A 556,451-nucleotide genomic window follows, 5' to 3' on the forward strand; every position below is an offset into this window, starting at 1 on the left:
ACTCTTTACCCCCATCAATGGCCCCTAGAGCTGGCGTGGTCTGCAGGTCTTTCTTGAGTTGGATAAATGCTGCCTCTCATTCTTTGTCCCATTCCCACTCCACTCCCTTGTGTAGGAGTCGGAGCAGAGGGGCTGCGGTGGCTGCATAATCCACAATGAAATCTCTGCAGTACCCGGTTAGTCCTAGAAAAGATCTTACTCCTGTTACTGTGTTATGGGCTGATAACTTCTGCACTGCTTCCCTTCTAGCTTTGTCAATGGCCCTTTCCCCAGCGCGCACAGCCAGTCCCAGGAATATTACTTCCTTCAAGCCGATCTGCGCCTTCTTGGGGTTTACTTTAAATCCCTCTTCTTTCAGCAGCTCCAGCAGTTCAGCCAGCAGTGGGCCATGCTCCTCCCACTCATCGGTGAACAGGAGAAGGTCATCCATATACTGTACGAGCTGCTGGGGTCTGCTGAAGCTCTTTAAACAGTTGGCCATACACTGATGGAAAATACTGGGGCTGTTGTGGAAGCCCTGAGGGAGACAGTTCCAAGTGTATTGCTGTCCTTTAAAGGTAAAAGCAAACTTGTACTGATCTTCCCTTCTTAAAGGTATGGACCAGAACCCATTGGAAATATCCAGCACCGTGGTCGCAGAGGCTGGGATACTTCCAATGAGGTCGGCGACAGCAGCAACGGTGGGTGCACAGGCGGGGAGGTTTCGGTTGAGTACTCGATAGTCCACCGTGGCTCTCCAGGAGTTGTCCGGTTTCTTAACTGGCCACAATGGAGAGTTCACATAGGTTTCAATACCCCCTGTTTAATCAGAGAACCCAAGGCTGTTTCCATGTCTGCCTCTGCCTCCCTGGGGAAGTTGTGCTGTTTCTGTGGTCGGGTCAAGCTAACCTCAACCCCGTTTATTCTTCCACAGTCGTGTTTGTGAGGGCAAAAGCTGCAAAGTCTTTCCTCACATATTCTTGGTATTCTATCGGAGTGTTACTGATCAGTGATTCAAGGTCGTAATCCTTCTTTGGCTTCATGGTGCACACCGTCCCTTTTCCCTGTTTTCCCAGGATAACCATCACCTCACTCTCCTGTCCCATACAGACTGACCCCCAAAGACAGTGGTTTCCTAAATCCACCAGGATCCCGTCGCCTAGGATGAAGTCATCCCCCAGGATCCCTCTCCCTTCCCGCTCCCACTTCATCAGGACACAAGTCCACTTAGTGTGGAGTGTACCTAAATGAATGGAGAGCAGAACGGAGAATGAGCCAGTCTGTTCAGTGCCTGTGAAACCCACCAAGCTGTAGGGGACCCCGTTAGACAGAGGTGAGGTGGCGGGGTTAGCTGCATAGACAAGGGTGCTTGAGGCACCGGTGTCCAGCAGGTAAGTCCCTTTCACCCTTTCCACTTCCACTTGAATGGTCGGTCTCCCCCACGCATCATACTCGAGGGAACACAGGTGGACAGGCTGCGCCTGTCCTAGACACGGTTTTGGTTGGGATGGGGCAGATGGGATTTCGGTACCGGTGGCGGTAGCTCCCTTCCCAGGGCCATCTAACATGGCTCGGAGTGCGGTTAGGAAATTATTGAATGAGTGGGGAGGGACTGGCTTATCTGTCTCGGGGCAGGGGCTGGAGAACTCTTTCCTGCACTACTCTTGCAAGGAGTTCTACAATCCTTTCTCCCGTGCCCACTTTTTCCGCACCCGAAGCAGGTACGTTTAGTATCGGAGGGGTTGCCCCGCTCGTGGCGCCATTCCCTCTTATCTTGGCTAGGTCGGATTTCGTGGATCCTTCCCTTTTGTGGGAATTCTTCTGTCTCTCTGCCATTCCGGTAAGCTCGAGTCAATTGCCGAAGCACTCCCTGTTTGGTGACTTGGGGATCTCTTGGGTCGAACCAGGCCTCAGCCTTGGTTCTTATTCGGGATAAACTGTTAGCTACTAGGCTTCGGAGCCAGTGTGCTAACTCGTCTGGGCTTAAGTGATCTCTGTCTATGTCCCCACTACAGGCACTTTGATACACAGGTCTGCGAAAGCCTGTGGGGTTTCTCCTGTGAGCTGCACCGTTTTCTCTACTCTGGAGAAGGGACTCCCGTCATTGCAGCCCATGGCTTCTAAAATGTCTTTCTGGACGGCGGCAAGCGTTTTCCGTCCCGTTTTGCTCTCAGTAGAGAGGGACTGGTACAGCTTGCTGTCCAGGGATAGGGGGAGCATCTTTGCCATTTCTGTATCGCCGCACCCATTAATATCCCTTGCCTGTTCCACCTCCATAAAGTGAACCGAGGTGTCTCCCTTTGGGGTTAGCTTTCCCAGGTGGCTTATCATAGCCCGAAGCTGTTATGGGGTTTGGAGGACCACAAACTGACTTTCCAGGGGCCCTGGTCCCCCGGAAATGGTGGGCGGGCCAGACTTCTGTTGCCGGACCGGGCACATGGCCCTGGTTCTGGCTCTCCCTGTTCTGGCTCGCCTATCCCTCCGCCCTGTTGCCAGACCGAGCTGAAACTCAGCGCCACTGGTGGTGGTTCGCTATCCCTGTCTGCCTCACAGCTTGTTCGCCCCTCCTGCTGCAGGGCTGGTGGCTGAACAATTTCTCCCTTCGATTGCAGGCTTACCTGGGGCGTACCTGGGCTTATTAGGCATACCTGCCTTTTGCCTTGGACAGAACAAGGTTTAGACTTTTAATTTGTTGCTGGTAGGGACAGTGGTCTCCCGATTCAAACCCATTAATGCTAGCTACTTTATACGCTGCCTGCACATCTTTTAATTTTTCCTGGAGCTCACTTACTTGTAGGGTGAGGCGAGTGCTTTCCTCCCGCGGTGACTTTTCATTATTTTTAGCCTCGGTAACCTGACACTGAAAATAGTCCTGACTGTTTTTAAACCTTTCAATTATCTGGGTCCTTTGCTGTTTTAGCTTATGAAGTTCTCCCCATAACCTTTCTTCTGCCAAAGCCCTTTCCTGATAGTTATCTGCGCATTCCCATAACTCTGCCTGTAGTGTCTCATTGGTTTTATCTAGGAGTTGGGCCTGTCGCTGTAGACAGACCAACCAAATTGCCTTCTCTACTGCTTCTTTGTGACCCTTGCTCGCTGTCCACAGGGCTACAGGGTCAGCTGGACGCTCAGCGCGCAATAGACCAAGCACCCATTCCTTAGTGACATTGAACTTCTTATACACATAGGAGGAAATCCGCTCTTCTATCTTGGTTCTTTCCACAAACCAGCACTCTCCGCATCACACCCCTTGTGCCAGAGTCCTGCCATGGTCGCCATTTTGTAAGTGGTGGTCCCGGAGGTCAGGTTCACCTCTGACCTACTTGAGCGGGTCGAATCGCTCCCACTCCCTTGGGTTCTAGACCATGGGTTTATTTGGCGGATGTGATAAAATGCAAAAGACAACTGGTTTTGTGCAAAAGAACTTTGATTTTATTACAGACATGAAAATACAATGTCAGACTTAAAATCACTCGAATAAAGAACAATACATTACACATTCAAAGGGGGTTACAGTAAAAATTACACCTCCCACCTCCCAATACCAAATTCTAACCCGGTTAGACTCCAGGGCAGGCAGGGTCTATGCTTACCAATCCTTTCTGGTCAGTTAGCGGTAGTTCACGATTTTGGGGTTCGTTGAATTCTGTAGGTTCTGCTTGCCATACCCCGAATATTGGAGACGACTTCTTACTGCGCAATCTTCAGTTGGGTTGAGTCCGCTGATGCGGTAAGGCACGTTTTGGATTATGGGGTAAGTACCCGGTTTTCTTCGTTAGAAATAGCTTCAAAGTCTCTTTAGGTAATATTTTCACCTGTTGGTAGTCAGGCCTTAGATTGTAGAGTGGAAACTTTTGATTCTTCGGTTTCTTTCTGTTGGAGTTTTGTTTTGAGTTTGGTCGATCGCGGTGGTTTTTCGTTGGTACCACGTTGGCTGTGGTTGGTTGTTGCCGTGATAGTGATGTTCTTCCTTCCTTCAGGACTTCAGGACTTCAAGGCTGGAGAAGTTAGTTTTCAACTGTCGCGTTGGTCTCTCTCCCTTCTTGATGGCATAGTCGTAGTATAGCACAAGCAATATAGCATACCCTCTGTTAAAACAGGGGGCCAGTTAAACGGTTTGAGTTGTTCTAATCTTCGCGCCAGATCAGTTCAGAATTCTTTGTTTAAATTTGGCGGGCTTGACTTTTCTTTGTAATATTTTGGCGGGCTCGTTAAAAGTTAATAAGTCTTGGGTGGGTTGCATTTCTAAATCTATTTCCTGATGGAAATATTAGATTGGTAATCGCAATGTTCTTTCGTGCTTGGTTTTTCGGATACAGGCTGTAGTGGGCCCTTTGTTCTTATTTATATCGAAGATGGCTTTTCTCAGTTTGGTTTGATGGCTGGCCATCTCTGAGTTATTGTTGTAATGTAAATGTCTCTTGTGGAGAAGGTTTTTCAAATGTCCATTCCTTCAACTTAACTTCGTCTCAACACCTAGACAGTTCCAATAATCAAGTGGGCTTCCTTAGTTCTTTCGGCCCGCCCACAGGCTCGAAATTGTCTTTTAAAATTTGATTAAAGTTTGTAGTTTCTTCCATAAGCACCTTAGGATTTCAAACCTTTTGGTAGATAGTCCCAAATTACATTTCCTTTCGAAAGAGCCCAAACACTCATTTGAATGGAATGTTTGGCTCATTCGAAAGGAATTGTGAATTTTTCACCCTTCAGTATGAAGTTTCACTGAAGACCTGATCCTGCATTACTACAACTGAGTGTGTGTGTAATCTGATGTTTAAAGCACCGTAACCAAAAAGAACAAAAAACCAGTCCAACACCACGAGCCATCGGCTGTGATGCTTTCAACAACGGATTGTTTATCCATGACTCACAATTTGCAGCAATAGTTTCTACAAAGAAAATGTTCTTGTGGCTGATCAGATTTGGGTATTTCTGGCCATTTAGTCACACAGCTTTGTGGGGATATTCAGCATATTCCATCACTCGGTATAACAACACACAGGTTTTCAAGTGAAAGAAAATAACTTTTGTGATTTTTGCTACCCCAGGAAATTAGTTGAAGCTGCCTCATGATTTCTGAGAGAGAAATGGGATTTTTACTTTTGCCTCAAATACTGTCAATTTTAAATTACCTAGAAGGGGACGGCACAGTGTTGTGAGACATGGGGCGAGTAGGGGGGGAAACGGGTGGGGGGGGGGGAGGGGCGGGGGATTGCGGTCAGAGGCTTCCTTCATACAAATGCATCCGACCTGAAAAAAATCTACGAAATTACCTGTTGGCCCCGGAGAAACGTAGGATTGCGGTCTGGGGCCCTCATTCACTGCGCAGCGTACAGGGATCTGTCTTCCACTTACGGACATTTATGTTGCAATCACTAGGTAGTATTCTCATTGATAATAAGGGGAGCTCCTTTTGCATGAGTTAATTCACTATCAATGCGAATAAACTCCGAAAACACCGAAACACAGCACAATAAATAAAACAACACCTCACATATTTAAAATTAATTGAAATTAAATGTAATTAAATATTTTAGAAAACAATATATTTTTTGGAATTTCTTTTAAATATATTTTAATAGGGTTAAAATAAACTTATGATAGTTGACTAGGTTTTTAACATAAAAATGAACTTGTTAATATAATTTTTCTATGTTTTAAAAGTATTACTCTGGTAAAAGTGAGCTATGCGCTTGCTTTCACGAGATGTAAAAGTTTGAAGGACATTTGTTGGGCCTGAGTTGGGCAAATAGCTCAATCTCTCCCGCACGGATGTCCCTCTCCAGGGGATACGTTCGATCTGTCTGAAGAAATCTTGACAGATCGGAAAAGCCGGTTTTCGGCGCATGCGCATCGTGCCAGAGAACCGGCTTTAGCGAGGCCTCGCCCGGTGCGTGCGCACTCCGTACGGACCCAGTGAGGCCGGAATTTTAGCCCCATGGGATTGCATGTGTGCCCTCGGAGTGAATTGTGTTCCTGTCAGACTGTGGGAGGGGCTAATTGCAGGGTGTGTGTATCTCCACAAAGAGAAAGGGGGAGAGAAGATGGCCAGCAAGGTCAGGAAAGGTCAGGAGAAACAGTGCCAGTCCTACTGGGCTACTCGGATAGAACTTTGAGAGGTGATACAGCAGCACTGGCTGAGACTTGTTTGCAATTCTTTGACTTATTTCAGCAGCCATAAGAGATGCATGGTGTGAAAACATTCCAGAAAAACAATAGAATCAGGTTCAGCTGATGCTCCGCACCATTGAAAAGCTGCCTATATTCAGGGGGGATCTTTAACCCAAGAGAACAGATGGGTTTGGGTCGGGTGGGAGGTTAAAGTGTTAAAAGTCCAATTCCCGACCAGAACCCACTGCCGACCCACCCACTTCTGGCTTAATGGAGGCGGGACGGGGGTTCAGCCAGTCAACCCATTGCCAGTACGCGGGTCATCCATTTATATAGTATAATGGGACTGCTATGCCCCATTTGTAACCTGCCTTTAAAATTTAACTTTAGCTGGTCAGGTTTTGTAGGCCTCGTGAAACCCGACAGTTAGTGGCTTTACACTTAACCTTTTGGATCCAGCATCCCTGCCTAACCCATCCACCACGATCCCCACCCCCAGGCCTCCGATCCCCACCCCCAGGCCTCTGATCACCATCCCCAGGCCTCTGATCCCACCCCTAGGCCTCTGATCCCACTCCCAGGCATCTGATCCCATCCCCAGGCATCCATTCCCACCCCCAGGCCTCCGATCCCACCCCCAGGCCTCCAATCCCACCCCCAGGCCTCCGATCCCACCCCCAGGCCTCCGATCCCCACACCCAGGCCTCAAACCCCACCACAGGGCCTCTGATCCCACCCCCAAGCCTCTGATCCCATCCCGAAGCCTCTGACCCCCAACCCCAGGCCTCTGACTCCAGCCCCAGGCCTCAAACTCCACCCCCAGGCCTCTGACTATACCCCCAGGCCTCCGATCCCCCACCCCCAGGGCATCTGACCCCATCCCCAGGCCTCTGATCCCCAGCATGAAGCCTCAAACCCCATCCTGCCCAGACCTGCTCCTGCCCCCTTCCCCATTCTGCACCCGACCTACTCCTGAACCCCCTGACCTGCTGTTGCCTCCCTCCCCACATGCTTCTGACCACCTCCCCGACCTGCTCCTTCCCCCAAGACCTGCTCCAGCCACCCCACCACACAACCCCCAACCCCCTGTGCTGCTCTTGACCCCTCACCAACTCCTGCCCCCCCACTTTCACACCCCCCCATGCTGCTCCTGGCCCTCGTACTGCTCGCGGCACTCCGATGCTCACCCCCCGCCCACCCCCCGCCTCACACACCACCCACGCTGCTTTGCTCCTCCAGCCCTCCAATGTACACCCGGGCCACTCCTCCCCCCACCCCCCCCTCCTGCTCCTCCGGTCCTCCAATGCTCAAGAGATGAGGGAGAAACAGGAAGAACGCTCATTTGGCTTCGCCAGGATAGCGGACTTCCCCATGGTTCATGGCCCATTGGCTGCATCCACGTGACATTGCAGACTCCCTCTCTCTCAATGTTCAGTTGGTGTGTGACCACAGGCTGCCCACCCTCACCATGAATGCCCACTGTCCTGGCAGCAGCACGAGAGAGCACTGTGCCACAACTGTTCCAGTCACCACATGAGGATTGCGTCTGTCTGCTCGAGGACAAGGATTATCCTCTCACCACCTGACATATGACCCCCGTCCGCAACCCCAACACCCCTGCTGAGCAGCGTTACAATGATAGCCATGCTGCCACCAGGAATATCATTGAGCAGATTGTCGGGGTGCTGAAGAGCAGTTCCGCTGCCTTGACCGCTCTGGAGGGAGCCTTCAGTACTCCCCTGATCGAGTTTCCCTCTCCATCGTTGTTTGCTGCATGCTGCACAAACTGACCACCATGAGGGCCCAGCCATTGCCAGCAGGGATTGGAGCTCCACCTCAGGAGGAGGAAGAGGAGGAGGATGATCAGGAGGTGCAGCATGTCGATGCAGAGGAGGAGGAGGAACAGCAGCCACGGAGTAGGCATCGTGGCAATGTTGCTGCTGCAAGGGCTGTGCGTCAGCACCTCATCAGGCAGCGATTGGAGTGAGTTAGCCATAAGATGGCGAATGGCCAGCAATCCCACATCCCAATGTGTAAAACCCATCGCGCAGTACACTGCAACTGTGACATCACATCCATCAGAAGTGGGGAAAGGGCAAATCAAACATTTATTATTATCAACAAGTCTGTGCCCTCAACCAGCAAAACACTGCACCATGAAAAACAAATCTTTAATAATGAACCCACATCCCTTCACACAAATAAAACTATTTACAAACACCCCTCCCCTCTCTAGTTACAACACAACGCCCATGAACAAGATTGATGAAAAAAGTCCCCCTTTGACACATGACAAGCATTAAAGAACCGCAGCAATATATGTACAAATGTACTAATATATGTACTAATATATAGAAAGCATACAAGGTGTGGGGCTGGTTAGGGATACAAAGGAGAGCTATGCCTGCAGGCAGAGGGTATGGCTGAGGTACTGAATGAGCACTTTGTATCTGTCCTCACCAAGGAAGAGGGATGCTCACATTAAGGAGGAGTTAGTACAGACCCTAAAGTGTGTGAGACTGTGAAGATCAAATGGTGCCATGGTAAGGTTGATGAAGAAGGTACTTACCCTGACGACTCGAGTGAGGTCGTTGAATTTCTTCCGACATTGCGTTGCAGTTCGGGGCACCGTGCTCCTTGCCCACACGTGGGTGGCCACTTCCCCCCACATTGGCCTGAAGAGATTGGGTGCCGGCCTCCTCCCAGTGTTGTGGGGGAGGATGTCCCGTCCCCTCTCCACCCCCTCCACCAGTGCCTCCAGGATGGCCTGGGAAAACCGATGGGCCCACTGCCTTCCTTGTGCAGCTGCCATGTTGGTCTGTGTCTCACTGCACAGGCTGCAATCCTGGGACTGAGGTTGTGCAGACTCAATTAACGTGCCCTTTACAAAGCGGTTGGCCCCAGTATGTCTGATGAGGATCGCCTGACTCTCATTAATGCTGTGACCTTCGCATCACGCTTTTCGTCTTTAGTGCCCTGAGAGAAGTGTGCACCGCTTGATTTAGCCTCTTGTGGCGCTGAACGTGAATATCCCGCTCGCCAGCGCTAATTAGCACCAGGCGCTAAACGTACCCACCATGCAGTGTTACCACCTCAAAATGGGGGATACTGAATTTCCCGCCCACTGAATTTGGGGACGGTCCATACAGACCTTCCGTGCAGAAACACCATTACTGGCCTATACAGATGTACAGAGCTGTTGCATAGGTGCAGACAGAAAAAGCCTATCTCATTGCTGCCACAGTTCATACTGGGCCGTGCATACTAGCTGACAATGATGCCATGCCTTTGACAATGTGTGGGGAAGGGAGAGACAGATCACCTCTGAAGTGGTACTCCATGCTGATGAGGTAAATAATTTATTTTACAACTCTGCTCCTGACAACAACTCTGCAACATAAATGGCGGCAGACAGTTGGTCAATGATAGGCTTGTTCTTGTAGATGAGTGCATGAAAACTTGAGTGCTACACTTAAAGCCTTTTCCCCAAACTGTCCCCTGTTATTTTCTTCCCTCACCTGCTCTACTCATGGTATTGATTCCCTCATTGTGATACATTCCCATACAGACATTTGCGCTGATCCAAGTCATCATTACTCATGAGTGAGCTTCAACACTGAGTGTTGGTAAGCTATCTCTGACTTGGAAGCCATCAGAGCCAAGCCGAATCCTGCCCCTCCATCGAGCCTAATCCTGTCATTCCTCCGGGCATATAGTGCAGCAGTCACCTGCCGAATGCAGGTATGTGTTCCATGTTGAGAAATGGTGCACAGATCCCCAGTTGTGGCCTGGAATGATCCAGGTGCACAGAATGAAAGTGTAGCTGTAACTTTCACTTCATTGACAAAGCAGTCCTACTGATGTTTCTATGTTGCAGGTCTGCTTCTACAAACTCACAGATCTCAGTTACAACCTCTTTGTGGAAATGCAGCCTTCTCACACAGTCTGCATCACTCAGGTACAGGTATGAACACCTGTCTCGATATACCCAATGTGGGTAAGGCCTCCTGCCCATCATCCTATGTGCTCTGAGGTTCCTCATGCAATGACATCGAATCAATTGTTTCCTCTGCAGCACCATCATGCAGAAGGCTTGCACGAGATATGGCATTATCAGTATTGACCCCATGATAAAAGTATACCTTTGCAAGAAGCTCAAAACAGCAGGACAAGCTTCTTTGTTGTCTCTCTCCCCAAGGACGATGCCCTAGTATGGACCACACCCAGGTCTGGGCATGCACAATAGGCTTATGTAGATCAGGAAACAGCCCCCCAACTCTCCCCCCCCGGCTTCATTTGATGCTGCTGCTGCATAGTGTAAGAATTCTCATCCCTTCAGTTCAGCTTCCACACCCCCCAACCCCCCCCGGGCTTCTTTTGAAGCCGAGCCCCGAGCCCCTGTGTCCGAGCGAGGGAACGATTCTGCCGGCCAATGCTCCGAAACTTGAGCTCAGTGAGAAGACGTTCGGTGATGGCGTGGCACTTTGAAAAAAAATCTAAAAATTAAAGAATTGCATTAAACTTTCATTTTCTGCATTTTAAGTTTGAAAAAATTAAGCTTCATGATGCATATTTAATGTGTTCTTGACTCCCTCCAAAACTTCGCCTAAAAACAATGGCGTCTTTCTGCGCTGATCTTTTGATGTGCGCTGGTTTTTCTTAAGTGCCCAGAAGGTTTTTCGAGAGTCGTACATATGCTGTCTTAGGAGAATTGTAAGTTGGCCAAACTTGCATAAATGTGAAAAACAATGTACATACATCAGGTTACCCCCCCTATGACGCAAAAAAAACTAACCTAAAAAAATCGTAACTAACTGAGTTACGCTGGCGCACAATCTTTGGGGAAACTTGGATTTTTTAATTTAGGCCAAATAAAGCAGCGCACGCCAAAAAAACGGCACAAATCACTGGGGAAAATTGAGCCCATTTAATAAGTTAGACCTTGTTGGATTAGGTGTAACTGGGGATTTAACAGCCAATTGACTGCTAAACAAATGTTATGGCCCCGAAAAACTAATGTTATGTTTGTGCAGTGTCAAATTTATACTTTTAAATAATAATAATAATTTTTTCAGGTTTAACTTTTCCCCATGTGAGAGCCCTAATCTTTGTTTAGCTTTCTCTAATGTTTTTAAAATGTTGGAATAAAAGGAACTCCTTCACTTCCTGGTTCCCTGTCTGTTAGAATTCTACATTGTGTTTGGCGGCTTCGACAGCTTGTTGATGTCACCGCAGCTGAAATTCCCATTCTTCTTCACTGATCTCCACTGATCATCGGAAAATTCCCACTCTTCTTCACTGATCTCCACTGATCATCATAAAATTCCCATTCTTCTTCACTGATCTCCACTGATCATCGGAAAATTCCCACTCTTCTTCACTGATCTCCACTGAATGTCGGAAAATTCCCATTCTTCTTCACTGATCTCCACTGATCATCGTAAAATTCCCACTCTTCTTCACTGATCTCCACTGATCATCGGAAAAGTCCAATTTCTCGCCACAGAGATCACAAAATCATTGTGGGAAGCTTTCTTCAAGGCCAGCGACAAATGCCTTTGCTTTGCCGCTGACCGCAAATTATGGGCATTAATGCAGGTGATTCAGATTCAACTGTATTCGTTTAGTCAGCTCTCTTGTATTGTCAGGGATGTGTGCTCTGAAGCCAAAGTTAAAGATGCTACATAAATCCAAGTTATTGTTGCATAGGTTTGAGGAATAGGATTGTTGAAAATATTTTTTAGATATCTCTTGCATGTGTTCACTTGTTACAATGATACAATGACTTAATCTATGATATATTTACCTTTTTAGTGGCGTCAACATCAAGAAGCTGATATTACTCAATGCCACAAGTTATATTGTGTATGCAAGCACTCTAATAATGACTCCACGAGGTACGGTTAAGGTACTTGAACTTAGTCATTTATTGCAGCTCCTAGAGTGAGGACACCAAGAGGTGAGCTCCCTTTTATACTTGGTTACCTGCAGTGTGCAGGTAACCCTTAGGTTTCCAGTAGCACCACCCTCTGGTGTACAAGTATAGTGTATACAGGGTGAAGGTACATTCAGTGGTCCAGTTTTACAGTACATAAATTTGCATGCATACATAACAACACTCCCCCCTAAGCCTTTCCCAAGTCCTTATTGCCATGACATGGGAAGGTGATCAGTAGTGGGCTGTGGGAGGTTGTGGTGAGGGTTGTGTGGATGCCAGGTGTGACCCATGTGCTCGTGGCTGCACTCATCCATTTCCCCCCCGCCCTGACATAGACCATGTGGGTGTCATTGCTGGAGAATTCCGCAGTGGTGGGGCAAGTGCTATGGGTAAGGTACCTATATTGTAGAATGGGTAGGTGGTGGCGTTTAGTGGTGGGCAGGGCCACACGGTGGTGTGGGCTCCTTTTTCTCCATTGGTGGTGTAAGTCTGGTCATCCCAGGTTACACTAGGAAAGCTGGAGGGTACCAGCCTCGTGCTCCTGGTGCTGGCCCTGGTGGCCAGGGCGGTTAGGGCCGATCTGGGGCAGGTTACCAGTGGTGGTGGCTGTGCTTCCCATTGACCGCTGTCCCTGCAGTGGGTATGCTCCCACTGGGTGTTTGTGAGCCCTTCCTGGTTCTATACATGTAGAACCCGGTATCATTTATCATTCTAGCCTTAGCATACATGACACATTGGCTCTGATCGTGACTAATCGACTCGACATTATTATATCTCTTTACACTTTCCCATTTGTCACTTTCAACGCTTTCTTGTGTATCGGTATCTCTGTACAAGGTTACATTTATCACGTTAGCATTACTGGTATCACTGTTCAATGGTACAAACTTGTTATTTACATCACTTTTTGAAGCATTCGTTACATTCCTCCCATTAGCATTGCCGACATCACCATTTAACAATACATTTGTATGCCTGCATTCATTTACTACACCTTTATCTTTAATATCACTGGCATCGCTGTGCCGAGAATGGAACAGTCCATTTAATTGTTTCAGGTTGCCAGTCTCCTTTAAGGGGGCCTTGCAATCTTTACCCCAATCCAGTTCGCCGCTTGGTGATACGTGTTGCTCCCTCAACACTGCCCCTCGTGGTCTGGTCGTGGCCATCTTGATTCCAGGTGCTTCACCTCGTGGTGCGGGCGCTATCTTCTCTCTCCTCGAGCTAGACTGTGGTGATCCTTTTCTCCTCAGGTTCTGCCACAGACACCGGGAATCTACCTTCTGTGCCGGTCTTCTTCCCTCGGAGCCCTGCTACTGGAGCCCGGAAGGTGAAGTCTGGTTGTTCGGGTTGGATCATCTCGACATTGAGTTGTGCGGTCTGTGTCATCCCCATGCAGTCAAGCTGGATGGTAGGATTTCTAGGTGCTGGGATGGATCCAAGTTTGGGGCCGCGTGGGGTGTCGATCGCCTGGAGGCCGTCGTCGCTCTGACTGATTTGGACTTGCTTCATCCATCTTCTACCCAGCAGCATAGGACCATCATCGGCAACAATCCACAAAGGGAGCTTGTGCATTGCGCCGCCATGGGACACCTGGACGTCTACACTGCCAACGACTGGGACGGTGCCTTTTGTGTAGGTTAGCAGCTTCGCCTGGATTGGGGACAGGTTTGGTCATTCGGAGGGATTGTCCCAGAGTTTCTCAAAGGCCGTCTGATTCATCAATGACTGGTTTGCCCCTGTGTTGATCTCCATCGAGACTGGAACCCCGTTGATTTCCACTTCCATTTTCCACGGGGAACTCTCGGTGGACTGGGTATATATTCCATACTCCTCTTCCAGGGGCTGAGCAGCTTCATCTTCATCAGTGTCGGAGCCCGGGTGATCGGCCAACTCTTCAGCGACGCGGTGAGTAAAACTTTTTCTACACATTCGCTGAAGGTGACCTTTAGTGTTGCAGCCTTTGCAGGTATAGTCTTTGTATCGGCACTGGTGGGCCCTGTGGTTTACTTCACAGCACCAGCACGGGGCTAGCTGGTTGGCCCCATGTGGTGCACTCAGGGTTGCAGGACTCGGAGCAGCATTCTTGCCTCTGAAAGTTACCATTCTGTTCACTGTACTCGTCGGGTTAGAGTCTTGGGTGTGGGTCATCAGCCGTTTGGAGTCGCAGACCGAAATCATGAAGGCCTGGCTCACTTTGATTGCCTTCTGAAGGGTGACCGTAGTGTCCGCAGAGAGCAGTTTCTGGAGGAGGCCCCCGTGGCCAATTCCAATCAGAAAGATGTCCCTCAGTGCTTTGGTGAGGTGGTCGCCAAAATCACATGGTGCAGCCAATCTTTTCAGATCTGCAGCATATTTATCAATTTCTTGGCCTCCGGGCCACCGGTGGGTGCAGAACCGGTGCCTGGCTGCTCTCTTTAAGTTTAAGTTGTTCTTGTATTAAAGTTACAAGTTCTGCATAGGTCTTGGTTGTCATCTTCGCTGGGACTAGCAGGTCCCTGATGAGGCCGTGGATAGTGGGCCCACAACTGCTGAGCTGGATGGCTCTGCGCTTGTTCGCCAGCAAGATCGGTGAGTCCCCAGCCAGGTCGCTCGCGATGAAAAAGTGTTCTAGCCTTTTCACAAAGGCATCGCAATCTTCCCCATCAGCGAATTGTTGGAAGTTGTTTAGGTTATTTGGTATGCAAGCACTCTAATAATGACTCCACGAGGCAGGGGTATGGCACTTGAACTGTAGTGACCTTAGTCCTTTATTGCAGCTCCTAGAGTGAGGACACCAAGAGGTGAGCTCCCTTTTATACTGGGTTACCTGCAGTGTACAGGTGACCCATAGGTCTCCAGCAGCAGCACCCTCTGGTGTACAGGTATAGTGTATACAGGGTGAAGGTACATTCAGTGGCCTCGTGTTACAGTACATACATTAACATGCATACATAACAGGTTATATAGAAACATAGAAACATAGAAAATAGGTGCAGGAGTAGGCCATTCGGCCCTTCTAGCCTGCACCGCCATTCAATGAGTTCATGGCTGAACATTCAACTTCAGTACCCCATTCCTGCTTTCTCGCCATACCCCTTGATCCCCCTAGTAGTAAGGACCTCATCTAACTCCTTTTTGAATATATTTAGTGAATTGGCCTCAACAACTTTCTGTGGTAGAGAATTCCACAGGTTCACCACTCTCTGGGTGAAGAAGTTCCTCCGCATCTCGGTCCTAAATGGCTTACCCCTTATCCTTAGACTGTGACCTCTGGTTCTGGACTTCCCCAACATTGGGAACATTCTTCCTGCATCTAACCTGTCTAACCCCGTCAGAATTTTATATGTTTCTATGAGGTCCCCTCTCATTCTTCTGAACTCCAGTGAATACAAGCCCAGTTGATCCAGTCTTTCTTGATAGGTCAGTCCCGCCATCCCGGGAATCAGTCTGGTGAACCTTCGCTGCACTCCCTCAATAGCAAGAATGTCCTTCCTCAGGTTAGGAGACCAAAACTGTACACAATACTCCAGGTGTGGCCTCACCAATGCCCTGTACAACTGTAGCAACACCTCCCTGCCCCTGTACTCAAATCCCCTTGCTATGAAGGCCAACATGCCATTTGCTTTCTTAACCGCCTGCTGCACCTGCATGCCAACCTTCAATGACTGATGTACCATGACACCCAGGTCTTGTTGCACCTCCCCTTTTCCTAATCTGTCACCATTCAGATAATAGTCTGTCTCTCTGTTTTTACCACCAAAGTGGATAACCTCACATTTATCCACATTATACTTCATCTGCCATGCATTTGCCCACTCACCTAACCTATCCAAGTCGCTCTGCAGCCTCACAGCATCCTCCTCGCAGCTCACACTGCCACCCAACTTAGTGTCATTCGCAAATTTGGAGATACTACATTTAATCCCCTCATCTAAATCATTAATGTACAGTGTAAACAGCTGGGGCCCCAGCATAGAACCTTGCGGTACACCACTAGTCACTGCCTGCCATTCTGAAAAGTACCCATTTACTCCTACTCTTTGCTTCCTGTCTGACAACCAGTTCTCAATCCATGTCAGTACACTACCCCCAATCCCATGTGCTCTAACTTTGCACATCAATCTCTTGTGTGGGACCTTGTCGAATGCCTTCTGAAAGTCCAAATATACCACATCAACTGGTTCTCCCTTATCCACTCTACTGGAAACATCCTCAAAAAATTCCAGAAGATTTGTCAAGCATGATTTCCCTTTCACAAGTCCATGCTGACTTGGACCTATCATGTCACCTCTTTCCAAATGCACTGCTATGACATCCTTAATAATTGATTCCATCATTTTACCCACTACCGATGTCAGGCTGACCGGTCTATAATTCCCTGTTTTCTCTCTCCCTCCTTTTTTAAAAAGTGGGGTTACATTGGCTACCCTCCACTCCATAGGAACTGATCCAGAGTCAATGGAATGTTGGAAAATGACTGTCAACGCATCCACTATTTCCAAGGCCACCTCCTTAAGTACTCTGGGATGCAGTCCATCAGGCCCTGGGGATTTATCGGCCTTCAATCCCATCAATTTCCCCAACACAATTTCCCGGCTAATAAGGATTTCCCTCAGTTCCTCCTCCTTACTAGACCCCCCGACCCCTTTTATAACCGGAAGGTTGTTCGTGTCCTCCTTCGTGAATACCGAACCAAAGTACTTGTTCAATTGGTCCGCCATTTCTTTGTTCCCCGTTATGACTTCCCCTGATTCTGACTGCAGAGGACCGACGTTTCTCTTTACTAACCTTTTTCTCTTTACATATCTATAGAAACTTTTGCAATCCGTCTTAATGTTCCCTGCAAGCTTATAGCCTTCACCTCGGGCAGATCAGATCGCTGTAAATTCGTGATTGTAAATTGAAGTTTTGCTTTCTTAGAGGGAGTATGAGTAATCAGAATTGTGGAGTCATTTCTTGCTGTAAATACACAGGAATTGCAGCTTTTTCAAATAAAGTAAAATTTAATACCCCATGTAGTTACTTACTGAGTTAGATTATCGGCCATTTTACACCCCCATCGAAGTTGAAAGTTCAGGCGGGGATCTTAGCCAGAATCAAGTAATCCGATAGGATGAACATCTGCATCCAGTTAATATTCATAATGTCAAGTTATATATAATGCTGTTAGCCATGTTGTGGACAATTATCTTGTGCAGTAAATAGAGGATTGGTGTTCTGATTGATAAACCTGGTGCTAACCACTGGACAAACAGCATTTCAGGGACACCAATGCAGCATTTGTTATATTACATGGCTTGCCTGTATACCTGCTTCTGGTGTGTTTGAAACAAATTGAGGAATTCTGCTGTCTGATTAACGAAATGCAGCAGCATTGATTTCAGCTCAGACCCTCCCCCCAAATATATCCAAGGTGTGAACACTCGTGTGTGGAACATCAGCAGTGCAGCACCATCCAACATGTGAACACGTGTGTGGGACATCAGCAGGACAGCACCATCCAACGTGTGAACACGTGTGTGGGTCATCAGCAGGACAGCACCATCCAACATGTGAACACGTGTGTGGGTCATCAGCAGGACAGCACCATCCAACATGTAAACACGTGTGTGGGACATCAGCAGGACAGCACCATCCAACATGTGAACACGTGTGTGGGTCATCAGCAGGACAGCACCATCCAACATGTGAACACGTGTGTGGGTCATCAGCAGGACAGCACCATCCAACATGTAAACACGTGTGTGGGACATCAGCAGGACAGCACCATCCAACATGTAAACACGTGTGTGGGTCATCGGCAGGACAGCACCATCCAACGTGTGAACACGTGTGTGGGACATCAGCAGGACAGCACCAGACTTTCTGACAACATTCCCTCTGTAGTTCTGGTAGGGGGCTACAATGGAAAAAATACGGACTGCAACTTCAGCCGGGTATTTTGCTAAACACTTGGGGCGAGAAATTGCGTCGCGCCCCATTTGGGGCGATTACGTTCGCAAAAGTACCACTGGGCGCTACGCAATTAATTCCGATGGGAACTTCGGCTTTAGCGCTCCAAGAGGGAAGTGGAACGCTAAATCAATACTACCACTTCCCTTAGAGCGCTAAAGGGAGCGAGAGGGGCGGTATCGGCGAAATGTCCCATGCAGAGCTACCAGTCTCACAGGCTCCTTCCCTCCCATAAAGGGAAGGTTCAATGCTGCGGTTATTGGAGGCTAAGGCTGGGAATGGTCGTTGTCGGCACCTGCGATACCTGCACATTAGCCCAAAACACTCTGAGAGAGTGCAGGGCTGACCAATCACGGGCTGGAAAAAAATACAGCACACTGGGGACATAATTAAATGTTGGCCTACCTGACCACCACTGCCTTTAATTAGTGCTCCCCAAGCGACTAGGCGAGGTGATAAACCTCCTGCAGCTGCCGTTGTTGATGCCCGGCGATGCTGCAGGGGGCGGAAGCAAAATTTACATCTAGGGCGGTAACGGGACGCTGCAATCCAGAAAACGTCACGATCTCCGGGGCACAGGAGATCGAGGCAGAAAGTTTTAGCACCAGCATTAACCCGACATGGAAGGTCACGGACGTTGGTGATTTCACCGCGCCCGGTCGGTAAGCCCTTAGTGCCCCGTTATCGCCCCCCCGACCCTCCGGAGGCATTAATGGGAGCTGCAAAGGAGGCCAATTTCTCCCCCCTGGTAGTCGGCGCTCTGTGCTGGGTCCGGGCTGCTCACTCTTTTATCCCCGCTGCTGCCGGCGAGGTTCCCTCACAGGTCCGGGTAGTCGGCAGATGGAGTACTAGGTGGGAAAATGGGAGGTTAGCCACTTTGGCAGATAAAATAGAAAAGCAAATTACAATTTAAATGGAGAAAAATTGCAAAGTGTTGCAGTACAGAGGGACCTGGGGGCACTTGTGCATGAAACACAAAAAGTGAGTATGTAGGTGCAGCAAGTAATCAGGAAGGCAAATGGAATATTGGTCTTTATTGCGAGGGAGATGGAGTATAAAAGCAGAGAAGTCCTGCCTCAACTGTACAGGGTATTGGTGAGGCCTGCAGGCGGTTTGCCTTGGTGGTTTCGAATCACCCTAGCCTACAGTTCGAGACACGGGAATTATTTTGGGGAACAGAAAACTGAACCACAGCCAGATCTTTCGGCCTCAACCGTACAATACTTTATTCGGTTCCACATATACACCCACACACACACCCAAACACACACATACCCACACACATACCCACACACCCACCGACACAAACACACACCCACACACATACCCACACACACACATACCCACACACATACCCACACACACACATACCCACACACATACCCACACACACACACATACCCACACACACACCCACACACACACACCCACACACACACATACCCAAACACACACCCACACACACACATACCCCCACACATACCCACACACACACCCACACACACACACCCACACACACACATACCCAAACACACACCCACACACACACATACCCCCACACACATACCCACAGACACACATACCCACACACATACCCACACACACACACAAACACACACATACCCACACACATACCCACACACACACCCACACACACACACACACACCTACACACACACCCACACGTGCACCAGTAAAGGTTTTCTGGGTCGGGCACTCTTGCCTCCAGTGTCCTGTCTTCCCATGCCCAAAGCATGTCCTTGCCTTCTCTGCACTACCCCCTCCCTGACGCCATTCCTTCTTGCTCCCCTCACTAGCCTTCATCTCATGCAATCGGCCTTTACTTGGTTTGACCTCCTCCTCTGAACCGGTTTTAAAAACCAGGTCCATCCTATGGAGCAGGCAGCCTCCGTATTTGCGAGATCCTCGGAGTCAAACCAGGCCCCCGCCTTTACCCTGATTCGTGGCTAACTGTTTGCCATGAGGGTCCTGAGCCAGTGGTTCCTTGGCTCCCCAACAACTGCAATCTATCCATCACCCCACCCGTGGCCTATTGATAGACGGGCCATAGACTGTCTGCAAATGCCTGGGGTGTTTCACCAGCCAGCTGCACTGTTCTCTCCACTCGGACTGACCTGAGAATGCCCCATGGCCCTCAGGATCTCGTCCTTCAACCCCACGGTTGTCCCCCGTCTCAACTTGGTGGCTGTGGACAAGGTCTGATAACGTTTTCCCTCCAGGGAAAACAGTAGCAGCTTGTGAGCTTCCCCCTCACTCCACCCATTGAGCCCCCCCTATCTGATCCACGTCCGCGAAGTGGATGGAGGGATCTCCTTCCTTTCTGAGCTTGGGCACATTTACTAACATCGCCTGCAGCTGTGGAGTGGTAAATGGGACCACGTAATCGCTCTGCAGTGGGCCCGGTGCACCGCTGGGTGTGGGCAGACTGAACTTCTGTTGTCCCAGAGGACACATGGGTCCGGTGGGGCTTCCGGCACTGGTCGGGCCTCCCTATTCTGGACCCAATCGTCAGTCTCCTGCCTTTCCTCTTCCCAGTCCACCAGAGCTTCCCCCGGGGCCATTAAACAAACCATCTCTCTGGCTTTGGACAGGGCTGTGTTAGGCTCTTGATTCTTTCCTCATAAGGTCCATGGTGCGAATCCTCGAACCCACTTCTCCGAGCTACTCTACGCTATTTTGATGTCTTTTAACTGCCCTTCCAAACCATCAACCTTCCCCATTAATCGGGCATTCTCCTCCCGTGCAGCCTGCTCACTGAGCTTGGCCTCAGTGACCTGACACAGGTACTCCCTGGTATTGCAGAAGGTTTCTTCCTGAGCGCGGTTCTCCTGCCTTTCCTCAAACAACTCCTCTACTAGTCTGTTACCGACTACCCCCCTCACGGCTGACTGCTCTTCAGACTCTTGGAGATCGGCCTGCAATTTTCCAACCTACTCCTGGAACAGCTGGACCTGTTGCTGCAGGCACAGGAGCCAAATCGCCTTTTCCTTAGACTTTTTATACTCCTTGTTCCCTGTCCACTCTGCAGTACTATCCTGAGGACGATCAGCCCGTAACAGATCTAACATCCATTGCTGGGTTACATTGACTTTCCCGAAAACATATGAGGGAATCCTATCCCCCATTGCCGATTTCTTGGCTTCTAGACCTTCTATGCTCTTCTGTTCCCTTAACCCGTGTCCTGCTGCGGTCGCCAGATTCTGTAGGTGGTTTGCCTTGGTGGTTTCTAATCACCCCAGCCTACAGTTCTCGACACGGGAGTTATCTGGGGGAGCAGAAAACTGAACCAGAGACAGGTCTTTCAGCCTCAACTATACAATTGTTTATTCAGTTCCACACACACACACACACACACATATACACACCAGTAAAAGTAACATTCGGTGGCGTAAACGAAACAGTACAACAGTACAAAAACTGTCCCGTCCTAACAGGCCCCTGTCGCGAATTAAGACGACTAAGAAAACACACTATGTTAATGTACAGGGTTTAACTGGATTCGTCCAACAAATCCCACCTTATACACACTATAATCATATGCAGCACCTTCCCACTAAACCCCTAAGGCTTGGTTTAGGACACACAACACCCCCTCACACTCGATTCGGTGGTCTTACCGGTGCGAGGGCTTGGATCAAGCTCACCCAGATTATCCGCTGGCTTACTCGCTGCTTCCTTGGGGAAAGCTTTCCCTTTTGATTCCATGCCGCCATTGCAGCTTTCAGGTCCTGGTCTCGAGGGTCCTTCCGTAGCGAGGCTCTTGGTCCCTCGCTGGTGGGTTTCCTCTCCATGCCGGACGGAGTGCACAGTTCTTGAAGCGAAGAGAGAAGAGAGAGAAATGGCAGCAAACTGCCTTCTCTTATACGTTACAGTCTATGCTTCCTCCTGCCAAAATAGAGTATTTCCTTTGTCTGGGGTGATTGTCTGAATGGCCCATCATCCCAGATCTTATGTTGGTGTATTCTGTTGATGGCTCCTGATGACTTCTGCTTCCACTGGGTCTGGGACTTAATGGCAGTTCTTTGTTCAGTTTCTCGCCTTTTGGGGCTATCTCATCCAAGTAATGGTGCCAGTGGCCGTTGATGGGTTTCTGCTTCACAACCGATCTTGTACTAAGCGGTTTCCCATTACTGAACAATCCTGCCAATCACCTGGGATGAGTTTTCTCTCCTGGCCATTATTGCCCAGAGACCTCGGTCTGCTCCAGACATTAACACAAACAGGCTGCTGTCCTCTTTTCAGCAAACAATGAAACGCAATATATTCAAAACTCCCAATCTTTGGGAAACAGGACAGTATCCAGCATGTTCTTTAATAAAAACATTCTGGCATAAGCACTTTGTCCAATCTCCTTTAATACCTTCCTTGAGCCTGTGCCGATGCTTACAATGGTAATGGTACAGTGAGCAATATGCCAGGCCATGAGGTTACAGATTGTGATGCAATACAATTCTGCTGCTGCTCATGCCTCATGGATGGTCAGTTTTGAGCTACTGGATCTGTTCTGAATCTATCCCATTTAGCACAGTGGTAGTGTCACACAACACGATGGAGGGTGTCTGCAGTGTAAAGATGGGACTTCATCTCCATAATGACACTCAGGTGATCACTGCTACCAATGTGTCATGGACAGGTGCATCTGCGACAGGTAGATTGGTGAGGACAAGGTCAAGTAGATTTTTCCCTCGTGTGGGTTTTCTCCCCACCTGTCACAAGCCCAGTCTGCAAGCTTTGTCCGACATGACACGGCCAGCTCGGTCAGTAGTGGTGCTACTGAGCCACTCTTGGTGATGGACATTGATGTCCCCACCCAGAGTACATTCTGTGCCCTTGCTACTGTCAGTGCTTCTTCCAAGCAGTGTTTAACATGGAGGAGTACTGATTCATCAGCTGACGGGGGGAGGGGGGGGTGCGGTAGGTGGTAATCAGCAGGAGGTTTATTTGCCCATGCTTGACCTGGAGCCATGAGACTTAATGGAGTACTGTGTCAATGTTGAGGACACCCAGGGCCAATCCCTCCTGACTGTGTACCACTGTGCTGCCACCTCTGGTGGGTCTGTCCTGCTGATGGTGATGGAGGAATCTGGTATTTTGGCAGAAAGGTATGATTCTGTGAGTATGATTATGTCAGGCTGTTGCTTTGACCAGTCTATGGGACAGCTCTCCCTATTCTGGCACTAGATGTTAAAGAGGAGGGCTTTGCAGGGTCTGCTGGGCTGGCTGTGCCTTTCCGAAGCCTTGGACAGGTGGTCCGTCCGGTTTTATTCTTATTATACTTTGTCGCAGTGGTTTAATATAATTGAGTGTCTTGTTCGGCCATTTCAGAGGGCAATTACAAGGCAACCACATTGCTGTAGGTCTGGAGTCACACAAAGGCCAGGCTGGGTAAGGATGTCAGATTTTCTTCCCTAAAGGAATTAATGAACCAGATGGGTTTTTAAAACAATCCATTAGTTTCATGGTCACCATTATTAGCTTTTAATTTCAGAATTTAAATTCCCCAGCTGCCGTGGTGGGATTTAACTCACGTCTCCACATCATTAGTCCAGGCCTCTGGATTTCTGGTCCTGTAACATAACCACTATGCTGCCATACCCATTTAGAGCAGTAGACCATGGTTAAATAATAGAATATTGATGCATAACTTATCTTAGAAAGATTAAACAGGTTGTCTAGATCCTTGAACCATGATTCTGCAGTAGGGGCTGGCTTGTTGGACTGAATGGCTTTTTCGTATTCCATGTGTATGGTCTTAAAATAATATATACCTCTTCCCCATCCAAAATACAACAATAAATACTGCTTCTAAATTCTCTTTTTAGCTAAAGCATTGAGCATCTTCAGCCTGAAATAAATGTGCAGTTTTTTCTCTAAAGATAGACTGGTGTAGCTAGGAGCCCACTCTACCAGTCAGGCTGGTTGGATATTAATATAGTGATGTGACATTGCAAATAAGCTTCCAAACTCAACAATGGAATCACACAGCTGTCTGAATTCAGTATTATTGCTGAACAATGTAATAATGATCAGTTTACAATCACTGCAATGTATTTTGCTCTTGCCTGCAATGGTGTCCATGGAAAGCCATCGGGGAAATTTACTCTTTGTCAACACACACGATGCTGATGGTTATTTACATTGAAAATCAGTGTTGCTTGTGTGTTGAAAATGATATGTTTATATAATGCCTCATCATGGCTGAGAAATATCGCAAAGTGCTTCGCACAAATTACTTTTGCAGTGAAGCCACTTTAATGTCAGCAAACATAGCAGCCAATCTACAAACAGCAAGAGCCCAGATGTACGATCAATCAGCTTTGGTTGAGGGGTGAATGTTGGCCAGGACATCAGGACAACTCCCCACTCTTCTTGGATAAAACACGGGAATCCTTTATATTCACTGGAGCAGGCAGGTGAGGCCTCAGTTTAACTTCTCATCCAAATACAGCACCTCCAACAATGCAGCACTTCGAGTACTGCTCTCTAGTGTCAGCCCAGGTTGTGTGCTCATGGGCTGAAACCCACAATCTTCTGTGCAACCCACAACAGTGATTACACTTCAACAATACTTAATTGGCTGCAAAGCATTTGAGATGCCCTGCGGTCTTGAGAAGCACTTTATAAATGCGTCTTTCATTGTATCTTCTTCTGTATATATTAAAGTTTGTGCAAAAAATGTGAATTTGTTTTATAAATATGATTTAAAAGTCCATTTAAAGCAGCGTCTTTCTGTGAAAGAACGTTTGTTGAAGGCAGTGCATGAAACATCAAGAATGCTGTCATGGTCCCATGGAATTCAGTATCTGTATTGTAGTGAAAGGTAGTTACCAGAAGGGGGCCCTGTTGGACACCCATCAATTCCACAGCCCAGCCTCTGGAAAACAAATCTCCAGAGTCAGCCTCGGACACAGGTATCAACAATCGGAAACGGTCCCTCGCATGACTGTCTGCCTTTTAAACAAAAGAAACAAATTACCTGTGTGAGATTGGGGCTTTACCTCTCATCTCTGACAGAGATAAATCCGGTTTGGGTTCCAAAGTTGTTTCTATCGCGACTGTATGAGAAGAACATGTCTGGGTGGCAGACGGTACAAAGGGCCGAACATTCGCAGCGTGTGCAATCATCGCTGATCTTTTCCGATAGAATCCCTCCACGTTCCAGGGATTCAAATTCCTGGGACATTGGAACCGGTTCTGGGAGAAGTGGGACCAGTACAAACCATCGGTCTGCACCTAGGCAGGACCGGAACCAATATCTTAGGGGGATTGTTTGCTAATGCTGTTGGGAGGGGGTAAACTAATAAGGCAGGAGGATGGGAACCTGTGCAGGGAGACAGAGGGAAGTAGAATGGGGACAGAAGCAAAAGATAGAAAGAAAAAAAGTAAAAGTGGAGGGCAGAGAAACCCAAGGCAAAAAGCAAAAAGGGCCAAATTACAGCAAAATTCTAAAGGGGTAAAGTGTGTTAAAAAGAGAAGCTTGAAGGCTCTGTGCCTCAATGCGAGGAGTATTCGGAATAAGGTGGACAAATTAACGGCGCAGATAGCAGGTAACAGATATGATGTCATTGGCACCATGGAGACATGGCTCCAGGGTGACCAAGGCTAGGTACTCAACATCCAGGGGTATTCAACATTTAGGAAGGATAGACAGAATGGAAAAGAAGGTGGGGTGGCGTTGTTAGTTAAAGAGGAAATTAATGCAATAGTAAGGAAAGACATTGTCTTGGATGATGTGGAATTGGTATGCGTGGAGCTATGGAATACCAAAGGGCAGAAAATGCAAGTGGGAGTTGTGTATAGACCACCAAACAGTAGTAGTGAAATGTATTGATATGTAACGTCTCTCGTTAATGTGCACCGTTATGTTCTAAAAAGCTCAAATAAGCTCAAATGTGTTTTTAAGGTCATCCTGAGACAATGGTCGAGGTGCAACCAACACCTGCACCTGGTGAACAGGAGGAGGCGCATGACTCCGCCAGCACAGGATGAGGACGAGGATGACATATTGCACACGCCGACCGCACGGAGGCCGGGTCAGCGAGGTCAGCAATTGCCTCCCTTGGACGATCAGTTGGAGGGCTTGATCTCTCTGTGCTCGCAGACGGTCGCGATCGGTGGTGAGCTTCTCCAGAGGTTTACTCAGTTCGTGCATGACTTTTCACAGGTGTCTGTTGTGCAAGTCGAGCTACTGGAGGTAGCACGGCAGACTCTGGGAGGGGGGGCGTGAACAGACCGCCGCAACAAATGCCCTTTGGCATGCGCTGCTGGCTGAACACAGCGCTGCACCCCAAGGGGTTGTGTTGATTCGGAGTATAACCTCGAGCGAGTACGGAGGATACACTTCCTCCTGACTCGGAAGACGAAATGCCAGCTCCGTCTTTCACTCCAACACCCCCACCACGGCAGGAAGTCTTTCCATCGCCCGTTGGACGCCAGCATCGTCTCGGTCTGCGAGGAACAAACGGGCGGGTGGTGCTACGACACGAGGGAGTACAGGACCTGGAGGGAAATGTGGCCGCAGGTAGGGAGGGGGGTGATTTTGCAATGTTACCTTATTCTGTTCATGTTCATGTTAAATTTTAGTTTTAATGTTAAAGTGTTAAATTGTTAAATTTTTACTGCTAATGTGCGTTCATACTTGTGGTGGGGGGTGGGGGGAGAGGCGGGTTGTTGTGCATTCTCTTATAATAACATGATTAATTTTAGTTAAGTTAAGCATTAATGCAAATGTTGTACAACACTGGACAGGCCAGGCCAGTACAGGCAAGTCTAAAACGTAACTCAATGTAAAAGCAACCTTTGTTTAACTGTAACTGTATATGACTGTCCCCAATGTAAGTTCATGCAAAACGTTCATTTATGAGCTGCTGACACACCAGCTTTGCAGCTGCGTAACTCCCACGGGTTACTGGTCTTCTGGGTGTGGGGGGGGGCGGGGGGGGGGTTGGGACCATGGCTATATCGCCAGACTGACTGTCTCCCCGAGGTCCTCACCAGCCTCCTCCTCCTCCTCCTCCTCTTGCTCCTCGCTGTCTGCCTCTTCCATCTCCCCTCCTTCTGGAGGTGGACCTGCTGCCCCATGCGGCATTTGTTGTCCTCTCCTTATAGCTAGGTTATGCAACATGTAACACACCACAATAAACTCAGCGACCTGGTCAGGGTGGTACTGTACCCTGCCACCACAGTGGTCCAGGCATCTGAAGTGCTGCTTTAGGACTTCAATTGTCCTTTTGACGATGTTGCATGTTCCTATGTGGCATTCATTATAACGTTTCTCGGCTTCAGTGACGGGATTACACAATGAGGTCGACAGTCAGCTGGCAAGGCCATATCTTTTATCCCCCAGCATCCAACCATGACCTTCCGGCTGATTGACAAACAGGTCAGGGATAGCACTCTCACGCAGGATGTGCGCATCATGGATGCTGACAGGAAATGTAGCATTTACTGTCATAATTGTTTGGTGGTGGTCGACAACAAGCTGCACATTCAGGGATTAGAATCCCTTTCTGTTATGAAACAAATCCGCATTCTATAAAGGGGCTTTCAGGGCAATGTGCGTGCAGTCTATTGCTCTCTGCACCTTGGGGAAGTTTACTATTCTCGAGAAACCCAGCGCTCTCATGGTCTGTGCCTCCCTGGTCACAGGGAAGTTTATAAAGTCCATCCTGTGAGCGTAAAGTGCTTCAGTCACCTGCTGAATGGAGCAATGTGTGGCGTGCTGAGAGATACTACAGATGTCGCCAGCTGAAGCCTGAAAGGAGCCCGATGCGTAGAAGGATAGTGCCGCAGTAACCTTTACCTCAATGGGCACTGTGGTTCTGATGGTGCTGGAAGGCTGCAGATCCCCCTTGATGAGCTGGCATATCTCATCGATAACCTCCTTCCGGCAGCGCAGCCTCCTAAGGCACACGTTATCAGACAAGTTGAGGTAAGATTGCTTTTCCTTGTACGTTAGCTGGCTGTATGCTCGCCTCCTCTGTCTCCTCATTACTCTGCCATCTCTTCGATTGATCAGAAACCAGCGTGTGAGCAGTTACCAGTAATGGCAGAGTAAGCAGAGGTCCCATCACTATCAATAATTATTTCTAGTTGCTATAAATGCACTTTTTAATAAAAAAGAATGCCTGGTCTACTAAGCTGTTATTAGTACAATTAAATATAAGTATAAATGTGGGTGTATTGATCTGTAAAAGACCCTTAAATAACACGGTATATTAAGCTCGAGTTTTTTTGCTGCTTCCTCCCTTCCTCCGAAATTTAAAATGTCGTCAGTAGTGCCCAGTTCGGTGAGGAAGGCCCGGGAAAAGGAACTATTCTCCAGCGATGTTCTCGGTGAGCGATCAGCCCGGCGATGTGCTGGCGATGTGCCGAAAGTTCCACTCGGTGATGTGTGGGCGATGTGTCGAAAGTTCCACTCGGTGATGTGCAGGCGATCACCTCAGTGATCAGCTCGGCGATGTGCCGAAAGTTCCACTCGGTGATGTGTGGGCGATCACCTCAGCGGTCAGCTCGGCGATGTGAGCCGAAACTTGGGGGATTAATTTTCCGGCGATGTTCCAGCCTGAGTTTCCATTTTTTGCTCAAAATGGACGATAGGCGACCATTTAGGGCAATATATGGGCGATGTGAAGTGGAAAGGCTAGCCCTGCAGTCTCTGTCACAGGTGGGGCAGACAGCGGTTGAAGGAAAGGGTGGGTGGGGAGTCTGGTTTGCCGCACGCTCTTTCCGCTGTCTGCGCTTGGTTTCTGTATGCTCTCGGCGATGAGACTCGAGGTGCTCAGCACGCTCCTGGATGTTCTTCCTCCACTTAGGGCGGTCTTTGGCCGTGGATTCCCAGGTGTCATTGGGGATGTTGCACTTTATCAAGGAGGCTTTGAGGGTGTCCTTGAAACGTTTCCTCTGCCCACCTGGAACTCGCTTGCCGTGAAGGAGTTCCGAGTAGAGCGCTTGCTTCGGGAGTCTCGTATCGGGCATGCGGGCGATGTGGCCCGCCCAACGGAGCTTGTCGAGCGTGCTCAGTGCTTCGATGCTGGGGATGTTGGCCTGAGCAAGAACACTGATGTTGGTGCGTCTATCCTCCCAGTGGATTTGCAGGATCTTGCGGAGGCAACGTTGGTGGTACTTCTCAAGCGCTTGAGTGGAACTAAACTATAGAACCAATGGGAACCTGTTCAACCTTCACCGCCTCCCGGCTAGATCCAAGGTCAGCCCATCCTCTGTCATCGAACTACAGTACGCGGACATCGCTTGCATCTGCACACACATGGAGGCCGAACTTCAAGCCATCCTCAACACCTTCACCGAGGCATACAAAAGCGTGGGTCTTATACTAAACATCCGTAAGACAAAGGTCCTGCACCAACCCGACCCTGGAGTCACTTTGGGAATCAAGGGATTTGTGGATCGGGCGATAAAATGGAGTTGATGTTGAAGATCAGCCATGATCCTATTGAATGGTGGAGCAGGCTCGAGGGGCCGAATGGCCTACTCCTGCTCCTAGTTCTGCAGCATAACTAAAAGTGCTTATTTCCACCCCTGTAACATCGCCCGTTTCTGCCCTTGCCTCAGCTCAACCGCTGCTGAAGCCCTCATCCAAGTCTTTACCGCGTCTAGACTTGACTAGTCCAACACACTCCTGGTTGGCCTCCCACATTCTACCCTACGTAAACTAGAGGTGATCCAAAATTCATCTGCCCCGTGTCCCAACTCACACCAAGTCCCGCTCACCCATCACCCCTGTGCTCGCTAACCTACATCGGCTCCCAGTAAAGTAACACCTCGATTTCAAAAATGTCATCCTTAGTTTCAATTCCCTCCATGGCCTCACCCTTCCCTATCTCTGTAATCTCCTCCAACCTCACAACCCACCCCGAGATGTCTGTTCTCCTCTAATTCTGCCCTCTTGAGTATCCCTGATTAGAATCGCTCAACCATTGGTGACCATGCCTTCTGTTGCCTAGGCCCCAAGCTCTGGAACTCCCTCCCTAAACCTCACCGTCTCTCATCCTCTTTTTCCTCCTTCACAATGCTCCTTAAAGCTTGAAGTGCCTTGGGACGATTCACTACGTTAAAGGCACTATATAACTACAAGTTGTTGTTGTTTCTTACGATGTGGCCTTGGGCCTTGCCTGCTCTGTGCCCTCTGGTTTATGGGGGTGTGTGTGTTGTGTTGACACAGGGAGGTGCTGCTGAAGGAGCTCGAGGGTCAGCAGTGGAGCGCCAAGGCCCTTCAAGGGAGGATGGACCTGTACCACATCCTGGGCAGTGAGTTCGAGGAGCTGGCCGCCGAGTACAGTCACCTACGGGAGCTGCTCGCCAACAAGGCATGGGGCCTGCGGGAGTTCAGCAAGTCCCAGGCTGAGGGCCAGGGGAACGGCCTCGAGTCGGTATTGGTGCGGTAGAGCGCTCGCTCCATTTCCATGGTCCGCCCCACCCCCCCCCCCCCCAATATATCATGCTCCCTTCTTCCCGCATAACCGTCCCACACGCCAAGGGGGAATCTGTCTTTTGGAAAGCGGGCACGAGACTTTCACTAGGCCCCACGGGAGAGTGAATGGGGCCGGGGTGTCGGTGGGGAGAGTCACAGGGTAAGGGTTATGCAGTTAACTTATGTGGGTGTGGAGCAAGAGAGAGAGAGGAGAGGGAAATGGGGTACAGGGAATGGAGGGGAGGAAATGGACAGAGGGGCATGGCGGGGAGAATGGAGGGGGAACGGGGGGAGAGCGAGGAGGTCGGAGGGGGGAAATGAAAGAGAAAGAGATGGGGGGAGATGGCAGGGGGACTGGGGAGGGATGAGAGAGGGGTGAATGAGAGAAAGATGGGGGGAATGGGAGGTGGGAATAGGGGGAGAGATGCAGTGAAGGAGTGGGAGAGCAGAGTGGGGGAGGGGGGAGAGGTGGGGGGAGTGAGAGAGAGAGGAGACGGAATGGGGAGCGGGTGTTCTGTCGAGGATTCCTTGGGCTGTATGCTTTGAATGTCGAATTGCAAATAAAGTCAAATATAATCACTAGATATTGTTGCGGACTCTCGATTTTCTTTTTTCACATGACGATCTCGACCGTCCTTGATCCCCATCAAATGTTCTTGTGTTCTTAAAAGAAATCAAGTGGCACCAGACTGGTGCGAGTGATAAATTTAGCCCCACCTGACCATCACTGCCTTCAAATATCGCTCTTCCAGCGGCCAGCAGAGGGAGGCAGGGAGCAGTGAGTCACTGAGTGAGCTGTGATATAGAGAGTCACCAGCAGAGGGAGGCAGGGAGCAGTGAGTCACTGAGTGAGCTGTGATATAGAGAGTCACCAGCAGAGGGAGGCAGGGAACAGTGTAACTGAGTGAGCTGTGATATAGAGGGTCACCAGCATAGGGAGGCAGGGAGCGGTGTAACTGAGTGAGCTGTGATACAATTGCATAAGACAGTGCAAGCTGAGTTGGATGGATTTGAAGATTTGGGTTATACCACACAGCTTATCTACTCGAGGTTGTGGATGCTGGGGGCCAATTGGAGCTTTGAAGACAGAGAACAATTTACTTGTATTTTAAATTTAATACACTGTATTCGCTGGTCACAGCGCTCTTCTACATTGGGGAGATCAAATACAGATTGGGTGACTGCTTTGCAGAACACCTCCGTTCAGTCTGTAAGCATGACCCCGAGCTTCTGGTGGTATAACATTGCCCACTTCTTCAGATCCATCTAAGTCAGTTTGCGCTGTCTTATGTAATGACACAAATTAATAGTTCAATTGCTGACATTTATAGGGCACCATTAATTTAGACTAAACACCCCAAGGCACTTCACAGAAGCGTAATCAGCCAAAGATTGACACCGAGCCACATGTAGGACAGGTGACCAAAAGCTTGGTAAAAGAGGTCGATCAGATTGGTCTGGGAGGTGGCCAAGATGGTGGCAGCCCAACCACCGGGCGTCTCCAATCTGGCGACAATCGGGCAGTGAGGGACGAGGAAACTGGTAAAAAAAAAAGCAGCATCATGGGCGGCAAGTGTGATATATTCACAGAGCACAGCACACACACAGCTTCTAACATGGCAGGAGCTCTGTCGGAAGCTTCCGGAACATGCCTGGTTCTGTTTATTATTAACTCTGTAGTTGCAGTACATAATACGTCCACATCCACAGTGTGGCGCTATAAATATTACAAGTTCACAGACATTGCACTTTTCCCTCCTTAATGAAGAAGTTATTATAACAACATCATACATAACTTGCATGTTTATACATAACACAGGAAATAGGCACATTTTTTTTCCATATTTACAAATTTAACTTAACCACTTGTATTCTGTTTTGAAGAGGATACCTTCGCTCTCGAACAGAACCTTCCAAACATGGTGGCGAATCTAAACTCATTCGAGGCTCATCCAGAGGAACGGTTTCCTCCACGGAATTTCCTTGATTTTCATTTGAACTCACTCTAACTTCAGATTCTTTGTTTTCCTGATTTGGACTCAGACTTACATTCTGATTTTCTCTTGGATTTGGTTCCAGTACACTACTTGTAGGATTTGCTACTGATATATCAAAACTATCTGATGAGTCAGAATTCATTGAATCATTCCCACCTTCAACTCCTTCCATGTCTGTAGGTAAAATATGATCAATATGAACAAACCTAACCTGTCCATTATCAAATATCTTTACCAAATATGTGCGAGGACCACATATCTTCACCACTCTTCCTGGTAACCACTTTAACCATTTATGGTGATAGTTCTTCACACTCACCTTCTGGTTTAATTTCACACTTCTCTCTTTTACTCTACCTCTATCATGATTCTCTTTCTGTCTTCATTGTGTCTCTTCTACGGACTGTGCCAAATTTGGTTTTAACAATGAGAATCTGATTCATGGCTGTCATTTGAGAAACAACTCTGCTGGTGTTCTACCAGTAGTTGTGTGAGGAGCATTACGATACGTAATCAAAAAATTAGCCAATTTGTGATCCAATGACAACTGTCGTTTCTTTGGATTTGGATCTAACATTTGTTTATGAGGGCACGTTTTACAATTTGTACAGTGCGCTCTGCTGCACCATTCGAAGCAGGATGGTATGGTGGAACCTTGGTATGTTTCACACCATTTTTTCTCCTGAATTGTGCAAATTCTTCGGAACGAAATTGTGGTCCATTATCTGAAACAATTTCTTCAGGGAGTCCAAATGAAGAAAATAATCTTCGCAAAATGTCCAATGTTTTATTGTTGGTATTTACCACATTGGAAACACCTCAACCACTTCGAATGGCTATCAGTCACAATGAACAATTGTTGTCCTTCTAACTCAGAAAAATCAATATGTAGCCTTTGCCACACCCTGGGAGGCCATTTCCATGGCTGTAATGGTACTGATGGTGGTTGCTTGTTACCGATTGACATGTTGTACACTGACTCACGATGTACTCTATATCTTTATCAAGACCTGGCCACCATAAATAACTGCATGCAAAACTCTTGGTCAAGCATATACCCAAGTGCTGGTCATGGAGGTCTCCTAATAATTTGGAATTGAATTTATTTCGTATAACCACTCTTGCACCCCACATGATACAATCTTTAATCGACTGATAATTAATTCCTACAAATAAAGAATGGATGAATATCTTTGATGGAGAGGGGGGGGGGAACAGGAGGAAACTAAAGACCCTCCCCCATATGCTCCAGGCACGGAAGCTAGACCCCTTATGACAAATAAGACGAAACAGCAAGATGGGGAACAGCCGGTAACCACTAGAGGGGTGCGTGACTTCACCACTAGTGAGTTACAAGAAATAGGGTTTAGATTTCGCCAAAAACCTGGGGAATCATTGTCAGAATGGCTAACCCGGATTTGGGACCAGGGAGCATCAGGCGTAATACTTAACCCCGAAGAGTTAACAAAAATGGGGACTATGACTACGGACCACCATATCACAGCAGTGCTACGGAATGTCCAGGGCACAGGTTCGCTATGGGACATGGTTACTATAGGGGTACGGCAAAAATATCCCTCTGCCGTTGATTGGGAAGGGGAGGTAACACCTTGGAATACTATGACGGAGGGTGCGATACAGTTGCGCAACATGGCAGCAGGGAAGATTATATCACCAACAATATGGGGGGCCAGATCAGGAGCTCTTTACGGCAGGAATGCGGAGCGGGCTGATGAAGAGTGGCCCTCCTATGATGAGGGGTGCGCTACTCGCATTATTGGGACCAGCCCAAGGGCAGCGGGTGGGGCACGCTTGCCTATTGTTAGGACAGTTAGAGGATGCAGAAGATAGTGTGCAGGAGTCAAGAACAGCTAATGTAGAGGGAGATCGGGACCAGCGACAAGGTTCGACCTCTGGGAAAGGTACAGGGTCAGGAAAGACAAAAAAGAGAATTATGTGGAGGGACATGTTCGCGGCTTTACTGAAGGCAGGGGTCCCCAAGGAAAAAATTGATGGAATCCCAACAGGAGCGATGTATTCTATGTGGAAGCAACACTGCATCCCAGGAACAGGGAAGGGTGAAAGGAGGGAGGTAAGGGAGACTAAGTCTGATAGCGATAAGTGCGGATGCAGAGAAACCACCTCCCGCTAGCCTATACCCCAACATAGAAGAGCTGTGGAAGGCTAGTAATCCCCTCAAATAGGGGTGTGGCCGGGATCCGGGAGTACCCCCCGTTAGAACCACATCAGCCTAAACTCCCGGGGACCTGAGGCCACACATTCCGATTACGATACATTGGCGGGGGGGGGGGGGGGTGGGGGGGAACATACAAAGAGATGTTGCTTTACTAGACACAAGGGCAGAAGTTACTATTGCCCATGGAAATCCTAGGAAACACACAGGGATCCGTATGATGATTAATGGATTCGGAGGGGCAGAAACGCCCGCTGTCTGAACAACTATCAGGATGGCGTTAGGAAATGGGCCTCCGCGCTGGGTAACAGTTTTAATATCGTCAGTAAAGGAAGATATTATTGGGATGGACCTTTTAAAGGGAACCACACACAACACCTCGTTCGGGCCATTCTCATTCGGGATACGGGCGATCACTGTGATTGCAGGGGAAGTAAAGTGGGAACCAGTGGTAATACCACGGCCATCGAGTATAGTGACTATGAAACAGTACCGAATACCTGGGGGACACAAAGAAATAGGGGAAACCATACAAGGGCTCTTGGAAGCGGGTATCATTAGACATGCGGTGTCCCCCTACAATAGCCCTGTTTGGCCTGTGCAGAAACCCGACAAAAGTTGGAGGATGACTGTCGACTACTGACAACTGAACAAATTTGCCCCTCCCCTGGCAACCGCTGTCCCAGATGTAGTAACTATAACAGAGTGGCTGTCTGAAGAAGGTGTGGAGTGGTATGCGGTAATCGACCTGGGCAATGCCTTTTTCTCCATTCCAATAGCGGAAGAATCCCAGGACTAGTTTGCATTCACTTGGGAAGGGGTGGCAATACACGTTTAAACGCCTACCTCAAGGTTACCTACATAGCCCGACCCTATGCCACAGATTGGTGGCCCGGGACCTGAACATGTGCACGTTGGCTCCTAATGTCTCAATGGCACACTACATTGATGATGTACTAATAAGGGGGCCCACCGAGGCAGTGATGTCAGAAGCCCTAGCTGCTTTAGTCCAACACATGCGAGACAGGGGCTGGGAGATAAACCCGAAGAAGGTGCAGGGCCCTAGCCAGACTGTCCAGTTTCTGGGGATCCAATGGTCTCGGGGTGAGCGCATCATACCTGAGCCTGTGAAGAATAGAATTCAAGAAATGGCCACCCCCACGAATAAAACTGAGACACAATGGTTTGTGGGACTACTGGGTTACTGGAGGAGACACGTACCTCAACTCACGATGTTATAAAACCGCTGTATGCCGTAACACGAAGAAACAGTGGGGAAAGGAACAGCAGGTGGCCTTTGATGCAGCCAAAGAAGCCGTAGCTCAAGCTTTACCCCTAGCCCCGCGAGTGCCAGAGCAGCCTTTTGATCTACAGGTATCCGCTACCAATGATACTGCAGTATGGAGTTTGTGGCAGGTTCAACATGGGACTCGTATACCGGTAGGGTTCTGGTCTAGAAAATTGACAGATGCTGCTACTCGTTATACTTCATTTGAGAAACAATTATTAGCATGTTATTGGGCCCTAACAGAAACAGAAGGACAGACAGGGAACGACAAATTCAGTTTAAGACCAGACCTACCCATATTATCCTGGGTTCTCTCAGAAAATGAGACACACAAGGTCGGGCGAGCGCAGCAAAGCTCCATAGTGCACTGGAAATGGTATATCGCAGACAGAGCAAGTAAAGGAAAAGAAGAAATCGCCTGACTACATGAGCATGTGGCTGAATACTGTCGAAATCTCGACCTCAGAAAAGAATGACTCCGACACTTACAGCTCCGATGGAAGTTTCCCTTTTAATTTACTTGCTCGCAAGGGGTAAGTTTCACTCAGTCAAGGGCTAAAATGAAACCTCCGCAATGGTACAGCTTCACAAGATATTTATACAGTAAAACCCAAGTTCTGGCCTCTCCCTGTGTATTGCTCTGTCTCACAGTCAGTGAATACAGATAAAGAGTTAATTACTATATCCTGGACTGAAATGGTGTCAAGATATTTCCTTTTGTCAGGGTTATCAGAAAGCCAAACGGCCATTACTCAATGAGTCATAGGTAATGGGCTATCACCTGTCTTGTATTGTATCAGGATTATCCAATTTCCTGGTTAGTTTACCTGTTTGCTTCAAATGGATGAGGTAAAGGAAAGAGATAATGGCTAGAAGATAAGGGTGGGGTGACATGGAACTCCTGTAGTGTAGACAATAGGAGAGCACCATGGGGGGTTACTTGTCTCAGCATGACTTGTCTCCTAGCTGTCTGATAACCATCAGCCATCTAACAGCAGGTTTAGCTGTTCATAATAAGCTGGCTGCTAAAATGCAGAAAGTTCTGGAAGGGCCAGGACTCCATTTTAATCAAAAGGCACACAAATACCGTATGGTATCAGCTTAGATAAAAATACATTTCCACATTCCCCCATTTTGTCCTTCACAAGGACAACTCAATCCATTCTGATCTTGTACAGTCTCTCCATTTCCATTTCTTTTAGTTTCATTACTCACTAGGCATATTATACCCTCAGGATTTCCTATTCTGGGAGTAATGCTTAGGAAGGGAGGCTGATGGTTATTATCATAATTGGGCTGGTACCATCCCTGGAAGGCTGTAAGTTTATACCCTGCCGAACTCCATTCTGTTTGCTCCTTCGTTTCTGGCCCCTTAGTTAGTTTTGTCCTGTTTTGCACTGTCAACCATTCTACCATTTCTGATTCGTTAAAGGGGACAGATCTCAGGGGAATACCCCCCCTGGAGTGGACAGGTACATGGGAACATATCCAGCAACTCGACAAGTTTCTTTCTTGAGCATACCTATGACTCAGTGCCATAAATACGTTTACGTGCAATTCCCTTCGGTGGTGGGTCTGTACCCCTGGTGTAATCAATAATGCGAAGTAAAACCCTGTCAAGCCCAGCACCATCAGTCCCCATAGTCCATACAGTTCTTTATTCAGTCTTCCTTTTTCTGTTCCTCTGATTCCTTCGTCCCTTCCTCCTGGTCGGGTGCCCGTTTGCAATGGGATGCGTGGATCCATGTTGGTCTTTCCTTTACCTTGATTGCAATATTGGTCGCTAGCAAGACCTGGTATGGTCCTTCGAATCTTGGCTGTAGATTGCTTTTCCTTTTAAAAATCTTGATGTAAACGAATTCCCCTGGCTCCAGGTTATGACACTTCCCTTCCGCTGGCTTGACTTGGGCTTCCTTTACCTGTGAATGAAAGCTGGAAATACATTTGGTTAGTGCAATACAATAATTCAACATATTTTCCTCCATTTTGTGGATGTCCATCTGTTTTGCAGTAAATGGTGCTGTAAAAGGTAGTCGTTGGGGACGTCCCATAACTATCTCATGTGGTGACAAGCCTGTTGTTCTGTTGGTTGCAGATCGCATTACCATCAAAGCTAAGGGCAGCAGTTCTGTCCATTTCAGTCCAGTGTCATTGCATAGTTTTGCCAGCTTATTTTTTAAGCATTCCATTATATCTTTCAACAAGTCCAGCTGATTGTGGATGATAACTGCAATGAAAACGTTGATTAATCTGTAAAGCTTTACACATTTCTCTTATGACAGTTCCCGTGAAATGTGACCCGTTATCACTGGAAAGCTTAGCAGGGATTCCGAAGCAAGGTACAATTTCTTTTAACAAACATTTAGCAACAGTAGTGGCATCGGCCTTTTTACATGGAAAGGCTTCAATCCATCTAGAGAACACATCTACAATAACTAATACATACTTGAATCCCATACACATAGGTAATTCAATAAAATCCATTTGTAAATGTACAAAAGGCCCGACTGGATTTGGGTGGGAGGCAGATTCTACTTTTTCCGTCTTACCCGGATTCATTGTCTGACAGGTAACACAATTTTCACAGATTTGTTTTGCAATTGCCGAAATACCTGGTGCATACCAAGTTGCCAAAATATAATCTGCCAATCCCCCTTTGCCTGCATGTGTGAATGTATGAACACATCGGGCAATCCATGGAAGTAAGGATCTAGGGGCCACCACGCGGCCGTCATGGTGAACCCATATTCCTTCTGGATTTTTATAACATTGATCCTTCGTCCAGGTCACCACCTCCTCCGTACTGGCCTGTGTCTGAAAGGCCAGCACGTCATTAATAGTGGGTGGCGGGTCTGAGCAATTATTTTTCCTTAGTGGGAACAATGACACCTGCATCCCCCCTTTCGACAGAGCTGCTGACTTAGCTGCATTATCAGCTCTGGCATTCCCAAGTGCCACCTCATTCGACTGGCCTGTATGTGCCTGGCATTTGATAATGGCAAGTTTTAAGGGGCATTAAATGGCTCGCAGGAGATTTTCCACTTGTTCTGCATTTTTGATTGTCTGAGCCTGTTGCATAGCATAATAAGCTGCTGCCAACGAAGGAAGACATCCCGATAGTCCGCGTGCCACTGGGTCTAGTTGGGTACTGAAATGCCTGTCCCCATGTAACTGAGTCAAAACAGATTGTGCAAAACCCGACTTGTGATGCACAAATAAGTTGAATAGCTTAGTGTAATCTGGTAATCCCAAGGCTGGTGCTGAAGTGAGGGACTGCTTAAGGTTCTGGAAAGCATTCCGGGATACTTCATTCCACATCCTTTAAGCATTGTGAGAATATAGTAGATTCATTCACAGCTCGTAGGTCATGGACAAACCTTCATTTGTGTGGGCTTCTGAACTGGACAAATCTGTGTGTTACACGGACTTCTCATTTATGCTTATAGTGATTCACAGATCACAGAATGTAAAGTACTTGTTTTCTAATTTTATTAAAAGGCTTCCAAACCCAAGATTTTTTCCCAATACACCCAAAATGTTGATCAAGAGATCACCTGAAATATCTCAAAATCCCAATTCAACTGTTTTACTGCCACTCTTTATCAAAAAAAAATCCTCTTACTGAGCTAGAAGCTTTTGTACCAAGAATTTACACCAAGGACAATGAGAGTGTACTCCCCCAGCCTGCACCTCGAGAGACCCACAAAGGCTTTTTAAAAAAAAAACATTACAACTTTTAACCACCGGGACCATGTCTCAACAAACCTATCCCTTTGTGCATTTCCTAGCTCTGTAACCTCTCATCCGAATAAATCCAACCTGCGCTTCTAACTTAAAATGTCTTAAACTTCCCACATACAGGACAACACTATGAAGGGTTAAAAAAAACTTCACTTTGTTTGAAAAAGTGGGTGGAGCTAAAACAAACAGGCAGCTCCACAACTTTTCCAAACAGGTTTCCAGACACAAGGAAAAAAGACAGAAGCACTCTCATTCAAAGACAAGACATTCACGCACTCTCATTCAAAGACAAGACATTCACAAGTCTCTCTCCATTCAATAAAGCTTTTTCTTTTACTAGCTTCATTTTTTTTTTCATAAGTCACTATCAGGTTCTCTTTTTTTTTTACATTTGATTTACTTCCTCTGTTAATTTTACATGGGCTTGAAGAATCGGAACCCAGGCCTTTTCTATTACTTTCCTTTTTTTTTACCTGGATCTCTGTTTATAAGACATTCCTCTAGACAAGTTGTTCTCTCTAAATTAAATGAACCATCGGGTGGAAATGGCCTGTTTTCACCCTTAGTCCACTTTACTGGTTTTTGTTTCTTTGGTCAATTGAAGACTGACCACAATTCTGGAGCAAGACATAGGCTGGTGTGCCTTTTGTGGTGTTTTAACTTGCTCCGGCACCCATTCTGGATGATTAAGATTTTCCCACAGTTTCTGATCTCACAATCCTTTCGGCCAACCGAGTTCTCTACGCCCACTTCTCCTGGCCGTTACGTGGCCTGAAAAGGCTCTTAATTCGGGCTCAGTCTGGGTGTGTGAGATATGTTGGCACGAACCAACCGTAGTTGATCAATCAGTTACTGTTTCTTTTCTTAATCAATCCTTGTGGGTTTTTTTTTCGAATCACAATTTTTCCTAGTGACTCTTCCCGTTTCTCTAATGGCAATGACTCACAAAGGTATTGCAACCAACAGTAATACAAGGACAACAAACAATATTCCCGTGAGTACAGAAATCATAACCTCTAAACAAATTCTCAGTCTGCGTTGTACGCCACTACAGACCGAGTCCTTAACTTATCCTAATAACAGCTGATAAAACTTAAGGTTCCGTACCCAAACTCTTTGATCGATTGCGCTCTTTTTCTTTTTAATAGTCTTATCACAAAAGAACCCCTTCCGAATTAAAAACAATAAAAATCTTATCATATAAGAACCTGGAACCCTTTTCGATCGACTAGCGCTTTCTTTTACCTACTGAAACCTTCCCCGGGCTGTCTCGAGATTTTTTTCCAGAACTTGTTCTCTTCTGCTGGCGAGCTGAGAAAGAAATGGTTATAAAAAAAATACCTTTAACTTTTAAATGCCGAGTCTTGTAGATGCAGTACCTCAGCTGTGGACAACAGATTACATCTGCGATTCAACAGTGAAGAAACCTCTTGTGAGCAAAGGCTCACCTTGTTTGGCCACCGAAGCCTTTCACTGGAGAGGCACTATGCCTGTATCCGTTTTACTCACAGAACAGAGAGTATGCATCTCGGTGGAACCTCCAATAACTGTCGAAATCTCGACCTCAGAAAAGAATGACTCCGACACTTACAGCTCCGATGGAAGTTTCCCTTTTAATTTACTTGCTCGCAAGGGGTAAGTTTCACTCAGTCAAGGGCTAAAATGAAACCTCCGCAATGGTACAGCTTCACAAGATATTTATACAGTAAAACCCAAGTTCTGGCCTCTCCCTGTGTATTGCTCTGTCTCACAGTCAGTGAATACAGATAAAGAGTTAATTACTATATCCTGGACTGAAATGGTGTCAAGATATTTCCTTTTGTCAGGGTTATCAGAAAGCCAAACGGCCATTACTCAATGAGTCATAGGTAATGGGCTATCACCTGTCTTGTATTGTATCAGGATTATCCAATTTCCTGGTTAGTTTACCTGTTTGCTTCAAATGGATGAGGTAAAGGAAAGAGATAATGGCTAGAAGATAAGGGTGGGGTGACATGGAACTCCTGTAGTGTAGACAATAGGAGAGCACCATGGGGGGTTACTTGTCTCAGCATGACTTGTCTCCTAGCTGTCTGATAACCATCAGCCATCTAACAGCAGGTTTAGCTGTTCATAATAAGCTGGCTGCTAAAATGCAGAAAGTTCTGGAAGGGCCAGGACTCCATTTTAATCAAAAGGCACACAAATACCGTATGGTATCAGCTTAGATAAAAATACATTTCCACAATACCCACAAACAGCTGAGAGTGAACTTATTCAGTCGTCTGTCAGTTTAACCCAAGAGTCACCGATCTCCTGGGGCATGTCTTTTGAACAGTTAACACCTGAACAACGTAGCCATGCCTGGTTCACAGATGGCTCAGCGGTCTGGCAAAACAGCCTTCGGCGATGGCGAGCCGCTGCCTTCAATCCAAAAACCCAGACAATTGTGCATGATGAGGGCGTGGGAGGCTCCAGCCAGCTAGCAGAACTAGCAGCTGTAGTCCTTGCATTAGAAGAGGAACAGCTACAAGTACACATATATACTGACTCATGGGCAGTAGCCAATGGCATGGCGAGCTGGATGCGAAACTGCCATGAACATAACTGGCAAATAACTGGGAAAGACTTGTGGGGAAAGCACCTATGGAAACAAATATGGTCCAAAGCCCAGAAGATGAAAATAACTGAGTATCATGTGGACGCTCACATGAAAAACACTTCAAAGACCTCTGAATATAATAACACCGTTGATAATATAGCCCGGATACGGGCTGTCAAAGAGGCGTAAGAGGAAGAATATGGCATAGGCAAGTGGGCCCACCACAAATCTGGACATTTGGGCATTCAGGGTACGATACAATGGGCACGAAATAGGGGGTTACATTTGACTATGGACGGTGTTAAACAGATCATAAACACCTGTGAAATTTGTCAAAAGGTGAAGCATTTTCCCCTACACCGACAACCCGGTGCCCATATTAAGAGAGGGACTCAACCAGCACAAATATGGCTAGTTGATTATGTAGATCCTTTACCATTGTAACAACGGTTCCAATATTTGCTCACTGCTGTTGATACCTATTCTGGACTTTTGATAGCTTATCCAGTGACTAAAGCGAATCAACAAAGTACGATTAAAGGACTGGAGAATTTAATCACATACTACGGTGAGCCAGCAGAAGTACAGTCCGATAATGGTCGCACTTCACAGGTCACAGTGCAACAGTGGGCGGTAGACAACGGGATCTATTGGATGTTTCACATACCTTACTATCCGCAAGCTGCAGGGTTAATAGAACGCATGAATGGACTACTTAAGCAAAAGATTAAAATATTAACTCCCACTAACACATTGCAAGAATGGTTAAAGGTCTTACCACAAGCAGTGCACAATCTGAATCACCGACCATTACAGGGGGGAACTCCCATAAGCCACATGTTAGGCAAAGTTATTGTCCCTACTATTGAAAAAGAAAATCAGACTCAGGACACAGTTTGTGAATGAGGAAAAGTGTGGGTGCATTACCCCCAGAAACCCTTACAAGCAGGGGAAATCTTAGCGAAAGGAGAAGGAAACACTTATTGGATGCTCCTGACTGGTCAAGACATTCCTCTCTGTGTTGACAAGGGTAAATTGACTAAACGAGGCTGAAATTAACATACTTATATTTCCTCCCACAGGAATTCTGGCCAAAATGGTGACTTACCAACTCGTGCTGGCCAGTCTCTGTGTCTCGTTATCTGTGACTGTGCTACTTCCATCCTCAAACACAGCATGGGATGGCCGTATAGGGTGGCGGTTAGCTAACACTGATCATACGCAAGACAATTTTACCTGTCCTTCCAGGCAAGCCTGCACTATAGGACACTGGAGCGTCATTTGTGATGCATGCGGGTACTGGGGAGGCCCAGGACAGGTGCTATTAACAGTAAGCACGGGGGCCAACATCACGTTATCAATCAAGTGGCAAAAAGATATGACAATAATATGCAACATACACATTGTGATGACCAGAGGTGTGACTTTACTATGAGAATAGTCAATATCACAAAAAACAACATTTGGTGCCAATTTATAGTGCTTCCCCACCTGTATGGCCAAAATCTGTGGGTACCCGAGTTCAAGAGTGGATGGATTGATGCTAGCAATAGAACTCACCAAGCTCAAGATTGTCAAATATGGCCTTTCGGTATGGTGTGTCCTTTGCACACACCTGTTTGAACCATGCTCCCTACAGCATACAGCGGGAACATGTATTTGGATACAATTTTACATGAAATCGGATAGAATCATGTTTGTATTACTAGTGTCTATCCCATTTATCTTGACGGCGCCCGTAAAGATCCACCTCTAAATGCTTACTTTAAAGATGGGTATACCATATATGACCTTCATTCTAAAAGGTCAAATCGATTGGGACGATGGAGAAATGTTATGCGCCATCGCACCGTCCTAGGCATTACTAACCTTCCTCCCACTGTAGACCTAACTCGTTTAACTCAATTTCTAAAAGATAATCAAAAGGTCACTGATGAATTGAGCAAACAAGGGCGTACTCTTCATACTCTGCAAGTTGCTATGAGTTACAGTGAAGGCGCCTTGGTCAGAGTTGCGACAATGGTCACTGACCTTACAGTACACCATTGGTGGGACATTTTTTACGGATGGCCCCCTAAAACATCTGCCGCATTGAAGCTGTTAATACATCCTATCATTGTTTTACTCGTCGCGTTATTACTGATATTACTGCTTGTATGTATTCTTTGGTGTAGATTGCGGGCGTTGCTTGCACATAGTCAACGTGTAACTGATGCATTACGCCTTCAACTCGATTATATTACTTAGAATGTCTAAATATCAAGGGTGGATTGTATTGTATGCAGTTAATCACATACTGTTAAATATTTAGACATTTACAGTGTGTTTCTGTCCCATTCCCCGTGGAATGTTGTTGCTATACAGAGAGAGAGAGGAAAGCGACCTTGAGGCGCACACCAGTTTGTTTATGAGACGGTCGGCGCCTCGAGATCTCATGCTTTGTGGACGAGCAGCTGGGGCCTTACAGATTAGGAGTTGGCCATAAGCCACATGCACCCATGTTTGTTTAATAGTATAAAGGAACAGCACTGTCCAGTAGCTCTTTGAACTTCACATTGGATTGTGATTCGCGAGCGGTGCCGGGACACCCAAGGCTGCAGACCAGCCGTGGTTGCGGAGTTCCCGACGGGCTAACGGCTGTGAGCTTTGTTGCATCTTATCATACTTCTCTTTTCTTCGTAAACTGTATTATTATGTTTCTTTTCTCTCAGTAAACGGTGTTTTATCTTTATTTTATTTGCCTTGTCTCTTATTTAACATTCATCCAGAACCTGGATCTATTATTATCGATCCAAAACAGGGCCTACCTGTTGGAGTCCCAAAGGATCCCAGCATCCCTTGGGAGCACTGTATATAAGCAGGCCACCCACATGCTACCTGCATTCTGGAGTCTAATTAAAGGAGCTAAGGTCACACTTACTCATTGCTTACAGTACTCAGTTTCATCCTTTATTATGATTGTAACACTCCCCACACTGGGGGCACAGACAACCCTGCCCCAGGCCTCCCGGTAAGCCCCAATACAAGACCGGCAGAAATTACAGTCACAGTTCACCAGGACAGGATCAACCAATAGCCCAAGGCAAAGGGGACAGCAGACGGCTTCTCCATAACTCCTAGCCTTTTACTGTGAGCCATCCCAAGAGCTTGTTTCCTCCTTTTGCTATCTGTGCCCAATATAGAGCTTTTGAGAGTCAAACAAGTTACAACGGCTTAATCATCTTCGAGCTCACAACTCTTTTATCCCCTGCTCAAGCAACCAGGTCCAGCTGATAGCTGTTAACAGCCACTGACCTTGCAACTCTTCCACCTGATTGAGTTCCACTGGATCCCTTCCAGCTCATTGAGTTTAATTAATTCCCCAATTCTGCAACTCTTTACAATTATACAATTAAACCAAGTGCTCCCTTGTTAAAAGGGCAATCCAACTCGAAACTGCAAGCTAACCAAAAATGTTCAAAGAAAACCTAACAAATCAAATCAAAATTTGATTGCCTGGGGTGATAATGCACTCCAGTCCCTCCGGTGCCCACCTCTCACGGAAAACCGCGAGTGTACCGGTGGACACCGCGTGCTCCAACTCCAGGGACACTTGGGCGTGGACATAGCTACAGGAGAGAGGCAGGCAGTCGGGCTGAATGACCCCCTTGACCGCCCACTGCCTAGACCGGTTAATGGCCACCGTGGCCATGCCCAGGAGCAGTCCTACGAGGAGGCCTTCCGACCTTCCCGCTCCCTTTGGCATAGGATGCCCAAAGATCAGGAGTGTAGGACTGAAGTGCAACCAGAAATCGAGGAGCAGCCCCTTCAAATAATGGAATAGGGGCTGCAACCTCGCAAATCCTATATAAACATGGAACTCGGACTCCTCCAGGCCACAGATAATGCAGACGACCTGGGAGTCCGTGAACCGACTTAAAAATTTATTGCACGGGACCGCCTCATGCAGCACACTCCAGGCCAAATCCCAATAGATAAAGGGAGGACTCCTCCGGACAGCAAGATGATTCACCATGACATGTCTGGAAGGCAGACGAGGATGGCAAAGTGGAGGGTGTTCAAGAGCAACCAGTACAGGAATCCGCTCCGCACAGAATGGAAAGGCACGGAAGGGAATTCCTGGCGGTTGCTCAAGTTGTGAGGCACCGGCTCCTGAGGAAGATTCCATCCAGGCGGGGGTCATTCCGGATGGGGGTCAGTTCGGACAGGATCGCCCCACACGGTTGAGCCTCCTCGACACACCTAGTGGAGTCAGGGCCCAGTGCCACTTTTGGCGTCTCGATGGCTTTGGCCACGAGCCGGACGTCAGCCCAGGACAGACGCTGTGCCAGCTCCTCTGGCGCCATCCAGCCCGCCCCTCCACTATCGAGCAGGTCCCTGACTCTGCTCACCTTGCCAGACACAGCCCTGCCCTCCAACAGCCACATCAAACTGCAGTCGTGGAGGTGCGGATTCCTGAGCAGAGGCTCCTGAAGGACAGCCGCCACTCCTGACGGGGGAGAACTGCGTCCGCAGGCGACCTTGTTCCAGACCCTGATCAGGTCCTGGTAGAAGACAGGCAGCCCCTGCACGGAGGTCCGGACAACCCCCAGGTTTACATTCAGAAGCTGCGTGTCATAGTTGAGGCCATGCAGCTGGCGGAAGAAATGCGTCGCCAGCGCACACCACCTGGGCGATCCTCTACGTACAGGTATCTCTGCAGGGTCTGAAGACGGAAAGTCACAGCCCGGGTATGTAAGTACACCAGCGTCGGACCACCCTCCCGAAGCTCCACCCACTCATGTTTTCCTGGATCCCTTTCATCTCATTGAGTTTAATTAATTCCCCAGTTCTGCAAAGTTGGGTTGCCCGGTAAACTGGATCTAGGAACTTAGCTATGAGCAAAGATTGGATCGACTTGGTTTGTTTTCTTTGGAACAGAGGAGGCTGAGGGGAGACTTCATATAGGTGTATAAAATCATGAGGGCCCTAGATCGAGTGGATAGGAAGGACCTATTCCCCTTAGCAGAGGGGTCAACAACCAGGGGGCATAGATATAAAGTAATTGGTAGGAGGTTTAGAGGGGAATTGAGGGGAAATTTCTTCACGTAGAGGGTGATGGGGGTCTGGAACTCACTGCCTGAAAGGTTGGTAGAGGTACAAACTCTCACCACATTTAAAGTGTACTTGGATGAGCACTTGAAGTGCCATAACCGACAGGGCTACGGACCAAGAGCTGGAAAGTGGGATTCGGCTGGATAGCTCTTTGTCGGCCGGCGCGGAAACGATGGGCAGAAATGGCTTCCTTCGGTGCTGTAAATTTCTATGATGACTGATAGATGCAGCAGCTACCACAATCCCCCTGCCGGTACCTTTTATAGGAACTCTTTACTCTCCCAATGTCTCCAGCTCAGAGACAATACATTCTACAAGTGCCGCCTCTGAGAGCAAGGGGCCATTGATACAATTGGGCCTGACAACATCACATGATCATCATCATCATAGGCAGTCCCTCGGAATCGAGGAAGACTTGCTTCCACTCTTCAAATCTGTTCTTAGATGGCTGAACAGTCCAATACAAGAGTCACAGTCCCTGTTACAGGTGGGACAGATAGTCGCTGAGGGAAAGGGTGGATGGGACAGGTTTGCCGCACACTCTTTCCGCTGCCTGCGCTTGATTTCTGAATGCTCTCGTCGACGTGACTCGAGGTGCTCAGTGCCCTCCCGGATGCACTTCCTCTACTTAGGGTGGTCTTTGGCCAGGGACTCCCGGGTGTCGGTGAGGATGTTGCACTTTATCAGGGAGGCCTTGAGGGTGTCCTTGTAACGTTTCCTCTGCCCACCTTTGGCTCATTTGCCGTGAAGGAGTTCCAAGTAGAGCGCTTGCTTTGGAAGTCCCGTGTCTGGCATGTGAATAATGTGGCCTGCCCAGCGGAGCTGATCAAGTGTGGTCAGTGCTTCAAAGCTGGGGATGTTGGCCTGGTCGAGGACGCTAATGTTGATGCGTCTGTCCTCCCAGGGGATTTGTAGGATCTTGCAGAGACATCATTGGTGGTATTTCTCCAGCGACTTGAGGTGTCGACACATGATATTGGAATGTTAAATGAGCATTTGATTCTGCCGCTCGATGGTACCGCCTGTATCCAGGGTGCCCACTGGTCCTGGAGAAGTTGGGCAATGATGCTGCCGACAATGGTGCCAACAATCTGGGTTTCCTGCAGAGTGTCTGTATTCACAGTTAACAGTCTGCAGGGCTGTAATAGTTCATAGAATCATAGAGTCCTGCAGCACAGCTGGAGACCATTTGGTCCATCGAGCCCGTGCTGGCTCTCTGGAAGAGCAATTCAGCTCGCCCCACTCCCCCACCCTTTCCCCCTAGCCCTGCAATTTGTTTTCCTTCAGGTACTTATCCAACCCCTGGAGAACAGTGTGCTCCCAGGACCACCAGCTCTAGTTCAGATGCTGTGACAAGGGAGACCTGTGGATACATTATTGGCAGAGCAAGGCTCGACTGGAGAAATATCCCCAACAGCAACAACTTGCATTTATATAGCTCTTTAATGTAATGAAACATCCCAAGCCGCTTCACAGGTGTACTCTCAGATTTAAAAATTTGACACCGAACCACATAAGTAGAAATTAGCGTAGGTGACAAAAAGCTTGGGCAAAGAGGTATGTTTTAAGGGGTGTCTTGAAGGAGGAAAGGGAGATAGAGAAGTGGAGAGGTTTCGGCAGGGAGTTCCAGAGCTTGGGGCCGAGACAACAGAAGACATGGCCACCAATGGTTGAGTGATTATAATCAGGGATACTTTTAAGAGGGTAGAATTAGAGGAATGCAGATAGCTTGGGGGGTTATGGGTTCAGTGGCTAGCACTTTTGCCTTTGGGTCAGAAGGTTATGGGTTCAAGTCCCGCTCCAGGTACTTGAGCACATAAAAAAATCTAGGTTGACACTCCACCGAGGCCCGGTCTGCTTTCAAGTGGATGTAAAAGATCCCATGGCACTATTTCACAGAAGAGCAGGGCAGTTATTCCTGGTGTTGTAGACAATATTTATACCTCAATCAGAAAAACAAATGAGCTGGTCATTATCACATTGCTGCTTTGGGAGCTTGCTGTGCCTAAATTGGCTACCGCGTTTCCTACATTATATCAGTGACTACACTCCAAAAATATTTTATTGACTGTAAAGTGCTTTGAGACGTCCAGTGGTCATGAAAGGCGCTATATAAATGCAAGTCTTTTTTTTCTTTTTTCCCTTTTGTTCCCAACCCCAAGGGTCAGTGTTTGCCTGGAAAGTGCGGGTGTCATAGTTCCCTGAGTGTTGGATGGTGCATCATCCATTATCATCATAGGCGGTCCCTCGAAACCAGGATGACCTGCTTCCACGCCAAAATAAAGGACGAGTTCACAGGTGTTTCGAAAGAAGAACCCGAACTACATCCTGAAGGCTGGAAGATGCCTGTGTGTGGATTTTTTTAACGTGTGGTGCCATTGCACACCAGCCAGAGCTCGGTCTTGGTTCAGTGGCAAGGATTAACCAAGACAACTGGAGACCTGCTCTGCTGCATAGACCCAGTCCGCACACATATCACAGTGTGGGCTGGCCCAGGCTGTCCTAGGCCCCTGGCCCTGCACTCACGTCTCACCTGGGCCCCGATCACATCCCTCCACAGTCTCTCGCTGCTCCTGCTGTATCTGCCCATGCTCCAATCACCGACCAGGACCTTGATGTCGTTTAGCTTATCACCGAATACAAGCAGTTCCTGTTTGGGACCTTCTCACTCTTCGCTGCCATTGCCCTCCTGCACCAGCTCGTGCAGTACCTTGTAGTGGCCGCCATGCTGCTCCCGGGGCTGCCGCTCACCGCTCCTTTTATGGCCCCGACCTGCCGCTGATGCTCTCTCCCTGCTTACCATCCTGTACCTGATGGCCTCCCTGCAGTAAGATGGCCGCCACGCATTCTCCCTGTTCACCATCCTGTACCTGATGGCCTCCCTGCAGTAAGATGGCCGCCACGCATGCTCCCTGCTCACCATCCTGTACCTGATGGCCTCCCTGCAGTAAGATGGCCGCCACGCATGCTCCCTGGTCACCATCCTGTACCTGATGGCCTCCCTGCAGTAGGATTGTGCACAGCTTGGTAGAAGCAATGCATTGGTTTATGCCACTGGACAGGAAGTGGCAGAGAGAGAAGGTCCCAAATAGTAACTGCCTGGATTGGTTGATAAGCTAAAAGGAAAGCTACCTGTCTGTCACGGAATGCAGCAATGTTTACAGAAGGTGCTTTGGGATTTGTTTCTGGGCCAAAACATGCTTCACCCCAGATGGGACTTGAACCCACAATCCCTGGCTTCGGAAACCAGTGCCTTATCCATTAGGCCACTGGGGTTGTACAGGTTGTGTGTTTGGAGCCTGCAACTTGCCCCATTGCCTCCATGTAATCACTGCCAAATGTGATGCATTTTGTGGGCCAGCCCTTTCTTTTCATACACAACCACACTGTGTCAATTCCAAAGTTTCCAGCAACGACCTGACAGGATCTGACTTGCTTTTGTGCATCAGCAATTGGTGCAGTTGATTGCTGGGCAAAATGCTGATTGTATGTGAAAAGCTCATGGCTTTTCAGAGGTTTCCTTGTTTGCCCTGGCTCGAAGTTTCAGCAATTTACCAGACAGCACCCTGACTGAAGTTATTTGATCTCTGTGTATTTCCACATGAGGAGAAAAAGCTGGTTTTCACAGAATGAAAATGATTTAAAATCAAGTTCACCAGATGGGACTTGAACTCACAATCCCTGGCTCCAGAAACCAGCACAAATCTATTCAGCCACTTGAGTTGGTCAGCAGCCTTGATGCACTTGGTTATTGCTCTACATTCTCACTCAATTCGACATGTCGATTCGTCAATATCCCAGCATGTGTTTTAGCATTTTAGTCCGAGAGCGAAAGTACAGGAAAGGGAAGATGGATGAGCAAAGAGAGTTTGGAAACTCAACAGACACAGAATGGTAAACACCCAGGTCAAGAGAAGACCCATACTGAGGTAAGGGGGCAGTTGCTAGGACACCACATATGGAAACGCCTGCAAGGCCACGGCCTACACATTTACAAAACCAAAAACAAAGTTTGTAGAACAGAGATGAGGGCGAAAGGCTAGTAGTGTGATAAACACCTAAATACGTGACCTTGGCAAATGTTGACCTGACCACGTGCTGTACGTAGATCAGCCCAACGCAGCCGAATAGTATCAGAATGGGACCTGTTTCTCTCAAAGATCAGCAAACATCTCCGGGGTAAGCTCATCCATGAAAGATTACAATTCTGATCAATTTGAACGAGACTTGAATAAAGATAAACAGGCTGTATTAATTGTTTGCCATTTAGTGGATCTGTCCTCCTCTGCAACATGGTGGTTTGCAGGATTAGCAGTGTTTGCAGCTCGCCTGCACATACCTTGGAGGTGTCCCATTGTTCCACAGTCTTTGCAAACGTATCCTTTGAAGCGGCATGAATGGAAGCAATGATCACCCCGCAGTGTCAAGAAGGTGTTAATGGCCTTATATTCACCTCCCTTAATGGTGGTCTCTGAGTCATCTGCGGACGTGCAGCTGCAGCTGTGTAAGTCCTGCCCTGTACATTTCGATTTGAAAACAACGTTACCTTGTTCACAGTACTTGCAGCAGCACTCGTATGCTGAGAAATTTGTTTGGTATTGTCACTGGTGGCGATAAACGCCTGGGCTATCGCTATGGCTTTACTCAAGGTTGGGGTCTCTACAGTCAAAAGTTTGTGAAGTATTACTTCATGGCCAATGCCAAGTACGAAGAAGTCCCTGAGCATGTGCTCCAAGTGTCCTTCAAATTCGCAATGTCCTACAAGGCGCCTTAGCTCAGCGACATAGCTCACCACTTCATGGCCTTCAGACCTCTTGTACATGTAGAACCGATACCTCGCCATCAGAATGCTTTCCTTCGGGTTTAGGTGCTCCCGAGCCAGTGTGCACAACTCATCGTACGACTTGTCTGTGGGTTTCACTGGAGCGAGCAGATTTTTCATGAGGCCAAATGTTGGTGCCCCACAAACGGTGAAGATGATCGCCCTTTGTTTGGCAGCATTCGCTTCTCTTTCCAGCTCATTGGCCACGAAGTATTGGTCGAGTTGCTCCACGAAGGTTTCCCAATCATCTCCCTCCGAAAATGTCTCCAGGATGCCCACGGTTCTCTGCATTGTTGTGGTGGGGTTCGTCATTTGTATCTCGTCACCAGTTGTTATGTCTTGAATAAAGAGTCAGACTAGATACTGTGAGCTCCAAGTAAGTGTGACTGTAGTCCTTTATTACAGATCTCAGAGTGCCTCTCCAGCCTGTGAGGCTTCCTTATATTTAGGTGCTCCGAAGGGATTGTGGGATCCCTCAGGACTCCAGGGGATAAGCCCTCTGGTGGTTAGACATGGTATTTACAGGTTAACATTCATAACAATTACCATCTCAATTCGGCCCATCATCCCCTTTGTCTGTCAAATCTCTTCTCCCTTCTACCCAGCTCCCCATCAGCCCCCCTCCCCCCGTTTCCACCACCCCCCATCACCTCCTCCCCGCTGCCCCAACATTTCCTTAAGAATCTGTTACATTTTGAACTGTTGCCAGTTCTGACGAAGGTCATCGACCTGAAACATTAACTCTGTTTCTCTCTCCACAGATGCTGCCTTCCCCACTGAGATTTACAGCATTTTCTGTTTTATTTTATGTTAAAGCTTGTATGTTTAAAAATCACTCGGGCCTGTATTTGAGCAAAGGTGATTGTCACTGGACCAACAACCCTTTGTAGCGAGAGTTACCACGGGAAATCCGCTAACAACTAGATCATTTGTTTTCTGGTGATGTTGATTAAAGGGTAAATATTGGGCAGGACACCAGGGTAACTCCCCTGCTCTCCTTCAAAATAGTGGCACAGGATCTTTTACATTCACCTGAGAACAGATATGCCTCGGCTTAATATCTTATCTGTAACACAGCACGTCTAACAGTGCAGCACTCCCTCAGTACTGCCCTGGAGTGTCAGCCCAGTCTATTGTTGTGCTCAAGTTCCTGGGGCGGGACCTGAACCCACAACCTTCTGCCTCAGACTGCGAGCAACTGAGCCACGCCTGACACTTCAGAGATTTGTGAGCGATCATAAGGGGGAAAACACAAGACAATGATGTCAACCATCATCAAATCCATCAGTCCGTCACTTCCACATCATGGTGGTGAAAGCAATTGCTGCCGCAGTGCACAAGGTGAGTCTCGAGGGGTCAGTGTGAATGAAGCGTGACGATTGTCAATCTACTTGCTGTATCTGTCCACTGCCTGCCCTGGCTGCGATGACAAACCTCAGCACACAGCAGGTATTGAGCCTGACAACTGCATGGTCTGTGCTGCTCTCTCCCCCAGCTCACTCCCCCAGCTCACTCACCCTGACCCCAGCTCACTCCCCCGGCACACTCCCCCGGCTCACTCCTCCGGCTCACTCCCCGGCTCACTCCCCAGCTCACTCCCCCGGCTCACTCCCCCCGTCCCCCTCACTCCCGCGGCTCACTCCCCCTGACCCCAGCTCACTCCACCGGCTCACTACCCCGGCTCACTCCCCCAGCTCACTCCCCCAGCTCACTCCCCAGCTCACTCACCCAGCTCACTCCTCCGGCTCACTCCCCCCGACCCCAGCTCACTCCCCCAGCTCACTCCCCAGCTCACTCACCCAGCTCACTCCTCCGGCTCACTCCCCCCGACCCCAGCTCACTCCACCGGCTCACTACCCCGGCTCACTCCCCCGGTTCACACCCCGGCTCACTCCCCGGCTCACTCCCCCGGTTCACACCCCGGCTCACAGCCCCGGCTCACTCCACCGGCTCACTCACCCGGCTCACTTGCCCGACACACTCCCCCAGCTCACTCCCCAGCTCACTCCCCCAGCTCACTCCCCCAGCTCTCTCCCCCAGCTCACTCCCCAGCTCACTCCCCCAGCTCACTCCTCCGGCTCACTCCTCCGGCTCACTCCCCCCCGACCCCAGCTCACTCCCCCGGCTCACTCCCCCAGCTCTCTCCCCCAGCTCACTCCTCCAGCTCACTCCTCCGGCTCACTCCCCCCGACCCCAGCTCACTCCCCCGGCTCACTCCCCCAGCTCTCTCCCCCAGCTCACTCCCCCAGCTCACTCCTCCGGCTCACTCCTCCGGCTCACTCCCCCCGACCCCAGCTCACTCCCCCGGCTCACTCCTCCAGCTCACTCCTCCAGCTCACTCCTCCGGCTCACTCCCCCCGACCCCAGCTCACTCCCCCCGACCCCAGCTCACTCCTCCGGCTCACTCCCCCCGACCCCAGCTCACTCCCCCGGCTCACTCCTCCAGCTCACTCCTCCGGCTCACTCCCCCCGACCCCAGCTCACTCCCCCGGCTCACTCCTCCAGCTCACTCCTCCGGCTCACTCCCCCCGACCCCAGCTCACTCCCTCAGCTCATTCCCCCCAACCCCAGCTCTCTCCCCCAGCTCACTCCCCAGCTCACTCCCCAGCTCACTCCCCCAGCTCTCTCCCCCAGCTCACTCCCCAGCTCACTCCCCCAGCTCACTCCTCCGGCTCACTCCTCCGGCTCACTCCCCCCCGACCCCAGCTCACTCCCCCGGCTCACTCCCCCAGCTCTCTCCCCCAGCTCACTCCTCCAGCTCACTCCTCCGGCTCACTCCCCCCGACCCCAGCTCACTCCCCCGGCTCACTCCCCCAGCTCTCTCCCCCAGCTCACTCCCCCAGCTCACTCCTCCGGCTCACTCCTCCGGCTCACTCCCCCCGACCCCAGCTCACTCCCCCGGCTCACTCCTCCAGCTCACTCCTCCAGCTCACTCCTCCGGCTCACTCCCCCCGACCCCAGCTCACTCCCCCCGACCCCAGCTCACTCCTCCGGCTCACTCCCCCCGACCCCAGCTCACTCCCCCGGCTCACTCCTCCAGCTCACTCCTCCGGCTCACTCCCCCCGACCCCAGCTCACTCCCCCGGCTCACTCCTCCAGCTCACTCCTCCGGCTCACTCCCCCCGACCCCAGCTCACTCCCTCAGCTCATTCCCCCCAACCCCAGCTCTCTCCCCCAGCTCACTCCCCAGCTCACTCACCCAGCTCACTCCCCAGCTCACTCCCCAGCTCACTCACCCAGCTCACTCACCCAGCTCACTCCCCAGCTCACTCACCCAGCTCACTCCCCAGCTCACTCCTCCGGCTCACTCCCCCCGACCCCGGCTCACTCCCCCAGCTCTCTTCCCCCATCCCCCTCACTCCCCAGCTCACTCCTCCAGCTCACTCCCCAGCTCACTCACCCAGCTCACTCCCCAGCTCACTCCTCCGGCTTGCTCCCCCCGACCCCGGCTCACTCCCCCGGCTCACTCCTCCGGCTCACTCCTCCGGCTCACTCCACCCGACCCCTGCTCACTCCCCCAGCTCACTCCCCCCAACCCCAGCTCTCTCCCCCAGCTCACTCCCCCGGCTCACTCCCCCCGACCCCAGCTCACTCCCCCGGCTCACTCCCCCAGCTCTCTTCCCCCGTCCCCCTCACTCCCCCAGCTCACTCCTCCAGCTCACTCCTCCAGCTCACACCCCCCGACCCCGGCTCACTCCCCCAGCTCACTCCCCCAGCTCTCTCCCCCAGCTCACTCCCCCCGTCCCCCTCACTCCCCCGGCTCACTCCCCCTGACCCCAGCTCACTCCCCCGGCTCACTCCCCCGGCTCACTCCCCCGGCTCACTCCCCCGACTCACTCCCCCAGCTCAACCCATAGCTCGCTCCCCCAGCTCACTCCCCAGCTCACTCCGCCAGCTCACTCCGCCAGCTCACTCCTCCGGCTCACACCCCCCGACCCCGGCTCACTCCCCTGGCTCACTCCTCCAGCTCACCCCCCTGGCTCACTCCCCCTGTCCGCCTCACTCCCCCGGCTCACTCCCCCCGGCCCCAGCTCACTCCCCTGGCTCTCTCCCCCCGTCCCCCTCACTCCCCCGGCTCACTCACCCCGACCCCAGCTCACTCCCCCGGCTCACTCCCCCAGCTCACTGCCCCGGCTCACTCCCCCAGCTCACTCCCCAGCTCACTCCCCCGGCTCACTCCCCCGGCTCACTCCTCCGGCTCACTCCCCGGCTCACTCCCCGGCTCACTCCCCTGACTCACTCCCCCGGCTCACTCCTCCGGCTCACTCCCCGGCTCACTTCCCGGCTCACTCCCCGGCTCACTCCCCTGGCTCACTCCCCCGGCTCACACCCCGGCTCACTCCCCCGGCTCACTCCCCCCGCTCACTCCCCAGCTCAGTCCCCCAGCTCAATCCCCCTGTTCCCCTCACTCCCCCGGCTCACTCCACCCGACCCCAGCTCACTCCACCGGCTCACTCCCCCTGCTCTCTCCCCCCGTCCCCCTCACTCCCCCAGCTCACTCCCCCGACTCACTCCCCCAGCTCTCGCCCCCCATCCCCCTCACTCCCACAGCACACTCCCCCGGCTCACTCCCCGGCTCACTCCCCCGGCTCACTCCCCCCAGCTCACTCCTCTGGCTCACTCCCCGGCTCACTCCCCCCAACCCCAGCTCACTCCCCCGGCTCACTCCCGCGGCTCTCTCCCCCATCCCCCTCACTCCCCCGGCTCACTCCCCCGGCTCACTCACCCCGACCCAAGCTCACTCCCCCGGCTCACTCCCTGGCTCACTCCCCCGGCTCACTCCCCCAGCTCACTCCTCCGGCTCACTCCCCCGGCTCACTCCCCCCGACCCCAGCTCACTCCCCCGGCTCACTCCCCCGGCTCTCTCCCCCATCCCCCTTACTCCCCCGGCTCACTCCCCCAGCTCACTCCCCCGGCTCACTCACCCCGACCCCAGTTCACTCCCCCGGCTCACTCCCCCAGCTCACTCCCCCGGCTCACTCCCCCGGCTCACTCCCCCGGCTCTCTCCCCCCGTTTCCCTCACTCCCCGGGTCACTCCCCCAGCTCACTCCCCCCGACCCCAGCTCACTCCCCCGGCTCACTCCCCCAGCTCTCTTCCCCCGTCCCCCTCACTCCCCCGGCTCACTCCTCCAGCTCACTCCCCCAGCTCACTCCCCCCATCCCCCTCACTCCCCCGGCTCACTCCCCCTGACCCCAGCTCACTCCACCGGCTCACTCCCCCGGCTCACTCCCCCGACTCACTCCCCCAGCTCACTCCCCCAGCTCTCTCTCCCAGCTCACTCCCCCAGCTCTCTCTCCCAGCTCACTCCCCAGCTCACTCCCCCAGCTCACTCCGCCAGCTCACTCCTCCGGCTCACACCCCCCGACCCCGGCTCACTCCCCCGGCTCACTCCTCCAGCTCACCCCCCTGGCTCACTCCCCCCGTCCCCCTCACTCCCCCGGCTCACTCCCTCCGACCCCAGCTCACTCCCCCGGCTCACTCCCCCGGCTCTCTCCCCCCGTCCCCTCATTCCCCCGGCTCACTCCCCCGACTCACTCACCCCGACCCCAGCTCACTCCCCCGGCTCACTCCCCCAGCTCACTGCCCCGGCTCACTCCCCCGGCTCACTCCCCGGCTCACTCCCCCAGCTCACTCCCCCGGCTCACTCCCCCGGCTCACTCCCCCGGCTCACTCACCCTGACCCCAGCTCACTCCCCCGGCTCACTCCCCCGGCTCACTCCTCCGGCTCACTCCCCGGCTCACTCCCCAGCTCACTCCCCTGGCTCACTCCCCCGGCTCACTCCCCGGCTCACTTCCCCGGCTCACTCCCCCCGCTCACTCCCCGGCTCACTCCCCCAGCTCACTCCCCCTGTTCCCATCACTCCCCCGGCTCACTCCCCCGGACCCCAGCTCACTCCCCCAGCTCACTCCCCCTGCTCTCTCCCCCCATCCCCCTCACTCCCCCAGCTCACTCCCCCGGCTCACTCCCCCAGCTCTCGCCCCCCATCCCCCTCATTCCCCCAGCTCACTCCACCGGCTCACTCCCCGGCTCACTCCCACGGCTCACTCCCCCAGCTCACTCCTCCGGCTCACTCCCCGGCTCACTCCCCGGCTCACTCCCCCGGCTCACTCCCCGGGCTCACTCCCCAACTCACTCCCCGGGCTCACTCCCCGGCTCACTCCCCGGCTCACTCCCCCGACTCACTCCCCCGGCTCACTCCCCGGCTCACTGGGTGTTTACCTGCTGATTATTTTCATAATGTGGTAGCCCAGGTAACATTTTAACCTGAAATTTCCCAGCTTGGAGGAATAGTGCATTCTCTAATTGGCCACTGAATCTGATGATACTAATCATATATGCTTCCTCACTCTGGAGCCACATTAAAGAGACCAAGGTCACAACAGTTTGAGCTTACAACACAGTCTTGTGGAGTTATTCTGAACGTAACAACTGGTGACGAGTTACAGATCACAAACTTTCACGCTGTAATGGCTGCCGTTGGTATTCTTGAGAGATTTGTTGAGGGTGATGATTGGGAAGCCTTCGTTGAACATCTCAACCAGTACTTCGGGGCCAATGAGCTGAACACGGCTGAGATGGCGGTCAAGCGCAGGGTGATTCTCCTCACTGTATGTGGGTCTTCGATATTTGGCCTCGTCAAAAATCTGCTGGCACCGGTCAAACCAACAGACAAGGCTTACACAGAGCTGTGCACGCTAGTTCGGGGTCACCTCAAGCCGAAGGAGAGCATCCTAATGGCCAGGTATCGCTTTTACATGCACCGTCGCTCCAAGGGCCAGAACGTGGCGAGCTTTGTCGCCGACCTAAGATGCCTTGCAGGACAGTGCGAATTTGCTGGATCTTTGGGGGAAATGTTGCGAGACTTTTTCATGCTTGGAATCAGCCACAAGGTCATTCTTTTCAAACTGCTGTCTGCCGAATTCCTAGATCTGAGCAAGGCCATCACGATAGCCTAGGCTTTCATATCCACGAGTGACAACATGAAACAGATATCTTCACAGCATCGAAGCTCACCGACAAGTACTGTGCATAAAATAATGCCTTCAGCAGGCAGAACTGTACATGGCATGGTCTACACGACTGTAGAGGCCAGGCCTAGGGTGACTCAGAGGCCGCTGTGGGGTGTGAATGCGTATCCATTAACAGCATGTTGGTGCTGCAGGGGCAGTCACAGAACCCATCATCAATGTCGAATCAAGCACTATGTGCAAGGGCTATAGAACAATGGGGCACCTCCAGTGAATGTGCAAACGACCTCTGACTCACCACGTGGCAGAGTCAGCAGAGGACGACCGATCCAGCGTGGATCACGCTGAACGAGCAGGAGAGGCTATTCAACCGGAGGATGAAGAGAAAGTATATGGGGTACACACCTTCACCACCAAAAGTCTTCCGATAATGTTAAAAGTTAACGGCATTCCAGTCTCCATGGAATTGGACATGGAAGCGAGTCAATCAATCATGAGCCAGAAGGCTTTTGAGGGAAACTGTGGGGCAACAAGGTACAGAGGCCAAAACTGAGCCTGATTCACACAGCGCTGTGCACTTACACCAAAGAACTCATACCCATTATCGGCAGTGCAGCATGAAAGTATCGTATGACGGAATGGTGCATGATTTATCACAACAGATTGTACCAGGCGGTGGCTCAATGCTGTTCGGCAGAAGCTGGCTAGGAAAGTTCTGATGGAACTGGGATGACATCAAAGCACTGTCTTCGGTGGATGACGTCTCATGCGCCCAGGTGCAAAACAAATTCCCAGCGTTTTTTGAGCCTGGCATCAGCAACTTCACAGGTGCCAAGGTGCAGATCCATCTTGTTCCTGGGGCATGGCCCGTTCATCACAAGGCCCGAGCAGTCTCATATATGATGCGAGAGAAAGTCGAGATCGAGCTGGACAAACTTCAACGAGGGGGAATCATATTGGCAGTCAAGTTCAATGAGTGGGCCAGTCCAATCGTGCTGGTGCTAAAGAATGATGGGACGGTCAGAATCTATGGGGACTACAAGGTAACGATCAACCGAGTCTCGTTACAGGACCAGTACCTACTACACAAAGCGGAGGACCTATTCGCAACGCTTGCAGGGGGAAAGTCGTTCACCAAGCTAGATCTAACCTCTGCTTACATGACACAGGAGCTGGCTGAACCATCAAAGAAATTGACGCGCAACAGCGCGCACAAAGGACTGTTCGTGTACCACAGATGCCCCTTTGAGCTGGGCTGCGGCCATCTTCCAGAGGAACATGGAGAGTCTGCTGAAATCGGTTCCATGCACCTTGGTCACTGACATCTTGATCATTGGTCGCAACACCACCGAACAGTTGCACAACCTGGAAGAGGTTCTAAAGCGATTGGACAGAGTGAAACGCTCCAAATGTGTTTTCCTGGTGACAGAGGTCGAACTTCTTGGGAGAAAGATTGCGGCAGACAGCATCAGAACTCCAAGACGAAGGCCATCAAGAATGCACCCAGACCACAGAATGTAACGGAACTGCCTTCGTTCCTGGGACTCCTCAAATGTGTTGATAACTTTCTACCAGGGTTGAGCACTTTGCTGGAACCCTTGCATTTGTTGCTATGCAAGGGTGACGACTGGGTTTGGGGTAAATCTCAATAGACAGCCTTTAAAAAGGCCAGAAACTTGCTATGCTCTAACAAGTTACTTGTATTGTATGACCCATGTAAACGTTTAGTACTAGCTTGCGATGCGTTGTCGTACGGGGTCGGTTGTGTGTTACAGCAAGCTAATGTGTCAGGCAAACTGCAACCGGTTGCATATGCATCCAGAAGTTTATCTAAGGCTGAAAGAGGCTACAGTATGGTTGAGAAAGAAATGTTGGCTTGTGTATGCGGGGTTGAGAAAATGCACCAATATCTATTTGGTATCCGGTTTGAGCTCGAAACCGACCACAAACCGCTTACTTCACTGCTCTCAGAAAGAAAAGGTATCAACACCAATGCTTCGTTCCGCATCCAAAGGTGGACACTAACATTGTCTGCGTATGATTATGTAATCCGCCACAGACCAGGCACTGAGAACTGCGCTGACACCCTCAGTTGGCTACTATTGCCCACCACCGGGGTGCAAATGGCACAACGCGCAGACTTGCTTCTGGTAATGGATGCTTTTGAGAGCGAGGGGTCACTCATCACGTCTCACCAGATCAGGACCTGGACTAGCCAAGACCCTGTGCTATCACTAGTAAAAAGCTGCATCCTTAATAGGAGCTGGACGGCAGTTCCCAGGGAAATGCAAGATGAAATGAAGCTGTTCCACCGACGCAAGGATGAATTGTCCATCCAACCGGATTGTCTCCTATGGGATAATCGTGTGGTTTTGCCCAAAAGAGGCAGGGAAATGTTTATACTCCAAATTGGAGTCATGCGTACACCAATGCAACACAGTTGAGCAACGCGCACCCAGGGAGGCCCCACTGAGTCTGTGGTCATGGCCCTCCAAACCTTGGTCCATGGTCCACGTAGATTTTGCCGGCCATTTTCTAGGAAAGATGTTTCTAGTAGCAGTGGATGCTTACTCTAAATGGATTGAATGCATAATAATGTCATCATGTACGTCCACTGCCACCATTGAAAGCCTCGGCTGTATTGCGTGACATTGAGGTTAATGATCCTGTGTTTGTTCTTAATTACAGTCATGGTCCCAAATGGATTGCTGGCACTGTTTTAGGGGAATAGAGTGTTTGTTGTTAAACTGTTGAATGGGCAAATGTGCAGAAAGCACTTGGATCAAACCAAACTGCGATTCACTGACAACCAAGAACAGTTTGAAGAAGACTTTACCATCTATGATCCACCAACACACACCCAACCAGCAATCGACCTAGCTGTCAACCACGAGGATGAATCCACCATGCTCGACAGTCCGATCAGACCAGCCGCACTGCCGTGCAGCAATAATCCGACCAACTCACCCATGCCAGGACTTCAACTCAGGCGATCAACCAGGGAACGCGAAGCGCCAGATCGCCTCAACCTGTAAATAATTTGTACATAAGACTTTGGGGAAGAGTGATGTTATGTATGTAAACCTCACCAATGAGTAAGACTTGCCACCAGGGGGCACACCTGTGGGAGACCTAAGGGTCACCTGTGCACTCTGGGCAAGCCGGTATAAAAGGCAATCCACCATGCTGCTTCCTCACTTTGGAGTTACATTAAAGAGATCAAGGTCACAATGGTTTGAGCTTACAACACAATCTTGTGGAGTTATTCTGAACTTAACAGTGTTGACAAAGAGTAAATTTCCCCGATGGCTTTCCATGGACACCATTGCAGCCAAGAGCAAAATACATTGCAGTGATTGTAAACTGATCATTATTACATTGTTCAGCAATAATACTGAATTCAGACAGCTGTGTGATTCCATTGTTGAGTTTGGAAGCTTATTTGCAATGTCACATCACTATATTAATATCCAACCAGCCTGACTGATAGAGTGGGCTCCTAGCTACACCAGTCTATCTTTAGAGAAAAAACTGCACATTTATTTCAGGCTGAAGATGCTCAATGCTTTAGCTAAGAAGAGAAGTTAGAAGCAGTATTTATTGTTGTTTTTTGGGTGGGGAAGAGGTGTATATTATTTTAAGACCATACACATGGAATACGAAAAAGCTATTGAGTCCAACAAGCCAGCCCCTACTGCAGAATCATGGCTCAAGGATCTAGACAACCTGTTTAATCTTTCTAAGATAAGTTATGCATCAATATTCTATTATTTAACCATGGTCTACTGCTCTAAATGGGTACGTCAGCATAGTGGTTATGTTACTGGACCAGAAATCCAGAGGCCTGGACTAATGATGTGGAGACGTTAGTTCAAATCCCACCAGAGCAGCTGGGGAATTTAAATTCTGAAATAAAAAGCTAATAAGGGTGACCATGAAACTAATGGATTGTCTTAAAAACCCATCTGGTTCATTAATTCCTTTAGAGAAAAAAATCTGACATCCTTACCCAGCCTGGCCTATGTGTGACTCCAGACCTACAGCAATGTGGTTGCCTTGTAATTGCCCTCTGAAATGGCCGAACAAGACACTCAATTATATTAAACCACTGCGACAAAGTATAATAAGAATAAAACCGGACGGACCACCTGTCCAAGGCTTCGGAAAGGCACAGCCAGCCCAGCAGACCCTGCAAAGCCCTCCTCTTTAACATCTAGTGCCAGAATAGGGAGAGCTGTCCCATAGACTGGTCAAAGCAACAGCCTGACATAATCATACTCAAGAATCATACCTTTCTGCCAAAATACCAGATTCCTGCATCACCATCAGCAGGACAGACCCACCAGAGGTGGCAGCACAGTGGTACACAGTCGGGAGGGATTGGCCCTGGGAGTCCTCAATATTGACACAGTACTCCATTAAGTCTCATGGCTCCAGGTCAAGCATGGGCAAATAAACCTCCTGCTGATTACCACCTACCGCACACTCCCCTCCCCCCGTCAGCTGATGAATCAGTACTCCTCCATGTTAAACACTGCTTGGAAGAAGCACTGACAGTAGCAAGGGCACAGAATGTACTCTGGGTGGGGACATCAATGTCCATCACCAAGAGTGGCTCAGTAGCACCACTACTGACCGAGCTGGCCGTGTCATGTAGGACAAAGCTTGCAGACTGGGCCTGTGACAGGTGGGAGAAAACCCACACGAGGGAAAAATCTACTTGACCTCGTCCTCACCAATCTACCTGTCGCAGATGCACCTGTCCATGACACATTGGTAGCAGTGATCACCTGAGTATCATTAAAGAGACGAAGTCCCATCTTTACACTGCAGGCACCCTCCATCGTGTTGTGTGACACTACCACCGTGCTAAATGGGATAGATTCAGAACAGATCCAGCAGCTCAAAACTGACCATCCATGAGGCATGAGCAGCAGCAACAGAATTGTATTGCACCACAATCTGTAACCTCATAGCCCGACATATTGCTCACTGTACGATTACCATTGTAAGCATCGGCACAGGCTCAAGGAAGGTATTAAAGGAGATTGGACAAAGTGCTTATTCCAGAAGGCTTTTATTAAAGAACATACTGGATACTGTCCTGTTTCCCAAAGATTGGGAGTTTTGAATATATTGCGTTTCATTGTTTGCTGAAAAGAGGACAGCATCCTGTTTGTGTTAATGTCTGGAGCAGATCGAGGTCTCTGGCCAACGATGGCCAGGAGAGAAAACTCATCCCAGGTGATTGGCAGGATTGTTTAGTAATGGGAAACCGCTTAGTCCAAGATCGGTTGTGAAGCAGAAACCCATCAACGGCCACTGACGCCATTACTTGGATGAGATAGCCCCAAAAGGCGAGAAACTGAACAAAGAACTGCCATTAAGTCCCAGACCCAGTGGAAGCAGAAGCCATCAGGAGCCATCAACAGAATACACCAACATAAGATCTGGGATGATGGGCCATTCAGTCAATCACCCCAGACAAAGGAAATACTCTATTTTGGCAGGAGGAAGCATAGACTGTAACGTATAAGAGAAGGCAGTTTGCTGCCATTTCTCTCTCTTCTCTCTTCGCTTCAAGAACTGTGCACTCCGTCCGGCATGGAGAGGAAACCCACCAAGGAGGGACCAAGAGCCTCGCTACGGAAGGACCCTCGAGACCAGGACCTGAAAGCTGCAATGGCGGCATGGAATCGAAAGGGAAAGCTTTCCCCAAGGAAGCAGCGAGTAAGCCAGCAGATAATCTGGGTGAGCTTGATCCAAGCCCTCGCACCGGTAAGACCACCGAATCGAGTGTGAGGGGGTGTTGTGTGTCCTAAACCAAGCCTTAGGGGTTTAGTAGGAAGGTGCTGCGTGTGATTATAGTGTGTATAAGGTGGGATTTGTTGGACAAATCCAGTTAAACCCTGTACATTAACATAGTGTGCATAGTGTGTTTTCTTAGACTTCTTAATTCGCGTCAGGGGCCTGTTAGGACGGGACAGTTTTTGTACTGTTGTACTGTTTCGTTTACGCCACCGAATGTTACTTTTACTGGTGTGTATATGTGTGTGTGTGTGTGTGTGTGTGTGTGTGTGTGTGTGTGTGGAACTGAATAAACAATTGTATAGTTGAGGCTGAAAGACCTGTCTCTGGTTCAGTTTTCTGCTCCCCCAGATAACTCCCGTGTCGAGAACTGTAGGCTGGGGTGATTAGAAACCACCAAGGCAAACCACCTACAGAATCTGGCGACCGCAGCAGGACACGGGTTAAGGGAACAGAAGAGCATAGAAGGTCTAGAAGCCAAGAGATCGGCAATGGGGGATAGTATTCCCTCATATGTTTTCGGGAAAGTCAATGTTACGGGCTGATAGTCCTCAGGATAGGGCTGCAGAGTGGACAGGGAGCAAGGAGTATAAAAAGTCTAAGGAAAAGGCGATTTGGCTCCTGTGCCTGCAGCAACAGGTCCAGCTGCTCCAGGAGTAGGTTGGAAAATTGCAGGCCGAACTCAAAGAGTCGGAAGAGCAGTCAGCTGCGACGGGGGTAGTCGGTAACAGACTAGTAGAGGAGTTGTTTGAGGAAAGGCAGGAGAACCGCGCTCAGGAAGAAACCTTCTGCAATACCAGGGAGTACCTGTGTCAGGTCACTGAGGCCAAGCTCAGTGAGCAGGCTGCACGGAGGAGAATGCCCAATTAATGGGGAAGGTTGATGGTTTGGAAGGGCAGTTAAAAGACATCAAAATAGCATTGAGTAGCTCGGAGAAGTGGGTTCGAGGATTCGCACCATGGACCTTGTGAGGAAAGAATCCAGAGCCGAACACAGCCCTGTCCAAAGCCAGAGGGATGGTTTGTTTAATGGCCCCGGGGGAAGCTTGGATGGACTGGGAAGAGGAAAGGCAGGAGGCTGAGGATTGGGTCCAGAATAGGGAGGCCCGACCAGTGCAGGAAGCCACACCGGACCCATCTGTCCTCTGGGGCAACAGAAGTTCAGTCTGCCCACACCCAGCGGTGCACCGGGCCCAGTGCAGAGCGATTACGTGGTCCCATTTACCACTCCACAGCTGCAGGCGATGTTAGTAAACGTGCCCAAGCTCAGAAAGGAAGGAGATCCCTCCGTCCACTTCGCGGATGTGAAACAGATAGCGGGGGCTCAATGGGTGTAGTGAGGGGGAAGCTCACAAGCTGCTGCTGTTTTCCCTGGAGGGACAAAGTTATCAGACCTTGTCCGCAGCCACCAAGTTGGGACAGGGGACAACCGTGGGGTTGAAGGACGAGATCCTGAGGGCCATGCGGCATTCTCAGGGCAGTCCATTCTCCCGAGTGGAGAGACAGTGCAGCTGACTGGTGAAACACCCCAGGCATTTGCAGACAGTCTATGGCCCGTCTACCAAAAGGCCACGGGTAGGGTGATGGATAGATTGCAGTTGTTGGGGAGCCAAGGAACCACTGGCTCAGGACCCTCATGGCAAACAGTTAGCCACGAATCAGGGTAAAGGCGGGGGCCTGGTTTGACTCCGAGGATCTCGCAAATACGGAGGCCGCCTGCTCCGTAGGATGGACCTGATTTTTAAAACCGGTTTAGAGGAGGAGGTCAAACCAAGTAAAGGCCAATTGCATGAGATGAAGGCTAGTGAGGGGAGCAAGAAGAAATGGCGTCAGGGAGGGGGTAGTGCAGAGAAGGCAAGGACATGCTTTGGGTATGGGAAGACAGGACACTGGAGGCGAGAGTGCCCGACCCAGAAAACCTTTACTGGTGCACGTGTGGGTGTGTGTGTGGGTGTGTGTGTGTGTGTGTGTGTGTGTGGGTGTGTGTGTGTGTGTGTGTGTTTGTGTGGGTGTGTGTGTGGGTATGTGTGTGTTTGGGTGTGTGTGTGGGTGTATATGTGGAACCGAATAAAGTATTGTACGGTTGAGGCCGAAAGATCTGGCTGTGGTTCAGTTTTCTGTTCCCCAAAATAATTCCCGTGTCCAGAACTATAGGCTAGGGTGATTCGAAACCACCAAGGCAAACCGCCTACAGGCCTCACCAATACCCTGTACAGTTGAGGCAGGACTTCTCTGCTTTTATACTCCATCCCCCTCGCAATAAAGGCCAATATTCCATTTGCCTTCCTGATTACTTGCTGCACCTACATACTCACTTTTTGTGTTTCATGCACAAGGGCCCCCAGGTCCCTCTGTACTGCAACACTTTGCAATTTTTCTCCATTTAAATTATAATTTGCTTTTCTATTTTATCTGCCAAAGTGGCTAACCTCCCATTTTCCCACCTAGTACTCCATCTGCCGACTAACCGGACCTGTGAGGGAACCTCGCCGGCAGCAGCGGGGATAAAAGAGTGAGCAGCCCGGACCCAGCACAGAGCGCCGACTACCAGGGGGGAGAAATTGGCCTCCTTTGCAGCTCCCATTAGTGCCTCCGGTGGGAGGGGGGGCAATAACGGGGCACTAAGGGCTTACCGACCGGGCGCGGTGAAATCACCAACGCCCGCGAACTTCCATGTCGGGTTAATGCTGGTGCTAAAACTTCCTGCCTCGATCTCCTGTGTCCCGGAGATCGTGACGTTATCTGGATTGCAGCGTCCCGTTACCGCCCCAGATGTAAATTTTGCTTCCACCCCCTGCAGCATCGCTGGGCATCAACAACGGCAGCTGCAGGAGGTTTATCACCTCACCTAGTTGCTTGGGGAGCACTAATTAAAGGCAGTGGTGGTCAGCTAGGCCAACATTTAATTATGTCCCCAGTGTGCTGTATTTTTTTCCAGCCCATGATTGGTCAGCCCTGCACTCTCTCAGAGTGTTTTGGGCTAATGTGCAGATATCGCAGGTGCCGACAACGACCATTCCCAGCCTTAGCCTCCAATAACCGCAGCATTGGACCTTCCCTTTATGGGAGGGAAGGAGCCTGTGAGACTGGTAGCCCTGCACGGGACATTTCGCCGATACCGCCCCTCTCGCTCCCTTTAGCGCTCTAAGGGAAGTGGTAGTATTGATTTAGCGTTCCATTTCCCTCTTGGAGCGCTAATGCGGAAGTTCCCGTCGGAATTAATAGCGTAGCGCCCAGTGGTACTTTTGCGAATGTAATCGCCCCAAATGGGGCGCGACGCAATTTCTCGCCCCAAGTGTTTAGCAAAATACCCGGCTGAAGTTGCAGTCCATATTTTTTCCACTGTAGCCCCCTCCCAGAACTACAGAGGGAATGTTGTCACAAAGTCTGGTGCTGTCCTGATGTCCCACACACATGTTTACATGTTGGATGTTGCTGTCCTGCTGATGTCCCACACACGTGTTTACATGTTGGATGTTGCTGTCCTGCTGATGACCCATACACGTGTTTACATGTTGGATATTGCTGTCCTGCTGATGTCCCACACACGTGTTCACATGTTGTATGGTGCTGTCCTGCTGATGACCCACACACATGTTTACATGTTGGATGTTGCTGTCCTGCTGATGTCCCACACACATGTTCACACGTTGGATGGTGCTGTCCTGCTGATGTCCCACACACGTGTTTACATGTTGGATGGTGCTGTCCTGCTGATGTCCCACACACGTGTTCATATGTTGGATGGTGCTGTCCTGCTGATGTCCCACACACGTGTTCACATGTTGGATGGTGCTGTCCTGCTGATGTCCCACACATGTGTTTACACTTTGGATGGTGCTGTCCTGCTGATGTCCCACACACATGTTCACATGTTGGATGGTGCTGTCCTGCTGATGTCCCACACACGTGTTCATATGTTGGATGGTGCTGTACTGCTGATGTCCCACACACGTGTTCACATGTTGGATGGTGCTGTCCTGCTGATGTCCCACACACGTGTTCATATGTTGGATGGTGCTGTCCTGCTGATGTCCCACACACGTGTTCACATGTTGGATGGTGCTGCCCTGCTGATGTTCCACACACGAGTGTTCACACCTTGGCTATATTGGGCGCAGTGCTGTGGGGGGAGGGACTGAGCTGAAATCAATGCTGCTGCATTTCGTTAATCAGACAGCAGAATTCCTCATTTTGTTTCAAATGAAACACACCAGAAGCAGATATACAGGCAAGCCATGTAATATAACAAATGCTTCATTGGTGTCCTTGAAATGCTGTTTGTCCAGAGGTTAGCACCAGGTTTATCAATCAGAACACCAATCCTCTATTTACTGCACAAGACAATTGTCCACAACATGGCTAACAGCATTAGATATAACTTGACATTATGAATATTAACTGGATGCAGATGTTCATCCTATCGGATTACTTGATTCTGGCTAAGATCCCCGCCTGAACTTTCAACTTCGGTGGGGGTGTAAAACGGCCGATAATCTAACTCAGTAAGTAACTACATGGGGTATTAAGTTATACTTTTTTGAAAAAGCTGCAATTCCTGTGTATTTACAGCAAGAAATGACTCCACAATTCTGATTACTCATACTCCCTCTCAGAAATCAAACCTTCAATTTACTAGTCACGAATTTACAGCGATCTGATCTGCCCGAAGTGAAGGCTATACCGTTATATAACTTGTTATGTATGCATGTTAATGTATGTACTGTAACACTAGGCCACTGAATGTACCTTCACCCTGTATACACTATACCTGTACACCGGAGGGTGCTACTGCTGGAGACCTATGGGTCACCTGTACACTGCAGGTAACCCAGTATAAAAGGGAGCTCACCTCTTGGTGTCCTCACTCTAGGAGCTGCAATAAAGGACTAAGGTCACTACAGTTCAAGTGCCATACCCCTGCCTCGTAGAGTCATTATTAGAGTGCTTGCATACCAAATAACCTAAACAACTTCCAATAATTCGCTGATGATGAAGATTGGGATGCCTTTGTGGAAAGGCTAGAACACTTTTTCATCACGAGCGACCTGGCTGGGGACTCACCGATCTCGCTGGCGAACAAGCGCAGAGCCATCCTGCTCAGCAGTTGTGGGCCCACTATCCACGGCCTAATCAGGGACCTACTAGCCCCAGCGAAGATGACAACCAAGACCTATGCAGAACTCGTAACTTTAATACAAGAACAACTTAAACCTAAAGAGAGCAGCCAGGCACCGGTTCTGCACCCACCAGTGGCCCGGAGGCCAAGAAATTGATAAATATGCTGCAGATCTAAAAAGATTGGCTGCACCATGTGATTTTGGCGACCACCTCACCAAAGCACTGAGGGACATCTTTCTGATTGGAATTGGCCACGAGGGCCTCCTCCAGAAACTGCTCTCTGCGGACACTACGGTCACCCTTCAGAAGGCAATCAAAGTGAGCAGGCCTTCATGATTTCGGTCTGCGACTCCAAACGGCTGATGACCCACACCCAAGACTCTAACCCCACGAGTACAGTGAACAGAATGGTAACTTTCAGAGGCAAGAATGCTGCCCCGAGTCCTGCAACCCTGAGTGCACCACATCGGGCCAACCAGCTAGCCCCGTGCTGGTGCTGTGGAGTAAACCACAGGGCCCACCAGTGCCGATACAAAGAGTACACCTGCAAAGGCTGCAACGCGAAAGGTCACCTTCAGCGAATGTGTAGGAAAAGTTTTACTCACCGCGTCGCTGAAGAGTTGGCCGATCACCCGGGCTCCGACACTGATGAAGACGAAGCTGCTCAGCCCCTGGAAGAGGAGTATGGAATATATACCCAGTCCACCGAGAGTTCCCCGAGGGAAATGGAAGTGGAAATCAACGGGGTTCCAGTCTCGATGGAGATCGACACAGGGGCGAGCCAGTCATTGAATGAATCAGACGGCTTTTGAGAAACTCTGGGACAATCCCTCCGAATGACCAAAATGCTCACCTACACAAAAGGCACCGTCCCAGTCGTTGGCAGCGTGGACGTCCAGGTGTCCCATGGCGACGCAATGCACAAGCTCCCTTTGTGGATCGTTGCCAATGATGGTCCTATGCTGCTGGATAGAAGATGGATGAAGCAAGTCAAAATCAGTCAGAGCGACGACGGCCTCCAGGCGATCGACACCCCACGCGGCCCTAAACTTGGATCCATCCCAGCACCTAGAAATCCTACCATCCAGCTCGACTGCATGGAGACGACACAGACCGCACAACTCAATGACGAGATGATCCAACCTGAACAACCAGACTTCACCTTCCGGGCTCCAGTAGCAGGGCTCCGAGGGAAGAAGACCGGCGCAGAAGGTAGATTCCCGGTGTCTGTGGCAGAACCTGAGGAGAAAAGGATCACCACAGTCTAGCTCGCAGAGAGAGAAGATGGCGCCCGCACCATGAGGCGAAGCACCTGGAATCAAGATGGCCATGACCAGACCACGAGGGGCAGCGTTGAGAGAGCAACAGGTATCACCAAGCGGCGAACCGGATTGGGGTAAAGATTGCAAGGCCCCCTTAAAGGAGAGTGGCAACCTGAAACAATTAAATGGACCGTTCCATTCTAGGCACAGTGATGCCAGTGATATTAAAGATAAAGGTGTAGTAAATGAATGCAGGCATACAAATGTATTGTTAAATGGTGATGTCGGCAATGATAATGGGAGAAATGTAACGAATGCTTCAAAAAGTGATGTAAATAACAAGTTTGTACCGTTGAACAGTGATACCAGTAATGCTAACATGATAAATGTAACCTTGTACAGAGATACCGATACACAAGAAAGCGTTGAAAGTGACAAATGTGAAAGTGTAAAGAGATATAATAATGTTGAGTCGACGAGTCGCGATCAGAGCCAATGTGTCATGTATGCTAATGCTAGAATGATAAATGATACCGGGTTCTACATGTATACGTCAATGCCACAGGAAACCCCCATGGGAAACACCCAGGTCCAGCGGGCTACCTGATCATGTAGCCTGCGCTCCCGGGACCAATGTGATGCCCTAGGAAGGGCTCACAAACACCCAGTGGGAGCATACCCACTGCAGGGACAGCAGTCAATGGGAAGCACAGCCACCACCACTGGCAACCTGCCCCAGATCGGCCCTAACCGCCCTGGCCATCAGGGCCAGCACCAGGAGCAAGCTTTCCCGGTGTAACCTGGGATGACCAGACTAACACCACCAGTGGAGGACAAGTAGCCCACACGGCCCTGTGGCCCTGCCCACCACTAAACGCCACCACCTACCCATTCTACAATGTAGGTACCTTACCCATAGCACTTGCCCCACCACTGCGGAATCCTCCAGCAATGACACCCACATGGTCTATGTCTGGGCGGGGGGGAAATGGATGAGTGCAGCCACGAGCACATGGGTCACACCTGGCATCCACACAACCCTCACCACAACCTCCCACAGCCCACTACTGATCACCTTCCCATATCATGGCAATAAGGACTTGGGAAAGGCTATGGGGGGAGTGTTGTTATGTGTGCATGCTATTGTATGTACTGTAACACTCGACCACTGAATGTACCTTCACCCTGTAAGCACTATACCTGTACACCAGAGGGTGGTGCTACTGGAAACCTAAGGGTTACCTGCACACTGCAGGTAACCAAGTATAAAAGGGAGCTCACCTCTTGGTGTCCTCACTCTAGGGGCTGCAATAAATGACTAAGTTCAAGTACTATAACCGTACCTCGTGGAGTCACTATTAGAGTGCTTGCATACACACTATAACCTGTGGCATGAGTAATGTCAGCTTCTTGATGTTGACGCCACTAAAAAGGTAAATATATCATAGATTAAGTCATTGTATCATTGTAACAAGTGAACACATGCAAGAGATATCTAAAAAATATTTTCAACAATCCTATTCCTCAAACCTATGCAACAATAACTTGGATTTATGTAGCATCTTTAACTTTGGCTTCAGAGCACACCTCCCTGACAATACAAGAGAGCTGACTTAACGAATACAGTTGAATCTGAATCACCTGCATTAATGCCCATAATTTGCGATCAGCGGCAAAGCAAAGGCATTTGTCGCTGGCCTTGAAGAAAGCTTCCCACAATGATCTCGTGATCTCTGTGGTGAGAAATTGGACTTTTCCGACGATCAGTGGAGATCAGTGAAGAAGAGTGGGTATTTTACAACATTCAGTGGAGATCAGTGAAGAAGAATGGGAATTTTCTGATGATCAGTGGAGATTAGTGAAGAAGAATGGGAATTTTCCGATGATCAGTGGAGATCAGTGAAGAAGAATGGGAATTTCAGCTGCGGTGACATCAACAAGCTGTCGATGCCGCCAAACACAATGTAGAATTCTAACAGACAGGGAACCAGGAAGTGAAGGAGTTCCTTTTATTCCAACATTTTAAAAACGTTAGAGAAAGCTAAACAAAGATTAGGGCTCTCACATGGGGAAAAGTTAAACCTGAAAAAATTATCATTATTTAAAATTATAAATTTGACACTGCACAAACATAACATTAGTTTTTCGGGGCCATAACATTTGTTTAGCAGTCAATTGGCTGTTAAATCCCCAGTTACACCTAATCCAACAAGGTCTAACTTATTAAATGGGCTCAATTTTCTCCAGTGATTTGTGCCATTTTTTTGACGTGCGCTGCTTTATTTGGCCTAAATTTAAAAATCCAAGTTTCCCCAAAGATTGTGCACCAGCGTAACTCAGTTAGTTACGATTTTTTTAGGTTAGTTTTTTTTGCGTCGTAGGGGGTGTAACCTGATGTATGTACATTGTTTTTCACATTTATGCAAGTTTGGCCAACTTACAATTCTCCTAAGACAGCATATGTACGACTCTCGAAAAACCTTCTGGGCACTTAAGAAAAACCAGCGCACATCAAAAGATCAGCGCAGAAAGACGCCATTGTTTTTAGGCGAAGTTTTGGAGGGAGTCAAGAACACATTAAATATGCATCATGAAGCTTAATATTTTCAAACTTAAAATGCAGAAAATGAAAGTTTAATGCAATTCTTTAATTTTGGATTTTTTTTCAAAGTGCCATGCCATCATCGAACATCTCCTCACCGAGCTCAATTTTCGGAGCGTTGGCCGGCAGAATCAGTCCCTCGCTCGGACACAGGGGCTCGGGGCTTGGCCCGGGGGTCGGGGGGGTTGCCGGGGTGTGGAAGCCGAACTGAAGGGATGAGAACCCTTACACTATGCAGCAGCAGCATCAAATGAAGCCGGGGCGGGAGGGTCGGGGGGGCTGTTTCCTGATCTACGCAATCTATCCTGATCTATTGTGCATGCCCAGACCTGGGTGTGGTCCATACTAGGGCATCGTCCTTGGGGAGAGACTCAACAAAGAAGCTTGTCCTGCTGTTTTGAGCTTCTTGCAAAGGTACACTTTTATCATGGGGTCAATACTGATAATGCCATATCTCGTGCAAGCCTTCTGCATGATGGTGCTGCAGAGGAAACAATTGATTCGATGTCATTGCATGAGGAACCTCAGAGCACATGGGATGATGGGCAGGAGGCCTTACCCACATTGGGTATATCGAGACAGGTGTTCATACCTGTACCTGAGTGATGCAGACTGTGTGATAAGGCTGCATTTCCACAAAGAAGTTGTAACTGAGATCTGTGAGTTTGTAGAAGCAGACCTGCAACCTAGAAACATCAGTAGGACTGCTTTGTCAATGAAGTGAAAGTTACAGCTACACTTTCATTCTATGCACCTGGATCATTCCAGGCCACAACTGGGGATCTGTGCACCATTTCTCAACATGGAACACATATCTGCATTCGGCAGGTGATTGCTGCACTATATGCCCGGAGGAATGACAGGATTAGGCTCGATGGAAGGGACAGGATTCGGCTTGGCTCTGATGGCATCCAAGTCAGAGATAGCTTACCAACACTCAGTGTTGAAGCTCACCCATGAGCAATGATGACTTGGATCAGTGCAAATGTCTGTATGGGAATGTGTCACAATGAGGGAATCAATACCATGAGTAGAGCAGGTGAGGGAAGAAAATAACAGGGACAGTTTGGGGAAAAGGCTTTAAGTGTAGCACTCAAGTTTTCATGCACTCATCTACAAGAACAAGCCTACCATTGACCAACTGTCTGCCTCCATTTATGTTGCAGAGTTGTTGTCAGGAGCAGAGTTGTAAAATAAATGATTTACCTCATCAGCATGGAGTACCACTTCAGAGGTGATCTGTCTCTCCCTTCCGCACACATTGTCAAAGGCATGGCATCATTGTCAGCTAGTATGAATGGCCCAGTATGAACTGTGACAGCAATGAGATAGGCTTTTTCTGTCTGCAGCTACGCAACAGCTCTGTACATCTGTATAGGCCAGTAATGGTGTTTCTGCACGGAAGGTCTGTATGGACCTTCCCCAAATTCAGTGGGCGGGAAATTCAGTATCCCCCATTTTGAGGTGGTAACACTGTATGGTGGGTACGTTTAGTGCCTGGTGCTAATTAGCGCCGGTGAGCGGGATATTCACGTTCAGTGCCACAAGAGGCTAAATCAAGCGGTGCACACGTCTCTCAGGGCGCTAAAGACGAAAAGCGTGATGCGAAGGTCACAGCATTAATGAGAGTCAGGCGATCCTCATCAGACATACTGGGGCCAACCGCTTTGTAAAGGGCACGTTAATTGAGTCTGCACAGACTCAGTCCCAGGATTGCAGCCTGTGCAGTGAGACATAGACCAACATGGCAGCTGCACAAGGAAGGCAGCGGGCCCACTGGTTTTCCCAGGCCGTCCTGGAGGCACTGGTGGAGGGGGTGGAGAGGGGACGGGACATCCTCCCCCACAACACTGGGAGGAGGCTGGCACCCAATCTCTTCAGGCCAATGTGGGGGGAAGTGGCCACCCACGTGTGGGCAAGGAGCACGGTGCCCCGAACTGCAACGCAATGTCGGAAGAAATTCAATGACCTCACTCGAGTCGTCAGGGTGAGTACCTTCTTCATCAACCTTACCATGGCCCCATTTGATCCTCACTGTCTCAAACACTTTAGGGTCTGCACTAACTCCGCCTTCAATATGTTAATGTGAGCATCCCTCGTCCTTGGTGAGGACAGATGCAAAGTGCTCGTTCAGTACCTCAGCCATACCCTCTGCCTGCAGGCATAGCTCTCCTTTGTATCCCTAACCAACCCCACACCTTGTATGCTTTCTATATATTAGTACATATATTAGTACATTTGTACATATATTGCTGCGGTTCTTTAATGCTTGTCATGTGTCAAAGGGGGACTTTTTTCATCAATCTTGTTCATGGGCGTGTTGTAACTGGAGAGGGGAGAGGTGTTTGTAAATAGTTTTATTTGTGTGAAGGGATGTAGGTTCATTATTAAAGATTTGTTTTTCATGGTGCAGTGTTTTGCTGGTTGAGGGCACAGACTTGTTGATAATAATAAATGTTTGATTTGCCCTTTCCCCACTTCTGATGGATGTGATGTCACAGTTGCAGTGTACTGCGCGATGGGTTTTACACATTGGGATGTGAGATTGCTGGCCATTCGCCATCTTATGGCTAACTCACTCCAATCGCTGCCTGATGAGGTGCTGACGCACAGCCCTTGCAGCAGCAACATTGCCACAAAGCCTACTCCATGGCTGCTGATCCTCCTCCTCCTCTGCATCGACATGCTGCGCCTCCTGATCGTCCTCCTCCTCTTCCTCCTCCTGAGGTGGAGCTCCAATCCCTGCTGGCAATGGCTAGGCCCTCATGGTCAGTTTGTGCAGCATGCAGCAAACAACGATGGAGAGGGAAACTCGATCAGGGGCGTACTGATGGCTCCCTCTAAAGCGGTCAAGGCAGCGGAACCGCTGCTTCAGCACCCTGACAGTCTGCTCGGTGATGCTCCTAGTGGCAGCATGGCTATCATTGTAATGCTGTTCAGCAGGGGTGTTGGGGTTGCGGACGGGGGTCATAAGCCAGGTGGTGAGAGGATAACCCTTGTCCCCGAGCAGACAGACGCAATCCTCATGTGGTGGCTGAAACAGTAGTGGCACAGTGCTCTCTCATGCTGCTGCCAGGACAGTGGGCATTCATGGCGAGGGTGGGCAGCCTGTGGTCACACACCAACTGAACATTGAAAGAGATGGAGCCTGCAATGCCACGTGGATGCAGTCCATGGGGCCGTGAACCATGGGGAAGCCCGCTATCCTGGCGAAGCCAAATGAGTGTTCTTCCTGTTTCTCCCTCATCCCTTGAGCATTGGATTGCTGGAGGAGCAGGGGAGGTGGGAGCGGAGTGGCCCAGGAGAACATTGGAGTGCTGGAGGAGCGGGGTGGGTGGGTGAGCGTCGGAGAGCCGCGAACAGCACGGGGGGGGGGGGGGGGATGTGGCAGGAGCAGGTCGGGAGGGCTGGACCAGGGCGGGGTGCAGAAGAAGGTCTGGGGGGCAGGAGCAGCACAGGAGTGTGGTGGGGAAGTGGGGGGGAGGAACTGGTCTAAGGGCAGGAGCAGGTCAAGGGGTGACAGGAGGTGGTTGGGGGGCAGGAGCAGCACGGAGGCGGGGTGGAGTTTGAGGCCTCATGGTGAGATCAGAGGCCTGGGGATGGGATTGGAGGCCTGGGGATGGGATCAGAGGCATGGGGGTGGGATCAGCGCCTGGGGGTGGGATCGGTGGCCTGGGGGTGGGATCAGTGCCTGGGGGTGGGATCGGAGGCCTGGGGGTGGTGATCAGAGGCCTGGGGATGGGGATCAGAGGCCTGGGGTGGGGTTCAGAGGCCTGAGGGTGGGGATCAGATGCCTGAGGGTGGGGATCAGATGCCTGGGGGTGGGATCGGAGGCCGTGTAGGGGTCTCCAATCACAGTGGATGGGTTAGACAGGGACGCTCGATCCAAGAGGTTAAGTGTAAAGCCATTAATGGTCGGATTTCACGAGGCCTACAAAACCCCACTAGCTAAAGTTAATTTAAAATGGAGGTTACAAATGGGCATAGCAGTCCCATTATACTATATAAATGGATGACCCGCGTACTGGCAATGGGTTGACTGGCTGAAACCCCACCCTGCCTCCATTAAACCAGAAGTAGGTGGGTCGGCAGTGGGTTCTGGTCGGGAATCGGACTTTTCACACTTTAACTTCCCACCCGACCCAAACCCATCTGTTCTCTTGGGTTAAAGATCCCCCCTGAATATAGGCAGCTTTTCAATGGTGCGGAGCATCAGCTGAACCTGATTCTATTGTTTTTCTGGAATGTTTTCACACCACACGTATCTTATGGCTGCTGAAATAAGTCAAAGAATTGCAAACAAGTCTCGGCCAGTGCTGCTGTATCATCTCTCAAAGTTCTATCTGAGTGGCCCAGTAGGATTGGCACTGTTTCTCCTGACCTTTCCTGACCTTACTGGCCATCTTCTCTCCCCTTTCTCTTTGTGGAGATACACACACCCTGCAATTAGCCCCTCTCACAGTCTGACAGGAAGCACAATTCACTCCGAGGGCAATTGCCACGCAATCCCATGGGGCAAATATTCCGGCCTCGCTGGGTCCGTACGGAGTGCACATGCACCCGGTGAGGCCTCGCTAAAGCAGGTTCTTGGGCACGATGCGCATGTGCCGAAAACCAGCTTTTCCGATCTGTCAAGATTTCTTCAGACAGATCGAACGTATCCCCCGGAGAAGGACACCTGTGTGGGAGAGAGTGGGCTATTTGCCCAACTCAGGCCCAGTGAGTGTCCTTCAAACTTTTACGCCTGATGAAAGCAAGTGCATAGCTTACTTTTACCAGAGTAATACTTTTAAACCGTAGAAAAATTAAATTTAATCATTCAATTTTATGTTAAAAACCCAGTCCATTAAGGTAAGTTTATTTTTAACCCAATTAAAATACATTAAAAAAAATTCCCCAAATTTTATTTTTTTCTCAAACATTTAATTACATCAAATTTCAATTCATTTTAAATATGTGAGATGTTTTTTTAATTTATTGTGCTATGTTTTGGTGCTTTAGAAGGTTATTCCCATTGATAGTACAGGATGAACCTCCCTTACCCGGAACCCTCGGGACCTAGCCTGTTCTGGATAAGGGATTTTTCTGGATGAGGGGAGGTCATGTTAAATTAGATGGTGCAGGTACTGAGCAAGGGGATATCGGGGCTGGCGGCAGAGAGATCATGTGGGGTGGGGGGTTGGATCACGGGGTCAGGCCAGCGATTGCGGGAGTCGGCAGCGAGGAAGGACTTCAATTTGTTCATGTTGGAGTTCTGTGCATGAGCCACCCGGTGGCTGGGAATAGTTCTGGATGAGGGGTGGTTCCGGATAGTGGCGTTCTGGATAAGGGAGGTTTAACCTGTAATGGGAACTCGTACAAAAGGAGCTCCCCTTATTATCAATGAGAATACTACCTCGTGATTGGTGGACTGGGCCCACGTGATTGCAACATAAACGTCCGCACATGGAAGACAGATCCCTGTACGCTGCGGAGCGAATGAAGGCCCCAGACCGCAATCCTACGTTTCTCCGGGGCCAACAGGTAATTTCATAGATTTTTTTCGGGTCAGATACGTTCGTACGAAGGAAGCCTCCGACCGCAATCCCCGCCCCACCCCGCCCCACGTCTCACAACACTGTGCTGTCCCCTTCTAGGTAATTTAGAATTGACAGTATTTGAGACAAAACTAAAAATTCCATTTCTCTCTCAAAAATCATGAGGCAGTTTCAACTAATTTCCTGGGGTAGCAAAAATCACAAAAGTTATTTTCTTTCACTTGAAAACCTGTGTGTTGTTATACCGAGTGATGGAATATGCTGAATATCCCCACAAAGCTGTGTGACTAAATGGCCAGAAATACCCAAATCTGATCAGCCACAAGAACATTTTCTTTGTAGAAACTATTGCTGCAAATTGTGAGTCACGGATAAATAATCCGTTGTTGAAAGCATCACAGCCGATGGCTCGTGGTGTTGGACTGTTTTTTTGTTCTTTTTGGTTACGGTGCTTTAAACGTCAGATTACACACACACTCAGTTGTAGTAATGCAGGATCAGGTCTTCATTGAAACTTCATACTTCACAAAGCCAGGATGTGAGTTGCTTTTGTGACACAGACTAACCATGATTCCAGTGTGAGCTATAAAGACAGTGTTTCTTCACATTTCTTACATTAAAATTTTGCCTTTGATCAATACGTTCCATGTATACTATCACTAAATCATGGTACATCATCATCATCATCATAGGCAGTCCCTCGAAATCGAGGAAGACTTGCTTCCACTCTAAAAGTGAGTTCTCAGGTGACTGAACAGTCCAAGTCTCTGTTGCAGATGGGACAGACAGTCGTTGGAGGAAAGGGTGGATGGGGAGTCTGGTTTGCCGCATGCTCCTTCCGTTGCCTGCGCTTGGTTTCTGCACGCTCTCGGCGGCGAGACACGAGGTGCTCAGCGCCCTCCTGGATGCTTTTCCTCTACTTAGGGCAGTCTTTGGCCAGGGACTCCCAGGTGTCGGTGGGGATGTTGTACTTTATCAAGGATGCTTTGAGGGTGTCCTTGAAATGTTTCCTCTGCCCACCTGGGGCTCACTTGCCATGTAGGAGTTCCAAGTAGAGTGCTGTTACATCAAAGGTATAAACAAATAACAACAGAATAACAATGTAAACTAAACAAGCAGGCAACTCAACTCTCCTGAATTGCTTTACTACTGCAATAGAACCGAAACACAATTATCAAGTTGCCACATACAGATATGGTTGATTGTCTTTTACATATCCTACCATTTGAACTTTTAACCCTGCATGTGCTGTCTCACAGGTTGCAGAGTGAATAGCGAGGTATTTGTATAATATAGGCCTTTGCTCCCACAGATGGCACAGAATATATTTCTGATGTAAGAGAAGTACCTGTTAATGTTTAATGATGATAAGGACAGGGAGGAGCGAGAACTCTCAGATAAAAGTTCCTGGTTTAGTGCAGACATTTTTAGAATTGAATCAGTCCTCGACAAAGATGAAAGGCAAATGATTGTAAATTACAGCTAATTCAACACTGCCGGGGACACGTTGTTCAGGCTTCTTTTTAAAAAGGTAACATTTCAATTACTTTTCAATGTGTATATAAAATATATCCGATGAAGTTCACTTCAACTCAGCTGTCTCAGAAAACAAATCCGTTCGACCAAAAATGTCAGTTTGAGCTCTCGCGATTCAACCAATGGGTGAAGAGCCCGTTAACCTGAATATTATTCAATACATTTAGGACAATATTTATTGGGGGAGAAATGTGGTCTCAGCACATTTGGCAGGGGTAACATTCGGGAGGCGCGGGATTAACGATAGGTGCGGAAGTCCAGCCCCTCTCAAATAATTCGTGTTGCCGCCCTTGGAAGGAAGTGGAGCAATAAATCAAGCGCTCAACTTCCTTCTTGGGGCGCTAACAGGGCGAATGCCTCAGCAGCGCTGCCTGGTCCGAGCGGCTCTTCCCTCACTTAAAGGGAAGGGCCCACGCTGCCGACTCTGCGAAAGAGAAAGGGACGGACCTGGACATGGAGCAGGGGAGCCACGCGATCAGCCCAGGGTTCAAGCTGAGTGCTGGGCTGAGCGATCGTGGCCAATATCCCGCGAAGTAAACGGAGCAGCAGCGGAAAAAACAAGGTATGTTATTTTCCCATCAGCTACCTCGCCTTTAATATGCATCCCAGTAGCGGCCAGCTGCCCGATCCGCGTCCCCTCCAGCTGTTGGTGCTTTTGCCCGGCGCTGCTGCAGGGGGCGGAAGTGAATTTCGGGGCCGGAGCATTAACGGAGCAATGCGTGCAGAGATGATTTGCGGTCGCAGGAGATCGAGGCACAACTCCTGCTACTGACCTGCTTTTGTAGCCACAGTATTTTTGAGGCTGGTGCAATTAAGTTTCTGGTCAGTGGTGATCTGCAGAATGTTGATGGTGGGTGTTGCAGTGATGGTAATCCCATTGAATATTAAGTGAAGTGCCCAGACCTTCTCTTGTTGGAGATGGTCATTGCCGAGCACTTGTGTGGTGTAACTGTTACTTGATGCAGGTAGTAGAGTTTTGGATGAGCGCATGTTTATGTAGTGTGGAAGATGGGAGGCCAGCCAGGAGAGCATTGGAATGGCCAGGTCTAGAGGTAGCAAATGTATGGATGAGGGTTTCAGCAGAAGATAAGGTGAGGCAGGGTAGGAGTAAGGCGATGCTACGGAGGTGGATGTAGGCGGTCTTAGTGATGGAGTGGGTATGTGGTCGGAAGCTCATCGCGGGGTCAAACACAACATCAAGGTTGTGTATAGTCTGGCTCAGCTTCATACAGTTGACAAGAAGAGGGACAGAAACGGTAGTCAGGGAATGGAGTTTGCAGCGGGAACCAAAGGCAATGGCTTCAGTCTTACTAGTATTTAGTTGTTCAACATTTCTGCTCACTTTCCTCAATAAGGCATCCTTACAAGGTTCAGGTCACACATCATACCCCTGTGTTTGCTGACCTACATTGGCTCCTGGACCCCATGCTTTACAGGAGTGTAATAAGACAAAAAAAATGACACTGTGACAAAGGAGAAGATATTAGGGCAGGTGTCTAAAAGCTTGGTCAAAGAGATTGGTTTTAAGGAGGAGAGAGAGGAAGAGGCGGGCTGAAGGCATGCTGCCAATGACAGTGCAAAAAGAGCGGGGAGTCTAGAGTTGGAGCAATGCAGATTTCGTGGAAGTTTATTGGGTTGGAGGAGGTTACAGAGATAGTAAGGGTGAGGTGATGGAGGAATTTGAACATGAGGATGAGAATTTAAAATCGAGGTATTGATGGACTGGGAGCTAATGTTGGTCAGTGAGCACAGGGGTGATGGGTGAGCATGGTGCAGGTTAGGATACTGGCAGCAGAGTTTTGGATGAGTTCAGGTTTATGGAGAATGGAGGATGGTGGGTCGATCAGGAAATCATTGGAATAGTTGAAATTGAAAGTTAAAAAAAATCATGGATGAGGGTTTCAGCAGCAGATGGGCTGTGGCTGGGGTGGAGACAGGTGATGTTAGGGAGGTGCAAATAGGCTTTGTGATGGAGAGGTTATGGGTCAGAAGTTCAACTTAGATTCAAATAGCAAAGCGAGGCTGCGAACATTTTAGTTCAGCCTTAGACAGGAGGAGGATGGAATCGGTGGCGAGGGAGTTTTATGCCTTTTATTTACCGGCACTAGGTAATGACTTGTTAATCTGTTCATTCAGATCTTGCTGAAGAAAATTAATCAACTCTTCTTCCATTAGCACAAAAGCTCAGAAGGAGGGGAGGAGAATTAAATCAATCAGGGAAGTATGAAAGGAGTAACAAGCAAAGTGAAAAAGAAACACATTGTAGAAAAATGTTAGTATAAGGGAACCAAAGTCATAAAAAGGAAAGTCTCCGGGAGGTGGATGCAGTCATTCACATGTCAAGTGAATCGGTTCGGAAGGTGGTTGAAGGAAAATGGAGTAAAAGGAATTGAGAATAAAACGGGCAGATTGGATTCGGACTTCTGCTTGTGTGGAGGATAAACATTAGCAGGGAGTGGGTTGGGTCGAATGGCTTGTTTCTGTAACAAACCTGTCAAAACACTTCTTAGTCTTGAAGGTTGTCAGCTCAGGCTGAAAAACACATTCTCAAGTTTCTCTTTTATCATTTTAATCACTTATTTCTGGTAGCTTTCTAGTGAATCTGTGATACAACTTTTCATTGCTTTTATCATTCCTATAATGGGTTGCCTAAAGCTGTAAATAAAACTATTTTCTAAGTTCTTTTACAAGTCCAACATTATCCTTACTCCTAAATGCCAAGAACAGACAAATTCTGTTTGCTATTTTATGCCTTTTATCTACCTGCACTGCCACCTTTTATCGACCTGTGAAGCTGCCTCTCTGGATAGTGGGTCTACTCCAGTTTATTTTCACTAAGTCTTCCTAAATATCCACCCACCCTTCACCTTAAATTTTGTCTATCCAGGAAAAGGTGAAACACCAAATATACCCCAAGGTGTCATATATATATATATATATATAGCTCCACCCAGTGGACTACTGTGTCATTACAGCCATTGCTGTTTACAACAATAAAGAGGGAGTCACCTGACTGCTTCCTGAAATTATCAGCCATCTTAAAGCCTGTGTGTGTTTGTGATGTCATAATGAAAACATAACGTTGGTGATGGAGAATGGGATAATCGGATAACCAAGCTGAAATTTTTGTTGGTGGATCATTCAGCCATCTGACAGAGAGACTTTGAGAGCTTCTCTGTTTTGATTAACAGCTAAAAATCCAATGTAAATTACAAGCACACTTGGCTGAGCTGCCAGAGTCCAGATGGCCGCACCTATGGAAATAATACGGCACTTGGGGGAGTTCCAATGTGACCGCGAAAGTTTCGGACGGTATGTGGAGCGGATAGAAATGTTTTTCACCGCAAATAGTATCATCGAAGTCCCCAATGATGAAAACCATAACCGGGTGGTGTTCGAAAATAAACAGGCTATTTTCTAAACTGAAGTAGGGCCCAAGATGTATGAAACCCATCCGATGTTGGGTTTCTCTTAAGCAGATTCTAACTAAGTTATAATGGCACTACAGTCCTGAGCCCCTGGAAATTGCTGAAAGTTATTATTTCGGAATACGAGATCAGTTAACCACCGAAAGTATCAGTGAGTATTAAAGAAGCTGTCTAGTCACTAATTTCGGAACCTTTCAGGACCGAGCACTGTGTGGCCGCTTTTGTTTGTGGGATAAAAAATGATGCGATCAGAAGAAAGTTATTGACAACTCCTAACTTGACTTTTGATTTAGCTTGTCAGACAGCTATCTCAATGGACATAGCTGACCAAGAGTCCAGAGAATTTCATATCATTTCCAGTCTTCAGACAACCGAGGTGAATTGCCTGCAGGTTAAAAGTAAAAGGCAGTTGGGCCGCAAGGACTCAGCAACTGAAATGGTAATAGAGCATTGAACTCATGCTATAGGTGCCTGGGACAACACATTGCTCAAAGTTGTCCATGTGTGAAGGCAGAGTGTTTCTTCTGCAGGAAAACTGGCCATCTTACGAAGGCATGCTGACTGAAGAGTAAACCAGCTTTCAAAGCTATAAATAGAAATCCCCAGAGACTACATAGCATGGAAGAAAAACAACAGGACGAGGAGGTTTTAGAGCTACACATCATCAGGAGCACGAGGTTTACTAACAGCGATTCAAAAAATATCATCATTCATGTAGATGTTGCAGGAACCAAGATACCCATGAAAATTGACACTGCTGCATCCATGAGTGTAGTACTGGAATCGCTATACCTTGACAAATTGCGTGATTTCCCATTGGAGAAATCCAAGATAGATCTTGGTAGGTTGTATCACCGTACCGGTGAAATACAAGGATCAATTTTAGAGCTTGCCTCTCTTTGTAGTGGCAGGAGACAAGCTTGCCTTATTAGGAAGAAATTAGTTGGGATCACTGAAGCTGGATTGGAGTGAGATTTTTCAGGTTGAAATGATATTTGCATCAAGAGTATCTGAAGGTGTTCTGCGAAACAGGCAGTCTGATCCAAGGCTTCAGGTCGAGTGTCAAGGACACTGGATTGGTTTACTGCAAGCCACGCCCCATACCATATGCACTCAAGGAGAAAGTTGAGCAAGAACTCAAAAGGCCAGAGACTGAAAACATTATCTCTAAGATAGATCGACGTAATTGGGCTACACCCATTGTTGTTGAACCTAAGTCCGATGGTCAGGTAAAATTGTGTGGTGATTATAAAGTAACCGTAAACCAGGTTCTAGAGGGGAATCTCCCCAATACATTGCCAAATGTAGAAGATTTGTTTACATCACTGACAGGTGGTCAGATCTTCTCAAAGTTGGATCTTACGAATGCATACTTACAACTTGAACTAGCTGAGGAGTCCAAGTCATGCTTGACTATAAATACTCATCTGGGCCTATATCAATTTAATAGGCTAGCATTTGGAGAGTCTTCCGATCCCGCCATATTCCAAGGGGTGCTGAACCAGGTTTTGCAAGGTATTAAAGGGATAGCATATTATTTAGATGACATAATAATTTCAGCAGCAAACAGGCAAATTCATCATAATATATTGAACGAAGTCCTCAAACGGCTAGAAAAGCACAGAGTACGAGTGACCGCTCATAAGTGTAAGTTATTTCAAAACTCAGTGGAGTACGTAAGGCACAGAGTAGACAAAGATGGTTTACATCCAACCAAGGGAAGACATAATGCAATCAGAACTGCACTCACTCCCAAGAACGTCACTGAACTTCAATCATTTTTCGGTCTTTTGAACTATTATGGGAAGTTCCTACCAAATTTGTCTACAGTGTTACATCCATTGAATGAACTATTGAAAATATAAGTCCATTGGAAGTGGTCAGAAGAATGCGACACAGCATTCAAGGAGTCTAAAAACAAACTTGTAGAGAGCACTATGTTAGTTCACTATGACGTATCTAAGGAGATCAAGCTAGCATGTGATGCCTCTCCGTATGGAGGTGGGGCTGTGATCTCTCATACTAAGTAGTGGGGAGGAAAGACCAATTGCTTTTGCTTCACGCACTCTCAATGCTAGTGAGTGTAATTATGTGCAAATCGAAAGGGAAGCTTTGGCATTAATTTTTGGGGTCAAGAAGTTCCACAAATATTTGTATAGTCATAAGTTTACCATTGTTATGCACCATAAGCCCCTGACAGCAATCCTCCCAGTTCTAACATTAACTTCAGCCCGAATGTAGAGATGGGCTTTGATTTTGTCAGCATATACATATGATATTGAAAACAGATGATCAGCTGATCACAGTAATGCTGATGCTATGTCTAGATTTCCTTCCCCATCACAAGTTACACCCGATAGGGAAGAAGTGTTCTATTTTTCATAAATTGATGAACTGCCAATCACAGCTGAAGAGATTGGTAGAGCAAACAAACGTGACCCAGTTATGTCAAAGGTGTACGATTACATCGCAAATGGCTGGTCAAATCAGGTAACAGACAAAGATATTCATTCTTCATTCATAGGAATGAATTATCAGTCGATAAAGATTTTATCATGTGGGATGCAAGAGTGGTTATACCAAATAAATTCAGATCCAAATTATTAGAAGATCTTCATGACCAACACCTGGGAATATGCTTGACCAAGAGTTTTGCATGCAGTTACTTCTGGTGGCCAGGTCTTGATAAAGATATAGAGTACATCATCAGTCAGTGTACGATATGTCAATCGGTAAGCAAGAAACCACCATCAGTACCATTACAGCCATGAAATGGCCTCCCAGGGCTACATACCAATTTTGCTGAGCTAGAAGGACAGCAATTGTTAATTGTGATTGCTAGCCATTCGAAATGGGTTGAGGTGTTTCCAATGCGAAAAATAACAACAAGTAAAACATTAGACATTTTATGAAGATTATTTTCTTCAGTTGGCCTCCCAGAAGAAATTGTTTCGGATAATGGACCACAATTTTGTTCAGAAGAATTTGCACAGTTCACGAGCAAAAAAGGTATGAAACATACCAAGATTCCACCGTACCACCCTGCTTCAAATAGTGTAGCAGAGCGCACATTAAAAATTGTAAAACGTGTCTTCATCAAACAGATGTCGGATCCAAATCCTAAGAAACGACAGTTGTCATTGGACCACAAATTGGCTAATTTTCTAATTACGTATTGTAATACTCCTCATACAACTACGAGTAGAACACCAGCAGAGTTATTTCTCAAATGACAGCCAAGAACCAGATTCTCGTTATTAAAACAAAACTTGGCACAGTCCGTAGAAGAGAAACAATTAAGACAGAAAGAGAATCATGATAGACGTAGAGTAAAAGAGAGAAGTGTGAAATTAAATCAGAAGGTGAGAGTGAAAAACCATCACCATAAATAGTTCAAGTGATTACCAGGAAGAGTGGTGAAGATAAGTGGTCCTTGCACATATTTGGTCAAGATGTTTGATCATGGACAGGTTAGGTTTGTTCACATTGATCATATTTTACCTACAGACGTAGCAGGAGTTGAAGGTTGGAATGATTCAATTATTTCTGACGAATCAGATATTTTTGATACAAGTCAAGCACCAGTAGCATATCCTACGTCAAATGTACTGGAAACAAGTCCAAGTGAAAGTCAGAATTTAAGTGTGAGTCTGAGTCAGGCAGACAAAGAGTCTGAAGTTGTAGAGAGTTCAAATGTAAATCAAGGGCATCCCTTGGAGGAAAACTTTCCTCAGGATCAGCCTAGAATGAGTCTAAGTTCGACACCATGTTTGGAAGGTTCTGTTCAAAAGCAAAGGTATCCTCTTCGAAACAGAAAACAAGTGGTTAAGCTTGATTTGGAAATATGGCAAAATAAGTCCATGGGCTAGAACCTCCACTTTTTTTGTATGCTTAAAGCTGACTTAACGCCCATTTTTACCACTGAAATGACGTATAATGCCCAGATATCGCCCAATTAGCCACAAAATGGAAACTGACATCCATTTTTAGGAAACTTATCGGCGAGCGTTACTTTCCCCATGTTCTTAACGCCGGTAAAAACTATTACTGCCCGTCCATTTTTTGGGGATGGAATCATCAGAATGGGCAAAATCAACACCCATAATATCGCCCAGTGTTAATTTCCGCACTGATTTAACGCCGATATTCAATAATACCGTCCGCCCACTTTTTTTTGTCGTAAAGAGCATATTTACCAAAACTAACGGCCATGAGATCGCCCAGCGTCAATTTCAACACCCCGCACACATATTGCCCACAATATTGCTTGCTCAAAAAAATGCCCACAAAAAGTGGAACTGTTCTGAACGAACACCAGTGTTGTGGTTGGCATTTTTTAAATCCCACTCTTATGTGAGGAGCTGCTATCTGAATGATTTGCCTGAAAGAGCGTTGATGTGAGTGACAACGCTGACACACTGCTGTGTGTGTGCAGCTCAGACATCAGTAATGGCCATCACCTTGGTGCCAGTTAAAGTTTACGTTGATTGAAGTTAAGTTGTATTTAACCCTTTCATGTTAAGGAATCACCAGTGTGTAACGGTGCAGCTTTCTGAGACAATGCGCAACAAGGTTATGTTCAATTACAAAACTTTTATACCAACATTGGTCTGAAATCATAAGTATCACAGGCAATAACACCCATCCCCCGGCCAAACCCCACTTTTTCCATCATTGACATCAATCGCATGTTCAACATGTCCAGCAACACAATACAAAGGCAAAGCAGCAGGAGTGTGGTCCCCAGCCCCCATACATTGCAACAAATTGCATACACCCAGATGGAGATGTAACACAGCCATCATCTGCGGACATGCACCTCACTTTCGTTCCCCCCCTCCCCTTCTTCTCCCCACCTCTACCCCTTCCCCTCCTCACTCCACGGCGGCTACCTGAGAAGCTCCTCAGGCGGTGCCTCATTGGGGGGAGATGAAAGCAGAGGCGGTCTTTGGACGGGAGCGAGGGGCGCCGAGGGGGCAACATTCTCTGATGCAGAAGCAGGATCTTGGCTCTTGCTCTCATCTGTCGTTCGCAGTGGTGGTGCGGAAGCTAGGGGTGGAGTGCCGCGCTTGGGGACCACTGGGAGGCCTATGGCAGCAGTGTTCCTGGCTATTGCATCCAGGGCCTCCGCCATCCGCGGAATGTACTTGGTCATGGTGGCCAGCTGTCAGGATATGCCCCCCAATGCTTCGATGAGCTGATCACCAATGTCTACAATCCTCCTGGACAACTGTACCATCTCTCCACTCTCATGTGGCGCTCGTGGAACAGACCTTCTGCATCCAAGGGACCTGCGCGGGGTCGGTGCTGTCCTGGGGACAAATGGGGTGTCCTGTGGCAAGGTGCTTGGGACCGATACCTCCAGAGTGAAGGCGGGAATGACCGGAGGGCCACTAGATGGCCTTGGGGTGGAATGGCTTCTGGAGCGTGGTGATGCAGGTTCCTCAAAGTCCGCGCTCTCATCCGTGGAGAACAGACTCAGTGGATTGATGGGCGAGAATCGAAGCTACTCAGCACCAGATATAGGATCGTCCGCCGACTCCTGCCCCGCATCCCCACCTTCTGGCCTAGAAACATAGAAAATAGGTGCAGGAGTAGGCCATTCAGCCCTTCGAGTCAGCACCACCATTCAATAAGATCATGGCTGATCATTCACCTCAGTACCCCTTTCCAGCTTTCTCTCCATACCCCTTGATCCCCTTAGCCGTAAGGGCCATATCTAACTCCCTCTTGAATATATCCAAAGAACTGGCATCAACAACTCTCTGCGGCAGGGAATTCCACAGGTTAACAACTCTCTGAGTGAAGAAATTTCTACTCATCTCAGTCCTAAATGGCCGACCCCTTATCCTAAGACTGTGTCCCCTGGTTCTGGACCTCCCCATCATCGGGAACATTCTTCTCGCATCTAACCTGTCCCGTCCCATCAGAATCTTATATGTTTCTATGAAACCCCCTCTCATCCTTCAAAACTTCAATGTATAAAGGCCCAGTTGATCCAGTCTCTCCTCATATGTCAGTCCAGCCAACCTTCGCTGCACTCCCTCAATAGCAAGAATGTCCTTCCTCAGATTAGGAGACCAAAACTGAACACAATATTCCAGGTGAGGCCTCACCAAGGCCCTGTGCAACTGCAGTAAGACCTCCCTGATCCTATACTCAAATCCACTAGCTATGAAGGCCAACATATCATTTGCCTTCTTCACCGCCTGCTGTACCTGTAAGCCAACTTTCAATGACTGATGACCCATGACACCCAGGTTTTGTTGCACCTCCCCTTTTCCTAATCTGCCGCCATTCAGATAATATTCTTTCTTCGCATTTTTGCCCCCAAAGTGGATAAGCTCACATTTATCCACATTATACTGCATCTGCCCACTCACCGAACCTGTCCAAGTCACCCTGCAGCCTCTTAGCGTCCCCCTCACAGCTCACACCGCCGCCCAGTTTACTGTCATCTGCAAACTTGGAGATATTACACACAAGTCCTTCATCTAACTCATTGATGTATATTGTAAAGAGCTGGGTTTCCAGCACTGAGCCCTGCGGCACTCCGCTAGTCACTGCCTGCCATTCTGAAAAGGACCTGTTAATCCTGACTCTCTGCTTCCTGTCTGCCAAACAGTTCTCTATCCACGTCAATACATTACCCCCAATATCATGTGCTTTGATTTTGCACACCAATCTCTTGTGTAGGACCTTGTCAAAAGCCTTTTGAAAGTCCAAATACATCACATCCACTGGTTCTCCCTTGTCCACTCTACTAGTTATATCCTCAAAAAATTCCAGAAGCTTTGTCAAGCATGATTTCCCCTTCATAAATCCATGCTGACTTGTCACTGCTTTCCAAATGCGCTGCTATTTCATCCTTAATAATTGATTCCAACATTTTCCCCACTACTGATGTCAGGCTAACCAGTCTATAATTACCCGCTTTCTCTCTCCCTCCCTTTTTAAAAAGTGGTGTTACATTAGCTACCTTCCAGCCCATAGGAACTGATCCAGAGTTAATAGACTGTTGGAAAATGATCATCAATACATCCACTATTTTTAGGGCCACTTCCTTAAGTACTCTGGGATGCAGACTATCAGGCCCCGGGGATTTATCGGCCTTCAATTCCATCAATTTCCCAAACACAATTTCCCACTTAATAAGGATATCCTTTAGTTCCTCCTTCTCACGAGACCCTCGGTCCCATACTACTTCCGGAAGGTTATTTGTATCTTCCTTCGTGAAGACAGAACCGAAGTATTTGTTCAATTGGTCTGTCAATTCTTTGTTCCCCATTATAAATTCATCTGAATCCGTCTGCAAGGGACCTACGTTTGTCTTCACTAATCTTTTTCTCTTCACATATCTATAGAAGCTTTTGCAGTCAGTTTTTATGTTCCCAGCAAGCTTCTTCTCAAACTCTAATTTCCCCCTCTTAATTAAACCCTTTGTCCTCCTCTGTTGAATTCTAAATTTCTCCCAGTCCTCAGGTTTGCTGCTTTTTCTGGCCAATTTATATGCCTCTTCCTTGCATTTAACACTATCCTTAATTTCCCTTGTTAGCCACGGTTGAGCCACCTTCCCGTTTTATTTTTACTCCAGACAGGAATGTACAATTGCTGAAGTTCATCCATGTGATCTTTAAATGTTTGCCATTGTCTAACCACTGTCACCCCTTTAAGTATCATTTGCCAGTCTATTCTAGCCAATTCACGCCTCAAACCATCGAAGTTGCCTTTCCTTAAGTACAGGACCCTAGTTTCTGAATTAACTGTGTCACTCTCCATCTTAATAAAGAATTCTACCATGTTATGGTCACTCTTCCCCAAGGGGCCTCGCACAACAAGATTGCTAATTAGTCCTTTCTCATTACAGATCACCCAGTCTAGGATGGCCAGCTCCCGAGTTGGTTCCTCGACATATTGGTCTAGAAAACCATCCATAATACACTCCAGGAAATGCTCCTCCACCGCATTGCTACCAGTTTGGTTAGCCCAATCAAAATGTAGATTAAAGTCACCAATAATAACTGCTATACTGCATGCATTTATTGCATGCATTCCTAATTTCTTGTTTGATGCTGTCCCCTACCTTACTACTACTGTTTGGTGGTCTGTACACAACTCCCACTAGCGTTTTCTGGCCCTTGGTATTCCGTAGCTCCACCCATACCGATTCCACACCCACATCATCCAAGCTAATGTCCTTTCTTACTATTGCATTAATTTCCTCTTTAACCAGCAATGCCACCTCGCCTCCTTTTCCTTTCTGTCTATCCTTCCTAAATGTTGAATACCCCTGGATGTTGAGTACCTAGCCTTGGTCACCCTGGAGCCATGTCTCCGTGATGCCAATTACATCATATCCGTTAACTGCTATCAGCGCAGTTAATTCGTCCATCTTATTATGAATACTCCTCGCATTGAGCACAGAGCCTTCAGGCTTGTCTTTCTAACACACTTTGCCCCTTTAGAATTTTGCTGTAATGTGGCCCTTTTTGCTTTTTGCCTTAGGTTTCTCTGCCCTCCACTTTTACTTTTCTTCTTTCTATCTTTTGCTTCTGTCCCCATTATACTTCCCTCTGTCTCCCTGCATAGGTTCCCATCCTCCTGCCATAGTAGTTTAACTCCTCCCCAACAGCACTAGCAAATACTCCCCCTCGGACATTGGTTCCGGTCCTGCCCAGATGCAGACCGTCCGGTTTGTACTGGCCTCTGTGGTCTTGCCTTGGGATGCGCTGCTGGCTGAGCTGCAAAACACAAATGAGGTTGTTAGAGGATAAGGCGGTGCTAGGGTCACAAGGCGAGTATAGCGCTACACACAGCATTTGCACGACAAAAGCACCACTGCTCTCAAAATCATCACAGATATCACATTTCATGACCATCAAAACATTTGCATTCCAAAGATTTTCATTAGGCCATCATTATTTTTATGACAATTTAAAAAATCATCCATCATATCTAATTGTTTGGATATGAGTGGGTGTGGCATCTATTGACTTCACATAAGCTTTATTCACATTGCATCACATCAAGTTCTGCAGATGCATCTGTGGCTGTCCGGGTGTGCTTCCCCACGAGTGGGAGCACACGCTCCTCCATGTCAGTGATGTCGCTGGTGACTGGTAGCTTCCCACCCGTTTGCCTCTGCACGGACCTCATCGTCGATAGCTTCTTCTGTAAAAGGTGACAGGACGACATGGCATTTGGTCATTGCGTGATATCATTGCTAGGTACTGTCACAGATACTGATACATAACCGACAGATGTAATCATGATTATTATGAACATTATTATTATTTACCTAAAGACGTACACCATGACCGCAGGCTTTGAGTAAAACATTCCCGGTAAAAGTGAAAGATCTCACATCTGATGATGGTCACTCATGACTGTTACAAATCAAATTATATAAATATATAAGTACATGTAAATAAATGTAATGCTCACTCTTGCAGATCCCACAAGGTCGTTCCATCACTTGCGGCATTGGTTGCCCTCACGCACGTCGTTTGTCACCGACGAGACCACCTCTGCTATCTCGGTCCATATCTTCTGGTATGTCTTTGGGGTGGGCTTCCCACGCCTTACCTGTGTCAAATCACCCCAGCGTGACTCGACCTCCTGGCTCTTTTGTGCCCTCCAAGGTGCTCCTCTCCCACCTCACTGCTCTCTCCAGCATCAGTCTCTACAGTGTGCTGTGATTCCTCCTCCTCTCTCGCCATTACAGGCTAAATTCGGGCAAATATGTGGCTGGTAACAGCTAATTTTTGTTTGCCTACTTGCTGTGAAGCTCTAAAGTCTCCCTCCTTCCTCCCAAAGCAGCCACACCACATCCAGACACGCCTTCAGTCCCTCTGAGCTCCCTCACTCTCTGTCTCCTCTTCTGCGCATATCATGATGACCCTTGACCTCCTGAATCGCGGGAATCGAGCGTTGCTATGCCGTTGCTAAGGACGGCCACACTTTACGGCAGAAGGGCAAAAAATTTTATCGCTACTGGCCATTTTATAGCGCTCGCGGTAACACCTATTTTCAAAAGTGGCGACTAGGTACTTTGAGAATGGGCGAGAAGCCAGCGATCTGAAAATCTTTTTATAATGCCCACGCTGGGTGATAACCACAAAAGTGGAGGTTCTAGCCCCATATCTTTTGTTATGTATAATCATGCAAGTCATGTATGATGATTATTTGTTATAATTACTTCTTCATAAACGAGGGTGAAGTGTAATATATATAGCTCCAGCCAGTGGACTACTGTGGCATTGCAGCCATTGCTGTTTACAACAATAAATAGGGAATCACCTGACTGCTTCCTGAAGTTATCAGCCATCTTAAAGCCTATGTATGTTTGTGATGTCGTACCAAAAACATAACAACATGATTTTGTTGGATGCTGTAAGCAGCAATGTGAAGAGCCGTCAGCAGTGAGCCCGAGCTTGAGTGTTTCTGATGCAAGCTACATCTCATTTTAAAAAGATAGCCATGATAATCCCAAACTGATGCAGTGTATCCTAAAATCCTTGTCACCCAACAAAAATATTTCCTCACCCGATGGCTGGTGGAGACAGAGGGTGGCAAGCAAAGTCTGGAAGTGGAGAAAGTAATCAGACATTCTCGATCATTTTACTCCCCTGGTGGCAGAAATAGAAATCAGTCAATACATCCACTGGCAAACGTTCAGCAGAAGTTGGTAATCATGGGAACTTGGATCAACGATGATATCTGACCCCAGCCCTCCCCACCGTCCACAGCCCCCTGAACTGAGAAGGAAATCTGGCTTTCCCCACCTCCCGATGAGAAGAAACTCCCCTTCTGCTCGACTCCCCCCTCCGCTCCACTCCCCTTCACCTCCACACCCCCTCCCCTCCACTACCCCCTCCCCTCCACTCCTCCTCCCAGTCCTAAAAAAACAAATTCTTGGACTTCTTTGAGGTCTCCACCTTTAAGTAATTGTGCCTCTGAGTCAGAAGGTCTCGGATTCCAGGCCCACTCCAGAGACTTGAGCACATCATCCAGGGTGACACTTCATTCAAGTACTGAGATTGCTACACTGTCAGAGGTTCCCTCTTTCAGATGAGATGTTAAAACGAGGCCTCATCTCTCATCTCAGGTCGATGTAAAATATCTTTTGGTTCTGTTCGAAGTAGACCGAGGGTATCCTTCTGGTCAAAGCCAATATTTATCCCTCAACAAAAACAATTAAAAAACCCAGATTATCTGGTCTTTTATTGCATTGCTGTACGCAGGACCTTGCTGTGTACAAATTGGCTGCCATATTTCCTTACAACACAACAGTCACTCCATTTATACAGAAAGTACTTCATTGAAACGGTATGGGATGTCGTGAGGTCATGAAACGTGCTATATAAATGCAAGTTTTTTTCTTTCTTATCTTGGTCCCTCAGAGGAAAATCTCTCCTGGCATCCGCCCCCATTACCCCTCTCCCTCTCCACTCCCCTCCCCCCTCCCTCCTTACCTCTTCCTCCCCCTCCCCCATTGCCCTTTGCTATCGGTCTCTTCTGTGGTATTCTTCCAATGCAATTTGTAAATCCATAAAAAACCACATCAGCTACATAGAATAGAATAGATTAGTACAGTACAGAAAGAGGCCACTTGTCCCATCGAGTCAGTGCCGGCTCTTTCAAAGAGCAATCCCGTTAGTCCGATTTACCCCCCCCCCCCCCCCCCGGCCCCTGCTCTTTCCCCGTATCCCTGCCATTTTTCTCCTTCAAGTATTTATCCAATTCCCTTTTGAAGGCTATTATTAAACCTGTATCCACCACCCTATCAGGCAGTGCATTCCAAATCATAACCACGCATTGCGTAAGAACATTTTTCCTCGTGTCACCTCCGATTCTTTTGCCAATCACCTTAAATGTGTGCCCTCTAATTGTCGACCCTTCAGCCACTGTAAACAGTTTCTCTTTATTTACTCTATCTAAACCTTTCGACCCCTCTATCAAATCTCCTCTTTGCCTTCTCTGCTCCAAAACGGACAACCTCAGCCTCTCCAGTCTATCCACGTAACTGTAATCCCTCATCCCTGGAACCATTCTTGTAAGTCACTTCACGCCCTTCCTAAAGTGTATATTCTTCATTTATGCTCTCTGTTAGAATTCATTGAAGAAATATTAGTCAAGCATAAATTATCTTTAAGAAATCAGTACTGACTGGCGGTTTTAACTTGTGTTTCTCCAAGTGCTTAGTGATATAGGTTAGTAGTTTACCAACAACTAAAGTAAGATCGACTGGCCTATAATTACCTGGCTTCTCCTGGTCTCTTTTTTTTTAGAGTGATGCCACATTTGCCACCCTCCAGTCCTCTGACACAATTTCACTGTCGAGAGGATTTGGGGAAATTAAACTCAGCGGCTTCCCTTCAAGCGCTCGAATGGTAACTATCAGGTCCCGGTGATTTGTTGATCTTAAAGTTATTGGTGTTTTTTGTGGCAGATTTACAAAGCAGAAGTGCTAAACAGACTGATGCTGAACTGGTGCACAGTGACCTTCCAGTATGGATGAACAAGCCACAAAAAAAGCTGCGTTTCGCTTCTCCATATTCCGCTCCCTTTTCACATTGCTGATTCTGATGACACTGCTGATGCTGATTCTAAACTTGTGTAGTATAAAGGTGTGTAGAGTGGTAAAACCAATTGTTTCTCTTCTGGACTCAGTGACGCCCAACATGTTCTCGCCCTATGCCATGCTCTTTCAACATAAGTCATTGGATAATGATCAGGAGTGGGAGTGCTGACTGATTATACACATTCTACAGATTGGTTTTCACTCCTGGTCTGAGATGCAGTCTGAAAATCTAAAACCCCTAATGCATGCTGCTTCATTTAAGTATATAACCCATTTAATTATGGTGTAGCAATCCTGAAGAAATTTGAACTACCTTTCATTTATTCTTTTTTGACTACATAGAATTGCACGTTTTTAAAAAAGCGTATTTCATTGTTTGTAAAACGCTTTTCGAAGTCCAGTGGTCATGAAAGGTGCTATATAAATGCAAGTAATTCTTTCTTTCTTTTTGCATAGAATGGGCAGCATAAGAACAGGCCATTTGGCCCAACAGGCCACGCCGGTGATTATGCTCCACACGAGCCTCCTCCGACCCCTCTTCCTCTACCTCTATCTGCATAACCTTCCATTTCTTTCTCCCTCGTGTATTTATCCAGCTTCCCCTTAAATGCATCTGTGATATTCGCTCAACTACTTCCTGTGGTAGCGAGTACCACATTCTAAACACGCTCAGGGTAAAGACCTTTCTCTGGAATTCCCCATTGGATTTATTAGTGACGATGTTATATTTATGGCCCCTTGTTTTAGTCTCCCCCAGAGGTGGAAACATCTTCCCTCTATCTACCCTATTAAACCCTTTCATAATCTTAAAGATTTCTATCAGGTCTCTCCTCAACCTTCTCTTCTCTAGAGTAAAGAGCTCAGTCTGTTCAATCTTCCCTGATGAGTATAACCTCTCAGCTCTGGTATCATCCTTGTAAATCTTTTTTGCTCCTTCCCCAGTGCATCTACATCATTGTGTAATATGGAGACCAAAACTGTGCAAATGCCCCAATGGTGGTCTCTACAGGTTTAACATCACTTCTCTGCTATTCAATTCTATCCCTCTGGAAATAAACCCCAGTGCTTTGTTTGCTTTTTATGGCCTTATTAGCCTGCATCACTACTTTTGTTGATTGTGTATCTGTACCCCGAGATCCCTTTGCCCTCTACCCCATTTAAACTCTGGAGGAGGGTGTATGTTGGGAAATAACATGTATGCAATCACAATACAAAACATATTTATTAAAATGTTGTTCCTTTTCATAGTTTGATAAACATTCAATTTCTGGATCAGAGTCCAAATGGAGGAGATATCCAACTCCAAAGATTTATTCTGCAATGAGGCAGAAAGTGGAACCAAGGAAGACCCCTTGGACACAGCAATTGGTGCAATGTGGTTACCAGAATCAGAGCTTCACCCCTGAAGAAAGGTCAGAGGGGACAATCCTTATGAAAATGATTGAATGGCCAAAACCCCCCAAGCCTGCTGTGCCCTTTCTGAAAAGCAGCGACACCTCACAAGCTCGCTTTGTTATTCTAAATTCTGGAAAGACTTTCTATGTTGGAGATCAGTTACAAGTGATGCTGTGTATGAATGATTTTGAAGGACACCCAAAGCAGTATGGGGGTGACTACCTCCAAGGCCGGATCCACACCCCAGCTTTAAAAGCCGGATCAGCGGGAACAGTTGTAGATAACCAAAATGGATTTTACTATATAACTTTTAATTTATCTTGGCCAGGCAAAGTCGAAGTGTCTGTTTCCCTGGTTCATCCCAGTGAAGGGATCCAAGTACTTCAAAGGCTACGCGAGGAAGAGCCAGATAGAGTGTATTTTCAAAGTGCCTTCAAATATGGGGGTACTTCAGAGACCACTGTGTGCAATCTTTGTTTGCCTCAAACTAAACCGCTCTGTAACTTTACTGATCCCAGGACTGGGGAACCCTGGTTCTGTTACAGACCAAAGGAACTGCCCTGCGCTGCTCGTATCAACCATGCTAAAGGAGGATATAAGAAAGGACTCTTAATTGGAGAAGAAGGTCATTATTTCCAAAGGTATATAACTTACATTCTTTTATTTATATATTGATTTTCCTTCTCCTGTTCTGACTCAGATTGTGATATGTGTGTGACTTCTCGAACCAAACTTCCCAATACTGGAATGTCAATTAAAAACTTGAACATTGTGAGAACAAATCTCAATTTTATTCATTCCTTATCATAAGTTCAACCCATAGGAAGCATAGATCACCAAGAGGGATTGAACCGATGTCACTTTGTCATTTAAAGATAAACTTTATTAACAAAACTGACACTGGTTATACATGGAAAGAATGACAGTAATACATTTGATCTGTTGAAATAAATTTCAGATAAATGTTTGAGGAATAAGAAAGCTGAAATTTGTTTTGGGCTATCTATTGTAAGTCTTCATTTTTACATTGATACAATGGCTTCATGTACAATATGTTTATATTTTCAGTAAAGTTAACATCAAGAAGCCCATATTACCCAGTGCCAAAGGTTATATAACTGTACAGCCTTCACCTCGGGCAGGTAAGACAGCTTTAAGTTCATGATAAATAAGTTGAAGGTTTGCTACATTAGCTGGAGTATGATTAAGCAGAAAAGTGAAGTAATTCTTTGCTGCAAATGCTCAGGAATTTGGGGCTCTTTTTCAAATAAGATGTAATTTAATGCCCATGTAGTGGTTTACTGAATTAGATTATCATTCTGGGTACAAGATTATTTAGAGCAAGTAGGATTTATAAGCTGCTTTTTAAAAAAAAACAAATTCATTGGAAGAACATTCAATTGAAAATTCAAGTTTTTTACCTATAAATGGGACAAATTTTTATCAAATTGCTCTTACGTGGTGTGAATAATGTTATGGCTTTTCAAAATATGACGTGCATTTCCTGCAGTGTAGAAAATCCAAACTTAAACTTGATAAAGTGGGATATTACAAATTATAGTCAGAGAAATTAATGAAATTAGATAAGGTTCCTAACCACATCTCTGAAGAAATAAATATCAATCTGGTTTACTTTCCGTTTGGTGCAGTAATAGTGCTGCAACATTTGGAAGATTATTGGGGTAATTTTCACCTTGGGCAGAGATGAAAAACTACTGGTTGTGGACCTGTTATTGATGTTACTGGAAAGGGCCATTGGGCGGGGTGTATAATGGGCAACCAATCCACTGACACCTGTTTTCTACCACTGCTGAAAGTGAAATTCATCCCCAAGGAATTTGTTTCTGGGGAGCAGGTATGTGGGACATCAGCAAGACAGCACCAGTCCTGCTATAGTTCTGGGAGGATGTTACATTGGAAATAGATCATAGACTGCAACTTCAGTTTGGTATTTTTCTGAACACTAATTTTTTGCTGCTGTTTCTATTGAGATCTGGGTACATGCATTCAGAATGAAGAACACAACTTCTGTTGTAAAAGTCAGTTGTCGTTACTCAAAAATAGAAGGGAGACATAAGAACATAAAAATTAGGAGCAGGAGTAGGCCATACGGCCCCTCGAGCCTGCTCTGCCATTCAATAAGCTCATGGCTGATCTACCTCAGATCCACTTTCCTGCCTGATCCACATATCCCTTGATTGCCCTCGAGTCCAAAAATCTGTCGAGCTCATCCCTGAACATAGGCAATGACTGAGCATCCACAGCCCTCTGAGGTAGAGAAATTTCTCCTCATCCCTGTCCTAAATGGCTTATCCTGAGACTATGCCCCCTAGTTCTACACTCTCCAGCCAGGGGAAACAACATCTCAGCATAAGAACATAAGAACATAAGAAATAGGAGCAGAAATAGGCCATTTGGTCCCTCAAGCCTGATCCGCCATTTAATAAGTTCATGGCTGATCTGATCATGGACTCAACTCCACTTCCCTGCCTGCTCCCTATAACCCTTTAGTTCCTTATCGCTCAAAAGTCTGTCTATCTCCGCCTTAAATATATCCTATGACCCAGCCTCCACAGCTCTCTGTGGCAGAGAATTCCATAGATTTACAATCCTCTGAGAGAAGAAATCCCTCCTCATCTCAGTTTTAAATGGGTGGCCCCTTATTCTGAGATTATGGGGCTGAAATTGATCACACCGCCTGCTGCCGCTGACTGCCGCCCACTGCCGCCGACATTGCTCTTCTTGATCCGCCCAGTGCCACTTTCGAGGTGGCCTGGAGCGGGCGGGAGGGGAAAGCCGCCGGGGACCGCCCGTTGACTTCAGCGGACGGCCGAGTGGCGCAACTGAGCTCCCGCCCGCCGAGCTCCCAGATTCCTGCAGGCGGGAGTCAGCGGGACTCGGCGGTAGAACGGGGGTGGACTGCTTGCTGGAGGCTGGTTTGTCCCCAACGGTAAGTATGAAGAGCCTGAAAAAAAGGGAAGTAAAAATCTTTAAATTTTTTTTCAACAGCGACTTAACTGCATGGGGTCCCCTGGAGGTCTTCCGATAGTTTTAAAAATGTTTTTATTGATTTTTTTTCCTAGCTCTTCGATCCTCCATGGGCCCGACTCCATCCTCGGCGGCACTTAGGCAGCAAGCGCCTCTGCCGCCGAGAATGAGACCTCCCACCTGCTACTGCCCATATTGGCGGCGTACGTCATTCATTTGCCACCTGCTGACCTTCGAGGGACCTCGGCCATGAATATCCCGTCCAAAGTACCGTCAGGCACATCGGCGGTCATCTGGGCAGCACTTGGCGAGCGGAGGCCTTGTTGAAAATCAGGCCCTCGTTTTAGTTTCCTCTATGAGTGGAAATATCCTCTCTGCATCCACCTTGTCGAGCCCCCTCATTGTCTTATATGTTTCGATAAGATCACCTCTCATTCTTCTGAACTACAATGAGTATAGGCCCAACCTATTCAACCTGGGAGAACTGGGAGAAATTTAGAATTCAGCAGAGGAGGACAAAGGGTTTAATTAGGAGGGGGGAAATAGAATATGAGAGTAAGCTTGCAGGGAACATAAAAACTGACTGCAAAAGCTTCTACAGATACGTGAAGAGAAAAAGATTAGTGAAGACAAATGTGGGTCCCTTACAGTCAGAATCAGGTGACTTTATAATGGGGAACAAAGAAATGGCAGACCAATTGAACAAATATTATGGTTCTCTCTTCACTAAGGAAGACACAAATAACCTTCCGGAAATATTAGGGGACCGAGGCTCTAGTGAGAAGGAGGAAATAAAGGAAATCCTTATTAGTCAGCAAATTGTGTTAGGAAAATTGATGGGATTGAAGGCCGATAAATCTCCAGGGCCTGATAGTCTGCATGCCAGAGTTCTTAAGGAAGTGGCCCGAGAACTAGTGGATGCATTGGTGCTCATTTTCCAACATTCTATAGACTCTGGATCAGTTCCTATGGACTGGGGGGTAACTAATGCAAACCCACTTTTAAAAAAGGAGGGAGAGAGAAAATGGAATTATAGACCGGTCAGCCTGACATCGATGGGAAAATGTTGGAATCAATTATTAAAGATGTAATAGCAGCGCATTTGGAAAGCAGTGACAGGATCGGTCCAAGTCAGCATGGATTTATGAAAGGAAAATTGTTGTGTATGGAGAAAGAGTCAGACTGAACACTGTGAGCTCAAAGTAAAGTGTGACCTTAGTCTTTTATTGCAGATCTCCAGAGTGCCTCTCCAACCTGTGAAGCCTCATTAAATACTTGTGTTCCCAAGAGATTATGGGATCCCTTGTGACTCCAGGGGATGAGCCATCTGGTGGCTGTACAGAGTAAATACAAATCCACATATGTAACAACACTCCCCCGCAAAGTCAATAGTGTAACTATTTACAATGTGAGTCGATCTGGGGCCCTTTTTGCCCTGGTTGATCGTCTCGGTGCGAAAGCTGGTGTTGTTGAATCATTTGTTGGGCCCTCGCTAAGCTGCTGTGCAGTTGGCCTTGCTGGGCTACCTGGTGTATTGGGCCCTGCAGGGCTGCTGTGGATGATGGGTTCTGCTTCGTGGTCAACCGTAGTGCCGGTTGCCACTGGTGTGTATGTTGGGGGATCAAAAAAGTAGGGTCCAAGGTGGGTTGCTCAGGATAGTCTGTCAATCTGAGTTTGATTTGGTCCAAGTGTTTCCAGTGAATGAGTCCATTTGAAAGTTTGACCCGAAACACCCTGCTCTCCTCTTTGGCCACGACAGTGCCGGGAAGCCACTTGGGATCTTGTTCATAATTTAATACAAATACAGGATCATTGATTTCAATCTCGCGTGACACATTTGCGCTATCATGGTATGCACTTTGTTGAAGCCACCTGCTCTCTACCTGTTCATGTAGATCAGGGTGAACTAACGAGAGCCTTGTCTTAAGTGCTCTTTTCATGAGCAGTTCAACAGGTGGGATCCCAGTGAGTGAGTGGGGTCTCGTGAGGTAGCTAAGCAGGACTTGGGATAGGCGAGTCTGCAGTGAGCCTTCAGTTACGCTCTTCAAGCCTTGCTTGATGGTTTGCACTGCTCTCTTTGCCTGACCATTGGACACTGGTTTGAATGGGGCAGATGTGACATGTCTGATCCCGTTATGGGTCATGAATTTTTTGAACTCAGCACTGGTAAAACATGGCCCGTTGTCACTCACCAGGACATCGGGTAAGCTGTGTGTGGCAAACATGGCCCGCAGGCTTTCAGTACTGGCAGCGAACGTGCTAGCTGACATTATCTCACATTCAATCCACTTGGAGTACGCGTCTACAACCACAAGGAACATTTTACCCAAGAATGGGCCTGCATAGTCGACGTATACCCGAGAACACGGTTTGGAGGGCCAAGACCATAAGCTTAGCGGCGCCCCCCTGGATACATTGTATAAAGTCCTGTCCCCTCAGTACAGATTCACACGAGGCATATTGTGAAGTCAAGGTCACTCTGGACCTGCACCCTTATTTCACAGCTCTGGAATGCTGCACTTGCCTGAGACCTGTCCTTATATACCTGTCTCTTGCAAGTGCACCCCTGGTGGTAAGGAATGCTGGTGGTTACAGGTCATATCTTATTACAGTCATGTATAGCATGTTAGGATACAGTTATATATAATAATATAAGATACATGACATCACCCTCCCCCAAGGTCTTATTGTCTTTATAGGTTCAGTCTCTCAGGTGGTCTATGCTCTCGCGTGGAGCGTCCGAGTTGTGGTTCAGTTGTTTGCCTTGGTGCCTGTTTTTCTTTGGGTGTGGTTGCTGGTATCTCGCCTGGGCTGTCTGTTTCGATTGGTGTGATTGTTGTTGACTCGCCTGGGCTGTCTGTTCAGATTGCCCTTTCTTCAGGTTGTTCCCTCTGTCTGTCCACCAGGTGTGGTGCGAGTTCCACATTGTAGCCTGTCTCTGATTCCGCAGTGTTGTTGGTAAATCTGCTTTTGACTTAGTCTACATGCCTCCGGCAGGTTTTGCCATTGTCCATTTGTACGACCAGTAGCTTGTTTCCTTCCTTGCCCGTTACTGTCCCTGCAAGCCATTTGGGACCCCTGCCATAGTTTAGTACAAACACTTTGTCCCCTATCTCATTCCATCTCCCCCTCGAATTTCTGTCATGGTACTCAGTCAGCTTACAGTGCTTTGCCTCAACGATTTCATGCATGTCTGGGAGGATTAATGAGAGCCTTGTTTTTAAAGTCCTTTTCATCAACAGTTGTGCGGGGGGGGGATCCCAGTCAATGAGTGCGGACGAGATCTGTATGCCAGCAGCAGTCACGACAGGTGACCCGACAGCGTGGGACCTTGGATTTTAAGCATGCCTTGTTTAATGATTTGCACTGCTCTCGCCACCTAGCCGTTGGAGGCCGGCTTGAACGGTGCCGTCTTGACGTGATTTATGCCATGGTCAATTATAAAGTCTTGGAATTCTGCGCTGGTGAAGCACGGACCATTGTCACTGACCAATATGTCAGAGATTCCGTGCATTGCAAACATGGTTGCGAGGCTCTCCACAGTGGTGGAGGTTGTGCTCGATTTTAAAATGGTGCATTCGATCCACTTTGAAAATGCATCTACAACTACGAGGAACATTTTGCTCATGAATGGGCCCGCATAGTCTACGTGCACCCGCGACCAAGGTTTGGTAGGCCAGGGCCAGGGGCTCAGGGGAGCCTCCCTGGGAGCACTGCTGAGTTGGGCACAAATGGTGCACCTTCGGACGCAGAGCTCCAAGTCCGCGTCAATACCAGGCCACTAGACGTGGGATCTGGCTATGGCCTTCATGAGAACGATCCCCGGGTGCTCGCGGTGGAGCTCCCGGACAAATGCCTCTCTGCCTCGCAGAGGCATGACTACTCGGCTGCCCCACATCAGGCAGTCTGCTTGTAGTGATAGCTCATGCATGCGCCTGTGAAAGGGTTTTAGTTCCTCGGGGCAGGCATCGCGAGCCTCTGCCCAGTCACCGGTTAGGACACATCTTTTTACCAAGGATAACGTGGGGTCGCTGGCTGTCCAGGCTCTGATTTGGCGAGCCGCCATGGGTGAACCTGTGGACTCAAAGGCATTGATTTCCATGACGATCTCACAGTCCTGTTCGTCAGACCTGTCCATGGTCGCCAGGGGTAGCCTGCTGAGCGCGTCGGCACAGTTGTCTGTGCTTTATGGTATTGTCGTAGGACGCCAGCATGAGTGCCCACCGTTGAATTCACGCTGAGGCGTTGGCGTTTATTGCCTTGCTCTCGGATAGGAGGGATGTGAGGGGCTTGTGGTCAGTTTCTAACGCGAACTTGGCCCCGAAAAGGTATTGGTGCACCTTTTTGACACCGTACACGCACGCGAGCGCCTCCTTCTCTACCATTCCGTACCCGCGCTCCGCCCGCGAAGGTGACCTGGAGGCATAAGCTATGGGTTGTAATTTGCCCACACTATTGACATGTTGCAAAACTCACCCGATCCCATACGCTGACGCATCGTATGTGAGAACTAGCTTTTTACCTGGATCAAAGAAAGTCAAAACACTGTTGGAACACAGAAGGTTGCGTGCTTTATTGAAGGCGCGTTCCTGGGCGTCCCCCCAAAACCAATCGCACCCCTTCCTGAGTAGCACGTGGAGAGGCTCTAGCAGCATGCTTAAGTTCTATATAAAGTTCCCAAAGTAATTGAGTAGCCCGAGAAAGGCACGCAGTTCTGAGACATTCCGGGGCCTGGGTGCCAGGCGAATTGCTTCTGTTTTGGACTCTGTTGGGCGGATTTCATCAGCGGCAATCCTTCTGCCCAAAAATTCAACCTCGGGTGCGAGAAACAGACACTTGGATTTCTTGACTCGTCGGCCTACCCGATCCAACCGCTTTAGTACTTCCTCCAAATTACGGAGATGGGAGTCGGTGTCCCTGCCCGTGATAAGTATGTCGTCTTGAAATACAACCGTCCCCGGGATGGACTTGAGCAGACTCTCCATGTTGCGCTGGAATATGGCAGCTGCCGACCCGATGCTGAATGGGCATCGATTGTACATGAAAAGGCCTCGATGTGTGTTGATGGTGGTGAGTAGCTTGGATTCCTCGATCAATTCTTGCGTCATATACGCAGATGTGAGGTCTAGTTTTGAGAAAAGTTTAGCTCCAGCCAATGTGGCAAATAAGTCCTCCGCTCTGGGCAGCGGGTACTGGTCCTGTAGGGAGACTCTGTTTATGGTAGATTTGAAGTCCCCACAGATTCGTACGGATCCATCAGGCTTCATGACTGGGATGGTGGGACTTGCCCAGTCGCTAAATTCCATAGGTGATATAATGCCTTCCCGCAGAAGCCTGTCTAGTTCATGTTCAATCTTTTCCCTCATCACATAGGGTACAGCTCTGGCCTTATGATGGACCGGTCTAGCATCCTGTGTGATGTAGATTTTGACTTTGGCCCCGTTGAAAGTGCCCACATCTGGCTGAAAGAGATGTTCAAATCGCTTTATAACTGTTGAGCAGGAGGTCCGTTCCTCTAATGACATGGCATGAACATCATCCCATTTCCAGCCAGCCAGCTTCTCCCCAGCAGTGCTGGGGGGTCTCTGGAGACAATCCACAGGGGAAGTTGGTTCACTGTCCCTTTGTGTGTGACAGAGAGCATGGCGCTGCCAAGGACTGGTACGATTTCTTTGGTATACATCCTTAGTTTGGTGTCGACCCTTGTGAGTTTTGGTCTGTCTCTTTTATACGGCCACAGTTGTTCAAATTGTTGAGCGCCCATGAGAGATTGACTCGCTCCCGTATCCAGCTCCATGTTGACAGGTATCCCGTTGAGTAGGACCCTCATCATTATAGGAGGCGTCCTGTTGTAGGAGCAGCGACCATTGATCGTGTTAACCCGCTGTACATCGGTGTCCCGGGTACTGTCCCCACCGTCTTCTGGTCTGCTTTCCGACCCATCTGATTCACATACCAGCCGAGCTGCCGGTTTTTGGACATGCGGGCCAAATGCCCTGTATATTCACAGTTCCTGCAAACAGCCTGCTGAAATCGACATCCCCTTGATGAGTGCCCACCCCCACCTCCAGCACAGACTGCTTCCATTGTTCCCAAAGAATGAGCTGCGTCTGGCTGATCTCTTTTGAGCTTCTCTCAGTTTGTAGTTGATTGCTCGCATTGTGGGTGAACGGCCGTTCCTGTGGCCCTTGATGGCTTCTGGCACCACTGCCTGCTGTCGAGAGCCTGCTCTCCCAGTTTTGTCTGTGTGTGGGGGTAGCAGCTTGTTTAATGCTGTGAACTTCTTGTTCCGATATTTTGTTAGTTGTCGTACCTGCATTGTAAATCAACCTCGTTTCTTCTTCCCCTACCAAGAATGTCTGTGCAACCAGTGCTGCTGCCTCTAAGGCCAGCTTCTTGATCTCTATGAACTTTCGGAATATGCCTGTGTGGCCTATTCCTTCACTGAAAACGTCTCTCAGCATTTCTCTCCTCAGTTCATTGGAGAACTCACATAAACTAGCCAACCTCCGAAGTTCCGCCACGAAGTTGGGTATGCTCTGGCCCACACAGCGTCTGTGGTTGTAGAACCTGTGTCTGGCCATGTGTAGGCTGCTCGCTGGCTTCAGGTGGTCTCTTACCAGTGTGCTCAATTCTTCAAATGACTTGCTTGCTGGTTTCTTGGGTGCCAGCATATCCTTCATTAAAGCATATGTTTTCGAGCCACAGCTGGTCAAGAGATGGGCTCTTCTCTTCTCTGCTTTGTCGTCTCCTAACCAGTCTTTGGTTACAAAGCTTTGCTGGAGCCTTTCTATAAAGTCCTCCCAATTGTCTCCAGCATTGTACTTTTCATCTGATTCGTTGTTCGCCATTCTGTGGATTCTGTAATCCCGTAACTCGTCGCCACTGTAAAATCCTGTCCTCTCAGTAGTGAAGTCAAGGTCACTCTGGACCTGCACCTTTATTTCACAGCTCTGGAATGCTGCACTTGCCTGAGACCTGTCCTTATATAACTGTCTCTTGCAAGTGCACCCCTGGTGGTAAGGTATGTTGGTGGTTACAATCATGTATAGCATGTTAGGATACAGTTATATATAATAACGTAAGATACATGACACATTGTTTAACTGCGAGCATGTATTACATCTGTGAACGCAGGACACTAAGTCCGCATCGATACCGGGCCACCACACGTGGGATCTGGCTATCGCTTTCATCATTCCGATGCCTGGGTGGGTACTGTGCAGGTCATTGATGTAGGTGCCTCTTCCCTTCTTGGGGACCACTACTCGATTGCCTCACAGAAGGCAGTCTGCCTGTATAGACATTTCATCTCTGCGCCGCTGGAATGGCTTTACCTTTTCCTGCATTTCCACTGCGATACTGGACCAGCTCCCATGAAGCACACAGCTTTTGACTAGAGATAGTAAGGGGTCCTGGCTTGTCCTGGTTTTGATCTGCCGGGCAATGACGGGTGATTGCTCACTCTCAAATGCTTCCATAACCATGGCTAGATCTGCGGGCTGCGCCATTTCCACCCCTGTGGTGGGCAGTGGCAGCTTACTGAGAGCATCGGCGTAGTTTTCTGTGCCTGGCCTGTGGCGGATGGCGTAGTTGTATGCGGACAACGTGAGCGCCCATCTCCGGATGCAAGCTGATGCGTTGGTATTTATCCCTTTACTCTCGGAAAACAGGGATATAAGTGGCTTCTGGTCAGTTTCCATTTCGAATTTTAGCACAAACAGGTATTGATGCATTTTCTTTACTCCATAGACACACGCTAACGCTTCTTTGTCAATCATGCTGTAGGCTCTCTCGGCCTTCGACAGACTCCTGGGTGCATAAGAAACCGGTTCCAGTTTCCCGAAATCATTAGCTTGTTGCAATACACACCCGACGCCATATGACGATGCATTACATGCTAGTAGCAAACGCTTACATGAATCATACAACACAAGCAATTTGTTTGAGCATAACAATTTTCTCGCTTTATCAAAGGCATTTTCTTGGCTTTTGCCCCAAACCCAGTCGCCCCCTTTTCATAGTAATAAGACATGTAGTGGTTCTAACAGTGTGCTGAGACCAGGTAAGAAGTTACCAAAGTTCAAGATTCCAAGAACGACTGCAGCTCCGTCACGTTCTGTGGCCTCGGTGCGTTCTCGATTGCCTCCGTCTTCGTGTTGGTGGGCCTGATGCCATCCGCCGTAATCCTCTTTCCCAGGAACTCCACATCAGGCACCAGGAAAATGCACTTCGAGTGTTTTAACCTGAGCCCCACGCGGTTGTGTTGACTAAGAACCTCCTCCAGGTTTTGCAGGTGCTCGACTGTGTTCCGACCTGTGACCAAGATGTCGCCCTGGAAGACCATGGTGTGCGGGACCGACTTCAGTAAACTTTCCATGTTTCTCTGGAATATCGCCGCCACTGATCGGATTCCAAACGGGCATCTGTTATAAACAAAAAGGCCCTTGTGTGTGTTGACGCAGGTGAGAGCCTTCGATGATTCATCCAGTTCCTGCGTCATGTCGGCTGAAGTCAGATCCAACTTCGTGAATGTCTTTCCTCCCGCCAGCGTTGCAAAGAGGTCGTAGGCCTTTGGTAGTGGGTATTGATCCTGCAGGGAGAAACGATTGATAGTTACTTTGTAATCGCCACAAATTCTGACAGTGCCGTCTCCCTTGAGGACTGGGATATAAGGACTGGCCCACTCACTGAACTCGAACGGTGAAATGATGGCCTCTCTTTGCAGCCGGTCTAGTTCGATCTCTACCCTTTCTCTCATCATGTACGGTACTGCTCTCGCCTTGTGATGGATGGGTCACGCCCCGGAATTAGGTGGATCTGCACTTTTGCTCCTTGGAATTTCCTGATGCCTAATTCGAACAGCGAAGAAAATTTGTTTAAGATCTGGGCACATGAAGCATTATCAGCGGGCGATAGTGCTCGGATGTCGTCCCAGTTCCAGCGTATCTTTCCCAGCCAGCTCCTGCCGAGCAGCGTGGGACCATCGCCCGGTACCACCCAGAGTGGTAGCTTGTGCACAGCTCCATTGTAGAAGACCTTTACGGTAGCACTGCCGATTACAGGAATCAGTTCTTTTGTGTAAGTTCTTAGTTTCGTGCGAACTTGAGTTATTAGGCCTTGTTGCACCACAACCTGTTGAAAGACTTTTTGCCCATGATGGACTGGTTCCCGCCCGTGTCCAGCTCCATTGACAGCGGGAGTCCATTTAGTTCAACATTCCGCATCATCGGGGGACAATTCGTGGTGAATGTGTGCACCCCATGTACCTCTGCCTCCTCTATCTGAGGCTCTGGTTCGTCGTGATCCTCTGTGGATCTGGCCTCCTCTGCAACGTGCTGATTTGCAGGTTTAACAGGCTTAGCAGCTCGTCTGCACATTCGTTGGAGGTGTCCCATTGTTCCACAGCCCTTGCAAACGTATCCTTTGAATCGACATGAATGGAAACGATGATCACCCCCGCAGCGCCAACAAGGTGTTAATGGCCTTACGTTCATCACCCTTGATGGTGGACTCTGAGACATCTGCAAACGTGTAGCTGCAGGTATGTGTGACCTGGCCTGTATGTTACGATTCGAAAACAACATCACTTTGTGCACAGTACTTGTAGCAGCACTTGTGTGCTGAGAGATTTGCTTAGTATAGAGTGGACAAGTGGGAGCCAGTGGATGTGGTGTATTTAGATTTTAAAAAGGCTTTTGACAAGGTCCCACACAAGAGATTAGTGTGCAAAATTAAAGCACATGCTATTGAGGGTAATGTACTGACATGGATAGAGAACGGGTCGGCAGACAGGAAGCAAAGAGTAGGAATAAATGGGTTCTTTTCAGAATGGCAGGCAGTGACTAGTGGGGTACCACAAGGTTCAGTGCTGGGACCCCAGCTATTTACAATATACATTAATAATTTAGACGAAGGAATTGAATGTAATATCTCCAAGTTTGCAGATGAAACTAAGCTGGGTGGCAGTGTGAGCTGTGAGGAAGATGCTAAGAGGCTGCAGGGTGACTTGGACAGGATAGGTGAGTGGGCAAATACATGGTAGATGCGGTATAATGTGGATAAATGTGAGGTTATCCACAGGAAGGCAGATTATTATCTGAATGTTGACAGATTAGTAAAAGGGGAGGTGCAACGAGACCTGGGTGTCATGGTACATCAGTCATTGAAAGTTGGCATGCAGGTACAGCAGGCGGTGAAGAAGGCAAATGGTATGTTGGCCTCCATAGCAAGAGGATTTGAGTATAGGAGCAGGGAGGTCTTATTTCAGTTGTACAGGGCCTTGGTGAGGCCACACCTTGAATATTGTGTACAGTTTTGGTCTCCTAATCTGAGGAAGGACATTCTGCTATTGAGGGAGTGCAGCAAAGGTTCACCAGACTGATTCCCGGGATGACGGACTGACATATGAAAAAAGACTGGATCGACTAGGCTTATATTCAATGGAATTTAGAAGAATGAGAGGGGATCTCATAGAAAGATATAAAATTCTGACGGGATTGGACAGCTTGGCTGCAGGAAGAATGTTCCCGATGTTGGGGAAGTCCAAAACCAGTGGTCACAGTCTAACAATAAGGGGTAAGCCATTTAGGACTGAGATGAGGAGAAACTTCTTCACTCAGTGAGTTGTGAGCATGTGGAATTCTCTACCACAGAAAGTTGTTGAGGCCAGTAGATATATTCAAAAGGGAGTTAGATGTGGCCCTTGCTGCTAAAGGGATCAAGGTATATGGAGAGAAAGCAGGAATGGGGTACTGAAGTGCATGATCAGCCATGATCATACTGAATGGTGGTGCAAGCTCGAAGGGCTGAATGGCCTACGCCTGCACCTATTTTCTATGTTTCTATGTAACCTATATTCATAAGTCAACCCCCTCATCTCCGGATACAACCTAGTAAACCTTCTCTGAACAACCTCCAATGCAAGTATATCCTTCCTTAAATACTGAGACCAAAACTGTACTCAGTACTCCAGGTGTGACCCCACCAGTATCCTGTACAGTTGCAGCAGGACTTCTCTGCTTTTATACCGTATCCCCCTTGCAATAAAGGCCTATATTCCATTTGTCTTCCTGATTACTTGTTGTACCTGCATACTAACTTTTTGTATTTCATGCACAAGGACCCCCAGGTCCCTCTGTACTCATTCTTCTGAACTCCAATGAGTATAGGCCCAACCTATCTTCATAAGTCAACCCCCTCATCTCCTAGTAAACCTTGCAATTTTTCTCCATTTAAATTCTAATTTGCTTTTCTATTTTTTCTCCCAAAATGGAAAACCTCACATATTCCCACATTATACTCCATCTGCCAAATTTTAGTCCACCCACTTAGCCTGTCTATATCCCATTATTTTATCAAGTACTACTTCTTTAGTGATCGCGATTGTATTAAGTTCCTCCATCCCTATAGCCCCTTGATTATCCACTATTGTGATATTTTTAGTGTCTTTTACCATGAAGACCAATACAAAATATTTGTTCAATGTCAATGCCATTTAACATAAGAACATAAGAAATAAGAGCAGCGAAGGCCATACGGCCCCTCGAGACTGCTCCACCATTTAATACAATCATGGCTGATCCGATCATGGACTCGGGTCCACTTCCCTGCCCACTCTCCATAATGCCATATTCCCTTAATATTTAAGAAAGTGTCTATTTCTGTCTTAAATTTATTCAATGCCCCAACTTCCACAGCTCTCTGAGGCAGAGAATTCCACTGATCCACAACCCTCTGAGAGAAGAAATTTCTCCTCATCTCAATTCCTTATTCCCCATTATTAATTCCCTAGTCTCATCCTCAAGGGGATCAACATTAACGTTAGACACTCTTTTCCTTTTTATGTACCTGTAGAAACTCTTACTATCTGTTTTTATATTTTGTGCTAATTTACTTTCATAATCTATCTTCTCTCTATTTCTTTTTTAGTCAGTCTTTGCTCATTTTTAAAAGTTTCCCAATCATCTGGCCTTCCACTAGCCTTGGCCACATTGTATGCCCTTGTTTTCAATTTGATACCATCCCTTATTTCCTTAGGTAGCTACGGATGGTTATCCTTTCTCTGACAGTCTTTCCTTCTCATTGGAATATATTTTTGTTGCGAGTTATGAAATATCTCCTTAACTGCTCATCAACCGTCCCACACTTTAATCTATTCTCCCAGTCCACTTTAGCCAACTCTGCCTTCATATCTTTGTAGTTTCCTTTATTTAAGCTTAGGATACTGGTTTGAGAACCAACTTTCTCACCCTCCAACTGAATTTTAAATTCAACCATATTATGGTCACTCATTCCAAGAGGATCCTTTACGAGGAGATGGTTTATTAATCCTGTCTCATTACACAATATCAGATCTAAGATAGCTTGCTCACTGGTTGGTTCCACAATGTACTGTTCAAGGAAACTATCCCGGATACACTCTATGAACTCTTCCTCAAGGCTACCCTGCCAATTTGCTTTGTCCAATCAATATGAAGGTTAAAATTGCCCATGATTATTGCCGTTTCTTTTTTACAAGTCTCCATTATTTCTAGATTTATATTCCGTCCTATAGTGTAGCTACTGTTAGGGGGCCTATAGACTATGCCCACCAGTGACTTTTTCCCCTTATTATTCCTTATCTCCACCCAAACTAATTCAACAATTTGATCTTCTGAGCCAATATTGTTTCTCACTAACGCATTGATGTTATCCTTTATTAACAGTGCTACCCCACTTCCTTTTCCTTTCTGTCTGTCCTACCGAATTGTCAAATACCTCTGAATATTTCGTTCCCAGCCTTGGTCACCTTGCAACCACACCTCTATTTGTACCATCAACTCATTTATTTTGTTACGAATGCTGCGTGCATTCAGATAGAGAGCTTTTAAGTTTGTTTTTTTACCATTTTTTCCTGCTTTGACCCCACTTTCTGATTCACCTTCATGTTTATACATTCTGTCCTTCCTGTCACGCTCTGGTTTTCATTTCCCCCAGTGCTACCCTGCTCTATTGCCTTCTCCTTATTCTTTGACTTTTTTAATTTTCGCTCACCTGAACCCTCCCCCCCCCCACTAATTAGTTTAAAGCCCTCTCTACAGCCCTAGTTATTTGATTCACCAGGACCCTAGTCCCAGCACAGTCTAAGTGGAGCCCGTCCCAACGGAACAGCTCCCTCTTACCCCAGTACTGCTGCCAGTGTCCCATGAACCAAAACCCATTTCTCCCACACCAGGCTTTGAGCCATATGTTTAACTCTCTGCTCTTATTTACTCAATGCAAATTTGCTCGTGGCTCAGGTAGTAATCCAGAGATTATTACCTTTGTGGTTCTATTTTTTAATTTGGCCTCTAGCTGCTCATAATCTCTCAGCACAACCTCTTTGTTTGTCCTACCTATGTCGTTGGTTCCCACGTGGACCATGACAACTGGATCTTCCCCCTTCCACTCCAAGTTCCTCTCCAGCCCAGAGGACATGTCCTTAACCCTGGCACCGGGCAGGCACACAGCCTTCAGGACTCACGTTCTCGGCTGCAGAGAACAGTATCTATCCCCCCAATGATACTATCCCCTACCACTACAACATTTCTTTTTACTCCCCCCACTTGAATGGACCCCTGTACCACATTGTATCTACAGTATCAAGCCCTCTCAGAATTTTATATCTTTCAGAATTTTCCTTCTTCTCAACGCCTTGGAGTATAGGCCGATTTTACTCAACCTCTTGTCATAGGACAAACCTCTCATCCCAGGAATTAAGCTAGTGAACCTTTGTTGCACGACCTTTAAGGCAAATATACCCTTCTTTTGGTACGAAGACCAAAACCTCAGTACTCCAGGTGTGGTCTTACCAAAGACATATACAATTGCAACAAGATTCAAGACATAGCCGTGAACAGTTTATATCGTATAGGAAGAATAACCAGTTAGTAGCTTCTTTCCTAACCTAACCTCTATTCTCAGGGGAAGTGGGATGGACTTGGACTAGAAGCGATACCAAAGAAGGCAATAGTTAAAAGTCAGGGGTGGTGCAACTTTAACATTTTAATTATTTGTTTCCATCATATTTTCTGGAGAAAGTAAAACATTTTATTTGGCAGCCACATGTACAAAAGGCTGTACTCAATGGGACATGACTATATGGTCCACATTAAATTGTGGCCTCGCCGGGTGCGTACGATGTGTGCACCCACCCAAAGAGGCCTCACAAATGCCGGTTCTCAGCACGCAGTGCATGCATCCCCATAGGAAGGACGTCCGTGAGGCAGTGATTGGGCTATTTGCCCAACTCTAGCCCAGCGAATGTGCTTCAAACTCTTACGCCTGGTAAACAAGATTCCAGCGTAAGTTTTAAAACATAAAAAATTAAATGTAATCACTAATTTTAATATTAAAAACCCTGTCCATTAAGGTAAGTTTATTTTTAACCCTATTAAAACACATTAAAAAAAAAAAAATTTTTTTATATTTTTTTCCAAAACATTTAATTACATTCAGTTTCAATGTTTTTATTTATTGTGTTGTGTTTCTTGTTTTTAGGGGGTATTCTCATTGATAGTATTGGGAGCTCGTACAAACGGTGTTCCCATTATTATCAATGAGAATACTCAGGGGCTGAAGTTGCTCCTCTCCTTAAGGCCTGTTACCACCACAAATCACCAGCCACGCTGCGGAGTAGAGTGGCTGCCAACTTTTCATGGAATGGCCGCTGATAGCCCAATTGCCCTTCCGAGGTTTCCCAGCGGTGCCCCAATCTCCCCCCCCCCCACCGCCACTGCTCTGCTGCTGCCGATCCGTGTTAATTGCGTCATCACCGTGCACACCGCCGATTTACCCCCCCACCCCCACCGCCACTACTCCGCTGCTGCCGATCCGTGTTAATTGCGTCATCACCGTGCACACCGCCGATTTACCCCCCCACCGCCACTACTCCGCTGCTGCCGATCCGTGTTAATTGCGTCATCACCGTGCACACCGCCGATCTACCCACCACCCGGCCCCCGACGGCGACATTCCCCTCTGAAAATCTTCGGCCCGCACGGCGGCGCCAAAACCTGTTTTTTCCTGGTGGTCCAGTGAGGCTGAGGCCTTCTGCATCGGCGGTAAGGCTTCCTTTAAAGGGGAGAATGCACTGCCGCTGCCGCCATGTTTTTTTTGTCGGCCGACTTACCCAATGACACAACATTGACTTGAATACTGCTCGAATCATTTTTTGTGTGTGTGTGTATTTCTAGGATTTATTTCTAGAGGGATAGAATTGAAAAATAACAAAGTTACGTTAAACTTGTATCGAACATTGGTTAGACCTTACTTGGAGTACTGTGTACAATTTTGGTCATCATATTAGAGGCACTGGAGGGTGCAGAGAAGATTTGCAAGGATGATACCAGAAATGTGAGGTGAATCTATCAGGAAGGGATGAACAGCCTCCGTCTCTTCACTTGAAAAGCGAAGACTGTGGGGTGACTTAATAAATGTATTTAAAATTATGAAAGGTTTTGATATAGTAGACAGAGAGAGTATTTCCACTTGTGGGAAAGAGCAAAACTAGAGGCCGTCAATATAAGAAAGTCAGCAAGAAATCAAATAGGGAATTCAGCGGAAATGTTTTACACAGCAAGTGGTGAGAATGTGGAATTCATTACCACAGAGAGTGGTTGAGGCAAATAGTATAGATACATTTAAGAATAGGCTAGATACACATATGAGGGAGAAGGGAATAAAGGATTTTGCTTACAGAGTTAGATGAGGAAAGATGGGAGGAGGCTGGACTGGAGCATAAACACCGGCAGGGACTGGTTGGGTCGAATAGCCTGTTTCTGTGCTGTATATTCTATGTAATGCTATGTAATACTTTCTGTGGAAACAGCTAATGGTGCTGCTGGGATTTGTCATTGCCATGGAAACTGTGATTCGCCAAATGGAAATGTACTGATAACCGAAGGTACAATGTATCATAATTCCTGTATCTTGGATCTCTTTATTTTCAGCCGCAGTTCTGGGAGAATGTGTCCCTGGAAAGCCTTTGGCATCACCATCGGGCTTTTATTATAAGGACCAGTGGATGTCAACGACCTGCAATATTCGTCGCTTTGACGCCCCTGCAAGAATTACAGACTGCCTTCGTAGAAAAATAATTCATCTGTTTGGAGATTCCACTCTGCGTCAGTGGTTTGAATATTTGACTCAATTTATTCCAGGTTAGGTTGGTTAGTTGGTCTATCTATCTAACTAGCTATATCTATCATTTTGCATGTAACATGGATCACACTTTAAATGCACATGTGACACTTGAAATTTGTCAATTATACTTTTATAATTGGCCCAAGTACAAACTTGAACCAAGAAAAGCAGTTAGAAAACTACTGATGAGAAACTTCACTGAACTTAATGAAAACAACCAATCTTAAAATGACTCACTTAAGTGGCAGGTAACATTTGCGCCACACAAGTGCCAGGGAATGATCCATCTCCAACAAAAAAGAGTCTAACCACCCCGCCTTGACATTCAGTGGCATTACATTGTCGAATTCCCCATCATCAACGGGCTGGCGGGTCACCATTGACCAGAAATTTAACTGGACCACCCACAAAAATACTGTGGATACAAGAGCAGGTCAGTTACTAGGTATTCTGTGGTGAGTGTTTCACCTACTGACTCCCCAACGCCTTTCCACTGTCTACAAAGCACAAGTCAGGAATGTGATGGAATATTTTCCACTTGCCTGGCTGAGTGCAACTCCAACAATGCTCGACAGCATCCAAGACAAAGCAACCGACTTGATTGGCACCCCATCCACCACCTTAAAAGTTCACTCCCTCCACCACTGGTAGACCGTGGCTGCAGTGTATACCATCTATAAGATGCACAGTAGCAACTTGCCAAGGGTTACATAAGAACATAAGAAATAGGAGCAGGATAGGCCATTTGGCCCCTCAAGCCTGCTCCGCCATTCAATATGATCATGGCTGATCTGACCTTGGCCTCAACTTCACTTCCATGCCCGCTCCCCATAACCCTTCATTCCCTTATCATTCAAAAATCTGTCTACCTTAAATATATTCAATGACCCAGCCTCCACAGATCTTTAGGCTAGAGATTTCCAATGATCCACAACTCTCTTAGAGAAGAAATTCCTCCTCATTTCCATTTTAAATGGGTGACCCCTTATTCTGAAACTATGCCCCCTGGTTCTACATTCCCCCATGAGGGGAATCATCCTCTCTGCATCTATCTTGTCGAGCTCCCTCAGAATCTTATATCTTTCAATAAGGTCACCTCTCATTCTTCTAAACTCCAATGAGTATAGGCCCAACCTGCTCAACCTTTCTCAATAAGATAACCCGTTCATCTCAGGAATCAACCTGGTGAACCTTCTCTGAATTGCCTCCAATGAAAGTAGATCCCTCCTTAAATAAGGAGACCAAAACTGTATGCAATACTCCAGGTGTGGTCTCACCAACACTCTGTACAGTTGTAGCAGGACTTTACTACTTTTATACTCCAACCCTCTTGCAGTAAAGGCCAACATTCCATTTGCCTTCCTAATTACATGCTGTACCTGATTGCTAACTTTTTGTGTTTCATGTACAAGGACCCATAAATCACTCTATACCTCAGCATTTTGTAATCTCTACCCATTTAAATAATAATTTGCTTTTTTATTTTTCCTACCGTAGTGGTTAATCTCACATTTTCCCACATTATACTCTATCTGTCAAATTTTTGCCCACTCACTTAGCCTATCTATATTCCTTTGCAGATTCTTTGTGTCTTTGTCACAATTTGCTTTCCCATCTTTCTTTGTATCATCATCAGATTTGGCAACATTACACACGGTCCCTTCATCCAATCACTAATATAGATTGTAAATAGTTGAGGCCCTAGCACTGATCCCTGTGGCACCCCACTAGTTACAATTTGCCAACCTGAAAATGACCCATTCTCTGCTTTCTGTTAGTTAGCCAATCCTCTAGCTTTGCTAATATATTACCCCCAACCCCATGAGCTCTTACATTGTGCAGTAGCGTTTTATCAAATGCCTTCTGGAAATCCAAATACACAACATTTACTGGTTGCTCTTTATCCACCCTGCTTGATACAGCCATAAAGAACTTGAGCAAATTTGTCAAACATAATTTCCATTTCATAAAACCATGCTGTCTCTGCTTGACTGTATTAGGATTTTCTAAATGTCCCGCTATTACTTCCTTAATAATAGACTCCAGCATTTTCCCAATGACAGATGTTAGGCTAACTGGTCTATAGGTTTTTGCTTCCCTCCTTTCTTATATAGCGGCGTTACATTTGCGGTTTTCCAATCTGAAGGGAACTCTCCAGAAACCAAGGAATTTTGGTAAATTACAACTATCTTTGCAGCCCCTTCTGTTAAGATCCTGAGATGCAGGCCATCAGGTCCAGGGGACTTCTGCACCTTTAGTCCCATTAGTATGCCTAGTATTTTTTCTCTAGTGATCGTGATTGTTTTAAGTTCCCCCCACCCAATAACCCCTTGATTATCAATTATTGGGATGCTTTTAGTATCTTCTACTGTGAAGACCGATACAAAATATTTGTTCATTGACATTCTTCGACATATCTCCCAAACTCGTGATGTCTACCACCTAGAAGGACAAGGGCAGCTGGTGCTTGGGAACTCCACCACCTGCAAGTTTCCCTCCAAGTCATACACTATCTTTACATTGAAATATATTGCTGTTCCTTCATTGTCGCTGGGTCAAACTCCTGGAACTCTCTACCTAACAAGCACTGTGGCAACACCTTCACCACACGGACTGCAGCGGTTCAAGAAGGCGGCTCACCACCACATTTCCAAGGGCAATTAGGAATGGGCAATAGTTGCTGGCCTTGCCAGAGACACCCACACCCTGTGAATCGTAACATAGGAACAGGAGTAGGCCATTTAGTCCCTCAAGCCTGTTCCACCATTCAATGAGATCATGGCTGATCCGCGACCTAACTCCACATACCCTCCTATGCCCAAAAACCCTTAATGCCTTTGGTTAACAAAAGTCGATTAACGCAGATTTAAAATTAACAATTGATCTAGCATCAATTGCCATTTGCGGACGAGAGTTCCAAACTTCTAACACCCTTTGTGTGTAGAAGTGTTTCCTAATTTCACTCCTGAAAGGTCTGGCTCTAATTTTTAGGCTAACCCCCGTTGAGCCCTAGACTCTCCAACCAGCAGAAATAGTTTCTCTTTATCTATCCTATCTGTTCCCATTAATATCTTGAAAATTTTGATCAAATCACCACTTAACCTTCTAAATTCTAGGAAATACAACCCTTATTTGTGTAATACCTACTCGTAATTTAATCCTTGCAGTCTGGGTATCATTCTGGTAAACCTATACTGCACTCCCTCCAGGGTCAATATATCCTTCCTAAGCTACCCCTTGTCTCTTCTACTTTCTACTTCCTCATCCTTCTTGACTTGTCGGCAGCCTTTGAGATGGTTGACCATTCCATCCTCCTCCAATGCCTCTCCACTGTCGTCCAGCTGGGTGGGACTGAATTCGCCTGGTTCCATTCTTATCTATCGAATCGTAGCCATAGAATCACCTGCAATGGCTTCTCTTCCCACTCCCACATCGTTACCTCTGGTGTTCCCCAAGGATCTATCCTTGGCCCCATTTTATTTCTCACTTACATGCTGCAGCTTGGCGACATCATACAGCACAGTATTCACATGTACACTGACGACACCCAGCTCTACATAAACACCACTTCTCTTGACCCCTCCATGGCCTCTAAGTTGTCAGACTGCTTGTCTGACATGCAGTTTAGGATGAGCAGAAATTTTCTCCAATTGAATATAGGGAAGATGAAAACCATTGTTTGCGGTCCCCTCCACAAACTCCATTTCCTAAATATTGACCATCTCTCTCCCTAACAGCTGTCTGAGGCTGAACCACACTATTCGCAACCTTGGTGTCACATTTAACCAGGAAATGAGCTTCCGACCACATATCCGCTGCATAACTAAGACCGCCTATTTCCACCTCCGTAACATGGAACGTCTCAGCCCATGCCTCAGCTCAGCTCCATGAACTGCTTATCATGCCTTTGTTACCTCTAGACTTGACTAATCTAATGCAGTTCTGGCTAGCCTCCCACGTTTTATCCTACATAATCTTGAGATCATCCAAGCTTCGACTCCCCGTGGCTTAACTTGCACCTAGTCTCATTCACCCATCACTCCTGTGCTCGAAGATTGTTAAGCAATGCTTTGGTTTTAAAATTCTCATCATTGTTTTCAAATCCCTCCATGATCTCACCCCTCCCTATCTCTGTAAACTCCTCCAGTCCCACAATCCTCAATATATCTGCGCTCCTCTAATTCTGTCCTCTTGAGCATCCTTGATTATAATCCATCAACCATTGGTGGTCGTGCCTTATGTTGCCTAGGCTCTGGAATTCCCTCCCTAAACCTCTCCACCTCTCTACCTCTCTTTCCTCCTTTAAGGCATTCTGTAAAACCTACCTCTTTGACCAAGCTTTTGGTCATCTGCCCTAATTTCTCCTTATCTGGCACAGTGTCAAATTTTTTGTCTTATAATACTCCTATGAAGCGCCATGGGATGCTTTGCTACTTTAAAGGTGCTATATAAATACAAGTTGTTGTTGTTGTTCTATTCTAGTCTCTAGATATAAAGACCAGTATTCCAGTAGCCTTTTTGATTATTTTCTGTACCTGTTCATGACATTTTAATGATCTATGTACCTGGACCCCCAAGTCTCTTTGGACCGCCCCTGTTTCACCATTGAGATAGTAACCTGTTCCATTTTTTTTAGGTTCAATGTGGCTGACCTTACATTTTGCGACATTGAAATTCATTTGACACAGTTTTTGCTCATTCACTTAATCTATCAATATCCCTTTGTAATTTTATGCTTTCATCTACACTAACTACAATGCCGCCTATCGTTGTGTCATCGGCAGATTTGGATATGTGGCTTTCTATCCCATCATCAAAGTCATTCATAAATATAAAAGAAAAGAAAGACTTGGATTTATATAGCGCATTTCATGACCACCGGACATCTCAAAGCGCTTTACAGCCAATTAAGTACTTTTTGAGTGTAGTCACGGTTGTAATGTAGGAAACGCAGCAGCCACTTCGTGCAGAAGCAAGCTCCCACAAGCAGCAATGTGATAATGACCAGATAATCTGTTTTTTTGCTGTGTTGATTTAGAGATAAATATAACTCCCCTGCTCTTCTTCAAAATAGTGCCATGGGATCTTTCACGTCCACTTGAGAAAGCAGACGGGGCCTCGTTTTAACGTCTCAACTGAAAGACAGCACCTCCGACAGTGCAGTGCTCCCTCAGCACTGCACTGGAGTGTCAGCGTAGATTTTTTTGTGTTCAGGTCCCTGGAGTGAGACTTGAACCCACAACATTCTGACTCAGAGGTGAGTGTGAATAGTTGCGGCCCCAACACAGATCCCTGCGGGACACTACTAATCATATCCTGCCAATTAGAGAACCTGCCCATTATCCCTACTCTCTGTGTCCTGCCGCTCAGCCAATTTCCTAACCAGGTCTGTAATTTGCATTCAATTCCATGGGCTTCAACCTTAGTTAATAGTCTCTTGTGAGGGACTTTATGACATGCCTTCTGGAAGTCCATATAAATAACATCCATTGACGTTCCCCTGTCCACTACTTTAGTCACCTCTTCAAAAAATTCAATCAGGTTTGTCAGGCATGACATACTTTTTGCAAATCCATGCTGGCTCTCTCTGATTAGTTGAAAATTTTCAAGGTGATCAGTCACCTATCCTTAATTTCCCGACAACAGATGTAAGTCTAACTGATCTATAATTCCCTGGTTTCCTTCTCTCACCATACTTAAATAATGGGGTGACATGCACAATTTTCCAATTTAAAGGAATGTCCCTGAATCTAGAGAAATTTGGAAGATTATAGTTGGGGCATTTGCAATGTTCTCCTGGAATGGATAGAAATAATCTGGCCCTGGGGATTTATCAGTCTTTAGTGCTGTTATTTTCTTCATTACTGTTATTTTGTTTAGTCCTTGTCCCTGATTCAACATTAGTTTCCTTGGATTTCTGGCATGCAATCCTCTTCCTGTACTGTAAATGACTCACAAAGTCATTGATCAGCATGTCCTCCTTTTCCCTATTACCATCGACAATATCAGTTTTGAAGGGGCCAACGTTGCTCCTGACCACATTCTTTTCCCAATATAATTGTAAAAAATGTTTGTGTTGATATTGATATCCCTTGCAAGTTTCCTTTCATACTCCCTTATTGTAGCTCTTATTGGCTGTTTTGTCACCCTTTGCTGATCTTTGTAATGCTCCCATTTGCCAGGATCTGTGCTCACGTTTGCATTTTTGTATGCCTTTTCTTTTCATTTTATGTTGTCTCTTACCTCTTTTATGTCCATGGTGTTTTTTATCAAGTAGCGCTCTTGCCCCTCAGGGGTATAAACTGGCTCTGTATCACATTCAATTCTTGTTTGACCATCTCCCATTGACCCTCTGTTGTTTTACTCACTCACAGATTTGCCCAGTTTACTGCGGACGGTCTCTTTCTCATCCTGTTGCAATCGTAACTCTTTCGCGTTTCTCCATTTCAAACATCACGTTGAACTCGATCCGTTTATCCCAATCTATATGAAAAGTAAAACCCTCATGAAAACAACTCTGCCTTTACTACATGTTTGTCTAATGTCTGTAGTTACACAATCTAACACTTCACGGCTGCTGCCACGCAGCCTATATACAACTCCCACTACAGTCTTAAATCCTTTCCTATTTCTCAATTCTACCCATAAAGTCTCTGCAGCCTGCTTACCTCTTGTTATATCGTCTCATCATTGAAGAGATTTCATACTTAATAGCGAAAGTTACTCCTCCCCCTCTACCCTTTTCCCTACCTTTCCAGTAGACCTTGTAACCGGGTATATTTATTTCCCAGCCCTGACTATCTTGCAGCCATGTCTCAGTAATCGTTACCATGTCATACCCTCTAAGTTGAATTTGCGCCTGCAGTTCATTCTATGTATTCCTTATAATCCGTGCATTTGTATAAAGAACGCTTATTTGGGCCACACACCCGAGTCTGTCCTTCAGCTCTAATGTTTTACTCACATGTTTCTTATTTTTCAGCCCTGGCTGAATTATTTACATTTTTTATATTTCCCTTTACCATGCACAATTACTGATGGTTATTCTACTCACTTCCCTTTCGTTTTATTTTGAACTATTATTTTATTACATTTTCCACCTGAGCCCTCCCCGACATTTATTGATTTAAAGTCTTTGGACTGGATTTTCGCCTTTCCTGATTTTGGGGCACTAATCGCGGCGGGACGCTAAAGATACCACCTGAAAATAGTTTGTGCCCTCGACTGGAAAATTTGGCAAAAAATTAGGATCCATGATCATGGGTGTTAAATCAGGCATTACACAATGGACTTTGTGCGCCTGAGCCGAAAATCGCGGCTGTAAAAGAAGTAGCCATTTTGCGCATGCGCAGCTGTTTTTTTATCCCGGGTGCAAACACTATTTCAGGGTGCGGCAGCTTCCTGCGCGCATGCTCATATGATCCACCCCACTTCTGCCACTTCTGCAGAGCTGGAGCAGCAGGATGGCAGGTAGCGTGCCAGGCAATTTTCAAATGAGGTTGCTGAGGCCTTAGTCCATGCAGTGGAGAGGAGGTGGTCATCACTCTATCTGGCTGGGGGAGTGAGACCGCTGCCAGCTATATTTAAACAAATTTGGAGAGAAATTGCCCAGGAGGGGTCTGCAGCGGGTACGGTTCCCAGAACTGGGACACAATGCCACAAAAAGTTCAACGACCTTACCAGGATCGTCGGGGTGACTACCATTCACATTTATTTATGGCTGCTATCCTTCCAACATGAATGTCAGATGCTATGTGAAGTATTTCATGTATGTGACCATTCTCAAAGTCTTGCAGCCTGTGGGATGGGTTTCCCAATGCACCTGAAAGCTGACTTCTCCAGCCATTGCCTCTTAATGAAGGATGCACATATACTCTAGTTCCCTAATCATTGAGAATCTTCTGCACAATACACTCCCACTGCTGATATAGGTTCCATAAAGATCACCTGCAGCCTTTATGTTACATCCCTCTCAATTCCAAACAATCGCTCACAAAGCTCATGCAACATCCACACAGATTGAAGTGAAGTCATTAGAAGATCCACGCATTCTGACCTATTGAAGTATGGTAGGCATATGTGGCACAACAGGAGATGTGCCCTTTCTAAACCCTTCCTATTTTGCTCTTTGCAGTCAAAGCACTCACACAACAGGCGTGAGCAGCTGCACACAGGCGGGGATCCGTCTCAAATCCTAGACTTTGACGGATGTCAAGGGACAGGTGTCTGCATTCATTGGAGCACCAGCTTGGGCAGTTGCCAGGTAAGTTGCTGGGCCCCCTTCTGGTAGTGAGGATATGTAAATGAATGCGCGACTGATGTGACTTCATTGAGCTGTATTATGATGTGGCGTACATGTGCAATGCCACTTTTCTCCTATCACTCTGCCCTCTCCCCTGCTGCTAACCACACATCTGTTTTTTTGAGCTTGCAGAAGATCAGCCACAATCACGCCAGCCTTCCCATGAGGCATCTACCTCTGGCCATGGGGTGATGAAGAGGCTTGTGAAGACACTCAAACGCCTGAGCCGCAGAGCCCACCAGTTGGCCCCTTGCGAGAGACCACATCTGGGGCCGAGGCCAATTTCCAGGGTTTGAGTCAGCGGAGGCTCCTGACCCCAGTCGTCTACAGCAACGCACAGCGAGAGGGGAATCTCGGAGGCCAGCTCTCCGGTGGGTGAGTTGGCAAAGTAGGTCTGTTCAACAACAAGCAGACATGGAACCGGACTTGGTGGAAATGTCCAGGGAAAACACAGGCATGCACCGTGAGCTCATGGCTGCATTGGGTCAGATCTCACAGAGCATCGACTAGCTTTCTGTGACTGTTATGGAGGCAGCATCTCGCATTGTTGGTGGAACTCAGGAGTCCAGTGAGGCCATCATTGCCCAGTCACATGGCCTCCAGCAGCAACAATGGAGTTCCAGAGTGTGTGGCACGTGCCCTTGATCACCATCATTGTATCGATCGAATCGCAGGCACTATGCTGCAGCTTGCTGATGTGATGCGGTCGATGACTGGTGCCATTCTCTCTGTGTTCCCCACTGTCCAATGGGGAAGGGACGGTGCTGAAGCAGACCAGCAAGTTGTGAAGTCACATCGTGCTCCGGATGTTGAGCCCAGCTCAGTCGGAATCTCAGTGGCTCCCAGGAAATGGAAGGTGCTGCCCTTCCTCAGGATGACAGCATTCTGGCTCCCACCACTGACTCTCCAACCATGCACCATACACGGTAAACACCCCAGCTACCGTTGACTGCTTCCACCGATGATGAGGTGCAGCAGTCTGCAGCTGGGCTGTCTGGGCCAAGAAATGGTCCAGGGCGTCAGCATATGCCGTCTGCACTGTCTGCCCCCTAACACAGCAGCCCTCAAGCAGCCTTATGTAGGCACTGAGACCTCATTGAGGAGGAGCAGCAGGTGTGGGAGGGGGATGAAGGGAAGTGGGGCGAAGTGTCAAGGCAAGACCCATTAAGGGGTGGCACAACCTTGTGCAGATGCATTGGTATATAATGAGTCACCTGTTGTTTTTTATAAATTAACTTGTTGTTCACTGACTTGCTGCAGAATGCTGTTTATTGTTTTGGTTTTGTTTTGTTGGTCGATTGTATCATTAGGTGCTGTTGGGGGGCATTGCTTATTACTAGTTTTCATAAAAATAATAATTTGTCCCTTTGCTATTGGAGTCGTGTGTCTCATTCTAAAATTCAGTGTAGAAGAGCCTTTATGGTGGCACAGAGTCGTGAGTCTTAGTTGCATCCCTAGCTTCCCAATCCAACCAAACCTGTCCGTTATGACCGGGCGACGTGCGGCTCCTGCTCTGGCAGCATCTCCACGCTGCCTGCCCCGTGGATGGTGTGGCTCTGCAATCGGTGCCTCGCCAGGCTCCTCTTTGTCGCCCTCCTCCTCCTGAGGTGGGCCTGCAATCCCCACTGGCAATGCGTGGCCCCTCATGACAGCCACATTGTATAACATGTAGCACAACACAATGAATTCAGAGACCTGTTGAGGGAAGTATTGACGGCTGCCTCCAAAATGGTCCAGGCATCAGAAGCGCTGCTTCAGCACCCCAATTGTCTGTTCAATGATGTTGTGGGTAGCTGCATGGCTCGCACTATAGCGCTGCTCGGCTTCTGTGGTGGGGTTGTGGAGGGGGGTCATGAGCCAGGTGGCTAGGCCGTACCCTTTGTCCCTGATCAGCCAGCTCTGCCCATGCCTTTGGTGCTGAAACATTTGTGAGACACTGCTCTCATGCAAGATGAAAGCATCATGTGCACTCCCTGGATAGTGGGCATTCACTGCCAGGATGCGCTGCGTATGGTCGCACACCAGCTGCATGTTTAGGGAGTGGCATCCCTTTCGGTTTCTGAATACCTGTTTTGTTGAATGGTGCTCACAAGACGACTTGTGTGCAGTCAATGTCTCCTTGAACCCTCGGGAAGCTTGTTATTCTGCCAACCCTAAAGCCCTCTCATTCTAGCTGTCCCAGCTCATAGGGAACTTTTTGAAGTCTATTCTGTGGGCGTACAAAGCCCTTGTAACCTGGTAAATGCAGCAATGTGCAGTATGTTGAGAGTCGCTGCATAAGTCCCCTGCTGCTCCCTGGAAGGAGCCGGAGGCATAGAAGTCCATCGCCACAGTCGCCTTTACTGCCACGGGCAGCTCAGTCCTGTTGGCACTGGCAGGCTGTAGGTCTGCCTGCAGGAGATCGCATATCTCTGTCAGCACTTTCTTTTGGAAATGCAGCCTTCTCATGCAGTGCCCTCAGAGAGCTGGAGGTCTGAGCGATGGTCCCTGTCAACCTGTGGGCCCACATGGCCAAGAGCCTTCCTTCTAGCTTGAAGCAGCCTGCCAATAGCAAGCAGCATAATATGCTGGCGAACTGGCAATGGCCCCATTCAAATCTCTCACTGACCTTGTGTGGAAACTGTAATCACACATAAAAGTGCCTTTTGCAAGTCGGAGCTTCACGCATGGTGCTGTGCACAACCGTTGCAGTCAATGTCAGCTGCGATGTCTAATCCTCCACCCTCCCTTTAAATAAGCCGCCAATACCACCTGCTGCACGCTGCGAATGCCGCTTTCTTCAGACGTTTCCGGGGCGGACATTAAATGAGACGTAAGGGCCAAATTTTCCATCTGGGGCATGAGCGAGGCAATGCACGATGATTGACGTCATGATCTCAGTGAAAATGGAGGGTGGAGCGGTAAGTTTTTGCAATGTCGCAAATCAGTTGCCGAATTTACCGGTCGGGTGCTTAAACCTGAACAGCTTTTTCGACACACTAACCTGCATTCAGCAGTAAAACACTGGAAATTCTACTTAAATGCCTCTGGGGGGGGGGGGGGGAGAGAGGAGCTCGGAGGGAGAAAGTGAGAGGAGATCGGAGGAAGCGAGCGAGAGGAAATTAGAGGGGGAGAGAAAGAGGATATTGGAGAGTGTGGAGAGGGAATTGGAAGGGAGAGAGAGAGGAGATCAGAAGGGGGTAGAGGGGATTGGAGGGGGAGAGAAAGAGGAGATTGGAGGGGGAGGAGAGGAGATCCGAGGGGGAGCGAGTGAAAACCAGAGGGGGAGAGAGAGAGATTGGATGGGGTCAGAGAGAGGAGATTGGAGAGGGAGAGAGAGTGGAGATTGGAGGGGGAGAGTGTGGAGATCGAGGGGGTCGGGGGTGGGGGGGAAGAGAGGAGATTGGAGAGGGAGAGAGAGAGGAGTCTGGAGGGGGAGAGAAGCGCTGGGAGAGGGAGGAGCTCAGAGAGGGTGAAGATCAGGAGCTGGGGGTGAGGAGGTGAGGCGCTCTGGGAGAGAAGGCCATGAACTTTTGGGGTGGGAGCACAATGAGAACAGTGGGGAGGGGGGAAAACATGATGCAGGTATGAAAATGGACGGGGTGTAAGAGCCAGACCTTGATCCAGACGGGAAGATAGAACGTATTCTGTGTTGGTCCTACAACATGCATAACATGACATTTATGTGTTATTTGCCGGACTCGACTATTCCAATGTTCTCCTCCCCAGCCTCCCATCTTCCATCGATGAACTTGATGCACATATTGTAACACGCAGCAAGTCCCATCCACCCATCACCACTGTGCTCGCTAAGCTGTGCGGCTGCGCAGCTGTCTGGGTGTCTGTGACTGCGCACCGAAAAAACAATTAGGGGCAACATTGAAATAAAAACAGAAAGTGCTGGAAATACTCAGCAGGTCAGGCAGCATCTGAAGAGAGAGAAACAGAGTTAACGTTTCAGCTCTGGTCATGCTGGGTGGGGAGTTCGATAGTAGTCTGGGGGAATCCCAATTGTGGCGGGGGGGGGGGGGCTCCGATGGTGGTCGGGGGTCCGATGGTGGGGGACAGGGAGCAGACAGATTGTGGTGAGGGAGGGGAGGTTTGCTGGACAGCTGGTTGGGTCTGGAGGAAGCTCTCCTCCTCCTCCTGTCCCACAGCAGTGCTGTAAAGACACTTACCTCATGAATTCCACCCTTCTCGCCTGCTTTTAGCTCCCGAGTTTCCTGTGGTTAAAAATAGAATCAATGTTAAAAGGAAGGCAGTCAGCCTCATTATAATTAAATGACCAACCCATTTCCTGTGAGCAGATTGGGCGTCCGCCCATTGTCCCGCCTCCATCAAAAAAAGGGGTAGGTCACACTCAGTCAAGGGCTAAGTGAACACCTCCGAAATGGTTCAGTTTAACAAGATATTTATACAGTAAAACCAAAGTTATGGCCTCTCCCTGTGTATTGCTCTGTCTCACAGTCAGTGAATACAGATAAAGAGTTAATTACTATATCCTGGTCCTGACATGGTATCCAGATATTTCCTTTTGTCAGGGTTATCAGAAAGCCAAACGGCCATTACTCCATGAGTCATAGGTAATGGGCTATCACCTGTCTTGTATTGTGTCAGGATTGTTTCAATTTCCTGGTCAGTTTATCTGTTTGCATCAAATGGATGAGGTCTCGGAAAGAGATAATGGCTAGAAGATAAGGGTGGGGTGACATGGAACTCCTGTAGTGTAGACAATAGGAGAGCACCATGGGGGGTTACTTGTCTCAGCATGACTTGTCTCCTAGCTGTCTGATGGCCATCAGCCATCTCAAACCAGGTTTAGCTGTTTATGCAAGCTGACTGCTAAAATGCAGAAAGTTCTGGAAGGGCCAGGACTCCATTTTAATCAAAAGGCACACAAATACCGTATGGTATCAGCTTAGATAAAAATACATTTCCACATTCCCCCATTTTGTCCTTCACAAGGACAACTCAATTCATTCTGATCTTGTACAGTCTCTCCATTTCCATTTCCACACAAGAGCCTTCAGCAGTTGTTGCTACCATAACTCTAGCCGTGGTCTCGGTAGGTAACATAGTTTCTCCCACCCTGGCACAGCAACACTTAATGATGACAAATAATAGATACAGGGCGAAGACTATCAGCAGGAATATGATCAAACCCTGTACCACAGATTTCCCCAGGGCTCCCAACCATCCTGATGCCCAACCCCACAAGGTGATACCGTCCTGGCCAACTGTCTGTTTATACTCTATTACCTTTTTCCTGATGTTTTCAGCTAGACTGCCGATATCTTCTGATTTATCTGGGATATACGTACAGCATTCTTCACCTATTAATGCACATGTTCCTCCCTCCTTGGCTAGGAGATAATCTAAGGCCATACAATTTTGGAGAGCCACTGTTCGAATAGCTACCATTTCGTCATTTATCCCTTCAAAGGCTTGGGAAGTTGCGTTGGCTACTGATTCCACTAAGTTAGCCAGTTCCCGTAACTGCCATTCAGTCGATGCTATTCCATAGGGTGGCACCATTTCCTTGAATATTCCGTTTAGCCACGTCAAATCCCGTTTAAATCTGTGGCTTCCATAGGCCTCCCTTAGAGTCCTTACTGATCTGATAAGGGGTACCACATATCCTAAGTAACAGGACCCTGTCCAGTTGGCTGGTAACCATGGGTAGGCTTTATGGCCACAAATAAAGTAGGTGCAATTATAGGGCGTCAGCTCCTGGTCCTTTCGCACTATCCCTACTCGAGTGGTCTCACCTTCCCACCCTTCACCTGGGGCTTTGTTATGGACCGTTGTCCAGCCAACGGTTGCTATCTTTCTCTCAGTGGGATTAGTTGTGGCTTGCCATTTAGTCATTTGGGAACACTTGCTGCGTCCCATTTCTGGTCCTTTAGTTTCATTACTCACTAGGCATATTATACCTTCAGGATTTCCTATTCTGGGAGTAATGCTTAGGAAGGGAGGCTGATGGTTATTATCATAATTGGGCTGGTACCATCCCTGGAAGGCTGTAAGTTTATACCCTGCCGACCTCCATTCTGTTTGCTCCTTCGTTTCTGGCCCCTTAGTTAGTTTTGTCCTATTTTTCACTGTCAACCATTCTACCATTTCTGATTCATTAAAGGGGACAGATCTCAGGGGAATACCCCCCCTGGAGTGGACAGGTACATGGGAACATATCCAACAACTCGACAAGTTTCTTTCTTGAGCATACCATGACTCAGTGCCATAAATACGTTTACGTGCAATTCCCTTTGGTGGCGGGTCTGTACCCCTGGTGTAATCAATAATGTGAAGTAAAATATTACACTCAATTCCTTCATCTAAACCATTGATGTATATTGTAAATAGCTGGCGTTCCAGCACTGAACCCTGCGGCACCCCATTAGTCACTGCCTGCCAAGGGTGTGAAGTGATACTAGGAAGGAAAGATTTGCCTTGTGTTTGGTAGCGATTGTTGGTAGGTGAATGATGGGGAAGGGGACTTGTGCATTGAGAAGAGTGTGAGTCTAGTGATGCAGTTGGTAAAAGGAGATGGCTTTGAAGATGCATTCACTGACCTTGACCACTGGTCTGAGCTCATGAAACTTCTTTGGGCACTGGAGGCAGGTTGTGGGGGTGACACTGCTGGCAGTGACAGCTTCGGGGATCTGATCCCACATCCTTCTTTCTGGAGGGCCTCCTGGCCCCTGTGGGTAGAGGACCTCTCTTCCATTATTAACCCCCTGCATAAAGCTGGAGTGCCCTGTCCTGGCCTGTTGAGCCATTTGTGTTTGGGCTGAAGCACTTGTACTACTTTCTACGTGCAGAAGGCAGTTCAGTTTTAAGAGCTGAAGACTGCCTATTTTTGAATGATTTTGAATGTTTTTTCAGAAAGCAGTTCACCTTTAGGGGCTCGAGATTACTTTTAAAAATGTCAGCCCTGCTTTAAGAGAACGCAGCATTGCTACAGCGATGTGACATTGGGCCTCCTGCTGAGTGCACAGCCTGAAGCAGCGCATTCATTGCTGGGCTGTGTGCTTTCATCATTCGAATTAGCAGCAACACCAAATCAATTTCTAAACGGGCGCAAGCAAATCTCACCCTGCAGTGCCCTGTCCGTTTTCGGGCCTTATCGAATTTCACCCCAACTGTATCCAGTCTGTTCCAAGCAGGTTTTGGTGATCATGTGATTCAAAATCTAAGCAATCCCATCAGAAAGCTTAGGTTTGTGCAACTGCCTAGAATTAATCTGCATTTTTTTAACTTAGATATCAATTGCCTTTTTTAAAACAAATGATAAATTTTGAATTGGTCAAGTTTGGAAGTGTTCATTGTGCTGGTAATGAAATAAGGTTTTGCTTTTTATCGTGTACAATTGATCAATTGTGACTGGAGCGAGGGTGATGGAGTTTGTCTTATTAAAGGAACTGCTGCACCTGGTTATTTATTGTATTGCAGAGGGGCTTTTCCCAAAGCAAGGTAGAATAGGACCCGGTTGGTGATGCTGAGAGAGTGACAAACTCCACCTCCCTTATTATCAATGGAATTTTGCCTCAGGTCAATGAAGAAAGCGAATTGAAAACTCAGGATACGGAGAGTGAGGAGGGAATGCATTGAAGGCCAAGGATGCAGTCAAATACAAAGCTGAGGCGAAAGATTCTGAGAGACAGGACTGAGGAAGTGCTGTGCACAGGGGAAAGGAGAAGCAAAGTAACTTTGGCTGTCAAGTTGGAACATTGAAAGAAACCAGTAAAGAATGAAAAGGTGGGTGAGGGAGAAGAGAAAGTCTGTGGGTAAAGAGAATGGGACCATTTGCTGCTTGATTTTGCTTCATACCAATAGACACAAAAACAAGGCAAGGAAGCGAACAAGATTAGTAGAGACATTACAACAATATTAAGAATTAAAGAAGAAATTAACAATACTGATGAATGGAAAGCAAAAACAGCAGGCCTTCCACTGGGAATACAGTTAATGTAACAGTGTAAACTTTGAGCTGTTGCCATTATGTGCACTAATCCCCCTGGATCTTCTTTAAGGCACTAAGTGGTACTAAGCTATTCCTGAGAGACGCTTGCTACTGCAAGGTGTATGATGTAATTGCAGAATTCTCAATGTTCTCAACCATCAAACTCAAAGCAACTAGTGGGCTCAGGACCCACACCCTGTCTCCTGCACTGGGGCTCAGTTTCTGCAGTTGTGTTTATATATGACAGATCTTAATATTACAAATCACTCACCAAGAATCTTGAATCATCTGATGGAAATTCCTTTTTTTTACACGAAAAGCATTTAAATGACAACATAATAAGTTTAAGTTCGCTGGGTCTGATAAAACTATTATTCTTTATACACTTTTGGTAGAAAGAGGGAAAAGGAATGAAGTTTTGTCACTTTTAAGAAATATGTATATTTCAGATTTTTGGAATTGTACAACCATAAAATAGGCAACCAACATGGCTGAAGTAACTTTAAAGCTTCAACCTATGGTCATCTGCCGTAATGTCTTCTCATGTGGCTCATTGTCAAATTTATTTGTTTTGTCTCATAAAACTCCTGTGAAGTGCCTTGGGATGTTTTACTACGTTAAAGGCACTACATAAATACAAGTTGTTGTTATTTTAACTTATTTTGCACCAGTTTCCTGTGTTGACCATTGTTGCCTGCCGAGTGGCTACTCGCCTTCTCAGTTGCTTGGTGATGAATGTGCAGACATGAATTGCCGAGGTCCAATTGGAGCATGTGCAATGGGTGGATGGTTAGTTACAGGACAGCTTTGTGTTAATTCGCATAGTGCAGGAGGGGCCGGTGGGTGTTATAGTTACTTTGGTCCAGTGTGAAGCACTAACTGAATCTTCGAGCTATTCGGGAATCCCTGGCATCCCAAGCAGCACTGTGGGTGGCTGGTCTGGGTTTGGGTGCATAAGAACATAAGAATTAGGAGCAGGAGTAGGCCATATGATCTTTCGAGCCTGCTCTGCCATTTAATAAGATTATGGCTGATATTTGACCACAACTCCACTTTCCTGCCCAATCTCCATATCCCTTGATTCCCCTAGAGTCCAAACAATTATCTATCTCAGGCTTCAATATACTCAATGACTGAACTTCCACACCCAAAGATTCACAACGCTCAGAATGAAGAAATTCCTTCTCATCTCAGTCTTAAATGGCCAATGCATTATCCTGAGACCATGCCCCTTAGTTCTAGACTCTCCAACAAGGGGAAACAACCTCTCAGCATCCACTCTATAAATCCCCTCAGATTCTTGTATGTTTCAATGAGATCACCTCTCATTCTTCTAAACTCCAGAGTATAGGCCTAATCTACGCAATCTCTCTTCATAGGACAACCCTCTCATCCCAAGAACCAGTCAAATGAACCTTTGTTGCACCCACTCTGAGGAATGGTGGGCTAGACTTTCAGTTGTCTAATGCCTCATTTAGCGGCCAGAGAGGGCATTAGTGAGATTGTAAGAGGTTACCGACCGGGAGCGCACCATTTAGCACCCCGACCAAAAATTCATTAGTGGATCACCGGGGACGCAAAGCAGTAGCGCCAGACTGACGATCACGACGTATTCCTGGTGCAACACCTACGCTTGTGCTCCAGTCGGAAAATTAGGTGCGGCCACCTCATTTAATGGCCACCAAGAACAATGTTTGGAAAAACAGTCGGTACAGGTTTGCAGAGTCGCTAACTGGTGGCTACTTAAAGGGAGGAGGAAGCGCTTCCTGCGGAGGTCACAGTCAGTGCAACATTTACATACAGCACAGTGGTAAGCCGCCACATTTACAGTGGTCAGACAGACATAGCAGTTGAGCTCGAGGGAAAGTTAATTCTAAAACTTCAATGGGGGCATTACTTGTTCGCCAGCATCACATTCTACATGCTTTACAGGTGTGGTGAAGAGAGAAAGGCTATTGGCCATGTTGGCGGCCGAAGGAGGAGAGACCCTAGACGTCGGGGCAGGAAACCCTACCCCCCATGGCATTACCAGCTGCAACGCTCATATCTGGATCTCTCCGAGGAGCAGTGTGTCAGAAGGCTGTGCTTCCGAAAGGTTGTTACAGAGATATGCCATCTACTGCAGGCAGACCTGAAGTCTCACATCGGCACCAGGACTGCGTTGCCCGTCACAGTGAAGGTGGCACTCACCTTCTATGCCTCCGGCTCCTTCCAGGTTGCATCAGGGGACATATGCAGCATTTCACAATTTGCACCACATCGCTGCATCCGTGACATCACACAAGCTCTCTACACCCATCGAATGGACTTCATTACATTCCCGATGAGCAGCGAGAAGTAGGATGAGCGCAACTGTGAGTTTGCAGGTTAGCGGGCTTCCCGAGGTTGCAAGGAGCCATTGACTGCACGCATGTGGCCTTGCGGGCACCATTCCACAATGCAGAGGTCTTCAGAAACAGAAAGGAATACCATTCCCTAAATGTGCAGCTGGTGTGTGACCACATGCAGCGCATTCTGGCAGTCAATGCTTGCTATCCTGGAAGCGCACATGCCTCATTTATCCTGCGGGAGAACACTGTTCCTCGACTGATTCAGCCACCACGGCAAGGCCGAGGCTGGTGCTCAGGGACAAGAGATATGGCCTGGTCACCTGACTAATGAACCCTCTCCCCAGCCCCACCACAGAGCCGAAGGAACGCTACAATAAGAGCCATGCCGCAACCCGCAACATCATAGAGCAGACTTAGGGGTGCTGAAGCAACGATTCCGATGCCTCGACCATTCAGGAGGCAGTCTTCAATACTCCCCTCAATATGTCTCACTATTCAGTATGGTGTGCTGCATGCTGTACAACTTGGCCATCATGAGGGCCCAGGCATTACCAGTGGGGATTGCAGGCCCACCTCAAGAGGACGAGGAGGAGGGGAAGGAGCAGAGGGAGGAGGACGTCGAGGTCATAAGAACATAAGAAATAGGAGCATGAGTAGGCCATTTGGCCCCTCGAGCCTGCTCCGCCATTCAATAAGACGATGGCTGATCTGATCATGGACTCAGCTCCACTTCCCTGTCCACTCCCTATAACCCTTTGCTCCCTTATTGTTCAAAATTCTGTCTATCTCTGCCTTAAATATATTCAATGACCCAGTCTCCACAGCTCTCTGGGGCAGAGAATTCCATAGATTTACAACCCTCTTAGAGAAAAAATTTCTCCTCACCTCAGTTTTAAATGGGTGGCCCCTTATTTTAAGAATATGTCCCCTGGTTTTAGTTTCCCCGATGAATGGAAATATCCTCTCTGCACCCACGTTGTCGAACCCCCTCATTATCTTCCAAGTTTCAATAAGATCACCTTTCATTCTTCTGAACTCCAATGTGTATATGCCCAACCTACTCAACCTATCCCCATAAATCAAACCCCTCACCTCCGGAATCAACCTAGTGAACCTTCTCTGAACAGCCTCCAATGCAAGAATATCCCTCCTTAAATAAGGAGACTAAAACTGTACGCAGTACTCCATGTGTGGCCACAATACCCTGTACAGTTGTAGCAGGACTTCTCTGCTTTTATACTCTATCTCCCTTGCAATAAAGGCCAACATTCCATTTGCCTTCCTGATTACTTGCTATACCTGCATACTAACTTTTTGTGTTTCATGCACAAGGACCCCCAGGTCCCTCTGTACTGCAGCACTTTGCAATTTTTTTCCAATTAAATTATAATTTGTTCTATTATTTCTGCCAAAGTGGATAACCTTACATTTTCCCACATCAGCCAAACTTTAGCCCACTCACTTAGCCTGACTATATCCCTTTGCAGATGTTTGTGTCCTCCTCACAATTTGCTTTCCCACCCATCTTTGTATCATCAACAAACTTGGCTACCTTACACTCGGTCCCTTCAGCTAAGTCACTAATATAGATTGTAAATAGTTGAGGACCCAGCACCGATTCCTGCAGCACCCCACTGGTCACTGTTTACCAATCGGAAAATGACCCATTTATACCGACTCTCTATTTTGTGCAGTTAGCCAATCCTCTATCCATATTAATATATTACCCCCAACCCCGTGAGCTTCTACCTTTTGCATAAGTAACCTCTTATCGAATGCCTTCTGGAAATCCAAATACACCACATCCACTGGTTCGCTCTTATCTACCCTGCTTGTAACATCCTCAAAAGAACTCCAGCAAATTTGTCAAACATGATTTCCCTTTCATAAAACCATGCTGACTCTGCTTGATTGAATCTTGCTTTTCCAAATGTCCCGCTACTGCTTACTTAATAATGGACTCCAGCATTTTCCCAACCACAGATATCAGGCTAACTGGTCTATAGTTTCCTGCTTTTTGTCTGACTCTTTTTTTAAAGAGGGGCATTACATTTGCGGTTTTCCAATCTGCTGGGACTGCCCCAGAATCCACGGAATTTTGGTAGATTACAACCAATGCATCCACGATCCCTGCCGCTACTTCTCTTAAGACCCTAGGATGTAAGGCAGAGTGTCCACGGGACTTGTCCGCCTTTAGTCCCATTATTTTACCAAGTACTCCTTCAGTAGTGATAGTGATTATATTTAGTTCCTCCCTACCTATAGCTGAAAGTGATTTTATTAAGTTCCTCCCGACCTATAGCTGATAGTGATTGTATTACATTCCTCCCTCCCTATAGCCCCTTGATTATCCAGGAGGAGGAACAGGAGCCTGCCAATGCCCCAAATGTCCAGCAAGATGTGACTACCGGCAGCAGCCACGGAGGAGGCAGCTTCTCAATGTTGGTGGCGGCAGGGCTATTCAACGGCAGCTCATAATGGAGTGCTTCGCTTAAATGGAGTGTGCTGAGAGATGCAGCAATAATGAGCATGTATTGTGGCACGATAATGCCACCTCTCCGATACAAGTCAGCAGCCATACACCAGAAGCTGAAGGAAATGTTCTATGTTACATTTTATTGCAAACACATCCCTCAAACAACCCTAAAAACCCCACTACCATCAAAGATAACAAAATGGGGCAGCCGCCCATTCAAATATCATCATCATCATCATCGGCAGTCCCTTGGAATTGAGGAAGACTTGCTTCTACTCTTAGCATGAGTTCTTAGGTGGCTGTACAGTTCAATACGAGAACCACAGTCTCTGTCACAGGTGGACAGACAGTGTTGAAGGCAAGGGTAGGCAGGGAGCCTGGTTTGCCGCATGCTCCTTCCGCTGCCTGTGCTTGATTTCTGCATGCTCTCGGCAATGAGACTCAAGGTGCTCAGCACCCTCCCTGATGCTCCATTTAGGGCGGTCTTTGGCCAGGGACTCCCAGGTGTCGATGGGGATGTCGCAATTTATCAGGGAGGCTTTGAGGGTGTCCTTGTAACATTTCCTCTGCCTACCATTTGCCGTGGACGAGTTCTGAGTAGAACGCTTGCTTTGGCAGTCTCGTGTCTGGCATGCGAACAATGTGGCCAGCCCAGCAGAGCTGATCAAGTGTGGTCAGTGCTTCAATGCTGGTGATGTTGGCCTGGTCGAGGATACTAATGTTGGTGCGTCTGTCCTCCCAGGGGATTTGTAGGATCTTGCGGAGACATCGTTGGTGGTATTTCTGCAGCGACTTCAGGTGTCTACTGTACATGGTCCACGTCTCTGATCCATACAGGAGGGCGGGTATTACTATGGCCCTGTAGACCATGGGCTTGGTGACAGTTTTGAGGGCCTGGTCTTCAAACACTCTTTTCCTCAGGTGGCCGAAGGCTGCACTGGTGCACTGGAGGCGGTGTTGGATCTCGTTGTCAATGCCTGCTCTTGTTGATAAGATGCTCCTGAGATAAGGGAAGTGGTCCACATTGGCCAGGGCCGCGCCGTGGATCTTCATGTCTGGGGGACAGTGCTGTGTGGCGAGGACAGGATGGTCGAGGACCTTTGCCTTACTGATGTTTAGCGTAAGGCCCATGCTTTCATATGCCTCGGTAAATACGTTGACGATGTCCTAGAGATCAGCCTTTGTGTGTGCACAGAGGCAGGCGTCATCCGCATACTGTAGCTCGACGACAGAGATTGGAGTGGTCTTGGACCTAGCCTGAAGACGGCGAAGGTTGAACAGCTTCCCACAGCTTGTCATGAGGCTGGACACAGTGAGTTTACAGTAACAGTGATCTCAGTCTTTAATAATGTCATGTATTTAACTGTCATTGTGACCCATGTATAAACTGACCTAAGTTGTACACCATGAGAACATTGACCACTAGGTGGTGAACTTGTGGGAGACACTCCTAATCTGGACTTTCAGGTATAAAAGGGGAAGCTCCATCCACCTTCGTCACATCAGTGCTGGAATAAAGGTTACTGGTCACAATGACCTTCTCTCAAGTATGGGCCTCGTGTGCATTTATACTGTATAGTAAGGACATATTATTGGCGATGAGAAACTGGGATTTAAACCATGCGAGCATGGCCACTAGCTGCACAGATGAGAGGTACTGTGTTGGTGATGATTGGGACAATTTTATTGAGAGACTACTGCAAATTTTCGTCACTAAGGAAGACTTTTGAAGAGCTCAGTAAGTTGATCAGGGAACACTTTAAACCGGCGAGCAGCATGCGCATGGCGAGACGCCGGTTTTACACCCACTGGTGGTGAGAAGGGCAAAGCATTCCAGACTTCATGGCAGACCTCCGGCGACTGGCGAGCCTATGTAAGTTCCCAGATGCATGCAGAGCGGAGATGCTGCGAGACTTTTTTATTGAGGGCATCGGGCACGCTGGGGCTTTCAGGAAACTGATTAAGACCAAAGACTTTATCCTGGAAATGGCGGCTTTGATGGCCCAGATATTTATCTCAGGGGAGGAAGAGACCAGAATGATGTTTGACAAAAATCTTGGTTTAAATGCAGCAAATAGACAGGGAGTCAACATTGTTAACGCGACACACAGTTCTCCAGGCAGACAGGTGCAATCGGACATGCCCGAGCATGTAGTCGAACCCAAAAGGGGAATTCAACAGAGACAATGTCTCGCTGAACAGCGATTTATGCCATCGCAAGGGACAATGCGGCCAGTAATGGGGCCATTAATACCTGTCAATGGTGCGCTTAAGCACAGTTACAGAGACAGTCAAAGACGATCAACTGGTAATGGACCTTTTATTTCCAACAACGACTCATGTTGGAGGTGTGGAAGCAAACAAACAGCCAGAGCTTGCAGGTATCAGCAATATACCTGCAGAAACTGCAATGTCAGCGGTCACTTGGCGCATATGTGCAGGAAGCCTGCAGCCAGGTTGATGTATGAGAAGGACAGGGACGATGTAAGCCCTACGAGGCCAAATGGACACTGGGGGAAATCGCTGGATGCTGAAGTTCAGCGAGTTCATGTGGAGCACATATACAGTTCATACACCAGGACGCCACCGATAATGATGAAAGTGCTCCTCAATGGCATCCCAGTATCAATGGAGCTAGACACAGGGGCCAGCCAGTCACTGATGAGTATCAAACAGTTCGACAAGTTGTGGGCGTCCAAGACCAGGAGGCCAAAATTATTGCCAATTGACGCACAGCTATGGACATATACAAAGGAGATCATTCCAGTGCTAGGCAGCGCCACGGTAGTCGTGACCCACAAAGATTCAGAGAACAGGTTGCCACTCTGGATTTTCCCGGAGGATGGTCCTGCACTACTGGGGAGGAGTTGGCTGGCTGTCATGAACTGGAAACTAAAAATCATGGTTTAAAAACTAGTATTAAAACACTCTACCTAAACGCAGGCAGCATTCGAAATAATGTAAATGAGTTGACGGCACAAATCATTACAAATGGTATGATTTGGTGGCCATTACAGAAACAAGGTTGCAAAGGGGCCAAGACTGGGAATTAAACATACAGGGGTATCTGACAATTCAGAAAGATAGACAAGAAGGGAAAGGAGGTGGGGTAGCTCTGTTAATAAAGGATGATATCAGGGCAGTTGTGAGAGATGATATTGGCTCTAATGAATAAAATGTTGAATCATTGTGGGTGGAGATTAGAGATAGTAAGGGGAAAAAGTCACTGGTGGGAGTAGTTTATAGGCCCCCAAATAATAACGTCATGGTGGGGTGGGCAATAATCAAGGGAATAATGGAGGCATGTGAAAAAGGAATGGCAGTAATCATGGGAGATTTTAACCTACATATCGATTGGTCAAATCAAATCGCACGGGATAGCCTTGAGGAGGAATTCATAGAATGCATACGGGATTGTTTCTTGGAACAGCATGTTACAGAACCTACAAGGGAGCAAGCTATCTTAGATCTTGTCCTGTGTAATGAGACAGGAATAATAAACGATCTCCGAGTAAAAGATCCTCTTGGAATGAGTGATCACAGAATGGTTGAATTTGTAATACAGATTGAGGGTGAGGAAGTAGTGTCCTAAACGAGCGTACTATGCTTAAACCAAGGGGACTACAGTGGGATGAGGGCAGAGTTGGCTAAAGTAGACTGGAAACACAGACTAAACGGTGGCACAATTGAGGAACAGTGGAGGACTTTTAAGGAGCTCTTTCATAGTGCTCAACAAAAATATATTCCAGTGAAAAAGAAGGGCGGTAAGAGAAGGGATAACCAAGGAAATAAGGGAGAGTATCAAATTAAAAACCAATGCGTATAAGGTGGCCAAGGTTAGTGGGAAACTAGAAAATTGGGAAAATTTTAAACGACAGAAAAGAATGACTAAGAAAGCAAGAAAGAAAGCAAAGATAGATTACGAAAGTAAACTCGCACAAAACATAAAAACAGATAGTAAAAGCTTTTACCGATATATAAAACGGAAAAGAGTGACTAAAGTAAATGTTGGTCCCTTAGAAGATGAGAAGGGGGATTTAATAATGGGAAATGTGGAAATGACTGAGACCTTAAATAATTATTTTGCTTTGGTCTTCACAGTGGAAGTCACAAAAACCATGCCAAAAATTGCTGGTCACAGGAATGTGGGAAGGGAGGACCTTGAGATAATCACTATCACTAGGGGGGTAGTGCTGGATAGGCTAATGGAACTCAAGGTAGACAAGTCCCCTGGTCCGGATGAAATGCATCCCAGGGTATTAAAAGAGATGGCGGAAGTTATAGCAGATGCATTCGTTATAATCTACCAAAATTCTCTGGACTCTGGGGAGGTACCAGTGGATTGGAAAGCAGTTAATGTAACGCCTCTGTTTAAAAAAGGGGGCAGACAAAAGGCAGGTAACTATAGGCCGGTTAGTTTAACATCTGTAGTGGGGAAAATGCTTGAAGCTATCATTAAGGAAGAAATAGCGGGACATCTAGATAGGAATAGTGCAATCAAGCAGATGTAACATGGATTCATGAAGGGGAAATCATGTTTAACTAATTTACTGGAATTCTTTGAGAATATAACGAGCATGGTGGATAGAGGTGTACCGATGGATGTGGTGTATTTAGATTTCCAAAAGGCATTCGATAAGGTGCCACACAAAAGGTTACTGCAGAAGATAAAGGTACGCGGAGTCAGAGGAAATGTATTAGCATGGATCGAGAATTGGCTGGCTAACAGAAAGCAGAGAGTCGGTATAAATGGGTCCTTTTCGGGTTGGAAATCGGTGGTTAGTGGTGTGCCACAGGGATCGGTGCTGGGACTACAACTGTTTACAATGTACATAGATGACCTGGAAGAGGGGACAGAGTGTAGTGTAACAAAATTTGCAGATGACACAAAGATTAGTGGGAAAGCGGGTTGTGTAGAGGACACAGAGAGGCTGCAAAGAGATTTAGATAGGTTAAGCGAATGGGCTAAGGTTTGGCAGATGGAATACAATGTCAGAAAATGTGAGGTCATCCACCTTGGAAAAAAAAACAGTAAAAGGGAATATTATTTGAATGGGGAGAAATTACAACATGCTGCGGTGCAGAGGGACCTGGTGGTCCTTGTGCATGAATCCCAAAAAGTTAGTTTGCAGGTGCAGCAGGTAATCAGGAAGGCGAATGGAATGTTGGCTTTCATTGCTAGGGGGATGGAGTACAAAAGCAGGGAGGTCCTGCTGCAACTGTATAGGGTTTTAGTGAGGCCGCACCTGGAGTACTGCGTGCAGTTTTGGTCACCTTTCTTAAGGTAGGATGTACTCGCTTTGGAGGGGGTACAGAGATGATTCTCTAGGCTGATTCCGGAGATGAGAGGGTTACCTTATAATGATAGATTGAGCAGACTGGGTCTTTACTCGTTGGAGTTCAGAAGGATGAGGGGTGATCTTATAGAAACATTTAAAATAATGAAAGGGGTAGACAAGATCGAGGCAGAGAGGTTGTTTCCACTGGTCAGGGAGACTAGAACTAGGGGGCACAGCCTCAAAATACGGGGGAGCCAATTTAAAACCGAGTTGAGAAGGAATTTCTTCTCCCAGAGGGTTGTGAATCTGTGGAATTCTCTGCCCAAGGAAACAGGTGAGGCTAGCTCATTGAATGTATTCAAATCACAGATAGATATATTTTTAACCAATAAGGGAATTAAGGGTTACGGGGAGCGGGCAGGTAAGTGGAGCTGAGTCCACGGCCAGATCAGCCATGATCCTGTTGAATGGCGGAGCAGGCTCGAGGGGCTAGATGGCCTACTCCTGTTCCTAATTCTTATGTTCTTATGTTCTTATGAAATGGGACGATGTCAATGCAATTTCCTCTGTGGAGCGAGTATCATGCTCACAGATCCTGGACAAGTTTGACTCACTATTTCAACCCGGCATTGGCACTTTCATGAGGACCAAGGTAGTGATTCACATATACCCGGACTCCAGGACAGTACACCACAAGGCCAGAGCAGTGCCGTACATGATGCGGGAAAAGATAGAAGGCGAATTGGACCGCCTGCTGAGGGAAGGCATCATCTCGCCAGTCGAATTCAGCGACTGGGCGAGCCTGATGGTGCCGGTGCTCAAGGCGGATGGGTCGGTCAGGATATGTGGCGATTACAAGGCCACCATCAATCGGGTGTCACTCCAAGACCAGTACCCGCTACCGAGAGCGGAGGACCTCTTTGCAACGCTATCCAGTGGCAAACTTTTTTCAAAATTGGACCTGACCTCAGTTTACATGACCCAGGAGCTGGCAAGTGAGTCGAAGAAGCTGACCACCATCACGACACACAAGGGGTTGGCTGAGTACAACAGATGTCCATTTGGGATTCGCTCGGCCGCCATAATCTTTCAACAAAATATGGAAAGCCTCCTCAAGTCAATTCCAAGGACAGTGGTTTTTCAAGACGACATCCTCATCACGGGCTGTGATACTGAAAAATACTTCCGCAACTTGGAGGAGGTGCTACGCAGAATGGATCGGATAGGTCTGTGACTGAAAAAGGCGAAGTGCATCTTCCTAGCTCCAGAGGTAGAATTCCTGGGGATGAGGGTAGCAGCAGACGGGATCAGACCTACTGCGTCCAAAACAGAAGCAATCCAGAGAGCACCCAGACTCCATAACACGACGGAGCTGCGTTCGTTCCTGGGGCTCCTGAACTATTTTGATAACTTTCTTCCCAAATTGAGCACGCTGTTAGAGCTGCTACACGTGCTCATACGCAAAGATCGTGAATGGGTCTGGGGGGACAGCCAGGAAAGGGCTTTTGATAGAGCACGCAATTTGTTATGCTCCAACAATCTGTTAACAATATATGACCCATATAAGAAACTTGTTTTAACGTGCGATGCGTCGTCCTATGGGGTCGGGTGTGTGTTGCAGCATGTTAATGCCAAGGGTCAGTTACAGCCGGTAGCTTATGCCTCCAGAAGTCTGTCCCAGGCAGAACGGGGCTACGGGATGGTAGAAAAGCAAGCGCTTGCATATGTATATGCTGTAAAAAAATGCACCAGTACCTGTTTGGCAGTAAATTTGAGCTGGAGACAGATCACAAACTCCTAATGTCCCTTTTGGCTGAAAACAAGGCCATAAATGCAAATGCATTGGCCGCATACAGAGGTGGGCACTCACGTTAGCCGCCTATGACAATACAATTCAGCACAGACCGGGCACTGAAAACTGCGCCGATGCACTCAGCAGGCTTCCACTTGCCACCACCGAGGGGGCAACCAAGCATGCTGCTGAGATGGTCATGGCTGTTAAAGCTTTAGAAAGCGAAGGCTCACCCGTGACAGCCCGTCAGATTAAAGTCTGGACAAATAGAGACCTGCTCCTGTCTTTAGTCAAGAAATGTGTCCTGAATGGGGACTGGGCAGCCACGTACGGGGCATGCCCTGAGGAATTCAAACCATTTCGGAGGTGCAAGGATGAACTCTCAATTCAGGCCGATTGCCTACTATGGGGAAACCGAGTAATCATGCCCCAGATGAGCAGAGAGATGTTCATGAGAGAACTCCACAATGAGCACCCGGGCATTATCATGATGAAGGCAATTGCCAGGTCAGATGTTTGGTGGCCAGGGATAGATGCAGACCTGGAACTTTGTGTTCCCAGGTGCAACACGTGTGCCCAGCTGGGCAATGCGCCCAGGGAAGCCCCCCTTAGCCCCTGGTCCTGGCCCGCCAAGCCATGGTCACGCATCCATGTGGACTACGCAGGTCCTTTCATGGGAAAAATGTTTTTGGTTGTAGTGGACGCCTACTCCAAATGGATCGAGTGTGACATTCTCAATTCAAGCACATCCTCGACCATGGTAGAAAGTCTACGGTCAATGTTCGCCGCCCATGGTTTACCGGACGTCTTGGTCAGCGACAATGGCCCGTGCTTTACAAACACTGAATTCCAGGACTTCATGGCAGGAAATGGTATCAACCATGCCAGAACGGCACCGTTCAAGCCGGCCTCAAACGGCCAGGCGGAATGAGCAGTGCAGATAATCAAACAGGGGATCTTCAGAATCCAAGGGGTTCCCTACAAAGCCGCTTATCACGCCGCCTGTTGGCCAATAGATACCAACCACAGTCGTTTACAGGGGTCCCTCCCGCAGAGCTGCTAATGAAAAGGACATCAAAACCAGGTTTTCCCTTGTACACCCCAACATGAAAGAAATTGTTGAGAGCAGGCGCCAGTCACAATGTGACTACCATGACGGGAATGCGAGGGCGCGATGTATTGATGTCAATGACCCTGTCTTTGTCCTCAACTATGCTGCAGGGCCTAAATTGCTCGCAGGCACTGTGATTGCCAAAGAGTGGAATAGGATTCTGGTAGTCAAACTTACCAATGGACAAATCTGCCGCAAACACGTGGATCAAACAAAAAAGAGGTTCAGCAACACCATAGAAGAAGCAGAGGAAGAACACGATGTAGAGTTCACTCCTCCACAGGTGACCGAACACAGGAACCAAGTGGAGGAGAGCCCAGTCACTGTGGGCAGTCCGGACAGACCTGAGGCACCGCAAACAGCAGACACTCAGGTCAGCGCCCATCAACCGGAGCCCCAACTCAGGCGCTCTACAAGGGAACGTAAACCATGAGAGAGACTTAACCTGTGATCCCAATAAGACTTTGGGGGGGAGGTGATGTCATGTATTTAACTGTCATTGTAACCCATGTATAAACTTATCCAAGTTGTACACCGTGAGAACATTGACCACTAGGTGGTGAACTTGTGGGAGACACTCCAAACCAGGTATAAAAGCGAAAGCTCCACCCACCTTCATCACTTCAGTGCTGCCTAATAAAGGTTACTGGTCTCAGTAACCTTCTCTCAAGTATGGGCCTCGTGTGCATTTATACTGTACAGTGAGGACATATTAAATAAGGCACTCCAGAATGAGGAACAGGCCGTTGGGGCCGGATTATATACAGTGCTCGCAAGAGATGCTGGGATCCCTTGGGACGTCAGGGGATGAGCTCCCTGGTGGCGGAACATGGGAGTGCATGCTTTACAGATACACAACATCACTCCCCCGCCAAAGTCAAAGTGAAAACTATTTACAAGGTGAGGCGGTCGGCAGCCTTTCTTTCCCTGGTGGACCGCCTCGGTACAAACGTCTGTTCTGGTGTGTTGGCTGTGCTCTCGCTGGGCTGGCGTGTTGTTGGCCCTGTAGGGCTGTGAGGTGAACCTGGCCTTGCTGGGCTGTTGGGCATGATGGGTTCAATTTCCTGGTCCAGCGTGGTGTCTTTGATCTATTGGGTGTGTGTTGTGGGCTCGAAAAGGTAGCGTCTGCTGTGGGTTGTTCAGGGCAGTCTGTGAACCGCAGCCTCGTTTGGTCCAGGTGCTTTCTGCAAATTTGTCCGTTGTTTAGTTTGACTACAAACACCCTATTCCCTTCTTTAGCTATCACCGTGCCCGCGATCCACTTGGGACCATGTCCATAGTTTAGCACATACACAGGGTCATTCAGATCAATTTTCCATGACACAGTGGCGCGACCATCGTTTACATTTTGTTGCTGCCGCCTGCTCTCTACCTGATCATGCAGGTTGGGGTGAACCAGCGAGAGTCTGGTTTTATGTGTCCTTTTCATGAGTATCTCAGCCAGGGGCACCCCTGTGAGTGAGTGGGGTCTCGTGCGGTAGCTGAGCAGTACTCGGGACAGGCGGGTTTGGAGTGAGCCTTCTGTGACTCGTTTAAGGTTCTGTTTGATGGTTTGTACTGCCCGCTCTGCCTGCCCATTGGAGGCTGGTTTAAACGGGGCCGAGGTGACATGTTTGATCCCATTGCGGATCATGAATTCCTTAAATTCGGCACTGGTGAAACATGGCCCGTTGTCACTGACCAGTATGTCAGGCAGGCCGTGGGTGGCAAACATGACCCTCAGGCAATGATAGCTGACTGAGAGCATCCCGCACAGTTCTCGGTGCCTGGCCTGTGGCGGATGGTGTAGTTATACGCCTATAGCGCGAGTACCCACTTTTCTATGCGGACTGAGGCATTAGTATTTATCCCCTTGTTTTCAGTGAACAGGGATGTGAGGGGCTTGTGATCAGTTTCCAGCTCAAATTTGAGGCCAAATAGGGATTGATGCATTTTCTTTACCCCGAACACACACGCTAATGCCTCTTTCTCAATCATGCTGTAGGCCCTCTCGGCCTCAGACAAGCTCCTGGAAGCATAGGCGACAAGTTGCAACTTCCCTGCAATGTTAGCTTGTTGTAATACATACCTGACTCCGTACGACGATGTGTCACATGCTAGCACAAGTCTTTCACACGGGTTATACAATACAAGCAGCTTGTTGGAGCATAAAATGTTTCTGGCTTTCTCAAAAGCAATTATTTGGTTTTTTCCCCATACCCAGTTCTCACCTTTGCGCAATAACACATGTAGGGGCTCTAAAAGTGTGCTTAACCCTGGTAGGACGTTACCAAAATAGTTGAGGAGTCCCGGGAACAACCGCAGCTCCATGATGTTCTGTGGTCTGGGCGCGTTCCTGATAGCTTCTGTCTTGGCGTCTGTGGGCCGAATGCCATCCGCCGCGATCTTTCTCCCCAAAAACTCCACTTCTGTTGCTATGAAGACGCAATTCGACCTCTTCAGCCGCAGCCCTACGCGATCCAGTCGCTGGACGACCTCCTCCAGGTTTTGTAGGTGCTCAACGGTGTCCGACCCGTGACCAATGGGTCGTCCTGAAAGACCACCGTATGTGATACCAACTTGAGTAGGCCCTTCATGTTTCTCTGGAAGATCGCTGCAGCCGATCGAATTCCAAACGGGTATCTGTTGTAGATGAACAGTCCCTTGTGTGTGTTGATGCAGATGAGGCCCTTCGAAGACCCCTCCAGCTCCTGCGTCATGTAGGCCGAAGTCAGGTCAAGCTTGGTGAATGTCTTGCCTCCTGCCAGCATCGCAAATAGGCCGTCTGCCTTAGGTAGCAGGTATTGGTCCTGTAGCGAGAAACGATTAATAGTTACTTTACAATCGCCGCAAATCCTGGCCGTGCCATCACTTTTGAGTACTGGAACAATCGGGCTGGCCCACTCGCTGAATTCCACTGGGGAGATGATGCCCTCATATTGCAGCCTGTCCAGCTCAATTTCCACTCTCTCCCTCATCATGTGAGGTACTGCTCGCGCCTTGTGGTGAATAGGTTGTGCCTCTGGGACCAAGTGGATTCACACCTTCGCCCTGGAAAAGTTTCCAATGCCTGGCTCAAAAAGGGAAGGAAATTTGTTCAGAACCTGGGTACATGAGGCCTCATCGACATGTGATAGTGCTCGGATGTCATCCCAGTTCCAGCGGATTTTGCCCAGCCAGCTCCTTTCAAGCAGTGTGGGGCCATTGCCCGGGACAACCCAGAGTAGCAGTTCGTGCACCTTGACCATGGCGCTGCCCAGGACAGTGATAAGCTCTTTGGTGTATGTTCTCAGTCTCTCAAACATCGTTTTATTCATGATGGATTGGCTAGCGCCAGTGTCCAGTTCCATGGCTATGGGTAACCCATTCAATTTTACGTTTAGCATTATAGGTGGACATTTCATCGAAAATGCATGCACCCCGTATACTTCAGCAGCTGCCTCCTCTCTCTGAGGCTCGAAATTGCTTTGCTCCACCATGGACCGATCTTCCTCTGCCACGTGGTGGTTAGCACGTTTTGCAGAGCTTGCAGCTCGTTTGCAAGCTCGTTGGAGGTGCCCCATTGTTCCACAGCTCTTGCAAACATACCCTTTGAAGCGGCATGAATAGGCTGATTGGAAGCCTCCACAACGCCAACAAGGTGTGAATTGCCTTGCATTCATCCTTTGTTGGGGACTCTGAGTCATCTGGGTCACCTGAGGCCTGCTGGCAGTTGCAGACTCGTGGGTTCTGCCCTGTACATTTCTGCTCGCAAACACAGTTCCAGTTAATTTATGAACATTGCTAGCATTTGTGTGCTGAGAGATTTGTTTGGTGTTATCACTGTGGACATAAACGCCTGTGCTATCGCAATGGGCTTACTGAGGGTCGGTGTCTCCACAGTCAAAAATTTTCAAAGGATGGTCTCTTGGCCAATGCCCAGTACAAAAAAGTCTCTGAGCATTTGCTCCAGGTAGCTATCAAAGTCACATTGTCCTGCAAATCGCCTTAGCTCAGCGACGTAGCTCACCACTTCCTGACCTTCAGATCGCTGGCACGTGTAGAACCAATACTTCGCCATCAGCACGCTCTCCCTCGGGTTAAGATGCTCCTCAACCAGTGTACACAGCTCCTCATATGACTTATCTGTGGGTTTCACCGGAGCCAGAAGATTCTTCATGAGGCTGTAGGTTGGTGCCCCGCAGACTGTGAGGAGGACCGCTCTCCTTTTTGCAGTGCTTCCTTCTCCATCTAGCTCGTTGGCTACAACGTACTGGTCTAGCCGTTCGACATTGGCTTCCCAGTCCTCACCCTCCAAGAACTTCTCCAGGATGCCCACAGTTTGCTGCATCTTTGCGTTGGATTCGTATTCTCGTCGCTAGTTATTGTGTTCCTAACACAGATGAGGCTGCACACAGGGAGGTTAAAGTAACAGTGACCTCAGTCTTTAATAAGACACTCCAGAGTGAGGCACAGGCCTTAGGGGCCGGCTTATATACAGTGCTCCCAAGGGATGCTGGGATCCCTTGGGACTTCATGGGATGAGCTCTCTGGTGGCGGAACATGGGAGTGCATGCTTTATAGATACACAAAAGTCCTCCCAGGGCATTTGTAGGATCTTGCGGAGACATCGTTGATGGTATTTCTCCAGCAACTTGAGGTGTCTACTGTACAAGGTCCACGTCTCTGATCCATACAGGAGGGCGAGTATTACTACGGCCCTGTAGACCATGGGCTTGGTGACAGTTTTGAGAACCTGGTCTTCAAACACTCTTTTTCTCAGTCGGCCGAAGGCTGCACTGGTGCACTGTAGGCAGTGTTGGATATCGTTGTCAATGCCTGCTCTTGTTGATAAGATGCTCCTGAGATAAGGGATGTGGTCCACATTGTCCAGGGCCGCGCCGTGGATCTTGATGTCTGGGGGGGCAGTGCTGTGCGGCGAGGACAGTCTGGTCGAGGACCTTTGCCTTACTGATGCTTAGTATAAGGCCCATGCTTTCATATGCCTCGGTAAATATGTTGATTATGTCCTGGAGATCAGCCTCTGTGTGTGCACAGAGGCCGGCGTCCTCCGCGTACTGTAGCTCGACGACAGAGATTGTAGTGGTCTTGGACCTAGCCTGGAGACGGCGAAGGTTGAACAGCTTCCCACTGGTTCTGTAATTTATTCCACTCCAGCGGGAGCTTGTCAACTGTGAGGTGGGGCATGGCAGCGAGGAAATTGAGACGAGGGTTGGGGCGATAACGCAGCCCTGCTTGACCCCGGTCCAGACATGGATTGGGTCTGTGATAGATCTGGTGGTAAGGATCACAGCCTGCATGTCGTCGTGGAGCAGGGGGAGGATAGTGACGTACTTTTGGGGGCATACACAATGGAGGAGGATGCTCCATAGACCCTTGCGGTTGACAGTCTCACAGGCCTTTGTAAGATCGAAGAAGGACATGTATAAGGGCTGGTGCTGTCCCCTGCATTTTTCTTGCAGCTGTCGCGCTGCAAAAATCATGTCCGTTGTACCCCAGAGGGGACGAAATCCGCACTGCAACTCCGGGAGGAGCTCCTCGGCCATGGGGAGAAGACGGTTGAGGAGGACTCTGGCGACGACATTCCCACTGGCTGACAGCAGGGAGATTCCTCTGTAGTTGCCGCAATCGGACTTGTCCCCTTTTTCAAAGATGGTCACGATCACTGCATCTCTAAGATCTACTGGCATGCTCTCCTCCCTCCAAATGAGTGAAATGAGGTTGTGTATTTGCGTCAGTCATGCCTCTCCGCCATACTTCAGTGCCTCAGCAGGGATTCCATCCGCTCCTGTAACCTTGATATTTTTTCGCTGTCTTATGGCTTTTTCTACCTCATGCAGTGTTAGGGTCTCACTGAGGTGGTGGTGGTGCAAACAGATGAATAACCTTTACAACATATGTACACAGACCCCACCCCCTCAAACAATAATTAATGGGGCTCCGCCCGTTCAAATAATACAACAGATGAATAAGATTTCGACCTTCTCAACGTAGGGCCCAGGGCCACACCTTTGATCAGTGGGTCCTGCGCAGACATTTCTCACCGCAACACCTCACCCCCTCCCTCGCTGACTGATCCTCCTCAATATGGCCTGAGTGCCTGCAGCAAGGGTCCTGGGAGAAGTTTAGAGTTCAGCAGAGGAGGTCAAAGGGTTTAATTAGGAGGGGGGAAATAGAGTATGGGAGGAAGATTGCAGGGAACATCTTAGTGAAGACTAATGTAGGTCCCTTGCAGTCAGAATCAGGTGAACAAGGAAATGGCAGGCCAATTGAACAAATACTTTGCTTCTGTCTTCACTAAGGAAGACACAAATAACCTCCCGAAAATACTAGGGGACCGAGGGTGTAGCGAGAAGGAAGAACTGAAGGAACTGAGGGAAATCTTTATTAGTCAGGAAATGGTGTTAGGGGAATTGATGGGATTGAAGGCCGATAAATCCCCAGGGCATGATAGTCTGCATCCCAGAATACTTAAGGAAGTAGCCCTAGAAATAGTAGAGGCATTGGTGGTCATTTTCCAACATTCCACGGACTCACTTTTTAAAAAAGGAGGAAGAGAGAAAACAGGGAATTATAGACCTGTTAGCCTGACATCGGTAGTGGGGAAAATGCTGGGATCAATTTTTAAAGATGTAATAGCAGCGCATTTGGAAAGCAATGACAGGATCGGTCCAAGTCAGCGTGGATTTATGAAAGGAAAATCATGCTTGACAAATCTTCTAGAATTTTTTGAGGATGTAACTAGTGGAATGGATAAGGGAGAACCAGTGGATGTGGTGTATTTGAACTTTCAAAAGGCTTTTGACAAGGTCCCACACAAGAGATTAGTGTGCAAAATTAAGACAGATGGGATTGGGGGTAATGTATTGACGTGGATCGAGAACTGGTTGGCAGACAGGAAATAAATAGTGGAAATAAACGGGTCCTTTTCAGAATGGCCGGCAGTGACTAGTGGGGTACTGCAAGGTTCAGTGCTAGGAACCCAACTATTTACAATATATATTGATGATTTTGACGAAGGAATATCTCCAAGTTTGCAGATGGGTGGCAGTGTGAGCTGTGAGAAGGATGCTAAGAGGCACAGGGTGACTTGGACAGGTTAGGTGAGTGGGCAAATGCATGGCAGATGCCGTATAATGTGGATAAATGTGAAGTTATCCACTTTGGTTGCAAAAACAGGAAGGCAGATTATTATCTGAATAGTGACAGATTAGTAAAAGGGGAGATGCAATGAGACCTGGGTGTCATGATACATCAGTCATTGAAAGTAGGCATGCAGGTACAGCAGGCAGTTAAGAAAGCAAATGGCGTGTTGGCCTTCATAGCAAGAGGATTTGAGTATAGGAGCAGGGAGGTCTTGCTGCAGTTGTACAGGGCCTTGGTGAGACCACACCTTGAGTATTGTGTGCAGTTTTGGTCTCCTAATCTGAGGAAGGACATTCTTGTTATTGAGGGAGTGCAGCGAAGGTTCACCAGACTGATTCCCGGGATGTCAGGTCTGACATATGAAGAAAGACTGGATCGACTAGGCTTATATTCACTGGAATTTAGAAGAATGAGAGGGGATCTCATAGAAACATATAAAATTCTGATGGGATTGGACAGGTTCGATGCAGGAAGAATGTTCCCGATGTTGGGGAAGTCCAGAAACAGGGGTCACAGTCTATAAATAAGGGGTAAGCCATATAGGACTGAGATGAGGAGAAACGTTTTCACCTCGAGAATTGTGAACCTATGGAATTCTCTACCACAGAAAGTTGTTGCAGCCAGTTCCTTGGATATATTCAAAAGGGAGTTCGATGTGGCCCTTATGGCTAAAGGGATCAGCAGGTATGGAGAGAAGGCAGGAGTGGGGTACTGAGGTGAATGATCAGCCATGATCATATTGAATGGTGGTGCAGGCTCGAAGGGCTGAATGGCCTGCTCCTGCACCTATTTTCTATGTTTCTATGTTTCTATGAACATCTAGGCAGAGGGCATAAACTTTTTCAAGGCGATAAAATTACCACTCCGTCTGGGTTACCGCCTTAAATGAATTTCCACCTCGTTATGTCCTTTCTCAGATAAGGAGACCATAGGACTCCAGGTGTGGTCTCACCAAAGCACTGTACAATTGTAGTAATATTTCCTTACTCTTGTGCTCCAACGCCCTTGCAATAAAGGCCAACATTACATTTGCCTTCCTAATTGCTTAATGTACCTGCATGGTAACTTTCTGTGTTTCCTGTACGAGGACACACAAATCTGACTGCACACCAACATTTAATAGTTGGTCACCATTTAAAAAATATTATGTTTTTATATTCTTCCTACCAAAGAGAATAACCTCATATTTCCTCACATTATACTCCATCTGCCACTCATTTAACCTGTCTATAGCCCTTTGCAGGCTCATTGTGTCCTCCTCACAGCTTACTGTCCCACCTAGCTTTGTATCATCAGTAAACTTGGATACACTACACTCGGTCCCTTAATCTAAATCATTAATGTAGATTGTAAATAGTTGAGGCCCCAGCACTGATCCCTAAGGCACCCCTCTAGTTACAGCCTGCCAACCTGAAAATTACCCGTTTGTCCCGACTCTCTGTTTTCTGCCTGTTAACCAATTCTCCATCCATGCTAACATATTACTCCCACCCCCATGAACCCTTCACTTGATTAACAACTTTTAATGTGGCACCTTATCAACTGTCTTTTGCAAATCCAAATATACTACATCCAGTGGTTCCCCTTTATCTGCGCTGCTAGTTACATCCTCAAAAAACGAATTGAATTTATTAAACACGATTTCCCTTTTATAAAACCATGTTGACTCTGCCTAATCATATCATGAGTTTCTAACTGCCCTATAACCACTTCCTTAATAATAAATTCCAGCATTTTCCCAATGACTGATGTCAGGCTAACTGGCCTGTATTTTCCTGTTTTCTCTCTCCCTCCTATGTTGAATAGCAGGGTTATATTTGCTACCTTCCAATCTACTGGGACTGTTCTAGAATCTAGGGAATTTTGGAAGATCACAACCAATGCATCCACTATCTCTGCAGCCACCTCTTTTAGAACCCTAGGATATAGGCCATTAGGTCCAGGGGATCTGTTGGCTTCTAGTCCCATTAGTTTCTCAAGTATTTTTTCTCTACTGATGTGCTCAGCACAGCATGATGGTGAATGCCCAGTATCCTGGCACCAGTCATGAAGCTTTAATTCTGCGCCATCGCTTGGTCTTTGAGTGATTGTGATAAACCAGAGGGTGGTTACTGGGCGACAATGGCTATCCGTTGCCCACCTGGTTCATGACTCCACTGCACAACCCACGCATGCATGGGCAGCATGCATATAACAAAAGCCATGCTGCCACACGGAATCTGATAGAGCAGATTGTTATGTCTTGAATAAAGAGTCAGATGAGATACTGCAAGCTCAAAGTGTGACCGTAGTCCTTTATTACAGATCTCAGAGTGCCTCTCCAGCCTGTGAGGCTTCCTTATATACAGGTGCTCCCAAGGTATTGTGGCATCCCTTGGGACTCCAGGGATAATCCCTCTGGTGGTTAGACATGGTAATTACAGGTTTACATACATAACAACACTCCCCCCCGCCCCAAGTCAATAGTGTAACTATTTACAATGTGAGTCAATCTGGGGCCTTCCTTTCCCTGGTTGATCGTCTCGGTGCAAATACTGGTGTTGGTGAGTCGGTTGTTGGGCCTACGCTGGGCTGCTGTGCAGCTGGCCTTGCTGGACTGCTGGGGGTGATGGGTTCTGCTTTGTGGTCAACCATTGGGTCGGTTGCCACTTGTGTGTGTGTTGGAGGGTCGAAAAAGGTAGAGTCTATTGTGGGTCGTTCTAAATTGTCTGTAAATCTGAGTTTGGTTTGGTCCAAGTGTTTTCTGCAGGTGAGTCCATTTGCGAGTTTGACCACAAACACCCTACTCCCCTCTTTGGCCAAAACAGTGCCAGCAATCCACTTGGGACCTTGTCCATAGTTCAACACAAATACAGGATCATTTACTTCAATTTCTCGTGATACATTTGCGCGATCATGATATGTATTCTGTTGAAACCGCCTGCTCTCTATCTGTTCATATAGATCAGTGGACTAACGAGAGCCTTGTCTTACATGCCCTTTTCATGAGCAGTTCAGCAGGAGGGACCCCGGTGAGCGAGAGGGCTCTTGTGCAGTAACTAAACAGGACTCGGGATAAGCGAGTCTGCAGTGAGCCTTCAGTTACCCTTTTCAAGCTCTGCTTGATTGTTTAAACTGCTCATTCTGCCTGACCATTGGACGCCGGCTTAAACGGGGCAGACGTGACATGTTTAACATGCGGGTCATGAATTCCTTGAATTTGGCACTGGTAAAAGCACGGCCCATTGTCACTTACAAGGACATCAGGCAGGCTGTGCGTGGCAAACGTGGCCCGTAGGCTTTCAATCGTGGCAGCGGACGTGCTTGCCGACATTATCACACATTCAATCCACTTGGAGTACGCATCTACAACCACTAAAAACATTTTTCCCAAGAATGGGCCTGCATAGTCGACATGAACCCTAGACCACGTTTTGGAGGGCCAAGACCACAAACTTAGTGGCGTCTCCCTGGGTGCATTGCTTAACTGGGACCATGTATTACATTTGTGCACACAGGACTCTAAGTCTGCAACGATACCGGGCCACCACACGTGGGATCTGGGTATCGCTTTCATCATTACAATGCCTGGGTGGGTACTGTGGAGATCACTGATGAAAGTGTCCCTGCCCTTTTTGGCACAACTATCCGATTACCCCATAGGAGGCAGTCTGCCTGTATAGACATTTTATCTTTGCGCCACTGGTACGGCTTTATTTCTTCCTGCATCTCTAATGGGACACTAGACCAACTCCCGTGGAGCACACAGTTTTTTTATGAAGGACAGTAAGAGGTCCTGGCTCGTACAGGTTCTAATCTGTCGGGCGGTAACAGGTGATTGCTCACTCTCGAATGCTTTCATTACCATAACTAGATCTGCAGGCTGTGCCATCTCCAACCCAGTGGTGGGCAATGGTAGCTGACTGAGAGCATCGGTACAGTTTTCTGTGCCTGGCCTGTGGCGGATGGCGTAGTTGTATGCGGACAACGTGAGCGCCCATCTCTGGATGCAGGCCGATGCATTCGTATTTATGCCCTTATTTTCAGAAACGAGGGATATAAGCAGCTTATGGTCGGTTTCCAATTCAAATTTGAGCCCGACAGATATTGATGCATTTTCTTTACCCCGTAAACACATGTTAACGCTTCTTTTTCGATCATACTGTCGGCCCTCTCGGCCTTAGACAGACTTCTGGATGCATAAGCAACCGGTTGCAATTTCCCAAATTCATTAGCTTGTTGCAATACACTGTATGACGACGCATCACATGCAAGTACCAAACGTTTAAATGGATCGTACAACACAAACAAGTTGTTGGAACGTAACAGCTTCCTAGCTTTCTAAAAGGCATTTTCTTGGCTTTTACCCCATACCCATTCATCTCCTTTACCTAGTAAAGAAAGCAGGGGTTCTAACAATGTGCTAAGACCCGGTACGAAGTTACCAAAATAGTTCAGGAGTCCTAGAAACTACCGCAGTTCCGTCACATTCTGTGGTCGCGGTGCATTTTTGAATGCCTCCGTCTTCGAATCAGCGGGCCTGATGCCGTCTGCTGTGATTCTTCTCCCCAGGAACCCCACTTCAGACACCAGCAAAATGCGTTTTTGTCTGAGCCCCACACGATTAAGCCGACTAAGAACCTCCTCCATATTCTGCAGGTGCTCGAAGGTGTCCCGACCTGTGACCAAGATGTCGTCCTGGAAGACCATGGTGCACGAGGCCGACTTCAGCAAGCTTTCCATGTTCCTCTCGAATATCACCGCTGCCGATCGAAGCTCAACGGGTATCTATTATAAACGAAAAGACCTTTGTGCTTGTTGATGCAGGTGAGGCCTTTCGATGATTCCTCCAGCTCCTGCACCATGTAGGCCGAGGTCAATTCAAGCTTCGTGAATGTTTTCCCTCCCGCCAGCGTCGCAAATAGGTCATCTGCCTTTGGTAGTGGATATTGATCCTGCATTGAGAAACGATTGATAGTTACTTCGTAATCACCACAGATTCTGACGGTGCAGTCTCCCTTGAGGACTAGAACAATCAGACTGGCCCACTCATTGAATTCGATCAGCGAAATGATGCCCTCTCGTTGCAGCCTGTCCAGCTCGATCTCCACCCTCTCTCTCATCATGTAAGGTATTGCTCTCGCCTTGTGATGGATGGGTCGCGCCCCCGGAATCAAATGGATCTGCACTTTTGCTCCTTGGAACTTCCCGATGCCTGGTTTGAACAGCGCGGGGAACTTGCTTAGGACCTGGGCACATGAGGTGTCGTCGACGGACGAAAGCGCTCAGATGTCGTCCTAGTTCCAGTGTATCTTTCTCAGCCAGCTCCTGCCAAACAGCATGGGGCCATCACCCGGTACCACCCTGAGTGGTAAATCGTGCCCTGCTCCATCATAGGGGACCTTGACGATAGCACTGCCAATTACGGTGGTTTTTCTAGGATTAGCAGGATTTGCAGCCCGCCTGCACATACGTTGGAGGTGTCCCATTGTTCCACAGCCCTTGCAAACGTATCCTTTGAAGTGGCATGAATGGAATCGATGATCACCCCCACAACGCCAACAAGATGTTAATTGCCTTGTATTCACCACCCTTGATGGCGGACTCTGAGTCGTCTGCAGACATGCAGCTTCAGGTGTGTAAGTCCTGCTATGTGCATTTCAATTCGAAAGCAACGTTGTTTTGTTCACAGTACTTGCAGCAACATTAGTGTGCTGGGAAATTTGTTTGGTATTGTCACTGGTGGAGATAAACGACTGGGCTATCACTATGGCCTTACGCGCTATGGCTTTACTCAAGGTTTACAGTCAAATGTTTGTGAAGTATTACTTCATGGCCATTGCCAAGTACAAAGAAGTCCCTGAGCATATGCTCCAAGTGTCCTTCCAATTCGCAATATCCTGCAAGGCACCTTACCTCGCGACGTAGCTCGCCACTTCCTGGCCTTCAGACCTCTTGTACATGTAGAACCGATACCTCGCCATCAGAATGCTTTCCTTTGGGTTTAGATGCTCCCGGACCAGTGTGCACAACTCATCGTACGACTTGTCTGTGGGTTTTGTTGGAGTGAGCATGAGGCCATACATTGGTGCCCTGCAAATGATGAGGAGGATTGCCCTTAGTTTGGCAGCGTTTCATTCTCCTTCCAGCTTGTTGGCCACGAAGTATTGGTCAAGTCGCTCCCCGAAGGTTTCCCAATCATCTCCCTCCAAAAATGTCTCCAGGATGCCCACAGTTCTCTGCATTGTTGTGTTGGGGTTCGTCATCTGTATCTCATCGCCAATTGTTATGTCTTGAATAAAGAGTCAGACTAGATACTGCAAGCTCAAAGTAAGTGTGACCGTAATCCTTTATTACAGATCTCAGAGTGCCTCTCCAGCCTGTGAGGCTTCCTTATATACAGGTGCTCCCAAGGGATTGTGGGATCCCTTGGGACTCCAAGGGATAAGCCCTCTGGTGGTTAGACATGGTAATTACAGGTTTACATACATAACTCAGACCATTGGTATTCTTAAACATCGCTTTAGCTGTCTGGACCGACCGGAGGAGCTCTGCAGTACTCACCAGATCATCTTGGGTCTTGCGAGAGCAATCAAGATGCATCATGATCTGCTGCATGCTGCACAACCTCACCATCATGAGGGCCCAGCCCTAGCCATCAGGCTTACAGCGACCAGCTGAGTAGGAGGAAGCGGAAGAGAAGGAGGAGGAGTAGGAGGAAGGGAGGAGGCAACCCAAACAGCCCCTTTCTGTCCCAGGTGTCCGTGATCGACTCATCGACTGCGGTACCAGTGAATGCAATCCCAATTCCCCATTCAACAGTCCCACACCTTCCCTTCCTTTTGGTACTGACCATCACGGCATTCTCTTGGCCACAATGCTGAAAAACAAGTCACCACAAAACAAACATTCCAGTCCAACTTTATATATCAATCCATCCAATATTACATAACACAATCAACAATTCATCCTTGTGCATGTCTGAGTCCTCCTACAAAGTGCTACCCCAGTGGCTGTAGCACGGCTGGTGAAAGGCTGCTGACTTTCAGTGGGGGACACTACAGATGGTCTTGCGGGACGACTTCGGACAGCTCTGGGCCTAGAAGGCCCAGCTGCAGACTACACCATCCCTGTATGGGTGGCAGGAGTTTGTGCTGGCTGGCTGACAGGCAACAGAAAGGGCACTGGTGGAGTGACAGCAGTGGGAGGACGAAGGCTGTCATCCTGAGAAATGACAGCAGGTTCTTGCTCCATGAAGCCACTGCTGCTCCCCTAGTATCCATAGTAATTTGTTGCTGGACTGCTGTGACACTCTACACTCAGACATTGGGTGGCTTCTGCTTGTGCTGCAAGGGAAGCTGAGACATCGGCCATCAGACGCTGCATCATGGTTGGGTCCATAAGTGCGCTAATAGAGTTGCACATCACTTCCACCCTAGAAATCATGGGTGCCAAGCTCCACTCAGAGTGTTGTGCAAGGTTGGTGCTGGATTCGTCCATGCTCCTTGATATTGCACTCAGGCTTTCTGGCAGGTCTGGCAATGCACCAAGCATTTTGTTGTGCATTCCCAGCGGCCTTCTTCTCTTGGCCTCCCCATTGAAGTCCTCATCTGAGTTCTCTGCAGCAGAATCTGTGTGTGACCTCGCCCTCCGGGGTGCTGGCCCCTGCATTACCATTTCCCCCAGCTCTTGTGGGAGGCCCACGTGTCCAATTTCTCACCGTGTTTAAATCCCCTCTCTAATCTGTTCTCTAAATGATGTCATTATCTGAGCTGGTGACTGCGAGTGTGAAGTCGAGTGATGGGGCTGTGTCTTCAACATGAGTGCTCTTGTATTTCGTGCTCCTCCACCAGTGCCTGGCCAGGTGTCAGCTCTGGAATGTCTCAGAGGAGAAAGGCAGAAGGCTGAGGTTGTTTTGAGGGGAAGGGGTGAAAACAAGAGGTGCATGCTTACACCATCTGCAGCTTGTAAATCAGAAGAAATTGTGGGCTGAGGGGGAAGTGGGATCTGAGAAGGAGGATTATGTATGAGGATATTGACATCTTGAATTCTTTCAGTCCCGCCGCTGTGTACGGACTCAGTGATGTCCCTCCAATAATGGTTAGCATCGACCCTACTCTCGAGGTAAGATTATGCAGGTGTACCTGATCCCCCCAGTTAGGCCCTGCTGGCACCAGTTGTGAGCTAACTTGTCTTGCAAGAGAAAGGGAAGTGTGTCAGTGAGTGAGTGCACTCGGCTGAATGCCACAATTATGCTAATCAGTAGGCAGCACAAAGTTAATGTATCACGATCCTCCTGCCCGTTCTCGGGTACAAACACATTTTGAGTCCATAGTCTGCAGTCAGGACTATAGATTTACAGTGGCTGAGGTGACATTCCATTTTAACGGCAAGGAACTCTGAGGTATTTACCAGTATTTGGGGGATGAAGCTCTGCGATTGTATCCATTTTTCTATGACAAAAGTAAATCATTGACCTTTTTATGGGTTGAATCTTCTGGGTTACATAAACAGGGTGATTGAAGGGATGGTGGATTATATTATGTTAGGTAAGGCAAAAATGTATTCATGTTGTAGAAATATGTCTGCTACACCTCCCCCATCAACCTCATAGCTGGTTACCCAAGGAATAGAATGTCCTGACTAATTTGAATTAGAGTGGAGCCCGCAGTACTCAAGAATTGGAAACCAAACATGGAAAATCCTATCGTTATCGACAAATCATGATAGCAGCACCAGCTGGCGATGCATCGTTACTCATTACTTGGTCACTAAATTGTCAAATTGCTTGTCCAACATTCAGTATTAGATGACCAGAAATTTTCTCCAATTAAATATTGGGAAGACCGAAACCATTATCTTTTCTCCCCATCACAAACTGCGATTCCTAACCACTGACTCCATCCCTCTCCCTAGCATCAATCTGAGGGTGAACAAGACTGTTTACAACCTAGGTGTTATATTTGACCCTGAAATGAATTTCCAGCCACATATCCACGGCATAACTAAAACCGCCTTTTAACACCTTCGTAACATTGCCCGCCTCCGCCCCTGCCTCAGCTCTTCTGCTGCTGAAACCCTCATTCATGCCTTTGTTACCTCTAGACTTGACTACTCCAACTCACTCCTGCCCGGCCTTCCACATTCCACACTACGTAAACTTGGCTATCCAAAACTCAGCAGCCCGTGTACTAATCTGCACCAAGTCAAGATCACCCATCAACCCTGTGCTTTCTGACCTACATTGGCTCCCAGTTAAACAATGCCTCGATTTCAAAATTATCATCCTTGTTTACAAATCACTCCATGGATTTGCCCCTCCCTATCTCTGTAATCTTTTTCAGCCTCACAATCCCACAAGATGTCTGCGCTCCTCAAATTCTGGCCTCTTGAACATCCCTCATGATAACTGCTCAACCATCGGTGGCCGTGCCTTCAGCTGCCTGGGCCCTAAGCTCTGGAACTCCCTCCCTAAACCTCTCCACCTCTCTACCTCTCTTTCTTCCTTTAAGATGCTTGTTAAAACCTACCTCTTTAAACAAGCTTTTGATTATCTGCAGCTTGGTGTCAAATTTATGTTTGTCTGTAACACTGTTGTGAAGCGCCTTGGGACATTTTACTACGTTAAAGGCGCTATATAAATAAAAATTATTATTATTATTATTCAACTTCCATCCAAAAATGTGAACTGTACCAGATAGGAAGTTCTCCCAAGCCTTCTAATTGTGATATCAAATGCTTGGATGGACTTACTGTGGAAAGCATTTTTATCTAAGCTGATACCATACGGTATTTGTGTGCCTTTTGATTAAAATGGAGTCCTGGCCCTTCCAGAACTTTCTGCATTTTAGCAGCCAGCTTGCATAAACAGCTAAACCTGCTGTTAGATGGCTGATGGTTATCAGACAGCTAGGAGACAAGTCATGCTGAGACAAGTAACCCCCCATGGTGCTCTCCTATTGTCTACACTACAGGAGTTCCATGTCACCCCACCCTTATCTTCAAGCCATTATCTCTTTCCTTTACCTCATCCATTTGAAGCAAACAGGTAAACTGACCAGGAAATTGAAACAATCCTGACACAATACAAGACAGGTGATAGCCCATTACCTATGACTCATGGAGTAATGGCCGTTTGGCTTTCTGATAACCCTGACAAAAGGAAATATTTGGACACCATGTCAGGACCAGGATATAGTAATTAACTCTTTATCTGTATTCACTGACTGTGAGACAGAGCAATACACAGGGAGAGGCCAGAACTTTGGTTTTACTGTATAAATATCTTGTTAAACTGAACCATTGCGGAGGTGTTCATTTAGCCCTTGACTGAGTGAAACCTACCCCTTGCGAGCAAGTAAATTAAAAGGGAAACTTCTATCGGAGCTGTAAGTGTCGGAGTCATTCTTTTCTGAGGTCGAGATTTCGACAGACTTACTCAATGAACTTTGTAGGAGTGCAATCAGGTTAGGATGCAAGCCAGCAAGCCTATTGGCAGCTGTTAAACATATTGCAACCCAGTCCATTCATCATACATTTCAACCCACTAAACTGATACAACCGAACCAACAGCTGATACAGGCTCAAAAAGTTGACAATTCAAAACACAATGTACAACTGAAGAATTACTCAAGAATAAAGGCCTATGACCAAGATCATTCCTCCAAGGCAACTAAGTTAAGTTCCTTCTCACTACATTGGATTTCAGTAATTGTATCAGTATTTGGGATCATATGCTGCAATTTGGGGTTTTTTTCTATGAAAGGAAGAGGTTACATTTATATAACATCACACACAACCCTAGGCCATCCCAAAGCACTTCACAACCAACAGTGAAAACGGAAACTCAATGGCCTCACCTATGACATATAAAAATAATTTATTTTAATAAGTGCAGTGAGACGTGAACTGGTCATGCTTTAAGATTAAGATACATCTAATATTTCATCAGCTAAAAGTAAAAATCTGCGGATGTTGGGATTCTGAAACAAGGGAAAAGATTCTGCAGGTCAGTCAGCCTCAGTGGAAAGAATGGACACATTACTGTTTCACATGTGGATCCTTTGTCTAATAGAATAAAACATAAAATTGTTTATAAAAACACACTGGTTCTATAAATAAATCGGAAATAATGCTGATCATAGCTGGCAGTTTTGCTTTGTTTCTGAGGTTGTGTATTGAAACATGATGATTTTCAGCTTCTATAGGCAGGATAACAGGGGAAGTTGCCCTAAAATCCACAGCAACTCACCTCTTCTGTGCCTATGTGGAAGAAATGAGCCACAGTGGTTTATGGAGCTATTTCACGGGGCTTGTTTTCCGACCTCCAGAGTAAACATTGTGGCAAGGGTCTGGAAAAGCTGATATCCACGTGGAAAGTGAACAGATTGCCACGTATGGGCAGAATTTACTGCACATCACTGCAACTCCATTGCTGGCAACCTGAGAACTCAGAATCAATTTGGAGGTGGTGTAAAGGAGATGACAGGCACTTGCACATTCTTTGAACCTGCTTTCAATTTTGAGTTTATTGGACTATGATTTTGGAGAAGGTCAGGTCCATAGTACTCTTGGGCCCAATCCACTAAATTACATTTGAGGGCTCCCTGTTGAAGTTCCCCCTGACTCCAGCACAGGGTCATAGACCTTCTACCTTCTGCAGCATGTCGCTGCCTCCCATCCTTCCAGTGACAGATTGAGTGTAAGCATAATCAGAAATAGAGTGAAAGAGAAAATTGATCAGGAAACAAAACCAATATAAAGCAGGGTTTTTCCACTATGCTGACAAAGGCTGAGACCAGCATCAGTGCTTGAAATTGTACAATTTATTGTCTGTGTGTTTGAATGCCACTGAGATTGACCTTGAGTGCTCTGGCCATCCTTGGGGATGGTGTAAAATTAAAATGTTATACTTACCTGAAACATCTTTAGCCTTCCAGGGGACCCCTGTAGATCTTCCAGGCACCAAGGTTCTTCAGGTTCACATCCTCGAGAACACCTAAAGAGTGTAGAAAGAGGGAAAACAAAGCAAGAAACTTCAAATGATCCCTCCTGCAGTTTTCACTGGGAGGAGGGTCAGTAACTAGACGACACATGTTTAAGGTATTTGGCAAACAGCCAGGGGCCAGGTGAGGAGAATTTTTTTAATGCAATGAGTTATTATGATCTGGAATGTAGTGCTTGAAAGGGTTGTGGAAGTAAATTCAATAGTAACGTTCAAATGGGAATTCGATAAATACTTGAAGAGTAGAAAATTTCAGGGATATGGGGAAAGAACAGCGAGTGGGACCAATTGGATAGCTCTTTCAAAGGGCCAGCTCAGACACGATGGGCTGAATGGCCTCCTGCTGTGCTGGTAAGAAAGGGAAAGTCTTCATTTCTGAATGTCCCTCCTAACTAACCGGACGAAATGAAATTAGTATTATTGTTATTGTTTTAAGTTTGTATTGTTATTATTATGTAACTGACATGCAATGCACAATGATGCTTGAATAATCATGCGTTTAAAACTAGTGTTAAATGTCCTGGGTAGAAACGGATGGAGGAAACATTGGTGTAGGGCCTTGCTTGGCCAAATTAAAGATACAATCAGCAGCCTTCCTGGCACACAAACATCAGAGAGCTAGCCTGGGAAGTAAGGTCATGTGTGGCTGCCACTGTATGGAATGTCATGATATCTTCAGGGAATTAAAAACATAGGCAAACAGCAAAGGCACCCTGGGCTGGAGATTTGGTCGCGCCTCATTTGGGGCGGGTTCCCAAGCGGAGTGGTAATTTTATCATTTTGAAAAGATTGCGCCCTCCGCCCAGGAATTCATCAGATTTGGGCGATAAGCTGACAGCGGCACTAAATCAGCCATTGCATACCAGAGCTGGGGGGGGCCATAACGAAAGTTTGGTCGATAACTTTGGCAGATCCATTGTGCATGCGCGGAACACCGAGTCAGACCCCGGGAACAGCCGAGTCTTAAAGGCGCGGCAACTGAAGTTCGCACATGTGCAGTTCCAGCTCCACAGGGTCTTCAGTGTGAAAATGGAGGAGCAAGGAGGCTGTCAGCTTTCTACCCACTTCTCAGTCACTGCCCTTGCTGCCTTGCTGGAGGCAATGGGGAGTCGCTGGAGTGCACTCCAGCCTGGAGGGGGACGAATGCCAGTGCCTCGGGAAAGCAGAAGGCTCTGGAGGGAGGTGGCTGAGCACATTACAGCCCAGAGCGCAGTGCTAACAACAGCGACCCAATATCACAATACTTTCAACGGCCTTAATACAGTCATCAGGGTGAGTACCCTTTACATTCACCTTCCAATGCTTTCATGTGAACCTCAGTCCCACATACAATGTCAACACTTTGCACTGCCTACCCCTTCTCTATATCTAACAGGCCATGCTCCTGATTGCTGAAGCCAGCCTGAGACCTCTCCATCGCCTCACCAGACATGCCCTGCCCATCCAAGCATCTCTCTACTTCTATCTCCTTACTCAGCCTGAGCCCACCTACCAGAACCTTTCACCTCTTCATATGCAGTCCCAGTCCTAAGCCTCATACATACTGGTAGTTGCTTGTGCCCCAGACCCACCGTTCACACATCCACTGTGCGATGCAATGCAGCATGAACTGCCGCTAAGCACACTTCACCATCTTAATCGCGAGTACCCTACTGCAGACACGTGTGACACACCAGCACCTACACAGCCACTATCAACTCTTTGCTTTTGTCATTTCAGGACTATTGTGTGCACAATCTGCGCGATTGGATCGTTGGGGAGAGAGCCAGCCCTACCTGCTGGGCCTGACCGACCAGGAGCAGCGAGTGTATGGCCTCATGGTACAGGAGGGCAGGAGGCAGAGCCCCCACTCTACATTGACAGTATGTGAATGAGATGGTCGTTTTGTGGGAATCCCCTTAGCCTTGAGGCCACATGCCTTGCAAGATGTAACAACTAAAATAATGATGCCCCCTCCTTCTTACCTTCCTGCCCCCTCCCCAGCTGATAACTGCACTTCTGCTGCCGGGACTGGGCAAGACGTCCTCATTGGGAGGGAGTGAGGAGACCAGCTCGGTGGAAGAGGCCATCTTCCCGAAGTTGCATGAAGCTGAAGCTCCTGACCCCAGTGGCCTGCAGCAATGCCCAGCGCGAGGGGAAGCTCGGGGGCCAGCTCTCTGGACGTTAAGTCGGCCCATGAGTCCTGCTCACAGGCAGGCAGATGAGCACCTGGACTTGCAGGTTATGTCCAGGGAGTCAATGCAGATGCATCATGAGCTAATGGGTGCATTGGCGAGGATCCTGCCGAGCGTGGATGTACTTGTTTTCAATGTGATGGAGGCCACCTCAACATTTGCATTTGTGTCTCAGCAGCCCATTGAGCCCAGTCTTGGTAGATTCCAATGGATGATTGACACTAGAAGTGACCAGGGATCCTAGACATGATGGCACGGGTCATGGCTGACGTGGCAGTAGCCATTGAATGGCAGGCTGAGACAACACAACACCTGCATTCTTCTGTTTGATGCAGAGTCAAATTGATGCCATGCAAGCACTGACTGATGTCATTGTGTCTGGGGCCCCATCAGTCCAACAGGGAGGTAACGGTCCCGAAGTAGGCCAGCAATCTGCACTCCAACAGATTGCTCCGGATGCTGAGACTGTGCCCCGAGGGAGTGGCAGCCAGTTGGTTCAGATGGAACCTGATGTCCTCTCTCAGGAGCACATCATTCCGGCTCCCACCACTGTCATTCTGCCTTTGGACCAATCGGAGTCGGCACCCCAGCCATCCAAGACTGCTTCCGCCCATTCTCAGGCGGGGCTGTCAGCAGCTGGGCCTTCCAGGCCCAGAGCTGGTCCAGGGCGACGTGCTCAATCATTTGTCCTGTCTCTCAGACACACACCAGCCCTCAACTGGCCTTGCTGCAGGCACTGAGGCACCATTGCCGAGGAGCAGTAAGCGAGGGAGGGAGGGAGGGTGAGGCAGAGGGGTGGGAAATGCCAGTGGAAAACGCACTGAATAAATGTGTCTCCATGGGACCTATGTATATATATTGAGAAGTTTCAGCATTTGTTGCGTTTTTCGAAGGGGCAGTTGCTCCATGTTGTTTTATTGGACGGTGTGCGGTTTTTGGGGTTGTTTGAGACATTTTTGCCAAATAAATTGTTAGTTGAACTGTTTCCTTCAGCCTCTGGTGTGTGTCTGTGACAGAGATGTGGCATTATCATGGCACAATGCACGATCATTATTAGCTGTATCCCTCAGCTCCCTCCATTTAAGCGAAGCGCTCCCTTATGAGCCACCACCGAAGAGTCATGGTGCCGGCAACATTGGCAGCTGCCTCCTCCATGGCTGCTGCTGGTCCTCGTCATGTTACTGGAGATTCGGGATGTCACCAGGCTCCTATTCCTCTTCCTCCTCTCGAAGTGGGCCTGCGATCCCTACTGCCAAGGCCTGGGCCCTCATGTGGCCAAGTTGTGCAGCATGCAGCCCCCAAGTCAATCGGTGCGATTATATTTTTAGCATCAAGCTCCTGCCATTAGAATGTCAGCAGCTGAGAGGTCATGGGGTCGAAATTCAGGATCTCAGAAAGACCCATTACTGTCCATTTGTGGCGACCATGCGTCAGAATCCTGTGGCCGCTGCTTTGTGGTGAAGTGGCCAACCCGACCCAAATTCAGGTCGGGGAGTTTTCAGTCTGGACCCGATTCCACCTGATGCTGATGACCGGCGCAAGCGCATCACCAGACTGTGCACCGCCGCTATCCTTCACCTTAAAAATCCACCGCGTGAGTGGGGAAGGAGTTTGCTGAGTGGGGAAGGGGTTGTGTTGAGTGGGGAAGGGGATGTGTTGAGTGGGGAAGGGGTTGTGTTGAGTGGGGAAGGGGTGCGTTGTGGGGAAGGGGTTGTGTTGAGTGGGGAAGGGGATGTGTTGAGTGGGGAAGGGGTTGCGTTGAGTGGGGAAGTGGTTGCGTTGAGTGGGGAAGGGGATGTGTTGAGTGGAGAAGGGGTTGTGTTGAGTGTAGAAGGGGTGCGTTGTGGGGAAGGGGTTGTGTTGAGTGGGGAAGGGGTTGTGGTGAGTGGGGAAGGGGTTGTGTTGAGTGGAGAATGGGTTGCGTTGTGGGGAAGGGGTTGTGTTGAGTGGAGAAAGGGTTGTGTTGAGTGGGGAAGGGGTTGTGTTGAGTGGGGAAGGGGATGTGTTGAGTGGGGAAGGGGCTGTGTTGAGTGGGGAAGGGGTTGTGTTGAGTGGGGAAGGGGATGTGTTGAGTGGGGAAGGGGTTGTGTTGAGTGGGGAAGGGGTTGTGTTGAGTGGGGAAGGGGTTGTGTTGAGTGGGAAAGGGGTTGTGTTGAGTGAGGAAGGGGATGTGTTGAGTGGGGAAGGGGTTGTGTTGAGTGGGGAAGGGGTTGTGTTGAGTGGGGAAGGGGATGTGGTGAGTGGGAAAGGGGTTGTGTTGAGTGGGGAAGGGGATGTGGTGAGAGTTGAGGAGTTGTGCTGAGTGGGGAAGGAGTTGCGGTGGGGAGTGGGTGGTGCAAATTCAATACAGTGTTAAAAACTCTCAGAACTAAAAGATTGTGTGGTGGGTGGGGACTTCAGCATTTGCTGAGTGGGGAGCACGGACAATGGCAGTGGGATTAGCTTTCAGTAAGGAAGGGAGAGACTTGGAGCAAATACGAAGAAGAGATTTGTGAAGGAAAAGGTAATATGTCAGGAAACTGAAATTAAATTAATCCCATGCCAGATCCCATCGTATGGGCCATCTCCCAGTTCCGATTTGCCTTGTGCACTCCACTGCTACTGGCCATCCAGAACTGAAAATATTCCCTCAAGGATTAGTGCAGGAAATTTAGGCTGCGATGGCTTCAGGACTGTGCAATTGGATGGCTCTGATAACACTGTCATGAAATGGGATTGGCTGATCCTGATGTTAGTTAACTTATTTTATATTATATATTAGGAAGGAACATTGGAACAGGAGTAGGTCATTCAGCCCCTTGAGCCTGTTCCTCATTCAATTAGATCATAGCTGATCCATTTCTCAACTCGATCAATGCCCTTTGGTTCCGTAACCCTGAATACACTTGCCCAACAAAAATCTATCAATCTGAATTTTGAAATTTTCAGTTGCCCCACAGCCTCAACAGATTTTGGGTGAGATAGTTCCATATTTCCACTACCCTTTGTGTGAAGAAGTGCCTGGTGTCTCTCAAAATTGATCATCCTCACCTCTCATAAATGCTTTGTTTCCGTTTACCCACTGTCCTGTACACCTGCTCTCTGGTTTCTTTCAACAATGTCTTATACATGCCTTCTAACACATGGCGATTAACGGGCTGATTCTCTGCGGCAGCTAATGATGGAAGTAAGAGGGAAGACGATGAACACTGGGCCAAAGACCCATTTGCATCACTCCAGGATTACCTGGGCCTTCCCCAAAGGGCCGGACCTGTGCCTGGAGCTCCGCCTGCTAGCGTTCCCATGGAAATGAGCCAGCAAGGAGGCATTCCTGGCTCTTCAGTCCCATTTCCCTGTCCTTGTTTTATTTGCCGTGACTATTCCAATCTGAAGGGAATCTCATTGTTAAACCATTTTATTCTCAACTAAGAATTCCTTCTTTCATTTACTCAGTCTGAAGTCACTCTTTGTCCCCTTGATGACTTTTCTGATATTGTGAGGAAGAATTATCTCTTTCTTATAATTTGATGTATATAAGATCCAAATTCTGTGAACAAACAATTTTTGATCACAACAGATTTGGATCAATTTACAACTGAATGCTTGAAACAGTTCCTATGAGTTTACGAACTGAGTTGCTTTTACAAATGATTTTGATCTACACAGATTTTGAAGATTTTGGTAAGGTTTAAACAAACTTGCCCCTTACTTGTCGAGAGCTTTTCAGCATCTGCACTTCAACTACTGGTGAAACCCACTTCCCTCTGTGTTGCCATGGTTTTCACTGTGATGTCATGTGACATAACCTCCTGAGTAACAATGTGGAGGGTTGATGCAGGGATTGGGTTGAGTGCCCATATAAGGACTGCAAGCTGTTTGAGGCTGGCTGGGAGATACATTGAGGGCAACTTTACTCTAAGCCGTCCATCGGGAAACTGACGGGATCTGATACAACGCTGGTTTTGCACCCTGCCCATTCTCACTCTTTATTAAAGTCATCATGTGGAACATAAACACCGGCGTAGAACTGATGGGCTGAATGGGCGTGTTTCTATGCCGAAAATTCTATGTAATTCTATGTAAGTGTTGATTCATTTCCCCATATCCTGGACTCTAGAGTGGCCCACTTTGTGAAACTGATGAAATGGACGAGGGAATGGTGAGATGTTAGTGCAAAGCTGGCTAAAGGGGCATTAAGCTGATTGCCCACAGTGAGCATGGTCAGCTCATTTCAATCATTACCATAACATCCTGACATCATTTTGGGTTTATGACAGTAGCTGGTGTACTGCGGATTGTGAGAAAGTTGGCTACAGCTCAAATTTAAAGGGATGCACCTCCTTAAATGCAGGGGGTAATTTTAAGATTCTTGACAGATCGTAAGGTCTGGGATTTTGCGCATCATATGCGGAGTCCCGGAACTTGCGGGGCACTTTCGGTCGTGTGCGCACTGCATATCCGGTCATAGGCCCCGGAAAATTCAGGTCATTGTAACCTTTCCACGATTGTACATGCACAGATTTGACACCAGAATAATTAAGTTTAGTGCAATTATCTTGTAATATGTAAGGGTCCCAAACCAAATGCTTTGCACAGGGCCCCCAAAAGGCAAGGCCCTAAGTTTAGGCCCCAGTTTGTGGAGTCTGAGTAATTCATCGCAAAGCTGCCAAGGCTTGACAGTGAATGTTTTTTGTGATAATTGCTTTGCTCCTGTCAAGCACTAAGGGGGCCTACATTTTGTGCTGTGGTTTGCTTTTAAGCATCAAACATCGATTACGTTGCAACAGCCGCTGCCTATTACGATTTTCTGAGATTGACAGTAATTGAGAGAACTGAACTTCTGACCATAATGCACCTTTGGAAAGGCAGCATGTTTTATTTCAGAGCCAGTCTTGTACCAGTGGGGAGTTTGTGATCAGTAATGACAGATCAGCAATAACATCACAACAGCAATCTGTTATATATGCAATGAAGGTTCAAACTGAATACTGTTTAACTACCTTGCTCCGTTTTATTTAGGCCCAAAGTGCCTAACTCACAAAATGGCTGGCCTTTTATACCAGAGCAGCATGCATGCTGCTCGGTGGCCTCCAACAATGACACCATCTGGTGGCTACAAACAGCATGTACATACATGACAATACCCTCCTCTGAGATCTTATCACAGTCTTTCACAGGTTGAGATGATCTGGTGCTTTATGCTCTCGGATTGACCGTCTCAGTTCGATTCCGGCCTTGGGTGAATGTGCGGAGTCTGTTGTAGCTGGTGGCTGGATGGCTGACTTGTTGGTGGTGGCAGCGGCCATGTCAGGAATTACAAGTCCGTTTTTATTAAACAAGTCCGTGATGGAAATTCCGAGTTCACTGATGACCCTTAAGTCCACTGCAGGCTGTTGGTAGATTGGTTGGTCGTCGACGGTTTCTTTGTCCGTCTGCTCTGGCTCATCTGTGTGGCTCAGCTTTGTTTGATCCATGTGTTTCCTGCAAGTTTGCCCATTCTTGAGCTTAATAACAAATACTCTGTTGCCCTCCTTGGCCATGACCGTACCAGTGATCTATTTTGGACCCTGACCATAATTCAACACATATACAGGATCATTAACAGAAATCTCGTGTGACACAGTTGCGCGATGTGGTACCCTCGTTGACTCTGTCTTCTGTGTTCAACTTGATTACTTAAATCCGGGTGTACAAGAGATAACTTGGTCTTAAGACCTCTTTTCATTATGAGTTCAGCAGGCAAGACCCTTGTGTGGGGTCTTGACCTGTAACTCAGCAGTATGCAAGACAAGCGGGTCTGCAGTGACCTTTAGGTTACTCTCCTCATGTGTTGCTTGATAATTTGTACTGCACGTTCTGCTTGCCCGTTGGACACAGGCTTGAACGGTGCTGACCTTACATGTTTTATGCCGTTAAGGTTTACAAACTCCTGAAACTCCTGACTGGTGAAGCATGACCCATTGTCGCTCACCACTATGTCAGGCAGACCATGTGTTGCGAACATGACATTGAGATTCTCTATGGTTGCCATGGACGTACTGGATGACATGATTATGCATTCTAGCCACTTTGAATAAACATCCACCACCACTAAAAACATCTTGCCCAGGAAGGGACCTGCAAAATCTACATGGATCCTGGACCAAGGTTTGGATGGCCATGACCACAGACTCAGCAGCAATTCCACTGGTGCTTTGCTGAGCTGCATGCAGGTGTTGCACTGATGCACACTTGCTTCCAGCTCAGAATCAATTCCTGGCCACCATACGTGGGACCTGGCGATGGCCTTCATCATCACTATACTCACGCACAAACTTCTCTCTCCCTTTCTTCGGCATTACAAATCAATTGCCCCACAATATGCAATCTGCTTGAATAGACAGTTCGTCCTTGCGATGAATGTGCGGTTTGGCCTCCTCGCACATTTGCTTAGGTATGGCAGACCAATCCCCTTTGAGGATGCAACCCTTTACCACCGATAATATCCGGTCCTGGCTGGTCCAGGTCTTAACATGTTGAGCCGTGACAAAAGTACCTTCACTCTCAAATGCATCCATGATTAACATTAAATCTGCCGGTTGTGGCGTTTCCACCTCTGGTGTGGGCAACGGCTACCGGCTCAAAGCATCGGCACAATTCTTTGCGCCAGGTCTGTGGCAAATGACATAATCATAGGCAGATAATGTCAGCGCCCACCTTTGGATGTGGGATGAAGTGTTGGTATTGATACTTTTTCTCTCAGAAAACAGCGAAATGAGCGGCTTGTGATCGGTCTCTAATTCAAACCTCAGACCGAACAGGTATTGATGCATCTTTTTAACATCATACACACACGCTAAAGCTTCTTTTTCTACCATACTGTAGGCTCTTTCTGCTTTAGACAAACTTTTGGATGCATGCACGACAGGTTGAAGTTTCCCCGACTCATTGGCTTGTTGTAACACGCAACCAATTTCATATGACGATGAGTCACAGGCCAAAACTAAATGTTTACATGGGTGATAATGTACCAGCAGCTTGTTCGAGCAAAGCAGATTGGTGGCTTTCTCGAAAGCTCTGACTTGCAATGCACCCAACACCCAGTTGTTCTCAATAGCATGTGCAGTGGTTCAAGTAAAGTGCTGAATTTAGGTAGGAAGTTACCAAAGTAGTTGCGTAGACCCAGGAATGAATGCAGCTCCGTCACATTCTGCAGCTTGGGTGCATTCTTAATGGCTTTGGTTTTCCCATCAGTAGGTCTGATGCCATCAGCGCCGATTTTCCTCCCAAGGAATTCTGTTATGTTCATAATAAGGTAATGTAACTGAGTACTGTAGACATGAGTAAGTGTAACCTTAGCTCCTTTATTCTAACTCCAGAGTTCCGGTACAGCGTGGGAGACCTGCTTATATACCGTGCTCCCAAGGGATGCTGGGATCCCTTGGGACTCCAACAGGTATGCCCTCTGGTGGCAGTGTGATACTGGTTACATAGGGTTGCATACATAACATCACTCCCTCCAAAAGTCAATAGTACACTTATTTACAGGGTGTTGTAGGGCGCTTCCAAAGGCAAAGGCACCTGCAGGGTATATGTATGTATGTATAAAATGGCTGCTAGATATAAAATGGCTGCCAGAGATTCTGCAAAGCATCAGGGGAACTCAACTGGCTGATTTGACCACATTCCTAGGTAACTGATACAACTGTGTTTCTCACACAGGCACACACAATTAAGTCCAAATCAGCACATTCCGAAGCCCAGACCAGATGTCTCTGCCCAATGGTACAGAATGGAACTCTGTAATTGTATTAAGATAAGAAAGTTAGGCTCAGGCAGAAGCCAAGGACAGTCGAGATAAGGGTAGGCCTGACCACATCACGAGACCATGAGAAATTCTTAGCAAAAACATGAACTGATCATGCAGCCTCTTGATGCTTAGGGGTCAATTCTATTGGCCCAAAAGAAACCTGTCATGTAATCTATAATCATTGTGATTGGATTGTGTCCAGCCGAGATGGGTTGAGTAATTGTAGCCCAAGTGTTGTAAAATATATAAGTATCGATGAATTTCTTTGTTCAGCGGAGAGTAGTGCCTGGTGTAACCCAGAGGCTTTCTCCCCACCGGCATAATAAAGGCCGTTTTGATGTTTGAACCAACCCAGAGTGTCGAGTGATTCTTCCTGGGAAACATTCGTGCTAACAGTGGCGTCACGAACAGTATTCCGAAGTTGCAGACACCCTTGGAAGGACCGGGTGAGTATAGATTTTAAAATAAATAAGAAAGGGTGCTGAAGGTGGATGCCGGTTGATCGATACGAGGAGACAGTCTAATATCTCAAACGCATAGCCTGAGCCCGAATTAAGAGGAGTTGGTCGCACGTGATGGCCAGGATCAAGTAGGCGTAGGGAACACACTTCGACCGTGGGATCGTGATACCAAGCGACATCTCCTGGGCCCAGTCGTGTAATTTGAAGTAGACCCCGGGGACCAGGCGGTGCACAGCGACCAATGAAAATCAAATCTGTGAACAAGGTCGGACCAATAGGCAAAACGGTGGTAGGTAGTTCGTTAAGGAGACGTAGAGCGCTATCGGGAATTGCTTAACGTATTTAAGCATTGTATTATAAGCCTGTTGTAAGAAATTATCAGACTTGTGACCCGGCAGTAAGCCAAGAGACGGCCTACTACAAGTCGTGTTAGCTGAAAGCGGACCTCTGAGAGTAGATTCCTAACAGTTCTAGTCCTACCCAGAAATGGCCAGTAAACCAACAAAACTCGAGTGGGGGCCAGAAGGGTCCCTTACCCGCTATCTGGCGGAGAAACAAAAGAAAGTAATAGAAAAGGCCTGGTTTCTGATTCTTCGAGCCCACGTAAAATTAACAGAGAAAGTAAATCAATCATGTATTAATCTATCATCCTGTATTAATTGTAACTTGTGTAATTACGTAATGCCATAAAAAAAACCCTGATAGTGACTATCTTAAGTGATGTATGGATCCAAAAATAGAACCGGACAAACAATAAGCTTTGTTGAATGAAGAGAGACTTTTGTGAATGTCTGTTTTTGAATAAGAGTGCTTGTGTGATTTTTGACTGCGGAATATTTGAGGTGGGAATTATATAATTTTTCATGTGTCTGAAAGCCTGTTTGAAAGAAATGGTAGAGCTGTCTGTTTGTTTTAGCTCCACCACCTTTTTCAGACAGAGTGAAAGTTTTTTATAACCCTTTGCAGTGTTGTCCTGTATGTGGGAAGTTTTAAGAAAGTGTGAACTTAGAATTGAGTTACATTTGAAGTTAGAAACGCAGGTGCGTATTTATTCAGATGATAAGTTACAGAACTAGGAAATGCACAAAGGATAGGTTTGTTGAGCAAAAGACAAAAAATACATGGTACCGGTGGTTTAAAAAAAAATTATTTCACATTCTCACTTACTTGTCAAAAGAAAACACGCAATCATTGATTACATTGGGTTGAAAGACATAAATTTAGTCTAGGAATGAGATAAAGAACGGAGAAGGGAAGTTGTAATGCCTTTATCAAAAAAGCCTGCGTGGGTCTCTCGAGGCTGCGGGCTGGGGAAGTACGCCCCCATTTTCCTTTGTGTAAAACCTTGACGCGAAAGCTTCTAGCTCAGTAAAAAGTTTCAAATTGGCAGTACAATATTTTAATTGGGATTTTGAGATATTAAGAAAAGGCACAGCAAAATATTGAGATAGATTCAAACTAAAAAATCAAATCTGATTTCTTTAAAAAAAAAGAGAAATAAAACTAAACAGTTTGGAAACAATCTAGAAATACCTTCAGAGATCAGGTCAAACTCCTGGGCAAGTGGTGAGCTGTCTGCAAAAGTGTAAAAGGGACTTTGGAAAAATTAAAATGTTAAAACGGCAGGCTTTAGCAGTTTAGAACAAAGGACAATGTAATGACCTTGAAATTGGAACATGTGAGATAACGGAAAGCAGCTTTCAAAGCCTACGTGCTAGACTCTGATCTAATTATGGAAAAGACGAAAAACATAAAGACGCAACCTTGAAAGAAAACAAATTGAACGAATTTGGGAAAACATTTTTTTTCGATTGTCTGATGATATTAAATTAACAAATTTATGGAGACACAAGCCCTCTGTGAAAATACAAAACCTAATTTGAAGAAAGGAGATCTAAATGAAAAAAAGACGTAACGCACTAAATAAGTGTTGGAAAAAAAAAGTGTTTGCGATGGAAAAAGACGTAACTTACTAAATACTCGTTGATATTGGCTATGAAAAAGATATTGGTTTAATTAGGAAAAAGAAGAAAAAAAATTGATAGAGGTAAAAGACACTCTACATTGATAATGATTTTAAATTACGAGAAAGTTTCACTGCAGTTTGAAAAAATTTCCAAAATGGACGTTGTTTATCAAGAAAAGTCCCGAACAGTCTAAACAAGCAGGAGGGTTTTGAAAATAATGAGGAGAAAAGATCTAAGCTATGCGAAATCAGCACATAAATAAAAAACTGGGAATTAGAAAATCTTCCTGAATTTTAAAATTCTTATAGAAAATGGAACTGGCACGGAAGTTTAGATTTTATGCTGAGAGAGAAATAAAACACAAGATTTGCCCAGTGAACGGGACCGTAAAAAACCCCTGAAATGTTGGAATGTATACAGCTTGTGTGAAAATTGGATTTCAGTAAACAAAATAGCTGTTAAAAATGTGTGGTCTCGTTTTAAATTAATTAAAAAAAATCTTTGGCAAGTATTTGAATTAGAAGTTTAGAAAAAATTGGAGTTTAATCTAAAATACAGTCTTTCCCGATGAGAAGATTTTTGTTATGACGGCTTTACTAATGATTTCTGCTGTTTTAAAGGATTCCTAATTTCTAAGCAAGTTTTGAAGCCACAAAGACTTGGATAAAATTTCGGATGATTACGCGAAGTCACATAATGACATCAGGCCTTCTTACAAACCTGTAAAGGAGTTAACCCTTTCCATTGACAGCTGTTTTATTACTGGACATTATTAATTTGGATTTCTAATAGAATAAAGAAGACTCACCTGACAGACAGAGGAAATGGTGGGATAGTCAGAATAAAAATAAAACCGAACTAGCCTATGTAATAATACTCGCCTGATACAGATAAAAGAAATAGATACTCAAACAAAACAAATTCAAGAGTTAAAGCTAAAATAAGATGGAAGAGATTTTTTTTTAAATGGGACCAGACGGATAGTGCAGTGCGCAGCCATAACATCATCACCTATGGCAATAGAGCCAATGTACCCAACGGTGGGTAAGTATCATCCACAAACCAACCTAACAGTAAACCAGACTGCGATGTTTGGAGGAATAGTGGTGGCATTGGTGTTGACTGGAGTTTGGATAATATTTAAATGGGTCATCGTGCAGGCTGGAGCAAGGACAGAACTTATTTTAACGCATGGCTACAAGTACACTCAAACAAGGACAAAGTATGTGTGCAATGCTCCACAGGTACCAGGGTCAGCTGCATCAAGAGAAGGGAGGCCAGAGGGCCCGAGAAATGTACTTTTGGAATAATGTTAAGCATGAAATTGTGCCTGTTCGGATCAATATCTCAGGCATACGAATGCCGGAATATTGTACAGAGCAGGCAAGAAATATATATGGTGTGTTGAGTAAAGTTGTAATGCAGCAGGCTGTCGATACCATGGGTGCCAGTAGATTCCGAGATCAGGAGCCACTTCATAGGACTAAGAGGGAAATAGTTAATGATGCTACTACCTGTTTTAACATTGGAATCTCCATAGTAAACTCACTGGATATACAAGGGCTAAACGAAAAGGTGGAACAACTTATAAAGGGGTGATGAAAGGACTATTAGAATTGGCAGAGCAGAATCAGGAAGATCAAGCTAACAGATACGACACAACCTTGATCAGATCCAAATGGGGGAGGTGCCAGACTGGATAGACAGCCCACATCTGGCTCAGTTGGCCAAACTGAAGAGGACACTGGATAATTGCACTCTGAAAGGACTAACCAGAATATACCCAGTGATCCCAAACTGCCCAATGGGCAAAGCTGCCGGAGTGGGAATAGTCCTGATGATACCTATAGTCACACAAGACTCAGGACCGTTTCCCCTTTATCAACTGGAAAATATCGGGATCATACGGGAAAACACCCTCCATTACTATCTGACTGCAACCTCTGCTATCCGCAGAGACAACATACTCTATGGGATCTTCCTGGCGGGATGCAAGCAGACGGGCGACATTACGGTGTGCCCTCACCCGGTGGGACAGGGAGAACTAGACGAGTGTGGATTTAACTGAACCGATAGATGCGTATTGGAAATAGTACCGGCCCCCGCACATTTTGCCAGAGCAGGTTACGGGGGCAAAGGGAGATACTGTGTCTCTACCACGGCATGTTCATATCAGTATAATGGCTTACAATGCCAGATCCCGCAACCAAATTTTTCCTTCAACCCCTACGACCCGTCACAATAGGGCAAGCCCGCATTACCCAGGTTAAATGCCGAGGCACCGAAATCATTAAACCAACTGCTCAGTTTCGCGATCACCTGCAGGATTATGATGAGCCAGAGCAGGCCCCCATCCCACATCTAGCTGAAGTACGAAGGGAACTAAGACTCAGAGTGGGCCAGTCTGTCAAGCTCTACCACCAACTACAGACAAAGATTAAAATACTGGAAAAGGATCCCGATATAGAGTTGCAAGATGAGAGTTGGTGGAGGAGGGTTTGGGACTGGGGGATGAACGTAAATATACACCCTTGGATTAGATTAATATCGCACATACTGGTCGGGGTACAGCTGGTTTTAGCACTAACATGGGGCGTCATGGCCTGTCGATCCGCAGGCAGTATGCACGATGCAGGAGGGTCCGAAGCAGAGCTCAAGTAGACAAGGAAATCCGCCTATCCGAAGGACAGGGTAATTTAGACTATATCAATTTGATGTAAGCAACCGGGATTCCTGAAACCACGTGACTGGCCAGCACGTTGGGGCAGGGAATACCGGATGATATGTAAAATAATAAACGGAGAAACAAATGTTGTCCGTTAAATAGGACTAGGATTAGTCCCTTACCGAAAGAGGGGATTGTTGTAGAGCGCTTCCGAAGGCAAAGGCACCTGCATGGTATATGTACGTATGTATAAAATGGCTGCCAGAGATTCTGCAAAGCATCAGGGGAACTCTGATTTGACCACATTCCTAGGTAACTGATACAACTGTGTTTCTCACACAGGCACACACAATTAAGTCCAAATCAGCACATTCCGAAGCCCAGACCAGATGTCTCTGCCCAAAGGTACAGAATGGAACTCTGTAATTGTATTAAGATAAGAAAGCTAGGCTCAGGCAGAACCTAAGGACAGTGGAGATAAGGGTGGGCCTGACCACATCACGAGACCATGAGAATTTCTTAGCAAAAACATGAACTGATCATGCAGCCTCTTGATGCTTAGGGGTCAATTCCATTGGCCCAAAAGAAACCTGTCATGTAATCTATAATCGTTGTGATTGGATTGTGTCCAGTCGAGATGGGTTGAGTAATTGTAGCCAAGTGTTGTGAAACGTATAAGTATCAATTAATTTCTTTGTTCAGTGGAGAGTAGTGCCTGGTGTAACTCAGAGGCTTTCTCCCCGCCGGCGTAATAAAGGCCGTTTTGATGTTGGAACTGACCCAGAGTGTCGAGTGATTCTTCCTGGAAAACATTCGCGCTAACACAGGGTGAGACGATCTGGATCTTTTCGCTCCCTTGTCGATTGTCTCGGTACAAATGCAGGTCTAGGTGAGTTGGTTGGCTCTTTGCTGGGCTGCTGGGCAGCTGGCCTTGCTGGGCTGTTGGGGATGGTGAGTTCAGCTTCGTGGTCAACCATTACGTTGGTTGCCACTTGTGTGTGTGTTGGAGGGTCGAAGTTGGTGGTGTCCTCTTCGGCTTGCTCGTGGCTGTCTGTGAATCGCAGTTTGGTTTGGTCCAATTGTTTTCTGCAAGTTAGTCCTTTAGCACTTTTGACCTGAAACACCCTACTCCCTTCTTTGGCTATGACCGTGCCAGCCATTTGAGACCATGTCCATAGTTGAGTACAAATACAAGGTCAATGATTTCAATATCGCGTGACAAGTTTGCGCGATCATGGTACATGCTTTGTTGATGCTGCCTGTCCTCGACGTGATCATGGAGATCAGCATGGACTAGAGAGAGCCTTGTTTTGAGTGCCCTTTTCATGAGCAGTTCGGCTGGAGGTGAGTGAGTGGGGTCTGGTGCGGTAGCTGAGCAGGACTCGGGACAGGCATTTCAAGCTTTGCTTGATGGTTTGGACTGCCCGTTCTGCCTGGCCGTTGGTTGCGGGCATGAACGGGGCAAATGTGACATTCTTGATCCCATTGCAGGTCATGAATTCCTTGAATTCAGCGCTGGTGAAGCACGGCCCATTGTTACTGACAAGGACATCAGGCAGGCCCTGCGTGGTGAACATGGCTCGTAGGCTTTCGATGGTGGCAGTGGACGTGCTTACAGACATTATTACACTCTGAATTCATTTTAAATAAGCATCCAAACCAAAAACATTTTACCTAGAAACAGGCCAGCAAAGTCAATGTGGATCCTAGACCATGGTTTGGAGGACCATGACCACAAACTTAGCAGTGCCTTCCTGGGTTCATTGCTCAGTTGAGAGCAAATGTTGCATTGGCGCACGCATAACTCCAAATCTGAATCGATGCCGGGCCACCACACATGGAATCTGGCTGTAGCTTTCATCATTACTATACCTGGATGAGTACTGTGTAGGTCGATAATGAACGTTTCCCTGCCTTTCTTAGGCAAAAACACGCGATTGCCCCATAAAAGACAGTCCGCCTATATGGACATTTCATCTTTGAGGCACTGGAACGGCTTGATCTTTTCATGCATCTCCGCTGGGACGCTGGACCAGCTCCCATGGAGGACACAGTTTTTTTTATAAGGGATACTAAAGGATCCTGGCTGGTCCAGGTCCTGATGTGGCGGGCTGTAACGGGTGACTTTTCGTTTTCAAATGCATCCATCACCAAGATCAAGTCTGCAGGCTGCCATTTCCACCCCGGTGGTGGGTAATGGTAGCCGACTGAGAGCATCAGCGCAGTTCTCTGTGCCTGGCCTGTGGCGGATTACAGAGTTATATGCAGACAGCGTAAGTACCCATCTTTGGATGTGGACAGAGGCATTGGTATTAATCCCTTTGTTCTCATTGAATAGCGATATGAGCGGCTTATGGTCAGTTTCTAACTCAAACTTAAGACCAAACAGATACCGGTGCATTTTTTTCACCCCGTAAATGCATGCCAGAGCTTCTTTTTCAATCATGCTGTAAGCCCTTTCGGCCTTGGACAAACTCCTGGACGCATAGGCGAACGGTTGCAATGTTCCCGACCCATTAGCTTGTTGTAACACACACCCGATCCCGTACGAAGACGCATTGCAAGCTAGCACTAAAGGTTTACATGGGTTGTACAGAACAAGCAGTTTGTTGGAACATAACAAATTTCTGGCTTTCTCAAAATCAGCCTCTTGTGATTTTCTCCATACCCAGTCATCTCCCTTGCGCAGCAACAAATGTTGGGGTTCTAACAAGGTGCTTAACCCAGGTAGGAAATTACCAAAATATTTGAGGAGTCCTAGGAATGTCCGCAGCTCCGTCACGTTCTGTGGTCTCGGCGCGTTCTTGATGGCCTCCATCTTGGCATCGGTGGGTCTGATGCCATCTGCTGTGATTCTTCTCCCTAAGAACGCAACTTCTGGCACCAGGAAAACACACTTTGAGTGTTTCAACCTGAGCCCCACGCGATCTAGCCGACTTAGAACCTCTTCCAGGTTCTTCAAGTGTTCGATGGTGTCCCAACCTGTGATCAATATGTCGTCCTGGAAAAACATGGTGCGTGGAACAGACTTTAGCAGGCTCTCCATGTTCCTGTGAAAAATAGCCGTGGCAGATTGAATCCCAAAAGGGCATCTATTGTCGATGAACAGATCTTTTTGCTTGTTGATGCAGGTGAAGCTTTTCGAAGATTCTGCCAGCTACTGCATCATGTAGGCCGAGGTCAGGTTCAACTTGGTGAACGTCTTCCCTCCTGCCAGGGTTGCAAATAAGTCGTCTGCCTTGGGTAGCGGGTACTGGTCCTGTCACAAAAAACGGTTAGTCATTACTTTATAGTCCCCACAAATTCTGACCGTGCCATCGCCCTTGAGAACCGGAACAATTGGACGAGCCCACTCGTTGAATTCCACCGGCGTGATGATGCCTTCTCGCTGCAGCCTGTCCAGCTCGATTTACACTTTCTCTCACATCATGTATGGCACCGCCCGTGTCTTGTGGTGGATGGGTCGTGTACCGGGAACCAAGTAGATCTGCACCTTCGCCCCCGAGAAACTTCCGATGCCTGGCTCAAAAAACGAAACTTGCTCAGAACCTGGGCACAAGAGGCGTCGGCGATGGACGAGAGTGCTCGGCTGTCATCCCAGTTCCAGCGGATTTTTCCCAGGCAGCTTCTGCCGGACAGTGTGGGGCCATTTCCTGGTACAATCCATAGTGGTAGTTCGTGTACTGCTCCATCATAGGAGACTTTTACTGCTGTGCTGCCAATTACAGGGATCAGCTCTTTAGTGTAAGTTCTCAGCTTGGTATGAATGGGGCTAAGCTTGGGCCTGTGTGCCTTGTTGCACCACAGTCTGTCGAAGGACTTTTTGCTCACAATAGACTGATTTGCACCCGTGTCCAGTTTCATGGAAACTGGAATTCCATTCAGTTTGACTTTTAGCATGATCGGTGGACATTTCGTGGTGAAGGTGTGTACCCTGTACACTTCTGCCTCCTCGGTTCGAGTCTCTAGTTCAGCCTGACCCGCCATGGATCGATCTTCCTCTGCAACGTGCTGATTTGCAGGGTTTACAGCTCATAGGCACATTTGTTGGAGGTGTCCCATTGTTCCACAGCCTTTGCACACATAGTGTTTGAAGCGGCATTGATGGGCTAGATGATCACCACTGCAACGCCAACAAGGTGTTAACTGCCTCGCATTAACGCTTGATGGTGCACTCTGGGTCATCTGAGGTCGTGCAGCTGCAGGCATATACATTCTGCCAGATGCATTCCTGCCTGAAAACGACGTTACATTGTGTATAGTACTTGCCGAAATCTCTTTATACTGTGAAATTTGTTGGTGTTATCGCTGGTGGACATAAATGTCTGGACTATCGTTATGGCTTTGCTCAGGTTCGGTGTTTCAACAGTCAATACTTTGCGAAGGATAACCTCATGGCCAATGCCAAGCACAAAGAAGTCTCTTAGCATTTGCTCAAGGAATCCATTGAATTCGCAATGTCCTGCAAGGCGTCTTAGTTCAGCGACGTAGCTCGCCACTTCCTGGCTTTCAGACCATTGACATGTATAAAATCAATACCTTGCCATCAGAAAGTTTTCCTTCGGATTTAGGTGCTCCCGGACCAGCGTACACAGTTCTTCTTTCGATTTGGTTGTTGGTTTCACCGGAGCTAGAAGATTCTTCATGAGGCCATAGGTTGTTGCCCCACAGATGGTGAGGAGGATCGGCCTTCATTTAGCAGCGTTCTCATCCCCTTCCAGCTCATTGCCTACGAAGTATTGGTTGAGTCACTCCACGAAGGCCTCCCAATCATCCCCTTCTGAGAATTTCTCCAGGATACCAGCAGTTCTCTGCATTTTCACGTGATGGTTCGTTATCTTGTCACCAGTTGTTATGTTCATAATAAGGTAATGTAACAGAGTACTGTAGACATGAGCAAGTGTGACTTTAGCTCCTTTATTCTAACTCCAGAGTGCCGGTACAGCATGGGAGGCCTGCTTATATACAGTGCTCCCAAGGGATGCTGGGATCCCTTGGGACTCCAACAGGTATGCCCTCTGGTGGCAGTGTGGTTACATAGGGTTGCATACATGACAAATTCGACCTCCGGTACCATGAAGTCGCACTTTGAATGTTTAAGTCTGAGTCCGACTCTGTCCAAACGCAGTAGAATCTCTTCCAGGTTGTTCAGATGTTCCTTGGAGTCACGACCGATGGTTCTGGGAACAGACGTCAGTAGACTCCATATATTGCTGCAGCCGAGCGAATTCCAAGCAGGCACCTGTGGTAAATAAACAGTCCTTTGTGCGTGTTAATACACGTAAGTCTCTTCGACGTCTCGACCAACTCCTGCTTCATATAGGCCGTCATCAAGTCCAGTTTTGTGAATGACTTCCCTCCGGCTAGCGTTGCAACAAGTTATCAGCCTTCGGTAATGGGTACTGATCTTGTTTTGAAACCCTGTTGAGCCTTGTAGTCTCTACAGATTCTGACTGTGCCATCACTTTTCAGCACAGGAACAATGGGGCTGGCCCATTCATTAAATTCAACAGGTGATTATGATCCCTTCACACTGGAGTACGTCCAGTTCGATTTCGACCTGCTCCCTCATCATATACGGCACTGCCCGAGCTTTATGATGGACGGATCTTGCATCTGAGTCCACGTAGATCTGCACCTTGGCTCCCGTGAAGTTGCCGATACCCGGTCTGAACAGCGAGGGGAACTTGCTCAATACTTGAGCACATGTATCTTCCTCCGATGACAATTCCGTTATGTCGTTCCAGCATCTGATTTTCTCCAACCAGCTCCTCTGAGCAGCATTGGGCATTGCCTGGAACAATCCACAGCAGTGATACGACCCATTAATTTGTGCACTGCCAATCACCTTTATCAGTTATTTGGTGTACGTGCGCAGCTTGGCGTTAACAGGGCTCAGCCTGGGCCTCCCAGTCTTAGTATCCCACAGCTTATTAAATGCCCTCTCGTTCATGATCGATTGACTCGCCCCTGTGTCCAGTTCCATCGATACCGGTATTCAGGTGGACATAAAAGGTGCAGCACTATTTTTTGCAGAGGAACAGGAGAGTTCTCCCTGAAGTCCTGGCCAATATTTATCCCTCAATCAACATCACTAAAAAACAGATTACCTGATCAGAATCACATGTGGGAGCTTGCTGTGCACAATTTGGCTGCTGTGTTTCCTACACTATAACAGTGACTATCAATGTTCCCTCTAATTATTTTTTGGTGCGTGGTCCCTTCAGATTTTCTGCGCAGCCTGTGCGAGACGTCCTGATTGGTGGGCGGAACATTGGCGACTACACTCAACAGTATTTACTGGGCTGTAAAGTGCTTAGGGATGTCCTGAGGTCATGAAAGGTGCTATAGAAATGCAAGTTTTTCTTTCTATAATTGTTCTGCTGCCTATGGCATGTCCTCAGTGATGTTTTATTATGCCTGCAGCTAATTCAGTTATCACTTTTACACCAACATTATATTGTGTATAGAGTTGGCTTTTCCCCATCTTCCACCCTTCGAGGAACATGTTTCTGTGGTAAAGGAAGGCCTCTGAGAAGACAGAAAATGCTGGAAATACCCAGCAGGTCCGGCAGCATCTGTAGAGAAGGAAACAGAGTTAACGTTTCAGATTGAGATGCTGCCTGACTTGCCGAATGGCCTACTTCTGCTCCTATTTCCTATGTTCTTATGTTACTCGATCAAAGCTCTTCATAATTTTGAACGCCTCTATTAAATCTCCCCATAACCTTCTCTGCTCTAAGGAGAACACCCCTCTAGTGTCTCCACATAACTGAAGTTACTCATCCCTGGTACCATGCTAACAAATCTCCTCTGCACCTTCTTTTCAAAGCCTTGACATTGTTCCTAAAGTGCGTTGTCCAGAATTGAACACAATACTCCATTTGAGGCCTAGCCAGTGATTTATGAGGGCTTAGCATAACTTCCTTGCTTTTGTTCTGTACGCTTGTAATTAAAAAGCCAAGGATCTTGTATGCTTTTTTAACAGCTTTATCAGCACCTCCAAAGATTGGTGTATGTGAACCCCAGGTCTCACTTTTCCTGCACCTAATGTTTAATATTGCCTCTCCTCATTCTTCCCTCCCACATGACTTGTTTCTAAACTTCTATTGCCAGGTATCTGGGAGGCAGTCCGATACCAAAGAGACGCCTCCCCTCCCCCCACCCACCACATCACTGTCTAATTTATACAGATAATAACTTTGAGGAATGCGATAGAAACACATTGAGCGATGGACCGCTAACATCACCACCAATCATTTCTATTTCTCTCTCGTGTTTTTGCAACTGCTCTGTGTAGGTTACGGGACACATGTCCACCAGTCAGTTTGCAAATATTTCTCCATCTGTTGCTTGCAAAGGACTTTGAAAACTAGAAACACACAATTGATGGCAGGTTTTGGTGATTCACTTCATACTGACTTATCTCAATAACCATTCTCTGCATGGCGTGTCAGATATGAATATTACTACAGCGTCAAACTCTCGAACTGAGAAAAGGTGATAATCAAGGCAATTTCACATTGATTGCCATATTCTGGAGCTTGGTGCTGAATGTGAAATAGTGTAATATTGTACTGAGACGTCCCCCATAGAAGATAGTCATCCTGCACTGATGGTGCCTGTAACAGAGCCCCGATACCCACAAACTGAAGGAGATTGAGAGAAGTGGGCAGAATTTCAGGGCAAAGACCTTTTGCCTCGAGCTGCCTGGAACCCACCCAGATACCTTTTTACACGTCTCATCTGAGAGGTGCCCTGAGCCCTAAGGAATGCCCTGAGATATTTGGGCCTGGAAATCCGCTGTGGAGGGAGAATGGCCGGTGCCACGGCGGGGCGAGGTTAACTCCCACCTGTAAGAAGAGCGCAGGCCGCACCGTTATTGTGGGGCTGCTGCTGATTGAAATGATCGGCGCGCAGAACCTACCGTGCAATGTGTTGTTTCAGGCAGTACTCTCAGCACCGGCCCAATGTAGCGTGGTCGTGGCGCTCCTGGACCCAGGCGGCTTTGTCTTAAAGCTAGCCTGTCATTTTAGAAAGCAGTCTCGAGCCCTTAAAGGGGAACCGCTTTCTAAAATGAAAAAAAAATATTCGAAAATAGGTAGATTTTAGCCCTTAGAGCTCAACTGCTTTCTGAAAAAAAAACATTAAAATAATTCCGAAATGGCAGTCTTCAGCTCTTAAAGCTGAATTGCCTTCCGCATATAAAAAAATGGGAAATGTGCTTCAGCACTAACGCAAATGTCTCAGCAAGCCAGGGAAGGGGCACCCAGGGTCTCACGCAGCACTCCAGCTTTGTGCAGGGGGTCACCTCTGCAAGTCAGGCCCTCCACCCACAGGGGCCAGGAGGCCCTCCAGAATGAACAGCAGTGCTAGCCCCCACCTCCTGGCTCCAGTGCCCAACGAAGCTTCATGTCCTCAGAGCAGTGGTCAAGGTCAGTGAATGCATCTTCAAAAGTCGTCTCCTACCAACTGCACCACTAGCCTCACACATTGCTCAATGCACGACTCCCGCCCCCAATCACTCACCTCCCAACAATCTGCACCAAACACAAGGCACATCTCCCATTCCCAGCTTCACCTCACCCCCTTGGAGGAGAAGGTGCTGGCCATTCTTGGCAGGGACATGGCTGAGGCCTTGGCCAGCAGTGGGGCTGAAAGAATACAAGGTATTCCCCTAGGTTATCCCCATATGTCATCCCACTTCCCCCTCATCCCACAATATCTTCTGATTTACAAGGTGTGCATGGTGTAAGCTTGCAGCTCATGCTTTCCCGCCCTCTCATCACCACAATTCCACCCTTGTGCCTTCCTTATTTCAGGCACTCAAGAAATGCTGCCTGCCCAGCCAGTGGTTGACTAAGAAGAGGGAGAGGGGCGTGAAGAAGAAGAAACACTATCACTTGATTTCACACTCCCAGCCACCAGCTCATCGAGGTCAGCCTGCAAGGCCATCTGTAGTACCCCCCCCACTAAAAGTCAGCCCCTTCCACCAGCCATGCTGCAGCCTGGGGTAACACTGTGTGACATCACAAGGACAGGCAACGGCTCACACAAGACAGTGACTAAGGGAATGTACAAGGGTGAGTAGTTGATTTCTTCATGTCATTGTGGATGCATACATGGGTATAGTTGGCTTGGAAAGTTTGCTTTTAGGTGACTTATTGCAGCATTGTGGCCAAGAGGACGCTGTGATGGTCAGTAACAGAGGGACGGTAAGGTGTGGGACAAATGTTGAAAGGGGAGTTGGGGTTGTGGTCACTGGTACCACAGGCGGATAATTCCATCCCAGATATACAGGCCAGAAAGGGTCTGTCTGGGTTGCCACCTCTTCTGCGTCTTCCTCTTCCCTCTGCGAGTAGCTTGTCCCCTTTGCTGCCTTTGCTTCATCTCCATGTGTCCCCCAGGACTGTGAGCAAGTCGCCTTCTCAGAGGCAAAAATACCGCGGATGCTGGAAATCTGAAATAAAAGCAGAAAATGCTGGAAATACTCAGCAAGTCAGGCAGCAGCTCGACCTGAAACGTTAACTCTGTTTCTCCAGATGCTGCCTGACCTGCTGACTATTTCTAGCATTTTCTGTCTTCTCAGAGGCCTTCCTTGACCATACGATGCCTTGCACTCGATCTGCAGCACTTCCTGCACACTTTAACAATTTTTATTGCACCAAGCCACTCCTTCAATAAAAGCTGAAATCCAAAATACCTGAAGGAAGCGCGTCGCCCTTTAAGAAGCAGTGACAGGTCTCGGCAGGGCTGCTCCACACAGTTTCTCTGCATATTCAGGGCACGTCATGGACAGCGAGAATGTCCCAAGTAGCAGATCATAGCGTCAAATCAGGCGGTGCACACCGATTGACGTCATGCTCCGTTTATTTAAACGCGAGAGGCAAGCGCTGTCAACAGCAGCTCTATGGCCCTCATCAAAATGGCGGCCGCCGTTCCCCGTGCTGGAAGCGAGCCGGCCGCTATTTCTGCAACAAAACCGGCCTTAACGGCCGGGAAATTCTACACCCGAGTGTTCCTCAGACAGACGAGAGAAATCTGGCAGTCAACAGAAGGTGACATGACCACACTGTGAGGTAAAAGGTTATCATTCAAACTTTCAAAAAAATAATTTATTTCTAATTTCCCATCCGCGAGGCGCAGCAGACGTGAAGGTGCCGGATGGCAGGGGGTGGGGAAGATTCACCGTCCCTTGGTGCACCATAAACACATTTCAGCTGTAGCCTGATGGAGCGATCTGGCAATGAGCAGAGACCTGGGCCTGGGTTGTGTCTGGGGAAGATCCCACAACAGTTTGGGCCCCACTTGCCTCTCGAGCTTTACGTCTTTGCCCGTTTTGCTATTGTGCCGCATGCACTGGTCGCTCAGTGCCGGCAATCCCCGAGGCTGAACCTTTCGGCTCGGTCCGCTTGCTGGATCACCGCGATATAATGGGCCCAAGTTTCCACATGATTTGCGCCTGATATTTAGGAGCAACTGGTGGAGAACGGACTATCTTAGAAATCGCAATTCTCCACATTTTTTTTTCTGCAGTTCTGGTCAGGTAGAACAGTTCCACTTTGGAACAGAATTTTTTCTTCAAAAGGGGGCGTGTCCGGCCACTGACGCCTGATTTGAAAGTTTCCACAGTGAAAACGTACTCCAAACTAACTTAGAATGGAGCAAGTGAAGATTTTTGTAGAACTGAAAAAACCTGTTCTACACATTAAAAAATCAGGCGCAGGTTACAAATTAGGTGTCCAGAACGAGGTGGGGGGGGAAGGGAAGTCATTAAATTCTATAATAAATCCTTATTTATACTTATACAAATATTATACAAATAAATCCAACCTGAATAAACATTTATAAGCAAAGAAAAGATTAAATAAACCATCTTCCAACCTGTGTGAAAGTGTGAAACTGCCAGGGAGAATGCTGCAGGAAGCCTCACAAGTTGAGGCAGCCGTTCGTTCCCGCGGGGGGGGGGGAGGAGGAAGCCATTCGTTCCCGCGGGGGGGGGGGGGGGGAGGAGGAAGCCATTCGTTCCCGTGGGGGGGGGGGGGAGGAGGAAGCCATTCGTTCCCGCGGGGGGGGGGGGGGGGGAGGAGGAAGCCATTCGTTCCCGCGGGGGGGGGGGGGGGAGGAGGAAGCCATTCGTTCCCGCGGGGGGGGGGAAGGAGGCAGCCGTTCGTTCCCGCGGGGGGGGGGGGAGGAGGAGGAAGCCGTTCGTTCCCGCGGGGGGGGGGGAGGAGGAAGCCGTTCGTTCCCGCGGGGGGGGGGAAGGAGGCAGCCGTTCGTTCCCGCGGGGGGGGGGGGGGAGGAGGAAGCCGTTCGTTCCCGCGGGGGGGGGGGGGGGAGGAGGAAGCCGTTCGTTCCCGCGGGGGGGGGGGGGGGGAGGAGGCAGCCGTTCGTTCCCGCGGGGGGGGGGAAGGAGGCAGCCGTTCGTTCCCGCGGGGGGGGGGGAGGAGGAAGCCGTTCGTTCCCGCGGGGGGGTTGGGGGAAACGGCTGCCTCAACTTTCTGAGGCTTCCTGCAGCCTTCTCACTGCTGCAGGAAGCCTCAGTGCTGATGGCAATGTGCTTTTATTAAAAATGTTCAAAAATTAAACAGCTACAAAGAACTACAAAAATGGCCGAGTGCCAATGTTTCCTTCACACTATGCGTGCACGAACGCTCCAACGTGCACGCGCAGCGTTGCTGGCAGGAAAAAAATGTATTTAAATGGTACCCGCCCCCTCCCACTTACACAATCGGCGCGAGTGTAGGCTCCGCGCCAAGGAGACATGGAGCTGCAGGGCGCTCCAGAATCGCGCGTTTATTTTCCGGTGCCTTTTTCGGCGCGAAAAACGGGCGCCCAGCTCGGAGGGGCGCCCGTTTTTTATCGTGTGGAAACTTGGGCCCAATGTCTCTCCACGCACAATAACTCTCGGGTATTTCAATTCCTTCCAAATGTGTTCCTCACGGTATGTGGACAACATTTCCAAATAATGCCACCAGCCCCCCCCCCGCCCCTGCTATCCCGCCTTTCCCCCTCATTCTGGAGCAGTTGCAGCCATGGGTAGAAGTCAGATAACGAGCTTTTTTGATGAAGAACAAAGTAGAGCCATCATATTCTGACACAGGTCGGTAACCGGGGTACAGATAAGTCTTCAGTCATCAGAGATACAACAGATGTAGGAATTAGACCTCGAGCTTGGGTAGTTTTGCGGCTTTAATCCTCTTCATAATCACCAGATTTCATGCTCACTGACGCATAAACCTGAAATGGAATAGGAAATCTATATTTTCTTTTGCGGAGCATCATTTCAGGCTGATTGGCTGACTGTTTTAATTCCTTCGAAACCGCAGAACTTCCACCTTTTCTCCAGCGAGGCTCCGACGCCGGTGAACTCTTGTTGAAACATGTGTGGCAGTTGTAAGAGAAGGATCTCAATTTCCCCCGAAGATATCTGCAGGGGAAAGTCCACGCCAGAGGTTAAAGTCCAGAGCTCCCAGACCCCAGCATTGTTGTAAATCCCGCACAGAATTCAGACACCCTCACACTCACTGTGCAGCTGGCAACACTTGCAACGCCAACCGGAATCACAGAGCTCCTCATGTGGCGTTGACATCTCTCCCATGTAGCAGGGAGCAGTGAGAGAAGAGCAGAGTGGATAATCTCCTCACTCCCCGACCACACACTCACAGGGAAACATGTTTAGGCTGCTACATCAGGCCTACACATTCTAAAATGGTGGATTTGTGAATGAGGCAGGGCTTAATTGATGTCATTATGTCCCTTGAACTCCAGTATAATAAAATAATTAATGTTATGAATTGTCAGAAGAAAACGGTTACTCAAACCATTTTCTGCTCCTTCCCCACAGCCTCTTGGGGCCCCCATATTGGAAATCGCACAAATAGGGATGAAGTTTTAGAATCCAAGTACTGCTACCCTAAAAATATTCTTGGGTAAGGAGTCAATGAAACTTTTCATCCTCATGATTAAATACTGCGTGTAACATATAGAAGGCATTGTTGCCTGAGGAGGCATGTGCCTGGATCCTAGAGTTCAGTGCCAGCATTTGTAATATCTACATGACTGGACAAGTCTGCTTCAGTGAGTATGTGTACATGTTTGAGCCACTAAATGAGTTCATTAGCTCTGGGACCGATAGTAACACTGCCTTATCTCTCGGGCTGAAACAGATGACTTTGCTGAGCCTCTCATGGGACTTTCAATTTGCCATCCAAGCCGCTCAGAAGAGAGGTGAAAGCTATCTTGGTTGATTATGAGGAGCATGACCACGTCCTCTACACTTACATTAACCTCCACAAAATGATTACTTTTTGAAGTAAAGTATAAAGTTGGTCCTCTTAAAGTGGTCAGCACTACATCTGTTCAGCAACACCCCTGACATTGCTTGGTAGAATAAAGATTAAATGTGCGGTAGAAATAGAATACTCGGTGGGTAAGACCCCACTCAGGAGAAACATTTCATTTCCCTCTTGCGGCTTCAGCATTCATAAATGATGTACTCTTCCTGACTCATGGGATGCCATTGGAATTCTCCAATTCCTCATAGATGTCCTCCCTCTTCTGCTAATGTTTGCTTCTTAGTCAATTAAAAATAAATCAGATGCACGTGAATTAGAAAAATAATTTGAAGGGAAAGTAATCTTTCTTTCTCTCTCTGGTTGTTTCCTGAGATGAAGCTTGTTTGGTTAAGGTTTCCAAGCCAGAGGTGAGAACAGAGCTGTGGGGAGCTGACTCAGCCTCTGAAGGACAGACTTGGTCTGTCCCCGTACTGGCTCTGAAGGCCGATAAATCCCGACTATCAGGGCCGCTGCATCTTGCCTCAGCACCGCACTTTGTATCGCTGCAATTAGATTCCGAGCTGCTCAAGGAGCAAATGTTGCCATGACAACAAATTCACACAATACTTCTCTTAAAAGGAAGATATCTAATTATGGGACCAAAATAAACTGTACCACAGAGGTTACACAAATTATTCTATATTGAAACAGCAAATCATTTTTCAAAGAAAAAAAAGTGGAAAGTATTTTTGAACATAGACAGAATATTAAAAATCCAATTGAATAATTCTTTAAGCAGATATTGAAGTTGGGGAGGGGGCAGCCCAATATTGTCCCAGCTAGACTCTGTTGCAAATGCTCACTTTGACCTTTCCAATAACTTTGACCATTCCGTCAGGAATTCACTTCTGGATGTTTGTCGCCTCGCGGGAAATGAACACGTAATCCTGTGGGGTCCACTGACCTCCACACCCGACTTCCAGGACCATGAATTTGTAAAGTTTAACCTTATATTTTACCTTGGCATCTAGTCGCTGCAGATAAGACCATAAATATTCAAAGTTGGCTCCAAAAGGATGGACGTGAAGGAAAGTTGAAATAATACCTGTTTCAGAAAAATACATTTATTTAGAGTTTCTGCCAACAATTAAGCACTCTTTACAATAAACTTTACCAGTGGAAACAGTTTCTCCTTATTTACTCGATCAAAATCTCTCATAACTTTAAACACCTCTATTAAATCTCCCCTTAACCTTCTCGCAGGAGAACAATCCCAGTTTCTCCACATAACTGAAGTCCCTCATCCCTGGTACCTTTCTGATAAATATCCTCTGCACCCTCTCCAAGGCCTTGACATCCTTTTTAAGAATGAGATACATTAATAGGTTACATTTTTTAATGAAACGAGTGACTCTCACTCCAAATGAATGGGACACATCTGGTTAGAAAAGAACTGCAGTGAATGTTAATGTTTCAGACACATTAAGCTGTGGGAGGTGCCTACATGTTAAACCGGTATCCTGTCTGTTCACATGGATGTAAATAATCCCTTGGCACTACTTGATGAAGCTCCTTCAGAACCGTAGGGCTGGAAGGCTTTTGATCTTTTTGATTGTGAACAGTTGGGAAATAAAGCAAATGTCAGACACCTGAAAAAAACAACCTGATTGTTGCAACAGAAGCTGTGACTGAGGCAAACAGCCCCAGAAGAGGCAGGCTGAGACAGTCAGGATGCAGGGGAGTTGCTCTGTTTAAGGGGTGGCATAGCGCATTCGTCATTTTCATATAACGTGGAAATAAGTTGTACCAATTGAACCAAGTGAATTTTCTCGAAATGTTCACCTTACTATGGAATATAGCAGCTATTGAATCAACCAGACATCCCATCATCCAGTGTTACCATGGTTCACCTTTAGAGAAACTGAAAACACACGTGCAAAAGGCATAGACATCCCGATCAAGGTGACGGGGGGTGGCGGTTCGCGTTATAACCTCTGGGTTGTGCTGTGGTAGAAGTAGATCTAGGTCAGAGTGTGCCAACCCTCACATAAGCCATAGACATCCCGATCGAGGGGACAGAGTTTCAGTTATAACCCCTGTGTTGTGCTGTGGTACAAGTAGATCAAGGACAGAGCGAGTTATCCCCCACAAAAGGAAGATGCTGAGATGAGTTATCGGCGTCACTGAGCCTGAGGAAGTATCTGCGGCAGGTCCGAATTCGGAACATGTTTGTTGTGGTTAGATTACCACAGTATACTGATGCTGCTCGATCTCCCGCTGCCTCTTCGGACGACGCTCACCGACTGGGGGAGGTGGGACCAGTACAACCCGGACAGTCTGCACTTGGGCAGGACCGGAACCAATGTCCTAGGGGGAGTGTTTGCTCGTGCTGTTGGGGAGGAGTTAAGCTAATATGGCAGGGGGATGGGAACCTATGCAGGGAGACAGAGGGAAGTAGTTTGGGGGTAGAAGCAAAAGATATAAAGAAGAAAAGTAAAAGTGGAGGGCAGAGAAACCCAAGGCAAAAAACAAAAAGGGCCACATTACAGCAAAATTCTAAAGGGGCAACATGTGTTAGAAAGGCAAGCCTGAAGGTTCTGTGCCTTAATGCGAGGAGTATTCGGAATAAGGTGGACGAATTAATTGCGCAGATATCAGTTAACGAGTATGATGTAATTGGCATCACGGAGACATGGCTCCAGAGTGACCAAGGCTAGGTACTCAATATCCAGGTTCTCAATATTCAACATTTAGGAAGGATAGACAAAAAGGAAAAGGAGGCGAGGTGGCATTGCTGGTTAAAGAGGAAATTAATGCAATAGTAAGAAAGGACATTAGCTTGGATGATGTGGAAATGGGTATGGGTGGAGCTACGGAAGGGGCAGAAATCGCAAGTGGGAGTTGTGTACAGACTACCAAACAGTAGTAGTAAGGTTGGGGAAAGCATCAAACAAGAAATTAGGGATGCATGCAATAAAGGTACAGCAGTTATCATGGGTGACTTTAATCTACATATTGATTGAGCTAACCAAACTGGTAGCAATGCGGTGGAGGAAGATTTCCTAGAGTGTATTAGGGATGGTTTTCTAGACCAATATGTCGAGGAACTGGCCATTCTAGACTGGGTGATGTGTAATGAGAAAGGACTAATTAGCAATCTTGTTGTGCGAAGCCCCTTGGGGAAGAGTGACCATAACATGGTAGAATTCTTTACTAAGATGGAGAGTGACACAGTTAATTCAGAACTAGGGTCCTGAACTTAAGGAAAGGTAACTTCGATGGTTTGAGGCGTGAACTGGCTAGAATAGACTGGCAAATAACACTTAAAGGGTTGACGGTGGATAGGCAATGGCAAACATTTAAAGATCACATGGATGAACTTCAGCAATTGTACATCCCTGTCTGGAGTAAAAATAAAACGGGGAAGGTAGCTAACAAGGGAAATTAAGGATAGTGTTAAATCCAAGGAAGAGGCAGATAAATTGCCCAGAAAAAGCAACAAACCTGAGGACTGGGAAAAATTTAGAATTCAGCAAAGGAGGACAAAGGGTTTAATTAAGAGGGGGAAAATAGAGTACGAGACGAAGCTTGCCGGGAACATAAAAACTGACTGCAAAAGCTTCTATAGATATGTGAAGAGAAAAAGATTTGTGAAGACAAACGTAGGTCCCTTGCAGTCGGATTCAGATGAATTTATAATGGAGAACAAAGAAATGGCAGACCAATTGAACAAATACTTCGGTACTGTCTTCACGAAGGAAGACACAAATAACCTTCCGGAAGTACGAGGGGACCGAGGGTCTCGTGAGAAGGAGAAACTGAAGGATATCCTTATTAGGAGGGAAATTGTGTTCGGGAAATTGATGGGATTGAAGGCCAATAAATTCCTGGGGCCTGATAGTCTGCATCCCAGCATACTTAAGGAAGTGGCCCTAGAAATAGTGGATACATTGGTGATTATTTTCCAACAGTCTATCGACTCTGGATCAGTTCCTATGGACTGGAGGGTAGTTAATGTAACACCACTTTTTAAAAAGGGAGGGAGAGAGAAAGCAGGTAATTATAGACTAGTTAGCCTGACATCAGTAGTGGGGAAAATGTTGGAATCAATTTTTAAGGATGAAATAGCAGCGCATTTGGAAAGCAGTGACAGGATCAGTCCAAATCAGCATGGCTTTATGAAGGGGAAATCATGCTTGACGAATCTTCTGGATTTAGTAGAGTGGACAATGGAGAACCAGTGGATATGGTGTATTTGGACTTTCAAAAGGCTTTTGACAAGGTCCCACACAAGAGATTGGTATGCAAAATCAAAGCACATGGTATTGGGGGTAATATACTGACGTGGATAAAGAACTGGTTGGCAGACAGGAAGCAGAGAGTCAGGATAAATGGGTCCTTTTCAGAATGGCAGGCAGTGTCTAGTGGAGTGCCGCAGGGCTCAGTGCTGGAAACCCAGCTCTTTACAATATACATCAATGATTTGGATGAACTTTGGATGAGTGTAATATCTCCAAGTTTGCAGATGACACTAAACTGGGTGGCAGTGTGAGCTGTGAGGGGGATGCTCGGAGACTGCAGGGTGACTTGGACAGGTTAGGTGAATGAGCAAATGCATGGCAGATGCAGTATAATGTGGATAAATGTGAGGTTATCCATTTTGGGGGCAAAAACACGAAGGCAGAATATTATCTGAATGGCGGCAGATTAGGAAAAGGGGAGGTGCAACGAGACCTGGGTGTCATCGTACATCAGTCCTTGAAAGTTGGCATACAGGTACAGCAGGTGGTGAAGAATGGCATGTTGGCCTTCATAGCTAGGGGATTTGAGTATAGGAGCAGGGAGGTCTTACTGCAGTTGTACAGGGCCTTGGTGAGGCCTCACCTGGAATATTGTGTTCAGTTTTGGTCTACTAATCTGAGGAAGGACGTTCTTGCTATTGAGGGAGTGCAGCAAAGGTTTACCAGACTGATTCCTGGGATGGCAGGACTGACATCTGAGGAGAGACTGGATCAACTGGATCTTTATACATTTGAATTTAGAAGGATGAGAGGGGATCTCAAAGAAACATATAAAATTCTGACGGGACTGGACAGGTTAGATGCGGGTAGAATGTTCCCGATGTTGGGGAAGTCCAGAACCAGGGGACACAATCTTAGGATAAGTGGTCGGCCATTTAGGACTGAGATGAGGAGGAACTTCTTCACTCAGAGTTGTTAACCTATGGCATTCCCTGCCGCAGAGAGTAGTTGATGCCAGTTCATTGGATATATTCAAGAGGGAGTTAGATATGGCCCTTACGGCTCAGGGGATCAAGGAGTATGGAGAGAAAGCAGGAAAGGGGTGCTGAGGGAATGATCAGCCATGATCTTATTGAATGGTGGTGCAAGCTAGAAGGGCCGAATGGCCTACTCCTGCACCTATTTTCTATGTTTCTATTAGGATTTGAGCCCCAAGTACATGTAAAAGTCTTTTTATTAGCGTTGTCCACTGAAATAACTCAACAGAAAAGGTTGTGATACTGTGTACAGAACAAGAGGCTTCTCAAAGTGTTCTGAAGTACACGCTGTGAGGTTCCAGTAGTTTATTAACATCATCTGAATCTTTGATTACATTGCAGTTCTCAAGCAAATTCAGTCATGTGTCATTTTATAGAACTGATAACACTGCACCTGTTTTTCACTGGAACACATGGTGGCTGGCCCATGTTTTTCATCCCTTTTGTGTGGAATCCGCTGTTGTCATGGGATAGGAAGGTTAATTGTGCTGTAAGTACAGCATAAGAACATAATGAATAGGAGCAGGAGTAGGCCATACGGCCCCTTGAATCTGTTCTGCCAATCAATAAAATCATAGCTGATCATCGACCTCAATGCCACATTCCCGCTCAATCTTCATATCCCTTGATTCCCCGAGACTCCAAAAATCTATCTATCTCAGCCTTTCATATACGGAGACTGTAAAAATGTTCTAAATGGACAATAGTCTGACTGAGTCGTAGGTATATGACGGTGGTTTTACCAAAACAGACTCACAATCTGACATTGCTTAACCAAATGCATGCAGTTCTAATGTTGGGGGTTGAAGATTACTTTTGGGAGACTATACAGGGCCATCAATATTGCTCACGTTCCAGATGGAGCATTTTCAAACCATATTCCTGAGGCATTAACTCCTGACAAAAACACAACAGTGGTTAAAAACATACAAGCTTCATCATCACATGGATTGCAAGGGATTGCCAAAGGACTTTAGAATATATCCACTTTCTTTCTTTATAACCTGCCTGGCTGTGGGATTTACAGCTCTTTTTCATGCCTCCTTCTCTCAGAGTACATGTGGGAGGAAGAGATTTACACTGCAGGCTTTTTACAGTGAAACTGTAAATATGTTTAGAAAGAATGTGCAGAGTAGAAGTTCCCCCTGGGTGTACAAGATGTGAAAGTGTTTTGTTCCCCAGCACCAACATCCCTCACCAAAATATATTGGTCCAGATTTTGCTGGAGCAGGACATCTTGCCGTGTGCCCCATTAGTTAGACATGGGTTTAAGTTTGGAAATGTTTTGCCCACAAAGTTTCTGGAAGTGTGAGCTGATAACGGCGCAGCGAGGGTAACAGGGCATCTGGGACCTTGGTGAATGATGGGACCAACAGTCTGTCTCCTTAACCAATGAATTAAAGGATTGAGAAAGAAACATAGGAAGGACTGAGAAGGAGGGAGATTTAGAGTCAAATCAGGTATAGAAAGAGAAATAAAGAGAGGGAAAGAAAGATTGGAGAGACAAAAAGAGACAGAAAGGAAAATTAAGAAAAAAAATTAATTTAGAATTTTACATTTTTAAAATCTCCTCAAACAATACACAACCTGAAGGAATGAGACGCCACGCTTTTGATTGTTCACTTCTGGGCAGGAGAGGTTGATTCGCAGCCAATAAAAATTTTCCTGTAATTGAAAGTGTTGCGTATGCATGCCTGTTTACTGTGTGATGTCTGTAACACTGTTATGCCACATTGAATGTACCCTTATACTGCACACACCTTACCGGTACACCAGAGGATGCTGCTGCTGGAGGCCTAGGGGTTGTCTGCACACGGCAGGTAACCCAGTATAAAAGGGAACTCACAGCTTGTTGTCATCACTCAGGAGCTGCAAATAAAGGACTACAGGTCTACACAGTTTAACTACCATACCCTGCCTCGTGGAGTCATTACTAAAGGTGCCTACATACACTACAACTGACAATGGGAATACGAGGTCACGAACTACACACTCAACATGTCTAACCTCAACAACTTCCAGCAATTTACAGAGGGGGAAGATTGGAATGCTTTTGAGGAAAGATTGGAACATTTCTTTATAGCCAACGACCTGGACGGGGACACACCGGCTACACTACCGAACAAACGCAGGGCCATCCTGCTTAGCAGTTGTGGGCCCACCATCTACGGTCTCATCAGGGACTTACTAGCCCCGGAGAAGACAACCCCCAAGAGCTATGAGCAACTTGTAACAATCATACAGGAACAACTAAAACCGAAAGAAAGCATCCTCACAGCCAGGCACCGGTTCTACACTTACTGGCGATCTGAGGGCCAAGAAATTGCCAAGTATGCTGCACGCTTAAGAAGACTAGCTGCACCGTGTGATTTTGGCGACCACCTTAATGAAGCAGTAAGGGACATATTTGTCATCGGACTCAGCCACGGCGGCCTCCTCCACAAATTGCTCTCTGCTGGCATCATGGTCACCCTGCAGAAAGCAATCCAAGTGAGCCAGGCCTACATGGTTTCAGTCGGCGACTCCAGGCGAATACTGACCCAGGACTCTAAACAGGCGAGCGCAGTGCACCACATGGATACTTCTAAAGGCAGAAATGCTGCCCCGAGTCCCGCAACCCTGAGTGCATCACATGGAGCAAACCGGATGGCCCCGTGCTGGCGCTGTGGAGGAAACCACAGGGCTCACCAGTGCCACTACAAAGACTATGCATGCAAAGGCTGCAAAAAGAAAGGGCACCTTCAGAGAATGTGCAGAAAACGCTTTACTCACTGCGTCTCTGAGTTGGCTGATCAACCGGGCTCTGACACAGATGAAAAGGAAGTTGCTCAAACCCTGGAAATAGAGTATGGAATCTTTACCTGCTCCACCGAAAGTTCTCCGTGGACAATGGAAGTGGACATCGATGGGGTTCCAGTTTCCATGGAAATCGACACAGGGGCGAGCCAGTCTGTGATGAGCCAAATGACCTTTGAAAAAATTTGGATGAATCCTGCCACTCGACCAAAACTGTCCCCTGTCCAGGCAAAGCAGCTCACCTACACCAAAGGTAAAATCCAAATGGTTGGCAGCATAGACGTCCAGGTCTCCCAGGGCGGCGTGTTGAACTCCCCCTGTGGATTGTAGCTGGCAAAGGTCCCACGCTGCTGGGCAGGAATTGGATGAACCGGGTCCACATCAGGCAAAGTGGCCCTGTGGAAAAAAAGACCACCACAGCCCTCCTGCAGGAAAGCCAGGAAATGGCTGCAGCATCAGCAGCACAAGGAGAAACACTTGTAATCAAAATGGCCGCCGCCATGCCACCAGTGAGCATGGAGGAGCATCACATGACACCGAGCGGCCAATCGGATTTGAAGGCTCCCTTAAAGGAGACCGGTAACCAAAGAAGTTTCAAGGGGAAGTTTCAACTATTTGAGTGCATGGACTTTAAAGCTAAAGATGCGATTAAAGGGTGCAAGTATGAAAATGTATGCAATGTAACAATGAATTCTGATGCTAGTTTAACTAATGTGACTAATGATATGAATGCAGGTATCAGTAAGGTTCAGAACAAATTTATTATGCTTAACAGTAATGATAGAGATTGTGAAATGCCTAATGTAACCATGTCTGTTGAAACGAGGACACCCAAAAGTGATGCAAATGCTAGAATGTATAATCCAGGTTCGACTATGTGTGATCCGAGCCAAGGTGTCATGAATACCGGTAGGACACTGCCAAAGGACATTGGGTCCTACAGGAACCATGCTGATGCCAATGGAATCCCCCTGTGGGAGACCCCCAGGTCCTGCAGGCTACCTGACCATGTAGCCTCGACCTTTGAAATGAATGTGATGCCCCTTGCAGGACACATACACAGGCAGTGGGAGCAGACCCACTACAGGGACAATGGTCAATGGGCAGCCCAGCCACCACCAATGGCAACCGGCACCAGACCAGCCCTACAGCCCCTGGCGACCAGAGCCAACACCAGGAGCATGAGGCCAATACCCTCCAGCTTCCCTGGCAAACCCTGGGATGACCTGACCCTCATCCCAATTGGTGGACAAGGAGCCCACCCAGTCTTGTGGCCCTGCCCACCACCCCACAACTACCCACATCACAGTGTATACACACCACCCACTGCTGCCATGGCTACCTCCCCGAGGGATCCCACAACAGTGACACCCACTTGGTTTGTTTGTGAGGGAGGGGAAACATATGAGGCCAGCCTCAAGCACAGGGGTCACACCTGGCAACCACACACCCCTCACCACAACCTCCCATAGCCCACCACTGATCACCTCCCCTGGTCATGACAATAAGGATATGAAAAATGCTCAGGGGGGAGTATTGTTGTGTATGCATGCCTGTTTACTGTGTGATGTCTGTAACACTGTTATGCCACATTGAATGTACTCTTATACTGCACACACCTAACTGGTACACCAGAGGGTGCTGCTGCTGGAGACCTAGGGGTTGCCTGCACACGGCAGGTAACCCAGTATAAAAGGGAACTCACAGCTTGTTGTCGTCACTCAAGAGCTGCAAATAAAGGACTACAGGTCTGCACAGTTTAAGTATCATACCCTGCCTCGTTGAGTCATTACTAAAGGTGCCTACATATACTACAGAAAGAGTACTTGCGCTATTAATTAATAGACTTACCTTTCTGTGGCGAGTTTCATGGGTAAATAATGTGCAAATGCAGCAATTTCATGAAACTCACAGGGAGGCTGAGGGCGAGCTGCCCTTTTCGTGAGGCTAAAGGCAACTCATGCGACATCTCTTCCTCACCACAAGTTGCTGGATGATTTACACACTAATAACGACGAGCGTTGTTCAAATGCTGATATTTTTTCAGCAAAATCAGGCATTAGCCATACAAGCTGAAATTGCTGAATTTAGTCAGAAAATGAGCCCTCAAATCTAATCCCACTCGCTCTCTATGTATACTCTTTTTCAAGCAACTAATTCCCTTCAAAAAGAATTGCAATATAACCATAACACAGCAAACAATAATTTAAACAAAATACAAACAACTGGTGACATTTATACAATTTCTGTTTTATTAACAAGATCTATGACTTTGATTCTGTGGGGATTGTTGCAACCTGTCCGAATATAATTATCTGCTGGTAACACAAGGTACTGGATTCTGTATTTTCTAAAAGGAATGTCCATGTAAAGTGAACATTCTTGGATCATAATCTGTGATTGAGCTGTTAGATGCCCAATACAGTGTAGCATCTATATTGCATACCCATTCTTTCCCACTGCCAATGATATGAGTGTTTGCCAGAAAGTCATTTGGCCCATCCAGTTTGGACAATCACTTCGGTTCCCAGAGATCTTTTTCATCTCCATTAATCTCTTGACATGAACATTATGACTGTTTACTCTGAGCACTTCAACCAAATCTGTATTCCCTGTGTGGCCAGCAGTTTATTTTACAAACCCCGAGTGCGGGGGAGTTACTCTTTTAGGCTGCGATGACTTGGCTTGCAATTATTGTCTACTTATACTTGTCTGGTTCCATGTAAAAGGTTTCTATATCCTCCCTATCTACACCCTTCATGAAGGTTTGTGAAGATCTCTTCATCTGTGTGCTTAACTCTCCCGATGAGATGTCAGGTGCCTCCTTAATGGAGCAGAACAAGCAGAAGCTGCCTTGTTTATATTGTGTGTGGAGAATGGTAACCATGAACAGGGTGTGCTGCTGTTGGCTTTCGGCTTATGGCCACTTATACACAAGCTACATCTACTGCATATTGCATCTTCAGCATTATTATTGGGGATGGTCGTGTAGTGGTTATGTTAGTGATCCAGAGGCCTGGACTAATAATCTTGGGAATGTGAATTCAAATCCCACCATGGTAGTTTGAGAATTTGAATTCAATTTTTAAAAATCTGGACAAGTTTCAGTAATAGAAACATAGAAAATAGGTGCAGGAGCAGGCCATTCAGCCCTTCTAGCCTGCACCGCCATTCAATGAGTTCATGGCTGAACATGCAACTTCAGTACCCCATTCCTGCTTTCTCGCCATACCCCTTGATCCCCTTAGTAGTAAGGACTTCATCTAACTCACTTTTGAATATATTTAGTGAATTGGCCTCAACTACTTTCTGTGCTAGAGAATTCCACAGGTTCACCACTCTCTGGGTGAAGAAGTTTCTCCTCATCTCGGTCCTAAATGGCTTACCCATTATCCTTAGACTGTGACCCCTGGTTCTGGACTTCCCCAACATTGGGAACATTCTTCCTGCATCTAACCTGTCTAAACCCGTCAGAATTTTAAACGTTTCTGAACTCCAGTGAATACAAGCCCAGTTGATCCAGTCTTTCTTGATAGGTCAGTCCCACCATCCCGGGAATCAGTCTGGTGAATCTTCGCTGCACTCCCTCAATAGCAAGAATGTCCTTCCTCAAGTTAGGAGACCAAAACTGTACACAATACTCCAGGTGTGGCCTCACCAAGGCCCTGTACAACTGTAGCAACACCTCCCTGCCCCTGTACTCAAATCCCCTCGCTATGAAGGCCAACATGCCATTTGCTTTCTTAACCGCCTGCTGTACCTGCATGCCAACCTTCAAACGTGGACATTAAAGGTGTCGGATTGTCATAAAACCCCAACTAGTTCATTCCTGTCCTGAAGGGAAGGACATTCTTACCCGGTCTGCCATGTATGTGACTCCAGTCCCACACCAATGTGGGTGACTGTTAACTGCCCTCTGAAGTGGCCCAATAAACTGTTGTGTCGACTAGGGATGGGCAATAAATGGCAACCATTCCAGCGATGCCCACATCCCGAGAATGAATAAAACAACATTTAGCTGAACTTGTGGTGTGTAAACTGAACTCTGAAGGGAAGTGGAGGGAAAATCTTTCCTTCAGGGTCCTCACTCCTCTCTGTGTCAGTTCAGGCTCCAACTCCAGATTTAGACTGCATTAGTATTAGAATTGCAGGGCCGTGTGACACAAGGCCAGTTCTCACCGATGCTGCATGTAGTGTAAGTGCATCCATCTGAGGGCTGCCCCATTGGGTAACCTCTACTCACCTACGTTTCTGCAATTACTAACAGTTTGTAACATGTCAGTCAAGGTTTCAATTTGATGCAGTCGATCCATTAAGGCCTGAAGTTACAGCCCGCATAACACACTTCCAAAATTGTACAACTGCAAAAATGTCTTTGCTTACAGTTCAGATCTGTAATATTGTCAACATAGAAAGCTAGAAATGCACAGGGCCACTGAACAACTTCTGATTCAAGAAAGAAAGACTTGCATTTATATAGTGTTTTTCACAACCTCAGAACGTCCCAAAGTGCTTTACAGCCAATTATCCCATTGTTGTAACATAGGAAATGTGGCAATAATAACCAGATAATCTGTTTTAGTGATGGTGGATGCAGGACAAATATTGACCAGGTAGAACTCCCCTGCTATTCTTTGAAATAGTGCTGTGGGATGTTTTACAGCAGGAGGTGTAAGGCACTATATAAATTCAAGTCCTGTCCTTTCCTTGTTGTTGTAAGAGAGCAAGAGGCTGAGTAATGTGTAGTTGCTCAGCTCGCCCAGCTCATTCCATCTGCTGGATTGCTGCTTCACTTTCAGAGTCTGTCCTTTGGTCCTCACGGTAAATAAATGACCAATTCCCACTTGATCCAATCCCTCGTTATTTTGAGTGTCTGCATCACATCTCTCACCTTGTCATTTTACGGGTTTGTCCTGGTAACAGTGATCTAATTATCTCGGCTGCTCTCCCTCGAGTCCTTTCTAATGAATTAATAGTTATTTGAATTAAGATTCAATGCAATATTCTAAATATCTTCCAACCGATATATTTACCCAGTTAGTACCAGGGTGCTTCGGTGCTTCTGGCAATGTCCCTGACGCTCAGTGTGTTGTGTTTATCACCCCTGACATTGCACAGACATTATCAAAGATCAGTCTTCAGCCGGGTCTAAAACTTTCCTCCAGCCTATGTTCCTGTGCCTTAAAACCAACATCAGTATCACTCATGCCTCGATCCACCTTTGCATTGATCAGCATTAAACACTGTTTCCCAGTAATTACTCCATGTGCAGAGCTCTCAATTGCTTTCCATAATTTGTGCCTGCAGAACACATTTTAATGTTGCCTGCAAATTTAGAAATTCTTGTTAGCAACTCCTCGATTTCAAAATTCTCATCCTTGTTTTCAAATCCCTCCATGGCCTCGCCCCTCCCGATCTCTGTAATCTCCTCCAGCATCACAACCCTCCCCGAGATGTCTGCGCTCCTCTAATTCTGTCCCCTTGAGCATCCCTGATTATAATCGCTCAACCACTGGTGGCCGAGCCTTCTGTTGCCTCGGCCCTAAGCTCTGGAATTCCCTGCCTAAACCTCTCTACATTTATTTTCTCTCTTTAAGACGCTTCTTAAAACCTACCTCTTTGACCAGGCTTTTGGTCACCTGCGCTAATTTCTCCTTATGTGGTTCGGTGTCAAATTTTTTGTCTCATAATACTCCTGTGAAGCGCCTGGGGATGTTTCACTACGTTAAAGGCGCTATATAAATACAAGTTGTTGTTTTTGTCTGTAGCCTGTGATTAAAGAAAGCGCGAAGGGGCTGAACCTTGGGCAACTGTACTCGCCTCTTCTCCCCAGTGCAGGGTCACCAACCCTTCAGGCTTGTCCTGGAGTCTCCAGGAATTAAAGATTAATCTTCTGGACACTGCTGCGTGTAAACCGGGAGACAAAGCATAGAGGCATTTCAAAAAATGTTCTTTCAACACTATTCATTATTAGTTATAAAAATATTGGAGATGGTGGAAAACCGGCTGTTTGACCACGAATCGTTCAAACTGGTGATGAAGAGTCTGTTTCCTGGTCTCCAATCAGTGTGAGAAGATGGGGCATCGTGAGGATGGACATGTCGAGTGACCAATGGTGGGGGCGGAGGTGGGAGGTTCTGAAATATGTCCTACCTCAGTTGGCAATACCACCTCAGCACAATTTCCAAGGTTGTGTTGTCTGCTCTATTGCTACCATTACTTTGGGAGTTTGCCAGCAACAAACAGCCGACATAATTCAGATTTCAAGGGTGTCGTTGAGACCGAAGTAATTGGGCTGCAAGCTCGAAAAAAACCCAAGTCACTTCAGCAGTGACATTTATTTTTTCCTTGGCTATACGGAGACTGGTTTCATATACAGCACAACACCACCCAAAGCGCACTAGAGAGAAGCCGGAACCATTTTCATGGGCAAGCCTTATTTGAATGTGACTACCAGTGCGTAACGAGACAGCTGGAGCCAGGGTATCAGACCGTAAAATGGGTAGAGGTGGTGGCAGTCTGGGGGAGAGCCATTCAGCGGCCGACACTGGTGCTACGATTGTTGTGGTGTCGGGAGGATGTTTGGGAGTGGCCTCCACTGGTCCCTTTAAGGATCGGAGGGTAGGGCGCACTGCGTCCAGTACCAATGGGCAGAGCATGCATGGCGCACACTCCACCCATTGGCACCTGCAAATTGCATCAGGATCTTACAACCGTGTCGGACTCCCACTGAAATATCGGACTGAGGCTTCGGCTTATTTCGGGTGGAATCCTGGCCGGCTGAAGATCAAGTTGTTTGCTGGTCTCAGGAGGAAGTGTGTTCTCCCTTTTGTACACTTCTCTTCAGCCTGGCACAAACCAAAGTTGCTGACTTCTGCACCTGTCAGAAGGTACCTTTTCCAGCACTGTGCACAACTGTTGATCTTTTGCACATATTTGTTCATTGTGCCATTACTGGATGGCACACTTCCTTGCTCACGGAGGTGGCAGATATCAAACAATAGACAAACACTCAGATTTCTAGCCCTGCCTGTGAGGGTGTATCTCAGTGATATCAGCAGCCACGGATGTAGAAGGTAGAATCAGAGAAGTTTAGAGCACAGAAGGAGGCTATTCGACCCGTTGTGTCTGTGCCCACTCTTTAAAAGAGCTGTCCAATTTAGTCCCACAGCCCAGCTTTTTCCCGATAACCCTGCAAATGAGTCCTCTTCAAGGACACCTCCATTTGACTTTGAAAGTTGCTGTGGAATCTGCTTCCACCACCCTTTCAGGTTCCGGATCTTAACAACCCTCTGTGTGAAATAATTTCTCCTCTCTCCCTCTCTAGTTCTGTTGCCAATTATTTGAAAGATAGTCCTGATTCTCCAGTTTAGAATCAGACGCAGTCCCTGGCGGTCACACGGATATCATCTATCCAACCAATTGCTTTTACTTGCATTATTTATTCTCCTCTGCTCCATCTGTCTTTTGATGGTAGTAATGGTTTCATGACAACAGTTTAGGAGAATATTTTGGAAAATTTAGCCAAAGACTGCAGCTTTTGTATTGAAATTGGACGGAATCTCTGCAGGGTTTCAGACAGCGTTAATAGGCTGATGCTGTCCTGCTCTTTTAGGGTTAATGTTACAAACTAGGTGGAGGGTCACCCACTGGGAGTATGTATTAGGGTTAATTCCACTCCCAGCAGCCCAGCCAGGTTCAGAGGAAGTGGGGCTCGGAGATCATAGAAGCACAGAAATGTACGGCACAGAAGGAGGCCATTCGGCCCATCATGTCTGTGGCGGGATGTGCCAGAGATACAACACAAGTAACGGGCAACTCTGAATGTGTGCTCACTGCGGAGACAGTCCCTGCTGGGAGTGTTGGGATTGTGGAATTAGCCCGTGGGAATTATTGCCCAAATTCCCCATAAATGCTCCCAGCGATCAAAGCTTTGTGCCGGGAGCAGAAATCCACAAAATCCCCCAATAAAAGAAGAAAATGTTGGGAATACTCAGCAGGTCAGACAGCATCTGTGGAGAGAGAAACACAGTTAACCTTTCAGGTCGATGACCCTTCATCAGAATGTGGCTTTCTGAATCATACATTGGCTGTTACAGGGCGGGTAGCGGGGTGGATATCTTAGTGCCCTACATGTATCAAAGTGAGAAACCCTTTTGTAAAGAGCAGGTTTACAATGCCTTTACACAGAGCATGGAGAAAACCTACTCCCTCAGCGACTCACACAATCTATTGATTGGCTAGGATCTTCTCTGAAAACACCATTTTTGCTGGCTCTGGGACTTTTTATGGTAAAATTGCAATATTTGGATGTCAAATTGTGCCATGTGTTCGAAGAGTAGTAATTCGGGGCAGTTGGTGTAGGACGTGGAACCATGCCCTATTGTTGTAGCCAGCAGTCTTCGGCACCCATATTACCGCACTGTAGGGACTGCCTACTGCAATTCCCAGTCACAGTGCATAGGAGCAGCAGTAGGCCATTCAGCCCCTCGAGCCTGCTCCACCATTCAGTCAGATCGTGGCTGATCTGTACCTTAACCCCATTTACCCACAGCTATCAACAGATATACTGATCTCAGTCTTGACCCAATTGACCCATCACCACAGCCTTTTGGATAAACACAGACATTGTGTCGCTAGCTAATGGCTGCACTGAATAAATATGTGAAAATGTAATGTTCATGAAGTCAGTGCTTGTTTATTAAATTATCCTATTAGTAAATTAGTGTTTATTTTAGCACTTCTATGTACTTTTTACTATTTATTTCGAACATAGTTGGACCAGCAGAGTGATACACCCTTGCTGAATCCATCTGTCAGAATTGTGACATCTAAATTGTAACATCTAAATTGTGAGCGCTGGAGCCAGACAAGTCTGAGGGAAAATAAGGAGAGGCCTCGAAGGTGTTTCAAATTCTGAGATTGTGTTGCTCAACATACAAAGGACAGCACCAAGTCTCTCTTTGAAAGGTTAGATTAGCAAGTGGCAGCAAACAGTGCAAACAAATCTAAAAAGGTAAATACTCAGCTGGTCAATGGACAACTTAGCTTGATCTTTCCTTTCCTGCAGTTCATGGATACAACTAAAGAAATGATAAGCACTTCAAAACCCCGTTACTGTAAAGGTCGCGCCTTTTAATCACATCACCGAGACCCCATTACTGAACTTTGTCTTATTTCTACTATCTGTTCCTCTCCTATTGTGCTAACATGGTGGATTAGACCCACAAACACACATAGACACACACTGGGCTAATAGTGAGGGGAAGGCCACTGAGTTTCAAAACCGATAGCACTCGGTATGTATTCAGTGCAAAATGCTCACGGGCTTTTTGTGGCAGACAACTCCCAGAATTATCAGAAAAAACATTTTTCAACACCACCTTCTCAACCCCACCCATTCCACACGTTACCAGGATCTGAGCTTTGAGAGGTGATCTGATGGGGGTCTTTAAAACTAGGAAGGGGTTCGATTGGGTAGACGTAGAGAAGATGTTTCCACTTTTGGGGGAGACCCAAACTAGGAGCCATAAATATATGATAATCAACAATAAATCCAATAAGGAATTCAGGGAACCAATCCGCATGAATCCCTGCATTGGTGTGAAAGCAGGAGTTTAAGGCTTGGGAGAGGGACCTGTGAAATCTGCCACAGCAAGTGCCCTCCGATATCCAACAGCTTATAGCAGCTCAGGTTTTTGGTGAATTCTGAGTTCAGAAGGAAGATTTCATAACCTGAGACTGGCGCTACGTCAGTTACAATCAATCCCGATCAGCAGAAATGAACATTGAAGAGAATGTGACAGCGACAGATTTTGTTCATATCCAAAGATATTTCTTAAAAGAGGCAATTCAATCATTGTGAGCATTTTTCTTTATAGTTGCATTCAAAATTTGTATGTGACAGTATTTACTGATTTAGCTTCATACTTGGATAGAATGGTAAGAATGTGGAACCCGTTACTGCAGAGAGTGTTCGAGGCGAATAGCAGAGATGCATTTAAGGGGGAGCTAGATAAACACATGAGGGAGAAAGGAATAGAGGGATATGCTGATACAGTGAGATGAAGTAGGGCAGGAGGAGGCTCGTGTGGAGCATAAACACGGCACAGACCTGTTGGGTTGAACGGCCTGTTTCTGTGCTGTAAATAAATATATTCATTCCATTCCCCTATAGAGACCCTGGTGGGGGGGCGGGGGGTAACTGATAGCAGGTTTCCAAACCGCTGGTTTCAGTTCATTTCCCAACGGCCCGTGGTATGGGGGCCTCGGTGATTTTAACCGCCAGGCCTCAGTAACATGCCGGCAGTCCCCATCCCGCAAGCACCTGGCAGGAACTGGATGGAGAGCGACTCCCAGCATCTGGGGAATCGGGTGGGCCTTCGCCATCCCCCGCCCGCGCCCCCGCCACTCCCACTCAGATACATGTGGGCAATTGGGTTCCTTAGCCCCCCATTTGCACAGATACATGTGGGGAATGGGATGGTCCTTGGCCCCGCACTCACACTCAGATACATGTGGGGAGGGGGGGGTTGGTGGGGGGGCAGGTGGAGTCTCGCACAGGGAAGCGGGGAGTCCAGGGCGGGGGAGGTCTACACGCTCCTCTGGGCCCAACAAAGGAAAGTAGAAATACTTACGTGGAGAAGCTTCTTCAGTTTCCCAATGCTCCTCAGGTTGACCTTCACCTGGTGGGAAAGCAGCGGTGGATCCCAGGCTCAGGCCCAAGACAACATGGCTGCCGGGGCCCAATCACATCATCGGACTCTGATTAGCATACGGGTATTAGGACCCTGATAAGCATACGCACATTAGGACCCTGATTAGCATACGCACATTAGGACCCTGATTAGCATACGCACATTAGGACCCTGATTAGCATACGCACATTCGGACCCTGATTAGCATACGCACATTAGGACCCTGATTAGCATACGCACATTCGGACCCTGATTAGCATACGCACATTAGAACCCTGATTAGCATACGCACATTAGGACCCTGCCGACTTTGGCTTGGCAACTGATCTGCCTATCCAGAAGCGGCACTTACAATTGGAAACGGTGGGTTCTGAGCATCTGTCTGGTGGGAAAGTAACCTGGGACATCGATCCACGTATGAGATCCGCATATGTAATGTACAGTTGCTGTAAGCCGTAAAACTACAGGGTTGGTTTTACAAATGGTGAAATTCAACGCAGAGGTGATATATTTTGGTAGGAAGAATGAGGAGAGACCATACACATTAATTTCAAAGAGAGTTCATGAAAGCGAGACCTGAGGGTGCTTATGCACAAATCTTTGAAGGTGGCAGGGCAGGTTAACAAAGCAGTTAATAAAGCTTATGGCATTGTGGGCTTTATAAATAGAGGCAGAGAGTACAAATCCCAGGAAGTTTTGCGAAACCTGTATAAAACACTAGTTTGGCCCCAGCTGGAGTATTGTGTCCAATTCTGGGCACCGCACTTTAGGAAGGACGTGAAGGCTTTGGAGAGGGTAAAGAAGAGATTTGCTGCAATGATTCCAGGGATGAAGGATTCCAATTACGTGGATAGACTGGAGAAGCTGGGTTTGTTCTCCTTAGAGCAGAGAAGGCTAAGAGCAGTTTTGACAGAGGTGTTTAAAATGATGAGGGGTTTAGATAGAGTAATTAAAGAGAAACTGATCCCATTGGCAGAAGGGTCGATAACCAGAGGGCACAGACTAAGGTGATCAGCAAAAGAACCAGAGGCGAGCTGAGGAACAATGTTTTCATGCAGCGAGTGGTTAGGATTTGGAATGCTCTGCCCGATAGGATGGTGGAAGCAGGTTTAATAGTCGTCTTCAAAAGGGAATTGGATAAATTCTTGAAGGTGAAATAATTGGGGAAAGAGCGGGGGAATGGGACTAACTGGATTGCTCTTTGAAAGAGCCAGTGTAGAGTCGATGAGCCGAAAGGCCTCCTTCTGTGCTGTACTATTCTATGATTCTCCACCACCCTCATCGTGGCCATGAGACCCACTTCCTGCTCCCTTGACCCTATTCCCACTAAACTGCTGACCACCCAACTTCTTTTCCTGGCTCCCATATTAGCTGACATTGTGAAAGGTTCTCTCTCCTCAGATATTGTCCCCTTCTCCTTCAAATCTGTCATCATCACCCCTCTCCTCAAATATCCAAAACTTGACCCCACTGAGCCTGCTAGCTATCGCCCCATTTCCAATCACCCTTTCCTCTCCAAAGTCCTTGAATGTGTTGTCGGCTCCCAAATCCGTGCCCATCTTTCCCGGAACTCCATGTTTGAATCCCTTAAATCTGGTTTCTGCCCCTGCCACAGTACCAAAACGGCTATCAAAGTCACAAATTACATCCTTTGTGACTGTGACAAAGGTAAATTATCCCTCCTCATCCTTCTCGACCTGTCTGTAGCCTTTGACACGGTGGACCACTCCATCCTCCTCCAACGTCTCTCCACCATCGTCCAACTGGGTGGGACTACACTCACCTGGTTCCATTCTTATCTATCTAATCGTAGCCAGAGAATCACCTGCAATGGCTTCTCTTCCCACTCCCGCATCATTACCTCTGGTGTCACCCAAGGATCTATCCTTCGTCCCTCCTATTTCTCATCCATATGCTGCCCCTTGGTGACATCATCTAAAAACACGGCGTCCATTTCCACATGTACGCTGACGACACCGAGCTCTATCTCACCACCACTTCTCTCGACCCCTGCTTGGTATCTAAATTGTCAGTCTACTTGTTCGAAATCCAGTACTGGATGAGCAGAAATGTTCTCCAATTAAATATTGGGAAAACCGAAGTCTTTGTCTTTCGGCCTCGACTCAAACTGCGTTCCCTTGCCACTGACTCTATCCCTCACCCTAGCGTCTATCTGAGGCTAAACCTGACTGTTCACAACCTTGGTGTCATATTTGATCCGGAAATGAGTTTCCGGCCACATATCCGTGGCATAACTAAAACCGACTTCATCTGCTGCTGAAATCCTCATCCATGCTTTTGTTATCTCGAGACTTAACTACTCCAACGCACTCCTGGCTGACCTCCCACATTCTACACTATGTAATTTTGAGATCATCCTAACTCGCACTAAGTCCCGCTCACCCATCACCCCTGTGCTCGCTACATTGGCTCCCGGTGAAGCAATGCCTCGATTTCAAAATTCTCATCGTTGTTGTTGTTGTTGTTGTTGATGTTTCTATGAATTGTGCTTTGTGAGTGGGAGGCTCGGTCTCCAATGGATTTCTCAGGAGGCATATCGGCAGGTGAGGCATTCACAGAATTGGCCCTACATTTAACCCAGTGGGAACATTGCTTCATGTGGGGTACGACACTAATTTTAGCAAAAAGGGAGCTGTGAGTCCAGAGTGGGGTCATGTCGGGAGAAAGTGGCTACAGCTGTTGGCCTGAGCTTTCAGCCCCCTCGCGAAGAGGAGTGAATGAGGTTAAGGAAAGGTGAGTGAGCGGCCAGAGTTTTATTTCTCAGGGTCAGTAATGATACGTTTGTGCAACATTCCTTAAATAAATAGTCAAATCAAAGAGGGAGCGTTTACTGCTGGCCAGTCCTGCTTCAGTGGGCCCAGCAGATTTGAAAATGTTACCAGAGCAGCAATGGAAGTGGATACCATCAGTGAGATTTCTGCTCGAGGGTGTGGGCCAAGCAGCCATTGGGTGCAACATCAGGGCTGGGAGAGAAAGAGGAGAGGGTGGCTGGGAGTGCTGAGCATATTTGAGGTGCTCGATGGCCCTCAGTTACTGCACCAGGCAGTGTGTGCAGCGGGATAGCAGGAGCTAACTGGCCATGATGGAGTTGGAATCCCACAGCAACAGTTGGAGCATTCAAAGGGCGATGCTCCCTTTGTTACTCTGGCCTGAGGTAGCTGCCACTGGTGTGGCCACACACTGAATGGCAGACTGCAATACAGTCAGCCGTCGCTCTGTAGTCTCACTTCAGTGACAGACGGCAGTGAACACTTGGGACCAGGCAATGTCCAATGCAGTGCGTGTGGCGGGGTAAGTGACTCTGCAATATGGTGCTGCTGCTCTAACAAGCTTGGCATTCCCATGGGACTGAGGTAGGCACCCAGCTCTCCACCAGCTGACCCCCTCATCGACCTTGCACCACCTCCCCATCAGCATCACTGGAGTTCTCCTCTGCCGCCCGTGTATCTGTGCCGGTGCCTGCTTCAAGTGGGGGCGGTGTCGCTCGGTGCTCAGGTGAGCAATGTTCCTCAGGTGTGCCGGCTACACTCTCCAGCTCCTCTTGCTCTATGAAGTGAGCAGAGAGGGTATTAGGAGTATCGGAGTACATTGATTCATTTGGTTTACTGTATCGCCATTACATGCACTGTTATGTTCTTAGTCATAGACGTGTTGAATATTTAATCAAAATTGTACATACCAACAATATATATGATGATCTAATCAAAAGAGTACATCCCAATAATTCTATGCACTCCATCACTTGCCACAGCCCCAGTGCCTCCTCGGGATTCCCTCTTGAATATATCAACTATTGCTTGCTCCTGTGGAGTGACTTGCTGCTGGTCGCAGTGTCCACCACGGGTTGCACACTCCCACCTGCAGTTATCTTCCAGTTCTGCCTTTACATATAAAAGCAAGGGGATAGAGACGATGGCCGAGAAATTACCGTGCATTAGGAGTTAAACGTTTAGCATATTCATGTGACGTGGCTCCGATCTCTATTGCAACTTGGGCGTAAACCCATTTCAGTCAGAAGCCCTGATCACAAGAGCAGTTGGCACCTCAGTCACTCCTGCAGTGATGTATGTCCATACTTTGGGGATTGTCAGCCCCACCCAAACATCCAAACGTAGGTCCCCTGCAGTCAGAATCAGGGGAAGTCATAACAGGGAACAAAGAAATGGCAGACCAATTGAACAAGTACTTTGGTTTGGTATTCACTAAGGAGGATACAAACAACCTTCCGGATACAAAAGGGGTCAGAGGGTCTAGTAAGGAGGGGGAACTGAGGGAAATCTTTATTAGTTGGGAAATTGTGTTGGGGAAATTGATGGGATTGAAGGCCGATAAATCCCCAGGGCCTGATGGACTGCATCCCAGAGTACTTAAGGAGGTGGCCTTGGAAATAGCGGATGCATTGACAGTCATTTTCCAACATTCCATTGACTCTGGATCAGTTCCTATGGAGTGGAGGGTAGCCAATGTAACCCCACTTTTTAAAAAAGGAGGGAGAGAGAAAACAGGGAATTATAGACCGGTCAGCCTGACCTCAGTAGTGGGTAAAATGATGGAATCAATTATTAAGGATGTCATAGCAGTGCATCTGGAAAATGGTGACATGATAGGTCCAAGTCAGCATGGATTTGTGAAAGGGAAATCATGCTTGACAAATCTTCTGGAATTTTTTGAGGATGTTTCCAGTAAAGTGGACAAAGGAGAACCAGTTGATGTGGTATATTTGGACTTTCAGAAGGCTTTCGACAAGGTCCCACACAAGAGATTAATGTGCAAAGTTAAAGCACATGGGATTGGGGGTAGTGTGCTGACGTGGATTGAGAACTGGTTGTCAGACAGGAAGCAAAGAGTAGGAATAAACGGGTACTTTTCAGAATGGCAGGCAGTGACTAGTGGGGTGCCGCAAGATTCTGTGCTGGGGCCCCAGCTGTTTACATTGTACATTAATGATTTAGACGAGGGGATTAAATGCAGTATCTCCAAATTTGCAGATGACACTAAGTTGGGTGGCAGTGTGAGCTGCAAGGAGGATGCTATTAGGCTGCAGAGTGACTTGGATAGGTTAGGTGAGTGGGCAAATGCATGGCAGATGAAGTATAATGTGGATAAATGTGAGGTTATCCACTTTGGTGGTAAAAACAGAGAGACAGACTATTATCTAAATGGTGACAGATTAGGAAAAGGGAAGGTGCAACGAGACCTGGGTGTCATGGTACATCAGTCATTGAAGGTTAGATGCAGGTACAGCAGGCGGTTAAGAAAGCAAATGGCATGTTGGCCTTCATAGCGAGGGGATTTGAATACAGGGGCAGGGAGGTGTTGCTACAGTTGTACAGGGCCTTGGTGAGGCCACACCTGGAGTATTGTGTGCAGTTTTGGTCTTCTAACTTGAGGAAGGACATTCTTGCTATTGAGGGAGTGCAGCGAAGATTCACCAGACTGATTCCCGGGATGGCGGGACTAACCTATCAAGAAAGACTGGATCAACTGGGCTTGTATTCACTGGAGTTCAGAAGAATGAGAGGGGACCTCATGGAAACGTTTAAAATTCTGATGGGTTTAGACAGGTTAGATGCAGGAAGAATGTTCCCAATGTTGGGGAAGTCCAGAACCAGGGGTCACAGTCTGAGGATAAGGGGTAAGCCATTTAGGACCGAGATGAGGAGAAACTTCTTCACCCAGAGAGTGGTGAACCTGTGGAATTCTCTACCACAGAAAGTAGTTGAGGCCAATTCACTAAATATATTCAAAAGGGAGTTAGATGAAGTCCTTACTACTCGGGGGATCAAGGGTTATGGCGAGAAAGCAGGAAGGGGGTACTGAAGTTTCATGTTCAGCCATGAACTCATTGAATGGCGGTGCAGGCTAGAAGGGCTGAATGGCCTGCTCCTGCACCTATTTTCTATGTTTCTATGTTTCTATCTGCTTGCACTGCTCCGTAACAAAGACTGCCCAGATGAGCAGAGCCTGGTTGGTGTACAGCCATATTCCTGAAAGCTGGACCAGCCGGTCCAGTGAACTGCTGCACAGTTATAAGAACATAAGAACATTAGAAATAGGAGCAGGAGTAGGCCATGCGGTCCCTCGATCCTGCTCCGCCATTTAATACAATCATGGCTGATCCGATCATGGACTCAGCTCCACTTCCCTGCCCGCTCCCCATAAACCATTATTCCCTCATCGTTTAAGAAACTATCTATTTCTGCCTTAAATTTATTCAATGTCCCAGCTTCCACAACTCTCTGGAGGCAGCGAATTTCACAGATCCACAACCCTCTGAGAGAAGAAATTTCTCCTCATCTCAGTTTTAAATGGGCAGCTCCTTATTCTAAGATTTTGCCCTCTATTTCTAGTCTCTCCTATCAGTGGAAACATCCTCTCTGCATCCAGCTTGTCAAGCCCCCTCATAATCTTATACGTTTCGATAAGTTCACCTCTCATTCTTCTGAATTCCAATGAGTAGAGGCCCAACCTACTCAATCTCTCCTCATAAGTCAACCCCCTCATCTCCGGAATCAACCTTATGAACCCACTCTGAACTGCCTCCAAAGCAAGTATATCCTTTCGTAAATATGGAAACCAAAACTGAACGCAGTATTACAGGTGTGGCCTCACCAATACCCTGTACAGCTGTAACAAGACTTCCCTACTTTTATACTCCGGGGCCCATTAGTGATGCTGGAAAGTTTTTTTTTAAAGTGGTTTCAAATCTTTATACAAAAGTATATACACTTAAGTTAGTTTGCAACAACACTGGTTTTTAGACCAACCATTTTCACATTTAGACACAGTATTTCATATATGCTGGAAAGTGTTACAGGGTTACAGCAACCCAGGTAACGTGGCTGTCCGTTTCAGTTGCTTCCTGCAAAAATCACAGTTCTCGGTAATCGAGCATTTAAAAGCCACATATCGGCACCACCTCATCTGTGGGGAACACTCTGACAAACAGTTTTCTCTCTTGTTTCTGCCTGAGAGACAAATGCTCCCTGAGTAAGGAACTGGAAGTGAATCGTTTGTAGGCACTGCACTTCTCCCTGCTTCCTACAGGTACTCTGAATCTCTTGTCACCAAGTTACTTTTCCCGGTCAATCCCCACCCCCCTTCCCTGCCTTGACCCCCCTCCCCCCCCCATGCCCTGCCCTCCCAGTGCCCTGCGCCCCCCCCACAAAATAAGCTTTTGAGGCTGGGGATCAATTGAAAATGTCCAAACTGAGACGGATAGGTTTTTGTTGGGTAAGGGTATTAAGGGTTAGATGGAGGTAAGACACAGATCAGCCACGTTCTAATTGAATGGCGGAACAGGCTCGAGGGGCTGAATGGCCGACTCCTGTTCCTATGTTCCTTTCACAATTCCTGGCATGCAGTTTAAAAATTTACACAAGGCTTTGCCGAAGAACAGCACAATGTTAATTCAATGATTAAAAGAGAAGGCATTTTGCACTGAAAATAAGAGAAAGTCAGGATACTCTACCCACTAATAAAGCTTCTTTCTCTGATCGGAGAGGTCGTGAGGCAGGACTTCCCTCACTGGCTGGCCTGTCTTGGGTGGACACGGACAAGGTGAACCCATTCGTCTCCTGTGCAGAAAATATAAGGGAAATAACGTGGTATAATGTGAGCCTCGGAGAAACTTGGACTGACATGATCATCCCTCTGATTACAAGTGGTTTCTCCTCCCCAATTATTATTTGCTACCTTAAGGCAAATGACATGAACCTAAAACATCTAATAAAACAAAGTGGATTGTTGTTTTAAATCTCCCTTTTCTCACTTGGAACACTGCCGTGTAACTGAGGTGATTGTTGCCCAGGCAGATTCAGACACAGCAAATCACTGACACTGAGCGCTGTTACAACAATAGCCAATAGGGGGCACTGTCTCTACACAATGGAGATCCAATCAATGGCAGCAAAGAAAAGATTGACTTTATATATCATTGTTCACCACAGAAGTTCTCTGCAGCCAATTCAGTACTTGCTGATTGAGGTGCAGTCGCCAGCAACATAGGCAAACGTGGCAGCCGGTTTGCAGACAGCATGGCCCCAGTAAATGTCCACGGGATAAATGACCAGATGAACAGTTTTTGGTGGAGGGGGACCCATGTGGGCCAGAGTCAGCTCCCTGCTCCTCTCAAATAGGGAAGACCGGGCCTCGGTTTAACGTTTTGTCGAAATGGCGGCACCTCCGGCAGTGCAGCACTCCCTCAACACTGCACTGGAGTATGGGCCTGGGTCGTGCACTCAATGCCTGGAGTGAGGCTGAACCCATGACCTTCTGACTCCCGGTGCTACCCAGAGACAATCTACACCTGATTTATTCTCCATCACTACAACGCACGTGAAGCTTATTAATTGTTAATCAGCAGTGGGGGAAGCTCCGCTCCGTTTGCTCTGTAGAATGAAATTGTGAACTGATTCTTCATGCACAGGTTTAGGATTATGTTGCACACAGCACACAGGAGAATTCTTTGCCCAATATAAACTGTAAATTAATGTTTAAATACATAGAATCTGGGTATCAAGGGGGAAGAATTGATCTCCTTAATATGTGCAGCAGCATTGCAAATCTATTCAGTCAAACCCTGTTTAAGATCGTGTTATCATATCGAGCGTATCTTCCCCAACACATGCTCTCTTCAACCTAGAGCCTGCTATTGGTGGTTAACTGCGGGTTATTAAGGTTAATAGGAGAATGATTGCCTTCCCATTAACCCTCAATATTGTCACTTTTATGCTGCATGTGTGTCAGCTGTAGCTCAATGGATAGCATTCTCGTCCCTGTGTCAGAAGGTTGTGGGTTTAAGTCCGACTGCCAGGAACTTGAGCTTAATCTCGGCTGACACTCAGTGCTGTGCTGTCAGAGGTGCGGTCTTTCGGGTGAGATGTTAACCTGAGGCCCCGTCTGCACTCTCAGGTGGACGTAAAAGTTCCCACGGTATTATTTTGAAGAAGGGCAGGGGAGTTATCCCCAGTGGCTTGGTCAATATTTATCCTTTAACCAACATCACTAAAACAGAGGATATGGTCATTATGACAATGCTGTTTGTGGGAGCTTGCTGTATGCAAATTGGCTGCTGTGTTTCTTACATTACAACAGCGACTACACTTCAAAAGTACTTCATCAGCTGTAAAACGTTTGGGATGACCTGAGGTTGTGGGAGGCGCTATATAAATGCAAGTCTTTCTATTTTAAGTCTGTCTCTATTTCGGCGACACCCAGCCTCCTTAAAAGCTTTTACCGACCAACCCGCCTCCTGGGAGCTGATTGGTTGCCTGGCTCCCGACCCGCCTGTGTTAAAATCGGAAGTGGGTGGGTTGGGGTCGGGTTTGTGAATTTTAACATTTTTCCTTCCCGCCACCACCCGCCCGTCCTTTGGGGTTAAACGGCCCCCTTTGATACTAGAATCATACCTCCATTCGGAAAAGGAGAGCATTTCCATTCAAGATAGTCCGAAAGTCAATGTATTTTTCTGGGTCATACTCTGACTAACAAAATGAACACAGAACTCCAATAAAAGGGCCTGAGGAAAGGAGATGATTACCCCATTGATTCCACCGCTGTTACAGCTCGTAAAGGACACTCAGAGGAATAACTCTCCAATTGTCAGAATTTTAATATAAAACAGGAAGCTATAAACACAATTGCAGCCCTCGACTTTCCTTTTGAAAGTGCCATTTGTTGCCAGTCCCCTTCTGCAGGTACAGGCTCACGTTGAGCTGTGGGTTCAGGGCTGACTGGCTTACAATATTTTTTCCAAGTGATCATTATTCCTGTGAGTGGACAGTGAGTGTTGTCAGAAAGTGAGAGGATATCTGGTCCGATGCCCCCTTGTCCCCGCGCGTTCCCCCCCCCACCCCCCACACATGTACATTCCAGCAGGGGTCATAGGGCAGTGAGCAGGGGCCAAGGGACAATCTTACCCTCCTCTAGCCCAGGGAGTGTGGAGACCAATTGCAGTGGGTCATACTGAGAGGCCTGCCTGAGTGAACCCAGGTACCGGAATGGCCCCTGGAACTGTCTGGTTGATACAGCTCACACTGCCTGTGCCGACAGAGTCAGCAAGCAGGGCCGAGCGTGTGTTTTAAGGCTATAAATGCCGGCTCGAAATAACAGGGGACAAATACAAAACAAGATGCGTTAAAAATGTCTAACCCAGCAGTTGGACACGCCAGCATCCAAAGCCAGACTTCCGTGAGAATTGGTGCCGTTGATCTCTCTGTTCTTGCTGTTCAGCTGTTAATGGGTGACGGAGGAGAGAAAGACAAGATGTAAGTATTTAGAAAGACCACGTGGAGCGTTAGTGCTAATCCCAGGGCCACAGTGGGGACGCTGACCTTGCAGGAAGCATAGGTTGGGTCATTACATAGAATTACATCGCATTTTACAGCCCAGAAACAGGCCATTTGGCCCAACGGGTGAAAGGCCATATTGGTTTGGTTAACTTGCTGGGATTCCAACAGCAGTCCCTGCTGCCTGCTTCCTCCAAGAGATGATTAATTGCCAACAGAGACAAGCTGCTCAGTGAATGGGAGGGTAAGGAGTGTCCTAATGGAATGATTTGAGACGCTATTGGGGGTAATTTTACCCCCAAAAATGGGTAGGTTGGGGTCGGTGAGATGTGAAAGTAAAATAAAATGCAACCCCAACCCACCTCCAGCCCGCCCGCTTCCAGTTTTAACGGAGGCAGGACGGGGAGCAGGCAACCAATCCGCTCCCAGGAGGCGGGTTGGTCATTTAAATATTATAATGAGGATGCAAGTCCCAGATTTAATCTATCTTCCAGGTTTAACCCTGGCTGGCATGGTTTCCCAGGCTTCCAGAAACCCAGCAGCTAAAGGGAGGCGAGGACTGCTGCGTGGAAGGTAAATGCTTTCCAGCACTGTTTGTGGGCCAGTTGGAGCAGGAGTGATTCCCCGTCCCCGTCCCCCAAGCTAACCTGCTTCCTTCCTCCAGGATGGCGGACCCTCTCGCCCCTGGGATTGGCAACCCCCCCTCCCCCCCACACAGAGATCGGACCTCTCCCCCCAAGATCCGGACTCGCCCCCCCCCCCCCCCAGGCTCCCAATGACCCAGTTGCAGGCTCCCTCTCCGTTCCTGGATTGCGGCCTCCGCAGCGTTCCCCGCCCGACAGGGAGCCAAGCCTGTCGATCAGGCTGGTTTCCGGGTGGGGAACCTGCTGGGAAAACAGATGTTACACTGCATAGCATGCGGGGACGCAGACATCCGGGTTTCCCGACCACATCTCCCCATCACTCCCCACCCCCTTGCCCACCCCGCTCACATGCCTACCCCGGTAAATATCAGGGCCAATGTCTGTGGCGTAAAAGGTTGGCAGTCGTTGATGCCTTGCATGTGATTTCTGGCCAAGAGTAAAGGTGCAGTGGTACCTTGGGATACACATCCGTACCAGGCTGATTAACTGTTGTTCCATTCGGTGCTGGGCTAGCCATTATGCTGGAGGCTGCCAGATAAACTGCCCTGTTCACTCTGTGACCCCACTGCCCCACTGACAGAAAGAGTCATCATCTTCAAACTGATGAGGATTGTCAAAGAAATATGACCGGAAGCAAAGTTCTGGCCAATAATTATGTTGTTAATTATGGCTTTGTTATAGGAACATAAGAGAAGTGGCAAGTAACATTCGCGCCACACAAGTGGCAGGCAATGACTATCCCCAACAAGCGAGAGTCTAACCACTGCTCCTTGACATTCAATGGCATTACTATCGCTGAATCCCCCACCATCAACGTCCTGGGACTCACCATTGACCAGAAACTTAACTGGACCAGCCACAAAAATACTGTGGCCACAAGAGCGGGTCAGAGGGGTATTCTGTGGCGAGTGTCGCACCTCCTGACTCCCCAAAGCCTCACCACCATCTACAAGGCACAAGTCAGGAGTGTGATGGAATACTCTCCACTTGCCTGGATGAGTGAGGCTCTATTAACATAACCACTACATTAGCATACTCTATGAATATATCCAGCAATACCAATCAAGGGTTCGCATCAAGGTAAACGGTTATTTTTCAGATTGGAGGGAAGTATGAGTGTCGTCCCCCAGGGGTCGGTATTAGGCCCACTGCTCTCTTTGATCTATATTAATGACCTGGACTTGGGTACAAAGAGCATAATTTCAAAGTTTGCAGTTGACTCCAAACTCAGAAATGTAGTAACAATGGGGAGGATCGTAACAGACTTCACGAGAACATAGACAGACTGGTGAAATGGGCAGACACAATGCAGATGCAATTTAATGCAGAAAGGTATGAAGTGAAGCATTTGGAAGGAAGAATGAAGAGAGGCGATATAAATTAAATGGTACAATATTAAAAGGGTTGCAGGAACAGAGAGACCTGGGGTGTATGTACACAATTGTTTGAAGGTAGCAGGACAGGTTGATAAAGCTGTTAAAAAAGCATATGGGATCCTGAGCCTATAAAAGATTTTAAAAGTGTTTGATAGAGTAAAAAAGAAGACACGGTTTCTACTGGCAGGAGGGACAGTAACCAGCGGACACAGATTTAAGATAATTGCAAATGACCTCGAGAGGAGATGAGGAGAATTGTTTTAATGCAATGAGTTGTTATAATTGGGAGTGCACAGCCTGAAAGGGTGGTGAAGCAGATTTAATAGTAACTTTCACGAGGGAATTGGATAAATACTTGAAGGGGAAAAATCTGCAGGGCTCTGGGAAAGAGCAGGGAAGTGGGATTAATTGGATAGCTCTACCAAAGAGCCAGCACAGGCTCGATGGGCTGAATGACCTCCTTCTGTGCTGTATCATTGTATGATTACCTCCAATCACACTGTTACAAATGTTAGGTCTGCACATGTTCACTCGGGTTCAGCATCACCAGACATTGCTGTAAGTGGATCAACCTTTCTACAATATGGAGTATATTCTAATTGCCCGATAATTAGACATACATTAGGGTGACCCGAGGCTGTATCAGTGAGATCGGCTCATTGTGCACATTGAATACTCTAATCTTATACACGCCCCACACATGTTTCTTTTATCTTCCGGAAAGTGGACAGATAAAGACTATAGAGAGACGAGAGCAATTGTAAACACAAAATACAGGACCTAACAGAATACAGTTTTCAGTAACTTTCAATCTGTTTCATGGTGAGATAGCGAAGGATGCTACTCTACCCCTTCACTTTACAGACTATTGTTGCCTGAAACTCGCCGACATTGCCTTTTCCCTTATGGTACATGTGCATTCATACCTCAGCCTGGAGACTCTCCACTCCTCACTGTTTGATGAGAAAGCAATGCCTCTGAATGTCCCAACTCACCATGTTCAGACTGCCTTCTTATCCAGCCAGACTGGAAGCTAAAGACTGACTGCTCACCTTCCCCCCAGTTTTCTGTGTTGGTGATTTGATAGTTAAGCTGCCAATCAAAATGAAAAACCTCCCCCTCTGTGGCAATGTCCTCTCTAGAATGTCCTAACAGATACCATTGTCTAATGGCCCTGAAATTCCGTTTTGACATTTTTGAGAAAAAATACACACCTACCTTAAGCAGCTGCACATGTTCGACTTTCCGATGCTGAGGCCTTCTTTGACTGTGATTCGCAGCACGTGCACGTCAACGCATGCGCAGGCCTCGAGCTGGAGTCACATGGCTCTGGACAGCCAATCAGGTAAAGTATCATAATAATAGGAGTTCCGCAGGGTCCTAAACCCCTATTACTATGATTGTGATAGAGCCAGAAACACCCAAAACACAGCCCAAAACACCCAAAACACGAATTAAAAAAGAAAATAATTACACTACATTCATTTAAATTAAAGTTATTGATGTCTTAAAAAAAAAATTTCCCGATTTAAAAAAATGTTTAAAATAAACTTACCGTTGTGGGGAGGGTTTTTAATGATAAAATATGTTTAAATAACTATTTTTATATATTTGTGTTTTTTAAAATACTTGCGCCTGTAAAAGTAGGCTATGCGCCTGCTTTTTCAGGCGCAAGATTTTTGAGGACATTTGTAAGTGTAAATATCGGAAATTTCCACTTACAAGTGTCCTCGCTCCCAAGATGCGGCCATCTTTCAAGCCAGAAACTTGACAGATCGGAAATGCCAGTTTCCAGTGCATGCACATTGTGTGCTGAAAACCGACATTTCCGATGCCTTCCCGGGTCCGCAGGAACTCTGTATGGAGCTCGGGAGGTCGGAATTTCACGGCCAATGTCTCAAACTGGTATGGTATTTGAGAAGCACAATTCTGTTAAGTTACTTTGCCTCGTCCCTGCTACTGGATCCAATCTGCATTTCCAGACAGATTGTGTGTTGTGTGGATTTTAGCCTTTGTATGTTGAATTTAATTTAATAGTAATATATCAATATAAATTGACCTGAAATTTCTCATAGTCCGATAATCAAAAATCTGAAAAGGTGACACACATCCAGAATATTTTTCGGTGCTTTTAAAATCAAACATATGATATCCTGCAGTCATTTACTCAGTTAACTCATATTGATACTAAAACTAAAAATATGCCCAAACTAATTATTTTCTTATCAAATGAAAAACTTCTTTGGTGAGTCTGAGGTGACAGCTCCACATGTTCTGCTGGTATGACATGAGCTGGATTTCTCCCCTTGCCCAGCAGTAGTGCATTTCCAATCTATTCCAGTGGGCCTCCCGTTTCCAGCTCAACTAATACTGAGTGGGCTGGGGCTTTTGTCTGGAAAACAGAGGCCGAGAGGTGACCTAATAGAGGTCTTTAAAATTATGAAAGGGTTTGCTTGGGTCAACATGGAGGAGATATTTCCACTTGTGGGGAAACTAAAACTAAGGTCAGTAAATATAAGATAGTCACTTATAAATCCAATGGGAAATTCAGGAGCAACCTCTTTACCCAGAGAGTGCTTAGAATGTGGAACTCACTAGCATAAGGAGTGGTTGAGGCGAATAGCTTTGATGCATTTAAGGGGAAGCTAGATAAGTACTTGAGGGGGAAAGGAATAGAAGGATATGGTGATAGGGTGAGAGGGAGTAGAGTGGAAGGAGGCTGGTTTGGGGCATAAACACAGGCAAAGGCCTGATGGGCAGAACAGCCTGTTTCTGTGCTGTAAATTCTATGTAATGGCATTCTATGAAAGTCATTTCCCGTCACATCAACAGACAGGAAATCAGATGATGCTACTGTCTGTCTGGTGGGCTTTATACACAATAGGATCTGTATTACTGCACATGTGTAGTTGGTGGAAAAGTCACTGGGATATATTTTTCAGCCGATGAACTGCGGAACAGTTCATGCACATTTACAGCATTATTTTCGGGACGCACTAACCTATTTAACATCCACCTAAATACAGCAAGCAGAAGAATGTAGTATGAGCAGATAAACCATTGAGCCATGAGCTTCTGCAATCTAGTATTGCAGCAAAACAAACCCAGAGTACATCGAGGTAGCATGGCTAGACTGAAGCTTGCCTTGTTCCCATCGCTAGTACCATTAAATCTTCATGGCAGCCTCATTCAGAAAGTGAGACAGGAAGGGATTTACACGGTGACAGTACCTCATGCACGAGTAAAGTTTTATCGGTAATGTTGCTGATGCAGAGTGTTGAGCACGAAGAGAGTGTATGATGAGCGTATGTGCCTGATTTGTGGGCCCGCCCATTCATTCAGTTTAATGGCATCAGCAGGATCTTGGGGAGCTGGAGTTGCATTGGATTTCCACCACTTCCCTACAGACAGAAGGTTATCCTCGGTGAGCCGCCGTGAAGTACTTGTTGACAGGTTCCCTTCCTCTCCCGCTGCCTGCCCGGCCCTCCTACTGCCTGCCCGGCTCTCCCGCTGCCTGCCCAGTTTGTGTAAAATTCCTTACAACTGCCTTCACATAATGTGAGGCCCATTGGTTTATAAAGTCGGACCAACTCTTCTGTAAGATAAAACTTACTTGCATGTTATGATAGTGTTTTAATAATGCTTTTGTTTAACTGTTATATGATGAATGTAACTAAAATGTGTGTAAGCTTAGCTAACCATGGTAAAAACTGAGCAGCAAAGCATCATGGTAAATTGAGCCAATATTGTGTTGGCTGTTGTAATGTGCTGAAGTAATGAGAATACTCTGTTCTGTTAGAACCCAGGATATGGTCAAGGACAGAACGTTAATTAGCCACAAAATAAAACAAAAATGCATTTCTTATCGCTAAAGCTAAATAATATGAGATTCTGAGTAGAAGTTCTCAGAGAAAAATGGTTCCTTCTGCAAAAAGGGAAGATAACATAATTCAGGAGTGTGATGGAATACTCCCCACTTGCCTGGATGAGTGCAGCGCCAACAACACTCAAGAAGCTCGACAACATCCAGGACAAAGCAGCCCACTTGATTGGCACCCCATCCACCACCTTAAACATTCACTCCCTCCATCACTGACGTACCGTGGCTGCAGTGTGTTCCAGCTACAAGAGGCACTGCAGCAAATCACCAAAGCTTCTTTGGTAGCACCTCCCAAACCTGCGACCTCCACCACCTACAAGGACAAGGGCAGCAGGCGCATGGGAATACCACCACCTGAAAATTCCCCTCCGAGTCACACACCATCCTGACTTGGAAGTATATTGGCGTTCTTGCATCATCACTGAGTCAAAATCCTGGAATTCTCTCTCTAACAGCTCTATGGAAGTACCTTCACCACACGGACTGCAGCAATTCAAGAAGGCAGCTCACCACCATCTTCTCAAGGGCAATTAGGGATGGGCAATAAATGTTGGCCTGGCCAATGACACCCACATCACTTGAACGAATAAAACAAAACTTAGTCCTCCAGCACAGATGAGTTATTTGCAATAGATTGGAAATTGAAGATGAAGATTGAAATCCTCTTTCATATCATAAGAATCCTACATCAGAGATTTTTTTTTATTGGATTTTTTTTTAGCTCGCCAATATTACATCAATCTTAAAGTTGCTTTGTGAGGCTGCTTCCTGTGACAGAATATCCAATGTGATTGACAAGAGATTGTTCTGCCCTCTGTCCATGTCCTTATCTGTAAACAGTCTCTTACCCACTCCAGGTTGGGTGGCCCAACTCCTCAGGCTTGTTATGTTAAGAGGAGTACGGTGGTCACTGTGAATCATGCGGAACGATTTTAACTGCTATCACCGGGGGAAACAACGGGCGATAGTGAATCGGCTGCACGTTTTACACCCCACCCAATTTTCTATTCCATTGACTTCAGCTCACCGGCCGGATTGTGGGCCTTGGGCCTACCCATCCTGGAGCACGGGACGGTCACCGTGCTCAGTTCTAACTATGCCTACAATTTCTCCAGGTTGGGGGGAGATGGGGAGAGGGACCGATTCTATCCCAGGAGCACACGATCACACCTCAGTCTCCTACCTCAGAGTGACAGCGAACGGGCAAATGATATAACAGGACCTGGCACTAATAACTCAAATCTTTAGAAGGTTTTATGAAAAGTTATATTTGCCAATGGTAACACTGGCATTGGAACAGCAGGAGAAAGGGTTTATTTCTGTAATGAATCTCTCCTCAGCAAGCAAGGGCAGCTCATGGATTCAGAATCCTTTTATTGAACAAGGTTAAATTTGTGATTGATTCAGTGCCATTGAAAATAATTCAGGGAATGGTTATATCACGGATTTGTTTGCACAAATAATGGAGTTACTTTTCTGCTTAAGCTGAAAATGTAATATTGCTTTCAAACTTGAGCTCTACTTCCATCAATAAACCAAGCATTAATTATGTTTGACGCAGAAAAGGGATGGAGACAATTTATATTTGTAGTGATGGCCAGTCTAACTAAGATTAATAGGAAAATTATGAGCAAGTTTTGGGCTATTGGACAACAGATGCTTGTTGAGAAGCATTCACATTACGATCAAGTAGGTTTAATGTGTGATGTACACCAGGCATTGTTGAAGAATGTTGTTATTCTGGATCTTCTCAGTCTTTGCTTTGTGCGGAGGAGTGTATTATATGTTTGGAGGGATTGCCTTCATGTCGCTAGCCCCTGGGATGATGCGCAGGGTCAGTTGTTTAGTCTTCAGGAAATGTGAGATAAGGATGTTGGTTATTGGAAGGCCTCAGTATTCTGGGATCCAAGGAGTCAGCCTCAATTCACAGACTGACACTGATTGGCTGGAGCAGGTTTGGAACCACAACCCTTCTCTGGGAGGTGTGATCAGGAAACCAAGGCGAAGGTCATCAACAGACTGAAGTTTACCCTGCTTCCAATCACTTTATGTTTGTTTATGGCTGAGGCATGAACTGAAAAACTTTGGAATAAAGATCAAGAATATCCCAAGATTTAGCCATAAATGTCCTTGTCTGTTCCACAAGATAGATATGAAGCTGGATTTCCTGCCCACTGATGTTGCACAGGAGGCACTAACAGTGACGATGATGATAATGCGTTTACATACTTACAGCTTTTCAGTTTTACGATGGAGACTGAAAATCAACATTGGAAACAGATAATTAGCCTGCGATGTAACTTGGGCTGACAGGACAAGCCATGCATTAAAATGGTTCAGTGATACAGTCACAGGTCTCGTGTAGGGCCGGGATCAATAAGCCCCTCAATTCAGATCAATTAAATATTGAGCTGGTCCAATCAATGAAATGTCTAGGCACAGGACGTTCGGGCAGTTAGTTGCGGTTCGATAAATATTGGAATGATCTCTGACCTATACTGTGCTGCAGAATACGGAAACATGTATCGCTATAAAACAAATCATTGCGGGATTTAAAACATGGGCAAGTGCTGAGAAGAAGGATTTGCAAAGTTACCTGTGTTCAGAACCATGGAAAGTTAATAGAGTGGGAGAAAGGTTTTGAGAAGGATGATAAATAATCTGTTCTCTGAGATTTCGGGAGAAGTCTGGGTTGCCCAGTACTGTTTGCTTTAGTCATCAACGAAAGGATTATTACAGCGATTTGGGAAGGAAAATCTCTGATGACTCTCAGCCTTTAATTTAGAGAGTTGGAGAGCGTTCCATCTCCTGCCCCCACCCCCATCATATCCTTTTAAACCGGATACAATCTCTATATTTGTGACATTATCTGAAGTTTGGGAGGATGATTCAGTATTGATCTAATGAAACATATTTAGAACGTACTTGGCTTAACATACAGGGGGTGACATTCAATATCTGACTCATTCATTTAAAAATGGTTTCCATCCATGTATATTATACATTATAGAATCATAAAAGGAGGCCATTCGGCCCATCATGCCTGTGCCGACTCTTTGTTAGAGCTATCCAATTGGTCCCTCTCCCCCGCTCTTTCCCCAGAGCCCTGCATATTTACCCCCTTCAAGTATTTATCCAATTTCCCGTTGAAAGTTACCATTGAATCTGCTTCCTCCATCCTCTCAGGCCGTGCGTTCTAAATCGCAACAACTCGCTGCGTAAAACATTGAAGAGGATAGAGTTTTAAAATAGACTTGTGCCGATTCTCCAGTGCTGACCAGAAGTGGAGCTGGAGGAATCGGAGTGGAGCCCTGGGAAACAAATTGAACACATTTAATAATATGAGCTGGAAGGTCAGCTAAAAGGCTAATCGAAAAGAGGATCGATCGTAGATATTTGTGGCAATAATGGGAAAAGCTTTTCAGTTTATGAAGAGTCAGAGAAGTGTCACTGTATTGGGCCATTGAAGGGTGTTCGAGGACTCAGTGGGTATGGAGGAAATATTAAATGAGTACTTTGCATCGGTCGTCACTCCTGAAGATGGTGCTCGACTATTAGAATTTAATAATGTTACGAATAAAACTAGTAATATTAGCATAGATGAACATATTGGTTTAGAAAGAAGTAAGTACTTGAAAATAGATAGAACAGCCAGGCCGGATGATATCCACCCGAGGGTCCTCCGGGATATGGGACGTGTGTTGTGTGAGCCCCTGGCCTGTATTTTGAACATCTCACTACACTCTGGAATGGTTCCCGTAGACTGGAAGGAGGCTAATGTAGTCCCCATCATTAAAAAGGTGACAAGATGGACCTGGGTAACTATAGACCCATTAGTTTATCAGTAATAGGCAAGATACTTGAGGGAATCATTATGGTGCAATACATGAATGCTTGGATAGAGAGGGACATATTAGAGACATCCAGCAAGGATTCATACAAAGGAGGTCATGTCTTACAAACCTAATTGTATTTTTTGAAGAAGTTATAAAGTTAGTGGATGAGGGAAGCCCAGTAGACATTGTGTACTTCGACTTCCAAAAAGCTTTGATAAGGTACCACACACAAGGGGTTCTCTAAGATCTGAGCCTCTGGCATCAGTGGTAATATATTGAGCTGGATTGAGAATTCCTCACACATTACTTTGGGAATGAAGGGAATAGATTGTGTTTCAGTTGACAGTTGTTTCAATTAAATAGATTAGGGAGGACCAGAGGTCACGTTGTGTATTAAGGCCAGATCCAGGTTCGATGTCAGGAGGTGGTTCTTTTCCCAGGGAATAGTTGGCCTCTGAAACAGGCTGCCGTCTTGTGCGGTGGACGTCGATTCGTTGAATTCCTTCAAGCGAGAGCTGGACCTGTTTCTGGCTGGGGCGGAGATCACCTCTTGCAGAAGGTAGGTATTGCCGGGAATTCAAGGCCAGAGTGATCTCCTGGACTAGTTTCGATCGTCTAGATGGGTCGGAAAGGAATCTCCCAGATTTTTTACCCCCAAATTGGCCTGGGTTTTTTGCCTCTCCCAGGAGATCACATGGTTTCGGGGGGGGTGGGGAGTGGGGGGTGGTTGCGGGGAGTGGTGTTGGGGAATATATATAGTGATACACAAGATATTCCAATTGTGTGGGACAGGCTCGATGGACTGAGGGTCGTTACCTGTCACTGTTTATATGTCCGTATGTCAGCACATCACTAAGGTTGCACATGTGTAAAATCTAAGGGTTTTGTATGTATCTGTGGAGTATAAAAAAGCCAGGAAGTTATGCCTCAGTCCCTTCTTTCAAGTCGTTAATATAGATTGTAAATAGTTGGGGTTCCAGCACTGATCCCTGCTGCACCCCAGTCACCAAGTTAGAGAATGAACCATTTATCCTGACTCTCTGTTTTCTGTTAGTTAGCCAATCCTCTATCCATGCTAATATATTACCCCCAACCCCATGAACCTATATAAAACACTAGTTTGGCCCCAGCTGGAGTATTGTGTCCAATTCTGGGCACTGCACTTGAGGAAGGACATGAAGGTTTTGCAGAGAGTGTGGAAGAGATTTCCAAGAATGGTTCCAGGGATGAGGGATTACAGTTACGTGGATAGACTGGAGAAGCTGGGGTTGTTCTCCTTAGAGCAGAGAAGGTTAAGAGGAGATTTGATAGGGGTGTTTAAAATCATGAAGGGTTAAGATAAGAGTAAATAAAGAGAAACCGTTTCCAATGTTTGAAGGGTCGATAACCAGAGAGCACAGATTTAAAGTGATTGGTAAATGAACCAGAGGCGACATGAGGAAAATCTTTTTTACGCCACGAGTGGTTAGGATTTGGAATGCACTACTTGATAGGGTGATGGATACAGAGTCAATAGTAGCCATCAAAAGGGAATTGGATAAATACTTGAAGGAGAAAGAATTCCAGGGATATGGGGAAAAAAACAGGGAAGTGGGACTAACTGGATTGCTCTTTGAAAGAGCCGGCACAGACTCGATGGGCTGAATGGCTTTCCTATGTGCTGTACTATTTGATGATTTTATGATAGGATTCCATTCAGAAAATAGACATTTTCTCAGGAAATAAAGTCCCAGATGTAAGATAAAGTCTACATCTATCTGACACGTTTTACACAAACTAAAGCAAGTGAACTACATCACGGTTCCCAGTTCTAATCAACAGATTTTGTTTCAATTTCAAGCACAGCTTTAAACATTAATATTTTTGCCTTAGTTTCTTCCATGCTCCCTTCATGGTTACAACTATTACATACAAGGTTTTGAACAAAAGGAATATAAATAATAGCTGACACAGGGTGGATAAAGGGGAACCAGTGGATGTGGTGTATTTGGACCACCAGAAGGCATTTGACAAGGTGCCACATAAAAGGTTAATGCACAAGATAAAAGTTCACGGGGTTGGGGGTAATATATTAGCATGGATAGAGGATTGGCTAACTAACAGAAAACAGAGAGTCAGGATAAATGGTTCATTCTCTAACTTGGTGACTGGGGTGCAGCAGGGATCAGTGCTGGAACCCCAACTATTTACAATCTATATTAACGACTTGAAAGAAGGGACTGAGTGTATCATCAGCAAACTTGGCTACATTACAAAGATGGGAGGAAAAGCAATGTGTGAGGAGGACACAAAAAATCTGCAAAAAGACATAGACAGGATAAATGAGTGGGCAAAAATTTGGCAGATGGAGTATAATGTTGGAAAGTGTGAGGTCATGCACTTTTGCAGAAAAAAATCAAAGAGCAAGTTATTATTTAAATGGAGAAAGATTGCAAAGTGCTGCAGTACAGTGGGACCTGGGGGTACTTGTGTATGAAACACAAAAGGATAGTATGCAGGTACAGCAAGTGATCAGGAAGGCCAGTGGTATCTTGGCCGTAATTGCAAAGGGGATGGAGTATAAAAGCAGGGAAGTCTTGCTTCAACTATACAGAGTATTGGTGAGGCCACACCTGGAATACTACGTGCAGTTTTGGTTTCCATATTTACGAAAGAATAGACTTGCTTTGGAGGCAGTTCAGAGAAGGTTCACTTGGTTGATTCCAGAGATGAGGGGGTTGACATGAGGAAAGGTTGAGTAGGTTGGGCCTCTACTCATCGGAATTCAGAAGACTAAGAGGTGATCTTATCGAAACGTACAGAATTATGAGGGGGTTTGACAAGGTGGATGCAGAGAGGATGTTTCCACTGATGGGGGAGACTAGAACTAGTGGGTATAATCTTAGAATAAGGGGCCACCCATTTAAAACTGAGATGAGGAGAAATTTCTTCTCTCAGAGGGTTGTAAATCTGTGGAATTCGCTGCTTCAGAGAGCTGTGGAAGCTGGGACTGAAATTGAATAAGTTTAAGACAGAAATAGACAGTTTCTTAAACGATAAGGGGTTATGGGGAGCGAGCAGGGAAGTGGAGCTGAGTCCATGATCAGATCAGCCATGATGTTATTGAATGGCGGAGCAGGCTCAAGGGGCCATATGGCCTACTCCTGTTCCTATTTCTTATGTTCTTATATAAATTGATGTTATCAAAACGGTTACATAGGTGGCAAATTGGTGAGGCCACACCTGGAGTATTATGCACAGTTTTGGTCTCCTAACCTGAGGAAGGACATTCTTGCTATTGAGGGAGTGCAGCGAAGGTTCACCAGACTGATTCCCGGGATGGCGGGACTGACCTATCAAAAAAGACTGGATCAACTGGGCTTGTATTCACTGGAATTCAGAAGAATGAGAGGGGACCTCATAGAAACGTTTAAAATTCTGACTGGTTTAGACAGGTTAGATGCAGGAAGAATATTCCCAATGTTGGGGAAGTCCAGAACCAGGGGTCACAGTCTAAGGATAAGGGGTAAGCCATTTAGGACTGAGATGAGGAGGAACTTCTTCACCCAGAGAGTGGTGAACCTGTGGAATTCTCTACCACAGAAAGTTGTTGAGGCCAATTCACTAAATATATTCAAAAAAGAGTTAGATGTAGTCCTTACTACTAAGGGGATCAAGGGGTATGGTGAGAAAGCAGGAATGGGGTACTGAAGTTGCATGTTCAGCCATGAACTCATTGAATGGCGGTGCAGGCTAGAAGGGCCGAATGGCCTACTCCTGTACCTATTTTCTATGTTTCTATGTTTCTAAATTGGTCAATAACGATGGCACTGATCACGTTTCCCACAGAGAACAACAACTTGTATATATAAAGAGCCTTTAACATAGTAAAACGTCCCAAGTCACAGCGAAACAACTAAAGATTGTCCATGAAATGCCTCTTGCAGGACATTAAGTGGTAAGCATAAAAGGACTTTCAGGAGTAATACTGCCATGTTGTTTACTGATATAAGCTGAAAGACGGAGACACTGATGAACATGACACACTGACTTGCAGGCCTGTTGCCAGAAACAACACAAAATACAGGGTCACCAAAATCCCAGCCGCCTGTCACCCTGAGGTCACCCAGCACACTTAGTCCTTCCACAGGGAGTCACTTAGAGAAGCAGCCTGTCAGCTGTCAGACATCACACACGACCCACCAGTATTAGGGGCAGCAACATCTCTGTGCTCCTCCAATTCTGCTCTCCTGCACATCCCAGATTTCCTTCGCTCCACTATTGCCGGCCGTGCCTTCAGCTGCCTAGGCTCCAAGCTCTGGAATTCCCTCCTTAAATATCTCTGCCTCTCTCCTTTAAGATGCTCCTTAAAACCTACCTCTTTGACTCAGACCTGCCCGAATAGTTCCTTATGTGACTTGATGTCAGATGTTTGTTCGATAACGCTCCTGTGAAGCGCCTGGGGATGTTTTACTATGTTAAAGGCACTATATTAATGCAAGTTGTTGTAGTTGTTATTGTTGATACTCTATCTCACCAAATGCTATCTGCACTGTCAGGTTTCTGGGCCTTTCTGCCATTCTTACTCTTCATATTTCAGCTTCTCTATTTTAGGCAAGTTGTAGCCCCCTATAGTATTGAGTGTTTTCATTGGCCTGGATCCCTAGATACGTTTTGACAAGATAATGGACAGAAAACCTGTCTTTTGAATTGTTTTAGCTACTGGATCTGTCCTGTGCCTCAGTCGGATTCTCAGCCTCTTCGAAAGTGGCAGCAGTAACACAGCAGACCTTGGTAAAGGCTTTAACTGTGAGACAAAGTCACTGAACAATAGATCGACAAGAACAAACAATTATATTGGTTGCTGGACTGTCCTAGCTCCTTAAATCGGGAAAATAATATATGGTTTGTGATCTCTACGCTAAACTATGATTTCAGTTGTTATTTTCTGCTGATAGCTCCTGTAGTTGACAAGACTAAGTGATCTCTGTGAAAGTCGCTGACCAACGATCGGCCTGATTTCAACATCCAGACTCAATAAATACTTTCCCCGGCCCCCTTTGTGGATTTGAATATTGATCATCCATATTCAAAAGGGACAGCCAGTCATTCATATAACGGAATAAATGGCACAATATATTTCTGATTGAATCGTGTGATTTATTAGGGGGAAGCTAGATAAGCCAATGAGTGTGAAGGGAATAGAGGGTTCTGCTGATAGAAAGACTTACATTTCTATAGCGCCTTTCACGACCACCGGGCATCTCAAAACGCTTTATAGCCAATGAAGTACTTTTGGAGTGTAGTCATTGTTGTAATGTGGGAAACGCAGCAGCCAATTTGCACACAGCAAGCTCCCACAAACAGCAATGTGATAACTACCAGATAATCTGTTTTTTTATGTTGATTAAGGATAAATATTGGCCAGAACACAGCGATAACTCCCCTGCTCTTCTTTGAAATAGTGCCATGGAATATTTTACATCCACCTGAGAGAGCAGACAGGGCCTCGGTTTAACATCTCATCTAAAAGATGGCACCTGGAACATTGCAGCACTCCCTAAGTACTGCATTTGAGTGTCAGCCTAGATTTATGTGCTCAAGTTCCTGGAGTGGGACTTCAACCCACAACCTTTGGACTCAGAGGCTAATGTGTGACCCACTGAATCACAGCTGATAAGTGGAGTTAGATAAGGAAGGATGGGAGATGTTTGAGTGGAGCATAAACGCCGGCGTGGACAGGTTGGGCCGAATGGCCTGTTTCTGTGCTGTATATCCTATGTAATCCTATTACCCTCCTCCCTCAAGTCACGGGCCTCAGAGACAAGTGAACAGCAGTCCTTGCAACTTCTGCATTGAGCTAAGTTGCGGCCATGACTCTGAATGCAGCTGGCTTTAAACACTGTCTGTACACCAGCGGCAGGTCGGGGCCATAAAAGGAGCAGCGTGAAGGCCCTGGGAGCAGTGTGGAGATCCCGGGAGCAGTGTGGAGGCATACTACTTCAGGGAGCAGCGCGAGCTGGTGCAGGAGGGCGACGGCAGCGAAGAGTGAGGTCATCAAGGTCCAGGTCGGTGATTGGAGCGTGGGCAGACAAAGCAGGAGCGGCGAGGTCGGGGCGAAGGAGCTGCGAGAGACTGTAGAGGGACGTGATCGGGGCCCAGGAGAGGCGTGAGTTCAGGGCCAGGGGTAGCACGGGCCAGCCCACACTGCGATATGTGTGCGCACTAGGTCCGTGCAGCAGAGCTGGTCTCCAGTTGTCTTGGATAATCCTTGCCACTGGACCAAGACCTAGCTCTGTCAACCCTGTGTGGTGGCACAGGCATCTTCCACCCTTCAGGATGTAGTTCAGGACCTGGAATATTAGGTCCTTCATTGAAACACCTGTGGACTCATCCTTTTTTGGCGTGAAAGCAAGTGGTCCTCGCTTCGAGGGACTGCCTGTGATGATGATGATGACTGTGACTGAACCAAAGGAGATCTCGCATGACACCTCTGGCAATGCAGCACTCCCTCAGTGCTGAGGTACTCACTGGACTCTGTGCTCAAGACTTAGAGTGGCGCTTGAATCTACAACCTTCTGAGGAGAAGCTAAGAGTATTAGCAGTGAAGCCACACTGACAGTAAGTGCTGGGTTTGTACCTTTCAATATCAATAAGGCAGGTGGTATGTTGACCCTGTGTCAGTATGTGAGATGCTGTTTCACTCAATTTGCCCCATGACAGTGATGGTTGAATGACTGTACAGCAGCTCGGAGACAACCTTTCAACAACACCGTGGCACATTTACCAGTACATGCTAATTGTTATGTAATGATGCGTGTATCGTCCCAGTACCTTAAATGTAATGTAAGTACTATGCCACACCACAGAGGGCGCTGCGGTGGAAAACCCTGGTAGTACCTGTAACAAGGACTATATAAGGTTGACCACCACACCTGGGAGGCACTCTGGAGCTGAACAATAAAGGACGAAGGTCACAGCAGTTAGACTTACACCAGACCGTGTGGAGTCAGTGATTTGTGTGCTACATACACCACATTGGCAACGAGGAAGCGGACGAACTCCACGCAACCATGGCTACTCTGGGCTCGCTAAAGGATTTTACCGTGGGCAATGATTGGGAGGCCTTTACGGAAAGGCTCGAATACTACTTCACAGCAAACGGCCTGACGGAGGACACGAACGCAATGAGAGATAAGCGTAAGGCGATATTGCTCTCCAGTTGTGGAGATGAGGTTTACTGTCTCGTCAGGGATTTGCTGGCACCCGGGAGCACCAGGGACAAGTCATACGAGGAGCTGACAGAACTCATTCGTGACCAGTTGAAACCGAAGGAGAGCATCCTCACAGCCAGATACAAATTTTACCATCACTGCAGACCCGAGGGCCAGGATGTCACCAAATATGCTGCAGACCTCAGGAGACTCGCGGCGCCGTATGATTTTGGGGCACACCTTGACGAGGCTTTGCGGGACGTTTTCGTTATGGGGATTGGCCACGAGGGCCTCCTTCACAAGCTGCTGGCCACGGAACCCACAGTCACTCTGACAAAGGCCATCACCATCAGCCAGGCATATATGACCTCGACTTGCAGCACCAAGCAAATGATCCACACAGTCTCGAACCCAGCAGGCACTGTCCACAGGATAGCGCCCACCACGGACAAAACTGCAGAATGTGGCTCTGCCCGGGGCAGAGAGCACGGACCTCGGGATCCTGGAGCTCAGAGTCCGCCGAGGGGGGCCAATCAAGCAGCACCATGCTGGCGCTGTGGAGGAAGCCATGGGGCTCACCGGTGCAGGTTTGCGGAGTATACGTGCAATACCTGCCACTTTAAAGGTCACCTTCAGCGTATGTGTAAAAGAAATCGGACTCACCATGTGGCTGAGGAGATGGGGGATGATCCACTGTTCAGCGAGGAGCAGGTAGAAGAAGATGAGGTGCTTGGACTGTATACGTGCACCGACGATTCGCCCCCAGTGATAAGTGAAGTAAAAATCAACGGAGTCCCAGTGAGATGGAAGTGGACACGGGCTCGGGTCCGTCGTTGATGAGTCGGAGAACTTTTGATAAACTGTGGATTAACCCAGCTGCACGGCCCAAGCTGGTCCCGGTCACGGCGAAGCTGCGTACCTACACCAGGGAACTGATACCTGTTCTCGGCAGAGCGATGGTGCAGGTATCCCACGGGGACGAGACGCACGCTTTACCTTTGTGGGTCGTTGCAGGCGATGGGCCAACGCTCCTCGGCTGGAGGTGGATGGAGAAGGTCCGTGGGAGCTGGGAAGACTTCATCACTCCACAGGCTGCTGCTCCCCGGGGTGCTGCCGTGCCCTGGGTCCCCAGAGAGCAGCGCCGACCGAGCTGGAGCTGCAGCCTCAATCCACCCACAGGCAAGTCCCAGGCCCGGGCCTCATACAGAGACCCTGCAGCCCCAGCCCCCACAGGCAAGTCCCAGGCCCGGACCTCACACAGAGACCCTGCAGCCCCAGCCCCCACAAGCAAGCAGCCCTGCACAGAGGGGCCTAGTGGGGGGGGGGGGGGGCGGGGGGTGAGCTGGCGGGGCACTGCGGGAGGGGTGCTGAGGGATCCAGGGGCCGGCGGTTCGGAAGGGCCCCACAGAGGAGCTGTTAGTGTCGGTTGGCGGCCATGGCAGCCGCAGGGGAGGCCGCTACGGAGGCCGCGGGGGACGCGGCAAGTGCGGCCGCTGGAGAGGCCACGACGGCCGCAGGAGAGGCGGCAAGTCAGGTGGCAGCGGAGGGGAGCGGAGGCTGTGACGGTGGAGGGCATTCGGAGCGGTGGAGAAGAAGATGGCGGCGGCATCGTGTCGGAGCTGCAGAGCATCAAAGATGGCGGCGCCCAAGGAGAAGCCTCGTGGATTCCTCCTGCATCAAAGATGGCGCTTTAAAGAGGGAATGCACCCGGGAGTCTTAAAAGGGCCTTACAAAGAGGTGGTCCCCACAAAGGACTTCTGTTTGGCAGGGCGAGTCTAAAATGAGCTATGTTAATGTGAGATAGTGAATTTATAATAAGAATTACTTTTTTTATGCTGAATGGCCATTGTATTTGTGTAAAATAATGGATGAAGTACAATTAATGATAACGGTTAACAAGGAAATCAAGGTTCTGCTACCAGTCAATAACCAGTTAATATGTACCATACTAACGCACTGTCAATGCCCACCTGCCTTCCGTTGGACATGTGTGATGTTATGTAATGATGTGTGTATCGTTGTCCTGCGTCCAGGTGGGGGGGGAAGGTGATGTTATGTAATGATGCGTGTATCGTCCCAGTACCTTAAATGTAATGTAAGTACTATGCCACACCACAGAGGGCGCTGCGGTGGGAAACCCTGCTAGTACCTATAACAAGGACTATATAAGGGTAACCACCACACTGGGAAGCACTCCGGAGCTGAACAATAAAGGACGAAGGTCACAGCAGTTAGACTTACACCAGACCGTGTGGAGTCAGTGATTTGTGTGCTACATTCACCACACTAAAGGATACAATTGATGTGTTAAAGTTAAAGATAGTACAGGTGAAAAGAGACATCTCCTTACCGTGGGTTGCTGCTGGCAATTATACTGATGTTATAGACAGAAAGTCCCTTTAAGCTTTATAAAGTACTGATGCTGAACGTTCAGACTGAGAGTGCGTACACAAACCTCGATAAGAAAATACAAGTAAATGGAACTGTTTCCCAAAGTAAATGGATCTTGAAATATCGAGTAGATTTAACAATTTGGTGCACCCAGTGCAGAGTCTACACAAGGGAGCACGTTGTGAGTCTGGTCACAGGGGTCGGCTCGTCTGCACACAGGGGTCACAGGGGTCGGCCCGTCTGCACACAGGGGTCACAGGGCTCGGCCTGTCTGCACACAGGGGTCACTGGGCTCGGCCCCTCTGCACACAGGGGTCACCGGGCTCGGCCCCTCTGCACACAGGGGTCACCGGGCTCTGCCCCTCTGCACCCAGGGCTCGGCCCCTCCGCACCCAGGGCTCGGCCCTTCTACACACGGGTCACAGGGCTCGGCCCCTCTGCTTCTTTGGCTGAATCATTATCCGTCACTCAAATTGGCCGCCACGCCTGAATTCCCGACTTACATTCCATCTCGCAAAGCTCTATGCTGGGGGTGTTCAATCTTAACATTGATCCCGTAATTCAACCAGATAATGTTTATATATACAGTAGTTCCTGCATTACAGCAGTGACTACACTTCAAAAGTACTTCATTGGCTGTAAAGAGCTTTGAGACGTTCCGAGACCGTGAAAGGTGCTGTCGAAATGCAAGTTCTGACTTTAGTAACTGAGACAGTAATTCCTTCCCTTTCACAAATTTACAAAGAACCTGCAATGGAAATAAACTTGGGGAGAGATGTAAACCGGGAGCTGATTGGCTAACATCCATTTCACACAATCACACACAGTCAGAATGACTGGCACTGCCCAGCACGCAGACTTCACTCAGCTCGGGATTTTCAGCTTCAACACTCCTACTGCATGTTGGGACACAGATCCAGAAATTCCTCATCTCCTGCCTGAGATTTTCCACTGAGCCAAAGCAATGGATGGAAAATCAGAGGCAGGGGCTGTGCAATTTCTGGCCGTGCACAAAGCGTGTAGAATGGAAACCGCTGGCTGATAATTTATGGATCTGTGGTAAGGACTGGGTATTCCTTCTCACTGTTTGATACCTGATACTGCTCTTATCTGCACAGTGCTGATCGATGTCAAGCTTATGTGCTTTAATATAAAGGACCGTGACCTCCTGACTGCCAACATCATCAGAAAGCCACGCAACATCGCCCTGTCAATGTCCAGCCCGCCCAACATGGCTCTCGCTGATTGTCTTATCGCTAAGCTCTGCTGTAAGATCATCTTAACAAGAGCATCGTTGTTATGGTTTGCCAAATTTGTTTTACTGTTGCTTGCTCTTGTTCTTTTTTGTTTTATTACAACATTCGAAGAGCTTTAAAAATTGTGACTGTCCACGGAGCGCAAATCCAAGGCAAAGAGAGAAATGGCCTCCAGCGAGCTCTGATTGGAAGTGGTAGCTCCAGCTAAAGTAACGGGGCAATGGTGTACAGAGGTTGTAGGATTCCACTGTGCGGCAGTCACCTGACACTCCTGGTTAAATATTAAACCGCCCAAGGCCACCTGACACCACGAGTTAAATATTAAACCGCCCAAGGCCACCTGACACCACGAGTTAAATATTAAACTGCCCAAGGTCATCTGACACCACTAGTTAAATATTAAACCGTCCAAGGTCACCTGACACCACTAGTTAAATATTAAACCGCCCAAGGCCACCTGACACCACTAGTTAAATATTAAACCGTCCAAGGTCACCTGACACCACTAGTTAAATATTAAACCGCCCAAGGCCACCTGACACCACGAGTTAAATATTAAACTGCCTAACGTCACCTGACACCACTAGTTAAATATTAAACCGTCCAAGGTCACCTGACACCACTAGTTAAATATTAAACTGCCTAACGTCACCTGACACCACTAGTTAAATATTAAACCGTCCAAGGTCACCTGACACCACTAGTTAAATATTAAACTGCCTAACGTCAACTGACACCACTAGTTAAATATTAAACTGCCTAACGTCACCTGACACCACTAGTTAAATATTAAACTGCCTAACGTCAACTGACACCACTAGTTAAATATTAAACTGCCTAACGTCACCTGACACCACTAGTTCAATATTAAACCGTCCAAGGTCACCTGACACCACTAGTTAAATATTAAACTGCCTAACGTCAACTGACACCACTAGTTAAATATTAAACTGCCTAACGTCACCTGACACCACTAGTTAAATATTAAACTGCCTAACGTCAACTGACACCACTAGTTAAATATTAAACTGCCTAACGTCAACTGACACCACTAGTTAAATATTAAACTGCCTAACGTCACCTGACACCACTAGTTAAATATTAAACTGCCTAACGTCAACTGACACCACTAGTTAAATATTGAAACACAAAATCTCACCTGACACCACTGGTTAAATAGTTAACACCTATGGTTACCTGTCACCACGAGTTAAACATGGAACCATCTAACATGACCCAGAAGTGCAACTATTAAGATTCCTTTGGCAGACTTGGCATTGTCCGACTGGCATATAGCAACAAACCGGGACGTTGGGTTGTTTTTGGAAGGTAAAGTGTTTGTTAACATTCCTATAGTGCTGAAGACTTGGGGGCCGAAATTGCCCCTTTGGTTAAGAGCCGTTACTGCCTCAAAGAGCCATGTAACAGGCCGGTAAGCACCTACTGCTCAGTCGGAGTGGAGGTGCCGACATTTGAGAAATTGCTTTCCTTTATCTTTGTGGCGGTACACACTGTCACCCCGCCCGTGTCCCCGCCCTGTTGGGCATGTGACAACCCCGTACCGACCGGCAGCGACTACCTTTCCATCCCATTGGGAAATTGTCCCGCGAGAGCAGATCGGCCGCCGCTTGGTGCCCCGACCGCTTTCTCCGTCGGGAAGCTATTTGTGGCTGGGCGGCACGTCTGCTCTTAAAGGCAAAGGCGTACTGCCGTGGCCACCATTTTATTTTAATACACGGCCGACTCCGAAGTCAGACCGACAATGGCGGCCACGGGTTCGACAGGGCCGCCAACAGGCAGCCCAACACCCCTTCATGGGTACCGGGCCACTGGCCTTTAACTGAAGGGGAGGGACATTGCGACGTGTCAGCGCCAAGTGGCACGTCGGCATCACGCTGACATCATAAGCTTCACCGCGCTGACCGCCCGCCTAACTCTCCACTCTCGAACAACTTCTGCCCCTCAGCCACCCCAAACATCGCCCAGAGAAAACAACTTTTAAGACCTCAATTTCGCTCGACTCTCAGCCCCATGGATTGCCGTGGAGAAAAATAATTTGCATCTGTAGGTGGGCCCCGCTTTGGCTGGGGGGCAATTTCAGCCCCTTGATCTCCAGAACTAGCCACGTCTCTAGCCAAGCTGTTCTGGTACAGCTACAACACTGGCATCTACCTGACAAAGTTAAAAATTGCCCAGGTACGCCCTGTCCACAAAAAGCAGGACAAATCCAATCCAGCCAATTACTGCCCCATCAGTCTGCTCTCAACCATCAACAAACTGATGGAAAGTGTCGTCGACAGTGCTATTAAGCGGCACTCACTCAGCAACAATCTGCTCACCATTGCTTCATTTGGGTTCTGCCAGGACCACTCAGCTCCCGGCGTTTGACAGCGTGTGGTATCAAGGAGCCTCAGTAAAATTGAAGTAAATGGGAATCAGGGGTAAGACTCTCCACTGGCTGGAGTCATACCTAGCACAAAGGAAGATAGTTGTAGTTGTTGGAGGCCAATCATCTCAGTCCCAGGAGCTGCAGGAGTTCCTCAGTGCAGTGTCCTAAACCCAACCAGCTTCAGCTGCTAGATTTGAATATAGGGAGTATGATTAAGAAGTTTGCAGATGACACTAAAATTGGCTGTGTGGTTGGTAATGAAGAGGAATGTCATCGGCTGCAGGAGGATATCAATCTACTGGTCAGGTGGGCAGAGCAGTGGCAAATGGAATTTAATTCGGAGAAGTGTGAGTTAATGCATTTTGGAAGGGCTAATAAGGAAAGGGTATTCACATTAAGCGGTAGGCCACTTAATAGTGTAGATGAACAAAGGGACCTTGGAGTGCTTGTCCACAGATCCCTGAAAGTAGCAGGCCAGGTGGATAAGGTGGTTAAGAAGGCATACGGAATGCTTGCATTTATTGGCCGAGGCACAGAATACAAGAGCAGGGAGGTTATGCTTAAATTGTACAAAACACTGGTTCGGCCACAGCTGGAGTACTGCGTGCAGTTCTGGTCACCATATTATAGGAAGGACGTGATTGCACTCGACAGGGTGCAGAGGGGATTTACTAGGGTGCTGCCTGGAATGGAGAATTTTGACTATGAGGACAGATTGGATAGGCTGGATTTGTTCTCAGTGAAACAGAGGAGGTTGAGAAGAGACCTCATTGAGGTGTACAAAATTTTGAGGGGCCTGGATATATTGGATAGCAAGGGCCTAATTCCATTGGTGGAGGGGTCAATTACAAGGTGGCATAGTTTTAAGGTGGTTGGTGGAAGGTTCAGAGGGGATTTGAGAGGGGGCTTCTTCATGCAGAGGATCTGGAACTCACTGCCTGGAAGGGTGGTGGATGCAGAAACCCTCACCACATTTAAAAGGTGCTTGGATGGGCACTTAAAGTGCCGTAACCTGCAGGGTTAAGGACCTAAAACTGGTAAGTGGGATTAAACTGGCTAACCTCTTGTTGGCTGGCGCAGGTATAATGGTAAGTACTGCAGGGAGTCAAATACGGCAAAGGCGATCTCCTGGACTAGTTTCGATCGCCTGGATGGGTCGGAGAGGAATTTTCCCAGATTTGTTTTTCCCCCAATTGGCCTGGGTTTTTATCTGGTTTTTGCCTCTCCCAGGAGATCACATGGCTCTGTTGGGGTGGAGGGTAGAATGTTTCAGTATAAGGGGTGTCGCAGTTGTGTGGGGCAACTGGCTGGGCTGGGTGCTCTTTAACTTTCTGCCATTGTTCGTAGGTTTATATGTAACCTTCAGGGCTGTTGACCAAGGGCCGTGTGGCTCTTTGTCGGCCGGCACGGGCACGATGGGCCGAAATGGCCTCCATCTGCGCTGTAAATTTCTATGTTTCCATATTTCTAACTGGCTGCACGTCCCATTCAAATTTTAGCATGTACGTTTCCTTCTCTATAACAGCCGATGAGCGGCCTGCGGGAGACATGAAGACTGCTGCGTGACTTAGCGGGAACATTGCCTGGCGGTCACCATTGTCCAGAAACTTAACATGACCAGTAACATAAACACTGTGGCTACAAGGGCAGGTCAGAGACTGGGTATTCTGTGGTGTTTCACCTCCTGACTGCCCAAAGTCATTCCACCATCTGCAAGGCACAAGTGAGGAGTGTGATGGAATACTCTCTATTTCCCTGGATGAGTGCAGCTCCAGCAACACTCAAGAAGCTCGACACCATCGAGGAAAAAGCAGCTCGCTTGATTAGCACCCTATCCACCACCTTCAACATTCACTCCCTCCATCATTGGCACACAGTGTCTACAATATGTACAATCTATAAAATGCACTGCATCAACTCGCCAAGGCTTCTTCGACAACACCTCCCAACCCCGTGACCACTACCACCGAGAAGGGAAATCATGATCGACAAATTTGCTGGAGTTCTTTGAGGATGTAACGAGCAGGGTGGATAAGGGGGATCAGTGGATGTGGTGTATTTGGATTTTCAGAAGGCATTTGATAAGGTGCCACATAAGAGGTTACTGCACAAGATAAAAGCTCATGGGGTTGGGGGTAATATATTAGCATGGATAGAGGATTGGTTAACTTACAGAAAACAGAGAGTCGGAATAAATGGGTCATTTTCCAGTTGCCACACAGTGACTAGTGGGATGCCGCAGGGATCAGTGCTGGGTCCTCAACTATTTACAATCTATATTAATGACTTGGATGAAGGGACCGAATGTAATGTAGCCAAGTTTGCTGATGATACAAAGATGGGTGGGAAAGCAAATTGTGAGGATGCAAAGGTATATAGACAGGCAAAGTGAGTGGGCAAAAATTTGGTAAATGAAGTATAACATGGGAAATAATAGAAAAGAAAATTCTAATTTAAATGGGGAGAAATGTAAAAGTGCTGCAGTACAGAGAGACCTGGGGGTCCTTGTGCATGAAACACAAAATGTTAGTGTGCAGGTACAGCAAGTAATGAGGAAGGCAAATGGAACATTGGCCTTTATTACAAGGAGGATAGAGTATAAAAGCAGAGAAGTCCTGCTACAACTGTACAGGTTATTGGTTAGGCCACACCTGGAGTACTGTATATAGTTTCGGTCTCCGTATTTAAGAAAGGATATATTTACATTGGAAGATGTTTAGAGAAGGTTCACTAGGCTGATTCCTGAGATGAGGGGGTGACTTAGGAAGATAGGTTGAGTAGGTTGGGCAAATACACATTGGAGTTCAGAAGAATGAGAGGTGATCTTATTGAAACTTATAAGATAATGAGGGGGCTCGACAAGGTGGATGCAGAGAGGGTATCTCCACTCATAGGGGAAATTAGAACTAGGGGACATAGTCTTAGAATAAGGGGCCACCCATTTAAAACTGAGATGAAGAGAAATTTTTTCTCTCAGAGGGATGTAAATCTGTGGAATTCTCTGCCCCAGAGAACTGTGGAGGCTGGGTCATTGAATATATTTAAGGCGGAGATAGACAGATTTTTGAGCGATAAGGGAATAAAGGGCTATGGGGAGTGGGCAGGGAAGTGGAGCTGAGTCCATGATCAGATCAGCCATGATCTTATTGAATGGCGGAGCAGGTTTGAGGGGCCAAATGGCCTACTCCTGTTCCTATTTCTTATGTTCTTATATTATGACAGCAAGCATATGGGGACACCATCACCTGCAACTTCCCCACTGAGTCACACACCATCCTGACTTGGGAAGTATATCGTCATTCCTTCATCGTCCCTGGGTCAAAATCCTGGAACTCCCTCCCTAACAGCACTGTGGGAGTACCATCATCACATGGACTGCAGCAGTTCAAGAAGGCAGCTCACCACCACCTTCTCAAGGGCAATTAGGGATGGGCAATAAATGCTGTCCTTACCAGCGATGCCCACATCCCATGAATGAATAAAACAAATGAAAACTAATGTACACTATTACACCCTCTATAACTTTAGTTGAGATTGACGAGCCAGTGTTATACACCAGGCAGTGGTGCATACGTTCAGTGAGACACGTCTCGTTATCCTTCAATTGTCGCGACTTGCTTCAGTGTGGCTGTCAAGGATGGCGCTTTGCCCGTTAACCCTTTAAAGGTGCAATGATGGTGATCGAACAATTTACCTTTTCTTTAAGAGCTGCAAGTAAAGCTTGTACTTGTGATTTTTCCTCCCTCATTTTCTCCAGTTCCAATTCCTTCTTTCTGTATTCCTCCTGCAGTGCGAGCAGTTGCTGTTTTGAAACAACATTGTTATTAGCCACAGGGCCAAGTGACTGCTGTACAATGATTACACACTTCAGGCGAAATTGGACATTAACTTCCATATTTCACTCCCCACTCAGAAATGTTCACAACGGCCATTGCTGACGTTGGACTTGGCCAGGGGACGGTAAACAGGTGGTAACGCATTGGGCGCCGGTCACACCACACGGCCAATATTCAGTTCCACTGACTGCAGGAGAAGTGAAGACCAGGCGTGTGGTGTAAGGGCCGACAGAAGCAATTCCACCAGTTTACCCTCCCCAGGCCAAGCCCAATCTCAGCATTGGCCCTTATCACCCATTTTATAAAACGGGGAGTAAAATATGAAAGTTCCTCATTAAAGGCAATACTGAAATGCATAAAAGTTTTAATCCAAATCATAAACTCTTCCAATATAGAGTGAGCCCCAACACCCAGTACTGGGACCGTCGCTACTTCCACACGGAGATTCTGTATGGACAAACCTCAGCTAAATGCCAAATGATGATTCTACTCAAACAACACCTCTGTAATTGTCTCGTTGGACACACTGAATTATCAGTATAGCCCAGATATTTATAAGCAGTGATATTTTTACAAGCTCAGTGTTCAGTTTGCGAAGAGTTGCTGTCATTAACATTAATAGAAATCATGAAGTGACTGTGGTCAGAAACATGGAAATATTTTACCAACAGCTTGAGAAAGTGTCTCGGTTTTGAGTTACGTAACCTGTGTACAATGGGTGATCCCCAAAGTGGAGATGGGCATTGATGGGCCGTCTGGGCCCTGAACCCAATCCCCTTGCCTCCATAAGCTGGATCGGGTTCTGCTCCATCCATATCCAGGTGGTCAGTGAGCAGCAACACAGGATCATGCAGGTCAGTGCCTGCTTCCCCTGGACAGCATTCATGATGCCTTCATTTTTAGACAATCCTCTGCACCCGGGCTATTTGAAGGAGGAGGCAGATAGCAAGGATGACTTTGAGGAGAGTGAGATGATCGGGCTTCAGCTCTGGCTTGTGAGACAATTGAGACCACCACAAACAGCAGCAGGGTGAAGGTGAAACAAGGCCCAGGATGGTTAGCACACACACTACAGGTACCTAATGCAGACCTTCAGACCACTGAATAGATCGGGGGTGCAATGTATTTGCTTCATGGGTTCTTTGCTAAAGCATTCATAGCAACACATTGCTATTCAGAACAATTGGTTCATTAACAAAGGTTTAACAATCACACTACACATTACCAGTTCATTCACTAGGTTCACAACCACATGCGTCATCATGGATCCCATAAACCCAACTGGCTGGGGTTTTATTGAGTCTTGTGAACATCACATGACTGGCTACTCAACTCACAATGCAATAGCTCTACAAACTTGTGAGCATTCTCACAGGGGCATACCTTACAGGGGGTGCCTCACAAAACAGCCCTGCCAGGGTCTAAGATTATTACAGATGCTGCCTGCTCCACACATGTGCAAGTGGTGGACACCTCCACACACAGCTGCTCCCACATCGTCTGGCTGCTTGCTCAGCTCACACCTTCCTTTTACATGCAGGCTCCGGGAGGGAGGGCTGCAGCTGGAGAGGGTGTGAGCTGGTCTTCCGGCCAGCAGGAGGCAGGCTCCTCCTCTGCCACCATCCCCTGGTCCCTGCTCACTCAGGCTCTGCCCATCACCTGCTGCCCCGACTGTCTGAATCCCGGGGCTCGAGGTACCTGAGCTGGTGCTTGTGCCCAGGGATTCCCCGGCCCAGATAGACAGGTTATTAGTTATTATAAAGTTATACACATTGCCATACAGGTATTTGTTGTAACTAAGCTGACCCATACACGTGTGATAAAAGCAAAACTCTGCAGATTCTGGAAATCTGAAATATAAACAAATTGCTGGAAATACTCAGCGGGTCAGGCAGTATCTGTGGGGAGAGAAACAGAGTCAATGTTTCAGGTAATGCAGCTGTGCTACAGTTACTGTGATATTGTGGTGTAACGGGGGTTATCGATAGCCCCTGAATTTATCTCACGGGTGAGGGTTCTGTACACCACCCACCCTTTGATGCTTGTGAAGTTATTGTTCCCCTTCCTCGGTGGAATACGTTAAAACACTGAGGGCTGGATTTTCCAGTGCTCTCTGCCTCTGTTTTCACCCCGGAGAGGCAGCAATGGCGGTGGTGAGCACTTCTGGGCGGGTGGTCAGCTTCCAGTGCCCTGCGGGGGTTTATGGGGCCGGTTTTGGGGGCACGGAGCAGTACCGCCCGGAAGGGTTGAGCCAGTGTGCAATGCCCCTGGTTGCAACACCGGCTCGTTTTTTGTGTCCCGCCCGACCTGTCCGCCCTGCAGTGCCCCCTGCTGGAACCGCCTGGGAAATCGGGCAGTCTGACCTGTAGCGGCTGCAGTGAGGTAAGTAATGTCCACCTCAGGTAAGTATGATCTTTTTTATTGCGATTTATGTTGTGGTGGCGTGAGCTATGTATTGGGAATGTTTTTGGTGGGTTTTTTTCAGGTTTCCCCCCCCACAGGCCTCTCTCAGAGCACTCCCGGGCCAGGTGTTTAGCTCGGGATTTTCACATGCTAAGCCGGCCTAGCGCCCTCAGAGAGGTGTGTAACGCCTCCCTTACCGCCCTGCCCCACACTCAGGGCCCAGCTGCCCAATTTTGCTGATTGAGGCGCAAACTCTTCCCGGGCGCTAACTTTACCGCCCCGCCGCCATTACCGCCCCGAAATCAGCAAAGCCGAAAGTCCGCCCCTGAGTTTTTGCTGTGGGCCCACTTACTTGCTGCAGGCCCTGCATTGCCTGCTGTTGAAAGTGGAGCTGCTGATCATTGGTGTGGTCTCCGTCGGTGCGGTACAACTTTCCCTGGTCCTGTTTAAGCAGCTCCGCTTCGTTTCTGTAGGCATCCAGCTGCCACCTCAGACTGTCATTCTCCTCCTTCAATGCACGTGCTTGGGCAGCCACAGCTAAAGTAGGGCAAATGAAAGGTATTAGCGGCTCCCCCGTTCTTGGCCAAGGATGCTGACAGTATATGTCCAGTCACACTTCCCCACTCCAGGAGTCCAATACTGAGACTGTCAGCTGACGCTTCATTCTTTATATTCATGTGTAGCCTTTGCCTGTAAAGTGGGTTTCAATGTTCAGTGGGAATTAAAAGCTGATAATCATAGGTACACACAGGACCAGGAGTAGGCCATTCAGCCCCTCGAGCCTGTTCTACCATTCAGTGACATCATGGCTGATCTGCGACCTAACTCCATATACCCGCCTTGTCCCGTATCCCTTTAAACCTTTGGTGAACAAAAATCCATCAATCTCAGATTTAAAATGAATAACTGGCCCAGCAACAACTGCCGTTTGTGGAAAAGAGTTCCAGACTTCTACTGCCCTTTGTGTGTAGAAGTGTTTCCTAACTTCACTCCCGAAAGGTCTGGCACTAATCTCGAGTCCGAGAATCCCCAACCATCGGAAATAGCTTCTCTCGATCTGTCCTATCTGTTCCCCTTAAAATCCTGAAAACTTCGATCGAATCACCTCTTAACCTTCTAAATCCCAGGGAATACAGTCCTAGTTTGTGTAATCTCTCCTCGTAATTTAACCCTTGGCACCCTGGTATCATTCCGGTAAATCCACGCTGCACTCCCTCCAAAGCCAACATTTCCTTCCTCAGATGTGGGGCTCAGGACTGAGCTTCATCTACAAGCTTTCTTTGAGCAAGGCCCATAAATCTCTCAGCTGTCCTCCTAGGGATTAACTCCTCCAAGGACACATCTGTGAAAGGCAAGTGATAGTACCTCTGTCGGAGAGTCTTGGGCCCCTGTCTCCAGCTGAATGATTTGATTGACAGCTCAGTCAAGGTAAAGCCGTGATAAAGTGAATGGGAGGTATTCTTGTTCAAGCTCAAGTCCAGCTAATTGTTGAGGTAATGGGCTGAACTTTTGCCACCATTTTGCGCGGTTTGTTTAGCCTACAATTATTTTTTTTGAGCAGACTAAAATCTGCAAGTTTCCCCAAAGTTTCTGCGCCATTCTAAAGTAACTCCGTACGACTTTTTTAGTTCCCAACTTTTTTATGTGACTGGGGGCGGAATCTGCCAGATGCGTCATTTCTGGCCATTTAAGTGAGTTTGGTCAAGTATGATTTTATTCTAAAACGGCGCACTGCACTCTTCTGCAAAACCTTCCCTACACTTAAGGAAATCGGCACAGAGAAGAGAAAATCAGTGGAGAGAAGTTACCATTGTTTCAATGGAGCTGAAGACATGGCACGGCGGGGCGGGGGTTGGGTCCTTTCAGCCGGAATAGGTGCAGGTCAGTGCGGGGGCCTTTCGGCCCGGGGTAGGTGCAGGCCAGAGCGGGCAGGGTTACAATCAGCCCCAATGTCTCTTCAGGCAGTAGTTTGAGATATTAGAACATCAAATTGAATCATTTAGTCTGAACTTTTACAGAACAGTGCCTGTGCCAGCATTTATTTTAAAATGATTAAAAACAGTTTAAAATGATGTTCATCATTGCTTTTGTGCAGCGAAGCTCATGGTAATAAAATGGTATGGAATGTACTTTTTAATGGGAAGAGGCCTTCAGAACACATTAAAGAACATCCATCATTTATTGTTTACACGGAGGCAGTTGAAGAGATATGTGCAGCTGACTTCCACCAGGAGAACGGTACTGTCTGCACCAGTCAAGGGAACACTGCCTTGAATTCTTTGCAGCTGGATCCTTCCAGGCAGCACCTGGTGACCTTTGCCCGATTAGTCAGGTCACAGCTCAGCAATACATAATGGAGGTGACCGCTGTCCCATCAGTTCATATCCTTCCCAGGGCAATCCGAGAAACAGAGAGTGAGCGAGCAATCCTATTCCCCAGACTGGCAGGCTTCCCACAGGTGTAAAGGGCACTCGATGGAATGCATATGGGACTCAAAGCCACAAAGGTCAGCTGTGGCTCAGTGGGTAGCACTCCAGGGACTTGAGCACAAAAAAAAATCTAGGCTGGCACTCCAGTGTAGTGCTGAGGGAGTGCTGCAGTGTCGGAGGTGCCGTCTTTTGGATGAGACGTTAAACCGAGGCCCCGTCTACTCTCTCATGTGGACGTAAAAGATCCCATGGTACTATATTGAAGAACAGCATGGGAGTTACCCCCGGTGTCCTGGCCAATATTTATCCCTCAATCAACATAACAAAAACAGATTCTCTGGTCATTATTACACTGCTGTTTGTGGGAGCTTGCTGTGCACAAATTGGCTGCTGCGATTCACTCATTACAACAGTGACTGCACTCCGAAAATACTTCATTGGCTGTAAAATGTCATTCTTTTTCTGTTATTGCCTGACATGCCATCAACTCCACAGCAGAAGGTCTGACATGGAACATCGAAAGGTTCTGGGGGTTGAATAAAGATTTTATTTGTACTGCAGTTTTCAGTGAAGTAAAAGTACTGTGCAGTGTAGTGAGAGGGAGTGTCTGAGAATCAGCACCTGCCCTGAATGATAATACCAGCTCACAGGAGGGTTTTGCCCTGGAATTCACAATCCCCTGATGGGTTACCTGGGGAACTCAGTACATTTAAAACTCTGCTGTGCCATTGCAGCTTTATCTAATGATGTGAATGTCCAAATAATTAGTAATACAAGGTGTAATTACAGTGAGGGCGGATGTTGGCCAATTTAATGAGAAACTGCAATTTGTAAAACAGACTGTTAGCATAGATGTTCGTTCATTTGACATGGTTTTGGAAACAGATTACAGGATATATTCACACACAGTGACCTGTGTGGGAAAGAGGAATATATTCAAACCAAAGTAGTCAAAATGTAGAATGTCTTTTCATTCTGTTGCCTTCCCTTGTGTACAGAGAGTAGGGCCTGTAAACAGTTTGGTGCAGAATTCACACTATTATTGTAGCCCCGTCTCCGACTTGAGCTCCCGTCGAGGGAGAGTCCAATCACAGAGCCTGTCATTGCAGAGTAATCCCTCACCTGTTGGTGAGCTATCACCACACAGCAGTGTAATGTATTTGTTTCATGGTTTCTTTGCTTAAGAATTCATAGCAACACATTGCTATTGAGAACTAGTTGGTTTACTAACAAAGGTTTAACAATCACACGACACATTACCAGTTCATCCACTAGGCTAAGAACTGCATGCCTCATCGTGGATCCCCTGAATCCAACTGGCTGGGATTTTATTGAGTCTTGTGAACATCACGTGACTGCCTAAGCCACTCACAATTTAACAGCTCTACAAATCTGTGAGTATACTCACAGGGGCGTGCATCACAAATGGGAATTTCAGGCTGCAAAGGTTTCTCTGAGATAAAACTAGTCTGCGTACAAGAAAGGAAGGAAGTAAGTAAAGACATACTTTTTGAAGTAGTCAGTGTTGCAATGTGTATTTTAACTCTGGGGCCGCACTATAATCTCATGGGCGGGATTCCCACCTGGTTGACTGACACAATGGCCCACTTTCAGAGCCTGATTTCCAGCGGCCCAGCCCGAGGATGTTTAATGCAGGAATGTGCCATTAAAGCGAGTTTGCATTTCCAACAGCAACACCTTGGCCGGAATGTTCCCGTTGCCGTACGAGCGGGTGTAAAATTGGTGAAAATAGGCAGCGCGTCAGGAACCCGCTGTCATCCCGCCTCCTCGCGCCTTTAAGTCGGGCGTGTTTGTGGGCGCACCACGGACCCGATCAGGAGAGGGGGGCAACCTACTTCAACTCATTAAATGCTTGTTATCAGAACCTGAACAGGCTTTTTAACTGCAGCTTCTGAATTTACCGGCATGAGCACGGGAAGCAGGCGGCTCGGGAACCTCGCCTGTGAAGGGCAGGCGGAAGTTCGGCAGCCGTTGTGCGAGGGCATTAATGGACAGTTGGGAATAGCACATACATATACACACCTTACAGCTCATTAGCTGCCTAAGGGAAAGGCTGTTGATGGCTCCATTCTTTGCACAGATTTAAGTTTCTGGGATTTGCAGGTCATTTCTGCAACCTGGGAAGCCACCCTCACCACATTGTTACTCAGTATTAGAACATCGAAGGATTGGCCCCCTGATCGCTATTTCAACTGCCATCTACTACATCAGCATGGGTGTCACTTATACTGTCTCACCTTGGATCTCAGAATCGATACACGTCATCAGGAGCACAAGGGTATCTAACAACAATTTGCGATGTATCGTCATCCAAGTAAATATTGCAGGAAACAGATACTCATGGGAATCGACACTGGTGCATCCGTGAGCGTTGTACCAGAATCGCTATATCTCGAGAAGTTGAGCGATTTTCCACTGGAGAAGTTGAAGATAGAGCTGCGAGGCTACTCAGGAGAGCAAATCCCTGTGGTAGGACACATCACCATACTGGTGAAATATAAGGATCAGTTTTAGAGCTTGCCTCTTATAGCAGTGGCAGGAGACAAGCCTGCCTTGATAGGTAGAAATTGGTTGGGATCACTGAAGCTGGATTGGAATGAGATTTTTCGTGTGGAAACAAAATCTGCATCAAAAGATGATGTCATCAAGCAGTAGCTAAAGGTGTTCCATGAAACAGGCAGTCTGATCTGATCAAAGGGTTCAAGGCAACTGTCAGAGTGCAGAAGGACATAAGACCAGTTTACTGCAAGCCACGTCCCATACTACACGCACTCAGGGAGAAAGTTGAGCAAGAACTCAAAAGGCTAGAAACTGAGAACATTATCTCCAAGGTAGATCTAAGTATTTGGGCTACATCCATTGTTGTTGTACAAGTCTGATGGTAAGGTAAGGTTGTGTGGTGATTATAAAGTAACCGTCAGCCAGATTATAGAGGGTAATCTACCCAATTCATTGCCAAATGTAGAAGATTTGTTCACAACGCTGACAGATCTTCTTCTCAAAGTTAGATCTCACAAATGCCTACTTACAACTTGAACTAGGGCTGCTGACCAAGGGCCGTGCGGCTCTTTGTCGGCCGGCGTGGACACGGTGGGCTGAAATGGCCTCCTTCTGCGCTGTAAGTTTCTATGTTTCTATGTTTTGTTTCTATGAGGAGTCCAAGTCATGCTTGACTATAAATACTCATCTAAGTCTAAATCAATTTAATCGGCTATCATTTAGAGTGTCTTTCGCCCCCGCCATATTCCAAGGGGTGATGAACCAGATTTTGCAAGGTATTGAAAGGGTATTCAGAGCAGCCAAGGATGGTTTACATCCAACCAAAGGAAATATGGATGCAATCAGAAATGCACCCACTCCCAAGAAATGTCACTGAACTTCAATCATTTTTGGGTCTTTTGAACTATTAAGTTCCTACCAAATTTGTCTACAGTATTACATCCACTGAATAAGCTGTGGAAAATCAGATCCATTGGAAGTGTTCAGAAGAATGCGACACAGCATTCAAGAAATGTAAGAGCCAATTGGTAGAGAGTACCATGTTAGTTCATTGTGACGTATCTAAAGAGATCAAGCTCGTATGTAATGCCTCTCCATAATGAGTTGGAGCAGTGATCGCTCATGTATTAGTTAGTGGGGAGGAGAGACCAATTGATTTTGCTTCATGCACTCTCAGTGCCAGTGAGCAGAATTATGCGCAGATCGAAAGGGAAACTTTGGCATTGATTTTTGGGGTCAAGAAGTTCAACAAATACTTGTATGGTCATAAGTTTACCATCGTTACTGACCATAAGCCCCTGACAGCAATCCTCCATCCAAAGTCCCCAGTTCCAACCTTAGCTGCAGCCTGAATGCAGAGATGGGCTTTGATTTTGGCAGCATATACATATGACATTGAGTACAGACGATCGGCTGATCACAGTAATGCTGGTGCTACGTCTAGGTTGCCTTCCCCATCTCAAGTTACACCCAATAGGGAAGAAGTGTTCTATTTTTCATATGTTCACAGCTGAAGAGATTGATAGAGCAACCAAACGTGACCCAGTTATGTCAAAGGTGTATGATTACGTAGCAAATGGCTGGCCAAACCAGGTATCAGAGAAAGATATTCATCCATACTTTGTTCGTAGGAATGAATTATCAGTGGATAAAGATTGTATTATGTGCAAGAGTAGTTATCCCAAATCAATTCAGTTCCAAATTGTTAGGAGATCTTCATGACCAGCACCTGGGAATGTGCTTGACCAAGCGTTTTGAACACACTTACTTATGGTGGCCAGGTCTAGATAAAGATAGAGTACATCGTCAGTTAGTGTACAACATGTCAATTGGTAAGCAAGAAACCACCATCAGTACCATTACAGCCATGGAAAAGGCCACCCAGGGTGTGGCAAAGATCTTAAACTATTTAAAATTGTCTCTGCAAATTTAGCTTATGCACGTCTCAGGATTCAGCTAGAACTGAAGAAGCTTCCAGAATGAGAAGATGATAAACATTGCACAAGTGAGCCCTTCTGTAGCGAGTTACTGACATGCTACGATTGAATCTGATGTATACTGGTGTCGTCCACATGTTAATTGGGAGGCCAAAACTCTGAGATCAGATGTGTAAGGCTTGACCCTGGGGATCAGATGTGCAAGGCTTGACTCTGGGGGATCAAATGTGTAAGGCTTGACTCTGGGGGGCGAGTCGCTCTCGGGGAAGGGCATCTTGGGAAATCATGGAATCAGAGAATAGAATTACAGAAATTTATAGCACAGGAGGAGGCCATTTGGCCCATTGTGTCTGTGCCGGCCAAAAGAAAGCTATCCAGCCTAATCCCACTTTCCAGCTCTTGGTTCGTCGCCCTGGAGGTCACAGTGAGTTCCAGACCATCACCATTCTCTGTAAAGAAAATAGTTCTCCTCAACTCCCCTCTAATCCTTCTACCAATTACTTTAAATCGATGCCCCCTGGTGATTGACCTCTCTGCTAAGGGAAATAGGTCCTTCCTGTCTACTCTATCTTGGCTCCTCCTAATTTTATACACCTCAATTAGGTCTCCCCTCAGCCTCCTCTGTTCCAAAGAAAACAACTTCAGCCTGTCCAATCTTTCCTCACAGCTAAAATTCTCTATCCTGGCAAATCACTGTCAGACCCGTATCGATCGGTGCATCATTCTGACAATGTGCAGCTTGGGTGAAGCAGTCAGTCGTGAGATGGTGTTGTACAATTTAAGAATGTAAAGGAAGAGCGGGTATCTTCTATGATGTTAAATGCAGTGAGAGGCAATATGACACCATGGGACATTGCACAGCAGCCCTCAGACATTGGAGGAGCAGCAGAACCAGGGCAATGCAATAAAACCGCGTATTCTATGGGGTTGGACTGATTCGGTATAATATCTCAATAAGCACGGCATCATAAAAGATCCAATGTAGTAAAGTGTCCCAATCTGCGCTTTACAAGAACTCGGTCATTGAGTACAGCATCTACTGGACAGCAATTCTTTCCCACTGTGCACTAAATCTCAGCTCACACTCTCCGACAAATTGTCTCGCCACAATAAATAATCAAAAGTTACGAGCTTCGGGGCAGGTGACCAATTACCAAATGGGCTGTAATCTTACTGCCATTGAATCCAAGTTATCCTCTACCACTGGGGATAGATTTTCTTTGAGTTCCTCTTTGATCAAAAGAAAAAAAAACAGCTGTCTCTCCACAACTGCAGGACAGAACCAGCTGAGAAACCTGACTGGAATGCAGCTTGATCAATTCCCTCACTTGTGCTGTCTGTGTTCCTGAGGGTTGTGTTACGTTGTCCTTCTTTCATTTAAAAAGAGTATCCTCAAGTCAACAGCATACACACAGACACACACACACACACACACAGACCTGTCGAGCTATGAGTGACTATTCAGGAGATAAAGTAAATTATATTATTCAGCTCTTCTGGCATAAAACTTAGTGTAATGGGAATGCATTTTGGAAAAGTTGAGTGTAAAAGTCAGCATGTTCAGTTCACTGGCTGTATGGGTTTTATACCCATTAAAATGAATTATCAGGTTTGCCCTATGAATTGAGTGCGCTGACCCCCATGGGTGAATTCCCATGGTCCCGTTACACAAAGCTCTGCACCGAGAGCTCTAAAATGTACAATTTATCTGTATTTCCTTAACAATGCCTCACTGAGGTAGATTTTTGTCTTTATTGCCTGGGCAGTGAGAGGAAAAGCATTGATGAGTCATTGGAGGTAAATTGTGGTCAGGGGCTGCCTTTGGGCGAACGCCTCCCACCGGAATTATTTTAACGAAAATAACTGGTGGTCCCAGAGGAAGGTAGGACTGTGCTCCGAGGCCCAGTTTCGCAGTCCAGCTTGGCTTGAGATGAGGTTGTTGGGCTGACAGAAAAGTTGGCCGACAAAACAAAATAGCGGCCCGGGGCGCACACACCCTTCCCGTTAAGGTTCGCCCCGGGTAGATGTCCAACTCATAGAAAATAGGTGCAGGAGCAGGCCACTCGGCCCCTTGAGCCTGCATCGCCACCCAACAAGATCATGGCTGACCACGCAACCTCAGCACCCCACTCCCGCCCTCTCTCCACACCTCCTGATCCCCCCAGCCGCAAGGGCCACATCCAACTCCCCTTTGAATATATCTAACGAACAGTTCAAGTAGCAAGGGGCACGTCTGCATGAGCCCCTGGCCTGCGAGCACCATCGGAGCAGGCTGGGGAGTGGAAGGAGCAGTATGGTGGCCTGGCCCAGCAGTCTATGCGGTCCCCAGCCTGCGAGTACCATCGGAGCAGACCGGGGAGTGGAAGGAGCAGTATGGTGGCCTGACCCAGCAATCTGTGCGGCCCCCGGCCTGCGAGCACCCTCGGTTTGAAAAAGGCTCCAGGCAGGAGACGACGACCAAGCTAGCAACAGCTACTCACTTCGACAGGCTCTGCCATTTTGCAGAGCTCAGCATCAACTGGTAACGTCAACCTGAACACGCACTGTAAAATATTCAGTGTCCCCCAAACCCACTGCGTTCCTGCGGTGTTTATCATGCCCGCGCACCGCAACACGCCGGGGAAACGGGCCCGAACGCGGTGCGATCCCGGTACTCAGGCTCACGTCCCACAGGAAAATTTCCCCCACGGGGCGCAAAGGGGTCGGCACGCATGAAGATGACATTATTGCCAAGTGTGTGTCGGCCCAGGATACAAATCGCGGGGCGTGGCACAAACTGAAAATCGTCCCCAAAACCTCGGGGCAATTTTGCTCCAGGTGCCATTGCCACCCGCCCCTGGGAGAAAAGGTAATCGCACCCCGTCAGCACCTACCAGCGGGACAATTTTAACCCCGTTCTGTTTAAGTCAAGGAAGCTGCCCCACTGCGGGGAAGTGTGGCGTGTTCATTATTTTATATTATTACACGATGACAAGTTGTACTGATTGAAATAACCAAATCCAATCATTACCGTTGCTCTGTGTTCACTCTCTGTGAAACAAAGCAGCTTAACAACATCCATCTGTCCTCAGCCCACCAAGTCCTTGCTCAGTCCAGATCAGATCACAAGGAGATACTGTTGTTACACCACTGGATTAAAATAATGAACAAGCCATAGCTCCAGCTCAGTATTGAGAAATCTGAAGCCATTGTTTTCAGTTCCCTCCACACTAGGACCAATTCTCTCACCTGAGCTCTCACCCCAGCTAGTGATCCCTAAGGAACTCCAATAAATACATCTCATTAGTCTGACATTACCTCTCTGGTCCACTCTTTCCTCTTGCAGCCACTTCCTTATACACCTCCAAGTATTGCTAAGGATACAATCTGTCTTAAGCTTGTATAACATCCTTGTTGTCTGCATTACAACAGTGACTACACGTCAAAAGAATTTAATTGGCCGTAAAGCACTATGGGATGTCCTGAGGTTGTGAAAGGCACTATATAAATGCAAGTCTGTCCTTGTTTCTTGTGTTTCCACAGTTGATGGTAGAAAGTGCAGGCAGTGTGCGTGTTGTTCACCCTTGCTTGGATTTCTCAGCACCCCAGTCCTTGCTAGGGATTTGGACACTCACTGACATGACATCCTTGGATGGTTTATTTCACTTTTGAAGCTTATGATTTTGCAATGAGCTCTCTGCCACCATTCTACGTGCATTTCCTTTTTGATCAAACCACAATTTTAAAAAGCTTGGGATTAAATTAAAAAAAAAACAATCTTTTTGAATCCATAGATAATGAGACAAGTCGAAAGCACAATCAATAGAGACTGCTTGAGATTTGGATACAAAATGATTTGTAATCTCCCACTAGCAAATGTCACTTCTGAATAATCAGAGGAGATGCCCTGATTCCCAATGTGGTGCTCACGACCCAGTGTGTGTGTGTGAATGGAAACTGATACGAAGAGGAGCATTTTCCTCTCCTCCTTCCCTCATTTGTCCCCCACACAAAACACTCGACCCTGCTGCTCCTTCCATCAAATCCTTCTGTCAGATATTCAATAAATGCAGACAGTGTGTATACAAGTCATCACTTTATCTCCTTCACTCTGTTAATAGAGGTTTGAAGCCTGCGTGTCAACACACTGTCAGAAACGAATGTTAGGACTGTCAATTAAAGGGACTAGATTAAATGTAAATTTAGATTGCTGCGACAAATCATTGCTTGGGTGGCTGGAAAAGTTAGGTTGCCATAGCAGTTTCCATGGCAACCTAATATTTTATGGACATACGATTTCCTCCTGTGGTCTCTTCAATGACTAGCAAAAAAATATAGTTGCAAATTAAATGCTCCCACTTTAAACAACAAGTGTACAAAATAAAAGATACAAAGATCACACATGAAAGTTTTTTTAAAAAAGCTAACTCAGAGCTTTTGGGGGTAAATGTTACGAATGTGTGGTCTCACTTAGAGAGCATGAATCAGGGAATCTACTATTTTTCTCTTGTACCATTAGACTCTGACTAAAGCTGCACAAAACATTGCTTCCTAGGCTTCCCGGGCAAGGCCACACTGCAGCCACACCTGGTTACTGACACCTCACACAGTTGGCAAAGGTGAGTCCAAATGAACCCTTACAACACATCCAGCCTGCATGGTGCTCGCTCGCTCGCTCACACGCAAACTGGACTACAAAGCAGACACGTGGAACTCACACTATGTGCTCTGCAAACTTCCGGCACCTCAGCACTAAACAAGGCCATGCATAACAGGAAAGCGTTACCCAACCAGAGGGGCCCACAACTTTGAGTCCATTTGAACAGGTTTTGCTCAATTACCTGAGGCCTGAAAACACTGAAGCAGATGAATCTGGAGGCCTCTCTGAACGACGTTGTTAGGACTTTCCATGTTCTGTTATTCTTCAACTTACTTACTTACATCCATTACAGCATGCCACACTGTTAGCTAGGTAACCTGCATGAAGGAGTGTCCTACAGCTAGCATCCTAACATGTGTTCCTCTTCTGCTGTGAACCCCAAGGACCCGCTTCCGGTCCCAATTGCATCCAAAAAGAACAGCTCCGCGGGTCACTTACTCCTCCTGTAACAAGCGCCAGCGCAACAACAACCACCCCGCAGACTTCAGTCAGTTTGAGGAGGCTGCCACTGGGTGAGCACGAGTGCCCAGGAGCACAAACCTGACGGCCAGAGAACATCCCACCTCCTTCCTTAGTGGCAGAGTCCTGGGATCTGAGGCCTACATTTAAAAGCTTACTAACTGAGCATGAACAGTCCTTGCGTTCATTACAGGGTGTGCCAATCAACCATCAGGGCCTGGCAGTGACTGTGCGGAGGAGTCCACTACCCACAGGGGTGCAGTCATGCATAATGGTTCAGTCGATCTGTAGTCCAGCATGGAGCTGGTGATAACTCCGGGGCTACTTGCAGTAGAGCTCCCCCTGTGCCAGAGGTCATAAACCCAGCTGTAGCATCTGCTCAGGCTGCTGTAGTTGGTGCCTTGGATTCCAATCAGTAAAAATGGTCTCAACATTCTGGGAACCAGAGTCGATGTAGGATTGCAGGGCTAGACTTTCCACTATGATCGCTATTGCCCAAAAACATGCCCTTCCACTTTTAAAGGCTGTGTACCTGAACACGGAGGCCACTCTGCTCCTCTACTCATTCTTAAAGTTTTGCCATTTAACGTATATTTCTTCTCCTTATTCTTCCTCTCAACCAGAATCTGCTCACATTTCTCTCCATTAAATTCTTCTGTTATCTTTCTGGCCAATCAACTAGGCTAGACATGTCCTTCTGAAGCAGACACCAGTCCTCTTCACAGTTATCTGTGCAATATCTGCAGTTAGATACGCTCACTATCTGTGCAATATCTGTAGTTAGATACGCTCACTATCTGCAATATCTATAGTTAGATACGCTCACTATCTGTGCAATATCTGTAGTTAGATACGCTCACTATCTGTGCAATATCTGTAGTTAGATACGCTCACTATCTGCAATATCTATAGTTAGATACGCTCACTATCTGTGCAATATCTGTAGTTAGATACGCTCACTATCTGCAATATCTGCAGTTAGATACGCTCACTATCTGTGCAATATCTGTAGTTAGATACGCTCACTATCTGTGCAATATCTGTAGTTAGATACGCTCACTATCTGCAATTAGATACGCTCACTATCTGTGCAATATCTGTAGTTAGATACGCTCACTATCTGTGCAATATCTGTAGTTAGATACGCTCACTATCTGCAATATCTGCAGTTAGATACGCTCACTATCCGTGCATTGTCTGCAATTTTTGATATTGTGCATCTTATATACAGATCCTGATCAATGTAGATATTTTGAGGGGAACAGTAGTCCCGACACTAACCCAACTCATTACGCGGGGTTTCACCACTTCACCTCCGCTGCAGGGCATTCCCTCTGCTCTTGGCTCTGGGTGGGCCTCTCTTCATTTGCTCCATTGATGGGCCTGTCTGGATGGCCAAGTTGTGGGGCTTGCAGCATCTATGAGAGCCTTGGTGGCCCTGGACGGCCTGGAGTGTAAGATGATCCCTGATTTGCTCAAGCCTCTGACGCACTGGTGGTCAGTAGTGACCCCGCTGGCTGCATGGGCCTTGTACCGTCGCTCGACTGCTCTGTGCACTTTGTCTCAATGGTGCCATGTGGCAGGGCTGGAGAAGGTAGCCTTGGGGCCCTAACAGCCATCCTTAACGTTTGCCTTCTCTTTCAAATAGACTTAAGTCAATGGCATTGTGAGTGTCGTTGGGGAAACAGGCATTGCTCTCCCCGAGTCTGTGTTGCTGATGACTGACCACCTGAAATCTGAGGGAATGCAATCCCTCAGGGTTCATGAAGCCCATAGAGTTGGACACATGAATGTCTCCAATAACACCTCCCATTTCAAGGAATCCAGCAGTGTGGAAGAATTGCAGGACCCTTTCAATGTTAATTTTGGGAATCCAGAGGAAACATGATGAATAATACATCAGTAACCTGCCTGGTGAATCTGTGCACAGTGAATTGAATGATAGTGCTAATTTCCTTGTGGTAGCTGAAGTGAGTCTGAGGCATAAAGATTCAGACTTGTGGTGACCTAGAAAGAAATAAATTGCATTTATGTAGTGTCTTTTATGACCTGAGGATGTTCCAAAGTGGTTCACTTTCTAAATGTAGCCATTGTTGTAACGTACAGCAGGCAATTTACGTAACAAACGGTCCCACAAACATCAATGAGATAAGCGACTCGAGTTAATGATCTTGCTTGGAGGTTAAATATTGACCAGGACATCAGGAGAACTTGCTTATTCTTCTTCTAATAGTGCCATGGAATCTTTTACATCCACCGGAGAGGATAGATAGGGCCTCAGTATTACATCTGATCTGAAAGATGGCACCTCTGACAGTGCAGCACTCCCTCAGCACTGCATGGGAGTGTCAGCCTCGATTCTGTGCTCAAGTCTCTGGAGTGGGATTTGAACCCACAACCTTCTGACTCTGAGGCGAGAGTGCTACCCACTGAGCCACAGCTGACATCACCAGACTGCCACTGGCTGGTTGCGACTGCAGGATCTGAGGACTGCAGCAGCCAATCAACACAATGCATTCCTCCTGCAGAAGAGGACAACACACTATGTCAGGCAACACTACTAGAGGAGTGTGTGCCAACATCGGGCACTTGACACCACAGGAACAGGAAGCAATGGCCATAATTGGCTTGTACTCTGGGTTGCCCATACATGAATGATATGCATCAGTGATCTAGACTTTAATATAGGGGGTATGATTAAGAAGTTTACAGATGATACTAAAGTCGGCTGTGTGCTTGATAAAGAAGAAGAAAGCTGCAGACTGCAGGAAGATATCAACTGGTAAGGTGAGCAGAACAGTGCCAAATGGAATTTAATCCAGAGAAGTGTGAGGTAATGCATTTAGGGAGGGCTAACAAGGAAAGGGAATACACATTAAATGGTAGGACATTGAGAAGTGTAGAGGAACAAAGGGATCTAGGAGTGCATGTCCACAGATCCCTGAAGGTAGCAGGCCAGATGGATAAGGTGGTTAAGAAGGCATACGGAATGCTTGCCTTTATTAGCCGAGGCATAAAATATAAGATCAGGTTGGTTATGCTTGAACTATATAAAGCACTGGTTAGGCCACAGCTGGAGTACTGCGTGTAGTTCTGGCCACTGCATTACAGGAAGGACGTGATTGCACTGGAGAGGAGATTTACAAGGATGTTGCCAGGAGTGGAAAATCTTAGCTATGAGGACAGAATGGATAGGCTGGGTTTATTTTCCTTGGAGCAGAGGAGGCTGAGGGGAGATCTCATTGAGGTGTATACAATTATGAGGGGCCTAGATATAGTGGATAGAAAGGGCCCATTTCCCTTAGCAGAGGGTCAATAATCAGGGGGCATAAATTTAAAGTAATTGGTAGAAGGTTTAGAGGGGATTCGAGTGGAAATTTCTTCACACAGAGGGTTGTGGGGGTTTGGAACTCACTGCCTGAAAGGGTGGTAGAGGCAGAAACCCTCACCACATTTAAAAAGTACTTGGATGTGCACTTGAAGTGCTGTCACCTGCAGGGTTATGGACCTAGAGCTGGAAAGTGGGATTAGGCTGGATAGGCTTGTTGGCCAGCGCGGGCACAATGGGCCGAAATGGCCTCGATCCATGATGTAAATCTCTATGATTCTATAATATGAATAATGGATACCTGGCTGTGAGTCACAGTCTTAATTCTAATTGAGGGGTTTGGCTGGCTTCTATATACAATCACAGATACTGGGAGTAAGATACAGGTGGAATCTAATCGAGGGATTCGGGAAGCTTATTCTTGCCCTTTACATTCTCAGCTGAAGATGGAGATGGAAATGTGGGACTCTGTGCCTTCAATGGGGTTGTGAGAATGTATACATTAATGACTTAGACGAAGGAATTGAGTGTAATATCTCCAAGTTTGCTGATGACACTAAGCTGGGTGGCAGTGTAAGCTGTGAGGAGGATGCTAAGAGGCTACAGGATGACTTGGACAGGTTAGGTGAGTGGGAAAATGCATGGCAGATGCAGTATAATGTAGATAAATGTGAGGTTATCCATTTTGGTGGCAAAAACAGGAAGGCAGAATATTACCTGAATGGTGACAGATTAGGAAAAGGGGAGGTGCAACGGGACCTGGGTGTCCTGGTACATCAGTCATTGAAAGTTGGCATGTAGGTACAGCAGGCAGTGAAGAAGGCAAATGGCATGTTGGCCTTCATAGCAAGAGGATTTGAGTATAGGAGCAGGGAGGTCTTACTGCAGTACTACAGGGCCTTGGTGAGGCCTCACCTGGAATATTGTATATAGTTTTGGTCTCCTAATCTGAGGAAGGACATTCTTGCGATTGAGGGAATGCAGCGAAGGTTCACCAGACTGATTCCCGGGATGGCAGGACTGACATATGAAGAAAGACTGGATTGACTAGGCTTATATTCACTGAAATTTAGAAGAATGAGAGGGGATCTCATAGAAACATATAACATTTTGACGGGATTGGACAGGTTGGATGCAGGAAGAATGTTCCCAATGTTGGGGAAGTCCAGAACCGGGGTCACAATCTAAGGATATGGGGTAAGCCATTTAGGACCGAGATGAGGAGAAACTTCTTCACTCAGAGAATTGTGAACCTGTGTAATTCTCTACCACAGAAAGTTGTTGAGGCCAGTTTGTTAGATATATTCAAAAGGGAGTTAGTTACAGCTAAAGGGATCAAGTGGTATAGAGAGAAAGCAGGAATCGGGTCCTGAAGTTGCATGATCAGCCATGATCATATTGAATGGTGGTGCAGGCTCGAAGGGCCGAATTGTCTACTTCTGCACCTATTTTCTATGTTTTTATGTTTCTGTACCATTTTGAATTTAATGCTGCTATATATTCTTCAATCTCTTTCCCAGCTACCACTTTCTTCACATGAAATCCATGTAGTAGCTGAATAAGTTAGGATGCTGCTCAAGGACACCCAAGTTAACAGTGCTGTTTCTTTACTCCAAGGGCTGCAAGCCAGGAGACAGCAGAGTAGGTTTGTGAAGACCAAGACCCAACAGTCTTGTCTTCCTCTGGCAGCCCTGGTGAAACTCAGTCACCCCTCATTCACCCTCTTCCTTGCACTCAGCAGTCCAGAGACACCTACCCGAGGGGGTGTAGAGCATGTGGATGAGGGGTTGGCACACGGTGAGACACAGAGTGCATGGAAGCCAGAGGATGCAGATGTGAAACTTGATGCAGCTGAACAGAGGCACATGGTTTCTCTGTCCATGGCTGTAGAGCAACAGATGATAATCTCAGGAGTCCTGCTATGGCAAGAAGGATGCTCAGCATCAGATGCATTAGGAGTGTCTGTGGTGGAGCCCACTGCCCTGCCAGCATCCAACAGGGGCTCAAATCATTGCAGGGCAGCCAGGAAATGGTGGCAGCTGCAGGAGCATCGAAAGGCCTTGTGGAGAAAGGCCTCCAAAGATCATGTACTCACCAGGAGCTGCCTTGCTCTTCATCCTCAATACTGCTGTGGTGAGTCTTAATGAGGAAAGTTCCTCAGCAATATGCAGGCCAGCTTCAAGAGAGCGAGGAGCGGCCCTTTAACAAATGGTCTTAGCAGAGATCCCGTCTATTGAACGCAGCACACTTCCTATATATCAGGTAACCTTCTTTACCCAGAGAGTGGCGAGAATGTGGAACTTACTATCACACGGAGTGGTTGAGGCGAATAGCACAGATGTCTTTAAGGGGAAGCTAGATATGTACATGAAGGGAAAAGGAATAGGAGATGCTGATAGAGTGAGATAAAGTAGGGTGGGAGGAGGCTCCTGTGGAGCATAAACACTGGGGTAGACCAGTTGGGCCGAATGGCCTGTTTCTGTGCTGTAAATTCTGTGTCGTTCTATGTGCAGGGAGTGTGACCATGTTGTGCAAATGACACAACCCCAGAAATGATACAGGTTAGCTTTGTCCCGTCGTTGGTGTGTAACCACCCCCAAACTCAATGGAGTTATTGAGAAGTGGGATCTAAGCAGCTTCAGTAACTCCAAGTGAAACATGCTACAAATGTGAACACACAGGGGACACACAATTTACAAACAACATATGCTACACTGCCTCAAAATTTAAACTCTGCACATTACCAAGAGTGAAATTATGTAAAAAGTTGACTCAACCCTTAAAGTACTGAAACCTAAATGTGCTCAATACTCCCAGGTGAATGTCGATCTCCTTCTCTACATTGGCATGGCAACCTAACATTGTGTGTCCTACCTCAGGGCAGGTCTTTTAGACACGGACACTGGGATACTTGGAAGCCCTGTGCCCATCCGTGCCATCAACATGATTTAGCAAAGTATCGAGTGTTCCCTCAGGGAGTTGCTTGTGCTGCAGACAACCCTTCCTGTAATTGCCCGGTGGATTGTTTCTGCCTTTCTCCATACTGGTCAGTCGTGCTTCAGTTGTCTTGCCACAGATTATTTCAAAGCCTTCTGCCTGAATTAAATCACACCTCCACAAAGATTAATTTACAGCAAGGAGCTTGTTGCTTGTGATTTGTTAACCCTCGGATCTGATTACAAGCTGCCATTTTACTGCTCCTGGGATCATATGGCAGCAAATCAGACTGCGCACGTTAATGTTGGGGTTTGACCCACCAGGGAAAATCACTGGGCCCAGGTGCCTTCTCGTCCACTTTGTATTTATTTTAAAAGCAAACAAATTGGGAATAGTAAAAATCTCTGAGTTTATCAAAAATAGAATTGATTAGGACCTCTTGGAGGGTGAAACTGGGCATTGTCGGGGACACAAACAGACAGATTGCATTGGTCACCTGTTATACGCCCCGCCCGATGTTCAGTCCCATTGATTTCAGTAACGGCCGGCAAATGTGGTTCCGTGTGTCTGCCGCCGCCCCTCCCCCACCCCTGTGTCGAATGATTCTTGTTAAAATATGTTTCCGAGCTGAGGCCCTATGGATGCAGCTAAGCTCCTCAAACTGCTCCCCTGTCCTGGAGAGAGAGCTTCTGAGTGAAGATTGCCCTCTGCATAGAGGATAACTCAAGACCTTGATGGTTAAGACCTTGACAGACTGCTCGTGGTAATGTTGACATGAGGTTACCTGTCACAGGTCGATGGTATCAGGAATGAACAGCACAGCCACTGGTCCTGAAATTTGCAGAGACAAGTTTCCTTGTCAAAGTGGCCTGGAATACTGCTTCCCCATGAGAGTAGTCGGGAATTCCACTTACTCTGCTCTTTTGGTGAAAAAGTCTTGCCTTGAATTCCATTAAAAGATAATAGGGTAAAGTTTCAGCAGGTGAGGCTCCCAGTGTGGGGCCTTACTTGATGGGAGCACGGATCGGTGGATTGGGCATTGCCATCATTCCTGATTTCCCAGTGATGGAGCACCGGAATATTGGGAGCGCCACCAATCCGGCGTGCTGAACTCCACACCTGATTGGCTGCTCCACCTTCCCGTTGGGCCAGGATCCATGTTGGGATTTTCCCAGATGGACCTGACATTACGCAGTGGGATGTCCACATCTGGAATTCCTCTCTCCAGGGAGCCACTGGAGCTTTCATTTCAAATGGATCAAAGGCTCCTCACAAATAGCGGCACGTGGAATTCCAGCCACACACGCTGCGTTTGTAGGGTAACGTCCCACGGTCCAAAGCTCCAACATTCCTGGCTGTGCTAATTTTACCCAAAAACTACTGCAGAAAGATTTGTATTTATAACAGCGCCTTTCACAACCTCAGGATGTCCCAAAGGGGAAGTATTTCTGAAGTGCAGTCACTGTTGTCAGGTTGGAAAGGCTGTAGTGGAATGAAGCTGGAAAGCATGAAGGGACTATTTATCTGTGTGTACGTGTCATTTACTGTTAGTGACAATCAGATGGGAGAAGAGGGGGAAGTAAAAGAAAGAAAATACAAACATGTTAATTAAGCTAGTTAGCAAACTGGCAGTTGTTGGGTTCTGATTTACTATTAACGAGGCTGCATTGCTGGGTTTAGACATTTCTGAGGGGCATGTGAACACACAAGGTGCACAACACATTTACAGCGTGCTCAAAGGTTGGGTGTCCAAGCTGGTCACCTTTGTGGACTGTACAGTGTGTGCCACGGAGCCTCGGGAACTACATCCCATTCATTGCCGTATATCTCGGGCTGCTGATACTAACCAATCTGAGGCGGGATTTGCTGGGCTCTGGGGAAAGAGCAGGGAGTGGGACTTATTGGAGAGCTCTTTCAAAGAGCCAGCACAGAAACGATGGGCCGAATGGCCTTCTTCTGTGCTGTGTCATTCTATGAATCTATGATCCCAGTGTTCTGATTTGAGATTAATCCACCAAAGGGGGAACAGCCATTTCTAAAACCCCAGGCCTAACGGAAACTCAATAGGACAAACCAGCAAATAAGAAATGCAAACACAGGCAGGACAGGGTTGCCTGGGTTTCACTGTGGGCCACACATGGTTCACAGTCGACACACCTGGTCTGAGGGCCAGGTACCTCAGAGAATTCTGGTATCTGCTGCTTTCTTTGCCATGACTCTACCCGCCCATTCTCCGTTCCATCTCCCATTCTCTGCTCCATCCACTCTGTCCACCCATTGTCCGCTCTATCCATCGAATACTTGGAAGATTCCCCACTGCTGATCTCTCGATCGGTTTTCTAACTTTTCTGCCACTTCATTTGGGGCCAGGTCCTTTTGTCTCATTGAACTTTGCCTTTTCTCTTTGGTGTTAACTAAACCGCAAAGGTGCAATAACTCTGCCCTGTGCATCATTCAACCTGCAAGTGATTGCCATAGAATCCTGATGAAGATCGGGCCTGGAGGTCAGGGGAGGAAGATAGATTAGGAAGCCTGAACGTTGGAGGTCGGAAGATTGGGGGGGGGGGGGGGGCTGATTCTTGGGGCTGGGGTTGAGGAAGATTATTGGGGGGCCTGGAGATTGGTGGTTGGGGATCTTGGACCGGGAGTGGCGGCCATCAGGATGGTGATTGTGGCAAGTACTTATTTTTTTTTGATTATGTAGGCTATCTCAAGGGTTGGTTTTCCCTGGAGCAGCCGACACTGGGCCCTTTAAATGGCAAGGCCCCCTCCCGACTCCTGACCTGACTTACACTCCCGGTGCGGTTTTAAGTTTTAAGCATAGATTTAAACTTGTAAAAATTTATTGCCACTATGAAGGCTCTTTTATCCCCACGTTAACATACACATTTCTCTTCCTTGCTTTGTCCTCTGTGCCTCTGTTATAAAGCCCAGGATCCTGTAAGTTTCTTTAACAGCCTTCTTAACTGCTGCTACCTTCAGAGGTCTGTGTCTCTCTCTCTTCCTGCGGCCCCTTTAAAACTGTAAGAGTTTGTCATTGTAGAAAAGCTTGTGCTGTTCCGTTTGTGTCCTACTGATAATTTCTGTGAATAACTCAAGTTTGTTATTTGGAATTTGAGCCTCGCTCGAGTGTGGTGATGTTGACCATACTGTCCGGAGCCAATGGCTGGGGGGAAATAAAGTGCAGCGAGCATCAGTGATCGACGATGGTTAGTCCAAACGGTTAGGAGGTACTGCGGGACTCGTGGGTCACAGGGACAATGAGGTCCACACAGAGGAGGGGCTACAGGATCAGTGAAAGGAGCAGCTCATTCAATCCCCACATAAGCTCACACTGACGGCACAGAGTTGTGAGAGAGATAGGGACTGTAATGTGGGGAGAAAAGGGCAAGGCATTCCTCCAAGTTTGAAACTGCTTTAAACCTAGAATCAGTGCCGGGAGTTGTGAGCTCAGGAGTGGGGAGGGATGGTTTGTATTTAAATATTACAGTACAGGAGAACTGGAAATGTCTGTGGCATTTGCTGCTCCACCTCACTGCACCAGGGCTATCATGGGGAATGTAAATGGCAATTTGATAGCTGGAACAAACTGGTCTCGATTAGCAGCATTCCACTGCAGTACATCACGGAGCGAAATGACATGTGCTCCCTGGTGTCTGAGGCAAGGTCTGTGTCTCAGACTCGGACAGACAGACAGCTCCCAGGTTCAATTGCTGCACCGCGCTGTCAGCTGACCTCAGTGGGTGCTGCCCTTGGGTTAGGGAAGGGGAGCTTCCTGCTCCCAATCATCCCACACTGACTGCTGTTGGAGATGCCCACAGGTGGATATAGGCCAAGGACAGGATTGGCCGCGGCTGTGAGTAGCACACGTTTCAATAGCCTGCCCACTCATTATCAAGGTTTAGACATGAATAATGGACACTTGGACTGAGCATCTGGAACCGGAACCCAGTGGGGGAAGAGAAAGAAATTGGATAGAAACAAATATAACCAAATCCAGCACCTCTGCCTACATTAGATCAGGGACTACACTCCAAATGTACTTCATTGGCTGTGAAGCGTTTTGGGACATCCCCGAGGTCATGAAACACGATTGTTCTTTGTTTCTTACCTCTGCAGTTTGTCGTTGGTTCTACTATGTTTTCAGGAGTGAATTGCACTGGATTCAGGTCAGGGTTAAAATACATTCTGAATTTTCACCCATTTGAGTATCTGCTCCTCTTTGGCAGATGAGGAGCCGGAGTGAGGGAATGCCAGCCTGCTCCGGTGACACCGCAGCTGTAAGGCACTAACCTGCTGATCGCTCTCCGCCAGAATGTAGAGACAGAGAGGCACCCCCCCCCGCTAACTGTCCCAGGGGCAGTGCTTGTGGAGGATCTAGCTTACAGAGGAAAACCTCACTGAGATATCATACATGGTGCAATTTGAACTATCAATCCACTTCTACCTGAATCCAATTGAATGTTAGTTCTCTGTTAATATTAAAGTTTCCCAGGTAGTCCAATGCACCAACGAAGCAGACCAGAGGAACCCTTTGAAAATTCCCTTTGCAATGACTGCAGTTATACTGCAGTGGGTGTGACGCTGTAGTGGATCCGATACGACTTCCTTAAGCTGGGAAATGATGTGCGACCTGCTTCAGGGAAATAGCCTTCCATTGAAGTTAATCCCTTAATGCTCTGGGAAGGTGTGCAATGAGCAGCACTATTATTTTTGGAAATGCTGAAAAATTAACATTGCTACAACTGACAATCCTTTCATTTATATTTGGTTGTTTGATGAAAATTATAAATATACTGAGAAAGGTAAGTGAAAACTAAGTTGCTGCTAAAATATCACAAGCCGTGCTGGATTACCAGTAATTTTACACATACTCATTAATACCACTTCCCTTACCTGGGCAGCACTAACCTCTTTGCTTTGTTCTATTCATGGCATTCTACGTAGAGTCCTGTCCTTCCATGTGTGGAATATGTGAGCAGATATTATGAAGCAGAGCGCCCCACACACAGTTTCACACAATGGGGGTGGGTTTGAGGAATTCCAGTGTGGGGGTCAGCACACCCTGCACCTGTCTCCATCTCTCAAAATAAACGGATGGAAAATCGTGTGGGGATTTCTAACCTTTGAATCCAAATCCCTGATACGCACTCTGTGGTAGGGACACGAATCTGCCCCGTAATTACAACTATTTTAAGTTGCACCTGTAAATCAAGTGCCCCCTGGTTAAAGGGGGGCACTAAAACCGACAAGTAAACAAATTAAACTTTGGACAGCCAACTGGTTCAAATTTAAATTTGGTTGCCGGGCTAATGATGCACTCCAGTCCCTTTGGCGCCCACCTCTCGCAGAAGGCCACGAGCGTACCGGTGGACACTGCATACTCCAACTCCAGGGTCACGCTCCGTAATTACAGCCTGATTTTTACCCAATGTAAATTCCGAGCTCCGTTGGGACCAATGCATCATTCTGATTTGGAGGGAGCACTGTACACATGGTCCCAGGACAATCTGGAAAGAGAGTCTATCCCATTGGGAGAGAGAGTGATTTATTGTATGGATATATCAGGGAGGGCGACCATTTGTTTCTAAAACAGGCAGTCTGCTAATTGTCCATGAATGGGGTTTCATCTCTGGGCCACTGTTGGTTTTAGAGGGTTGCAACAATTTACCTTATCCTATTCTATTGCTGTTTTCAGTTCATGGGTTAAAATGTGGACTTTCGTTGCCACAGAGTTAGCCAATCAATGAAACAGAAGATGCAATAATGTCCCAATCTGCTGTGAAATACAATTAGGAAGCACTTAAAAAGTTGGAGCAGCACTGGGAAGTCAGGCACAGACAGCAGTTGATAAAACTGCTGAAGGCTGGAAGCCCGACTGCACGGGGTCATTGAGAGAAGCCATGCACTCACTGGGACAAAAGCAAAATGCTGCGCATGCTGGAATCTGAAATATAAACAAAAAATGCTGGAAATCTCAGCGGGTCAGGCAGCATCTGTGGAGAGAGAAACAGAGTTAACGTTTCAGGTCGAAGACCCTTTGTCGGACGGGTGTCTCCCTCCCCCAGGAAGGCTTGCTGCAGCAGGCTTGGGAGGAGGTGACAGAAACAGATAGAAGCAGCAAGTCACCATAGTGCTGATGTGGCTGACTCACATTCCGGTCCCTCACACTGTGCAGTGCAAGAGGGTCTAGGCCACCCAGCATACTGTCAGGGAAAGCCTGCACATAGCGAGATAGTACACCTACTGCTGTACATAGCGCGATAGTACACCTACTGCTGTACATAGCCAGACAGTACACCTACTGTTGTACATGGCCAGACAGTGCACCTACTGCTGTACATGGCCAGACAGTACACCTACTGCTGTACATAGCCAGACAGTACACCTACTGCTGCACACAGCCAGAAAGTGCACCTACTGCTGTACATAGCCAGACAGTACACCTACTGCTGTACATAGCCAGACAGTACACCTACTGTTGTACATGGCCAGACAGTGCACCTACTGCTGTACATGGCCAGACAGTACACCTACTGCTGTACATAGCCAGACAGTACACCTACTGCTGCACACAGCCAGAAAGTGCACCTACTGCTGTACATAGCCAGACAGTACACCTACTGCTGTACATAGCCAGACAGTACACCTACTGCTGTACATAGCCAGACAGTACACCTACTGCTGTACATAGCCAGACAGTACACTTACTGCTGTACATAGCCAGACAGTACACCTACTGATTGCAGAGGGAGCACATCTGAAACAAAGCATAAGCCAATTCAAGCTGCCAACATTCAGACACTAGACAATGGAGGAAATAAATACCCTGAACATTCTGCTGAGTATTTGTTTGTCATCGCTCGTGTTAGAGTGCTACCACCGAGCCAAGTGTCAGTCCCTCGCCTTTAAATTAGATGGTCATACGCCAAGCCTTACTCCAGAGACTTGAGCACATAATCCAGGCTGACACTTCAGGAGGGAGTGCTGCACTGTCAGTGGTGCCATCTTTCAGATGAGGCGTTAAACCGAGGTCCAGTCTGCCCTCTCAGATAGACATAAAAGATCCGATGGCACTATTCGAAGATGATCAGGGGAGTTATCTCCGGTGCTCTGGCCAAAATTTATCCCTCAACCAACATTAATAAAACAGATTGTCTGGTCATTATCACATTGCTGTTTGTGGGAGCTTGCTGTGTGCAAATTAGCTGCTGCGTTTCCTTACAACAGTAAATATACTTTAAAAGTAGTTTATTGGCTATACAGCGCTTTGGGATGTCCCGAGGTTGTGAAAGGTGCTACTTAAATGCAAGTCTTTCTTTGCTCCTTTCTTTAGCGAGAACGATCTCAGCAGCTTGTATCTAAATAGCTGGTTCAGTGCAGTTCTTGGCTGCTGCCACCTGTGTCAGTCGTTCATCCAGTGAAGGTGCCAAATGGATGGAAGACTTCAGCTGAAGCCGAAGAGAAATTACTCTCTCACTGGAAGGGGATTCAATACTTTCATAAACAACGGCCGGCCTGGACAAGAGGATAAATCCATGTGAATATAAATGAAAATCTTCCTTCAGAAGCAGCATTGATGCAGTGAGTAATATTCTCATGTCTGCCGGATGCCTTTTGTGTCGGGAAATTAAACACCGAGTTCTGCAGATGCTCAAGTGGAAAATATAATTCATTATTCAATATTATTGTGGTCTTGAAGAACATCGTGCGATGGAAAAACTCACCAATCAGGAATCAAAATTTAAATGTTTTAAAGGTGCAATATACATACAAGTTATTGTTGTAACATCCATGTGGTGCCATAATGTTATTATGGACAAAGATCAATATCAACCCAACCAGGAAGCACTGTTCAGATCGATCACCATTATTAACTCTGATTTTTCCTTTCTCCTTTATATAAAATTGCCTTTTTATGAAATTGAGTTCTTTAGAGTCAAACTCAGTCTTTCCTCAAAACCTTTGGAGGATGAATTCACCATTCCCGCACTCCATGTGGGGAACAGCGTTCAATCTTGTTTCATCACCAAGTTTGAAAAGAATCAGGAGAAAGCCTCCTAAATATATCAAGCAACAGCTATTAGATGCCAGCAGTGTTTCAAATCCTTGTAGATTGTCGGAGGAAAGGTAGTGAAAGAGAGGTAAATAGATAAATACACTGATCCTATACTCCCAGTGGGAAGCGACATTCCTGACCAAGTCACACACCATCCTGACTTGGACATATATCGCCATTCCTTTATCATTGTTGGGTCAAAATCCCCGAACCCCTGACTTAACTGTGGGAGTACATATACATTGGCCAGAAAAAGCAGCAAACCTGAGGACTGGGAGAAATTTTGAATTCAGCAGAGGAGGACTGAGGGTTTAATTAGGAGGGGGAAAATAGAGTATGAGAGGAGGCTTGCTGGTAACATATAAACTGGCTGCAAAAGCTTCTATAGATATGTGAAGAGAAAAAGATTAGTGAAGACAAACGTAGGCCCCTTCAGTCAGAATCAGGTGAATTCATAATGGGGAACAATGAAATGGCAGACCAATTGAACAAATTCTTTGGTTCTGTCTTCACTAAGGAAGACACAAATAACTTTCCGGAAATATTAGGGGACCAAGGGTCTAGCAAGAAGGAGAAACTGAAGGAAATCCTTATTAGTCAGGAAATTGTGTAAGGGAAATTGATGGGATTGAAGGCTGATAAATCCCCAGGGCCTGATAGTCTGCTTCCCAGAGTAGTTAAGGAAGTGGCCCTAGAAATAGTAGATGCATTGGTGATCATTTTCCAACAGTCTATCGACTCTGGATCAGTTCTTATGGACTGGAGGGTGGCTAATGTAACAGCACTTTTTGAAAAAGGAGGGAGAGAGAAAACGGGTAATTATAGACCGGTTAGCCTGACATCGGTAGTGGGGAAAATGTTGGAATCAATTATTAAAGATGAAATAGCAGCACATTTGGAAAGCAGTGACAGGATCGGTCCAAGTCAGCATGATTTATGAAAGCGAAATCATGCTTGACAAATCTTATCGAGTTTTTTGAGGATGTAACTAGTAGAGTGGATAAGGGAGAACCAGTGGATGTGGTGTATTTGACTTTCAAAAGGCTTTTGACAAGGTCCCACACAAGAGATTAGTGTGCAAAATTAAAGCACATAGTATTGGGGGTAATGTATTGATATGGATAGAGAACTGGTTGGCAGACAGGAAGCAAAGAATAGGAATAAACGGGTCCTTTTCAGAATGGCAGGCAGTGACTAGTGGAGTACCGCAAGGTTCAGAGCTGGGACCCCAGCTATTTACAATATACATTAATGAAGGAATTGAGTGTAATATCTCCAAGTTTGCAGATGACACTAAGCTGGATGGTGGTGTGAGCTGTGAGGAGGATGCTAAGAGGCTGCAGAGTGACTTGGACAGGTTAGGTGAGTGGGCAAATGCATGGCAGATGCAGTATAATGTGGATAAATATGAGGTTATCCACTTGGGTGGCAAAAACAGGAAGGCAGATTATTATCTGAATGGCAACAGATTAGGAAAAGGGGAGGTGCAACGAGACCTGGGTGTCATGGTACACCAGTCACTGAAAGTTGGCAAGCAGGAACAGCAGGCAGTGAAGGTGGCAAATGGTATGTTGGCTTTCATAGCTAGGGGATTTGAGTATAGGAGCAGGGAGGTTTTACTGCAGTTATACAGGGCCTTGGTGAGGCCTCACCTGGAATATTGTGTTCGGTTTTAGTCTCCTAATCTGAGGAAGGACGTTTTTTGCGATTGAGGGAGTGAAGCGAAGGTTCACCAGACTGATTCCCAGGATATGAGGAGAGACTGGATCGACTGGGCCTGTATTCACTGGAGTTTAGAATGATGAGAGGGGATCTCATAGAAACATATAAAATTCTGATGGGACTGGACAGATTAGAAGCAGGAAGAATGTTCCCGATACTGGGGAAGTCCAGAACCAGGGGACACAGTCTAAGGATAAGGAATAAGCCATGTAGGACCGAGATAATGAGAAACTTCTTCACTCAGAGAGTTGTTAACCTGTTTAATTCTCTACCGCAGAATGTTGTTGATGCCAGATCATTGGATATATTCAAGAGGGAGTTAGATATGGCCCTTACGGCTAAAGGGATCAAAGGATATGGAGAGAAAGCAGGAAAGGGCTACTGAGGTGAATGATCAGCCATGATCATCTTGAATGGTGGTGCAGGCTCGAAAGGCCGAATGGCCTACTCCTGCATCTATTTTCTACATTTCTATGTTTCACCACAAGAACTGCAGCCGTTCCAGACGGCGGCTCACCACCACCATCTCAAGTGCAACTAGAGATGGGCAATAAATGCCGGCCTTGCCAATGACACCCACATCCCAAGAAGGAAATAAAGAATTTGTGTAGAGAACGGGTTGGAGAATTGTCTGTAGTCTTATTTCCCACCTCGCCTCTCGCTGAGCATGGTTTCCTGCGGGATTTCTGCGTTTATCCACTATAGTTTGGAAAAACAGAATGGGGTAGATTTTCCTTTTTCAGCATCGCGGCATGGGAGCCTGGCTAGCAAAGGCCCTATTACCAAATTGGGCACAAGCTGTTCACAATTTCCCGTCCACACAAATGGTGCAGAAAACCCCGAGAAGCCTGCGCCCGATTTTGAGAGAAGGGCTTCCCTTCCACCAAACGACTCCATCCTGGTGCTGAAGTGGCATGGACTGGCTGTCAGTCCCAGCACATTGGGGATACAGGGCGTGGGGAGAGCGGCAAGGGTGATTATCTGGACCGCGTGTGTCAGCAGCACTATTGGAAGCTTTCAATATCTGCCAATACTTTAAAAGCTATGTCGAAATCCTGTTTTATTTGCAGGAAAGAATTAGTCTTTGGTTTATTTTAAGAACCCAATTTCTGCACAAGTGAAAGATTGGGAGCCGTGTCCCACTTTACAGTCGGGAGATTGGGAGCCGTGTCCCACTGTGCAGTCGGAAGATTGACTGGGAGCTTTGTCCCACTGTGCAGTCGGGAGATTGTCTGGGAGCTTTGTCCCACTGTGCAGTCAGGAGATTGTCTGGGCGTCGTGTCCCACTGTGCAATCGGGAGATTGGGAGTCGTGTCCCACTGTGTAGTCAGGAGATTGGGAGCCGTGTCCCACTGTGCAGTCGGGAGATTGGGAGTCGTGTCCCACTGTGTAGTCAGGAGATTGGGAGCCGTGTCCCACTGTGCAGTCGGGAGATTGGGAGCAGTAAACAAGCAAGCGCAATTTGCTGTCCTTGACCAGTGGAGGGCCCTCTTTATTATTGGTCAATCACACTGGAATAGTCGTTGTTCCATTGGGGTGTGAACATGTTGCAGTGCTGGTTAATAAAAGTGCTCACTGTGCATGTTTCGCCCCGAGTCCTGCCTTCTATTGTCTTTGCGGGAATAATGCAATCCTGGGCAAAATACTACACAGGAAGAGCCAGGAGGATAATGTACAGGACAGCTCTTCAGCGAAGGAACACAGCAAATGCCTGGAATTATTAAAGATAAAATGCTCATGCCAGTGCACGAAAGTTTGCTGATGAAACTTAGTGATGGATTATTGTACCAGTAAAGCTGTCAGGAAGCAGAGCCGACACACATCAGCATTATTCAGCATATCAAATGCAGACACGGATTGTGAGAAAAGCAGGTTTCCTGCCACAAATTAATCGAGTATCAGTTAGGCTACTTTAATCACAGGTCTGCAAGCCTGCACTGAACCAGAACTGAGAGGGTATAACCATCAGGGAAGGCTCAACAGGCCGGGGCTCTTTTCTCTCCAAACGAGAAAGCTGACAGGTGACCGGATAGAGCTCTTTAAAATGATGAAGGGTTTGGATCAGGTAGACATAGAGAAGATGTTTCCAGTTGTGGGAGAGTCCAAAACTAGGCATCATAAATATAAGATAGTCACTAATAAATCCAATAGGGAAGTCAGAAGAAACATCTTTGCCCAGGGAGTGGTGAGAATGTGGAACTCACTACCACAAGGAATAGTTGAGGTGAATGGCATAGATGGATTAAAGGGGAGGCTGGATAAGAACATGAGGGAGATAGGAATAGAAGGATATGGTAATTGGGGGAGAGAGGGAGGAGGAGGCTCGTGGGGAATATAACCAGTTGGGCCGAATGGCCTGTTTATGTGCTGTACATTCTATGTAAAAACAATGAAGTACTTTCCATCGCCCCTGGGTAACTGGCTCCTGTAAAACAAGTCGGGGAAGATTTTCAATGTCACCCGGGGCATGAACTGGTTTTGAGAATCGGCCGGCTCTGATACACCACCCCGTTAGAAATTGAAAAGCAACGCAAATTTCATGCTGGAGGGTAAGTTGAGAGTCGATCCGAAGCGGTTCACAGGGAGATTCTGAGAGCTGAGAAGTACTCGAGAATTCCTTGAGATTTCGGTTTGAAAGAGACACGGATATAAATGCTGAATTTGAGCCCATGGCCAAGAACAGATAAAATGTAATTTCCTGACTTCGCGGCCCTCCCACCGGTTGTGTATATTGGGAATTTGGGAACCGGGGGTAGAATTTTCCGACCAGTAATCATGCTGAGCACAGACTGGAATCTCCGGCATGCACAGTCAGCAAGCGAAGCTCTCTGTCGGCAGTGTGAAATTGGAACATGTCGAAATCACTGAGCCTACAATCACACCAATCACAGCACAGGAGCTCCTGCAGCCCATTGAACTGGCTCTCCCACTGGAGCTGTCCCCTGCAGTCCCATTTCCCTGCTCCTTCACCGTTTATATCCTTCCTTTTCACATACTTCTCCACTTCCCATTCAACTGATGTTAGAGTCGCTGCTTCAATGGTCACTTGTGGTCCAACATTCCATGTTCGAATAACCCGCTGTGAAAAATATTCTTCCAACTCCCCCCTTCACAGTGATGGTCCTGAATCTACGATCCTTGTTACCCATTTGTGGTAAATCAATGAGATTGCAGAAGGATGGCTATTTGTATGTTAGTGAGCCTTTAGTAGCTTAGAATTAAAATTTAATTCTACTTCACTTAGAAACTGTTATATATATAGACTTGTATTTATTCTGTACAGCCACCAGAGGGCTCATTCCCCGGAGTCCCAAGGGATCCCATAATCCCTTGGGAGCACAGGTATTTAAGAAGGCTTCACAGGTTCGATGCGCACTCTGGAGACCTGCAATAAAAGACTAAGGTCACACTTCACTTTGAGCTCTCAGAGTTTAGTCTGACTCTTTCTCCATGGCCCAGAATTTGCTGCGAAAATACCGGTGAGTTTAATGGTGCTCGGCGATATTAGTGTGTAAATCGGCCAGCAACTTGTCACGAGGATGAGATGACCCGTGAGTTGTGAATCGCCACAAGTTGCTGGACGATATGCGCCGCTCCGCCATTAGCCTCACGGAAACGGCAACTCGCCCTCAACCTTCCCGTGAGTTGTATGAAATTGCTGCATTTGTGCATTAATTACCCATGAAACTCGCCACAGAAAGTTAGGGCTGGGACCTAACAGCGTAAGTATCTTTTTAATGAGGAGGTTTGTGTTCCTGCAATTTCACTCAACCTCTCTGGCCCAGAAAGGGAACAAATGAAACTGTGGAGTCTCACTCCTGCAGGTAGTAAATTGTTCTTCGAGATTTTTAAAATTAAAAATGATCATTTTTAAAAAAGACTTATTTTTCCTTTCTCTCAATCCAAGCTTTCTTTCCCTCGCTTTATTTCTCTTTCTCTACCTGATTTGACTCTAATTCACCCGAATTCCTTCTCTGTCATTCCTTGGTTGTTTTCTCAATCCTGAAATCTCATTGGTTAAGGAGACAGACAGTTGTCCTGTCATTCATCGAGGTCCCAGATGCCTCATTGCCCCCATTATCTGCTCACACTCCCAGCAACATTCAGCGCAAGAGGTTGCAGGGCGAGGGGGATGGTCACACACATGGGGCACGCTGTGAGATGGCCCACTGCAGCAACGTTCAACACAGAAGATTGCAGGGCGAGGGGGAAGGTCACACACAATGGGGGCACGCTGTGAGATGCCCGCTCCAGCAAAATCTGGACCAATCAGAATGTGTAAAGAGGAAAGCTCACCTCCAGTTAACCCGGACAGGTACTTGAGGTCAAACCCATTCCCCTGTACAAATCTTGGCCGAGAAATATAGGGCTTTAGCACTGGCCGTTAAGGCCCGTTTTGAAAGAAAGATGGCGGCCACCTCGCTTGCGCCTGTTTCCGGTGGGTCCCGTGGTGGCCGCTGTTTTTTTTGGCAGGGCGGCGGCGCTGCCGATGCGTGCGCTCGGTGCCGAAATTAAGATAAGGCAAATCGTGACGTCAATGATCACGATGCCCATTCTGCCATTTTCGCCATCGCCGCCCCACTTACCGCCCTCATTTAATCACGGCCCCCTGACCAAGTGTTCAGCAGCAGGAAGGAGCCTCCAACAGTGCTATTTAAAGGATCATCAACAACTTGCAGCTGACATGGTTTTTCAATCTGACTGGCTCTGTGTAGATTTCTGCAACTCCAACAGCTTTCTAAACTTGCTTCACGTTCCTGAGCTGACAGGGATTGTCGGTGCAAGTGGAGAACACCTTGCTTCTCATTTAAAGGCTTCTGCTCACAACACTTGCTCACAGTCGTGGGAGCTCTGCTGGCAGTCCCTCCCATATTCGAGTTTCTTCAGGGGAGGGAGCGAAGGTAGCGAAGAAGAGGAGAAGATGCGCAGAGGGAGGAGGAGAAAGGCTAGGAGGGCTGTCAACAGAAAGCCATACCCAGCTAGGGCCTTCCGAGATCACTTCTCTTGTATCCACTTAAACCAGGAGCAGTGTATTAGGAGGCTCCGCTTCACCAAGGATGTGGTCACAGAACTCTGCCACCTCCTGTAACCAGACCTGCAGCCTCAGATCAGGGTGACCACAGCTCTCCTGGTGGCCCTCAATTTCTTCGCCAGCGGATCCTTTCAGTCTGGAGCAGGAGCCGTAGCTCACAGTTTGTCGTCCATTGCTGCATCCGGGAGGTCACTGAGACTCTGTACTCCAGGAGAAGGGACTTCATTGTCTTCTCTCTGAGCAGAGAGAAGTAGGAGGAACATGCATGTGGCTTTACGAGGATATCGGGCTTTCCCATTGTGCAGGGCACCACTGACTGCACACACATGGCTTTGCGGGCACCGCATATCAAACCTGAGATGTTCTGTAACTGCAAAGGCTGCCACTCACCTAATGTGCAGTTGGTGCGTGGCCATGCCCAGTGCATCTGATGGTGAATGCCCGGTATCCTGGCAGCAGTTCATGATGCCTTCATCCTGCGCCAGTCCAGTGTGCCAGCAATCTTCCAGCCACCATGTCAAACCCAAATGGCTGCTTGGAAACAAGGGCTATCCACCCTGCACCTGGCTGAGGACTCCCCTCTGTAACCCCACCTCTCCTGCCCAGTAATCATATAACAGCCACGCTGCCACATCATCGAGCAGACCATCGAGGTGTTGAATCAACGGTTCTGCTGCCTTGACTGCTTGGGAGGAGACCTCCAGAACTCAGAGTGGGTGACACATCATGGTGGTCTGCTGCATGCTCCACAACCTGGCCATCAGGGCGCGTAGCCTTTGCCACCAGGGATTGGGGGACTACCTCAGGAGGAGGAGGAGGAGGGAAAGGAGGAGGAGAAAGAAGAAAAGGATGAGGAGGAAGGAAGGAGGCAGGCAGCAAATCTATATTCCGGACTGGCTGTCCGTGAGCGCTTCCTCAGACTCTGATTCCAGTGAATGAAACCCCAGATCCCCGTTGCTCACCACTTCTATATCTTGCGGCAAACCCGGCTCCTCACCAACCCTTTTCTTCAACCACCTGTGACAGAGACTGTAATTCTCACATTGGACTATACAGTCACCTGAGAACTCACTATTAGAGTGGAAGCAAGTCTTCCTCAATTTCGAGGGACTGCCTATGATGATGATCATAACATCCCTCGGTCACAGAACTTCATAGCATCCTCCTGGGCACAAAGCTGAAATGAGAGTGTGCCTTACCTCTGGCCAAACCCATTCTGACTCTATTATCCTTGTGTGTGGTGGGAGGGGTGCAGGGGAAACATAGAAATATAGAAAATAGGTGCAGTAGTAGGCCATTCGGCCCTTCGAGCCTGCACCACCATTCAATATGATCATAGCTGATCATGCAACTTCAATACCCTATTCCTGCTTTCTCTCCATACCCCTTGACCCCTTTAGCCGTAAGGGCCACATCTAACTCCCTTTTGAATATATCTACCGAACTGGTCTCAACAACTTTCTGTGATAGAGAATTCCACAGGTTCACAATTCTGAGTGAAGAAGTTTCTCCTCATCTCAGTCCTAAATGGCTTAACCCTTATCCTTAGAATGTGGCCCCTGGTTCTGGACTTCCCCAACATTGGGAACATTCTTCCTGCATCTAACCTGTCCAATCCCGTCAGAATTTTATATGTTTCTGTGAGATCCGCTCTCATTCTTCTAAATTCCAGTGAATGTAAGTCTAGTTGATCCAACCTTTCTTCATATGTCAGTCCTGCCATCCCGGGAATCAGTCTGGTGAACCTTCGCTGCACTCCCTCAATAGCAAGAATGTCCTTCCTCAGACTAGGAGACCAAAACTGTACAAAATATTCAAGGTGAGGCCTCATCAAGGCCCTATAGAACTTAAGTAAGACCCCCCTGCTCCTATACTCCATTCCTCTCGCTATGAAGGCCAACATGCCATTTGCCTTCTTCACCACCTGCTCTACCTGCATGCCAACTTTCAATGACTGATGTACCATTGCACCAAAGTCTCGTTACACCTCCCCTTTTCCTAATCTGTCACCATTCAGATAATATTCTGACTTCCTGCTTTTGCCACCAAAGTGGATAACCTCACATTTATCCACATTATACTGCATTTGCCCATGCATTTGCCCACTCACCTAACCTGTCCAAGTCACCCTGCAGCCTCTTAGCATCCTCCTCACAGCTCACACTGCTAACCAGCTTAGTGTCATCTGCAAACTTGGAGATATTACATTAAATTCCTTTGTCTAAATCATTAATGTATATTGTAAATAGCTGGGGTCCCAGCACTGAACCTTGCGGTACCCCACTAGTTACTGCCTGCCATTCTGAAAAGGCCCCGTTTATTCCTACTCTTTGTTTCCTGTCTGCCAACCAGTTCTCTATCCACATCAATACATTACCTCCAATACCATGTGCTTTAATTTTGCACACTAATCTTGTGTGGGACTTTGTCAAAAGCTTTTTGAAAGTCCAAATACACCACATCTGCTGGTTCTCCCTTGTCCACTGTACTAGTTACATCCTCATGGTTTATCAAGCATGATTTCCCTTTCATAAATCCATACAAACTTGGACCGATCCTGTCACTGCTTTCCAAATGCGTTACTATTACATCTTTAATAATTGATTCCAACATTTTCCCCACTACCGATATCAGGCTAACCGGTCTACAATTCCCTGTTTTCTCTCTCCCTCCTTTAAAAAGTGGGGTTACATTAGCTACCCTCCAATCCATAGGAAATGATCCAGAGTCCATACAATGTTGGAAAATGACCACCAATAAATCCACTATTTCTAGGGCCACTTCCTTAAGTACTCTGGGATGCAGACTATCAAGCCCTGGGGATTTATCCGCCTTCAATCCCATCAATTTCCCGAACACAATTTCCTGACTAATAAGGATTGCCTTCAGTTCCTCCTTCTCGCTAGACCCTCAGTCCCCTAGTATTTCCGGAAGGTTATTGTGTCTTCCCTGGTGAAGACAGAATCAAAGTATTTGTTCAACTGGTCTGCCATTTCTTTGTTCCCCATTATTAATTCACCTGATTCTGATTGCAAGGGACCTTCATTTGTCTTCACTAAACTTTTTCTCTTCACATATCTATAGAAGCCTTTGCAGTCAGTTTTTATGTTCCCTGCAAGCTTCCTCTCATACTCTATTTTCCCCCTCCTAATTAAACCCTTTGTCCTCCTCTGTTGAGTTCTAAATTTCTCCCAGTCCTCAGGTTTGCTGCTTTTTCTGGCCAATTTATATTCCTCTTCCTTGGTTTTAACACTGTCCCTAATTTCCCTTGTTAGCCACGGTTGAGCCACCTTTCCCGTTTTATTTTTACGCCAGACAGGGATGTACAATTATTGGAGTTCATCCATGTGATATTTAAATGTCTGCCATTGCCTATCCACCGTCAACCCTTTAAGTATCATTTGCCAGTCTATCCTAGTCAATTCATGTCTCATACTATTGAAGTTACCTTTCTTTAACTTCAGGACCCGAGTCTCTGAGGGGAGGGGAGTCTCCAACATTTACAAAGCCAGCCAGGATTGGGGGAGGCAGCATTGCCCTGTGGGGCAAGGGATTTTGGCTGGGGGAGGGATGCTCTTGTGCTGGGGTAAGGGACTTTGGCTGGGGGGAGGGACGCACTTGCACTGGGGTAAAGGACTTCAGCGGCACTTGATGGCTTCTGGGGAGATCTATCCTCTGTGGCTTCTGGAGGTCAAAGTGGATCGAGTTACAATTATTAATAGCAAGTAACACTCAAACATGGAGTAAATATGTTAATTAAAACTTATTGTCTAACCACCTACATGTATGCACTGTACACAGTGTTTTGGTGAAATGCGTTGGTGCAGAATTCATTACTTGTCTCTTCAGAGTATCGACCTTCTGACTGGCAGGATTGAGGAAGTGCAAGAGCGTGTCATTGGCTGTTCAGCGGTCCTGCCTGGCCCAGTATTGGAACATTTGCTGTCACGATTTTCTAACTGAGTTTTATGCGTCAGGTAATTTGTTTACGCGCAATCTGTGTAAGCAGACAATGGCCTTTTGGTGCTCAGGAACCATTCCCAAGCTTTGGGAAGGCTGGATAATTCCTGAGCTGTGGGGAGGTGTATAATTCCCGAGCTTCGGGGAGGCTGGATAATTCCCGAGCTTCGGGGAGGCTGGATAATTCCCGAGCTGTAGGGAGGCTGTATAATTCCCGAGCTTTGGGGAGGCTGGATAATTCCCGAGCTTTGGGGAGGCTGGATAATTCCCGAGCTGTGGGGAGGTGTATAATTCCCAAGCTTCAGGGAAGCTGTATAATTCCCGGGCTTTGGGGAGGCTGTATAATTCCCGAGCTTTGGGAAGGCTGGATAATTCCCGAACTGTAGGGAGGCTGTATAATTCCCGAGCTTCGGGGAAGCTGTATAATTCCCGGGCTTTGGGGAGGCTGTATAATTCCAGAGCTTTGGGAAGGCTGGATAATTCCCGAGCTGTAGGGAGGCTGTATAATTCCCGAGCTTCGGGGAGGCTGTATAATTCCTGAGATTTGGAAAGGCTGGATAATTCCCGAGCTGTAGGGAGGCTGTATAATTCCCGAGCTGTGGGGAGGCTGTATAATTCCCGAGCTGTGGGGAGGCTGTATAATTCCCGAGCTGTGGGGAGGCTGTATAATTCTATGGAAGTCATGCTCAACCTTTATAACACACTGGTTAGGCCTCAGCAGGAGGACTGTGTCCAAGTCTGAGCATCACACTCAGGAAGGTTGTCGGGGCCTTGCAGAGGGTGCAGAAGGGATTTGCTAGAATGGTACCTGGGATGAGGGACTTCAGTTAAGTGGAGAAACTGGAGAAGCTGGGGCTGTTTTCCTTAGAGCAGAGAAGGTTAGGAGATGTAATAGAGCCGTTCAAAATGATAAGGGGTTTGGATGCAGCAAATAAGGGGCAACTGTTTCTCGTGGTTGGAGGGTTGGTGAGCAGAGGACACAGATTTAAGGTGATCGGCAAAAGAACCAGAGGGAGATGAGGAGAATGTTATTTACTCAACGAGTTATGATGATCTGTGAAAGATCAAAATTCACGGGAACCCTCCCCCCCACCCCCCGCCCCCCGGCCCAGTGTTTGGGCTCATTGGAAAGGAAATTTAATTTGGGACGATCTACCGAAAAGTTTTAAATCCTAAAGTGCTTATGGAAGAAACTACGAATTTTGGACTTTTAAAGACAAATTCAAGTCTGTGGGCGGGCCTAAGGAACTAAAGGAGCCAACTTGATTATTGGAACTGTCTGGATGTTGGGACTAAGGTAAATTGTCTGGAGAAATGGATATTCGAAAACTCTTCTCCACAAGAGACATTAACATTACAAGAATAACTCAGATGGCCAGCCATCAAACTGAACCGAGAAAAGCCATCTTCAGCATGAAGAAGAACAAAGGGCCCACTACAGCCTGTATGCAAAAACCAAGCACAAAAGGACATTGCGATTACCAAGCTAATATTTCCATCAGGAAACAGATTTAGAAGAGCAACCCATCCAAGACATATTAACTTTTAACGAGCCCACCAAAAATATTACAAAGAAATGTCAAGCCCGCCAAATTTAAATAAAGAATTCTGGACTGATTTGGCGCGAAGATTAGGACATCTCAAACCGTATAACTGGCTCCCTGTTTTAACAAAGGGTGTGCAATACTGCAACTATGCCATCAAGAAGGGAGAGAAACCAATGCAACAGTTGAAAACCAACTTCTCCAGCCTCGAAGTCCTGAAGTCCAAAAGGAAGGAAGAACATCACCATTGCGGCAGCAAGGACCACAGCCAATGTGGCACCACCAAAACCACCGCGATTGACCAAACTCGAAACAAAACTCCAACAGAAAGAAACCGAAGAATCGTAAGTTTCCACTCTCCAAGCTGTTCCTGAGCTACCAACTGCTAAAACATTACCTAAAGAACTGTAAAAACCTATTTTTAACGAAAGAAAATGGGTACTTATCCCACAAATCCAAAACACGTCTTACCGCATCAGCAGACTCAACCCAACTGAAGATTGCGCAGTAAGAAGTCTTCTCTGACGTTCGGGGTACGGCAAGCAGAACCTACAGAATTCAACGAACCCCAAAATCGCGAAATACCACTAACTGACCAGAAAGAATTGGTAAGCATAGTCCCTGCCTGCCCCGGAGTCTAACCTAGCTAGGATTAGGTATTGGGAGGTGGAAGGTGTAATTTTACTGTAACCCCTTTGAATGTGTAATGTATTGTTCTTTATTAGAGTGATTATAAGTTTGACATTGTACTTTCTTGTCCGTAATAAAGTCAAAGTTCTTTTGCACCAAACCAGTTGTCCTTTGCACTTTATCACATCCCCCAAATAAATCTAGAGTCAAGAACCCAAGGGAGTGGGAGCGATTCGAACCGCTCAAGTAGGTCAGAGGTGAACCTGACCCCCCGAGACCACCCCTTACATCTGAAATGCACTGTCTGAAAGAGGGAGTGGCAGGATTTAATAATAACTTTCAAAAGAGAATTGAATAAATACTTAAAGGAAAACAAATGGCAGGGCTCTGGGGAAGGAGCAGACGAGTGGGACCAATTGGATAGCTCTTTCAAAGAGCCGGCACAGGCACGATGGGCCGAATGGCCTATTTCTGTGCTGTACAATTCTATAATTCTATGTTGAAGGTAAGCAGCATGCAGAAGGGTCACAGGATTGTTTAGTAATTTTTCTGTGGCTAGGATTTTGACTTGCTTTTTGGATCAAACCATGGAGGAAATGTTTGTATCACAAGATGAGCAGCCGAATCATTGTTTCCAATGTCACAGGGATACTGACTTCAGTAAGAGTTTAGTGTAAAGTGGTTCCTACAATACTGACCCTCACTTCACCTCATGGTGTAACCCAGTGTCTAACTGCAGCCCGGCACAAGACGGAAGGCAGGACGTGCCGACACCTTATTCAGCAGGAGACAGAACCCGTGAGCACACATCGGTTATACATTGCACCCGCTGATTGGCTGACGGGTGCTCGGTGTTATTAACCCCGGAGCTTTCTCCTGATGATAGTGCGTGTTTTGTGTGTTCTACATCCTAATTCTGTGCTCGACTCAATGCTTCCCAGTAGTTGGAGGGAGTGCCGTGTGCAGCTGGCAGTGAGAATGGGAGCATGCAGACTTTGTCCATCTACCTGGCACAGTTTATAGTAATGGTGGCTCGCCTTACCTCGGCTCATCTGCTCAGGTTTTCACATTCCGAACCAAGCCGTCTGTATGAAGGGCACAGCACTGGCATGGAATGCTCCCTCCTCCCAGGAACTCTGAACTTCTCTCCTTTGGAGAAGGTGGCCTGAAGTGCCAAATGGAGCACCCACAGTAATTTTTCAGGCAGCAAAGTTTCTAGTTAACAAGGCACTATGTTGCCCACAATGGAGGAAGAGCAGTTCTAATGATGAGGTGATAACACCATGTGCAAGGGGTCTTTCTGTAATACAATCAGATGTTTCCATCCAAGGACGTCACTGTAAAGCAGTGTTTGATTTGTCAAACACTTCTCAGCAAAGACAGTGTAACTTTACCATTCCTCCAATCAGCTCTGACTGAACAAACTGAGGCTACTTTATGATGCAGTTCAGTAAATTATTGAGAACTACACATAAAAAGCACCATCTGGCCTTCCTGATAACTGCAATCGCAGCGACAGTCCCCGGGATCCGGCGATTTGTGGTGACAGCTTGTTCCCAGCTACATGTTTGTCCCTTGACAGCGCACACTTTTCATCATCTCACCACAAGGTGTAACAGGAAATGTCCAATATTAACCCCTGCACTGCTGGGTCCTGTTGGCAATCTATATAACTACAATATTTTATCATGAGTGGCTGTCTCTATACTTAACTGGATATTTGACTATTTATCCGTAAATCTAACCATTGATCTAACCTATCTATTGATACAGTAATGTAGATATCTACAAACGCAAAAGCAAAATACTGCAGATGCTGGAAATAAAAACAGAAAAAGCTGGAAATACTCAGCAGGTCAGGCAGCATCTGTGGCGAGAGAAAAAAAATTAACGGGGCCCAAATTGCCCCTTCTGATAAGACCGCTGGCCGCCTGAAAGTGGCGTTCACGGGGCGGCGCGGAATGGCCACCGGCTCTCCGCGGAGGGGCCGCCATTTTGTAAATTGCCCTTTGAGTTTTGGAACGGTGTCTGGGACCGCTCCGCCTATTTTCCCACCGCGGCGTGCACGCGCCGACCCATTACCGACTGGCGGAGACCCCCTCGGGAAATTGCCCCTCTGGAAATTTCCCGTTTGCCGGTATTGCCCTGCGGGAGCGGCCCCGCCACCGATCGATGTCCCCGAAAGCTTTTGCTGTCAGTACACACTCGATGGCATTGCAGCCCGGCTATCCTTAAAGGGGAGGGCACACTGCCACGGCAACCATGTTATTTTTTGTTGTCAGTCGACTGCCAGGTCGGTCCAACAATTATCCTCGCGGGTTCGACCGGGCCACCAATTGGCAGCCTGGCGCCCCCTCTTGGCCCGGCTGAAGCCCTCCCTGGTGGCCCAATGTTTGCCACTAAAGTGGCTGCAGAGTTCGCAGCGGATCTCCCCTTTAACTGAAGGGGAGAGATGTTGCGACAGCCTGTGCGATGGTGTGGCGCTGATGACTGACAACCTCGGCTACTCCGCCCTGTCCCCACAATGAGGCCACTTCCGCCCCGCTCAAAAAAAATCCCCGAAGTGCTGAATTTCGCCGGTTAGGCTGCAAGATGCATGGGGCAGCCAAAACATATCAAAAACTGTCGGTATGCCTCGTTTCCGGCGATGGACAATTTCGGCCGTAACGTTTCAGGTCGATGACCTTTCATTAAAATGTCTAACCCAACACCCACTCCCCTTCCCACGGCACCTTTTCATGCAAGTGCAGGAGATGCAACACCTGCCCTTTTACCTCCTCCCTTCCCACTGTCCAGGGCCCCAAACTCTCCTTCCAGGTGAAACAGCGATTTACTTGACCTTCTTTCCATTTAGTATACTGTATTCACTGCTCACAATACGGTCGCCTCTACCAAATGCAGATTGGGTGACTGCTTTGCAGAACACCTCCGTTCAGTCTGTAAGCGTGACCCCGAGCTTCCGGTCGCCCGTCACTTTAATTCTCCGCTCCATTCCCTCTCTGACCTCGGCCTCTGACACTGTTCCAATGAAGCTCAATGTAAGCTCAAGAAACGGCACCTCATCTTTCAATTAGGCACCTTACAGCCTTCCGGACTCAACATCGAGTTCAACAATTTCAGACCAGAACCTCTGCCCCCATTGTTTCAGACGGCAGCTGATGATGATTCTACTATTCTCATTTACACCTCCTCTTGACCCATCTTTTGTTTCTCTACTTGTCCCATTACCATCTCCTTTTGCTTTGTACAATCATCCCTTTTGTCATTTAATCTCTCCTGCCTTCCACCCTATCACAGACCTTCCCCTTTTGTTCTTTCTTCCCCCTCCCCACTTTCCCTGCCTCTGTACTTGCTTAAAACCTGCTTTATCTCTAACTTTTTCCAGTTCTGATGAAGGGTCATCGACCTGAAACGTTAACTCTGTTTCTCGCTCCACAGATGCTGCCTGACTTGCTGAGTATTTCCAGCATGTTCTGTTTTTATCTATGTAGATATCTAACTGTATGTCTATCTGTATAACTATGTAGATTATTTTTTACCAGACCCATCATCTCTCCATCTTTCTACATAGCCAGTTATCTAATGTATCTCTCTCTCCATCTATATATACATATATCCTGCATAAACACACTTTCAGACTTAATAATGTGTTTGTATTCACAACAGTTTGTGCTCAAATAAATGGCTATTATAATAGGAGCAGATTGTGCAAATGCAATTTATCTTGTGGTGAAGATAAAAAGCATTTATTTGTTTGTCGTAAAGTAAAAAATGCAAATGGTACATTGTGCTTCACTGACCTTAATATGTTCTGGAGTGACGTATTTATTTTAATATCAACTTGTTTCATTGAAGAAACAAGCAATTGCTCCCTCACCTCAATAAATATAAATCACTATTTAAAAAAACAACTTGTAAAACAGTCAAAGCCTTAAAAAGTTGTTAAAACTGAGCATGATGCTCATAAAGCAGCTTGTGAAACTATTTAAAGCTGTAAATGTAAGTATTCTACAAGTGTATATTTGCTCGACGGTAAAACCTTCCTCCCTCTGTACAGCTGCAATCACCGAACCACCTTCATGGGGCCAATGGGAAAAAGTGTGTTTGCTCGCACAGTTTGTAAAACCCCAAAGTATTTTAGGTGTTGTAAAGTGTCCCTCCTAAACCTGATCTACTTCTCCATTTTCAAGACATATCTTTACAACAACAACTTATATTTATATAACACCTTTAACAAAGCAACACGTGCCAAAGCCGTTCACAGTTGGGGTCAGATTTGAGCAGGAATAGTAGGGAAAGTGGCTGAAGAAACTACTGAGCTGGAGAGAGACACAGCAAGAGGAACGGTTTAGTTACAGAGCTCTGGAGCACGGGGGCAAGATGTGCGAAACTCTGCTGCTGATGTAAAATGGAGCAAGGCGAGAATGCTCAGTGGACCAACAAAAACTTACATTTATATAGAGCCTCTAACGTAGCACAACATCGCAAGGCACTTCACGGGAGCGATATCCATCAAACTTTGACACAGATCCTCAGAAGGTGATATTAGGACAGGTGAGCAAAAGCTGGGTCAATGAGGTAGGTTTCAAGGAGCATCTTAAAGGAGGAGAGAGAGTTAGAGAGGTCGAGGGGTTTAGGGAAGTATTTTCAGAGCTTAGTACCAGGGCAGCTGAAAGCATGACCACCAAAGGTGGAGCAATTACAATCAGGGATGGGCAAGATTGGAGGAGCACAGAGATCTCAAACGCTTGTAGTGCTGGAGGAGGTTACAGAGATAGGGAGGGGGGGGCGAGGTCATGGAGAGATTTGGAAACAAGGATGAGAATTTTAAAACTGGGTGTTTCCAGACCGGGAGTCAATGTAGGTCAGCGATCACAGGGGTGATGGGTGAACGAGACATGGTGCGAGTTAGGTCATGGGCAGCCGAGTTTTCGATGAGCTCAAGTTTATGATCAACACTGGAATTGTGGAGGTTGTGAGCTGGGATGTAGGGCAGGAGGTGGTTGCTGAGGGCGGGGGGGATGTAGGGCTGGAGGTGGGTGCTGAGGTCGGGGGGGGTGGGATGTAGGACTGGAGGTGGGTGCTGAGGTCGGGGTGGGATGAGGCCATACAATGACACAGACAATGACTTTGGTCAAAGCACTGAGGAACCAGAAGAGTCTGGCCAGGACAGGAGAAGCAGGTGAGCAGGACTTTGTGCAGCTCAGGACACAGGTTGTGGACGATGTGCTGTTTATGTGCAATGGAGCTCCAAACACTGGCTAGGAGTGCTGGAAATTCATGTTTGGAGGTAATGTGGACATGAATGAAGGATTTAGTGGCAGTGAGGTTCAGGTGGAGATAGAGGCAGATGATATATGCAGAGATAGGAGACTTGGCGATGAACTGGTGTGAGGTTTCAAATTCAGCGCATGGTTTAATGGACATGAAGAGTTTAAAACTCGCTCATAAAGACATTTTACAATGACAGTAAATATTACTGTTCTCCAGGAAGGTTTATAAATACTATTACAAAAGCAAAATACTGCAGATGCTGGAAATCTGAAAGAAGAACAGAAAATGCTGGAAATATTCAGCAGGTCAGGCAGCTTCTGCGGAGAGAGAAACAGAGTTAACCTTTCATTAGCAATGTTGAACTGAGATGGCTCCTGGACTGTAAGCTCTCTACTGTAAAACTGCTTCGCTGGCCATTCTGACATCCTTTCTACTTCCTTCCTCATATCTCCTCCCCCTCACTACTCAAGACCCCCTGCTTCTAATTATGGGTATGGTCCGCTCTATCTAAAGCTACCTGTATAGAGAATATTTCACATCCTCCACTTGTTGCTGTTACCTATTGAGCTTCTGGACTATACTCCGGCGCACTGCTGGCTTCTCAGCTTTACTCTGCTGCTGTGTTGGGTCCTGGCTTGAATTCCATTCCTTGGTTGGTTTTATTGTGACCTCAAAATCATGAAGGGTCCAGTCAGAGTAAATAGGGAGAAACTGTTCCCTTTGGCGAAAGGTCTAGAACCAGAGGACACAGATTTAAGGTGATTGGCAGAATAACCAAAGGCGACGAGGGAAAACTTTAAGCAGTGAGTGGTTATGGTCTGGAATGCACGGCCTGAAAGGGTGGTGGAGGCAGACTCAATCGTGGCTTTCAAAAGGGAATTGGATAAGTACCTGAAGGCAAGATATTTGCATGGCTGTGGAGGTGGGACTAGCTGAAGTGCTCTTGCAGAGAGCCGGCATGGGCTTGATGGGCCGAATGGCCTCCTTCTGTGCTGTAACCATTCCATGATTTAATGAACTGGCATTGCCTTATATGATAGTCTCTGGATACTGCATAGTCCAGAGACACAAAATCGATATTTTCTTCAAAATATATCAATAAGCTTGCGTGTGACATGCCGTGTCCTTGCTGTGGTAAGCGTAACCCTCTAGTCATTCTCATCATGAACATAACATTTCTAACCTAAACATTTCTACTTTGATTGTGAACACTGGCTGTTGCTACGGTAACTGTCTGTCTCTCTCCCTCCAATGACACCAATCACCTTTCCCCTATAATCGAGTGAACTAAACATGAACACCTTTCAGAAGCTGAATTAACCGAGTTCCATATGTCAACATGTCCTACATTTTAAAATATTTTTTCTCGATAGGTTACCAATTCGCAAAATGTTTCATATCCTTCTTTGTCCTTAATAATTCCTGCTTCCTCTTAGTGCTGTTGCTATCTCCTTACCTTTCCTTATATTTTCTATGCCCCTCATCACATGACATCATGCAATGGCCAGGATCCCTAATGCTATTATCTGGGCTATCACCGATCCCATCAGAAATAATCTAACCCGTGGGTATAACTCCACACCATTCGATTTCATTAACTGCCTGTTAGATTTACTTATTATCTTGCAGGATGTGCCGGGTTCTCATTCTGTCGATTATGGATTTCACACTGAGGGATAGAGGCATATAATGTCCATTGTGTGAGATTGCTCCAATCGCCTCATTCTCCAAAACCTCCTCACATGGAGGCGGCTCACATTATGGCTCATGGTGCGTCAGCACCAATGTTTGATCATTGATTTAGGTTTTCCCACCTCTTCACTCTACACTGGGCTCGTTCTGATCCCTTCCTATTGGCTCCCATCTTACTCTGGGTGTGGGTCCTGTCACTCTGCCTATCTTACTCTGGGTGTGACTCCCGTCACTCTGCCCATCTTACTCTGGGTGTGGGACCTGTCACTCTGGCCATCTTACTCTAGCTGTGGGTCTCATCACTCTGCCCATCTTACTCTGGGTGTGGGTCCTGTCACTCTGCCCATCTTACTCTGGGTGTGGGTCCTGTCACTCTGCCCATCTTACTCTGGGTGTGGCTCCTGTCACTCTGCCCATCTTACTCTGGGTGTGGGTCCCAGGTGTTATGTATGGAAAAAGTGCTCAGTCTGAGCACTGTGAGCTCAAAGTTAAGTGTGACCTTGGTCTTTTATTACAGGTCTCCAGAGTGCCTCTCCAATCTGTGAGGCCTCCTTAAATACCTGTGTTCCCAAGGGATTATGGGATCCCTTGGGACTCCAGGGGAAGAGCCCTCTGGTGGCTGTACAGAGTAAATACAAGTATACATATATAACACTGGGACTTTGCTCAGTTGCCGATACGCCCTTTCAATATTTAGCGTATTATTCTGTTTGTTGGACCTTGCTGTGGACAAATGGGCTGCCGCCTTTCCTACATTACAACAGTGACTACACTTCAAAAGCACTTCATTGGCTGTAAAGTGCTTTGGGACATTCTGAGGTCATGAAGTCTTTCTTTATAACACATGCAGCTCATGAACCTTACAGTAATTTCACGACTGGTGCTCAGTGGGTGAGAATGACAAAACGCTGTGAAATGACATTGCACAGGTGCCTCTGGGAGAAATATTCCGATAAGGAATGCCTTTTTATGTAAGATTAACAGTTTAGGTCTTAAGTTGCACATATATAAAGAATGATTAAATTAACAATACGGTGCCCTTTTGTCTGGCCGTGCAGAGATCAAACAAGGGTAAGGAAAGTGAATCATACTGTAACAAATGGCGCTGAAGAAACCAGTGGAGGGTCTGTTTCTGATAAGTGATTGAGGGGATGATAAGGCTCCCGGCCTCACTGGCTAATCTTGCAGATTCTGCCTGGAGGTTAACTTCATTTAGTTTTTGACCACAGCCTGCTGATTGGATGATTCAGGCCAACCTGGCCAGACTAGTTCACTGCGGCAGGAACAGCCTTGGCCCAGCGGGTGAGACATGGTGATTTGTGTGGAATGGATTCAGACAGTGAGTCGGGTTTTTTTGGTGTGTGGACATCACGGGAAAAGCTTTTATAAACACGAGCAATGTCACACTGCCCTGGCAATGTCATCTCATTGCTGAGGTTCCCCATGTGTTGGCCCTGGATTGTCCCATTGGGTGTGAGTCTGCCTGGTGGGGTGTGAATTGCTCCAGTGCAATGGCCCCACTATAGTTTCTGGGCTCAGTGCTCAGTAAACTCGTGTGGAAGGGCTCAGAATATTAGAAAGCTCTCTGTTTGGGCGCACACTGCTTGGAGAGGTGGGAAATAACATTGTGCTGCAGGATTGAGAGAGCTGCCACAGCTTAAGATCTGTGTTTGTTGCTCTCAAACAAGTTATTTACCTCAAAATGTCCCTGAGGTTAGCTGCAGGGCAGATAACCCGCCAATTCTCAGATGCAGTGCTGCAAGTTCAGCTACAGGAGGTCAGGCGAAGGAGGGAGGCCCCATTTGGACCAAAGTGACACAGGCCCTGTAGAAGAACTGACCAGGTAGTGAGAGGGAGGTGCCTGGGGAAATGGGAGGGAAATGTGCCCGGGACAGTGGGAGTGAGGTGTGCCCGGGGCAGTGGGAGGGAGGTGCCCGGGGCAGTGGGTGCCCGGGGCAGTGGGAGGGAGGTGCCCGGGGCAGTGGGTGCCCAGGGCAGTGGGTGCCCGGGTCAGTGGGAGGGAGGTGTGCCCGGGGCAGTGGGAGGGAGGTGTGCCCGGGGCAGTGGGAGGGAGGTGCCCGGGGCAGTGGGGGGGAGGTGCCTGGGGCAGTGGGAGCCCGGGGCAGTGGGAGGGAGGTGCCCGGGGCAGTGGGAGGGTGGTGTGCCCGGGGCAGCGGGAGGGAGGTGCCCGGGGCAGCAGGAGGCAAGTGCCTCGGGCAGTGGGTGTCCGGGGCAGTGGGAGGGAGGTGTGCCCGGGGCAGTGGGAGGGAGGTGCCCGGGGCAGTGGGAGGGTGGTGTGCCCGGGGCAGCGGGAGGGAGGTGCCCGGGGCAGCGGGAGGGAGGTGCCTGGGGCAGTGGGAGGGAGGTGCCCAGGGCAGTAGGTGCCCGGGGCAGCGGGAGGGAGGTGCCCGGGGCAGTGGGAGGGAGGTGTGCCCGGGGCAGTGGGAGGGAGGTGCCCGGGGCAGTGGGAGGGAGGTGCCCGGGGCAGTGGGGGGGAGGTGCCTGGGGCAGTGGGAGCCCAGGACAGTGGGAGGGAGGTGCCTGGGGCAGTAGGTGCCCGGGGCAGTGGGAGGGAGGTGCCCGGGGCAGTGGGAGGGTGGTGTGCCCGGGGCAGCGGGAGGGAGGTGCCCGGGGCAGCAGGAGGCAAGTGCCTCGGGCAGTGGGTGTCCGGGGCAGTGGGAGGGAGGTGTGCCCGGGGCAGTGGGAGGGAGGTGCCCGGGGCAGTGGGAGGGTGGTGTGCCCGGGGCAGCGGGAGGGAGGTGCCCGGGGCAGCGGGAGGGAGGTGCCTGGGGCAGTGGGAGGGAGGTGCCCAGGGCAGTAGGTGCCCGGGGCAGCGGGAGGGAGGTGCCCGGGGCAGTGGGAGGGAGGTGTGCCCGGGGCAGTGGGAGGGAGGTGCCCGGGGCAGTGGGGGGGAGGTGCCTGGGGCAGTGGGAGCCCAGGACAGTGGGAGGGAGGTGCCTGGGGCAGTAGGTGCCCGGGGCAGTGGGAGGGAGGTGCCCGGGGCAGTGGGAGGGTGGTGTGCCCGGGGCAGCGGGAGGGAGGTGCCCGGGGCAGCAGGAGGCAAGTGCCTCGGGCAGTGGGTGTCCGGGGCAGTGGGAGGGAGGTGTGCCCGGGGCAGTGGGAGGGAGGTGCCCGGGGCAGCGGGAGGGAGGTGCCCGGGGCAGCGGGAGGGAGGTGCCCGGGGCAGTGGGAGGGAGGTGCCTGGGGCAGTGGGAGGGAGGTGCGCCCGGGGCAGCGGGAGGGAGGTGCACCCGGGGCAGTGGGAGGCAGGTGCGCGGGGCAGTGGGGGGGGAGGTGCCTGGGGCAGTGGGAGCCCAGGACAGTGGGAGGGAGGTGCCTGAGGCAGTAGGTGCCCGGGGCAGTGGGAGGGAGGTGCCCGGGGCAGTGGGAGGGTGGTGTGCCCGGGGCAGCGGGAGGGAGGTGCCCGGGGCAGCAGGAGGCAAGTGCCACGGGCAGTGGGTGCCCGGGGCAGTGGGAGGGAGGTGTGCCCGGGGCAGTGGGTGGGAGGTGTGCCCGGGGCAGTGGGTGGGAGGTGCCCGGAGCAGTGGGAGGGAGGTGCCCGGGGCAGTGGGAGGGAGGTGTGCCCGGGGCAGTGGGAGGGAGGTGTGCCCGGGGCAGTGGAAGGGAGGTGTGCCCGGGGCAGTGGGAGGGAGCTGCCCGGGGCAGTGGGTGGGAGGTGCTTGGGGCAGTGGGTGGGAGGTGCCCGGGGCAGTGGGAGGGAGGTGCCCGGAGCAGCGGGAGGGAGGTGCTCGGGGCAGCGGAAGGGAGGTGTGCCCGGGGCAGTGGAAGGGAGGTGTGCCCGGGGCAGTGGAAGGGAGGTGTGCCCGGGGTAGTGGGAGGGAGCTGCCCGGGGCAGTGGGTGCCCGGGGCAGTGGGAGGGAGGTGCCCGGGGCAGCGGGAGGGAGGTGCCCGGGGCGGTGGGAGGGAGGTGCCCGGGGCAGTGGGAGGGAGGTGCCCAGGGCAGTGGGTGGGAGGTGCCCGGGGCAGTGGGAGGGAGGTGTGCCCGGGGCAGTGGGGGGGAGGTGTGCCCGGGGCAGCGGGAGGGAGGTGCGCCCGGGGCAGCGGGAGGGAGGTGCCCCCGGGGCAGCGGGAGGAAGGTGCCCTCGGGGCAGCGGGAGGAAGGTGCCCCCGGAGCAGTGGGAGGCAGGTGCGCGGGGCAGTGGGGGGGGAGGTGCCAGGGGCAGTGGGAGGGAGGTGCCCGGGGCAGTGGGAGGGAGGTGTGCCCGGGGCAGCGGGAGGGAGGTGTGCCCGGGGCAGCGGGAGGGAGGTGCGCCCGGGGCAGCAGGAGGCAAGTGCCTCGGGCAGTGGGTGCCCGGGGCAGTGGGAGGGAGGTGTGCCCGGGGCAGTGGGAGGGAGGTGTGTCCGGGGCAGTGGAAGGGAGGTGTGCCCGGGGCAGTGGGAGGGAGCTGCCCGGGGCAGTGGGTGGGAGGTGCTTGGGGCAGTGGGTGGGAGGTGCACGGGGCAGTGGGAGGGAGGTGCGCCCGGGGCAGTGGGAGGGAGGTGCCCAGGGCAGTGGGAGGGAGCTGCCCGGGGCAGTGGGTGGGAGGTGCCCGGGGCAGTGGGTGGGCGGTGTGCCCGGGGCAGTGGGGGGGAGGTGTGCCCGGGGCAGCGGGAGGGAGGTGCGCCCGGGGCAGCGGAAGGGAGGTGCCCCCGGGGCAGCGGGAGGAAGGTGCCCCCGGAGCAGTGGGAGGCAGGTGCGCGGGGCAGTGGGGGGGAGGTGCCCGGGGCAGTGGGAGGGAGGTGCCCGGGGCAGTGGGAGGGAGGTGTGCCCGGGGCAGCGGGAGGGAGGTGCCCGGGGCAGCGGGAGGGAGGTGCCTGGGGCAGTGGGAGGGAGGTGCCCGGGGCAGCGGGAGGGAGGTGCCCGGGGCAGCGGGAGGGAGGTGCCCGGGGCAGTGGGAGGGAGGTGCCTGGGGCAGTGGGAGGCAGGTGCGCGGGGCAGTTGGGTGTGGAGGTGCCTGGGGCAGTGGGAGCCCAGGACAGTGGGAGGGAGGTGCCTGGGGCAGTAGGTGCCCGGGGCAGTGGGAGGGAGGTGCCCGGGGCAGTGGGAGGGAGGTGCCCGGGGCAGTGGGAGGGTGGTGTGCCCGGGGCAGCAGGAGGGAGGTGCCCGGGGCAGCAGGAGGCAAGTGCCTCGGGCAGTGGGTGCCCGGGGCAGTGGGAGGGAGGTGTGCCCGGGACAGTGGGAGGGAGGTGTTCCCGGGGCAGTGGAAGGGAGGTGTGCCCGGGGCAGTGGAAGGGAGGTGTGCCCGGGGCAGTGGGTGGGAGGTGCCCGGGGCAGTGGGTGGGAGGTGCCCGGGGCAGTGAGAGGGGTGCCTGGGGCAGTGGGAGGGAGGTGCCCGGGGCAGTGGGGGGGAGGTGTGCCCGGGGCAGCGGGAGGGAGGTGCGCCCGGGGCAGCGGGAGGAAGGTGCCCCCGGGGCAGCGGGAGGAAGGTGCCCCCGGGGCAGTGGGAGGCAGGTGCCTGGGGCAGTAGGTGCCCGGGTCAGTGGGAGGGAGGTGCCCGGGGCAGTGGGAGGGAGGTGTGCCCGGGACAGTGGGAGGGAGGTGTGCCTGGGGCAGTGGAAGGAAGGTGTGCCCGGGGCAGTGGGAGGGAGCTGTCCGGGGCAGTGGGAGGGAAGTGCCTGGGGCAGTGGGAGGACGGTGCCCGGGGCAGTGGGTGCCCGGGGCAGCGGGAGGGAGGTGCCCGGGGCAGTGGGAGGGAGGTGCCCGGGGCAGCGGGAGGGAGGTGCCCGGGGCAGCGGGAGGGAGGTGCTCGGGGCAGCGGAAGGGAGGTGTGCCCGGGGCAGTGGAAGGGAGGTGCCCGGGGCAGTGGGACGGTGGTGCCCGGGGCAGTGGGTGCCCGGGGCAGTGGGAGGGAGGTGCCCGGGGCAGTGGGAGGGAGGTGCCCGGGGCAGTGGGTGCCCGGGGCAGCGGGAGGGAGGTGCCCGGGGCAGTGGGAGGGAGGTGCCCGGGGCAGTGGGACGGAGGTGCCCGGGGCAGCGGGAGGGAGGTGCCCGGGGCAGTGGGACGGAGGTGCCCGGGGCAGTGGGTGCCCGGGGCAGTGGGAGGGAGGTGCCCGGGGCAGTTGGAGGGAGGTGCCTGGGGCATTGTGAGGGAGGTGCCTGGGGCAGTGGGAGGGAGTTGCCTGGGGCAGTGGGAGGGAGGTGCCTGGGGCAGTGGGAGGGAGGTGCCCGGGGCAGCGGGAGGGAGGTGCCCGGAGCAGCGGGAGGGAGGTGCCCGGAGCAGCGGGAGGGAGGTGCTCGGGGCAGCGGAAGGGAGGTGTGCCCGGGGCAGTGGAAGGGAGGTGTGCCCGGGGCAGTGGGACGGAGGTGCCCGGGGCAGTGGGTGCCCGGGGCAGTGGGAGGGAGGTGCCCGGGGCATTTGGAGGGAGGTGCCTGGGGCATTGTGAGGGAGGTGCCCGGGGCAGTGGGAGGGAGGTGCCCGGGGCAGTGGGACGGAGGTGCCCGGGGCAGTGGGAGGGAGGTGCCCGGGGCAGTGGGACGGAGGTGCCCGGGGCAGTGGGTTGCCGGGGCAGCGGGAGGGAGGTGCCCGGGGCAGTGGGACGGAGGTGCCCGGAGCAGTGGGTGCCCGGGGCAGTGGGAGAGAGATGCCCGGGGCAGTGGGAGGGAGTTGCCTGGGGCAGTGGGAGGGAGGTGCCTGGGGCAGTGGGAGGGAGGTGCCTGGGGCAGTGGGAGGGAGGTGCCTGGGGCAGTTGGAGGGAGGTGCCTGGGGCAGTGGGAGGGAGGTGCCTGAGGCAGTGGGAGGGAGGTGCCCTGGGCAGTAGGAGGTGCCTGGGTCAGCGGATGCCCGGGGCAGCGGGAGAGAGGTGCCTGGGGCAGTGGGAGGGAGGTGCCCTGGGCAGTAGGAGGTGCCTGGGTCAGCGGGTGCCCGGGGCAGTGGGAGGGAGGTGTCTGGGGCAGTGGGAGGGAGCTGCCTGGGGCAGTGGAAGGGAGGTGCCTGGGGCAGTGGGTGCCTGGGGCAGCGGGAGGGAGGTGCCTGGGGCAGTTGGAGGGAGGTGCCTGGGGCATTGTGAGGGAGGTGCCCGGGGCAGTGGGAGGGAGGTGCCCGGGGCAGTGGGTGCCCGGGGCAGCGGGAGGGAGGTGCCCGGGGCAGTGGGAGGGAGGTGCAAGGGGCAGTGGGACGGAGGTGCCCGGGGCAGCGGGAGGGAGGTGCCCGGGGCAGTGGGACGGAGGTGCCTGGGGCAGTGGGTGTCTGGGGCAGTGGGAGGGAGCTGCCTGGGGCAGTGGAAGGGAGGTGCCTGGGGCAGTGGGTGCCTGGGGCAGCGGGAGGGAGGTGCCTGGGGCAGTGGGAGGGAGGTGCTTGAGGCAGTGGGAGGGAGGTGCTTGGGGCAGTGGGAGGGAGGTGCCTGGGGCAGTGGGAGGGAGGTGCCTGGGGCAGTGGGAGGGAGGTGCCTGGGGCAGTGGGTGCCTGGGGCAGCGGGAGGGAGGTGCCTGGGGCAGTGGAAGGGAGGTGCCTGGGGCAGTGGGTGCCTGGGGCAGCGGGAGGGAGGTGCCTGGGGCAGTGGGAGGGAGGTGCTTGGGGCAGTGGGAGGAAGGTGCCCGGGGCAGTGGGTGGTGCCCTGGGCAGTGGGAGGTGCCTGGGTCAGCGGATGCCCAGGGCAGCGGGAGAGAGGTGCCCGGGGCAGCGGGTGCCCAGAGCAGTGGGAGGGAGGTGCCTGGGGCTGTGGGAGGGAGATGCCTGGGGCAGTGGGAGGGAGGTGCCTGGGGCAGTGGGTGCCTGGGGCAGCGGGAGGGAGGTGCCCGGTGCAGCGGGTGCCCGGGGCAGCGGGAGGGAGGTGCCCGGGGCAGCGGGATGGAGTTGCCCGGGGCAGTGGGAGGGAGGTGTGCCCGGGTCAGTGGGAGGGTGGGTTGCCCGGGGCAGTGGGAGGGTGGGGTGCCCGTGGAAGTGGGAGGGAGGTGTGCCCGGGGCAGTGGGAGGGAGGTGCCCGGGGCAGTGGGAGGGAGGTACCCGGGGCAGTGGGAGGAGGTGCCTGGGGCAGAGAATTGCAACTGCAACACCCACACAAGGCGGCTCAGTACCAGACGAAAGCTTAACGACCCGACAAGTTCAGACAAGGAAAGAGGAACCAGCCAGACCTTCAAAGGCCGTCTGCCACTCACAATCCTAACGTATTGGTGTTGCTGACCGTCGATACCCAAGTGGTAGCACAGTGTACTATCGCTCACACCCATAAATGCTATCACTCACTGCCTTGCACACTACATGGATGGATTTAATTATCATGGTGCTTGGTTTGGGTCCTGGGAACCTGCAGAGGTGTCCTGAGACATGCCTGTATGGATCACCTCGATCCTCCAGAAGCCACACTGGGACTTGCCTCTCTGGGTTAAAGATTCTGGCAGAGTGTAGCGCCTTCAAATGGAGGCATTACGGCAACTCCCAAGGAAGTGCTAAAGGCCACAGAAATAGAATTCAGGAGAGATGTAAAACGGGCTGATTCGCTATCGCCCATTACACACTCTCACACAAAGGGAAAGTAAATTCCTGCAAGTTTCTAAAGCCTATGTACCACGATTGCCTCATTGCAAATCCTATTGGAAATGGGTTTGGTCAATTTCAGGTCAGCAACACCAATCTGGCTTTGTTGGCCGGCGTGGACACAATGGGCCGAAATGGCTTCCTTCCGTGCTGTAATGGTTCTATGATTCTCAACTCCACTTTACCGCCCGATCCCCATATCCCGTGATTCCCTTAATATCCCAATATCTAGCAATCTCATCCTTGAATATACTTAATAACTGATAATTCACAGCCCTCTGGGGCAGAGAATTCCAAAGATTCACAACCCTCTGAGTAAAGAAATTCCTTCTCATCTCGGTCCTAAATAGCTGACCCTTTATTCTGAGACTGTGACCCCTAGTTCTAGACTCTCCAGCCAGGGGAAACAGCCTCTCAACATCTACCCTGTCAAGCCCTCTCAAAATCTTCTATGTTTCAATGAGATCACCTCTCATTCTTTTAAACTCCAGACAGTATCGGCCCATTCTACTCAAGCTCTCCTCATAGGATAACCCTCTTATCCCAGGAATCAATGTAGTGAACCTTCATTGCACCCCCTTTAAGGCAAGTATATCCTTCCTTAGGTACAAAGACCTAAACTGTGCACAGTACTCCAGGTGTGGTCTCACCAAGGCCCTGTACAATTGTAGCAAGACTTCTTTACTCTTGTACTGCAACCCCTTGCAATAAAGGTCAACATACCATTTGCCTTCCTCAAGAGAGTGGAAACAGAACAAGCACAGGCACCGTAACATTAGAAATTTTAAAAGATATAAATAAACCTCATTCGGCCCATCGTGCCTGTGACAGCTCTTTGGTAGAGCTATCCAATTAGTCCCACTCCCCGCTCTTTCCCCAGAACCCGGCAAATTTCTCCTGTTCAACTAATTATCCAATTCCCTTTTGAAAGTTATAATTGAATCTGCTTCCAAGCAGTGCATTCCAGATCATCAAACTCGCTGTGTAAAAAAATATTCTTATTATCCCTCTGTTCTTTTTTTGCCAATGACCTTAAATCTGTGTCCCTGGTTACCAACCCTCCTGCCAGTGGACACAGTTTCTCCTCAAAACCCCTAAAAATTTGAACACTTATATTAAATCTTCCTTAACCTTCTCTGCTCTAAGGAGCAAAACACCAGCTTCTCCAGTCTCTCCACATAACTGAAGTTTTTCATCCCTGGTACCATTCTAGTAAATCTCCCCTGCACCCTCTCCAAGGCCTTGACTTGTGGTGCCCAGAATTGTACAAAATACTCCTAGTGAGGTCTAACCCATGATGTATAAAGGTTTAGCACAGCCTACCCAAGAGGTCTAACCCATGATGTATAAAGGTTTAGCACAGCCTACCCTATTATATATGCAGACTATAGATATACTCTCTTTGTAGTCACTGTATAGTTGCATAAGATGGAGACTTGCTACCTGATGTACTTTCAATAAGGTTTACACTGTGTATATACTATGCTGGCACCACTAGAGGGTGCAACTGTTGTGCAGGCCCAGTATAAAAGGATCAAGGTCACTACAGTTTGAATACAACACATTGCCTCGTGGAGTCATTCATAAGTGCATTACAGACATAACACACCAAATGAGGCCTAACCCATGATGTATAAAGGTTTGGCACAGCCTACCCAATGAGGCCTAACCCATGATGTATGAAGGTTTGGCACAGCCTACCCAATGAGGCCTAACCCATGATGTATAAAGGTTTGGCACAAACTGCCCAAAGATCGGGAAAGATTTTGCAGCACCAAAAGGACGTTGTTTTCTTTTGTTTATCATAACCTCCTTTGATTTTGTTCTCTGTGCCTCTATTTATAAAGCACAGGATCCCATATGCTTTTTTCAACAGCTTTATCACCTTAACTTGTCACCTTCAAAGGTGAGTAACAGCATTTAAATGGTTCAGGCCAGCTTCCTTCAATTGCTGAAGTTGAGTCTATTTATCTTTCCAGATCAATGCAGAAATTGGGAAGAGGAGGCAAAGATAGTGTATCAGCCGTACATGAACCGATCTCTTGTAGTCTAAATCATATTAATGATGTTGTTGTTGCACTGCGGCAAGGGCACAGATCATTGGATCGTTTCCAAACCAGCCCTGTCGGTCCCAGTGTCGCACTGGCTGTGAAAGGTACTGTCGGCAACAAGGGCAATCCATAAACCACATTGTGGAATGGTCCTGACCTTTGTACACAGCCTGCTCCCCCCACCCCCTCCACACTGCCCTTTACACACAGCCTGCTCCCCCACTGCCGTGATCAGAATGGTCCTGCCGTTCGCACACACAGCCTGCTCCCCCCGCCACTTCCCTTTACACAGACAGCCTGCTCCCCCCTCCCCCACTGCCCTTTACACACACAGCCTGCTCCCCCCTCCCCCCACTGCCCTTTACACACACAGCCTACTCCCCCCACCCCCCCCCCCCCTCAAAGTCAACAGTGTAACTATTTACAAGGTGAGTCGATCTGGGGCCTTTCTTTCCCTGGTTGATTGTCTCGGTGCAAATGCTGGTTTTGGTGAATCGTTTGTTGGGCCCTCGCTGGGCTGCTGTGCAGCTGGCCTTTTGCTGGGCTGCCTAGTGTGGTGAGTACTGCTGGGCTACTGCGGGTGATGGGTTCTGCTTCGTGGCCAACTGCGGTGTCGGTTGCCACTGGTGTGTATGTTGGGGGGTCAAAGAAGGTAGGGTCCAATGTGGGTTGCTCAGGATAGTCCGTGAATCTGAGTTTGATTTGGTCCAAGTGTTTCCGGTGAATGAGTCCATTTGAAAGTTTGACCCGAAACACCCTGCTCCCCTCTTTGGCCACAACAGTGCCGGGAAGCCTCTTGGGACCTTGTCCATAATTCAATACAATTTCGCGTCACACATTAGCGCTATCATGATATGTACTTTGTTGAAACCGCCTGCTCTCTACCTGTTCATGTAGATCAGGGTGAACTGACGAGAGTCTTGTCTTAAGTGCCCTTTTCATGTGCAGTTCAGCAGGTGGGATACCAGTGAGCGAGTGGGGTCTCGTGCTGTAGCTAAGCAGAACTCGGGATAGGCGAGTCTGCAGTGAGCATTCAGTTACTCTCTTCAAGCCTTGCTTGATGGTTTGCACTGCTCTCTCTGCCTTACCATTGGATGCTGCTTTGAATAGGGCAGATGTAACATGCTTGATCCGTTGCGGGTCATGAACTCTTTGAACTCGACACTGGTAAAACATGGCCCGCTATCACTCATGAGGACATCAGGTAGTCCGTGCGTGGCAAACATGGCCCGCAGGCTTTCAGTGCTTGCCGACATTATCTCACATTCAATCCATTTGGAGTACAACCACAAGGAACATTTTACCCAAAAATGGGCCTGCACAGTCGACACGGACCCTGGACCACGGTTTGGCGGGCCAAGGCTATAAACTTAGTGGCGCCTCCCTGGGTGCATTGCGTAACTGCGAGCTTGTGTTACATCTGTGCATGCAGGACTCAAAGTCCGCATCGATACTGGGCCACCACACGTGGGATCTGGCTATCGCTTTCATCATTACGATGCCTGGGTGGGTACTGTGGAGGTCACTGATGAGTGTTTCTGCCCTTCTTGGGGACCACTACCCAATTGAACCACAGAAGGCAGTCTGCCTGTATAGACATTTCATTTTTGCGCCACTGGTACGGCTTTATTTCTTCCTGCATTTCCACTGGGACACTGGCCCAGCTCCTGTGAAGCACAACATTTTTTACGAGGGACAGTAAGGCATCCTGGCTCGTCCAGGTTTTAATCTGTCAAGCTGTGACGGGTGATTGCTCACTCTCGAATGCTTCCATAACCATGACTAAATCTGCGGGCTGCGCCATTTCCACCTCCGAGATGGGCAATGGCAGCCTACTGAAAGCATCGGCACAGTTGTATGCGGACAACGTGAGCGCCCATCTCTGGATGTGGGCCGATACGTTGGTATTTATCCCTTTACTCTAGGAAAACAGGGATGTTCGTGGCTTATGGTCAGTTTCCAATTCGAATTTTAGCCCAAACAGGTATTGATGCATTTTCTTTACCCCATACACACGCTAATGTTTCTTTTTCAATCATGCTGTAGGCTCTCTCAGCCTTAGACAGACTCCTGGATGCATAAGCAACTGGTTGCAATTTCCCAGATTCATTAGCTTGTTGCAATACACACCCGATGCCATACGTTGACGCATCACATGCTAGTACCAAACGCTGACATGGATCATACAACACAAGCAATTTGTTTGAGCATAACAATTTTCTAGCTTTTGCAAAGGCATTTTCTTGGCTTTTGCCCCATACCCATTCGTCGTCTTTACGCAGTAAGTCATGCAGTGGTTCTAACAGTGTGCTGAGACCCAGTAAGAAGTTACCAAAATAGTTCAGGAATCCTAGAAACGACCGCAGCTCCGTCACGTTCTGTGGTCTAGGTGCGTTCTTGATTGCCTCCACCTTTGAATCAATGGGCCTGATGCCGTCCGCCGTGATTCTTCTCCCCAGGAACTCCACTTCAGGTGCCAGGAAAATGCACTTTGAGCATTTCAACCTGAGCCCCACGCGGTTGAGTCAACTAAGAACCTCCTCCAGGTTCTGCAGATGCTCGACTGTGTCCCGACCTGTAACCAAGATGTCGTCCTGGAAGACCACCATGCGTGGGACCAACTTCAGTAAGCTTTCCATGTTTCTCTGGAATATCACCGTGGCTGATCGAATTCCAAACGGGCATCTGTTATAAATGAAGAGACCTTTGTGCGTGTTGATGCAGGTGAGGCCTTCGATGATTCCTCCAGCTCCTGCGGCATGTAGGCTGAGGTCAAGTCCAGCTTCGTGAATGTCTTTCTTCCCGCCAGCGTAGCAAAAAGGTTGTCAGCTTTTGGTAGTGGGTATTGATCCTGCAGGGAGAAACGATTGATAGTTACTTTGTAATCACCACAGATTCTGATGGTGCCGTCTCCCTTGAGGATTGGAACAATCGGATTGGCCCACTTGTTGAATTCGATCGGTGAAATGATGCCCTCTCATTGCAGCCGGTCCAGCTCGATCTCCACCCTCTTTCTCATCATGTACGGTACTGTTCTCACCTTGTGATGGATGGGTCGTTCCCCCGAATCAGGTGGCTCTGCACTTTTGCTCTGAAGGGGTGGTCCCGGGGGTCAGGTTCACTTCTGATCTACTTGAGTGATTTGAATCGCTCCCACTCCCTTGGGTTCTAGACTCTGGATTTATTTGGGGGCTGTGACAAAGTGGCAACTGGTTTGATGCAAAAATAACTTTGATTTTATTACAGACAAGAAAATACAGAGTCAAACTGATAATCACTCTAATAAAGAACAATACATTACACATTCAAAGGGGGGTTACAGTAAAATTACACCTCCCACCTCCCAATACCTAATCCTAGCTAGGTTAGACTCCAGGGAATTCAGGGACTATGCTTACCAATCCTTTCTGGTCAGTTCGTGGTAGTTCGTGATTTCGGGGTTCGTTGAATTCTGTAGGTTCTGCTTGCCGTACCCCGAACGTCGGAGAAGACTTCTTACTGCGCAATCTTCAGTTGGCTTGAGTCCGCTGATGCGGTAAGGCGCATTTTGGATCTATGGGGTAAGTACCCGGTTTTCTTCGTTAGAAATAGGTTCGAAGTCTCTTTAGGTAATGTTTTCACCTGTTGGTAGTCAGGCCTTAGATTGTAGAGTGGAAACTTTCGATTCTTTGGTTTCTTCCTGTTGGAGTTTTGTTTCGAGTTTGGTCGATCGCGGTAGTTTTTCGTTGATACCACGTTGGCTGTGGTCGGTTGCTGCCGCGATGGTGATGTTCTTCCTTCCTTCAGGACTTCAGGACTTTGAGGCTGGAGAAGTTAGTCTACAACTGTCGCGTTGGTTCTCTCCTTGTCTTGATGGCATACTCGCAGTATAGCACCTGGTGCAGTATGGCATACAGTGTCTCCTGAGGTAGTAGCAACCTAACCACTGTTAAAAACAGGGGCCAGTTATACGGTTTGAGCTGTTCTAATCTTCGCGCCAAAGCAGTCCCGGATTCTTTCTTTAAATTTGGTGGGCTTGAATTTTCTTTGTAATATTTTGGCGGGCTCGTTAAAAGTTAATATGTCTTGGGTGGGTTGCATTTCTAAATCTATTTCCTGATGGAAATATTAGCTTAGTAATCGTAATGTCCCTTTGTGCTTAGTTTTTCGCATACAGGCTGTAGTGGGCGCTTTGTTCTTATTCATGTCGAAGATGGCTTTTCTCAGTTTGGTTTGATGGCTGGCCATCTCGGAGTTATTGTTGTATTGTAAATATCTCTTGTGGAGAAGGGTTTTCGAATGTTCATTCCTCCAGACAAGTTAACTTAGTCCCCACACCCAGACAGTTCCAAAAATCAAGTGGGCTTCTTCAGTTCCCTAGGCCTGCCCACCGGTTTGAATTTGTCTTGTAAAGTCCTAAATTCGATTAAAGTTCGTAGTTTCTTCCATAAGCACTTAAGGGTTTCAAACTTTCCGGTAGATCGTCCCAAATTACATTTTCTTTCGAATGAGCCCAAACACTGGGGGGGTTCTCCGTGAATTTTGCACCCTTCAGCTCCTTGGAACTTCCCAATGCTTGGTTCGAACAGCGAAGGGAACTTGTTTAAGACCTGGGCACACAAAGTGTCGTCAGCGGGCGAGAGCGCTCCGACGTCGCCCCAGCTCCAGCGTATCTTTCCCAGCCAGCTCCTGCCGAGCAGCATGGGACCTTCCGCCCGGTACCACCCAGAGTGGTAGCTTGTGCTCCGCTCCATCGTAGGTGACCTTTACAATAGCACTGCCGATTACGGGAATCAGTTCCTTTGTGTAAGTTCTCAGATTCATGCAAATGGGAGTCAAGCCTAGCCTTGAGGCCTTGCTGCACCACAATTTTTCGAAAGTCTTTTTGCTCAAAGGACTGGCTTGCACCCGTGTCCAGCTCCACTGACACTGGGAGTCCATTTAATTCAACCTTCAGCATTATCGGGGGACACTTTATGGTAAATTTGTGCACCCTATACCTCTGCCTCCTCGGTCTGAGGCTCTGGTTCGTCATGATCCGCCGTGGATCTGTCCTCCTCTGCAACATGGTGGTTTGCAGGATTAACAGGGTTTGCAGCTCGCCTTAGCATACGTTGGAGGTGTCCCATTGTTCCACAGCCCTTGCAAATGTACCCCTTGAAGTGGCATGAATGAAAACAATAATCACCCCCGCAGTGCCAACAAGGTGTTAATGGCATTTCATTCATCACCCTTGATGGTGGACTCTGAAACATCTGTGGACAGGCAGCTGCAGACAAGTGGGGCCTGCCCTGTACGTTGCGATTTGAAAACAACACCACTTTGTTCACAGTACTTGTAGCAGCACTCGTGTGCTGAGAGATTTGCTTAGTATTGTCACTGGTGGCAATGAACACCTGGGCTATCGCTATGGCCTTACTCAAGGTTGGGGTCTCTGCAGTCAAAAGTTTGTGAAGTATCACTTCATGGCCAATGCCAAGTACGAAAAAGTCTCTGAGCATGTGCTCCAAATGTCCTTCAAATTCGCAATGTCTTGCAAGACGTCTTAGCTCGGCGACATAACTCGCTACTTCCTGGCCTTCAGACATTTTGTAGGTGTAGAACCGGTATGTCGCCATCAGAACACTTTCCTTCGGGTTCAGATGCTCCTGGACCAGTGTGCACAAATCATCGTATGATTTCTCTGTGGGTTTCGCTGGAGCAAGCAGATTTTTCATGAGGCTATACGTTGGTGCCCCGCAGATGGAGAGGAGAATCGCCCTTCATTTGGCAGCGCTTGCTTCTCCTTCCAGCTCATTGGCCACGAAGTATTGGTTGAGTCGTTCCACGGAGGTTTCCCAATCATCTCCCTCTGAGAATTTCTTCAGGATGCCCACTGTTCTCTGCATCGTTGCGTTCGTCATCTGTATCTCATCGCCAGTTGTTGTATATGAATAAGGAGTCTAACTGGATACTGTAAGCTCAAAGTGAAGTGTGACCTTAGTCTTTTATTGCAGGTCTTCAGAGTGCCTCTCCAGCCTGTGAGGCCTCCTTAAGTACCTGTTCTCCCAAGGGATTGTGGGATTCCTTGGGACTTCAGGGGATGAGCCTCTGGTGGCTGTACAAGGTTACATACATAACACCCGCCACTACCCTTTGCACACACAGCCTGTTGCCCCCCCCCCCCACTGCCCTTTACACGCACAGCCTGCTCCGCTCCCCCCCCACTGCCCTTTACACACACAGCCTGCTCCCCCCCCCCCCCACTGCCCTTTACACACACAGCCTGCTGCCCCCCTCACTGCACTTTACACACACAGCCTGCTCCCCCCACCCCATTGCCCTTTGCACACACAGCCTGCTCCGTTATGTCTGTAATGCACTTATGAATGACTCCACGAGGCAATGTGTTGTACTCAAACTGTAGTGACCTTGGTCCTTTATTCATAACTCCAGAGTGAGGCACAAGCATGGTGGACAGCCTTTTATACTGGGCCCTACACACTTATGCAGGTGACCCTCAGGTCTCCCATCGCAGTGCCCTCTGGTGGACAACCTCAGCCACAGGGGCAGGAAACCCCAGTCTCCACCAGTTACACCCTCTAGTGGTGCCAGAATAGTATATACACAGTGTAAACCTTATTGACAGTACGTCAGATAACAGGTCTCCATCTTATGCAACTATACAGCGACTACACAGAGAGTATATCTATAGTCTGCAAATGTAACACTCCCCACTGCCCGTTTCACACACAGCCTGCTCCCCCCCCCACTGCCCTTTACACACACAGCCTGTCCCCCCGACTGCTGTGATCAGTCCCAGGATTGAGCCATCAATCCCAGCAACGGCTTTTTCCAATTTAGAACACTGACATTCCTGTAATTTATTAGCTGCAGTTATTGTGCAAAGTACTTTGGCTAAAACGGCTTCATCTCCATTATCGAGACAAATAGAACACAGAGCCTGTAGCCTACAGACGGTGCACAGGATGTAGGAAGTGGTAACATTTCCACCCAGTTTGTTTTGCCAGAAAGGAAATTGGGCTGAAGGCGGCCTTTGACTCAGTTTCCTCGGTCCCATTCCGAGGCTGACCATTTACAGACATGTGAAATTGACGGACAGTAACAGTCCCGCTGGCCCATCAAGCCTGTCCCATTCCACAATGGCCGAACCACCATGGCTAAACACTTCTCCCCTCACCCCCACCTTCTCCGCAGCCTTGTAATCTCCTGGGGTGGGGGCAAAGAAACGGAGAAAAATCCCAGAGCCAATAAGGGGAAAAGTACTCTGGAAGTTGTGTCTGCATAGTGAGGTGGCTGCTTATTGGGACATGGGTCTGATCAGGAGTCAGCCGTAACTAAAAACGTCCCCTCCGTGTAGAACTACCCCTTCTCAGAGAAGGGTTAAGGACCGCACTGCTTGAAGACAAAACTATGTTTACAACATATTGTAACTATTCTGTTCGTCTACTTCAAGTACTTATATGGCACAAAAATAAAACCATCCTATATATAGAAACATAGAAACATAGAAAATAGGTGCAGGAGCAGGCCATTCAGCCCTTCTAGCCTGCACCGCCATTCAATGAGTTCATGGCTGAACATGAAACTTCAGTACCCCCTTCCTGCTTTCTCGCCATAACCCTTGATCCCCCGAGTAGTAAGGACTTCATCTAACTCCCTTTTGAATATATTTAGTGAATTGGCCTCAACTACTTTCTGTGGTAGAGAATTCCACAGGTTCACCACTCTCTGGGTGAAGAAGTTTCTCCTCATCTCGGTCCTAAATGGCTTACCCCTTATCCTCAGACTGTGACCCCTGATTCTGGACTTCCCCAACATTGGGAACATTCTTTCTGCATCTAACCTGTCTAAACCCGTCAGAATTTTAAACGTTTCTATGAGGTCCCCTCTCATTCTTCTGAACTCCAGTGAATACAATCCCAATTGATCCAATCTTTCTTGATAGGTCAGTCCCGCCATCCCGGGAATCAGTCTGGTGAACCTTCGCTGCACTCCCTCAATAGCAAGAATGTCCTTCCTCAAGTTAGGAGACCAAAACTGTACACAATACTCCAGGTGTGGCCTCACCAAGGCCCTGTACAACTGTAGCAACACCTCCCTGCCCCTGTATTCAAATCCCCTCGCTATGAAGGCCAACATGCCATTTGCTTTCTTAACCGCCTGCTGTACCTGCATGCCAACCTTCAATGACTGATGTACCATGACACCCAGGTCTCGTTGCACCTTCCCTTTTCCTAATCTGTCACCATTCAGATAATAGTCTGTCTCTCTGTTTTTACCACCAAAGTGGATAACCTCACATTTATCCACATTATACTTCATCTGCCATGCATTTGCCCACTCACCTAACCTATCCAAGTCACTCTGCAGCCTAATAGCATCCTCCTCGCAGCTCACACTGCCACCCAACTTAGTATCATCCGCAAATTTGGAGATACTGCATTTAATCCCCTCGTCTAAATCATTAATGTACAATGTAAACAGCTGGGGCCCCAGCACAGAACCTTGCGGCACTCCACTAGTCACTGCCTGCCATTCTGAAAAGTACCCGTTTACTCCTACTCTTTGCTTCCTGTCTGACAACCAGTTCTCAATCCACGTCAGCACACTACCCCCAATCCCATGTGCTTTAACTTTGCACATTAATCTCTTGTGTGGGACCTTGTCGAAAGCCTTCTGAAAGTCCAAATATACCACATCAACTGGTTCTCCCTTGTCCACTTTACTGGAAACATCCTCAAAAAATTCCAGAAGATTTGTCAAGCATGATTTCCCTTTCACAAATCCATGCTGACTTGGACCTATCATGTCACCATTTTCCAGATGCACTGCTATGACATCCTTAATAATTGATTCCATCACTTTACCCACTACTGAGGTCAGGCTGACCGGTCTATAATTCCCTGTTTTCTCTCTCCCTCCTTTTTTAAAAAGTGGGGTTACATTGGCTACCCTCCACTCCATAGGAACTGATCCAGAGTCAATGGAATGTTGGAAAATGACTGTCAATGCATCCGCTATTTCCAAGGCCACCTCCTTAAGTACTCTAGGATGCAGTCCATCAGGCCCTGGGGATTTATCGGCCTTCAATCCCATCAATTTCCCCAACACAATTTCCCGACTAATAAAGATTTCCCTCAGTTCCTCTTCCTTACTAGACCCTCTGACCCCTTTTATATCCGGAAGGTTGTTTGTATCCTCCTTAGTGAATACCGAACCAAAGTACTTGTTCAATTGATCCGCCATTTCTTTGTTCCCCGTTATGACTTCCCCTGATTCTGACTGCAGGGGACCTACGTTTGTCTTCACCAACCTTTTTCTCTTTACATACCTATAGAAACTTTTGCAATCCGCCTTAATGTTCCCTGCAAGCTTCTTCTCGTACTCCATTTTCCCTGTCCTAATCAAACCCTTTGTCCTCCTCTGCTGAGTTCTAAATTTCTCCCAGTCCCCAGGTTCGCTGCTATTTCTGGCAAATTTGTATGCCACTTCCTTGGCTTTAATACTATCCCTGATTTCCCTAGATAGCCACGGTTGAGCCACCTTCCCCTTTTTATTTTTACGCCAGACAGGAATGTACAATTGTTGTACTTCATCCATGCGGTCTCTAAATGTCTGCCATTGCCCATCCACAGTCAACCCCCTAAGTATCATTCGCCAATCTATCCTAGCCAATTCACGCCTCATACCTTCAAAGTTACCCTTCTTTAAGTTCTGGACCATGGTCTCTGAAATTACTGTTTCATTCTCCATCCTAATGCAGAATTCCACCATATTATGGTCACTCTTCCCCAAGGGGCCTCGCACAATGAGATTGCTAATTAATCCTCTCTCATTACACAACACCCAGTCTAAGATGGCCTCCCCCCTAGTTGGTTCCTCAACATATTGGTCTAGAAAACCATCCCTTATGCACTCCAGGAAATCCTCCTCCACCGTATTGCTTCCAGTTTGGCTAGCCCAATCTATGTGCATATTAAAGTCACCCATTATAACTGCTGCACCTTTATTGCATGCACCCCTAATTTCCTGTTTGATGCCCTCCCCAACATCCCTATTACTGTTTGGAGGTCTGTACACAACTCCTACTAACGTTTTTTGCCCTTTGGTGTTCTGCAGCTCTACCCATATAGATTCCACATCATCCAAGCTAATGTCTTTCCTAACTATTGCATTAATCTCCTCTTTAACCAGCAATGCTACCCCACCTCCTTTTACTTTTATTCTATCCTTCCTGAATGTTGAATACCCCTGAATGTTGAGTTCCCAGTCCTGATCATCCTGGAGCCACGTCTCCGTAATCCCAATCACATCATATTTGTTAACATCTATTTGCACAATTAATTCATCCACCTTATTGCGGATACTCCTTGCATTAAGACACAAAGCCTTCAGGCTTGTTTTATTAACACCCTTTGTCCTTTTAGAATTTTGCTGTACAGTGGCCCTTTTTGTTCTTTGCCTTGGGTTTCTCTGCCCTCCACTTTTCCTCATCTCCTTTCTGTCTTTTGCTTTTGGCTCCTTTTTGTTTCCCTCTGTCTCCCTGCATTGGTTCCCATCCCCCTGCCATATTAGTTTAAATCCTCCCCAACAGCACTAGCAAACACTCCCCCTAGGACATTGGTTCCAGTCCTGCCCAGGTGCAGACCGTCCGGTTTGTACTGGTCCCACCTCCCCCAGAACCGGTCCCAATGCCCCAGGAATTTGAATCCCTCCCTGCTGCACCACTGCTCAAGCCACGTATTCATCTGCGCTATCCTGCGATTCCTACTCTGACTATCACGTGGCACTGGTAGCAATCCCGAGATTACTACTTTTGAGGTCCTACTTTTTAATTTAGCTCCTAGCTCCTTAAATTCGTTTCGTAGGACCTCATCCCTTTTTTTGCCTATGTCGTTGGTACCAATGTGCACCACGACAACTGGCTGTTCTCCCTCCCATTTCAGAATGTCCTGCACCCGCTCCGAGACATCCTTGACCCTTGCACCAGGGAGGCAACATACCATCCTGGAGTCTCGGTTGCGGCCGCAGAAACGCCTATCTATTCCCCTCACAATTGAATCCCCTATCACTATCGCTCTCCCACTCTTTTTCTTGCCCTCCTGTGCAGCAGAGCCAGCCACGGTGCCATGAACTTGGCTGCTGCTGCCCTCCCCTGATGAGTCATTCCCCTCAACAGTACCCAAAGCGGTGTATCTGTTTTGCAGGGGGATGACCGCAGGGGACCCCTGCACTACCTTCCTTGCTCTATCTTGCTGACTTCTAACATTCTACCCTAACTCGCACCAAGTCCCACTCACCCATCATCACTGTGCTCACTGCCCGTGTCCTAACTCGCATCAAGTCCCACTCACCCATCATCCCTGTGCTCGCTGCCCGTGTCCTAACTTGCACCAAGTTCCGCACACCCATCATCCCTATGCTCGCTACCCGTGTCCTAACTTGCACCAAGTCCCGCTCACCCATCATCATTGTGCTCACTGCCCGTGTCCTAACTTGCACCAAGTCCCGCTCACCCATCAACCCTGTGCTCGCTGCTTGTGTGCTATCTCGCATCAAGTCCTGCTCATCCATCACCCCTGTGCTCGCTGCCCGTGTCCTAACTCGCACCAAGTCCCATTCATCCATCTCCCCTGTGCTCACTGCCCGTGTCCTAACTCGCACCAAGTTCCGCTCACCCATCACCCCTGTGCTCGCTGACTTACATTGGCTTCCGGTTAAGCAACGCCTCGATTTCAAAATTCTCATTCTTGTTTTCAAATCCCTCCATGACCTCGCCCCTTCCTATCTCTGTAATCTCCTCCAGCCCCTCAACCACCCACCCCCTCCAGACCCCCGAGATGTCTGCGCTCCTCTAATTCAGCCCTCTAGAGCATCCCTGATTATAATCACTCAACCATTGGTGGCTGTGCCTTCTGTTGCCTAGGCCCCAATCTCTGCAATTCCCTGCCTAAACCTCTCCTCTCTACCTCTCTTTCTTCCTTCAAGATGCTCCTTAAAACCTACCTCTTTGACTAAGGTCATCTGCCCTAATTTCTCCTTATCCAGCTTGGTGTCAATTTTTAAAATCTCACAATACTCCTGTGAAGCACCTCGGGACATTTCACTGCATTAAAGGCGCTAGATAAATACAAGTGGTTGTTGTTGTTGTTGTTGTAAACCTTCTCAGTATTGGTATATTCCTGTATTACTGGTGCGGCCCTGTATGGGGGACATTGCTAAAAGGGCCTCAATATTTATGGGGAGGACGTGGGGGGGTAGTACTCGGTAAAATAATGGGACTAAAGGCAGACAAGTCCCCTGGACCTGATGGTTACATCCTAGAATCTTGAGAGGTGTCTGTAGAGAAAGTGGGTAAAATGGGGAAAACCCGGGGGGGTGGGGGATGTGGAGGAGGTGCTTCCGATCCTAATGGCGGGACCTCATTCAATAATCCGCTGCAGACTCCCGCCCGAGTGCAGCCCACGTGGATGGCGGTCTTGAACAAAATAAACAACCTCCCGTCAGGAAACGCTTCACTCCCGCCATCTGATATGTTACAGGGGGAGGATCACATGACCATTATAGAGGTTACAGGGGGAGGATCACATGACCATTATAGAGGCCCCACTGATTGAAATGGATGGACAATTGTGTTGTGTATGAACCTTCCTGCCTGCTAATCCTCTGTGTGTACAAGTAACCCAATATGCCCAAGTGCATTAAGGGGAATGCTGCTTCAAATGCCTTTAACTAGCTTCAGGCATGGTGGAGAATGGCTACAAGAGCTTCTCTCTTTGCACCGAAGAAACTGGTCCAGGCCAAGACCACGCCCTCCAGTGGCTACACTTAGTAACTGCATGTCCCCAAGGAGAAGACATCCTCCAGTTGTCCACACTTGGAAAGAGCACTTTGCTAAATGTGCCTGTGAAAATGTTGGTTTATGACAAATCATTGATACGTATTTACAACATGACAGAATCCATAGCATAAGACCCACCGGATTACAGAGAGCCACTGTGATCTGCCAGCTCTTCCTACAAGGTGCGAGAGCAGGATGATTGAGCAGGCAGAATGGATTGAGTGGTCAGAGCAGAGATGGGTTGGCAGCAGTGGTTCAAGCAGCAGATGTGTGAATTTTAGGAGGATTCAGGATTGGGCCAGGTCAATGGCGGCAGCAGTTCAAATGGGTGGGAGCAAGAGTCTGGTTTGCTGGGAGCAGCGGGCAATTTTCAGTAGAAGACATTTTAGCTTGTTTGAATGACAATTGATGTTATTTAAAAGACATTTTAAGGCTGTAAGAAACTTGTAAGTAGTATTTTAGATCAGAGCTCTGGCTGGACTGAGATGGAAGGTGAAATGATACCCATGGTGTGTGTTTCCAGCCCTCAGAGCCAAGGAGCTCAGAGAAGGTTATTGTGGGAAACATTGCTGATGAAAGAGCAGGAGGACAGGAGCGTACAGCATGGGGCGGATTGTCGGCCTGTTGCTGCCTCGGTTTTCACCCTGGACGGGCGGCAATGGCAGCGGTGAGCTCTTCTGGGCAGGCGGCCAGCTTCCAGCGCCCCGCCGGGGTTTTTGGGGCCGGTTTCAGCGGGGCATGGAGCACTACCGCCCGGGAGAGGGGTGCCGGTGTACAACGTCCCTGCTGTGAAACCAGCTCCATTTTTGGCTGCCCCCGATCCGTAGCGCTGTGTAGAGCGGCCCCTGCTGGGACCACCTGTGAAAGTGGGCAGTCCGACCTGTAGCGGCTGTACTGAGGTAAGTAATGTCCACCTCCGGTAAGTGTGATTGGTTTTTATTTTATTTTTGCGATGTGTTGTGGTGGCGTGAGTTATTTATTGGGAATGTTTTTGGTGTTTTATTCAGGGTTTTTTCCCCCCAGGCCTCTCTTACAGCGCTCCGAAGCCGACTGTTTAACTCAGGATTTTCACAGGCTCAGCCGGCCTAGCGCCCGAAGAGAAGTGTGTAACGTCTCCCTTAGCACTCCGCCCCACACTCGGGGCCCAGCTGCCCAATTTTGCTGACTGAGGCGCAAACTTTACCGTCCCGCCGCCATTACGGCCCCGAAATGAGCAAAGCCGAAAATCCAGCCCCATCTGCTCCCAGGCATCAGTGAGTGTGAAAGCCTAATCGATGCTACCTGGCTGGTACTGGACTCAGTGGGAGAGACAGGTGAGTACAGGTACCGGCCAGAGGAGGGACAGAAGGAACATGTTCGGGAAGTGACAGTGCCAGTTGGGGTTGGGAGAGTTGCAGTGAGGAGAGGAGCTAAGGAAGGCAGGTGGAAGAGAGCAGTATACAGGATGCAACCGTATCAAAGGTTTCAGCCGCAGGATAACACTGACAATGTACTGACAATGTTATTCAGGAACAGGAAGTGTCACTGGGCTGTAGTGGAGCAAGGGAAACAAGGTAGTGAGGAAAAGGGGCATTGTTCAAGCAGGAGAGTCAAAGGTGGGATTTACGGGCAGCTAAGATTGCTGCTAAGATTGGAATAATAAAGCTGTGCTTTGTCTACAAGGGCCAGAGAGGGTGGATATTTAGGAGAGGATGCGTTAGTTCAGAGAGTGAAAAAAGAACCAGTGGTGATATTCCACTTGAGAATTAATAACATATGGAAGAAGCAAAGTGATTGAAAGGTAGGTTTGAGCACAGTGCTGTGGGAGTGATGGAAAGGGGCGGTAAAGGCAAGTGGTCTCTGTTATTAACAATCTCTAGAAAAGGAAGAGAGTGCACAAGTAGAATTATACAGTAATTGCAGGGCTAACAGATGGCTCTGCTCAAACTGTGATATATTTAAGATTGTGTAAACAAGAGAGCTGGGCTAATCTATACAGGACAGGGCCAGAGAGATCAGCTTCTTATACAATCCAGATTCATTCACACTTAATGGGGAGGGGGAGGAGATCAGAATGTAATGAGGCAGAGCTGGCAGTGCTGTCAAGAGAAAGGAGAGAATATAAAGCAAAATGTATATCCAGGTAAAATAAAACATAAACAAAACAAGAAAATCAACAATCTTGCACACTGCACGCACTCCTTGTCCGGAATCTTCCCAGCCCTGCGAGTGCGGGTTTGGAGGCGGGCCCACTGTGAAAATGGCCCTGATTGACAGCAGGGCGGAAGTCTGCTCTGAATCCGCCTCCATGTCAGTTTCTTATCTGTTGGATCTGCGTGCGATCACAGACCCGGCACCAAGCGGTGGGACAGGTCATTAAGATGCTTACGAGGTAAGTTAAAGATATTTAAAAGGATTTTATCCAGGCACTTAGCATTTTGCCAAGTTTTCAACGAGTTTACCATCCCTCAGGTTTTACGCCAGGTAAGTGTGTCGGGTTCTCAGTGACTATCCATTGCTTTGGCTAGTTGACAGCTGCAGAAGTGGTATAAAAGCAACCATTTCACAGTTGTTCACTTTCCAATGACAGAAGCTGACGCCTTCAGGATTTCAAAGAAACTTTTGAGCTGTAAGCAGTTTAGAAGTGTTTGCAGTGAACTCTCTATTCACCATCACCTTCTTGGAGCAACCTCTCTCACCATTGACAGATCGCTTCTGTCATCTCAACCTCACTGGTCAGGTGGGCAGAGCAGTGGCAAATGGAATTTAATTCAGAGAAGTGTGAGGTAATGCACTTTGGGAGGGCTAATAAGGAAAGGGTATGCACATTAAATGGTAGGTCACTTAATAGTGTAGATGAACAAAGAGCCCTTGGAGTGCTTGTCCACAGATACCTGAAAGTAGCAGGCTAAGTGAATAAGGTGATTAAGAAGGCATACGGAATGCTTGCCGTTATTGGCCGAGGCATAGAATATAAGAGCAGGGAGGTTATGCTTAAATTGTATAATACTCTGGTTAGGCCACAGCTGGAGTACTGCGTGCAGTTCTGGTCACCGTTTTATAGGAAGGATATGATTGCACTAGAGAGGGTGCAGAGGAGATTTACTAGGATGCTGCCTGGAATGGAGAATCTTAGCTGGGAGGACAGATTGGATAGACTGGGTTTGTTCTCATTGGAACAGTGGAGGTTGAGAGGAGACCTCATTGAGGTGTACAAAATTTTGAGGGGCCTGGATATATTGGATAGCAAGGGCCGAGTTCCATTGATGGAGGGGTCAATTATGAGGGGATAGTTTTAAGGTGGTTGTTGGAAGGTTCAGAGGGGGATTTGAGGGGGGGGGGTTGGGGGGCTTCTTCACACAGAGGGTTATGAGGGTCTGGAACTCACTGCTTGGAAGGGTGGTGGATGCAGAAACCTTCACCACATTTAAAAGGTGCTTGGATGGGCAATTAAAGTGCCGTAACCTGCAGGGTTACAGACCTAGAGCTGGTAAGTGGGATTAGATTGGGTAACCTCTTGTTGGCTGGTGCAGATACGATGGTACGTACTGTAGGGAATCGAATGCGGACTAGTTTTGATTGCCTGGATAGGTCGAAGAAGAATTTTCCCAGATTTCTTTTCTCCCAATTGGCCTGGGTTTTTATCTAGCTTTTGCCTCTCCCAGGAGATCACATGGCTTCGGTTGGGGTGGAGTGTAGAATGTTTCGGTGTAAGGGGTGTGGGGCGGACTGGTTGGGCTGGGTGCTCTTTACCTTTCCGCCATTGTTCATTGGTTTATATGTAACCTTCAGGGCTGCTGACCATGGGCCGTGTGGCTCTTTATCGGGCGGCACGGACACGATGGGCTGAAATGGCCTCCTTCTGCACTGTGGATTTCTATGTTTCTAACCTCACCTGCCATCTATTCCAGCAGCATCAATGCCCTTGAAAAAAATCACCTTGGTCCTCAGAATCCCACCACGATCAGCCCCAACATCACTAAACACACCAGCTTCACCAACAACACCAATAACCTTCTCCGCAATCGCCTGATACTGAACGGGACACACAGCATCAGCACCTGACCACATTGCTGCCCGGGAGGCCAGGGATGGCCTTACCATGACCACATTTACTTCACTTGACATTGTGCACCCTGACTGCCACATGATGTGCCAGGTTGGTACCATCCCTACAATGCCCAAGCCATTCGTTTCACACATCACCATTGTGCAGGTTACCCTTACGTCTGACCATTCACTACAACTCACGAAGACACTTCCAAAGGTGCACACAAAGCTGTCCAAGAACACAAAGTGTTCAAAATAAAAAGTTAAATGTTTGACAACACATCAGCAGAAACTCTACATGAACATTGGCTAAAAGACCTGTAGTGTATCTGCTTCATGGGTTCTTTGCTTAAGAATTCACAGCTACACATTTTGCTATAAATAACAAGCTGGTTTATTAGCAAAGGTTTAACAATCAAACTGAACCCTACAATTCATCCACCAGGCTCACAACTGCACAACTCATCGTGGAGAACATGAACTCAATTGACTGGGGGTTTTATTGAGTCTTGTGAACGTCACATGACTGGCTAAGCCACTCACAGTGCAACAGCTCCACAAGCCAGTGAGCCTTGTGTGTTGTTAGTTGGTATGATTGGACAAGGATAAGGGTGAGTGAGAGGGGTGGTTCGTGAGCTGGGAAAGTGATAATGTGGATAGAGAGAGAGAGAGGGATGGGTGGAGGTGCAAAGTCAGTTGGTGTGAGTAAGGATCTGGAGGAGTCGGGTAGGGAAGGCAGAGTGATGGGGATGTGATGAGTGGTACAGCAAGATAAGGTTGAATGTGGCGTTGCAGTAACATTTTGTGATCTACTGAGATCAATGACAGGTTTGTGCCATTGCAGCCTGGTTCTCCTGATGACATCGCTGCTTTTTCCCTCCTGTATAATGTGCAACCAGGCTGTGTTGGTGACCTGGGGAGGTCTCTTCCACCCAATGGAAGGAAAGAGAAGCTCTCTGCGTGCTGTGACTCCCTCCATAAGCATCTAGAGGAAGTTGTGGGAGAGCCTGGGTGCAACCATGCCCCTTTGTGCAGTGCTTGTCCGTATTTGCAACACCTCAATGCTGTAGAACACTGACAGAACAACTGTTGAAAAAAAGTTGGCCATGGTCGCTTTAAGGAAACCGGCCGATGACGCATCATCAGATGACGTGATCAGACCCGCTTCCTGTTAATTGGCCAGGAACCTCGCAGGGCGGGATTAAAAAGGCCAATCGAGGGAAGATTGTGTTGAGAGGGCGGGCTGGAGCCGGGAGCATGGTCCCCATACGCCACTAATGCTGGCCGCACCGGTCTCACCACGGGTGGTGAAATTACGACCCTTGTGTTACACTTCCTTCCTGTTTCAGAATTAGCGGCATATGTACGATGGTTCTGGCATTATGGAAACATGGCTCACCACAGAAGAGGGGACTTAATTCACATTCATGAAAAGATGGGATTGAAGAAGGCAAGGTTGTACAGTTCAGAATAATTTGCAAATGAACGAAGCTGACTTTAATGTCCCCAGAGAATACACAACATGAAATAATTTGACACGAATTAACAAGCAGATGATGGAGCGGATTAATAATAAGGGTTTTGTTAAAGAACTCCTGGACAGGATAAGGATGATAATAATAATAATAATTTTTATTTATATAGCGCCTTTAACGTGGTAAAACGTCCCAAGGTGCTTCACAACAGTGTTACAGACAAACAGATAAATTTGACACCAAGCCACAGAAGAAATTAAGGCAGATGATCAAAAGCTTGTTGAAAGAAGTAGGTTTTAAGGAGCATCTTAAAGGAGGAAAGAGAGGTAGTGAGGTTTAGGGAGGGAGTTCCAGAGTTTAGGGCCCAGGCAGCTGAAGGCACATCCACCAATGGTTGTTCAGTTATAATGAGCAATGTTCAAGAGGTCAGAATTTGGGGAGGGCAGACATCTTGTGGGATTATGAGGCTGAAAAAGATTACAGAGAGAGGGAGGGGCAAGTCCATGGAATGATTTGTAAACAAGGATGATAATTTTGAAGTCAAGGGCTTGTTTAACTGGGAGCCAATGTAAATCAGAAAGCACAGGGGTAGTGGGTGATCTTGACTTGGTGCGGGTTAGTACACAGGCTGCTGAGTTTTGGATGACTTCAAGTATACTGTGAAAGGCTGGCCAGGAGTGAGTTGGAGTGAATGAGATATTATGTTGTAATTGTGGATGAAATGAATCAGTGCACCCTTGTCTGACCTTGCTCAGGTCAGGAGCTGAGGAGCATGGAGAGTCAGCATTGTGTCTTCCTGCTCAGTGGTGGAGGTGAGTCTTCCAATGCTGTGCACCATGCCTTTTCATTTGCTCTTTGGGTGTTGGTAAGGCCATATCTATTGTCTATCCCTAGTTGTCCTGAGGGCACTGAGAGTCAGCCACGTAGGGTGGGATGGTCTCCTGTGTAGGCCGACTGGGGAGGGGCAGCAGGTTCCCTTCACTGAAGGACATTAATGAACCAGATGGGTTTTTACAACAATCTGGCAGCTTCATTTCCTGTTGCCAGTCCACAAATTAGCAGGTTTATTGAATTGAATTCTGCCACTTGCCATGGGTTGCTAGTCCAGTACCATGAACACAAGGCTATCGCATCTTCAAAACAGGAGCTCGCAGATTACAAATACAGACAGTTAGAGAGATTTCTGCAGAACCCAAGCACATTTTTCTATTATTCTTGGAAAGTTCTCAATAATTGTTTTGATTTGGGTGCCGAAAATGCTTTTGCATTTGGGAGCTCGATTCAGAAATGGGTTAATACATTTGTATGGGAATTTAAAGAGACTGGAACTAAAGATGACATCAAGAATCAGATTACAAATGAACAACTGTGTTATGTACTTGAGTGAACAGGTCTGTTCGAGAAAGTGGATCTTCACAGAAACATTAGCAAGCATCCAAGGGTTTCACTGTCGCGAATAACATCAAATTAATAATAATTTTCTCAGTAGCAGGATAATGCCCTGTCATTAAATCCCAGATTAAACTATAAACAATTGTTATATTTGTACAAATGTATAACCCCTTTACCAATGCAGTAAACCGATACCTTTTTCTCCATTCTATATATGTAGAGCTCTCATTGTCTGGAATAAACACCTGCCTTCTTGTATCTGCAGATTTAACCCACTCACCATCCTCAGTGTTATCCACAACCACCACCAATACTCTTAAATTAAATAATGCTCCAAGGTGCTTCAGAGGAGATCGGAGGGCAGCATACGAGGTAGGAGTTGAGCAAAGATGGGATTGAACAGACTTTGGAAGGTGGAGAGATGGAGGGGTTTAGGGACAGTGTTCCGAAGTGTTGGGGACATGGTAGCTGAAGGTTGTTCCACTGATGGTGGGGCGGAAGGAAGGGACATGTGGTCGATCAAAGTTGGAAGGGTGGAAGTTGGATGATGGGTGGATTGCAGAGGTTGGGTGGAGTGACACTGGGGAGATATTTGAAGTTGATGTGTGGAGGCAGTGTAGATTGACGAGGACCTGGATAACTGTTAAGTGAGGCTTTGTGTGGGATCCCATATTGGAGACAGGTGCGGCAGACATCAAGCCTTTGGGTGGCACCATCCTAGGTGGGGGTCGCAGTGAGGTCGGGAGGGAGCAGGCAATGTCACGTAGGCGCCAATTGGTGGTCTTATGGCCGGGTTAGATGTGGGATTTGTAACGGATCTTGAGCAGTTGTATACCAGCCTGAGCGAACAGTTGGGAAGGAGGATGGAATCAGGGCTTAAAACCTCTGGTAGATGCCAAGTCAGACAGCTCCAAATGGCACTAAGGACCAGGCTTTTGGTTGGACAGGCTAGATTGTGAATTTCATTGAAGGGGAGTCATTTGCTGAATTAAATACACCATGATTCACACATTGTGACTCAGAGTTTGTTGGAGTGGGGCATCTTGCAGTGTGCCCCGTTAGATTTTTTCCCTCACCTTCAGCTCGAAAAACTGTAAGTTGCTGGAAGTGTGAGCTGATACCGGTGTGACAAGAGCAATGGGGCATCTGGAACCTCATTGAACAATGGGACCACCAGTGTGTCACCTTAAATAGTGAGATTTAAGGATTGAGAAAGAAACAGGAATGATGGAGAACGAAAAAGGGTGAATTCAAGACAAATCAGGAACAGAAAGAGAGATAAAGAAAGGGAAAGAAAGTTTGGATTAAGATCAGGAAAAAAAAGACAAAAAGGAAAATTTAAAAAAAATTACATTAAAAAATCTCTAAGAACAATTTACTACCTGCAGTTGTTCCTTTCTGAGCCGGAGAGGTTGAGTGAAATTGCAGGAACATAAATCTCATTAAAAAGATACTTACGCTGTTAAGTACCAGCCCTAACTTTCTGTGGTGAGTTTCATGGGTAATTAATGCACAAATGCAGCAACTTCATGAAACTCATTGGGAGGTTGAGGGTGAGCTGCCTTTTCCGCTAAGCCAACGGTGGAGCAGCGCAGATCGTCCAGCAACTTGTGGCGATTCACAACTCACAGCGACAAGTTGCTCGCTACAAGTTGCTGATCGATTTACACATTAATAACAGCAAACGCCATTAATCTCGCCGGTATTTTGGAAGTAAACTGAGGGCCAATGTGACAGGGAAATTTGCATTCGGAGAGCAAAGAGAAATCTTGAAGACAGCTTGTTTCAGCTTACGTCAGTTAGTGCCGCTGAACGATTAAGAGCAGTGTTGTCTCCATTTATTTTTAGCAGCACAATAGATACACACTGATTTATAAATAGAAAACGCAGCATTAAGTACAGATCGATGGGCCCACACCATCCCACACCAAGCAGCGCCGCCCAGACGTACACAGGCTGCTTGTCATGCTGTCAGAAACGGGATCTCAGCAGCCCGATGCAGAGGGCTTGAAGAGCATTCAGCCTGCAGAGAATGGCTAAATGCATCAGAGGATGTTGCCAAGGTAGAACACACACTGCCTGCAGAGAGGTGGGTGGATTATTAATGCAGGAGCTAACAAGATAGTTCTTCTGGATCAAGCTCTCTGGGCGAGAGAATAACAACAATCTGACAGAGGAGCTGGAGACAGACTTTACTCTGCTGTAACTCATGTCATGAGAGGTGACTGCAGTGCCTATATAGTCCATGTCCCACGTACTTTAGTTTTACATGTTACATATAGAATGAAAGACTTATTTAGGTAGCACCTCATCACATTCTCATGGTGTCCAAATGTAAACTAAACGGTAACATTTTGACAAATATGTGATGTTCAGCAATGCAGCAAAATAAACACATTTTTCACGAGCAATGGCTAACTTTACAAGGGTATTCCCTATTCTACGTCAGTAAGTGCAGACCCTCATTAGATGAATGACTAGTCAATGGGGTCGATTTGAACCCCTTCGTGCCCTGCGGGAATGATGTGTGGGAGGGTTTAACATCAGGCTGAGTCCACTTACCGACCCAAGACTGCATTCCTCTTGCCCGGCATTATTTTACCTTCACCGACGCTGAAGTTGGCTGAATGACCCCCTGCAGGCAGACAGGGACCTGATTGAAATCTTCGACCAAAGCCCCCAGTGTTGGTGCCATGGGCTTCTGAACTGACTGCAGCTTGTTCAGAACTGACCACACACTCCATGGACAACTGCAGAATGTTGATGCCATAGAATCTTAGAATCATCATAGAAATTTACAGCACAGGAGGCCATTCCGCCCATCGTGTCCTTGCTGACCGACAAAGAACTATCCAGCATATTCCCACTTTCCAGCTCATGGTCTGCAGCCCTGTAGGTTACAGCACTTCAAATGCACATCCAAGTAATTTTTAAATGCTATGAAGGTTTCTGCCTCAGCCACCCATTCAGGCAGTGAGTTCCAGACCGCCCCCCGCCCTACCTCGCCCATGCTCTGGGTGAATACATTCTCCTCAAATCCCCATCAAACCTCCTACCACTTACTTTAAACCTATGGTCCCTGGTTCTTGACTCCTCTGCTAAGGGGAACAGGTCCTTCCTATCCACTCTATCCAGGCCCCTCATAATTTTATACACCTCAATTAAATCTCCACTCATCCTCCTCTGTGCTTAAGAAAACAACCCCAGCCTATCCAATCTTTCCTCATAACTAAAATTCTCCAGTCCAGGCAGCATCCTAGCAAATCTCCTCTGTGCCCTCACTAGTGCAATCACATCTTTCCTGTAATGTGGTGACCAGAACTGCACGAATACTCTAGCTGTGGTCTAACTAGTGTTTTATACAGTTCAAGCATCACCTCCCTGCTCTTCTATTCCCTGCCTCAGCTAATAAAGGAAGGTATCCCGTATGCCTTCTTAACCTCCTTATCTACCTGTCTGTGATCTGTGGACATGCACCCCAAGGTTCCTTTGTTCCGCTACACTATTCAGCATCCTACCATTTAATGTGTATTCCCTTGCCTTGTTAGCCCTCCCCAAATGCATTACCTGACACTTCTCCGGATTGAATTCCATTTGCCACTGTTCTGCCCACCTGACCAGTCCATTGATATCTTCCTGAAGTCTACAACTTTCTATTTCATTATCAAACACATGGCCAATTTTTGTATCATCTGCAAACTACTTAATCATGCCCCCTACATTCAAATCTAAATCATTGATATATACCACAAAAAGCAAGGGACCTAGTATTAAGCCCTGTGGAAACCCACTGGAAACAGCCTTCCAGTCATAAAAACACCCATCGACCATTACCCTTTGCTTCCTGCCCCTGAGCTAATTTTGGATCCAATTTGTCACTTTGCCTTGGATCCCATGGGCTTTTACTTTCATTACCAGTCTGCCATGTGGGACCTTATCAAAAGCCTTGCTAAAATCTATATAGACTACATCAAACACACTACCCTCATTGACCCTCCTTGTTACCTCTTCAAAAAAATCAGTCAAGTTAGTCAGACATGACCTTCCCTTAACAAATCCATGCTGACTGTCCTTGACTTTCTACATGAAGATTTATCCTGTCCCTTAGAATTTTTTCCAATAATTTCCCACCACCAAGGTTAGGCTGACTGGCCTGCAATTACTCGGTCTGTCCCTTTCTCCCTTTTTAAACAACGGTACAACATTAGCAGTCCTCCAGTCTCCCGGCACAAAACCTGTAGCCAGAATAGATTGGAAAATGATGGCCAGAGCCACTGCTATTTCCTCGCTTGCTTCTCTTAACAGCCTGGGATACATTTCATCCGGGCCTGAGGATTTATCCACTTTCAAAGATGGTAAACCCCTTAATACTTCCTCTCTCACTATCTTTATCTCATCTAATATTTCACACTCCTCCTCCTGATTGAAATGTCTGCATTGTCCCTCTCTTTTGTGAAAACAGATGCAAAGAATCATTAAGAATCATACCCACGTCTTCCGTCTCCACACACAGATCACCTTCATGTCCCGAATAGGCCCTACTGTTTCTTTAGTTATCCTCTTGTTCTTAATGTATTCAGAACACATATTTGGGTTTTCCTTGATTTTACTTGCCAATATTTTTTCATGCTTTCTCCTTGCCTTCCTAATTTCCTTTTTAATTTCATCCCTGCACTTTGTACACTCCTCTCGGGTTTCTGCAGTATTGATCCCTCGGTATCTGTCATAAGCTTCCCTTTTTTTCTTTATACTACCCTGTATGCCCCTTGACATCCAGGGGACTCTAGATTTGTTAGTCCCACCCTTTTTCTTTAAAGGAACATACTTGGTCTGAACCCTCACTATCTCCTCCTTGAATGCCTCCCACTGCTGTGACACTGATTTACCTTCAAGTAGCTTTTTCCAGTCCATTTTGGCTAAATCATATCACAGTTTAGTAAAATTAGCTTTTCCCCAATTAAGAACTTTTATTCCTGGTCTATCTTTGTCCTTTTCCATAACTATCCTAAATGTAACCGAATTATGGTTACTACTACCAACATACTCTCCCACTGATACCCCTTCCACCTGCCCAGCCTCATACCCTAAAACTAAGTCCAGAACTGCCACTTCCCTTGTTGGACTTGCTACATACTGGCTAAAAAAGTTCTCCCGAGTGCATTTTAAGAAATCTGCTCCCTCTATACCTTTCACACTAATTCTATCCCAGTTAATATTAGAATAGTTGAAATCCTCTACTATTACTGCCCGACAGTTTTTAGAAACATAGAAACATAGACTAGGACATCACACAAATTGAAAGTATGGCAATCCAACGCAGTGAGCAACTGCTTGTGCAATTGCTAACTGTAGATGTAATACACGGACTGACTGTAGTAATATACAGACTAACTGTAGATTTAATACACACACTGACTAGATTTAATAAACAAACCGACTGTAGATTTAATACACAGACCGACTGTAGATTTAATACATGGACTGATTATAGATGTAATATATGGACTGACTGTAGATGTAATACACGGACCTACTGGAGATTTAATACAGGGACAGCCTGTAGATGTAATATATAGACTGAGTTAAGATTTACTACACACACTGACTGTAGATTTAATACACACACTGACTGTAGATGTAATGCACACACTGACTGTAGATGTAATGCACATACTGACTGTAGATTTAATACACATACTGACTATAGATTTAATACATGGACAGACTGTAGATTTAATACAAGGACTGACTGTAGATTTAATACACACACTGACTGTAGATTTAATACACACACTGACTGTAGATTTAATACACACACTGACTGTAACTTTAATACACAGACTGACTGTAGATTTAATACACGGACTGACTGCAGATTTAATACACACACTGACGATAGATTTAATATACGGACTGACTGTAGATTTAATACACGGACTGACTGCAGATTTAATACACATACTGACTGTAGATTTAATACACGATTGACTGTAGATTTAATACACGGACTGACTGTAGATTTAATGCACACACTGACTGTAGATTTAATACAGGGACTGACTGTAGATTTAATACATGGACTGACTGTAGATTTAATACACGGACTGACTGCAGATTTAATACACACACTGACTGCAGGTTTAATACACACACTGACTGGAGATTTGATACACACACTGACTGGAGATTTGAAACACACACTGACTGTAGATTTAATACACACACTGACTGTAGACTTAATACACACGCTGACTGTAGATTTAATACACAAACTGACTGTAGATTTAATACAGGCACTGACTGCAGATTTGAAACACACACTGACTGTAGATTTAATACACACACTGACTGTAGATTTAATACACACGCTGACTGTAGATTTAATACACAAACTGACTGTAGATTTAATACAGGCACTGACTGTAGATTTAATACACGGACTGACTGCAGATTTAATACACATACTGACTGTAGATTTAATACACGATTGACTGTAGATTTAATACACGGACTGACTGTAGATTTAATGCACACACTGACTGCAGTTTTAATACACACACTGACTGGAGATTTGATACACACACTGACTGTAGATTTGAAACACACACTGACTGTAGATTTAATACACACACTGACTGTAGATTTAATACACATGCTGATTGTAGATTTAATACACAAACTGACCGTAGATTTAATACAGGCACTGACTGTAGATTTAATACATGGACTGACTATAGATTTAATACACGGAATAACTGCAGATTTAATACACGGAATAACTGCAGATTTAATACACTAACTGAGTATAGATTTAATACACACACTGACTGTAGATTTAATATATGGAATAACTGTAGATTCAATACACGACTGACCATAGATCTAATACACACACTGACTGTAGATTCAATACACGGACTGACTGCAGATTTAATACATGGTCTGACTGTAGATTTAATACACACGCTGAAGATTTAATAAACACACTGACTGTAGGTTTAATATACGACTGACTGTAGATTTAATACAGACACTGACTGTAGATTTAGTACACACACTGACTGTAGAATTAGTACAAACACTGACTGTAGTTTTATTACACATACTGATTGTGAATTTAATACATGGACTAACTGTAGATTTAATACTAGGACTGACTGTAAATTTAACACACGGACTGACTGTAGATTTAATACACACACTACTGTAAATTTAATACACGGACTGACTGTAGATTTAATACACGGACTGATTGTAGATTTAATACTCACACTGACTACAGATTTAATATACGGACTGACTGTAGATTTAAAACACACACGGACTGACTGTAGATATAATATACGGACTGACTGTAGATTTAATGCACACACTAACTGTAGATTTAATACACACACTAACTGTAGATTTAATACACGGAGTAATTGTAGATTTAATACACATACTGACTAGATTTAATACACAAACTGACTGCAGATTTAATACACACACTGACTGTAAATTTAATACACGGACTGACTGTAGATTTAATACACGGACTGATTGTAGATTTAATACTCACACTGACTACAGATTTAATATACGGACTGACTGTAGATTTAATACAGGCACTGACTGTAGATTTAATACACGGACTGGCTGCAGATTTAATACACATACTGACTGTAGATTTAATACACGATTGACTGTAGATTTAATACACGGACTGACTGTAGATTTAATGCACACACTGACTGTAGATTTAATACAGGAACTGACGGTAGATTTAATACATGGACTGACTGTAGATTTAATACACGGACTGACTGCAGATTTAATACACACACTGACTGCAGTTTTAATACACACACTGACTGTAGATTTGATACACACACTGACTGTAGATTTGAAACACACACTGACTGTAGATTTAATACACACACTGACTGTAGATTTAATACACATGCTGATTGTAGATTTAATACACAAACTGACCGTAGATTTAATACAGGCACTGACTGTAGATTTAATACATGGACTGACTATAGATTTAATACACGGAATAACTGCAGATTTAATACACGGAATAACTGCAGATTTAATACACTAACTGAGTATAGATTTAATACACACACTGACTGTAGATTTAATATATGGAATAACTGTAGATTCAATACACGACTGACCATAGATCTAATACACACACTGACTGTAGATTGAATACACGGACTGACTGCAGATTTAATACATGGTCTGACTGTAGATTTAATACACACGCTGAAGATTTAATAAACACACTGACTGTAGGTTTAATATACGACTGACTGTAGATTTAATACAGACACTGACTGTAGATTTAGTACACACACTGACTGTAGAATTAGTACAAACACTGACTGTAGTTTTATTACACATACTGATTGTGAATTTAATACATGGACTAACTGTAGATTTAATACTAGGACTGACTGTAAATTTAACACACGGACTGACTGTAGATTTAATACACACACTACTGTAAATTTAATACACGGACTGACTGTAGATTTAATACACGGACTGATTGTAGATTTAATACTCACACTGACTACAGATTTAATATACGGACTGACTGTAGATTTAAAACACACACTGACTGTAGATTTTATTGCACGGACTGACTGTAGATATAATATACGGACTAACTGTAGATTTAATACACACACTGACTGCAGTTTTAATACACACACTGACTGGAGATTTGATACACACACTGACTGTAGATTTGAAACACACACTGACTGTAGATTTAATACACACACTGACTGTAGATTTAATACACATGCTGATTGTAGATTTAATACACAAACTGACCGTAGATTTAATACAGGCACTGACTGTAGATTTAATACATGGACTGACTATAGATTTAATACACGGAATAACTGCAGATTTAATACACTAACTGAGTATAGATTTAATACACACACTGACTGTAGATTTAATATATGGAATAACTGTAGATTCAATACACGACTGACCATAGATCTAATACACGGACTGACTGTAGATTCAATACACGGACTGACTGCAGATTTAATACATGGTCTGACTGTAGATTTAATACACACGCTGAAGATTTAATAAACACACTGACTGTAGGTTTAATATACGACTGACTGTAGATTTAATACAGACACTGACTGTAGATTTAGTACACACACTGACTGTACAATTAGTACAAACACTGACTGTAGAATTATTACACATACTGATTGTGAATTTAATACATGGACTAACTGTAGATTTAATACTAGGACTGACTGTAAATTTAACACACGGACTGACTGTAGATTTAATACACACACTACTGTAAATTTAATACACGGACTGACTGTAGATTTAATACACGGACTGATTGTAGATTTAATACTCACACTGACTACAGATTTAATATACGGACTGACGGTAGATTTAAAACACACACTGACTGTAGATTTTATTACACGGACTGACTGTAGATATAATATACGGACTAACTGTAGATTTAATACACACACTAACTGTAGATTTAATACACGGACTGATTGTAGATTTAATACACAAACTGACTGCAGATTTAATACACGCACTGACTGTAGATTTAATACACGGACTGATTGTAGATTTAATACAGACACTGACTGTAGATTTAGTACACACACTGACTGTAGAATTAGTACAAACACTGACTGTAGTTTTATTACACATACTGATTGTGAATTTAATACATGGACTAACTGTAGATTTAATACTAGGACTGACTGTAAATTTAACACACGGACTGACTGTAGATTTAATACACACACTACTGTAAATTTAATACACGGACTGACTGTAGATTTAATACACGGACTGATTGTAGATTTAATACTCACACTGACTACAGATTTAATATACGGACTGACTGTAGATTTAAAACACACACTGACTGTAGATTTTATTACACGGACTGACTGTAGATATAATATACGGACTGACTGTAGATTTAATGCACACACTAACTGTAGATTTAATACACGGAGTAATTGTAGATTTAATACACACACTGACTAGATTTAATACACAAACTGACTGCAGATTTAATACACACACTGACTGTAAATTTAATACACGGACTGACTGTAGATTTAATAGACGGACTGATTGTAGATTTAATACTCACACTGACTACAGATTTAATATACGGACTGACTGTAGATTTAAAACACAGACTGACTGTAGATTTTATTACACGGACTGACTGTAGATATAATATACGGACTGACTGTAGATTTAATGCACACACTAACTGTAGATTTAATACACAAACTGACTGCAGGTTTAATACACGCACTGACTGTAGATTTAATACACGGACTGAGTGTAGATTTAATACACGTACTGACTATAGATTTAATACATGGACAGACTGTAGATTTAATAGACGGACTGACTGCAGCTTTAATACACACACTGATTGTAGAATTAATTCATGGACAGACTGTAGATTTAATACACGGACTGACTGTAGCTTTAATACACACACTGACTGTAGCTTTAATACACACACTGACTGTAGCTTTAAATCACGGACTGACTGTAGATTTAATCACACACTGACTGTAGATTTAATACATGGACTGACTGTAGATTTAATATACGGACTGACTGTAGATTTGATACACACACTGATTGTAGAATTAATACATAGACAGACTGTAGATTTAATACACGGACTGACTGTAGCTTTAATACACACAGACTGTAACTTTAATACACAGACTGACTGTAGATTTCATACACACACTGATGATAGATTTAATATATGGACTGACTGAAGATTCGATACACACACTGACCGTAGATTTAATACATGGACAGACTGTATATTTCATACAAGAACTGACTGTAGATTTAATACACGGACTGACCTGTAGATTTGATACACAAACTGATTGTAGATTTAATACACGGACTGACTGTAGATTTAATGCACACACTAACTGTAGATTTAATACACACACTAACTGTAGATTTAATACACGGAGTAATTGTAGATTTAATACACACACTGACTAGATTTAATACACAAACTGACTGCAGATTTAATACACACACTGACTGTAAATTTAATACACGGACTGACTGTAGATTTAATACACGGACTGATTGTAGATTTAATACTCACACTGACTACAGATTTAATATACGGACTGACTGTAGATTTAATACAGGCACTGACTGTAGATTTAATACACGGACTGACTGCAGATTTAATACACTAACTGACTGTAGATTTAATACACGATTGACTGTAGATTTAATACACGGACTGACTGTAGATTTAATGCACACACTGACTGTAGATTTAATACAGGAACTGACGGTAGATTTAATACATGGACTGACTGTAGATTTAATACACGGACTGACTGCAGATTTAATACACACACTGACTGCAGTTTTAATACACACACTGACTGTAGATTTGATACACACACTGACTGTAGATTTGAAACACACACTGACTGTAGATTTAATACACACACTGACTGTAGATTCAATACACATGCTGATTGTAGATTTAATACACAAACTGACCGTAGATTTAATACAGGCACTGACTGTAGATTTAATACATGGACTGACTATAGATTTAATACACGGAATAACTGCAGATTTAATACACGGAATAACTGCAGATTTAATACACTAACTGAGTATAGATTTAATACACACACTGACTGTAGATTTAATTTTTGGAATAACTGTAGATTCAATACACGACTGACCATAGATCTAATACACACACTGACTGTAGATTCAATACACGGACTGACTGCAGATTTAATACATGGTCTGACTGTAGATTTAATACACACGCTGAAGATTTAATAAACACACTGACTGTAGGTTTAATATACGACTGACTGTAGATTTAATACAGACACTGACTGTAGATTTAGTACACACACTGACTGTAGAATTAGTACAAACACTGACTGTAGTTTTATTACACATACTGATTGTGAATTTAATACATGGACTAACTGTAGATTTAATACTAGGACTGACTGTAAATTTAACACACGGAATGACTGTAGATTTAATACACACACTACTGTAAATTTAATACACGGACTGATTGTAGATTTAATACACACACTAACTGTAGATTTAATACACGGAGTAATTGTAGATTTAATACACACACTGACTAGATTTAATACACAAACTGACTGCAGATTTAATACACACACTGACTGTAAATTTAATACACGGACTGACTGTAGATTTAATACACGGACTGATTGTAGATTTAAAACTCACACTGACTACAGATTTAATATACGGACTGACTGTAGATTTAAAACACAGACTGACTGTAGATTTTATTACACGGACTGACTGTAGATATAATATACGGACTGACTGTAGATTTAATGCACACACTAACTGTAGATTTAATACACACACTAACTGTAGATTTAATACACGGACTGATTGTAGATTTAATACACAAACTGACTGCAGATTTAATACATGCACTGACTGTAGATTTAATACACGGACTGAGTGTAGATTTAATACACGTACTGACTATAGATTTAATACATGGACAGACTGTAGATTTAATAGACGGACTGACTGCAGCTTTAATACACGGACTGACTGTAGCTTTAATACACACACTGACTGTAACTTTAATACACACACTGACTGTAGATTTAATACACGGACTGACTGTAGATTTAATACACGGACTGAGTATAGATTTAATACACGGACAGACTGTAGATTTAATACAAGAACTGACTGTAGATTTAATACACACACTGACTGTAGATTCAATACACACAGTGACTGTAGATTTAATACATGTACTGACTGTGTATTAAATCTACAGTCAGTCCATGTATTAAATCTACAGTCAATGTGTGTATTAAATCTACAGTCAGTGTGTGTAGTAAATCTACTGTCTGTCCGTGTATTAAATCTGCAGTCAGTTTGTGTATTAAATCTACAGACAGTGTGTGTATTAAATCTATAGTCAGTCCGTGTATTAAATCTACAGACAGTGTGTGTATTAAATCTATAGCCAGTCCGTGTATTAAATCTACAGTCAGTGTGTGTATCAAATCTACAGTCAGTCCGTGTATTAAATCTACAGTCAGTGCGTGTATTAAATCTATAGTCAGTTTATGTATCAAATAAACAAACTGACTATAGATTTAATACACGCACTAATTGTAGATTTAATACACACAATGACTATAGATTTAATACACGGACTGACTATAGATTTACTACACGCACTGACTGTAGATTTAATACACGTACTTAATATAGAGTTAATACATGGACAGACTGTAGATTTAATACAAGGACTGACTGTAGATTTAATACACACACTAACTGTAGATTGAAGACACACACTGACTGTAGATTTAATACACGGACTGACTGTAGATTTGATACACACACTGACTGTAGATTTAATACACGGACTGACTGTAGATTTAATACACACACTGACTGTGAATTTAATACACGGACTGACTGTCGATTTAATACACGGACTGACTGTAGATTTAATACACAGACTGACTCTAGATTTAATACAAGGACTGACTGTAGATTTAATACACGGACTGACTGTAGCTTTAATACACACACTGACTGTAGCTTTAATACACACACTGACTGTAGCTTTAAATCACGGACTGACTGTAGATTTAATCACACACTGACTGTAGATTTAATACATGGACTGACTGTAGATTTAATATACGGACTGACTGTAGATTTGATACACAGACTGATTGTAGAATTAATACATAGACAGACTGTAGATTTAATACACGGACTGACTGTAGCTTTAATACACACAGACTGTAACTTTAATACACAGACTGACTGTAGATTTCATACACACACTGATGATAGATTTAATATATGGACTGACTGAAGATTCGATACACACACTGACCGTAGATTTAATACATGGACAGACTGTATATTTCATACAAGAACTGACTGTAGATTTAATACACGGACTGACCTGTAGATTTGATACACAAACTGATTGTAGATTTAATACACGGACTGACTGTAGATTTAATGCACACACTAACTGTAGATTTAATACACACACTAACTGTAGATTTAATACACACACTGACTAGATTTAATACACAAACTGACTGCAGATTTAATACACACACTGACTGTAAATTTAATACACGGACTGACTGTAGATTTAATACACGGACTGATTGTAGATTTAATACTCACACTGACTACAGATTTAATATACGGACTGACTGTAGATTTAATACAGGCACTGACTGTAGATTTAATACACGGACTGACTGCAGATTTAATACACTAACTGACTGTAGATTTAATACACGATTGACTGTAGATTTAATACACGGACTGACTGTAGATTTAATGCACACACTGACTGTAGATTTAATACAGGAACTGACGGTAGATTTAATACATGGACTGACTGTAGATTTAATACACGGACTGACTGCAGATTTAATACACACACTGACTGCAGTTTTAATACACACACTGACTGTAGATTTGATACACACACTGACTGTAGATTTGAAACACACACTGACTGTAGATTTAATACACACACTGACTGTAGATTTAATACACATGCTGATTGTAGATTTAATACACAAACTGACCGTAGATTTAATACAGGCACTGACTGTAGATTTAATACATGGACTGACTATAGATTTAATACACGGAATAACTGCAGATTTAATACACGGAATAACTGCAGATTTAATACACTAACTGAGTATAGATTTAATACACACACTGACTGTAGATTTAATTTTTGGAATAACTGTAGATTCAATACACGACTGACCATAGATCTAATACACACACTGACTGTAGATTCAATACACGGACTGACTGCAGATTTAATACATGGTCTGACTGTAGATTTAATACACACGCTGAAGATTTAATAAACACACTGACTGTAGGTTTAATATACGACTGACTGTAGATTTAATACAGACACTGACTGTAGATTTAGTACACACACTGACTGTAGAATTAGTACAAACACTGACTGTAGTTTTATTACACATACTGATTGTGAATTTAATACATGGACTAACTGTAGATTTAATACTAGGACTGACTGTAAATTTAACACACGGACTGACTGTAGATTTAATACACACACTACTGTAAATTTAATACACGGACTGATTGTAGATTTAATACACACACTAACTGTAGATTTAATACACGGAGTAATTGTAGATTTAATACACACACTGACTAGATTTAATACACAAACTGACTGCAGATTTAATACACACACTGACTGTAAATTTAATACACGGACTGACTGTAGATTTAATACACGGACTGATTGTAGATTTAAAACTCACACTGACTACAGATTTAATATACGGACTGACTGTAGATTTAAAACACAGACTGACTGTAGATTTTATTACACGGACTGACTGTAGATATAATATACGGACTGACTGTAGATTTAATGCACACACTAACTGTAGATTTAATACACACACTAACTGTAGATTTAATACACGGACTGATTGTAGATTTAATACACAAACTGACTGCAGATTTAATACATGCACTGACTGTAGATTTAATACACGGACTGAGTGTAGATTTAATACACGTACTGACTATAGATTTAATACATGGACAGACTGTAGATTTAATAGACGGACTGACTGCAGCTTTAATACACGGACTGACTGTAGCTTTAATACACACACTGACTGTAACTTTAATACACACACTGACTGTAGATTTAATACACGGACTGACTGTAGATTTAATACAAGAACTGACTGTAGATTTAATACACACACTGACTGTAGATTCAATACACACAGTGACTGTAGATTTAATACATGTACTGACTGTGTATTAAATCTACAGTCAGTCCATGTATTAAATCTACAGTCAATGTGTGTATTAAATCTACAGTCAGTGTGTGTAGTAAATCTACTGTCTGTCCGTGTATTAAATCTGCAGTCAGTTTGTGTATTAAATCTACAGACAGTGTGTGTATTAAATCTATAGTCAGTCCGTGTATTAAATCTACAGACAGTGTGTGTATTAAATCTATAGCCAGTCCGTGTATTAAATCTACAGTCAGTGTGTGTATCAAATCTACAGTCAGTCCGTGTATTAAATCTACAGTCAGTGCGTGTATTAAATCTATAGTCAGTTTATGTATCAAATAAACAAACTGACTATAGATTTAATACACGCACTAACTGTAGATTTAATACACACAATGACTATAGATTTAATACACGCACTGACTGTAGATTTAATACACGTACTTAATATAGAGTTAATACATGGACAGACTGTAGATTTAATACAAGGACTGACTGTAGATTTAATACACACACTAACTGTAGATTGAAGACACACACTGACTGTAGATTTAATACACGGACTGACTGTAGATTTGATACACACACTGACTGTAGATTTAATACACGGACTGACTGTAGATTTAATACACACACTGACTGTGAATTTAATACACGGACTGACTGTCGATTTAATACACGGACTGACTGTAGATTTAATACACAGACTGACTCTAGATTTAATACAAGGACTGACTGTAGATTTAATACACGGACTGACTGTAGATTTAATGCACGGAGTGACTGCAGATTTAACACACACACTGACTGCAGGTTTAATAGACACACTGACTGCAGGTTTAATAGACACACTGACTTAGATTTAATACACACATGGACTGTAGATTAAATACACACACTGACTGTAGATTTAGTACAAACACTGACTGTAGATTTAATACACACACTGACTGTGAATTTAATATACGGACTGACTGTAGATTTAATACACACACTGACTGTAGATTTAATACACGGACTGACTGTAGATTTAATACACACACTGACTGTGAATTTAATATACGGACTGACTGTAGATTTAATACACACACTGACTGTAGATTTAATACACGGACTGACTGTAGATTTGATACACACACTGATTGTAGAATTAATTCATGGACAGACTGTAGATTTAATACACGGACTGACTGTAGCTTTAATACACACACTGACTGTAGCTTTAATACACACACTGACTGTAGCTTTAAATCACGGACTGACTGTAGATTTAATCACACACTGACTGTAGATTTAATACATGGATTGACTGTAGATTTAATACACGGACTGACTGTAGATTTGATACACACACTGATTGTAGAATTAATACATAGACAGACTGTAGATTTAATACACGGACTGACTGTAGCTTTAATACACACAGACTGTAACTTTAATACACAGACTGACTGTAGATTTCATACGCACACTGATGATAGATTTAATATATGGACTGACTGAAGATTCGATACACACACTGACCGTAGATTTAATACATGGACAGACTGTAGATTTCATACAAGAACTGACTGTAGATTTAATACACGGACTGACTGTAGATTTGATACACAAACTGATTGTAGATTTAATATACGGACTGACTGTAGATTTAATACCCGGACTGACTGTAGATTTAATACACACACTGACGGTAGCTTTAAATCACGGACTGACTGTAGATTTATTCACACACTGACTGTAGATTTAATACACGGACTGACTCTAGATTTAATACACGGACTGACTGTAGATTCAATGCACACACTGACTGTAAATTTAATACATGGACGAACTGCAGATTTAATACACGGACTGACTGTAGATTTAATGCACACACTGACTGGGGATTTAATACACAGTCTGACTGTAGATTTAACACACAGACTGACTATAGATTTAATGCACACACTGATTGTCGACTTAATACACGGACTGGCTGTAGATTTAATACACACACTGACTGTAGATTTAATACACATACTGACTGTAGATTTAATACACGGACTGACTGCAGATTTAATACACACACTGACTGCAGGTTTAATAGAAACACTGACTTAGATTTAATACACACATGGACTGTAGATTTAATACACACACTGACTGTAGATTTGATACACACACTGACTGTAGATTTGATACACACACTAACTGTAGATTTAATACAAACACTAACTGTAACTTTAATACACAGACTGACTGTAGATTTAATATACGGACTGACTGTAGATTTAATATACGGACTAACTGTAGATTTAATACATGGACTGACTTTAGATTTAATACACGGACTGACTGCAGATTTAATACACACACTGACTGTAGGTTTAAAACACACACTGACTGTAGATTTGATACACACACTGACTGTAGATTTGAAACACACACTGACTGTAGATTTAATAGACACACTGACTGTAGATTTAATACACACGCTGACTGTAGATTTAATGCACAAACTGACTGTAGGTTTAATACAGGCACTGACTGTAGATTTAATACATGGACTGACTGTAGATTTAATACACGGAATAACGGCAGATTTAATACACTGAGTATAAATTCAATACACACACTGACTGTAGATTTAATACACGGACTGACTGTAGATTTAATACACGGTCTGACTGTAGATTTAATACACACGCTGACTGAAGATTTAATAAACACATTGACTGTAGGTTTAATATACGACTGACTATAGATTTAATATAGACACTGACTATAGATTTAGTACACTCACTGACTGCAGAATTAGTACAAACACTGACTGTAGTTTTAATACACACACAGATTGTGAATTTAATACACGGACTGACTGTAGATTTAATACAAGGACTGACTGTAAATTTAACACACGGACTGACAGTAGATTTAATATACACACTGACTGTAGATTTAATACACGGACTGACTGTAGATTTAATACACGGTCTGACTATAGATTTAATACACACACTGACTGTAGATTTAATACACGGACTGACTGTAGATTTGATACACACACTGACTGTAGATTCAATACACACAGTGACTGTAGATTTAATACATGTACTGACTGTGTATTAAATCTACAGTCAGTCCATGTATTAAATCTACAGTCAATGTGTGTATTAAATCTACAGTCAGTGTGTGTAGTAAATCTACTGTCAGTCCGTGTATTAAATCTGCAGTCAGTTTGTGTATTAAATCTACAGACAGTGTGTGTATTAAATCTATAGTCAGTCCGTGTATTAAATCTACAGACAGTGTGTGTATTAAATCTATAGTCAGTCCGTGTATTAAATCTACAGTCAGTGTGTGTATCAAATCTACAGTCAGTCCGTGTATTAAATCTACAGTCAGTGCGTGTATTAAATCTATAGTCAGTTTGTGTATCAAATAAACAAACTGACTATAGATTTAATACACGCACTAACTGTAGATTTAATACACACAATGACTATAGATTTAATACACGGACTGACTATAGATTTACTACACGCACTGACTGTAGATTTAATACACGTACTTAATATAGAGTTAATACATGGACAGACTGTAGATTTAATACAAGGACTGACTGTAGATTTAATACACACACTAACTGTAGATTGAAGACACACACTGACTGTAGATTTAATACACGGACTGACTGTAGATTTGATACACACACTGACTGTAGATTTAATACACGGACTGACTGTAGATTTGATACACACACTGACTGTAGATTTAATACACGGACTGACTGTAGATTTAATACACGGACTGACTATAGATTTACTACACGCACTGACTGTAGATTTAATACACGTACTTAATATAGAGTTAATACATGGACAGACTGTAGATTTAATACAAGGACTGACTGTACATTTAATACACGCACTAACTGTAGATTGAAGACACACACTGACTGTAGATTTAATACACGGACTGACTGTAGATTTGATACACACACTGACTGTAGATTTAATATACACGCTGACTGTAGATTTAACACACGGACTGACTATAGATTTAATGCACACACTGACTGTAGATTTAATACACACACTGACTGTGAATTTAATACACGGACTGACTGTCGATTTAATACACGGACTGACTGTAGATTTAATACACAGACTGACTCTAGATTTAATACAAGGACTGACTGTAGATTTAATACACGGACTGACTGTAGATTTAATGCACGGAGTGACTGCAGATTTAACACACACACTGACTGCAGGTTTAATAGACACACTGACTGCAGGTTTAATAGACACACTGACTTAGATTTAATACACACATGGACTGTAGATTAAATACACACACTGACTGTAGATTTAATACACACACTAACTGAAGATTTGATACACACACTGACTGTAGATTTAGTACAAACACTGACTGTAGATTTAATACACACACTGACTGTGAATTTAATATACGGACTGACTGTAGATTTAATACACACACTGACTGTAGATTTAATACACGGACTGACTGTAGATTTGATACACACACTGACTGTAGATTCAATACACACAGTGACTGTAGATTTAATACATGTACTGACTGTGTATTAAATCTACAGTCAATGTGTGTATTAAATCTACAGTCAGTGTGTGTAGTAAATCTACTGTCAGTCCGTGTATTAAATCTACAGTCAGTTTGTGTATTAAATCTACAGACAGTGTGTGTATTAAATCTATAGTCAGTCCGTTTATTAAATCTACAGACAGTGTTTGTATTAAATCTACAGTCAGTCCGTGTATTAAATCTATAGTCAGTCAGTGTATTAAATCTACAGTCAGTGTGTGTAGTAAATCTACTGTCAGTCCGTGTATTAAATCCACAGTCAGTGTGTGTATCAAATCTACAGTCAGTCCGTGTATTAAATCTACAGTCAGTGCGTGTATTAAATCTATAGTCAGTTTGTGTATCAAATAAACAAACTGACTATAGATTTAATACACGCACTAACTGTAGATTTAATACACACAATGACTGTAGATTTAATACCTGGACTGACTATAGATTTACTACACGCACTGACTGTAGATTTAATACACGTACTTAATATAGAGTTAATACATGGACAGACTGTAGATTTAATACAAGGACTGACTGTAGATTTAATACACGCACTAACTGTAGATTTAATACACACACTGACTGTAGATTTAATACACGGACTGACTATAGATTTAATACACGGACTGACTGTAGATTTAATAAACAAACTGACTGTAGATTTAATACACATACTGACTGTAGATTTAATACCTGGACTGACTGTAGATTTAATACATGGACTGACTGTAGATTTAATACATCGACTGACTGTAGATTTAATACACACACTGACTGTAGATTTAATACACGGACTGATTGTAGATTTAATACACACACTGACTGTAGATTGAAGACACACACTGACTGTAGATTTAATACACGGACTGACTGTAGATTTGATACACACACTGACTGTAGATTTAATACACGGACTGACTGTAGATTTAATACACGGACTGACCATAGATTTAATACACACACTGACTGTAGATTGAATACACAAACTGACTGTAAATTTGATACACACACTGACTGTAGATTTAATACACGCATGGTCTGTAGATTTAATACACACACTGACTGTAGATTTGACACACACACTGACTGTATATTTGATACACACACTGACTGTAGATTTAACACACGGACTGATTGTAGATTTAATACACACACTGACTGTAGATTTAATACACGAACTGACTGTAGATTTACTACACGGACTGTAGGTTTAATACACACACTGACTATAGATTTAATACACGGGCTGACTGTAGATTTGATACACACACTGACTGTAGATTTAATACATGGACTAACTGTAGATTTAATACACGGACTGATTGTAGATTTAATATACACAATGACTGTAGATTTATTACACACACTGACTGTAGATTTAGTACACACAATGACTGCAGATTTAATACACGGACTGACTGTAGATTTGACACAAACACCGACTGTAGATTTAATACACACACTGACTGTAGATATAATACATGGACTGACTATAGATTTGATACACACACTGATTGAAGATTCAATACACACACAGACCGTAGATTTAACACACACACTGACTGTAGATTCAATACACGGACTGACTGTAGATTTAATACACACAATGACTGTAGATTTAATACACATACTGACTGTAGATTTAATACCTGGACTGACTGTAGATTTAATACATCGACTGACTGTAGATTTAATACACACACTGACTGTAGATTTGATACACACACTGACTGTAGATTAAATACACGGACTGATTGTAGATTTAATACACGGACTGACCATAGATTTAATACACACACTGACTGTAGATTTAATACACACGCTGACTGTAGATTTAACACACGGACTGACTATAGATTTAATGCACACACTGATTGTAGACTTAATACAAGGAATGGCTGTAGATTTAATACACACACTGACTGTAGATTTAATACACGGACTGACTGCAGATTTAATACACACACTGACTGCAGGTTTAATAGACACACTGACTTAGATTTAATACACAGATGGACTGTAGATTTGATACACACACTGACTGTAGATTTAACACACGGACAGATTGTAGATTTAATAAACACACTGACTGTAGATTTAATACACGGACTGACTGTAGATTTAATACACGACTGACTGTAGATTTGAATACAGACACTGACTGTAGATTTAATACACAGACTGACTGTAGATTTAGTACACACACTGATTGTAGATTTAGTACAAACACTGTCTGTAGATTTAATACACACACTGACTGTGAATTTAATACACGGACTGACTGTAGATTTAATACACGGACTGACTGTAGATTTAATACACAGACTGACTGTAGATTTAATACAAGGACTGACTGTAGATTTAATACATGGACTGACTGTAGATTTAATACTCGGAGTGACTGCAGATTTAATGCACACACTGACTGCAGGTTTAATCGACACACTGACTTAGATTTAATACACACATGGACTGTAGATTTAATACACGGACTGACTGTAGATTTAATCACACACAGACTATAGGTTAAATACACGAACTGAATGTAGATTTAATACACAAACTGACGGTAGATTTAATACACACACTGACTGTAGATTTAATACACGGACTGACTGTAGATTTGATACACACACTGACTGTAGATTCAATACACACAGTGACTGTAGATTTAATACATGTACTGACTGTGTATTAAATCTACAGTCAGTCCATGTATTAAATCTACAGTCAGTGTGTGTATTAAATCTACAGTCAGTGTGTGTATTAAATCTAGTCAGTATGTGTATTAAATCTATAGTCAGTTTGTGTATTAAATCTACAGACAGTGTGTGTATTAAATCTATAGTCAGTCATTGTATTAAATCTACAGTCAGTCCGTGTATTAAATCTATAGTCAGTCCTTCTATTCAATCTATAGTCAGTCCCTGTGTTAAATCCACAGTCAGTGTGTGTATCAAATCTACAGTCAGTCCATGTATTAAATCTACAGTCAGTGCGTGTATTAAATCTATAGTCAGTTTGTGTATTAAATCTGCAGTCAGTCCGTGTATCAAATCTACAAACCGACTATAGATTTAATACACGCACTGACTGTAGATTTAATACACGCACTAACTGTAGATTTAATACACACACTAACTGTAGATTTAATACACGGACTGACTATAGATTTAATACACGGACTGACTATAGATTTAATACACGGACAGCCTGTAGATTTAATAAACAAACTGACTATAGATTTAATACACATACTGACTGTAGATTTAATACCTGGACTGACTGTAAATTTAATACATGGACTGACTGTAGATTTAATACATCGACTGACTGTAGATTTAATACACACACTGACTGTAGATTTAATACACGGACTTACTGTAAATTTGATACACACACTGACTGTAGATTGAAGACACACACTGACTGTAGATTTAATACACGGACTGACTGTAGATTTGATACACACACTGACTGTAGATTTAATACACGGACTGACTGTAAATTTAATAAACAAACTGACTATAGATTTAATACACATACTGACTGTAGATTTAATACCTGGACTGACTGTAGATTTAATACATGGACTGACTGTAGATTTAATACATCGACTGACTGTAGATTTAATACACACACTGACTGTAGATTTAACACACGGACTGATTGTAGATTTAAGACACACACTGACTGTAGATTGAAGACACACACTGACTGTAGATTTAATACACGGACTGACTGTAGATTTGATACACACACTGACTGTAGATTTAATACATGGACTGACTGTAGATTTAATACACGGAGTGACTGTAGATTTAATACACGGAATAACTGCAGATTTAATACACTAACTGACTATAGATTTAATACACACACTGATTATGGATTTAATACACACACTGACTGTAGATTTAATACACACACTGACTGTAGATTTAATACATGGACTGACTGTAGATTTAATACACGCACTGACTGTAGATTTAATACACGGACTGACTGAAGATTTGATACACACACTGACTGTAGAATTAATACATGGACTGACTGTAGATTTAATACACGGATTGACTGTAGATTTAATACATAAACTGACTGTGGGTTTAATACACACACTGACTGTAGATTTAATACACACACTGACTGTAGATTTACTACACGCACTGACTGTAGATTTAATACACGGACTGACTGTAGATTTAATACACACACTGGCTGTAGATTTAATACACGGACTGACTATAGATTTGATACACGGACTGACTGTCGATTTAATACACAAACTGACTATAGATTTAATACACATACTGACTGTAGATTTAATACCTGGACTGACTGTAGATTTGATACACACACTGACTGTAGATTTAATACATGGACTGACTGTAGATTTAATACACGGACTGACTGTAGATTTATTACACAAACTGACTACAGATTTAATACACACATTGACTGTAGATTTAATACACGGACTGACTGTAGATTTACAATGCATGGACTGACTGTAGATTTAATACACGCACTGACTGTAGATTTAATACACACACTGACTAGATTTAATACACGGACTGACTGTAGATTTAATACACACACTGACTGTAGATTTAATACACAGACTGACTATACATTTAATATACAAACTGACTGTAGATTTAACACACACACTGACTTTAGATTTAATACACGGACTGACTGTAGATTTAATACACAGACCGGCTGTAGATTTAATACACGGACCGACTGTAGATTTAATACACGGACTGACTGTAGATTTAATACACCGACTGACTGTAGATTTAATACACTCATGGACTTTAGATTTGATACAGTGAATGACTAGATTTAATGCACACGCTGACTGTAGATTTCATATAAGGAATGGCTATAATCAGCTGGTTAAGCAAATTCAAATGCGAGTAAAATGAAAGCTTTTCTTTGTTGTGAAGTGGTTGATCGGAGCTTTCAGTAATATCCCTGTGGTATTGTGGTACAGTTGACTGCAGCACGTCTGCAGTTAATCTCTTCAATCCGACAATCTGGTGCACATTGTAGATTATCAAGTGTATCCCCTTGTGCAGAAACCCCCTTAATAACTGCTTTTCTTGTGTCTGCTCGGCGCAATTACACATCCAACTTACAAAGAGTCTATATAGAGTGAACAGGAAGATTTTGCTGCATTGTCAAGGCTGTTACATTTTACACAATAGAACTGAAATATCAGTAATGACCCAGCAATACCGTTAATGCAATGATAGATCATCTACCTTAGTAGGACCCCCTTCCTTATTTCGAGTGGATACATTCTCCATACACCACAGCTCTCTGCCTGTTGTCCTATTAGCCCTGGGAAGTCACCTGCTCGACACTGGAGACGGTGATGCCGTAGTGTGACTGTTGGCGTGACTGGTTGTCCTTGCCCTCTGTGAAAGGCGGGTAGCGTATCTGATTGAACTAGCGTGAGAGAATCAGAGGAATTTACAGCACAGAAGGAGACCATTCGGCCCATCGTGTCCATGCTAGATGACAAAGAGCTATCCAGCCTAATCCCACTTTACAGCTCTTGGTCTGTAGTCTTGTAGGTTACAGCACTTCAAGAGCACATCCAAGTACTTTTTAAATGTGATGGGGGTTTCTGCCTCTACCAACCTTTCAGGCAGTGAGTTCCAGACCCCCACCACCCTCTGCATGGAAACAGTCCTCCTCAAAGCCCCTCTCTACCTCCGACCAATTACTTTAAATCTATGCCCCCTGGTTACTGCCCCTCTGCTAAGGGAAATAGGTCCTTACTATCCACTCTATCTAGGCCCCTCATAATTTTATGCACCTCATATAGGTCTCCCCTCAGCCTCCTGTGTTCCAAAGAAAACAAACCCAGCCTATCCAATCTTTCCTCATAGCTAAAATTCTCCACTCCAAGCAGCATCCTTGTAAATCTCCTCTGTACCCTCTCTCGTGCAATCACATCTTTCCTGTAATGTGGTGACCAGAACTGCACGCCATACTCTGGCTGTAGCCTAACCAGTGTTTTTACAGTTCAAGCATAATCTCCCTGCTCTTGTATTCTATAGTAATCCAACTGAGTGGTACAACGAGACTCAGAGCCTGTTGGGAAGCAGCACGTGTGTAGAAAATGCTTCTGTTTGAAGAATGAAGAACATCTTATCACGGTAGATAATTTATCTTTCTTCTTCATTCTCCAAACACCGCAGGAGCATTCTGAAGTTTTACATTTCAGGAAAGGGGAAGCCTCTGTAACGAGGAGGGTGACATTTACCTTCCCTGAGAGCGCCGATTTCAATGGAAAGGAATATCAGACACATCGGAATATCAGAATATCGCTGGCAGATAGATTTACAATGATTAATTGAGCCGGCATCTACTGCTTTTTGTGGGAGAGTTCCACACGTCTACCACCCTTTGCGTGAAGCAGTCTTTCCAACTTCTGTCCTGAACAGCCTGGCTCTGATTTTAAGGTTATGTCCCCTTGTCATGGCACAATGAGAAGCTAAGCTGGAGAGTCCATGGGATGTGTTGTGTAGTGCTGAGGTAATTCAAAAGGACATCAGGCAATGGCTGAGGTCACAGTTAGTGGAGGCCATGCTGCTTCCCTTTTATAGACGGCAGGAACAGCCAATCACAGGGCAACAGTCATGCTTATGACTGTATCAAAGTCTCCTTGTTTCATTTGTCACTGATTTCTCAGAATATTATGGTCTGTCGTCCTGGCATGCTGCAGATAGTGAGGGGTTGCTTAGTTTGTGTTGTACAAGGGCAGCTAATGATCGAGTTTGAGCGAGTCCACAGCTGTTTATACAGATGCTGTAAGCAGCAAACCAATACCATTAGTACTTACCTAGTCATTCTTTCAATCTAGAATAATGTACTAATATCACCACTAAAGAACGCAGTCCTGAGCATTCCAGAAACAGACGAACACAAATAGGGCATTCCACTCCTGGCCGCTTATAACCGGTTATTCTGGGTCTCCGCCAGGCCAGGAGTTTCTCCAGTACCCTGTAGATGGTGGAGCTTCCATTGCACCGTCACATGGTGACTGACCAGCAAGGGGAGAGGGGGGGGGGGGCAGGTGGGTAGGGGAGCGGGTGCAAGGACAGCGACTCCCCTCAGTCAGGAGCTCTCGCTCATGCACCTCAGATGGGGCCTGGCTCTCGGGACACTGACTGATTGGGGGCACGAGGGTGTATGTGGGACCCACCGGCAGGGTCAAGGCTCGGCAAGTGGCCTGGACCCTCAAACATTCTTTTCTCAAAGTAACGCAGATTGGCCCCCTTGCTCAGGGGGCTGATAGGAATATTGTCAGCACTTGACAGGGGGGGGGGGGATCGGCACTGGTGGCAGGGTAGGGAGGGGGGATCAGCACTGGTATGGGGTGTTGGGGGGGGGATCAGCACTGGTGGGGGTGTGTTGGGGGGGGAATCGGCACTGGTGGCAGGGTAGGGAGGGGGGATCAGCACTGGTGGGGGTGTGTTGGGGGGGGAATCGGCACTGGTGGCAGGGTAGGGAGGGGGGATCAGCACTGGTGGGGGTGTGTGGGGGGGGAATCGGCACTGGTGGCAGGGTAGGGAGGGGGATCAGCACTGGTGGCGGGGGGGGGGGGGGAGAAAGAGGGGGTCACACTGGCGGGGGGTGGGGGGTTGGGCAACCTCCCTCACCCCAAAAACCGGAAGAAAGCGGGAGTTTCTGTTGGCACGGGGCAGGCGAACACCAGAGATGTCCCAAGCTAATGAGTGCCCCACCTTTGACCTTAGAACTCTGGCACAGTCAGCGCAGGAGGGCACTGTCCCGGTGTAACCGCCGGCATCATGGCCGAAGGATATTCAAGGCCTGTGTTCAGTAACTATGGCCACGGTTTCGCCTACCTCGGTGGGTTCAGTGCGGCCGGAGTAGGGGGCGGGTCCCGACCTCGCTGCTGGCTCCAGCCCGCTGTGTAGAAATGATTTTTCGTTGATTGAATTTGTTAAGCCCGCCCAGTGCGTTTCCCGGGACAGTTGAAGGAAGTGGGTCTCATGATGTCATTTGATGACACATCATCAGCCAGTTTCCTTAAAGGGACCACGTCCACATTGATTTTGACAGTTGTGCTGTCAGTGTTCTGAAGTATTGAGGTGCTGCAAACACCGCACAGAGAGGCACGGCTGCACCCAGGCTCTCCCATATGCTTATGGAGGGAGTCATCACATGCAGAGAGGTTCTCTTCCCTTCCAATGGGTGGAAGAGACCTCCCCAGGAGATCAATGCAGCCTGATTGCACATTGGCTGCAGTGGCACAAACATTTCAATGATCTCAGTAGATCACAAAACGTTACAGCAACGCCACACTCAACCTCATCCTGCTGTGCCACTCATCACATCCCCATCACTCTGCCTTCCCTACCCTACTCCTGCACATCCTTACTCACACCAACTGACCCTGCACCTCCAGCCATCCCTCTCTATCTACATTATCACTTCCCCATCTCACTCGCCATCCCTCACACTCATCCTCATCCTAGTCCAATCATACCAACTGAAGTGGGACAACAGGTCACACTGGACATATCAGACATGGAATAAAGGGTTAACGTGTGTACGTGCAGTATGTCGAAGCAGCCTTTTCAAACTAAGCCTGGAGAAACAAGAAGGTACATCTGCACTATGCCTCAAGGCCTCATCGGCTCCCTCCTGTCCTAACACAAGAGATAACACAGGGATGGTATGTTTCAAACCGACACATCAGCCAAGCGGTACCCAGTACGAGCAAAGGTCAAAGCAGGGCCAGGCACAGGGTGATAAGATAACATTCCAAAGTTGGATAAACACCCTTAGACACAGTGGGGGGAAAGGTACCAGGAATAGGTGGGATAGAAATCATCTTCGCCCTGTGTGACAAGGGGCTGTGTCCATTCAAATCAATGTATGTCTCATGTATTGAATGTCCGGCCATTATAGGCCGAGTAACTGGATAAAAACCCTGTGTGTTCTTTGTTTGGTGAGAATAGGTGTGGAGAGTTCAGTAGGGACTGACTTACAGGCCTGTTTCTCCCTTGTAAGTAAAATAAACCTACTTGTGTTTGATCCCAGACTGTGTCGGGATTAATTATTTAATCTTCACTTCACCAACTAACAACACAAAAAGGGCCAATACATTGTTCAGGTCTTTACTTCCTAGTTGCTGCTACAACAATAGCATTACCTGAAGTAAATTTGCCTACTTTTCAATATGATAGTTTTAAGCCGTTCCCAATGAGATATGAAGCTTACTGACCGATTACTGGAAATAGCTGGAAAAGCCTTACCTGACTCGTCCACTCTGGGTCGTTTCGATGGGCTTTCGTCATTGTCATCATCAGACATTTCCATTTCCTCTTCACGGCGAATTCCCAACAGCTCTTCACAATGCGCATTCCTGATTTCCTGTTATTGAAGAGAGAAATACTTTATTGCGAGGAATTCAGGCATGAACGACAAGTCATCAAAAAAGTTAGTTCAGATAAAACATTTCCCATATTGGGTTGGGTACAATGCCGGTTACCTGTGAAAATAGAGCTTCGATGTTACAGGTGATCTAGAGCTGGGCGGGGGGCGGCTGTGTGTTGATATTACAGGTGATGGAGAGTGGGGAGGGGTTGTGTGTTGATATTACAGGTGATGGAGAGTGGGGAGGGGCTGTGTGTTGATATTACAGGTGATGGAGAGCGGGGAGGGACTTTGTGTTGATATTACAGGTGATGGAGAGTGGGGAGGGGCTGTGTGTTGATATTACAGGTGATGGAGAGCGGGGAGGGACTTTGTGTTGATATTACAGGTGATGGAGAGTGGGGAGGGGCTGTGTGTTGATATTACAGGTGATGGAGAGCGGGGAGGGACTTTGTGTTGATATTACAGGTGATGGAGAGTGGGGAGGGGCTGTGTGTTGATATTACAAGTGATCTCGAGCGGGGAGGGGGTATGTGTTTGATATTACAGGTGATGGAGAGTGGGGAGGGGTTGTGTGTTAATATTACAGGTGATGGAGAGCGGGGAGGGACTTTGTGTTGATATTACAGGTGATGGAGAGTGGGGAGGGGCTGTGTGTTTGATATTACAGGTGATGGAGAGCGGGGAGGAGCTGTGTGTTAATATTACAAGTGATCTCGAGCGGGGAGGGGGTTTGTGTTTGATATTACAGGTGATGGAGAGCGAGGAGGGGCTGTGTGTTGATATTACAGGTGATGGAGAGTGGGGAGGGACTTTGTGTTGATATTACAGGTGATGGAGAGCGAGGAGGGGCTGTGTGTTGATATTACAGGTGATGGAGAGCGGGGAGGGGCTATGTGTTGATATTACAGGTGATGGAGAGTGGGCGGGGCTGTGTATTGATATTACAGGTGATCTAGAACATCATCATCATAGGCAGTCCCTCGGAGTCGAGGATGACTTGCTTCCACTCGAAAAATGAGTTCTCAGGTAACTGAGGAGTCCAATGCGGGACCTACATTCTCTGTCACAGGTGGGGCAGACAGTGGTTGAAGGAAAGGGTGGGTGGGGAGCCGGGTTTAATGCATGCTCCTTCTGCTGTCTATGCTTGATTTGTGCTTGTTCTCGGCGATGGGACTCGAGGTACTCAGTGCCCTCCCACATACTCTTCGACCACCTTGGGCGGTCGTGGGCCAGGGATTCCCGGGAGTCAGTGGGGATGTTACACTTAGTCAAGGAGGCTTTGAGGGTTTTCTTGAAGCATTTCCTCTGCCCACCTGAGGCTCGCTTGCTTTGTCGAAGCTCCGCGTAGAGTGCTTGCTTTGGGAGTGTCGTGTCGGGCATGTGGATGATGTGGCCCGCCTAACGGAGCTGATCAAGTGCGGTCAATGCTTCGATGCTGGGGATGTTGGCCTGAGCGAGAACACTGACGTTGGTGTGTCTGTCCTGCCAATGGATTTGCAGGATCTTGCAGAGGCAGCGTTGGTGGTACTTCTCCAGCATTTTGAGGTTTCTGCTGTATATAGTCCACGTCTCTGAGCCATATAGGAGGGTGGGTATCACTACTACCCTGTAGACCATGAGATTGGTGCTGGATTTGAGATCCTGGTCTTCAAACACTCTCTTCCTCAGGTGACCGAAGGCTGCGCTGGCGCACTGAAGGCAGTGTTGGATCTCGTTGTCAATGTCTGCTCTTGCTGACAGTAGACTCCCGAGGTATGGAAAATGGTCCATGTTGTCCAAGGCCTCGCTGTGAATTTTGATGACCGGCGAGGGGGGGAGGGCAGTGCTGTGTGGCGTGGTCAGGTTGGTAGAGGACCTTTGTCTTATGGATGTTTAGCATAAGGCCCATGCTCTCGTACACCTCAGTGAAGGTGTTGATGATGGCTTGGAGTTCGGCCTTCGAGTGTGCACAGACGCAGGCATTGTCTGCGAACTCAAGTTCAATGATAGAGGATCGGACGACCTTGAATCTCGCCTAGATGCAGCGGAGGTTGAACAGACTCCCATCTGTTCTATAATTTAGCTCCACTCCGGTGGGGAGCTTGCTCAGGATGAGATGTAGCATTGCAGCAAGGAAGATCGAAAAGAGCATTGGTGCGATGTCGCAGCCTTGCTTGACCCCGGTCTGGATGTGGATTGGGTCTGTGGTGGATCCATTGGTCAGGATCACGGCTTGCATGTCATCCTGGAGCTTTTGGGGGCAGCTGAAACGGAGGAGGATGCTCCATAATCCCTCACGGTTGACAGTGTCAAAGGCCTTTGTGAGGTCAAAGAAGGCCATGTACAAGGGTTGGTGCTAATCCCTGCATTTCTCTTGTAGTTGTCGCGCAGTGAAGATCATGTACGTTGTACCCCTTAGTGGACGGAATCTGCATTACGACTCTGGGAGGAGCTCTTCAACCACAGGGAGAAGACGATTGAGGAGGATTCTTGTAATGATTTTCCTTGTGGCAGACAGCAGGGAGATTCTGTAATTACCGCAGTCGGACTTGTCCCCTTTTTTGAAGATGGTCACGATTACGGCGTCCCTGAGATCTCCAGGCATGCTCTCCTCCTTCCAGATAAGTGAAATTAGTTCATGTATTCATGCCAAAAGTGCTTCTCCGTCATGCTTTAGTGCTTCGGTGGGAATTCCACCTGCTCCTGTTGCCTTGTTATTCTTTAGCTAACGGATGGTCTTTTCTATTTCGTGCCAGGCTGGGATTGTGCTGAAATGGTGGCGGGTAGCATGCTGCGGGATGGAGTTGAGGACACTCACGCCGAAGACAGAGTCTCGGTCAAATGCTCCTTCCAACGGGCACTGACTGTCTCTCTGATTTTGATGAGTACCTCACCGTTCTTGGCCAGCAGAAGGATCGGGCTTTGGGTGCTGGGCTGCAGGTGGTCTTGACTACGCTGAAGAATCCATGCACATCGCGGTTGTCGGCTAACTGCTGGATCTCCTGTTTTTTTAGATCGTGGGTTTTTTGTTGGACCTCGTCCTTCAGCCATCTGCAGAGTTGCTATATTGCTCTCGTGTTAGGCTGCTATTTTATGTTCAGAAATGCCTTACACTTGCGGCTAATTAGCTCCTGGATTCCCTGGTCGTTCTCGTCGAACCAGTCTTGGTGTTTCCTGATCGAGTGACCGAGCATCTCTTCGCAGTACTGGTTATGGAGGCCTTGAGGCAGACCAGGCACTGTGGGCACTCTGCGTCTCTGGGTTACTGAAGGTCGCCAGGTTGTCAGTGAGGCACTGGCTGATTAGGGCTTTCTCAACAGGGTCTTTGAGTGCCTCTGCGTTAATTTTCCTGCGGCATTATTTTTCTTGACATCGCTGTTTTGGGGCTGCATTGGTGTTGATGATGGAGCGGATTGGGCAGTGGTCCGTCCAGCAGTCGTCGACTCCGGGGAGGGGCTGTGTGTTGATATTACAGGCGATGGAGTGTGAGGAGGGGCTATGTTTTGATATTACAGGTGATGGAGAGCGGGGAGGGGCTGTGTGTTGATATTACAGGTGATAGAGAGCGGGGAGGGGCTGTGTGTTGATATTACAGGTGATGGAGAGCGAGGAGAGGCTCTGTGTTGATATTACAGGTGATGGAGAGTGGGGAGGGGCTGTGTGTTGATATTACAGGTGGTCTAGAGCGGGGAGGGGCTGTGTGTTGATATTACAGGTGGTCTAGAGCGGGGAGGGGCTGTGTGTTGATATTACAGGTGGTCTAGAGCGGGGAGGGGCTGTGTGTTGATATTACAGGTGATGGAGAGTGGGGAGGGGCTGTGTGTTGATATTACAGGTGATGGAGAGTGGCGAGGGGCTGTGTGTTGATATTACAGGTGATGGAGAGCGGGGAGGAGCTGTGTGTTGATATTACAGGTGGTCTAGAGCGGGAAGGGACTGTGTGTTGATATTACAGGTGATGGAGAGTGGGGAGGGGCTGTGTGTTGATATTACAGGTGATCTAGAGTGGGGATGGACAGTGTGTTGTCTGGTTATAACTATAGTTGGGTTAAAACAACATTTTGAAAGGGAGTTACACTGGGAACATGGTTTTCCACAACGACTTTAGTTGATACCTGTAATGTGGACTGTGAGAATACAGTGATGGATTCCCAGGTGGTGACACTTATAAACAAACTTTCTGAGAGCTTGATGAGTTTGGTTTAATTCAGCTTTTTGAAATGAGTTATTTTTTTAGCAAGACTTTACCGGCCAGTTCCAGATTTGATGGAACCGTCCGGCCCTCCAGACTACAGTGTGAACTTACCACTACTTGCTCCACAACTTAACCCTCAGACAAGGATCATTTTGTCAATGCAAGCTATTGTCAGAGATCAGGAACAAGGACCTCAGATCAGGGTCAGCCTCTACCATGGTATTGTGTCACTTACCTTCATTACTGCTTTAATGAGGTAGACATACCGTTAACAATAATTAAACAAAAACAAACCTTTGCGGTATAACAGACATTACATTTACAATTAACTTATGGATGAGTAAATTGGTATCTCATAAATGCAATGACAAATGCAAAGCTTTGGAAAGGGTGCAGAGGAGGGCCATGGGAATAATTCCCATTTAAAGCATCTTAGGGCCCGAACTTGTTGGCCTCACCACCGGCTGCCGCCGACTTTTTTGGGTGGTCTCCCCAAGGTGACAGATTCCTCTTGGTCTTCCACCGGTGGGAGGGGAGTATCGCTGGGAACTGCCCGCTGACGAGCAAGTCACGTAAGTGATCGCCTGCCCACCGAGCTGCCATATTGGTGCGGGCAGGAGTCGGCGACAGCAGGGAGAAGGACCACTGAGTGAAGGCAGGTCTAACCCCAATGGTAAGTATGAAGACCAGCAAAAAAAAGGTTCGTGAACTTCTTTAAATTTTTTTTTAGTGATTTATGAGTATGGGGTCCCCTGAAGGTGTTCCAGTGTTTTTAAAAAATTTTTTGTGAACATTTTTATTTTTAAGTGTTCCCCTCTCCCTGGGCCTGACTCAATCCTGGCCGGCACTTTGGCGACGATCGCATTTGCCGCCGAGATTGGGAGCTACCGCCCTCTGCTGCCCAGATTGACGGCGTAAGTTGTTATTTTGCCACCGGCCGGTACTGCCATAACTTTTAGAGGAATCTTCCTGGCAAAGTACCGCCTGGTCTCTCGGCAGTCCTTTGGGTGGCACTTGGGCGGGCCTTGGCTTTCAGTTCGGGCCCTTAGTTATCAAGATATGCTAAAAGAGCTGGGACTCTGCACTTTGGAGAAGCGTAGACTTAGGGATGATCTGATTGAGGTTTAGAAGATGATGAAGGGAATAGATTGTGTTCCAATTAACAGTTTGTTCCAATTAAATAGATTTGGGAGGACCAGAGGTCACAATGTGTATAAGGTCAGATCGAGGTTAGATGTCAGGAGTCAGCAGGAGAAGTGGTGCCTCCACTTCATCAGCTATCAAACAACAACAACAAATTGTATTTAAATGGCGCCTTTAGTGTAGTGAAACGTCCCAAGGTACTTCACAGCAGTATTATGAGATTTAAAAAATTGACACTAAACCACATAAGTAGAAATTAGCACAGGTGACCAAAAGCATGGTCAAAGAGTATGTTTTAAGAGTGTACTGAAGGAGGAAAGAGAGGTAGAGCAGTTTCGGCAGGGAGTTCCAGAGCTTGAGGCGTAGGCAACAGAAAGCACGGCCACCAATGGTTAAGCGATTACAATCAGGAATGCTCAAAGGTGCCAGAATTGGAGGAGCGCAGACATCTTGGAGGGGTTTGTGGCTGGAGGAGGTTACAGAGATAGGTAGGGGCAAGGCCATGGAGTGATTTGAAAACAAGATTGAGAATTTTTAAATCGAGGTGTTGCTTAATCTGGAGCCAATGTAGGTCAGCGAGCACAGGGGTGATGAGCACCATTTTCCATACCTCGGGAGCATCTTATCAACAAGAGCAGATCCAACACCGCCTCCAGTGTGCCAGTGCAGCCTTCGGCTGCTTGAGGAAAAGTGTGTTTGAAGACCAGACCATCAAAACTGCCACCAAGCTCATGGTCTGCAGGGCTGCAATAATACTCGCCTCCTGTATGGCTCAGAGACATTGACCATGTACAGCAGACACCTCAAGCCTCTGGAGAGATACCACCAATGATGTCTCCGCAAGATCCTAAAAATCTCCTGGGAGCTCAGCCGCACCAACATCAACGTCCTTGGGCAGGCCAACATCCCCAGCATTGGAGCACTGACCACACTTGATCAGCTCCACTGGGCAGACCACATTGTTTGTATCCCTGACACGAGACTCCCAAAGCAAGAGCTCTACTCGGAACTCGTTCACGGCAAATGAGCCAAAGGTGGGCAGAGGAAACATTACAAGGACACCCTCAAAGTCTCCCTGAGAAAGTTCAACATCCCCACTGACACCTGGGAGTCCCTGGCCAAAGACCGCCCTAAGTGGAGGAAGTGCATCCGGGAGGGCGCTGAGCACCTTGAGTCTCACCGCCGAGAGCATGCAGAAAACAAGCGCAGGCAGCGGAAAGAGCATGCGGCAAACCAGTCCCAGACACCCCTCCCCTCAACGATTATCTGTCCCACCTGTGACAGAGTCTGTGGCTCTCGTATTGGATTGTTCAGTCACCTAAGAACTCATTTTAAGAGTGGAAGCAAGTCCTCCTCGATTCCGAGGGACTGCCTATGATGATGATGATGGGTGAGTGGGACTTGGTGCGAGTTAGGAGACGGGCAGCAGAGTTTTGGATGACCTCAAGTTTACGGAGGGTATAGTATGTGAGGCCAGCCAATAGAACAAATAAATCATTCAGAAATTTATAGTAAATTTTATAGGAAACTTTCCTGTCCGTTACGTGTAGTAAAACTGTAAACATTCCTTATACTTGCATATGATTTCACCACAATCTTCTCTCATGATGCAAGCTAATTTCGGAAACTATTTTACTGAAGTGAAAATAGAAGACGAAGCAGAAGTCATCATCATAGGCAGTCCCTCGGAATCGAGGAAGACTTGCTTCCACTCCTGAAGTGAGTTCTTTGGTGGCTGAACAGTCCAATACGAGAACCACAGACTCTGTCACAGGTGGGACAGATAGTCGTTGAGGGGAGGGATGGGTGGGACTGGTTTGCTGCACGCTCTTTCCGCTGTCTGCGCTTGATTTCTACATGGTCTCGGCTTTGAGACTCGAAACAGAGAAGCCTATCTCTGTACCAAATCTTGTAGAAAACTGTTATACTGTCAACTGCTCTAATGTAGGAAACGCAGCAGCCAATTTGCACACAGCAAACAGCAAGATCCCACAAACAACAATGAGTTAATGACCAGATAATTTGTTTTTTAGTGACGTTGGTTGAGGGATAAATGTTGGTCAGGACACTGGGGAGAACTCCTCTGCTGTTCTTCAAAATAGAGCCATGGGATCCTTAACTTCCACCTGAGAGGGCTGACAGTGCTTTGGTTTAAAATCTTATCTGAAAGATGACACCTCCGTCAGTACAGCACCCCTTCAATACTGCACTGGAGTGCCAGCATAGATTTTGTGCTCAGGTCTCTGGAGTGGGACTGGAACCCACAACCTTCTGACTCAATAGTCCACCACTGAGCCACGGCTGATACTGAGTCCAAGATCAGCTTCAAACGTATACATCTCAATTTAACATAAAGGTATAATGCAAGATAGTTCAATCAGTTCCCACCATTAGGACCAACTCTAAAGTGCCTCTTCTTGAGAAGGACAACTATAACTCTGTGGATAAGGTGCAGTGGTAGAAAACCATATTTGTTCAAAAGTCATCTGAAATCCAAGCCCAGGAACCAACAGCTGAACGGGTAGCAGCCTGTAATGTCTGTAAGCTTGTAATGCTTGTAGCACCACACTGTGGATGTGGACGTATTGTGTATTGCAACTGTATAGTTAATCATTAAACAGAACAGGCTTTCCGGAGAGTTCCGACAGAGCAGCCTGCCATGTTAGGAAGCTGTGTGTGCTACTGCTCTGTGAAGTTATCACATTTGGTGACGAGGATGGGAGATTTTTCGGATGTTTAAAGTTTAAATTATGTTGGTGAAGGATTCAGCCAGCCGACAGAAGACTTTGAAAGTTTCTGTCTTTGAAAAAAAAGCTACAAAATCCGAGGTAAAATACAACACACGGTGTGAACAGCTGGAGATTAAAAATGGCAGGTGTAATCAGATATTTGGGTGAATATAGACACGACCAGGAACGTTTTAAAGCATATATGGAGTGGCTAGAAATGTTTTTCACTGCAAATAACATAATCAAAGTTCCAGACAATGCAGTCCAGAACCAGGCTGTGATGGAACGTAAGAAAGCGATCTTCTTATCGGAGGCAGATCCAGCATTATACGAAACCCTTGTAAATCTACTTGTGCCTGACGAGCCAAAGGACACAACACTTAAAGCGATTTTAATGAAGCTGGAGCAGCACCATAACCCCAAACCATTAGAAATTTCTGAAAGCTATCGATCCTGGATTCAGAATCAAAAGAAGGATGAAAGTATCGCTGATTACATCATAGCATTAAAAAAGCTATCGATGCACTGTAATTTTGGAAACTTTCAAAACCGAGCATTACAGGATCGTTTTGTTTGTGGGGTGAAAAATTATGTGATCAGAAGGAAGTTATTGATGACGGATGACTTGACTTTTGAGATTGCTTGTCAGACAGCGAGGCCGATGAGCACGGCCGAACAATATTCCCGAGAATTAAATAATAATTACGGTCGTCAGTCAACCGAGGTAAATCACCTGCAGGTTCAAGGTAAAAGACGGGCATGGCCGAAAGTTTCAGAAACTGGAAATTCTACCAGAGCGTCGAAGTCGTGCTATAGGTGCCTGGGACAACACATTGCTTAAAGTTGTCCACACGTGAAGGCAGAGTGTTTCTTCTGCATGAAGACTGGGCATATTGCGAAGGCATACTGACTGAAGGGTAAACCAATTTTTAAAGCTATGAGTCCAGCGTTCAAAGCTATGAGTCGCAATCCAAAGAAACTTTATAGCATGGAAGAACAACAACAGGACGAGGAGATGTAAGAGTTTCACGTCATCAAGAGCACGAGGTTAACGGACAGCGATTCAGAAAGCATCAAAATCCACATAGATGTTGCGGGATTCAAGATACCAATGGAAATTGACACGAGTGCCCCCGTGAGTGTAACTCGACAAATTGCGTGATTTTAAATTGGAGAAATCCAAGATAGAGCTGCAAGGCTACTCGGGAGAGAAAATTCCTGTAGTAGGCTGTATCACCGTACCGGTGAAATATAAAGGTCAATTTCAGAACTTGCCTCTAATAGTAGTGAAAGGAGACAAGTCTGCCTTACTAGGAAGAAATTGGTTGAGCTCACTGAAGCTGGATTGGAGTAAGATTTTCTGTGTGGAAACGAGATTTTCATCAACGGATGAGGTTATCAAGCAGTATCCGAAGGTGTTCTGTGAAACGGGCAGTCTGATCCAAGGCTTCAAGGCGAGTGTCAGGGTACAGAAGGACGCTAGATCGGTTTACTACAAGCCACGTTCCGTACCATATGCACTCAAGGAGAAAGTTGAGCAAGAACTCAAAAGACTAGAGACTGAGAACATTATTTGTAAGATAGATCGATGTAATTGGGCTACACCCATTGTTGTTGTACCTAAGTCCGATGGTAAGATAAGATTGTGTGGTGATTATAAGGTAACCGTAAACCAGGTTCTAGAGGGTAATGTTCCCAATACATTGCTGAATATAGAAGATTTGTTCACAACACTGACAGGTGGTCAGATCTTCTCAAAACTGGATCTTACGAATGCCTACTTACAGCTTGAACTGGATGAGGAGTCCAAGTCATGTTTGACTATAAATACTCATCTAGGCCTATATCAATTTAATAAGCTACCGTTTGGAGTGTCTTCCGCCTCTGCCATATTCCAAGGGGTGATGAACCAGATTTTGCAAGGTATTGAAGGGGTAGTATGTTATTTAGATGACATACTAATTTCAGCACCAAATAGGCAAATTCATAATAACATTTTGAATGAAGTCCTCAAATGGTTAGAGAAGCACAGAGTACGAGTGTCTGCTCGTAAGTGTGAGTTATTTAAAAACTCAGTGGAGTACTTAGGGTACAGAGTAGACAAAGATGGGTTACATCCAACCATGGAAAAATTGGATGCAATTAGAAATGCACCCACTCCCAGGAATGTCACTGAACTTCGTTCATTCTTGGGTCTTTTGAACTATTATGGGAAGCTCCTTCCAAATTTGGCTACAGTATACATCCACCGAATGAACTTTTGAAAAAACAGGTCCAGTGGAAGTGGTCAAAAGAATGTGAAACAGCATTCAAGGAGTGTAAAAACAAATTGGTAGAGAGCATCATGTTAGTTCACTACGACATATCTAAGGAGATTGAACTAGCATGTGATGCCTCTCCGTATGGAGTTGGGGCAGTAATCTCTCATGTATTAAGTAGTGGGGAGGAGAGACCAATTGCTTTTGCTTCATGCACTCTCAGTGCCAGTGAGAGAAATTATGCGCAAATTGAAAGGGAAGCTTTGGCATTAATTATTGGGGTCAAGAAGCTTCACAAATACTTGTATGGTCATAAATTTACCATTGTTACGGACCATAAGCTCCTAACAGCAATCCTCCAATCAAAGTCCCCCGTTCTAACATTAGCTGCAGGGCGAATGCAGAGATGGGCTTTGATTTTGTCAGCATATACATATGATAGTGAATACAGACAATCTGCTAAGCACAGTAATGCTGATGCAATGTCTAGATTGCCTTCCCCATCACAGGTTACACCCGATAGGGAGGAAAATGTTCCTCAGGATGAGCCTCAAATGAATGTGAAATCAACACCATGTTTGGAAGGTTCTGTTCGAGATCGAAGGTATCCTCTTCGAATCAGAAAACAAGTGGTAAAGTTAAATTTGTAAATATGTATAAAAATGAAAGTTATTCATGGTGTTTATTATGATGGCTTTTTCATTAAGGAGGGAGAAGTGTAATGTCTGTAAGCTTGTAATGCTTGTAGCGCCACACTATGGATGTGGATGTATTGTGTACTGCAACTGTACAGTTAATCGTTAAACAGAACAGGCTTTCCGGAGAGTTCCGACAGAGCAGCCTGCCATGTTAGGAAGCTGTGTGTGCTTGTGCTCTGTGAAGATATCACACAGCCCATTCAACTTACTCGAGATTGGTCACGAGAAAGTTCAACATCTTCTACAAACAGTTCCATCCCGGAAAGCTCTCTGACCAATTGACACAGATAAAACATGTTTGTAAAAGCTTCTGGCTTTGTCCATCTGTCACTGCCGACTGCTCTATCTCACTGAAACCAGAAATATCAGAAAATACCACAGGAAGGTTGCCGGGATACTGGATGAGATTAAAAATAAAGAGGAAGTACTAGAAAAGCTGGGGTACTTAAAGTGGATAAGTCACACGGACCGGATGGGATGCATCCTCGGTTGCTGAGCGAAGTAAGGGTAGAAATTGCGGAGGTGCTGACCACAATCTTCCCATCCTCCTTAGATACAGAGGTGGTGCCAAAGGACTGGAGGATTTCAAATGTTACACCGTTGGTCACAAAAGAGGAGAAAGATAAACCTGGCAATTACAGGCCAGTCAGTTTAACGTCGGTGGTGGAGAAGCTTTTAGAAACGATAATCCAGGAGAAAATTAACAGCAACTTGGACAAGTGTGGACCTATAAAGGAGAGCCAGCTTGGATTTTTTAAGGGCAAATCATATTTAACTAACTTGACTGAGTTTTTTGATGAGGTAACAGAGTGTGAAGGAGGGCAGTGCAGTTGATGTTGTGTATATGGATTTCCAAAAGGCGTTTGATAAAGTACCACATATTAGACGTGTTAGCAAAACTGAAGCCCATGGGATAAAAGGGGCAGTGGCAGCATGGCTAAGGGATAGAAAACGGAGCGTTGTGGTGAATGGGGGCTTTTCAGCCTGGAGGGAGGTATAGAGTGGTGTTCCCTAGGGTTCAATACTAGGACCACTGCTGTTGTTGATATACATTAATGACTTGAACCATGGGGTACAGGGTACAATTTCAAAATTTGCAGATGACACGAAACTTGAAAGTGTTGTAAACAAAGAAGATAGTGATAGACTTCAAGAGGACATAGACAGGCTGGTGGAATGGGCAGACACATTGCAGATGAAATTCAATGTAGAAAAATGTGAGGTGATATAATTTGATAGGAGAATTGAGGAGAGACAATACAAGCTAAATGGTACAATTTTAAAGGGGGTGCAAGAACAGAGACCTGGGGGTGTTTGTGCACAATCTTTGAAGGTGGCAGGGCAGGAAACTGATCAATAAATAAAGCATATGGGATCCTGGGCTTTATAAATAGAGGCAGAGAGTACAAAAGTCAGGAAGTTATGCTAAAGGTAGATGTAAAACAGTAGTTCGGACCCAGCTGGAGTACGGTGTCCAATCCTGGGCACCAGACTTTAGGAAGAATGTGAAGCTTTGGAGAGGGTATAGAAGAAATGTACAAGAATAGTTCCAGGGATGTGGGATTACAGTTACGTGGACATATTGGAGAAATTGGGATTGTTCTCCTTGGAGCAGAGAAGGCCAAGAGGAGATTTGATAGAGGTGTTTAAAATGATGAAGGACTTAGAGTAAATGAAGAGAAACTGTTTCCAATGGGTGAAGGGTCGATAGCCCTTTCAATGGTGAGCCAGACAGTGAGATGCTGTCTTTGCAAAGCTAATGGCAGAGCAGTGTAACCCGGACCGCAACTTTCCGATTTCCACGTTTAATCGCGTATCTGCCCTCGCCTGAATTTGTTGTTGCAATTGCGCATAAATACCAGCGAGCGGCATAAGTCGCCCCATTACTCTGACAGAAATTCCAGGGCTAAAAGCTCCACATGTACAGCTTGGGAGCCAATGCATGAAGCAAACAATCAGTGAATATAATTCCAGACTATTTATTGAGAGATATATACATTTGGTAAACTGACCATGGGGTTATTTATTGGGAAGATAGAGTTATTCAGAGACACACTGGGGAGTAAACAGAGCAGGTTAGTGGAGGTTTTGTTTGGAACATTAGCCCCGATATTTAGGGAGAGGCGGGGAGGGAGTCAACTGCGTGATGTGAGGGGTCAGAGGGAAACACGGAAATGCCGGGAACGCAGAGGTCCTGCTGAATTTAACAGCAGAACATGATTATCATTCTTTACACCATTTCCCACAGGGCAGCCGTCCATATTGACAGCGGTGGGAGGTCACAGCTGGGGACCATTGGGGACATTGCGGGTTGGTGGTGAAGGAAGGTGGTGTTTATCGGACTGGCAGTCGGGAGGGAGGGGGAACTGGGAGAGATCACGGGTTTGGAGCAGTAGGGCAATATTAATCAGCCAGGAACCATACTAGTTGCCAAGCAAGCTCCAAGTGTTCGGAACCAGGAAGAATAAATCAAGTACCAAGGTCATCCATACACTGGGAGGTTGTTGGGCAAAGTACCATAGCTGGATAGGTGGGGAACGGTAACATAGTGGTTATGTTACTGGCCTAGTAATCCAAAGACATGGAATAATGATCCAGAGACGTCAGTTCAAATCCCACCATGGCAGCTGGGGAATTTAAATTCAGTTATGGTGACCATGAAACGACTGGATTGTCATAAAAGCCCATCTGGTTCACGAATGCCTTTTAGGGAAGGATATCTGCTGTCCTTACCTGGTCTGCCCCATACGGGACTCCAGATGTGCTGCCCTCTGAAATGGCCGAACAAGCCACTCGATTGTACCAAACCCCTGCAGAAAACATTAATTGGACACGACACCCAGCCCAGTCGACCCTGCAAAGTCCTCCTCACTAACACCTGGGGACTTGTGCCGAAATTAGGAGAGCTGTCCCACAGACTAGTCAAGCTACAGCCTGACATAATCGTATCTTCCAGACACCTCCATCACCATCCCTGGTTATGTCCTGTCCCACCGGAAGGATAGACCCACCAGAGGTGGGGGCACAGTGCTATACAGTCGGGAGGGAGAGGCCCTGGGAGTTCTCAACATTGACTCCAGACTCCACGAGGTCTCATGAAGGAAACCTCCTGCTGATTACAACCTTCCGCCCTCCCTCAGCTGATGAATCAATACTCCTCCATGTTGAACACCAGTTGGAAGAAGCAATGAGGGAGGGTAGCAAGGGCACAGATTGTACTCTGGGTGGGGACTTCAATGTCCATCACCGAGAGACTCAGTAACACCACGACGGACCGAGGAGGCCCAGTCCTGAAGGATATAGCTGCCAGACTGGTCCTGGGCAGGTGCTGAGAGAACCAACACAAGGGAAAAACCTACTTGACCTCGCCCTCACCAATCTATCTGTCACAGACACACCTCTATTGGTAGCAGTGACCACCGTACATTCCTTGTGGGGACGAAGTCCTGTCTTCACACTGAGGACTGCAGGCCGGAACAGAAACAGAGTGCCGGGCTGCATGGTCGCGGCCCTGACCCCACGATGTCGCTGCACAACGCCCCGACTGGTAAGGGGGCCGGGGGGGGCGGGTACAAAAGGAAAGATGGTGACATGCGGTGAGCGCACCTCCCCTTTGACTTTTGCCCCGCGGTGATGTATGGACCGGTTCGCGAGGCCTGCAGCAGCCTCATGGGGCTCTGGCCCATTTCCACCGCGTGTCGGAAAGGGGCCACCGCACACGGCGATGATACAATTCCGCAGGAGCCCGTAGCGCCACCAACACCCACCCAGGGTGACAACACTTTCGTGCCCCATTAGTGCCCCCCGGAGGCACACAACAGGGGAATTTCGGCCCGTTGGACTTAAAGAAAAATATAAAAAGGTTCACATACTTGACATTAGAACCAAAGCAAAGGTTAAACTGAAAAAATTTGAATAAAATGACACAACTGATCGGGTGGGAGAAAAAATGGGACAATGAAAAGTGGGTAATTTAAATGTTTTAGTTTGGTTTCTATGGTGTGTATAATGGTAATAAAATTGCTCCTGAAATTAGAGAATCTCGTGCAGATCCGAACACAGTCGAAGAGTTAAATGGACACTTGATTATATATTAACTACTATCATTTGATTTTGAAACATTCTAATGTTTTATGAAATGACTGTGGCTGTACTTTAGAATATTTTCTCCCAAAACTGTGATCAGGGGTCAAATGGGGCAAAGACCAAGATAAAAAGTTTCCTCTTGATTCTCTCAGCAGACTACAAGGGTCCTGTGTCAAATATGTTCAGCCAATCGCAACCCAGTTCCACTGGGCACAACACAAACTGCCGATAATTCAGCACTTGGTTGAAATAAACTTCATGATCAAAATGACTTACAAGTTCGAATGCTAGCTATTGAGAATGGTGCATGCATCTAGACGTTGTGTGCTTGTTGCTGTGGATGAATTCTATAAAAGCGCTGGTACACTTAGTCACAGGGGTCCCAATAGCAAGGCACAACATTGCAGCATCAACACAGACTGCAAATGCTGATGGCTTCAAGCAGTGATTGACAGAAAGTAATGAGTTGAACACGAACAGTAAGATATAAAACTCCGATCTAGCCGAATGCACTCTTGAAGCAAGTGGTACTGATAGAAGTGGAAGAAGACGAATTTACCAACCTCAGCTTGCTTTCGCCATATATCAATGTTCTTGCGTTGAGCTTTTGAGAAATGGTCCCAAGCCTTTTGCTTCGAAGCAGCCTTGAAAACTGCCACAATCTGCTCAACTTTGGTAAACAAGGAAGTCAAACAAAACAACCAGTTTATGTGTTGATCAAAAATGAGAAACAAAGCAGAGACACACAGGGGCTAGCATTGTGCTGCTTCTAAACATTATTAAAGGCACAATGTCACCCTGAGGCAAGAAAATGCCAATGTTAGCAATAGAGGAGCACTCTGAGTACCAGAGATTATCAGTGACGTGGTGCCTTTAATCCTGCCAACTAATGTCTCTGTCGTACTTACAGTATGCCAACTGAAGATGGGCTCTCCTCCTGCCTCAATGTCTCCACCACATTTCCAGTGCAACAGTATTTACCCCTCTGTGTACTTGTAGATTTTTTCCAGAGTTATGTGTGAATGGAATCAGATCGTTTATCTTTAGGATTATCTTGTACAGCTGTTTAAGTCCCCAATGGTTGAGTTTAGTTTATAAATGTATTCTCAGGCGGAAGGGGGTGGGAGAGGTATGAAGACAAGCCTTTACAGCTGTCACATGCTGAAATATGGGAGGGAGACAATCAAGATCTTTCACTGCAGCCCTCATAAAACTTGGCAAATTCCACCCCCAACTGCTGGCTGCTGGAGGGGCTGTGGCCAGAAAGCCACTCTCTGTGCACATCTCCATTCTAGGTGGCAGTCTGGGAGGCTGGAAAGGTCTCGGCTGACCTTGCAGTCCCTGCAGCCCCAGCCACAGGATCTTAAATGTCTGCCCCATGGAGAGCGGACCGCTGCCTCCCTCCCCAGGCACAATTCTTACTGTTAGCCACAAGAAGGTACATGTCCCTCGCTCTGTCAGTCCACAGACAGCTCTCTCCCTACAACCAATGCTGTACGTGTGCCATATCGTCCCCGGTGAGAGCTGGGAAAGGATCAGGCAACGTAGAGCCCCTTTTCCTGGAGGCCCACAAGATGCACGGCCTTTCCCCAAAACATGCACAAACCACCTCGTAGAGGACTGAGAAATGAATGGGCATCAAAGCCCTGCCCCAAACCGGGTCCTGATTAGAATCCAAATTGACCTTGACCACCAGTCAGTATGGGCAGGACACCTATCCCCCGGCCCAGATAATCATGGGTTAGAACCAAACTACATGTCTTGGCCCTTAAACACATGGTCGTCCTAACCTAGGCACAACCACATGCTGGCAAAACTCAGGTGATAATGTATCCAATGTAATCTTTCACAAGCCCAATGTAAACTGCAAACCACCTCACACAATGTGAAGAGGCATGTATTCTGAAAATGAAATTAGCAGTTTAATAAGTGAAAGAATTTCATTTGATTAATTAAATTAGTCTTGAAAATTAATTTTAAGTTCATCTGTCGATAGTTACATCGAGTTACATTGATTCTACAGCAGAGAAACAGGCCGTTCAGTCCAGTGTTTGTACTCCACACGAAGCTCCTCCCACCCCTCTTTACCTCACCCCATCAGTATAACCTTCTATTCCTTTTTCTTTCATGGACTTATCTAGCTTCCCCTTAAATGTATCTGTGCTATTCACCTCAGCTACTTCTTGTAAGTTCCACATTCTCACCACTCTCTGGTGGAGAAGTTTCTCCTGAATTCCCCATTGGATTTATTCGTGACGATCTTATATTGATGGCCCCAGTTCTGGGCCCAGCTGCTACCTTGCTAACTACCTGCGACTGGATAGATTTACTTGTGGAGGCAGTTTCCTTCACTACACGAGAGCTCAGCCATTACCGAGATGCAATGTTTGGTTAACACTTCCTGTATTTAGATTAAGCTCCTAATGAAGAGAATGTGATTAGTTAGAATGAAAACAAGAAACAATTCCCCCTGGAGACGTCATCAGAATTCCCTTCAGATAAATTGAAAGACTTTTACATTTACGATCAAAATGATGTCAGAATACCGCTGGCCATTAATCTCCAATTCCTTTTCAGAGTATTCCAAACAAATTCCAGTCAACTAAAGTCATTCGCTTGTTTTGTGTCATTTTTAACCTTTGAGTTTTGAATGTAGTTATTGTCCATTAGAATCTGTCTGATGGGGAAAGACAGGAAAAGGACCTCAGCAATAAATGGAGCCGGCCCTTCGAGCAGCTAATCCTTCAGCCTATTTATCTTCTCGCTGTGATCTTCCTCACCAGCATCACGTCAGTGTCTATTTAAAACAATTCATTTGTGTGATTTCAAAATCTTCTGTTGTAACCATTTCCATTACACTGATACCGAGATGGGGATTGGGTTTGGGGCGGCAGATGGTGGGCGGGAGTGAGCAGGGGACGGTGTGGAGGGGGGGGGGGGTGGCGGAGTGGAGGGGCATTTTCTCACTTCAGGCTGTCGGTGAGGTTTGCGAATTGTGCGCAGTGCCGAAATTTCCAATAAGTGCATCTGACGTTAGCAAGCATCCTGCTAATGTGTGTTCTAATAACACAGGTTTTGCTCCTTACCCTGGGGGAAAGTATAGCTATTAAACTCCCTTACTACATTATGTACTCTCCAATTCATCATGGAATGAAACATGCTGTCATATATGATGCTGGTGAGCCTATTTGGACTCTAATATAAAAGCCCCTCACTGGAGATCAGTGAAACAATAGCTGTACCTGTGCGAATTGTATAGTCACAGTCCATCATTCTTACAAAATGCCTTCTGACTCAGGAGATGGTGGAAGATTTCCTACCTGAAAATCTAGTCCTGTGAGATGGGCCCATATTCTGGAACTCGCAGTATGAGTACTTACCCTGGTCCTGTAACAGAACTGAGAATGCCAACATACAAATGTCACTTACATCCAGTGAGGATCCCCGACAAAGCATTTGTGAATCGTTCCTTGGCATCTTCCATTTCTTGCTCATGTGCTGCCTTTTCCCCCATCAGTCTCCGGCTGTGGCTGTTGACGGACTGAATGATGGAGTAAAAATTGTTGGCTGAGCGCCGCGTCACTTCTCCGCGTTCAAACCAGGCCAGCAGCACCGAGATGGCTTCCGAGAACTTGTTCTCATCTGCAAGGGACCAAATACACAGGAGCTTCAAACAGCAACCGTTCTTGATCTGACTCATGCACTTCTGGAAACAAAGGCGTGTGGAGAACTCAGCTCATTCACTGCGACAAAAGGAGCATGGTGATTTTTGTAAACACTATCCACTGTTTAAACTGTTTGAATTGTGTAAAATACTCAGTTTTCAACAACAATCAGTGAATTCTCCGCTAATCCAGCAGTGGCCATTGTTCTGCTCCCCAGAGGTCACTTGGACCAATCACAAACATCGACAGCATCGCTGCATATGTAACTGGAACAGACGAATCACTATCACCATTTGGCAAACACAAAAATATGGAAACGCATGGAAGAAGTAACTGCCATTCAGCCTGTAAAGCTACTCTATTGTGAATTCTGTCCCACACCATTCATCTCCTAAAAGAAAGGTTTTCCATGGTTTCTCCATGTCCCTGAAAGGAATAAAACTCCAGGTTAAAGGTCTAATCTTACATGCTGGATGATTGGCTCTGCTTGCCCAAGGTCCCCTTGGTTCAGTCACCAGCATGTTCCACACAACATTCAATTATCTCTCTTTGTCTTTATCTCCATAACTGTTCATTTGGTTTATAAAACAGATTTTCATCCAGATGTTCACTGAAACAGCAATAATTGCTTTTACTGGGAATTTATTCCACAAACCAATAGACTTGACTATTCCAACCCACTCCTGGCTGGTCTCCCACGTTCTAACCTCCGTAAACTTGAGGTCATCAAAAACTCGGCTGCCCATGTCCTAATTCGCACCAAGTGCCGTTCAACCACCTCCCCTGTGCTCGCTGACCTACACTGGCTCCCGGTTAAGCAATGCCTCGATTTTAAAATTCTCATCCTTGTTTTCAGATCCCTCTATGGCCTCGCCATAATAATTCAATTAATTCAATTAATAATAGTTAATATTTCCATATACCTTCATCTATCTTATAAACCTTGTACGTGAAACCGTATCAAATTCTCGAAGAGTTCCAATGGACTGGTGTTGCTCTCTGTCTTTTGATGAACATTGACGCAGACTCCATCCTGTCTATTGATCCAACATCTTCCTCAGTCAATATTAGACTGCACAGGCAATAAATCCCATTTTCATGCTAAATTCTTCAAAATATATATCGATAATATTTGCTATCCTCCAGTCCTCGGGTACAGTTTCTATGTTTATGCAGCTGCTGAAATTAAACTGATCCTTCCTCATTTCCTGAGGAATTATGGTTTGAGAAACCCGACCGGCCAGCATTAGATTTAAATGGCTGCCACAATCCGAGGAACGGACCTTCATTAACATATTATAATTAGCGACCCGCCTCTCCAGGCCGAGTTACTCAGATGCCCCCAAACCCACCGTGCTATAACTGGAAGCAGACACGTTCATGGCAGGTTGGGGTCGGGCTTGCCATTTTTAGAAATTTAACCCTCGTCCCCGACCTTCTGCTGCCCATCGTGGGGTGGCCGGGGAGGGGAGGTGAGGGTTATTAATCCCCCGAAAGTATCTGAATGTATGTGAGCATTTGGATGAGACAAAGTGGGTCATTTGAAGCTAGCTGGCCGGTGGGCCACCCCAGGGGTTTGGGGGAATGCAGGTTTCACACCCCGTCCAATATTACTGCCCGTTGACTTCGATAGAGAGTGAAATCAGGCGGGATGTAAAACCAGCTTTGTACCTGATCCACTTGGGTAGATTAAGTGAAGATTTCCCCAAAGATTCTGACTAGGACAAAGAAGCTTACATCAAGACATTTTGTCCCATGCAGATACTTTTCATTTGATTGCTGGTATTTATTTTCTAAAAGTTTTTTTGTTGTCATCAGTAAAATCGCAAAAAACTCAGAACATAAGAAATAGGAGCAGGAGTAGGCATTCGGCCCCTCGAGCCTGCTTCACCATCCAATAAGATCATGGCTGATCCTCGACCTCAACTCCACTTTCCCGCCCGACTTATTTAAAGACAAAATGACACCCGCTTGCACAAATCTGTTTCTAGGCTGGCCAGGAATTTATTCAGTGCCCAAGTCCAGTAGGAGCCGCACAATTGGTGCTGGGCTGATTTCCTGGCCCAGACATGCCCATTTCCCCAATCCAGAATTCCCACTCCCTCGTGTAGAAATTATTCAGTTACTGACTTGGCCAGTACATTTTTACATTTGCAACACCGGGAAACATCAAAAGCAGCAACATATAATGCCAAACAAAATATTGTACAGGTTATTTAAAGAGGTTACTGATCTTTCTATCCAACACGATTATATGCTTAATTCATAAAACTTGATGCAAGTATATTATAAGCTAAATGTCATTAAGCGCCATTAACCATCGCTGAGGGAGTGTTCACTTATCCCCCAGCCTTCAGTGCATGATGTGACTGTCCAGGTGTAGAATGCTACACATACCCATCATTCATGGCCCAACAAGAACTTGCCCTCCCTTTTCACTCTTGCTCTTTAATCCATTTTGGAACTTGAATAGTTCATTAAGCAAAACAATCGATTAACATTTTATACTAACAGCTCTATTTTTTTGCTAAAAGTGGTAAACAGAAGTAACTATGACCCAGGATTGCTGTAAGGTGTCCAGACCTGGACATACAAACTGTCCAGGACATCCTGCCCTTCAGAGAATCCTGCAAACACAGAATTGTTCTGCTGCATGTCCACCTGTTGAGCCTGTTTCTTTGCCAGGTCTTCCTCAGCATGAATAATCTCAGCACCAACACCACCCACCATGGCAAAGATTCAGGCAAAAATTCTTTGTGCCGAATTTTGGCCGAATTTCCTCAGGGCTTCTCTGGCTCTGCCACCATGCTTGTGCCGGTAGAGAAAACAACGGCAGAGCAGGGGAAAGCCCCGAGGAAATCCACCACACCATGTTTAACTCCACAAATACCAAAACAATTCATCCATGATGGGTAACGGGGTCAAGTTTAAAGTAGTCAGAAACTGCCTCCAAATGATAAGCTGATCAGGTGATTGTGGGGGTATGAAATGAATTGGCAGAAATCTGACCAAAAACTCAACGTTCCACCCAAAACTAAATTTGGTAGAGTCCCAAAATTCTGTGCAGAAGATTATCTCCAAGAATCGTCTGACTGGCTGGAATTTTCCAGACTGCAGGTTTATGTACAATCTGAGATGGCCAGGTTTGGATCTTGATACTTCATTAAACCATTGTGTACAGTCCCAGTGTTCATGGTCATATCCCAATCAGCACTGACACTGCTTCTCCTCTGACCAGAATGGTGCAATCCTCTTGCCAAGTCTCTTTACTGAAAACAACTCCTGATTCCATTCAAGGACCTGGCAGATTAGGTCTCTGTGACCCGCTCAACAAAATGGAGCGAATACAAGTCTCCCTTATCTAACTCTGAAAGCACTTGGAAGAAACCGATATTTGTGAGCACACCAGAGTGTCCAGGAAAGTTTGCTAAGAGTAGTGCCGTGTCAAATGAGCAGTGCCAAACTCTAAAGTAAAGGAAATCGTTGAACTGAGTGAATTCCCCCGGCAGCACACAGTCAGTTATTACAGTGCCACCTCAAATTAAATCTCCACTCATTCCCCAGTTATTGTATTACTTTAATGAACGAACCGAAGCCTCACAAACCAAACTCAACTCAATTCTGGGTGGATTCAAACTCTGTTTTGATCGATTATTTTTTTAATTTGGCAACTATTTACTGCAATACAAGGAAACACAAGCTATTGCTGGTGACGTAGGAATATCTGTTCCTATGAAATAATTAAAATACTTAATATAAATGGCAAAATCCGACTAATACAATAGATTGATAATGTGGTTTGAACATTAGAAATAAAAGCAGGAGTAGATCATTCGGCCTTCGAGCCTGCTCCGCCATTCAATAGGATCATGGCTGATCTTCCACCTCAACTCCTCCTTCCCGCCCGATCCCCGTATCCCTTGATATCCAAAGATATATTGTTCTCTGTCTTGAATATAATTAAAGTTTGAGTCAAGAGTTCTTTTTTTTATGTTAAATAACAAAAGCTGAAGCAATCTCTGAGGCGGCCGACCAGCCAACATCCCCAGCATCGAAGCACTGACCACACTCGACCAGCTCCGCTGGACGGGCCACATCATCCGCATACACGACATGAGACTCACAAAGTAAGCGCTCTATTCGGAACTCCGACACGGCAAGCGAGCCCCAGGTAGGCAGAGGAAACGTTTCAGGGACACACTCAAAGCCTCCTTGATAAAGTGCAACATCCCCACTGGTATCTGGGAATCCTTGGCCCAAGACCACCTTAAGTGGAGGAAGAGCATCCGGGAGGGTGCTGAGCACCTCGAGTCTCATCGGCGAGAGCATGCAGTAAACAAACGCAGACAGCGGAAGGAGCGTGCGGCGGACCAGACTCCCCACCCCCCCTTTCCTTCAACCACTGTCTGTCCCACCTGTGACAGAGACTGTAATTCCCGTATTGGACTGTACAGTCACCTGAGAACTCACTTTTAGAGTGGAAGCAAGTCTTCCTCGATTTCGAGGGACTGCCTATGATGATAATGACAAAGATCCCACAAACAACAACATGAGATGAATGAGCAGTTCATCTACTTTTCAGTGAGTCAGGAATATTGGCCAGGACAGCTCCCTGTCCTTCTCCAGATGGTGTCAGGGAATGTTTAATGCCTACCTGAACAGACAACAGGTTTGATCATTGACCCAAAGGCTGGCACGGCTGATAATGCAGCTCCTGTCAGGGCTGCACTGAAGCCCCAGCTGAGAACACATGCTCCGATCCTGAACTGGGCACGAGGGCTCCCAATTGGCCAAGCTGACACTTACTGCCTGTAATGTCTGTAAGCTTGTAATGCTTGTAGCTCCACACTGTGGATGTGGACGTATTGTGTACTGCAGCTGCATAATTAATCATTAAACAACAGGCAGCTTTCCGGAGAGTTCCGAGAGAGCAGCCTGCATCTTAGGAAGCTGTGTGCGCTGTGCTTCCTAAGATATCACATTTGGCGACCGAGGATGAGATTTTTCGGATGTTTAAAGCTTAAATTTGTTGGTGAAGGATTCAGCCAGCTGACAGAAGACTTTGGAAGTTTCTGTCTTTGAAAAAAAAGCTACAAAATCCGAGGTAAAAAACAGCACATGGTATGAACAGCTAGAGATTAAAAGTGGGAGGTGTAATCGGATATTTGGGTGAATATAGACACGACCAGGAACGTTTTAAAGTGTATGTGGATCGGCTAGAAATGTATTTCACTGCAAATAACATAATCGAAGTTCCCAGACAATGCAGTCCAGAACCAGGCTGTGTTGGAACATAAGAAAGCGATCTTCTTATCAGTGGCAGGTCCAGAATTATACGAAACCCTTGTAAATCTACTTGTGTCCGACGAGCCAAAGGACACAATGCTTAAAGAGATTTTAACGAAGCTGGAGCAGCACGATAACCCCAAAACCATTAGAAATTGCTGAAAGCTATCGTTTCGGGATTCGGAATCAAAGGGCGGATGGAAGTATCGCTGATTACATCATAGCATTAAAAAAGCTAGCGATGCACTGTAATTTTAGAAACTTTCAAAACCGAGCATTACATGATAGTTTTGTTTGTGGGGTGAGAAATGATGCGATCAGAAGGAAGTTATTGATGACAGATGACTTAACTTTTGAGATTGCTTGTCAGACAGCGAGGTCAATGAGCATGGCTGAACAATATTCCCGAGAATTAAATAATGATTACGGTCGTCAGTCAACCGAGGTAAATCACCTGCAGGTTCAAAGTAAAAGACGGCCATGGCCGAAAGTCTCAGAAACTGGAAATTCTACCAGAGCGTCTAAGTCATGCTATAGGTGCCTGGGACAACACATTGCTCAAAGTTGTCCATACGTGAAGGCAGAGTGTTTCTTCTGCAGAAAGACTGGGCATCTTGCAAAGGCATAGCGACTGAAGGGTAAACCAGTTTTTAAAGCTATGAGTCCAGCGTTCAAAGCTATGAGTAGAAATCCAAAGAAACTACATAGCATGGAAGAACAACAACAGGACGAGGAGATGTTAGAGTTACACGTCATCATGAGTACGAGGTTAAGGGACAGCGATTCAGAAAGCATCAAAATCCACATAGATGTTGCGGGATTCAAGATACCAATGGAAATTGACACGGGTGCCTCCATGAGTGTAATACCGGAGTCACTGTACCGTGACAAATTGCGTGATTTACAACTGGAGAAATCCAAGATAGAGCTGCGAGGCGACTCGGGAGAGAAAATTCCTGTAGTAGGCCGTATCACCGTACCGGTGAAATATAAAGATCAATTTCAGAACTTGCCTCTAATAGGAGTGAAAGGAGACAAGACTGCTTTACGAGGAACAAATTGGTTGAGCTCACTGAAGCTGGATTGGAGTAAGATTTTCTGTGTGGAAGTGAGATTTTCGTCAACGGAAGAGGTTATCAAGCAGTATCCGAAGGTGTTCTATGAAACGGGCAGTCCGATCCAAGGCTTCAAGGCGCGTGTCAGGGTACAGAAGGACGCTAGATCGGTTTACTACAAGCCACGTTCCGTACCATATGCACTCAAGGAGAAAGTTGAGCAAGAACTCAAAAGACTAGAGACTGAGAACATTATTTGTAAGATAGATCGATGTAATTGGGCTACACCCTTTGTTGTTGTACCTAAGTCTGATGGTAAAGTAAGATTGTGTGGTGATTATAAGGTAACCGTAAACCAGGTTCTCGAGGGTAATGTCCCCAATACATTGCCGAATATAGAAGATTTGTTCACAACACTGACAGGTGATCAGATCTTCTCAAAACTGTATCTTACGAATGCCTACTTACAGCTTGAACTAAATGAGGAGTCCAAGTCATGTTTGACTAAATACTCATCTAGGCCTGTATCAATTTAATAGGCTACCATTTGGAGTGTCTTCCGCCCCTGCCATATTCCAAGGGGTATTGAAGGGGTAGTCTGTTATTTGGATGACATATTAATTTCAGCACCAAATAGGCAAAGTCATAATAACATATTGAATGAAGTCCTCAAACGGCTAGAGAAGCACAGAGTACGAGTATCTGCTCGTAATTGTGAGTTATTTAAAAACTCAGTGGAGTACTTAGGGTACAGAGTAGACAAAGATGGTTTACATTCAACCATGGAAAAATTGGATGCAATTCGAAATGCACCAATTCCCAGGAATGCTGAAGAGATTGGTGGAGCAGCTAAACGTGATGTCAAAGGTATGAATATATTGCAAATGAAAATCAAGGAAATTCCATGGAGGAAAATATTCCTCAGGATGAGCCTCAAATGAGTGTGAAATCAACACCATGTTTGGAAGGTTCTGTTCGAGAGCGAAGGTATCCTCTTCGAAACAAAAAAAAAGTGGTAAAGTTAAATTTGTAAATATGTACAATAATGAAAGTTATTTATGATGTGCTCGGTGATGTAGACGGGGTGCTCGGTGATGTAGACGGGGTGCTCGGTGATGTAGACGGGGTGCTCGGTGACGTAGACGGGGTGCTCGGTGATGTAGACGGGGTGCTCGGTGACGTAGACGGGGTGCTCGGTGATGTAGACGGGGTGCTCGGTGATGTAGACGGGGTGCTCGGTGACGTAGACGGGGTGCTCGGTGATGTAGACGTTGAGCTCGGTGATGTAGACGGGATGCTCGGTGATGTAGACGGGGTGCTCGGTGATGTAGACGGGGTGCTCGGTGATGTAGACGGGGTGCTCGGTGATGTGGACGGGGTGCTCGGTGATGTAGACGGGGTGCTCGGTGATGTCGACGGGGTGCTCGGTGATGTAGACGGGGTGCTCGGTGATGTGGACGGGGTGCTCGGTGATGTGGACGGGGTGCTCGGTGATGTGGACGGGGTGCTCGGTGATGTAGACGGGGTGCTCGGTGATGTAGACCGGGAGCTCGGTGATGTAGACGGGGCGGTGAAAAGGGCTACGTGGGGCATTAAGATGTGGAGCCCTGCTTCCTGTGAGTCAGGAGCAGTGTGAATGGCCATTGTACATGGTACTGCTGTCAGATGGTATGACTATGATATTATTGAATAAAATACTTCTGTGCTGCACCTGTTCATGTCAGGCAGTTGCTAACAAACACCCTGGGATTTTTAAGTCTGCTGTTTGTGAAAGAATGGTCTTTTGCCAAGGCCTGGATGCAAGTAATGCCCAGCCGCTGTCTGAGTGCGCGCTGAGATACACCGGGCAATGGTATGGGCTATAGACAGGCGCCCATCAGGCCCACATTCCTTCCTTTGTAATACATTGGATCACACAAACAAAGTTCGCCACTGGAAGCAGAAAACATATTCACTGGGGTGGGGGGGAGGGGGGGAGAATTTTAACCCCCAAAATAACTGTGTTGAGGTGGGGTGAGAGGTTAAAGAGTGAAAACACTGAATCCCGCCCCCGACTCTCCCACTGTGGGATTCAACGGAGGGGGAACGGATGGTAGGCAGTAATGTTCCCCCTCAGTTTTTCGGGCACGGCCCCTTTCCGGCAAACAGCTGCACGGCAGCATGGACACGCAGCTTCGAGGCAATGTTGGTGGGCAGCCAATCCGCTCCCAGGAGGCGGGGCGGGATGGAGAGCCATTGTAATATTATAATGAGTCTGGAGTGCCTCAGGGTGATCCACCATCTCATGTAACTCTGCTTGGTCGGGTTTCCCGGGCCCAGGGGAACCGGCAGCTAACGGGAGGCAAGGCCTGCTGGAGCGAGGAGGTAAGTGCCGTCACACTTACTGCTGGACCCAGCATCCCAGCCTCATCCACGCCTCGATTTCAGAATTCTTATCCTGGTTTTCAAATCCCTCCAAGGCCTCGCCCCTCCCTATCTCTGTAATCTCCTCCAGCCCTACAGCCCTACGAGATCTCTACACTTCTCCAATACTGGGCTCTTGTGCATCCCGATTTTAATCACTCCACCATTGGCGGCCATGCCTTCAGCTGCCTGGGGCCTAAACTCCGGAATTGCCTCTCTAAACTTATGTTTATGGCCCCAGTTCTGGTCTCCCCCATAAGTGGAAATACCTTCTCTATGTCTACCCTACCAAACCCTTTCATAATCTTAAAAGACCTCTATTAGATCAGCCTTCTCTTTTTGGGGCAACGAGCCCCAGTCTGTTCAGTCTGTCCTGATTGTTGAACCCTTTCAGTTCTGGTATCACCCTTGTAAATCTTTTTTGCATCTTTCCACTGCCTCTATATGCTATTTATAATATGACACCCAGAACTGTGCACAATAATAAATATGGTCTAATCAAGGTTTGATGAAGGCCTAACATAACGGGCTGGATTTTCGGTCTTTTGCCGCCCCTTTTAGTGCCCTGGAGAGGGGGCAATGGCGGCGGAGAGCACTTGCGCTCAGGCGGCCAGCTTCCAGTGTCCCGCCGGGACATTCGGTGCCGGGTTTGCGGGGGCGTGGAGCAGTACTGCCCTGGAGAGGTGAGTCGGTGTGCAACGCATCTGGTTGCGACACTGGCTTGATATTTGAATCGGAGGCCCGATGCTTAGCGCCCCCTAGTGGGAACCCCTGTGAAAGCTGGCGGTCCGAGCTGTACCGGCCGCAGTGAGTGAAGAAATGTCTACCTCAGGTAAATGTCATTGTTTTTAACTTTGTGATTTATGTTGGAGTTGCATCAGTATTGATTTGGGAATGTTTTTGGTGGGTTCTTTCAGGTTTTTTTCTCCACGGAAGCCTCTGTTAGGGCACTAGGGCCTCCCACAGCACCGCGCCCCAAACTCAGGGCCCAGCTGGTGAAATTTGTGGCTGGAGACACAAACCATTTCCCAGCACACAATTTACCGCTCCGCCTGGTTTAACTGGAATCTCCACCCCAACGTCTCTAAATATTCTTCAACATATTCACCAATTGCTCATGGATTCCAATTCAGGGTGGGGGTGATGCATGTTTTCTTTTCAAGCCCTGGTTACCATTAGCCACTTGGAATACTTTCTGGGGTAGATTTTGACCTGTTTTGGGTGCTGCATGACCAGCACGTGCCCGAACCGAGAGGCCCGTGGATCGATGGAAATTAATCCTCGGACCTCACCAGCAGACTTGGGACTGCACTGCCGCCACTGGCTGTACCTCCTCAGGCAACTCGCCTGAGTGACGAGATCAATGTCGGGCCGCCTGCCTCGCCAGCAGTGGCTCTTGGGTACGTGGTGGGAGGGACGTTTGCTGCAAGCTACGGTGGGGGGGAGGGGGAGAGGGAGGTAAGAGAGTGTGGAGAGAGAAATGTAGAAACATATAAAATAGGTGTAGGAGTAGGCCATTAAGTCCTTCGAGCCTGTACCACCATTCAATATGATCATGGCTGATCATGCAACTTCAGTACCCCATTCCTGCTTTCTCTCCATATCCCTTGATCCCTTTAGCCGTAAGGGCCACATCTAACTCCCTCTTGAATATATCTAACGAACTGGCCCCAACAACTTTCTGTGGAAGAGAATTCCACAGGTTCATAATTCTCTGAGTAAAGAAGTTTCTCCTCATCTCGGTCCTAAATGGCTTACACCTTATCCTTAGACTGTAACCCATGGTTCCCCAACATCGGGAACATTCTTCCTGCATCTAACCTGTCCAATCCCATCAGAATTTTATATGTTTCTATGCGATCCCCTCTCATTCTTCTAAATTCCACTGAATATAAGCCTCGTCGATCCAGTCTTTCTTCATATGTCAGTCCTGCCATCCCGGGAATCAGTCTGGTGAACCTTCGCTGCACTCCCTCAATAGCAAGAATGTCCTTCCTCAGATTAGGAGACCAAAACTGAACACAATATTCAAGGTGCGGCCTCATCAAGGCCCTGTACAACTGTAGTAAGACCTCCCTGCTCCTATACTCAAACCCTCTTGCTATGAAGGCCAACATGCCATTTGCCTTCTTCACCGCCTGTTGTACCTGCATGCCAACTTTCACTGACTGATGTACCATGACACCCAGGTCTCGTTGCACCTCCCCTTTTCCTAATCTGTCACCATTCAGATAATATTCTGTCTTCCTGTTTTTGCCACCAAAATGGATAACCTCACATTTATCCACATTATACTGCATCTGCCATGCATTTGCCCACTCGCCTAACCTGTCCAAGTCACCCTGCAGCCTCTTAGCATCCTCCTCACAGCTCACACTGCCACCCAGCTTAGTGTTATCTGCAAACTTGGAGTTATTACATTCAATTCCTTTTCTAAATCATTAATGTATATTGTAAATAGCTGTGGCCCCAGCACTGAACATTGTGGTACCCCACCAATCACTGCCTGCCATTCTGAAATGGACCCGTTTATTCCTACTCTTTGCTTTCTGTCTGCCAACCAGTTCTCTATCCACGTCAATACATTACTCCCAATACCATGTGCTTTAATTTTGTACACCAATCTCTTGTGTGGGATCTTGTCAAAAGCCTTTTGAAAGTCCAAATACACCACATTCAGTGGTACTCCCTTGTCCACTCTACTAGTTACATCCTCAAAAAATTCTAGAAGATTTGTCAAGCATGATTTCCCTTTCATAAATCCATGCTGACTTGGACCGATCCTGTCACTGCTTTCCAAATGCGCTGCTATTACATCTTTAATAATTGATTCCAACATTTTCCCCACTACCGATGTCAGACTAACTGGTCTATAATTCCCTGTTTTCTCGCTTGCTCTTTAAAAAAGTGGGTTATATTAGCTACCCTCCAATCAATAGGAACTGATCCAGAGTCTATAGAATGTTGAAAAATGAGAGGGATGTAAGGCGGGGTGGAGGGGGAAGAGAGGGAGGTAAGAGGGGGGGGAGAGGGGGGGTAAGAGGGGGCGCGATCAAGGTTCCTGTAGAGTCGGAAGAGAACTCCTGCCCAATGCCTGCCCCCCTCATCTGCAACAGATTGCGATATGGGGTCCTTCAACAGGCATTAGGGCCCTAATTTATGCAGTTAAGGGGCCCAACGTCTGTTTTAGGCATCCGCTCGGGACACCTTAGGAAAGGGCTGCACAAATTCAGTACTGGGAACAGCTCCTACGCAGATTGGGTATCGGCTGTCTCACTGCTAAATTGGTATGTTTTGTGCCTGTTTCACGCCGGAAAATGGGTGCAATGCAAAACCAATTTCTATCCCTTTCTGTCGAATTATTTTATTATTATTTCCTAATGGAGCGGCAGGAAGTAGGGCAGTATTTTGTTTTAAAGTAGAGGGGAAAAAAACAATGATGGGTTCTACTATACAAATAATGTTTGTTGAAGGCTAGTTTAGAGTTCCTAATGACAGTGGCCAAGCTGCTAGCTGTTTCAAAGACCAGTCCGCCATCTGAACAAGGTACCCTGTGAACAAGGAGAAAATCGCAGATAAAGGGCAGTAAAAACTGAAATGAAAATCTTCCTGTGGAGGAGGGTAGGTGCATTGAGCTTTGACTTTTGATTTCTGGGACCTGGGGTCATGTTCAACCTTGAATGATTGGGGGAACATTTCCTCCGTCTGGTGACTGTGGGGGTATCATGTGAAATGAATTTGAGTAATCTAAATTCAGTCCCTAGTGATTGTGGGCCCACAGCAAATGAGGGTCCATGATTTAGCACTTCACTGGCAAATTCAACGGTGCCACAGGAGGAGAGCGATGGAAAAATGTCACCCTGTTGCTGTGAGGGCTACTGAGATAGAACAGGCAGATAATGGTGTCCGCCATTTCCACATTATGTCTAGCCGGTGGGGGAGGCTCCCACATTAACTAAGCCAGGCCGATATTGTTTGGGAAGAGCAGGGACAACCTCACTGTGCCTCTCATGATGCTACGACTGACCTGGGGGTACTTCTTGCTGACTCTGGGTGCCTGAAGTGAAAGAGCGCTCTAGCTTTTAAATACTGACATCTCTCGCTTCGACGAGCAGAAAAATCATCAAAACAACACTTCCACCTGAGGCAAAGAAACAAGTTCAATGGGAGCGAATGCGTGTAAATTACACTCAGAGTGAAGGGTTGTGAATTACACTCAGTGAAGGTTTGTGAATCACACTCAGAGTGAAGGTTTGTGAATTACACTCAGTGAAGGTTTGTGAATTACACTCAGTAACAGCTCTAGCACTAATGGTTTGAATACCCAGCGAACCTGCTCTATTCACAGAAAGCGCAGAGGGGAAGAAAGCAAAGCAGCAACTGGCCCACAAATGTCATTTCACTACAGTTAAGAGAAGGGTTGCCAACCCTCCAGGATTGGCCTGGAGTCTCTAGGAATTGGTGATTAATCTCCAAGGCACTGCTGGAGCAACCCTGGGGACAAAGCCCTGGTTATTCAACATAATCGCTGATTTTCATTTACTTTCAACAGTTCTAAAAATATTAATGATGGGGAAAGAAGGTTGTTTGGACTGGCAGTCAAGAATCATCCAATTGGATTTCCAATTGGAGTTGGAAGGTGATGCACTGTGAGGATGGGTGACCAATGGCGGTGAGGATGGGTGACCAATGGCGGTGAGGATGGGTGACCAATGGCGGTGAACTGTGAGGATGGGTGACCAATGGCAGTGGGCTGTGAGGATGGGTGACCAATGGCGGGTGAGGATGGGTGACCAATGGCAGTGAGGATGGGTGACCAATGGCGGTGAGCTGTGAGGATGGGTGACCAATGGCGGGTGAGGATGGGTGACCAATGGCAGTGAGGATGGGTGACCAATGGCGGGTGAGGATGGGTGACCAATGGCAGTGAGGATGGGTGACCAATGGCAGTGAGCTGTGAGGATGGGTGACCAATAGCGGTGAGGATGGGTGACAAATGGCGGTGAGCTGTGAGGATGGGTGACCAATGGCGGTGAGCTGTGAGGATGAGTGACCAATGGCGGTGAGCTGTGAGGATGGGTGACCAATGGTAGTGAGCTGTGAGGATGAGTGACCAATGGCGGTGAGCTGTGAGGATGGGTGACCAATGGTGGTGAGCTGTGAGGATGAGTGACCAATGGCGGTGAGCTGTGAGGATGAGTGACCAATGGCGGTGAGCTGTGTGGATGGATGACCAATGGCAGTGAACTGTGAGAATGGGTGACCAATGGCGGTGAGTTGTGACGATGAGTGACCAATGGTGGTGAGCTGTGAGGATGGGTGACCAATGGCGGTGAGCTGTGAGGATGAGTGACCAATGGCGGTGAGCTGTGTGGATGGATGACCAATGGCAGTGAACTGTGAGAATGGGTGACCAATGGCGGTGAGTTGTGACGATGAGTGACCAATGGTGGTGAGCTGTGAGGATGGGTGACCAATGGCGGTGAGCTGTGAGGATGGGTGACCAATGGCGGTGAGCTGTGAAGATGGGTGACCAATGGCGGTGAGCTGTGAGGATGGGTGACCAATGGCGGGAGTGTGGGGGCGGGGCAGTTGAAGGCAAGAGATCACACCATGAAACCTCCAGGAATACATGTAACCAGAGTTGGCAACCCAAGGCAGGAGAGGTCATGCTGTCAGTGGGGACACAGGCGATGCTCTTGGTGGAAGGTTCTGTACAGGCAGAGCTCGGGCAGCACAGATTACAATTGGATGCCAGTGGCATTCACGGATAGGATGCTGGAATCAAGAAAAATAGCGAACTTTCATTTCAAACTTTTCTTTTAGCACTTTGTGGGGTAGAAATTCAGCCCCACCGGAAACGGGTCGCACCTCCCGTTTATCCTGAGCTTTCACCGCCGCGGTGGATTTGGTGGCCTCTTGCGCAAAATTCAGCTTTTTTTTATAATGGGGCTGAAGTTGGTCATAATGGGGGCGGAGGTGGGGCAGAGAGCAACACCAGGGAGGGTTTAGGCTGAGACAGCGGCCGGTACCCAAGTGGGGGTGCCAGGCGACCTGTTAGTGGTGTCGCTGAACCAGGGGGCATAATATTCAGGCTGGCCTGGCAGTTGGCCCACAAAAAAAAATAAGATGGTGGCCATGGCAGTGCGCCCTCCCCTTTAATGGCAACTTCACCAGCATTTTACACACACTGCAAGTACAGCGCACTGATGGAGAAAACTGTCGGGGGCTCCATGCCGTGGCCGCAGGTCTGTTTACGGTGAATTTTGCTTGTGGTGTGGGAGATCGCGTGCGCACCTTGATAACGCACTTAGGAGGGTTTGGCAGCCGCAGGGCGGAAGTGGGGACCACCGGAAAAAACACCAAGGAGAAGTTCGCGAGCGTCGGCCATTCGATAAAAAATCAGTGGCCATTCGACTCCACCGCGTGGCCAACAGGCCTTATCGGAGGCTGAATTTCAGCCCCTGTAGTTCAGTGGAAATGGAAAGCGGGCATGGTGTATAACAGTTTCTCTGCTGACCTGGGGGAAGTTGTAACTCATCTCGGACTTGATGTCTGACAGCGTGGGTACAGCTGAGGGGTCAGGAGAATTGCTGGAGGAGTGGAGCTGCCTGTCAGCAATTAGTCTGCATTTTATCTCAGGATCTGTCGATACAGCCTTACAGGGACACACCAGTTACACACAGCTGCATCTCAGCAGCAGACCAATACATTGTTCATTATGTGTTATGGGGCTTATTTAAGTTTCTAATTTCAATATGCAGTGTAATTTTGATTAGCCTGCTCCTAGACATCGATGTTAACACAGTGACCAGAGTGTGAACACACTTCCTGCATCAATCTGTGACCCACAGGGACAATGAGCTCAGTCAAGGATTGCACTGTCGCACTGCTCAGCAGGAGAGCAAGAATTGGCCTCTACATTCTGCATTTCTGAGAAAGAATAGTTCGCAGAAAAACTTGATTCCTCAGCACCAAACAATTCACCACTTTAAGGACACAGCTCTCGTTTACAAACACCAGCAGCACTGAAGAAACTTTGGTCAGCAGAGTTTACAAAGTGCTGTTGGTATATACCTTTGTGCTCACATTGTGCAGTTCGTCAATGAAAGGGTCGATTGGGTATGGAGAGGTTTTCGCCCATCATTGGTGCAATGCATTAACCTTGACCAAGTAAAACAGGGAGAGACTTTGATAAAGGGTTTGAAAGCTGGAGTCTGCATCTAAAGGTGATTCGATTCAAATTTTCTTCTCATTTTCTATTGATCACTATGGAGACTGTATTCAGAGATCGACAGATTTTTGAATATTAAGGGAATCAAGGGATCTGGGGATAGTGCAGGAAAGTGGAGTTAAGGTAGAAGATCTGCCATGATCTTATTGAATGGCGGAGCAGGCTCGAGGGGCCGAATGGCTTACTCCTGTTCCTAATTTTTATTGTCTGATATTCTTATTCAATGCTTCACGAGAAGGGAGGACCAGGAAGAGCAGGAAGGGGCTGCCCGTAATGTCAGGTGATATCGGTGATATATACGAATATACAATATTAGTGGGCAGGACAAACCCAGCAGATCCATCACGCCTGACCCACAACTCACGATGGTTGGAGCGCTGTCATGGAACGCTTCCCCCCACCCCCTCCCACTCCAAAGCGACATAATCCTCCGTGAGAGGCAAAATAGCAGCGAAATAACCCCGGGCCAATAAGGGAATGATACTCTGGGAAATTCCTCTCCCAGCCCCTCAGGCAATCGAAACCTGTCTGGGACATCGAATTGCACCATGGCCCTGCACAGTGGGTCTCCTGTACCAGGCACACACGTCTGGTACTGAGAGGGGAGATGTGCCGAAGGAGACTGACGTCTAGCAGAGAGACAATAACCAAGCTGTCCCTTTTGGAACATCTCTGCACAACATGGATCATGCACTGTTGGTCAGCCGGACCCCAGATTGTCTTGTGTGCCGAGTTCCTTCCAGGTTGACACTGGGGACAGCGGCAGTGCCAGCCAGTTAGCTGAGCACAGATGTACCAAGGAGCTCACAGGTGGTTCATTCAGCAGGGTCACCAACGTCACCACTTGCACTAATGGCAAACAGAGCAACTGGAGAGGAGGACACAATTCTACAGAGCTATTGGCTTTCCCAGAGTCCAGAAGTCCAGGCCTGTTACCATTTGGGCCCCTGAGCACAATGCTGTGTCTTAAAAGGAAGCTTTTAAGCTCAGCGTGGCCGTGGAATAAGATCAATATCACAGAATCATAGAGGACAATGCCTACACCCCACATGCCTTCACAACACCTTAATTTAAAGGTCTTCATCTGTAGCACCATTATTGAAATGGAGATTAATTATGTAAGAATGTCACAGAGGGGCCAAGTCTACCATCTACAGCCATGGCTCTGGACCAATTGGAATCTAAGTGTAAGTGCAACTAACATGCTGCAACTAACATGCTACAACCAGAATTATCATCAAGCATACCATAAGGATCTTGAAGCAGTCTCTGCTTAATGTCTCGCCCGAGAAACGGCCCCTCCGACAGTGCAGCACTCCCTCAGTACTGCCCCTCCGACAGTGCAGCACTCCCTCAATACTTCTCCTCCGACAGTGAAGTACTCCCTCAGTACTGCCCCTCCGACAGTGCAGCACTCCCTCAATACTGCCCCTCCGACAGTGCAGCATTCCCTCAGTATTGCCCCTCCGACAGTGCAGCGCTCCCTCAGTACTGCCCCTCCGATAATGCAGCACTCCCTCAGTACTGCCCATCCGGCAATGCAGCACTCCCTCAGCACTGCCCCTCCGACAGTGCAGCACTCCCTCAGTACTGCCCCTCCGATAATGCAGCAATCCCTTAGTACTGCCCCTCCGACAGTGCAGCGCTCCCTCAGTACTGCCCCTCCGACAGTGCAGCGCTCCCTCAGTACTGCCCCTCCGACAGTGCAGCACACCCTCAGTACTTTTCTCCGATAGTGCAGCACTCCCTCATATCGCCCCTCCAACAGTGCAGCACTCCCTCAGTTCTGCCCCTTCGACAGTACAGCACTCCCTCAGTACTGCTCTGGAGTGTCAGCCGAGGTTGTATGCTCATGTTTCTAGAGTGGAACTTGAACCACAACCTGCTGACTCAGGGACCAGAGTGTTACTACTGAGCCACGGCTGAAAAATCAATCTCCAGCCCAGTATTGAAGTGCCGGGTATTTATGTCACCCACTGATGTAGTGCGTGATGTTGGCCGTTGGAGTTGGCATGACGCTGCCCATTGGTGCTTGTGTTTGGTTCCAGATGTGTGACACCGAACTTGCGGAATAAATATGTTTTGATTACAGAAATTCAGTGACAGCCTGCGGAGATACCTGTGGCCTTAGACTTCCCTGAGATGTCTGTGACAAAGGCATTGAATGTGCAGCACTGTCGGAGGGGCAGTACTGAGGGAGTGCTGCACTGTCAGAGGGGCTGTTTCACGGGTGAATCAGCCCCACCTGAGACTGGGGTTATCGGAGTTAAACTGCGATGTGCTTCGGGATGAGCGACCTTTGGTGCCTCATATTGTGTACTTCCTTTCCATGGGTCACTGCAGAAGGGCCTCAGCTCCCTGCCTGGGAATTCATTCAGTAAAAGGCCCGTTCTATTCAGACTAACTGAGTCCGTCAACTCAAAAACAATGCAGGTACTGAATTCTTCAAGTGTTTCCAACGTTCAACTCAATGTGACTTAAATCAATGTTAAGGTAATGAAGCAAGTTCAGTTACAACAGCAATGTTTTGATCATATTGGTTAATCTCTGCTCAACTAATTTCTCTGTATAATTTTTGAACACATAGGAAGAATTAATTAAATACAGTTCTTCCAGTGAGCTCTCTAACTTGGCAATATTATTTCAAGAGCTGCACCCAAATGATAGGTGCAAGTCAGATTGAAAAGGGGGATATATTGGATTACATTGGCGGCAGGAAACATGATGGGGTAGAAATTCACTGCCGCCCGAAATGGGTCACACCTACCACCTCTGCTGTGTTTTCACCGCCGCAGTGGATCAGGTGGCCTCTTGCATGAAATTCAGCTCTTTGTCATATTTTTTCCAAGCGGATCGGAAGTTGGTCATAATGGGGGCGGTAGTGCGGCGGTGAGCACACTCGAGGGGCGGAGGTGGAGGCGGGACGGAGTCTCCACCGCTGTCAGTCATCAGCGTAGCGCTAATGATGTCATGACACGTGTGTGTCACCACATCTCTCCCCTTCACTTAAGGGGGAGAGCTGCTGCAAGCTCTGTGATTCTTCTAGTTAGGTCCATGGTCCACCAGAGAGGGTTTCAGCCGAACTAGCGGCCCAGACCCAAGAGGGGGTGCCAGGCTGCCTGTTGGCGATCCGGCCGAACCCGGGGGCATAACTGTCGGGCTGACCTGGCAGTCGGCCGACAAAAAAAATAAAATGGCGGCCGCGGCAGTGCGCCCTCCCCTTCAATGGCCGCCGCACAGCCATGTCGTACACACAGCGAACACAGTGCGCCGACAGAAAAATCTGTCAGGGGCACCGCTCAGCGGCCTGAAGATTTTTTCCCTGAATTTAGGCTCAGGTGCAGGAGATCGGCGGTGAGCGCTTTGATGATGCACTTGGGAGGAGTTGGCAGCAGCGGGGCAGAAGTGGGGACCACTGGAAAAAGCACCCAGGAGAATTTCGCGAGCGGCGGCCATTCGATTCCGCCGCTTGGCCACCACTTTCCAATGGGAATAGGCCTCATCGGGAGGCTGAATTTCAGCCCCAATGACTCAGGTGGGGACATTCACTGAGGAATGCGGTAGTACTCGGAGATTTGACAGTTAGAGGGATGGACACTACCTTTAGCAGTCCAGACCGAGAGCCCTGGATTTTTTGTTGTCTTCTGGGTGTTAGGGGACTGAAAAGGATCATGGAGGGAGAGGCAATATAAACTAAACGATACAATTTTGAAGGGGTGCAAGAACAGAGACCCGAGAGTCTATGTACACTAATCTTTGAAGGTGCAGGACAAGTTGAGAAGGCTGTTAAAAAAGCCTATGGGATCCTTAGCTTTATTAATAGAGGAATAGAATACAAAAGCAAGGATGTTACGCTGAACATTTATAAAACACTGGTTAGGCCCCAGCTGGAGTATTGTGTACAATTCTGGGCACCACACTGTAGGAAGGATGTTAAGGCCTTAGAGAGGGTGTAGAAGGGATTCACTAAAATGGTACCAGGAATAAGGGACTTCAGCTATGTGGGAACACTGGAGAAGCTTGGGGTGTTCTCATGACAGCAAAGATTTGATAGAAGTGTTCAAAATCATGAATGGTTTAGAGTAAATAAGGAGAAATTGTTTCCAGTGGCAGAAAGGTCGGTAACCAGAGGACACAGATTTAAGGTGATTGGCGAAAGAACCAGAGGTGACCTGAGGAAACATTTTTTACACAGCGAGTTGTTGTGATCTGGACACATTGCCTGAAAAGGTTGTGGCTGCAGATTCATTAGAAACATTTAAAAGAGAATTGGATAAATAGTTGAAGGGGATAAATGTGCCGGGCGATGGGGAGTGAGCTGTGGAGTGGGACAAATTGGATAGCTTTTTCAAAGAGCCGACACAGGCACGATGGGCTGAATGGCTTCCTTCTGTGTTGTATCATTCTTTGATTCTATGGGCTGGATTTTGTGGGGGGTCAGTGGCAGGTTTGGGTGGGAAAGTGTTTTTTTCCGCAGCGGGTCAGGACTCCGCTGTCAACCTGCCTTTACCAAATGTCGGGTCTGTCAGTACTGAGCAGCCACTTAACAATGGTTTCTGCCCAGTTTTTTGAACTTAACAGATCGCCCACTGTGCCTAGACCCCCATCTGTGAAGCTGAGGCAGGAGGTCACTGGTCATTGAATCAGCTGAGGCAGGAGGCAGGAGGTCCCAGCTGATGTGTTGGGAGTTTCAAATGTCAAGTCAAAGCTCCCAGTGATTGAAAAATATTATCTTAACCACTAAATTGCATTTCCACTACAGATTCACTATGCTACAAGTCTTTACACAAGTCTCCATCCAGTCTGACCTAATTAGCTCTCCCAGCATTGACAGATCTCTTCTGTCATCTTGACTTCACCCGCCATCTTTTCCACCAGCACTGGTGCCGTTAAAACTCTCTCACCTTGGTCCTCAGAATCCCACAACGATCAGCTCGAACACCGGCATCACCAGGCACACCGGCAGCACCAGGCACACCGGCAGCACCAGGCACACCGGCAGCACCAGCATCACCAACACCAACCTTCTCTGCAATCACCAGATGATGCACAGGACACAGGGCATCAGTGCCTGACCACATTGCTGCCCAGGAGGCCAGGGATGGCCTCAGCAAGTCCTGCTGTATACCCTGGCTGCCACAAGAAACACCATGTTGGCGCCATCCCACACTAATACTATAAAGCATCCCTACAATGCCCAAGCCATTCCTTTCATACTCATCACCATTGTGCGGAGTACCGTTATGTCTCACCATTCACTGCAACTCACTGAGCCACTTCCAAAGGAGCACACAAATCTGTCCAAGAAAGTAGTGTTGAAAATAAAAATGTCAATGTTTGACACCATTAACAGAAAATTTACGTGAACATTGGTGAAAACACCCAAGTGCCTACCTTGTGTGCTGTTAGTTGGCATAGCTGCCTGAGGATGAGGGTGGGTGTGAGAGGTGGCTAACGAGATGGGGAAGTGATAATGTAGATAGAGGGGGATGGATGGAGGCGCAAGGTAAGTTGGTGTGAGTAAGGATGTGTAGGAGTAGGGTGGGGAAGGCAGAGTGATGGGGATGTGATGAGAGGCACAGCAGGATGATGTTGTGTGTGGCTTTGTAATAAGGTTTCCTGATCTGCTGAGATCATTAAAAGGTTTGCGGCACTGCAGCCAGCTCCTCCTGACAACATCCCTGCTTGTACCCTCCTCTGCAATGTGCAGCCAGGCTGCGTGGTCTCCTGGGAAAGCCTCTGCCACCCGTAGGAATTGAAGAGAACCTTCCTGCGCGCTGTGACTCCCTCCATAAGCATGTGGAGGGAGTGATGGGAGAGCCTGGGTGCAGCTATGAACCTCTGTGCAGTGTTTGTCAATGTTTGTAGCACCTCAATGCTGTAGAACACTGACAGCACAAATGTCAAAATAAAGTCAGCCATGGTCCCTTTGAGGAAAGCGGCTGATGACGCGTCATCAAATGACATCACCAGACCCACTTCCTCTAATTGGCCGGGAAAAACGCTGGGTGGGCTTAACAAGCCCAATCACAGCATATTCATTCTACACAACAGCCTGGAGCCAGCAGTGAGGCCAGAACCGGCCTGGAGCCAGCAGTGAGGCCGGGACCCACCACCGCCACGAACCCACCGAGCTTCGTATAATCCAGCCCTATGATTCTAGGAAGAGCAGCGAGTCACCATTGTCCACGTGGGAACCAACAATATAGGGAAGAATAGGCCTGACGTCCTGAAATGGAAGCATGGGAACCAGGACTTCAAGGGTGATAATCTCCGGATTACATGCTAGACTAGGGAAGGATAGGAAGATTATGGGGCTCAACACATAAATCAAGAGATGGTGTCAGGAACAAAGTTTCCATTTTGTGGGGCATTGGCACCAGGTCTGGAGAAGGTGGGAGCTATTGCACAGGGTGGGCTCCACCTGAACAGGGAGGAAGCTCATGGACTGGCCACACAGAGAACTAGTGAAGTGAACAATCAGGAAAGAAAGGGGAGCAGGGAAAATAAAAGCAAAGAGAGAGAGAGAGCAACTGGAGAAGGTAGACAGAGATGAGGTAAATGTGCAAATAGAAAAGGATATCAGGCAGGAAGAATAAAGGAAGCAGAACAGGAAAATCAAATTGACCAGTTATAAACAGGGAAAATATTGAGATGAAGAAATGAAGGGACTGAAATTGTCCTCCGCCCCAAATGGGGTGCACTTACCGATTTCAAAGGGTTCCGTCCATCCCAATGCAAGGGGTGAGCAATCTGGAGAAATTCAGGTCTTGGTGGGGTTTTTGGAGCAGGGCGGAAGTGGTCTCATCATCGGGGCAGAAGTGGGGGTGGGTCGGAATAGCCATCACTAGCGGGGCAGACGTGGGGGTGGGTCATACTGGTCGATGCTCCAAATCATCAGCGCCGTGCGTCATCGCACTGGCGCGTCACAATGTCTCTCCCCTTCAGTTAAAGGTCAGGGCCAATGTGAACTCTGCAACCACTTTAGTGGCAAATACTGGGCTACCAGGGAGCGTTTCGGCCAGGCCATCGGCCTGGCACCCAAGAGGGAGAACCCTTCAATACCTGATGATGCCAGAACAGCTGTTGGGAACAAGCCAGAATGGGTTGTCCATAATCAGGATAACCACTGGCCCAACCCATTTTCATTGCATGAAGGGGCTCCCATTGGAGATCTCTCTGGATTTGGAAATGGATTCCTCCCCCTGACCAGATTTAATGATTTCCACATCCAAAAAAAGGTAAGCATTTCAGGTCTCATGTTTTTAGTCTCTGCAACAGAGCAAACCTTACATTGACTATTGGACTTGCTTTTCAATCACCTCTCATTTACTTTAACCTTTGTGGGTAACCAGACCAGATTTGCTACATTACAGCAGTGACTACACTTCAAAAGGACTTCATTGGCTGTAAAGCGCTTTGGGACATCCTGAGGTCTTGAAAGGTGTGATATAAATCCAAGTCTTTCTTTCTTTTCTCCTTTTGACTATCCATATATTTCTGTTCTGGGTCATTGCCAAGAACCATTACCATTGTATGGACCAGGCTAATTGCAATCTCTATTCTTGATTTACTCTCGAGCATAGTGAAAATGTATTTGATATTACTATGAGAGAGAAATTTAATTGTACTATTTATGTCCTCGTCTTTATTATTAAATTATCCACAGTAATCTTTATTTTCTATCTCTCTCAGTCAAGTGTCTCAATGTTCCCATTGTAAACCGTTTTATTGTGAAGTCCGTATCATTTCATTAAATGGGCACAGATTGTAGAATAAAATATATAGTTATAGCAAAACACTACCAGTGGAAACCAGGAGCCGTTGATGGAAAAGCTCCCTGGACCAGCAGGAAAATCACTGACTGTAGATGGGTCTGGAGAAAATCAAACAAGATGGGCACAAAGCAGGCAGACCACCGGGGAAATCAGACACGACAGACACATAGGCCCAACTTGACCACCGGGGAATTTGAAGTGCATCAGTGCATTGTCCCGTTCCATTAGCAGAGAAACCAGACACCGCAGTTCTGTAGATCCACTACACCGCCAAGCAGCTCGCACTCTCCATTCACATATCCACTTGGAGCACCAGGGAAATAAACACCACACTAATATACTTACAGTACACCCACTGCAAGGATAGATACTACAGACACTCAACAACTCGGCAACAGGAGACCGATGGATGAAACATTTGCTCTCCTTTAGTGTTTGGCAGCAAAAGTCACAACGAAGTTTGCAGTTTTTCAGACAATAATAACAACATGGCACAATCCATGCCAATAGAATATGAACAAAACAAATTCTCCCACTGAGTATACATGGCATCTTTTCAGTTGGGAGAAATGCACTGGGGAATAGGGAGCCATTGGAGGTCGGCAAGTACGGGGGTAATCATCGCCTCCTGTTACTCTTCTCTTCGACCTCCAGCTCAGTGTCCCCAATACCACAGAGTCTTTGAAAGTTGTGTCTGAAGGAGGTGTATATAGCAACAGCAGAACCATTACCAACACCCGTTGTCCAAAGAAATGGCTGCAGCCTTCTGGACTCAAACATTGAGTTCAACAATTTGAGATCATAACCACTGCTCACATTCTTTTTGGACAGCAGTTGATGATTCTGCTATCCCCATTTACACCTCTTCTAGACCCATCTTTCATTTCTTTACTTGCCCCATCACCATCCCTTTTGCCTTGCCTTGCACCATCATCTCTTTTGTCATTGAATCTCTCCTGCCTTCCACCCTATCACACACCTTCCTCTGAGTTCTTTCCTCCCGCCCCACTTTCCCTGCCCCTACACTTGCATAAAACCTGTCACATCTCTAACATTTTCCAGTTCTGACGAAGGGTCATTGAGCTGAAACATTAACTCTGTTTCTCTCTCCACAGATGCTGCCCGACCTGCTGAGCGTTTCCTGCATTTTCTGTTTTTATTTCAGTTTTCCAGCGGTATGTTGCTTTTTGTTTGAGTATTGAAAGGTGATGCATGTTAGGAAAACTGGCCTGCTATCTTCAGGGTTCTGTGGACATGCAGTCCAAGGCCCCTCTGTTCCTCTACAATTCTCATTGTCCTACCATTTAATGTGTATTCCCTTGCCTTGTTAGTCCTCCCCAAATGCATTACCTCACACTTCTCCGGATGAAATTCCATTTGATAAAGAGATATAGTTCAAACTAGCATAGCTTCCACCATGACAAGAAATAAGAGCGAAGAAGTACTGCATACAAGAACATTAGTCATAAAAGAATAGCTTAGCATTCGGGCTGCAACAGTTTAGGAACATAGGAATTGCTTGATGCAAAAAGACCACGGTCCATGTAGTTCACCTTCACCATCCTGGTAGTCACATGACACAATGGTAATGGAGTTATTGGCTAATCCCAGCAATCAATCTCTTCCAATTGATTGCCCGAGAAAGGAGATTTACGAGGATGTTGCCAGGACTGGAGAATTTTAGATTGGGGGAAAAATTAGATAGGCTGGGGTTATTTTCTTTAGAACAGAGGTGGCTGAGATGAGACTTAATTGAGGTATATAAAATTATGATGGGCCGAGATAGAGTGAACAACAGAGCCAGAAATGAGGCAAGGAAAATCCCATTGGTGGAGAGCTTTGGGAACCATAGGTCCAAATTACCTGTTCCCCCCAAGCACGCTCGACTTACCACACGTCGTGTCTCAATGATTCAATACCAACGGCTTCCACCATCGCCCTAGGGAGCCTGTTCCATAGATTTACCACTCGCTCTCTGAAATAATGGGCGATGTAACTGTTTGAGCTGGTTGCGTGCGGATAAGCAGGAAGTCCAGGTTTCTCCGCACACTGCGGAGTTTTATCTCCACGGCGTGTGTCTGACGTCACGGACAGGTTCCCCGCCCAGAGGTCAGCCTGATGCACAAGCTCAGCTTCCAGTCGAGGGGGAACGTTGCAGAAGGGGCAGCAGGACCAGGAGGGGTCTGATCCCCGGCTCTGCGGGGCGGGGGGGTCTGATCCTTGGCTTCGTGGGGGGGGGGGGGGTCTGATCCTTGGCTTCAGGTGGGGGGGGGGGGGCTGACCCCCAATCCCAAGGTGAGGGGGGGTGTGATCACAGGCACCGGGGGGGTGAGGGGCTGATCCCTGGCTCCGGAGGGGGAGGGGTGTTTGATTCCCGATCACAAGCGCTGGTGGGGACGGTGTGGTGGTGTTCCGATGGTGGGGGAGCTTGGGATCTGGGAGGGAGCATGCTCCGGGGGTGAGCACTCTCCGGCGGGAAGGAGCACCCTTCGGGGGGGGGGGGGGCACTCTCTGGGGGGGGGGGGGGAGCACTCTTGCGGGGGGGCGGAGCAATCTGTGGGGGGAAAGCACTTTCCGGGGGGGGGGGCAGGGGGGAGTACTCTCCGGGGAGGGGGCAGCACTCTCCGGGGGGAGGGGAACTCTCCGGGGGGGGAGCACTCTCCGGAGGAGGGAGCACTGTCCGGTGGGGGTGGAGGGGAGCACTCTCTGGGGGGGTGGGTGGGGAGCACTCTCCGGGTTGGTGGGGGGAGGAACACTCTCCAGGGGGAGGGGGGACATTCTCCCGGGAGGGAGCACTCTCCAGGGTGTGGGGTGGGACACTCTCCCAGGGGGGAAGCATTCTCCGGGGGAGGGATCACTCTTTAGGGGGACGGTCCAGAGGGGAGGGTCCAGAGGAGCACTCTCCAGGAGGGAGCACTCTCCAGGCGGGAGCGCTCTTGCTCCTCCCGGCCCACACAGAGTGCTCCCCGAGGCTGTCCTCACCTTGCTGCAGCTGCCGTGTTTCCGGAGCCCTGGGAAACCCGGCCGGCCAAAGTTAAAGCTGCAAACACAGGTTAAAGCCGAGGCTTCCGCCTCACTAAGGTTGGCTGCCCGCCCCCGTCCCACCGGAGTAAAAGCCGGAAATCGGCGGGTTAGAGCCGGTTTTCCGACAATCTTTGGCCATTTAATCCCCCGGCAGCACCCACTCCCACCCGTTCCCCCAAATTAAAATTCCCCCAATGTTTCAGCAGATTAATTTTGAATTCACCCTTTGAAGCGCAGTCCTCTGGTTCTACTGTTCTGGACAAGATGAAACAGCTCTTCACGATTTACATTATCGAGTCCGTTTTAAATCCTAAAAACAGCAATATCACCTCTCAACCTTTTATCCAGTAAGAACTTGCCTAATTTACATAATGGCTCCACACAATAACCCCTCCCCCCCTCAACCACTGCGGTTGCTCTCTCTGTGTCCTTTCAGTCGCTGCAATATCTTGTGTACTGTGGCGACCACAGTGGTACCCAGTGTTCCCAGTGTGGGCACACCAGTGGTTTATACGTGGCAGCATTACCTCACTGTTTCATATTTACCGCAACTACCTCAAGTTTATCTGCTTGCACTTGAGGAACTAGATAGAGGATAAAGAATAAATTCACTTAATAGTTTAAATCAACAAGTGAAGCCGGGTGCCATGGATCCCTGCTGCTAACTGAAGATGGGAGGAGTGTCGTACGGAGCCAGAGGAGAATTTCAGTCAGTCGTGTAATTAAGGGAAAGGTTGTTCTATTTATTATCCTGGGCATGTTAGTGAAGATAGTCTTGAAGATTAGGGAGCTGGAACTCACCTGTGAGAATGATCGAAGATACAGGAGCCAAAGAATCCAGAGGAGGAAGGGGAAAAAATACCTCCAAATTTAACAGTTGTCTTAAATTCTTCTCAATCTTACATAAGAACATAAGAAATAGGAGCAGGAGTAGGCCACCTGGCCCCTCGAGCCTGCTCCACCATTCAATAAGATCATGGCTGATCGTGGACTCCGCTCCACTTCCCTGCACACTCCCCATAACCCTTTATTCCCTTATCACTCAAAAATCAGTCTATTAAATATATTCAATGACCCAGCCTCCACTGCTCTCTGGGGCAGAGAATTCCAGAGATTTACAACCCTCAGAAAAAAATTCCTCCTCATCTCAGCTTTAAATGGGTGACCCCTTATTCTGAGACGATGTCCCCAAGTTTTAGTTTCCCCTATGAGTGGAAATATCCTCTCTGCATCCACCTTCTCGAGCCCCCTCATTATCTTATATGTATGAATAAGGTCACCTCTCATTCTTCTGAACTCCAATGAGTATAGGCCCAACCTACTCAACCTATCTTCATAAGTCAACCCCCTCATCTCCAAAGTCAACCTAGTGAACCTTCTCTGAACAACCTCCAATGCAAGTATACCCTTCCTTAAATATGGAGACCAAAACTACACGCAGTATTCTAGGTGTGACCTCACCAATACCCTGTACAGTTGAGGCAGGACTTCCCTGCTTTTTACTCTATCCCCCTTGCAATAAAGGCCAACATTCCATTTGCCTTCCTGATTACTTGCTGTACCTGCATACTAACCTTTTGTGTTTCAGGTACAAGGACCCCCAGGTCGCTCTGCACTACAGCATTTTGCAATTTTTCTCCATTCAAATTATAATTTGCTTTTCTATTTTTTCTGTCAAAGTGGATAACCTCACATTTTCCCACATTATACTCCATCTGCTAAATGTTTATCCACTCTTGGTGTATGTTATCATCATGAAAAATTATTTTGATTTTTGGGATTGAAGCCAATAATTAAGAACTCAGAATTTTTTTTCAATACTATGAGATATGTTCCTGAGGCAATGGCTAACTCCAGTTTCTTTATCCCTTTACTGATTTTGTGATGAATGCAGGCGAACCAACAATCTCTCTCAGTACCTTCCTGTACGTGGAATAAGCAGGTACGACTGTCACACAAACAGGAAAGTGGATCTGACACACTTCACTAACAGGGAACTCGTTTTCTTCCTTGTTTTGTCCACTTGGAACAGATGGATTGGGTTTCTAAAGGTTAAATGCAGTTAATCTACAAACTATTACTAAACTAAAATAGAAATGTTGCTCGGAGTGCTCTTCTGATTTGGGGGTTAAGGCACATTGTTGGAGCAGAGTAGAGCGAGCTTCACTCTGTAATTTGCTACACTGTATCTGGCCCTGTGGTGCTCAGTGTTGACATTTAACAAGATCAGCCATGATCTTATTGAATGGTGGATCAGGCTCAAGGGGCCAAATGGCCTACTCCTGCAAATATTTCTTATGTTTGTATGTATGTTGTTATTGGGTGGCAACAGTGAAGCAGTGCATCGATCCCCAGGCTGGAATTACTCAGATTCACCTCACCTCAGCTTATGCATTTTATCAGATCACATATATATAGATCACATGGCTCCGGTTGGGTTGGAGTGTAGATGTTTTCAGTATAAGGGGTGTCACAGTTGTGTGAGGCGGATTGGTTGGGCTGGGTGCTCTTTGCCTTTCCATCATTGTTCATAGGTTTATATGTAACATTTAGGGCTGTTGACCAAGGGCCGTGCGGCTCTTTGTCGGCCGGCGCGGACACGATGGGCCGAAATGGCCTCCTTCTGCGCTGTAAAAAAAAATGTCTATGTATGTGCGGCGTATGTGGGGAACTATGTGTGTGTGTGTGTGCGTGGAGCTGTGTGTGTGTGTGTGTGTGTGCATGGAGCTGTGTGTGTGTGTGTGTGTGTGTGTGTGTGTGTGTGCATGGAGCTGTGTGTGTGTGCGAATCTGTACAGGTGAATGTGTATGTGTCAGTACGTGTGGGGAGCAGTGTCTGTGCATCTGTGTGTATTTGTATGTGTGGGGAACTGTGTGTGCAGGTGTGGGTTTGTGCATATGTGTGTGTGTGCAGGTCTGTTTGTGTGTGTGCAGGACTGTGTGTGTGCGGGACTGTGTTTGTGTGTGCAGATCTGTGAGTGTGTGCGGGTCTGTGTGTGTGTGCAGATCTGTATGTGTGTGCAGGTCTGTTTGTGTGTGTGTGTGCAGATCTGTATGTGTGTGCAGGTCTGTTTGTGTGTGTGTGTGCAGGTCTGTTTGTGTGTGCGGGTCCGTGTGTGTGCTGGTCTGTGTGCGTGTGCGGGTCTGTTTGTATGTGTGTAGGACTGTGTGTATGCGGGTCTGTGTGTGTGTGTGCGGGTCCGTGTGTGTGCGGGTCTGTTTGTATGTGTGTAGGACTGTGTGTATGAGGGTCTGTGTGCATGTGCGGGTCTGTGTGTGTGTGCGAGTCTGTTTGTGTGTGTGTAGGACTGTGTGTGTGCGGGTCTGTTTGTGTGTGTGCATATGTGTGTGTGTGTAGGACTGTGTGCGTGTGCGGGTCTGTGTGTGTGTGTGTATGTATGTGTGATTGGGGGAGGCGGGGGGGAGTGAGCAGGTGAGCATGTTTATGTGTTTAGCTGAATGAAGAATGTCCTATTTATCTTTTGAAATTGGAGCACATTAACATCTGGCAGACTTTCCGCATGGCCAAAAACAATTTCCGAAACGTCAGATGTTTGAGGAGAAGTCCTGTGAATCAAGTGTGTCTGTCTGCTGTCTGTGTTACATTACATATTCACATTGTTTCAGAGAAATGTTTTTTAAGCCGTTCCCTCAGCTGTACAATGATGACTGCCTGCTCCACTTGTCTGCTGCTAAACATACTGACGGAAGATGAAGTTAGAATTGAATGTGCGCAGACCTTGAACAGCACAGTTTAACACTGTTTGAATATAATATACTGAGGGGTACCTTTGAGTTTCTCAGCCATTAGGTTGGCTTCATGCTCGGAATAGTGCACAATGGGTGCAGGAGAGGGTGGCCTCAGATGTTCATCCTCCATCATACGCCGGTGACGTTCCTCTCGCGCAAACATCCGCTGCATACACTCCCACTCGTAGAAATCATCTCTGGCCCGAGCAAAGTCCACGTGTAGGCGACCTGTGTCCTTCTTGTCTGTGCTGGATCCCAGCCTCATGCGATAGCCTGAATGTGAACAGCAATCCTTAGAAACTACACGAAAGCAGTGGGTGTTAGTTCTTGGGGTTTAACAGCAGAGTGGGCAATGGCACCTGCGGCAGTACAATCCCTAGCGCTGGCCGCTCGAGTTCCTGCATTACAACAGTGACTACACTTCAAAGGTCTTTCATTGGCTGGGAAGCCCCTTTGGGACGTCCTGAGGTGGTGAAAAGTGCCATTTAAATGCAAGTTCTTTCTTTTCTTGCTTAAAGCAATGTGCGCTTTATTGTGAATCTTGTGCCTTATTGTGTGTCTGAGTTCTTGCACGGGTTATTTTTCTCGGACTCCCTCCAGGGGCTCCTCGAGCCCAGTTGGTGTCGCTTCCGTCCAGATCATGTGGACGACGGATGGGACGGTCAGCTGAGCGGAGTTGTCACCGTCCCAAGAGACGAGATGGTGGCAGTGCACAGCTGGGGCCTGCTCAACTCACGCCAAGTCACAAACCATGGAAGGGAGCAGGAACGGTGCTGTGTGAGGAAATAATTCAACTCCTCTTATTACATATAGTCCAAAATATTGTAGAAGCTCAATATACCCGTTCCATTGCTGATTGAGGAATATCGATCTTTGACTTAATCGCTTGACCAAATTCCTCTGACCAGCCAACCCTTTCAAACAAAGCTGACTCTGTAAATTCTTACATACATCACCTGAATAGGATTTCTGTTCAGAAGCATGAACAGGCCATTGGGCTCGTTATGGTACAGATTATACTGAGGGCAGAGGAGTAACTGAGCACAACACCAGTGCTGGGCGTGTGGTCATTGGACAGGCCTGGAAGAGCACATCCATTTGCGACCCCTGTGACGGGCTGGGACTTGGCGCACCCCATCCATGCTTGGATGCCAATGTTAGTGCACGCCTGAGTGCAGCATGTATCACCTTAAAGGGGCAGTGCTGACCTCACTGCCTGCTTCTGGCATCCATTCGCCAGGGTGCAATCATTTATCAGCTGATAAGCGAGTCAAAAGCCGCCTGTGTGGCTCTGGAATGATATAGTTCTAACCTCTTTTGTAAAGAATGGGTAAATCAGACTGTCTGGACGCCTGCTATTGATTTACCTTGATAGTGTAGTAAGAGTAACCTTTAGCTTTTGCCTGTTAAGCGGGGAAGTACAAGTCAATTTAGATGCAGTGAGGTGTTGAATTAAGATTGACCTTAAAGCAATGGTCAGTTTAGTCCCGAATGACAAGCTATTCCAATGCATATTGATGCCTATATTTCAGAGAACATTAATTAATTGATAACAAGTTCTGTAAATGGAAACGTCTGTAATGACATCATCCATTTAAGAAGTGGGAGAGATCCTCCCACTGTTTATCGGGGACTTGGCCTGGAGGATGGTACACGGAACAGTCCCATGCAATAAATTTTTAAGTCAGTTCATGGGCTCCCAGGCCGCCTGCAATTTCTGCGGTCTGGAAGAGTCCATGTTCCACGTTTTTATTGAATGTACGAGGTTGCAGCCCCTGTTCCATTATTTAAAGGGGCTGCTCCTCAATTTCTGGCTGCACTTCATTCCCACACTCCTGATCTTTGGGCACCCTGTGCGGAGGGGAGCGGGTAGGTCCGAAGGCCTCCTCATAGGACTGCTCCTGGGCACGGCCAAGGGTGCCATCAGCCAGTCCAGGCAGCGGGCGGTCGTTCAGCCTGACTGCCTGCCTCTCTTCCGCGCCTACATCCGGGCCAGGGTGTCCTTCGAGATGGAGCACGCGGTGTCCACTGGTACACTCGCGGCCTTCTGCGAGAGGTGGGCACCGAAGGGACTGGAGTGCATCATCACCCCCGGCAACCAAATTTTAATTTGATTTTATATGTTTTAAAGTTTAATTTTTTTTTTAATTGCCGGTTTTAGTGTCCCCCTCCCCTTTTATAGGGGGCACTTGTAAAAATCATGATTAAAAAAAAAAGAAAAGAAGTGGGAGAGTATAAGTACAGACTCATAATTAGAACAAGAGTGAAAGTACCAATCAGATAGCAACGTGGGGAGCTGTACCAATCAGATAGCAAGGTGGGGAGCTGTACCAATCAGATAGCAACGTGGGGAGCTGTACCAATCAGATTGCAACATGGGGAGCTGTACCGCTTTACAGAAACACAACTTGTTCAAAGTAAAGTTATTGATAAGGGACAAGCTCACCAAAATTCACCTTATATGGAATGGTGTAATGTAAGGCAGAATTGTGTGGGAGGGTGAGAAAAAGGTATAAAAGTGGGAGTTGGAACAGACACTGAGGGTTGGTGAAGGCCCAAGATACCGAGCTCAGAACTAATGCGTTTGAGTCACCTGACTAAAGTCGCAAGGTTTGTCGCAAGTCCTGCTTTGTACATGTAAGTTTAATTACTGTATCCCCAATCTTCGACATCTGACATTCAATGTGTGGAACGTTATTGATTTGAGGAGTAAATTATAAGTGAGAACACAACGTTCACTAACCTCTTAACAGTTGGTATGCAGGCCGTGAATTGTGTTGATGTACATAGAATGGAGACTCCAGGGTCACAACCTGACTGCTTCAATAGGTTGGGTCGTGCTTCAAGCCTTCTACTGACTTTCAGACAGTAAATTAATTTAAAGCCATGGCAGAGTTAAAATCTAACCTTGAAGAGAGTTTAGAGAAACATATCCTTGATCGTCAAGGATCAGAATCTGTGTTGGACACAGCCGGACACGGAGATGTAATTAAATGGGTCAGAGTCACTTTGATGAGCAGTCCATGGGCCTGATGGTCCAAGGGTTATATAGGACCTGTCTAGACTTGATCGAGCAGTTCGAGCAATGCCCAACATGGTGTAATCAATGAAAGGAGCCTGAAATACAGCAGCTTCAGGACAGAATTTCTCAGCAGCAATAGGCTGGAACAGCTCACGACGCAGCTCTCTTTGCCATTTGTAATTCCAATTGTGACGTTCCGATCAGACTCCTTGATCGTAATAAGGTTCCATGGGGACCTGATGAATATTCCCAGTTATCTGCCAAATGTCAGCATAAAACTATCTCCCACTTGCAGTCCCAGAGCTGTTTCAGTGGGCACTAACATGTACACAGTGTGAAAGAAGCAGAGAAAGACAGACGGGGCCCACCTGACAAGTAGATCGCTTTGTCCACCATGAACTCCTCCGCGAAGCGGATGTGGCAGAAGTTCTTTTTGCTTTTGCGAATGGCTGTAATATCCCCGCACTGCTCAAAAACCTGGTGAATGAGTTCCTCCGCAGCATTCTCGGGCAAGCCCCCCACAAACACCGTCTTACAGCCAGGCGGTCGGTCACGGATGGCTGGCGGAGGGAGGTCTGGAGATCCAACAAAACACAAAACTCAATCAGTCAGTCAGGGACAGTCATTCAAGCGCTCCTTTATTGTAATTTGCTTTCTGGGTTGGAAGGAGGCCCAGTTCTGCGAGCCTTGCCGAGCAACTTCCTTACACCAGTATAGTGACAGAGCCCGCAAACCAGACTCAGTGAGTGAAACTTCTCCAGTTACTGAGTATAGTGACAGACTCAGCAAACCAGACTCAGTGAGTGAAACTTCTCCAGTTACTGAGTATAGTGACAGAGCCAGTAAACCAGACTCAGTGAGTGAAACTTCTCCAGTTACTGAGTGTAGTGACAGAGCCAGTAAACCAGACTCAGTGAGTGAAACTTCTCCAGTTACTGAGTATAGTGACAGAGCCCGCAAACCAGACTCAGTGAGTGAAACGAGGCTGATTCCGGAGATGACGAGGCTGATCCGGAGATGAGGGGGTTACCTTATGATAGAAACATAGAAAATAGGTGCAGGAGTAGGCCATTCAGCCCTACTAGCCTGCACCGCCATTCAATGAGTTCATGGCTGAACATGAAACTTCAGTACCCTCTTCCTGCTTTCTCGCCATACCCCTTGATCCCCCGAGTAGTAAGGACTTCATCTAACTCCCTTTTGAATATATTTAGTGAATTGGCCTCAACTACTTTCTGTGGTAGAGAATTCCACAGGTTCACCACTCTCTGGGTGAAGAAGTTTCTCCTCATCTCGGTCCTAAATGGCTTACCCCTTATCCTCAGACTGTGACCCCTGGTTCTGGACTTCCCCAACATTGGGAACATTCTTCCTGCATCTAACCTGTCTAAACCCGTCAGAATTTTAAACGTTTCTATGAGGTCCCCTCTCATTCTTCTGAACTCCAGTGAATACAAGCCCAGTTGATCCAGTCTTTCTTGATAGGTCAGTCCCACCATCCCGGGAATCAGTCTGGTGAATCTTCGCTGTACTCCCTCAATAGCAAGAATGTCCTTCCTCAAGTTAGGAGACCAAAACTGTACACAATACTCCAGGTGTGGCCTCACCAAGGCCCTGTACAACTGTAGCAACACCTCCCTGCCACTGTACTCAAATCCCCTCGCTATGAAGGCCAACATGCCATTTGCTTTCTTAACCGCCTGCTGTACCTGCATGCCAACCTTCAATGACTGATGTACCATGACACCCAGGTCTCGTTGCACCTTCCCTTTTCCTAATCTGTCACCATTCAGATAATAGTCTGTCTCTCTCTTTTTACCACCAAAGTGGATAACCTCACATTTATCCACATTATACTTCATCTGCCATGCATTTGCCCACTCACCTAACCTATCCAAGTCACTCTGCAGCCTCATAGCATCCTCCTCGCAGCTCACACTGCCACCCAACTTAGTGTCATCTGCAAATTTGGAGATACTACATTTACCTCCCCTCGTCTAAATCATTAATGTACAGTGTAAACAGCTGGGGCCCCAGCACAGAACCTTGCGGTACCCCACTAGTCACTGCCTGCCATTCTGAAAAGTACCCATTTACTCCTACTCTTTGCTTCCTGTCTGACAACCAGTTCTCAATCCACGTCAGCACACTACCCCCAATCCCATGTGCTTTAACTTTGCACATTAATCTCTTGTGTGGGACCTTGTCGAAAGCCTTCTGAAAGTCCAAATATATCACATCAACTGGTTCTCCTTTGTCCACTTTACTGGAAACATCCTCAAAAAATTCCAGAAGATTTGTCAAACATGATTTCCCCTTCACAAATCCATGCTGACTTGGACCTATCATGTCACCATTTTCCAAATGCGCTGCAATGACATCCTTAATAATTGATTCCATCATTTTACCCACTACTGAGGTCAGGCTGACCGGTCCATAATTCCCTGTTTTCTCTCTCCCTCCTTTTTTAAAAAGTGGGGTCACATTGGCTACCCTCCACTCGATAGGAACTGATCCAGAGTCAATGGAATGTTGGAAAATGACTGTCAATGCATCCGCTATTTCCAAGGCCACCTCCTTAAGTACTCTGGGATGCAGTCCATCAGGCCCTGGGGATTTATCGGCCTTCAATCCCATCAATTTCCCCAACACAATTTCCCGACTAATAAAGATTTCCCTCAGTTCCTCCTCCCTACTAGACCCTCTGACCCCTTTTATATCCGGAAGGTTGTTTGTGTCCTCCTTAGTGAATACTGAACCAAAGTACTTGTTCAATTGGTCTGCCATTTCTTTGTTCCCCGTTATGACTTCCCCTGATTCTGACTGCAGGGGACCTACGTTTGTTTTTAATAACCTTTTTCTCTTTACATACCTATAGAAAATTTTGCAATCCGCCTTAATGTTCCCTGCAAGCTTCTTCTCGTACTCCATTTTCCCTGCTCTAATCAAACCCTTTGTCCTCCTCTGCTGAGTTCTAAATTTCTCCCAGTCCCCAGGTTTGCTGCTATTTCTGGCCAATTTGTATGCCACTTCCTTGGCTTTAATACTATCCCTGATTTCCCTAGATAGCCACGGTTGAGCCACCTTCCCTTTTTTATTTTTACACCAGACAGGAATGTACAATTGTTGTGATTCATCCATGCGGTCTCTAAATGTCTGCCATTGCCCATCCACAGTCAACCCCTTAAGTATCATTCGCCAATCTATCCTAGCCAATTCATGCCTCATACCTTCAAAGTTACTCTTCTTTAAGTTCTGGACCATGGTCTCTGAATTAACTGTATCATTCTCCATCCTAATGCAGAATTCCACCATATTATGGTCACTCTTCTCCAAGGGGCCTCGCACAATGAGATTGCTAATTAGTCCTCTCTCATTACACAACACCCAGTCTAAGATGGCCTCCCCCCTAGTTGGTTCCTCGACATATTGGTCTAAAAAATCATCCCTTATGCACTCCAGGAAATCCTCCTCCACCGTATTGCTTCCAGTTTGGCTAGCCCAATCTATGTGCATATTAAAGTCACCCATTATAACTGCTGCACCTTTATTGCATGCACCCCTAATTTCCTGTTTGATGCCCTCCCCAACATCACTACTACTGTTTGGAGGTCTGTACACAACTCCCACTGACGTTTTTTGCCCTTTGGTGTTCTGCAGCTCTACCCATATAGATTCCACATCATCCAAGCTAATGTCTTTCCTAACTATTGCATTAATCTCCTCTTTAACCAGCAATGCTACCCCACCTCCTTTTCCTTTTATTCTATCCTTGCTGAATGTTGAATACCCCTGGATGTTGAGTTCCCAGCCCTGATCATCCTGGAGCCACGTCTCCGTAATCCCAATCACATCATATTTGTTAACATCTATTTGCACAGTTAGTTCATCCACCTTATTGCGGATACTCCTTGCATTAAGACACAAAGCCTTCAGGCTTGTTTTTTTAACACCCTTTGTCCTTTTAGAATTCTGCCGCACAGTGGCCCATCCTGTTCCCCGCCCTGGGCCTCTCCGCCCCCCACCCCACCCCCCATCTCTCCTCCATCTCCTGCCTCTGCCTCCCTTTTGTCTCCCTCTGTCTCCCTGCATTGGTTCCCATCCCCCTGCCATATTAGTTTAACTCCTCCCCAACAGCACTAGCAAACACTCCCCCTAGGACATTGGTTCCGGTCCTGCCCAGGTGCAGACCGTCCGGTTTGTACTGGTCCCACCTCCTCCAGAACCGGTTCCAATGCCCTAGGAATTTGAATCCCTCCCTGCTGCACCACTGCTCAAGCCACGTATTCATCTGCGCTATTCTGCGATTCCTACTCTGACTAGCACATGGCACTGGTAGCAATCCCATGATTACTACTTTTGAGGTCCTACTTTTTAATTTAGCGCCTAGCTCCTTAAATTCGTTTCGTAGGACCTCATCCCTTTTTTTACCTATGTTGTTGGTACCAATGTGCACCACGACAACTGGCTGTTCTCCCTCCCATTTCAGAATGTCCTGCACCCGCTCCGAGACATCCTTGACCCTTGCACCAGGGAGGCAACATACCATCCTGGAGTCTCGGTTGCGGCCGCAGAAACGCCTATCTATTCCCATCACAATTGAATCCCCTATCACTATCGCGCTCCCACTCTTTTTCTTGCCCTCCTGTGCAGCAGAGCCAGCCACGGTGCCATGAACTTGGCTGCTGCTGCCCTCCCCCGATGAGTCATCCCCCCCCACAGTACTCAAAACGGTGTATCTGTTTTGCAGGGGGATGACCACAGGGGACCCCTGCACTACCTTCCTTGCACTGCTCTTCCTGCTGGTCTTCCATTCCCTATCTGGCTGTGGACCCTTCTCCTGTGGTAAGACCAACTCACTACACGTGATACTCACATCATTCTCAGCATCGTGGATGCTCCAGAGTGAATCCACCCTCAGCTTCAATTCCGTAACGCGGACCGTCAGGAGCTCGAGGCGGATACACTTCTCACACACGTAGTCGTCAGGGACACCGGAAGTGTCCCTGAGTTCCCACATGGTACAGGAGGAGCATATCACGTCACCGATCTCTCCTGCCATGCCTTAACCCTTAGATACCCTTAAATTGGTAATAACAATGTTACAGTTCACTTACTGATATAAAAAATAAAAAGAAAAGCTACTCACCAATCACCAGCCAATCACTTACCCCATTGGCTGTGACATCACCTTTTGATTCCTTTCTACTTCTATTTTACTTTCTCTCCCGCTGTAACTGCACCGGTACGCCTTTTATAGGCCACTCCGACGCTGCTCCCACCTCTTGCCAACTGCCGCTGACTCTCGAGCTCCCGTTGGGCCTTTTATAGGCCGCTCCGACACTGCTCCCACCTCTCGCCAACTGCCGCTGACTCTCGAGCTCCCGCTGGGCCTTTTATAGGCCGCTCCGACGCTGCTCCCAGCTCTCGCCAACTGCCGCTGACTCTCGAGCTCCCGCTGGGCCTTTTATAGGCCGCTCCGACGCTGCTCCCAGCTCTCGCCAACTGCCACTGACTCTCGAGCTCCCGCTGGGCCTTTTATAGGCCGCTCCGACACTGCTCCCACCTCTCGCCAACTGCCGCTGACTCTCGAGCTCCCGCTGGGCCTTTTATAGGCCGCTCCGACGCTGCTCCCAGCTCTCGCTAACTGCCGCTGACTCTCGAGCTCCCGCTGGGCCTTTTATAGGCCGCTCCGACGCTGCTCCCAGCTCTCGCCAACTGCCACTGACTCTCGAGCTCCCGCTGGGCCTTTTATAGGCCGCTCCGACACTGCTCCCACCTCTCGCCAACTGCCGCTGGTACTCGAGCTCCCGCTGGGCCTTTTATAGGCCGCTCCGACGCTGCTCCCACCTCTCGCCAACTGCCGCATTGATGTAGGTCTAGTCTAGGGAATGTAGGTCTAGTCTACTCAATCTCTGCTCATAGGACAATCCCCCCATCCCAGGAATCAGTCTGGTGAACCTTTGTTGCACTCCCTCTGGTTATAAAAGGGGTCGGGGGGTCTAGTAAGGAGGAGGAACTGAGGGAAATCCTTATTAGCCGGGAAATTGTGTTGGGGAAATTGATGGGATTGAAGGCCGATAAATCCCCAGGGCCTGATGGACTGCATCCCAGAGTACTTAAGGAGGTGGCCTTGGAAATAGTGGATGCATTGACAGTCATTTTCCAACATTCCATTGACTCTGGATCAGTTCCTATAGAGTGGAGGGTAGCCAATGTAACCCCACTTTTTAAAAAAGGAGGGAGAGAGAAAACAGGGAATTATAGACCGGTCAGCCTGACATCGGTAGTGGGTAAAATGATGGAATCAATTATTAAGGATGTCATAGCAGTGCATTTGGAAAGAGGTGACATGATAGGTCCAAGTCAGCATGGATTTGTGAAAGGGAAATCATGCTTGACAAATCTTCTGGAATTTTTTGAGGATGTTTCCAGTTGAGTGGACAAGGGAGAACCAGTTGATGTGGTATATTTGGACTTTCAAAAGGCGTTCGACAAGGTCCCACACAAGAGATTGATGTGCAAAGTTAGAGCACATGGGATTGGGGGTAGTGTGCTGACATGGATTGAGAACTGGTTGTCAGACAGGAAGCAAAGAGTAGGAGTAAATGGGTACTTTTCAGAATGGCAGGCAGTGACTAGTGGGGTACCGCAAGGTTCTGTGCTGGGGCCCCAGCTGTTTACATTGTACATTAATGATTTAGACGAGGGGATTAAATGTAGTATCTCCAAATTTGCGGATGACACTAAGTTGGGTGGCAGTGTGAGCTGCGAGGAGGATGCTGTGAGGCTGCAGAGCGACTTGGATAGGTTAGGTGAGTGGGCAAATGCATGGCAGATGAAGTACAATGTGGATAAATGTGAGGTTATCCACTTTCGTGCTAAAAACAGAGAGACAGACTATTATCTGAATGGTGACAGATTAGGAAAAGGGGAGGTGCAAAGAGACCTGGGTGTCGTGGTACATCAGTCATTGAAGGTTGGCATGCAGGTGCAGTAGGCGGTTAAGAAAGCAAATGGCATGTTGGCCTTCATAGCAAGGGGATTTGAGTACAGGGGCAGGGAGGTGTTGCTACAGTTGTACAGGGCATTGGTGAGGCCACATCTGGAGTATTGTGTACAGTTTTGGTCTCCTAACCTGAGGAAGGACATTCTTGCTATTGAGAGAGTGCAGCGAAGGTTCACCAGACTGATTCCCGGGATGGCGGGACTGACCTATCAAGAAAGACTGGATCAACTGGGCTTGTATTCACTGGAGTTCAGAAGAATGAGAGGGGACCTCATAGAAACATTTAAAATTCTGACGGGGTTAGACAGGTTAGATGCAGGAAGAATGTTCCCAATGTTGGGGAAGTCCAGAACCAGAGGTCACAGTCTAAGGATAAGGGGTAAGCCATTTAGGACCGAGATGCGGAGGAACTTCTTCACCCAGAGAGTGGTGAACCTGTGGAATTCTCTACCACAGAAAGTTGTTGAGGCCAATTCACTAAATATATTCAAAAAGGAGTTAGATGAGGTCCTTACTACTAGGGGGATCAAGGGGTATGGCGAGAAAGCAGGAATGGGGTACTGAAGTTTCATGTTCAGCCATGAACTCATTGAATGGCGGTGCAGGTTAGAAGGGCCGAATGGCCTACTCCTGCACCTATTTTCTATGTTTCTATTTTTTTCTATGTAAGGCAAGTATATCCTTCGGGAAGGAGAACAAAACCCAAACTGCTTGCCCAATAGTACTACATGAATCATCCATTGGTGCAATGATGATTGATTGCGTAGACTAGGTCTTTACTCGTTGGAGTTCAGAAGGATGAGGGGGGATCTTATAGAAACATTTAAAATAATGAAAGGGATAGACAAGATAGAGGCAGAGAGGTTGTTTCCACTGGTCAGGGAGACTAGAACTAGGGGGCACAACCTCAAAATACGGGGGAGCCAATTTAAAACCTAGTTGAGAAGGAATTTCTTCTCCCAGAGGGTTGTGAATCTGTGGAATTCTCTGCCCAAGGAAGCAGTTGAGGCTAGCTCATTGAATGTATTCAAGTCACAGATCGATAGATTTTTAACCAATAAGGGAATTAAGGGTTACGGGGAGCAGGCGGGTAAGTGGAGCTGAGTCCCCGGCCAGATCAGCCATGATCTTGTTGAATGGCAGAGCAGCTCGAGGGGCTAGATGGCCTACTCCTGTTCCTAATTCTTATGTTCTTATGAAACTTCTCCAGTTACTGAGTATAGTGACAGAGCCAGTAAACCAGACTCAGTGAGTGAAACTTCTCCAGTTACTGAGTATAGTGACAGAGCCAGTAAACCAGACTCAGTGAGTGGAACTTCTCCAGTTACTGAGTATAGTGACAGAGCCCGCAAACCAGTCTCAGTGAGTGAAACTTCTCCAGTTACTGAGTATAGTGACAGAGCCAGTAAACCAGACTCAGTGAGTGAAACTTCTCCAGTTACTGAGTGCAGTGACAGAGCCCGCAAACCAGTCTCAGTGAGTGAAACTTGTGCTTTGCCTTCTCCAGTTACTGAGCCGGCATCAGCTGGCTCTCATCCTCTGATATTTGAAATAGAGTCTAGGAAATCCTGCTCACCCAGTGACTGTTTGTAGTCAATTAGAACATAAGGAGTAGGAGCAGGAGTGGACCATTCAGCCCCTCAAGCATTCAATGAGATCATTGCTGATCTTCGACCTCAGCCCCACCTTCCTGCACTATCCCCATATCCTTTGGTTCCCTTCTTATCCAAAAATCTATTGACCTCTGTCTTGAATATACTCAACGACTGAGCATCCACAGCTCTCTGGGGTAGATAATTCCAAAGATTCACAACCCTCTAAGTGAAGGAACTTCTCCTCATCTCCGTCCGAAATGGCCGACCCCTTATTCTGAGACTGTGACCCCTGGTTCTAGACTCCCCAGCCAGGGGAAAACATCCTCCCAGCATCTACCCTGTCAAGCCCCTTTAGAATTTTACATGTTTCAATGAGATCACCTTTCATTCCTCTAAACTCTAGGGAATGTAGGTCTAGTCTACTCAATCTCTGCTCATAGGACAATCCCCCCATCCCAGGAATCAGACTGGTGAACCTTTGTTGCACTCCCTCTAAGGCAAGTATATCCTTCGGGAAGGAGAACAAAACCCAAACTGCTTGCCCAATAGTACTACATGAATCATCCATTGGTGCAATGAGCATTGGAATGAGTTGCAAAGCAACTGATACTGTAATTACTTGAAGCAAACACTATAATAGTTTTGTATTACGGATCTGGAATCTTCACTCAAGGTTCTCTCGGGTTCAATGTCACTGGGCAGTCCCATAAAGGGACTCTATTTTTCCTACAATCTGGATGTTCACTTTAATTGCCCATCTACTTAAACATTAACATAACCTGAGGATGGTAATAATGGATCCCTTGTTGTATGTACCAGACTGTGGGTGGGAAATTCAGTAACTCTCATTTTGAGGTGGTAACACTGCCTGATGGGTAAGTTTAGTGCCTGGCACTAACTAGCGCTGGTGAGTGGGATATTCATGTTCAGCGCCCCAAGAGGCAAGTGGATGCTAAATCAAGCGGTGCACACTTCTCTCAGGGGGCTAAAGCCGAAAAACGTGGTGCGAAGGTCACAGCATTAATGAGGGTCAGGCGATCCTCATCAGACATACTGGGGCCAACTGCTTCGTAAACAGCAAGCTAAATGATGCTGCACAGTCTCAGTCCCAGGATTGCAGCCTGTGTAGTGAGACACAGACCAACATGGTAGCCGCACAAGGAAGGCAGCGGGCCCATCGGTTTTCCCAGGTTGCCCTGGAGGCACTCGTGGAGGCGGTGGAGAGGGGACGGGACATCCTCCCCCACAACACTGGGAGGAGGCCGGAACCCAATCTCTTCAGGCCAATGTGGGGGAAGTGGCCACCCACGTGTGGGCAAGGAGCACGGTGCCCCGAACTGCGACGCAATGTCGGAAGAAATTCAACGACCTCACTCGGGTCGTCAGGGTGAGTACCTTCTTCATCAACCTTACCATGGCACCATTTGATTCTCACTGTCTCACACATTTTAGGGTCTGCACTAACTCCGCCTTCAATATGTCAATGTGAGCATCCCTCTTCCTTGGTGAGGACAGATGCAAAGTGCTCATTCAGTACCTCAGCCATACCCTCTGCCTGCAGGCATAGCTCTCCTTTTTGGTCCCGAATCAGCCCCACCCCTTCTCTCAGTAGCCTTTCACTCTTTATATACATACACACGACATTTGCAGTACAAGTAATATTAGCTCTTGGCCCTCAAACCCCAGCACTGACACAGCAACTGTGTGCAGCTATTGACATTTTCATGCACCTCTGACACCTTCCATAGAGTAACAGCTGTTCAACTATGGGCCATTTACCGGTTCTGCCAGAGCCACCATTTTCACCGGCCCTCAACACCGACTGGTGGCACCGGCAGGTTTTTACAGACATCCAATTTCTGGGCCTGAATACCTCTTCTCACCCTGCCCACATATCCCTCTATTCCCTTCCCCATCGTGTATGTATCAACACTCCCCTTAAACACATCAATGCAATTAACTTTAACCATTCAAAGCAGAAGCAAATTATTATTTAAATGGAGAGAGATTACGAAAAGCTGCAGTACAGAGCGATCTGGGGGTCCTTGTGCATGAAACACAAAAAGTTAGCATGCAGGTACAGCAAGTAATCAGGAAGGCAAATAGAATGTTGGCCTTTATTGCAAAGGGGATGGAGTGTAAGAGTAGGGAAGTCTTGCTACAACTGTACAGGGTATTGGTGAGACCACTCCTGGAGTACTGCGTACAGTTTTGGCCTCCTTATTTAAGGAGGGATATATTTGCATTGGAGGCAGTTCAGAGAAGGTTCATGAGGTTGATTCCTGAGATGAAGGGGTTGTCTTACGAAGAAAGGTTGAGCAGGTTGAGCCTATACTCATTGGAGTTTAGAAGAATGAGGAGTGATCTTATTGAAACGTATAAGATTCTGAGGGGGCTTGGCAGAGAGGATGTTTCCCTTGTGGGGGAATCTTGAACTAGGGGGCATAGTTTCAGAATACGGGGTTGCCCATTTAACATAGAAACATAGAAACATAGAAAATAGGTGCAGGAGCAGGCCATTCATTCCTTTGAGCCTCCACTGCCATTCAATATGATCATGGCTGATCATGCAACCTCAGTACCCCACCCCTGTCTTCTCTCCATACCCCCGATCCCTTTAGCTGTAAGGGCCACATCCAACTCCCTTTTGAATATGTCCAATGAACTGGACTCAACAACTTTCTGTGGCAGAGAATTCCACAGGTTCACCACTCTCTGGGTGAAGAAGTTTCTCCTCATCTCGGTCCTAAATGGCTTACCCCTTATCCTTAGACTGTGTTCACTGGTTCTGAACATCCCCAACATCGGGAACATTCTTCCTCCATCAGAATTTTATAAGTTTCTATGAGATCCCCTCTCATTCTTCTAAATTCCAGTAAGTATAATCCTAGCCAATCCAGTCTTTCCTCATATGTCAGTCCTGCCATCCTGGGAATCAGTCTGGTGAACTTTCTCTGCAATCCTCAATAGCAAGCACGTCCTTTCTCAGATTAGGAGACCAAAACTGCAGACAGTACTCAAGGTGTGGTCTCACCAAGGCCCTGTACAACTGCAGTAAGACCTCCCTGCTCCTATACTCAAATCCCCTCGTTATGAAGGCCAACATACCATTTGCTTTCTTTACTGCCTGCTGTACCTTCCATGACTGATGTACCATGACACCCAGGTCTCATTGCACCTCCCCTTTTATTAATCTGTCACCAATCAGATAATAATCTGCCTTCCTGTTTTTGCCATCAAAGTGGATAATCTCACATTTATCCACATTTTACTGCATCTACCATGCATTTGCCCATTCATCGAACCTGTCCAAGTCCCCCTGCAGCCTCTTAGCATCCTCCTCGCAGCTTACACTGCCACCCAGCTTAGTGTCATTTGCAAACTTGGAGATATTACATTCAATTCCTTCGTCTAAATCATTAATATATATTGTAAATGGCTGGGGTCCCAATACTGAGTCCTCCGGCACCCCACTAGTCACTGCCTGCCATTCTGAAAAGGACCGGTTTATTCCCACTCTTGGCTTCCTGTCTGCCAACCAATTCTCTATCCACGTCAGTACATTACCTCCAATACCATATGCCTTAATTTTTCACACTAATCTCTTGTGTGGGACCTTGTCAAAAGCCTTTTGAAAGTCCAAGTACACCACATCCACTGGTTCTCCCTTATCCACTCAACTAGTTACATCCTTAAAAAACTCGAAGATTTGTCAAGCATGATTTCCCTTTCATAAATCCATGCTGACTTGGACTGATCCTGTCACTGCTTTCCAAATGCGCTGCTATTACATCTTTAATAATTGATTCCAGCATTTTCCCCACCACCGATGTCAGGTTAACCGGTCTATAATTTTGTTTTCTCTCTCCCTCCTTTTTTAAAAAGTGGCGTTACATTAGCTACCCTCCAATCCATAGGAACTGATCCAGATTCCATGAAATGTTGGAAAATGACCACCAATGCATCTACTATTTCTAGGGCCACTTCCTTAAGTACTCTGGGATGCATCTATCAGGCCCTGGGGATTTATCGGCCTTCATCCCTTCAATTTCCCGAACACCATTTCCTGACTAATAAGGATTTCCCTCAGTTCCCCCTTCTCGCTGCACCCTTGGTCCCCTAGTATTTTCGGGACGTTATTTCGTGTTTTCCTTAGTGAAGACAGAACCAAAGTATTTAAGACGGAGATGGGGAGGAATTTCGTCTCTCAGAGGGTCGTGAATCTTTGGAATTCTCTGCCCAGAGAGCTGTGGAAGCTGAGTCATTGAACATATTCAAGGCTGAGATAGACAGATTCTTGAACTATTGGGGAGTCAAGGTTTATGGGAAACAGGCAGGAAAGCGGAGTTGAGGCCAAGATCAGATCAGCCATGATTTTATTGAATGGCGGAGCAGGCTCGAGGGGCCGTATGGCCTACTCCTGCTCTTATTTCTTATGATCTTATGTTCTAAGTTAGGCAGCAAGTTCCATTCTCACCACTCTCTGGGAGTTAACCCTTTGTGAACCAATCTAACTGAGTTCTGAAAAAGAGTCAGCAACCAAAATGTCCACTTGTCTGTTATCTCTACGGATGCTGACTGACCTGCTCCATGTTTCTAACTTCATGGCAGCATCATATCATAAATCGCAGCAAAATCCTTTCCAGGACAAATAGATCATCTCAAAATATTAGTCTCCCTTGAATGTTTTCATTTCCTGAATGTTGTATTCATTGAAGCATAGAATCATACAGCACAGAAGGAGGCCATTCGGAGCATCATGCTTCTGCCGGCTCTTTGAAAGAGCAATTCAATTGGTCCCACCAACCTGCCCTTTCCCCATAGCCCTGCAAATTTCTCCCCGTCAAGTATTTATCCAATTCACTTTTGCAAGTTACTACTGAATCTTGCAGGCAGTGCATTCCACATCATAACTCACTCTGTTACAATATTCACCTCAGCTCCCCTCTGGATTGTCCATCATAATTGGGAAAAACCCATGGCACTGCAATTCATCTAGCGGGCTTTTGGAGCTAGTTCCAGGGACACCCTTACCGTGTGACAAATCCCAGGGCCAGGGGCATTGGCACGCTGTGAGCGGGCACTCGTGCCAAAATCACACGGCTGGGCACTTGGCCTCAGCTCGGGAGAGGGATTCAGGAGCAGAGCCGAGCTGCACAAGGGTCTTTTTGTCATTCTCAAGATGTGGGTGTCGCTGGGAAGGCCGGCATTTATTGCCCATCCCTAGTTGCCCTCGAGAAGCTGCCAGATTGCCTTCTCCTTGAACCGCTGCTGTCCATGTGTTGTGGTGGGTGAATGCAACTTAAAATCATGGCAAGGAGCAGGGTAACCAAATTGCTGATACGTACTTTCCTCCCACAAAGCTCTGGGCCGGGAGCACCACAGTATAGATCGTACCTCGCTATTGCAAGTGTGATCTCACCACAGGGCTCTGCAATCCCATTAAAGACAGGTTTTGTTTTGCAAAGTAAATCAACCGTGACATCAAAGCAATTTGATAAAGTTCCACACAAGAGATTATTAGCAACAATAATGGTGCACAGAATTAGAGGTAACATAAGAATATAAGAATTAGGAACAGGAGTAGGCCATATTGCCCTTCGAGCCTGCTCCACCATTCAATAACATCATGGCTGATCTTCGACCTCAACTCCTCTCTCCTGCCCGATCTCCCTTTTGACTTGGGTTGGAAATTGGATGGGAGTTAGGAGACAGAGAGCAGGGATAAGGGGTATGTCCTTAGATTAGCAATATGTGACACATGGTGTTCCCCAGGGATCTGTCCTGGGGCCTATACTTTTCATCATATTGATTAATGATTTGCATGAAGGAATAAGAAGTTATATGGAGTGTTTTCACCTGCCTAGGCCCTAATCTCTGGGACTCCCTCACTGAACCTCTCTACCTCTCTCTACTCCTTTAAGACGCTCTTTAAAACCTACCTCTTTAACCAAGCTGTTCTAATGTGGCTCGGTGTCAAATTGTGTTTGATAACGCTCCTGTGAAGCGCCTTGGGACATTTTACTGCATTAAAGGTGCTATATAAACACAAGTCATTGTTGTTAGATCCAAGTGTGCAGGTGACAGGAAGTTAGGAGGGAGAGTCGGTCATGCAAAGGAGAGCAGGAAGTTGCAAAGGGACATTGACAGATTCAGTGAGTGGACAAGTGTGAGGTCATCCCCTGTGGACCCAAGAAAGATAACTCCACGTATTTTCTAAATGATGAACAATCAGGGAGTGTCGAGGAGATCTGGGAGTCCAAGGACACAAATCATTAAAAGCTATTAGATAGATACAGAAAGCAATCAGAAAGGCCACTGGAATGGTGGCCTTTATCTCAATTGGGTTGGAATACTAAGGAGAAGAGTTGGTGCTAAAGTTGTCCAGGGCCTTGGTCAGCCTCCACCTGGAATATTGCATCAATCCTGGGCACCCCACGGCAGGAATGACCGACTGGCATTGGAGGGTGCGGCACAGAGTCACCAGAATGATACCGGGGCTTAGAGGGTTCAGTTATGGGGACAGGCTGCACAAACTTGGCTCGTATTCCCTCGAGTATAGAAGATTGAAGGGTGATCTGATCGGGGTGTTTAAAGGATTCGATAGAGTGAATACAGAAAAGTATTTCCACTGGTTGGGGAATCAAGAACAAGGGGACATAATCTTTAAACTAGAGCGCGGCCGTTCAGGAACAAAACCAGGAAGCACCTTTCCACACAAAGGGGAGCAGTAATCTGGAACTTGCTCCCCAAAAGTCTGTGGGTGCTGGAACAATTGGAGCTTTCAAGGCTGAGGCCGATGGGTTTTATTTAGGTAAGGGTATCGGGATAGGGAGCAAAGGTGGGTAAATGGTGAGGGGTAGATCAGCCACGATCTGAATGAATGGCGGAGCAGGTTCGAGGGCTGAATGGGCTAATCACGGTCTAAATGGGTCAGGGTCGTGTGGGAAGTTAAAGTGCAAAAAATCAGAATCCCGACCAGAACCCACCTCCAACCCGCCCACTTCTGGGTTTAACGGAGGCGGGGCAGGGGGTGGGGCAGGGGGCGGGGCAGGGGGTGGGACAGGGTGGGGCAGAGGGTGGGGTAACCAATCCGCTCCCAAGAGGCAAGTCTTCTATTTAAATATTATAGTAATGCTTGAAGCCTCTGCTTTAACCTCCATTTTCTATTTAACTTTAGCGGCTCAGGTTTTGCACGGCTCGTAAACCTGGCAGCTAAAGTAAGGCAAGGCCTGCTGGATCCAGGAGACAAGTACCTTTACACTTACCTCCTTGACCCACCCCACACCCCCTGCAATCAGTTACTGCCCACTACCCCAGGCCTCCGATCACACCCACCCCACCCCACCATGATCAGAGACTGCCCACCACCCCAGGCCTCCAAACACCCCCACCCTCCGCAATCAGTTACCGACCCCCCCCACCCCAGACCTCCGATCACACCCACCCACACCCCACCATGATCAGAGACTGCTCCCCACCCCAGGCCTCCGATCACACCCACCCACACCCCACCATGATCAGAAACTGTACCCCACCCAGGCCTCCAATTACCCCCACAGCACCCCCCCCCCCCCGCAATCAGAAACTTCCCCCCTCCCCCAGGACCCCGATCACTCCACTGACATTACACTCCTGCTCCTCAGGTTGCTGATCGTTCCCTAACCCAGTCCCCCTCCCCCCCCCAGACCCCGATCTGTACCCGGGCGCCCTCCCATTCCTCCGGCCCCTGATCCTCCCCCTCCCCCCCGGACCCCGATCATTCTCTGACTTCCCCACCCCGATGTGGCCCAGGTCCCCGATTTTCACTCGACCATCCCCCGCCCCACCCCACTCCTCCCCGTACTGGTCTCTCCCCGATCATTTGTTGGTGCCCTCCCAAAACTATTTCAATTTACAATTTCCCAACATTTGTTCTCCCTCCTCCCCCACTCCACCAAGACACATCAAAGGTATAAAATGACCAACTATTCTCAGACTTACTTGGGTTTGCTGGAAAGAGTGTACAGTTTGTGCAGTGGATAATTTCTTTCATTACCGGTACCCCTTGCGGGACGGGTGGTTGCAGTAAGCTTATCCCGGGCATCATTGGGTTAACTGGTGCCATTCCTGCCATTATCCCGAGGCCATGTTCAAATGCCGGGACACACAGGGGATCTATAGACACAAGGACACTCCTGTTATTGTTTCAGCAGGTACATGGTGTATTAGCTACCATTAGAAGGAACACTATGTTTCGATTACAGAGTATTAAGATCGAGGCTCCCGGCCTGGGACCCCACTTGGTGGGAGCATCGAGCAGCCAATCAAACATCGAGGTCAGAGGTCAGCGGGCCTGATTCTGGGCACTGACGGGGACAATGGATTCCCCGATGTGATATCTTCACAGAGCACACACACACAGCTTCTTAAGATGGCAGTCTGCTCTGTCCGGAAGCTACCGGAAAGACCTGGTTCTGTTTATTATAACTCTGCAGCTGCAGTACACAATATGCCCACATCCACAGTGTGGCGCTACAAGCATTACAAGCTTACAGACATCACACTTCTCCCTCCTTAATGAAAAAGCCATCATTACAAACATCACAAATAACTTCATTTTTATACATATTTACAAATTTAACTTTACCACTTGTTTTCTGTTTCGAAGAGGATACCTTCGATCTCGAACAGAACCTTCCAAACATGGTGTTGATTTCACACTCATTTGAGGCTTAACCTGAGGAACGTTTTCCTCCATGGAATTGCCTTAATTTTCATTTGAACTCACTCTAACTTCAGGCTCTTTGTTTTCCTGACTCGGACTCAGACTTTCATTCTGATTCTCTCCTGGATTTGTTTCCAGTACATTGGATTTAGGATTTGCTACTGGTTTATCAAAACTATCTGATGAGTCAGGAATAATTGAATGATTCCCACCTTCAACTCCTTCCATGTCTGTAGGTAAAATATGATCAATATGAACAAACCTAACCTGTCCATTATCAAACATCTCTACCAAATATGTGCGAGGACCACATATCTTCACCACTCTTCCTGGTAACCACTTTAACCATTTATGGTGATGGTTCTTCACTCTCACCTTCTGGTTTAATTTCACTCTTCTCTCTTTTAGTCTCCCTTTATCATGATTCTCTTTTTGTCTAATTTGTGTCTCTTCTACAGACTGTGCCAAATTTGGCTTTCACAATGAGAATCTGGTTCGAGGCTGTTGCTTGAGAAACAACTCTGCTGGCGTTCTACCAGTAGTTGTATGAGGAGTATTTCAATATGTAATCAAAAAATTAGCCAATTTGTGATCCAATGACAACTGTCGTTTCCTTGGATTTGGATCTAACATTTGTTTTATGAGGGCACATTTTACAATTTGTACAGTGCGCTCTGCTGCACCATTCAAAGCAGAGTGGTATGGTGGAACCTTGATGTGTTTCACACCATTTTTGCTCGTAAATTGTGCAAATTTTCTGAACGAAATTGTGGTCCATTATCCAAAACAATTTCTTCAGGGAGGCCAAATGCAGAAAATATCCAATGTTGTTATTTTCCACATTGGAAACACCTCAACCCACTTTGAATGGCTATCAATTACAATGAACAATTGTTGTCCATCTAACTCAGCAAAATCAATATGTAGCCTTTGCCACACCCTGGGAGGCCATTTCCATGGCTGTAATGGTACTGGTGGTGTTTGCTTGCTTACTGATTGACATGTCGTACACTGACTCACAATGTACTCTATATCTTTATCAAGACCTGGCCACCATAAATAACAGTGTGCAAAACTGTTGGTCAAGCACATTCCCAGGTGCTGGTCATGGAGGTCTCCTAATAATTTGGACCTGAATTTCTTTGGTATAACCATTCTTGCACCCCACATGATACAATCTTTATCTACTGATAATTCATTCCTACGAATGAAGAATGGATGTGTATCTTTGTCTGTTACCTGGTTTGGCCATCCAGTTGCAATATACTCATACACCTTTGACATCACGGGGTCACGTTTGGTTGCTCTACCAATCTCTTCAGCTTTGACTGGTAGTTCATCAATGTATAAAAAATAAAACACTTCTTCCCTATCGGGTGTAACCTGTGATGGGGAAGACAATCTAGACATTGCATCAGCATTACTGTGATCAGCTGATCGTCTGTATTCAATCTCATATGTATATGCTGACAAAATCAAAGCCCATCTCTGCATTCGGGCTACAGCTAATGTTGGAACTGGGGACTTTGGATGGAGGATTGCTGTTAGGAGCATATGGTCCATAACGATGGTAAACTTATGACCATACAAGTATTTGTGAAACTTCTTGACCCCAAATATTAATGCCAAAGCTTCCCTTTCAATTTGCGCATAATTTTTCTCACTGGTACTGAGAGTGCGTGAAGCAAAAGCAATTGGTCTCTCCTCCCCACTACTTGATACATGACTGATTACTGCCCCAACTCCATACGGAGAGGCATCACATGCTAGCTCAATCTCCTTAGATATGTCATAGTGAACTAACATGGTGCTCTCTACCAATTTGTTTTTACACTCCTTGAATGCTGTATCGCATTCTTTTGACCACTTCCACTGGACCTGTTTTTTCAAAAGTTCATTCTGTGGATGTAATACTGTAGCCAAATTTGGTACGAACTTCCCATAATAGTTCAAAAGACCCAAGAATGAACGAAGTTCAGTGACATTCCTGGGAGTGGGTGCATTTCTAATTGCATCCAATTTTTTCCTTGGTTGGATGTAAACCATCTTTGTCTACTCTGTACCCTAAGTACTCCACTGAGTTTTTAAATAACTCACACTTACAAGCAGACACTCATACTCTGTGCTTCTATAGCAGTTTGAGGACTTCATTCAATATCTTATTATGAATTTGCCTATTTGGTGCTGAAATCAGTATGTCATCCAAATAACATACTACCCCTTCAATACCTTGCAAAATCTGGTTCATCACCCCTTGGAATATAACAGGGGCAGAAGACACTCCAAATAGTAGCCTATTAAATTGATATAGGCCCAGATGCGTGTTTATAGTCAAACTAGACTTGGACTCCTCATCTAGTTCAAGCTGTAAGTAGGCATTCGTAAGATCCAGTTTTGAGAAGATCTGACCACCTGTCAGTGTTGTGAACAAATCTTCTATATTCGGCAATATATTGGGGACATTACCCTCTGGAACCTGGTTTACGGTTAACTTATAATCACCCCGCAATCTTACTTTACCATCAGACTTCAGTTCAACAACAATGAGTGTAGCCCAATTACATCGATCTATCTTACAAATAATGTTCTCAGTCTCTAGTCTTTTGAGTTCTTGCTCAACTTTCTCCTTGAGTGAATATGGTACAGAACGTGGCTTGTAGTAAACTGATCTAACATCCTTCTGTACCCTAACACTCGCCTTGAAGCCTTGGATCGGACTGTCCGTTTCGCTGAACACCTTCGGATATTGCTTGATAACCTCATCCGTTGATGAAAATCTTGTTTCCACAGAGCAAATCTTACTCCAATCCAGCTTCAGTGAGCTCAACCAATTTCTTCATAGTAAGGCAGACCTACTATTAGAGGCAAGTTCTGAAATTGATCTTTATTTTTCACCGGTACGGTGATACGGCCTACTACAGGAATTTTCTCTTCTGAGTAGCCTCGCAGCTCTATCTTGGATTTCTCCAGTTGGAAATCACGCAATTTGTCGCAGTACAGTGACTCCAGTATTACACTCACGGATGCACCCGTGTCAATTTCCATTGGTATCTTGAATCCCGCAACATCTATGTGGATTTTGATGCTTTCCGAATCACTGTCCATTAACCTCGTGCTCCTGATGACGTGTAATTCTAACATCTCCTTGTCCTGCTGTTGTTCTTCCAAGTCATGCAGTCTCTTTGGATTTCTACTCATAGCTTTGAACGCTGGACTCATAGCTTTAAAAGCTGGTTTACCCTTCAGTCCGCATGCCTTCGCAAGATGTCCAGTCTTTCTGCAGAAGAAACACTCTGCCTTCACGTATGGACAACTTTGAGCAATGTGTTGTCCCAGGCACCTATAGCATGACTTCGACATTCTGGTAGGATTTCCAGTTTCTGAGACTTTCGTCCATGTCCATCTTTTACTTTGAACCTGCAGGTGATTTACCTCGGTTGACTGACGACCGTAATCATTATTTAATTCTCGGGAATATTGTTCGGCCGTGCTCATCGGCCTCGCTGTCTGCCGAATCCCGAATCGATAGCTTTCAGCAATTTCTAACGGTTTGGGGTTATCGTGCTGCTCCAGCTTTGTTCAAATCTCTTTAAGCGTTGTGTCCTTTGGCTCGTCAGGCACAAGCAGATTTTCAAGATTTTCGTATAATGCCGAACCTGCCACCAATAAGAAAATCGCTTTCTTCCGTTCCAACACAGTCTGGTTTTGGATTGCATTGTCTGGAACTTCGATTATGTTATTTGCAGTGAAATACATTTCTAGCCGATCCACATACGCTTTAAAACATTCCTGGTCGTGTCTATATTCTCCCAAATATCTGATTACACCTGCCATGTTTAATCTCTAGCTGTTCTCACCGTGTGCTGTAGTTTACCTGGGGTTTTGTAGCTATTTTTTCAAAGACAGAAACTTCCAAAGTCTTCTGTTGGCTGGCTGAATCCTTCACCAACAAAATTTAAGCTTTAAACATTCGAAAAATCTCCATTCTCAGTCGCCAACTGTGATATCTTCACAGAGCACAACACACAGCTTCTTAAGATGGCAGTCTGCTCTGTCCAGAACTACCGGAAAGACCTGGTTCTGTTTATTATTACTCTGCAGTTGCAGTACACAATACGTCCACATCCACAGCGTGGAGCTACAAGCATTACAAGCTTACAGACATCACACCGACCTCCACTCCAGTGAAGCGAGACTCCACAGTGGCAGTCAGTCCTCCAAGATTTACCATCGTGTGTTTCTGCTGAATGAATATTTTATTGTATCGCAGGAAGTCACACACCTGGCAAAGGTTGGGAAAGAAAGAACTTGCATTTCCAAAGTGCCTTTCATAACCTCAGGACGCCCCAAAGCGCTTCACAGCCAATGAAGTACAGTAAACCCTGTAAATCACAGACAGCTTCGGGACTGGCATCAGCTATCCTTTTTTTTAGCAGGTGACTTTATTTTCAGAATGGTCAGTGTATGTAGTGTAAAGTTTTCAGTAGAATGGGGAATTATTGACTCAGCATCCCCAGCAGCAGAGAAAGCGCTCTATCCCTGGGATCGAGCCATGCAAGCATTCAATCCCAGAGATAGAGGGTTTTCCCTGCCCCTGTGCATCCTGGGTAAAGAGCCTCCCATTCCTGCCGCCTCGCGCTGACCTCCACACTCTGACCCCATGGAATTTGGAGGCAGAATGGAAGCGAGCTGCAGGGGGAGCCAGTGATCCCGACTCAGTGTAAGTTCCAGATACAGAGGCTTTGCAGCAGACTGGGTCCCGTGTTGTAAAAGGGCTTGGTCCATTGAGGGCCGTTTGTGGTCCATAATTAGTGAGTGTCCATGGTCTCAGAGTGGCTCTTATATATTTTACCATGCAAGTTATTTGGGTCCCTCAATAAGTCTCAGTTTATTGCAAGAGTCTGTTTTTTGGGAGTGCCTCTTTATACAGGATTGACATTACTTTCTGAACTGTTGTAATGTAGGAAACCCAGCATCCAATTTGTGCACAGCAAGCTCCCACAAACAGCAATGTGATAATGACTAGATAATCTGTTTTTTTGTGATGTTGCTTGAGGGTTAAATATTGGCCAGGACACTGGGGAGAACTCCCCTGTTCTTCTTCGAAATAGTGCCACGGGATGTTTAATGTCCACGGGGAGCAGACGGGGCCTCGGTTTAATGTCTGATCTGAAAGACGGCACCTCCGACAGTGCAGCACTCCCTCAGAAAATTACCTCACTTGATTCTCAGTTCATGGCTGTCGGTTTAATTGGATTCCAGTATCAACAGATGATGTGAACAGCAAGAGGCACGACATCAGGTGCAAGCATATTGTGGGGCTTTCAACTGTGTGGATTCTGCTCACCCATTAAATCCGCAACATTTTAATTTTTGCAACATGAAGGCAACAGTGTTAAGGCTGGCTCCAGCATTACATTCACTTATTCAGATTATGCTAATTGTACAACCAGATTGCTTGCATATGGAAGTTAAATTGTTTGGCTCAAGTTCCTCTATTCTCTCAAAACCACCTGCTTATGACCAGCCTTGAACATTGAAGCATGCGAGGATGTGTAATGCCCGGTGTAGGCAGGGTTCTGTCAGCGCCTGCAATAATGAGTGGGGTCGGGGGAGGGGGCAGTGACACTGTGGGGTGGATTGTAACTCGCAGCGGGTTACCGGCACTAAACTGCGAGCGGATTCTCCGTCCGCCAGAGTCATCAGGAGGCCTCGTTAATTCTAACCGCTGAGCCTCGGCCGCGATGGGGAGAGAGGGGATTGTGAGAGGGTCTCGAGGTGGTGGTGGGTAGTCCAGGGATGGGGAGGCTGCCACTGTCCTGGTGGGGTTTGGAGGAGCACTCCTGCTCCTTATCTATCCCACAAAGGAGAGATTTCCACTAACCTTGGAGAGTCTCTCCGCCCTTCTCACCAGCGGCCGAGCTGCTTCAGCCCGCTGGTTAAAATACCATCGGAGAACTATTGATGGGGCAGGGCCCCGAGTTACATAAATTCATGGGGCTCCCAGCTGCTGTGGGCGAGTGTCTGATCCGCATGTGGAACCCAAGCAGGGTAGTGTCGGAGAGGTGGGAAAGGGCCGGGTAACCTGCACACTTTTAACTGCCCACCCACTCAGTTTCCCCCAGGGGCGCAAGATTAAAATCACTCCCATGTACTTGTAGCTTCAACACCGAGTTACAGAACTTGTGTCCACAGCTCCCCGCGTGTTGGGCTCCTGATCTCACCGTGCTTTTAGGGAGGGGTTGCGGGGTGGGGTGGGGGGGGTGGAGTGGTGGTGAGGGGCAGTTATTCCCGGGTTGGGGGTTGAGGTGGGAGGGAGGGTAAGCGGTAGTTGTTTCCGTGTATGGGGGAGGGGTGGGGGAGCGTGAGGGGCAATTGTTCCCATGTCGGGGGTTGGGATGGGTGTGAGGGGCAGTTGTTCCCATGTGGGGAGTTGGAGTGGGGGGTGGGGGGCAGTTGTTCCCGTTTGGGGTGGGGTTGGGGGTGGGGGACGGGTTTGGGGTGTTGGGGTACAGTTGAAGGGCAGTTATTCCCATGCAGAGGCTGAGGGAAAGTCTGAGGACTTCTGGCAGCTAGTTTCAGAATGTCACTGACAGAAGCCTGAGAGAGAAGGCCGGCCGCCAGGCCTTTCAATGAGGGATGGATGGAGGGCACGAAAAGGCGTAAAGAAGAAGAAAGAAAATACATTACAAGATGGGACAAGAGAATTAAAAAGAGTAGCGAATGAAGCCTCTGACAGTGTGGTCTGATGCTCTGTCACTCTTTGCAAGGGGTTTACTTCAAACAGCTCCATGTGTTGTCAAGGCCTGAGTTACATCCAGACTCGACGATCCCAATGCTCTCCTGACCGGCCTCCCAACTCGCACCCTCCATAAACAAGAGGCCAGCACAGTTATACAATGAAACAGGACATTATTATATGAACCACAACTCATCTCTTCACCTTTCCATGCAGTTTTTTACACCAGTGCTCAGACATCAGGGTAAGTTCGGGCAGAGCCTGTAATTTTACAGTACGCGCTGTGACTGAGACCCTCCTCAGTGGCACGGGGTCTCACAGAATTTACCCTAAATATCACATTTTAAATCAATAAGCCCAGGCTGGAATAAAAGGAAACAGAAGCGTTTTATTTAAGCTGTCAGTCATGTTTCGGGTCGATGACCCTTCATCAGAACTGCCGAATGTTCGAGATGAATAAATTGTTAAGGAGCACTGAAAGGGGGAGAGGAGGAAAGAACAAAAGGAAAGGTCTGTGATAGGGTGGAAGACAGGAGAGATTTGAGACAAAATGGATGATGGGCCGACTTGAGATGGTAATATCAGTAGTTAGAAAAAGATTAGTTTAGATAGGCTGTGAATGGCAGGATAATTATCAGCTGCCATGGGAAACACAGAGAAAAAATACATCAGAGTGAAATGTGTGCAGGGTTAAGGTCTGAAATTGTTGAACTCGATGTTGAGTCCAGAAGGCTGTAAAGTGCCTAAACAAAAGATGAGGTGCTGTTCCTCGTGTAATATATAGCTCCATCTAGTGGGCTACTGCTCCACCTAATGGACTATTGTGGTGATGCAGCCATTGCTGGAAATACAATAAAAGCACCAGGTGACAGGTCACCTGACAAGTTCCTGAGTTGAAGCCATCGTGTAAGAGTGTGTTTGTGATGTTGTAGAGAATATACCACATTGGCGATGAAGGATCGGATTCCTGAATACCCAAGCTGAAATTTTTATTAGTGGATGATTCCAGCCAAACAACAGAGAGAATAGAGAGGTTCTTTTGTGTTGCAGAACAGCTAAAAATCCCAGGTAAATTACAAGCACACTTGGCAGAACTAAAGAGTGCAGATGGCCGCACCTATGGGAATAATAGGACGCTTCGGTGAATTCCATCATGACCGTGAGACTTTCGGAGCATATGTGAAGTGGCTAGAAATGTTTTCCATTGAAAAAAGTATCATCGAAGTCCCCCTATGTTGAAAACCATAACCGGGTGGTGGTAGAAAGAAAACTGACTATTTTGCTGACTGAAACGGGCCCCGAGGTGTATGAAACCCTGACAAATGTGCTTGTTCCCATCAAGCTGAAGGACAGGCCACTGACGGAGATTATAACCAAGTTAGAACAGCACTACAGTCCTGAGCCCCTGCAAATTGCTGAAAGTTATCGTTTTGGAACACAAGATCAATTCATTGATGAAAGTATCAGTGAGTACATTGTAGCTTTAACGAAGCTAGCTATTCACTTAGATATTTGTTTGTGGGATAAAAAATGAAGCAATCAGAAGAAAGTTTTTGACAACCCCTAACTTACTTTTGATTTAGCTTGTCAGACAGCTGTGTCAATAGATATGGCCAACCAATATTCCCGAGAACTTTGTACCATATCTAGTCGCAGACAACCGAGGTGAATCACCTGCAGGTTAAAAGTAAAAGGCTGTTGGGGCCAAAGGCCTCAGCAACTGGCAATGGTAACACAGTATTGAAATCGTGCTATAGGTGCCTGGGACAACACGTTGCTCAAAGTTGTCCCTATATGTACTAAAATTTTGTGAACACTTTCATAGTCTCATGAAAGAATGCTAAAGCTCAACTAGTTATCTTTTTTTTTCTTCATTTGTTCATCTTTCTACAGAGAATATTCTTCAGCCCCAACAGATGACGTTACCAACCTGGACGTTGCATCCATTGGCTGCAACCCATCCACATCGCAGGTAACATCCTCTACACTGGCACCAATTGGAGGAGACATGGGGCTCTATTTGTGGATGCATCAACAACTGGAGATTCCAACGTCACTTCTGGAAATGATCTTCTCGATAGGTAGACTGAAATTATATATTTTTTTATCTTTCCGTAATTAATCTCTGTAGAGTAATTATAGCGTAGTTTACTAAGGCAGTTCTGAGCTGTTCTGATACCTCTGATGTCTTTACTAATATCTTTCCTCATGTGTTATTAATCAGTCGTTCACAACCAGACATCCAGCAAGGAAACTTTCTGTAGTGGAGCTAAAGGGCAAGCACTCAAGCAGCATCTTCATGGCAGAGGGAAGGATTTTTCTATCTACCAGTAATCTATTTGAATAGCTGGAAATTAGATTAAGAAAATCTATAGCTATTATAGAAACGTTATACTTAGATTGAGTTTGTGAAATGAAAAGAGAGAATAAAATATTGCCAGTAATGATCATTATGCTGTTCTTTAGCTGCAGATCCTTGAAGTCTCAGGGCAGGAAGTGTACCTGAAATATCTGAGAAGACATGCTGGTGACTTGTACATCTGGCCGTCTCTGGAAGACCTATCATGGAAAGCTCGGAGTGGCATCGTCTGTAAAGTGAAATACCTGGAACTTGCAAATAAAAGGCAACAATTCCACTTGTCCTCATCAGATTGGAAACTGTCAGCAAGTGTCCTTCAAAACCTTTTCGGTTTTCCTAAATTGGCTTTTGGAATTATGAAAGATGGCAAATTGAAAAAAGTGACCCTGTAACGGGGAGATACAGGATGTAGGTATCACTGGGGTAACACGCATCGCAGTGTCCTTTTCTCATATGTACATAAGACATTACAAGATTAGATAAAGGGAGTAGTAATTATCCATGTTATGTTTTGCTTCCAAAGGGCATTCTATCAACAAAGAAAGCTTTGAGGAATATTGAGCATTTTTTCAATTATGAGGTCACTTTTGGACACCGAGTGATGAATGTTAGATAACGCAGCTTGTGTGTCCTGATGCAACTTTCATAAAGTTGCCATCGAGTAATTATCGTTTTGCTTTTTCCTGTTATTGTTCTGTTGTTGAAGAACCAGATAAAGTTATTTTTTATTGGTTGTTATGAATTTGAATTTTAACCCTCTGTCACATTATTGCATACCAGTATTGTGAAAGCACTCGTATGTGACGGTAGAGTGTTTCTTCTGAAAAGAAACTGGGCATCTTGCAAAGGCATGCCGACTGAAGAGTAAACCAACTTTCCAGGCTATAAGTACAAATCCCCAGAGAGTACATAGCATGGAAGAAAAGCAACAGGACGAAGGTATACACGTCATCAGCAGCACAAAGGTATCTAACAGTGATTCGAAAAGTATCGTCATCCAAATAGACAGTGCAGGAACCAAGATAGCCATGGAAATCAACACTGCTGCATCTGTGAGCGTAGTACCAGAATCGCTATATCTCGACAAGTTCAATAATTTTCCACTGGAAAAGTCGAAGATAGAGCTGCAAGGCTACTCAGGAGAGAACATTCCTGTAGTAGGACGTATCACTGTACCGCTGAAATACAAGGATCAATTTCAGAGCTTGCCTCTCTTAGTAGTGGCAGCAGACAAGCCTGCCTTACTCGGTAGAAATTAGTTGGGATCACTGAAGCTGGATTGGAATGAGATTCTTCATGTTGAAACGAGATTTGCATTGAAGGATGATGTCATCAAGAAGTATCTGAGGGTCTTCTGCGAAACAGGCAGTCTGATTCAAGGCGAGTGTCAGGGTACAGAAGGACACTAGACTAGTTTACTGCAAACCACATCCTGTACCATATGCACTCAAGGAGAACGTTGGGCAAGAACTCAAAGGACAAGAGACTGAGAACATTATCTCTAAGATAGATCTATTTAATTAGGCTACACCCATTGTTGTACCTAAGTCAGATGGTAAGGTGAGGCACAGTACACATTGTATTGTTCATGCATCCTGCAGCACTTGCAGAGGATGACCAGCTATTGTTGGCAGTCCTTTGTGATATCTTCATGCTGGAGGGGCGAGTCCCGTTTTTAAACTGAATGGATTTGGATCCAACATTGCGAACAAAGAAACGGCAGTTGTCGTTGGACCACAAATTAGCAAATTTCCTAATTACTTATCGTAATACTCCTCATACATCTACTGAGAGAACACCAGCAGAGTTATTTCTCAAACAACAGCCACGAACCAGGTGCTTGTTGTAAAAGCCAAACTCGGCACAGTCAGTAGAAGAGAAACAATTAAGACAGAAAGTGAATCATGATAGAGGTAGAGTAAGATATAGAAGTGTGAAATTGAATCAGCAGGTGAGAGTGAAGAACCATCACCATAAATGGTTAAAGTGGTTACCAGGAAGAGTGGTGAAGATATGTGGTCCTCACACATATTTGGCCAAGACGTTTGATCATGGCCAGGTTAGGTTTGTTCACATTGATATTTTATCTACAGATCTGGAAGGAGTTGGAAGTTGGAATGATTCGATTGTTTCTGACTCAGCAGATAGTCTTGTTGGCCCCAAGTTTCCACACACGGCAAAACAGGTGCCCCTCCGAGCTGGGCGCCTGTTTTTCGCGCCGAAAACGGCGCCTGAAAAAAAACGCGCTATTCTCGAGCGCTTTGCAGCTCGATGTCTGCTTGGCGCGGCGCCCAGGGGGCGGAGCCTACCACTCGCGCCGATTTTGTAAGTAGGAGGGGGTGGGTACCATTTAAGTGAGTTTTTTTCGTGCCGGCAACCCTGCACGTGCGCGTTGGGAGTGTTCGCGCACGCGCAGTGTGAAGGAAACATTGGCACTCGGCCATTTTTGTAGTTCTTTGTAGCTGTTCAATTTTTAACATTTTTTAATAAAACCACATTGCCCTTCCATGATCAGCACTGAGGTTTCTTGCAGCAGTGAGAAGGCTGCAGGACGCCTCAGAAGTTGAGGCAGCCGTTTCCCGACGGGCCCGACCGACGGTAAGGGGGCCTCCGCCCCCCCCCACTGCCGTCGGGAATGGCTGCCTCAACTTCTGAGGCTTCCTGCAGCCTCCTCCCTGCCTCTCCCCCGCTGCGGTCGGTCGGGCCTCACTGCCTCCCCCCCCCCATGCCGTCGGGAACGGCTGCCTTCTCCCTGCCTCCCCCCCGCTGCGGTCGGTTGGGCCCTTACTGCCTCCCCCCCCCATGCCGTCGGGAACGGCTGCCTTCTCCCTGCCTCCCCCCCAGCTGCGGTCGGTCGGGCCCTTACTGCCTCCTCACCACCCCCTGCCGTCGGGAACGGCTGCCTCAACTTGTGAGGCTTCCTGCAGCCTTCTCCCTGCTTGAAGCACTTTCACACAGGTAGGAACATGGTTTATTTAATCTTTATTTTGCTGATAAATTTTTATTCAGGTTGGAATTATTTGTATAATATTTGTATAAGTATAACTAATGATTTATTGTAGAATGTAATGAATTCCCTTCCCCCCCCCTCCCCCCCCCACCTCGTTCCCGACGCCTAATTTGTAACCTGCGCCTGATTTTTTAATGTGTAGACAAGGTTTTTTCAGGCCTACAAAAATCTTCACTTGCTCCATTCTAAGTTAGTTTGGAGTACGTTTTCACTGTGGAAACTTTCAAATCAGGCGTCAGTGGCCGGACACGCCCCCTTTTGAAAAAAAATTCTGTTCAAAAGTGAAACTGTTCTAACTGACTAGAACTGCAGAAAACTTAAATGTGGAAAATTGCGATTTCTAAGATACTCCGTTCTCCACCAGTTGCTCCTAAAAATCAGGAGCAAATCATGTGGAAACTTGGGGCCGTTATAAGTAGAGTACCAGATGTATGAGAAACAAATCCAAGAGAAAGTCAGAATTTAAGTCTGAGTCCGAGTCAGGCTGACAAACAGTCTGAAGTTGTAGAGAGTTCAAATGTAAATCAAGGATTGCCCTTGGAGGAAAAACTCTCCTCAGGCTCAGCCGAGAATGTGTCGAAGGTTAACACTATGTTTGGAAAGTTCTGTTAAAGAGCGAAGGTATCCTCTTCAAAACAGAAAACAAGTGGTTAAGTTTGATTTGTAAATATGGCAAAATAAGTCCATATCTTTTGTTATGTATAACCATGCACGTTATGCATGATGATTATTTTGTTATAATTAATTCTTCATTAAGGAGGGAGCAGTGTAATATATAGCTCCATCTAGTGGACTACTGCTCCACCTAGTGGACCACTGTGGTGATGCAGCCATTGCTCAAAATATAAAGTTCCTGAGTTGAAGCCATCTTGTGAGTGTGTATTTATGATGTTGTAGAGAATATACTATACCTCGAGCTTGCGTTGAGCTTTATTGGAACAGTGCAGGAGTCCGAGGGCACAGATATCAGAGTGGGAGTGGAGTGGAGAATTAAAGTGACAGGCGACCGGAAGCTCGGGGTCACACTTACAGACTGAATGGAGGTGTTCCGCAAAGCGGTCACTCAATCTGCGTTTGGTCTCCCCAATGTAGGGGAGACCACATCGTGAGCAGTGAATAGAGTATACTAAATTGAAAGACTTACAAGTAAATCTCTGTTTCACCTGGAAGGAGTGTTTAGGGCCCTGGACAGTGGGAAGGGAGGAGGTAAAAGGGCAGGTTTTGCATCTCCTGCTCTTGCACGGAAAGGTGCCATGGGAAGGGGAGGGGGTGTTGGGGGTGAGGGTGACAACACCTGGAAGGAGAGCATTCCTGAGCCCGATATCGTAAGGCAAAGTTTGCACAGGGAGGACAACATCGTGTAGGAATGTAGCTGTAATTGGGGATTCGATAGTCAGGGGCACAGACAGCAGTTCTGCTACCGTCGACGCGAGTCTTGCATGGTGTGTTGCCTCCTTGGTGCCAGTGTAAGGGACGTTATGGAGAGGGTGCAGAACATTCTGTGGGGGAAGGGGAAGAGGGAGAAATCGTGGCCCATGTTGGAACCAACGACATAGAAAGGAAAAGTGTTGAGGTCCTGCAGTCAGTGTTTAAGGAGCTCGGGAGGATGATAAAGAGCAGGACCTCAAAAGGTAGTAATCTCTGGATTAGTCCCAGTGCCATGCGCTAGTGAGAGTAGAAATAGGAGGATATGGCAGGTTAATGCGTGGCTAGAGACATGGTGCAGGAGGGAGGGCTTCAGGTTCCTGGGACATTGGGACCAGTTCTGGGGTAGGCAGGACCTGTACAAGATGGATGGGTTGCACCTGAACTGAGCTGGGAATAAAATCCTTGTGGGCAGGTTAACGAGTGATGTGGGGGAGGGTTACCACTAATTTGGCAGGTGTTTGGCACCAAGATGTAGCATTAAAAAGTTGAATCAAGATGTTGAAGACTGGGTGAGACAGTTCTAGACAGAAATAATACAGAATTAGGTGGGATCATAGAAACTACAAAGAGGACTAAGTGAGGTTTAGATTGCACATGTGTAAATGCACAAAGTGTGGTTAATAAGGTTTGTGAGTGGCAGGCGAAAGCCATGTGGGAATATGATGAAGTGGCGATGACTGAGACCTGGCTTAACATAGGGCCAGATTGGATGCTTAATATTCCTGGGTACAAGGTATTGAAGGAAGACAGAGAGAAAAAAGGAGGAGTAGCAGTTTGATGAAAGAGAGAATGTCCTTGAGTGGTCAAAGACAGAATGTATTTGGTTGGAGGTAAGCAACAATAGAGGAGATATTATGCTACTTTATATTTATAGGCCACCAAATGATGGGAATGAGACAGATGAGCCGATTTCAAAGAAATTACTAAGAGGTGCAAGAACTATAGAATAGTGATAATGGGAGACTTTAACTACCCCAATATTGAATAGGGCAGTAATCCTGTTAAGGGCAGAGAAGGGGAGGAATTTCTTAAGTGTGTTCAGTAGATTTTTCTTAATCAGTATATTTCCTGCCCAATGAGGAAGGTGTCATTGTTGGATCTGGTCCTGGGGAAAGAAGTGAGTGAAATGAAGAATGTCACAGTCGGGGTGAATCTTGGCAATAGTGATCATAGCATCAGATGGTTTAGATTAGTTATGGAGATGGACAAGGAGCTGTCTGGAATAAAAATACTGAACTGGATTAGGGCTAATTTTAGCAGATTAAGGAAAGATCAGGCCCTTTGACTCCAGTTTGTAAAGACTGGAGGCAAAGACTGGCAGGTACGAATGTAATGTAGCAATGGGTGGCCTTTCAAGAGGAGATGGTTCGGGTACAGTCGAGGTACATTCCCACAAGGGGACAAGGGAGGGCAGCCAAAGGGAGGGCAACCAAAGGCAGAGCTCCCTGGACGGCGAAGGAGTTGGAGAGTCGGATGGAGCAGAAAAAGAGGGAATATGAGAGATATCAGCTTGTTAATACAAGGGAGAGTCAGGCTGAATATAGTACAGAGGACAAATGAAAAAGGAAATACGAGGGGCAAAGAGATAGTATGAGAATGGATTGGTGGCGAACATAAAAGGGAATCCAAAGGTTGGCGATAAGCACATTAACAGTAAAAGGATTGTCACAGGAGCGGTGGGGCCGATTAGGGATCAAAATGGAGATCTATTGGCAGAGGCAGAAGACATGGCTGAGGTACTAAATGAGTACATTGCATAGGTGTTTACCAAGGAAGACGAATTTGCCAAAGCTATGATAAATGAGGAGATTGCCAGGATACTGGATGAGATAAAAATAGATAAAGAGGAAGCACTAGAAAGGCTGGCGGTACTTAAATTAGAGAAGTCACCCAGTCCAGATGGGATACATCCTCGGTTGCTGAGGGAAGTAAGGGTAGAAATTGCGGAGGTGCTGACCACAATCTTCCCATCCTCCTTAGATACAGGGGTGGTGCCAAAGGACTGGAGGATTTCAAATGTTACAGTGTTGGTCACAAAAGGGGAGAAGGATAAACCTGGCAATTACAGGCCAGTCAGTTTAACGTCGGTGGTGGAGAAGCTTTTAGAAACGATAATACAGGAGAAAATTAACAGCAACTTGGACAAGTGTGGACCAATATAGGAGACCCAGCATGGATTTGTTAAGGGCAAATCGTGTTTGACTACCTTGATTGAATTTTGTGAAGAGGTAACTGAGTGAAGGAGGGCAGTGTTGTTGATGTTGTGTATATGGATTTCCAAAAGGCGTTTGATTAGGTACCACATATTAGACTTGTTAGCAAAACTGAAGCCCATGGGATAAAAGGGGCAGTAGCAGCATGGCTAAGGGATAGAAAATGGAGCGTTGTGGTGAATGGGGGCTTTTCAGACTGGAGGGAGGTATACAGTGGTGTTCCCCAAGGTTCAATACTAGCACCACTCCTGTTTTTGATATACATTAATGACTTGGACTAGGGGGTACAGGGCACAATTTCAAAATTTGCAGATGACACGAAACTTGGAAGTGCAGTAAACAGTGAGGTAGATAGTAATAGACTTCAAGAGAAAATAGACAAGCTGGTAAAATGGGCAGACACAAGGCAGATGAAATTCAATGTAGAAAAGTATAAGATGATGGCCCAGAAATCCTGGTTTCTCCTTCCTGCGGGCGTTCGACTGGATTCTAGAAGAAAGATGCGCACCTACCTGAACCTGCTGCGACCACCAGAGATCCCGGTCCTGAGGCCACCACTGACTGCGCATCGCAGCGCGTGCACGTCAGGACGTGCGCAGGGCTGGAGCTGCAGTCACATGGCTCTGGGCAGCCAATCAAGGTAAAGTAAGTTCTCATTCATAATAATGGGAACTTCATAAGTTGGAGTTCCCATTACCATGAATGGGAACCCCCTCCCCCAAAACACATAAATCAGTAATAAAAAATAGAAAAAATACACTACATATTTAAGATTAATTTAAATTAAAGTTATTTATGTATTATTAAAAATATATATATATTTCCAATTTTTAAAAAAGTTTTTTAAATTTTGCTTTAAAAAAAATTTAATGTAGTGGGCAGAGTTTCTAAAAATAAAATGTGTTTTTAAAATTTTATTTTATGTTTTGAGTGTGTTTTAAAACTCTTGCACCTGTAAAGGGAGGCTATGTGCCTGCTTTTATCAGACGCAAGAGTTTTCAGGACATCTGCTGGGCAAGAGATGGGTAAATCCCCCAATCTTGCCCATGCGAATGTCCTGGATGTGGGGATACGGAAGATCTGTCAAGCTCCAGCTGGACAGATCAGAAAAGCCGGTTTTCAGCAAATGCGCATTGTGCGTTGCCTTCCCGGGTCTGTTCTCACTCCGTATGGACCCAGGAAGGCCGGGATTTCTGGGCCGATACATTTTGGTAGGAAGAATGAGGAGAGACAATACAAGCTAAATGGTACAGTTTTGAAGAGAGAGACCTGGGGGTGTTTGTGCACAAATCTTTGAAGGTGGCAGGGCAGGTTAACAAAACATAAAGCATATGGGATCCTGGGCTTTATAAATAGAGGCAGAGAGTACAAATCTCAGGAAGTTATGCTAAACCTGGATAAAACACTAGTTCAGCCCCAGCTGGAGTATTGTGTCCAATTCTGGGCTCCGCACTTTAGGAAGAAAGTGAGGCTTTGAAGAGGGTACAGAAGAGTTCTGCTTGAACAGTGACAGGTTTGAGGGATTACAGTTACGTGGATAGACTGGAGACGCTGGGGTTCTTATCCGTGGAGCAGAGAAGGCTAAGAGGAGATTTGATCGACGTGTTTACAATTATGAAGGGTTTAGATAGATTAAATAAAGAGAAACTGTTTCCAATGGGTGAAGGGTCGACACCCAGAGGGCACAGATTTAAAGTGATTGGCAAAAGAACCAGAAGCAACATGAGGAGAAACCTTTTTACACAGCGAGTGGTTAGGATCGGGAATGCACGGCCTGACAGGGTGGTGGAGACAGGTTCAATAATCATCTTTAAAAGGGAATTGGATAAATACTTGAAAGAGAAACATATGCAGAGATTATGGGGAAAGAGCGGGGGATGGGACTAACTGGATTGCACTTTGAAGGAGCCGGCACAGACTAGAATGGCCATCTTTGGTGCTGCACTATTCTGGGAGAGCTTGCTCACTTACAAAGTGATGAATCTCTAACTTCTTCCATTTCTGACGAAGGGTCTTCGACCTGAAACGTTAACTCTGTTTCTCTCCACTGCCTGACCTGCTGAGTGTTTCCAGCATTTTCTGTTTTTAGTTCAGATTTCCAACGTCTGAGGCAATGCTCACGCTGAGCTGTGCGCGTGCGTGGTCGCGCAGTAATCTGCAGGGTCCTCACAGGCCGCTCACAGCGTTGGAAACACCGCGCATGCGCAGAACTTTAAAGGGGCCGCACATTGAAAGAAACAGGCTGCGCAGAGCACAGTGCAGCCTGCAGGGATCGCTGATCTGCAGTGTTTTACTGTCGTCTTAATAAGAGCTTACTGACTCTCTCACTGCTCGCCGGCTCGCCACAATGACTGGAGCTTCGACAGGTGCAGGTATTTGCTCAGCCTGTACCCTCGATGGACATTTACTTGGTGGGAGTATCAGAACAAGTTATAGCTGCTTCAACCCAGCAATTCACCATGCTGCACCCTCCATCCAATGGTTTATTTTCATAGGGCACGGCTATCTGACACTCATCCTCCATATGGGAACATAACGTCCCACAGAACCGTAAAACGTTCTCTCTACTCTTCCCAGATTCTATTGCGGTGAAGTTGCCGTGGTGCATAAGGTACGAGCCATAGGACCATCAGGAGCCTCATCCAATCCCGCAGGTTCCTGTGGCCGTGGGCGGCATGCCCTTACTCAAGTTTAGAAGATCAGGGTTCAATGTTCCATCAGACAGATCCTCTGAGCATATTTACCTGAGAGCAGGGGTGACCCAGCCAGTCCCACTGGGGCGATCCCCATGTTGTTCAGAGCAGTAGTCCATGCTGTGGTGTCAGTGAGGGACATGCTGATCTGACTGGGGCCAACGACTAGGCCTTCCAAACCTGCTGTTCCTGGGAAAACAAATGGAAATCATTTAAGTAAGTAAAGTTAGATCTTGCCCTGGGCTAAAGGATATAAAATACTGTTTGGCTGCATGAATCCAGGCCGATTGTGAGACTTGTTTTCTCTCAGTGTCAGTATTGTCCTGTCGTGGCAATTAGAAACAGGGTGCTTTGTGCATCCCTTTTATTTCTTTCCTTCATTTTAGTCGTGTAAACCGTTCCTGCAGAGACAAGATTCCCGAGCAGCTGACCTTCTCTGGGAACAGTGATGTGTCAGCTGTGGCTCAGTGGGAGCACAATCACCTCTGAGTCAGAAGGTCGTGGGTTCAAGCCCCACTCCAGAGACAGTAACACAGGCTGACACCCCAATGCAGTGCTGAGGGAGTGCTGCACTGTCGGAGTTGCCGCTGTTCGGATGAGGAAAGGTCGAGTAGGTTGGGCCTCTACTGATTGGAGTTCAGAAGAATGAGAGGTGATCTTATCGAAATGTATAAGATTATGAGGGGGCTTGACAAGGTGGATGCAGAGGACGTTTCCACTGACTGGAACTAGAGGGCATGATCTTAGAATATGGTGCCGCCCATTTAAAACAGAGATGAGGAGAAATTTCTTCTCTGAGGGTTGTGAATCTGTGGGATTCGCTGCCTCAGAGAGCTATGGAAGCTCAATTGGTGAGCAATGTAGCGCAGAGATTGTGAGCCTCTTCGGTTGACCAGAGCCTCACTACACACCAGCAGGGGCTGGAGATAGAGGCAGCAACATTGCAGCTCCAATCCTGTGTCCTGCACTCGCATCGAGCAAGGCTCCGCCAGACAGTGAAGCCTCGCAAGGTCTGCCCTACATGCAGGAATGATGGGTGAAGCATCATTGGCAGGTTTTATAAATCTGAAATTTAATGTTGGGATGCCTGATGTCAAGTGTTTGGATTCCTGATATAATTTGTCTACTGGGGCCATAAGGAATTAAATGCTCCTTTCTCAGTTAACCATGTTAATTACATGTTAATACCTGTATCGAACCTTGGTTAGACCACACTTGTAGTCCCCATATTATAAACAGGATATTGAGGCACTGGAGAGAGTGCAGAGAAGATTTACAAGGATGATACCAGAAATGTGAGGGTATAGATATCAAGAAAGGATGAACAAGCTGCGTCTCTCTTTTCTCTTGAAAAAAGGCTGATGGGTGATCAAACAGATGTCTTTAAAATGATGAAAGGTTTTGATAGAGTGGATACAGACGGAATGTTTCCACTTGTGGGGAAGAGCAAAACTAGAGCTCATCAATATAAGATAGTCACCAAGAAATCCAATAGGGAATTCCGAAGAAACTTTGTTACCCAAAAAGTGGTGAGAATGTGGAACTCGCTACCACAGGGAGTGGTTGAAGCGAATAGTATCGATGCATTTAAGGGCAGGCTAGACAAGCAACTGAGGGAGACTGGAATAGAGGGTGATGCTGATAGATTTAGATGAGGAAAGATGGGAGGAGGCTCAAGTGAAGCATAAACACTGGCATAGCCTGGTTGGGCCGAATGGCCTGTTCCTGTGCCATATATCCTACGTAATCCTATCTAACCCTATGTAATCCTATGCAATAACCTTATTGGGGTCTAGTCACCTTTCCTTGCCACATTCCTGGGCCACAAGATCCTTAACCTCTTTACCAGAGTTTCCCAACTTCTCTCCCCCTCTGCTATTCTGCTTTAACCATCGACACTTCATCTGGATCCATCTTTTGTTTCTTTACTTGTCCCATTACTACCCCCTTTGCCTTGGACCAGCATCCCTTTGGTCATTGAATCACTCCTGCCCATCACCCTATCACACACCTTCCCCTGTTGTTCTTCTCCTGCCCTCCCCCTTTCCCTGGCTCTATACCTGCTTAAAAACTGTTCATCTCGAATCTCTTCCAGTTCTGACGAAGGGTCATCGATCTGAAATCTTATCTCTGCTTCTCTTTCCACAGATGCTGCCTGACCTGCTGAGTGTTTTCCAGCTTTTTCTGTTTTTATTTAATAAACTTGTTGTTATTCTGTAACCGACTTTGTAGATTTGAATGGCTGGTAATCAAACCTATGTGGAAGTGGGGGGTTGACTGTGGCTGGTTTTACGCCGCCCAGTTTCATTGGCAGGAATGATAGAAAGCTGTCCATTAACGAGGCTCCTGCAGCAAAGCTCCTTTCACACTGGTAACCGGTGCACACCGGAATGTTTCACTAGTGAACCCTGTGGGTACAGGTAACCGGTGCACACTGGAATGTTTCACTAGTGAACCCTGTGGGTACAGGTAACCGGTGCACACTGGAATGTTTCACTAGTGAACCCTGTGGGTATAGGTAACCGGTGCACACTGGAATGTTTCACTAGTGAACCCTGTGGGTATAGGTAACCGGTGCACACGGGAATGTTTCACTAGTGAACCCTGTGGGTACAGGTAACCGGTGCACACTGGAATGTTTCACTAGTGAACCCTGTGGGTATAGGTAACCGGTGCACACGGGAATGTTTCACTAGTGAACCCTGTGGGTACAGGTAACCGGTGCACACTGGAATGATTCACTAGTGAAACCTGTGGGTACAGGTAACTGGTGCACACGGGAATGGTTCACTAGTGAACCCTGCGGGTATAGGTAACCGGTGCACACGGGAATGGTTCACTAGTGAACCCTGTGGGTACAGGTAACCGATGCACACGGGAATGGTTCACTAGTGAACCCTGTGGGGTGCAGGTAACCTTGGTGAAATGGCACATTGTCAGAATGAAAAGCCGAGTTCACTCCCCGGGCCCTGCTGGTCCGTGTGGATGGTCATCACAGAGAAACAGGAGCTTTCCGTTTTGCTTCAGCAGGGCAGCCTGAAGCATGCCCCAGAAACAAAGCCTGGTGTTGTTGGGCTGGTATTTGCTGTAACTGGGCCTCTAATGGTGTCTGCCATTAGTTAGACTTGCCCCTGCTCCCTGAAGCTCAAAACATTTTTTCCCACAAAGTTTCTGGAAGTGTGAGCTGACAATGTTGCAGCGAGGGGAACAGGGCATCTGGGACCGGAGAGGTGTCGAGCTCCTTGTGTGTTGTTGGAGCTGCATTCATCCAGGCAAGTGGAGAGTATTCCATCACACTCCTGACTCCTGCCTTGTAGATGGTGGAAAGGCTTTGGGGAGTCAGGAGGTGAGACACTCACCACAGAATACCCAGCCTCTGACCTGCTCTTGTGACTAGTGTTTATGTGGCTGGTCCAGTTAAGCTTCTGGTCAATGGTGACCCTCCAGGATGTTGATGTTGGGGGATTCAGTGATGGTAATGCCATTGAATGTCAAGGGGTGGTGGTTAGACTCTTGCTTGTTGGAGATAATTAATGTATGGCACTTGTGTGGTACGAATGTTACTTACCACTTTTGCCCATGTTTGGACTAAGGCTGTAATGAGGTATGGAGCCGAGTGGTCCTGGCGAAACTCAAACTGAGCATTGGTGAGCAGGTTATTTGTGAGTAAATGTTGCTTGATAGCACTGTCAATGACACTTTGCTGATGATTGAGAGTCGACTAATTGGTTTTGTCCTGCCTTTTGTGGACAGGACATATCTGGGCAGTTTTCCACATTGTCGGGTAGATGCCAGTGTTGTAGCTGTACTGGAACAGTTTGACTAGAGGTGTCGCTAGTTCTGGAGCACAAGTCTTCAGAACGACAGCCAGGATGTTGTCGGGGACCATTGCCTTTGCTGTATCCAGTGCGCTAATCCGTTTCTTGATATCACATGGAGTGAATTGAATTGGCTGAAGACTGGCATCTGTGATGGTGGGGACCTCAGGAGGAGGCGTTGAGTTTAACGGGCAAATAATGGGCAAATACAGCAAGTTCCTAAAAACAAAATGGGGAGGCTAAGGGCGCAATTCCGTTTCCACAAAGCTAACGGCGGAGCACGCAACTCAGACAGCATCTTGTGGATATTCACATTTAACCGCACATCTGTTCCTCGCCTAATGTTGCTGTGCCATTTACCCAGAAATAACGGTGAGCACCATTAGCCTTGCCATTGTTCTGACAGCAAATTCTAACCCACAGTCTGGAACCTGCATTTTATTTACACCGATCTTGGTCACACCGCAGGTAAGGGTTAGGACAGATAGTGAATGGGTGACCAAGAGACAAGGCAAGAGCAGGAAGGTAGTGCAGGAGTCCGATATACCGTTTTGGATACTGTTGGGGGAGATGACTTACCAGGGGAAGGCACCAGCAGCCAGGTTCATGGCACCGTGGGTGGCTCTGCTGCACAGAAGGGTGGGAAAAAGAATAGGAAAGCTATAGTGATAGGGGACTCTATTGTAAGGGGAATAGATAGGAGTTTCTGCGGCCGCAACTGAGACTCCAGGATGGTATGTTGCCTCCTTGGTGCAAGGGTCAAGGATGTCTCGGAGTGGCTGCAGAGCATTCTGGAGAGGGAGGGTGAACAGCCAGTTGTCGTGGTACATGTAGGTACCAATGATATAGGTAAGAAGCGGGAAACGTCCTACAAGCTGAATTTAGGGAGCTAGGAGTTAAAATTAAAACGTAGGACCTCAAAGGTAGTAATCTCTGGATTGCTACCAGTGCCACGTGCTAATCAGAGTAGAGGGAGCAGGATAGTTAGAATAAATATGTGGCTTGAGCAGTGGTGCAAGAGGGAGGGATTCAAATTCCTGGGACATTGGAACCAGTTCTGGGGGAAGTGGGATCTGTACAAAAGGGACGGTCTGCACTTGGGCAGGACTGGAACTGATGTCCTGGGGGTAACATTTGCTAATGCAGTTCAGGAGTGTTTAAACTAATATGGCAGGGGGATGGGAACCTATGCAGTGAGATAGGGCGAAGTAATATGGAGTCAGAAACAGATGGTAGAAAGGTAAAAAGCAACAGTGGAAGGCCGAGTAAACAAAGGCAAGAAACAAAAGGGCCACACTACATCATAATTCTAAAAGGACAAAGGGTATTAAAAAAACAAGCCTGAAGGCTTTGTGTCTTAATGCAAGGAGTATCCTTGATAAGGTGGATGAATTAACTGTGCAAATAGATGTTAACAGATATGATGTGATTGGGATTACAAACTTGGCTCCAGGATGTTCAGGGCTGGGAACTCAACATCCATGGGTATTCAACATTCAGGAAGGATAGAATAAAAGGAAAAGGAGGTGGGGTAGCATTGCTGGTTAAAGAAGAGATTAATGCAATAGTTAGGAAGGACATTAGCTTGGATGATGTGGAATCTATATGGGTAGAGCTGCAGAACACCAAAGGGCAAAAAACGTTAGTGGGAGTTATGTACAGACCTCCAAACAGTAGTAGTGATGTTGGGGAGGGCATCAAACAGGAAATTAAGGGTGCATGCAATAAAGGTGCAGCAGTTATTATGGGTGACTTTAATATGCATATAGATTGGGCGAACCAAACTGGAAGCAATGCGGTGGAGGAGGATTTCCTGGAGTGCATAAGGGATGGTTTTCTAGACCAATATATCGAGGAACCAACTAGGGGGGAGGCCATCTTAGACTAGGTATTGTGTAATGAGAGAGGATTAATTAGCAATCTCATTGTGCGAGGCCCCTTGGGAAAGAGTGACCATAATATGGTGGAATTCTACATTAGGATGGAAAATGAAACAGTTAATTCAGAGACCATGAACTTAAAAAAGGGTAACTTTGACGGTATGAGGCGTGAATTGTCTAGGATAGATTGGCAAATGATACTTCAGTGGTTGACTGTGGATGGGCAATGGCAGACATTTAGAGACTGCATGGATGAACTACAACAATTGTACATCCCTGTCTGGCATAAAAATAAAAAAGGGAAGGTGGCTATCAAGGGAAATCAGGGATAGTATTAAAGCCAAGGAAGTGGCATACAAATTGGCCAGAAATAGCAGTGAACCCGGGGACTGCGAGATATTTAGAACTCAGCAGAGGAGGACAAAGGGTTTGATTAGGGCATTGAAAATAGAGTACGAGAGGAAGCTTGCAGGGAACATTAAGACGGACTGCAAAAGTTTCTATAGATATGTAAAGAGAAAAAGGTTAATAAAGACAAATGTAGGTCCCCTGCAGTCAGAATCAGGGGAAGTCATAACGGGGAACAAAGAAATGGCAGACCAATTGAACAAGTACTTTGGTTCGGTATTCACTAAGGAGGACACAAACAACCTTCCGGATATAAAAGGGGTCAGAGGGTCTACTAAGAAGGAGGAACTGAGGGAAATCCTTATTAGTCGGGAAATTGTGTTGGGGAAATTGATGGGATTGAAGGCCGATAAATCCCCAGGGCCTGATGGACTGCATCCCAGAGTACTTAAGGAGATGGCCTTGGAAATAGCGGATGCATTGACAGTCATTTTCCAACATTCCATAAACTCTGGATCAGTTCCTATGGAGTGGAGGGTAGCCAATATAACCCCACTTTTTAAAAAAGGAGGGAGAGAGAAAACAGGGAATTATAGACCGGTCAGCCTAACATCGGTAGTGGGTAAAATGATGGAATCAATTATTAAGGATTTCATAGCAGCGCATTTGGAAAGAGGTCCAAGTCAGCATGGATTTGTGAAAGAGAAGTCATGCTTGACAAATCTTCTGGAATTTTTTGAGGATGTTTCCAGTAGAGTGGACAAGGGAGAACCAGTTGATGTGGTGTGTTTGGACTTTCAGAAGGCTTTCAACAAGGTCCCACACAAGAGATTAATGTGCAAAGTTAAAGCACATGGGATTGAGGGTAGTGTGCTGACGTGGATTGAGAACTGGTTGGCAGACAGGAAGCAAAGAGTAGGAGTAAATGGGTACTTTTCAGAATGGCAGGCAGTGACTAGTGGGGTACCGCAAGGTTCTGTGCTGGGGCCCCAGCTGTTTACATTGTACATTAATGATTTAGATGAGGGGATTAAATGTAGCATCTCCAAATTTGTGGATGACACTCAGTTGGGTGGCAGTGTGAGCTGCGAGGAGGATGCTATGAGGCTGCAGAGTGACTTGTATAGGTTAGGTGAGTGGGCAATTGCATGGCAGATGAAGTATAATGTGGATAAATGTGAGGTTATCCACTTTGGTGGTAAAAACAGAGAGACAGACTATTATCTAAATGGTGACAGATTAGGAAAAGGGGAGGTGCAACGAGACCTGGATGTCATGGTACATCAGTTATTGAAGGTTGGCATGCAGGTACAGCAGGCGGTGAAGAAAGCAAATGGCATGTTGGCCTTCATAGCGAGGGGATTTGAGTACAGGGGCAGGGAGGTGTTACTACAGTTGTACAGGGCCTTGGTGAGGCCACACCTGGAGTATTGTGTACAGTTTTGGTCTCCTAACTTGAGGAAGGACATTCTTGCTATTGAGGGAGTGCAGCGAAGGTTCACCAGACTGATTCCCGGGATGGCGGGACTGACATATCAAGAAAGACTGGATCAACTAGGCTTGTAGTCACTGGAGTTCAGAAGAATGAGAGGGGATCTCATAGAAACGTTTAAAATTCTGATGGATGCAGGAAAAATGTTCCCAATGTTGGGGAAGTCCAGAACCAGGGGTCACAGTCTAAGGATAAGGGATAAGCCATTTAGGACCGAGATGAGGAGAAACTTCTTCACCCAGAGAGTGGTGAACCTGTGGAATTCTCTACCACAGAAAGTTGTTGAGGCCAATTCACTAAATATATTAAAAAAGGAGTTAGATGAAGTCCTTACTACTAGGGGGATCAAGGGGTATGGCGAGAAAGCAGGAATGAGGTACTGAAGTTGCATGTTGAGCCATGAACTCATTGAATGGTGGTGCAGGCTCGAAGGGCCGAATGGCCTCCTACTGCACCTATTTTCTATGTTTCTATGTTTCTATCTCTGGTAATTCATTTTTAGATGGTACTAATGGAAGAAATGGCCTTTCTGTGGGTCTTGGTTATTTGCTTATTCACATCTATCTGTGTAAATCAACAGTCCTAATTTACACTCTTTATTTGCTTGAAATAAAGGAAAAGAGCGCACGAGAGTAAACTGTGCCACAAATAGGTGAAAGAAGCTCTTCAGGTTACAGCACTAGAAAGAAAAGAGCGAGCTGGTAATTACACAGCCTCTCAGGAGATCTCTACGTGCTCACATACAATGGCCCAGAATATGCTGGGTAAATAATGGTGAGTTTAATGCTCATGCCATTGTTAGTGTGTAAATCGGCCAACAACTTGTAGCGAGGAAGAGATACCCGTGAATTGTGAATCGCCACAAGTTGCTGGATGATTTGTTCCGCTCCATTCTGCCCCTGAAAACGACAGCTCGCCCTCAACCTCCCAGTCAGTTTCATGAAATTGCTGGTTTTGTACATTAATTATCCATTAACCTTGCCACAAAAAGTTAACGCTGGTACTAAATGACTTAAAGAAGCTTTTAATTATGAGATTTATGTCCCTGCAATGCCATGCTGACTCTCCGACCCAGAAAGGGAACAATTAAAACTGTGGAGTCTCACTCCTGCTGGTAGTAAATTGTTCTTAGTGATTTAAAACATTGAACATTACAGTTTTCTCTTGCTTTTAATCCATTCTTTCCCTCTCATTATCTCTCTTTCTGTACCTGAGTTGACACTAATTCACCTTATTTCATTCACCATCATTCCTCTGTTTCATCCTCAATTGCTAAATCTTGTCAGTTGAGGAGGTAGACTGGTGGTCCCATCATTCCCTAAGGTCCCAGATGCCCCGTTTCTCTTGTTGCCCCACAACCAGCATGTATTTCCGGCAATGTGCAGCGCAAAAAGTATTCAAGCTGTTGTGTGAGGGAAAAAATCTAACTAATGGGTCGTGTCGTGAGATGCCTCACTCCAGCAAATTCTGGGCCAATGAATCGCTTTGAAGTACAGTCACTATTGTCCTGTCGATGGACACAGCAGCCACTGCATGCACAGCAAGATCCCACACACAGCAACTGAGAGCCCTATCTCAGAGTACTCCACCGACGGGACATGTCTGCCCCTTGCTGAAGTCTCTTTTTATCCTCTAGGCTCTGGGCCAGCAAATGAAAGAGTAAAATGAACGTTATAAAGGAGACAACAATCATAGGCCAGTCATTCCTTGTGAGGAGAAGATAGACAGATATGGTCAAATCAGTTATCTGTTCGAACTTTGGGCACTTTGGAATGAGGCTGAGCTGAATCAATTGGGAGGGTCACAGCTCAGTTATCTTTGAGGTTATCGATTACATTGTACTACTGTGAGTCTTGAATTGGCTTTGCAAAGGTAAGTTTATGAAGTTGCTGTGAGGCCAATATTTGGGAGAACACTGTATTGTCAGTATGTGCACTCACAGACATAAATATTTCCCCTTGCTGTGTGTGGCCAACATGTGTTCTTTATTGATAATTGCATTCAGCACACGACGTGCTCCAGCTCCCACAGGACTGGGGCCGGGTCAGGTCAGCATTGCTCGTGTCTGACAGGGCCAACTGCGACAACAGCCACACTCTCTACATCCCCTCGGAGTTTGCTGCTCACTGCTTCATCTGCTAAATACCATTCTGTCCAAAGACCCACTGCTCAGCACAGTGAGTGTAACGCTAGTTATTGCATAATGCACAAGGATTTATTAACAAGCTTGAATTACAGTTAATCAAAAGTGGCTGTAGATTGACAGCTCAGACCTTGGGTACAAATCAGTGGCGATTTCAGAGAGCGGCACATTTTAATGCCCATCTCCACGGGTGCTAGCAGTGAGAAATATGGCTTTTTGTTTCTTACAGACAAAGGCCCCAATTTTGCCCAGCACTGGGTGATGTTTCTGGTATTGAAGGTCAGTTAAATGTTTCCGCAATGTTTGGGCGCCTGCGCTGACTACCAGCGCCAGAATGTTTGGCACCATATATTCTGGCGCTGGTGTATGTTAAAAAGCCGTGTACGCGCCCTTTCTGGCCATAAGGCCAACTTTCCCAATGTTTTTTGAATCCGCGCACAGACACAAGAAACACTGTTGGAAAAGGCCTTACCTACAGTTAAAGAAATCCCGCTGGCTCCCTCCTATTCCCGGCCGAAGGGACTACCTGACTATTTTCTATCAACTTAATGCAGCTTAAAAATAAATCAGTTAAAAGAAAACTTACATTTAATGCTCCTCCTTCGTTGAGAGAACTGTCGGCAGGCAAATTAAACAGAAATCTTCACTACTCGCCTCTCCCATCAAAGTTCCAAGGGGCTAAGAATTTCCAAAGATAATCCAAAAGTGCAGGGAAGCCGCCTTCTTTCAACCGGCAGCAAAATCAGCACATCACCAGGAGTCTTCTCCAAAAACACCCAGGGCAGCCTTTTCCAAATCTTCTACACAGCCGCCTCGACTCACTGCTATCCCCGGTCAAAGATCCTCCCCACACATGGCCCACTGCTATCCCCGGCCAAAGGTCCTCCCCACACATGGCCCGCTGCTATCCCCGTCCTCCACACACGTGGCCCACTGCTATCCCCGTCCTCCCCACACGACCCACTGCTATCCCCATCCTCCACACATACGACCCACTGCTATCCCGTCCTCCACACACACGGCCCACTGCTATCCCCGTCCTCCACACACACGACCCACTGCTATCCCCGTCCTCCACACACGACCCACTGCTATCCCCGTCCTCCCCACACGACCCACTGCTATCCCCGTCCTCCACACACATGGCCCACTGCTATCCCCGTACTCCACACATGACCCACTGCTATCCCCGTCCTCCACACACGGCCCACTGATATCCCCGTCCTTCACACACATGGCCCACTGCTATCCCGTCCTCTACACTCGCAGCCCGCTGCTATCCTGTCCCCTACACTCGCGGCCCACTGCTATCCTATTCCCGTCCTCCACACACACGGCCCACTGCTATCCCGTCCTCCACACACACGGCCCGCTGCTATCCCGTCCTCCACACACACGGCCCGCTGCTATCCCGTCCTTCACACACACGGCCCACTGCTATCCCGTCCTCCACACACACGGCCCGCTGCTATCCCCGTCCTCCACACACGACCCACTGCTATCCCCGTCCTCCACACACGACCCACTGCTATCCCCGTCCTCCACACACGACCCACTGCTATCCCCGTCCTCCACACACACGGCCCACTGCTATCCCCGTCCTCCACACACACGGCCCACTGCTATCCCATCCTCCACACACACGGCCCGCTGCTATCCCCGTCCTCCACACACACGGCCCACTGATTACCCGTCCTCCACACACACGGCCCACTGCTATCCCATCCTCCACACACACGACCCACTGATATCCCCGTCCTCCACACACATGGCCCACTGCTATCCCATCCTCCACACACACGGCCCACTGCTATCCCCGTCCTCCACACACACGACCCACTGATATCCCCGTCCTCCACACACACGGCCCACTGCTATCCCATCCTCCACACACACGGCCCACTGCTATCCCCGTCCTCCACACACACGGCCCACCGCTATCCCCGTCCTCCACACACACGGCCCACCGCTATCCCCGTCCTCCACACCACGGCCCACCGCTATCCCTGTCCTCCACACACACGGCCCACTGCTATCCCCGTCCTCCACACACACGGCCCACTGCTATCCCATCCTCCACACACACGGCCCACTGCTATCCCTGTCCTCCACACACACGGCCCACTGCTATCCTGTCCTCCACACACACGGCCCGCTGCTATCCCGTCCTCCACACACATGGCCCACTGCTATCCCGTCCTCCACACACACGGCCCACTGCTATCCCCGTCCTCCACACACACGGCCCACTGCTATCCCGTCCTCCACACACACGGCCCGCTGCTATCCCCGTCCTCCCCACATGATCCACTGCTATCCCTGTCCTCCACACACATGGCCCACTGCTATCCCGTCCTCTACACTCGCAGCCCGCTGCTATCCTGTCCCCTACACACGTGGCCCACTGCTATCCCCGTCCTCCCCACACGACCCACTGTTATCCCCATCCTCCACACACACGACCCATGCTATCCCCGTCCTCCACACACACAGCCCACTGATATCCCCGTCCTTCACACACATGGCCCACTGCTATCCCGTCCTCTACACTCGCAGCCCGCTGCTATCCTGTCCCCTACACTCGCGGCCCACTGCTATCCCGTCCTCCACACACACGGCCCACTGTTAACCCCGTCCTTCACACACACGGCCCACTGCTATCCCCGTCCTCCACACACACGGCCCACTGCTATCCCCGTCCTCCACACACACGGCCCACTGCTATCCCCGTCCTCCACACACACGGCCCACTGATATCCCCGTCCTCCACACACACGGCCCACTGATATCCCTGTCCTTCACACACACGGCCCACTGATATCCCTGTCCTTCACACACACGGCCCACTGCTATCCCGTCCTCTACACTTGCAGCCCGCTGCTATCCTGTCCCCTACACTCGCGGCCCACTGCTATCACGTCCTCCACACACACGGCCCACTGCTATCCCCGTCCTTCACACACACGGCCCAGTGCTATCCCCGTCCTTCACACACACGGCCCAGTGCTATCCCGTCCTCCACACACACGGCCCACCGCTATCCCCATCCTCTACACACACGGCCCACTGCTATCCCGTCCTTCACACACACGGCCCACTGCTATCCTGTCCCCTACACTCGCGGCCCACTGCTATCCCGTCCTCCACACACACGGCCCACTGCTATCCCCGTCCTCCACACACACGGCCCACTGCTATCCCCGTCCTCCACACACACGGCTCGCTGCTATCCCCGTCCTTCACACACACGGCCCACTGCTATCCAGTCCTTCACACACACACGGCCCACTGCTATCCCCGTCCTCCACACACACGGCCCGCTGCTATCCCCGTCCTCCACACACACAGCCCGCTGCTATCCCCGTCCTCCACACACACGGCCCGCTGCTATCCCCGTCCTCCACACACACGGCCCGCTGCTATCCCCGTCCTCCACACACACGGCCCGCTGCTATCCCATCCTCCACACACACGGCCCACTGCTATCCCGGCCAAAGGTGAGGTTTTTTGTTTTTTTTCTTCTTCTGTACATGCGCAGTGAGTTGGTCTTTTGTTTTCTTTCAGCGCATGCGCAGTGCATTTTAGGCACACGATGTTAGCACGCCCCCTCACCGCCCCCTCACCGCCCCCGCCGAGATGGACTCGGGTAGCGCCGGCGCGACAGTCCGGTTTCCTTTACCGTAAACTTGCGATTTTTTTTCCCACTGCTGACGGTGCTGAAAGAAACGTGCGTTCAGGTAAGTTTTTGATTGGGGAAAATTAGAGCCAATAGGTGGTAGAGATAACTCTGTAAAACTTTTAGTCTCATTCTATATCGCCTGAGAACCAGCTCTTCTACAATCTCTGACACAAGGGGGGGGGTGAAATTGCCCTGCGCCCCGGGCGATCGGGGGCAGTAACTTTCGGGGCTGGGGATTTTTTGGTCGGGGGGCGGGGTGAAGTCTCCCGCACTCCACTTCCTTTGAGGGAGGTAACCGGGGGTATACTGCGGCGGGGAGTCAAGCACTATGTGGATACTCCATGTGGCACTGACACGCTTCAACACCTCTCCCCTTCGCTTAAAGGGGAGGGCCGCTGCGCACTCTGCAAAGCCTCTGATGGCCTTCACTGGGCCACCAGGGCAGCGTGCGCCCGGGCCATGGACCTGGCACCCAATCGGAGTGCCGAGCTGCACGATGGCTGCCCAGACCACGCTAGGCAGAGAGTTGGCCGACAAAAAAATCTGGGGGCCCGGGGCACTGGCACTCTGCCCTTTAAGCACCGCCCCGAGAGCGGATGTTGGCCAGCTTTGTGATCCGTGACGCTGGCAGTGACATCCGCTCAGGCCAGCCTCGCAGCCCGCAGGGCAATTTCCCCACCGGGGGGTTAAGGGGTCGGTGAGGGGTCACCGCGCACAACAATGACATCGGCAGCGGTTACACGGCGGCTAGGGGCACTAACCGCGGGGCACGACGTTGCCGTGGCAGCGCCTCCGCAAACTTCCTGCAATTTTCCAGGAGGCGGTAACGCCCCCTCCCCCGGGCGGAAACTGTCCTGTCCCGTTAGCAACCCCAAAATATTTACAAAGATTATACCAGAACTGAGAGGGCACAGCTTTCAGCAATGACTGAACAGGCTGGGGATCTTTTCTTTAGAGAAGAGAAAGCTGAGAGGTGACCTGATGGAGTCCTTTAATATTATAACGTTTTCTACATTACAACAGTGACTACACTTCAAAAGCTACTTCACTGGCTGTAAAGCGCTTTGGGACGTCCGGTGGTGGTAAAAGGGAATTCAGGAGTAACTTCTTTTTATTTATTCGTAGCCAATCTTTCCAATTCTTTGTCAAATCACAAACGCCAGAGGTCACCTTGCACACCTCAAGGATCACTCTGCGCCAATGCTCTTAGCCAAAAGGCCGAGAGCCACTGCACCGTTCCTGGAAGTACTGCAATACCAGGTTCGTGCCATGGAGGTGGATGGGTCAGGCCCCCCATGGAGGTGGATAGGTCAATCCACCCCACCCACCTTCTATTTTCAAAAAGCATAGGAGAACCACCTTCCTGATCCAGGGAGAACCACTTTGGGGTCATGGTTACTCCCCTGTCAGGTCAGTTACGCATGATCTTAGCCAAAAGGCCGAGAAGCGACACACTGCTTGTATTTGGAAACAGCAGGTGATGCCAATTCTGGGCACAAGCACAGCACTTTGAAACTGTCCTATAAACAAACAGAATTAATCTCATGGGTCCCACACAATTAGTATATGTTAATGAGACACCCAGCTGAGGGCCCAGTTAAAATGGCAACGGGCAGGAATTGAGCGGGAATGGGGGGGGTAAATCTTCTCATAGCTTTTAATGTTCCCACACTGTTACTGCTGGATGGGGTGTGTTAAAATAACCCACTATTGATTCGGATCTCCCACCAGACAGGGAGACTGGGAGTGGGATTACCAGCAGACAGGGAGACGGTGAGTGGGATTACCATCAGACGGGAGACTGGGAGTGGGATTACCAGCAAACAGGGAGACGGTGAGTGGGATTACCAGCAGACAGGGAGACTGTGAGTAGGATTACCAGCAGAGAGACTGTGAGTGGGATTACCAGCAGACAGGGAGACAGTGAGCGTGATTATCAGCAGACAGAGAGACTGTGAGTGGGATTACCAGCAGAGAGACTGTGAGTGGGATTACCAGCAGACAGGGAGACTGTGAGTGGGATTACCAGCATACAGGGAGACGGTGAGCGTGATTATCAGCAGACAGAGAGACTGTGAGTGGGATTACCAGCAGACAGAGAGACCGTAAGTCGGATTACCAGCAGACAGGGAGACTGTGAGTGGGATTACCAGCAGATAGGGAGATGGTGAGTGGGATTATCATCAGACAGGGAGATGGTGAGTGGGATTACCATCAGACAGGGAGACGGTGAGTAGGATTACCAGCAGAGAGACTGAGAGTGGGATTACCAGCAGACAGGGAGACGGTGAGCGTGATTATCAGCAGATAGAGAGACTGTGAGTGGGATTACCAGCAGAGAGACTGAGAGTGGGATTACCAGCAGACAGGGAGACTGTGAGTGGGATTACCAGCATACAGGGAGACGGTGAGCGTGATTATCAGCAGACAGAGACTGTCAGTGGGATTACCAGCAGACAGAGAGACCGTTAGTCGGATTACCAGCAGACAGGGAGACTGTGAGTGGGATTACCAGCAGACACTGAGACTGTGGCCGGAATCTGCCCAGCCCTGCGAGTGCAGGTTTGGATGTGCGCCCACTGTCAAAATGGCCTTGATTGACAGCGGGTCAGGATCCCGTTCTGAACCCGCCTCCGTGTCAGTTTCTCAACTGTCAGGTCTGCGTGTGGATCACAGACCCGGCACCAAGCGGCGGGACAGGTAATTGACATCATTAAAAGGTACTTCAATGCTAGTTAGGAGGTTTAAAAGCAGGCACTTACAATTTTATCTCTCTTGGGTTTCATGGCAGGTAAGTGTGTCGGGTTCTCAGTGACTCTCCATTGCTTTGGCTAGTTGACAGCTGCAGAAGTGGTATAAAAGTGACCATTTCACAGTTGTTCACGTTCCAATGTCAGAAGCTGAAGCCTTCAGGATTTTGAAGAAACTTTTGAGCTGTATGTAGTTTGGAAGTGTTTGCAGTGAACTCTCTATTCACTGTCACCTCCTTTTGGTAACCTCTCTCACCATTGACAGATCGCTTCTGTCATCTCAACCTCACCTGCCATCTATTCCAGCACCAATGGTGCCCTTGAAAAAAATATCATCGTGGTCCTCAGAATCCCACCATGATCAGCCCCAACACCAAAATCACTAAACACACCAGCTTCACCAACAACACCAACCTTCTCTGCAATCACCGATACTGAACAGGGTGGTGCCAACCTGGCTGCCACATGATACGCCAGGTTGGCACCACCCTACGCCAGCTCCATAAAGCACCCCTGCAATGCCCAAGCTATTCCTTTCACACTCATCACCATTGTGGGGGGTACCCTTACGTCTCACCATTCACTACAACTCACTAAGCCACTTCCAAAAGGTGCACACAAATCTGTTCAAGAAAGCAAAATCCTGAAAATAAAGAGTACAATGTTTGACAACACATTAACATTAACTATATATGAACATTGGCTAAAGGACTCAAGTGCCTACCCTTGTGTGTTGTTAGTTGGTATGATTGGATAAGGATGAGGGTAAGTGTGAGGGATGGCTAGTGAGATGGGGAACTGATAATATAGATAGATAGATAGAGAGGGGGATGGGTGGAGATGCAAGGTCAGTTTGTGTGATTAAGGATGTGCAGGAGTAGGGTAGGGAATGCAGAATGATGGGGATGTGATGAGTGGCACAGCAGGATGAGGTTGAGTGTGGCTTTCCAGTAATGCTTTGTGATTTACTGAGATCATTGAAAGATTTGCACCACTGCAGCCTGGTCCTCCTGATGACATCCCTGTTTGTGCCCTCCTGTACAATATGCAGTTTGGAACTGTTTGCAGTGAACGCTCTATTCACTGTCACCTCCTTTTGGCAACCTCTCTCACCATTGACAGATCACTTCTGTCAGCTCAACCTCACCTGCCATCTATTCCAGAATTATTGGTTCCCTTGCAAAAAATCTCCCATTGGTCCTCAGAATCCCACCATGATCAGCCCGAACACCAACATCACGAAACACACCAACATCACCAACAACACCAACGTTCTCCGCAATCAACTGATGCTGCACAGGACACAGGGCATCAGCACCCGACACCCTGCCCGGGAGGCCAGGAATCGCCTCACCATGGCCACATTTACTTCACTTGACGCTGTGCACCCTGGCTGTCACATGATGTGTCAGGTTGGCACCACCCCACACCAGCACCATAAAGCACCCCAGCAATGTCCAATCCATTCCTTTCGCACTCATCACCATTGTGCAGTGTACCCTTATGTCTGACCATTCACTACAACTCAGTCACTTCTAAAGGTGCACACAAAGCTGTCCAAGAATACAAAGTGTTCAAAATAAATAGTTCAATGCTTGACAACACATTTGTAGAAAGTCTGCATGAACATTGGCTAAAACACCCAAGTGCCTACCCTTGTGTGTTGTTAGTTGGTGTGATTGGACAAGGATGAGGGTAAGTGTGAGGAGTGACTAGTGAGATGGGGAAGTGATAATGGAGATAGAGAGAGAGAGAGGGATGGGTGGAGGTACAAGGTAAGTTGGTGTGAGTAAGGATGTGCAGGATGTGTAGGGAAAGCAGAGTAATGGGGATCTGATGAGTGGCATTGAAGGATAAGGTTGAGTGTGGCTTTGCAATAACGTTTCATGAACTACTGGGATCATTGACAGGTTTGCCACAACTGCAGCCAGGTCCCCCTGCTTGTGCCCTCCTGTGCAATGTGCAACCAGGCTGCGTTAGTGCCCTCCATCCATTGGAAGGGAAGAGAACCTCCCTGCGTGCTGTGACTCCCTCCATAAGCATGTGGAGGTAGTGATGGGAGAGCCAGAGTGCAGCCCAGCACCTCTGTACAGAGCATGTCAGTGTTTCCAGCACCTCAATGTTGAAGAACACAGAGTACAACTGTCAAAATCAATATGGGCATGGTCCCTTTAAGGAAACCAGCTAATAAAGCGTCATCAAATGATGTCATCAGACCCGCTTCCTGTTAATTGGCTGGGAACCATGCTGGGCGGGCGAACAAGTCCAATTGAGAGAGGATTGCTTCGAGAGGGCAGGAAGAAGCCGGGAGCAGGTCACGCCACGGGTGGCAAAACTGCAGCCTGTGTGTGGGGATTACCCCCTGACACTGACACTGTGTGTGGGGAGTACCCTCTGACACTGACACTGTGTGTGGGGAATACCCCCTGACACTGACACTGTGTGTGGGGAATACCCCCTGACACTGACACTGTGTGTGGGGAATACCCCCTGATACTGACACTGTGTGTGGGGAATACCCCCTGGCACGGACACTGTGTGTGGGGAATACCCCCTGATACTGATACTGTGTGTGGGAGTACCCCCTGACACTAACACTGTGTGTGGGGAGTACCCCCGACACTGTGTATGAGGAGTACCCCCTGACACTGACAGTGTGTGTGGGGAGTACCCCCTGACACTGACACTGTGTGTGGGGAGTACCCCCTGACACTGAAACTGTGTGTGGGAATTACCCCCTGACACTGACACTGTGTGTGGGGAGTACCCCCTGACACTGACACTGTGTGTGGGAATTACCCCCTGACACTGACACTGTGTGTGGAGAGTACCCCCTGACACTGTGTGTGGGGAGTACCCCCTGACACTGACACTGTGTGTGGGAATTACCCCCTGACACTGACACTGTGTGTGGAGAGTACCCCCTGACACTGTGTGTGGGGAGTACCCCCTGACACTGACACTGTGTGTGGGGAGTACCCCCTGACACTGACACTGTGTGTGGAGATTACCCCCTGACACTGACACTGTGTGTGGGGAGTACCCCCTGACACTGACACTGTGTGTGGGGATTACCCCCTGTCACTGACACTGTGTGTGGGGAGTACCCCCTGACACTGACACTGTGTGTGGAGATTACCCCCTGACACTGACACTGTGTGTGGGGAGTACCCCCTGACAGTGATGCTGTACTGCTCGATATAAACTAAACCATAGTTGGAAATGCTGGGGCTGTGGGGAAAGAGCGGGGGAGTGGGACGAATTGGATCGCTCTGTCAAAGGACCAGCTCAGGTACGATGGGCCCAGGGGCCCTGTTCCGGCTGTCCGATTGCACGGCCATGTGCAGCGATGGGCGTTAGTTTAATAACTAACCCTTCAACTCTTTCAGAAGCAATCCCATTGAAACGTGTGGCTGCCCTTGAACGGCAGCTTGTTATTTCTGTTAGCGTGTCTAACACACACCGACCTTCACGGACGCTCAGAGACATCGCAGAGCCAGGCTTCAGTTTGTCCGGTTACTTTGCAGTTTGTCCACAAATGCTTCGAAAGGCCCAAGAGAGCGACGGTAATCAGGTCCCCGGGAGTCGCAGACCAGGTCGCTGAAATGATGGAGGCAGAATGAGGACAATACAGACTGAGAGGAGACAGAAATCCCGACCAATGTGCCCAGAGCTAGGAGCAGCACTGAGTGTGAGTGGAGCCTGCTAATTGCTCCTCACAGCTCCCTGCCACAAAATACATGGAGATTTATTTACACCCTGCATTGTCTGGAGAGGTACCTCACAGTGACACTGAGTTACTGCGGATGTTTGCTAAATGTGTGCCAAACCTATAATGCAGTCAGTAAGCTCTGACGGTCTTTCGCATGAGTGAAGGAACACCTGGGACCCAATGTCAGCGGTGTGAAGTTCCTGTCAGCATCATGTCGTATTCATGCACAGAACCACCGCCGCAATCTCAGAGCAGTCTTTGAATTAATTCGGCAGGCTTGTGCACAACTGCCACAAAGTGTTTCCAAAGTACTTTGCTGTAAAAGACCGTGCTGTGATACAGAGCTAGGAGCTGCCTGAGGTGTGAGCCATGGCTCAGTGGGCAGCACTCTCATCTCTGTGTCTGAAGGTCGTGGGTTCAAGCCCCACTCCAGGGACATCAGTGGGAATTCTTTAAGCTGACACTCCCAGTGCAGTGCTGAGGTGCTGCCTTTCGATTGAGACGTTAAAAAGGTCTCCTCTGCTCTCTCGGGTGGACTTAAAAGATCCCATGGCACTTTTTCGAAGAAGAGCAGGGAAGTTATCCTCAGTGTCTTGGCCAATATTTATCTCTCAACTAAAAACAGATGATCTGGTCATTATAACATTGATTTTTGTGGGAGCTTGCTGTGCACAAATTACTGGTGGGTGTTTCGTAAATTAAGAACATAAAAAATAGGAGCAGGAGTAGGCCATACAACCCCTGCTCCGCCATTTAATAAGATCATGGCTGATCCGATCATGGACTCAGGTCCATTTCTCTGCCCGCTCTCCATAACCCCTTAGCCCCTTATCGTTTAAGAAACTGTCTATCTCTGTCTTAAATTTATTCAATGTCCCAGCTTCCACAGCTCTCTGAGGCAGCGAATTCCACAGATCCACAACGCTCTGAGAACAGAAATTTCTCCTCATCTCAATTTTAAATGGGTGGCCCCTTATTCTAAGATTATGCCCTCGAGTTCTAGTCTCCCCTATCAGTGGAAACATCCTCTCTGCATCCACCTTGTCAAGCCCCCTCATAATCTTACACGTTTCGATAAGACCACCTGTCATTCTTCTGAATTCCAATGAGTAGAGGCCCAACCTACTCAACCTTTCCTCATAAGTCAACTCCCTCATCTCCAGAATCAACCTAGTGAACCTTCTCTGAACTGCCTCCAAAGCAAGTATATCCTTTCATAAATATGGAAACCAAAACTGCATGCAGTATTCCAGGTGTGGCCTCACCAATACCCCGTACAACTGTAGCAAGACTTCCCTGCTTTTATACTCCATCCCCTTTGCAATAAAGGCCAAAATTCCATTGGCCTTCCTGATCACTTGCTGTACCTGCATACTAACCTTTTGTGTTTCATGCACAAGTACCCCCAGGTCCCACTGTACTGCAGCACTTTGCAATCTTTCTCCATTTAAATAATAACTTTCTATTTGACTTTTTTTCTGCCAAAGTGCATGACCTCACACTTTCCAACATTATACTCCATCTGCCAAATTTTTGCCCACTCACTTAACCTGTCTATGTCCTTTTGCAGATTTTTTGTGTCCTCCTCACATATTGCTTTTCCTCCCATCTTTGTATTGTCAGCAAACTTGGCTACGTTACACTCGGTACCTTCTTCCAAGTCGTTTATATAGATTGTAAATAGTTGGGGTCCCAGCACTGATCCCTGCAGCACCCCACTGGTTACTGATTCTCGGGTTGGCAATGAACCATTTATCCTGACTCTCTGTTTTCTGTTTGTTAGCCAATCCAACAGTGACAACACTTCAAAAAGTACTTCATTGTCTGTAAAGCACTTTGGGACATCTTGAGGTGGTGAAAGGTGTGAGATAAAGTTTCTCTCTTTTCACAGTCTGTAGTCCAGTGCTGTCAGTAATGAATTGTTGGGACTGCCATTACAGGGCAGAAAGTCAAACATACACAGAGTGTTAACAACAGTGTGGGTGAACGATGCACCTGAACCTACAACACAGCGTCACAAGATTAGATGAAGGTTTGTGTTTGGTGTTTTGAACAGGATGGATGTCACACGTTACCGCAGCAACGGATATAATTGGCCTGGCTGGATATTACTGTCCATAAACATGTCCCTCTTTCTGAGTTCATACATGAGGGACCATCATTTGCTGTCAATATCACGGTGAGGTTAACGGCGTGCGCCATTATTTATCAGCAAATGCTACAGTAACTTCAGGCGAGGGGAAGATGCGCAGTTAAATGCAGAGATCCAAACGGTGCAGTCCGAGTTGTGTCACTCTGCCATTAGCTTCGCTAAATCGGCATCTCGCCCTTAGCCTCCTCACTGACAGGCATTGAATGGCGTGTATTCACCTTCTCAGTCCTTGCGCTGGTAATTTCACAATCCTTTCATTTCACAATCCTTCAATCTCACTGGTTAAAGAGATATCCTGTCACTTGCCCTATGTTGCTCACTAGTCCGTGCAGTAGAGCAAGTCTCCAGTCATCCTGGTTAACCATTGCCACTGGATAAAGACCTAGCTCTGTCAAACCCGTGTGGTGGCTGGTGTGCAACGATCACCACACGTCAAAAAAAATCCACGCACAAGCATCTTCCACCTCTTCAATTGGAGTTCAGGACTGGAACATCGGGTTCTTCATTGAAATATCTGTGAACTCATGTGGAAGCAAGTCATCCTCATTCTCCTATGATATGATTATCACTCAGGTCCCAGGTGCCCTGTTCCCCTCGCTGCGACGTTATCAGCTCAAACTTGCGATGCAAAAACCGAAACATGTGAGGGCAAGTTTAAATAATGGCAGACACTGTTCGACGCCCGGCCATGGCAAGTTATGGCCAATGTCACGTCGCGGCTGGAGCAATTCCTGACTCATAGAATATACCTTTCGTCTCACTCAGGGGGTAATATCTTCACCTGTCCTGAATAGAACAGAAGCCCAATTCTAAACAAAAGAATGAATGATAAAAAGTGGAACAACATCAGTAGCGATGTGTTTGCACCCAGATAAGAGCTTGCCCCAATTTGCCAAGGATCGAAAACAGTGAGGGAGAGAGGCTGGGAGAGAGACTATTGACAACAAGTCCCCTCCAGGCCCAAATGTTGCTGCCTCTGAAACAGCACGGAAGCCCAGATGTTGTGATGGGGGTTATTTTAATGCCGGCAGTGTTACCGACACTTCCAGTCAGAAATATTGGGCTGTGCATCGAACAAAATGCTGCCTGCTTGAATTTTTCTATATCGTCAAACTGTTTTAAAAGTTGGGATTTCTGAGTGAGGTGGCCTCACATGACAGAAGCAAGCTGAAGCAGCTGACTGCATGCTGTACCGAGCATGATTAGCATCCTAAATCCCAGTGCAGGTAAGTAACATGTGGGCTCAGATGACAGGAGGACTGAAGCTTTGCAAGGACAAACCTGTGTGCAGATACTGTGAGGTTCCAGCCGACACTAATTTAATACCATCGCCGCTCGCTCACTACCCTATTGTGACACCTTTATCATATTTAGCCACCAATTATCGCAACAAAAACGACTTTCTGCATTCACGCAGTGATTGCCACATAAAATAACTTCATAGAGTGGACACTGAGCAGGACCATTACATATAATTAAAGCTCGGTCATTTAGGAGTGAAATCCCGAAGCACTATTTCACACGAAAGGCTAGTGGGAATCTGGAACTCGCTCCCCAAGAGACTGTGGGGGGTTAACTTGGTTGGTGTAGTGCCCGTGTTTTAGGTGCTACAGGGCCAGCTAACACTGGACAATGGGGTCCGAGACCTCCGACAGGACGTGTGCAGGACGCCAACTTGAGCAAGGGGCTTGTGCGCAGGCATCTAACAATTGCCGGCAGCAGGCAGAGCAGCAAACTGGCGACGTGAATCAGTGAGCAATGCTGAGTTGTAGCCACCATTGCTACTTCGGAACTCCACACTCCCGGAAACGCCCTGTTTTAACCTCACATAGCTGAACACAAGGTTAAATGGAATGAAGGACCCCCCTCCCCCACCAGCACTAGTTAAAGGGAATACTGACAGTTACAGGTTAGATGTTGGTGTAATTGTGTGTGTTTTGGTGATTTCCTATACTAGGCTCTCTCACATGTTCAGCCATTCTTCAATATATCACATCATCATCATCATCAGCGCTCCCTTGTATTGAGGATGACTTACTTCCAGCCAAAAAGGTGTTTCAATGATGGACCTAATATTCCAGATCCCGAACTACATATTGAAGGGTGGAATATGCCTGTGCGTGGATTTTTTTTAATGTGTGGTGGCCTTTGCACACCAGCCACCAAATGGGCTTGACAGAGCTAGGTCTTGGTCCTGTGGCAAGGATTGACCAAGATGACTTGGTTAATATATCACAGACACAGATTCAGTTCACAAAGGACTCCCATCGCTTCTTGCAGCCACAAAGCACCTCCCCTTTACGAGGGGCAGGCTGCCTTTAAGTGGCGCTCCCCACTGGCGATATCAGGCCCCCTGCTGATGCGTGCAGCCAATGAGCAGCGTGGGTAACATTGGCCGCACACAGCAATCATTTAAATCAGCAGGCAGCACCAATTGAACGTGAAGCCAGCAACACGATGAACGGGCACGGATTAATCATGCACCACAATCCCCATACCCGTTTTCGGGGGTTAGCCAATTTAACCCCCTGTGGATGCCAGGTCAATCGAAATTTTCAAGACTGAGATCGATAGATTTCTGTTGTCAGGCAAGAGTATCGAGGGATATGGAGCAAAGGCAGGTAAATGGGGTTCAATACAGATCAGCCATGATCCAACACAATGGCAAATCAGGCTCGAGGGGCTGAACGGCCTACTCCTGGTCCCATGTTCCGAAGGGGAGACTCTGCAATCCCTCTCGCCCAGCAAGGAGCGGGATTGAAGGGAGGACAATTCAGGGAATCAGGATGTGTCTCCGATTGAGCATTCCCTTCGAGAAAGTGGGAGTGTGAGATCCTGGAGTGACTCCTATCTGGTAACTGTAAGTCTCTGTTACAGCAATCATGTAAAACCACTTCCTGTGCAAAAACAAGAAATCTCTAATGACTCGATAATTCTCAGCTCCATTTGCAAAACCAAATTGCGAATCCGAACGTCACAGGCCCCGAATTTGCTGCCAGTGTAAGTTTGGCGGAGGTGCGTTGGAACCCTGTTTACACTCAGAAACTGTGACATTACATCCAGGAACCAAAGAATCTCCGAGGAAATTAAGGGCCATAAAGTCACAGAGATTGGGGGTAATGTGACTTTGTGGGATTGTGTGAAGCGGAGGATAGTGAATCACAGCAGGGTTTATCATCGTACCCCAGTGTGGGATTGTGTGAAGCGGAGGTCAGTGAATCAGCCCAGATTATCTCGTTCCCCAGTTTGGGGTTGTGTGAAGTGGGGGACAGTGAATCAGCCCGGATTATCTCGTTCCCCAGTGTGGGGTTGTGTGAAGTGGGGGACAGTGAATCACAGCAGGGTTTATCATCGTTCCCCAGTGTGGGGTTGTGTGAAGTGGGGGACAGTGAATCAGCCCGGTTTATCTCGTTCCCCAGTGTGGGATTGAGTGAATTGGGGGACAGTGAATCAGCCCGGTTTATCATCGTTCCCCAGTGTGGGATTGTGTGAAACGGGAGACAGTGAATCACAGCAGGGTTTATCATCGTTCCCCAGTGTGGGATTGAGTGAAACGGGGGACAGTGAATCACAGCAGGGTTTATCATCGTTCCCCAGTGTGGGGTTGTGTGAAGTGGGGGACAGTGAATCAGCCCGGTTTATCATCGTTCCCCAGTGTGGGATTGTATGAAACGGGAGACAGTGAATCAGCCCGGTTTATCTCGTTCCCCAGTGTGGGATTGTGTGAAGTGGGGGACAGTGAATCAGCCCGGTTTATCTCGTTCCCCAGTGTGGGGTTGAGTGAAGTGGGGGACAGTGAATCAGCCCGGTTTATCTCGTTCCCCAGTGTGGGGTTGAGTGAAGTGGGGGACAGTGAATCAGCCCGGTTTATCTCGTTCCCCAGTGTGGGATTGTGTGAAACGGGAGACAGTGAATCAGCACAGTTTATCTCGTTCCCCAGTGTGGGGTTGTGTGAAGTGGGGGACAGTGAATCACAGCAGGGTTTATCATCGTTCCCCAGTGTGGGGTTGTGTGAAGTGGGGGACAGTGAATCAGCCCGGTTTATCTCGTTCCCCAGTGTGGGATTGAGTGAATTGGGGGACAGTGAATCAGCCCGGTTTATCATCGTTCCCCAGTGTGGGATTGTGTGAAGTGGGGGACAGTGAATCAGCCTGGTTTATCTCGTTCCCCAGTGTGGGGTTGTGTGAAGTGGGGGACAGTGAATCAGCCTGGTTTATCTCGTTCCCCAGTGTGGGGTTGAGTGAAGTGGGGGACAGTGAATCAGCCCGGTTTATCTCGTTCCCCAGTGTGGGATTGTGTGAAGTGGGGGACAGTGAATCAGCCCGGTTTACATTCTTCCCATTTTTATTTCCATTGACTTTATTTTACACTATCTCACTGAGTTAAAATGAGCTTCATTAATATATAATTTATACAAATCTATATTCTAATCTAAGCTTCACACCACAGACATGCAGGGTCCGGTCCTCATGGAGCTCCACACCATGGACATGCAGGGTCCGGTCCTCATGGAGCTCCACACCACGGACATGCAGGGACCTGTCCCCATGGAGCTCCACACCACGGACATGCAGGGTCCTGTCCCCATGGAGCTCCACACCACGGACATGCAGGGTCCTGTCCCCATGGAGCTCCACACCACGGACATGCAGGGTCCTGTCCCCATGGAGCTCCACACCACGGACATGCTGGGTCCTGTCCCCATGGAGCTCCACACCACGGACATGCAGGAATCCTGAGCCCCATGAAGCTCCACATCACGGACATGCAGGGTCCGGTCCTCATGGAGCTCCACACCACAGACATGCAGGAACCCTGAGCCCCATGGAGCTCCACACCACGGACATGCAGGGTCCTGTCCCCATGAAACACAGAGCTCAACATCCACCCTTGTTTAACGGGCCACAGCCTCATTGTCAGACCACCAGTTGTGTTTGAAAAGTGACACAAACTTCCCATATATTGTACTGGACAGAATAACTGAGCGGCTTCTGACAGCCCAAAGCTGCTGGGAGCCTAAAGCAGCCCGAGCCTCCGAGCGGTCTGACTTCACCTTCACCTTTGGCTTCAGCTTGGGTTTCCCCTCAGAAAACATTCCTTGTGCCTGTCATGTATTCAACCAGCATTGTAACCCATGTATAAACTAACCTAAGTTGTACACCGTGAGAACACTGACCACTAGGGTGGGAGACACTCCTAACCTGGACCTTCAGGTATAAAAGGGGAAGCTCCACCCACCTTCATCACTTGAGTGCTAAGGAATAAAGGACAGGTCACAGACTGACCTTCTCTCAAGCATGGGCCTCGTGTGCATTTATACTGTGTAGTAAGGACGTATCAGTGCCAACCTAGATTTGGTGGCCAGGTCTCGGGAGCGGGACTTGATTCTGAGGCGAGAGTGCTCCCCTGAGCCACAGCTGGCACCGTGTATGTTTGCGGCATCAGTCTCGGCTGAATGGCAGCACTCTCGCGTCCGAATCCAAAGGGCGGGGCTTCAAAACCTGCTCCAGAGACTCGAACACATAATCCAAGCTGGCACCCCGAGTGGGACAGTGCCGAGGGAGCGCCGTTTCTCGGATGAGACGTTAAACCGAGGCCCCGCCTGCCTGTCTAGGCCGGTGTTACAGATCCCACGGCACTATTGGAAGAAGAGTAGTCAGCTCTCCCGGTGTCCTGCCCAATATTTATCCCTCAGCCAACACCAACAAAACTGATTGTCTGCTCATTTATCTCTCTGCCATTTGTGAGACCTTGCCATCTGCAACCTGGCTGCTGTATTTCCCTGCCCTGCAACAGTGACTACACTTCAAAGGTACGGCATTGACTGTGAGGATGTGAAAGGTGCTATATAAATGCAAATTCCTTTGTTTGTTAGTTATAAAAACTATCGGACATGGAGAAAGAGGGCTGTGTGACTAACAGTTAAAAGCAACGTTCCGGTTCGGCTGCATGGCTGCGCACCGGGCTGACATTCTCACCCAGCATGTTAAAGGGGCCAGGCAGCCCCTTAAAGGGGCCGCGCAGCCAGTATAAAGGGGCCGCGCAGCCCGTTAAAGGGGCCGTGCAGCCCGTTAAAGGGGCTGCGCAGCCCGTTAAAGGGGCCGCGCAGTCCGTTAAAGGGGCCACGCACCCAAAATATAAATTAGAGAGAACATTGGTCAAGAGTCATTCAGAGATAACAAAGTGTCTATTCGCTTTCTGATTGGCCATGAGGACGGACATGTCGGAGAACAAATGCGGGTGTGTGGGTGGGTGACCAATGGCGGGTGTGTGGGGGTGGGGCAACCAATGGTGGGTGTGTGGGGGGGGGGCGACCAATGGCGGGTGTGTGGGGGGGGGGGCGACCAATGGCGGGTGTGCGAGGGTGACCAAAGGTGTGTGGGGGGGGCAACCAATGGTGGGTGGGTGTGGGGGGGGTGACCAACGGCGGGTGTGTGGGGGGGAAAACCAATGGTGGGTGGGTTTGGGTGGCGACCAATGGTGGGTATGGGGGGGGGGGGTGACTAATGGTGGGTGGGCGGGGTGGGGCGGTTTGGAGGCAGGAGGTCACGTGATGACACCTCCAGGAATAGAAACAGAGAAACATAGAAAATAGGTGCCGGAGTAGGCCATTCGGCCCTTCGAGCCTGCACCACCATTCAATAAGATCATGGCTGATCATTCACCTCAGTACCCCTTTCCTGCTTTCTCTCCATACCCCTTCATTGCTTAAGCCATAAGGGCCATATTTAACTCCCTCTGGAATATATCCAATGAACTGGTATCAACAACTCTCTGCGGTAGTGAATTCCACAGGTTAACAACTCCCTGAGTGAAGAAGTTTCTCCTCATCTCAGTCCTAAATGGCTTACCCCTTATCCTTAGACTGTGTTCCATGGTTCTGGACTTCCCCAACATCGGGAACATTGTTCGTGCATCTAACCTGCCCAATCCCGTCAGAATTTTTTATGTTTCTATGAGATCCCCTCTCATCCTTCTAAACTCCAGTGAATACAGGCCCAGTCGATACAGTCTCTCCTCATATGTCAGTCCAGCCATCCCGGGAATCAGTCTGGTGAACCTTTGCTGCACTCCCTCAATGGCAAGAACGTCCTTCCTCAGATTAGGAGGCCAAAACTGAACACAATATTCCAGATGAGGCCTCACCAAGGTTCTGTACAACTGCAGTAAGACCTCCCTGCCCCTATACTCAAAACCTCTAGCTATGAAGGCTAACGTATCATTTGCCATCTTCACTGCCTGCTGCACCTGCATGCCAGCTTTCAATGACTGATGTACCATGACACCTAGGTCTCATTTCAGCTCTCCTTTTCCTAATCTGCCGCCATTCAGATAATATTCTGCTTTCGTGTTTTTGCCCCCAAAATGGATAAGCTCACATTTATCCACATTATACTGCATCTGCCATGCATTTGCCCACTCACCTAGCCTGTCCAAGTCACCCTACAGCCTCTTAGCATCCTCCTCACAGCTCACACCACCACCCAGTTTAGTGTCATCTGTAAACTTGGAGATAATACACTCAATTCCTTCATCTAAATAACTAATGTATATTGCCCGAGCACTGAGCCCTGTGGCACCCCACTAGTCATTGCCTGCCATTCTGAAAAGGACCCGTTTATCTCAACTCTTTGCTTCCTGTCTGCCAACCAGTTCTCTATCCACGTCAATACATTACCCCCAATACCATGTGCTTTAATTTTGCACACCAATCTCTTGTGTGGGACCTTATCAAAAGCCTTTTGAAAGTCCAAAAACACCAGAAGCACTGGTTCTCCCTTGTCCACTCTACTAGCTACATCCTCAAAAAATTCCGCAAGATTTGTCAAGCATGATTTTCTTTTCATAAATTCATGCTGACTTGGACTGATCCTGTCACTGCTTTCCAAATGCGCTGCTATTTCATCTTTAATAATTGATTCCAACATTTTCCCCACTACTGATGTCAGGCTAACCGATCTATAATTACCCGTTTTCTTTCTCCCTCCTTTTTTAAAAAGTGGTGTTACATTAGTACCCTCCAGTCCATAGGAACTGGTCCAGAGTCGATAGACTGTTGAAAAATGATCACCAATGCATCCACTATTTCTAGGCCACTTCCTTAAGTACTCTGGGATGCAGACTATCAGGCCCCGGGGATTTATCGGCCTTCAATCCCATCAATTTCCCTAACACAATTTCCCGCCTGATAAGGATATCCTTCAGTTCCTCCTTCTCACTAGACCCTCGGTCCCCGAGTACTTCTGGAAGCTTATTTGTGTCTTCCTTAGTCAAGACAGAAGTATTTGTTCAATTGGTCTGCCATTTCTTTTTTTCCCATTATAAATTCACCTGAATCTGACTGCAAGGGACCTACGTTTGTCTTCACTAATCTTTTTCTCTTCACATATCTATAGAAGCTTTTACAGTCAGTTTTTATGTTCCCGGCAAGTTTCCTCTCATACTCTATTTTCCCCCTCTTAATTAAACCCTTTGTCCTCCTCTGCTGTTTTCTAAATTTCTCCCAGTCCTCAGGTTTGCTGCTTTTTCTGGCCAATTTATATGCCTCTTCCTTGGATTTAACACTATCCTTAATTTCCCTTGTTCGCCACGGTTGAGCCACCTTCCCCATTTTATTTTTACTCCAGACAAGGATGTACAATTGTTGAAGTTCATCCATGTGATCTTTAAATGTTTGCCATTGCCTATCCACCGTCAACCCTTTAAGTATCATTTGCCAGTCTATTCTAGCCAATTCACGCCTCATACTATCGAAGTTACCTTTCCTTAAGTTCAGGACCCTAGTCTCTGAATTAACTTTGTCACTCTCCATCTTAATAAAGAATTCTACCATATTATGGTCACTCTTCCCCAAGGGGCCTCGCACAACATGATTGCTGATTAATCCTATCTTTACACAACACCCAGTCTAGGATGGCCAGCCCTCTAGTTGGTTCCTCGACATATTGGTCTCGAAAATCATCCCTAATACACTCCAGGAAATCCTCCTCCACCGTATTGCTACCAGTTTGGTTAGCCCAATCTTGATGTAGGTTAAAGTCGCCCATGATTACTACTGTACCTTTATTGCATGCATCCCTAATTTCTTGTTTGATGCTGTCCCCAACCTCACTACTACTGTTTGGTGGCCTGTATACAACTCCCACTAGCGCTTTCTGCCCTTTGGTATTCCGTAGCTCCATCCGTACAGATTCCACACCATCCAAGCTAATGTCCTTCCTTACTATTGCATTAATTTCCTCTTTAACCATCAACGCTACCCCACCTCCTTTTCCTTTCTGTCTATCCTTCCTGAATGTTGAATACCCCTGGATGTTGCCTTCTCCCAGCCTTGGTCACCTTGGAGCCATGTCTCCGTGATGCCAATTATATCATATCCATTAATTGCTGCCTGTGCAATTAATTCGTCCATCTTATCCCGAATATTCCTCGCATTGAGACTCAGAGCCTTCAGGCTTGTCTTTTTAACACACTTTGCCCTTTTCGAATGTTGCTGTAATGTGGCCCTTTGTGAGTTTTGCCTTGGGTTTCTCTACCCTCCACTTTTACTTTTCTTCTTTCTATCTTTTGCTTCAGCCCCCATTCTACTTCCCTCTGTCTCCCTGCATAGGTTCCCATCCCCCTGACATATTAGTTTAACTGCTCCCCAACAACACTAGCAAACACTCCCCCTAGGACATTGGTTCCGGTCCTGGCCAGGTGCAGACCGTCCGGTTTGTACTGGTCTCACCTCCCCCAGAACCGATTCCAATGTCCCAGGAATTTGAATCCCTCCCTTCTGCACCACTCCTCAAGCCACGTATTCATCTGAGCTATCCTGCGATTCCTACTCTGACTAGCACGTGGCACTGGTACCAATCCTGAGATTACTACCTTTGCGGTCCTAATTTTTAATTTAGCTCCTAGCTCCCTAAGTTCAGCTTGTCGGACCTCATCCCATTTTTTACCTATATCGTTGGTACCTATATGCACCACGACAATTGGCTGTTCACCCTCCCCCTCCAAAATGTTCTGCAACCGCTCCGAGACATCCTTGACCCTTGCACCAGGGAGGTAACATACCATCCTGGAGTCTCGATTGTGGCCGCAGAAACATCTATCTATTTCCCTTACAATAGAATCCCACTCTTTTTCCTGCCCTCCTGTGCAGCAAAGCCACGAACGGTGCCATGAACTTGGCTGCTGCTGCCCTTCCTTGATGAGTCATCCCCCCCCCCCCCCCCCAACAGTACCAAAGCAGTGTATCTGTTTTGGAGGGAGATGACCGCAGGGGGCCTTTACCTGTGGTAAGACCAACTCACTAAACGTGCTATTAACGGCATCCTCAGCATCGCGGATGCTCCATAGTGAATCCACCCACAGCTCCAGTGCCGCAATGCGGTCTGTCAGGAGCTGCAGCAGGATACACTTCCCGCACATGCAGTCATCAGGGACACTGGATGCATTCCTGACTTCCCACATAACATAGGAGGAGCATGACATGTGTCCGAGCTCTCCTGCCATTAACTTAATTTGGCAACAACAATGATAAAGATTAGCTACCGAGTTGGCAACCCGACCAGGCGGGCATGGCACCAGGCTGCCTATTCCTGCCAAATCTTTCAATTCAGTCATTCCAATGCCAGCTATTTTGCGGAGGGTTGGTTGGACGGATGTTGATGAACTGGGGCCATGCTGTGGGGGCAGCTCCAGTGCATTAGCCGCTGGACAGCAGAGGGCAGTGGCTGGAGGCTCCGGACAGCCATTTGTTTAAGAGCAGCAAGAACAGTAACAGGGCGCTGCTCCTTTAATCGCCCCCCACGTGTTGTACACAAACAAATTCGCAACCACTAGATGGCAGCAGCCCGCAGGCTGAACAGTTCCATACAACTCTGGGCAGGACTCATTGGGCAGCAACTCCGACAGTTACATGCTTGCAACGTATTAATTATTCATCAAAAAATACATACATTTTAAAGCATTGCACGATGAAAAATGCCCTGCCATTGTTTGTGTGGGGCTGCACTTTTTGCAGAAGGGGCCATTTACAAGCAGACAGCTGCAAGGATCCATCTGTGAGTGTGTGAGAGAGAGAGATTGATCATTGCAGAGCCCAGCTCTGTTCATTCACTGCCCAGTCTCTCAGACACAATCTTCCTCTTCCAATGAAGGGAATACTCGGGCCATACCGCACCCGGAACTGCATCAAGATGCAGATGCACGCCTGCCAGATACAGCTCCTGCTTCCTTACCTGCTGCCATGACTGAGTGCCGGGATCCCGCTGCCTTGCTGCCTTGCTCCTCTCATCAGCCCTTTCACTCACTTCTCCAACACCGGCTGCAGTGAAACGCGGAAAGGGTTTGTTGGCGATTGGCAGCGCCGAGCAATACCTGCTTAAGCTGCGAGAGACAGAAGAGCCAAGGTTTTCAGCATCTGCTGTGATGCTGGCACTAGGAACTCCTCCAGCACCTCGCAGCCCACAGCACAATTTGCTGAGAGAACTTCCTGCACGCTCGGAACAATCCCCAAACAGAGCCAGCAGTGCCGGCAGGGAGATCAATGTGAATGTGTTGCCCCAGGGCACAATTCCAGGGGAAGGGAGGGAGGACCTGCTGGTTTAGTTGTTGCAATGCTCCCAACAATTGGGCTGCTGCATCTCTGACCTCAGCCCGCTCCCACAGACCGGGCCAGTGAAGTCCCTCCAGCTATTTTACCTTGGAGACTCTGTGCCTTATCAGTGCTGTCACAGCACAGCCCTTTGCACTCTGCAGCATCCGTGCTTTAACATTTAAAGGTGCACGCACCCTCGATTTCTTTCCTCTCCCCTCCTTGCAAACCAACTTCTCCTGCATTCTCCCCAGCGGACACTCGGCAGTGTTTTAAAAGACAACGACATGATTGCAACACTTGCCCCCTCGGACTGCTATTCCCTTTCTTTCTCCCCCTTTTTAGGAAGGAACGCTGAATAATTTACAGGCATCTCCAGGCTGGGAAGTATCTCTTCCCATTATGTTTGAACCTCCCATTTAAGAGGTTCAGTGCCAGATGTGTAAAGCAAACAGAAACACGTGAGCCCTCCCCCGAAGTAGATACCATGTCCGGATTTTGCGACCCGCGGTGAAGGAACGACGCTCGCTGTTCGGTACACTTACAGCTGCCCACAGACTTTTCACGAGCTTTTCAGCGGCAACTTGCGGTATTTAGAGATCCTTTTCAGCGCGGCTCCCTTTACAGCGGGATCTGTGGGGTGTGTGAGGAGGTCAAGCAACAGTGCATCTCTTCAACCAATCAGAGTGAAGAGACCTCACTGAGCCACGCAGAGTCCAAACCAGGAAGTGTAAGTTAGAATATTTACTTCAATGGAAAATCATTTACAGAAAGTGAAATAACGAGAAGGAAAGAAAGATGGGATGAAAAGAGTAAAAGAAAAGGTAAAAATCATTATTTTTTTAAATCTCCAAATTAAATTCTGTAGGAATAAGACTCCATACTTGTAAAAGTTAATTTTCAGTGCCAGAGATTGTTTGGCAGTAATTACGACTTATCACAGCATTAAAAATTCACTTACACTTGAATGGACAAGCCTAACTTTTTCTGGCGTGTTTAGTGGGTATCTGGTGGGTAAGTACAGTAACTTCATGCACTTCATGTATTTTAATGGTGGATCTATCGGCGAGGTACTGATATAGCAAGGGCTGTGCAGGAGCAGGGCATATTGTACAGTAACTTACTGATTTCCGTGTTTTACTGCGTGTGTGGACACTGCAAGTTGCTATTCGATTTACTCCCAAATAGCGCTGAGCGCTAACAGCCTCACTGTTATTCTTCCCACAAAATCTGAGCCATTGTGTCTGTAGCTTCAGAAATGGCTCATGTTCCTCCTGTAGAATCATGCCTTATTAAACTAATCCAAACACACATCAGCTTTCTTTCAAGCCTTGATTCTCAGGTAGCTCGTCTTTTGACCAGTGACGGAAATGACCATGTATTATTGTTACACCTAGCACTGGTGTGCATGTATTGACTGGTGCTAATAATGAACTAATGAAGTTACAGTGGTGTTGTTCACCTTTAACCTTGCTGCATGTGTAGCAATAATGAATAAACTATATATATCATCATCATCGGCAGTCCCTCGAAACGAGGATGACTTGCTTCCACGCCAAAGAAGGATGAGTTCACAGGTGTTTCAATGATGGACCTAATATTCCAGGTCCTGATCTACATCCTGAAGGGTGGAAGATGCCTGTGCGTGGATTTTTTTAATGTGTGGTAGCCATTGCACACCAGCCACAACACGGGCTTGAGAGAGCTAGGTCTTGGTCCAGTTGCAAGGATTACCCAAGATGACTGGAGACCTGCTCTGCTGCACGGACCTAGTGCGCACACATATCCCAAATAAATATATCTATGTAAGTAACAGCCATGATTGACACCAATCGACGACAGCTTCAAAGGGTACAGTGCCAGCAATTGCCACTTCCCACAATGTTGAACTTGCAGAAGCTCAGAGTGGGATTGTGAGTTGACTAATGTGAAGCAGAGCGAGACTCTGTGGATGGGCCCCTCTCACGTTGCTTCAGTCTGACACTGCATGGAGTGTGAATCCAGTGAGGAGTCAAACCTGGTTTCCAAATCCCTTCCTGGGCTCTTTACAAACCCGCCTGACCTCAGTCTAATGTCCCAAAGTGCTTTTATTGAGGTTACACAGGAGAAGGGGTTCTCCCATCCCCGCTCTTTATACACAAATTTCTAACCGATTGGGCACAGGTCTCCTCCATGCATATAAGAACATAAGAAATAGGAGCAGGAGTAGGCCATATGGCGCTCGAGCCTGCTCCGCCATTCAATAAGATCATGGCTGATCTGATCATGGACTCAGCTCCACTCCCCCGCCCGCTCCCCATAACCCCTTATCCCCTTTTCGTTTAAGAAACTATCTATTTCTGTCTGAAATTTATTCAATGTCCCAGCTTCCATAGCTCTCTGAGGCAGCGAATTCCACAGATTTACAACCCTCTGAGAGAAGAAATTTCTTCTCATCTCTGTTTTAAATGGGTGGTCCCTTATTCTAAGATTGTGCTTTCTAGTTGTAGTCTCTCCCATCAGTGGAAACATCCTCTCTGCATCCACCTTGTCAAGCCCCCTCATAATCTTATACGTTTCGATAAGATCACCTGAATTCCAATGAGTAGAGGCCCAACCTACTCAACCTTTCCTCATAAGTAAACCCCCTCATCCCTGGAATCAACCTAGTGAACCTTCTCTGAACTGTCTCCAAAGCAAGTATATCCTTTCGTAAATATGGAAACTAAAGCTGCGCGGAGTATTACAAGTGTGGCCTCACCAATACCTTATATAGCTGTAGTAAGACTTCCCTGCTTTTATACTCCATTCCCTTTGTAATAAAGGCCAAGATACCATTGGCCTTCCTGATCACTTGCTGTACCTGTAAACTATCCTTTTGTGTTTCATGCGCAAGTACCCCCAGGTCCCGCTGTACTGCGGCACTTTGCAATCTTTCTCCATTTAAATAATAACTTGCTCTTTGATTTTTTTCTGACAAAGTGCATGACTTCACACTTTCTAACATTATACTCCATCTGCCAAATTTTTGCCCACTCACCTAGCCTGTTTGTGTCCTCCTCACACATTGCTTTTCCTCCCATCTTTGTATCGTCAGCAAACTTGACTACGTTACACTCAGTCCCTTCTTCCAAGTCATTAATATAGATTGTAAATAGTTGGGGTCTCAGCACTGATCCCTGTTGCACCCCACTAGTTACTGGTTGCCAACCAGAGAATGAACCATTTATCCCGACTTGCTGTTCTCTGTTAGTTAGCCAATCCTCTATCCATGTTAATTTATTACCCCCAACCCCATGAACTTTTATTTTGTGCAGTAACCTTTTATGTGGCGCCTTGTCAAATGCCTTCTGGAAGTCCAAATACACCACATCCACTGGTTCCCCTTTATCCACCCTGTTCGTTACGTCCTCAAAGAACTCCAGCAAATTTGTCAAACATGACTTGCCCTTCATAAATCCATGCTGACTCTGCCTGACCGAATTTTGCTTTCCGAAATGTCCTGCTACTGCTTCTTTAATAATGGACTCCAACATTTTCCCAACCACAGATGCTAGGCTAACTAGTCTATAGTTTTCTGCTTTTTGTCTGCCTCCTTTTTAAAATAGTAGCGTTACATTTGCAGTTTTCCAATCTGCTGGGACCTCCCCAGTATCCAGGGAATCTTGCTAAATTACAACCAATGCATCCACAATCCCTGCTGCTACTTCTCTTAAGACCCTAGGATGCAAGCCATCAGGTCCAGAGGATTTATCTGCCTTTAGTCCCATTAACTTACTGAGTACCACCTCCTTAATGATTGTGATTGTGTTAAGTTCCTCCCCCCCTATAGACCCTTGATTATCTACTGTTGGGATATTGTTAGTCCCTCTACCGTAAAGGCTGACACAAAATATTTGTTCAGAGTTTCTGCCATATCCATGTTCACCATTACTAATTCCCTGGTCTCATCCTCTAAGGGGCCAACATTTACTTTAGCCACTCTTTTCCTTTTTATATACCTATCGAAACTCTTGCTATCTGTTTTTATATTTCGCGTGTGTTTACTTTCATAGTCTATCTTCCCTTTCTTAATCATTTTTTTAGTCGTTCTTTGCTGGCTTTTAAAAGCTTCCCAGTCTTCTATCCTCCCACTAGTTTGGGCCACTTTGTATGCCCTTGTTTTTCATTGGATACCATCCTTTATTTCTTTTGTTAGCCACGGATGGCTATCTTTTCTCTTAGCCATTCCCCCTCACTGGAATATATATTTTTTGAGAGTTGTGAAATATCTCTTTAAATGTACACCACTGTTCATCAACCATCCTACACTTTAATCTGTTTTCCCTGTCCACTTTACCCAACTCTGCCCTCATGCCTTCATAGTCTCCTTTCTTTAAGCTTAGTACGCTGGTTAGAGATCCAACTTTCTCACCCTCTGTCTGAATTTGAAATTCAATCATGCTATGATCACTCATTCCGAGGGGATCCTTTACTAGGAGATTGTTTATTAATCCTGTCTCATTACACAGGACCAGATCTAAGATAGCCTGGCCCCTGGTTGGTTCCGTTACATACTGCTCAAGGAACCCATCCCTTACGTACTCTATGAACTCCTCCTCAAGGCTACCCTGATCAATTTGATTTGTCCAATCAATATGGAGTTTAAAATCACCCATGATTATTGCTGTTCCCTTCTTACAAGCCCCCACTATTTCCTGGTTTATGCTCCGACCAACAGAGTTGCTACTGTTAGGGGGCCGATAGATTATGCCTACCAGTGACTTTTTTCCCTTATTGTTCCTTAACTCCACCCAAACTGTTTCAACACCCTTATTATTTGAGCCAATATTGTTTCTTACTATTGCAGTGATTCCATCCTTTATCAATAGACATGCACAGCTCTCTTTTAAACAGGCCAGTTAGAGTTAGAGAACCCCACGCAGTGTAACCAGGGATGGTGCTGGGCTGGAACCTGAACTGCAGCATCTGGGCCCAGAGCAGGAACGGCTGGGTAAATACACCCTAACCACTCCTCGCCAGTTTAAAAGGACTTGAATATCCGATTGGACCACTTCTCCGGCAGAACTCCTGGGTTGGGATTGGAAATGGGAGCGAACCCAGTCACCAAGTCCCGTTCACCCATCACCCCTGTGCTCGCTGACCTACATTGGCTCCCGGTTCAGCAACACCTCGATTTTAACCCTTGGGTTCAATTCAGTCCATGGCCTCGCCCCTCCCTGTCTCTGTAACCTCTTCCCGCCCTGCAAGCCTCCGCGATCTCTGCGCTCCTTCAATTCTGGCCCCTTGTACATCCCCGATTTTCATCACTTCACCATCGGTGGCCGTGCCATCACCTTCCTGAGCCCTAAGCTCTGGAACTCCCTCCCTAAACTTCTCCGCCTCTCTACGTCTCTCTCCTCCTTTAAGACACACCTTAAAACCTACCTCTTTGACCAAGCTTTTGGACATCTGCCCTAATTTCCCCTTATGTGGCTCGGTGTGAATTTGTTTCTGATAACGCTCCTGTGGGACGTTTCACTCTGTTAAAGGCGCTATATAAATACAAGTTGTTTTGTATAAATACAAGTTGTTGTTGTTATGTCGGGATTGCAACCTGTTTGATCGGCGAGGAGATTCCCGAGTCGGGGGGAGGTTGGGCGTCAGTGTTGCGCCCACCCCATCCCCATGTCATGGGGAGTTCCTGGGCTCGATCAGGAATTCCACCCAGTGGACCCTGATAATGGACCTCTCTCCCGCTGAGAGATAGGAGCTGGTGCGAGTTCTGGCCGGCCCTCAGAAAGGCCCCGGAATCTCCCAGACTAAGCTAACTGATCCCGGAGGAGGCCCATTACCTTATTTATGAAGGTCATTGGCTCCCTTAGGAGCTGACAATTTAAAAACTTTTCTTGTGCATTTGGGATTGGGAAAGGCTGCAGGATCTCCCCAACAGGCAGCTGTGGCTGTTCTGAGTCACGGGAATGGGTTGAAGAAGATGCACCCATGCACTTTTATAGGTACAGGGCACCTAACCTAACTGTGACCCCCACCAATGACACAGTGAATGTCTGCTCTCAGTGGGGGCCGATCGCCATTCCAGCCCCGCACTCACTTGGTGAATAAAATTCACATCGCGCTAGCTAAATCAAAATTAAGCTTTAAATTTCAGCTTTTCTACAATACAGAAATGTCCAGAAATCACCGTTGCTTCATTAAAAAAGATAGAAAAAACCTTGTATTTATACAGCGTCTTTCACGACCTCAGGACGCCCCAAAGTGCTTTACAGCCAATGAAGTACTTTCTGTCAGTGTGGTCACTGTTGTAATGTAGGGAAACGCGGCAGCTTAATTTGCGCACAGCAAGCTCCCACAAACAGCAATGTGATCTTGACCGCACCATGTTTCTTTAGTGATCTGGTTATTTGAAAGTCTGTGTGAGAGCCAGTTCTAATCTGAAGCCGAGGAGAATCCTTCTGACACACGAGGCTGTAAATGTGTGTTGATACCATCAGCGATGCAGGGTCCCAGTCACAGGGCCTGCAGAACACTGGGATTGAACCTCAAGAGTGGAACAAAGGCACGCTTTGCTGTATCCGTGCATCTCTAGTAACACGGATTGAAAAAGGGATTGTTGACCTTACCAGAAAGCACGGGAAGCAAAGCCTGCACATCTCGAGAGGGGGAAAAGCAACCAAATGGTGGAGAACTTTGCGATGCTCACAAACAAAGACTGAGCTGCTAACATCAATGGGCTCGATCGTCCGAATTGGCACTCCGAGCGCAAACCTTGGTGTGGCGGGAATAAATATTGGGAACTTGGGCACCGTCTCTGGGGAAGTACCCAGGAAACGCTGATCTCCGCACTTGTCTTCACCATTCGCGCATCTGCCGTGCGAAGCCCCACGCTGGGATTGCTCGTTTGTGAATTAGCCCCTAGGTTACAGAAAGGTTACAGATCCAGCCCGGACAATTACCGTCCTATCAGCCTACTCTCAATTATCAGCAAAGTCATGGTCGTCGACGTCAAATCCAGTCGCCCTCTTCGCAGCCGTCGCCCTCCTGCAGCAGCACGCACTGCTCCCTGCATTGGCACCACCGCACGCTGCTCCCTGCAGTGGTCCCGGCCTGTTGATGGTCTTACACAGGACCACGCTGCTCCCTGCAGTGGTCCCGGCCTGCTGATAGTCTTACACAGGACCATGCTGCTCCCTGCAGTGGCCCCAGCCTGCTGATGGTCTTACACAGGACCACGCTGCTCCCTGCAGTGGTCCCGGCCTGCTGATAGTCTTACACAGGACCACGCTGCTCCCTGCAGTGGTCCCGGCCTGCTGATAGTCTTACATAGGACCACGCTGCTCCCTGCAGTGGTCCCGGCCTGCTGATAGTCTTACACAGGACCACGCTGCTCCCTGCAGTGATCCCGGCCTGATTATAGTCTTACACAGGACCACGCTGCTCCCTGCAGTGGTCCCGGCCTGCTGATGGTCTTACACAGGACCACGCTGCTCCCTGCAGTGATCCCGGCCTGATTATAGTCTTACACAGGACCACGCTGCTCCCTGTAGTGGTCCCGGCCTGATTATAGTCTTACACAGGACCACGCTACCCCCTGCAGTGGCCCCGGCCTGCTGATAGTCTTACACAGGACCACGCTGCTCCCTGCAGTGGTCCCGGCCTGCTGATGGTCTTATAGGCCGGGACCATGTCGATTTCCAGGCCGGGCCGCCGCACGCCACTCCCTCCAATGGCCCCGGCTTGCTGATAGTCTTACAGACTGTGACCGCACCGATTTCCAGGCCGGGCCACTCACTGCTTCCTTTAATGGCCCCGGCCTGTTGATAGTCTTACAGGCCGGGACTGTGTTGATTTCCAGGCTGGGCCACTCACTGCTCCCTTTAATGGCCCTGGCCTGTTGATAGTCTTACAGGCCGGGACTGTGTTGATTTCCAGGCCAGGCCGCCGCTCACTGCTCCCTGTAATGGCCCCGGCCTGCTGATAGTCTTACAGGCCGGGACCGCACCGATTTCCAGACCAGGCCGCTCACTGCTCCCTTTAATGACCCCGGCCTGCTGATAGTCTTACAGGCTGAGACCGTGTCAATTTCCAGGCCGGGCCGCCGCCCAAATCCAGGTCGCTGATTGCAGTGTGGGCAGGTACAGCAGGAGCGGCAAGAGTTCGTAGAGGGATGTGATCGGGGCCCAGGAGAGGCATGAGTTTGGGGCCCAGAAAAGGCGAGGGCCCAGGGGCAGCACAAGCCAGCCCACACTGCGATATGTGTGCGCACTGTGTCCGTGCAGCAGAGCTGGTCTTCAGTCATCTTGGTTACTCCTTGCCACTGGACCAAGATCTAGCTCTGACAAGCCCATGTGGTGGCTGATGTGCAACGACCAGCACACTTTAAAAAAAATCCACCCACAGGCATCTTCCATCCTTCACGATATAGTTCTGGATCTGGAATATCAGGAGCTTCATTGAAACAACTGTGAACTCATCCCTTTTTGGTGTGGAAGCAAGTCATCCTCGTTTGGAAAGACTGCCTATGATGATGATGACGGTCGTCGACAGTGCTATCAAGCGGCACTTACTCACCAATAACCTGCTCACTGCTGCTCAGTTTGGGTTCCGCCAGTACCACCTGGCTCCAAAACTCATTACAGCCCTGGCCCAAACATAGGAACGTAGGAACAGGAGTAGGCCAATCAGCCCCTCGAGCCTGTTCTGCCATTCAATTAGATCGTGGCTGATCTATATATTAACTCCATCTACTTGCCTCGGTTCCGTAACCCTTAATAATAGCCTTGCCTAACAAAAATTTCAGTTTTGAAATTTTTAATTGACCCCCAGCCTCAATAAGTTTTGGGGAGAGAGTTCCAGATTTCCACTACCCTTTTCTGCTCTTATTTCTGCTCACCTTCTTCACCAATCCACTGCCCACTGTGCTGTATCTATAGAACAAGACTTTGTCAAAAGCATCTGCTCTCCCAGAACCTACCCCTGCTGCAGGTGATGCCCAGCCCCTGTGCCCACATTATATGGGCATTACACGCCTCGGTTGAAAGCTTAAGAAACACTGATTGTAATTTAGCTTTTTAATCTCATTGAGTCCAGGTTAAATTGGGTTTCCTCAACCATATGATTTTATAGTAATGTTGTTGATTATTGAGCAGATTAAGGCATCAAAACCCGCCCCAATAATCTGCAAATTGTTGAGCTTGATAAGTACACAAGGGAGAAAGGAATAGACGGTTACGTTGATAATGTGAGATAAAGTAGGGTGGGAAGAGGCTCGTGTGGAACATAAACACCGGCACGGACCTGTTGGGCCTAATGGCCTGTTTCTGTGCTGTAAAAATTCTATGTTCCTAGCCTTTAATGGGTAGTTTGGCCAGTATGAATATCCCCAATTGTTCTTGTGCCTACATTACGTGCTTTGCTGCACAGAATCCTTTGCCCACTGCCAGCGATCAGGATCGGAGGAGCAGTGAATTGGGAACAGTCGACTGATCTGCACTCTGAGTTGCTGCTGTCTCCCTCTCAGATACTGCCCCATGGTCCTTCTGCACTGCCAGTTACTTTGAGGCAATAATATCGATGTTGAATAAATATTTGGACTTTTCCTGATTTACGTGTGAGCCCAGGGGAACCTTTGCAGAACCATTTCCACAGCCGATTAAACCAGTTGAGTGGACTCTAGACCTTGATGGAGCGAATTAGATTCAACCTACGGAAAGATTGAGCTTTATGGGCACTGTGACCTTTTCTCGTGTCATGTTTTCTTATGCAGGTTTGAGAGCCAAGGCATGAATGCTCAGTGAGCTGAGAAAAATATTGGATTTGACAAAAATTTGTGAATGCTCATTTTAATTCTTATCAAGGTTATTTGAGGTGGGGGAGGGGGGTAGTATTTATCTCATGTGGGTTTGATCCCTACGTGTGTTGCACTGGAAATACTAAATGCCCAACCACCACCTTTGGTCAGTGAGAGAACGGCAAATGCAAATCTTTGTTGACCTAAAAGTTCAGAGCGTTTGCGATGGGAACCGCTTTAATCTGAACACCCATTTGATTTATTTTTGTTACTACATCCGTTCTCAGTTTAAAAAGATCTTCTTTTGAGAAGTATTGGCAACATATTTGCTGTACGTTTTTGTTCTAGAATCATAGAATGGTTACAGCACAGAAGGAGGCCGTTTGGCCAGTCGAGCCCGTGCCGGCTCTCTGCAAGGGCAGTTCAGCTCGAGCTGTGGCAGGAAGCCAGCACGGGCTCGACGGGCCGAATGGCCTCCTTCTGTGCTGTAAACATTCGCTGATTGATGGAGACAAACATCAGATCCAGATCCCTTCAGGATTTATGGATATTTTACAAGTGAAGTGATGACGCATTTTGATGCAATTTATTCGATTGCAAATTAATTTGAAAAGTCCCATTCCCTCACATTATACTGAAAGCTCTTTGAGAAAGTCAGTACAGACATGATGGGCTGAGTGGCCTCCCTTTGTGCTGTAACCTGCTGTGACTTTAGGAATTGAGAGAGGCTTTCAATTCTTCATCAAACCTAATGACTTCTAGAGAAATAATGGAGGAAACGGACATGGAGGATTCCTGCCCTCCAGCAGCTTAAGGAAGCTGAGTAACATCACTGAAGCTTCCGTTGCCTCGAGATATAATTATGAAGTCGTGCTTCTGGTGCAGAGCTCTGCATGCTGGGATTGCAAATCTGAAATTCCACCATGAGAGTCAACACAGAGCATACAATTGAGGGAAATTATGTGGACCACTCGCCCCTCTGCGCTCAAATTCTCAATAAATGCTCCCATTGCACAGGACCATTATAACATTGGGCTCAGTAATCCTCCAAACCATTCCCCTTTCCCTCCCCCCTTGCCCCACTCCACCCCTCAACCCTGGATTATTGTCAGCCTTCAAACAGTAATTCTAAAATGTCACGGTCAAAAAAACAGAAGGGTTGTGCAAGGAACAGCAAATGCTGGAAACACTCAGCAGGTCAAGCACAGCGTCTATGGAGAGAAGTGACAAGTTAACATTTCAGGCATAACCCTTTGCCTGAATTGTTCAGCTGAAGCACTAACTTGTTTTCTCTCCACAGATGCTGTGCTTGACTCGTTGAGTGTTTCCAGCATTTTCAGTTTTTGTTTCAGATTTCCAGCATCCGTATAGATTGTAGAATCATAGAATGATGCAGCACAGGAGGAAGCCATTCGGCCCATCGTACTCTGTGAAAGAGAAATCCAATTAGTCCCACCCCTCTGCCCTTTCCCCATAGGTAAGCATTCCCCTTCAAGTCTTTATCCAATTCCCTTTTTAAAGTTATGATTGAATCTGCTTCCACCGCCCGATCAGGCAGTGCGTTCCTGATCTCAACAACTCGCTGTATAAATCTTTCTTTCCTCAGGTCGTCTCTGGTTCTTTTGCTAATTAACCTAAATCTGTGTCCTCTGGTTACCGACCGTTCTCCCACTGGGAACTGTTTCTCCTTGTTTACTCTATCAAAACCCTTCTTGATTTTAAACACTTCTATTTAATCTCCCCTGAACCTTCTCTGCTCTAAGGAGAACAACCCCAGTTTCTCCAGTCTCACCACGTAACTGAAGTCCCTCATCCCTGGAACTATTCGAGTAAATCTCCTCCGCACCCTCTCTAACGTGTGGTACCCAGCTAAAGTGTCATCCTGCCTAACGTGCAGTGGCAAGAATTGGCCGTAATATTCCAGCTGAGGTTTAACCAGTATAAAGGCTTACGATAACTTTCTTGCTTTTGTACTCTATTCCTCTATGAATAAAGCCAGGAATTCCATAAATAGTTTTCACAACTAGTCCTGGTACTGTCAGAGATGTTCGCAGGTGACCCTCCAGTCTCTCTGTTCCTGATTGGTACAGGTGACCCTCCAGTCTCTCTGTTGCTGATTGGTGCAGGTGACCCTCCAGTCTCTCTGTTCCTGATTGGTACAGGTGACCCTCCAGTCTCTCTGTTGCTGATTGGTGCAGGTGACCCTCCGGTCTCTCTGTGCTTGCGCCAAATCTAAAATTGTGTTATTTAGTTTCTATTGCATCCCTCATTCTTCCTTCCAGCATGAATCACTTCACACTTTGTGTTAAACTTCATCTGCCACGTGTCTGCCCATTTCACCAGTCTGTCTGCGACCATCCTCCTCACTGTTTACATTTTCGAATTTTGTGCAAACATTGAAATTATGCCGTGTATACCTAATATATATCAGAAAGACCAGTGGTCTCAGCACCGACCTCTGGGGAACACCTCTGTAGATTTTGCTCCAGTCGGAAAAGCAACTGCTCACCACGACTCTCTGTTTTCTGTCCCTTAGCCAATTTTGAATCCAAGCAGACCTAAGAACATAAGAAAGAACATAAGAAATAGGAGCAGGAATAGGCCATTTGGCTCCTCGAGCCTGCTCCACCATTCAATAAGATCATGGCTGATCTGATCATGGACTCAGCTCCACTTCCCTGCCCGTTCCCCATAACCCTTTATTCCCATATCACTCAAAAATCTGAGAGAAGAAATTACTCATCATCTCAGTTTTAAATGGGTGATCCCTTATTCTGAGACTATGCCCCCTAGTTCTAGTTTCCCCCGATGAGTGGAAATATCCTCTCTGAATCCACCTTGTCGAGACACCTCATTATCTTATATGTATCGATAAGATTACCTCTCGTCCTTCTGAACTCCAATGAGTACAGGCCCAACCTACTCTGCCTATAAGTGAACTCCCTCATCTCCGGAATCAACCTAGTGAACCTTCTCTGAACTGCCTCCAATGCAAGTATATCCTTCCTTAAATACGGAGACCAAAACTGAACGCAGTACTCTAGGTGTGGCCTCATCAATACCCTGTACGGCAGTTGTAGCAGACTGCTCTGCTTTTATACTCCATCCCCTTTGCAATAAAGGCCTACATTCCATTTGCCTTCCTGATTACTTGCTGTACCTGCATACTAACTTCTTGTGTTTCATGCTCAAGTGCACCCAGATCCCTCTGTACTGCAGCACTTTGCAATTTTTCACCATTTAAATAGTTATTTGCTTTTCTATTTTTTCTGTCAAAGTGGATAACCTCACATATTCCCAATTTATACTCCCATCTGCCAAATTCTCTTAGCCTGTCTATATCCCTTTGCAGATTTTTTTGTGTCCTCCTCACAATTTGCTTTCCCACCCATCTTTGTATCATCAGCAAACTTGGCTACGTTACACTCGGTCCCTTCATCCAAGTCATTAATATAGATTGTAAATAGTTGAGGCCCCAGCACTGATCCCTGTGGCACCCCACTAGTTACTGTTTGCCAACCGGAAAATGACCCATTTATCCCGATTCTCTGATTTCTTATAGTTAGCCAATCCTCTATCCATACTAACATATTGCCCCCAACTCCGTGAACTTTTATCTTGTGCAGTAACCTTTTATGTGGCACCTTATCGAATGCCATCTAGAAATCCAAATACACCACATCCACTGGTTCCCCCTTATGCACCCTGCACGTTACATCCTCAAAGAACTCCAGCAAATTTGTCAAACATGATTTCCCTTTCATAAAACCATGCTGACTCTGCCTGACTGAATCATGCATTTCCAAAGGTCCTACTACTGCTTCCTTAATAATGGACTCCAGCATTTTATCAATGGCAGATGTTAGCCTAACTGGTCTATAGTTTCCTGCTTTCTGTCTGCCTCTTTTTTTAAATAGGGGCATTACATTTGCAGTTTTCCAATCTGCTGGAACCTCCCCAGAATCCAGGGAATTTTGGTAGATTACAACCAATGCATCCACTATCTCTGCAGCCACTTCTTTTAAGACCCTAGGATGCAAGCCATCAGGTCCAGGAGACTTGTCCACCTTTAGACCCATTATTTTTTTGTTTAATGTTTTTAGTGCCTTCTACCGTGAAGACCGATACAAAATATTTGTTCAAATTCTCTGCCATGTCCCTGTTTCCCATTATTAATTCCCCAGACACTGCACCTTTAATCCCATCAGATTTAATTTTGCTAGCAAGTCTATTATTTGGTACATTATCAAGTCCATATACACAACATAAAAAAAAATAAAGTCTTGCATTTATATGGTGACTTTTCTGACCACCGGACGTACCAAAATACTTTACAGTCGATGAAGTACTTTTTGGAGTGCAGTCACTGTTGTAATGTGGGAAACGTGGCAGCCAATTTTCGCACAGCAAGCTCCCACAAACAGCAATGTGATCATGACCAGATAATCTGTTTTTGTGATGTTGATTGAGGGATAAATATTGGCAAGGACACCGTGGATAACTTCCCTGCTCTTCTTCAAAATAGTGCCATGGGATATGTTACGTCCACCTGAGAGAGCTGACAGGACTTCAGTTTAACATCTCATCCAAAAGACAGCACCACCAACAGTGCAGCGCTCCCTCAGCGCTGCACTGGGAGTGTGAGCTGAGAATTCAGGCTGAACTCCCTGGAGTGGGACTTGAACCCATGATCTTCTGACACTGAGACGAGAGCGATGCCCACTGAGCCATAGCTGACACGACAAACACGTTGCCATCATCAACCCTCTCTGTTACCTCGTCAAACAAAACTATCAAGTTAGTTAAACACCATTTACCTTTTAACAAACCCATGCTAATGTTCATTTATTAACCCATATTTTTTCAAGTGCCAACCAATTTTGTCCCGAATTGTAGTCTCTAAACGTTTGTTAGGCTACTGGCCTGTGGTAGTCTCTGCCGGAGTTTATGCTCCACTCAAGTCTCCTCCCACCCTACTTCATCTCACCCTATCAACATAGCCTTCTATTCATTTTTCCCTCATGTACTTATCTAGCTCCTCCCCAAATGCATCTATGCTACTCCTTCTAGCGACTTCCACATTCTCAGCACTCTCTGGGTAAAGAAGTTTCTCCTGAATTCCCTATGGATGTATTAGTGACTATCTTATATTTATGAACCCTAGTTGTGGACTTCCCACAAGTGGAAACATCTTCTCTACGTTGAACCTATCAAACACTTTCATCATTTTAAGGAGCTCTATCAGGTCTCCCCTCAGCCTTCTCTTTTCTAGAGAACAGAGCCCCAGCCTGTTCAGTGTTCCTGACAGTACCCTCTCAGTTCCAGTCTCCCCCAAGTACTGAGAGCCGGCCCCTCCAGATACTCCAATAAGTGGCCTATAACAAACAATAGTCAGTGAGGGGAGGAATGTCTATAACTAACAATAGTCAGTCAGGGAGGAAATGCCTATAACTAACAATAGTCAGTCAGGGAGGAAATGCCTATAACTAACAATAGTCAGTCAGGGGAGGAAGGCCTATAACTAACAATAGTCAGTCAGGGGAGGAAGGCCTATAACTAACAATAGTCAGTCAGGGGAGGAATGCCTATAACTAACAATACTCAGTCAGGGGAGGAAGGCCTATAACGATCAATAGTCAGTCAGGGGAGGAATGCCTATAACTAACAATAGTCAGTCAGGGGAGTAAGGCCTATAACTAACAATAGTCAGTCGGGGTAGGAATGCCTATAACTAACAATAGTCAGTCAGGGAGGAATGTCTATAACTAACAATAGTCAGTCAGGGGAGGAATGCCTATAACTAACAATTGTCAGTCAGGGGAGGAATGCCTATAACTAACAATAGTCAGACAGGGGAGGAATGCTTATAACTTAGAATCGTCAGTCAGGGGAGGAATGTCTATATTTAACAATAGTCAGTCATATGTATAACATAAGTATATACCCTGTACACTCAATGTACAGTCACATAAGACTACTGGATGTACCTTCACACTGTATACACTATGCCTGTACCACCAGAGGGTGCAACTGGTGGAGACCTAGGGGTCACCTGTACACTACAGGTAACCAGGTATAAAAGGGAGCTCAGGAGCTGCAATAAATGGACTAAGTTCACCGCAGTTTAAGTACAATACCTTACCTCGTGGAGTCATTACTAGACTGCTTACAGACACAATAACTGGCGACGAGATTAAGAATTTTCACGCGAAAAATGGCTAACCTTGGCAACTTTCAACAATTCGCCGATGGGGAAGATTGGGTGGCCTTTGTGGAAAGGATCGAACATTTATTTATTGCAAACAACCTGGCGGGAGACACACCGACCTCGCTGGCTGATAAGCACAGAGCTATCCTGCTCAGCAGTTGTGGACCCACTGTCTATGGCCTCGTCAGGGACTTGCTAGCCCCAGAGAAGACAACAACCAAAACATATGCGGAGCTCGTAACACTGATACAGGAACAGCTCAAACCTAAAGAGAGCATCCTCGCAGCCAGACACCGGTTCTACACACACCGGCAGCCCGAAGGGCAAGAAATCGCAAAATATGCTGCAGACCTCAGACGATTGGCTGCACCATGTGATTTTGGCGAGCACCTCACCGAAACACTGAGGGACATATTCGTTATTAGAATCGGCCACGAGGGCCTTCTCCACAGGCTGCTCTCTGCGGACACCACGGTCACCCTGCAGAAGGTAATTAACGTGAGCCAGGCGTTCATGATCTCAGCCTGCGATTCCAAGCGGATGACTCACCCCCAGTACTCTACCCCGGCAAGTACTGTTAACAGACTGGCACCCTTTAGAGGCCAGGCTGCTGCAAGCGATCCCTTTCAGGGTAGAGAGAACAGAACCCCGAGCCCCGCAACCCTGAGTCCGCCACATTGGGTCAACCGGCCAACCCCATGCTGGCGCTGTGGAGGAAATCACAGGGCCCACCAGTGCCGCTACAAAGACTATAACATGAAAGGCCACCTCCAGTGAATGTGCAAAAGAAATTTTACTCGCCGAGTTGCTGAAGAGTTGGCCGATCATCCGGACTCCAGCGACGATGAAGAGAGATTCAATGGGGCAGCTCAGCCCCACAAAGAGGTGTACAGAGTGTTTACCTGCTCCACCAAGAGCTCTCCATTGAAAATGGAAGTTGAAATCAACGGTGTTCCATTCATGATGGAGGTTGACACAGGGCGAGCCAATCGCTGATGAATCAGGCGGCCTTTGAGAAACTCTGGGACAATCCAATCAAACGACCTAAAATGATCCTGATCCAAGTGAAGCTGCTCACCTACACAAACAACACCAACCCAGTCATTGGCAGCGTGGATATCCAGGTGTTCCATGGCAGTGCGATGCACAAGTTACCTTTGTGGATCGTTGCTGGTGATGGTCCAACACTGCTAGGAAGAAGATGGATGAAACAAATCCGTTGGAACTGGGAAAACCTACAGGCCCCGGTGATCGACGCCCTACGCGGCCCCAAATTTGGATCCTGCACAACACCTGAAAAACCAACTGTCCAACTCGACTGCTTGGCGACGACCCAGACCGCTCAACCCAACGACAAGATGATCCAGCCCAAATGACCCGACCTCACCTTCCAGGCTCCAGTGGCAGGACTCCGGAGGAAGGAAATCGGCGCAGAAGGTAATTTCCCTGTTTCCGTGGCAGAACCTGGGAAGAAAAGGATCATCGCAGTCTACCTCGTGGAGAGAAAGAAGATGGCGCCCGCACCATGAGGTGAAGCACCTGAAGTAAAGATGGCGGCGGCCAGACCACAAGGGGCAACACATGATGCCGAGCAGCGAAGCGGATTGGGATAAAGATTGCAAGGCCCTCTTAAAGGAGACCGGCAACCCATCACAATTAAAGGGACAGTTCCACTCTTTATATAGCGATGCCGGTAATACACATGTAAAAGATGTAATTGACAAATGCAAGTATGTAAATGTAACTAACTGTGTCGAGTTTGGCGATTGCAGTCAGAGCCAATGTATTATGACAGTAAATGAAGAAATGATGTGCGATGCTGGTTTCTACATGTACGCCGACAAACCCAAGGGCGACTTGCCGTCGGAAGTACCCCGGTCCAGTGGACTACCTGATCATGTAGCCTGCGCCTCCGGGACCAATGTGATGCCCCAGGGAGCGTGGCCACACACAGAGGGAGCATACTAGCTGTAGGGCCAGCGATCAGTGGACGGCTAAGGCACCACTACTGCCCCAGACCGGCTCTACCTCTCTGGCCACCAGGGCCAGTACCAGGAACAAGAGGCTAGCACCCTCCAGCCCTCCCAACGAGACCTGGGATGACCAGGCTCCCATTACCGCTGAAGGGCAGCAGCCTTCAAAGGAGGACAGGGAGACCACACATTCCTGTGGCTCTGCCCACCACTAGGCAACAGCAAAGGCCCTGAGACTCAGCAGGTGAGCGATCTGAGCTCACACAGCTGGCAGGGGGCGCAGCGCCGCCATTAGACAACCTGGACACAGTCCGGTTACTCTGGAACTAGCGTCCTCATCTACCTGCACCTACAGCCCAGGGGCAAGACTGTGATACCACATATGTACCTTACCTGTAAAATGTACTTGTTCCACTACTGCAGAACCCAAAAAGTGATGTAATTAATCATATCTTTTTTTTGTTCTTTCCGTCTGTACATGTATGCACATGCGGGTGTTGAGCCACAAACATGGTCTATGTATGGGGTGGGGAAAATGGATGTATGTAGCCATGGACACATATGGATCACACCCAGAACCCACTCAACCCCCACTGTAACCTCTAATCGTCCACTGCTGACCATTTCCCAATATTGTGGCAATAAGAACTTGGAGTGTACAGGGAGAGAGCCAAGCCAAAGCATAGACAAGTTGCAAGGGCTTTGGGCACTCCAGTCTAAGGCCAGAGCACACAATGCAAAGGTCAGTGGCACAAGACTTAGAGGACAGTGATGTTGTGTATGTATAACATAAGTATATACCCTGTACACTCAATGTACAGTTACATAAGACTACTGGCTGTACCTTCACACTGTATACACTATGCTTGTACCACCAGAGGGTGCAACTGGTGGAGATCTAGGGGTCACCTGTACACGACAGGTAACCAGGTATAAAAGGGAGCTCACCATCCTGTACCCTCACTCAGGAGCTGCATTAAATGATCTAAGGTCACCACAGTTCAAGTACAATACCTTACCTCGTGGAATCGTTACTCGAGTGCTTACAGACAGAATAGGGAGGAAAGCCTATAACTAACAATAGTCAGCCAGGGGAGGAAGGCCGATAACTAACTTACTAACAATAGTCAGTCAGGGGAGGAAGGCCTATAACTAACAATAGTCAGTCAGGGGAGGAATGCCTATAACTAACAATAGTCAGTCGGGGAGGAATGCCTATAACTAACAATAGTCAGTCGGGAGGAATGCCTATAACCAACAATAGTCAGTCAGGGAAGAAATGCCTATAACTAACAGTAGTCAGTCAGGGGAGGAAGGCCGATAACTAACTTACTAACAATAGTCAGTCAGGGGAGGAATGCTTATAACTAACAATAGTCAGTCGGGGGAGGAATGTCCTGCAGATATGGTGCCAGTTTTCACCCATTCCTCTGTGCAGGAAGAATATTCCGTTTACAATGCAGCTGCCTGAACAAGTCAGCACACAGTGTTCTGATCACAGAGTGAGGGCCAGCTGAGAAGCATTCCCTGAAATTGAAAGAATGGAAAGATGAGTGTGAGAAGTTCAAACAGAAACAAGTGTGGGAACTGATTGGTACAATGTGCGTTGGGGACCAATCCAGGCCAGGCCAGGCTGCTGAATATCTGCTGTCTGCTTTACATATAAATAATGGTGAGCAGCATCAGCCTCGTGGTATTTTCACAGCAAAATCCGGTCCAATAAGTCAGTACCAAATAGGTGCATCTTTTACTGTATGAGTCTGACCTCCATGGATAACAAAGGGTTACATCATTGTGCATTCTGTTTGTGCTCTACAGGAGGGTCATGTGACTGAGATTGCCCTCCTCTCATGGCAGCTTGTTACTGGCAGAGATCCGATGCTAGCTGCATCTCTGGCGCATGTTCCTTGGCAACCTGGTGTCACCTTCTACTTTCCACATTATGTGCTGCTGTACTGAGAGATGGCCGTATCGGACAGGTAGTTTCCAGCTGTTGCCATGTCGCTGGGCCTTTGACCTGTGTCCCCAGTGATAACATGCTTAATAATTCATTCCAAAAAGGTGTAGTGTCAGAGGAATGGAGGATAACTATGTATATTTAAGAAGGGAGATAGAGCATGTCCAGGGAACTATAGACCAGTCAGATTAACATCGGTGATAAGAAAAATAATGGAATCCCCACTAAAGGAAAAAATAAAAGAACATCTAGAAACCAAAAATATAATAATAAATAGTCAGCGTGGATTTCAAAAGAGAAAGTCTTGCTTGACCAATATCAATGAATTCTTTGAAGAGGTAACAGAGAGAATAGACAAGGGAAATGCAGTAGATATAATATATCCAGATTATCTAAAGGCCTTTGACAAGGTACCACATAATAGACTAATGAACAAGGTCAGAGAATGCTGAGTCAGGGGAAAAGTAGCAGAATGGATAGTGAGCTGCCTTAGAAAACAGAAAGTAGGGGTAAAGGGTAGCTATTCAGAGTGGCAGAAGGTAGGAAGTGGTGTCCCACAAGGATCAGTGCTGGGACCAAAATTTGCTCACAATTTATATTAATGATTTATACTTTGGAATCTAAAACAACATTTCTAAATTTGAGGATTCTAAAAGAGTGGTGAGAATGTGGAACTCTCTACCACAGGGAATGGTTGAAGTGAATAGTATCGATGCATTTAAGGGGCAGTTAGATGAGCATATGAGTGAGAAGGGAATAGAGGGTTATGCTGATCGTGATAGATGAGGAAAGATGTGAGGTGGCTCAAGTGGAGCATAAACACCGGCATGGACTGGTTGGGTCGAATGGGCTGTTTCTGTGCCGTATATCCGATGTAATATTATGTAATCCTGTGTATTCCTACGTAATCCTATGTGATCCTATGTAATTCCATGTGATGAGCAAGGTGGCTGTTCTGATGGCAGCAACCAGATTGGGAAAGTCCCGAGGGACAGCAGCATGCATTGCGACCACCATGGCCTGGAAATTCAAGCTGGTAATGGAGAGAAGTGGGAACAGAGGGAGAACTGATCTTCCAAATTAGGGATTTGGCTAGAGAAGGAATTAGAACGAAGGGAGAAGGAGGAACAGAGTAGTGTAATTAAAATTCAAGTGAATAAAGAATACCAACTTGACAACTTTGCTGATATTTATTGTAAGAATGGCAGTCTGGAAGAGACAGCAACGTGCAGTTCAAGCAGGACGTTTGAGTTTCAAGTCGCAGATGTTGACTGGGACAAACACATCTGCAGGAAGTGGCTCCACCTGAAATAATGTGAGGCGAAGATCTCAGAATTTATGCAGAGCTCGAGATAGTCCGACACATCAGGAAGGAAGAGAGGTTTGTGGAGCAAGAATTTCAGGAGACAGTCAGCCTGCTGAGTGATAAAGAGCCGGTGGGGATAGAGGAAGAGAGGTGACTATCCACGGGTCAGGGGAAATGAGGAGATATAGGCTAGGGCAGGATTACCAGAGCAAATTACTCTGCATTGGCTTCCTGTCAGAGGATGAGGACTCTGGGCAGGGCCATTAAATGGATTGCAATGACACCAAAACCATGAGATGGTTCAATTGGGAGGGTGGGGGTGATGAGGGAGATTAGCAATTCAGTTAGGAACGAGCTAATAATAGGAAACTCAATAGTTAGAACAGTGGTCACTACTTGCAAGTCCCAGATGCTTTGTTGCCTTCCAGCTACTAAGGTAAGGAACAATTTGGAAAAACTGGAAAAGACTATGGAAGGGGAAAGAAAGCAGCCAGTTATCATGGTCCACATGGAAGCCAATGATACAGGCAGTGAAAAGGCTAAAGTCCTGCAAAAGGAGTTGAAGTGATTCGGAAGCAGATTTAGGAGCTGGACTTCAAGGGTGCTAAATATCTAGATGAAGGGAAAATAATTATAATACATGTACTTGGTTCCTGTGATGATAAGAAGAAAGGCTGTGGGAAGAACAGACCCAATGCTGACCCAGGCACCATGGAGCAGGAGGCCGTTCAAGGGGAGAAATGTTGGCATTTATCTCAAGGCCGCTAGAATGCAAAGTGGAGGAAGTTATGCTTCCGTTGTATAGAACTCTAGTTAGACTCCATCTGGGGAACTGCATTCAGCTCTGGGTACAGGAAGGGTATATCGGCCTTGGGGATGGTGCTGCGTGGATTCACCAGAACGATACCGGGGATAAAAGGGTTAAGTTATGAGGACAGGTTCCATAGACTAGGCTTGTATTCCCTTGAGTATAGAAGGTTAAAGGGTGATGTCATTGAGGTGTTAAAGATGATTAAAGGATTTGATAGGGTAGACAGGGAGAAACTATTTTCTCTAGTGCACTGCCAAGCCATTCAGGAGTGACGTCAGGAAGCACTTCTTCACACAACGATGGAACTCTCTCCCCAAAAAGCTGTTTAGGCTGGGGGTCAATTTCAAATTTCAAAACTGAGATTGATAAGATTTTTGTGAAGCAAGGGAGTTAAGGGATATGGAATAAAGGTGGGTAAATGGAGTTGAGATATAGATGAACAATGATCTAATTGCATGGTGGAACAGGCTCAAGGGGCTGAATGGCTTATTCCTATTCCTATGTTCCCAATTAGAAATAACCAACATGACTCCCAGAAAGGAAGATCCTATCTGACAAACATGATGGAGGAGGTGACAGATATGGTGGATGGGGGAAATGCAGTGAATGTGATGTTACTGCACAGTAGGCAGCCTTTGCCAAAGTACTACACAGGATCGAATTAGGCGGTGGTCCGTCCAGCAGTCGTCAGCTCCTGTCATGGCATGTGTGATGCGCACAACCTTGCGATCCCTGGCTCGGACGATGACATAGTCAAGCAGGTGCCAGTGTTTGGAGGGTGTTGCCACGATGCCTTTTATTTGTCCCTCTGGGACAATATAGCCCCAAGGCGAAGAGGGCAGCAGAAGCAGTGTCGAAAAAAAGTCAATGCCGGGGCACTTAAGGACCCAGCTAAGAAAGTCCTTTACAGTCAGCGTCTCACAGCTAACCTGGCGTGCCTTGATGACCCTGAGACACAGAATGCCCACAGCGCTTGGTCTGCCCTCCAGGCCTTCATAACCAGTGCCTGCAAAGAGACACTCAGTCACTCAACCTGGAAACACCAGGACTGGTTTGATGAGAATGATCAGGAGATTCAAGAGCTAATTGATTGCAAATGCAGAGCCTTAAACAACAACCCAACTCGGGAGCAGCAAAGCAGCATTACAGACGGCTCAAGGCTAAGGTCCAACAAAAAACCCGGGACCTAAAGAACAGGTCGTGGACGGAGAAGAAAGCACAGGAGATACAGCAGCTGGCTGGCAGCCATTATGTGCGAAGATTCTTCATCGCAGTCAAGGCCACCTACGGTCCAAACACCCAAGGCCCCACCCCGCTGCTGGCCAAGAACGGGCAAACACTCATCAAGGACACCGAGGCAGTCAGGGCCCGTTCGCTGGAAGGAGCACGTAGAAGATCTCCGCAATCGAGACTCTGCCTTTGACTCAAGTGTTCTCAACTCCATTCCGCAGCATGCTACCCGCCACCACCTCAGTGAGACCCCAACACTGCACGAGGTAGAAAAAGCCATAAGACAGCTAAAAAACAACAAGGAGGAGAGTATGCCGGGAGATCTTAGAGATGCAGTGATCGTGACCATCTTTAAAAAAGGGGACAAGTCCGACTGTGGCAACTACAGAGGAATCTCCCTGCTATCAGCCACTGGGATTGTCGTCACTAGAGTCCTCCTCAACCGTCTTCTCCCCGTGGCCGAGGAACTCCTCCCGGAGTCGCAGTGCAGATTTCGTCCCCTCCGGGGTACAACGGACATGATTTTTGCAGCGCGACAGCTGCAGGGAAAATGCAGGGAACAGCGCCAGCCCTTATACATGGCCTTCTTCGACCTTTCAAAGGCCTTTGACACTGTCAACCTCGAGGGTCTATGGAGCGTCCTCCTCCGTTTCGAATACTCCCAAAAGTAAGTCATCATCCTCCGCCTGCTCCACGACGACATGCAGGCCGTGATCCTTACCAACGGATCCATCGCAGATCCAATCCATGTCCAGACTGGGGTCAAGCAAGGCTGCGTCTTTGCCCCAATCATTTTCTCAATCTATCTCGCTGCCATGCTCCACCTCACAGTTGACAAACTCCCCACTGGAGTGGAACTAAACTACAGAACCAGTGGGAAGCTGTTCAACCTTCGCCGTCTCCAGGCCAGGTCCAAGATCACCCCAACCTCTGTTGTCGAGTTACGGTATGCGGACAACACCTGCATCTGTGCACACACAGAAGCTGAACTCCAGGACATAGTCGACATATTTATTGAGGCGTATGAAAGCATGGGCCTTACGCTAAACATCAGTAAGACAAAGGTTCTCCACCAGACTGTCCTCACCCCACAGCACTGCCCCGCAGACATCAAGATCCACGGCACAGCCCTGGACACCGTGGACCACTTCCCTTATCTCAGGAGCCTCCTATCAACAAGAGCAGGCATTGACAATGAGATCCAACACCACCTCCAGTGCACCAGTGCAGCCTTCGGCTGCCTGAGGAAAAGAGTGTTTGAAGACCAGGCACTCAAAACTGTCATCAAACTCATGGTCGACAGGGCCATAGTAATACCCGCCCTCCTGTATGGCTCAGAGACGTGGACCATGTGCAGTAGACACCTCAAGTCGCTGGAGAAATACCACTAACGATGTCTCCGCAAGATCCTACAACTCCCCTGGGAGGACAGACGCACCAACATTAGCGTCCTTGTCCAGGCCAACATCCCCAGCATTGAAGCACTGACCACACTTGATCAGCTCTGCTGGGCAGGCCACTGTAGTGTATGAAATGATGCAATGAACACCGTACTGTGAGCCAGTGACTAGGTGTAAGCTGGTCAGTCTTTAATGGCTTCCAGACGTGAAGCTACAAAGGTGAAGTTCAGGTTATATACCGGGTCGAGCACGAGTGTACCTATGACCCTCGGACTTCCGATGGTAGTGTCACCTGGTGATGGGCAGACATTATGTACATAGTTCACATGCCAGACATGAGACTCCCAAAGCAAGCGCTCCACTCGGAACTCGTCCATGGCAAACGAGCCAAAGGTGGGCAACGGAAACATTACAAGGACACCCTCAAAGCCTCCCAGATAAAGTGTGACATCCCCACTGACACCAGGGAGTCCCTGGCCAAAGACCGCCCTAAGTGGAGGAAGTGCATCCGGGAGGGCGCTGAGCTCCTCGAGTCTCGTCGCTGAGAGCATGCAGAAATCAAGCGCAGGCAGCGGAAGGAGCGTGCGGCAAACCAGACTCCCCCCCACCCTTTCCTTCAACCACTGTCTGTCCCACCTGTGACAGAGACTATGGTTCTCGTATTGGACTGTACAGCCACCTAAGAACTCATGCTAAGAGTGGAATCAAATCTTCCTCGATTCCGAGGGACTGCCTATGATGATGATGATGATAACTACACAGGGGACTATTGGAGAAAATGAAGTGGTGTGGAATTAGGGGAAGGCAAATTGGTTTAAAATTGGTTAAAAAGGAGGAATAGATCAAGAAGCTCTGAGTGTTTGGAAGTGGATAGTGGTGATCCACAGGGTCCTTTACTGGTGCTGCTTACGTTAACTGCGTACACCAGGGACAGAGAGCTACAGGGAGTGATTTTGCAGATTATACTAAAATAGGATCTATGTAAATAAATCTGAGGAAGGGAATATTGATAAGATGTGGAATGGGTAAAATGCAGCAAATGGAATTCAATATTATTAAGTGTGAATTTTTGAATAAAAGAATAATAATTATACTTTGAACAGGGAAGGTTGGGTGATGTGGAAAAACAGAGCATGGGGTTCATGCGTACAAGTCATTAGGTAGAACCTCGAAGGAATAAAGGTACACCGAAAGCTGATGAAATACTGGGTTTATGGCAAGAGATGCAGAGTATAAAAGTCGAGGTGCAATGGTGAAGCTTAGCAAGACTACACTTGGAGTATTATGTACAGTTTTGGGCTCCACATTGTAGGAAGGATATTAATAGAGAGAGTACAGAGCAGATTCACTGGGATCCTGCCTGGTATGAGGGAACACAAATATAAGGAAAGAGTTGAAAATTGAGGCTATTTTCATTACAATTGAGGCGATGATGTGGTTATTTGATCGAGGTGTTTACAACGATGATGAGATGAGATAAGTAGATATGAACAGACTGTTTCCAGTGATTGAGGGGTCCAGAACAAGGGGACATTGACATAAAATTAAAAGTCAGAGATTTACGACAGAGAGCAGGTGAAACATTTTCACAGTGGGATTGTGAGGCTGTGGAATTCATTATTAGAAGTAATGATTGAAACAAAGGCCATGTCAATATTTAAAAATAGGTCAAATAGGTTAAATAAAATGTCCAGTCAAGCTAACTGACAGCAGACAGGTAACTGACTGCCCCTTGCTTACCTGCCACTCCCTCAGATTGCTGCTGCAATCCTGTGCTAAAACTCATTTTAAAGACTTGATTCCAATTTTTAAGCGCCCAGCTCATTGCTCCTGATTTAGACGGGCTTCACACCAATCACAACTCCAATGGATATGCAAATAATTCTGGTGTAAATATCTCTGCAGATCATCGGAGAGCACAACCCATCTCTAATTGATGCAACTCACTGCGGAGAACTTCAGACAGACAGAGGTCGCGGTGGTGTGCATGGCCAGCAGTATTCCATTTTCAGCAAGTGGAGGATCCCATGGTATACACTGATCGATTGCAGGACCTTACAGTATACACTGATCGATCGCAGGACCTTAGAGTTTCCACTGATCGATCGCAGGTTCTTACAGTAAATACTGATCGATCGCAAGTCCTTACAGTATACACTGATCGATCGCAGGACCTTACAGTATACACTGATCGATCGCAGGACCTTACAGTATACACTGATCGATCGCAGGTCCTTACAGTATACACTGATAGATCGCAGGTTCTTACAGTATACACTGATTGATCGTAGGTCCTTATAGTATACACTGATCAATCGCAGGTTCTTACTATTGTGTTCCGAACACAGATGAGGCTGCACACAGGGAGCTTAAAGTGACAGTGACCTCAGTCTTTAATAAGACACTCCAGAGTGAGGAACAGGCCTTAGGGGCCGGCTTATATACAGTGCTCCCAAGGGATGCTGGGATCCCTTGGGACTTCAGGGGATGAGCTTCCTGGTGGTGGAACATGGGAGTGCATGCTTTACAGATACACAACATCACTTCCCCCGCAAAGTCAAAGTGAAAATTATTGACAAGGTGAGGCGGTCGGAAGCTTTTCTTTCCCTGGTGGACCGCCTCGGTAAAAATGTCTGTTCTGGTGTGTTGGCTGTGCCCTCGCTGGGCTGGCGTGTTGTTGGACCTGCAGGGCTGCAAGGTGAGCCTGGCCTTGCTGGGCTGTTGGGCGTGATGGGTTTGATTTCCTGGTCCGGCGTGGTGTCGTTGATCCTTTGGGTGTGTGTTGTGGGCTCGAAAAAGGTGGTGTCTGCTGTGGGTTGTTCAGGGCAGTCTGTGAACCGCAGCCTCATTTGGTCCAGGTGCTTTCTGCAAATTTGTCCGTTGTCTAATTTGACTACAAACACCCTATTCCCTTCTTTAGCTATCACCGTGCCCGCGATCCACTTGGGACCATGTCCATAATTTAGCACATACACAAGGTCATTCAGATCAATTTCCCGTGACACAGTGGCGCGACCATCGTTTACATTTTGTTGCTGCCGCCTGCTCTCTACCTGATCATGCAGGTTGGGGTGAACCAGCGAGAGTCTGGTTTTAAGTGTCCTTTTCATGAGTAGCTCAGCCAGGGGCACCCCTGTGAGTGAGTGGGTTCTCGTGTGGTAGCTGAGCAGTACTCGGGACAGGCGGGTTTGGAGTGAGCCTTCTGTGACTCATTTAAGGCTCTGTTTGATGGTTTGTACTGCCCACTCTGCCTGCCCATTGAAGGCTGGTTTAAACAGGGCCGAGGTGACATGTTTGATCCCATTGCGGGTCATGAATTCTTTAAATTCGGCACTGGTGAAACATGGCCCGTTGTCACTGACCAGTATGTCAGGCAGGTCGTGGGTGGCAAACATGGCCCTCAGGCTTTCAATGGTGGCAGTGGTGGTGCTTCCTGACATTATTTCATATTCAATCCATTTTGAAAAAGCATCCACCACCACCAGGAAAATTTTACCGAGAAACAGGCCCGCATAGTCGAATGGATCCTCGATCATGGTCTGGAGGGCCAGGACCACAAACTTAGTGGTGCCTCTCTGGGCGCATTGCTCAACTGAGCACAAACGCTGCATTGCCGTACACAGGACTCTAAGTCAGAGTCGATACCGGGTCACCACACGTGGGATCTGGCTATCGCTTTCATCATTACTATACTCGGATGTGTGCTGTGGAGATCCGAGATGAATGTTTCCCTGCCCTTTTTTGGTAGCACTACGCGGTTACCCAACAACAGGCAGTCTGCCTGAATGGACAGCTCGTCCTTTCGCCGCTGGAACGGCATGATTAGCTCTTGCATTTCAACGGGGAAGCTGACCCAGCTCCCATGCAGTACACAGTTTTTCACTAGGGACAGCAGAGTATCTTGGCTGGTCCAAGTCCTAATCTGGCAGGCCGTGACAGGTGATTTATCATTTTCAAACGCTTCCATGACCATTAACAAGTCTGCGGGCTGCGCCACCATCAACAAGTTTTGCAGGCTGCGCCATTTCCACCCCCGTGGTGGGCAATGGTAGCCGACTGAGAGCATCCGCCCAGTTCTCGGTGCCTGGCCTGTGGCGGATGGTATAGTGATACGCTGATAGCGCAAGTGCCCACCTTTGTATGCGGGCTGAGGCATTAGTATTTATCCCCTTGTTTTCAGCGAACAGGGATGGGAGGGGCTTGTGATCGGTTTCCAGCTCAAATTTGAGGCCAAACAGGTACTGATGTATTTTCTTTACCCTGAAGACACACGCTAATGCCTCTTTCTCAATCATGCTGTAGGCCCTCTTGGCCATTTACAAGCAGAGGCGACAGGTTGCAACTTCCCCGCAACGTTAGCTTGTTGTAATACACACCCGACTCCGTACGACGATGCGTCACATGCTAGCACAAGTCTTTTACACAGGTTATACAATACAAGCAGCTTGTTGGAGCATAAAATGTTTCTGGCTTTCTCAAAAGCAATTACTTGTTTTTTTTCCCCATACCCAGTTCTCACCTTTGCGCAATAACACATGTAGGGGCTCTAAAAGGGTGCTTAACCCCGGTAGGAAGTTACCAAAATAGTTGAGGAGTCCCAGGAACGACCGCAGCTCCATGATGTTCTGTGGCCTGAGCGCATTCCTGATAGCCTCTGTCTTGTCGTCTGTGGGCCGAATGCCATCCGCCGCAATCTTTCTCCCCAAAAACTCCACTTTTGTTGCCATGAAGACGCATTTCGACCTCTTCAGCCGCAGCCCTACGCGATCCAGTTGCTGGAGGACTTCCTCCTGGTTTTGTAGGTGCTCGGCAGTGTCCCAACCCGTGACCAATATGTTGTCCTGAAAGACCAATGTGTGTGGTACCGACTTGAGTCGGCTCTCCATGTTTCTCTGGAAGATCGCTGCAGCCGACCGAATTCCAAACGGGCATCTGTTGTGGATGAACAGTCTCTTGTGTGTGTTGATGCAGGTGGGGCCCTTCGAAGACTCCTCAAGCTCCCGCGTCATGTAGGCCGAAGTCAGGTTGAGCTTGGTGAACGTCTTGCCTCCTGCCAGCGTCGCAAATAGATCGTCTGCCTTAGGTAGCGGGTATTGGTCCTGTAGCGAGAAACGATTAATAGCTACTTTATAATCGCCGCAAATCCTGACCATGCCATCACTTTTGAGTACTGGAACAATCGGGCTGGCCCACTCGCTGAATTCCACTGGGGAGGTGGTGCCCTCACGTTGCAGCCTGTCCAGCTCGATTTCCACTTTCTTCCTCATCATGTGAGGTACCCCTCGCGCTTTGTGGTGAATGGGTCATGCCTCTGAGACCAAGTGGATCCTCACCTTCGCCCTGGAAAAGTTTCCAATGCCTGGCTCAAAAAGGGAAGGAAATTTGTTAAGAACCTGGGTACATGAGGCCTCATTGACATGTGATAGCGCTCGGATGTCATCCCAGTTCCAGCCGATTTTGCCCAGCCAGCTCCTTCCAAGCAGTGTGGGGCCATCACCCGGGACAATCCAGAGTGGCAGTTCGTGCACCGTGCCCTCGTAGGTGACCTTGACCATGGCGCTGCCCAGGACAGTGATAAGCTCTTTGGTGTACGTTCTCAGTTTTGTGTGGATGGGGCTCAGGGCTGGTCTGAGTGCCTTGTTGCACCACAGTCTCTCAAACATCTTTTTACTCATAATGGACTGGCTAGCGCCAGTGTCCAGTTCCATGGCTACCGGTAAGCCATTCAATTTTACGTTTAGCATTATAGGTGGACATTTCGTCGAAAATGTGTGCACCCCGTGTACTTCAGCATCTGCCTCCTCTCTCTGAGGCTCGAAATTGCTTTGATCCACTATGGACCGATCTTCCTCTGCCATGTGGTGGTTAGCAGGTTTTGCAGAGCTTGCAGCTCATTTACAAGCTCGTTGGAGGTGCCCCATTGTTCCACAGCTCTTGCAAACATATCCTTTGAAGCGACATGAATAGGCTGAATGGAAGCCTCCACAATGCCAACAAGGCGTGAATTGCCTTGCATTCATCCTTTGTTGGGGACTCTGAGTCATCTGGGTCACCTGAGGCCTGCTGGCAGTTGCAGAGTTGTGGGTTCTGCCCTTTACATTTCTGCTCGCAAACACAGTTCCAGTTAATTTATGAACATTGCTCGCACTTATGTGCTGAGAGATTTGTTTGGTGTTATCACTGGTGGACATAAACACCTGTGTTATCGCAATGGCCTTACTGAGGGTCGGTGTCTCTACAGTCAAACGTTTTCGTAGGATGGTCTCGTGGCCAGTGCCCAGTACAAAAAAGTCTCTGAGCATTTGATCCAGGTAGCCATCAAACTCACATTGTCCTGTAAGTTGCTTTAGCTCGGCGACGTAGCTCGCCACTTCCTGACCTTCAGATCGCTGGCACGTGTAGAACCGATACCTCGCCATCAGCACGCTCTCCCTCGGGTTAAGATGCTCCCAAACCAGTGTACACAGCTCCTCATACGACTTATCTGTGGGTTTCACCGGAGCCAGAAGATTCTTCATGAGGCTGTAGGTTGGTGCCCCACAGAATGTGAGGAGGACCGCTCTCCTTTTTGCAGCGCTTCCTTCTCTGTCCAGCTCGTTGGCTACAAAGTACTGGTCTAGCCGTTCCCAGTCCTCACCCTCCGAGAACTTCTCCAGGATGCCCACAGTTTGCTGCATCTTTGCGTTGGATTCGTATTCTCGTTGCCAGTTATTGTGTTCCTAACACAGATGAGGCTGCACACAGGGAGGTTAAAGTAACAGTGACCTTAGTCTTTAATAAGAAACTCCAGAGTGAAGAACAGGCCTTAGGGGCCGGCTTATATACAGTGCTCCCAAGGGATGCTGGGATCCCTTGAGACTTCAGAAGATGAGCTCCCTGGTGGCGGAACATGGGAGTGCATGCTTTACAGATACACAACACTTACAGTATACACTGATATATCGCAGGACCTTACAGTATACACTGATCGATTGCAGGTTCTTACAGTATACACTGATAGATCGCAGGTCCTTACAGTAAACACTGATAGATCGCAGGACCTTACAGTATACACTGATGGGTCGCAGGTCCTTACAGTATACACTGATAGATCGCAGGACCTTACAGTACAAACTGCTCAATCGCAGGACCTTACAGTATACATTGATAGATCACAGGACCCTACAGTATACACTGATAGATTGCAGGACATTACAGTATACACTGATAGATCACAGGACCCTACAGTATACACTGATAGATTGCAGGACATTACAGTATACACTGATAGATCACAGGACATTACAGTATACACTGATAGATTGCAGGACCTTACAGTATACACTGATAGATTGCAGGATCTTACGATCACAGCACATGACTTGAAGTGACATGATACTACATCATGGAATTCAAACCGTGGGTTTTAGTTCACTGCAGACAAACTCCGTGCCCCATATATATTCTACTGGTTTACTGAGCAGAAATACCGTTCTATTCGGGATGGTGGAAGTCTCAGGACAGGTATGAAACTTGCCCTGCCTGTACTGATGGGACTTACAGGTGGGTGTGTACTGTGCCTGGGGTCACGAGGTGTTGACTGGGGCTGTGTAAGTGGCAGGAAAATAGGCAAGGCCAAAGATTCCATTTTGTCCAAGCCTCTTCCACCAAATTCTTGCTGGCAGTCCCCCATTGGCAGCAGTCAACAGTCAATTTCAGCCAGTTTCACCATGTCAATTGTACAACAATAACAACAACTTGTATTTATATAACGCCTTTACTGTAAAACATCCCAAGGCCCTTCACAGGAGCGTTGTCCGACAAAAGTTGACACCGAGCCACATAAGGAGATATTGGGACTGGTGACCAAAAGCTTGGCCAAAGAGGTAGGTTTTAAGGAGCATCTTAAAGGAGGAAAGAGAGGTAGGAAGGCAGAAAGGCTTAGGGAGGGAATTCCAGAGCTTAGGGCCTTGACAGCTGAAGTCATGGCTGTCAATGGTGGAGCGATTAAAATGGGGGATGCTCAAGTGGGCAGAATTTGAGAAGCGTAGAGATCTCGGAGGGTTGTAGAATTGGAGGTGATTACAGAGATGGGGTGAAGCCATGAAGGGATTTGAAAACAAGGATGAGAATTTTTAAAGCGAGGTGTTGCTTAACCGGGAGCCAATGTAGGTCAGCGAGCACAGGGGTGATGGGTGAGCAGGGCTTGGTGTGAGTTAGGACACGGGTAGCAGAGTTTTGGATGACCTCAAGTAATAAATTGACAGAGAACTGGAAAACTTAAATGGGATACATTTATATTTGTATTTTAAGTAACTATCAATGCACACTCACTAGAAACAAACCTGGAAAAAGACATTTTAAAGATAGTGTTGCTTCTGTCAGGCTTCTGTCAGTATTATAGTCAGTACTGTTATTGTTATGTTTCAGGTTGTTTTAGCAGAAATGAAATGAGCCAACCATTCCCCTGCTAATAAAGTCCTGTTCAATGACCAGGCTCCATTGCTGTCACATTGCTTACCTTCATTCATTCTGTACCTTTATTCTCAAACTACTTTCAGTGTGACAGTTATTGTCGCTAGAAGACATTTTATATCCTTCTCCCACTTTCCTTCCTTCATTCAACATAGAATTACATTTATTACAACTCACAATCTCTGCTGTGTGTGACATGTTCTGATGCTTCCTCACAGTCTCACTTCCACAGGACTCAACCCTGACTGCATCATCTCATTACTTTTGATAACGTTCTTTTGTATCGTGGACTCTGGGATGTCGGGCTCTTCAAATGTAACTTCCCCACCAACAATCAGATTACCTGCTTGAACATTGAAAACTTATTTCAGCTGTCAGAACACAAAGAGGAAAATACTCTCCGAACATCTGCCTTGGGCCCTGTACTGAGAGATTACTGTTGGGGGACAGATGTTTATTTTAATGGGTTAATGTTTCCGCTAAAATAGCACGCAGAGGATTCATACCAACACCTGGGTGTTCATCTTCTCTTTCACCTACCATCATTATTTCTAAGCTCTGATCTTTTCCACCACAGACACATATATCTCAACTGCTTACAGAATCTCAAAGGGTAGGAGAAATCTGGAGTTCTCTGCACAAAGGCTGTGGATGTTTCATGACTGACCTCGATAGATTTCTGTTAGGTCAGGGGATCAAAGGATGTGGAGCTAAGGCGGGCAAATGGAGTTGAGGTTCAGATCAGCCCTGATCTAACTGAATGGCGGAGCGGGTTCAAGGGGCTAAATGGCTGACTCCTGCTCCTAACTTACTACGTACTGATTAGGAATTGATTCAGTTCCCTCAGATGTTTAGGCAGAGTCAGTATTTGGTACACTAAAGCCGACTCGAAACATGCTTCTTTAGCTTATAATCATGCACTGCCATTCCTCTATTGGGTTTGACACAAAATGTCTATGTGTACCCACTTTATTCATTATCTTCAGTGGGTTCTGCAAAAATCTTTCTAAAACCTGAGATTTGCGTGGTTTTGGAGGAGCGTGCGGCAGTGGCCATTCACCACCTTGTACCAATGGGGTTGGTGAGCACCCGTTGGTACCCCAACACTGTGTGCCAGTACTGTACACCTTATAGGGCCCTGATTAGCATATTAGAACCAGTCACCTTGCCCCAGATTTCTGGAGTTCCCTCTCTAAACCTCACCACCTCTCTACCAAGATCATTGCCTAAAAAGCCTTTTTAAACCCCATCTTTTCAGCCAATCTTTCAGTCACCTCTCCTAACTCTCTCACCATGGCTCGATTTACATTCTCCTTTTATGCCCTAGTGAAACACCTATGTTTAAAGTGTGATATAAATGCAAGTTGTAATTCCTAAGTAACTTTGCGCCATACAAGTGTCAAGCAATGACTATACATAAGAACATGAAATAGGAGCAGGAGTAGGCCATTCGGCCCCTCGAGCCTGCTCCGCCATTCAATAAGATCATGGCTGATCTCCCTCAACTGAACTTTACTGCACTATCTCCATATCTCTTGATTCCCTTAATATCCAAAAATCTATCGATCTCTGTCTCGAATATGCTCACATATTCCACAGCCTCCACAGCCCTCTGGGGTAGAGAATTCCAAAGATTCACCACTCTTTGAGTGGAGAAATTTCTCCTCATCTCAGTCCCAAATGGCCAACCCCTTATTCTGAGACTGTGACCTCTGGTTCTAGACTCCCCAGCCAGGGAAAACATCCTCCCCACATCTACCCTGGCAAGCCCTGTAAGAATGTTTTATGTGTCAATTAGATCACCTCTTTCTACTAAACTCGAGAGAATATAGGCCTAGTCTACTCAATCTCTCTCCAACAATGGCATTACCATTGTCAAATCCCGTATCATCAACATGCAGGTGGTCACCATTAACTAGAAGTTTAACTGAACCAGCCACATAAATACTGTGGCTACAAGAGCAGGTCAGAAGCTGTGCAGTCTGCGGGGAGTGACTCTCCTCCTGACTCCCCAAAGCCATCCCACCATCTACAAGGCACAAGTCAGGAGTGTGATGGAATAATCTCCACTTGCTTGGATGAGTGCAGCTTCAATAACATTCAAGATGCTCAACACCATCCAGGTCAAAGCAGTCCACTTGATTGGCACCCCATCCATTATCTTAAACATTCACTCCCTCCACCACGGCGCACCGTGGCTGCAGTATGTACCATCTGCAAGATGCACTGTAGCAACTTGCCAAGGCTTCTTCAGCAGCATCTCCCAAGCCTGTGGCCTCTACCACCTAGAAGCATGGGATCACCATCCCCTCCAAGTCACACACCATCCTGACTTGGAAATATATCGCCATTCCTTTATCGTCACTGGGTCAAAATCCTTGAACTTGCTCCCTAACAGCACTGTGGGCGTACCTTCACCACACGGCTTACCACCATCTTCTCAAGGGTAATTAGGAATGGGCAATAAATGCTGGCCTTGACAGTGATGCCCACATCTTGTGAATGATTAAAAAAATCAGAAACCAAGATCTGTTATTATCAGCAGCTTGAGATATATACAGACTGCAGTGCAGCACTGAGTGAGTCGTGGAACACTGAGGGAGTCGTGCAGTGCTGAGGGAGTCGTGGAACACTGAGGGAGTCGTGCAGCACTGAGGGAGTCGTGGAACACTGAGGGAGTTGTGCAGTGCTGAGGGAGTCGTGCAGTGCTGAGGGAGTCGTGGAACACTGAGGGAGTCGTGCAGTACTGAAGGAATTGTGCAGCACTGAGGGAGTTGTGCAGTACTGAGGGAATCATGCAGCACTGAGAGAGTCGTGGAATGCTGAGGGAGTCGTGGAACACTGAGGGAGTTGTGCAGTGAGGCACTGAGGGAGTTGTGGAATACTGAGGGAGTTGTGCAGCACTGAGGGAGTTGTGGAATACTGAGGGAGTCATGGAACACTGAGGGAGTCGTGCAGCACTGAGGGTGTTGTGCAGCACTGAGGGAGTTGTTCAGTGCAGCACTGAGGGAGTTGTGCAGCATGACACTGAGGGAGTTGTGGAACACTGAGGGAGTTATGCAGCACCTAGGGAGTTGTGGAACACTGAGGGAATCATGCAGCACTGAGGGAGTCGTATAGCACTGAGGGAGTTGTGCAGTACTGAGGGAGTCGTGCAGCACTGAGGGAGTTGTGGAACACTGAGGGAATCGTGCAACACTGAAGGAGTCATGCAGCACTGAGGGAGTTGTGCAGCACTGAGAGAGATCTACACTCTCTGAGGTGCCGTATATGGATTTCAGCGTGATACATAGCCCCGAAGCCCCCAGGGTATACACCGATGTGCCCAATGAACACAAAAGGCTTGCAGAGTCCTGTTATACAGCCATGCAGGAATTGATTTCCGCAGCTTCAGAAGAGATGTTACTAACAGGAATAGCCTGCCCAGCTTGGAGAAAGGATTTGTGCCGCTGTACATAACATAAGTGTGCTGTGGCCTCTACAGCCAGAAAGTCGCCCTGCATCTTTAGAGCCCAAGACATCTCGCATTCGTTACTCTGTGAGGCTTCACGGTCTCCAGCAACAAAGGTATCTGGTAACTTGGAGCAACGGGTCTCATTTTTAAAAAGCAGAATCAAATGAAGCAAAAATAATTCTTGAATGCTGATCTGCAAATATTTAAGTGGCTGGTGCAGTATAATTATTATTTGATTTTCCAATCATATTATTGATAGTGTTTGAAATGCTTATGGTCCTGTTGGAAAGATCACTTCAGATCAACCTAAACATGTTATACCTATTTCACCTCCTTTGGGGATTCATATTAATTACAACATATTGCCAACTATACTCTTAATCATGATTGTGGTTTAAGGATTACACTTCAATTAATCACATAACATGTTATTTGTGTGGTAATAAATACATTGAACTGCAATCCTATTCAATTATCTACGCTAAACATTTCCAAAGTAGCTTGCTATTATATGCACATAAAAAATTCATTACCCTGCTGGATTGAGAATATTTCATGGAGATTTGTCATACAATTTTAATTTCTGCAAATGATGTAGCTGAATAACTCATGACTGGACAGAACCTTGGTTTCGTTTTGAGTGGAAATGAAATCCTATCACACAAGCTGCTGAAAATGACTTCAGTGCAATGTTTGTGCTTCATTAAAACAATACAGAAAAGCCTTTTAGAACGTTTGGCTGGTGATTTTGCAGGTAATATACGGGGGACTGAAGGATGTGATTAGGCCACTGACGTGAGAAACAGGGGAATCAGCCTGTGTGCTGCATTCTGCATTTACTGCTCATTCACATCTACCCATCGGTTTAAGGTGCCTCACATTTCCAGATTTTGGGGGGTTCAGAAAATGGCAAGGTATTCGCAAAATCATTCTTATAAACCTTTAGCAAGATTTATAATAAATAATGGGGCTACTTTTATGATGTAGTTCTCCAGCTGAGAATGGTGGCAGACAGTAATATGCCATTTACATATTGAAACAGTTACATTGGTGGGACCCAGTGGGAAATGCTGACAGAAAACCGCACAGAACACACAGTGGGTGGAGAACTGGTGTGATCCTAATTTCCAATCAGTTTTGCCCAAGTTAGTTCTATATTTCAGGCAAGTCCGAGACCAATCAGAAAATCTAGATGACAGAACCTAGGTATATATGTAAAGAACGGTGGCATGCGTAATGGTGTTCAGGAGAACAGAAGGAGGGAACACACACTTTGGAGTTGTAACAAAGGACAGAGAAAGGTGTCACCATCACAGTGTGTACTCGGCTGGATGTAAAACATGGTACTATTTGCAGAAGAGCAGGGCAGTTCTCCGGCCAATAGTCATCCCTCAACCAAACCATGTCACTATAATTGGTGTACAAGCATAAGAACAAAAGAACAAAAGAAATAGGAGCAGGAGTAGGCCATTCGGTCCCTCGAGCCTGTTCCGCCATTCAATGAGATCATGGCTGATCTTCTACCTCAACTCCACTATCCCCATATCCCTTGATTCCCTTAATATCCAAAAATCTATCGCTCTCTGCTTGAATATACTCAAAGATTGAGCCTCCACAGCCCTCTGGGGGAGAGAATTCCAAAGATTCACCACCCTCTGAGTGAAGAAGTTTCTCCTCATCTGTTCTAAATGGCCGACCCCTTATTCTGAGACTGTGAGGGGGCGGAGGAATGGGGGAGGGCGGTGGGGTAAGTGGGGGAGGGGCGGTCGGGGGGAAGTGAGGGAGGGGGCGGTGGGGGGAAGTGGGGGAGGGGGAGGGCAGGGGTTAAGTGGGGGAGGGGGAGGGCAGTGCGGGCAAGTGGGGGAGGGGTGCAGGGGGAGGGGAGGGTGGTGGGGGAGAAGGGGAGGGGGAGTGCAGTGGGGGGAGGGGGAATGCGGTGGTGGAGTGCGGTGGTGGCGGGGATGGGGGGGAGAAGGGGAGGGGGAGTGCAGTGGGGGGAGAGGAGGGCGGTGGGGGGAGGGGGAATGCGGTTGTGGGAGTGCGGTGGTGGCGGGGGTGGGGGGGAGAAGGGGAGGGGGAGTGCAGTGGGGGGAGGGGGAGTGCGTTGGGGGGAGGGCGGTGGTGGCGGGGGTGGGGGGGGGGGTGGAGAAGGGTTCGGTCACAATGCTCCAACTATCAGGAGGTGTGGGTCCGGCTTGTTGTTCAGCTGGTTTTCTCCTGCCCATCAATTCGGTGAGTGTGTAAATTGTCCCGATTACAGCTCACTCCGCAACTGCAGCCGTATCGCGATCTGGCGGCTTTACATTGGGCCGCAACAAACAAATTATAGCTGCACACATCAGAGGGAAGGTCTCGTCAGATTTTTATTTCAAGACTTTTGGGACACAACACTTCTTAAGAATGTTTTTTATCATATACTTCAAGATAGACTTTTAAATCCAATCACACCAGTCTGCAGAGAGGGGTTGAGGGTAATGTGAGAAAGGAAGGCAGATTAGCCTCAACCCTTCCAACAGCCCATAAGGACAAGCAGTATGTTTGAGATTCCAGCTCACGCACCATGGCGCTAAACTCAACACTAATATTCCTGTCAAAGAGCCGCTCTGGTGTCAGGAGCAGTTGTATTACTTTAATATTAACCCTGACTTTAATATTAACCCTTATTTTAATATTAACCATGACTGTAATATTAACCCATACTGTAATATTAACTATGACTGTAATATTAACCCTTCACCATGTGAATTTTGATGCACCAGCTGTTTAACAGGATAACTAATCAGTGGGCCAGTCAAAGATTCCCGGGAGAGACGAGGAATCAGTGCAAGGGATAAGGTTATGTTTGACATCTGTTAGATCTTTCGCCCGACCATGACCAGAAAGTGGTTCTCCCTGGATCAGGAAGGTGGTTCTCCTATGCTTTTTGGAAATAGGAGGTGGGTGGGTGGGGTGGCTTGACCCATCCACCTCCATGGCACGAACCTGGTATTGCAGTACTTCCAGGAACGGTGCAGTGGCTCTAGGCCTTTTGGCTAAGAGCATTGGCGCAGAGTGATCCTTGACAGGTGCAGGGTGACCTCTGGTGTTTGTGATTTGACAAAGAATTGGAAAGATTGGCAACGAATTAAAAAAAAAAAAATCTGTTAGATCTTTCGCCCACCCAGGCGACACATTGCAATAGTCCTGCAATCATAGAGATCCCTATGTTCCTCAGCAGGGTCCTCAGGATTAAACAACGTGTATAATGCTGCAATCCCTTAGTTCCGGTATGTCTCCGGGGATTCCGAATGCTCTATGTGAGACGGACTCTCTCCCAGGCAGCAGTCAGTCTGAATCCGCCAGGGTTCGAGGCAAGTCAGTGACTTCACAGAACTCAACCCCACTCCAGACTAATCAGGGAGCATGCTTCCAGATTCCGTTTTTTATTGAAGCTTCGCACAGAAGGAGAGCAAATATTGTTTGTGATATTCTGAGAAGAGTAAAGTTGATAATTAGTGTCAATCACTGTTTGTATTTAACACTGTTAATTTACCTGTTTTATATTCAATAAATATGATTAGAAATTTATAGCAAGCCATGATCTCAGAGTGTTCATTTTTGTATCTGCTGAAGATTATGTAAGCACATATAATGCAGCCAGTAAGCCGGGATCAGGGACGAGGGCTCTCTGTTCAACCCCTGGGTTTGTTACAGTTACCCAGATATTGGGCATTTAAAGCACCTTCCAGATCATAGGGTTCAGAGTTTATGGGAGTGGTTTGTGCTTCTGTACCGAGGGAAATATCTCGTATATAAAAAAAGCGTAACACTCAGCACAAAACATGGCAGTGAGGAAGCTGCCAGTGTGTTCTACCTGCCTGGGTTCAGGATTATTCAATGGCATCAAACCAGGATCCATGTGGTGTCACAGTTGTGCAATGGATTTATAGGGAGAGAAATTGGCCTGGTTTGTGCCTCCCGTTAGCACCTGTAGGGGGCGGTAATGGGGCGCTGAGGGGTTACCGACCGGACGCGGCAAAATCACCAACGCACGCGAACTTCCCTGGCGGTTTTACGCCGGCGCTAACACTTACCGCCTCCCTCTCTTGTGCCCTGTAGATTGTGACGTCATCCGGTGACAAGCATCGCCGGGCGTCAACAACGGCAGCTGCAGGAGGTGTTGTCACCTCAGCTGGCCGCTTGGGGAGCGATATTTAAAGGCAGTGGTGGTCAGGTAGGGCAAAATTTATTCATCTCCCCATTCTGGTGCCTCCTGCTTTCTTTTGCCCCGTGATTGCTCAGCCCTGCCCTCTCTCAGAGGGCTTGGGGGTGCTCGCAAAGCACAGATTCAGTGGCCCCACAGACACAGCCTGAAGACATGGAACCTGACCCCACACCCTCTGTCTGACACACAGGACCTGAATAAGCCCCACGGTCTCTGTCTGACACACAGGATCTGAATAAGCCCCACGCCCCCTGTGACACACAGGACCTGAATAAGCCCCACGGTCTCTGTCTGACACACAGGATCTGAATAAGCCCACCGTATCTGTCTGACACACAGGACCTGAATAAGCCCCACGTCCCCTGTCTGACACACAGGATCTGAATAAGCCCACCGTATCTGTCTGACACACAGGACCTGAATAAGCCCCACGCCCTCTGTCTGACACACAGGACCTGAATAAGCCCCACTGTCTCTGTCTGACACACAGGACCTGAATAAGCCCCACCGTATCTGTCTGACACACAGGACCTGAATAAGCTCCACTGTCTCTGTCTGACACACAGGACCTGAATAAGCCCCACCGTATCTGTCTGACACACAGGACCTGAATAAGCTCCACACCCTCTATCTGACACACAGGATCTGAATAAGCCCCACTGTCTCTGTCTGATACACAGGACCTGAATAAGCCCCACGCCCCTGTCTGACACACAGGACCTGAATAAGCCCCACTGTCTCTGTCTGACATACAGGACCTGAATAAGCCCCACGGTATCTGTCTGACACACAGGACCTGAATAAGCTCCACGCCCTCTGTCTGACACACAGGACCTGAATAAGCCCGACACCCTCTGACTGCTTTTCGAGATGAGATAATTGCAGCCAAGGTGCCCAGGGTTTTTGGGTGCTGCCGTGGGGGAGCTAATAGAGCTGGTGAGCAGCAGGAAGGGAGTCCACTCCCCAGAGATAGTTTCCATCATGCAATGTAAAAAAATGGCAGAACATGTAAATGCTACAATCATTGTTCCCAGGACCTGCAGAACTGTGGTAAAAAATGTAATGACCTCACCAAGCCTACAAAGGTAAGACAGATCTTTCTTACTCTCCACACAGCCCTGAAGCAACCTCTTTTAGCCTTAGCCCTACCAGCCCTTCCCTCTCCGCTTCCCATACCTCTCCTGCCACCTTAACAGGATACTTCACTGCACTCCTTCTGCTTGTACAGTCAGGAGGTGCTACAGCGCTCACATCTACTGCCCCTCTATACCTTCTGCTTCATCTTCTCATCATACACACTATACTACAGCCCCCTCTCTACCTGCTGCTTCATCTTCTCATCATACACACTATGTTACTGCCCCCTCTATACCTGCTGCTTCATCCTCTCATCATTCACACTGCACTCCTTCTGCTTGCACCTGTACAGTCAGCTGCTGCTACAGCACTCACATCTACAGCCCCCTCTCTGCCATACTTGCTGCTAGTGTCAGTTGTAGCTCAGTGGGTAGCACTTTCGCCTCTGAGTCAGACGATCGTAGGTTCGAGTCCCACTCCAGGGATTTGAGCATAAAATATCTAGGCTGACACTCCACTGGAGTGCTGCACTGTAGGAGGTGCTGTCTTTCAGATGAGACATTAAACTGAGGCCCCATCTGCTCTCTCAATTGGATGTAGAAGATCCCATGGCACTATTTTGAAGAAGAGCAGGGGAGTTATCCCCGGTGTCCTGACCAATATTTATCCCTCAATCAACATAACAAAGGCTGATTATCTGGTCATTATTACATTGCTGTTTGTGGGAGCTTGCTTGTGTACAAACTGGCTGCTGCGTTTCCTACATTACAATAGTGACGACACTTCAAAAATACCTCACTGACAGTAAAGCGCTTTGAGACGGCCGGTGGTCATGAAAGGTGATATATAAATCCAAGACTTCCTTTCTTACTTCCTCTCATCGTGCATGTTAATCCATCTCACGCAGCTTTAGAACCCTTCAACAGGGCAATCACTAACCCATTCCCACTCTTCTCGCTGGTCAAGCCCTCTCACAGGAGAAGGGAGAGCTCCCAATCGGGAAGAAGTGCTGCGTTGATGTGAATGTGAGCACCAATGGAGGGGCCGCCACTGATGTATGTGCCAGAGGTTGGGCACACAGTGTTAGTGATGGTGAGGTTGGATAGCAGGGTGTTTGGGCATCTTCCCTTCCTTCTGTCTTTACACTGGACTCTCACTCACACACTCAGTGGGACAACCTGGTAGTGCGTTGTGCTGTCACACATCTGCTGCTACTTACCCCTGCCACCCCGGGCTAACTCGGCCCGCTCCCTTCATTCCAGTTCCATTTATAAGATTCCAGCGGAACTACAAAAGGGTAAACACAGAGAGGGCGAGAATAATAAGTGTTCACTCCAGCTCTGGAAGCCATTTAATTCATGCAACAGAGTTCACGTCTGTTGCCTGGACAAGGTAGATTCAATGATTGGGGTTACTTTGAAAATGTCCGCAATTGCGTGATGTAATGGTTTGGACAGGCACACGATGAAAGAAGGTATGCCAGGAAGGTGAGCAGGACCTAGAACCAGACTGCCTGAAGCTGCCTTTCGATCAGCACTGTATCTGCAGGCCCGACACATTTACCTGGCATGGACAAGCAAAACTGGCTCAAGGTGCTTTGGGTCAATGGCAAGCTAATTGCACAGCGATTATATCAGTTGCAAATAGGTCCACACACAACATAGTGACAGGCAAAATCACAAGCCACCCTCCACAACCTCTCTGCCTCATCTCCGTCCAACCAGTATATGGGTCATCTGAAGTATCCACCAACTGGTGTCAGACAGGGGACCGATACATTTATCAGCATAGACAGCACTTTCATTTCATCCCATAGAACAGCTAGTGCAGCACAGCACTGCAGTTTAATGTGACATCGCTGCTGTATATCCAGGTGGGTAGCATTCTCGCCTCTCAGTCAGAAGGTTGTGGGTTCAAGTCCTATTCCAGAGACTTGAGCACAAAAATCTAGGCTGATGCTTCAGTGCAGTGCTGAGGGAGTGCTGCAGTGTCGGAGGTGCCGTCTTTCAGATGACATTAAACCGTGGCCCCATCTGCCTTCTCAGGTGGATGTAGAAGATCCCATGGCACTAATTTGAAGAAGAGCAGGGGAGTTATCCCTGGTGTCCTGGCCAATATTTATCCCTCAATCAACATAACAAAAACAGATTATCTGGTCATTATCACAGTGCTGTTTGTGGGAGCTTGCTGTGCGCAAATTGGCTGCCGCGTTTCCTGAGCTTGTAAACGGCGCTTTCGCTCTTGGGAAACCTACCCCTTAGTAATAAACTTCTGGCTTGCAAACAATTAAACGAGCTGCTCAAAGCTGGGATCAGACTGTCTCGGCAGACTATTAGCTGATGTTTCTCCCTGCCTTTGCTGTGTTGTTTAAGTTAGCTGGAGAATTCCTCGCCACTTCTGCTCTTCCAGTGAACTTACGGCAACAGAGCGGGCGAAGCAGTGAGGAAATTCTCTCCCTCAGCACTGAAAAAGAATGCTGCATTATGGGGCTCGATGTCTATCAGTCAGTGTTTGAAGACGGCTTAGTTATTGGCATTGTATTGGGGTGATTCTGTGATCGCACATTGCAGTAAGAAGCCATGCTCACAGAGAACGTGTGTCAGAGAATCAGGGCTACAACTTATAACCTTATCAGGGTGGGTAACCAGCTGACACAGATTTAAGGTCATTGGCAAAAGGGGAGCTGAGGAGAATATTATTTATGGAGAGAGTTATTTTGATCTGGAATGAACTACCTGAAAGAGTGGTGGAAGCAGATTCAAAATAAAAGAAAAGGCTTGCATTTATAGAGCGCCGATCAAGATGTCCAACAGTGCTTCACAGCCAATGAAGTACTTTTGGAGTGTAGTCACTATTGTAATGTGGAAAAGCGACATGCAATTTGCGCACAGCAAGCTCTCACAAACAGCAAGCTGATAATGACCAGACCAATGATGTTGGTGGAGGGATAAATATTGGCCAGGACACCAGGGATAACTACCCTGCTCTTCTTCGAAATCGTGCCATGGGATCTTTTACATCTAACTAAGAGAGCAGACAGGGCCTCGGTTTAATGTCTCATCCAAAAGACGGCACCTCTGACAGTGCAGCATTCTCTCAGCACTGCACTGGAATATTAGCCTGGATTTTGTGCTGAAGTCTCTGGAGTGGGGTTTAAACCCACAACCTTCCAATTCAGAGACAAGGGTACTGCTAACTGAGCCATGGCTGATACCAATAATAACTTTCAAACGGGAATTGGATATAAACTTGAAAGGGAGAAATGTTCACAGCTCTGGGGAAAGAGCGGGGGAGTGGGACTAATTGGACAGCTCTTTCTAAGAGCCGGCACAGGCACGATGGGCTGAATGGCCTCCTCCTGTGCTGTACATTCTGATCCCCGGCCCACTGTCCCTGTAACTGCGGCTCCCTGTTTGAAGTGCAGAATCGTCCCTTACAGCCTTTCTGTCACCGCAGAAACCAAGCGTCTTTCTGAAGGGAAGCCGAGTCTTTGAACTTACATGTCGTTCAATCAGAATATCAACAGCATCGGACTCTTTGAGGCTCCTGTCTATTCGCTTTGTGAGAAAAATGATTCCCTGTTTTGGCTCCATGACGATGAGCTTAGACGGTGAGCGCCATTCTGTACTTATTGTGACTGCTTGCACAGAATGTTCTCTGAACAGAATCCTACACCATGTCTGTTCAGGCCGTCCCTGAAGGTCGTTTTCAGTCTTGATGCTCCAGGTGCCCAGTGTCTGCTCGGGATAGGAATGCGACACTTTGCGGCTCCGTCACTGTTACAGCAGGCGAGGCAGAATTGCAGTTTGCCGCTCAGCATTACTGGGGGCAATTTTAACAGGGTGGCGTCTGCGGGGGGCGGGGGGGGGGAGTTCAGCATTACTGGGGGCGATTTTAACAGGGTGGCGTCTGCGGGGAGGGGGGGGAGCTCAGCATTACTGGGGGCGATTTTAACAGGGGGGCATCTGGGGGGGGCTCAGCATTACTGGGGGTGATTTTAACAGGGGCATGTCTGGGGTGAGGGGGGGAACGGGGGGCTCAGCGTTACTGGGGGCGATTTTAACAGGGGGATGTCTGGGGTGAGGGGAGGAACGGGGGGCTCAGCGTTACTGGGGGCGATTTTAACGGGGGGATGTCTGGGGGGAGTGGGGGGGAACGGGGGGCTCAGCATTACTGGGCGCGATTTTAACGGGGGGATGTCTGGGGGGAGTGGGGGGAACGGGGGGCTCAGCGTTACTGGGGGCGATTTTAACGGGGGGGGTGTCTGGGTGGAGGGGGTGACAAGAGGGCTCAGCTTTACTGGGAGTGATTTTAACGGGGGGAGGGCGTCTGAGGGGTGGGGTGGTGAAACGGAAAACTCCAGCGGGGGGCTCAGCACGAGGCCCAGGCCATTTTAACACCCGGGCCTCATTTAAATGTTGTAGGATTGCACTCGGCCGGAACCGGGGAGAGTGACGTAGGGGCCGGCAAGCTGGAGCAGGAACTGAGTCGGGAGCCCGGGTAGGGTGTGGGAGATCTTTCACAGGGCAGTTCAGAGGGAGAAGCCAGGCTGGCTGAGGGGGGGCCAAGGATTCCATGCAGGGGCCGGGGCTGAGGGGGGTGGGGGTCGGGGGAGAGGCAAGGCCGGGGCTGCGGGGGCCCCAAGGACTCCATGCAGGGGCTGGGGCTGGTGGGGTAGGGGACTGGGGAGGACCAAGGAGTCCATGCGGGGGCTGGGGGTGCAATCCTGCTGCTCCTGAGCCCATGAAGATTCCACAGAAAAGTAATTTTTTCCAACATACCCATGGCCGATGTTCCCGTTAAGCCGCGCAGTGCTCTGGGAGAGTCGTGCATCTGGCTTTTCAGTGGTTAAAAACCTCTGAAAGGGGCCATGCGGCCCAAAAGAAAATGAGAGGGACATTGCCCGTGGCCCCTTCTGGCCACACTGCAGATTCCTGCCATGGAGGAGCAGTCGACGGTTGGCCACTTGCAGGCCTCCTGAATCAGGATGTTAAAATGCCGTCGCGGCACTGATGGCGCCATCTGCGACCGTTCGATGTAAAGTAGGCCCCACATTCCGGAGGCAGGTGGCCCTCCCATGCCTGTTCTCAGGCACGTTACTATGGCGGGGGGTTGGGGGGGCGTTGGGAATGACGGAAACACCTAGGGAATGTGCCGTCACACCCTATCATCTTAACACCCCACCCGGATCATTCCTGCCAGGTGGTATTGAAATATACCCCAACACCTCTACCTCTGAACTCAATCCTAGATTTTGGGCCTTCCTGGTTCTGAAACATGAGGCCGATTTTATGGAATTAATGGGCGGCGAATCAAACTCAACCCAAAATGCGAAGGAGAGGATTCTATACATGTTTTGCTTTACTGGTCAAGTTCCACAACTGAGAAGTTGGCTCAACTTCAATTCTTGATTCACATGGACAGCAGGAACAGGTGCCAGGTGCAGGGAGCAAACATTGGGACTTGGCCTGTAACCCCCACCATTAACTAATTAACAAAACAGGTATATCAATATGGAATTGTAGCCTTCAGCTCTTGAGAAGCATGTGCTCTGCTGCCCCCCCCGGCTACTAATTCCAATTATACCGATGTACCACTGCCTTTACATCAACAATAGTCTTCAGACTCATAGCATTTAAGTAACTGGGCCAATCCATGGCAGATGCAGTTCAATGTGGATAAAGGGTAAAAAATTAGATGGAGAGCCAGGAACCACAAGAAGAAGCAGGATCAGGTGTCTATGAACAATGGTACATGGTGATGGTCAGGAAGACTCCTGTCTTCCTCCCTCCCAGACCATTTTGATGGATCTGGGATGGACGGAGGCATTAAGCAACTCCGGGATCTGCTGCGTATCCTACTATTTACACTTCTGGAACACCAGGTGCACAGCCTGCCTGTTAGAGCCTGGAGTCCAGGTGTCAGCTGTGGCTCAGTGGGCAGCACTCTCACCTCTGAGTCAATATTGTCGACTCAAGTCCCACTCAAAAGACATGAGCACAAGAATCTAGGCTGGTGCTCCAGTGCAGTGCTGAGGGAGTGCGGCACTGTCGGAGGTGCCATCTTTCAGATGAGAGGTTAAACCGAGGCCCCGTCTTCTCGCTCTAGTGGATGTAAAAGATCCCATGGCACTATTTCAAAGAAGAGCAGGGGAGGTCTCCCCGGTGTTCTGGCCAACATTTATTCATAAATAAAAACAGATAACAAGAGTTTATGTAGTTATATAAAAAGGACAGGAATGGCTGGAGTAAATGTTGGTCCCTTAGAGGACGAGACCGGGGAATTAGTAATGGGGAACGTGGAGATGGCAGAAACTTTGAACAAATATTTTGTATCAGTCTTTACAGTCAAGGACACTAACAATATCCCAACAGTGGATAGTCAAGGGCTATAGCGGAGGAGGAACTTAACACAATCACAATCACTAAGGAGGTGGTACTCAGTAAGATAATGGAGCTAAAGGTAGATAAATCCCCTGGACCTGATGGCTTGCATCCTTGGGTCTTAAGAGAAGTAGCGGCAGGGATTGTGGATGCATTGGTTGTAAGTTACCAAAATTCCCTGGATTCTGGGGAGGTCCCAGCAGATTGGAAAACTGCAAATGTAATGCCCCTATTTAAAAAAGGAGGCAGACAAAAAGCAGGTAACTATAGACCAGTTAGCCTAACATCTGTGGTTGGGAAAATGTTGGAGTCCATTATTAAAGAAGCAGCAGGACATTTGGAAAAGCAAAATTTGGTCAGGCAGAGTCAGCATGGATTTATGAAGGGGAAGTCATGCTTGACAAATTTGCTGGAATTCTTTGAGGATGTAATGAACAGGGTGGATAAAGGAGAACCAGTGGATGTGGTGTATTTGGACTTACAGAAGGCATTTGACAAGGTGCCACATAAAAGGTTACTGCACAAAATAAAAGTTCACGGGGTTGGGGGTAATATATTAGCATGGATAGAGGATTGGCTAACTAACAGAAAACAGAGAGTTGGGAAAAATGGTTCATTCTCGGGTTGGCAATCAGTAACCAGTGGGGTGCCGCAGGGATCAGTGTTGGGACCCCAACTATTTACAATCTATATTAATGATTTGGAAGAAGGGACCGCATGTAACGTAACCAAGTTTGCTGACGATACAAAGATAGGAGGAAAAGCAATGTGTGAGGAGGACACATACAATATGTAAAAGGACACAGGCAGGCTAAGTGAGTGGGCAAAAATGTGGCAGATGGAGTATAATGTTGGAAAGCATGAGGTCATGCACTTTGGCAAAAAAAAAATCAAAGAGCAAGTTATTAGTTAAATGGAGAAAGATTGCAAAGTGCTGCGGTACAGTGGGACCTGGGGGTACTTGTGCATGAAACACAAAAGGATAGTATTCAGGTACAGCAAGTGATCAGGAAGGCCAATGGTATCTTGGCCTTTATTACAAAGGGGATGGAATATAAAAGCAGGGAAGTCTTGCTGCAGTTGTACAGGATTGGTGAGGCCACACCTGGAATAATGCGTGCAATTTTGGTTTCCATATTTACGAAAGGATATACTTGCTTTGGAGGCAGTTCAGAGAAGATTCACTAGGTTGATTCCGGAGATGAGGGGGTTGACTTATGAGAAAAGGTTGAGTAGGTTGGGCCTCTACTCATTGGAATTCAGAAGAATGAGAGGTGATCTTATTAAAACATATAAGATTATGAGGGGGCTTGACAAGGTGGATGCAGAGAGGATGTTTCCACTGATAGGGGAGACTCGAACTAGAGGGCATAATCTTAAAATAAGAGGCCACCCATTTAAAACTGAGATGAGGAGGAATTTCTTCTCTCAGAGGGTTGTGAATCTGTGGAATTTGCTGCCTCAGAGAGCTGTGGAAGCTGGGACATTGAATAAATTTTAGAGAGAAATAGACAGTTTATTAAACGATAAGGGAATAAGGGGTTATGGAGAGCGGTCAGGGAAGTGGACCTGAGTCCACAATCAGATCAGCCATGATCGTATTAAATGGCGGAGCAGACTCGAGGGGCCGTATGGCCTACTCCTGCTCCTATTTCTTATGTTCTTATGTTTAACATCACCTTCTATAAATGATCTGGTCATTATCACATTGCTGTTTGTGGGAACTTGCTGCGTGAGAATTAGCTGCCACCTTTCCTACGAAGTGACTACAATTCAAATGTAAATCATTGGCTGGAAAGCGCTTTGGATATCCTGAGGGTGTGAAATGCGCTGTATAAATGCAAGTCTTTCATTCTTTCAGAGGTCAGCAGTGGAGACCCCGTACTAAAGCTGAAGAGAGCCTGTGCAAGCACTGTCACAGCACTGTCACGTAAAAGCCACCAGTAATAAAATTAGACATTTTTAAAGAAAACTATTTTTTGAATCAAGCATCTCATTGGCTACCTGCTGTTGCAGCCCATCCCCTCCACCCCCGCACCCCCCCCCCCCCCCCCACCACTTCCACATTCCTAGGACAGGCTGCCTCCCATATGTAAATGAACCCAGGGCTGGGGTCACAGGGGAAACAGATGCTCTGCCTCACCAGACATGTGTCCAATAAAGAGGGTGCATGGATAGCCTGGCTCATCGTCTCAATCCATGTCAAGGAAAGGTCCTCCAAGGTTTCCCCTTGCCCTGAATCCAGCATAACTTCAGAAAGTCTTTCATGGGGAACTGGATGGTGTAGCTGGTTAAACATTAGTCCATCACCTTTGGAACCCATCTTCAGATCCAGCTCAGACTGATGGGATAAAGGTCTCCACTGACTGATGGCCATAAGGGGCTTAAAGTGAAAGGAGTTTGAACAATCTGCACTGAGTTTCTAATGGGAATGGGCCTGCAGCATAACACTGCCTCTCATTTGGCACTAATTGGCATAACCCAGACCTTAACAGGCCGAAGGATAGTTGGTGCAGGTACTGCTGAGGTAGAGGCTGAGGCACATTGTTGGGGCAGAATTAGAGGCAGCCTCTAGCTTTGGTGTGCCTGACTTGGGAGTGCTTGACGTTGATACAGGGTACCTGAACTCCCCAGCACTAACCGCTCCCACCTTGATAACCACTTGAAAACAAATCTATCTAACCTTATTCATGTTTTCACTGCCCTAACAAGTTCCACACAGCATTCTGCCGTCTCCCTCTCTGTACTTATCCGTACTCCCTTCTGGTCCCTCCCAAATGTTCATCCAGTGCCTTTTTAAACATTTTAATCAACACAACATAAACCATTTCACCGGAGTCTATTCCACATATCCACTCTAGTGCGGGAGGAAAAGTGATTCCTTCTTAACTCAAACACTGCTTGAGGTGATTGGCAAAAGACCCAAAGGCGACATGAGGAAAACCATCATGACGCAGCGAGTGTTTAGGATCTGGACTTCTCGGCCTGAAAGGTTGGTGGAGGAAAACTCAATCGTGGCTTTCAAAAGGGAATTGGATAAGTACCTGAAGAAAAAAATTGCAGGGCTACGGAGATGGATGAGGGGAGTGGGACTCATCATCATAGGCAGTCCCTCGAAATCGAGGAAGGCTTGCTTCGACTCTAAAAGTGAGTTCTCAATAACTACAGTCCAATACAGGAATTACAGTCTCTGTCACAGCTGGGACAGACAGACAGATAGTGGGACTCGCTGAAGCGCTCTTGCAGAGAGCCGGCACAGGCTCGATGGGCCGAATGGCTTCCTTCTGTGCTGTAACCAATCTCTGATTCTAAGGCTTGTTATCTTTATACTCCTCTAGTTGTGCGCTGACCGTCCCAACTAAACGGCTTGAATCTGCATCCTCCATTCCCCTTGGTATTGTCAGAGCTTGGATCATGTCTCCTCTTAAACCCCTTTTCTCTGCTGAAAATCAGTTTGGTTCTGTGGGTGCTCCACAGTCACCAAACCCTCAAGACTTTAGTGTGTCATTCTATATTTCTGACAGCAGTCCTCCATGTGCTGTCTCTGAGTGAGAGGGACAATTTAGCAGCAGTTGTGCTGGTTTATATGCGGTGGGGCTGAGCTCATTAGGTCCTGCTGCCGTTTGCTGAAACTCATTTCATTTAAAGCCTTTACAATTGGCAGAGAAATAAACTCATCGCTGCACCAGTTTGGGATGGATACAATCCCCGATCCCATGGGAGAAAGGATAATGTGGCAAGCGATTACATCATCCATTCCCAACACGGCTCATGTTTGCTGCTTCTTGATTCCTTCCACCTGTTCCGCAGTCATGCAAGCTGCCTGTTTAATAAATTGTGTGAAACAAGAAAGATCCAGGCTGGTGAAACATTGAAAGGAAGAATTAGTAGTCTCCGATACTAGCTCAGTGTCTTACTGTACACGAGTGGGGGGGTCCAGTGTCACAGTACATGAGTGGGGGGCTCAGTGTCCCACTAGACACAAGTGGGGGGGGTCCAGTGTCACTGTACACGAGTGGGGGGCTCAGTGTTTCACTGTACACGAGTGGGGGGGTCCAGTGTCACTGTACACGAGTGGGGGGCTCAGTGTCTCACTAGACACGAGTGGGGGGCCCAGTTTCACTGTACACGAGTGGGGGGCTCAGTGTCTCACTAGACACGAGTGGGGGGGGGTCCAGTGTCACTGTACACGAGTGGGGGGCTCAGTGTCTCACTGTACACGAGTGGGGGGGTCCAGTGTCACTGTACACGAGTGGGGGGCTCAGTGTCTCACTAGACACGAGTGGGGGGGCCCAGTGTCACTGTACACGAGTGGGGGGGCTCAGTGTCTCACTGTACACGAGTGGGGGGCCCAGTGTCACTGTACACGAGTGAGGGGGCTCAGTGTCACTGTACACGATTGGGGGGGCCCAGTGTCACTGTACACGAGTGGGGGGCTCAGTGTCTCACTGTACACGAGTGGGGGCGTCCAGTGTCACTTTACATGAGTGGGGGGCTCAGTGTCTCACGAGACACGAGTGGGGGGCCCAGTGTCACTGTACACGAGTGGGGGGCTCAGTGTCTCACTGTACACGAGTGGGGGGTGTCCAGTGTCACTGTACATGAGTGGGGGGCTCAGTGTCTCACTAGACACGAGTGGGGGGCCCGATGTCACTGTACACGAGTGGGGGGCTCAGTGTCACGGTACACGATTGGGGGGGCCCAGTGTCATTGTACATGAGTGGGGGGCCCAGTGTCACTGTACACGAGTGGGAGGGGCCAGTGTCACTATACACGAGTGAGAGGTCCCAGTGTCACTGTACACGAGTAGGTGATTCAGTGTCTCACTGTACACGAGTGGGGGAGGGGCCAGTGTCTCACTGTACACAAGTGGGGGCCCAGTGTCACTGAACATGAGTGGGGGTGCTCAGTGTCTCACTGTACACCAGTGGGGGGCCCAGTGTTTCACTGTACATGAGTGGGGGGGCCCAGTGTCACTGTACACGAGTGGGGGCGCCCAGTGTTACTGTACACGAGTGGAGGGGCCCAGTGTCTCACTGTACACGAGTGGGGGGCTCAGTGTCTCACTGTACACGAGTGGGGGGGCCCAGTGTCACTGTACACAAGTGGGGGGCCCAGAATCTCACTGTACACGAGTGGGACCCTCAGTGTCACTGTACACGATTGGGGGGCCCAGTGTCTCACTGTACACAGGTGGGGGCCCAGTGTCACTGTACACGATTGGGGGGCTCAGTGTCACTGTACACGATTAGGGGGCAGTGTCTCACTGTACACGGGTGGGGGGCCCAGTGTCACTGTACACGATTGGGGGACCCAGTGTCTCACTGTACACGATGGGGGGGCCCAGTGTCTCACTGTACACGAGTGGGGGGCTCAATGTCTCACTGTACACGAGTGGGGGGCTCAGTGTCTCACTGTACACGAGTGGGGGGCCCAGTGTCACGTACACGAGTGGGGGGCTAAGTGTCACACTGTACATGAGTGGGGGGCCCAGTGTCACTGTACACGAGTGGGGGGCTCAGTGTCTCACTAGACACGAGTGGGGGAGGTCCAGTGTCACTGTACACGAGTGTGGGGCTCAGTGTCTCACTGTACACGAGTGGGGGGGTCCAGTGTCACTGTACACGAGTGGGGGGCTCAGTGTCTCACTAGACACGAGTGGGGGGCCCAGTGTCACTGTACACGAGTGGGGGGGCTCAGTGTCTCACTGTACACGAGTGGGGGGCCCAGTGTCACTGTACACGAGTGAGGGGGCTCAGTGTCACTGTACACGATTGGGGGGGCCCAGTGTCACTGTACACGAGTGGGGGGCCCAGTGTCACTGTACACGAGTGGGGGGGGGGCAGTGTCACTGTACACGAGTGAGAGGGCCCAGTGTCACTGTACACGAGTGGGGAGCTCAGTGTCACTGTACACGAGTGGGGGGGCCCCACTGTCTCACTGTACACGAGTGGGGGGTCCAGTTTCACTGTACACGAGTGGGGGGCTCAGTGTCTCACTGTACACGAGTGGGGGCGTCCAGTGTCACTGTACACGAGTGGGGGGCTCAGTGTCTCACGAGACACGAGTGGGGGGCCCAGTGTCACTGTACACGAGTGGGGGGGGGCAGTGTCTCACTGTACACGAGTGGGGGGCTCAGTGTCTCACTGTACACGAGTGGGGGGGCCCAGTGTCACTGTACACGATTGGGGGGCCCAGTGTCTCACTGTACATGGGTGGGGGGCCCAGTGTCACTGTACACGATTGGGGGGCTCAGTGTCACTGTACACGATTAGGGGGCCCAGTGTCTCACTGTACATGGGTGGGGGGCCCAGTGTCACTGTACACGATTGGGGGACCCAGTGTCTCACTGTACACGAGTGGGGGGGCCCAGTGTCTCACTGTACACGAGTGGGGGGCTCAATGTCTCACTGTACACAAGTGGGGGGCTCAGTGTCTCACTGTACATGAGTGGGGGGCCCATTGTCACTGTAGACGAGTGGGGGGGCTTAGTGTCTCACTTACACGAATGGGGGGCCCAGTGTCACTGTACACGAGTGGGGGGCCCAGTGTCACGTACACGAGTGGGGGGCTAAGTGTCTCACTGTACATGAGTGGGGGGCCCAGTGTCACGTACACGAGTGGGGGGCCCCAGTGTCTGACTGTACACGAATGGGGGGCCAGTGTCAATGTACACGAGTGGGGGGGCCTAGTGTCACTGTACACGAGTGGGGGGGCCCAGTGTCTCACTGTACACGAGTGGGGGGCTCAGTGTCTCACTGTACACATGTGGGAGGCCCAGGGTCACTGTACACGAGTGAGGGGGCCCAGTGTCACTGTACACGAGTGGGGGGCCCAGTGTCTCACTGTGCACGAGTGGGGGGCAGAGTGTCATTGTACACGAGTGGGGGGCTCAGTGTCACTGTACACGAGTGGGTGGCCCAGAATCTCACTGTACACGAGTGGAACCCTCAGTGTCACTGTACACGATTGGGGAGCCCAGTGTCTCACTGTACACGGGTGGGGGGCCCAGTGTCACTGTAGATGATTGGGGGACCCAGTGTCTCACTGTACACGAGTGGGCGGCCCAGTGTCACTGTACACGAGTGGGGGGCCCAGTGTCACGTACACGATTGGGGGGCTCAGTGTCTCACTGTACATGAGTGGGGGGCCCAGTGTCACGTACACGAGTGGGGGGCCACAGTGTCTGACTGTACACGAGTGGGGGGCCAGTGTCAGTGTACACGAGTGGGCGGCCTAGTGTCACTGTACACGAGTCGGGGGGCCCAGTGTCTCTGTACACGAGTGGGGGGCCCAGTGTCTCACTGTAGACGTGTGAGGGGCCCAGTGTCTCACTGTACACGAGTGGGGGGCCCAGTGTCACTGTACACGAGTGGGGGGGCCCAGTGTCTCACTGTACATGAGTGGGGGGCCCAGTGTCACTGTACACGAGAGGGATACCCAGTGTCTCACTGTAAACGAGTGGGGGGCCCAGTGTCACTGTACACGAGTGGGGGTCCTAGTGTCAGTGTACATGAGTGGGGGGCCTAGTGTCACTGTACACGTGTGGGGGGCCTAGTGTCATTCTACACGAGTGGGGGGTCCAGTGTCACTGTACACGAGTGGCGGGCTCAGTGTCTCACTGTACACGAGTGGGGAGCCCAGTGCCACTGTACACGAGTGGGTGGCCCAGTGTCTCACTGTACACGCGTGGGGGGCCCAGTGTCACTGTACACGAGTGGGGGGCTCAGTGTCTCACTGTACATGAATGGGGGGCCCATTGTCTCACTGTACACGAGTGGGGAGCCCAGACTCACTGTACACGAGTGGGGGGCCCAGTGTCACTGTACACGAGTGGGGGGCCTAGTTTCACTGTACATGAGTGGGGGGCCCAGTGTCACTGTACACGAGTGGGGAGGCTCACTGTCTCACTGTACATGAGTGGTGTGGTCCAGTGTCTCACTGTACACGAGTGGGGGGGGCTCTGTGTCACTGCACACGATTGGGGAGCTCAGTGTCTCACTGTACACGAGTGGGGGGCCCAGTGTCTCACTGTACACGAGTGGTCTGCTAAGTATATCACTGTACACGAGTGGGGGGCCCAGTGTCACTGTACACGAGTGGGAGGCCCAGTGTCTCACTGTCCACGAGAAGGGGCCCAGTGTCTCACTGTACACGAGTGGGGGGCCCAGTGTCACTGTACACGAGTGGGGGGCCTGGTGTCTCACTGTACACGAGTGGGGGGGCTCAGTGTCACTGTACATGAGTGGGGGCCCAGTGTCACTGTACACGGGTGGGGGGCCCAGTGCCTCACTCTACACGAGTGGGGGGCCCAGTGTCACTGTACATGAGTGGGGGGCCCAGTGTCTCACTGTACACGAGTGGGGGGCTCAGTGTCTCACTGTACACGAGTGGGGGTCCAGTGTCTCACTGTACACGGGTGGGGGGCTCAGTGTCTCACTGTACACGAGTGGTGGGCCCAGTGTCTCACTGTACACGAGTGGGGGGCCCAGGGTCACTGTACACGAGTGGGGGGAGGGGCTCAGTGTCTCACTGTACACGAGTGGGGGGGGGGGCTCAGTGTCTCACTGTACACGATTGGGGGGGGGGCTCAGTGTCTCACTGTACACAAGTGGGGGGCTCAGTTTCTCACTGTACACGAGTGGGGGGCCCAGTCTCACTGTACACGAGTGGGGGGCTCAGTGTCTCACTGTACACGAGTGGGGGGCCCAGTGTCACTTTACACGAGTGGGGGACCCAGTGTCTCACTGTACACGAGTGGGGGGCCCAGTGTCCCACTGTACACGAGTGGGGGGCCCAGTGTCACTGTACACGAGTGGGAGTCTCAGTGACTCACTGTACACGATTGGGGGGCTCAGTGTCTCACTGTACATGAGTGGGGGGCCCAGTGTCACTGTACACGAGTGGGGGGGCATAGTGTCACTGTACACGAGTGGGGGGGCCTAGTGTCACTGTACACGAGTGGGGGGTCCAGTGTCTCACTGTACACGACTGGGGGGGCTCAGTGTCACTGTACACGAATGGGGGGCCCAGTGTCTCACTGTACACGATTGGGGGGGGGGGGCTCAGTGTCTCACTGTACACGAGTGGGGGGCTCAGTGTCTCACTGAACACAAGTGGGGGGGCCCAGTCTCACTGTACATGAGTGGGGGGCTCAGTGTCTCACTGTACACGAGTGGGGGGCCCAGTCTCACTGTACACGAGTGGGGGTGCTCAGTGTCTCACTGTACACAAGTGGGGGGCTCAGTTTCTCACTGTACACGAGTGGGGTCCCAGTGTCACTGTACACGAGTGGGGGGGCCCAGTGTTACTGTACACGAGTGGGGGGGCCCAGTGTCTCACTGTACACGAGTGGGGGGCTCAGTGTCTCACTGTACACGAGTGGGGGGCTCAGTGTCTCACTGTACACGAGTGGGGAGCCCAGTGTCACTGTACACGAGTGGGTGGCCCAGTGTCTCACTGTACACGAGTGGGGGGCTCAGTGTCTCACTGAACACAAGTGGGGGGGCCCAGTCTCACTGTACATGAGTGGGGGGCTCAGTGTCTCACTGTACACGAGTGGGGGGCCCAGTCTCACTGTACACGAGTGGGGGTGCTCAGTGTCTCACTGTACACAAGTGGGGGGCTCAGTTTCTCACTGTACACGAGTGGGGTCCCAGTGTCACTGTACACGAGTGGGGGGGCCCAGTGTTACTGTACACGAGTGGGGGGGCCCAGTGTCTCACTGTACACGAGTGGGGGGCTCAGTGTCTCACTGTACCCGAGTGAGGGGCCCAGTGTCTCACTGTACACGAGTGGGGGGCCCAGTGTCACTGTACACGAGTGGGGGGGCCCAGTGCCTCACTGTACGTGAGTGGGGGGCCCAGTGTCACTGTACACGAGTAGGATACCCAGTGTCTCACTGTAAACGAGTGGGGGGCCCAATGTCACTGTACACGAGTGGGGGTCCTAGTGTCAGTGTACACGAGTGGGGGGCTTAGTGTCACTGTACACGTGTGGGGGGCCTAGTGTCATTGTACACGAGTGGGGGGGCCCAGTGTTACTGTACACGAGTGGGGGGGCCCAGTGTCTCACTGTACACGAGTGGGGGGCTCAGTGTCTCACTGTACACGAGTGGGGAGCCCAGTGTCACTGTACACGAGTGGGTGGCCCAGTGTCTCACTGTACACGAGTGGGGGGCCCAGTGTCACTGTACACGAGTGGGGGGGCATAGTGTCTCACTGTACACGAATGGGGGGGCTCAGTGTCACTGTACACGAGTGGGGGGCCCAGTGTCTCACTGTACACGAGTGGTGGGCTAAGTATATCACTGTACACGAGTGGGGGGCCCAGTGTCACTGTACACGAGTGGGAGGCATAGTGTCACTGTACACGAGTGGGGGGGCCTAGTGTCTCACTGTACACGAGTGGGGGGCCCAGCGTCACTGTACACGAGTGGGGGGCCCAGTCTCACTGTACACGAGTGGGGAGCTCAGTGTCTCACTCTACACGAGTGGGGGGCTCAGTGTCACTTTACACGAGTGGGGGACCCAGTGTCTCACTGTACACGAGTGGGGGGCCCAGTGTCCCACTGTACACGAGTGGGGGGGCATAGTGTCACTGTACACGAGTGGGGGGGCCTAGTGTCACTGTACACGAGTGGGGGGTCCAGTGTCTCACTGTACACGAGTGGGGGTGCTCAGTGTCACTGTACACGAATGGGGGGCCCAGTGTCTCACTGTACACGAGTGGAGGGCTCAGTGTCTCACTGTACAGGAGTGTGGGGCCCAGTATCTCACTGTACACGAGTGGGGGTCTCAGTGACTCACTGTACACGATTGGGGGGCTCAGTGTCTCACTGTACACGAGTGGGGGGCCCAGCGTCACTGTACACGAGTGGGGGGGGCATAGTGTCACTGTACACGAGTGGGGGGGGGCCTAGTGTCACTGTACACGAGTGGGGGGCCCAGTGTCACTGTACACGAGTGAGGGGGCTCAGTGTCACGGTACACGATTGGGGGGGCCCAGTGTCATTGTACATGAGTGGGAGGGGCCAGTGTCACTATACACGAGTGAGAGGTCCCAGTGTCACTGAACATGAGTGGGGGTGCTCAGTGTCTCACTGTACACAAGTGGGGGGCTCAGTTTCTCACTGTACACGAGTGGGGTCCCAGTGTCACTGTACACGAGTGGGGGGGCCCAGTGTTATTGTACACGAGTGGGGGGGCCCAGTGTCTCACTGTACACGAGTGGGGGGCTCAGTGTCTCACTGTACCCGAGTGAGGGGCCCAGTGTCTCACTGTACACGAGTGGGGGGCCCAGTGTCACTGTACACGAGTGGGGGGGCCCAGTATCTCACTGTACATGAGTGGGGGGCCCAGTGTCACTGTACACGAGTAGGATACCCAGTGTCTCACTGTAAACGAGTGGGGGGCCCAATGTCACTGTACACGAGTGGGGGTCCTAGTGTCAGTGTACACGAGTGGGGGGCTTAGTGTCACTGTACACGTGTGGGGGGCCTAGTGTCATTGTACACGAGTGGGGGGTCCAGTGTCACTGTACACGAGTGGGGGGCTCAGTGTCTCACTGTACACGAGTGGGGAGCCCAGTGTCACTGTACACGAGTGGGTGGCCCAGTGTCTCACTGTACACGAGTGGGGGGCCCAGTGTCACTGTACACGAGTGGGGGGGCATAGTGTTTCACTGTACACGAATGGGGGGGCTCAGTGTCACTGTACACGAGTGGGGTGTCTCAGTGACTCACTGTACACGATTGGGGGGCTCAGTGTCTCACTGTACACGAGTGGGGGGCCCAGTGTCACTGTACACGAGTGGGGGGGCATAGTGTCACTGTACACGAGTGGGGGGGCCTAGTGTCACTGTACACTAGTGGGGGGTCCAGTGTCTCACTGTACACGAGTGGGGGGGCTCAGTGTCACTGTACACGAATGGGGGGCCCAGTGTCTCACTGTACACGAGTGGGGGGCTCAGTGTCTCACTGTACAGGAGTGTGGGGCCCAGTATCTCACTGTACACGATTGGGGGGCTCAGTGTCTCACTGTACACGTGTGGGGGGCCGAATGTCACTGTACACGAGTGGGGGGCCCAGGGTCACTGTGCACGAGTGGGGGGAGGGGCTCAGTGTCTCACTGTACACGAGTGGGGGGGGGGGTGGCTCAGTGTCTCACTGTACACGATTGGGGGGGGGGGGGGCTCAGTGTCTCACTGTACACAAGTGGGGGCTCAGTTTCTCACTGTACACGAGTGGGGTCCCAGTGTCACTGTACACGAGTGGGGGGGCCCAGTGTCTCACTGTACATGAGTGGGGGGCCCAGTGTCACTGTACACGAGTAGGATGCCCAGTGTCTCACTGTAAACGAGTGGGGGGCCCAATGTCACTGTACACGAGTGGGGGTCCTAGTGTCATTGTACACGAGTGGGGGGTCCAGTGTCACTGTACACGAGTGGGGGGCTCAGTGTCTCACTGTACACGAGTGGGGAGCCCAGTGTCACTGTACACGAGTGGGTGGCCCAGTGTCTCACTGTACACGAGTGGGGGGCCCAGTGTCACTGTACACGAGTGGGGGGCTCAGTGTCTCACTGTACACGAATGGGGGGCCCATTGTCTCACTGTACACGAGTGGGGAGCCCAGACTCACTGTGCACGAGTGGGGGCCCAGTGTCACTGTACACGAGTGGGGGGCCTAGTGTCACTGTACACGAGTGGGGGGCCCAGTGTCACTGTACACGAGTGGGGGGGCTCACTGTCTCACTGTACACGAGTGGTGGGGTCCAGTGTCTCACTGTACACGAGTGGGGGGGACTCTGTGTCACTGTACACGATTGGGGAGCTCAGTGTCTCACTGTACACGAGGGTGGGGCCCAGTGTCTCACTGTCCACGAGAGGGGGCCCAGTGTCTCACTGTACACGAGTGGGGGGCCCAGTGTCACTGTACACGAGTGGGGGGCCTGGTGTCTCACTGTACACGAGTGGGGGGGGCTCAGTGTCACTGTACATGAGTGGGGGGCCCAGTGTCACTGTACACGGGTGGGGGGCCTAGTGCCTCACTCTACACGAGTGGGGGGCCCAGTGTCACTGTACACGAGTGGGGGGCCCAGTGTCACTGTACACGAGTGGGGGGCTAAGTGTCTCAATGTCCACGTGTGGGGGGCACAGTCTCACTGTACACGAGTGTAGGGCTAAGTGTTACTGTACACGAGTGGGGGTCCTAGTGTAAGTGTACACGAGTGGGGGGCCTCGTGTCACTGTACACGAGTGGGGGGCCTAGTGTCATTGTACATGAGTGGGGGGTCCAGTGTCACTGTACACGAGTGGGGGGCTCAGTGTCTCACTGTACACGAGTGGGGAGCCCAGTGTCACTGTACGCGAGTGGGGGGCCCAGTGTCTCACTGTACACGAGAGGGGAGCCCAGTGTCACTGTACACGAGTGGGGTGCTCAGTGTCTCACTGGACACGAATGGGGGGCCCAGTGTCTCACTGTACACGAGTGGGGAGCCCAGACTCACTGTACACGAGTGGGGGGCCCAGTGTCACTGTACACGAGTGGGCGGCCCAGTGTACTGTACACGAGTGGGGGGCCCAGTGTCACTGTACACGAGTGGGGAGGCTCACTGTCTCGCTGTACACGAGTGGTGGGGTCCAGTGTCTCACTGTACACGAGTGGGGGGGGGGCTCTGTGTCACTGTACACGATTGGGGAGCTCAGTGTCTCACTGTACACGAGTGGGGGGCCCAGTGTCTCACGGTACACGAGTGGTGGGCTAAGTGTATCACTGTACACGAGTGGGGGGCCCAGTGTCACTGTACACGAGTGGGTGGTCTCAGTGATTCATTATACACGATTGGGGGCTCTGTGTCTCACTGTACACGAGTGGGGGGCCCAGTGTCACTGTACCCGATTGGGGGGCCTGGTCTCTCACTGTACACGAGTGGGGGGCCCGGTGTCACTGTACATGAGTGGGGGGCCCAGTGTCACTGTACACGGGTGGGGGGCCCAGTGCCTCACTCTACACGAGTGGGGGGCCCAGTGTCACTGTACACGAATAGGGGTCCCAGTGTCTCACTGTACACGAGTGGGGGGCCTAGGGTCACTGTACACGAGTGGGGGGAGGGGCTCAGTGTCTCACTGTACACGAGTGGCGGGGGGGCTCAGTGTCTCACTGTACACGATTGGGGGGGGAGGCTCAGTGTCTCACTGTACACACGTGGGGGGCTCAGTTTCTCACTGTACACGAGTGGAGTCCCAGTCTCACTGTACACGAGTGGGGGGCTCAGTGTCTCACTGTACACGAGTGGGGGGCCCAGTGTCACTTTACACGAGTGGGGGACCCAGTGTCTCACTGTACACGAGTGGGGGGCCCAGTGTCCCACTGTACACGAGTGGGGGGCCCAGTGTCACTGTACACGAGTGGGGGTCTCAGTGACTCACTGTACACGATTGGGGGGCTCAGTGTCTCACTGTACATGAGTGGGGGGCCCAGTGTCACTGTACACGAGTGGGGGGGCATAGTGTCACTGTACACGAGTGGGGGGGCCTAGTGTCACTGTACACTAGTGGGGGGTCCAGTGTCTCACTGTACACGAGTGGGGGGGCTCAGTGTCACTGTACACGAGTGGGGTGTCTCAGTGACTCACTGTACACGATTGGGGGGCTCAGTGTCTCACTGTACACGAGTGGGGGGCCCAGTGTCACTGTACACGAGTGGGGGGGCATAGTGTCACTGTACACGAGTGGGGGGGGCCTAGTGTCACTGTACACTAGTGGGGGGTCCAGTGTCTCACTGTACATGAGTGGGGGGCCCAGTGTCACTGTACACGAGTGGGGGGGCATAGTGTCACTGTACACGAGTGGGGGGGGCCTAGTGTCACTGTACACTAGTGGGGGGTCCAGTGTCTCACTGTACACGAGTGGGGGGGCTCAGTGCCACTGTACACGAGTGGGGTGTCTCAGTGACTCACTGTACACGATTGGGGAGCTCAGTGTCTCACTGTACACGAGTGGGGGGCCCAGTGTCTCACGGTACACGAGTGGTGGACTAAGTGTATCACTGTACACGAGTGGGGGGCCCAGTGTCACTGTACACGAGTGGGTGGTCTCAGTGATTCATTATACACGATTGGGGGCTCAGTGTCTCACTGTACACGAGTGGGGGGCCCAGTGTCACTGTACCCGATTGGGGGGCCTGGTCTCTCACTGTACACGAGTGGGGGGCCCAGTGTCACTGTACATGAGTGGGGGGCCCAGTGTCACTGTACACGGGTGGGGGGCCCAGTGCCTCACTCTACACGAGTGGGGGGCCCAGTGTCACTGTACACGAATAGGGGGCCCAGTGTCTCACTGTACACGAGTGGGGGGCCTAGGGTCACTGTACACGAGTGGGGGGAGGGGCTCAGTGTCTCACTGTACACGAGTGGCGGGGGGGCTCAGTGTCTCACTGTACACGATTGGGGGGGGAGGCTCAGTGTCTCACTGTACACACGTGGGGGGCTCAGTTTCTCACTGTACACGAGTGGGGTCCCAGTCTCACTGTACACGAGTGGGGGGCTCAGTGTCTCACTGTACACGAGTGGGGGGCCCAGTGTCACTTTACACGAGTGGGGGACCCAGTGTCTCACTGTACACGAGTGGGGGGCCCAGTGTCCCACTGTACACGAGTGGGGGGCCCAGTGTCACTGTACACGAGTGGGGGTCTCAGTGACTCACTGTACACGATTGGGGGGCTCAGTGTCTCACTGTACATGAGTGGGGGGCCCAGTGTCACTGTACACGAGTGGGGGGGCCTAGTGTCACTGTACACTAGTGGGGGGTCCAGTGTCTCACTGTACACGAGTGGGGGGGCTCAGTGTCACTGTACACGAGTGGGGTGTCTCAGTGACTCAGTGTACACGATTGGGGGGCTCAGTGTCTCACTGTACACGAGTGGGGGGCCCAGTGTCACTGTACACGAGTGGGGGGGCATAGTGTCACTGTACATGAGTGGGGGGGCCTAGTGTCACTGTACACTAGTGGGGGGTCCAGTGTCTCACTGTACACGAGTGGGGGGCCCAGTGTCCCACTGTACACGAGTGGGGGGCCCAGTGTCACTGTACACGAGTGGGGGTCTCAGTGACTCACTGTACACGATTGGGGGGCTCAGTGTCTCACTGTACATGAGTGGGGGGCCCAGTGTCACTGTACACGAGTGGGGGGGCCTAGTGTCACTGTACACTAGTGGGGGGTCCAGTGTCTCACTGTAGACGAGTGGGGGGGCTCAGTGTCACTGTACACGAGTGGGGTGTCTCAGTGACTCAGTGTACACGATTGGGGGGCTCAGTGTCTCACTGTACACGAGTGGGGGGCCCAGTGTCACTGTACACGAGTGGGGGGGCATAGTGTCACTGTACACGAGTGGGGGGGCCTAGTGTCACTGTACACTAGTGGGGGGTCCAGTGTCTCACTGTACACGAGTGGGGGGGCTCAGTGTCACTGTACACGAATGGGGGGCCCAGTGTCTCACTGTACACGAGTGAGGGGCTCAGTGTCTCACTGTACACGAGTGGGGGGCCCAGTATCTCACTGTACACGATTGGGGGGCTCAGTGTCTCACTGTACACGTGTGGGGGGCCCAGTGTCACTGTACACGAGTGGGGGGCCCAGGGTCACTGTACACGAGTGGGGGGAGGGGCTCAGTGTCTCACTGTACACGAGTGGGGGGGGGGTGGCTCAGTGTCTCACTGTACACGATTGGGGGGGGGGCTCAGTGTCTCACTGTACACGAGTGGGGGGCTCAGTGTCTCACTGTACACGAGTGGGGGGCCCAGTGTCACTTTACACAAGTGGGGGACCCAGTGTCTCACTGTACACGAGTGGGGGGCCCAGTGTCCCACTGTACACGAGTTGGGGGCTCAGTGTCACTACACGAATGGGGGGCCCAGTGTCTCACTGTACATGAGTGGGGGGCCAAGTGTCACTGTACACGAGTGGGGGGCCCAGTGTCACTGTGCACGAGTGGGGGGGCCTAGTGTCACTGTACACTAGTGGGGTGTCCAGTGTCTCACTGTACATGAGTGGGGAGGCTCAGTGTCACTGTACACGAATGGGGGGCCCAGTGTCTCACTGTACATGAGTGGGGGGCTCACTGTCTCACTGTATAGGAGTGTGGGGCCCAGTATCTCACTGTAGACGATTGGGGGGCTCAGTGTCTCACTGTACACGTGTGGGGGGCCCAGTGTCACTGTACACGAGTGGGGGGCCCAGGGTCACTGTACACGAGTCGGGGGGGGGGCTCAGTGTCTCACTGTACACGATTGGGGGGGGGGGCTCAGTGTCTCACTGTACACAAGTGGGGGGCTCAGTTTCTCACTGTACACGAGTGGGGGGCCCAGTCTCACTGTACACAAGTGGGGGGCTCAGTTTCTCACTGTACACGAGTGGGGGGCCCAGTCTCACTGTACACGAGTGGGGGGCTCAGTGTCTCACTGTACACAAGTGGGGGGCCCAGTCTCACTGTACACGAGTGGGGGGCTCAGTGTCTCACTGTACACGAGTGGGTGGCCCAGTGTCACTTTACACGTGTGTGGGACCCAGTGTCTCACTGTACACGAGTGGGGGGCTCAGTGTCCCACTGTACACGAGTGGGGGGCCCAGTGTCACTGTACACGAGTGGGGGTCTCAGTGACTCACTGTACACGAGTGGGGGGCCCAGTGTCACTGTACACGAGTGGGGGGGCCTAGTGTCACTGTACACGAGTGGGGGGTCCAGTGTCTCACTGTACACGAGTGGGGGGGCTCAGTGTCACTGTACACGAATGGGGAGCCCAGTGTCTCACTGTACATGAATAGGGTCTCATTGCCTCACTGTACAGGAGTGTGGGGCCCAGTGTCTCACTGTACATGAGTGGGGGGCCAAATGTCACTGTACATGAGTGGGGGGCTCAGTGTCTCATTGTATACGTGTGAGGGGCCCAGTGTCACTGTACATGAGTGGGGGGCCCAGTGTCTCACTGTACACGAGTGGGGGGCCTAGTGTCACTGTACACGGGTGGAGAGCCCAGTGTCACTGTACTCGAGTGGGGGCCCAGTTTCTCACTGCACACGAGTGGGGGGCCTAGTTTCACTGTACACGAGTGGGGGGCCTAATGTCTCACTGTACACGAGTGGGGGGCCTAATGTCTCACTGTACACGAGTGGGGGGCCCTGTGTCTCACTGTACACGAGTGGGGGGCCTAATGTCTCACTGTACACGAGTGGGGGCTCAGTGTCTCACTGTACACGAGTGGGGGGCCCAGTGCCTCACTGTACACGAGTGGGGGGCCCAGTGTCTCACTGTACACGAGTGGGGGGCCCAGTGTCTCACTGTACACGAGTGGGGGGCCCAGTTTCACTGTACACGAGTGGGGGGCCCAGTGTCTCACTGTACACGATCGGGGGGCTCAGTGTCTCACTGTACACGAGTGGGGGGGCCCAGTGTCACTGTACATGAGTGGGGGGCCTAGTGTCACTGTACACGACTGGGGGACTCAGTGTCACTGTACACGGGTGGGAGCTCAGTCTGTACACGAGTGGGGGGCTCCGTCTCCACACGAGTGGGCGGCTCAGAGCCGGGGCTATCATGCTGTAACCACAGCCCAGGTTCTCCACAATGGGCAGGCTGGGTAGTGACCCGATCTCGGCCCACTTTGTGCATTACTTACATTTCTGGGGTGCAGCAAACTGCACAGCAAGCAGCTGCTTAAAACAGGAAGAGCTGCATTCTAATACTGACCCTGGGGCCGGGGAATTCCACACACCATTTCCCAACTGTCTGGTGTGCAGGGCATCGATTCTTAATTACACCCATGTGACCTGGATATCCCGGATAGCGACTTATTCCCATGTGACCTGGATATCCCAGATAGCGACTTACTCCCATGTGACCTGGACATCCAGGATAGCTAAGTCGTTGTAAGTATATGGAAGCTCGTTTAAAGGACACAATAATCGGGTTAATGAAGTAGTGAGGGAGGAGGCTTGTGTGGAGTATACACACTGGCACAGACCAGTTGGGCCGAGTAGCCTGTTTCTGTGCTGTACTTTCTATGTAATAATGTTATTTTTTGTACTGTTTTGCCATTGAGCTTCTCAGGAGCCTGTGTTGCCATTGCTCTATTTCCCCAGCATCGTGAGCCTCACCAGTGGGTTTCCCGATGGAAATCCCCTTATCCGGCATGTTTGAAAGAGGAAGGATACCAAGCCGTCAGGTTGTGTGTGAGATGCTCTGTGCTGCTCACAAATACACACACACCCAGATCAGCAGGTGATTACTGCAGGCAGAGGCTCCTATTCACAAAGGAAGCTGGGACAGCAGATATGACGACATCACTAAGATATGTGGTTGTTCCCCAGTGCACCCCAATCACAGAGTGCCACACTGTCAGTGGCACTGTGTGACAGAAGGCATGCTCGGGTGATGAAGAGCCCACATTTCCTGACGGGTCACACCTGCCAAGCTGCCACTAACCATATCTTCAGGATTGATGGCCCTACCTGGCATTGGCTGTGGGGTGCAGTCTTCACAGGAGCTCGGTTGGGAGAGATCCAGATGCAGAGCTGTGCCATCTGGTGCTGGGACATCTGCCAGTACGGTAAGGGCTGGCTTATCACTGTTGGTGCCCATTGCCAGGCGTGACTGATCTCCACCCAATGCCCGGGCACTCCGAGCCAGGCCTCCACACACCCTGCCCCACCCCCCATGGAAGGACAAAGCAGCACCTGGGTCTGGACAGCTCCAGCTGCCCTCAGATCCCAGAATATCGGGATCGTTTCCACCATGAGGAGGGCCGAGGATTGAGAGAGATGGAGACGCACGATCTGCTGAGCAATGCTCTGAAGGAGTGTGCTACAATGATTGGGCTGGCACAGCCAATGGCAGCACTGGTCAGCTGTGGCCTCCACTCTGCCTCAATGACAGTAGCAGTCAGTACAGCTTCCAGACTGCATGGATCTTCCATCAGGCAGGCTGGCCTATGGGAACGGTGCCAGGAAAGGGCCAACACGGCCAGCTACCTTTTGCAACTGTCTGCGGTAACACTGCTTCCACTTCAGAGGTTCAGGCAGGGCACCCACTGCCATTTTCCTGCTGTCTCTTGGTCATCTCCCCTGTACCCTTGGCAAAGGTCATTAATGGGTTGCCAGCAATGTTCCCTGTAAGCTGCACTTTGTTCTACACGGACTGTTTCATTTAATTCACGGTCCCTGTGAGTTTCTGCAGCTGCGCGGGGCCTGTGTGGGATGGTGCAGATTGCTGTGTGGGATGGTGCAGATTACTGTGTGGGGGCTGTGTGGGACGGTGCAGATTGGTGTGTGGGACGGAGCAGATTGCTGTGTGGGGCCTGTGTGGGACGGAGCAGATCGCTGTGTGGGGGCTGTGTGGGACGGAGCAGATCGCTGTGTGGGGCCTGTGTGGGACGGAGCAGATCGCTGTGTGGGACGGAGCAGATTGCTGTGTGGGACGGAACAGATTACTGTGTGGGGCCTGTGTGGGACGGAGCAGATCGCTGTGTGGGACGGAGCAGATTGCTGTGTGGGGCTTGTGTGGGACGGAACAGATTACTGTGTGGGGGCTGTGTGGGACGGAGCAGATTGCTGTGTGGGGCCTGTGTGGAACGGAGCAGATCGCTGTGTGGGACGGAGCAGATTGCTGTGTGGGGCTTGTGTGGGACGGAACAGATTACTGTGTGGGGGCTGTGTGGGACGGAGCAGATCGCTGTGTGGGACGGTGCAGATTATGTGTGGGGCCTGTGTGGGACGGAGCAGATTGCTGTGTGGGACGGTGCAGATTACTGTGTGGAATGGTACAGATTACTGTGTGGGACGGAACAGATTACTGTGTGGGGGCTGTGTGGGATGGAGCAGATCGCTGTGTGGGGCCTGTGTGGGACGGAGCAGATTGCTGTGTGGGACAGAGCAGATTGCTGTGTGGGACGGAGCAGATTGCTAGGTAGGTGCAAGCACCACTTTGAATGGACAGGAGAGTCCCATTACCCAGGTCAGTCCCTGCCCTCACCCTGACAGTGGGCCAATTGGCCCTGAATGGACAGGAAGGTCCTATTGTCCAGGTCAGCCCCTGCCCCCACCCTGACAATGGGCCAATTGATCCTGAGTAACGAGGCCAATCTGCAGAATGTTTTGCAAATGTAACACTCTCGGGGGGTCAGTGTCACTTGCTTGGCAAAGATCTTGTTACGCCCGGTACACTTTCACTCTCCTCGTTCACAAATAGGTCAATAAATACCAATACTCTTCAAAATCCCATTATACAAAGAAGAAGAATGCTAGAATCATGCACCACTGAAGGTGCCGGCTGTTTGAAAGAGCTAACCAATTAGTCCCACTCCACGGCTCGTTCTCCAAAGCCTGCAATTTATTTTCCATTTTAAGTTTTAAATTCCTATTTGAAAGTTACTATTGAAGCTGCTTCCACCACCCTTCAAACAGTACGTTCCAGATCACAACAACTCTCTGTGTAAAACAATTCTCCTCCCCTCCCCTCTGGTTCTTCTGCCAATTATCTTAAATCTGTGCCCTCTGGTTACCGACCCTGCTGCCACGGGAAACAGATTCTCGTTTATTCTGCCAAAACCCTTCATAATCGAATAAATCTCCCCTTAACCTTCCCTGCTGTAACAACAATCTCAGTTTCTCGAGTCTTTCCAATGCATATTACAAATGCCTTTGCCAGAAAGGAGTTAATCTGTTAAAAGTCCACTGGTTTTGATTTGCGACGGGTCAGTTAGACGCAAGAGAGTATGTCGAGAAATTCGGGTCATTTCTGCCTCCCGTTTGTGCCCCGGGGGCTCTAACAGGGTGCAACCGGCTTTGTGACTGGACGCAGCACCGCTAACGACTCCCACTAAATTCGGCGCGGGTTTAGCGGTAGTGGTAACCCGTAGCACCCACTCCGCTGCACCTGCAATGATGACGCCATCACCATGTGCAGTGCCCCGTTAGCGCCCAGACCCTAAAATTGGGTATTGCCCCCTGAAGTTGCGCCATTGGTACTTCCAATGTGGGGTCCGTGCCATGATTGGTCAGCCCAGCACGCTGCTTGAGTGTTGGGCTGTTGGCACGGCAACCCCTGCTCCCCAGTGGTCCAGGTAGGATCTTTTTTTAACTGCAGATTGTGTAGCTTGGGCCCTTCCCTTTAATTTAGGGAAGAGCCCCTCCTATATGGAAGCGCTACACAGCCCAGTGCGTTACGCTGAGCCCCGTTCCCGACGCTCCGCCCCACCGCCGCAGAAAGGCAGTGGAGCGGTAACCCCAATTTCTCACGCCTGGCGAGTGGTACACAATTTTTCCCCTATGGGTTTAAACAACTCCTTCCCGAAACATTTGTTGAGGTAAGATTTATTCATGGAAAAAGATGGCAAGGCAAAAGGAACTGAGTCCTGTCAGCACTTACTCAGCATCAAACCCCAGGAGCCCGTCACTGCCCAGTGTTATAACAACACAAACACTGTCAATCACATCATAAACAGGGAATGAGCTTTGCACGGAGATCATTAGCAAACTCCAGTGGGCAAATCATCTTAACCCTGTGTTCATAATGGCCTAGAAATTGGATAAGGCCCGAAAATGGGCGCGGGCAACACGAATGTGCCCATGTTTTGCAAAGTGGTCCAGGCAGCACACAGAATTGGTGCTGGCTGCTCATTGTAATGTTTACAGCACTGATCACAGCACTGAACATGCTGCTCATTGTAATGTTTACAGCACTGATCACAGCACTGAACACACTGCTCATTGTAATGATTACAGCACTGATCACAGCACTGAATACGCTGCTCATTGTAATGATTACAGCACTGATCACAGCACTGAATACGCTGCTCATTGTAATGATTACAGCACTGATCACAGCACTGAATACGCTGCTCATTGTAATGATTACAGCACTAATCACAGCACTCAATACGCTGCTCATTGTAATGTTTACAGCACTGATCACAGCACTGAATACGCTGCTCATTGTAATGATTACAGCGCTGATCACAGCACTGAACACACTGCTCATTGTAATGATTACAGCGCTGATCACAGCACTGAACACACTGCTCATTGTAATGATTACAGCACTGATCACAGCACTGAACTCGCTGCTGATTGGCTTATTGTTCAACATTGGGCCAATATCGGGCACAGTCTACTGCCCAATAAAGTTTGGCCTAGGCTCACTCCACTACTAAAAGGGGAGGTTCATCGTTGCAGAAGCATCTCATTGTCATTCTGAACAGAGACATGGCCCAACAGCCAAGAGAGAGGGTGAGGAGATTTTCAGATGCAGCATTGGAGGCCTTGGTCCTGGGGGTTCAAAGATGCCGTGAGGTCCTCTACCCACAGGGGAGCAGGAGACCTTCAAGGTGGAGCAGCAGAAGCTGTGGGAGGAGATTGTCACTGCGATAAGTGTTGTGCCTAGGACCTGAATCAATGCTACAACGTTTAATGACCGCACACATGTGGTCAAGGTGAGTGAATGCATCTTCAAATGCCATATCTCACCATCTACACCACTAGCCTCACACACTGCTCAATGCACCACACCCCCATCACTCACCTACCAACAATCTCCAGCAATCATCACTCATACCTCACAATCAGAGTTTCACCTCACCCTCACACACTTACCACTGTTGCAAGACCCACACCCACATCTCACACACACTGCCAGCTATTCACCATGGCAGGCAAACACACTGCACCACACTCACTGACAGATTTCCCTTTCTCTTGCAGGTAAAGGTGGCTGGTCACTGCCAGGAGCAGCAGCAGGCGGCAGAGGGGAAGCTCGACTGCAGAATCTCACCGAGCTGGAGGAAGCAGTGCTGGAGATAATTGTCTCTGAGCAGCCACCCTCGGGTTTGACATGGTGGCTAGCACAATGGACTGGCACAGGATGAAGACATCATGACTGCTGTCAGGATACTGCGCATTCACCATCATGATGTGCTGGGCATGGTCGTACACCAACTGCACATTTAGTGAGTTGTAACCTTTGTGGTACAGAACATCTCAGGATTGTGATCCGGCACCTGCAAAGCCACGTGTGTGCAGTCGATGGCGTCCTGCACCATGGCGAAGCCCGATATCCTCCAAACATACATGGCGTAGGCACTCCTCCTGCTTCTCTGTGTTCAGAGAGAAGACAATGAAGTCCCTTCTCCTGGAGTACAGAGTCTCAGTGACCTCCCAGATGCAGCGATGTAAGGGGGGTGTTGGTTGGTCTCTATGAGGGGGTCAGGTTCCCTTCTGACCAACTTGAGTGGTTCGAATCGCTCCCACTCCCTTGGGTTCTGTATTTAATTGGGGGGTGTGTGACAAAAGTGCAGAGGACACTGGTTTGATGCAAAGAACTTTGTTTTTATTACAGTCAAGGTAATACAGGTTTATTACTCTAGTAAGAAAATACATGGCCAAACTTACAATCACTCTAATAAAGGACAATACAAGGAAAGGTACAAGGTCAAACTTATAACCACACTAATAAAGTACCAAACACTACACATTCAAAGGGGATTGCAGTAAAATTACACCTCCCACCTCCCAATACCTAATTCTAGCTAGGTTAGACTCCAGGGCAGGAAGGGATTTATGCTTACCAATCCTTTTGATAATTAATGGTCGATGGTGATGTTCTTCCTTCCTTCAGGACTTCAAGATTTTGAGGCTGGAGAAGTTAGTTTACAACTGTCGCATTGGTTTCTCTCCTTGTCTTGATGAGGTAGTCGCAGCCTTGTAGCTACCTAGCAACCACCCTCTCTAACCTCTATAGAATACACTGGCCAGTTATACGATTTCAGTAGTTCTAATCTTAGCGTCAAATCTCTTCAAAATCCTTTGTATAATTTTGCCGGGCTTGGTTCTTCTTTGTAATCTTCTATCGGGGGGGTTCGTTAAAAGTTGATATGTCTTGGGTGGGTTGATGTTCGAAAACTGTTTCCTGATGGAAATATTAGTTTGGTAATTGCAATGTCCTTTTGTGTTTAGTCTTTCGCATACAGGCTGGATTGGGCTTTTTTGTGATGTATATGCTGAAATGGTTGTCCAGACCCATGTTGATGAGTAGCTATTTTGTAATGTTAATGTTCCTTGTGGAGAAAGATTCTTGACTGCTCAATTCTCCAGACAAAGTTCTTCCAGTTCCAACACCTAGGCAGACCCATTAATCAGGTTCTTTAGGTCCACCCACAGCCTTCAATTTGTCTTGTAAAAGTTCATAATTCTATTAAAGTTCCTAGTTTCTTCCATAAGCACTTTAGAGTTCCAAACTTTTCAGTAGATGGTCCCAAATTAAATTTCCTTTCGAATGAGCCCAAACACAGCGGGGTTTTTTTGTGAATTTTACATTCCTTCAGCGATGGACTGAGAACTGGGAGATGTTACCTGTGTCTCCTGCTCCAGAATGGAAGGATCCAAAGGCAAACAAATTGAGGGCTGTGGTGATTGTGAGGGTCACTGGGAGAGCCGTGTTCACCCTGCTCTCAGGCAGCAGGTCTGGTTACAGGAGGTGGCAGAGTTCTGTGACCACCTCCTTGGTGAAGCGGAGCCTTCTAATACACTGCTCCTGGCTTAAGTGCAGGTAGGAGAAGTGCTCTCGGTAGACCCGAGGTGGGTAAAGCCTCCTGCTGCGATATCTCCAGCCCCTCCTCCTCCTCCCTCTGCCTCTTGTCGTCTTCTTTGCTACCTCCGCTCCGTCTCCCTGTCATACTCGAGCGCGGGAGGGACTGCAAGTAAAGCCCCCATGACTGGGAGCAAGTGGTGTGAGCAGAGCTATTTAAATCAGAAGCAAGGCGCTCTCCACTTGCAGCAACACTCCCCGTCACCTCACCAACTTTAAATAACTTTAGAAAGCTCCAAACAGTTGCACAAACTTACACAGAGCCAGTGGAACTGAAATAGCAAGTCAGCTGCAAGTTGCTGATGATCCCTTTAACTAGCGTTGCTGCGGAGGTCCTTCCTGCTGCTGAATGTAAGGTCAGGGGTCGTGATTAGGAGCGGGCGGTAAGTGAAGCGGTGACGTCCAAAATGGGAGATCGTGCGTCAAATCGGCGTTGCACACTCACTGACATCAGGATCTGCCTCATTTCCATTTCTGCCACAAGCTCAGGCATTGATGGCACTGCTGAGTTGCCCAAAATGGCGGATGCCGCGGGACCTGCCAGAAGTGAGGCAGCCACCATTTTTTTTCCAAAACGGCCTTAATGGCCGGCACAAACGGGGCCCAATTTCCTGGCCAAACAGCTTCAACCCATTGCAAGTTTGGATGCCAGAGATCCGTCTCTACAATAGCTGAATCGTACCGGAGCAGGCTTTTACAAGAACGCTGTATAATTAAACACGCCCCCATACATCATATATGAAGGTACTCCATAATATGTTCACGCAATTATTTTCAACTTACTTGAGGTTAATAATTGAGAGTGAAGATTTGCATCTCTCTCTGATCGTGCAGAGACAGTTCCCTTGCCAGGGTTTCTGCCTTTACTCCAGTAAATGTTCGGGTAGTGTTTAACTGCAGGTTACTTCATGCAGTGAAGCTTTTCTTTGCTGCGACAGTGAAGAACGTGAGCATTACCCAGCAGCTGCTTCTGTTTCTCAGAAGGGACCAGGAATAATTAAACATGTTGCCGACTTTCACTTTCATTGTCCAATAAAGGAGTTTCACTGAGAGCGAAGAGCAGTGTGCAGACTGAAAAGATTTCAAGGGTTAGCTGGAAAATTATTTGAAATATCGAAGATAATTGCATCAGTATAATTAGAAATTCTGAAATAATTGGTATTTTCACCTTTGCTTTGTACAGTGCTTCTAAACTAATTCAATGGTCCATCCGACTTATAACGTAAGCTTTTCCAGACGGGCGGCCAGAATCCAGCGCCCCGCCTGGACATACAGTGCAAGTTTCGGCGAGGCGCGGAGCATTACCGCCCGGAAGAGGCGAGCCGGTGTGCAACGCCCCTGGTTGTGACACCGGCTCGATTTTTGGCTGCCGCCCGATCCATAGCGCCCACAGCGCCCCTGGTGGGAACGCCTGTGAAAGCGGGCGGTCTGAGCTGTAGCGGCCACAGTGCAGTAAGTAATGTCGACCTCCGTTAAGTGTGATTGGTTTTTATTTTTATTTTGTTGCGATTTATGTTGTGGTGGCGTGAGTTATTTATTGGGAATGTTTTTTCAGTTTTCCCCCCCCAGGCGTCTCTCAGAGCGCTCTGAGGCCGGGTGTTTAGCTCGGGATTTTCACTTGCTCAGCCGGCCTTGCACCCTGAGAGAGGTGTGTAATGCCTCCCTTACCACCCCGCCCCACACTCAGGGCCCAGCTGATGAATTTTGCTGACTGAGACGCAAACTGTTCCCGGGCGCAAACTTTACCGCCCCACCGCCATTACCGCCCCGAAATCAGCAGAACCAAAAATCCAGCCCAACGGATAGAATTTCTGTAGAATTCTCCCGCTCTCCAGCCAAAGTTCGGCGGAAGATTGGCAGAAACCCTTTATGGTTTATACCATTTCTCCACGGTATTTGCCGATGTTACGCTGGAGGGTCAGGAGAACCCCAACAGAAATTCCAGGTGAGAATCATTTTCTGGGAACCTTTGGATGCACTAATCAGGCTCTTTCTCAAAATAACTTCATGCAGTTTGTGATCACTTTGCACAGTCATTTTCTTTCCAACGACGCTTCTCTCGAAATGGACCAAAACAAAATGCAATGTCTAAGAGTTCTTTTTCAATCTGAGAATAAGTTATCTCTGTTTCAGTTAGATATCTTGAGGCATAAGCCGCAGGTTGGACT

General features: G+C 47.5%; 2 protein-coding genes, 1 non-coding gene and 1 pseudogene across 3 annotated transcripts; 1 reads left to right on the top strand and 3 right to left on the bottom strand.

The window, feature by feature from the left end:
- Positions 1 to 50,511: 50,511 nt before the first annotated feature.
- trnar-ccg (transfer RNA arginine (anticodon CCG)) lies at positions 50,512 to 50,584 on the bottom strand. Its single transcript has one exon. It is a non-coding gene; the product is annotated as a tRNA-Arg (tRNA).
- A 46,322-nt stretch (positions 50,585 to 96,906) lies between these two features.
- Positions 96,907 to 117,546, top strand: LOC139275857 (NXPE family member 3-like). The gene is made up of 4 exons (XM_070893065.1): positions 96,907 to 97,023; positions 98,226 to 99,013; positions 99,441 to 99,514; positions 117,332 to 117,546. Exons 1-4 carry the CDS (start codon positions 96,907 to 96,909, stop codon positions 117,544 to 117,546), a joined length of 1,194 nt encoding a protein of 397 aa, XP_070749166.1.
- Positions 117,547 to 192,918: 75,372 nt separating this feature from the next.
- Positions 192,919 to 480,119, bottom strand: LOC139275858 (ecto-NOX disulfide-thiol exchanger 1-like). Its single transcript, XM_070893066.1, has 16 exons — positions 480,074 to 480,119; positions 446,920 to 447,057; positions 427,703 to 427,876; positions 411,484 to 411,690; positions 408,133 to 408,366; positions 377,329 to 377,541; positions 374,463 to 374,569; positions 358,721 to 358,805; positions 314,753 to 314,771; positions 265,169 to 265,185; positions 252,814 to 252,998; positions 249,917 to 250,024; positions 223,121 to 223,201; positions 220,440 to 220,545; positions 195,196 to 195,281; positions 192,919 to 193,329 (listed from the first exon to the last, which is right to left on the bottom strand). Exons 1-16 carry the CDS (start codon positions 480,081 to 480,083, stop codon positions 193,186 to 193,188), a joined length of 1,914 nt encoding a protein of 637 aa, XP_070749167.1. The 5' UTR covers positions 480,084 to 480,119; the 3' UTR covers positions 192,919 to 193,185.
- LOC139276577 (U2 spliceosomal RNA) lies at positions 461,452 to 461,679 on the bottom strand (annotated as a pseudogene).
- Positions 480,120 to 556,451: the final 76,332 nt, after the last annotated feature.

The sequence above is a fragment of the Pristiophorus japonicus genome, chromosome 11, assembly GCF_044704955.1.
Source record: "Pristiophorus japonicus isolate sPriJap1 chromosome 11, sPriJap1.hap1, whole genome shotgun sequence".
NCBI lineage: Eukaryota > Metazoa > Chordata > Chondrichthyes > Pristiophoridae > Pristiophorus > Pristiophorus japonicus.

What these genes read in the sequence shown, in the direction of transcription:
- LOC139275857 (XM_070893065.1), top strand. Translation starts at nt 96,907, where the DNA reads ATGGATGAACAAGCCACAAAAAAAGCTGCGTTTCGCTTCTCCATATTC. An exon ending in TAAACTTGTGTAGTATAAAG is followed by an intron (nt 97,024 to 98,225) that starts GTGTGTAGAGTG and finishes TCCTTTTCATAG; the next exon opens with TTTGATAAACATTCAATTTC. An exon ending in ACAGCCTTCACCTCGGGCAG is followed by an intron (nt 99,515 to 117,331) that starts GTAAGACAGCTT and finishes CTTTATTTTCAG; the next exon opens with CCGCAGTTCTGGGAGAATGT.
- LOC139275858 (XM_070893066.1), bottom strand. An exon ending in TGGGTCACCCCTGCTCTCAG is followed by an intron (nt 427,877 to 446,919) that starts GTAAATATGCTC and finishes TTGTGTCTATAG; the next exon opens with ATCCCCTGTGTGTCCCGGCA. An exon ending in TATGGCGAAAGCAAGCTGAG is followed by an intron (nt 358,806 to 374,462) that starts GTTGGTAAATTC and finishes CTTCAATAACAG; the next exon opens with GAAATCAGGAATGCGCATTG.